The sequence below is a fragment of the Tachyglossus aculeatus genome, chromosome 3 (genome assembly GCF_015852505.1).
Source record: "Tachyglossus aculeatus isolate mTacAcu1 chromosome 3, mTacAcu1.pri, whole genome shotgun sequence".
NCBI classification, from domain to species: domain Eukaryota; kingdom Metazoa; phylum Chordata; class Mammalia; order Monotremata; family Tachyglossidae; genus Tachyglossus; species Tachyglossus aculeatus.
Genome location: NC_052068.1, coordinates 23,805,040 through 24,291,691, shown reverse-complemented (window position 1 = coordinate 24,291,691; position 486,652 = coordinate 23,805,040). Strand labels below are relative to the sequence as shown.

The 486,652-nt window shown below is 46.6% G+C and overlaps 3 protein-coding genes and 3 non-coding genes across 8 annotated transcripts; 4 read left to right on the top strand and 2 right to left on the bottom strand.

Moving 5' to 3' along the window:
- The first annotated feature begins 37,433 nt into the window (after positions 1 to 37,433).
- Positions 37,434 to 128,542, top strand: CPN1 (carboxypeptidase N subunit 1). The gene is made up of 9 exons (XM_038744035.1): positions 37,434 to 37,843; positions 73,438 to 73,634; positions 85,755 to 85,910; positions 90,841 to 91,023; positions 112,963 to 113,074; positions 116,761 to 116,900; positions 118,430 to 118,529; positions 121,285 to 121,403; positions 128,214 to 128,542. Exons 1-9 carry the CDS (start codon positions 37,621 to 37,623, stop codon positions 128,364 to 128,366), a joined length of 1,383 nt encoding a protein of 460 aa, XP_038599963.1. The 5' UTR covers positions 37,434 to 37,620; the 3' UTR covers positions 128,367 to 128,542.
- On the top strand, positions 107,222 to 107,359 carry LOC119926210. The gene has a single exon (XR_005450105.1). It is a non-coding gene; the product is annotated as a small nucleolar RNA SNORA7 (small nucleolar RNA).
- Positions 128,543 to 171,084: 42,542 nt separating the features above from the next.
- Positions 171,085 to 354,964, top strand: LOC119925582 (dynamin binding protein). Of its 3 annotated transcripts, XM_038743898.1 has the most exons (17): positions 171,085 to 171,147; positions 255,402 to 255,557; positions 259,025 to 259,147; positions 266,542 to 268,539; positions 317,863 to 318,062; positions 325,084 to 325,183; positions 331,885 to 332,032; positions 333,551 to 333,568; positions 334,220 to 334,419; positions 336,727 to 336,857; positions 337,068 to 337,172; positions 341,254 to 341,382; positions 342,613 to 342,945; positions 345,072 to 345,251; positions 350,475 to 350,673; positions 351,305 to 351,861; positions 353,272 to 354,964. In XM_038743898.1, the coding sequence occupies exons 2-17, from the start codon at positions 255,413 to 255,415 to the stop codon at positions 353,455 to 353,457; spliced, it is 4,752 nt and encodes a 1,583-aa protein (XP_038599826.1). In that variant the 5' UTR covers positions 171,085 to 171,147; positions 255,402 to 255,412; the 3' UTR covers positions 353,458 to 354,964. The 3 variants fall into 3 exon arrangements, with proteins under 3 accessions (XP_038599826.1, XP_038599827.1, XP_038599828.1); XM_038743899.1 differs by lacking the exons at positions 171,085 to 171,147; positions 255,402 to 255,557; positions 259,025 to 259,147; positions 266,542 to 268,539 and adding an exon at positions 280,991 to 282,222; XM_038743900.1 differs by lacking the exons at positions 171,085 to 171,147; positions 255,402 to 255,557; positions 259,025 to 259,147; positions 266,542 to 268,539 and adding an exon at positions 306,502 to 306,558.
- On the bottom strand, positions 264,655 to 264,792 carry LOC119926108. Its single transcript, XR_005450017.1, has one exon. It is a non-coding gene; the product is annotated as a small nucleolar RNA SNORA7 (small nucleolar RNA).
- Positions 283,060 to 283,197, top strand: LOC119926063. The gene has a single exon (XR_005449976.1). It is a non-coding gene; the product is annotated as a small nucleolar RNA SNORA7 (small nucleolar RNA).
- A 341-nt stretch (positions 354,965 to 355,305) lies between the features above and the next one.
- Positions 355,306 to 472,656, bottom strand: ABCC2 (ATP binding cassette subfamily C member 2). The gene is made up of 32 exons (XM_038743866.1): positions 472,516 to 472,656; positions 434,257 to 434,430; positions 431,940 to 432,083; positions 429,807 to 429,941; positions 426,309 to 426,428; positions 424,193 to 424,248; positions 422,410 to 422,641; positions 420,087 to 420,262; positions 417,504 to 417,681; positions 413,433 to 413,687; positions 410,907 to 410,972; positions 405,098 to 405,235; positions 404,709 to 404,855; positions 403,838 to 403,922; positions 402,401 to 402,467; positions 398,717 to 398,843; positions 395,784 to 395,960; positions 394,270 to 394,437; positions 392,270 to 392,450; positions 389,119 to 389,248; positions 387,669 to 387,810; positions 382,187 to 382,406; positions 381,652 to 381,806; positions 376,585 to 376,740; positions 375,339 to 375,538; positions 372,156 to 372,282; positions 370,213 to 370,314; positions 368,657 to 368,800; positions 367,719 to 367,877; positions 363,232 to 363,398; positions 358,658 to 358,852; positions 355,306 to 356,907 (listed from the first exon to the last, which is right to left on the bottom strand). Exons 1-32 carry the CDS (start codon positions 472,555 to 472,557, stop codon positions 356,778 to 356,780), a joined length of 4,695 nt encoding a protein of 1,564 aa, XP_038599794.1. The 5' UTR covers positions 472,558 to 472,656; the 3' UTR covers positions 355,306 to 356,777.
- Positions 472,657 to 486,652: the final 13,996 nt, after the last annotated feature.

Here is a 486,652-nt window from a genome sequence, read left to right as displayed (position 1 = left end):
GCAGCGCTTGGGAGAGTACAATATAACAATATAATGGACACATTCCCTGCCCACAGTGGGCTTACACTCTAGAGGGAGATCTTGCCTGCCCATCTTGTCCAGTGTTTTGCCAGAGGATAACTCCAGGGAAGCCATGGGGCAGATGGAGCTGAAGCTACTGATCTGCTACTGCTGCCCTTGACCTTAAAAATAATAGTAATAATATTAATAATAATAGTGGTATTTTTTTAAGTATTTACCACGTGTCAAGCACTCGATTAAGCAATGGGATGGGTACAAGCAAATTGAATTGGACACAATCCTTTTCCCACCTGGGGCTCACAGTCATAATCTCTAGACAAAATCTCTAATCCCCTTCTAGACTGTGAGCCCACTGTTGGGTAGGGACCATTTCTATCTGTTGCCAACTTGTACTTCCCAAGCACTTAGTACGGTAAGTGCTCAATAAATACGATTGAATGAATGAATGAATGAATCTCCATTTTACAGGTTAGGTAACTGAGGCCCAGAGAGGTGAAATGACTTGCCCGAGGTCACACAACAGACAAGTAGCAGAGCCGGATTACAGCCCAGATCCTATCTGACTCCACTAGGCCATGCTGCTTCCCCATTATTTATTTATTTATGTTTTTTTATTTATATTTTATGTCTTTATATTAATGTCTGTCTTCCCCTCTAGACTGTGAGCTCCTTATGAGCAAAGAACGTGTCTATCAACACTGTTTTATGCTACTCTTCTAAGTGCTTAGTATAGTGCCCTGCACATTGAAAGCGCTCAGTAAATATGATTGATTGATTGATTGGAGAACTTCCATGCTTTCAGCATTAGCTTCACTGGCTACTCAGTGGCCTGCCTGCCTTACGTTTCCTGTTGAATCAGTGTGTGCCAACAGTGTCTTCTGCTGTCCACCAACAAGAGGCCACTATTATTCAGCCAGTGGCATGACAAAGCAGACTACTCTGCCCAGGGCAATCAATTATATACCTGTATATATGTATATATGGTTGCACATATTTATTACTCTATTTATTTATTTATTTATTTATTTTACTTGTACATTTCTATCCTATTTATTTTATTTTGTTGGTATGTTTGGTTTTGTTCTCTGTCTCCCCCTTTTAGACTGTGAGCCCACTGTTGAGTAGGGACTGTCTCTATGTGTTGCCAATTTGTACTTCCCAAGCGCTTAGCACAGTGCTCTGCACATAGTAAGCGCTCAATAAATACGATTGATTGATAGATTGATTAGTCAATCAATCAAGTTTATTGAGCACTTACTATGTTCAGAGCACTGTACTAAGTGCTTGAGAGAATACCACAGAGTTGGCACAAATGTTCCCTGAATGCTTTGTGGGCAGGGAATGTGTCTGTTTATTGTGGTATTATACTCTCCCAAGCACTTAGCAATAATAATAAATAATAATGGTATTTGTTAAGTGCTTATTATAAGCCAAGCTCTGTTCTAAGCACTGGGGTAGACACAAGGTAATCAGGTTGTCCCACGTGGGGCTTACAGTCTTAATCCCCATTTTGCAGATGAGGTAACTGAGGCACAGAGACGTTAGGTGACTTGTCCAAAGCCACACAGGTGACGAGCGGCGGAGCTGGGATTAGAACCCACGACCTCCGACTCCCAAGCCCGTGGTCATTCCATTAAGTCACGCTGCTTCTCAGTACAGTGCTCTGCACACAGTAATAATAATAATAATAATAATGGCATTTATTAAGCACTTACGATGTGCAAGGCACTGTTCTAAGCGCTGGGGAGGTTACAAGGTGATCAAGTGGTCCCAAGGGGGCTCACAGTCTTCATCCCCATTTTACAGATGAGGTAACCGAGGCCCAGAGAAGTGAAGTGACTTGCCCAAAGTCACACAGCTGACAAGTGGCGGAGCCGGGATTTGAACTCATGACCTCTGACTCCAAAGTCCGTGCTCTTTCCATTGAGCCACGCTGTTTCCCCGCACTCAATAAAGCGCTCAGTAAGCACTCAATAAATGTGATTGACTGAAACAAGGAGCTTACAGACTAGGAGGAGAGAAGGTAAGGTAGGAGGAAAGTGGGGTGGGGGAGAGGAAGATGGTTTGGGGTGCAATTCAAACCACTCACTTCTTTCCTTCCTTCTCTCCACCATTCCCTCCTGACCCTTCTCTCCTCGGTGATTGTCTTCCTCTTGAGGTAATTGCACTCCTCGAAGGGCATCACTGCCACTGCTTGCTTCTCCTCTCCCCTTCCTCATGCCTCTCAGAAGACTTTAGGAATGGCATCATCATCCGTGGTATTAACTGAACGCTTACTGTCTGCAGAACACTGGGCCGAGCACTTGGGAGAGTACAATGGATTTATTCAACACGATACGTGCCCACAGTGAGCTTACAGTCTAGAAGAGGCAGTGATTATTCACGTTTACAGGCCATTACTCTTCATGTTTGAGGAGTGATTCATCTATTACCCCGCCACTGGAGGAGGGTGGGTGGGTAGATAAAGACAGAAAAGACAAGAGTGGGCTTTGAGAGGAGGACAAGGGTCTAACCTCAGAAAAGCTAGCAGCTGCAAAGCCATTGCTGTGAACTCTGAAGCCTGAGGAGAAATTCTGTTCTAACCACAGCTCCCTATTGACTTTTGTTTTTATTTTGAATGCTGTACATTTGTCTTTTTCCTTTAGCATTTTATTGCTCCTGATGTGTCTGTCTCCAATCTTCCCCCACCTTCCATATTTGAAGACTGTGAGCCTTTCAAGAGACAGGGTCTGTGTCTAATTCCCACTTGAATACTCTGTCCTTGTGCTTAGAACAGTTCTCTGTCCAAAGTAAGCACTTAATAAACGCTGCTACTATTACAACTACCAATATAATAATAATAATAATACTATTTGTTATGTGCTTACTATTTGCCAAGCACTGTTCTAAGCACTGGATATTACTACAACACCCAGCACACCCTCAGCACAACATTTGTTTCCTCTTGCGTTTGCTATAATTCTGGACACTCCAACTTGCACCACTAAAAAATCCTTACAGAACCTATTTCTGATTGTTGTGTCTCCTAGTTCAGGAAACCTGTCCCCCGGGCTGATCTGGGGTGGACTGGGTCTGTGTTCAGTGAAAACAAGAAAGCATCCTCTCGTGGAATTCCATCATAAAGCCATTTAGGGTCGAAAATAGAGACACGAATTCTTGTTCTCAGGACATGGGCACAATGTTTCAAGGATTTTGAGATGGAGGGAAGACCTCAGTACTTCTCTCCTTCCTCAAGGGTCTCTGGTCTCCCCACCCCCCACCCCCAGTATCCTACGGGCTCAGCATTCATTTGCTGCCTTGGCAAGCCTTTGTTCCCATGCAGAGCCCTGGTTGACTTCCTGGATCAGGGGAATCAAGTGAGGAGAGGCTACTGCAGTTCTGAATAGATCAGGGGACTTATGACAGCTAATTCGAAAGGGTGGGGAGATCTTCAATCTACCCCCTCTTCCTGGACAGCCCTCTGAGTTATAATCAAAACTATTAAAAGGATCTTGAAGTTGTGCTTACACACTTGGCTGTGTTCCCCTTAAACACTTTGATATTCACCCCCAGTCCCACAGCACTTACATACATATCCTTCTGTCTACTATTTTGATGATGATGATGATGGCGCTTGTTAAGCGCTTACTATGTGCAAAGCACTGTTCTAAGCGCTGGGGGGGGATACAAGGTGATCAGGTTGTCCCACGTGGGGCTTACAGTCATCATCCCCATTTTACAGATGAGGTAACTGAGGCTCCGAGAAGTTAAGTGACTTGCCCAAGGTCACACAGCAGACATACGGCAGAGCCGGAACTTGAACCCATGACCTCTGACTACAAAGCCCGGGCTCTTTCCACTGAACCACGCTGCTTCTCTCTAATCTGTAATTCATTTTAATGTCTGTCTCCCAAGTAGGCTGTTAATTTCTTCTGGACAGTGATCATGTCTACCAACTCTATTTTATTGCACTTTCCTAAGCACTTACGATAAAGCTCTGCACCAGTAAATGTTCAATAAATACCACTGATTGATTGAATGGGTGACTATCATTCATTCATCATTCATTCATTCATTCAATCATATTTATCGAGCGCTTACTGTGTGCACAGCACTGTACTAAGTGCTTGGGAAGTATAAATCAGCAACATATAGAGACAGTCCCTGCCCAACAACGGGCTCACAGTCTAGAAGGGGGAGACAGACTACAAAATAAAACATATAGACAGGTGTCAATTCCATCAGAATAAATAAAATTATAGCTTTCTGCACATCATGAATAAAATAAATATAGTAAATATGTACAAATAAAATAAATAGAGTGATAAATATGTACAAATGTATACAAGTGCTATGGGGAGGGGAATGGGGGTGATGGGGAGGGGAGGAGGAGGAGGAGAGGAGAAAGGGGGTTCAGTCTGGGAAGGCCTCCTGGATGAGGTGAGCTCTCAGTAGGGCTTTGAAGGGAGGAAGAGAGCTAGTTTGGTGGATGTGCAGAGGGAGCACATTCCAGGCCAGGGGAAGGACGTGGGCCGGGGGTCGACGGTGGGACAGGAGAGAACGAGGCACAGTGAGGAGGTTAGCGGTGGCAGAGGAACGGAGGGTGTGGACTGGACTGGAGAAGGAGAGAAGGGAGGTGAGGTAGGAGGGGGCGAGGTGATGGACAGCCTTGAAGCCAAGAGTGAGGAGTTGTTGTTTGATTCGAAGGTTGGCAGGCAACCACTGGAGATTTTTAAGGAGGGGAGTGACATGCCCAGAGAGTTTCTGTACAAAGAAAGACTATCATCAAGGGCTACTTAGAACTCTCCTACAGATACATCGAGAGACGATTTCTGCTTCAGAACACGATTCTGGTCATTGGGGCAGTTGGCTTAGGGTTGAAGAGGGAGGTCAACTCGGTTTGTTTGCTCTTCAACTCAGGAAGTCAAGTCATTTCTGCCCATCAGATCGCATCCATAAGAACATAAGAAATTCCATTACCAGGTCAAACCCAAGATCTATCCAGCCAAACCCAACATATCTCCCAAACCTAACACCATCCAGCCACAGATTCCAATTTCTCAGTGTTTCATTTTGCATTTATAGCCAGATTCTGTTTTCCATCAGCCACACTTCACTCTCCATCAGTCTTGCTGGTTTCTATTCCAGTCCACTCTTAGCGAGTGCCAACTTTGTGCTAATGAAGGATCCAGGCCAAACCAACAGCAGGGCATCATCAAAGAGGGATCTGTTGCCCATAGGCATAGCAAAACTGGGATTAGATTCAGCTCCTGGCAGAGAGGATGTGTAGGCTGGAGGTTGGGAGTTGACGGGGGTGGGGGACCCAAGGCAAAATGTCCCCCTTGCCATCCCAAAAAACTACATTTGGCAGGAAAAAGCATCCCAGAAAACTGTAGTTCTCTTGCTTCTTTCTGCCAGGGTAGGCTGGAAAGTATTAAAGTATTGAGAAGCAGCATGGGGTAGTGTATAGAGCATTGGCCTAAGTCAGGAGGTCACGGTTTCTAATCCTGATTCTGCCACTCGTCTGCTATGTGACCCTGGGTAAGTCACTTCACTTCTCTGTGCTTCAGTTACCTCATCTGTAAAATGAGGATTGAGATTGTGAGCCCCACATGGGACAGGGACTGTGTCCAACCCGATTTGCTTGTATCCACCCCAGCACTTAGTAGAGTGCCTGGCAATCAATCAATCAATCAATCGTATTTATTGAGTGTTTACTGTGTGCAGAGCACTGTACTAAGCACTTGGGAAGTACAAGTTGGCAACACATAGAGACAGTCCCTACCCAACAGTGGCTCACAGTCTAGAAGCTAAGTACTTAACAAATACCACAATTATTATTATTATTACTATTATTGTTACGTTTATTAATAATAAAAACCATTGGCAGTCCATACAAATGGGCAAGCAGACCAACAGTCTCCTTTTGAGTTCCTGCCAAAGTAATGAAACAGTGCAGACTTCTGCTATTGATATCAACTTTTATCTTCCTCAGCTCACAAATGCAGTAATTCTCAAGGACTGCTATGGTGCCCAATTGTGTTTTGGTTGTTGTTTTTTATGGTGTTTGTTAAGTGCTTACTATGTGCCAGGCACTGTACTAAGCGCTGCGGTAGATATAAGCTAATTAGGTAGGACACAGCCCGTATCCCACATGGGGCTCACTGTCTTCAGTCCCATTTTGCAGATGAGGCAACTGAGGACCAGAGAAGTGAAGTGATTTGCCCAAAGTCACACAGCAGACAAATGGTGGATCTGGGATTAGAACTCAGGTCCTTCTGTCTTCCAGGCCTGTGCTCTGTCCCCTAGGCCATGCGGCCTCTCTTTACATGTCCACATCAATGGGTCTTGCTTTGAAGGTAAGCCCCTTGAGAGGAGCAAGTGTTTGTTTCTTTAATGAACTATTGTATTTAAGGCCCTTAGACCAATTGATGAACACAGTGAGTTCAGTGAATGTGTGTTGATGATGATGCGATGATGGATAGAGTAATGGTGGCATTGAGAAGACTATCATTCTAGCTGTAGCTGTCTATTTTTCTAGACACGATCCTTATCCCTCTTGTTGCATTTATCATCTTCCTTGTTTCACATTATTTTGGTGTTTTTATTGCCTCATCTTTCCTTCCATACCTGTCATCTCCCCGAACTCCCTCCTTTTTCTCTATTATACTACTACTATAATTCTATTACCACAACTGTATTTATTGAGCACTTATTTAGTAGCAGCGTGGCTCAGTGGAAAGAGCACGGGCTTTGGAGTCAGAGGTCATGGGTGCAAATCCCAGCTCTGCCAAATGTCAGCTGAATGACTTTGGGCAAGTCACTTAACTTCTCTGGGCCTCAGTTACCTCATCTGTAAAATGGGGATTAAAACTGTGAGCCCCCCGTGGGACAACCTGATCACCTTGTAACCTCCCCAGCGCTTAGAACAGTGCTTTGCACACAGTAAGTGCTTAATAAATGCCATCAATCAATCAATCAATCAATCAATCATATTTATTGAGCGCATACTATGTGCAGAGCACTGTACTAAGCGCTTGGGAAGTACAAACTGGCAACACATAGAGACAGTCCCTACCCAACAGTGGGCTCACAGTCTAAAAGGGGGAGGCAGAGAACAAAGCCAAACATACCAAAAAAATAAAATAAATAGGATAGAAATGTACAAGTAAAATAAATAAATAAATAAATAAATAGAGTAATAAATATGTACAACCACATATACATATATACAGGCACTGTGGGGAAGGGAAGGAGGTAAGATGGGGGGGATGGAGAGGGGGACGAGGGGGAGAGGAAGGAAGGGGCTCAGTCTGGGAAGGCCTCCTGGAGGAGGTGAGCTCTCAGCAGGGCCTTGAAGGGAGGAAGAGAGCTAGCTTGGCGGAGGGGCAGAGGGAGGCCATTCCAGGCCCTGGGGGAGGACGTGGGCCAGGGGTCGATGGCGGGACAGGCGAGAACGAGGTACAGTGAGGAGATTAGCGATGGAGGAGCGGAGGGTGCGGGCTGGGCTGGAGAAGGACAGAAGGGAGGTGAGGTAGGAGGGGGCGAGGGGATGGACAGCCTTGAAGCCCAGGGTGAGGAGTTTCTGCCTGATGCGCAGATTGATTGGTAGCCATTGGAGGTTTTTGAGGAGGTCCGGGCAGCCATCATTATTATTATTATTATTACTTACTGAGTACTTGCTTGAGCACTATATTTATTGGCCCCTTGTTGTGCAGAGCACTGTCCTAAGCATTCAGAAGAGTATACTAGAGTAAGTAGGCATGGCCCCTGCTCTCAAGGAGCTTACAATCTAGAGCTGGAAGCAAACATTAAAATAAATAACATGTAGGGGAAAGAACCAAGGTTCTGTATGTATAAGGTTTTATAAGTAAGTGCTGTAAGGATAGGGGTGGGATAGGGGTACCTAAGTGCTTTACGGGTGCAGACTCAAATGCATAGTAGGGAGGGAAAATAGGGTGAGGAAATCAGGGATTAGTCAGGGAAGGCTTCCTGGAGGAGATTCATTCATTAATCTTATTTATTGAGCGCTTACTGTGTGCAGAGCACTGTACTAAGCACTTGGGAAGTACAAGTTGGCAACATATAGAGATGGTCCCTACTCAACAATGGGCTCACAGTCTAGAAGGGGGAGACAGACAACAAAACAAAACAAGTGGACAGGTGTCAAGACATCAGAACAAACAGAATTAAAGCTAAATGCACATCATTAGCAAAATAAATAGAATAGTAAACATGTACAAGTCAAATAAATAGAGTAGTAAATCTGTATAAACATATATATGGGCTTTGAAGATGGGGAAAGTGGCAATCTCTTAGACAGGATTGGGGAAGAAGTTCAATGCTGAAAAGAGAGCATGTGTAAGCTCATTCCGGGCAGGGAACGAATCCACTAATTTTGCTGTGTTGTACTCTCCCAAGAGCTTAGTAGAGTGCTCTGCACATAGTATGTGATCAATGAATATGATTGATTGACTGATTGACTGAGCAAGGGTTGGATGGAGAGAGGTGAGAGTGAGGTACAGGGAGTAACATCGCTAAAATCTGCCCTTTTATCTCCATCCAAACTGCTACTACATTAATGCAAGCGCTTAACCTATCCCACCTTGACTATTGTATCAGCCTTCTTGCTGACCTCCCTGCCTCCTGTGTCTCCCCACTTCAGTCCATACTCCATTCTGCTGCCCAGATCATTTTCCTTCAAAATGTTCAGACTATGTTTCTTCACTCCTCAAGAAACTCCAGTGGTTGCCCATCTGCCTCCGCATTAAAAAAAAAAACCTCTTCACCATTGGCTTTAAAGCCCTCAACCACCTTGGCTCCCACCCCCTACCCATCTCACCTCACTACTCTCCTACTACAAGCCAGCCCCCACATTTTGTTCCTCTAATACTAACCTTCTCACTGTACCTCGATCTCATCTATCTCACCATGGAACTCTCACCCACATCCTACCTCTGGCCTGGAAGTCCTCCCTCCTCATATCAGACAGATAATTGCTGTCCCCCACTTCAAAGCCTTATTAATAATAATAATGATGATGATGGCATTTATTAAGTGCTTACAATGTGCAAAGCACTGTTCTAAGTGCTGGGGAGGTAACAAGGTGATCAGGTTGTCCCACGGGGGGCTCACATGCGTTCTAATCCCTCTCACCCCTATGCCTGAGTGTGACCTTGGGATAGTCACTTAATTACTCCATGTCTCAGTTGCCTGAACTGTAAATTGTGGATACAATACTTATTTTCTCTCTCCCCCTTAAACTGGAACAGAGATTGTGACTGACCTGACTGTATTGACTCCAGCATCTAGAGAAGCAGCATGGCACAGTGGCTAGAGCACAGGCCTGGGAATCAGAAGCCTTCCCTAACTAAACCCTCCTCTCCTCCTCTCCTCTTCTCCCACTCCCTTCTACACCACCCTGACTTGCTCCCTTCGTTCATCCTCCCTCCCATCCCCACAGCATATATGTATCTATCTCTATATATCTGTAATTTATTGACTGATTGATAGATTTATATTAATGTCTGTCTCCCTCTCTAGACTGTGAGCTCATGGTGGGCAGGAATGTGACTGTTTCTTGTTATATGGTACTCTCCCTAGAGCCTGGACAGTGCTTTGCACACAGTAAGCACTCAGTAAATACGATTGAATGAATGAATGAGTAGGTTGATATTAGAGAAGGGAAGTATATGGGCCTGTTGTAGAGGAAGAGAAGATAGAAAGTGGAGAGAGTGATTGAGTGCTATGGTCAGCAGTTTCTGCTTGATGGGGAGATGGATGGACAGCCGTTAGAAGTTTTTGAGGAGTGAGAAGACGTGCACATATGTTTTTTGAGATAAAATATACGGGTAGTGTCCACAAGGAGCCTAGGAACTTACAGTCTAATTGTGAACCCAAAATTAAAAATATTCACAAACACAATTCAACCCTTTTCATTCATTCATTCAATTGTATTTATTGAGCACTTACTGTGTGCAGAGCACTGTATTAAGCGCTTGGGAAGTACAAGTCGGCAACATATAGAGACGGTCCCTACCCATAAAAGGGCTCACAGTCTAGAAAGGGGAGACAGACGACAAGACAAAACATGAAGACAGGTGTCGAAATCGTCAGAATAAATAGAATTATAGCTATATGCGAATCATTAACAAAATAAATAGAGTAGTAAATATGTACAAGTAAAATAGAGTAATGAATCTGTATAAATTTACACAGGGAGGGGAAGGAGGTAGGGCGGGGGGATGGGGAGGAGGAGAGGAAAAAGGGGCTTAGTCTGGGAAGGCCTCCTGGAGGAGGTGAGCTCTCAGTAGGGCTTTGAAGGGAGGAAGAGAGCTAGTTTGGCGGGAGGGCATTCCAGGCCAGGGGAAGGATGTGGGCCAGGGGTCAGTGGTGGGACAGGCGAGAACGAGGCACAGTGAGGAGTTAAGTGGTGCCTATTAAGACTGTTCTTTGGCTTCCAGCTATAGCCACTATTCATACAACATGTATATCTTTGCTCAAAAAGAGCCACCCACATAGCTTCTAATTGTTGCATGCCAAATGAGCCTGACTGATGCTGTTGTTTCCCAGCGTTATGCAGCTTTGATACAGTGCTTGAAGCCATGCTTCAGTATGTCTTTATGGAGTTTCTTCTGCTTGGGGTTATCCACATCAGCATTCAGCTGCTACTTGGGTATCCTGTTTACATTCCTCCTCCTCACACATCCTGTCCAGTAGGGTTGGTTTACCTCAAACACCACTCTTGGCTGGTGGTCTGGCCACATTCTGCTTCCCCCATTCATTGAAAAGACAGCAATAAGCAATCTTGAACAGAATATCTAAAGCCACCTAGTTTGCTTTCTAAGTGTTCATGTTAGTGTGGCCTAGGGAAAAGATACTGAGTGTCAGAGGACATGCGTTCTAATCCCTCTCATCCCTATGCCTGAGTATGACCTTGGAAAAGCCACTTAATTACTCCATGTCTCAGTTACCTCATCAGTAAATTGTGGATGCAATGATTATTTTCTCTCTCCCCCCTAAACTGGGACAGAGACTGTGACTGACCTGACATGCATTTTCTCCAGCATCTAGAGAAGCAGCATGGCATAGTGGTTAGAGCACAGGGCTGGGAATCGGAAGGTCATGGGTTCTAATTCTGACTCCGCCACTTGTCTGCTGTGTGACCTTGGGCAAGTCACTTTACTTCTCTGTGACTCAGTTCCCTCATCTGTAAAATGGGGTTTGAGGCTGTGAGCCCCACAGGGTCCAGTGACTGTGTCCAACCTGATTTGCTTGTATCCACCCCAACACTTAGCGGACTGCCTAGCACATAATAAGCACTTAAAAATACCACAATTATTATTATTGTTAATACTGTACTTGGCACACAGTAAATGCTTAATAATTACCACAGTTATTATTATTGTTATTAAGGGGAGATAGGAAGCTTTTCTTTTTTTGTTTTAAAAGGAGAGCCTGTCTACAGACTGTGAGCCCACTGTTAGACTGTGAGCCCGCTGTTGGGTAGGGACTGTCTCTATATGTTGCCAACTTGCACTTCCCAAGCGCTTAGTACAGTGCTCTGCACACAGTAAGAAATCAATAAATATGATTGAATGAATGAATGAATGAATGAATCATCAACAACATTATTATATTTAAGCCCTTACTGCGTGCAACCACTGTACTAAGCCCTGGGGTAGATACAAGATAATCAGAATGAACAAAGTCCTTGTCCCACATGGAGCTAACAGACTAAATAGGAGGGAGAACAGGTATTTATTCCCTATTTTACAGATGAGAAAACTGAGGAACAGAAAAGTTGTGACTTTACTCATTCAGTCCATTTACTCAAACATATTTATTGAGCGCTTGCTGTGTGTACAGCACTGTACTAAGCACTTGGAAAGTACAGTATAGCATAAAGAGAGCTAACCCCTTCCCACAACAGGCTCACAGTCTAGAGGGGCAGACAGACATCAACACAAGTAAAAAGGCATCAATATAAACAGAATTATAGATATGTACATGTATACATAAGTGCTGTGGGGTGGGGAAGAACAAAGGGAGCAAGTTGTGGTGATGCCAAAGGGAGGAAAAGTGGTGCTTAGTCTGGGAAGGCCTCTTGGAGGAGATGTGCCTTCAAGTAAGGCTTTGAAAGGGGGAAGAGTGATTGTCAGGCAGATTTGAGGAGGGAGGTCATTCCAGGCCAGAGGTAGGACATGGGCCAGGGGTTGGTGGTGAGACAGGTGAGATCGAGGCCCAGTGAGAAGGTTAGCACCAGAGGAGTGGAGTGTGCGGGCTGGGATATAGAAGGAGAGAAGGGAAGTGAGGTAGGAGGGGGCAAGGTGATGGAGAGCTTTAAAGCCAATAGTGAGGAGTTTTTGCTTGATAAACAAACTTGTCCGAGGTCTCACGGCTTGCAAATGGCAGGGCTGGAATTAGAAGCCATGCTGTCTCACTTCCAGGTCCATGCTCTTTCCTGATCAATAGTGACAATGATGGTAAAAATATACCTTGAATTTATATAGGGCTTCTAGTTTTCCCAAACCCTGACAGTGATATCTTACTTTCAGTTGGGCTTTACTTGATTTGTTTTTCCCACGGTGGTGATGGATTGTCCTGAACCAACCACCCTCCCTCACCAATCCCCAGGTGGCCAGCAATGCTAAATTCCCCCACCCCACCCCACACAACATACCCACACTCACACAAACACACAAATAGGTTAACACAGAAATTTAATTTTTCTAGGCTTGCTCAGCTGCAATGCTACATATGTAACCTCAGTGAGCCCAGAGCAGAGGGAAAGACAGAAGGCAAATAGCATAGAAACATCGTAATCCCTGGGATGCTCTTTCTGATTCATTTATTCATTCAGTCATATTTATTAAGCACTTACTGTGTGCAGAGCCCTGTACTAAGCGTGTGGGAAAGTACAATAGAACAATAAACAGTGACATTCCCTGCCCACAATGAGATTCATTCATTCATTCAATCATATTTATTGAGCGCTTACTGTGTGCAGAGCACTAAGCACTAAGCGCTTGGGAAGTACAAGTTGGCAACATATAAAGATGATCTCTACCCAACAACGGGCTCACAGTCTACAAGGGAGATCCTCTGGAGAGCAGCCTCTGCCCAATGGGCAGGGTTTGCACTGAACACATAAGATCCCAGTGGGCAGGGATCACAGTTTACCAGCTCCATTGCATTGCACTTTGCCAAGCGCTTAGTACAGTGCTCTGCACTCAATGAGTGCTCAATAGGCTAAAAACTCTAGACTGTAAGTTCCCCCTAAACCATAAGCTCGTTGTGGGCAGGGAATGTGTCTGTTTATTGTTGTACTGTATGCTCCCAAGCACTTAGTTCAGTGCTTGGCACACAGTAAGCGCTCAATAAATGTGATTGAGTGAATAAATGAAAGAATGAATATCATTTATTGATTGATTGATTCAAGCGTTTGCCCGAGAAAACGTCTGTGTTGATTGCCACCAGGCAGCCAGCAAATGACCCCTCTGTTTGGATGGAATCCTGGGTGGTGGGGTGGAGGAAAAAGTGCCTCTCCCTTCCAGACCTGAGGAATAAAGTTATCCTTCACTCTGACATTGGTTGGCTCAGAGTGCTGTTCCTTGTTTCCTCTGAGCAGGCTGTTCATGAGGGCCAGATGACTTCAGTCTTCATGTTGAGCCTAAAGTGGGATTGGATGATGATGATCATCATCATCATGTATCATGATGATCATCATGATACAGGTTCCATCCACTGACCTCTAATTTTCTTGGATCTGAAAATTGGGTTTCCAGGCTGTTCACTTTCCCCGTCCTGAACTCTGAAAGCGATATATTACTATCAGTACGGCTTTAGCTTGATTTGTTTTTCCCACAGTGGTGATGGATTGTCCTGAACCACCCATCCTACCTCACCCCATCCCCAATGGCCTTTCCCGTCTCCTGTGGCCAGTTCTGCTCTCAGCAAAGGAAACAGATTTGGGGTTTTTTGTGGGTTTTCACAATCAAGCAGTAGAAAAGTTGCTAGCTCCAATCCTTGGGCAGGGATAGGACAGCAATTTCTGCTTTCCCTCCTACTTGTTTGTGGTTTATTATTAGACTTCAAAAGAGATTGTAACTCAGCCAGGCTCTCTCACTTCTCCCCCAAACTCCAGCTATCACAGCATAGTGGATAAAAAGACAGAGCTTGAGAGTCAGAAGGTCATGGGTTCTAATCCTGGCTCTACCACTTGTCTGCTGTGTGGCCTTGGCCAAGTCACTTCACTTCTCTGTGCCTCAGTTACCTTATCTGTTAAATGGGGATTGAGACTATGAGCCCCATGACGGACATGAATTGTGCCCAACCCGATTTGCTTGTATCCACCCCAGCGCTTCATACAGAGCCTGGCACATAATGAGCACTTAACATAATGAGCACTTGGCTGGTAATGACTGAGAAGCAGCATGGCTTAGTGGAAAGAGCACGGGCTTGGGAGTCAGAGAACGTGGGTTCTAATCTCGCCTCCACCACTTGTCTGCTGTGTGTTCTGGGGCAAGTCACTTCACTTCTCTGTGCCTCAGTTACCTCATCTGTAAAATGGGGATTAAAAGTGTGAGCCCCACATGGGACAACCTGATTACCCTGTATCTACCCCAGAGCTTAGAACAGTGTTTGGCACATAGTAAGTGCTTAACAAATGCCATTATTATTATTATAATCAGGAATACTGGAAACACAATGCCTGCTACCATGAGAAGAAAGATGCAGTGGGTGCCGGGTGTCCATCGAGTATACCCTCCCAAATTCAAACCTAGAAGGCATCGTGTGAGTGGCATGGAGGACTAAAATGCTCTTATTTTGTCATAGGCTAAGTAGTCTCTGACCCATAGCGACTTGTAGATTTGTAGTAGTAGTGATAAGAGTATTTGTTAAGTGCTTACTGTATGCAGAACACCGTACCACTGAACACTGTTGAGAAGCAGTGTGGCTTAGTGGAGAGAGCACAGGTTTGGGAGTCAGAGGTCATGGGTTTTAATCCTGGCTCCGCCACTTGTCAGCTGTGTGACTTTGGGCAAGTCACTTACCTTCTCTGTGCCTCAGTTACCTCAACTGTAAAATGGGGATTAAGACTGTGAACCCCATGTGGGACAACCTAATTGCCTTATATCTACCCCAGCACTTAGAACAGTGCTTGGCACATAGTAAGCAATTAAAAAATATCAATGTTATTATTATTATTATTATTATTATTATTATTATTATTATTACCAAGTGCTGGGAGAGAATAGTTGGGTAAGAATTAGGCAGCTCCCTGTCCCTCAAGGGGCTCACAATCTAAGATTTGTCCACCAATCAGACCTGCCAATCAGAGGAAGGGTCAGGAGGGGTTGATCGTAAGCCAATGGTTCAATTTGAAGAATCCTCACAACAAAGGTTTCCCAGAAGCCTTTCATTTGTCATGGGAGTCAAGCTGCAAATCTATTATGTACCTATTTTCTTCCAACTGCCCTTTATCATTCTTTCCATTCCTTTCCTAGGGCTTGGTCCTTCCCCTCAAGCACAGTGTCACTCCACATGTAGGGGCATTTTTTTAAGTTGGCCACCGTGGCACTTACAAGCAACTAGTGGAGAATTCCTGGTGAACAAGCTTGGGTATCTCATCGAGGGTCCTGGGACTTGGGTTCTGATCCCATCTCCTCCATTTATTTGCCTGCTGTGTGACTTTGGCCAAGTCACATAACTTCTCTTTGCATCAGTTTCCTCATCTCTAAAATGGAGATTCAATCTAGACTGTGAGCCTTTTGAAGGACCTGCTTATCTTGTATATCTGCCACAGCACTTAGTACAGCTCTTGGCACATAGTATGCACTTAACAAATGTCATTATTATTATTATTATTATTATTATTATTATTATTATTATTATAACAGACCCTACCCGCAGGAAGCTTACAGTCTAGAAGGGGACACAGACATTAATATAATTAAATTAAATTATAGATACATACACAAATGCTGTGGGGCTGTGAAGGGGGGATGAATGGTGATGCAGAAGGGAGCTGAAGAAAAGGAAAGAAGGCTGAGCCCCCAAATCTCAGCCCAAACAGGGCTTCCCAGCAGGGAACACAAGTACCCAAATCTATTCCCCAAACCCAGTCCCTCTCCCAACACATTCCCGCATTTCATCTCTTCTGCAGAACATCCCCAAATGGATGCTTCACTGGCACTTCAATCTTTCCATCTTCTCAAACAGAACTTCTCATCTTTCTTCCTAAATCCCGTCTTCCTAACTTTTCTCACCTCGGTACCAACCTCACCACTCTCCGTGACCCAGAAGCCAGCAACAAAATCAGTGATGTCAAGTTAGTTAAAATGAAGAGATTTCAGTTTGGAAAATGAACTAATTAATGGTATTTATTGAGGACTAAAGAGCGCAAACCAATCAATTGATCAATGATTAGTTTATTGAGAACTTATTGTGCCCAGAATATTGAGTGTGTCTACCAATACCATTCATTCATTCAGTCAGTCATATTTATTGAGCGCTTACTGTGTGCAGAGCACTGTACTAAGCACTTGGGAAGTACAAATCAGCAACATGTAGAGATGGTCCCTACCCAACAAGGGGCTCACAGTCTAGAAGGGGGAGACAGACAAAAAAACAAAACATGTAGACAGGTGTCAAAATCATCAGAACAAATAGAATTATCTTGTCTACCATAAAGGTGGTAGACAAGATACCTGCCCACAAGGAGTATCCACTAGTGTTAAGTGCCAGGCTATGTACTGAGCACTGGGATGGATACAAGCAAATTGGGTTGAACACAGTCCCTGTCCCAAGTAGAGCTCACACTCTCAATTTCCATTTTACAGATGAGGTAACTGAGGCACAGAGAAATGAAGTGATTTTCCCAAGTTCGCACAGCAGACAAGCGGCTGAGCTGGGATTAGAACTAGTAGACTCTTGACGCCCACACCCGCGCCATATCCACTAGGCCTCACTGCTTCTCAGTTTTGAGAACATCTGCTTAAATGGAGGTAAAATACCTGTTAACCCCTCTCCCCCTGCCGCCTTCTAAAACTGTCAGCTCCACATGAGACAGGGACTGAGTCCAATCTGCTTCTATTACATCTATCCCAGTGCTTGGCACACAGTAAGTGTTTAACAAATATCCCAATCATTGTTAGTATTTGGTCTGAGCCAGTCTCTACCAAGCTATACATCACCTTGTTTACTATTATTCCCCTAAGGGCAATGTAACACAGATCTAAACTCCCATCTTTCCTGCACACCAGAATACCAGGATACCAGATGCAGACACAGATTTATTACTCTATTACAGATTTATTACTCTATTACAGATTTATTACCTTATTTATTTTACTTGTACATATTTACTATTCTATTTATTTTGTTAATGATGTGCATATAGCTTTAATTCTATTTGTTCTGATGATTTTGACACCTGTCTAAATGTTTTGTTTTGTTGTCTGTCTCCCCTTTCTAGACCGTGAGCCCGTTGTTGGGTAGGGACCATCTCTATTGTTGCCGACTTGTACTTCCCAAACGCTTAGTACAGTGCTCTGCACACAGTAAGCACTCAATAAATACGATTGAATGAATGAATGAAGATGTGGGGGTGTGTTAAGGTGTGACACCCTCTTCCTCCTCCCTCTGCCTCCTTCCCAACCCTCTCACTGAACCTGCATCTTGTCTACCTTGCCCTCAATCTTGCCCTTCCTCCTCAAATCTGACAATGACCCACCATCCTTCAAAGCCTTAATGAAGGTGCATCTTCCCCAAGAGACCTTCCCTGACTAAGCCCTCCTTCCCACTTCTCCCACTCACTTCTGCATCGCCCCTACACACTCCCTTTAATCATCCCCCTTCCAGCACCACAGCACTCATGTACATATCTTTAATTTATTTATTTATACTAATGTCTGTCTTCCCTTCTTGACTGTAAGCTTATTGTAGGCAGGGAATGTATCTGTTTATTGTTGTATTGCACACGCCCAAGGAATTAATACAGTGCTCTGCATCCATAAGCGCTCAATACAAACAGTTGACTGATTGACTAATGAAAGCTGAAAGTGGAAGGTTGCAATGGCTGGGTCTGAACCTCCCAACATCTTGTATCTTTGTCCAGCGTGATTGTCTTGTATCTACCCCAGCACTTAGTAAAGGGCTTAGCATATAGTAAATGCTGAATAAACACTATTATTATTACTATCTACTACTATCTATCTACTCATATACTACTATTATCCTCAAAAATCTCCAGTGGCTGCCTGTCAACCTACCATCAAGCAAAAACTCCTCACTCTCGGCTTCAAGGCTGTCCATCACCTCACCCCCTTCTACTTCACCTCCCTTCTCTCCTTTTCCAGCCCAGCCCACACCCTCCGTTCCCCTGCCACGACTAAGCTCCTCACTGTACCTCGTTCTTGCCTGTCCCGCCATCGACCCCAGGCCCACATCCTTCCCCTGGCCTGGAATGCCCTCCCTCCATACATCCACCAAGCTAGCTCTCTTCCTCCCTTCAAAGCCCTACTGAGCGCTCACCTCCTCCAGGAAGCCTTCCCAGGCTGAGACCCCTTTTCCCTCTCCTCCTCCCCATCCTCCCACTCTGCCCTACCTCCTTCCCCTCCCCTCAGCACTTGTATATATATTTGTACAGATTCATTACTCTATTTTACTTCTACATATTTACTATTCTATTGATTTTGTTAATGATGTGCATTTAGCTTTAATTCTGTTTGTTCTGATGACTTTGACACCTGTCTCCATGTTTTGTTTTGTTGTCTGTCTCCCCCTTCTAGACTGTGAGCCCATTGTTGGGTAGGGACCGTCTCCATATGTTGCAGACTTGTACTTCCCAAGTGCTTAGTACAGTGCTCTGCTCACAGTAAGCGCTCAACAAATACGATTGAATGAATGAATACTATCATTATTATCATCTGGTACCTGCCTCAGCAATCAGTGCAATGCTTGGCACATGGTAAGAGCTTAATACACATGGTCATTATTAACCAATAGTCTGGGCTCAGTGATTTGCTGACTTTAATGCTAACCAAGGAAAAGCAGCCCCAGAAAAAAGCAAATAAGAATACGCATTTAACTTCTCGCAGAGGAATTCAACATCCGGACGCACATGGTTTGTATTTTCTCATTGGCATCAAGCCTACCTTTCTTGGCAGTAACAGGCTGAACTGGCTAAGGCAGAGGACCACTAGAGAAATCTTTTCAGGGACTCTCCAGGAAATTTGGAACTAAATTTCCCTCCCTCCCTCTCACATGATCCGAACTGGTAGAACGTGTCTCCATTAGTGATGCAATGGGGAGACTGGAATGTTATTGTAGTCAGGGAATGTATCTGTTGTACTGTTCTCTCCCAAGTACCTAGTACAGTGCTCTGCACACAGTAAGTGCTCGATAAATACAATTGACTGTGGCTCAGTGGAAAGAGCCCAGGCTTGGGAATCAAAGGTCACGGTTTCTAATCCCAGCTCCACCACTTGTCTGCTGTGTGACCTTGGGCAAGCCACTTTACTTCTCTTTGCCTCAGTTATCTCATCTGTAAAATGGTGATAAAGACTGTGAGCCTCACGTGGGACAACCTGATTACCTTGTGTCTACCCCAGTGCTTAGAACAGTGCTGGGCACATAATAAGCTCTTAACAAACACCATAATTATTATTATTATTGACTGGTGGCCTGACTGACTGATGTTATTATTAGTATTTGGTCAGAGCCAAATTCTAACGAGCAGTTTGCTTTGGCAGGGCAATAGCCTACAGCATTTTCCACATTAGCTAATGAATGGCTCCCTTAGTTCTAGAAAAGGTGGGGCCATAGTATCTTTAGGGACCTTAGTGAGTGGCCCGTTTAGTGAGGTCTCCACCTAAAATGATTTCCCGATTGATTAAGGTCTTTATTGAGCTCTAGCTCCATGGGGTGAGCTGGTACATTGCAGTAGAAATGAGTTCAGATCCCGATCTTTCCTGGGGGTTGCCTGTCACTAAGTTTCAGTTGGTCTGTCCCCTGTCTTGAATGGCTACAGCATTTGTCACCTGGAATATCCAGTGTTTTTTATTTATTATTATTAATAATAAGAACAATAATAATTATTATTATTATGGTATTTTTTAAGCACTTAATATGTACCAGGCACCCTACTAAGCACTGGAGTGGACACAAGTAAGTAGGATTGGACACAGTCCCTGCCCCATGGGGAGCTCACAGTCTCAATCCCTGTTTTACAGATGAGAAAACTGAGGCACAGAGAAATGAAGTGACTTGCCCAGGGTCACTCAGCAGACAGGTGGCAGAGCCAGAACTAGAAGTCATGACCTTCTAGACTGTGAGCCCACTGTTGGGTAGGGACTGTCTCTATATGTTGCCAGCTTGTACTTCCCAAGCACTTAGTACAGTGCTCTGCACACAGTAAGTGCTCAATAAATACGATTGATTGATTGACCTTCTGACTTCCAAAGGCGTGCTCTTTTCACTAGGCCATGCTGCTTGCAGCCTCAGTCTCTCCCTCCTCCAACTCCTCAGCCAGCCCCCAGGGCCACCATTAGAAAGCCTCACCTATGGTCTGTCAGACCTGAGAGGGGAACCCTATGACTGTGGAGGGAAGGAAGAGTCAAGTGTCTGCTGAAGAAGGACAGTATAGCCTAATGAGTAGAGCAGAGGCCCGGGAGTCAGAGGACCTGGGTTCTAATCCCAGCTCCTCGATTTTGCTGCATGACTTTGGGCAAGTCGTTTGACTTTCCTGGGCCTCAGTTGCCTCATCTGGAAAATGGGGATTACGACTGTGGGACGTGGACTGGGTCCAACCTGATTAGCTTGGATCTACCCCAGAGCTAAGTATGTTACCTGGCACGTAGAACATAAATAACAAATACCACTCTCTAGACCGCAAGCTTGTTGCGGACTGGAAACGTGTCTACCAACTCTTGTATTGCACTCTCTCAAGTGCTTAGTATAGCGTTCTGCCCACAGCCACGCAGCATTTATGTATACATGCATATATCTACATTTTTTTATATTGATACCGGTTTACTTGTATTGATGTCTGTATTGATGTCTGTCTCTAGACTGTGAGCCCATTGTGGGCAGTGATTGCCTCTCTTCATTGCTATATTGTACTTTCCAAGCACTTAGTACAGTGCTCTGCACACAGTAAGTGCTCAATAAATACAACTGAACAAAGTAAGTGTTCAATAAATATCACTGATGATGGAGAAACACTCTAGGTTTGGGCAAACCTGATGCACTTCTGCAAAATATCCCTGCGACATCATCAAAAACTTAGTATGGTGCACTGTGCATAGTAAGCACTCAATAAATTCAACTATTACATTACTCTGCGTGCCCAGCGGGACACATATATCACTGCACGCTTTGCGACACCCGCTCTTCTACGAGTTTCCTGTTCCAGGTTTGCAAGAGACTCAGAACAGTCAGTAGGACAGGCACATAGAAAACAGGAAGAAGTTACAAACACTAGGAGAAATTCAATACCTCCAAATTTAAAAATTAAGAGCATTGAAGGAATAAACATTCATTCATTCAACCATATTTATTAAACACTTACTATGTGCAGAGCACTGTACTAAGCGCTTGGAAACTGCAATATAGCAATAGAGACAATCCCTGCCGACAACAGGCTCACAGTCTAGAGTGGGTGAGACAGACATCAATACAAGTAAACAGTCATTGATGTAAATCAAAAGTACAGACATATATATGTAAGTTCTGTGGTGTAGGGAGCACGGGGAAGAAGAAAGGGAGCGAGTGGTGGTGAGGCAGGAGGGAGGAGGAGCTGAGGAGAAGTGGGGCTTAATCTGGGAAGGCCTCTTGGAGGAGGTGCACCTTCACTAAGGCTTTGAAGCCAGGGAGAGTAATTGGCGGATTGAGGAGGGAGGGCATTCCAAGCCTGAGGTAGGATGTGGGCCAGGGGTCGACGGTGGGACAGGTGAGAACGAGGCACAGTGAGGAGGTTAGTGGCAGAGGAGTGGAATATGCAGGCTGGGATGTAGAAGGAGAGAAAGGAGGTGAGGTAGGAGGGGGAGAGGTGATGGAGAGCTTCAAAGTCAATAGTGAGGAGTTTTTGTTTGATACGGAGGTGAACAGGCAACTATTGGAGATTATTGAGGAGCAGGGTGACATGCCCTAAACGTTTCTGTAGAAAGACCGGGCAGCAGAGTGAAATATAGACTGAAGTGGGGAGAGACAGGAGGTTGGGAGGTCAGCACGAAAGCTGATGCAGTAATCCAGTCGGGATAGGATGAGGGACTGTACTAACATGGTAGTGGTTTGGATGGAGAGGAAAGGTTGGATCGTGGCGATGTTCTGAGGGTGAGACTGGCAAGATTTGGAGACAGATTGGATATGTGGGTTGAATGAAAGAGCGGAGAATTTGAAATAGAACTTAAAGGAGGCTGAACTCAAAGCCCGCATAGTTCCAAGACCTGAGCTATTAACAGTTCTAACCCTTCTGACCATTGGTTAGGCTGGTTTTGGGGGCTCAGCTTCTCCCTTGGGGGGCAAGGCTGGTCTTCCGTGTGGTGTTGTTGCGGGGAGGGATGGTCCCAACATCTGGTGACCCCAGAAGGCCCTGGAAGCCAGCAGTGGTGAGGCAGCTCCATGGATGTGAGTATCCAGCATAGTTATATTTATCCCCTAAAATTGACCGGGTTTCTGAGTGACACAGATTCATTGGTACCAGTTCCTGGGGTGGGCACGAGGACAAAGGGCCCCGGAAGACATGTGTTGGGAGAGACATCTCCAGCTGCCTAGAGGATCCCTTGATCCACTCCAAGAGGTCTCCTGACTTTCAGAAGTCAATAAGCTCCACAAACACGTGTTTCTTTTTTATGGTATTTATTAAGCACTTCCTATGCGCCAGGCATTTTACTAAATGCTGGAATCTTGTCTTATGCTGACAAGTCATCTCTGGCCCATAGCGACGCCTTGGACACATCTCTCCTAGAACTCCCCACCTCCATCTGCAAATGTTGTAGTAGTGTATCCATAGAGATTTCTTGGTAAAATATAATGACATGGTTTATCGTTGACATCTTCCGTGCAGTAAACTTGAGTCTCCACCCTTGACTCTCTCCCGTGATGCTGCTGCTCAGCACAGGTGAGTTTTGACTTGTAGCAGATTGCCTTCCTCTAGCTAGCCACTGCCCAAACTAGGAATGGAATGGGTAGGCCTCTGCTTGACTCTCCCTCTCAAAGCCGAGACAGGTAGAGGACTGGAAACTCTCCAGGTGACGTCCTGAGAGGCGAAGCGTTGGGTTAGATAAAAGTTAATCAGATTGGACAGAGACCCTATCCCACATAGGGCTCACAGTCTTAATCCCTGTTTCACAGATGAGGTAACTGAGAAGTTAAATGACTTGCCCAGTGTCTCACAACAGGCAAATGGCAGAGCAGGATTAGAACCCAGATCCTCCTGGCTCCCAGTCCCATGCTCTATCCACAGAAACAGGATGTGGGCAAAAAGTCAGTGACGAAAAAGAAGAGATAGAGGTACACCGAGAAAATGGCATTTGGCGGGTTCAAATCCCGGCTCTGCCAATTGTCAGCTGTGTGACTTTGGGCAAGTCACTTCACTTCTCTGTGCCTCAGTTACCTCACCTGTAAAATGGGGATTAAGACTGTGAGCCCCCTGTGGGAAAACCTGATCACCTTGTAACCTCCTCAGCACTTAGAACAGTGCTTTGCAAATAGTAAGCGCTTAATAAATGCCATTATTATTAGAGAAACAAAATTGTTTGTTTGTTAATGGCATTTATTCATTCATTCATTCAATCGTATTTATTGAGTGCTTACTGTGTGCAGAGCACTGTACTAAGCGCTTGGGAAGTACAAGTTGGCAACATATAGAGATGGTCCCTACCCAACAACGGGCTCACAGTCTAGAGGAGGGTATTTACTGAGTGCTTACTATGTGCAAAGCACTATTCTAAGCGCTGGGGAGGTTACAAGGTGATCAGGTTGTCCCATGGGGGGCTCACAGTCTTAATCCCCATTTTACATGTGGGGGAGCTGAGGCACAGAGAAGTGAAGTGACTTGCCCAAAGGCACACAGCTGACAATTGGTGGCTCTGGGGTTTGAACCCATGACCTCTGACTCCAAAGCCCTTTCACTTTCCACTGAGCCACGCTGCTTCTCTAGAAGGGGGTGAGCTGTTGGAGTGTTTTAAAACCATTGGTAAGGGGTTTCCATTTAATGTGGAAGCATAGGGGTAACCATTGGAGGTTATTGAGGGGTGGGGAAACATGGACTCAGATCCTCAAATTCACAAAAGTCCTCTTGAACAATTATGTCTCCCGTTACCCATGACCCCTCCATCTTCTTTGTCAGGTCAAACATCAACTCCCTGAGAATCCCGGTATAATCTGTTTATTTACTTGTTTCTATTTTTCATCATTTATATTCATGCTAATGCTCATTTCTCTATCCACATTTAGCCATTTCTACGTGTCGGGCACCGCACTAAGCACTTGTGTAATTATGAAATAAACAGGTTGGGTACATTCCATGCCCCACATGGAGCTCACAGTCTTAATCTCCATTTTACATATGAGGTAACTGAGGCACAGAGAAGTTAAGTGACTTTCCCAATGTCACGCAGCAGACCAGTGACAGACCTAGGATTAGAAACCAGGACCTCAAACTCCTAGGTCTGTGCTCTTTCCACTAGACCACACTACAGTCTTGCCTTTCCTCCTACCTTCAGGACATCTCTACTTGGATGTCCCGTTGACATCTCCAACTTAACATTTCCCGAACAGAACTCCTTATCCTTCCAACCAAACCCTGTCCTCCCCCTGTCTTTCCCATCACTATGTGCATAGTGGGGGACTCAGTCGCCTCTCAGGATCTGCAGAACTTGAGTGGGAAGTGAATTGTTAATTTGCCCTTTCCTACCTCTGTTCTACTAGTTGTAGTAGGAGAGGGGAGCCTTCTGAGAGAAGCAGCATGGTTTAGTGGAAGGAGCAAAGGCTTGGGAGTCAGAGGACATGGGTTCTAATCCTGACCCTGCCACTTGTCAGCTGTGTGACTTTGGGCAAGACACTTAGCTTCTTTGTGCTCATCTGTAAAATTTGGATTAAGACGGTGAGCCCCATGTGGGACAACCTGATTACCTTGTTTCTCCCCCAGTGCTTAGAACAGTGCTTGGCATATAGTAAGCACTTGAGAAATGCCATCATTATTATTCTGCACACGGGGTCTCTTCTTCTGGAACAAGTTTTGATTTGTTCCCTCTTTGGAGAACCCTTCATTCCTCCAATTCATTCAGTCATATTTCTTGAGCGCTTGCTATGTGTAGAGCACTGTACTAAGCGCTTGGAAGAGTACAATACAACAATAGACAGACACATTCCCTGCCCACAATGAGCTTACAATCTAGAGACTCCCTCCACCTTCAGCTACACTCAGATGACGGCCTCCAAGAGAGGGAAACTGAACCCAAGCTGGCGGCGACGTGCCTAACGTGACCTCTGACCCCTCAGTGGGACATTTGCTGGTTTCCATCAGCAACCGGTGAAGAAGAGGGTTCCCCTTGGATAAAGCAAACTGCTGGCCCAATCCTTTCCCTCCCCGTGACCTTGACTTGGGCTGTAGCCGCCGGACAATTCAGGTGAGCAGGGACTTCGTGGTTGGGTGGCAGAGGGTTCTGGGTTCAGGAAACCCTCAGGAGCAACTAGGAAGTGCTTAACAAATACCACAATTATTATTATTATTATTAGGAGAATCCTGAACCAATCCAATTCTGGCCTTAGCTCAAGTGAATCTCACAGACCTGGATGTGCCACTGTCTGGGAGAGACGGTTTTTATTTAATGGACTTGTTAAGTGCTTATTTATGTGCCAAGCATTGTACTGAGGGCTGGAGCAGACACAAGATAATCAGGTTGCCCCATGAGTCTCAAAGTAGGCATAGGGAAGATACAGCATCTAAGCATCAAAGAGAAGCAGCAAAGCATAGTCGATAGAGCATGGGCCTGAGCGTCAGAAGGTCATGGGTTCTAATCCCAGCTCTGTCACTTGTCTGCTGTGTGGTCTTGGGCAAGTCACTTCACTTCTCTGTGCCTCAGTTATCTCATCTGTAAAATGGAGATTAAGACTGTGAGCCCCATTGTTAACAGGGACTGTGTCCAACTCGATTTCCTTGTATCCACTCCAGTGCTTAATACAGTGCCTGGCACATGGTAACCACTTAACAAATATCAGAATTATTGTTATTATTAATTATTAACAGAATTGGCAAATGTGTTCCTTGCCCACAACAAGCTTACAGTCCAGGGGGGAGACAGATATTAATATAAATAAATCATTTACAATGAGGGCCTAACTAGGGACTGACATCAACACAAATACTTACTGGAGATAAATTGCCACTGGAGAAATTTAAGGAGTATTTGTCCGTAGAAAAACTGGTTGAGATGGAATGGGGTCAGCTGGGAAAGCTAGAGGATTTCCATCCCTGGAGATCTTTAAGGAGAATAAACACCCACCGGGGTAGCATTCTCCTGCCTGGAGGCCAGGGGCTGTGTCAGAGGGCCAGCCAGCAATACCCGATTCTAAAGACAAAGAAGGAGGCGGCAGAGGTTTTTGTTGACTCATGTGAATCGGTTCAGACTTTGGACGCAACAGCCAGAAATGAAATTCAAATGCACTAGTGCTGTTCGTGCACGCTTCCCACGCCAGCCAGGCCGGGAATCCAGAAGGCTAAAGTTCAAAGACAGCAGACTGGATGTGTCCCCTGACATAGGCCAGGCCTACCTGCACCTTGCTTCTGGAACCACGTCCTCCCTCCTTCCCGATCCTCGCTGCTGGCACCAGCAGGGAGTCTGACCCAGAAGAAGAATGTCGTGAGGGGAATAACCAACCCCTCTTATGCTTCTCCACCTCCCCTATCCTCCTCCTCCTCCTCCCCTTCTTCCTCTTCCCACACCTTTCCCCCTCTTCCTTCTCCTCTCCTTCTTCTCCATACCCCCTTCTTCCTTCCTCTCTTTCTCCTCCCCTTCTTCCTCCTCCCCTCTTCCCCTTCTTCCACCTCCTCCCCTTATTCCTCCTCCCCCTCTTCTTCCTCTCCTTCTCCTTCCTCTCTTCATTCTCCTTCCCCCATTGCACTTCCTTCTCCTCTTCCTCCTTCCTTCCCTCCTCCCCCTTCTCTTCCTCAATCAATCATTCAATCAATCGTATTTATTGAGCACTTACTGTGTGCAGAGCACTGTACTAAGCACTTGAGAAGTACAAGTAGGCAACATATAGAGGTGGTCCCTACCCAACAATGGGCTCACAGTCTTGAAGGGGGAGACAGAGAACAAAACGAAACATATTATCAAAATAAAATAAATAGAATAGATATGTACAAGTAAAATAAATAAATAGAGTAATAAATACGTACAAACATATATACATCTATACAGGTGCTGTGGGGAAGGGAAGGAGGTAAGGCGGGGGGATGGAGAGGGGGAGGAGGGGGAGAGGAAGGAGGGGGCTCAGTCTGGGAAGGCCTCCTCCTCCTCCTCTCCTTCATTTTCCTCCTCTCTAGGGGAAACAGCATGGCCTAGTGGCAAGAATACAGGCCCTGAGTTCTAATCCTGGCTCTGTCACTTGTCTGCTCTGTGACCTTGTACAAGTCCCTTAACTTCTCTGCGTCTCAATTTCCTCATCTAAAAAAGGGGGATGAATTCTTCTTCCTTCCTACTCAGACTATAAGGCCCACGTGGAACAGGGATCATATCAGTCAATCAATCAGTCAACGTCATTTACCAAGTGCTTACTATGTGCAGACCACTGTGCTAAGCACTTGGGAGAGTACAATACAACAGAATTAGCAGACACATTCCGTGCCCATAACGAGCTTACAGTCTAGAAGTATCCAACCTGATTATCTCGCATCTACCCCAGTGCTTAGTACAGTGCTCTGCACATAGTAAGTGCTTAGTAAATGCCTTTTTAAAAATTATTATTAGGACCTGACCCTGTTGCAGTCCATCCACTGAGGCAGGGAGCCGTCTTGCCCATAGGCTTGGTGATGAGCAGAAAATATTAAGGAAAAGGGCTGAGTGGCAACCCAAGGGCCTAGGGTGACACTGACCATTCAGCTCTTCTCCCTTTGGCGTGGCTCAGTGGAAAGAACACGGACTTTGGAGTCAGAGGTCGTGGGTTCAAATCCCAGCTCCGCCACACATCTGCTGTGTGACCTTGGGCAAGTCACTTAACTTCTCTGAGCCTCAGTTACCTCATCTGTAAAATGAGGATTAAGACTGTGAGCCCCATGTGGGACAAACTGATCACCTTGTATACTGGCCCTGCTGAGAGCTCACCTCCTCCAGGAGGCCTTCCCAGACTGAGCCCCTTCCTTCCTCTCCCCCTCGTCCCCCTCTCCATCCCCCCGTCTTACCTCCCTCCCTTCCCCACAGCACCTGTATATATGTATATATGGTTGTACATATTTATTACTCTATTTATTTATTTATTTATTTATTTTACTTGTACATTTCTATCCTACTTATTTTATTTTGTTGGTATGTTTGGTTCTGTTCTCTGTCTCCCCCTTTTAGACTGTGAGCCCACTGTTGGGTAGGGACTGTCTCTATGTGATGCCAATTTGTACTTCCCAAGCGCTTAGTACAGTGCTCTGCACATAGTAAGCGCTCAATAAATACGATTGATTGATTGATTGATTGATTGTATACCCACAGAGCTCAGAACAGTGCTTTGCACATAGTAAGCGCTTAACAAATGCCATTATTATTATTATTTGGCCTTTTTGGCCAGGTGAGTGAGGAAGGGAGATAGAAACAGGTCCTGAGCTGGGGGAATGCCCCTGCTCTCCTACTCCCCTCTAGATTGTAGGCTCATTGTGGGCAGGGAATGTGGTTAGCAGCAAGGCGTATTGAGTGGATAGAGCACAGGTCTGGAAGTCAAAAGTTCATAGCTCCTAATCCTGATTGTGCCATTTTTCTGTTGCGTGACCTTGGGCAAGTCACTTCACTTCTCTGGGCCTTAGCTCCCTCATCTGTAAAATGGGGATTAAGACTGCAGAGAAGCAGCGTGGCTCAGTGGAAAAGAGCTCGGGCTTTGGAGTCAGAGGTCATGGGTTCAAATTCCGGCTCTGCCAGTTGTCAGCTGTGTGACTTTGGACAAGTCACTTCACTTCTCTGGGCCTCAGTTCCCTCATCTGTAAAATGGGGATTAAGACTGTGAGCCCCCCATGGGACAACCTGATCACCTTGTAACCTCCCCAGCACTTAGAACAGTGCTTTGTACATAGTAAGTGCTTAATAAATGCCATCATTATTATTATTATGTGGGGCAGGGACTGTAATCAACCTGATTACCTTGTACCTACCCCAGTTCTTAGGAACGTTTTTGACACCTAGTAAGTGCTTAATAAATACCATTATTATTATTATTATTGTTATATTGTACTGTCCCAAGCACATAGTGCAGTGCTGTGCACACAATAAGTGCTCAATAAATATGATTGAATGAATGAATAAACAAATACTGAAACTGAGTAGTACTTGTCAGTAGCAGCAGAGGTGAGGATCCTGATGTATTCTTCCAAGTGCTCAGAACACTCCTCCACAGTAAGCACTCAATAAATATCACTGATGATATTGGGGGCAGCCTGAGCAGCAGCCTCTCCTTTCCCCCTAGACTGTAATCTCCTTGTAGGCAGGGACCATGTCTACAGATTCTGCTGTATTGTAGGGAGGGGATAGAATCTCAGCATTGGTAGCACTGTCAATCAATCAATGACAATAGTATTTATTAAGTACTTGGGAGAGGAAAAGGCAGAGTCCCTGCCTTGAAAGACTTTACAGTGCAAGGGAGAAGTAGACCCAGATTAGAGACGGTGGGCAGGGAACCTCTCTACCAACTCTGTTGCATTGTACTCTTCCAAGTGCTTAGTACAGTGCTTTGCGTACAGTGAGTGCTCAATAAATATGATGGATTGAAATAGGAAGAAAAAGAGACTGAAACCTGCCTGCTGGGAAAACCTGGACAAATCACTTCACTTCTCAGTACCTCATTTTCTTCTCCTGTAAAACGGTGATTAAATTCTAGTTCTTCCTCCCTTTTAGATTGAGGGACAGGCATTGTGACCAATCTGAAAATCTTTTATATGCCCCAGAACTTCAAATAGTGCTTTTCGCCTAGTAAGTGCTTAACAACCACAATTTTTATTATCATTATTATATTATGCTATTTATTATCATATATTATTATATCATCATTATTATATCGATATAACATATCGATATAATATATCGATTGTTGTCTGTCTCCCCCTTCTAGACTGTGAGCCCGTTGTTGGGTAGGGACCGTCTCTATATGTTGCCAACTTGTACTTCCCAAGCGCTTAGTACAGTGCTCTGCACACAGTAAGCGCTCAATAACTACGGTTGAATATATGCTTTGGGGGTAGGAGGGGGGATGAATGAAGGGAGCAAGTCAGGGTGACGCAGAAGGGAGTGAGAGAAGACAGCAGACTTGTGCTGGAGCTGGAATTAAAACTCAGGTCTTTCCAACACCCAGATCCATGCTCTATCCACTAGGCCATGCTGCTCCTCTCCCTGGCATGCAAAGCTGAGGGTGAGGGTGGAGAAAATGGAGCAGGAGAAGAAGTTACGGAAGAAGTTCTTGGAGGCGAAAGAGAAGCAGCGTGGCTCAGTGGAAAGAGCACGGGATTTGGAGTCAGAGATCATGGGTTCAAATCCTGACCCCACCAATTGTCAGCTGTGTGACTTTGAGCAGGTCTCTTCACTTCTCCGTGCCTCAGTTATCTCATCTGTGAAATGGGGATTAAGACTGTGAGCCCCCCGTGAGACAACCTGGTCACCTTGTAACCTTCCCAGCACTTAGAACAGTGCTTTGCACATAGTAAGTGCTTAATAAATGTCATTATTATTATTAATACCACTGTCCCTAAGGCTGGAGGACATGCCCCAAAGGAGAAGCAGAGGGGAGAAGCAAGGTTGACTGTTGGGGGGAGATTGAAGACAGAGAAGAGACCCTTGATTTGACCAAAGAAGGAGGTTTCATCTTACCTCCTTCCCTTCCCCACAGCACCTGTATATATGTATATATGTTTGTACATATTTATTACTCTATTTATTTATTTATTTATTTTACTTGTACATATCTATTCTATTTATTTTATTTTGTTAGTATGTTTGGTTTTGTTCTCTGTCTCCCCCTTTTAGACTGTGAGCCCACTGTTGGGTAGGGACTGTCTCTATATGTTGCCAATTTGTACTTCCCAAGCGCTTAGTACAGTGCTCTGTACACAGTAAGCGCTCAATAAATACGATTGATGATGATGATGATTTATTTTACTTGTACATATCTATTCTATTTATTTTATTTTGTTAGTATGTTTGGTTTTGTTCTCCGTCTCCCCCTTTTAGACTGTGAGCCCACTGTTGGGTAGGGACTGTCTCTATATGTTGCCAACTTGTACTTCCCAAGCGCTTAGTACAGTGCTCTGCACACAGTAAGCACTCAATAAATACGATTGATTGATTGATTGATTGATTTAGCTCTCCTTTTGAAGACAAGTTATAATAAAACAGTGAGAATGGAAGCCAGATGGAAGAAGCCAAGAAAAAAAATGAAGGAAATGCAGTGTTGATCGGGGGCATAAAGAACCTATTCCACGAGTTTGAATGTGGAGAAGGGAGAGGGAAAGTAGGGCAGTAGCCAGAAGCAGGGGTGATTGAGGTCATTTAGTTACTCAATAGCATTTATTGAGTGTCCACTGATTGTGTAGTTCTGTACTAAGAACTTGGGAGGTGGTAATAATAATCGTTATTGCTCCCACTCCCACAGAATTGCAGTGTAGAAAACCATGAGCCACCAGCTCATTTCAAGTCAGGCACCTTTATTTCCATTCCCTCTTGGGAGGCCTCAGCACGGGGTGTCTTATACTGGTGGAGTTTTAACCCATCTGTTCATGTGCATAATAATAATAACTATGGTACTTGTTAAGCATTTACTATGTACATATGTATAGAAGCAGCTCAGTGGGAAAAAGCATGGGCTTTGGAGTTAGAGGTCATAGGTTCAAATCCCGACTCCATCACTTGACAGCTGTGTGACTTTGGGCTAGTCACTTAACTTCTCTGAGCCTCAGTTACCTCATCTGTAAAATGGGGATTGACTGTGAGCCCTATGTGGGACAACCTGATCACCTTGTAGCCTCCTCAGTGCTTAGAACAGTGCTTTGCACACAGTAAGTGCTTAATAAATGCCATCATTATTATTATTATTACCAAGCACTGTTCTAAGTGCTGGGGGGGGAGGGGGAGGGGGAGGAGGGGAAGAGGAAGGAGGGGGCTCAGTCTGGGAAGGCCTCCTGGAGGAGGTGAGCTCTCAGTAGGGCCTTGAAGGGAGGAAGAGAGCTAGCTTGGCGGATGGGCAGAGGGAGGGCATTCCAGGCCAGGGAGATGACGTGGGCTGGGGTTCGACGGCGAGACAGGCGAGAACGAGGCACGGTGAGGAGATTAGTGGCAGACATGCCTCTATCCCTTCCCCGCCCCCCAGCACTTGTGTATATTTGTACATATTTATTATTCTATGTATTTTATCAATAATAATAATAATGGCATTTGTTAAGCACTTACTATGTGCAAAGCACTGTTCTAAGCGCTGGGGAGGATACAATGTGATCAGGTTGTCCCAAAGGGGGCTCACAGTCTTCATCCCCATTTTACAGTTGAGGTAACTGAGGCCCAGAGAAGTGAAGTGACTTGCCCAAAATCACACAGCTGACAAGTGGCGGAGCTGGGATTTGAACTCATGACCTCTGACTCCAAAGACCGTGTTCTTTCCACTGAGCCACAGTGCTTCTCCACTCTATCTATAACCCTATTTAAATTGATGCTATTGATGCCTGTTTACTTGCTTTCTTTTGTTTTGTTGTCTGTCTCCCCGATTCTAGACCGTGAACCCATTGTTGGGTAGGGATTGTCTCTGTTTGTTACTGAATTGTACTTTCCAAGTGCTCAGCACAGTGCTCTGCCCAGAGTAAGGCTCAATAAATACAACACCTATTCCACTCCTAGTTTGGGCAGCGGCTAGCGAGTGGAAGGCAATCTGCTACAAGTCAAAACTCACCTGTGGTGGGTAGCATTCATTCATTCATTCAATCATATTTATTGAGCGCTTACTGTGTGCAGAGCACTTTACTAAGCACTTGGGAAGTACAAGTTGGCAACATATAGATACGGTCCCTACCCAACAGTGGGCTCACAGTCTAGAAGGGAGAGACAGAGAACAAAACAAAACGTATTAAGAAAATAAAATAAGTAGAATAAATATGTACACGTAAAATAAATAAATAAATAGAGTAATAAATGCGTACAAACAAATATACATATATACAGGTGCTGTGGGGAAGGGAAGGAGGCAAGGCGGGGGGGATGGAGAGGGGGAGGAGGAGGAAAGGAAGGAGGGGGTTCAGTGTGGGAAGGCCTCCTGGAGGAGGTGAGCTCTCAGTAGGGCCTTGAAGGGAGGAAGAGAGCTAGATTGGCGGATGTGGGGAGGGAGGGCATTCCAGGCCCAGGGGATGACATGGGCCGGGGGTCGACGGTGGGACAGGTGAGAACGAGGCACAGTGAGGAGGTTAGCGGCAGAGGAGCGGAGGGTGCGGGCTGGGCTGGAGAAGGAGAGAAGGGAGGTGAGGTAGGAGGGGGCGAGGTGATGGACAGCCTGGAAGCCCAGGGTGAGGAGTTTCAGCAACATGGAAGAGAATCAAGGGTGAAGATGCAGAAGGAGGCATTGGTAAACTACTTCCATATTTTTACCAAGAAAACTCCATGGCTAACCTACCAGAATGATTGCCGATGGAGGTGGGGCGTTCTGGAAGAGATGTGTCCGTGGTGTCGCTAAGGGTCAGAGATGACTCGACGGCATAAGACAAGACTCCACGCTGACCCAGAAGAAACAAACGTATGTTACGTTGCATATGTTATGTGTTTTACATGACATAATTACACCACACAGAGGCTTTTATGGAAGTCTGCAGAAGCCAGAACTTTGAGAAGCAGCGTGGCTCAGTGGAAAGAGCACCGGCTTTGGAGTCAGATGTCATGGGTTTGAATCCCGGCTCCGCCACATGTCTGCTGTGTGACCTTGGACAAGTCACTTAACTTCTCTGAGCCTCAGTTACCTCATCTGTAAAATGGGGATGAAGACTGTGAGCCCCACGTGGGACAACCTGATCACCTTGTATCCCCCACAGCGCTTAGAACAGTGCTTTGCACATAGTAAGTGCTTAACAAATGCCATCATTATTATCATTATGTCACCGACACTGGTCTGAGCTGCCTCCCTTATCCAGTGATTCAGTCAATCGTATTTATTGAGCGCTTACTGTGTGCAAAGCACTGTACTAAGTGCTTGGGAGAGTGCAATATAGCAACAAACAGACATATTCTCACAACGAGCTCACAGTCTAGTGGGGCAATAGAGCTACTGAGTTACCCCTACCATGTCCAGGGGAACTAAGTCAGATTAACACAAGGGGCTTCAGGGCTTATCTATTAGAGAAGCAGCATGGCTCAGTGGAAAAAGCCCGGGTTTAGGAGTTAGAGGTCATGGGTTCTAATCCCGGCTCCGCCACATGTCTGCTGTGTGACCTTGGGCAAGTTACTTCACTTCTCTGAGCCTCAGTTAACCTCATCTATAAAATGGGGATTAAAACTGTGAGCCCCACATGGGACAACCTGGTCACCTTGTATCCCCCAGCTCCTAGAACAGTGCTTCGCACATAGTAAGCGCTTAACAAATGTCATCATTATTATTCAGGGGCTGCAGCCCAGAGCCCTGGGCTAAGACAGACCCCACAACAAGGTATCTGTCATAATAAACATGAAAATACATCAAGTATTATCTGTGCCTTGGAACATAGGTAATAGCTGTTCTAAGGTAAAAAATATGCCCTGGAATTAAAACAATATTTTACAGATTTTAAGATTCCAGCGCAGCCACAGAGCAGCTTTTTGTTAACTAAAAGCCAAGCTTAATATAGCATTAGTAGCCTCAATGCCAGACTTGAAAAGATAATAATAATGATAATAATTATGATAATTGTTTAGCGCTTACTACGAAGCTCTATTCTAAGCTCTGGGGTAGGTACAAGTTAAGTGGGTTGGACACAGTCCCCGTCCCACATGGGGCTCACACTCTACTATCTACTATTATCTACTACTAGATAATCACCATTTTACAGATGAGGTAACTGAGGCCCAGAGAAGTGAAGTGACTTGCCCAAGGTCACACAGCAGACATGCGGCAGAGCCAGAATTAGAACCCAGGCCCAGGCTCTATTCACTAAGCGATGCTGTTTCATTACGTTTTAAATTAGGAAAGACACAAGAGAAGCAGCGTGGCTCAGTGGAAAGAGCCCGGGCTTTGGAGTCAGAGGTCATGGGTTCAAATCCCGGCTCTGGCAATTGTCAGCTGCGTGACTTTGGGCAAGTCATTTCACTTCTCTGTGCCTCAGTTGCCTCATCTGTAAAATGGGGATTCAGACTGTGAGCCCCACGTGGGACAACCTGAGCACTTTGTAACCTCCCCAGCACTTAGAACAGTGCTTTGCACATAGTAAGCACTTAATAAATGCCATCATCATCATCATCATTATTATCTCACCAAAATCTAATGACTCCAAGCCCATATGAGAGTTAACTTAGCCTTGCCTACATGCACAAGCATCACTTGTGAGCCTCAGGCCTCAGGCAGCGCTTAGTACAGTGCTCTGCACACAGTAAGTGCTCAATAAATATGATTAAATGAATGAAAGGAAGCTGGTTGATGAAAATAAAAATACCCAGAATCCAGGCATCTGGTGTTGTGTAAGTATCAGACAGGGCAAACACCATCTGAGAACCGTGTGGTCTAGAGGAGCAATGTGGCCTAGTGGAAAGAGCAAGGGCCTGGGAGATAGGGGACCTGGGTTCTAATCCTGGCTCTGCCTCTTACCTGCTGTATGACCTTAGGCAAATCACTTCTCTGGGCCTCAGTTACCTCATCTGTAAAATGGGGATTAAGACCGCGAGCCCTCTGTGGGGCAGGGACGGTGTCCAGCAATGAAGTAAGCACTTCATTCATTCATTCAATCGTATTTATTGAGCGCTTACTGTGTGCAGAGCACTGTACTAAACGCTTGGGAAGTACAAATCGGCAACATATAGAGACAGTCCCTACCCAAAACGGGCTATATGACTGAGTGAATGAATGAATGATCTTCTATCTACCCCAGTGCTTAGTGCAGTGCCTAGAACATAGTAAGCGCTTAACAACACCATAAAAAACAACAGCAACAAACAAAGGACTGTCAGGTATAAAACGAGATGGATGGTTGTCCTCTTTACAATTAGGAGGAAAATGAAGAATGCACTTGGTTATTAAAAGAGAATGCAAAGTTAGGGGAAGAGAGATGAGTAACAGTAGACTGTGAGCCCTCTGTTGAGTAGGGACTGTCTCTATATGTTGCCAACTTGTACTTCCTAAGTGCTTAGTACAGTGCCCTGCACACAGTAAGTGCTCAATAAATATGATTGATGATGATGATGATGATAGGGCAATGAGGAAAGAGTGTTTTTAGAGAGTTCACCAGGGTCAATAGACTAAAGACCAGAGCAGGAGCCAATGTTTGGTTGAATTACAGTGAAGAAAAAGAGAGAGAGAGGCCAGCAGAGGTAACTCCTGAGTGTGTTTGTCATTAGAAACAGTGTGGCCTACTAGAAAGAGACTAGGATTGGGAGAGAGGAGACCTGGGTTCTAATTCTGACTCCACCACTTAACTACTTGGTGATCTTGGACAAGTCACTTAACTTCTCTGTCCCTCATCTGTAAAATGGGGATTCAATCATACCTGTTTATCCTCCCCTCTTAGACTCTGAGCCCCAACTAGGGCAGGGACTGTCTCTGATGTAAACCCCAGCGCTTAGCCCTGTGCTTAGAATATAGTACGTGCTTAATGAGCACCGCAGTAATTTGTTATTATTCAGAGTGGCAGTGAACCTAGGGAAACCTGGTTCCTCTCCCTGTTGAGTTGATTCCCTTAGCCTTTCACTGTGAGTTTCGAGGCATTCGGCCTTGGGAGTGCAGCGCCTAAATTCAAATTGAATATAGTTTAAAAATGATTTCTTTCAACACGCTTCGCCGTAGCCGCCCACGGCTCCGTAGACCTGGAACGGGGGCAAATCGTCCTCCCGCTGTCCAGGAGACAAAGGGTTAGAAGAGGCTTCCAGGGTCTGTTTGCGGGCCAGTTAATCAATGAACCGGAATCAGTGAAACTGTCCAAGTCTGGGAAATGTCTCTGAAACGTTTCCTTGGCTGGGGAGGCAATAGCAGGGAAGGGGATGAGAGGTGGGTGGGTACTGAGAGCTGTAAATTATTCCCCAAAGTGGAGCAGGGGACGCATTTTCCAGCCCATCCTGGACAGCCCACTCCCCTCCCAGGTGGGCTGGCACTTGGCTGTGAGAAACTGGAGAGAACTAGTTTCCGCACACTCGGCTTTTGAAGGGAAAAGAGGCCAGGATTCCTTGGCGGAGAGGCTGGGCCGGTGGGTTCGGCGTGAGTCCGTGGAGGAAGATGTCCGACCTGCTCCCAGCTCTCTTCAGGCTCCTGCTGCTCTCCAAGCTGGTGACCTCGGTGACCTTTCAGCACCACCGATACGAGGATCTGGTCAGGACGCTTTTCAACGTGCAGAACGAGTGCCCTTACATCACCAAGATTTACAGCATCGGCCGCAGCGTGAAGGGGAGGCATCTCTACGTCCTGGAATTCAGCGACCACCCGGGAATCCACGAGCCCTGTGAGTACTGAGAGGGCACCGAAAAGTGGGAAAAGCTGCAGGGAAGGGGGAAAGCCGGGGGGATGGGGGAGCAGCGGAAGCTGCTCATCACAGGCAAGGAACGTGGCTAACAACTCCGCTATATTATACCCGCTCTGAAAGTTTTGAGACTGTCCTATTGTGTCTCCCCATCTAGACTGTAAGCTGGGTGAGGGCAGGGAATGGGTTCACCAACACTGCAGCGGGCCTGAGAGTCAAAAGGACCTGGGTTCTAAACCCGGCTCCGCGACTTGTCTACTGTGTGGCCTTGGAAGTCATTTCACTTCTGTGGGCCTCAGTTACCTCATCTGTAAAATAGGGATAGGAGTGTGAGTCCCATGTGGGACTGTGTCCAACTTCATTAACGTATATCACTCCTGGTGCTTAAAACAGTGTTTGGCACATAGTAAGTGCTTAACTAGAACCATTATTATTATTATTATTGTACTCTCCCAAGCACTCAGTACAATGCTCTGCACACAGTAAGTGCTCAGTAAATACCACTGAACGATTGATTGACTGAATGAATGAGGACCAGTGAGTAGTAGGCTCTCCATCACCTCGCCCCCTCCTACCTCACCTTCCTTCTCTCCTTCATTCATTCATTCATTCAATCAATCGTATTTATTGAGCGCTTACTGTGTGCAGAGCACTGTACTAAGCACTTGGGAAGTACAAGTTGGACTTCTACAGCCCAGCCCGCACCCTCCGCTCCTCTGCCGCTAATCTCCTCACTGTGCCTCATTCTCGCCTGTCCCACTGTTGACCCCCAGCCCACATCCTCCCCCTGGCCCGAATGCCCTCCCTCCGCACATCCGCCAAGCTAGCTCTCTTCCTCCCTTCAAAGCCCTACTGAGAGCTCACCTCCTCCAGGAGGCCTTCCCAGACTGAGCCCCCTCCTTCCTCTCCCCCTTCCCATCCCCCCCGCCTTACCTCCTTCCCCTCCCCATGGCACCTGTATATATAATAATAATAATAATGGTATTTATTAAGCGCTTACTATGTGCAAAGCACTGTTCTAAGCGCTGGGGAGGTTACAAGATGATCAGGTTGTCCCACAGGGGGCTCACAGTCTTAATCCCCATTTTACAGATGAGGTAACTGAGGCCCAGAGAAGATAATTGACTTGCCCAAGGTCACACAGCTGACAAGTGGTGGAGCCGGGATTTGAACCCATGACCTCTGACTCCGAAGCCCGGGTTCCTTCCACTGAGCCACGCTGCTTCTCCTCCATATATACGTATATATGTTTGTACGTATTTATTACTCTATTTTACTTGTACGTATTTATTCTATTTATTTTATTTTTTTAATATGTTTTATTTTGTTGTCTGTCTCCCCCTTCTAGACTGTGAGCCAGTTGTTTGGTAGGGACTGTCTCTATATGTTGCCAACTTGTACTTCCCAAGCACGTAGTGCAGTGCTCTGCACACAGTAAGCACTCAATAAATATGATTGATTGAATGAATGAATGAAGGAATAGTAAGAGAAGCAGTGTGGCTCAGTGGAAAGAGCCCGGGCTTTGGAGTCAGAGGTCGTGGGTTCAAATCCCGGCTCCACCACTTGTCACCTGTGTGACTTTGGGCAAGTCACTTAACTTTTCTGTAAAATGGGGATTAAGACTGTGAGCACACCGTGGGACAACCTGATCACCTTGTAACCTCCCCAGCGCTTAGAACAGTGCTTTGCACATAGTAAGCACTTAAGAAATGCCATTATTATTATTAGATCACCTAGGGTTTGTGCTAGGCCCTAATCTTCTCTCCTCCCACTCTGAGCCCCTGGAATAATATATTTGATCTCGAATGGGGAGTAGCATTTTCAAAAGGTTTGGCTGCAAAATATAGTATTAGCGTTCTTCTCGTTGGTTTTTTGGGGGCAATTCATTCTGTCTCCTTAGCACGTTAGCATCCTCATGGATTCCATCTCTCTGTCTTTATAGTAAAAAAAAAAAAAATCACTTTCATTCCTGCCAGGCTTTCTGGTGGGCTGACCTTGTGAGAAGCACCCAACTCTTTCTTCTCTGCCAGGTCAACAATCTTGGGCCTAATGTTCAGTTAGTTCCCTTTTCCTCACTGTACCCTCGGTGCAGTTGGAGATGCATTATCCTAACTCTGGGATGCTGGGAATTCTGCCAACCCTAAACTAATGAAATAGGAGGCGTGCTTCAGATTACTACTAATAATAATGATAGCATTTATTAAGTGCTTACTATGTGCAAAGCACTGTTCTAAGCACTGGGGAGGTTAACAAGGTGATCAGGTTGTCCCATGGGGGGCTCACAGTCTTCATCTCCATTTTACAGATGAGGTAACTGAGGCCCAGAGAAGTTAAGTGACTTGCCCAAAGTCACATGGCTGATAAGTGGTGGAGCCGGGATTTGAACCCATGACCTCTGACGCCAAAGCCCGGGCTCTTTCCACTGAGCCACGCTGCTTCTAGTAAGCTAGTTGTGGGTGGAGAATGTATCTGTAATATTGGTATATTGTACTTTCCCAAGCGCTTAGTACTGTGCTCCGCACACAGTAAGTGCTCAATAAATATGATTGGCTGACTAACCGATTGGCTAGCTGACATCTTCAAAGTTCTTTCATGGTTAATAATAATAATAATCATGGTACTTATTAAGCACTTACTATGTACCAAGCACTGTTCTAAGCACTGGGGTAGATTAAAAAGCACTTGGGCCTTACATTCATCCCCATTTCTTACAGATGAGGTAACTGAGGCACAGAGAAGTTAACTCGTTGAAGTTCAAACAGTAGACATGTGGCGGAGCTGAATTAGAACCCAGGTCCAAACTCACAGGCGCGTGCTCTACCCACTAAGCCAGGCACCCCAGTGGTCAGGAAACTTGTTACTTGTTGGTTTTGTGCCTCCTAGGTTCTTGGCAAAGGACACTGCAATTAGTGGATACTGAATAAAAATGTTCTTCAACCCTACCACCACTGATAATCCCCCCAGTTAGAGCGTTTGCTCAGAACCACTAGCTATGTTCATCTGGTTGAAGAGTTCTCTGGTAATAATTAATAATAATTAATAATAATTATAATTGATGGCATTTATTAAGCGCTTACTATGTGCCAAGCACTGTTCTAAGTGCTGGGGAGATACAAAGTGATCAGGTTGTCCCATGGGGGGCTCACAGTCTTCATCCCCATTTTACAGATGAGGGAACTGAGGCGCAGAGAAGTGAAGTGACTTGCCCGAAGTCACGCAGCTGACAATTGGCAGAGCCGGGATTTGAACCTGTGACCTCTGACTCCAAAGGCCAGGCCCTTTCCACTGAGCCACGCTGCTTGCAAATGGCGCCAATGGGAGAGGCAGTGTAACCTAGCGGATAGAGCACTGGCCTGGGAGCTCAGGCCCAGTCTCCCCCTTCTAGACTGTTCTCCCCCTTCTAGACTGTGAGCCCACAGTTGGGCAGGGAACGTCTCTATATGTTGCCAACTTGTACTTCCCAAGCGCTTAGTACAGTGCTCTGCACACAGTAAGCACTCAATAAATACGATTGAATGAATGAATGAGTCAGAAGGACCAGGGTTCTAGTCCCGCCTCCGCGACTCTGCTGTGTGACCTTGGACAAGTCGCTTCATTTCTCTGGGCCTCAGTTACGTCATCTTAAAATGGGGATAAGGAGCCCCATGTGGGACATGGACTGTGTCCAATAATAATAATAATAATGGCATTTATTAAGTGCTTACTATGTGCAAAGCACTGTTCTAAGTGCTGGGGAGATTACAAGGTGATCAGGTTGTCCCACGGGGGGCTCACAGTCCTAATCCTCATTTTACAGATGAAGTAACTGAGGCCCAGAGAAGTGAAGTGACTTGCCCAAAGTCACACAGCTGACAATTGGCGGAGCTGGGATTTGAACCCATGACCTCTGACTCCAAAGCCCGTGCTCTTTCTACTGAGCCACGCTGCTTCCCCAATCTGATTAGCTTGCATCTACCCCAGCGCTTAGAACAGTGCCTGGCACATAATAAGCACCTAACCAATACCATAAAAAAATGAAACTAAAAAGCAGGGCTCCAAATAAGGAGACCACTGGCAGTCCTGGTACAACCTGGATGAGAAGTCGGGTGTTCCATGGGCAAGCAGCCTAACGTTTTGGCATCACAGGCACGATTTTCCAGAAGAATTTGGACTTTCCATGATCCTGAAGGCTTTCTCCAGGGAGAACACCCTGAGCACCCCTTCCACCCCCAGTTTCAGAGTCTCTGTATGTTGCCGACTTGTCCTTCCCAAGCGCTTGGTACAGTGCTCTGCACACAGTAAGCGCTCAATAAATATGATTGATTGATTGATTGATCATCATCTAGACTGCGAGCCCACGGTTGGGTAGGGACTGTTTCTGTATGTTCCCAGCTTGTACTTCCCAAGCGCTTAGTACAGTGCTCTGCACACAGTAAGCGCTCAATAAATACGATTGATTGATTGCATTCCTCCTGCCAGATCAGAGTCAGAGAACCTGGTTCTAATCATCATCATCATCATCAATCGTATTTATTGAGCGCTTACTGTGTGCAGAGCACTGTTCTAAGCGCTTGGGAAGTACAAATTGGCAACATATAGAGACAGTCCCTACTCAACAGTGGGCTCACAGTCTAAAGGGGGTGACAGAGAACAAAACCAAACATACTAACAAAATAAAATAAATAGAATAGATATGTACAAGTAAAATAAATAAATAAATAAATAGAGTAATAAATATGTACAAACATATATACATGTATACAGGTGCTGTGGGGAAGGGAAGGAGGTAAGATGGGGGGATGGAGAGGGGGACGATGGGGAGAGGAAGGAAAGGAAGGTTCTAATCTCAGCTGCGCCACTTACCTGCTGTCTGAGCTTCAGGAAGTCACTTCACTCCTCGGTGCCTCAGTTTCCTCTCCTGCAATATGGGGATTCCATACCCGTTCTTCCTTCTACTTAGACTGCAAAACCTGCATGGGACAGGGCCTGTGCCTGAACTGATTATCTTGTATCTCCCCCAGCACTTAATGCAGTGATAGGCAAATAGTAGGCACTTAAGAAATACCACAACTGGTTTTATTTTATTATCATTATCATCATCATCCTGTGAGTGGACGATCTAGTTCAGTCTTTGATTTTAGGAACTCTGCTGCCAAAGACTCGACGGAGGGATTGAAAAGCATCCAGTGCCATACTGGTGACAGGTCAGACTGCCTGATTCAAATCTGGTCAAATGGCCACCCTAACGCCAGTGTTCTGAGACTAACTAGAAAACGATATTGGGGTGCCAGGCTATTACAGAATAATACATATAATAATATGTATGTATGTATAATATGTACAATATAATTATACAATAATATTTATGTATAATATACATATATCTGATCACTTTGTAACCTCCCCAGCACATAGAACAGTGCTTTGCACATAGTAAGCGCTTAATAAATGCCATTATTATTATTATATACAGAATAATGCATATTTATTCTATTTATTTTATTTTGTTAATATGTTTTGTTTTGTTCTCTGTCTCCCCCTTGTAGACTGTGAGCCCACTGTTGGGTAGGGACCGTCTCTAGATGTTGCCAACTTGTACTTCCCAAGCGCTTAGTACAGTGCTCTCTGCACACAGTAAGCGCTCAATAAATACGATTGAATGAATGAATGAAACAGTGTTAGGAACAAATAGCTAGGAATGCTCGGAAATGTCGGCATTAGTGCCCCTCCCAGGGACCCGCACCAGCCTTGGACTCTTGACTATAGGACAGAGGGTTTTCAGCACTAATTGCTCATTAATCAATCAATCAATCATATTTATTGAGCGCTTAGCCACCTCATAATCAATCAATCAATCAATCAATCAGTCATATTTATTGAGCACTTACTGTGTGCAGAACACTGTACTAAGCGCTTGGGAAGTACAAGTTAGCAACATATAGAGACAGTCCCTACCCACCAGTGGGCTCACAGTCTAAAAGGGGGAGACAGAGAACAAAGCCAAACATACTAACAAAATAAAATAAATAGAATAGATATGTATAAGTAAAATAAATAAATAAATAGAGTAGTAAATATGTACAAACATATATACGTATATAGAGGTGCCCTTTGGTGACATTAAGGTAAAGTGACAGTGGCAACTGGGCTCCTGTCACTGTTTGGGTGCTGGGTAAGCAGCAGGAAACAGCAATTTGCAAAATTATGAAGAGTAAAGGCTTAGAGAACATAGAATCGTTGTTCACAAATCCTTCAACAGGAGGAATGGACACCTACTGAATCTCAGAGATCGTAGCTTCAAAATCAGGAAAAGGAAGCATCTCTTCACAGAGCAGGTAGCAGCAGAAAATACTGGTCGGTAACTGAGGCCCAGAGAAATGAAGTGACTCACCTAAGGTCAGACAGCAGACAAGTGGCAGAGCAGAGATTAGAACCCACGCCCTCTGACTCCCCAGCTCTTGCTCTTTCCACTAATAATAATAATGATGGTATTTGTTAAGCACTTACTATGTGCAAAGCACTGTTCTAAGTGCTGGTGGGCTACGAGGTGATCAGGTTGTCCCACTTGGGGCTCACAGTCTTAATCCCCGTTTTACAGATGAGGGAACTGAGGCACAGAGAAGCGAAGTGACTTGCCCAGCTGACAATTGGCGGAGCCGGGATTTGAACCCTTGACCTCGGACTCCAAAGCCCGGGCTCTTTCCACGAAACCATGCTGCTTCTCTAGGTCATCAAGGTCACAGGCCCGGGAGTCAGAAGGACGTGTTGCCGACTTGTACTTCCCAAGCGCTTAGTACAGTGCTCTGCACACAGTAAGCACTCAATAAATACGATTGATTGATTGATTCAAGGCCCTGCTGAGAGCTCACCTCCTCCAGGAGGCTTTCCCAGACTGAGCCCCTTCCTTCGTCTCCCCCTCGTCCCCCTCTCCTTCCCCCCCATCTTACCTCCTTCCCTTCCCCCTTATTTATTTATTTATTTTATTTGTACATATCTATTTATTTATTTTATTTTGTTAGTATGTTTGGTTTTGTTCTCTGTCTCCCCCTTTTAGACTGTGAGCCCACTGTTGGGTAGGGACTGTCTCTATATGTTGCCAGTTTGTACTTCCCAAGCGCTTAGTACAGTGCTCTACACATAGTAAGCACTCAATAAATACGATTGATGATGATGATGATGATGATGATTGATTGATTAGAACGTTTGGACAAATTAATGGACGCATAATGGGTTATAAGAGGGAAACTTGGACTGTGGGAGGGAAGTTTGGACTGTTGAAGGCCCAATCTCTAACCAGCAGGTTCAACTGTCAGTCAGCAAGGGCCACAGTGACGTAATTCCTCCGATCAGGCTCTTGCCACTGTCAAAGAAAGAATAATGGGCTGAATGGACCACTGGTCCGATCCGATAATGACACTGGATGTTCTTGTGTCTTAAGCTACTTGGGGGAGTGTGATTCATTCTCCTGCTCTGATAGTCTTGGAACTGTCATCATCATCATCATCATCATCAATCGTATTTATTGAGCGCTTACTATGTGCAGAGCACTGTACTAAGCGCTTGGGAAGTACAAATTGGCAACATATAGAGACAGTCCCTACCCAACAGTGGGCTCACAGTCTAAAAGGGGGAGATAACTGTCGTATCATGCATCCCCCTCAAGACTGTGTGCACCAACTCTGTTGTATTGTACTCTCCCAAGCACTTAGTATAGGATTCTCTCCACACAAAATAAGCACAGCGCTTAGTATAGTGCCTGGCACATAGCAATGCTTAATAAATACCGCAATTATTATCATTATTATTCATTCATTCATTCACTCGTATTTATTGAGCGCTTATTGGGAAGTACATGTTGGCAACATATAATAATAATAATAATAAATAAAATTGCTTGGAGCTCTTGGTTCATTCATTCAGTCATACTTATTAAGCACTTACTGTGTGCAAAGCACTGTACTAAGCGCTTGGGAGAGTACACTATCACAACAAACAGACTCATTCCTGGCCACAACAAGCTCACAGTCTAGAGGGGGAGACAGGCATTAATATAAATATAGATAGATAGATAGATAGATAAATACATAAATTATAAATATATACAGATATATACATATGTGCTGTGGGGTGGGAGGGAGGATGAATGAAGGAGCAAGTAAGAGCGGTGTAGAAGGGAGTGGGAGAAGAGGAGGGCTTAGTCAGGGAAGGCTTCTCAGAGGAGATGGGCCTTCAACAAGGTTTTGAAGTAGGGGAGAGTAATGATCTGTTAGATCTGTCCTGCCCCCCCCCCCCACCGCCTTACCTCCTTCCCCTCCCCACAGCACCTGTACATATGTATATATGTTTGTACATATTTATTACTCTATTTATTTATTTTATTTGTACATATTTATTCTATTTATTTTATTTTGTTAATATGTGTTGTTTTGTTGTCTGTCTCCCCCTTCTAGACTGTGAGCCCGCTGTTGGGTAGGGACCGTCTCTAGATGTTGCCAACTTGTACTTCCCAAGCGCTTAGTACAGTGCTCTGCAAGCACACAATAAATACGATTGAATGAATGAATGAATCTGTCCTATCTGAAATATACTTTAGAGTGTGTTTCTCCCCATTAGATTGTACGCTTCTTGATGACAAGGATATGTCTACTAATTAGTAATAGTAATTACATTTGTTAGAAGCAGCTTGGCTTAGTGGAAAGAGCAAGGCTTGGGAGTCAGAGGTCATGGGTTCTAATCCCAACTCTGCCTCTTGTCAGTTGTGTGACTTTGGGCAGGTCACTTCACTTCTCTATGCCTCAGTTACCTCATCTGTAAAATGGGGATTAAGACTGTGAGCCCCACATGGGACAAACCGATTACCTTGTATCTACTCCAGCGCTTAGAACAGTGCATGGCACATAGTAAGCACTTAACAAATACCATTATTAAGTGCTTAGTGCTGTTCTCGCACACAGTAAGTGTTCAATAAATACGATTGAAGGAATGAATGCTAGGTGCCAAAAGAAGCGGTGTGGCCATTGGATGGACCACAGGCCTGGAAAACAGAAGGACCTGGGTTCTAAACCCAGCTCCTCCACTTGTCTGCTGAGTGTGTGACCTTGGCCAAGTCACTTGACTTCTCTTTGCCTTAGTTACCTCATCTGTAAAATGGGGATTAAGACCGTAGGCCCCCTGTGGTACAGAGACTCTGTCCAATCTGACTGGTTTGTATCTACCCCAGCGCTTCGTACAGTGTCTGGAACTGTAAGTGCTTAACAACTACCATTAAAAAAAAAAAGAACAGGGTAGTAACCCTCCTCCTCTAGTCTGTAAACTCCTTGTGGGCAGGGATCATCAGTACCTACCTACTTTCAAATAATAATAATAATAACAGTACTTTAAAATAATAATAATAACAATAATAATAATAATAATAACAGTACTTGCTAAGTATTTACTATGTGCCTGACACTATTCAAAGAGCTGGGGTAGATACAAGTTAACTGGGTTGAACACAGTCCCTGTCCTACATAATAATGATAATAATGGTAGTATTTGTTAAGCACTTTCATAGTAACAATGATGGCATTTATTAAGCTCTTACTATGTGCAAAGCACTGTTCTAAGCGCTGGATGTGCCAAGCACTGTTCTAAGCACTGGTTGTGCCAAGCACTATTCTAAGCCCTGGGGGATATGCAAGGTAATCAGGTTGTCCCACGTGGGGCTCACAGTCTTAATCCCCATTTTACAGATGAGGTAACTGAAGCACAGAGAAGTTAAGTTTCTTGCCCAGGGTCAAACAGCAGACAAGTGGGAGAGCCGGGATTAGAACCCACTAAGCCATGCTGCTGTATTTCACTCTCCCAAGCGATTAGTACAGTGTTCAGCACACAGTAATAGGCACTCACTAAATACCATTCACTGTTTGATTGATTGGTCAGTGCAAGATAATAGGGCCAGACACAGTCCCTGTCCAAGATAGAACTCATAGTTTTAATTAGGAGGGAGAACATGTTTTGGATCCTCATTTTAAAGATGAGGAAACCGAGGCCCAGAGGAGTGAAGTGACTTGCCCAAGGTCACAGAGCAGACACGTGGCAGAGCTAGGATTAGAACCCTGGCCCTCTGACTCCCAGGGCCCACTAGGCTCTGCTACTTCTTGTCCTGTGGTACTTTCTCAAGTGACCAGTACAATACTCTGTACGCGGTAGGTGTTCACTGAAGATTATTAATGAATCAATCAATCAATCAATCAGTCATATTTATTGAGCGCTTACTGTGTGCAGAGCGCTTGGGAAGTACAAGTTGGCAACACATAGAGACGGTCCCTACCCAACAGTGGGCTCATAGTCTAGAAGGGGGAGACAGAGAACAAAACAAAACACATTAACAAAATAAAATAAATAGAATAGATATGTACAATATTGACAGATGGCATTGGCAAGCAGCGTGGCTATTGAGAAGCAGCGTGGCTCAGTGGAAAGAGCATGGGCTTGGGAGTCGGAGGTCATGGGTGCTAATTCTGGCTTCTCCACATGTCTGCTGTGTGACCTGGAGCAAGTCACTTAACTTCTCTGAGCCTCAGTTACCTCATCTGTAAATAATAATAATAGTAATAATGGCATTTATTAAGCGCTTACTATGTGCAAAGCACTGTTCTAAGTTCTGGAGAGGTTATAAGATGATCAGGTTGTCCCTCAGGGGGCTCACAGTCTTCATGCCCATTTTACAGTTGAGGTAACTGAGGCCCAGAGAAGTTAAGTGACTTGCCCAAAGTCACACAGGTGACGATTGGCAGAGCCGAGATTTGAACCCATGACCTCTGACTCCAAAGCCCGTGCTCTTTCCATTGAGCCACGCTGCTTCTCAATAGCCACGCTGTAAAATGGGGATTAAGACTGTGAGCCCTGCGTGGGACAACCTAGTCACCTTGTATCCCCCCCCCCGTTTAGAACAGTGCTTTGCACATAGTAAGCACTTAACAAATGCCATCATTATTATTTTAGACAATGTCAAGGATCTCAGCCTGTCTATTGTTCTCTCTAGTAAAACCTTGGGCTGTGGTGGATGCTCTTTGGCCTTGGCCTCCTTGCTTGCTTTGCTTTCTGGTAATGTGTGAGCCACAGGACACTGGGCTAACATACTCATGATGATGATGATGACGATGATGATGGCATTTATTAAGCGCTTACTATGTGCCAAGCACTGTTCTAAGCGCTGGGGAGGTTCCAATGTGATCAGGTTGTCCCACAGGGGGCTCACAGTCTTCATCCCCATTTTTACAGTTGAGGGAACTGAGGCCCAGAGAAGTCAAGTGACTTGCCCAAAGTCACACAGCTGACAACTGGCGGAGCCAGGATTTGAACCCATGACGTCTGACTCCAAAGCCCGGGCTCTTTCCACTGAGCCATGCTGCATCTGTGGGTTGCAAAACACACTGATTCTTATTGGTACAAGTATTTTCTTGGAGCCCGCTGTTGGGTAGGGACCGTCTCTAGATGTTGCCAACTTGTGCTTCCCAAGCGCTTAGTACAGTGCTCTGCACACAGTAAGCGCTCAAGAAATACGATTGAATGAATGAATGAATGAAGCCTTAGAGTGATTGGCGAAGCTGCTCCTCCAAACTAGCTAGAATTGTAGCATTTACTCATGATTTGAACCTCTTGGAGGTGTTAATTGGTTTGCCTTCCTGCAAGGCCTTTTGATCTCACAGGATTCCAATTCTCTTCAGGAATCCTGAAAGGGTGGGAAATAAATCCCCTCAGCAGGAGAAGAGGAGAAACAATGTCTCTGTTTATTTGAATTAGTTTATTTGAATTAATTAAGCACTAGAACTGGCCCTGCCCTTTTCAGCAAAACCCCAGGGCTACCCCAGAGTCTGAAGGAGACTCCAGATCCTGAGCCCTGAGGGGATTTATTCCTTACTGTTTTCTCAAAATCTTAAATTGATAGAATAGAATAGGTCCATTATCCTGTCATGAGCCAATTCATAGACTACAACCATTAACATTTCATGGTTCCCAAATCCTTCCAACTACCATTCCGGTGAAGAAATGGGAATTTGACCCTATGCCTAGCTCTTGCCCAGTTTGCATTTTCTCTGGGTTAAATTTGGCTTTAGCAGGGAATTATTTCACTAGCCTTCTCAGAATTATTTGACACCTAGCTTCAAAACAGAATTGTTGTGATGTCTTGCTTCTTAGCCCCCTGAGTCTTTTGAAATGTTCCTTAATTGTGAAGGCTGAATTAATTAATGAATCTATCAATCAGTTCATTCATTCATTCATTCAATCGTATTTATTGAGCGCTTACTGTGTGCAGAGCGCTGTACTAAGCGCTTGGGAAGTACAAGTACTTCATGTTGCCAAGTACAAGCTGGCAACATATAGAGACGGTCTCTACCCAACAGCGGGCTCACAGTCTAGAAGGGGGAGACAGACAACAAAACAAAACATATTAACAAAATAAAATAAATAGAATAAATATGTACAAGTAAAATAAATAAATAGAGTAATAAATATGTACAAACATAAATACATATATATAGGTGCTATGGGGAGGGGAAGGAGGTAAGGCGGGGGGGGGGGGGTATGGGGAGGGGGAGGAGGGAGAGAGGAAAGAGGCGGCTCAGTCTGGGAAGGCCTCCTTTTATTGAGTGCTTACTGTGTGCAGAACTTCATTCATTCATTCAATCATATTTATTGAGCACTTACTGTGTGCAGAGCACTGTACTAAGCTCTTGGGAAGTACAAGTTGGCAACATCTAGAGACGATCCCTACCCAACAACTGGCTCACAGTCGAGAAGGGGGAGACAGACAACAAAACAAAACATGTAGACAGGTTTCAAAATTGTCAGAATAGGTAGAATTATAGCTATATGTACATCATTAACAAAATAAATAGAATAGTAAATTTGTACAAGTAAAATAAATAGAGTAATAAATCTGTACAAATATATACAAGTGCTGTGGGGAGGGGAAGGAAGTAGGGTGGGGGTGATGGGGAGGAGGAGAGGAAAAAGGGGGTTCAGTCTGGGTAGGCTTCCTGGAGGAGGTGAGCTCTCAGTAGGGCTTTGAAGGGAGGAAGAGAGCTAGCTTGGCGGATGTGTGGAGGGAGGGCATTCCAGGCCAGGGGGAGGACGTGGGCCGGGGGTCAATGGCGGGACAGGCGAGAATGAGGCACAGTGAGGAGGTTAGCATGGCAGGGGAGCGGAGGGTGTGGGCTGGGCTGGAGGGGGAGAGAATGGAGGTGAGGAGGAGGGGATGAGGTGATGGACAGCCTTGAAGCCGAGAGTGAGGAGTTTTTGCTTGATGCATAGGTTAACAGGCAACCAGTGGAGATTTTTGAGGAGGGGAGTGACATGCCCAGAGCATTTCTGTAGAAAGATAATCTGGCAGCAGAGCGAAGTATAGACTGAAGCAGGGAGAGACAGGAGGATGGGAGATCAGAGAGGAGGCTGATGAAGTAATTCAGGCGGGATAGGATGAGAGATTGAACTAGCAAGGTAGCGGTATTAAGCACTTAGGACTTAATACAGAACATTGTATTAAGCACTCGGGACGGTACAATAGAACAGAGTTGGTAGACACCATCCCTGCCCACAATGAGTTTACAGTCTGAAGGTGGGGCGGGGGGGAAACAGACATCAGTATAAATAAATTAAATTACGGATATGCATATAAGTGTATCGGCTGAAGGAAGGGTGAATAAAGTGTTCAAATCCTAGTGCAAGGGTGACAGAAAGGTGTTGGAGAAGAAAAAGCGAGGGCTTAATGAGGGAAAACGTCTTGGAGGAGATGTGTTTTTATAAGGCTTTAAAGGTGGGGAGATTCTATGGGATAATAGTAGTAATAATGATGGCATTTATTAAGCGCTTACTATGTGCAAAGCACTGTTCTAAACGCTGGGGAGGTTACAAGGTGATCAAGTTGTCCCACGGGGGGCTCACAGTCTTAATCCCCATTTTACACATGAGGGAACTGAGGCCCAGAGAAGTGAAGTGACTTGCCCAAAGTCACACAGCTGACAATTGGCCAACTTGTACTTCCCAAGTGCTTAGTACAGTGCTCTGCACACAGTAAGCGCTCAATAAATGCGATTGAATGAATGAATGAATGAATTGGCGGAGCCGGGATTTGAACCCACGACCCCTGGCTCCAAAGCCTGGGCTCTTTCCACTGAGCCACACTGCTTTATGGAAAGGGAGGGAGTTCCAGGCCAGAGGCAGGATGAGGGTGAGTGGTCTGTGGCCAGATAGATGAGATCAACGTACAGTACAGTGAGTAAATAGGCATTAGAGGATTGAAGTATGTGGGCTGGGTTGGAGTAATAATAATGAATGACATTTATTAAGCGCTTACTATGTGCAAAGCACTGTAGCAAATCAGGGAGGTAAAGTAGGGAGTATGGTGATTGAATGCTTTAAAGCCTCAATCAAACTGTGTCTTCCAGGCAGAGGATTTGGCCTAGGCCCTATTCTGAGTTGATGACGTTAGCTAATTAGGCACAAAACCTCTTTAGATATGCAGAAATGGTAGAAATTTTCCTTTCTAACACCATTGCTGGAAAGGCCGCTTTAAAAAACAATCTCAACACCTCTCCTGATTTTATTGACTGGAAAGATACTTGTGGGCAGAGATCATGTCGACTTTCTCGGTTGTTTATACCCTGTCAAGCGCTTGGTGTGGTGGTTACACACTTTAGTAAAGCACTTAATAATAATAATAATAATGGCATTTATTAAGCATTTACTATGTGCAAAGCACTGTTCTAAGCCCTGGAGAGGTTACAAGGTGATCAGGTTGTCCCACGGGGGGCTCACGCTCTTCATCCCCATTTTACAGATGAGGTAACTGAGGCACAGAGAAGTGAAGTGACTTGCCCAAGGTCACACAGCTGACAGTTGGCAGAGCTGGGATTTGAACCCAGGACCTCTGACTCCAAAGCCCGTGCTCTTTCCACTGAACCACGCTGCTTCTCACTTTATAAATATCATTGATTAGTTGATTGATCCATCCATGGTACTTACTGAGTGATTACCTAAGTGTGCAGAACACTGTACTAAGTGCTTGGGAGAGTGTTTCAGAGTAATAAAAATAATTATGGTATTTGTTAAGCACTTACTATGTTCCAGGCACAAGCAAATTGGGTTGGACACGGTCCCTGTTCCATGTGGGGCTCAATCCTCATTTTACCGATGAGGTAACTGAGGCACAGAGAAGTGAAGTAAGTTGTCTAAGGTCACACAGCAGACAAGTGAAGGAGCCAGGATTAGAACCCATGACCTTCTGACCCTCAGGCCCATGATCTATCCACTACAGCATACTGCTTCTCTATCCACTAGTCCATGCTTCTAGCGGTGTAGCCTGGTTGATAAACCGTAGGCCTGAGAGCCAGGGGTCCTGGAGGTCTAATTCCAGCTCTGCCATTTGTCTGCTGTGTCACCTTGGGAAAATCACTTGACTTCTCTGTGCCTCAGTTACCTCATCGGGAAAATGGGGATTAAAATGGCAAGTCTCACGTGGGACATAGACTGTGTCCAAGCTTATTCATTCATTCAATTGTATTTATTGAGCACTTACTGTGTGCAGAGCACTGTACTAAGCGCTTGGGAAATACAGCAGTTGGCAACATATAGAGACGGTCCCTACCCAACAGTGGGCTCACAGTCTAGAAGAAGCTTATACAAGCTTATAGCAGAGAAGCAGTGTGGCTCAGTGGAAAGAGCACGGGCTTGGGAGTCAGAGGTCATGGGTTCGAATCCCGGCTCCTCCACTTAATAATAATAATAATAATGATAATAATGGCATTTATTAAGAGCTTACTATGTGCAGAGCACTATTCTAAGCGCTGGGGGGGATACAAGGTGATCAACTTGTGCCACGTGGGGCTCACAGTCTTAATCCCCATTTTACAGATGAGGTAACTGAGGCTCAGAGAAGTTAAGTGACTTGCCCAAGGTCACACAGCAGACATGTGGTGGAGTCGGAATTTGAACCCATGACTCCTGACTCCAAAGCCCATGCTCTTTCCACTGAGCCATGCTTCTTCTCTAAGAAGCAGAAGAAGACGCACTTCTCTAAGTGCTTCTCTAAGAAGCCACGCTGCTTCTGCTTCACTTGTCAGCTGTGTGACCTTGGGCAAGTCACTTAACTTCTCTGGGCCTCAGTTCCCTCATCCGTAAAATGGGGACTAAGACTGTGGGCCCCACGTGGGACAACCTTGATCACCTTGTATCCCCTCAGCGTTTAGAACAGTGCTTGGCACATAGTAAGCGCTTAACAAATACCACCATTATTATTATTATATCTATCCAAGTGTTTTATTTAACTGCCTGGCACATAATAAGCACTTAACCAAGACCATTAAAAAAAATACAACAGAGTTTGTAATCACGCTCCCTGCCCACAAGAAGCTTACAGTCCAGAGGGAGAGGCCTGCATTAAAATAAATTATTGATATGTACATATGTGCTGTGGGGCTGAGAGAGGGGTGAATACCTCAGTTACTTTATCTGTAAAATGGGGAGTGAGACTGTAAGCCCCACGTGGGACAGGCACTGTGTCCAACACGATTTGTTTGTATCCACCCCAGCGCTTAGCGCAGTGCCAGGCACAAAGTAAGCAATTAACAAGTGCCTTAATTATTATTATTTTCAAGGGCCCAAAGGCATGGGCCCACGTGCATAGGTGATCAACTGATGGATTGTTCGACTGATTGAAGATCCCTTTGAAATCTTGGACTAAGTGTGCTTTCTAGAAAGGCAGAGAGTTATGGAGAAACTTGTCCATATGTAGGCACAAGCCACTTGAGTTTTCCTCTAAACCTGCTGTAAAACATTTGGCTTTTGACGGTTTTCTATCATCTGGAGAGGAAGCGAGCTGCTCAGATTAAAGCAAGCACTGTACTGGAGAACCTAATAAATCAATCCGATCTGAGAAGTTCCTGCAGAGAAGCAGAAGCATCTCGGATCCTCCCAGCAGGAGAGGAATCTTGGCTCCACTCATGTCAAAATCAGAGGCCGAACTTTTCCTCCTTCTGATTACTCTGGTTTTTGGGGGGCAAAATATATTAATAATAATATTTGTTAAGCTTTTACTATATGCCAGGCACTTTTCTAAATTCTGGGGTAGACCCAATTTAACCAGGTTAGACACAGTCCCCGTCCCACATGTGGCTCACACTCTTAATCCCCATCTTACAGATGAGGGAACTGAGGCCCAGAGAAGATAAGTGACTTGCCCAAGGTCTCACAGCAGACCTGTGGTAGAGCGGAGGACTCCAGATGGCCTGGCTGTGGCTATGGGCCAATTTACTCTTCTCACTCTGAGCTCTCTTCAAATCTGCAGTTGGTCATTCAAATCAATCCTGTTTCCCCCCTAATTTAATTTAATTTTTAATGATGGCATTTATTAAGCACTTACTATGTGCAAAGCACTGTCCTAAGCGCTGGGGAGGTTACAAGGTGATCAGGTTGTCCCACAGGGGGCTCACAATCTTAATCCCCATTTTATGGAGGAGGTAACTGAGGCACAGAGAAGTGAAGTGACTTGCCCAAAGTCACACAGCTGACAATTGGCGGAGCCGGGGTTTGAACCCATGACCTCTGACTCCAAAGCCCATGCTCTTTCCACTGAGCCACGCTGCTTCTCTGACTATAGACTATAGTCCCCCTGCAGACTATAATCTCCTTGAGGGCTGGGATCATGTCTACCAACTCTATCGTATTCTCCCAAGCACTTAGTACAGTGCTCTGCACATAGTAAGTGCTCAATAGGTATCATTAATTGATTGATTATTTTTCTAGTGTCTCTCCCGCTAACATCTGCCTCACCTGGAGGGGATTTCGCCAAGGGAATAATTTTTCAGAAATAGAGGGGGGATCAAGGCTGAAGTGGGCAAGAATCAGGGTTGAATCAATAGGGCAGGCAACTTGTCGTGTATTTGTCTCCTTCTCCCTGTACCTTCTGTCTTGTCTTATTCTGTCAAGTTGTTTACGACCCATAGCGACACCATCATCATCATCATCATCATCAATCGTATTTATTGAGCGCTTACTGTGTGCAGAGCACTGTACTAAGCGCTTGGGAAGTACAAGTTGACAACATATAGAGACAGTCCCTACCCAATAGTGGGCTCACAGTCTAAAAGGGGGAAACAGAGAACAAAACCAAACATATTAACAAAATAAAATAAATAGAATAGATATGTACAAGCAAAATAAATAAATAGAGTAATAAATATGTACAAACATATATACGTATATACAGGTGCTGTGGGGAAGGGAAGGAGGTAAGATGGGGGGATGGAGAGGGGGACGAGGGGGAGAGGAAGGAAAGGGCTCAGTCTGGGAAGGCCTCCTGGAGGAGGTGAGCTCTCAGTAGGGCCTTGTACTCTCAGTAGGGCCTTGGAGATATATCTTCCGGAATGCCCGATCTCCATCTGCAAACCTTCTGGTAGTGTATCCACAGAGTTTTCTTGGTAAAAATATGGTAGTGGTTTACCATTACCTCCTTCCATGCAGTAAACCTGAGCCTCCACCTTTGATTTTCCCATGCCGCTGCTGCCCAGCACAGGTGAGTTTTGATTTCTAGCAGATTGCCTCTACTCGCTAGCCACTGCCGAAGATGGGAATGGAATGGGTATGTGTCTGCTTGACTCTCCCTCCCCTAGTCGAGACTGGTAGAGTGCTGGAAACTCTCCAGGTGCGGCCCTGAGAGGGACCTGTATCTATTACCTTAATCCTTTTCTCCCTGTGCATCCATTCCCAATCTCCACCTTCCCACCTTCCCCCTACTCTCCCTTCCTTCCAACCTCATGACTCCACATCTCTCCACTCTCTCTAGTGTTGAGTCTTCTGGGAGTTTCAATCCTCTCCATAAATCTCCGGAGGACAAAAAGAGCCAGGCTGCTTGTCCCCAACTAGGGATGTGACTGAGTTCATTTCCAGGCCCAGAAAGCTCACAGCACCAGCTTGGAGTTAAAGGCCTGCTTAAAGGAAGGTCTGGAAAGTGGACAAAGGTGGACAGGCCGCACAATGGCAGGGCTGACCTAGAGCCAAGTCATTCATTCAATCGTAGTAATAATAATAATAATTGTGGTATTTGTTAAACACTTACTGTGTGTCAAGCACTGTTCTAAGTGCTGGAGTAGATACAAGATAATCAGGTCGGACAGAGTCCCTGTCCCACAAGGGGCTCAGTCTTAATCCTTGTTTTACAGATGAGGGAACTGAGGCACAGAGAAGTGTAATAACTTGCCCCAGGTCACACAGTAGACAAGAAGAGGAGTCAGGACTAGAACCTAGGTCCTCAAAACTCTCCAGTGGCTACCAATCAACCTACGCATCAAGCAGAAACTCCTCACCCTGGGCTTCAAGGTTCTCCATCACCTCGCCCCCTCCTGCCTCACCTCCCTTCGGTCCTTCTCCAGCCCACCCTGCACCCTCCGCTCCTATGCCGCTAATCTCCTCACCGGGCCTCGTTCTCGCCTGTCCCGCTGTTGACTCCCGGCCCACATCCTCCCCCTGGCCTGGAATGCCCTCCCTCCCAACATCCACCAAGCTAGTTCTCTTCCGCCCTCCAAGGCCCTACTGAGAGCTCACCTCCTCCAGGAGGCCTTCCCACACTGAGCTCCCTCCTTTCTCTGCCCCTCGTCCCCCTCTCCATCCCCCCATCTTACCTCCTTCCCTTCCCCACAGCATCTGTATATATGTATATATGTTTGTACATATTTCTTACTCTATTTATTTTACTTGTACATATCTATTCTATTTTATTTTGTTAATATGTTATGTTTTGTTGTCTGTCTCCCGCTTCTAGACTGTGAGCCCACTGTTGTGTAGGGACCACCTCTACATGTTGCCAACTTGTACTTCTCAAGCGCTTAGTACAGTGTCCTGCACACAGTAAGCACTCAATAAATACGATTGATTAATTGGTTGATTGATTCTGATTCCCAGGCCTGCACTCTACTCGTTAGGCCATGCTGCTTCTGTAGCAGTGTGTTTCCGCTATACTTTCCCAAGTGCTTAATCCTTTCCCAAGAGCTTAAACCAGTGCATTGCACCCAGTAGATGCTCAATAAATTTGACAACTACGACTCCTCCTACCTCAGCACAGCTATCATAGGGTTCTTTAAATAGTTTGAACCAATAAATTTCCCAATCACGGAGGCATAATAACTACCTTTCAATGGCTGCAAAGTCTCCCTTTACTACCTTCCTGATGGAGGGGCAATAGAATGCTTTAATTCACTGGCTCCAAGCGGCCGACTGAAAACAATGCTGAAGTGGAAGCTTCAGAAGCAGCGTGGCTCAGTGGAAAGAGCCCGGGCTTTGGAGTCAGATGTCAAGGGTTCAAATCCCGGCTCCGCCACTTGTCAGCTGTGTGACTTTGGGCAAGTCACTTAACTTCTCTGTTCCTCAGTTATCTCATCTGTAAAATGAGGATTAAGACTTTGATCCCCCTGTGGGATAACCTGATTACCTTCTATCCTCCCCAGTGCTTAGAACAGTGCTTTGTATGTAGTAAGTGCTTAACAAATACCATCATTAGTTAATTAATTCAGAGTAACTAAAGCTCCCAAACCAGTTGGATAAATTACTTTTTAAGGGTGGGTTGCCAGGATTGATTTGAGCCCATTGTTGGGTAGGGACCGTCTCTATATGTTGCCGACTTGTACTTCCCAAGCGCTTAGTACAGTGCTCTGCACACAGTAAGTGCTCAATAAATGAATGAATGAAAAGGATGTGGGGATGGGGTGGGGTGAATATTAAGCATTTAAGGGATATAGCCCCTCAGGATGGCACCTGGAGAGTTTCCAGGACTCTACCAATCTCGGCTACGGGAAAGAGAGTCAAACACAGGTATACCCATCCCATTCCTGTTGGGCAGGGTCTAGCTAGTGGAAGGCAAGCTGCTAAAAAGTCAAAACACACCCGTGCTGGGCAGCAGTGGCGTGGGAGAGAGTTGAGGGTGGAAACTCAAGTTTTACTGCACGGAAGAAGGCAGTGATAAACTACTTCTGTATTTTTACCAAGAAAACTCTATGGATACACTACCAGAGCATCTGCAGATGAAGGTGAGGCGTTCTGGGAGAGATGTGTCCGTGGAGTCACTATGGGTCGGGAATGACTCTACAGCATAATAGAGTCAAGTGCAAAGCTAAGGCAGAAGGGACAGAAGAGTGGGGCCTATAAAGGGCTTAGTCTGGGAAGGCTTCTTGGAGGAGATATGATTTTAGTGGGTTTTGAAGAAAGGGAGAGTGGAGTTCCAAGCCAGTGTCCCCCTCTAGACTGTAGGCTCCTTACAGTCAGGGAGCGTGTCTGCTGATTCTGTTGTATTGCACTCTCCTAAGCACTTAATTCAAGTGCTTTGCACGTAGTAAGCACTCAATAAATGTTATTGATTGACTGATTGTGAGGATGTGGGCTATGGTTCTGTAGCTGATAGGATTAATATGTGAGAGGAGAGAGGATCCAGATAAAGAGCCCAGGACCCCAAAGCACATATATACATATCTGCCGCTTGTTTATAAAAATTAATGCCTGTCTTCATGTCTAGACTGTAAGTTCCTTGTGGGCAGGGAATGTGTTGGTTTATTGTTACATTGTACTCTACTAAGCACTTAGCACAGTGATCCGCCTTGTATCTTGTATTTTAGTACTTAGATACCTTGTATCTTAGTACTGTGCTTAGTACAGTGAATCATTGACATGGGCAAAGACCATAATCATTAGTTTCCTAATAATAATTGTGGTATTTGTTAAGTGCTTGCTTAACTGCCAGGTACGTGCGAAGCACTGGGGCAGATACAAGACAATCAATCCCACATGGGGCTCATAGTCGAAGTAGAAGGGATAACGGGCATTGAATCCCGATTTTGCAGGTGAGGGAACTGAGAAGCAGCGTGGCTCAGTGGAAAGAGCCCGGGCTTTGGAGTCAGAGGTCGTGGATTCAAATCCCGGCTCCGCCAAATGTCAGCTGTGTGACTTTGGGCAAGTCATTTCACTTCTCTGTGCTTCAGTTACCTCATCTGTAAAATAGGGGTTAAGATTATGAGGCCCCCCATGGGACAACCTGATCACCTTGTAACCTCCCCAGCGCTTAGAACAGTGCTTTGCACATAGTAAGCACTTAATAAATGCCATTATTATTATTATTAACTGAGGCACAGAGAAGTCAAGCGATTTAGTGGTGGACCTGGAGTTAGAACCCAGGTCCTCTGATTCCCAGTCCTGTGCCCTTTAAAGCCATTAGGCCATGCTGCTTCTAATTGGATATGAGAGATTTCCTACCATCTTTATAAGCTTATAGAGCTTCTAAACTGTGAGCCTACTGTTGGGTAGGGACTGTCTCTATATGTTGCCAACTTGTACTTCCCAAGCGCTTAGTACAGTGCTCTGCACACAATAAGCACTCAATAAATATGATTGAATGAATGAATGAATCAATCAATCGGTCAATCGGTCAATAGTGTTTATTGGGTGCCTCCTGGGGGCAGATAATTTTTCTAATAAATAGTATTCATTGAGCTCTTAATCTGAGCAGAGCAGAAACCTTTGATAGAGTACATTAAAATTAGTAGAGATGATTCCTGCCCTCAAGGAGTTTTCAGTCAGGCAGGAGTGACAGATAGGAAGAAACAGTAGAGTATATATATACTCTACATTGTATTATATACTCTATGTACTGTGTGTGTATATATATATATATATATATATATATACTATATATATATATATATATACTATATATAAATTAAACTGTGACTCTCTTTTATGTGTGTATGTATATAGACTGTGTGTACATACATGCACACACACATTACAGAGAGCCATAGCTTAATTTATTTGTCTCTTCATGATTTCTCCTGCTTCTCTAGTAACAAGGGAACCAGTGTGGTCTAGTAGATAGAGGACAGCTCTGGGTGTCAGAAGGACCTGGTTTCTAATCTTGATTCTGCCACTTGTTTGCTGAGCGACCCTGGGCAAGTCATTTAACTTCTCTGGGCCTCAGTTACCCCATCTGTAAAATGGGGATTAAGACTATGAGCCGCAGGTGGGACATGGACTAGGTCCAACCTGCTCACCTTGTAATAATAATAATGGCATTTATTAAGTGCTTACTATGTGTAAGGCACTGTTCTAAGCGCTGGGGAAGTTACAAGGTGATCAGGTTGTCCCACAGGGGGCTCACAGTTTTGATCCTTATTTTGCAGATGAGGTAACTGAGGCACAGAGCAGTTGTGACTTGCCCAAAGTCACACAGCTGACAATTGGCAGTCAGGATTCAAACTCATGACCTCTGACTCCAAAGCCTGTGTTCTTTCCACTGAGCCACACTGTTTCTCTATAATAATAATAAAGGCATTTATTAAGTGCTTATTATGTGCAGAGCACTGTTCTAAGTGCTGGGGAGGTTACAAGGCGATCAGATTGTCCCACAGGGGGCTCACAGTCTTAATCCCCCTTTTACAGATGAGGTAACTGAGGCACAGAAGCTTATAGTTTGTAGCTTGTATAGCTTGTAGCTATCCCAGTGCTTAGTACAGGGCCCAGCACATAGGAAGCCCTTAACAAATACCATTAAAAATAATTGTCTGACGCCTTTGTTTGGAAATGACTCCAGTTCTGGGAAAAGCCATTCCATGTTCTTGTAGCCAACTATCACAGGACTCCGCAGATCTTTTCTGACTTTGACCATCTGATGTGTGTCTGTCCTCAGAAAGTCCAACATATGGAAGTGAACCAAGGGTTTTATTGGATAAAGATGATTTAAGATCTTTGATGGTGGGAAGAATGCTGTTCTTTGTTTAGTTTCTTGAGAAGTCTCCTAATCTATAGATCTCTCAATGAAGGGCAAGAATGCCCTCCTTCTTTTCTCAAGAATTCAGTTTGTGTAGGCTGTCTATTCCAAGCGCGTAAGTGCAATTTACATTCTTCCTCCCACATTTCTCAGAGAGCTGCCTGTGTCATGAATATGAGGTAGCAAACACAGTTTAGAGCTCAGAGTTGGGAATAAGAAGCCTGGTTAGTGTCCTCTTAACCTTAGTTCTAGAGTGTAAAGGCACTGTATATATGTATATATGTTTGTATGTATTTATTACTCTATTAATTTTATTTGTACATATTTTCCCCTCCCCACAGCAGCTGTATATATGTACATGTGTTTGTACGGATTTGTTACTCTGTTTATTTATTGATTTTATTTGTACCTGTATATATGTTTGTATGTATTTATTACTCTATTTATTTATTTATTTTATTTGTACATATTTTCCCCTCCCCACAGCACCTGTATATATGTATATATGTTTGTACGGATTTGTTACTCTGTTTATTTATTGACTTTATTTGTACCTGTATATATGTTTGTATGTATTTATTAGTCTATTTATTTATTTATTTATTTTATTTGTACATATTTTCCCCTCCCCACAGCACCTGTATATATGTATATATGTTTGTACGGATTTATTACTCTATTTATTTATTGATTTTATTTGTACCTGTATACATGTATATATGTTTGTACGTATTTATTACTCTATTTATTTATTTATTTTATTTGTACATATTTTCCCCTCCCCTCAGCACCTGTATATATGAATATGTTTGTACGGATTTATTACTCTATCATTTTATTTGTACATATTTATTATTTTTATTTTATTTTGTTAATATGTTTTGTTGTCTGTCTCCCCCTTCTAGACTGTGAGCCCACTGTTGGGTAGGGACCGTCTCTATATGTTGCCAATTTGTACTTCCCAAGTGCTTAGTACAGTGCTCTGCACACAGTAAGTGCTCAATAAATATGATTGAATGAATGAATGAATGAATTGTGGCCAGGGAGGTGTCCATCAATTGTTAAATTATATGCTCCCAAGTGCTTAGTACAGTGCTCTGCATACAATAAGCATTCAATAAATACAATTGATTGATTAGTCCAAGAAATCACAAGGTGGAGGGACATAAGTTGAGAGAAAATGGAGAAGCAGTGTGGCTCAGTGGAAAGAGCATGGGCTTTGGAATCAGAGGTCAGGGGTTCAAATCCCAGCTCCGCCAACTGTCAGCTGTGTGACTTTGGGCAAGTCACTTAACTTCTCTGCGCCTCGGTTACCTCATCTGTAAAAATGAGGATTAAAGTTGTGAGCCTGCCATGGGACAACCCGATCACCTTGTAACCTCCCCAGTGCTTAGAACAGTGCTTTGCACATAGTAAGTGCTTAACAAATACCATTATTATTATTAAAATGGAAGCAGGAGGCAGCAGAAACCTCTCTCTTCCATATAATAATAATAATAATAATGGTATTTTTAAGCACTTACTATGTGGCAAGTACTCTACTAAGCACTAGGGTAGCTACAAGATCATTTCATTCAGTCATATTTATTGAGTGCTTACTGTGTGCAGAGCACTGTACTAAGCGCTTAAGATCATCAGAAGGAACACAGCCTCTGTCCCACCTGGGACTCACAGTCTTAATTAGGAGGGAGACCAGGCATTGGATCCCCATTTTACAGATGAGGTAACTGAGGCCCAGAGAAATTAAGTGACTTGCCAAAAGTCACACAGCAGACAAGTGGAGGAGCTGAGATTAGAACCCAGGTCCTCATACTGCCCGGTCCAAGTCTTTCCACCAGGCCAAGCTGCTTCTTTTAAACCTGGCCTTCCGCCAAATCCCCCTACGCTGCCTGATTCCTGGAGCCAGACTTGGTTTCCGGGGCCTCTAAATCACTGTAGACCTTTGCTTTCAGAAGGAAGTGAGAGAATTGTGTTCAGCGAAACGGCAAGAGCGAGAGCTGCATTTGAGAGAAATGGCCCCAACACACCACTGTCTGCACCCGCAGGGTTTAGGAGAAGGTGGTAGGAGGAAACGTTAGGGGAGAGCACCACGTCTCTTTTGAGACAAGATATTTATCAGTGGTATTCACTGAGCATTTGTAGGGTGCAGACGCTGTATTAAGCCCCTCGTTGGTAAACTCCAACCCATTCTTAGCAGCTGTGGCTGGAAATAAGAGTGATTTAGGAGGTGGCCATCGGAGCCATCTGGTCATCCCAGTTGCCACCCCATCTACGTGACCCCTGGCCTTTGAACAGCTCCAGGGTAGGGGGTGAGGGTGGACCAGAGTGTGGCTTCTCCTCCTGCTGCCTCCTCCCCCTCCCCAGATCTTCCTCCACCTTTTCTGCAGCCAAACAATCCGCTTACCTCCTGAACTTCTTCCTCTCATTCATTCATTCAATCGTATTTATTGAGCGCTTACTGTGTGCGGAGCACTGTACTAAGCGCTTGGGAAGTACAAGCAGCGTGGCTCAGTGGAAAGAGCACGGGCTCTGTGAGGCTGTGAGCCCCTCCTGGGACAACCTGATTACCTTGTATCTACCCCAGCGCTTAGAACAGTGCTTTGCACATAGTAAGCGCTTAACAAATACCAACATTATTATTATTATTATAAGTTGGAAACATTCATTCATTCAATCGTATTTATTAAGCGCTTACTGTTTGTGGAACACCGTACCAAGCGCTTGGGAAGTCCAAGTTGGCAACATATAGAGACGGTCCCTACCCAACAATGAGGTCACGGTCTAGAGGGGGAGACAGACATTAATACAGATAGATAAAACAATCAATTACAGATATCTACAGATAGATGCATATGTGCTGTGGGGAGTCATTCATTCAGTCGTATTTACTGAGAGCTTACCGTGTGCGGAGCACTGTACTAAGCGCTTGGGAAGTACAAGTTGGAAACATTCATTCATTCATTCATTCAATCGTATTTATTGAGCGCTTACTGAGCTTACTGCGCTTATTGAGCGCATCCAACAGAAACTCCTCACTGCCTGCTTTCAAGCTCTCGATCGGCTCACTTCCTCCTCCCTCACCTCGCTACTCTCCTACTCCAGCCCAGCCGGCATACTTCGCTCCTCTGACGCCAACCTCCCTTATGCTCAAGTACTGTCGCTCTGAGAACAATGATCTCTTAGGCATCCTACTGGGGGGTCAGCTCTCCTATTTGTTGACCAGGGCAGGGCTGTAGAAGGGAAAAAAAAATAAGGCGACCAGATCCTTCTCTCCAAAAGGTCAGCATCAGACTGGCTGTCCTGAGAGAGTCCATCTTGGTGCTGATCAAGGTTTTGTATGAATTATTGAATCAACTCCCTGGGGATTTTGCGCTTGGTCCGGCCCAGCTCTGGGTGACTTCTAGGACCACGGGGCCCTGGCCCAAGTCCAGAGGGAACCAGATGTCACTGTGAAGGAGTGAAGCACCCACTGTCCTTCTGTGGGTGTGACATCCCATGGTACCCCCATCCTAGAGGTTCTTGCCAGAGCTGATTTTGGGAGATGGGATGAGGGTCCATGTGAGTCCACATCCCGTGAGAGACAAAAGACCAGTGCCAAAAGAAAGATTGCAGGGGGGAGATGGTGGGAGGAAGAGTGCTGCAGTCAGCCCGGACCCTCCCTTTCCTTTCGTCCCTCGTTCACTCAATCGTATTATTGAGGCCTTCACAGACTGAGCCCCCTCCTTCCTCTCCCTCTTCTCCTCCTTCCCCTCCCCACAGCACCTGTATATATGTATATATGTTTGTACATATTTATTACTCTATTTATTTTACTTGTACATATTTATTCTATTTATTTTATTTTGTTAATATGTTTTGTTTTGTTCTCTGTCTCCCGCTTCTAGACTGTGAGCCCGCTGTTGGGTAGGGACCGTCTCTAGATGTTGCCAACTTGTACTTCCCAAGCACTTAGTGCAGTGCTCGGCACACAGTAAGCGCTCAATAAATACGATTGAAAAAAAAAAGCAATGGGGGAATGGTATTTGCGTGGTTCCGGGGGGCTGCTTGGGCTTATTTTCCCAGGGACACCGCACCTGTGCAAATTCACAGTAATCAATCAATCAATCATGTTTATTGAGTACCTACTAGGTACAGAGCACTGTACTAAATACCAGAGAAGCAGCGTGGCTCAGTGGAAAGAGCCCAGGCTTTGGAGTCAGAGGTCATGTGTTCAAATCCCGGCTCCGCCAATTGTCAGCTGTGTGACTTTGGGCAAGTCACTTCACTTCTCTGGGCCTCAGTTCCCTCATCTGTAAAATGGGGATGAAGACTGTGAGCCCCCCATGGGACAACCTGATCACCTTGTAACCTCCCCAGCTCTTAGAACAGTGCTTTGCACATAGTAAGTGCTTAACAAATGCCATTATTATTATTATTATTATTATTAAATCCTGGCTCTGCCAATTGTCAGCTGTGTGACTTTGGGCAAGTCACTTCACTTCTCTGTGCCTCAATTACCTCATCTGTAAAATGGGGATTAAGACTGTGAGCCTCCCGTGGGACAACCTGATCACCTTGTAACCTCCCCAGCACTTAGAGCAGTGTTTTGCACATAGTAAGCGCTTAGTAAATGCCATTATTATTATTATTATTATTGAGAAACTACAATAGGACAGAATTGGTAGGCATGCTCCCTGCCCACAAGTTGCATAGAGTCCAGGAGGGGAGACAGATGTAAATATAAATAAATAAATTATGGATAGGTACGTAAGTACTGTGAGGCTGAAGGTGGGGTAAATAAAGGCTACAGATCCAAGTGCAAGGTGACACAGAAGGGTGACAGAGTAGGAGAAATGAGGGCTTAGCCAGGGAAGACCTCTTGGAGGAGATGGGATTTTAATAAGACTTTGAAGGTGGGGAGAGGGATGGTCTGTTGAATATGAAAGGAGAATAATATTAATAATAATGATGGTATCTGTTAAGTGCTTACTATGTGCCAAGCACTGTCATAAGTGCTGGGGTAGATACAAGGTAATCAGGTTGTCCCACGTGGGGCTCACAGTCTTAATCCCCATTTTATAGATGAGGTAACTGAGGCACAGAGAAGTGAAGTTACTTGCCCAAGGTCACACAGCAGACTCGTGGCGGAGTTCCAGACCAGAGGCAGGATGTGGGTGAGAGGTTAGCGGCGAGAGAGACAGCAGCCACAGCATCCATCCATCCTGTTTGAATCTGGCAGGGAGAAGTTGGATGAGGAGAGAGAAGGAAAGGACAGGTCCTAGCAGCTGTAGTCTGAGCTTGGCTTGATGGGCCAAAGCTCACGGGCTGAGCCCAGGATGAGAGTGAGCTTGCTTTCTGCTCTTCAGAAACAGCAAAGCCTCCCTGCCTCACTGGGCTGGGGGTGTTGGGGATGGGAGGGGTCAGGTTCGTAAAGAATTCAAAGAAGGGTCAGGGGTGTCCCATTGAAGTCGATTGGGGAAATTTTGCAGAACTGAGCGAGAAGCATTGAGGTAAGACCCGCCGCTGTGAAGCCAGTGGGATGTGGCTGCAGTGGGAGGGAAGCGGGGTAGACTGGACCCGGCCAACGCCAAGAGCCCCAAGGACAACATAAGACCCCCCTCTCTGAAGCCAGTGGGATGCAGCTGCAGTGGGAGGAAAGCAGGGTAGACTGGACCTGGCCAACGCCGAGAGACCCAAGGGCAAGGTAAGACTTCCCACTCTGGAGCCAGTGGCATGCAGCTGCAGTGGGAAGGATGAGGGGTAGACTGGACCCGACCAGTCTAGACTGTGAGCCCACTGTTGGGTAGGGACCATCTCTACATGTTGCCAACTTGTACTTCCCAAGTGCTTAGTACAGTGCTCTGCACATAGTAAGCACTCAATAAATACAATTGAATGAAATACGATTGAATGCCCTCCTGGACTTACTGCTGAAGGAGAGGCAGTCCCCAAAATCTGGAAAAATGCATTGTCTGGTTGAGATGTTGGGGGATGCCCAGAGTTGGCTCATCCAGATCCTAGAACAGCAGAAAATCAGTCCCCAAAAGGCTTAGAACTCCATCTCTGAGGATGGGTTGAGCAGTAAATATAACTCAGTTCATCTCTCCTCTCCATGATTTTGGGCAGTTTGCTTTCGGAGTAAAACCTGGGTTTTGTAGCCTGCTTTTATTACCAAAGCCCTTTGATTATTTTTCAGATTTCTGCCCTCACGACAACCTTGGAGGTAGGTAGAAAGAGAGGTATTATTTTCCCCATTTTGCAGATGAGGAAATTGGGGTACAGAGATGTTAAGAGCCGGGCCCATGGTCACCCACCAGATCGGTGGCAGAGCCCACACTGACTTCTGGACTGGCTCTCTTCCGCTTCATCATGATGCCTCCCCTAGTCGCCCCCAGAACAGATCAGTCACAACTTTTGATTTATGATAGTGTATGGAAACTTGGGAATTCCAAGATTCATCATTAATCTTAATGATGGCATTTATTAAACGCTCACTATGTGCAAAGCACTGTTCTAAGTGCTGGGGAGGTTACAAGCAGATCAGTTTGTCCCACAGGGGGCTCACAGTCTTAATCCCCATTTTACAGATGAGGTAACTGAGGCCCAGAGAAGTGAAGTGACTTGCTCAAAGTCACACAGCTGACAGGTGGTGGAGTCAGGATTTGAACCCATGACCTCTGACTCCAAAGCCCATGCTCTTTCCACTGAGCCACGCTGCTTCTCAATGGCGTTCAGACCTTTCCCAGGGCCCCTCCGCCTTCCTCCTTGAGAAGGAAGTCACAGGTGCCCAGTGTAACAGTAACGATGATATTTGTAAAGTGCTTACTACGTGTCAAGCACTGATCTAAGCACTGGGGTTTATTATCAAGTGCTGTCGAGTCATTACCGATTCATAGCGACTCTTGAGATATATTTTCTCCAGAACATCCTGTCTTCTGCCATAATACATAACCTTTCTAACGGTTTTTCCATTATCATTGTTCTGGTCTCTATCCATCTAGCTGCTGGTCTGCCTCTTCCACGAATTCTCTGGACTTTTCCTAGCATTAGTGTCTTCTCCAGAGAATTAGTTCTCCCAATTATGTGTCCAAAATAGGAAAATCTAAATCGAGTCATTTGGCCTTCCAAAGACCACTTTGTTAATTTGCTCCGAAAGTCCTGGCATAGATACAAGTTAATCAGGTTGGACACAGTGATTGTCCCACTTGGGGCTCACAGTCTTAATCCCCATTTTCCAGATGAGGAAACTGTGGTACAGAGAAGTTAAGTGACTTGCCCAAGGTCACCCAACAGACAGGTGGTGGAATTGGGATTAGAACCCGGGTCCTTCTGACTCCCAAACCCGTGTTATATCCACTAGGTCATGCTGCTTGTTCGTTAATGCCATTAGCAAATTCAGTGGCGTTCAGATCACCGTCACTTGTATTTACTGAACACTTACTATCATCATCAATCGTATTTATTGAGAGCTTACTGTGTGCAGAGCACTGTACTAAACGCTTGGGAAGTACAAGTTGGCAACATATAGAGACAGTCCCTACCCAACAGTGGGCTCACAGTCTAAAAGGGGGAGACAGAGAACAAAACCAAACATACCAACAAAATAAAATAACTAGAATAGATATGTACAAGCAAAATAAATAAATAAATAAATAAATAGAGTAACAAATATATACAGGTGCTGTGAGGAAGGGAAGGAGGTAAGATGGGAGGGTGGAGAGGGGGACGAGGTACCAACCGCTTGGAAAAGTACAATACAAGAGAGTTGGCAGACACGATGCCTGCCCACAATGAGCTTTCAGTCTAGAAGGTGGCTTATGGATTACAGTGGTATGGAAGAAACTCAGTGAGGATGGGGGCCAATCCAGTCTGCAGCTCGGGAAAGCCCACTCCTATGAAAAGGGGTTTCTGTTCCTCCAGCCTCGTCCTTGGCACTCCCATCCCAGATTGGTCTGTGGTTTCCTCTTCCTCCCAGAGGTAAGGAGTTGCCTTTCAGAGGGGTAGGAGGCCCAGGGGCCCCGGGGGCTGAGACACATTATTTCATGATTTTGATCCAAATGACTAACCGTCTGGATGGAACTGAAGACATTTTGTTTTATAGATTACATCCATGTATAAAAAGCTGAGCCAGACTATCTAAACAGGCGCTTGGCCTCAGCTTGGCCCTCAGGCGACTTGATTGATTCACACAGCCTCTCTCCCAGAACAGTAGTCCAGTAGTCCAGTACAGTAGGACAAATTTGGCCTTCACAGATCCCTCATCAGCTAACGCCCTTCAGGGCCTAGCCTAGCAGCCTTATCATCATCATCATCAATCGTATTTACTGAGCGCTTACTATGTGCAGAGCACTGTACTAAGCTCTTGGGAAGTACAAATTGGCAACATATAGAGACAGTCCCTACCCAACAGTGGGCTCACAGTCTAAAAGGGGGAGACAGAGCACAAAACCAAACATACTAACAAAATAAAATAAATAGAATAGATATGTATAAGTTAAATAAATAAATAGAGTAATAAATATGTACAAACATATATACATATATACATATGTATTTATATATACATATATATGAACATATATACATATATACAGTATATATATATGTATATATATACATATATATGCATATATACAGCCTTAGGAAGTCTTCTCCTGGTTTTTCCGTTCAAAGATTGCAATTTCCCTAACCGGTGATCCAGAGCCAGAAATTGTCCAGTGAGAAGCCTTCTCAAGGCGCAAACTAGGCTCTTTGGGAGGGCGTATTAACTCTTAGTGGAGTGTTTTCCCCCTCTCAGGCAGAGACAGGTATCTTCTAGTTTTTCTGTAGTCTTTGTATCTCATCTTTTTGTTTTGTTTTGCATTTTTTTTATGGTATTAGTTAAACTCTTACTATGTGCCAGCCACTGTATGAAGCCCTGGAGTAGAAACAAGCTAATCAAGTTTATTTATTTTATTTATGATGGCATTTGTTAAGCGCTTACTTTGTGCAAAGCACTGTTCTAAGCACTGGGGGGGATACAAGGTGATCAGGTTGTCCCATGTGGGGCTCACAGTCCTCATCCCCATTTTACAGATGAGGTAACTGAGCCACCGAGAAGTGAAGTGACTTGCCCAAGGTCACACAGCAGACATGTGGTGGAGCCGGGATTCGAACCCATGACCTCTGACTCCAAAGCCCGTGCTCTTGCCACTGAGCCAGGCTGCTTCCCTACAGTCCATGTCCCACGGGGGCTCACGGTCTTAATCCCCATTTTACGATGAGGGAACTGAGGCACAGAGAAGTGACTTGTCCAAGGTCACACAGTAGACGAGTGGTGGAGCTGGGATTAGAACCCGGGTCCTTCTTTCTGCACAAATGTCAGCCCCCACTGGGTTCCTTATTCTCTCTGCATAATTGAGAGGCCTAGTGGAAAGAGCCCAAGACTGAGTGTCAGAGGACCTGGGTTCTAATCCTGGTTTCTCCCCTTGGCTGTTGTGTGACTTTGAGCAAGTTATTTAACTTTTCTGTGCCTCAGTTTCCTCATCTGCACAATAGGGGTTAAATACCTCCCACTTTAGCTGTGAGACCCGTATGGGACAGGGACTGATCTAATAGTTTTGTATCTTACCCCAGTGCTTGACATGTAGTAAGCATTCAAACAAACACCACAAGTATTCTAGACTTCTAGACTGTGAGCCCACTGTTGGGTAGGGACTGTCTCTATATGTTGCCAACTTGTACTTCCCAAGCGCTTAGTACAGTGCTCTGCACACAGTAAACGCTCAATAAATGCGATTGATTGATTGATTGAAGTATTATTCTCTTGCTTCAATCCTATCATTTTTTTCCACTGCTTTCAATAATGGTCAGAGAATTGTGTACAGTGGAGTGTTACTGTAGAGAGCTTACTTTACTTTTTAAAATTTATTTTGATATCCTTGCAGGCGAGCTTCATGTGCAACTACTGTACTGTACTGTACTCTCCCAAGTGCTTAGTACAGTGTTCTGCATACAGTAGTACCCAATAAATACCACTGATTGATTGATATTTTTCAGCTTTTATAATGACAGTTTAAAAAGAACAAAAAAGTATTGTTCGCTCCCAAAGTGCTTAGTACAGTGTTCTGCACACAGTGAGTACTCAGTAAATACCATTGATTGGTTGATATTTTTCTGCTTTTAAATTGAAAGTTAAAACAAAACAAAACTGGAAGTCATCCTTGGGGTGATCACACACATGGAAGCGGAGCTGACCAGAGTTAGAGAAGACAGGGAAAAAGCAATGTAGCCTAGTGGAAAGAGCACAGGCCTAGGAGTTCTAATTCTGGCTCCTCCACTTGCCTGCTGTGTGAGCTTGGGCAAGTCACTTAACTTCTCTGTGCATCAGTTACCTTACATGTAAAATGGGGATTAAGACTATGAGTCACGTGGCTCAGTGGAAAGAGCCCGGGCTTTGGAGTCAAAGGTCATGGGTTCGTATCCCAGCTCCGCCACATGTCTGCTGTGTGACCTTGGGCAAGTCACTTCACTTCTCTGAGCCTCAGTTACCTCATCTGTAAAATGGGGATGACGATTGTGAGCCCCACGTGGGACAACCTGATCACCTTGTATCCCCCCAGCGCTTAGAACAGTGCTTTGCATATAGTAAGCGCTTAACAAATGCCATCATTATTATTATTATGTGGGATGTGGACTATGTCCAACCTGATTAGCTTGCAGATGCTACCCCAGCGCTTAGTACAGTGACTGATTCATAGTAAGCACTTAACAAATACCTTAAAAAACAATAATTGTGGAATTTGTTAAGCGCAGTTATGTACTAAGCACCGGAATAGATACAGTACAATCAGGTAGGAACAGTCCCTGTCCCCCAGTTTGGAGGAAGAACAGGCACTGAACTGCCATTTTACGGAGGAGGAATCTGAGTCCTCCAGAAGTGAAGTGACTTGCCCAAGGTCACACCGATCTCAAGTGGTAGAGCCAAGATTAGAACCCAGATCATCTGACACCCAAGTCCTGCTCTTTCCACTAGGCAACACTGCTTCTCCCAGGGAAACGGGGATCCTAGCCTGCTGCCCTAGAGCCAGGACAGGCAGGGTGGGGGCAAAATGGAGTTCAGGATGGAGGGGAATCAATCAATCAATCAATCAATCAATCAATCATATTTATTGAGCACTTACTGTGTGCAGAGCACTGTACTAAGCGCTTGGGAAGTACAAGTTGGCAACATATAGAGACAGTCCCTACCCAACAGTGGGCTCACAGTTTAGAAGGGGGAGACAGAGAACAAAACCAAACATACTAACAAAATAAAATAAATAGAATAGATATGTACAAGTAAAATAAATAAATAAATAAATAGAGTAATAAATATGTACAAACATGTATACATATATACAGGTGCTGTGGGGAAGGGAAGGAGGTAAGATGGGGGGATGGAGAGGGGGACGAGGGGGAGAGGAAGGAAGGGGCTCAGTCTGGGAAGGCCTCCTGGAGGAGGTGAGCTCTCAGTAGGGCCTTGAAGGGAGGAAGAGACCTAGCTTGGCGGATGGGCAGAGGGAGGGCATTCCAGGCCCGGGGGATGACGTGGGCCGGGGGTCGATGGAGGGAAGAAAACAAAGGCTGCCATCTGAGGATATTTCCTGTGTCCTCCTGATGGGAAGGCGTTCCTTGTAGCCCCGGGAATCAAGTGACTCCAGTTTTAGGGAATAGCGGAGTGAATTCCTTCCGAATTATTGACCAAGAGGTATTTTTGGCTCAGTCGGAGCTGGTCCGGAAAATCCTAGCATCTCCGTCTCCTGTGTTCTGGTCTCTCGAGTCATTCACTGGGTCTCTGTCCTCTCTCCAGTGGAGCCAGAGTTCAAATACATCGGGAACATGCACGGGAACGAAGTCTTGGGGAGAGAGTTACTGCTGCAGCTGTCTGAGTTCCTGTGTGAAGAGTACCGGAGGGGGAGTGAGCGCATCGTGCAAATTATCCATGACACCCGGATCCACATTCTGCCCTCAATGAATCCCGATGGCTACGAAGTGGCTGCAAACCAGGTACCGCACCCAAAGGACTCTCCCTACCGGGGACCCCGACAGTGCCTACTGGGCCAAGCCACGCAAGAGGCAGGGTGGCCTAGTGATAAGTGCCCAGGCCCTCAATCGTATTTATTTACTGCTTACTGTGTGCAGAGCACTGTACTAAGCTCTTAGGAGAGTACAATATAACAATAAACAGATATATTCCATTCCCACAACGAGCTTGCTGTGTCACCTTGGGCAAGTCACTTAAATTCTCCGTGCCTCAGTTTCCTCAACTGCAAAATAATAATAATAATGGCATTTATTAAGCGCTTACTATGGGCAAAGCACTGTTCTAAGCGCTGGGGTAGATACAAGGTAATCAAGTTGTCCCACGTGGGGCTCACAGACTTAATCCCCAATTTCCAGATGGGGGAACTGAGGCCCAGAGAAGTGAAGTGACTTGCCCAAAGTCACACAGCTGGCAAGTGGCGGAGCCGGGATTTGAACCCATGACCTCTGACTCCAAAGCCCAAGCTCTTCCCACTGAGCCACGCTGCTTCAATACCACGCTGCTTCAAATGGGGGTTCAATACCTGTTCTCCCCCCTACTTAGATTGAGAGCCCCAGGTGAGACAGAGACTGTGTCCAACTTGATTAGTGTGTCTCTACCTCGGGCTTGACACATAGTAAGTGTTTAGCAAATATAACAATAATAATAATATTTTATATGGAAGCAGCGTGGCCCAGTGGAAAGAGCCCGGGCTTTGGAGTCAGAGGTCATGGGTTCAAATCCTGGCTCCACCACTTGTCAGCTGTGTGACTTTGGGCAAGTCACTTCACTTCTCTGGGCCTCAGTGACCTCATCTGTAAAATGGGGATGAATCAATCAATCGTATTTATTGAGCGCTTACTGTGTGCACAGCACTGTACTAAGCGCTTGGGAAGTACAAGTTGGCAACATATAGAGACAGTCCCTACCCAACAGTGGGCTTACAGTCTAAAAGGGGGAAACAGAGAACAAAAACAAACATACTAACAAAATAAAATAAATAGAATAGATATGTACAAGTAAAATAAATAAATAAATAAATAGAGTAATAAATATGTACAAACATATATAATCGGGGGTGGCTACTGTGTGTACCAGGCACTGTTCTAAGCACCGAGGTGAAGACAAGCAAATCAGGTTGGGCACAAACCCCTGTCCCATATGGGGCATAAGGCCTCAATCCCCATTTTACAGATGAGGTAACTGAGGCACAGAGAAGTGAAACGATTTGCCCAAGGTCACACGGCAGACAGTGGAGTCCCTGAGGGACTGGGGGTCAGACCTGAACACTTGACGTCCATGAAGTAGGAGTTGGGGTCCTGTACCAGCCGCCGCTTCTTGTGTTTCCACTTCTCCTCCTCGGGAGAGGGATGCAGGTCTTTGGCGAGAGGCATGTTCACGCGTCCAGCCCGTTACTGCCGGAAAGGTGTGAAGACTGTGAGGCCCCCGTGGGACAACCTCATCACCTTGTAACCTCCCCAACGCTTAGAACAGTGCTTTGCACATAGTAAGCGCTTTATGAATGCCATTATTATTATTATTATTATTATTATTATTATTATGTATTTACTATGTCCCAATCACTATTCTAAACCCTAGAGTAGATGCAAATTAATCCTGTCGGACACAATCCCTGTCCCACTTGGGGCTCACGTTCTAAATAGGAGGGAGGACAGGTATTGAATTCGTATTTTACAGATGAGGCAACTGAGACACAGAGAAGTTTAGTGACTTGCCCAGGGTTACACAGCAGGTACATGGGGGAGCTGAGATTAGAACCCAGGTCCTCTAACTCCCGGGTCTTTCCACTTTCCACTTGGCCTCACTGCTTCCCACCCATACACGTAAACATACACAGTAGCACCCACGGACAGCTGTTCACCCAAGCTGAAGGGGCCGGAGGGGATCAGGGGAGCGGCAGATAGAGCAGACGGGAACCGAAGCTAAGACCTCGGCCGCCCTCCACCTCTAGTTCCTTGTTTTTAGTGGCATGACTTATTCCTTTTAGACTCATTTATTCCTTTTAGACTGTGAGCCCAATGTTGGGTAGGGACTGTCTCTATATGTTGCCAATTTCTACTTCCCAAGCGCTTAGTACAGCGCTCTGCACGTAGTAAGTGCTCAATAAATATGACTGATTGATTGATTGATGACAGTGGGCAGAGGAGATGGCTGGCGGTAGGCACACAGACCGAAGCTCCCGTCCCCACCCTTGGAGAGCAGCCCCTCCATCATCTGGGGCTTGACGGACACCTAGAAGTGAGGCCCGGTCACCGCGGCCGCCTCAGTCAGCTGCCGCAGCCTCGTTGGTGGCACTGAGGCCACCTCTACTCTCTTTTCCTACCTGCCCCTGCTGCTCGGCCAAGTTGGATCCAATCCCGGCTCCACCCTGACCCACAGGCTGTGCCCTCACCCATGGGCTCCCCCCGCATCCGCTGGCTCCGCTCCCACCCACAGACTTCCCTGCGAGTTTGTGATTTAGAAAATAGAAATGAGTAGGTGAAAACCCCAAATCGGGTGCTTAGAGGGAAGTACGAAAGGATAGGGAAGGATTCCTTTAAACATTTTGAGGGGCAGGACAGAGAAAGGGGTAGACTTATCGGCCCTGTGGAGCTCTAGACTGTGCACTCCTCTAGACTGTAAACCCGCTGTGGGCAGGGAACATGTCTGCTAATTCTGTTACAGTGCTCTGCACATAGTAAGCGCTCAATAAATACAATTGATGATGCAGGGTATTCTCTCAGGTGCCTAGTACAGTGCTGGCACATAGCAACACGTAATAAATACCACTGATTGATTGATTGGAGCTGAACCCCTAAACCCCTGGTCGGTGGCTGAGGGCAGAAAGTAAGCAGAAGTGGCCATTTTCCTCTGGTGATTGTTTAGCAATTCAGATTCAATAAGACAACCATTCATTTATTCCTTCAATCATATTTATTGAGCACTTATTGTGTGCAGACCACTGTACTAAGCGCTTGGGAAGTACAATTTAGCAACAGATAGAGACAGTCCCTACCCAATAACGGGGCGCACAGTCTAGAAGGGGGAGACAGACAACAAAACAAAACCATGAGTCCTGAATGGAGACAAAGTCCTACTGGCAATAAAAGTCCTCTCTTCATCCTTTGTTCATTCATTCATTCATTCAATTGTATTTATTGAGCGCTTACTGTGTGCAGAACACTGTCCTAAGCGTTTGGGAAGTCCAAGTTGGCAACATATAGAGATGGTCCCTACCCAACAGCAGGCTCACAGTCTAGAAGGGAGAGACAGACAACAAAACAAAGCATATTAACAAAATAAAATAAATAGAATAAATATGTGCAAGTAAAATAAATAAATAAATAGAGTAATAAATATGTACAAACATATGTATATAGTGACTTGAATATAGATAGCACACCCCTCTAAATGTTTATTACAACCAAAAATTTGGTATCCCAGTTTTCTGGACATGCACATGCTAGGTATCTAAGCATGGGGGCTTTCCTTTTTTCAGAGCAGTAGTTGCCCAAAATCAATCAATCAAAGGTATTTATAATAATAATTTGTTCATTTTGACTGGTGGTTTTTATTGTGGTCAATTATCGTAACTTTCTCATTGTGGCCTGTGTGAACTGGATTTTTAATCTGGATATTGCTTCCCCCATTTTGAGGGCAGAGACTATCTATGCATAGGCATAGAGCACATCTATCAAGGCATTCAGGACATTGATTGATAGATGGAAAGGAGCTACTCAGGAGTTCTCTAACTTCTCATCTTCCCACCCTATTTTTTCTTCCTTCTGGGTCACGTATGCACTTGAATCGATACCTCTCTAAACACATTAGGTTGTAAACTCCTTGAGGACAGGGGCTGTATCTACCAGTAAGTTAATCAATCATGGTTATTGAGCTCTTACTGTGGGCAAAGCACTGCACTAAGGGCTAGGAAAAGTACACTATAACAGAGTTGGTAGACATGGCCCCTGCCTATAACGAGCTTATGGTTTGGCACATAATTATTGTGGTTTTTATTAAGTGCTTACTAGGTGCCAAGGGCTTTGCTAAGTGCCGGCATAGATACAAGATCACCAGGTCCCACAAGGGACTCTTTCTAAGTAGGAGAGAGAACAGGTGTTGAACCCCCATTTTCTAGAAGAGGGAACTGAGGCACAGAGAAGTTAAATGACTTGCCCAAGGTCACACAGTAAGCGGTGGAGTCAGGATTAGAACCCAGGTCCTCTGACCGCTACGTCTGTGCTCTTTCCACTAGACCATGATGCACTGAACTCTCCCAAGAGTTTGTACAGTGCTCTGCACACAGTAAGTGCTCTGCACACAGTAAGTTCTTACCTCCTTCCCTTCCCCACAGCACCTGCATATATGTATATATTTTTGTACATATTTATTACTCTATTTATTTATTCATTTATTTATCTTACTTGTACATATCTATTCTATTTATTTTATTTTGTTAGTATGTTTGGTTTTGTTCTCTGTCTCCCCCTTCTAGCCTGTGAGCCTGCTGTTGGGTAGGGATTGTCTCTATGTGTTGCTGACTTGTACTTCCCAAGCGCTTAGTACAGTGCTCTGCACACAGTAAGCGCTCAATAAATATGATTGATTGATTGAATAAACACCACAGATTGATTGATTGATTGAAGACCTAGAGGCCATCTTGGCGGCAATGATGGCAGTGGCTGGGATGTCTCTTTCTCCCAGCTTCTGCCAGTGCTGTTCCACATCCTCCTGTAGACTGTAAGCTCATAATGGGTAGGGAATGTGTCTGTTATAGTTTTGTGTTGTACTCCCCCAATCACTTAGTACAGTGCCCCGCAAACAGTCAGTGTTCAATAAATATGGCCAATCAATTGACTGATTGCTGGGCTCCCGGAGTCTCCCTTCTTCGGGCAGCCCGGTCAGGTGTGGATCAGCACACAACAGAAGCGCATAGTCCTTCATTCATTCATTCAGTTGTATTTACTGAGCACTTACTGTGCGCAGAGCACTGTACTAAGCGTTTAGAAAGTACAATGCAGCAATAAAGAGAGTCAATCCCTGCGCACAACGGGCTTACATATGAAAGGAATAATAATAATAATAATGGCATTTATTAAGCGCTTACTATGTGTAAAGCACTGTTCTAAGCACTGGGGAGGTTATAAGGTGATCAGGTTGTCCCTCAGGGGGCTCACAGTCTTCATGCCCATCTTACAGTTGAGGTAACTGAGGCCCAGAGAAGTTAAGTGACTTGCCTAAAGTCACACAGCTGACAATCGGCGGAGCCGAGATTTGAACCCATGACCTCTGACTCCAGAGCCCGTATTCTTTCCACTGAGCCACGCTGGCCACTGTTGCTGCCAGTAAGCTCATCTTCTAGACTGTGAGCCCACTGTTGGGTAGGGACTGTCTCTATATGTTGCCAACTTGTACTTCCCAAGCGCTTAGTACAGTGCTCTGCACACAGTAAGCGCTCAATAAATACGATTGAATGAATGAATCCTCCAGACTAATCTCGTTGTGGGTAGGGAATGTGTCTGTTTATTGTTCTATTGTACTCTCTCAAGTGCTTAGTACAGTGCTCTGCACACATAAACTCTCAATAAATATGATTGAGTACCTCCAGCTTTCAGCCCCAGGGGCCGTGTTGGCTGGGATGGCCACAGTTTCTGTTCTTTGTTCATTCATTCAGTTGTATTTATTGAGCACTTACTGCATGCAGAGCACTGTACTAAGCACTTGGGAAGTACAAGTTGGCAACATATAGAGATGGTCCCTACCCAGATTCTCTCCCTGAAAGGAGATTATCTCAGGAGATGGCACATATTGTTGTCCTTTATATTTGACAATGAGGCCACTGGCATTGAGGGGGTAATGATGATAATAATAATATTAATAGTAATAATGGTATTTGCTAAGCACTTATTATGTGCCAGGCACTGTACTAAGCACTGGAGTAGATACAAGATAATTTGGTCAGACTCAGTCCCTGTTCCACACAGGGCTCTCGGCCTTAATCCCCATTTTACAAATGAGGTATCTGAAGCACAAAGAAGTTAAGTGACTTAGCCAAGGTCACACAGTGGACAAGTGGCAGAGGTGAGATTAGAACCCAGGTCCATCACTTCCAGTCCCGTCCTCTCTGCATTAGACTACCGCTGCTCCTCATCCTGCTCCCCAGGGGTCCCAGTGCCCCCAAGTCTGTCTCTCTACTCAATCAATCAGTCAATCAATCAATCGTATTTATTGAGTGCTTACTGTGTGCAGAGCACTGTACTAAGCGCTTGGGAAGTACAAGTTGGCAACATAATCCCATATCTGCCCCTGTCTTTGCATATTTTGCATGGGGAAGCCGCAGGGCCTAGTTGAAAGCACATGAGCCTGAGAGTCAAGAGGACCTGGGTTCTAATCGCAGGTCTGTGTGACCTCGAGCAAGTCATTTAGCTTATCCCTGGCACATTTCCTTCATCTGTAAAATGGGGATTAAATTCTACTCCCTCTTAGTTTGATTCTGAGCCCCAGGTAGGAAAGGGAGCATGTCCGACCCTATTATCTTGTAGCAATAGTATTTATTAAGTGCTTACTATGTGTAGAACGTTGTGCTAAGTGCTTAGAAAGATACCCAGTTGGGAATTAAACGTGATTCCTGTCCCTCAGGGGGCTCACTAAACACTTGTTTCTGCCCAAGTGTTTAATAGAGTGCTTGGCACATAGTAAGTGCTTAACAAGTTGGGTAGGGACTGTCTCTTTCCGTTGCCAACTTGTACTTCCCAAGCACTTAGTACAGTGATGATGGCATTTGTTAAATGATGATGGCATTGGTTAAACGCTTACTGTGTGCAAAGCACTGTTCTAAGCGCTGGGGAGGTTACAAGATGATCAGGTTGTCCCACAGGGGGCTCACAGTCTGAATCCCCATTTTGCAGATGAGGTAACTGAGGCCCAGAGAAGTGAAGCGATTTGCCCAAAGTCACCCAGCTGACAAGTGGCAGAGCCGGGATTCGAACCCATGACGTCTGACTCCCAAGCCCGGGCTCTTTCCACTGAGCCATGCTGCTTCTCTTAGCCATGCTGCTTCTCCTCTGCACACAGTAAGTGCTCAATAAAGAAGCAGCGTGGCTCAGTGGAAAGAGCCCAGGCTTTGGAGTCAGAGGTCATGGGTTCAAATGCCAACTCCGCCAATTGTCAGCTGTGTGACTTTGGGCAAGTCACTTCACTTCTCTGGGCCTCAGTTACCTCATCTGTAAAAATGGGGATTAAAGTTGTGAGCCTGCCGTGGGACAACCCGATCACCTTGTAACCTCCCCAGTGCTTAGAACAGTGCTTTGCACATAGTGAGCACTTAATAAATGTCGTTATTATTATTATTAATAATAATAATGAATGTGATTGAATGAATGAAAGAAATTATTATTATTGCTATTATTGCTATTGTTTTGTTATAATTGTACTACCCAATCCTGGGTCAAGATGAGTGATCAATCAATCAATCAATCAATCAGAAGTATTTATTGAGCACTTACGGTGTGCAGAACACTGTACTAAGCACTTGGGAGAGTCCAGTGCAGTATGGTCGGTCGATAGACACAATCCCTGCCCACAAGGAGGGAAGCAGCATGGCCTAGTAGATAGGAGCCCAGGACTGGGAGTCCGAAGGATCTGGGCTCTAATCCCAACACCGCCACATATCTTCTGTGTGACCTTGGGTGAGTCACTTCACTTCTCTGGTCCTCTGTTACCTCAGCCATGAAAGGGGGATTAAGATTGTGAGCCCCATGTGGGAGAGGGACTGTGTCCAACCCCATTTGCTTGTATCCACCCCAGCGCTTAGAATAGTGCCTGGCACATAGTAAGTACTTAACAAACGCCATAATTGTTATTATTATCATCATTATGGGGCTTCCATTGTAGATCCTGCTGAACAACCTGATCACCTTGTATAGAGAAGCAGCGTAGCTCAGTGGAAAAGAGCCCGGGCTTTGGAGTCAGAGGTCAATCAATTAATCAATCGTATTTATTGAGTGCATACTGTGTGCAGAGCACCGTACTAAGCTCTTGGGTAGTACAAGTTGGCAACATATAGAGACAGTCCCTACCCAACAGTGGGCTCACAGTCTAGAAGGGGGAGACAGAGAACAAAACCAAACATATTAACAAAGTAAAATAAATAGAATAGATATGTACAAGTAAAATGAATAAATAAATAGAGTAATAAATATGAACAAACATATATACATATATGAAGGTGCTGTGGGGAAGGGAAGGAGGTAAGATGGTGGGGATGGAGAGGGGAAGTAGGGGGAGAGGAAGGAGGGGGCTCAGTCTGGGAAGGCCTCCTGGAGGAGGTGAGCTCTCAGTAGGGCCTTGAAGGGAGGAAGAGAGCTAGCTTGGTGGATGTGGGGAGGGAGGGCATTCCAGGCCCGGGGGAGGACGTGGGCCGGGGGTCGATGGCGGGACAGGCGAGAGCGAGGTACGGTGAGGAGATCAGCGGTGGAGGAGCGGAGGGTGCGGGCTGGGCTGGAGAAGGAGAGAAGGGAGGTGAGGTAGGAGGGGGTGAGGGGATGGACAGCCTTGAAGCCCAGGGTGAGGATGATGCGCAGATTGATTGGTAGCCACTGGAGATTTTTGAGGAAGGAAGTGACATGCCCAGAGCGTTTCTGGACAAAGACAATCCGGGCAGAGGCGTGAAGTATGGATTGAAGTGGGGAGAGACACAAGGATGGGAGATCAGAGAGGAGGCTGATGCAGTAGTCCAGACGGGATAGGATGAGAGCTTGAACGAGGAGGGTAGCAGTTTGGATGGAAAGGAAAGGGAGGATCTTGGCAATGTTGCGGAGCTGAGACCGGCAGGTTTTGGTGACGGCTTGGATGTGAGGGGTGAACGAGAGAGCGGAGTCGAGGGTGACACCAAGATTGCGGGCTTGTGAGACGGGAAGGATGGTAGTGCCGTCAACAGTGATGGGAAAGTCAGGGTGAGGGCAGGGTTTGGGAGGGAAGACAAGGAGTTTAGTCTTGGACATGTTGAGTTTTAGGTGGCGGGCAGACATCCAGATGGAGATGTCCTGAAGGCAGAAGGAGATGCGAGCCTGGAGGGAGGGGGAGAGGGCAGGGGCAGAGATGTAGATCTGGGTGTCATCAGCGTAGAGATGATAGTTGAAGCCGTGGGAGCGAATGAGGTCACCAAGGGAGTGAGTGTAGATCGAGAACAGAAGGGGACCAAGCACTGAACCTTGGGGAACCCCCACAGTAAGGGGATGGGAGGGGGAGGAGGAGCCTGCAAAGGAGACTCAGAATGAACTGCTGGAGAGATAAGAGGAGAACCAGGAGAGGACAGAGTTTGTGAAGCCAAGCTTGGATAGCGTGTCGAGGAGAAGGGGGTGGTCCACAGTGTCGAAGGCAGCTGAGGGGTCGAGGAGGATTAGGACGGAGTAGAAACCATTGGATTTGGCAAGCAGGAGGTCATTGGTGACCTTTGAGAAGGCAGTTTCCGTGGAATGTAGGGGACGGAAGCCAGACTGGAGGGGGTCGAGGAGAGAGGTGGTGTTGAGGAATTCAAGGCAGCACATGTAGATGACTCGTTCAAGGACTTTGGAAAGGAATGGTAGGAGGGAGATGGGGCGATAACTAGAAGGTGAGGTGGGGTCAAGAGAGGGTTTTTTTAGGATGGGGGAGACATGGGCATGTTTGAAGGCAGAGGGGAAGGAACCAGTGGAGAGTGAGCGGTTGAAGATGGAGGTTAAGGAGGGGAGAAGGGATGGAGCGAGAGATTTCATGAGATGAGAGGGAATGGGGTCAGAAGCACAGGTGGCCGGAGTAGCACTTGAGAGGTGGGAGGAGAGCTCCTCTGAGGATACTGCTGGGAAGGATGGGAGAGTAGCAGACAGTGTTGAAAGCCGGGAGGTTGGAGAAGGGCGGGGGAGTGACTTTTGGGAGGTCGGACCTGATGGATTTAATTTTGTTAATGAAGTAGGAGGCCAGATCGTTGGGGGTGAGGGAAGGAGGAGGGGGAGGAACCGGGGGCCTGAGAAGGGAGTTGAATGTATGGAAGAGCTGACGGGGATGATGGGCATGGGTGTCAATAAGGTCATGGGTTCAAATCCCGACTCCGCCCATGGTCAGCTGTGTGACTTTGGGCAAGTCACTTCACTTCTCTGGGCCTCAGTTACCTCATCTGTAAAATGGGGATGAAGACTGTGAGCCCCACATGGGACAACCTGATCACCTTGTATCCCCCCCCGCCCCCGGCACTTAGAACAGTGCTTTGCACATAGTAAACACTTAACAAATACCAAAATAATAATAATAATAATAATAATTAATTATCATATTATTATTATTATTATTATTATTATTATTATTATCACCCCTAGTGCTTAGAACAGTGCATCGCCTGTATTGTACTGGACTCTCCCAAGTGCTTAGTACAGGGTTCTACATACAGTAAGTGCTCAATAAATACCTTTGATCGACTGATTGATTGATCACTCATCTTGGCCCAGGATTGGGTAGTACAATCATAACAAAACAATAGCAATAATAACAATAATAATAATTTCATTCATTCATTCAATCACATTTATTGAGCGCTTACTGTGTGCAGAGCACTATACTGAACGATTGTAGTAAGGGCTTAACGAATGCCATTATTATTTTTTTCTCCCCCTTCTAGACCGTGAGCCCATTGTTGGGTAGGGATAGGTTGCTGACTTGTACTTTCCAAGCGGTTAGTCCAGTGCTCTGCACACAGTAAGTGCTCAATAAATACGATTGAATGAATGAATGAATGAATGAATTGATGAATGAAGACCAACCAATGGTAGCTCCCACTTGACTAGGTGATTCTGATCCCAGTCATCATCATCATCATCAATCGTATTTATTGAGCACTTACTATGTGCAGAGCACTGGACTAAGCGCTTGGGAAGTACAAATTGGCAACATATAGAGACAGTCCCTACCCAACAGTGGGCTCACAGTCTAAAAGGGGGAGATAGAGAACAAAACCAAACGTACTAACAAAATAAAATAAATAGAATAGATATGTACAAATAAAATAAATAAATAGAGTAATAAATATGTACAAACATATGTACATATATACAGGTGCTGTGGGGAAGGGAAGGAGGTAAGATGGGGGGATGGAGAGGGGGACGAGGGGGAGAGGAAGGAAGGGGCTCAGTCTGGGAAGGCCTCCTGGAAGAGGTGAGCTCTCAGCAGGGCCTTGAAGGGAGGAAGAGAGCTAGCTTGGCGGATGGGCAGAGGGAGGGCATTCCAGGCCCGGGGGATGACGTGGGCCGGGGGTCGATGGCGGGACAGGCGAGAGCGAGGTACAGTGAGGAGATTAGCGGCAGAGGAGTGGAGGGTGCGGGCTGGGCTGGAGAAGGACAGAAGGGAGGTGCGGTAGGAGGGGGCGAGGTGTTGGACAGCTTTGAAGCCCAGGGTGAGGAGTTTCTGCCTGATGTGCAGATTGATTGGTAGCCACTGGAGATTTTTGAGGAGGGGAGTAATATGCCCAGAGCGTTTCTGGACAAAGATAATCCAGGCAGCAGCATGAAGTATGGATTGAAGTGGAGAGAGACACGAGGATGGGAGATCACAGAGAAGGCTGATGCAGTAGTCCAGACGGGATAGAATGAGAGCTTGAACGAGCAGGGTAGCGGTTGGGATGGAGAGGAAAGGGCGGATCTTGGCAATGTTGTGGAGCTGAGACCGGCAGGTTTTGGTGACGGCTTGGATGTGAGGGGTGAATGAGAGAGCGGAGTCGAGGATGACACCAAGGTTGCGGGCTTGTGAGACGGGAAGGATGGTAGTGCCGTCAACAGAGATGGGAAAGTCAGGGAGAGGGCAAGGTTTGGGAGGGAAGACAAGGAGTTCAGTCTTCGATATGTTGAGCTTTAGGTGGCGGGCAGACATCCAAATGGAGATGTCCTGAAGGCAGGAGGAGATGCGAGCCTGGAGAGAGGGGGAGAGAGCAGGGGCAGAGATGTAGATCTGTCATCAGAATGAAAGAGGATCTTTGTCCCTTGCCAACTTGTACTTCCCAAGAGCTTAGTACAGTGCTCTGCACACAGTAAGCGCTCAATAAATACGATTGATTGATTGATTGATTGATTCCTCCAAAGGGCCCAGATGCAAACGGGTACCTGACCGGCAGGAACAACGCCAACGGAGTGGACCTCAACCGCAACTTCCCCGACCTGAACAGCTACGTGTACTACAACCAGAAGCGCGGGGGACCCAACCACCACCTCCCGCTTCCCAGTAACTGGAAGAGCCAGGTACATCCAGCTCATCTCCAGACCCCAAGGATTGGGTGGGGAGATGGGAGGGACACCTCCAGCCCTGGGACAGCTGCTGCCCTCCCCCAGCCCCCTTCCCGCCACCCTCAGGGGGGCCAGCCGGCTGCTCCCTCCAGTCTGGCCTCCCATCCCGGAAACTGAACGAGTCTCAGCCCAGTGGTGAGAATCAATCAATCAAGTATTTAATTATTGAGCGCTTACTGTGTGCAGAGCACTGGACTATGGGCTTGGGAAGTACAAGTTGGCAACGCATAGAGCCGGGCCCTACCCAACAGTGGGCTCACAGTCTAGAAAGATGACGAGAAGATGATGTGAGAAGCAGTGTGGCTCAATGGAAAGGGCATGGGTTTGGGAGTCAGAGGTCATGGGTTCAAATCCCGGCTCCGCCAATTGTCAGCTGTGTGACTTCTAATAATAATGGTATTTATTAAGCGCTTACTATGTGCAAAGCACTGTTCTAAGCGCTGGGGAGGTTACAAGGTGATCAAGTTGTCCCACGGGGGGGCTCACAGTCTTAATCCCCATTTTCCAGATGAGGCAACTGAGGCACAGAGAAGTGAAGTGACTTGCCCAAAGTCACACAGTCAGACTTCTAGACTGTGAGCCCACTTTTGGGTAGGGACCGTCTCCATATAATAATAATAATAATAATAATAATAATAATAATGGCATTTGTTAAACACTTACTATGTGCAAAGCACTGTTCTAAGTGCTGGGGGGATACAATGGGATCAAGTTGTCCCACGTGGGGCTCACAGTCTTAATCCTCATTTTACAGATGAGGGAACTGAGGCTCAGAGAAGTTAAGTGACTTGCCCAAAGTCACACAGCTGACAATTGGCGGAGCCGGGATTTGAACCCATGACCTCTGACTCCAAAGCCCAGGCTCTTTCCACTGAGCCACGCTGCTTCTCTAGATGTTGCCAACTTGTCCTTCCCAAGCACTTAGTCCAGTGCTCTGCACACAGTAAGTGCTCAATAAATACAATTGAATGAATGAATGAATGAATGACTTCAGGCAAGTCACCTAACTTCTCTGGGCCTCAGTTCCCTCATCTGTAAAATGGGGATTAAGACTGTGAGCCCCACGTGGAACAACCTGATCACCTTGTATCCTCCCCAGCACTTAGAACAGTGCTTTGCACATAGTAAGCGCTTAACAAATGCCATCATTATGATGATGATGATGATGATGTGTTCCTGCAGACTTCCGGATCTGCCTCTACCTCTCAGCTTTTCCTTCCTGACTGTCCAGGGTAACCTCCTTAGCCTTCACACCCCTTGGAGGACTTAGGGAGGGGGGAGAGATAGGAGATGTATTAGTAGGAACAAGACCAGGATCCCCCAGCCCTTAGTACCTCCCTCTGGTGATGATGTAGACCACACCCTAGCCCCTCCTAATAATAATAATAATTATATAATTATATATAACATATCAATATATAATATATAGCTATCAATATATTATATACATATATAAATATATTATATATTTGGGTTCAATATAAATATTGAACCCTCCTAATAATAATAATAATTATATAATTATATATAATATATAAATATAAAATATATAGCTATCAATATATTATATGAATATATTATATATTTGGGTTCAATATAAAATATAAATATATTTGTATATTTATATTTTGTTTCTATATCCTATATAAATATTATATAATTATATAATACTAATTATTATTGTTATTATTATTATGGCATTTGTTAAGCACTTACTATGTACCAGGCACTGTACTATGCACAGGGTTAGGTACAAGGAAATCAGGTTGGACACAGTCCCTGTCCCACATGGGGCTCACATTCTTAATCCCCATTTACAGATGAGGTAACTGAAGCCCATTCATTCATTCATTCAGTCAGTCATATTTATTGAGTGCTTACTGTGTTCAGAGCACTGTACTAAGCTCTTGGGAAGTACAAGTTGGCAACATATATAGAGACGGTCCCTACCCAACAGTGGGCTCACAGTCTAGAAGGGAAGTGAAGTGACTTGCCCAAGGTCACACAGCAGACAAGTGGCGGAGCTGGGATTAGAACCCATGACCCTCTGACTCCCGGGCCCATTCCTTCAATGGTATTTATTGAGCGCTTACTGTGTGCAGAGCATTTTTATAATTATATGTATATAGCTATAATTCTCTTTATTCAAATGGACCGTCTCTATATGTTGCCAACTTGTACTTCCCAAGCACTTAGTACAGGGCTCTGCACACAGTAAGCGCTCAATAAATGCAGTTGATTGATTGATTGATTGGTATTGACGCCTGTCTCCTTGTTTTGTTTTGTTGTCTGTCTCCTCCCCTTTCTAGACTTTGAGCCCATTGTTGGGTAGGGACCGTCTCTATATGTTGCTGACTTGTACTTCCCAAGCGCTTAGTCCAGTGCTCTGCACACAGTAAGCGCTCAATAAATACGATTAAATGAAAATGAAATGAAATGCTCTAACCACTACGCCATGCTGCTTCTCCTCTGTGGCTAACATCCCCCACACCCATGCCCTCCCACCCCTCCCTCCATCAGCACCTCCCCTTCTATGTCCATTTACAAAACCCCATCCATCTTCCCCCTTGACTCATCCAGAGGATGTCTCTGTCTGCTGCTCCCTTAAGAAAATACTCTTCTCGCGGAATGGCCACTTCTTTCCAAGAAGAACAGAGCCCCAGCGCTTTACATGTCCTCCCTTTCCTCTCAGAACGCTTCCAGGCATTAAATCACTGTGCAGAGGGTAGAAATAACCCCCCTGCACATTTCATACCCTGTTCTTCCTGCATCAATCCCCTCCTCTCAGTTCTCATTATATCCGTCAGTCTGACAACTCTCCCCATCTTCCAAGCTCTATTAAAACAGCGTGGCTCTGTAGTACAGTGCTCTGCACACAGTAAGCGCTCAATAAATATGATTGAATGAATGAATGAATGCATGGGGCTCAGTTACCTCATCTGTAAATGGGGATTAAGAATGTGAGCCTCATGTGGGACAGGGACTGTGTCCAACCTGATATTCTTGTACTACCCCTGCGCATAGTACAGCGCATAGTACAGTGCCTGGCTTTGGAGTCAGACGTCATGGGTTCAAATCCCGGCTGCACCAACTGTCAGCTGTGTGACTTTGGGCAACTCACTTAACTTCTCTGGGCCTCAATTACCTCATCTGTAAAATGGGGATTGAAACTGTGAGCCCCCCCGTGGGACAACCTGATCACCTTGTAACCTCCCCAGCGCTTAGAACAGTGCTTTGCACATAGTAAGCACTTAACAAATACCATTATTATTATTATCTCCTCCAAAAAGCCTTCCTTGACTAAACAGTCATCATCAATCGTATTTACTGAGCGCTTACTGTGTGCAGAGCACTGTACTAAGCGCTTGGGAAGTACAAATTGGCAACATGTAGAGACAGTCCCTACCCAACAGTGGGCTCACAGTCTAAAAGGGGGAGACACAGAACAAAACCAAACATACTAAAAAAATAAAATAGATAGAATAGATAATAAAATAAATAGAATAGATAATAAAATAAATAGAATAGATCAGTCATCACTCCACCCTATTTCTCCTCCTTACTGCCTCACCTATGCACTTAGTTTCACCTCTTAGACAACTTTGTACTCACCCACTCCCAAAGCCCTAACATCCATATCCTTATGCTCGGTTGCTCTCCCTACCTGTAATAAATTTTAGCCTCTGTCTTCCCTGCCAGACTTTAAGATCCTTGAAGGGGGGGATCATGTCTTCCAAGTGTCTTAATAATAACTATCGTATTTGTGTCAGGCACTGTTTTAAGCATTGGGGTAGACACAAGCTAATCAGATTGGACATAGTCCCTGACCCACATAGGGCTCACGGTCTTCAATCAATCAATCAGTCGTATTTATTGAGCGCTTACTGTGTGCAGAGCACTGTACTAAGCGATTGGGAAGTACAAGTTGGCAACATATAATCCCCCTTTTCCAGATGAGGGAACTGAGGCCCAGAAAAGTGAAGTGACTTGCCCAAGGTCTCACAGTAGACAAGTGGCAGAGCTGAGCTTGGAACCCAGGTCCTTCTGACTCTCAGGACCAGGCTCTATCCACTAGGTAATAATAATAATAATAATAATGGCATTTATTAAGTGCTTACCAGGTACAAAGCACTGTTCTAAGCACTGGACATACTGCTTGTACTTTCCCAAGCATTCCCCCTCATCCCCCTCATCCCCCCTCTCCCCCCTCCCCCCTTCTCCCCCCTCGTCCCCCTCTCCATCCCCCCATCTTACCTCCTTCCCTTCCCCACAGCACCTGTATATATGTATATATGGTTGCACATATTTATTACTCTATTTATTTATTTATTTATTTATTTATTTATTTATTTATTTATTTATTTTACTTGTACATTTCTATCCTATTTATTTTATTTTGTTGGTATGTTTGGTTTTGTTCTCTGTCTCCCCCTTTTAGACTGTGAGCCCACTGTTGGGTAGGGACTGTCTCTATGTGTTGCCAATTTGTACTTCCCAAGCGCTTAGTACAGTGCTCTGCACATAGTAAGTGCTCAATAAATACAATTGATTGATTGATTGATTGTAGTGCACAATGTAAGTGGCTCGACAAATAATAATAATAATAATAATGGCATTTATTAAGCGCTTACTATGTGCAAAGCACTGTTCTAAGCGCTGGGGAAGTTACAAGGTGATCAGGTTGTCCCTCAGGGGGCTCACAGTCTTAATTCCCATTTTACAGACGAGGTAACTGAGGCACAGAGGAATTAAGTGACTTGCCCAAAGTCACACAGCTGACAACTGGCAGAGCCGGGATTTGAACCCATGACCTCTGACTCCCAAGCGCAGGCTCTTTCCACTGAGCCACGCTGCTTCTAGTCATTACTGGATTGCCTCCCCACAGGTGGAACCGGAGACCCAAGCGGTGATTCAGTGGATGAGAAGCTACAACTTTGTCCTGTCGGCAAACCTTCATGGAGGGGCTGTAGTAGCCAATTACCCGTATGATAAGTCCCACGAGCAACGGGTGCGGGGCTTCCGACGCACCGCAAACACGCCCACACCGGACGACGAGCTCTTCAGGAAGGTGAGCAGAGCAGGGCCAGGCCGGGCCCGGGACCCGGCGACTTCGGCCCGTCGGGAAGGTGGAACTCGCAATCTTAATCCACATTTTACAGATGAGGTAACTGAGGCACAGAAAAGTGAAGGCCACACAATAGACATGTGGCGGAGCCAGGATTAGAACCCAGGTTCTTCTGACTCCCAGGACTGTTCTCTAAGCTCTTCAAGGACAGGGATTGCAGCATTTACTTGACTTTTTCCTCTAGTGCTTAGTACAGTGCTGTGTAGGCGCTGCTGGAGTCGGGAGGACCTGGGTTCTAATCCCGGCTCCGCTGGGTGGCCTTAGACGAGTCACTTCTCCGGGCCTCAGTCACCACATCTGTAAAATGGGGATTAAGACTTCTGTGGGACAGGGAGGGTCTAACCTGATTAACTTGTGTCTGCCCCAGTGTCATGTTGCCAATTTGTACTTCAAATTGTACAAATTGTTCAATTGTAAGTGCTCAATAAATACGATTGATGATGATGATGATGTTATAACAGTGCTTGACACATAGTAGGTGCTTAATAAGTAATAATGGAGAAGCAGCGTGGCTCAGTGGAAGGAGCCTGGGCTTTGGAATTAGAGCTCGTGGGTTCAAATCCTGGCTCCTCCAATTGTCAGCTGTGTGACTTTGGGCAAGTCCACCTCTCTGTGCCTCAGTTACCTCATCTGGAAAATGGGGATGAAGATTGTGAGCCCCCCGTGGGACAACCTGATCACCTTGTAACCTCTCCAGCACTTAGAACAGTGCTTTGCACATAGTAAGCACTTCATAAATGCCATTATTGTTATTATTATTATTAAATACAGTTCTAAACGGTATCAAGACATTCATAACATTAGACATTAGAGAAGCAGCATGGTTCAGTGGAAAGAGCACGGGCTTTGGAGTCAGAGGTCATGGGTTCGAATCCCTGCTCCACCAATTGTCAGCTGTGTGACTTTGGGCAAGTCACTTAACTTCTCTGTGCCTCAGTTACCTCATCTGTAAAATGGGGATTAAGACTGTGAGCCCCACGTGGGACAACTTGATCACCTTGTAACCTCCCCAGCACTTAGAACAGTGCTTTGCACATAGTAAGCACTTCATAAATGTCATTATTATTATTACTTTAAATGCAGTTCTAAATGGTATCAAGACATTCATAACATGAGGATTTTCAAGAAGCATCCCCAAGGTGCTGCCAGAAACAAAGCAGTAGACAGGATGGACCACTGACATGATTCCATGTCTGAGCACGGGTCTCTTCTTCTTTACATATACCTGCATTTACCTGTCCCCCTCTTTTCTTAAGGTATTTTTAAGAGCCTACTTTTACTTCTAGACTGTAAACTCATTGTGCATAAGGACCATCTCTACCAACTCTGTCATACTGTACTGTCCCAAGTGCTTAGCACAGTTTTGTTGTCTGTCTCCCCCTTCTAGACTGTGAGCCCGTTGTTGGGTAGGGACCATCTTTATATGTTGCCGGCTTGTACTTCCCAAGCGCTTAGTACAGTCCACCGCACATAGTAAGTGCTCAATAAACATGATTGATTGAATGAATGAATGATCTGCCCGCAGTAAACTCTCAATAAATACGATTGATTGATTGCGCCAGGCACTGTCTAAGCACTGGGATAGATACAAGTTAATCCAGTTGGACACAGTCCCCTACATTCCTCCGAAACTACCCTCTCAAAGATCATCAGTGACCTCCTGCTTGCCAAATCCAACGGCTCCTACTCTATCCTAATCCTCCTCAACCTCTCAGCTGCCTTCGACACTGGAACTGCCTTCAACACTGTGGACCACCCCCTTCTCCTCGACATGCTATCCAACCTTGGCTTCACAGACTCCGTCCTCTACTGGTTCTCCTCTTATCTCTCCGGCAGTTCATTCTCAGTCTCCTTTGCGTGCTCCTCCTCCCCCTCCCATCCCCTTACTGTAGGGGATCCTCAAGGCTCAGTTCTTGGTCCCCTTCTGTTCTCTTTCTACACTCGCTCCCTTGGTGAACTCATTAGCTCCCACGGCTTCAACTATCATCTCTAGGCTGATGACACCCAGATCTACATCTCTGCCCCTGCTCTCTCCCCCTCTCTCCAGGCTCGCATCTCCTCCTGCCTTCAGGACGTCTCCGTCTGGATGTCTGCCCACCACCTAAAACTCAATATGTCCAAGAGTGAACTCATCTTCCCTCCCAAACCCTGCCCTCTCCCTGACTTTCCCATCACTGTTGTTGGCACTACCATCCTTCCCGTCTCACAAGCCCGCAACCTTGGTGTCATCCTCGACTCCACTCTCTCCTTCACCCCTCACATCCAATCCTTCACCAAAACCTGATGGTCTCACCTCCGCAACATCGCCAAGATCCGCCCTTTCCTCTCCATCCAAACTGCTACCCTGCTCGTTCAATCTCTCATCCTATCCCTAATGGATTACTGCATCAGCCTCCTCTCTGATCTCCCATCCTCCTTCAGGCTGCTGCCCGGATCATCTCTGTGCAGAAATGCTCTGGGCATGTTACTCCCCTCCTCAAAAATCTCCAGTGGTTACCAGTCAACCTACGCATCAGGCAAAAACTCCCACCTTCAAGGCTGTCCATCACCTCGCTCCCTCCTACCTCACCTCCCTTCTCTCCCTCTCCAGCCCAGCCCACACCCTCCGCTCCTCTGCCGCTTTCCTCCTCACTGTGCCTTGTTCTTGCCTGTCCCACCATCAACCCCTGGCCCATGTCCTCCCCCTGGCCTGGAACGCCCTCCCTCCCCACATCCACTAAACTAGCTCTCTTCCTTCCTTCAAAGCCCTACTGAGAGCTCACCTCCTCCAGGAGACCTTCCCAGACTGAGCCCCCTTTTTCCTCTCCTCCTCCCCATCCCCCCCGCCCTAACTCCTTCCCGTCCCCACAGCACCTGTATATATATTTGTACAGATTTATTACTCTATTTATTTTACTTGTACATATTTACTATTCTATTTATTTTGTCAATGATGTGCCTCTAGCTTTACCTCTATTTATTCTGATGACTTGACACCTTGACACCCCTTCCTTCCTCTCCCCCTCGCCCCCCTCTCCATCCCCCCATCTTACCTCCTTCCCTTCCCCACAGCACCTGTATATATGTATATATGGTTGTACATATTTATTACTCTATTTATTTATTTATTTATTTTACTTGTACATTTCTATCCTATTTATTTTATTTTGTTGGTATGTTTGGTTCTGTTCTCTGTCTCCCCCTTTTAGACTGTGAGCCCACTGTTGGGTAGGGACTGTCTCTATGTGTTGCCAATTTGTACTTCCCAAGCGCTTAGTACAGTGCTCTGCACATAGTAAGCGCTCAATAAATATGATTGATTGATTGATTGATTGATGACTTGACACCTGACCACATGTTTTGTTTTGTTGTCTGTCTCTCTCTTCTAGACTGTGAGTCCGTTGTTGGGTAGGAACTCTCTCTAAATGTTGCCAACTTATACTCTCCAAGCGCTTAGTACAGTTCTCTGCACACAGTAAGCGCTCAATAAATACAATTGAATGAATCAATGAACACAGTCTATTTCCCACATTCATTCATTTATTCATTCAATCATATTTATTGAGCACTTACCTTGTGCAAAACACTGTACTAAGTGCCTGGGAGAGCATACTGTAACAATAGACACAGTCCTTCCCACAGTGAGTTCATAGTCTGGATGGGGAGACAGACATTAATATAAACAAATAATAAATTAATTAATTAAATAAATTACAGATTAATAATAATAATGGTATTTGTTAAGCACTTAGTATGTGCCAAGCACTGATCTAAGCACTGGGGGAGATACAAGGTTATCAGTTTGTCCCAGGTGGGGCTCACAGTCTTAATCCCCATTTTGCAGACGAGGTAACTGAGGCACAGAGAAGTGAAGTGACTTGCCCAAAGTCACACAGCTGACAAGTGGCAGAGCTGGGATTAGAACACAGAATCTCTGACTCCCAAACCTGGGCTCTTTCCATTAAACCACACTGCTTCTCTCTGTCTACATATATATATATATATATATATATGTATAGAGAAGCAGCATGGCTCAGTGGAAAAGGGCACGGGCTTTGGAGTCAGAGGTCATGGGTTCAAATCCTGACCCCACCACTTGTCAGCTGTGTGACTTTGGGCAAGTCACTTAAATTATCTGGGCCTCAGTTCCCTCATTTGTAAAACGGGGATTAAGACTGTGAGCTCCCTGTGGGACAACCTGATCAACTTGTAACCTCCCCAGCGCTTAGAACAGTGTTTGCACACAGTAAGCACTTAATAAATGCCATCATTATTATTATTTATATATAATATAAATATTATATATATACAGAGATATATGCATATGTGCTGTGGGGATGGGATGGGAGGGAGGATGAATGAAGGAACGAGTAAGAGCGATGCCGAAGGGAATGGGAGAAGAGGAAGGGAGGGTTTAGGAAAGGTTTCTTGGAGGAGATGTGCCTTCAATAGGGTTTTGAAGTATGGGAGAGCTATCATCTGTCTGATATGAGGAGGAAGAGCCCCACATCAATCAATCAATCAATCAAATTTATTGAGCGCTTACTGTGTGCAGAGCACTGTACTAAGTGCTTGGGAAGTACAAGTTGGCAACATATAGAGATGGTCCCTACCCAACAGTGAGCTCACAGTCTAGAAGGGGGAGACAGAGAACAAAACCAAACATATTAACAAAATAAAATAAATTGAATAGATATGTACAAGTAAAATAAATAAATAGAGTAAAAAATATGTACAAACATATATACATATATACAGGTGCTGTGGGGAAGGGAAGGAGGTAAGACGGGGGGCATGGAGAAGGGGACGAGGGGGAGAGGAAGGAGGGGGCTCAGTCTGGGAAGGCCTCCTGGAGGAGGTGAGCTCTCAGTAGGGCCTTGAAGGGAGGAAGAGAGCTAGGTTGGCGGATGGGCAGAGGGAGGGCATTCCAGGCCAGGGGGAGGACATGGGCCGGGGGTCGACGGCGGGACAGGTTAGAACGAGGCACGGTGAGGAGATTAGCGGCTGAGGAGCGGAGGGTGCGGGCTGGGCTGGAGAAGGAGAGAAGGGAGGTGAGGTAGGAGGGGGCGAGGTGAGAAAACTAAGGCATAGAGAAGTTAAGTGACTTGTCCAAGTTCTTACAGGAAGCAAGTGATGGATCTGGGATTAGAACCCAAGTCTGCTGAGTCCCAGGCCCGTGCTCTCTCCACTTGGCCACACTACTTCCCACACTGTCCCTCTGCTCTCTCTGCCTCATTCTCTTTTTGGGCCCCTTCTATTTCCATTTCTCATTGCCCTTTTTTTGACCACATGTTGGTTCCCTCATTTCCCTGCTACAGAAATCCCATTTTTTCCCCTGGATCCTTCTCCCCTTTACTGTGTTGCTTCCTTTCCCTGCATTTTCTATCTTTGGTTCCCCTTTCTCTCTCTCTCTCTCTATCTCTTCCTGACATTTTGAGTTTTTTTTCCTTTTTTCCTTTTTCAGCTATTCTCTGTCACATGCTCTCTCTTTTCATTTATTTGTTCATTCAATCGTATTTATTGAGAACTAACTGTGTAATAATAATAATGGCATTTATTACTAAGCACTTACTATGTGCAGAGCACTGTTCTAAGCGCTGGGGAGGTTACAAGGTGATGAGGTTGTCCCACGTGGGGCTCACAGTCTTAATCCCCCTTTTACAGATGAGGTAACTGAGGCCCAGAGAAGTGAAGTGACTTGCCCAAAGTCACACAGCTGACAGCGGAGATTTGAACCCATGACCTCTGACTCCAAAGCCCGTGCTCTTTCCACTGAGCCACGCTGCTTGTAGAGCACTGTACTAAGCGCTTGGGAAGTACAAGTCAGCAACATACAGAGACGGTCCCTCCCCAACAAATAAGAATAATAATAATTGTGGTATTTATTACGTGCTTACTGTGTGCTAAGCACTGTTTTAAGCACTGGGGTAGATAAAGTATAATCATATGGGACACACCTGGGGCTCACAGTTTGACGAGGAGGGAGAACAGGTATTTCTCCCACCCACCTATTTTAAAGATGAGGAAATTGAGAGCCAGAAAAGGTAGGAGAATTGCCTCAGCAGGCAGGTGACGGATCTGGGATAAGAACCCAGGTCTCCCGACTCTGTGAGGGGAACTCTGCTTCTAGAGGGTGGAGCTTCTTTATCACGTCAACTAATGGGAGACTGGTTGATAGCAGCTGTTGGGAATTGTTAGTTAGGGAATCCCCTAAGCCTTTTCTAAATAGAATTCTGCAACATCAGGTGGTGAGAGACAACTAGGAAGCTTAAGTTCTTAATGAAAATTCCCTTGCGCTGGTCCAAGTTCAAGTTCACTTGCTCTGTTTCTATTGCTACTGAAACTTTTCACCCTCTAGGGTAGGATATTCTAATTGCAACATCTTATTCTATCTTCCTAAAAACATTTGCCCAGTGCCCTGATCCTCCTAACGACCTCGGGCTTAGTGAACAGGGTTTGCTTTGGCCACAACTTGCTCCTCCCACACATTCCTGGAATTCACAGGACTCTTGCCATTATGACCTCCCCGCTCTTCCTGGGGAAGGTAGTGGCCTCTCCTCGCCTTTTGGGGAACCTAATTAATCAATCGTATTTATTGAGCGCTTACTGTGTGCAGAGCACTGTACTAAGCGCTTGGGAAGTACAAGTTGGCAACATATAGAGACAGTCCCTACCCAACAGTGGGCTCACAGTCTAACCTAATCAATCAATCGTATTTATTGGTTCCCCTCCCCTGTGCCTCCTCCCTAAGAGCACTGTACTAAGAGCTAGGGAGAGTGAAATATAACTATGTGTTGAGCACTTTTCTAAACACTGGGGTATTCATTTATTCATTCATTCAATCGCATTTGTTGAGCACTTACTGTGTGCAGAGCACTGTACTAGGTGCTTGGGAAGTACAATTCAGCAACAAATAGAGATGATCCGCCAAGCTAGCGCTCTTCCTCCCTTCAAGGCCCTGCTGAGAGCTCACCTCCTCCAGGAGGCCTTCCCAGACTGAGCCCCTTCCTTCCTCTCCCCCTCGTCCCCCTCTCCATCCCCCCATCTTACCTCCCTCCCTTCCCCACAGCACCTGTATATATGTATATATGTTTGTACATATTTTTTTACTCTATTTATTTAATTTATTTGTACGTATCTATTCTATTTATTTTATTTTGTTAGTATGTTTGGTCTCTGTCTCCCCCTTTTAGACTGTGAGCCCACTGTTGGGTAGGGACTATCTCTATATGTTGCCAATTTGTACTTCCCAAGCGCTTAGTACAGTGCTCTGCACATAGTAAGCGCTCAATAAATACGATTGATGATGATGATGATGATCCCTACCCAACATTCATTCATTCAATCGTATTTATTGAGCACTTACTGTGTGCAGAGCACTGTAGTAAGCACTTGGGAAGTACAAGTTTGCAACATATAGAGACAGTCCCTACCCAACAGCGGGCTTACAGTCTAGAAGGGGGAGAGATACAAGGTTATCAGGTTGTCCCACGTGGTGCTCACCCTCTTAATCCCCATTTTACAAATGAGGCAACTGAGGCACCGAGAAGTGAAGTGACTTGCCAAAAGTCACGTAGCTAACAAGCAGCGGAACCAGGATTAGAATCCACAACCTCTGAATCCCAAGCCCGTGTTCTTTCCACTAAGCCACACTGCAGCATGGCCTAGTAACAAGAAGAGTGGGGATGAAGACTGTGAACCCCATGGGGGGCAACCTGATGACCTTGTATCCACCTCACCGCTCAGAACAGTGCTTGGCACATAGTAAGCACTTAATAAATACTGTCATTATTGTAAAACACTGTAACAAACACGTTCCCTTCCCACAACGAGTTTACAGTCTAGAGGACTGTCAGAGCCTGGTTCAAAACCCAGGTTGTCTGACTCCCAAGCCTGTGATCTTCCATCGTCATCAATCGTATTTATTGAGCGCTTACTATGTGCAGAGCACCGTTCTAAGCGCTTGGGAAGTACAAATTGGCAACATATAGAGACAGTCCCTACCCAACAGTGGGCTCACAGTCTAAAAGGACTTCCTGTAGGGCTAGTTCATTCATCTTATTTCCTATGCATACAGCCCCATTGAGAACAACACTCCCCTTACTGTTTTCTTCCTTACTCTGAGGCCACAAGCCTTTAAAAACCACCGGTTCCCATTCCGACTTCCAGAAATCACTGATCAGTAAATACGATTGAATGAATGTGTTAACGATGTTTATAGTTCTGTAATTCTATTTATTCTGATGGTATTGATGCCTGTCTACTTTTTGTTTTGTTGTCTGCCTCCCCCTTCTAGACTGTGAGCCCGTTGTTGGGAAGGGATTGTCTCTATCTGTTGCCGAATTGTACTTTCCAAACGCTTAGTACAGTGCTCTGCACACAGTAAGTGCTCAATAAATACGATTGAATGAATGAATGAATGATACCCTCCCCTGTGCCTGCTGAGAGAAGAAGCGTGGTATAGTATACGGAACACAGGGCTGGGAGTCAGAAGGACGTGGGTTCTAATCCTGGCTCTGCCACTTGTCTTCTGTGTGACTTTGGGCAAGCGATTTCACTTCTCTGGGCCTCAATTACTTCATCTGTAAAATGGGATTCCCCTCTCAGAATGGCACCTGGAGAGTTTCCAGTACTTTACCAGACTCAGCTACAGGAGGGAGAGTCAAGCAGAAGCCTACCCATTCCACTCCTAGCTTGGGCATCATCATCATCATCAATCGTATTTATTGAGCGCTTACTATGTGCAGAGCACTGTACTAAGCACTTGGGAAGTACAAATTGGCAACATATAGAGACAGTCCCTACCCAACAGTGGGCTCGCGAGTGGAAGGTAATCTGCTCCAAATCAAAACTCACCCGTGCTGAGCAGCAGCAGCACGGGAGAGAGTCGAGGGTGGAGACTCGAGTTTGCTGCCCGGAAGGAGGTAATGGTAAACAATTTTCATATTTTTTACCAAGAAAACTCTATGGATCCACTACCGGAACGATTGCAGATGGAGGTGGGGCGTTCTGGGAGAGATGCGTCCATGGAGTTGCTATGGGTCAGAGATGACTCGAGACAAAATAAAACAAGACAAGAAAATGAGGATTAAGACTGTAAACCCCATGTGGGATAATAACAATAATGGAATTTAAGCACTTACTATGTACCAGACACTGTACTAAGCACAAGCACTGGGGTAAAAATAAGCAAATCCAGTGGAACATGGACGTGGCTCAGTGGAAAGAGCACGGGCTTTGGAGTCAGAGGTCATGGGTGCAAATCCTGCCTCTGCCACTTAGCTGTGTGACTTTGGGCAAGTCACTTCATTTCTCTGGGCCTCAGTTCCCTCATCTGTAAAATGGGGGTGAAGACTGTGAGCCCCCTGTGGGACAACCTGATCACCTTGTAATAATAATAATAATAATAATAATAATAATAATAATAATAATAATAATGGCATTTGTTAAGCACTTACTATGTGCAAAGCACTGTTCTAAGCGCTTGGGAGGGGGGATACAAGGTGATCAGGTTGTCCCGCATGGGGCTCACAGTCATAATCCCCATTTTACAGATGAGGTAACTGAGGCTCAGAGAAGTTAAGTGACTTGCCCGAGGTCACACAGCAGACATGTGGCGGAGCTGGGATTTGAACCCATGACCTCTGACTCCAAAGCCCGGGCTCTTTCCACTGAGCCACGCTGCTTCTCCCCAGGGCTTAGAACAGTGCTTTGCACATAGTAAGCGCTTAATAAAATGCCATTACTATTATTACTATTATCTAACCTGATTAGCTTGTGTCTACCCCAGTGCTCAGTACAGTGTCTAATATTCATTCATTCATTCAGTCGCATTTATTGAGTGCTTACTGTGTGCAGAGCACTGTACTAAGCGCTTGGGAAGTCCAAGTTGGCAACATATAGAGACGGGCCTTACCCAACAGCGGGCTCACAGCCTAGAAGAGTAAGTGCTTAACAAATAGCATGAAAACATTCCAGGCAACGCTCTGCTGATCCTATATTGTTACTTATGATAATGATGCCCTAAGGATCAGGCTCTTTGTGAAGTTCACAGAATGCAAAGATCTCTGACCCCTTTCAGTGCTCCAGAGCTGTGATGGACAGGGGCTGGGCATTTAGGAATTGAAACTGCAACTTGAAATGCGTCCAGGGTCAAATCCATCCCAGACAGGAGGCAGACCAGCTGAAACCTGGACTATCTAATATAAAACCAGATAAACAGCCCCACTGAACCCCACCAGCTGATTGAATAATTCTAATACTAATAATGGTAGTTTTTTCAGCGCTTACTATGTGCCAGGCACTGTACTGAGCCCTGGGGTAGATATAAGATAATCACGTTGGACACAGTCCATGTCCCACCTGGGGCTCCCAGTCCTAACCCCCATTTTACAGATGAGGTAACTGAGGCCCAGAGAAGTCAAGTGACTGGTCTAAGGTCACACAGCAGAGCAGGGATTAGAACCCAAGTCCTCCAACTCGCAGGCCCATGCTCTTTCCACTAGACCATGCGGCTTCTCTGATTTTGTTTGCCCCCTCACTGGGCCTCCATAGGACTTTTCATTCAGTAGAATTTACTGAGCGCTTACTGTGTGCAGAGCACTGTTATAAACAGGGTTTTTGAGAGTACAATATAAGAATAAACAGATACATTCCCTGCCCACAACAAGCTTACAATCTAGAGACTGGAGTGTGTATATAGCTATAATTCTATTTATTCTGACGGTATTGACACCTGTCTACTTGTTTTGTTGTCTGTCTCCCCCTTCTAGACTGTGAGCCCGTTGTTGGGTAGGAACTGTCTCTATATGCTGCCGATGTTTAATAATAATGATAATAATGGCATTTGTTAAGTGCTTACTCTGTGCAAAGCACTGTTCTAAGCGCTGGGGGGATACAAGGTGATCAGGTTGTCCCATGCGGGGCTCACAGTCATCATCCCCATTTTACAGATGAGGGAACTGAGGCTCTGAGAAGTTAAGCGACTTGCCCAAGGTCACACAGCAGACACGTGGCGGAGCCGGGATTCGAACCCACGACCTCTGACTGCAAAGCCCGTGCTTTTTCCGCTGAGCCACGCTGCTTCTCCCAAGCGCTTAGTACAGTGCTCTACACACAATAAGTGCTCAAAAAATACAATTGAATGAATGAATGAATGGACTGTACGGACAGTAGATGGTAGACTTTAGACTATAAGCTTGTTGTAAGCAGGGAGTGTGTTAGTTATAGTGTTCATTCATTCATTCAATCGTATTTATTGTGCGCAGAGCACTGTATTAAGCGCTTGGAAAGTACAATACAAGAATAAACAGTGGCATTCCACGTTCCTTGCCCACAACGAGCTCACATTGTGTTGTATGCTCCCAAATGCTTAGTACTCTACCCACAGTGCTCAATAAATACAATTGACTGACTGACTAAAGGAGCATCTGACTGTCCAGGGACGAGGAGGTGAATTCTAACTCCCGGCAGTTCTCACCTGGGAGTTGACGTGAAGGGCTCTAAATAATAATGATGGAATTTATTAAGCGCTTACTATGTGCAAAGCACCGTTCTAAGCGCTGAGCACCGCTCTAAACTTCCTGCTGCCCTGGGACTCCGTTCCCTAAGGCACACAGGCACCCCAGACTCTGCCAGCCCCAGAGACCCTGCTCCTTTCTTGCTTCATTCCCTACCTCCACTAGATAATTCATTCATTCAATCGTATTTATTGAGCGCTTACTGTGTGCAGAGCACTGTGCTAAGCACTTGGGAAGTACAAGTTGACAAGTAGATAATATAATTAGTATTATTATAGTCTTTGTTAAGCCCTATGTGTCAAGCCCTGTTCTTAAGCGCTGTGGTAGATACAAATGAATTCATTCATTCATTCATTCATTCATTCATTCATTCATTCATTCAATTGTATTTATTGAGCGCTTACTGTGTGCAGAGCATTGTACTAAGCGCTTGGGAAGTCCAAATTGGCAACATATAGAGACGGTCCCTACCCAACAGCGGGCTCACAGTCTAGAAGGGGGAGAAAATGAATGAAGTTTCTGTCCCAAGTGGGGCTCACGGTCTAAATAAGAGGAAGAATAGATATTGAAATTTCACTTTACAGGTGAGGAAACAGGTCCAGAGAGGTTAATAATAATAATAATAATAATAATAATAATAATAATAATAATAATAATGGTATTTGTTGAGCGCTTACTATGTGCAAAGCACTGTTCTAAGCGCTGGGGAGGTTACAAGGTGATTAGGCTGTCCCACAGGGGCTCACAGTTTTAATCCCCATTTTACAGATGAGGTAACTGAGGCCCAGAGAAGTGAAGTGACTTGCCCAAAGTCACACAGCTGACAGTTGACGGAGCCGGGATTTGAACCCCTGACCTCTGACTCCAAAGCCCGGGCTCTTTCCACTGAGCCACACTGCTTCTCCCACAGTGCTTTGCCCACAGGTTAAGTGACTCAACCAAGGTCACACAGCAGGTAGTTCAATCAATCGTGTTTATTGAGCATTTACTGTGTGCAGACCACTGTACTAAGAGCTCGGGCGAGTTCAATAGAACAATATAACAGACACATCCCCTGCCCACAGCAAGTTTACAGTCTAGAGGATTGTCAGAACCAGGTTTAAAACTTAGGTCCTCTGAGTCCCAGGTGCGGGCTCTTCCCATAAAGGCTAGTATGTTCATTTTATTTCCTATGCATACAGCTCCACTAAGAACAACCAACCCCCTCCGCTCCCCACAATCCTCCCCCATCCCGTTTCTGTTTTCTGCCTTACTTTGATGGCCAAAAACCACTAGTTCCCATTCCAACTTCCAGGAATCACTTAATCTCATCCCCCTGCAGAAGAACCGTTCCCTATGACTCTGTTCCCCGTTGCTTCATCGGTTTCTAATCAGCAGGACTTTGCCCCATGCCATTGACTTTATTTTTCTTTACAGCACTCTGGGAGGAAATTCACAACTCTAAAAAATCACAGCCCCTTGGTCAACCTTAACTATAGGTATTTCAAAAATCCAGCAAAGAGGGGGATATTTTTCCCTCTTAAAATGCGTGTGTTTTACAGGGAACATGTCTACCAACTCTGTTGCATTATACTCACCCAAGCACTTAGCACAGTGCTCTGCACACAGAAGCAGTCGATAAATACCATTTATTGATTAATTATTTGATTCTGAGATTCTTCCAGATCATTGTATTTAGACTCTTCAGTGGTTTCATCAAAAAATCAAAAATGACTTTCTCAGTGCTCAGCTGGGCTGCATGTTCTTTGCCCGGAACAATCATTCAATCAATCAATGGTATTTATTGAGCACTTACTATGTGCAGAACACTATACTAAGTGCTTAATCAGCCAGAAACAGCATGTTAGAAGCCTCTCTTTTTTATGGTATTTGTTAAGCGCTTATTATGTGTCAAACAGTATTCTAAACGCAGGGCTAGATACAAGTTCATCGGGTTGGACACAGTTCCTGTCCCACAGAGGGCTCCCAGTCCTAATAGAAAGCACATCTCCTCCAAGAAGGCTTCCCGGCTAAGCCCTCGTCTCCTCTTCTCCCACTCCCTTCTGCACCCCCCTTACTTGCTCCTTTATTTTTCCTCCCTCCCATCCCCACGGCACCTACGTTTATATCTGTATATACTGTTATTTATTTATTTATTCATTTATTTATTTATTTATTTATTTGTTTGTTTGTTTGTTTGATTATTTAATTATTTATTTATTTATATTAATGTCTGTCTCCCCCTCTAGACTATGAGCTCATTCTGGGCAGGAATGTGTCCATTGTTATACTGTTCTCGCCCAAGCACTTAGAACAGTGCTTTGCCCACAGTAAGAGCTCAATAAATACGATTGAATGAATGAATGAATGAATGAATGAATGAATGAATGAATGAATGAATAATAGAAGGGAGGAGGATTTAATCCCCATTTGACAGATGAGGTAACTGAGGCACAGAGAAGTGAAGTGATTGGCCCAAGGTCACCCAGCAGACAAATGTTGCTTTGCACATAGTAAGTGCTTAGTAAATACCATCATTATTATTATTATTAAATGGAGGAGGCAGGATTAGAACCCAGGTCCTTCTGACTCCAGACCCCTTCTCTATCCACTAGGCAATGGTGCTTCTCTCGTTGATAAAGTGGCAGGATCCAGGCAGTCTGGGGTACCAGAGTGCCACCCAGGAACTCCCGGATGCCCCAGGGTAACCCCTCTTCCTACACTTGCGACAGAATCAGAAACCACACCCTATCTCTCCCATTCCTCGCAGGAGGAGTACAGCACCCCTGCATCTCAAAGAATTACGGTTGTATTTGAGAATGCATTTTGCATTTAAAAATGATAGTTTTCATTGTTAGAATCAGTGTGGCCTAGTAGAAAGGAGCACGGGCCTAGGAATCAGAAGATCTGGGTTCTAATTCCGGCTCTTCCATGTACCTACTAGGTGACTTTGGGCTTAACGTCTCTGTGTCTCAATTCTCTCATGTGCAAAATAATAATAATAATAATAATGGCATTTATTAAGTGCTTACTATTGGGGAGGTTACAAAGTGATCCAGTTGTCCCACGGGGGGCTCACAGTCTTAATCCCCATTTTACAGATGAGGGAACTGAGGTCCAGAGAAGTGAAGTGACTTGCCCAAAGTCACACAGCTGACATTTGGCAGAGCCGGGATTTGAACCCATTACCTCTGACTCCAAAGCCCGTGCTCTTTCCACTGAGCTATGCTGCTTCTCCACTGAGCCACGCTGCTTCTCTGGGATTCAATATCTGTTCTCCCTCTTAATTAGACTGTGAGCCCCATGCGGAGCCTGATTATCTCATACCTTACGCCAGTGCTTAGTACATCGTTTGGCACATAGTAAGCCCTTAAATATTTTGTTATCATCATTATTACTATTATTATTGAATACTTACTATGTGCCAAACTCTGAGGTAGATACAAGACAATTAAATTGGACGGCGTCCCTGTCACATCTGGGACTCACAATACGAGGGAACGAGAATGGGTATTTTATCCCCATGTTACAGATGAGGAAACTCACTCTCGGGGAGGTTAAGTGACTTGCCCAAGGTCACACATCATCTATGTGGCAGGTCTGGGATTAGAAATCAGGTGTCCTGACTCCCAATCCTGTGCCGTTTCCACTCGGCCACGCAACTCCGAATCTGCCCTTCTGCTCTCTCTTTCCTCAAACTCCCAGTACAGGTCAGGTTTTCTCCCAAATTCTACTAGAGAGGCCACTCCAGACGCTAGGAAATTAAAATTTATTCTTCAAGCAAAGGATAATAGGGACGAATTAAATGTCCTCTTTGAGCTCTGCTTTGATTTTATTGGAAAACTGTTCTCCTGCTGTACCTCTGCCCTTTTCATGTCCAATTAATACTTGTCAGGACTCCGCTCATGTTCCAGGGCACTGGAGAAGGAAGTTCATGTTTGGAGGTTATGCTTTCACATCTAACAAATCTCCGCACTTCTTTGGTTCCCTGCGCATTTCAAATCACTCTTTTGGGTGGTGTGGTCAATTACCTGTATGCTAGCTCTCCGTTTTTGTTTGAGGGAAAGAGGGATTAAGTAGCCAAATTGGAGTAATCAAAAGTGCTCAATCTAATATATTTGCCTGTGAAGTCATCTGCTGCTTCTCTTCCCCTGAGCAATATGTCTCACAAATGTTAAGTGCAACAATTAAAATAAACAGAAGCAGAGTGGCTCAGTGGAAAGAGCACGGGCTTTAGAGTCAGAGGTCATGGGTTCAAATTCCGGCTCCGCCAATTCTAAGCTGTGTGCATTTGGGCAAGTCACTTAACTTCTCTGGGCCTCAGTTCCCTCATCTGTAAAATGAAGATTAATGTGAGGCCCCCCGTGGGACAACCTGATCACCTTGTAACCTCCCCAGCGCTTAGAACAGTGCTTGGCACATAGTAAGTGCTTAATAAACGCCATTATTATTATTATTATTAAACTACCATATGGATCTTCAGAATAGCCCTAGAAAAGGGTAATTGTATATTATTGAATCATTCAGCCAATATTTACTGGACTAACCTCTTGGGAGAGTACAATAAAACAGATACAGTTGCTCCCCTCAAGGAGTTTACAATCTAGCTGAGGATACTGGAGGATACTAGCTGAGGATAAAATTAATTACAAGTAGGGAGAAAATCCCTCCCGGGATCCTGCCTGGAGAGTTACCAGTACTCTACGAGTCTCGGCTATGGGAGGGAGAGTCAAGCAAAGGCATATCCATTCCATTCCTAGTTTGGGCAGTGGCTAGCGAGTGGAAGGCAATCTGTTACAAGTCAAAACTCACCTGTATCGCACAGCAGCGGCACGGGAGAGAATCGAGGGCGGGGACTCAAGTTTACTGCGTGGAAGGAGGCAACGGTAAACCACTTCCGTATTTTTACCAAGAAAACTCTATGGATACATAACCAGAATGATTGCAGATGGAGGTGGGGCTTTCTGGGGGAGATGTGTCCTTGGAGTCGCTGTGGGTCGAAAATGACTCGAAGGCGTAAGACAAGACAAGACAGGAGGGAGGATGTGGGTGCTAGAGGAGTGAAGTGGGCGGGCTGGGTTGCAGTGGGTTTTAGACTGTGAGCCCACTTTTTAGACTGTGAGCCCACTGTTGGGTAGGGACTGTCTCTATATGTTGCCAATTTGTACTTCCCAAGCGCTTAGTACAGTGCTCTGCACATAGTAAGCGCTCAATAAATACGATTGATGATGATGATGATGGAGAGGAGCAAGGTCAGCTAGCGGGAAGAGAGTCGACTGAAGTTATTTAAGGTACTAAACGGGATGGTGACGACCCAGCAGAAACGCTTGTTGTGGAGATGGATGGGTCAACAACCATTGGAAGTTTTCGAAGAGTGGGGAGATATATGGAATGGTTTTTCTAGAGAAATGATAGGGGCAGTAGAGTGATGTATGAACTGAAATGGGGAAGAGACTGGAGGCAGGGAAGTCAGCGAGGAGGCTGATGTAGCATTTGAGATGAGATGTGACAAATGCTTGTATCAACATGACAGCAGTTTAGATGACGAGGAAGGAGCGGATTCTGGAGATGTCCAAGTGGCTCTGGCAGGATCTGGCGATGGATTGAATATGCAGGTTGAAGGAAAGAAAGGAGCCAAGGATAATACCAAGGTTGAGGCTTCTGAGCCAGGGAAAATGGTGGTGTTGTCAACAGTGATGGGAAAGCCAGGGGAGAAGAGGGTTTGGGAGGGAAGGTGAGGAATTAAGTTTATATTTATTGAGTGCTCAATATGTGCCAGGCACTGTACTAAGCCCTGGGGTAGATACAAGCTAATCAGGTTGGACACAGTCCCTGTCCCACATGGGGCTCACAGTCTTAACCCCCATTTTGCATTTTACAGATGAGCTAAGGCCCAGAGAAGTTGAGTTATTTCCCCAAGGTCACCAGCAGACGTGTGGCAGAGCCGGGATTAGAACCTAGGATCTTCTGACTCCCAGGAACATGTGCTCTAGCCATTAGACCACACTGCTTCCAGGCCAGAGGCCAGAAGCCAGAGGATGTGGGCAAGGGTTACATCATACTTTCTTTCGACTCTTTTCTTTCTCTTTGTCTTTTTCTTTTCTTTCACTTCTCTCACCTTCCTTTTTGCTTTTTGTTGGGTTTTTATTATGGTATTTGTTGAACACTTACTATGTGCCAGGCATTGTACTAAGTGCTGAAGTAGATACAAGCTAAATACTTTCCTTTATTGTCCTTCCACAGTGAAGCATATTGCTGTGAAATGAGCAGACTGATTTGGTTCACTCATTCATTCAATCATTCATTCAGTCATATTTATTGAGCACTGACTATGTGCAGGACACTGTACTAAGCACTTGGGAAAGTGCAGCACAACAATAAACAGTGATAATCGCTGCCCACAACGAGTTTACAGTCTAATAATAATAATAACGATGATGATATTGGTTAAGCACTCACTATGTGTGTATGGACACTGACTATGTCCAACCCAATCACCTTGTATCTACTCCAGTGCTTAGTAGTCAGTCAGCTGTATTTATGGAGCGCTTATTGTGTGGACTTGTAACGTACTTCCCAAGTGCTTAATACAGTGCTCTGCACACAGTAAGCGCTCGATAATTATGATTGATTGATTGATTGGACAGCACTGTATTTATTGAGTGCTTGGGAGAATGCAACGATAGAATGGACCCATTCCCTGCCTACAGCAAGCTTACAGTCTAGAAGGGGGAGTCAGACATTAATAGAAATAAGTAAATTACAGGTGAGGACATAGGGTTGGGAGTGGGGATGAATAAAAGGAGCAAGTCAGGGTGACTCAGAAGGGAGCTGGAGAAGAGGAAAGGTGGGCTTAGTCAGGGAAGGCCGAGGGCTTAATAAATAATAATAATAATAATAATGGTATTTGTTAAGCCCTTACTATGTGCCAAGCCCTGTTCTAAGTGCTGGGGTAGATACAAGGTCAGCAGGTTATCCCACATGGGGTCACAGTCTTAATCCCCATTTTACAGATGAGGTAACTGAGGCACAGAGAAGCTAAGTGACTCACCCAAAGTCACACAGCTGACAAGTGGAGGAGCCATGATTAGAACCTACAACCTCTGACTCCCAAGCCCAGCTCTTTCCATTAAGCCACACGGCTTCTCACCACAAGTGTTGTTATGAATTATTAAAGTGAAGAGGTAGTATCCCTTTAGGTGAAACCAGTGGGCCCCTGGGTTCCAGGGAACTGTGGATGGAATCAAAATGGAGGTCAGAACCCTGTCCTCCCTCTCTCTCTCTTGGACTGCGATCCCTGTGTGATCCAGGGATGGGGCCTGATGGGATTATTCTGTAACGATCCATCAGTGTGGTATTTATTGAAGGAGCACCGCCTAAGAGAAGGAGGATGGGCCTAAGAGTCAATCAATCAATCAATCAATCAATCGTATTTATTGAGCGCTTACTGTGTGCAGAGCACTGTACTAAGCACTTGGGAAGTCCAAGATGGCAACATATAGAGACAGTCCCTACCCAACAGTGGGCTCACAGTCTAGAAGGGGGAGACAGAGAACAAGGACCTACATTCTTATCCTGGTTCCACCAATTGTCTGCTGTGTGTGTGTCTGTATGTGTGTGTGTGTGAGAGAGAGACCTTGGGCAAGCCACTTTACTTGTCTGCCTCAGTTCCTTTATCTCTAAAATGGGGATTAAAACTGCTAGCCCCATGTGGGACTACCCGAGTAGCTTGTATCTACCCCGCTGCTTAGTATAGTGCCTGACGTTCGGTAAGAACTTAACACAAACCATTAATTTCTGTTGTCTGAGAAGTAATATGGCCTAATGGATAGAACACGGGGCCTGGCAGGGAAAAGGACCTAGGTTCTAATCCTGGCTCCGCCACTTGTCATCTGGGTGACCTTGGGCAAGTCATTTCACTTCTCTGCAGTTCCTTGTCTTGAAACTGAAAATAAATAGATCCCTTGGCATGTTTCTGGGGTATCTGCATTTTATCCTTCCGTTGAAATTATTTTAATTTAATTAAAATTTAATTTAATAAAATTTAATTAATTTAATTTAACAAAAATTTAATTTTGTTTCCAGAGCTCGGATGGTGTTTGTAAAATGGAGAGATTATAGGGTCGATTTGGGGGGCGTTGTTGGGGCTTTTAGGAGTACTAAGAAGACCCTTAGTGACTAATTAACATTTGGCATGTATGCAGTTGGGCATGGATTGTGGAAATGACAAAACCTTAATTCAAATACCAGACATCTTATCTTCAATCGATCCTGGGGAAAGTTTAGCGTATGGACTTGATAGGAAACAATTATTCATTCATTCAATCATATTTATTGAGTTCTTACTGTGTGTGGAGCACTGTAGTAAGTGCTTGGGAGAGTACAGTACAACAATAAACAGACACATTTCCTGCCCATGATGAGCTTGCAGTCTAAAGACAAGTTTAGAGTCTAGAGATCATCCTCATCAATGATAATTATTGAGCACTTACTATGTGCACTAAGCACTTGAGAGTATGACAGAAGTAGCAGACACAGTCCCTGCCCACAACGAGCTCACAGTCTTTCAGGGAATCATCAATGGTATTTATTGAGTGCTTACTATGTGCAGAATGCTGTACTAAGCACTTGGGAGAGTACAGAACAACAGAGTTGGCAGACATGTTCCCTGGCCCCAAGGAGCTTACCGTCTAGAGGGGAAGGAAAACATTAATATAAATTATAGATGTCTGTTAATCAATAGTATTTATTGAGCACTTACTATATGCAGAGCACTGTAGTAAGCACTTGGGAGAGTACGGTACAACAGAGCTGGTAGACATATCCCTGAGCCCTGGCCCACATCCTACCTCTGGCCTGGACTGCCCTCCCTCCTCAAATCCGCTAAAAAAATGGCTCTTCCCAGAAGTACAGTTCCGTAGACTGTAAGCTTGTCGAGGTCAGGGATCGTGACTACCAACTCTATTGTACTGTAGTTTCCCAAGCGCTTAGTACAGGGCTCTGCTCACAGTACGTGCTCAATAAATACCACTGATTGATCGATTGAAAATGAGCCTTCTTGGTATCTTGCCTTTTATCTCTTTCCGTCTTTACCACTTGTTCTTTAGGCTTGGAAAGTTGTGTCTGCGAGTACATTATGAGTGTGGGGGACAGCAGGGGTTACACTTGTGATTTCAGCTGAAAGTGGGAACAAAGTAGTCCTGCTCAGAGTTGACCCCCACCCTCATTATCATCATCCTCACCATCATCAATGTACAAAGTCATTCATTCCATCGTACTTATCAAGTGCTTACTAATAATAATAATAATATTTTTTGTATTTGTTAAGCGCTTACTATGTGCAAAGCACTGTTCTAAGCACTGGGGAGCATACAAAGTGATCAGGTTGTCCCATGTGGGGCTCACAATTTTAATCCCCATTTTACAGATGAGGTACCTGAGGAACAGAGAAGTTAAGTGACTTGCCCAAAGTCCCACAGCTGTCAATTGGCGGAGCTGGTATTTGAACCCATGACCACTGACTCCAAAGCCTGGGCTCTTTCCACTGATCCATGCTGCTTCTCTATATAATATAACAATATAATATAATAACATAATAATGTAATAATTTATAATAATATAAATTAATCCCTGCTCACAACAAGCTTACAGGCTAGAGGAGGAGACAGATGTTAACATCAGTAAATAAATTACAGATATATATGTAAGTGTTGTGGGGCTGGGAGAGGGATGAGACTGTGAGCCCACTGTTGGGTAGGGACTGTCTCTATATGTTGCCAACTTGTACTTCCCAAGCGCTTAGTACAGTGCTCTGCACACAGTAAGTGCTCAATAAATGTGATTGATTGATTGATTGATTGATTGAATAAAGGGAACCAGTCAGGTTGACACAGAAGAGAGTGGGAGCTTGGGTGAAATGTGCTTTCAATAATAATAATAATAATAATGGCATTTGTTAAGCGTTTACTATGTGCAAAGCACTGTTCTAAGCGCTGGGGTAGATACAAGGTGATCAGGTTGTCCCATGGGGTGCTCACAGTCTTAATCCCCATTTTTACAGATGAGGTAACTGAGGCCCAGAGAAGTGAAGTGACTTGCCCAAAGTCACACAGCTGACAAGTGGCAGAGCCGGGATTTGAACCCATGATCTCTGACTCCAAAGCCCGGGCTCTTTCCACTGAGCCATGCTACTTTGAAGGTGGGGAGAGTCATTGTATGTCATTTAGGAAGAGGGAGGGCCTTCTAGGTCTGAGGCAAGTCCTTACCAGTCAAGAACAGCAGCAGGAGACCTTCCTTGGATTTCCACACATTTTCAGAGGATCGTTTGGCAGTGGCCAGCCGGAAAGATGGCACACAGCATATACTGTCTCTTTTGGGTCTACCATGTCTGCTGTTCTCCTTTCAGCTAGCCAAAACCTATTCCTATGCACATGGATGGATGCACCAGGGCTGGAACTGTGGTGATTTCTTTCCAGAAGGCATCACCAATGGAGCTTCCTGGTATTCCCTCAGCAAGGGTAAGGGGATTTCAGGGAACGTCAAAGACTGACCGGAGATAGAGAGACGGGCCTCAATTCTCTTGCCGAGCTCTTTCCCATATTCCTCTTCCTGAAGCGCTGTCCAGAGGGGTGGAGGGAGAGGGAAGAGCTGAACTGTGGTGAGGGGTCGGCAAGCCCAGCGGTGAGGGGTCTCTGAGGAAGGGGAAGAGGAGCATCGGGATTTATTGAGCACGGCGCACTGTACTAAGTACTTGGGAGTATGCAAAAAAAGCTGTAGAAGTGGTCCCTGCCCTCAAGGAGCTAACAAATTTTTTTTGAAATGGCATTTGTTAAGCACTTACTGTGTGCCAGGCCTTGTACTAAGCTCTGGGGTAGATCCAAGCCATTCAGGTTGGACACAGTCCATATCCCACCTGGGGCTCACAGCATTAATCCCCATTTTTACAGATAGGTAACAGATGCACAGAGAAGTGAAGTAATTGCCCAAGATCACACAGCAGACTAATGGTGGAGTCAGGATTGGAACCCAGGTCCTTCAGACTCCCAAGCCCCTGCTCTATCCACGAGGCCATGCTGTAATCTTAATGGAGAAGTTGATTTTCTCTTCATGCTCAGCCACGCAACGCCTTCTACGACGGTGCTTTGATTGTTTAAAGTCAGTTGGGGCACTTTGTTGAGGTCACTGTGTTCCCTGAAATTTCTACAAATAACTCATTTTCCTGTGATGCGAGAGAAGACGTCTGGTTGATGTCTCCTTTTGCTGGGGAAGCTGAATGTGCTCCCGGCAGCAGGCTGACTGAACACCCTACGTTGGCTGAGACAATCTCCGAGTTTTGTAGCCTGATCTGAACAATCTTAGAAGCGCTTAGTACAGTGCTCTGCACATAGTAAGCGCTCAATAAATATGATTGATGTTGATCTTAGAAACCTATACAAAGGCCCTACTGTTGGGAGAATCCTGGCCAAACTGGTAGTTTACTTTGTACCGTCCCCAGTTGCTCTTCCTTCATTTAAGAGCTTGGACTTCCATGTCCAGGCTGGAAAATGTAGATCCCAAAGCATTCTGACACCTGTGGCTCAGACATCCTATTTATTTATTTATACATATATACCTGTATATATGAATATATGTTTGTACGCATTTATTACTCTATTTTATTTGTACATATTTATTCTATTTATTTTATTTTGTTAATATGTTTTGTTTTGTTGTCTGTCTCAATCAATCAATCAATCAATCGTATTTATTGAGCGCTTACTGTGTGCAGAGCACTGTTCTAAGCGCTTGGGAAGTACAAGTTGGCAACATAAAGAGACAGTCCCTACCCAACAGTGGGCTCACAGTCTAAAAGGGGGAGACAGAGAACAAAACCAACATACTAACAAAATAAAATAAATAGAATAGATATGTACAAATAAATAAATAAATAGAGTAATAAATATGTACAAACATATATACATATATACAGGTGCTGTGTCTCCCCCTTCTAGACTGTGAGCCCGCTGTTGGGTAGGGACCATTTCTATACGTTGCCAACTTGTACTTCCCAAGCGCTTAGTACAGTGCTCTGCACACAGTAAGCGCTCAATAAATACGATTGAATGAATGAATGAATTTGATTTTTTAACGGTATTCGTTAAGCATTTACTAGGTGCCAGTCATCATCATCATCATCTATCGTATTTATTGAGTGTTTACTATGTGCAGAGCACTGTACTAAGCGCTTGGGAAGTACAAATTGGCAACATATAGAGACAGTCCCTACCCAGTCACCGTACTAAGTGCTGGGGTAGATACAAGCCAATAAGTTTGGATACAGTCCACGCTCCACGTGGGGCTCACGGTATTAATCCCCATTTTGCAGGTGAGATAACGGAGGCCCAGAGAAGTGAAGTGACTTAACCAAGGTCACACAGCAGACAAGTGGTGGATCTGGGATTAGAACCCAAGCCCATGCCCTATTCACTAGGCCACGCTGCTTCTCATATCTCATATGCTGCTTCTTAGAGAAACAGCATGGCGTAGTGGATAGAGCATTGTTCTAGAAGCCAGAAGGTCATGGGTTCTTATCCCTGCTCCGCCACTTGTCTACTATGTGACCCCGGTCAAATCACTTCACTTCTCTTGACCTCAGTTCCCTCATCTGTAAAATGGGGATTTGAAACTGTGAGCCCCACGTGGGACAGGGACTATGTCCAATCCGATTTGATTGTATCAACCCCAGTGCTTAGTACAGTGCATTGCATCTAGTAAGTGCTTAACAAATACCTTATCATTATTGTTATTAATTATAATATCCCTCTTTCATGGCGTGGCCTAGGGGATAGACCACGGGCCTGGGGCTCAGAAAGACTTGGGTTCAAATGCCTGCTCCACAAAATGTCTGCTGTGTGACCTTGAGCTAGTCACTTAACTTCATGTGCCTCAGTTACCTCATCTGTAAAATGGGGATTAAGACAGTGAGCCCCATGTGGAGCAGGGACTGTGTCCAGCCTGATTATCTTGTATATATACAAGATACAAAGCACGGGCTTTGGAGTCAGAGGTCATGGGTTCAAATCCCAGCTCTGCCAATTGTAAGCTGTGTGGCTTTGGGCAAGTCACTTCACTTTTCTGGGCCTCATTCATTCAGTCGTATTTATTGAGCGCTTACTGTGTGCAGAGCACTGTACTAAGCGCTTGGGAAGTACAATTTGGCAATATATGCAGATGGTCCTTACCCAACAGCAGGCTCAAAGTCTAGAAGGGGGAGAAAGACAACAAAACAAAGCATATTAACAAAATAAAATAAATAGAATAGTAAATATGTACAAGTAAAACAGAGTAATAAATCTGTACAAACACATATACAGGTGCTGTGGGGAGGGGAAAGAGGTAGGGTGGCAGGGATGGGAGGGGGAGAGGAATGGGGGGGCTCAGTCTGGGAAGGCCTCAGTTACCTCATCTGTAAAATGGGGATTAAGACTGTGAGCCCCACGTGGGACAACCTGATCACCTTGTAACCTCCCCAGCGCTTAGAACAGTGCTTTGCACATAGTAAGCGCTTAATAAGTGCCATTATTATTATTATTATTATCATCATCAATCGTATTTATTGAGCGCTTACTACGTGCAGAGCACTGTACTAAGCGCTTGGGAAGTACAAATTGGCATCACATAGAGACAGTCCCTACCCAACAGTGGGCTCACAGTCTAAAAGGGGGAGACAGAAAACCAAACCAAACATACTAACAAAATAAAATAAATAGAATAGATATGTGCAAGTAAAATAAATAAATAAATAAATAGGGTAATAAATATGTACAAACATATATACATATATACAGGTGCTACAGCATCAAGCACATAATAAGTCCTTAACACATACCATTAAAAAGAACTATGCTGGTTGCTACGAATCAAAAATGAGCCTGTGGAGTACGGAACCAGAAACTGGTGTTCCTGGCCGCTGGGAATGATAAGCCGAAGCAGAGAGGAGAGTTTCTAAGTGTGTTTGAAGAAAAAAGGTGCAGAAGAAAGGGAAAAGTAAACCGCTGGAAAACGACCCTGAAGAGAGGGAGACAGGAAGGAGGGAAAAGATACGTTTGGTGGAGGAGAAGCTGGCTGGGGAATGGGAGGTAGGGAGGAAGGTGTTGGGAAGTAAAAGGATTCTAGTTGGGCCCCTGAATGCGCCCATCCACACTGCCTTCTCTCTCTCCTTCAGGAATGCAGGACTTTAATTATCTGTACACCAACTGCTTTGATATCACCCTGGAACTCAGTTGCAACAAGTTTCCACGCCGAGAAGAGCTGCAGGGAGAGTGGCTGGCGAATCGTGAAGCACTGATCTCCTTCCTGGAGGAGGTAAATGGGCTAGGTCATCTCTGGCCTAACCCAGCCAGGCAAAGCCCCTGTTACACTGGCCAAGGAGAAGGGGGGCTCCAAATTGCCAACAATCTGGGGCTGTTCTGGCCACCCCCAACCGTAATAATTATTATTATAACGATAACAATAATAATAGTGGTGTTTGTTAAGCGCTTACGATTTGCCAAACACTGTTCTAAGCAGTGGGGTAGCTACAAGATAATCGGGTCCCACATGGGACTTACAATCTAAGTAGGAAAAAGAACAGCGTGGCCCCAGTGGATGGAGCACAGGCCTGGGAATCAGAGGACATGGGTTCTAATCCCACCTCTGCCAATTGCTTGCCTGTGTGACTTTAGGCAAGTCACTTCACTTCTCTGTGCCTCAGTTACCTCATCTGTCAAATGGAGATAAAATTCCTGTTCTTCCTCCCTTCCTCCCTCTTAAACTGTGAGTCCCACATGGGACGGGGACTGTGTCAGGTCCATTCACATTGCATCAACCCCAGGACTTAGTATAGTACTTGAGACACAATAAATGCTTAACAAATATGACAATTATTATTATTATTGAATGCTGGGGTAGATACAACATAATCAGGTGAGGCACAGTACCTGTCCCACCCAGGGCTCACAATTTAAGTAGAAGAGAGAACAGGTATTTCATCTACTTTTCTCTGATGAGAAAATTGAGGCCCAAAATTGAAGCAGCTTTGCATAATGGATAGAGCATGGGCCTGGGAGTAAGAAGGTCATGGGTTCTAGTCCCGGCTCTGCCCACATGTCTGCTGTGTGACCCTGGGCAAGTCACTTCACTTCTCTGTGCCTCGGTTCCCTCATCTGTAAAACGGGGATTGAGCCCGTGAGCCCCACGTGGGACAGGGACTGTGTCCAACCCTACCTGCTTGTATCCACCCCAGCGCTTAGTACAGCGCCTGATGAGAAGCAGCGTGGCTCAGTGGAGAGAGCACGGACTTTGGAGCCAGAGGCCGTGGGTTCGAATCCTGGCTCTGCCACTCGTCAGCTCTGTGACTTTGGGCAAGTCACTTAACTTCTCTGGGCCTCACTTCCCTTACCTGTAAAATGGGGATGAAGATTGTGAGCCCTACATGGGACAACCTGATCACCTTGTATCCCCCCAGCACTTAGAACAGTGCCTTGCACATAGTAAGCGCTTAATAAATGCCATTATTATTATTATTATTATTATTATTTACAAATACCATCATTATTATTATGTATTATTACAATGCAACACGGTTCATTCACTCATTCAGTCACATTTATTGAGTACTTACTATGTGCAGAGCACTGTACTAAGGGCTGGGGAGAGTACCACAGAGTTGGGGGACACATTCCCTGCTCATAAGGAGCTCACGGTCTAGATGGGAAGGCTGTCTGGAGCTCACAGTCCCCTGGGACGGTGATCCCTTGGACCCTAGCCCCAAGCCTCGTCCCCCGCAGGGATGCCCGGAGCAAGCGATGCGCCAAGCGGCTGATTTTTCCTCCCACGGCCAACCTCTCCGTTAGGTTCACCAGGGCATCAAGGGAATGGTGCGGGATGAGAACAACAACGGCCTCCCCGGAGCCATCATCTCTGTCAGCGGGATCAACCATGACGTCACTTCAGGTGGGTGGCCCCGGCCCCAGGTGGGACAGCATCTTCCTTAAAAAAAAAAAAAAATAATAAATAATAATAATAATAGCATTTATTAAGCAATTAATTAAATTAATTAATTAAATTTATTAATTTATTTATTTAATAATGGCATTTGTTAAGTGCTAACTATGTGCAAAGCCCTGTTCTAAGCTCTGGGGGGGATACAAGGCGATTGGGTTGTCCCACGTGGGGCTCACAGTCTTCATCCCCATTTTGCAGATGAGGTAACTGAGGCTCCGAGAAGTTAAGTGACTCGCCCAAGGTCACACAGCAGACATGTGGCGGAGCCGGGATTCGAACCCATGGCCTCTGACTCCAAAGCCCGGGCTCTTTCCACTGAGCCACGCTGCTTGTTTGCTTTATGGCGTGAACTATGTGCCAAGCGCTGCTCTAAGCACAGGGGTAGTCACAAGTTTATTAGGTTGGACAACGTCCCTGTCCCACATCATCATCATCAATCGTATTTATTGAGCGCTTACTGTGTGCAGAGCACTGTACTAAGCGCTTGGGAAGTACAAGTTGGCAACATATAGAGACGGTCCCTACCCAACAGTGGGCTCACAGTCTAAAAGATGGGGCTCACTAAGTAGGAGGGAATAGGATTTAACTCCCATTTTGCAGTTGAGGAAACTGAGGCACCGAGGAGTGAAGTGACTTACCCAAGGTGACACAGCAAGCAATTGGCAGAGCCGGGATTAGAAACCAGGTCCTCTGACTCCCATTCCCTTGGAGAAGTAGGATGGTGGAGTGGAGAGAACTCAGGCCTGCGAGTCAGAAGGTCATGGGTTTGAATCCCGGCTCTGCCACTTGTCTGCTGTGTGACCTTGGGCAAGTCACTTCCCTTGTCTGTGCCTCAGTTCCTTCATCTGTTAAATGGGGAATTAACAGGGCCTGTGTCCAACCCGATTTTCTTGTATCCACCCCAGTGCTTAGAGAAGCGGCATGGCAAAGTGGAAAGAGCACGGGCTTTGGAGTGGGTTCAAATCCCGGTCCGCCTGTTGTCAGCTGTGTGACTTTGGGCAAATCACTTCACTTCTCTGTGCCTCAGTTACCTCATCTGTAAAATGGGGATTAAGACTGTGAGCCCCCGTGGGACAATCTGATCCCCTTGTAACCTCAACAGTGCTTTGCACATAGTGAGCACTTAATAAATGCCACCATCATTATTATTATTACTGTGCCTGGCAGCATAGTGCTTAACAAATATCATTATTATTTTTGTACTATTTTCACTAGGCCACGCTGATGCTCAGTAGCTCCCAGTCTTCTGGACTCTAAGCTTCTTGTGGTCAGGGGCTGTGTCGGGCAATTCTTGTACAGTGCTCTGCCCGCAGTAAGTGCTCAATAAAGAGCACTGATTGATCAATAGATGGCTCTCACATTCTCTGCTCTTCCCCCACGACTTTGCTCCCCGGAGGAGTCCAGTTGTAAGATGGGGTTGTGAGGGGAGGGAGACAGAGATACTAGGCATTTACTGCTGTGACAAGATGGGCCTAGAGCTAGATTTCATGACTAGCCAATGCCTTTTTTATTCCCCACTCTGCGGTTTTCAGATTAAAACTCCTCTGGTGATGCTGAGTCCAGAGGCACCGGGTAGGTGGAGATAATCCCCTCGGGGACTGATGAGGGCCTTGGGGAGAAGCAGTGTGGTCTGATGGAAAGAGCCCAGGCCTGGGAATCGGAAGACTTGGGTTCTAATCCCAGCTCTGCTACCTGTCTGCTGTGTGACCTTGGGCAAGTCACTGAACTTCTCTGTGTCTCAGTTCCCTCATTTGGAAATGGAGATTAAGACCGCGAGCCCCATGTGGGACACGGACTGATGAGCTTGTTTCTACCCCGGGGTTTAGTCCAGCGCCTGCCACGTAGTAAGTGCTTGACAAATACCATTATTTTTTAAAAAAAAAGATGGAGGAGAGAAGAAGGTTTTCTAACTCATTTTGGGCTTTCTGCTGCCTCTGTTTGGAGAGAGCCAGGCCAGGGCCTGCGGTGAAACTGATTAAGATGGACAGGAAGGATATAGGTACCCTTGTTTGCAGTGAGGAATAGCAGTGGATAATAATAATAATAATAATAATAATAATAATAATGGCATTTATTAAGCGCTTAGTATGTGCAAAGCACTGCTCTAAGTACTGGGGAGATTACAAGGTGATCAGGTTGTCCCACCGGGGGCTCACAGTCTTAATCCCCATTTGACAGATGAGGTCACTGAGGCCCAGAGATGTGAAGTGACTTGCCCAAAGTCACACAGCTGACAAGTGGCAGAGCTGGGATTTGAACCCATGACCTCTGACTCCAAAGCCCAGGCTCTTTCCACTGAGCCACGCCGCTTCTCCAATTCTTCCCTGATGTCTTCCCAGATTGGTGCGAGGTTTCAGAAGATGGGAGATCTCTCCAGCTTGGCCTAAATTGTGTTTTCATTCATTCTCCCATTTCCAGAACCTCAGTCTTGAAATCTCTAATCAAGATTGGAGGACTCCTCCACTAGCTTGCAAGCTCCTTGCGGGCAGGGATCGTGCCTACCTACTTTATTGCATTGTCCTCTCCTAAGCACTTAGTACAGTGCTCTGCACACATTACATGCTCAATAAATACCTTTAAACTCGCCAAGAGCATGCTCCTTTATTCGGAGTTGGGGTGTCGGGGACTTTCAGGGAGACGGAAGGAAAGCTGGTCTCGGTCGGGCACTTTGGAGCTGACTGGGTTCTGTCATTTTGACCCTCAGGTGACCAAGGGGATTTCTTTCGGCTGCTGCTGCCGGGCAAGTACAGCGTCACAGCCAGAGTAGCCGGATATCGGCCGGAGACGGTCAACGTGACCGTGGGGCCTGCACGACCCAAGCTGGTGAGTGCGCCGAAGGGTCATGATGATGATGATGATGGTATTTGTTAAGCGCTTACAATGTGCAAAGCACTGTTCTAAGCGATGGGGGGATACAGGGTGACACTGGGGGGATACAGGGTGATGCTGGGGGGATACAGGGTCATGACTTGTTGGGGATGGGGACAGGGGCAGAAAGCCTTCAAGCGGGCTGAAGAGTGTGATGCCAACAGAGGGCCAATCTCCCCACAGAAACGTAATCAGACTACACCACCGACAAGCCAGTTCTCGAGACAGTGGCAACAGGATGCTCTAAAGAACTGGATGATGGGTGTTAGCTCACTGTGGGCAGGGAACGTGTCTGCCAACTTGGTCGTAATGTCCTCTCCCAAGCTCTCAGTAAAGTGCTCTGCACATAGTAAGAACTCAATAAATAACATCGATGACGGTGGTGATGATGGTTGGCTCCTTGACGTTCACACTCTCGATAAAGGATGGATAATGTAAGACCCTGCCAGCCTCTCTAGTAGCCCATCCTGGACCTCATAACTCCTCTTGTACCTGACAATTTCCACTTCCTCACCACCCCATTTCCCAGTTTTTTCTCCATCTCTCTGACCTTCCCCTTTCCGTTATTTTCCTCCTTCTCCCTATTCCTTCCACCTTGTGGCCTCTCCTCCCCGTCCCTGCATTTTTCTGGTTTCTCCCCACCTTCCGCTAGTTCTCCTGTCCGCTGCTCTCGGACTTGGCTGTCCAACAACAAGCTACAGGAGATTGCAAGTGGTCCAGGGCCAGTTTCCCAAACTAGAACCAACGACATCCTCTTGGGCAAGAGAGGGTAGTGGCGGTGTGTGGTTTAAATGAAATCTCCCCTCCTTCCCTACTTGATCTGGGATTCTCTGGGGTACTGAAGCAGTGTGGCTCAATGGAAAGAGCATGGCTTGGGAGTCAGAGGTCATGGGTTTAAATCCAGGCTCCGCCACTTGTTAGCTGTGTGACCCTGGGCAAGTCACTTAACTTCTCTGTGCCTCAGTTACCTCATCTGTAAAATGGGGATTAAAATTGTGAGCCCCACACGGGACAACCTGATCACCTTGTAACCTCCCCAGTGCTTAGAACGGTGCTTTGCACAAAGTAAGTGCTTAATAAATGCTATTAAAAAAAAATCCAGGCTCCGCCAATTGTTAGCTGTGTGATCCTGGGCAAGTCACTTAACTTCTCTGTGCCTCAGTTACCTCATCTGTAAAATGGGGATTAAGACTGTGAGCCCCACTTGGGACAACCTGATCACCTTGTATCCTCCCCAGCGCTTAGAACAGTGCTTTGCACATAGTAAGCGCTTAACAAATGCCATTATTATTATCATTATTATTTTAATATGGCATGATAACATCATATTGACTGCATCTTGTGACCGAACCACATGAAGGTAAATTTTGTCGGTATGACAGCCTCACGCAAGAGCACAACAGCTTCCAAAAGTCTGTCACTGAGATATAGCTGGAACACTCCTGGCTGGCATGAGAGGCAATGGGAGGTGAAGCGCAGATCCCCCCACCCTATAAGTGAATCCCACGTGTGAGTTCTCAGTCCTCCCTGCAATCTCCTCTGGCGTCTGTAAGCTTCTCATGGGCAGGGATCACAAATACCGACTCTATTCTTCAGTACTTTCCCAAGTGCCTTAGTACAGTGCTCTGCACACAGTAAGTGCTCAATAAATCCCACTGATTGACTGACTGACTGATTGAAATTTCAGGAATGAGAATCTCATTCTCATTCTCAATTGGAGATGCATCTTTTGGACCCAACTGTAAAATTTTGAGAGCTCTCTCCTCTATCACTTCTAGCTTCAGCCACCCTTTTCTCTCATGCCAAAGCCAGTAACGGAAGCACTGCTAGACAAATGATCCCCCGATTACCTTGTCGGTAGCTCTTAGCTGTAATCAGAGTCTCACCCAAATCCCCCCATTTTCTTTTAATGTTTTCAGCACCTTGTTATCCCCAAATTTTCTCCTCAGTTTTCTTCCTTTCTCTTCCGTTGTGGCCTTTTCCTAACTTCTTCTCCTTTTCTACTTTGTTCTTTCCCTCCTTCCTATCATCTCCCCAGATTTCTCTCATACTCAGGGGACCGAGAGGACCCAGTTCTCTTCCTCTTCCCCGTGCCGGTAGTACAGGGTGGTCAGTGAAGGTACTCCAGAAAGCTCGTCCCCAAGGACCACACGGCCTCCCTCACAGAGCCCTGGCCCACAGTGTGACCTGATGACATCACACAGAACCACACTGCAGAAACTCGTTTGAGTCGGCCCAAACCGGCCCAAGCCTGGATCCTCTCCTGGGGGGTCCCTGGCCCCTGCCACTGCAGTGGAACCCATGTGTTCCCCTCCCAGAAACACGTGAAGTCTGGAGCAGCATCTGGGCCACAGAACCCGGCTGCAGGAGCCATGGTGAAAGGAAATGAAAATTGGGTGGAAAGAAAAAAATGGGTGTGGGAAGTTGACAGGGTGCTGGTCAACTGAAAATTGGACTGTCTAGTACATTACCGGACCACTGGTCACCTTAAGGTGGAAGAAAAAGGAGAAGGAGAAGGAAGAGGAGGAGATGAAGGGGGGGGGCGGGGGAGGAGAAGGAGGAGGAGGAGAAGGAGGTGGAAGAGGAGGAGGAGGAGAAGGGGGAGCAGAAAGAGGAGGAGAAGGGGGAGCAGAAAGAGGAGGAGGAGGAGGAGCAGTAGGAGGAGGAGGAGGAGAAGGAGGAGGAGGAGCAGAAGGAGGAGGAGGAAGGAAAGGAGAAGGAGGAAGAAAAGGAGGAGGAGGAGGAAGAGAAAGAGAAGGAGGAGGAAAAGAAGGAGGAGGAGGAGAAGGAGAAGGAGGAGGAGGAAAAGGAGAAGAAGGTGAAGGAGGAGGAAAAGGAGGATAAGGAGAAGGAGGAGGAGAAAGAGGAGAAGGAGGGGAGGGGGAGAAGGAGGAGGAGGAGGAAGAAGGGGAGGAGGAGAAGGAAGAGGAGGAGGAGGAGCAGAAGGAGGAGGAGGAAGAGGAGGAGGAGAAGGAGGAAGAGGAGGAGGAGCAGAAGGAGGAGGAAGAGAAGGAGGAGGAGAAGGAGAGGGAGGAAAAGGAGAAGAAGGAGAAGGAGGAGGAGGAGGAGGAGGAGGAAAAGGAGGAGAAGTAGGAGGAGGAGCAGAAGGAAGAGGAGGAGGGAGAGGAGGAGCAGAATAAGGAAGAGAAGGAGGAGAAGGAGGAGAGGGAGGAGGAGGAGAAGAAGGAGGAGAAGGAGGAGAAGGAAGAAAAGGAGGAGAAGGAGAAGGAGAAGAATCAGGCCAAATTGTTCTTGTTTTCAGAGGGAAGAGGACAGGGGAAAGTAGCATGTTCGGTCATATTCCTCTACAGCCTCCAGGGGGCAGTAAACGCAAGCTGGTTTTCTGGCCTGAGGTGGGACCTCCGGGGGGGGGGGTCCCGGGGCGGGGCGGGGCGGGGCGGGGGTCCCTGGGGTGGGGGGTCCCTGGGGAGGGTCCCAGAGGAGGGTCCCGGGGGGAGCGCCGGCTGGGGCGCACCTCCACTCCTGCTTCTCAGTGAACAGAGCCTCTTCCACTCCCTGGGCGGTGAAATTCTCCATTCAGGCCACCCTCACCAATGTTGCAGAACAAGATCCAGGGGCCATAATTGGAAGTAATAATAATAATAATAATGGCATTTGTTAAGCGCTTACTATGTGCAAAGCACTGTTCTAGGCACTGAGGGGATACAAGGTGATCAGGTTGTCCCACGTGGGGCTCACAGTCTTAATCCTCATTTTACAGATGAGGTGACTGAGGCCCAGAGAAGTTAAGTGACTTGCCCAAAGTCACACAGCTGACCAGGGGCGAGGCCGGGATTAGAACCCATGACCTCTGGCTCCCAAGCCCATGCTCTTTCCGCTGACCACGCTGCTTCCCTAGTAGCAGGAGTGGCACTCATTAAATGCTCACTATGTGCCAAGCACTGTACTGAGTGCTAGGAAAAATACAAAGGGGAAAGCGAGGCATGATCCCTGGCCCCTCCAGGGCCTCAAAATCTAAGAAGAGGTTTTAGCAGGGTTTGGCAACAGGCATAGAGGAAAGAAAAAATAACATGAATACAAAGCAACACGATAATAAAGAGTCCAACAAGCCTGGTGATAGAGGGGATCAGGAGAGAACTTCTAAAATGGGTTGAGCCTGCATGTTGCCCCTGCTTAATAATAAAATAATAATAATGATAACTATGCTATTTGTTAAGTGCTTACTATATGTCAGGCACTGTGCTTCCTGTGTACAAGTAAATCAGGTTGGACACAGTCCCTGTCCCACGTGGGGCTCACAGTCTCAATCCCCACAGCTTGGCTCAATGGAAAGAGCCCGGGCTTGGGAGTCAGAGGTCATGGGTTCAAATCCCAGCTCTGCCAATTTGTCACCTGTGTGACTTTGGGCAAGTCACTTCACTCCTCTGTGCCTCAGTTACCTCATCTGTAAAATGGGGATGAAGACTGTGAGCCCCATGTGGGACAATCTGATGACCTTGTAATAATAACAATCATAATAATAATGGAATTTATTAAGTGCTTACTATGTGCTAAGCACTGTTCTAAGCACTGGGGAGGTTATAAGGTGATCAGGTTGTCCCACGGGGGGCTCACAGTCTTAATCCCCGCTTTACAGATGAGGTAACTGAGGCCCAGAGAAGTGAAGTGACTTGCCCAAAGTCACACAGCTGACAATTGGCGGGGCTGGGGCTTGAACCCATGACCTCTGACTCCAAAGCCTGTGCTTTTTCAACTGAGCCATGCTGCTTCTCTATATAAGACCTTGTATCCTCCCCAGCGCTTAGAACAGTGCTTTGCACATAGTAAGCGCTTAACAAATGCCATCATTATTATTATTATTATAAATGAGGGAACTGAGTCACAGAGGATGAAATGATTTGCCCAAGGTCACACAGCAGACAAGTGGCAGAACGGGGATTAGAACCCATAATCATCTGATTCCCGGACCCCTGCTCTCTCTACGGTGCCACGCAGCTTCTCGCCACGTGCCTTACATTTTGCTTGGCGGTCCGGAGGGAAGGGAGGCCGAGGGGCCGCCGTTGCAGCTTCAGTTCACTTCAGCTGGAAGCAGCGTGGCTCAATGGAAAGAGCCCGGGCTTTGGAGTCAGAGGTCATGGGTTCGAATCCCGGCTCTGCCCATTGTCAGCTGTGTGACTTTGGGTAAGTCACTTAACTTCTCTGGGCCTCAGTTACCTCAACTGTAAAATGGGGATGAAGACTGTGCGCCCCCAGTGGGACAACCTGATTACCTTGTATCCTCCCCAGCGCTTAGAACAGTGCTTTGCACATAGTAAGCACTTAATAAAATGCCATTATTATTATTATTATATAGAGGCTGGGTTGCGAGCGGGAGCACTGGGGGTCATGGCAAAAGACAGCAGGGGCTACTGGAGGATTCTCCTGGTGGTCTGGGGGAGAGAGAGGCCAAGGGACCACACTGGTGCAGCCCAAATCCACCCAGCTGACCCATCTCTGTATATATCTATACATGTTTATACATATTTTCTACACTGTGGGTAGGGACCGTCTCTATATGTTGCCAACTTGTCCTTCCCAAGCGCTTAGTACAGTGCTCTGCACACAGTAAGCGCTCAATAAATACGATTGAATGAATGAATTTGGTACTCTATTTTATCTGTACATATTTATTCTATTTATTTTATTTTGTTAATATGTTCTGTTTTGTTCTGTCTCCTCCTTCTAGACTGTGAGCCCGCTGTTGGGTAGGGACCGTCTCTATATGTTGCCAACTTGTCCTTCCCAAGCACTTAGTACAGTGCTCTGCACACAGTAAGCACTCAGTAAATACGATTGAATGAATGAATTTGTTATTCTATTTTATTTGTACATATGTATTCTATTTATTTTATTTTGTTACTATATTCTGTTTTGTTCTCTGTCTCCCCCTTCTAGACTGTGAGCCCACTGTTGGGTAGGGACTGTCTCTATACGTTGCCAACTTGTACTTCCCAAGCGCTTAGTACAGTGCTCTGCACACAGTAAGCGCTCAGTAAATACAATTGAATGAATGAATTTGTTACTCTATTTTATTTGTGCATATCTATTCTATTTATTTTATTTTGTTAATATGTTCTGTTTTGTTCTCTGTCTCCCCCTTCCAGACTGTGAGCCCGCTGTTGGGTAGGGACCGTCTCTAGATGTTGCCAACTTGGACTTCCCAAGCGCTTAGTCCAGTGCTCTGCACACAGTAAGCGCTCAATAAATACGATTGAATGAATGAATTTGGTACTCTGTTTTATTTGTACATATTTATTCTATTTATTTTATTTTGTCAATATGTTCTGTTTTGTTCTCTGTCTCCCCCTTCCAGACTGTGAGCCCACTGTTGGGTAGGGACCGTCTCTGTATATGTTGCCAACTTGTCCTTCCCAAGCGCTTAGTCCAGTGCTCTGCACACAGTAAGCGCTCAATAAATCCGATTGAATGAATGAATTTGGTACTCTATTTGTACATATTTATTCTATTTATTTTATTCTGTTAATATGTTTCGTTGTCTGTCTCCCCCTTCTAGACTGTGAGCCCGCTGTTGGGTAGGGACCGTCTCCATATGTTGCCAACTTGGACTTCCCAAGCACTTAGTCCAGTGCTCTGCACACAGTAAGCGCTCAATAAATACGATTGAATGAATGAATGAATGAATGAATGAATGAATCTCCCTGCCCCCGTACCAGGGCCACAAATAGACAAAAGCCAGCCCTCACAGGCTTTGGATTCTGGGCAATTCCAGACCTGCTGGTGCTTCTTCTCTCTTCCCCTCTCCAGGTCAACTTCCAGCTCAAGCAAGACACTTCCAAAAAGGCTCCGGAGCAGAAATCAACTGATCGGGGTCCCAGTGGCAAAGCTCAGCAGAAAAAGGTGGTGCCCCGGGCAACTGGCGAAGCGACCCCAGTAGCTGGTGAGATGCCCCAGAGATGAAGGCAGCGATAGCCACTGCCCCGACGGGCCGAGGATTCTTACACCCTCGGAGCCTCGGGAGAAGGATGAAAAGACTGGGCCGGCTGCGCAAAATCCGCGGTCCCTGCTGTGAAATGAGATGACGTCTCCTATTTTATTACCCGTGCGGATATTTTAATATAAGCCAAATTCAGAAAGGATTCCTGGTGGTCTGAGTCTGTTCTGGGACCGCTGCCTTCAGGCTGCCTGTGGAGGGCTCAAGTCAGTCAATCAATCGTATTTATTGAGCGCTTACTCTGTGCAGAGCACTGGACTAAGCGCTTGGGAATACAAGATGGCAACATATAGAGACGGTCCCTACCCAACAGTGGGCTCAAAGTCCCAAGAGGGAGAAGGGGGAATGAGGGAGCGCTTCGACCCTCGCTGAGATTGGCAGAGTCTGGGAAGTAAGGACCCACCCGGCGGCCCGGCGGCCCCTTCCTGAGGGAGAGGGAAGGAAAGACAGGGAAAGAGGAAGAGGAAAAGAGAAAGAAGGAGAGATGGCCCTCTGGCCTTTCATCATTGTCAGTACAAACCGTTATTATTATCACGATCATTTTTCTTTTGGATGGCATTTATTAAGCGCTTACTATGTGCAAAACACTGTTCTAAGCGTTGGGGGAGGTTACAAGGTGATCAGGTTGTCCCACGGGGGGCTCACAGTCTTCATCCCCATTTTACAGATGAGGGAACTGAGGCCCAGAGAAGCTAAGTGACTTGCCCACAGTCACACAGCTGACAAGTGGCGGAGCCGGAATTGCATTCATTCAATCGTATTTATTGAGCGCTTACTGTGTGCCGAGCACTGTGCTAAGCGCTTGGGAAGTACAAGTTGACAACATATAAAGACGGTCTCTACCCAACATTCACTCATTCAATCGTATTTATTGAGCGCTTACTGTGCGCAGAGCACTGTACTAAGCGCTGGGGAAGTACAATCATCATCATCATCAATTGTATTTATTGAGCGCTTACTGTGTGCAGAGCTCTGTACTAAGCGCTTGGGAAGTACAAGTTGGCAACAATCAATCAATCAATCAATCAATCGTATTTATTGAGCGCTTACTGTGTGCAGAGCACTGTACTAAGCGCTTGGGAAGTACAAGTTGGCAACATATAGAGACGGTCTCTAGCCAACAGCGGGCTCACAGTCTAAAAAAGTCTAAAAGTCACTTCACTTCTCTAGGCCTCAGCTCCCTCATCTATGTTTTATTTTGTTGTCTGTCTCCCCCTTCTAGACTGTGAGCCCGCTGTTGGGTAGGGACCGTCTCTGTCTGTTGCCAACTTGTACTTCCCAAGCGCTTAGTACAGTGCTTTGCACACAGTAAGCGCTCAATAAATACGATTGAATGAATGAATGAATGACTAAATGGAGATTTAGACAGCTCCATGTGGGACAACCTGATCACTTTGTATTCATTCATTCATTCAATCGGATTTGTTGAGCACTTACTGCGCACAGAGCACTGTACTAAGCGCTTGGGAAGGACAAGTTGGCAACACTGTATCCCCCCAGCGCTTAGAACAGTGCTTTGCACATAGTAAGCGCGTAACAAATGCCATCATTATTATTATTATGTGGGACGCAGACCATGTCCAACCTGATTAACTTGTATCTGCTACAGTGCCTGACACATAGTGAGCGCTTGAAAAATACCATAAAAAAAATAGGAGCTCCTGGCAGGACTGGGGGGTCAGGACAATCAAGCAGACAATCAATCAGTGGTATTTATTCATTCAGTCCTATTTATTGAGCGCTTACTGTGTGCAGAGCACTCTACTAAGCACTTGGAAAGAACAAGTTGGCAACATATAGAGACGGTCCCTACCCAACAGCCGACTCATTTATTGAGCACTTTTTTTTTTAGAAGCATTTATTAAGTGATTACTGTGTGCCCAGCACTGTTCTAAGCGCTGGGGGAGATACAAAGTAATCAGGTTGTCCCACGTGGGGCTGACAGTCTTAATCCCCATTTTACAGATGAGGGAACTGAGGCCCAGAGAAGTGAAGTGACTTGCCCAAAGTCATACAGCTGACATTCATTCATTCATTCATTCATTCAATCGTATTTATTGAGAGCTTGATGTGTGCAGAGCACCGTACTAAGCGCTTGGGAAGTACAAGGTGGCAACATATAGAGACGGTCCCTACCCAACAATGGGCTCACAGTCTAGAAGTGGGAGCTACTAAGCGCTGTACCAAGCGCTTAGTACAGTGCTCTGCACACAGTAAGCGCTCAATAAATACGATTGAATGAATGAATGAATGAAACAGAGAACAAAACATATTAACAGAATAAAATAAATAGAATAAATTGGCGGAGCTGGAATTTGAACCCATGACCTCTGACTCCAAAGCCCGAGCTCTTTCCACTGAGCCACGCTGCTTCTCCTGATTTCATTGCACTGTGTGCAGAGCACTGTACTAAGGGCTGGGAGAGTACAATATAGCCGAGTTGGTAGACTGTTTCCTGGACGGCAGTGAGGGTGATGGGGGAGACAGCAGCCGTGACTCCTGCACGTAACATGGAGCTGAGTGGACGCCTGCTCTCCCATCCGGGAAGTTCCGGGATAGTCAGTGCTGGAATGAAATTCTTGGCAGGGTCCTGCATAGAGGCTGGGTTGGGTTTTGGACATCATCATCATCATCAATCGTATTTATTGAGCGCTTACTATGTGCAGAGCACTGTACTAAGCGCTTGGGAAGTACAAATTGGCAACATATAGAGACAGTCCCTACCCAACAGTGGGCTCACAGTCTAAAAGGGAGAGACAGAGAACAAAACCAAACATACTAACAAAATAAAATAAATAGAATAGATATGTACAGGTAAAATAAATTAATAAATAGAGTAATAAATATGTACAAACATATATACGTATATACAGGTGCTGTGGGGAAGGGAAGGAGGTAAGATGGGGGGATGGAGAGGGGGACAAGGAGAAGGGGACAGAGAAGGGGACTGGCTGTGGACCTCAGGCAGGTCACTTAACCACTCTGGTCCCCAGTTTCCTCACCTTTAAAATGGGGATAAAACACCTGATCTTCCTCCCTCTTAGACTGTAATTCCCATGAGGAGCTAGGATTGTGTAGCATGGCTCGGTGGAAAGAGTGCGGGCTTGGGATTCGGAGGTCATGGGTTCTAATCCCGGCTCCGCCACTTATCAGCTGTGTGACCTTGTGTAAGTCATTTAACTTCTCTGTACCTCAGTTACCTCTTCTGGGAAATGGGGATTAAAGACTTTGAGCTCCGCGTGGGACAACCTGATGACCTTGTATCATCATCATCATCATCAATCGTATTTATTGAGCGCTTACTATGTGCAGAGCACTGTACTAAGCGCTTGGGAAGTACAAATTGGCAACATATAGAGACAGTCCCTACCCAACAGTGGGCTCACAGTCTAAAAGGGGGAGACAGAGAACAAAACCAAACATACTAACAAAATAAAATAAATAGAATAGATATGTACAAGTAAAATAAATAAATAAATAAATAAATAGAGTAATAAATATGTACAAACATATATACATATATACAGGTGCTGTGGGGAAGGGAAGGAGGTAACATGGGGGGGATGGAGAGGGGGACGAGGAGAAGGGGACAGAGAAGGGGACTGGCTGTGGACCTCAGGCAGGTCACTTAACCTCTCTGGTCCCCGGTTTCCTCACCTTTAAAATGGGGATAAAACACCTGATCTTCCTCCGTCTTAGATTGTGTAGCATGGCTCGGTGGAAAGAGTGCGGGCTTGGGATTCAGAGGTCATGGGTTCTAATCCCGGCTCCGCCACTTATCAGCTGTGTGACCTTGTGTAAGTCATTTAACTTCTCTGTGCCTCAGTTACCTCATCTTGAAAATGTGAGCTCCACGTGGGACAACCTGATGACCTTGTATCTCCCCCAGCGCTTAGAACAGTGCTTGGCACATAGTCAGCGCTTAACAAATACCAAAATTGTCAAGCGCTTAGTACAGTGCTCTGCACACAGTAAGTGCTCAATAAATATGATTGAATGGATTGTGTCTGATCTGATTATCTTGTATTTACCCCAGCGCTCAGCGCACTCCTTGACACATAGTCCATACTTGATAAGTGCCATCATCCAGCGTGGCACCATAGTGGGGACCACTGAGACCCCCAGGAATACCATGCTTGGGAAAAACCGGGACTTTAGGTGTTCCCCAGCCTCAGCCTCATGAACTCTTCCGCATCCAAATGACTCTGTGTCCTCAAGAGGCTGGTAACACTCCGTGCCACCAGAAAACGTTGTTTTCTCATTCAGGAATTTTTATGGTACTTTTTAAGTGCTTACTATACGCCAGGCACCGTAGAAAGCACCGGACTTGATACAAAATAATCGGGTTGGACAAAGTCCTTGTCCCATGTGGGGCTCACAACCTTAATCCCCATTCTACAGATGAGGTAACTGAGACACAGAGCAGTTCAGCCACTTGCCCAAGGTCACGCAGCAGACAAGAGACGGAGCCGGGATTAGAACCCAGGTCTTCTGGCTCTCAGGTCCGTGCTCTTTCCATTAGGCCACACTACGGAGCGCGGCTCAGTGGAAAGAGCCTGGGCTTTGGAGCTGGAGGTCATGGGTTCAAATCCCGTCTCCGCCACTTGTCAGCTGTGTGACTTTGGGCAAGTCACTTCACTTCTCTGGGCCTCAGTTCCCTCATCTGTAAAATGGGGATGAAGACTGTGAGCTCCCCCGTGGGACAACCTGATCACCTTGTAAACTCCCCGGCGCTTAGAACAGTGCTTTGCACATAGTAAGCGCTTAATAAATGTCATTATATATATAAAAAAAAAGGAAATGAACAAAGAGTAGCAACCATCCTCACAGAACGCCTCGGAGTTCTCTGCTGTCCAGGTGATGTACTCAAGAGTTAAGGAGCAATGTGGCCTAGTGGATAGAGCACGGGCCTGGGATTCAGAAGGACCTGGCTTCTAATCCTGACCCTGCCACTTGTCTGCTGAGCAACCTCGGACAATCACTTAGCTTCTCTGTGCCTTAGTTACCACATGTAACTAATGAATTAGGCCTTCCCAGACTGAGCCCCTTCCTTCCTCTCCCCCTCGTCCCCCTCTCCATCCCCCTCATCTTACCTCCTTCCCTTCCCCACAGCACCTGTGTATATGTATATATGTTTGTACATATTTATTACTCTATTTATTAATTTATTTTACCTGTACATATCTATTCTATTTATTTTATTTTATTAGTATGTTTGGTTTTGTTCTCTGTCTCCCCCTTTTAGACTGTGAGCCCACTGTTGGGTAGGGACTGTCTCTATATGTTGCCAATTTGTACTTCCCAAGCACTTAGTACAGTGCTCTGCACATAGTAAGCGCTCAATAAATACGATTGATTGATTGATTGATTGATTCATTGAATTATGGTATTCGGTCTTACTATTCGCCAGGCACTATACTAAGCGCTGAGGTGGGTCCAAGAAAATTGGGTCAGACGCAGTCCCTGTCCCACATGGGGCTCACAGTCTCAATCCCTATTTTACAGATGAGGGAACTGAGGCACAGAGAAGTGAAGTGATTTGCCCAAGGTCACACAGCAGACAAGTGGCAGAGCCGGGATTAGAACCTATGACCGTCTGATTCCCAGGCCCACTCTCTATCCACTATGCCAGACTGTGAGTCCTCTGTGGGTCAGGGACTGTCCAACCTGGTTTTCTTGTAGAAAATCAGAGAAGCAGCGTGGCTCAGTGGAAAGAGCCTGGGCTTTGGAGTCAGAGGTCATGGGTTCAAATCCCAGCCACTTGTCAGCTGTGTGACTTTGGGCAAGTCACTTAAATTCTCTGGGCCTCAGTTCCCTCGTCTGTAAAATGAGGATTAAGACTGTGAGCCCCCCGTGGGATGGCCTGATCACCTTGTAACCTCTCCAGCGCTTAGAACAGTGCTTTGCACATAGTAAGCGCTTAATAAATGCCATTATTATTATTATTATTATTGTATCCATCCAGTGCTTAGTACAGTGCCTGGCACATAGTAAGCACTTAACAAATACCAAGATTATTATTATTTATACAGTGGGCTTTGCACCTTCTACTAAAGACAAAGTTGATCAAAACCCAATACCTCTCTGCAGCAGAGTTGTCCATGTACTCATTTCTAGGCGCCCCAGCCCTATAGACTGGAAGCTTCTTGTGGGCAAGGAACATGTCTACCAATTCGGGTATATTAGACTCTTTGTACAGTACTTTGCAGACAGTAAGTGCTCAATAAATACCACTGATTGATTGATAATCCTTGGGTTTTATAGCAATGTTCTCTGGCAGGAGATCTAGTTACAGGAAACTCTGGGTAATGATCACCAAAGAAAAATCAAAATTTATTTATTATTATTATTAGTAGTAGTAGTAGTAGTGTGAATAATATGCATAATGGTAATGGGTGTTTAAGTGCTTACTATCAGCACTGTTCTAGGTGGTGGGAGAAATTAATAATAATAATAATGATGGCATTTATTAAGCGCTTACTGTATGCAAAGCACTGTTCTAAGTGCTGGGGAGGTTACAAGGTGATCAGGTTGTTCCACGGGGGGCTCACAGTCTTCACCCCCATTTTCCAGATGAGGGAACTGAGGCACAGAGAAGTTAAGTGACTTGCCCAAAGTCACACAACTGACAATTGGTGGAGCCGGAATTTGAACCCATGACCAAGCCCTTGATCTTTCCACTGAGCCTTGCTGCTATTCAGGTCAGACAGAGTCCTTGTCCCTCATGGGGCTCATATTCTAAGTAGGAGGGTGAATATGTATTGAGTCCCCATTTTACAGATGAGGAACCTGAGGCTCAGAGAAGGTAAGTAACTTGCCCAAGGTCACACAGCAGGCAAGGAAAGCAGCGTGGCTCAGTGGAAAGAGCACGGGCTTAGGAGCCAGAGATCATGGGTTCTAATCTCGGCTCCGCCAGTTAATAATAATAATAATAATAATGGCATTTGTTGAGTGCTTACTATGTGCGAAGCACTGTTCTAAGCGCTAGGGGATACAAGGTGATCAGGTTGTCCCACGTGGGGCTCACAGTCTTCACCCCCATTTTACAGAGGAGGTAACTGAGGCACAGATAAGTTAAGTGGCTTGCCCAAGATCACACAGCAGACAAGTGGCAGGGTCGGGATTCGAACCCTTGACCTTTGACTCCCAAGCCCGTGCTCTTTCCACTGAGCCACTTGTCAGCCGTGTGACTTTGGGCAAGTCACTTTACTTCTCTGGGCCTCAGTTACCTCATCTGTACAACGGGGATTAAGAATGTAAACCCCCCGTGGGACAACCTGATCACCTTGTATCTCCCCCAGCACTTAGAAAAGTGCTTTGCCCATAGCAAGCGCTTAACAAATGTCATCAATATTATTAGTAGTAGTAAGTGGCAGAGCTGGGATTAGAACCCAAGTCCTCTGACTCCCAAGCCCGCTCTCTTTCCACTAGGCCATGCTGCTTCTCATTATTTTGAAAACGTGAACAGAAAATGGCTCTCCTCTGCAGATGGACCCACACATCCCACTGCCACCACCACACATACCTGTGTCCAAATCACACAAAGAGGACAATCTTAATAATAATAATAATAATAATAATAATAATAATAATGGCATTTATTAAGCGCTTACTATGTGCAAAGCACTGTTCTAAGCACCGGCCTGCTTCCTGGCTACTTCCATCAGCTTTGGCTCATTTGGAGGGGAGGGGGAAGGGTAGTCTCTTGGAGCTCCAGTGTATGGGCGGTTTCCGGTGGCCAACTTGGCCTCTACTGGCCCCAGGGGCAGAAAGGAAGCAGTGTGGCTCAGTGGGAAGAGCACAGGCTTGGGAGTCAGAGGTCATGGGTTCTAAACCCAGCTCTGCCACGTGTCAGCTGTGTGACTTTGGGCAAGTCACTTCACTTTTCGGTGCCTCAGTTACCTCATCTGTAAAATGGGGATAAATAATAATGATGGTATTTTCTAAGTGCTTACTATGTGCAAAGCACTGTTCAGGTTACAAGGTGATCGGGTTGTCCCACAGGGGGGCTCACAGTCTGAATCCCCATTTTACAGATGAGGTAACTGAGGCCCAGAGAAGTTAAGTGACTTGCCCAAAGTCACGCAGCTGGCAACTGGTGGAGCCGGGATTTGAACCCACGACCTCTGACTCCAAAGTCCGTGCTCTATCTGTGTGACTTTGGGCAAGTCACTTAACTTATCTGTGCCTCAGTTACCTCATTTGTAAATGGGGATTAAGACTGTGAGCCCCATGTGGGACAACCTGATCCCCTTGTATCCCCCCCAGTGCTTTAGAACAGCGCTTTGCACATCATAAGCGCTTATCAAATACCATCATCATTATTATTATTATTACTCTCCCAAATGCTCAGTACAGTGCTCTGCACACAATAAGCACTCAATAAATACGATTGAATGAATGAGTGGCCACCCTACTCTGATCTCTCTCAACCAAAAGGACTCTCTCCTGGTCAAGCTGGGTGAATTTCTCTTTCAGAGCCCCCCCAGCCTGGACTGGGGGTGAACCAAGAACGGACAAGGCAGAGCCAAGGGGGAAGGGGCCTCAATTCCAGGATGTACTTCCCAGGACAAGATTCCCACTGCCACCACAGCTGGATTTCCGGTATGTGATAAAAGAAAAGCGGAAATCCCCAGCAAAGGAAATGAGACAATGAGGGATTTCCTTTTGGCAGTTGTTTTGCCCAGACTGAAGCCAAGCGGATGGTTGCCGGTTGGCTGGCTGGCTGGCTGATTGACAGGCAGGGGATGGGAAAGGAAGAGGGGCAGACCAGGGTGGGGGCAGGCCTGAGGATTGCGGGGGGCAGGAATCAATCAATCAATCATATTTATTGAGCGCTTACTGTGTGCAGAGCACTGTACTAAGTGCTTGGGAAGGACAAGTTGGCAACACTGTATCCCCCCCAGCTCCCAGCTCCCAGCCCCAGCACATAGTAAGCGCGTAACAAATGCCATCATTATTATTATTATGTGGGACACAGACCATGTCCAACCTGATTAACTTGTATCTGCTACAGTGCCTGACACATAGTGAGCGCTTGAAAAATACCATAAAAAAATAGGAGCTCCGGGCAGGACTGGGGGGTCAGGACAATCAATCAGTGGTATTTATTCATTCAGTCTTATTTATTGAGCGCTTACTGTGTGCAGAGCACTGTACTAAGCGCTTGAGAAGAACAAGTTGGCAACATATAGAGACGGTCCCTACCCAACAGCGGGCTCATTTATTGAGCACTTTTTTTTTTAGAAGCATTTATTAAGTGCTTACTGTGTGCCCAGCACTGTTCTAAGCGCTGGGGGGGATACAAAGTAATCAGGTTGTCCCACGTGGGGCTCACAGTCTTAATCCCCATTTTACAGATGAGGGAACTGAGGCCCAGAGAAGTGAAGTGACTTGCCCAAAGTCACACAGCTGACATTCATTCATTCAATCGTATTTATTGAGCGCTTACTGTGTGCAGAGCACTGTACTAAGCGCTTGGGAAGTATAAGTTGGCAACATATAGAGACGGTCCCTACCCAACAGTGGGCTCACAGTCTAGAAGGGGGAGAGAGAGAAGGAAGACATTCTCTAGAGGAAGATTGGACATGCTGGGAGCATTGGCATTTTCCTAATAATAAAAGTGCGGTATTTTTTAAGCACTTACTATGTAGCAGGCACTGTATTAAGCACTAGGGTGGATAGAAGCAAATTGAGTTGGACACAATCCCTGTCCCACATTGGGATCTCACAGTCTTAATCCCCATTTTACAGATGAGGCAAATGAGGCATAGAAAAGTGAAGTGACTTGCCTGCCCACACAACAGACAAGTAGCAGAGCTGTAACTAGAACCCATGACCTTCTGACTCCCAGGCTGTGCTGTATTCACTACACCGTGCTGCTTCCCCAATCTCCTTTTCCTAAAGAAACTGGGTAGGAAAGTAGTATTTCGGGGAGGAAGACAGTGGTAAACGACATCTTTCTGGATCACATCCCGTAATGAGTAACATGCTGCTTCTTGGCTCTTGCCTGTCTTCTTGTTTTTTTTTAATGGTATTTGTTAAGTGCTTGCTATGTGCCAGGCACTTGGGTAGATATAAGGTTGGACACAGCTCATGTCCCATGTGGGGCTCATTGTCTTAACCCCCATTTTACAGATCAGGTAACTGAAGCACAGAGAAGTTAAGTGACTTCCCAAGATCACCCAGCAGGTTCATGGCAGAGCTGGGAATAGAACCCAGGTCCTCTGATTCCCAGGCCCGTGTTCTTTCCACTAGACCACAATGCTTCTCTTTCCTTATTTTGGTTCCTGATTTGGAGGTCTGCCGAGGTTCTTGGAGCTTAAAAGCTGCTGGGCACGTGAGCAGGTGACGTGTGAGTTATAGTCTTTCTCGGTTCTCGAGTGTCCTAACTGAACTCAATATGTCCAAGACTGAACTCCTTATCTTCCCTCCCAAACCCTGCCCTCTTCCTGACTTTCCCATCACTGTAGTCGGCACTACTATCTTTCCCATCTCACAAGCCCACAACCTTGGTGTCATCCTTGACTCCGCTCTCTCCTTCACCCCTCACATCCAATCCTTCACCAAAACCTGATGGTCTCGCCTCCGCAACATCACCAAGATCTGCCCTTTCCTCTCCATCCAAACCGCTACCCTGCTCGTTCAATCTCTCATCCTATCCCAACTGGATTACTGCATCCTCTCTGATCTCCCATCCTCCTGCCTCTCACCACTTCAATCTATGCTTCATGCCGCTGCCCGGGTCATCTTTGTGCAGAATCACTCTGGGCATGTTACTCCCCTCCTCAAAAATCTCCAGTGGCTACCAATCAACCTACGCATCAGGCAAAAACTCCTCACTCTTGGCTTCAAGGCTGTCCATCACTTCGCCCCCTCCTACCTCACCTCCCTTCTCTCCTTTTACAGTCCAGCCCGCACCCTCTGCTCCTCTGCCACTAACCTCCTCACTGGGTCTCGTTATTGCCTGTCCCGCCGTCGACCCCCAGCCCACGTCCTCCCCCTGGCCTGGAATGCCCTCCCTCTGCACATCTGCCAAACTAACTCTCTTCCTCCCTTCAAAGCCCTACTGAGAGCTCACCTCCTCCAGGAGGCCTTCCCACACTGAGCCCTATCCTTCCTCTCCCCCTCCCCATCCCTCCTGCCTTACCTCCTTCCCTTCCCCACAGCACCTGTATATATGTATATATGTTTGTACATATTTATTACTCTATTTTACTTGTACATATTTTTTCTATTTATTTTATTTTGTTAATATGTTTTGTTTTGTTGTCTGTCTCCCCCTTCTAGACTGTGAGCCCGCTGTTGGGTACGGACCGTCTCTATATGTTGCCGACTTGTACTTCCCAAGCGCTTAGTCCAGTGCTCTGCACACAGTAAGCGCTCAATAAATACGATTGAATGAATGGATGAATGAACAGGACACCACCACAAGCAACACCCAAGCTCTTCGAATGGTTCTCTGCAGAGAATAAGCTTTCAATTTATCACTATCAATTGACGGAAATCTTTGTGCTGTTGAATCCACTTCCCAGTGGCTGCCAGAAACGCCACTTGGGAGGTTTGTATGGTATTTTAGGGACGGCTCAGAGATCCCCCAGGCCTCAGCGCCGATAACCACGAGTGCCTGGAGGACGCAACCTCCAGCTTAGAGGGCTCCTGTTCTCCATGCTTGGACTTTGGCTGCTACCAACTCCGGCACGCTCTGGGAAGAGAAGCATCATGGGCTGGAGGATAGAGTCAGAAGGACCTGGGCTCTAATCCTGGCTCTGCCACTTATCTGTTGTATGACCTTGGGCAAATCGCTTAACTTCTCTGTGCCTCAGTTTCTTCATTCATTCATCCATTCAATCGTATTTATTGAGCGCTTACTGTGTGCAGAGCACTGGACTAAGCGCTTGGGTACTTCACCTGTAATAATGGGGGTTAAATGCAGAACATGGACTGTGTCCAACTTGATTTGTTTGCATTTACCTCAGGGCTTAGTACAGTGCCTGGTGCATAGTAAGCACTTAACAAGTATCATAAATAACAGAAAGGAGCCCCTGCCAGCTCTAGGAATGTCCCTGAAGAACCCCAGGAGTGATGGGACTATGAGCAGAATCCCTGAGTGGAAGCCCTCTGGACTGTAAGCGCCTTGTGGGCTCCCAAGCATTAAGTACAGTGTTCTGAACACAGTAAGCACTCAGTAAATACCACTGATTGATTGATTTATGGCAGGAGGGTCCTTACCTGTTCCGATGCTGGGATTTCTGCTTGTGCGGAGGGTGTCTCTGACCCCACTGCTGTGCCAGGAGATCCTCTACCCCGCCAGCCTCCTCCAACTCTACAGTCCCCTCAAGAGACCCATGGACATTAGTCCTGAGGGAGCCCAGGATGGAGAAAGGTGTCTCCCTCCTCTCCACCCCCAGGCCCAAGCACATGGAATCCTCTGTGTCTAATGATTGCAGTTCTGGCAGTAAGCGCTCAATAAAAATGATTGATTTATTGATTAGCCCCAGCTTCATGTTGGAGCTGCTAAATATCATCAGGACCTGCAGGGACCTCTCTTTTCCCAGGCAACAGTGGGCACATTACACCACCCAAACACACCTTCAGCAGTAGAGTCCAGAAACACGACCTCAAGATGGAGAATCCGATGTAGAGTTCACTAGTTTCGACCCAATGGAAGGGATGTGCCCGTATATATCACTGGACTCACCGAGTAGCTTTCATATGGAATTTAATAAATTCATTCATTCATTCAATTGCATTTATTGAGCTCTTACTGTGTGCAGAGCACTGTACTAAGCGCTTGGGAAGTACAAGTTGGCAACACATAGAGAGCCGGTCCCTACCCAACAGCGGGCTCACAGTCTAGAAGGGGGAGACAGACAACAAAACAAAACGTGGACAGGTGTCAAGTCATCAGAATAAATAGAAGTAAAGCTAGATGCACATCAGTAACAAAATAAATAGAATAGTAAATATGTACAAGTAAAATAAATAGAGTAATAAATCTGTACAAACATATATACAGTTGCTGTGGGGAGGGGAAGGAGGTACGTGCGGGGAGGATGGGGAGCAGGAGAGGAAAAAGGCGGCTCAGTCTGGAAAGGCCTCCTGGAGGAGGTGAGCTCTCAGTAGGGCTTTGAAGAGAGGAAGAGAGCTAGCTTGGCGGATATGTGGAGGAGGGCATTCCAGGCCAGGGGGAGGACGTGGGCCGGGGATCGACGGTGGGACAGGCGAGAATGAGACACAGTGAGGAGGTGAGCAGCAGAGGATCGGAGGTTGCGGGCTGGGCTGGAGAAGGAGAGAAGGGAGGTGAGGTAGGAGGGGGCAAGGTGATGGACAGCCTTGAAGCCCAGAGTGAGGAGTTTTTGCTTGATGCGTAGGTTGACTGGTAGCCACTGGAGATTTTTGAGGAAGGGAGTAACATGCCCAGAGCGTTTCTGCACAAAGATGATCTGGGCAGCAGCATGAAGTATAGACTGAAGTGGAGAGAGACAGGAGGATGGGAGATCAGAGAGGAAGCTGATACAGTAATCCAGACAGGATAGGATGAAAGATTGAACCAGTAAATTAGTGGTTTGGATGGAGAGGAAAGGGCGGATCTTGGTGATGTTGCGGAGGTGAGACCGGCAGGTTTTGGTGACGGATTGGATGTGAGGGGTGAACGAGAGAGCCGAGTCGAGGATGACACCAAGGTTGCGGGCTTGTGAGACGGGAAGAATGGTAGTGCCATCCTTGAATCAATTACTGTGCTTTAGAGGCAAAATGTCTCCTCAGAGGACTTGGTGTAATTGAGTCTTTGGGATATTTAAAACGGGGTTGGTCGAGGCCCTTGAAAGCGTATCGGGGAGACGGCCTTATGTTGGCATGGGTCTTGATGTGAACTCACCCAATTCCATCGCTTACCTTTCCACTTGACAATCTATGTCCACTGCTGTATCGGACTCCCCAAGTGCTCAGTACAGTGCCCTGCACAGCGTAAATGTCAATAAATACCACTGATTGATTAATTGAACATATGATGTCATCATGTTTTGCCGAGAGCCTGGCAGATCACTTGTGGCCAGGGGATGGAAGAGAGAGGCATTTTCCCTTGACTTCTCTGAGGACTTGGCATGTTGTCTCAGCGTGTTCTCTCTCTGAAGCCCCCTGGGAGTAAGAGGTGAACCTATGAGAGCGAAATCAGTTGTTGACCTTGAAGGGCTGGCTGGTCTGTGTGCTTAGCACAGGGTCTCTGACTTTGGGCCTCTTGTATGCTCCCAAGTACTTAGTACAGTGTTCTGCACCCACTAAGCACTCGATAAATACTATTGATTGATTGACTGAGTCTCCCTCCTTGAGTCTCCCTTCTACACACTTTTGTTGTTTCTAATCCTCTTCTCTGGAAATCAGCCAAGTGAAGATGTTGCCGACTTGTACTTCCCAAGCTCTTAGTACAGTGCTCTGCACACAAGTAAGCGCTCAATAAATGCGATTGAATTGAATGAATGAAAGGCTGGCTGGTCTTTGTGCTTAGCACAGGGTCTCTGACTTTGGGCCTCTTGTATGCTCCCAAGTGTTTAGTACAGTGTCCTGCACCCAGTAAGCACTCGATAAATACTGTTGATTGATTGACTGAGTCTCCCTCCTTGAGTCTCCCTTCTACACACTTTTATTGTTTCTAATCCTCTTCTCTGGAAAAAAGCCAAGTGAAGATGTTGCCGACTTGTACTTCCCAAGCTCTTAGTACAGTGCTCTGCGCACAGTAAGTGCTCAATAAATACGACTGAATGAATGAAAGAATGAATGAAGAGATGGTGTACAATAGTAGCAGTAACAACAGAGTAGGTAAGTACCCTTCTCCAGGGGAGTTGTCGGGGGGAGGGCAAGGGACGAGAGAGGAGCAGTTTTGCATATTGGAAAGAGGGAAGGACTGGGAGTCAGGAGATCTCATCACCATCAATCATCATCAATGGTATTTACTATGTGCAGAGCACTGTACTAAAAGCTCTTGGGAGAGTACAAAACAAAAGAGTTGGCAGACATCCTCTGCCCACAATGAGTTTACAGTCTAGGATCTGGGTTCTAATCCCAGTTCCTCTACTTGCCTTCATTGTGACCTTGGGCAAGTCGTTTCACGTCTCCATTCCTCGGTTTCCAAATCGGTAAAATGGAGATTAAATACCGGTACTCCCTCTCCTTAAGACCGTAAGCCCCAGAGGGGCAGAGACTGTCTGATCTGATTATGTTATATCAAATGCAGCGCTTAGCACAAATGCTTGACAAGTAGTAAGAATTTAACAAACATCATTATTATTGGTATCACTATTATTATTATTATTATTCAGACTAGTACCACAGAAGAGTATTTATTGAGAAGCAGCGTGGCTCAGTGGAAAAGAGCACGGGCTTTGGACTCAGAGTTCATGGGTTCAAATTCCAGCTCCGCCAATTATCAGCTGTGTGACTTTGGGGGCTTGACTTCTCTGTGCCTCAGTTCCCTCATCTGTAAAATGGGGATTAAGACTGTGAGCCCCCCGTGGGAACACCTGATCACCTTGTCAACTCCCCAGCGGTTAGAACAGTGCTTTGCACATAGTAAGCACTTAATAAATGCCATTTTTTTAAAAAGTGTCACCTTCATAGTCCACAATTGGGAAATGACTAAGGCCACACTGCCCTCTTGTGGCAGTGGCAGGGAGCCATTTGAGCAGAGCCTGCCCATATCAAGACTTCAGAAAATAATTAATAATAATAATAATAATAATAATAATACTGGCGTTTATTAATCAATCAATCGTATTTATTGAGTGCTTACTGTGTGCAGAGCACTGTACTAAGCGCTTGGGAAGTACAAGTTGGCAACATATAGAGACAGTCCCTACCCAACAGTGGGCTCACAGTCTAAAAGGAGGAGACAGAGAACAAAACCAAACATACTAACAAAATAAAATAAATAGAATAGATATGTACAAGTAAAATAAATGAATAAATAAATAGAGTAATAAATATGTACAAACATATATACAGGTGCTGTGGGGAAGGGAAGGAGGTAAGGTGGGGGGATGGAGAGGGGGACGAGGGGGTTTATTAAGCGCTTACTATGTGCAAAGCACTGTTCTAAGCGCTGGGGAGGTTACAAGGAGAGCAGGTTGCCCCACGGGGGGCTCAAAGTCTTCATCCCCATTTTATAGATGAGGGAACTGATGCACAGAGAAGTTACATGACTTGCCCAAAGTCACACAGCTGACAATTGGCCGAGCCGGGATTCGAACCCACGACCCCCGACTCCAAAGCCCGGGCTCTTTCCACTGCTTACTATAAAGCATCTTAAAATACAGAAAGAACAACGACAACAACAATAATAATAATAACAATAATAAAAATAATGCTTTTTCTTAAGCACTTACTATGTGCCATGCACTGTACGAAGCACTGGTTAGAGAATCAGGTCAGACTCAGTCCCTGTCCCACTCCAGGTTTGGCTACTTAATTCCTCCTTCTCCTGGGCCCTTTACAGTTGCATATTTGTTATTCTTTCCTTTTGGCTCCTTCTTTTCAACAGGGGTGAGCCTTTTTCTTCTCTCTTCCTCCGCCCTTCTCTGATTTTTATTTGTCCCTCTGGGCCAAAATATTTGTTCTCTGTCTCCCCCTTCTAGACTGTGAGCCCGCTGTTGGGTAGGGACCGTCTCTATATGTTGCCAACTTGTACTTCCCAAGCGCTTAGTACAGTGTTCTGCACATTTAAGTGCTCAATAAATACGACTGAATGAATGAATGAACAGACTAAACTGGATCAACTCCAACGCTTAGCACTATACCCCCATCATTTTTTTTCCAACATCCCTTGGTGGCTGGTTGGCCTGCAGACATCACCCCTTCCAGCCTAGTTCCCTGCCCTCTGTGCAGACTGGGGAGCAAAGGTGATGATGATGGTATTTGTTAAGCGCTTACCATGTGCCGAGTACTCTTCTAAGCCCTGGGGTAGATACAAGGTAATCAGGTTGTCCCACGTGGGGCTCACAGTCAATCCCCATTTTACAGATGAGGTAACTGAGGCACAGAGAAGTCAAGTGACTTGCTCAAAGTCACACAGCTGATCAGTGGTGGGGCCGGGATTAGAACCCACTACCTCTGATTCCCAAGCCCGTGCTCTCTCCACTAAACCAAACTGCTTCTCAATGCTGGGGTTCCCAGAGAAGGGATGAGAAGCAACATGGGATAATGGACAGAGCATGGGTTAAGGAGTCAGAGGACCTGGGTTCTAATCCTGTCTCTGCCACTTGTCTGCTGTATAACTTTGGGCAAGTCACTTCACTTTTCTGATCCTCCGTTCCCTCAGCTGTAAAACTGGGATTAAGACTATGAGCCCCATGTGGGACTAATGTGTATCTTGTAGTGTATCTTGTAGTGTATCTTGTATTTCAGCGCTTAGAACAGTGCTTTGCACGTAGTAAGTGCTTAATAAATGCCATTATTATTATTGTATATATACCAACACTTAGTATCTTGTCTTATGCCATTGAATTGTCTCAGATCCATGGCTATACCATGGACCCATCTCTCCCAGAACGCCCTACCTCCATCTGCAATCATTCTGGTAGTGTATAGCTGGCACATAGTAAGCACTTGACAAATCCCATTTTTTTTTTTTAAAAAAGGAGGAAAAGCCAGACTCTAAACACTGCCTTCCAGCCAAGTGTCATGGTTGATCCAGCTGTGACTTTTCCTCCCAGCCTAATGTCATGGCTGGACTTCCAGTGATTGCCCAGCCACCTCCACATCAAACAGAAATTATTTAGCCTTGACTTTCAAGCACTCTATCACCTTGCCCCCTCCTACCTTACCTACATTTTTGATTTTTTAATACACCCCGATCCATTCACTTCACTCGCACAACACCGACCTTGAAACTCGATCTCATCTCTCTCACCACCGACCCCTTGTCCATGTCCTGAATCTGGCCTGGAACTGCCTCCCCATCCATAACGGGCAGACCACCACTCTCCCCACCTTCGAAGCCTTATTAAAATCACATCTTCTTCAAGCAGCCTTCCCTGACTAATCCCTCATCTCCCCTACTCCCTCTCTCTTCTGTCTTGCACTTGTACTTGGATTTGCCCCTTTATTCACCCCACCCTCAGCCCCTCAGCATTTATGAGCATATCCATAATTTATTTTAATCTGTCTCCTCCTCTAGACTGTAAGCTCGTCATGGGTAATAATAATGATGGCATTTATTAAGCACTTGCTATGTGCAAAGCACTAGGTTTTGGGGAGGTTACAAAGTGATCAGGTTGTCCCATGGGGGGCTTACAGTCTTAATCCCCATTTTACAGATGAGGTAACTGAGGCTCAGAGAAGTGAAGTGACTTGCCCAAAGTCACACAGCTGACAATTGGCAGAGCTGGGATTTGAACCCATGACCTCTGACTCCAAAGCCTGTGCTCTTTCCACTGAGCCACGCAACACATCTACCAGCTCTGTCATATTGTACTCTCCCAAGTTCTTAGTACAGTGCTCTGCACACCGTAAGCACTCAATAAATAGGATTGATTGATTGATTAATTGATGGATTGGTGGTTCTTCCTCCAGGCCAAGTGTCATAACTGGTTGGGGTTTCTTGGGGGTTTTGTTTCATGGTATTTGTTAAGCACTTACCATGTGCCAGGCACTTTATTCATTCATTCATTCATTCATTCAATTCAATTGTATTTATTGAGTGCTTACTGTGTGCAGAGCACTGTACTAAGCACTTGGAAAGTTCAGTTCAGCGCTGGGAAAGTACAATTCAGCACTTGGAAAGTACAATTCAATTCAATACAATTCAACTCTTAGTACTTTACTAAGTTCTGGGGTTGATACAAGCTAATCAGGGACACAGTCACTGTTCCACATGGGCCTCAAAGTCTTAATCCCTGCTTTACATGTGAGGTAACTGAGGCCCAGAAAAGTGAAGTGATTTGCTCAAGACAAGTGGCAGGGCTAGGATTAGAACCCAGGTCATTCATTCATTCAGTTGTATTTATTGAGTGCTTACTGTGTGCAGAGCACTGTACTAATCACTTGGGAATAATAATGATGCTATTTGTTAAGTGCTTACTATGTGCAAAGTATTGTTCTAAGTACTGGGGAGGTTACAAGGTGATCAGGTTGTCTCAGGCCCCGGTGAGGTAACTGAGGCCCAGAGAAGTTAAATGACTTGCCTGAAGTCTCACATCTGACAGTTGGCGGAGCCAGGATTTGAACCCATGACATCTGACTCCAAAGCCCGTGCTCTTTCCACTGAGCCACGCTCCTCTCAGGGTGATGCTTTAGAAATGTTCTAGGTGTCAAAATGTGCTGGAGGTAGGGGGATCGGTGGAGGCATTTGGGATAGGAGTGAGCAGACCAGGTGGTGGTCGTCATTTGCATGGAGTGAAAACTTCACCCACAGTGTTCCCCACATCGCTTACAGTAGTGCAGAAGTCCAAGTTGGCAACATATAGAGACAGTCCCTACCCAACAACAGGCTCACAGTCTAGAAGGGGGAGACAGACGACAAAACAAAACATGTGGACAGGTGTCAAGTCATCAGAATAAATAGAAATAAAGCTAGATGCACATCAGTAACAAAATAAATAGAATAGTAAATATGTACAAGTAAAATAACTAGAGTAATCAATCTGTACAAACATATATACAGGTGCTGTGGGGAGGGGAAGGAGGTAAGGTGGGGGGGATGGGGAGGGGAAGAGGAAAGAGGCGGCTCAGTCTGGAAAGGCCTCCTGGAGGAGGTGAGCTCTCAGTAGGGCTTTGAAGGGAGGAAGAGAGCGAGCTTGGAGGATGGGCAGAGGGAGGGCATTCCAGGCCAGGGGGAGGACGTGGGCTGGGGGTCAATGGCGGGACAGGTGAGAACGAGGCACAGTGAGGAGGTTAGTGGCAGAGGAGAGGAAGGTGTGGGCTGGGCTAGAGAAGGAAAAAAGGGAGGTGAGGTAGGAGGTAGGATGGGATGACTTTCCCATCTCTGTTGACGGCACTACCATCCTTCCCGTCTCACAAGCCCGCAACCTTGGTGTCATCCTCAACTCCGCTCTCTCATTCACCCCTCACATCCAAGCCGTCACCAAAACCTGCCGGTCTCAGCTCCGCAACATTGCCAAAATCCGCCCTTTCCTCTCCATCCAAACTGCTACCCTGCTCATTCAAGCTCTCATCCTATCCCGTCTGGACTACTGCACTAGCCTTCTCTCTGATCTCCCATCCTCGTGTCTCTCTCCACTTCAATCCATACTTCATGCTGCTGCCCGGATAATCTTTGTCCAGAAACGCTCTGGACATATTACTCCCCTCCTCAAAAACCTCCAATGGCTACCGATCAATCTGCGCATCAGGCAGAAACTCCTCACCCTGGGCTTCAAGGCTGTCCATCACCTCGCCCCCTCCTACCTCACCTCCCTTCTCTCCTTCTACTGCCCAGCCCGCACCCTCCGCTCCTCCACCACTAATCTCCTCACTGTACCTCGCTCTCGCCTGTCCCGCCATCGACCCCCGGCCCACGTCATCCCCCGGGCCTGGAATGCCCTCCCTCTGCCCATCCGCCAAGCTAGCTCTCTTCCTCCCTTCAAGGCCCTGCTGAGAGCTCACCTCCTCCAGGAGGCCTTCCCAGACTGAGCCCCTTCTTTCCTCTCCCCCTCGTCCCCCCTCTCCATCCCCCCGTCTTACCTCCTTCCCTTCCCCACAGCACCTGTATATATGTATATATGGTTGTACATATTTATTACTCTATTTATTTATTTATTTATTTATTTTACTTGTACATTTCTATCCTACTTATTTTATTTTGTTGGTATGTTTGGTTCTGTTCTCTGTCTCCCCTTTTTAGACTGTGAGCCCACTGTTGGGTAGGGACTGTCTCTATGTGATGCCAATTTGTACTTCCCAAGCACTTAGTACAGTGCTATGCACATAGTAAGCGCTCAATAAATACGATTGTTTGATTGATTGATTGATTGAGGGGGGGAGGTGATGGACAGCCTTGAAGCCGAGAGTGGGGAGTTTTTGCCTGATGTGTAGGTTGATTGGAAGCCACTGGAGATTTTTGAGGAGGGGAGTAACATGCCCAGAGCGTTTCTGCACAAAGATGACCCGGGCGGTGGCATGAAGTATAGATTGAAGTGGGGAGAGACAGGAGAATGGGAGATCAGAGAGGAGGCTGATGCAGTAATCCAGTCGGGATAGGATGAGAGATTGAGCCAGCAGGGTAGCGGTTTGGATGGAGAGGAAAGGGCGGATCTTGGCGATGTTGCGGAGGTGAGACCGGCAGGTTTTGGTGACAGCTTGGATGTGAGGGGTGAACGAGAGAGCGGAGTCAAGGATGACACCAAGGTTGCGGGCTTGTGAGACGGGAAGGATGGTAGTGCCGTCAACAGTGATGGGAAAGTCAGGGAGAGGGCAGGGTTTGGGAGGGAAGGTAAGGAGTTCAGTCTTGGACATATTGAGTTTCAGATGGCAGGCAGGCATCCAGATGGAGATGTCTTGAAGGCAGGAGGAGACCTGAGCCTGAAGGGAGGGAGAGAGAGCAGGGGCAGAGATGTAGATTGGGTTTCATCAGTGTAGAGATGATAGTTGAAGCCGTGGGAGCAAATGAGTTCACCAAGGGAGTGAGTGTAGATAGAGAAAAGAAGGGGACCGAGAACTGAGCCTTGAGGAACCCCTACAGTAAGGGGATGGGAGGGGGAGGAGGAGCCCGCAAAGGAGACTGAGAATGAACGGCCGGAGAGATAAGAGGACCTTCCGACTCCCAAGTCTTTGCTCTTTTATGAAGCCATGCTTACTGGTGTGCTGCCTCATCTTTTCCTACCACCATGGCTTAGTGACAAGAGCCCGGGCTTGGGAGTCAGAGGACATGAGTTCTAATTCCAGCTCTGCCATTTGTCTGCTGTGTGACCTTGGGGAAGCCCCTTCACTTCTCTGTGTCTCAGTTACCTCATCTGTAAAATGGGGATTAAGACTGTGAGCCCCACGTGGACCGACCCGATTACCTTGTATCTCCCCCAGCGCTTAGAACAGTGCTTGGCACATAGTAAGCGCTTAACAAATACTATCATTATTACTGTTATTATTACCTCCTTTATTTAACACCTCCATTCCCTCATGAGGCCCCACGTACTCTTCTGCTCCCAAAGCTGGGACTGAGCTGTGGCAAGATTACCAAGATACCCAGCTCTCCCAGCAATTTGGGTGGTGGTCATGTAGTACCTCGCAATAAGGAGCCCCCTCCTCCCAGACTGAGCCCCATGCTTCCTCTCCCCCTCCTCCCCCTCCCCATCCCCCCTGCCTTACCTCCTTCCCCTCCCCACAGCATCTGTATATATGTATATATGTTTGTACGTATTTATTACTCTATTTATTTTACTTGTGCATATTTATTCTATTTATTTTCTTTTGTTAATATGTTTTGTTTTGTTGTCTGTCTCCCCCTTCTAGACTGTGAGCCCGCTGTTGGGTAGGGACTGTCTCTATATGTTGCTAACTTGTACTTCCCAAGCGCTTAGTACAGTGCTCTGCACACAGTAAGCACTCAATAAATACGATTGAATGAATGAATGAAGGAAACCCATTTGGTGTCCACTTCTGTGAGCACAGCAGTTTCTTGGCTAACACAGAGCATGGAGTCTAACTGGCTCGCACTACTGGGAGAATATTCCAAAATTCCCTCATCATGTCCTAGCCGGCACTACTGAAAGCATGCTCTTTAGTAGAACTGAGGATATTTGTCTGAGACATCTGCACCGGGACCAGGAGTCCTGAAATTTGGGCTTTTCTTCCACTACTGGAAAACCTCTAGACTGAAAGCTCGTTGTAGCAGGGAATGTGTCTGTTATTATATTGTATTTGCCCAAGCATTTAGTACAGTGCTCCGCACACAGTAAATGCTCAATAAATATGATTGATTGAAATAGGATCCCGAATGTCTTGTTTTCCAAGGTAGAGGTTATGTTGCCAATTTGTACTTCCCACGCGCTTAGTACAGTGCTCTGCACATAGTAAGCGCTCAATAAATACGATTGATGATGATGATGATGATAGAGGCGGTCAGAGCGACCCCCATGACAGCAGGAAGGAATCAGGGCAGAACAATGCTGCGTAGAGAAGCAGCGTGGCTCAGTGGAAAGAGCCCGGGCTTTGGAGTCAGAGGTCTAGGGTTCAAATCCCAGCTCCACCAATTGTCAGCTGTGTGACTTTGGGCAGGTCACTTCACTTCTCTGGGCCTCAGTTACCTCATCTGTAAAATGGGGATGAAGACTGTGAGCCCCCCGTGGGATGACCTGATCACCTTGCAACTTCCCCAACACTTAGAACAGTGCTTTGCACATAGTAAGCGCTTAATAAATGCCACTATTATTATTATTATTAACAGCAATATTAGCTCCTTCCATCTTTCCCCACACTCCCAGATCCTCCTATCTACCCCTGCCTCCTCCCTCTGCCCCTGTCTCTCCTTCAACCCCAACCCTCCTCTGCCTCTCCCCCCTTCCTCCAAATTAATCAATCAATCAATTCATCAATGGTATTTATTGAGTGCTTACTGGGTACAGAGAACTGCTGTAAGCAGTTGGGAGAGTACAATAATAAAAGAGTTGGTAGACATGTTCCCTGCCCACAACAAGCTTACAGTCTAGTGGGGGAGAGAAACATTAATATAAACAAATAAATTATGGATAGATAAATAAATTAGAAATAAATAATTACCCTCCACCTCCCCCTACCTCCCCCCACCTGCCTTGCCTTCTCTCCTCCTTCCGCCACTTTCCCCATCTCCCCTACTTCCCACCGGCCTCAATCACTCTCTATTATTATATATAATATAATTATATTATATATAATAATAATAATGATGGTATTTGTAAAGCGCTTACTATGTGCAAAGCACTGTTCTAAGCGCTGGGGGATACAAGGTGATCAGGTTGTCCCACGTGGGGCTCACAATCTTTATCCTCATTTTACAGATGAGGGAACTGAGGCACAGAGAAGTGAAGTGACCTACCCGAAGTCACACAGCTGACAATTATCTGCTTCTGGCCTCCCCTGGGGATCTAAAATGACCATATATTTTGGGGTGCAAAGTGGGATGGGATTGAGCTCAATGGTTCAAACATAGAGATTGATTCATTCATTCATTTAATCAATCATTCAATCATATTTATTGAGCACTTACTGTGTGCAGAGCACTGGACTAAGCGCTTGGGAAGTACAAATCGGCAACATATAGAGACGGTCCCTACCCAACAACGGGCTCACAGTCTAGAAAGGGGAGACAGACAACAAAAGAAAACATGTAGACAGGTGTCAAAATCATCGAAACAAATAGGATTAAAGCTATATTCATTCATTCATTCAATCGTATTTATTGAGCACTTACTGTGTACAGAGCACTGTACTAAACGCTTGGGAAGTACAAGTTGTCAACATATAGAGACGGTCCCTACCCAACAGCAGGCTCACAGTCTAGAAAGGGGAAACAGACAACAAAACAAAACACGTAGACAGGTGTCAAAACCGTTAGAATAAATAGAATTATAGCTATACGCACAGCATTAATAAAATAAATACAGTAGTAAATATGTACAAGTAAAATTAATAGAGTAATAAATCTGTACAAATATATACCAGTGCTGAGGGGAGGGGAAGGAGGTAGGGCAGGAGGGTGATGGGGAGGAGGAGAGGAAAAAGGGGGCTCAGTCTGGGAAGGCCTCCTGGAGGAGGTGAGCTCTCAGTAGGGCTTTGAAGGGAGGAAGAACTAGAGCAGCAAGGGAGAAAAAGGCAGGCTGGAAATGGAGCCAGTAAAGAGCAGGATGGAAGATCCAGAGAGATTCCCATGGCCGCTGAGACCCACTCAGAGGCACTCAGGCAAAGGCTGTATCCCACCCGCCAATACAAACGCATCATTTAGACTTTTAGACTGTGAGCCCACTGTTGGGTAGGGACTGTCTCTATATGTTGCCAATTTGTACTTCCCAAGTGCTTAGTACAGTGCTCTGCACATAGCGCTCAATAAATACAATTGATGATGATGATCATCATTGTGCACCAAAATGATGTTTTCGGTGCAAGACTAAATGAGTGCCATGCTCCCAATCAATCAATCAATCAATCCCATCGTGGTGGAGGTGACTTCCTTCCATTCTGCTTACCGAAAGTTCCTGCCATGGACGCCCTCTGCCCCGGCTGCGTCAATCGATCCATCAGTCAATCTTTATTGAGCGCTTACTATATGCAGAGAACTGTACTAAGCACCTGGGAAAGTACAATAGAAGCAGCATGGCTTAGTGTCAAGAGCCCAGGCCTGGAAGACTGAAGAGCCTGGGTTCTAATCCTGGCTCCACCACTTGTCTGCTGTGTGACCTTGGGCAAGTCACTTAAACTCTCCGTACCTCAGTCACCTCATCTGCAAAATGGGGATTAGGACCGGGAGCCCCATTTGGAATACGGACTGTGTCCAAACTGAGTAACTGGTATCGACCCCAGCACTAAGCACGAGAAAGTGCTTAACAGATTCCCAAAAAAAGAAGAGAAAACCCACAGGGAAGTGGGAGTGGACCTTCTCTCTGCCCTTCTCCCTGGCCTTTCCCTCCTTCTCCTTCCTTCTCTCTCTGTTCTTTCCTCCTCCTGCCCCCTCCCCCTCATTCATGCAGCTGCCAACTTTAAGAGGAAAACCCTGCTTTTGAAAAAGAAAAAAAATTAAAACAGCTCCCAGTTGGAACAGTTCCTGCTGTTAGAGAAGCAGTGTGGCTCAGTGGAAAAGAGCCCGGGCTTTGGAGTCTGAGGTCATGGGTTCAAATCCCAGCTCTGCCAATTGTCAGCTGGGTGACTTTGGGCAAGTCACTTAACTTCTCTGTGCCTCAGTTACCTCATCTGTAAAATGGGGATTAAGACTGTGAACCCCCCATGGGACAACCTGATCACTTTGTAACCTCCCCAGCACTTAGAACAATGCTTTGCACATAGTAAGCGCTTAATAAATGTCATCATCATCATCATCATCATCATCACATTCCAGGCCAATTGGCAGCAATTCTCACTCCAGGTCTCTCTTCATTCATTCATTCATTCATTCAATCGTGATTATTGAGCACTTACTGCGTGCAGAGCACTGTACTAAGCGCTTGGGAAGTACAAGTTGGCAATATATAAAGACGGTCCCTACCCAACAATGGGCTTATAGTCCGGACAACAAAACAAAACATGTGGACGGGTGTCAAGTCATCGGAATAAATAGAAGTAAAGCTAGATGCACATCATTAACAAAATAAATAGAATAGTAAATATGTACAAGTAAAATAAATAGAGTAATAAATCTGGACAAACATACATACAGGTGCTGTGGGGAGGGGAAGGAGGATCCCAGCTTAGAACTTCAGCGCGCCCCATATTCAGCGCTCCAGCTTTCTCATATTCTCTTTCCCAACTCCCATTTCCCCTTCCCTCTCTGACCCCACTAGTCCCACGGACCCTCCTCACCCGTGTGGTTGCCGCCAGCCCACAAGTTCATTCAATCATATTCATTGAGAGCTTACTGTGTAACAATCCCTGCCCACAGTGAGCTCACATTCTAGAGCAGGAGACAGACATTAATAAATATAAATAAATACGTTATAGATATGAACATGTGCTGTGGGGATGGGAGGGAGGATGAATGAAGGGAGGAAGTCAGGGTGATGCAGGAGGGCCTTCCCAGACTGAGCCCCTTCCTTCCTCTCCCCCTCATCCCCCTCTCCATCCTCCCCATCTTACCTCCTTCCCTTCCCCACAGCACCTGTATATATGTATATATGTTTGTACATATTTATTACTCTATTTATTTATTTATTTTACTTGTACATATCTATTCTATTTATTTTATTTTGTTAGTATGTTTGGTTTTGTTCTCTGTCTCCCCCTTTTAAACTGTGAGTCCACTGTTGGGTAGGGACTGTCTCTATATGTTGCCAATTTGTACTTCCCAAGCGCTTAGTACAGTGCTCTGCACATAGTAAGCACTCAATAAATACGATTGATGATGATGATGATGAGGGCGAAGGAGAAGAGGAGAGGAGAGCTTAGTCAGGGAAGGCTTCTGGGAGGAGATGTGACTTCAATAAGGCTTTGAAGTGGGGGAGAGCAATTATCTGTCTGAAATGAGAAGGGAGGATGTTCCAAGCTGGAGGTAGGAAGTGTGTGGCTTAGTGGAAGGGGCATGGGCTTGGCGGGGTCAGAGGACATGGGTTCTAATCCCTGCTCCCACCTCTTGTCTGCTGTGTGACCTTGGACACTTAACTTCTCTGTGCCTCAGTTACCTCATCTGTAAAGTGGGGATTAAGACTGTGAGCCTCACGTGGGACAACCTAATTACCTTGTATCTATCCAGGGCTTAGAACAGTGCTTGGCAACATACTAAGCACTTAACAAATATCATATTATTATTAGGGGGGTGAAATTTCAGCAGATAGATGAGACTGAAGTACAGTGGGAAGGTTAGCATTAGAGGAATTCATTCATTCATTCAATCGTATTTATTGAGCGCTTACTGTGTGCGGAGCACTGTACTAAGCGCTTGGGAAATACAAGTCAGCAACATATAGAGACGGTCCCTACCCAACAACGGGCTCACAGTCTAGAAGGGGGAGACAGACAATGAAACAAAGCATGTAGACAGGTGTCAAAATCGTCAGAACAAATACAATTAAAGCTCTATGCACATCATTAACAAAATAAATAGAATAGCAAATATGTACAAGTAAAATAGAGTAATAAATCTGTACAAATATATGCAAGTGCTGTGGGGAGGGGAAGGAGGTAGGGCAGAGTGGGGTTGGGGAGGAGGAGAGGGAAAGGGGCGCTCAGTGCGGGAAGGCCTCCTGGAGGAGGTGAGCTCTCAGTAGGGCTTTGAAGGGAGGAAGAGAGCTAGTTTGGCAGACGTGTGGAGGGAGGACATTCCAGGCCAGGGGGAGGACGGGGGCCGAGGGTCAACGGTGGGTCAGGCGAGAATGAGGTACAGTGAGGAGGTTAATGGCAGCAGAGGAGTGGAGGCTGAGGACTGGGCTATAGAAGGAATGAAGTGTGTGGGCTGAGTTGTAGTAGGAGAGTATTGAGGTGAGGTAATGATAATAATAATAATTATGGTATTTGTTAAGCTCTGACTATGTGCCAGGCACTGTACTAAGCACTGGGCACTGTACAAAGTGCTGGAGGTAAGAGGGGGCAAGTGGATTGACTGCTTTAAAGCCAGTGGTGAGGAGTTTTTGTTTGATGTGGAGGTGGAGGGCAACCACTGGAGTCACTTGAGGAGTGGGGATCATGCTGAGTCTCTGTGCTCTAAGCAGCAACAGTCGCAGTAATTGGTTGGTGGAAAAGAGGGGGACACAGAGCTTTGTTCAATCAATCAATCGTATTTATTGAGCGCTTACTGTGTGCAGAGCACTGTACTAAGCGCTTGGGAAGTACAAGTCGGCAACACACAGAGACGGTCCCTACCCAACAGTGGGCTCACAGTCTAGAAGGGAGAGACAGAGAACCAAACAAAACATACTAACAAAATAAAATAGAATAGATATGTAAAATAAATAAATAAATAAAGTAATAAATATGTACAAACATATATACATATATACAGGTGCTGTGGGGAAGAGAAGGAGGTAAGACGGAGGGGATGGAGAGGGGGACGAGGGGGAGAGGAAGGAGGGGGCTCCTTGATGACACGGTACCCCATCCAGGGGATGGAAGTTTGCAAGTATAGAGAGGATGTTTGGAAGAAAGTTCAAAGGAGTAGAAATAATAATCAGTGCTCTTTATTGAGCACTTACTATAATAATAATAATAATGGGATTTGCTAAGCACTTACTATGTGCAAAGCACTGTCCTAAGCCCTGGGGAGGATACAAGGTGATCAGGTTGTCCCATGTGGGGCTCACAGTCTTAATCCCCATTTTACAGATGAGGGAATTGAGGCACAAAGAAGTGAAGTGACTTGCCCAAAGTCACACAGCAGACATTGGCGGAGCTGGGATTTGAACCCATGACCCCTAACTCCCAAGCCCGTGCTCTTTCCATTGAGCCACGCTGCTTCTCTATGTGCATAACACTGTACTAAGCACTTATGAGAGTACAACAGAATTAGTGCACATAGTCTCTGCCCATAAAGAGCTTACAATCCAGAGGTGGAGAAAGACATTAATAGGAATAAAGAAGTCATTTATAATGTATAGTTTAAAGATATCTACATAAGTAAATGGTAATTACATGAGAAGACGGAGAGAAAGGCAACTCTAAAGTGGAACTGGGAAGGCATAATGGAAACAGAAGAAAGAAGAGAGGCAGCAAGGCCTGGTGGAAGGAGCCCAGGCCTGGGAATCAGCAGGACCTGGGTTCTAATCCTGCCTCTGCCACTTGTCTGCTGTGTGACCTTGGGCAATTCACTTCACTTCTCTGGGCCACAGTTCCCTCATCTGTAAAATGGGGATTAAGGATGTGAGCCCCATGTGGGATATGGACTGTGCCTTACCTGACTACTTTGTATCTATCCCAGAAGCAGCATACAGAAGCAGCGTGGCTTAGTGGAAAGAGCCCAGGATGGGAGTCAGAGGATGCGGGTTCTAATCCTGCCTCTGCCACTTGTCTGCTGTGTGACCGTGGGCAAGCCACTTAACTTCTCTGTGCCTCAGTTCCCTCATCTGTAAAATGGGGAGTAAGACTGTGAGCCTCACATGGGACAACCTGATTACCTTGTATCTACCCCAGCGCTTAGAACAGTGCTTTTTTTTTAACGGCATTTATTAAGTGCTTACTATATGTAAAGCACTTTTCTAAGCTCTGGGGAGGTTACAAGGTGATCAGGTTGTCCCACGGGGGGTTAACAGTCTTAATCCCCATTTTACAGAAGAGGAAACTGAGACCCAGAGAAGTGAAGTGACTTGCCCAAAGTCACACAGCTGACAATTGGCAGAGCCGGGATTTGAACCCATGACCTCTGACTCCAAAGCCTGTGCTCTTTCCACTGAGCCACACTGCTTTTCACATAGTAAGCTTATGCGCTTGGCACATAGTAAGTGCTTAACAAATACCATCATTATTATTGTTATCATGTCTGCTGTGTGACCTTGGGCAAGTCACTTCACTTCTCGGAGCCTCAGTTACCTCATCTGTAAAATGGGGATGATGACTGTAAGCCTCATGTGGGACAACCTGATCACCTTGTATCCCCCCCAGTGCTTAGAACAGTGCTTTACACATAGTAAGCGCTTAACAAATGCCATCATCATCATCATCATCATCATCATCAAGTGCTTAACATATACCGTAAAACTAATGGAAGGATGTGTTGTACGTATTTATTACTCTTTGTACGTATTTATTACTCTATTTATTTATTTATTTTACTTGTACATATCTATTCTCTTTATTTTATTTTGTTAATATGTTTTGTTTGGTTCTCTGTCTCCCCCTTCTAGACTGTGAGCCCACTGTTGGGTAGGAACCGTCTCTATATGTTGCCGATTTGTACTTCCCAAGCACTTAATACAGTGCTCTGCACACAGTAAGCGCTCAATAAATACGACTGATTGATTGATTAATGCTAAGAGGCTGAGTTTGTGGGGTGGTGGAGGGAGCAGAATTAGGAACAAGGTTAGGACTGAGACTAAGGGGTTTCAGGAGCAGAACTGGTCGTGGACCTCAGCAGTCACAGCCCTAGTTCCTGCTTGGTTTTGTTGTCTGTCTCCCCCTTTTAGACTGTGAGCCCACTGGTGGGTAGGGACTGTCTCTATATGTTGTCAACTTGGACTTCCCAAGCGCTTAGTACAGTGCTCTGCACACAGTAAGCGCTCAATAAATGCGATTGATTGATTGATTGATTTCCTCCCCTCAGGGAAAATCAGCTGTAACCACTGGACAATTGTTGAAAGACCCTCAAAGGGCCACGCCTGAGAGCAGCATGGCCTAGTCGTTGGAGCACTAGCCCGGGAGCCAGAAGGACCTGGGTTCTAATCCTAGCTCTGCCACCTGCCTGCTGTGTGACCTTGGGCAAGTCACTCTCCCCCTTCTAGACTGAGAGCCCGCTGTTGGGTAGGGACCGTCTCTATTTGTTGCTGACCTGTACTTCCCAAGCACTTAGTTCAGCTGTGTGACCTTGAGCAAGTCACTTAACGTCTCTGGGCCTCAGTTCCCTCATCTGTAAAATGGGGGTTAAGACTGTGAGCCCTCTGTGATCACCTTGTATCTTCCCCAGCGCTTAGAACAGTTCCTTGCACACAGTAAGCGCTTAACAAATACCATCATCATTATTATTATTATTACAGTGCTCTGCACACAGTAAGCACTCAATAAATATGATTGAATGAATGAACTTAGCTTCTCTGTGCCTCAGCTACCTCGACTGTAGAATGGGGATCCATTCATTCATTCAATCCCAAGTGCTTAGTACAGTGCTCTGCACACAGTAAGCGCTCAATAAATATGATTGATTGATTGATTGATTGATTGAGCCCTTACTGTGTGCAGAGTACTGTACTAAGTGCTAGGGAAAGTACAATACAACAATAAACAATGACATTCCCTGCCCACAGCGAACTTACAGTCCAAAGGTTAAGATTGTAAACTCTATGTGGGATAGGGACTGTGCCCAACTTGACTAACTTGTACCTACCTCAGTGCTTACTACAGTGCCTGGCACGTAGAAAGCGCTTACCATATGTGTATATGTGTACATATTTATTATTCTATTTATTTTATCAATGATGTGTATATATCTATAATTCTATTTATATTAACGCTATTGGTGCCTGTCTACTTGTTTTGTTTTGTCTTGCTGTTTTAGACTGTGAGCCCACTTTTTAGACTGTGAGCCCACTGGTGGGTAGGGACTGTCTCTATATGTTGTCAACTTGTACTTCCCAAGCGCTTAGTACAGTGCTCTGCACACAGTAAGCGCTCAATAAATGCGATTGATTGATTGTTGTCTGTCTCCCCCCTTCTAGACTGTGAGCCTGTTGTTGGGCAGGGATTGTCTCTGTTGCCAAATTGTACTCTCCAAGTGCTTAGTATAGTGCTGTGCACACAGGAAGTGCTCAATAAATATGATTGAATAAATGAACTCAATAAATATGATTGAATGAAGCGCTTACAAATATCATAAAAACAAAAAAGCCCCAATAATGGCATGGGCGACAACCTTCTTTTTCTCACGGACACCGTGAAAAGAACGCTCACTTTCCTCCCTCTCCCCCAAAAGAGGAAGAAAGGCAGAAGTTTCCTGCCCAAAGGTTAGAACAACGGGAAGAATGTTGCAATTTCTGACCATGAACTGTTTGGTCTGGGGTAGGAAGTCCTTGGTTCTTCCAAATAATGTTTCTGTTATATATTTTTGGTTTTTTTTATGTTTTTACAGCATTTGTTAAGCACTTACTGTGTGCCAGGCACTGTACTAAGCACTGAGAGACAAGCTAGTTATGTTGGACACGGTCCATGTCCAGCGCTTAGAACATAGTAAGCGCTTAACAAATACCGTCATTATTATTATCATTATGTCCCACATGGGGCTCAAAGTCTCAATCCCCATTTTACAGATGAGATAACTAAGGCATCGAGAGTTGTGACTTGCCCAAGGTCACAATGATGTGTATATTAATGATGTGTATATAGCTATAATTCTATTTATTCTGATGGTATTGACACCTGTCTACTTGTTTTGTTTTGTTGTCTGTCTCCCCCTTCTAGACTGTGAGCCCGTTGTTGGGTAGGGACCGTCTCTATATGTTGCTGACTTGTACTTCCCAAGCGCTTAGTACAGTGCTCTGCACACAGTAAGCGCTCCATAAATACGGTTGAATGAACAAGCTAGTTATGTTGGACATGGTCCATGTCCAGCGCTTAGAACAGTGCTTCGCACATAGTAAGCACTTAACAAATGCCATCATTATTATTATTATTATTATGTCCCACGTGGGGCTCAAAGTCTCAATCCCCATTTTACAGATGAGATAACTAAGGCACCAAGAGTTGTGACTTGCCCAAGGTCACAGTGATGTGTATATTAATGATGTGCATATAACTATAATTCTATTTATTCTGATGGTATAGACACCTGTCTACTTGTTTAGTTTTGTTGTCTGCCTCCCCCTTCTAGACTGTGAGCCCGTTGTTGGGTAGGGACCGTCTCTATATGTTGCCAACTTGTACTTCCCAAGCGCTTAGTACAGTGCTCTGCACACAGTAAGCGCTCAATAAATACGATTGAATGAATGAATGAAAGTGGTGGAGCCAAGATTAGAACCCAGGTCCTTTTGACTCCCAAGCCCATGCTCTCACCCCTCCCCGCCCCACAGCATTTGTGTATATGTGTACATATTTATTATTCTATTTATTTTATCAATGATGTGTATGTATCTATAATTCTATTTATATTGATGCTATTGATGCCTGTCTACTTGTTTTGTTTTGTCTTGTTGTCTGTCTCCCCCCTTCTAGACTGTGAGCCTGTTGTTGGGCAGGGATTGACTCTATTTGTTGCCAATTTGTACTCTCCAAGCGCTTAGTATAGTGCTCTGCACACAGTAAGCACTCAAAAATACGGTTGAATGAATGAATGAATAATAATAATGATGGCATTTATTAAGCTCTTACTACGTGCCAAGACTGTTTTAAGCGCTGGGGAGGTTACAAGGTGATCAGGTTGTCCCACGGGGGGCTCACAGTCATCATCCCCATTTTACAGATAAGGTAACTGAGGCCCAGAGAATGAGCCCACTGTTGGGTAGGGACCGTCTCTATATGTTGCCAACTTGTACTTCCCAAGCGCTTAGTAAGGGCTCTGCACACAGTAAGCACTCAATAAATACGATTGATTGATTGATTGATCGATTGAAGTGACTTGCCCAAAGTCACACAAGACCATGCTGCTTCTTGATTGTTGAATTTTTTACTTGTTTTCACTGCTAATCATATTAATAATAATAATGATGACGGCATTTATAAAGTGCTTATTATGTGCAAAGCACTGTTCTAAGCACTGGGGAGGTTACAAGGTGATCAGGTCGTCCCACAGGGGGCTCACACTCTTAATCCCCATTTTACAGATGAGGTAACTGAGGCCCAGAGAAGCGAAGTGACTTGCCCAAAGTCCCCCAGCTGACAATTGGCAGAGCTGGGATTTGAGCCCGTGACCTCTGACTCCAAAGCCGGGGCTTTTTCCACTGAGCCACGACTGTGAGCCCCCCGTGGGACAACCTGATCACCTTGCAACCCCCCCAGCGCTTAGAACAGTGCTTTGCACACAGTAAGTGCTTAAAAAATGCTATTATTATTATTATTATTATTATTATTATTATTATTATTATTCTTCATTCAAAACACCTGGGGCAGGGGGCTGGACAAGGCAGGTACTCAAATGTCTGCCCTCCTTTTAGCTTGAGAGGCCCTTGCAAACCAGAGATCATCTTTATTCATCTTATAATTTGTTAGTATGTTTGGTTTAGTTCTCTGTCTCCCCCTTTTAGACTGTGAGTCCACTGCTGGGTAGGGACCGTCTCTATATGTTACCAACTTGTACTTCCCAAGCGCTTAGTACAGTGCTCTGCACACAGTAAGCACTCAATAAGTACGATTGATGATGATGATTGATGATGATAATTGCTTTGCACCTTGTAAGTGCTACATAAATGTTAGTAACCACGGAGAAGCCCGTCGACGATGGCATCCGTCGCAGGCCGTTCTGAGATAATGACTGCTGAGAAGGAGGGATTGGAAACTTGAGAGGGTTGTTTTCATGGGATGACTGGGAGAGAAGCCAGAATGTAGAGGGTCAAGGAAGGAGCGGATGAGAGAAACTGCAGGCGAGAGACAGCAGCACGCTCCTGGAACTTCAAAGTGAAAGGGAAGAAGAGCAATGGGAAGATCTTTGGAAGGGATTCTTGGGTCAACTGAAGGATTGTTGAATGTATTAAAGCTGAGGAGAAAATGCCAGAAGACATAGATTGAGTAGCAGGTACTAGTAATATTTATTAAGCATTTGCTGTGTGCAGAGCACTGGGAAAGAGTATGCAATAATAATAATGATGATGGCATTTATTAAGTGCTTACTATGTGCAAAGCACCGTTCTAAGCGCTGGGGTGGTTACAAGGTGATCAGGTTGTCCCACGGGGGGCTCACAGTGTTCATCCCCATTTTACAGATGAGGTAACTGAGGCCCAGAGAAGTGAAGTGACTTGCCCAAAGTCACACAGCTGACAATTGGTGGAGCCAGGGTTTGAACCCCTGACCTCCGACTCCATAAGCCCGTGCTCTTTCCACTGAGCCACGCTGCTTCTCTGTATGAGAAGAATGAATGAATGAATGAATGAATGAATGTTATACTGTACTCTTCCAAGTGCTTAGTACAGTGCTCTGCACACAGTGAAGGCTCAATAAATATGACTGAATGAATGATTGAAGGATTGAATTAGACATGGAACCTGTCCCTGTGGGCTCACCAGCTATGAATAATGGTGGGGAACAGACCCTGAGACAGACACATTGGGCACAATGAAACAGTAAGACACTAAAACTTAATAAATGCCATTATTATTATTATTATTATTAAAATAGCATGAGACAACATCTTAAACACAATATACACAAAAACTAAAGTCAGTAGAGTGCTGTGGCTGGAGGAGCAGAATTTCAGGCTCCTTGTGATTCAGAGTCCACGGCACACCAGAAGCCACAACAATGGCTTCCGCAGCTACTGGCCTTCCCTAATAATAATAATAATAATAGCATTTATTAAGCACTTACTATGTGCAAAGCACTGTTCTAAGCGCTGGGGAGGTTACAAGATTATCAGGTTGTCCCTCATGGGGCTCACAGTCTCAATCCCCATTTTACAGATGAGGTAACTGAGGCCCAGAGAAGTGAAGTGAGTTGCCCAAAGTCACACAGCTGACAATTGGCGGAGCCGGGATTTGAACCCATGACCTCTGACTCCCAAGCCCGGGCTCTTTCCTACTGAGCCACGCTGCTTCCCTAGGTTTTAAGGGGGCCTCGTGCTGCAGGGTGTTGGCAGGATGGGATGGGAATCTCTCCGATGATGATAGTGATGGCATTTGTTAAGCGCTTACTATGTGCAAAGCACTGTTCTAAGCGCTGGGGGGGGGGGCGGGATACGAGGTGATCACGTTGTCCCTCGTGGGGAAGCAGCCTGGCTCAGTGGAAAGAACCCGGGCTTTGGAGTCAGAGGTCATGGGTTCAAACCCCGGCTCCTCCAACTGTACGCTGTGTGACTTCGGGCAAGTCACTTAACTTCTCTGGGCCTTAGTTACCCCATCTGTAAAATGGGGATTAAGACTGTGAGCCCCCCTTGGGACAACCTGATCACCTTGTAACCTCCCCAGCGCTTAGAACAGTGCTTTGCACATAGTAAGCACTTAATAAATGCCACTAAAAAAATAAAATAAATAAATACGATTGAGTGAATGAATGAATGAGGTAACTGAGGCTCAGAGAAGTTAAGTGACTTGCCCAAGGTCACACAGCAGACACGTGGGATTTGAACCCATGACCTCTGACTCCCAAACCCGGGCTCTTTCCATTGAGCCACCCTGCTTCTGATGGTGCTAGGGGAGTCGGTGAGAGTTTCCGAGGAGACGGTATGGATGATTCATAGTCACTGGGGACAGGCAGAGGGTTCCTCCGTTGAAGGGTCGGGGTTGCTCAGGGTCTGCATTTCGCTCAGCTGTGACGGAAGACTGTAAGCTCAATGTGGGCAGGGACTCTGTCTATATCGTTATATTGCACGCTCCCAAGCGCTTAGTACAGTGCTCTGTAGACAGCAAGTTCTCAATAAATACAACTGACTAAGAGAAGTGGAAAGGATGATGAAGAATAGTGATTGAGAAGCAGCGTGGCTCAGTGGCAAGAGCCCGGGCTTTGGAGTCGGAGGTCATGGGTTCAAATCCCGGCTCTGCCAACTGTCAGCTGTGTGACTTTGGGCAAGTCATTTAACTTTCTAGACTGTGAGCCCACTGTTGGGTAGGGACCGTCTCTATATATTGCCAACTTGTACTTCCCAAGCGCTTAGTACAGTGCTCTGCACACAGTAAGCGCTCAATAAATACGATTGATGATGATGATGATGACCGTCTCTATATGTTGCCAACTTGTACAGTGCTCTGCACACAGTAAGCGCTCAATAAATAAGATTGATTGATTGATTCTCTGGGCTTCAGTTACCTCATCTGGAAAATGGGGATTAAGACTGTGAGCCCCCCATGGGACAACTTGATCACTTTGTAACCTCCCCAGTGCTTAGAACAGTGCTTTGCACGTAGTAAGCGCTTAATAAATGTCGTCATTAATGGTGGAAAAGGGAAGAAGACTGAGCGCAAGTGAGAGGATTTGACTTTTGGTGCAGGCAGAAGGGCACCTGGACACAGATAATAGGGAAGGAAAGAGTGGAAGTGAGAGTGAGGGCCGGAAGGGAGGGAGTTTTCCCTTGAGATTATTTTTGCCATCAGAGTAGAAGTGGTGGCAGAATGGTTTGGGAAGAAACATTATATTTCAGTCCAAGGTCATCTCCGCTAGGTCTCATCCGCCACCGACTTTCTCTGACGCCCACAAAAACCCTTCCATCTTTAAGGAGGATGTGTTTGCAGACAAACGGTGGTAGGGGGAGGGTTGTGAAAGTGAGAAGTAGAAGAGAAAAATGAAAGAGGAAAAGGTTTTGCCTTCTGTGGGCCTGCTTCTCCTAAAATCATAGGTATGCAAATGGATAATTTAATCGATTGTTGGTATTTATTGAGTGTTCACTGTATGCAGAGAAAGTATAATACAACACAGTTGGTAGACACATTCCGTGCCCACAAGGATTTTATAAGAAGGAAACAGACATTAATATATCTAAAAAAAAAATACAGATCTGTACATACAAGCCGTGGAGTTGAAGGTAGGGTGAATATCGAGTGCTTAAAAAGAACAGATCCAAGGGCTTAGCAATGCAAATTATCAATCAGTAGGCATTTATTGAAACTTACTGTGTGCAGAGCACTGTACTAAGCACCTGCGAGAGTACAGTACTATTTCCAGAAAAAGCTCACAGTCTAGAGGGGGAGATAGATATTAAAATGAATAAATAAATAAATTATGGCTCTGTATGTAAAGTCTGTGGGGCTGAGGGTGGGGTGAACGCAGAAAGGAGAAGGATCAGGAATAGTGTTTGATGACTATTGATGATCAATGATCATTGAATGGAGGATACTGTACTTAACATTTAGGAGAATACAATAATTAATAGGCATGATCCTTATCTTCAAAGAGTTTACAGTCTAGTAGGGGAGACAGACACTAAAATAAATTGCAAGTATAGGGAAGCAATACAGTACAGTGCTCTGCACACAGTAAGCACTCAATAAATACGATTGATGGATTACATATATCAATCAATCAATCGTATTTATTCAGCACTTACTGTGTGCAGAGCACTGTACTAAGCACTTGGGAAGTACAAGCTGGCAACGTATAGAGACAGTCCTTACACAACAGTGGGCTCACAGTCTAAAAGGGGGAGACAGAGAACAAAACCAAACATACTAACAAAATAAAATAGAATAGAATAGATAGGTACAAGTAAAATCAATCGAGGAATAAATATGTAAAATAAATAAATAGAGTAATAAATATGTACAAACATATATACATCAATCAATGTAGGGAGCAGCATGGCTCAGTGGAAAGAGCATGGGTTTTGGAGTCAGAAGTCATGGGTTCAAATCCCAGCTCTGCCAATTGCCAGCTGTGTGACTTTGGGCAAGTCACTTAACTTCTCTGGGCCTCAGTTACCTCATTTGGAAAATGGGGACTGTGAGCCCCCCGTGGGACAACCTGATCACCTTGTAACCTGAACAGTGCTTTGCACATAGTAAGCGCTTAATAAATGCCATTATTATTATTATTATTATTATTATTATTACTCTAGTGAAGCAGCATAGCTTAGTGTCAAGAGCACGGGCTTGGGAGTCAGAGGTTGTGGGTTCTAATTCTGGCTCCACCACCTGTCAGCTGCGTGACTTTGGGCAAGTCACTTAACTTTTCTGTGCCTCAGTTCCCTCATCTGGAAAATGGGGATTAAGACTGTGAGCCCCACGTGGGACAACCTGATTACCTTGCATCTACCCCAGCGCTTAGAACAGTGCTTGGCACATAGTAAGCGCTTAACAAATACCATCATTACTATAGGTGTAAATGATTTCTAGATCAAGGGTGGGAGTGGATGGGAGAATAAAGGGAAGTGAGCATTAAAAAAGGAAGAGGTTAGTTAGGAGAGGTGGAAATAGGGTGAGGACATGAGATCTTAATCTGAGAGGGCCTCCTGGAGGAGATGGGACTTCAGAAGGGCCTTGAGTCGCTACAGCATGGGCCTTGGAGTCAAAAGGTCACGGGTTCTAATCCCGACTCCGCTACTTGTCTGCAGTGTGACCTTGGGCAAGTCACTTCACTTCTCTGTGCCTCAGTTACCTCATCTGTAAAATGGGGATCGAGATCGTGAGCCCCACGTGGGACAGGGACTGTGTCCAATCCAATTAGCTCATATTCGCCCCAGCTCTTAGGATGGTGCCTGGAACAAAGTAAGTGCTTAACAAACACCACAATTATTATTAGTATATTATTATTAACTCACTCATTCTATCGTATTTATTGAGTGCTTACTGTGTGCAGAGCACTGTACTAAGTGCTTGGGAAGTACAAGTCGGCAACATATCATCCCTACCCAACAATGGGCTCACAGTCTAGACGGAGGAGACAGACAACGAAATAAAACATGTAGACAGGGGTCAAAACCATCAGAATAAATGGAATTATAGCTATATGCACATCATTAACAAAATAAATATAGTAAATATGTACAAGTAAAGTAAGCAGAGTAATAAATCTGTACAAATATATACAAGTGTTGTGGGCAGGGGAAGGAGGTAGGGTGGGGGGGAGGAGAGAAAAAAGGGGGTTCAGTCTGGGAAGGCCTCCTGGAGGCCTTATTATTATTTGTCAAATGAAGGGAAGGAATTCTAGGCAAAAGCTATCATCAATCGTATTTATTGAGCGCTTACTGTGTGCAGAGCACTGTACTAAGCGCTTGGGAAGTACAAGTTGGCAACATATAGAGACAGTCCCTACCCAATAGTGAGCTCACAGTCTAAAAGGGGGAGACAGAGTTCAAAAGTGTTGAACAAAGCATCGCTAGGGAGAGAAACTAGGATTATTGGGTTGGGAAACAATCTCAGGATGGGGTCACTGGAATTTTAAAACCACCTGGCCACAAGACCCCTTTTCTAAGACAGTTACTTAAGCCAGGCTCTGTGTAGACCGGTCATTTGGTTTTACAAACCAGAGTTTGAAGATCGGGCCTCCTGGACCCGGTGCTCAAAAGCCAGCCCTGTGGAGGGGTCCGGTCTGATTTGTTGAGCTCACATATAAATCCAGTGACTCGTGACCCACCCCTCGACCTCCACTGCTCCTAGCAAGGCCTGCCCGTTTCAGCTATGGCAACCAACTTTATGGCGGTGCCCCTACTCCCTCCCTCTGCTCTACCCGCTCCGCCCCCCCACAGCACTTGTAAATATTTGTACAGATTTATTACTCTATTCATTTTACTAATGACATGTATATATCTATAATTCTATTTATCTATTTTAATGGTACTGATGCCTGTCTACTGGTTTTGTTGTCTGTCTCCCCCTTCTAATCAATCAATCAATCAATCGTATTTATTGAGCGCTTATTGTGTGCAGAGCACTGTACTAAGCGTTTGGGAAATACAAGTGGGCAACATATAGAGACAATCCCTACCCAACAGTGGGCTCACAGTCTAGAAGGGGGAGACAGAGAACAAAACCAAACATATTAACAAAATAAAAGAAATAGAATAGATATGTACAAGTAAAATAGAGTAATAAACTCTATATATAAATAACTCTGCACACAGTAAGTGCTCAATAAATACGATTGAATGAATGAAAGAATGAAGGAACGAATGAATGAATGAATGAACGAACGAACGAATGAATGAATGAATGAATGAATGAATGAATGAATGAATGAATGAGAGGAGGGACGAGGGAAACGTGCTCGCGAGGTGAGTGGCCAAAGAGCGAGGGGGCGGGGACTCGGTTGCTAGGGGCGTGGCCAGGGATGGAGGGTCCAGGTCTCGGTTGCTAGGGGCGTGGCCTGAGAGAAAGGGGCGGGAGTCTTGGCCAATCGGGCCGTTGCCAGGGAGAGAGGGACGGGGTATCCGTTGCTAGGGGCGTGGCCAGGGAGCGAGGGGCGGGCTATCGGTTGCTGGGGGCGTGGTCCAGGGTCCAGGGGCTGGTGTCTCGGTTTCTAGGGGCGTGGCCAGGGTACGAGGGATGGGGTCCCGGTTGCTAGGCGCGTGACCGGGGAGCGAGGGCGGTGTCTCGGTTGCTAGGGGGCGTGGTCAAGGAGCGAGGGGCGGGGTCTCAGTTGCTAGAGGGTGTGGCATGCGAGAAAGGGGTGGGCGTCTTGGCCGCTCGGGGCGTTGCCGGGGGGCGAGGGGCGGGGCATCGGTTGCCAGGGGGCGTGGCCAAGGGTGAGGGGCGGGGCTTCGTTTGCTAGGGGCGTGGTTATTGAGCGAGGGGTGGGTCTCGGTTGCTAGGGGCGTGGCTAGGGAGTGAAAGATAGGGATCTCGGTTGCTAGGGGGCGTGGTCAGGGCCCGGGGCGGAGTCTCGGTTGCTAGGGGCGTGTCCTGAGAGACAGGGGCGGGAGTCTTGGCCGCTCGGGGCGTTTCCAGGGGTCCAGGGGCGGAGTCTCGGTTGCTAGGGGCGTGGCCTGAGAGAAAGGGGAGGGAGTCTTGGCCGCTCGGGGCATTGCCAGGGGCGAGGGGCGGAGTCTCGTTTGCTAGGGGGCGTTGATTGACTGATTGGAGTCTCGGTTGCTGGGGGCGTTTCCAGGGGCCCAGGGGCGGAGTCTCGGTTGCTAGGGGCGTGTCCCGCTAGAAAGGGGCGGGAGTCTTGGCGGCTCCGGGCGTGACTTGTCGTTCCCAAGCGCTTAGGGCAGTGCCTGGGCCCGCGGTAAGCGACCAATAAAGGCGATGGAATGAGCGAATGACGAGGCGTGGCTGGCGGGGAGCGGAGGGAGCGGAGGGAGCGGGGGGAGCGCGGCCCGCCTGGCCGCCCTCCGGGCCGCCCGCAGGAGCGCGGCCGGGCCGAGCGAGCCGAACCGCCAGCCGAGCCGAGCCCAGCCCGAGCGGGGCCGAGAGGAGCCGAGCGGAGCCCGAGGGGAGCCGAACGGGGGCCGAGAGGAGCCGAACGGGGCCGAGCGGAGCCGAACGGGGCCGAGAGGAGCCGAGCGGAGCCCCAGAGGAGCCGAACGGGGCCCGAGAGGAGCCGAACGGGGCCGAGCGGAGCCGAACGGGGCCGAGAGGAGCCGAGCGGAGCCCCAGAGGAGCCGAACGGGGCCCGAGAGGAGCCGAACGGAGCCGAGCGGAGCCCGAGAGGAGCCGAACGGGGCCCGAGAGGAGCCGAACGGGGCCCGAGAGGAGCCGAACGGGGCCGAGAGGAGCCGAGCGGAGCCCGAGAGGAGCCGAGCGGAGCCCGAGAGGAGCCGAACGGAGCCGAGCGGAGCCCGAGAGGAGCCGAGCGGGGCCGAGAGGAGCCGAACGGGGCCGAGCGGAGCCCGAGAGGAGCCGAACGGGGCCGAGAGGAGCCGAGCGGAGCCCGAGAGGAGCCGAACGGCGCCGAGAGGAGCCGAGCCCGCCGAGGGACCCGCGGCCCCAGCGCAGGTCAGGGCCTGGGGCGGCCAGGGGGCTGCACACACGCCATTCATTCATTCATTCATTCATTCATTCATTCATTCATGCAGTCGTATTTATTGAGCGCTTACTGTGTGCAGAGCACTGGACTAAGCGCTTGGGAACTACAAGTTGGCAACAGAGAGAGACTGTCCCTACCCTGCGTGCACAGCACTGGACTGAGCCCTTGGGAAGTACTAATAATAATGATGTTGGTGATTGTTAAGTGCTTACTATGTGCCAAGCACTGTTCTAAGCGCTGCGGGGGGGGGGGGGACCGTCTCTATATGTTGCCATCTTGTACTTCCCAAGCGCTTAGTCCAGTGCTCTGCACACAGTAAGCGCTCCATAAATACGATTGATGATGATAATAATAATGATGGCATTTTTTTTAATGGCGTTTATTAAGCGCTTACTATGTGCAAAGCACTGTTCTAAGCGCTGGGAAGGATACAGGGTGATCAGGTTGTCCCACGGGGGGCTCACAGTCTTCATCCCCATTTTACGGATGAGGGAACTGAGGCCCAGAGAAGTGACTTGCCCACAGTCACACAGCTGACAGTTGAATTTGAACCCATGACCTCTGACTCCAAAGCCCGTGCTCTTTCCACTTATTTATTAAGCGCTTACTATGTGGAAAGCACTGTTCTAAGCGCTGGGAAGGATACAAGGTGATCAGGTTGTCCCACGGGGGGCTCACAGTCTTCATCCCCATTTTACGGATGAGGTCACTGAGGCCCAAAGAAGTTAAGTGATTTGCCCAAAGTCACACAGCTGACAGTTGGATCTGAACCCATGACCTCTGACTCCAAAGCCCGTGCTCTTTCCACTTATTTATTAAGCGCTTACTATGTGGAAAGCACTGTTCTAAGCGCTGGGGGGGATACAAGGTAACGATAATAATAATAATGATGGCATTTATTAAGCGCTTATTATGTGCCAAGCACTGTTCTAAGCGCTGGGGTGGATGCAAGGTAAGGATAGTAATAATGATGGCATTTATTAAGCGCTTACTATGTGGAAAGCACTGTTCTAAGAGCTGGGGGGATACAAGGTAATAATAATAATAATGATGGCATTTATTAAGCGCTTACTATGTGGAAAGCACTGTTCTAAGAGCTGGGGGGATACAAGGTAATAATAATAATAATAATAATGGCATTTATTAAGCACATCCTATGTGCCAAGCACTGTTCTAAGCGCTGGGGTGGATGCAAGGTAAGGATAGTAATAATGATGGCATTTATTAAGCGCTTACTACTTGGAAAGCACTGTTCTAAGAGCTGGGGGGATACAAGGTAATAATAATAATAATGATGGCATTTATTAAGCGCTTCCTATGTGGAAAGCACTGTTCTAAGAGCTGGGGGGAAACAAGGTAATAATAATAATAATAATAATGGCATTTATTAAGCGCATCCTATGTGCCAAGCACTGTTCTAAGCGCTGGGGGGATACAAGATAACAGTAATAATAATGATGGCATTTATTAAGCGCTTATTATGTGCCAAGCACTGTTCTAAGCGCTGGGGGGATGCAAGGTAATAATATAAGGATGACATTTATTAAGCGCTTATTATGTGACAAGCACTGTTCTAAGCGCGGGGAGGATACAAGGTAATAATAATAATAATGGCATTTATTAAACGCTTACTATGTGGAAAGCACTGTTCTAAGAGCTGGGGGGATACAAGGTAAGAATAATAATAACGATGGCAATTACTTAGTACAGTGCTCTGCACACAGTAAGCGCTCAATAAATACGATTGATTGATTGATTGATTAAGCGCTTATTATGCGCCAAGCACTGTTCTAAGCACTGGGTGGTACAAGGTAATAATAATAATGATGATGGCATTTATTAAGCACTTACTATGTGGAAAGCACTGTTCTAAGGGCTGGGGGATACAAGGTAATAATAATAATGATGGCATTTATTAAGCGCTTACTATGTGGAAAGCACTGTTCTAAGCGCTGGGGGGATGCAAGGTGATAACAATAATAATAATAATAATAATGGCATTTATTAATTGCATCCTATGTGCCAAGCACTGTTCTAAGCGCTGGGGGGATACAAGGTAAGAATAATAATAATGATGGCATTTATTAAGTGCATCCTATGTGCCAAGCACTGTTCTAAGTGCTGGGGGGGATACAAGGTAATCAAGGTTGTTCCACAAGGGGCTTTGCACATAGTAAGCGCTTAATAAATGCCATTATTATTATTACTAAGCGCTTACTGTGTGCAAAGCACTGTTCTAAGCGCTGGGGGATACAAGGTAATAATAATAATGGCATTTATTAAGTGCTTACTGTGTGCAAAGCACTGTTCTAAGCGCTGGGGGATACAAGGTAATAATAATAATAGCATTTATTAAGTGCTTACTATGTGCAAAGCACTGTTCTAAGCGCTGGGGGGGATACAAGGTAATCAAGGTTGTCCCATGGCAGGGGCTCACAATCTTAATCCCCATTTTACAGATGAGGAAGCTGAGGCCCAGAGAAGTTAAGCAACTTGCCCAAAGTCACACAGCTGAGAAGTGGCAGAGGTGGGATTAGAACCCATGACCTCCGACTCCCAAGCCCGGGCTTTTTCCACTGAGCCATGCTACAAGTCGGCAACATATAGAGCCGGTCCCGACCCAACAGCGGGCTCACCGTCTAGAAGGGGCAGACGGACCACAAAACAAAACACGGAGACAGGGGTCAAAATCGTCAGAACAAATAGAATTATAGCTAGATGCACATCATTAACAAAATAAATAGAATAGCAAAGATGGACAAGTAAAATAAATAGAGTGATAAATCTGTACAAATATATACAAGTGCTGTGGGGAGGGGAAGGAGGTAGGGCAGAGTGGGAGGATGGGGAGGAGGAGAGGAGAGGTCGACCCCCGGCCCACCTCATCCCCCGGGCCTGGAATGCCCCCAATCCCTCTGCCCCTCCGCCAAGCTAGCTCTCTTCCTCCCTTCAAGGCCCTGCTGAGAGCTCACCTCCTCCAGGAGGCCTTCCCAGACTGAGCCCCTTCCTTCCTCTCCCCCTCGTCCCCCTCTCCATTCCCCCATCTTACCTCCTTCCCTTCCCCACAGCACCTGTATATATGTTTGTACATATTTTTTACTCTGTTTATTTATTTATTTATTTTTTGGTACATATCTATTCTATTCTATTTATTTTTTTTTGTTATTATGTTTGGTTTTGTTCTCTGTCTCCCCCTTTTAGGCTGTGAGCCCACTGTTGGGTAGGGACTGTCTCTATATGTTGCCAATTTGTACTTCCCAAGCGCTTAGTCCAGTGCTCTGCACATAGTAAGCGCTCAATAAATATGATTGATGATGATGATGATGAAAAAGGGAGCTCAATATGGGAAGGCCTCCTGGAGGAGGTGAGTGCTCAGTAGGGCTTTGAAGGGAGGAAGAGAGCTAGCTTGGTGGATATGTGGAGGGAAGGCATTCCAGGCCAGGGGAAGGACATGGGCTGGGGGTCGACGGCGGGACAGGCGAGAACGAGGCCTAACGGTGAGGAGATTAGCGGCGGAGGAGCGGAGGGTGCGGGCTGGGCTGGAGAAGGAGAGAAGGGAGGTGAGGGAGGAGGGGACGAGGGGATGGAGAGCCTTGAAGCCCAGGGTGAGGAGTTTCTGCTTGTTGAGTTCTAATCTCGACCCCACCACATGTCTGCCCTGTGGCCTAGAAGCAGCGTGGCTCAGTGGAAAGAAAGGCTGAGTGACTTGCCCAAGGTCACACAGCTGACAAGTGGCGGAGCCGGGATTTGAACCCATGACCCCTGACTCCAAAGCCCGGGCTCTTTCCATTGAGCTATGCCGCTTCCCCTTTTTCCTCTCCTCCTCCCCATCCCCCTCGCCCTGCCTCCCTCCCCACAGCACTTGTATATATGTTTGTACAGATTTATTACTTTATTTTACTTATACATATTTACTATTCTATTTATTTTGTTGTAATGGTATGCATCTAGCTTTAATTTGTTCTGACGACTTTGACACCCATTTACGTGTTTTGTTGTCTGTCTCCCCCTTCTAGACTGTGAGCCCGCTGTTGGGTAGGGACCGGCTCTATATGTTGCCGACTTGTACTTCCCAAGCGCTTAGTACAGTGCTCTGCACACAGTAAGCGCTCAATAAATACGATTGAAGGAATGAATGAATGAAAGAGCCCCGGCTGGGGAATCACACGTCGTGGGTTCTAATCCCGGCTCCGCCACTTGTCGGCTGGGTGACTTTGGGCAAGTCACTTCTCTGAGCCTCAGTTCCCTCGTCTGGAAAACTGGGATGAAGACTGTGAGCCCCACAGAGGACAACCTGATCACCTTGTATCTCCCCCAGTGCTTAGAACAGTGTTTGGCACATAGTAAGCGCTTAACAAATGCCGTCATCATCATTTCCCTTCTCTGGGCCTCAGTTCCCTCATCTGTACAATGGGGATGGAGACCGTGAGCCCCACGTGGCACAACCTGATCACCTTGTATCTCCCCCAGCACTTAGAATAGTAAGCGCTTAGTACAGTGCTCTGCACACAGTAAGCGCTCAATAAATACGATTGATGATGATTGGCACAGAGTAAGCACTTAACAAAGGCCATCATCATCACTTCCCTTCTCTGGGCCTCAGTTCCCTCATCTGTACCATGGGGATGGAGATTGTGAGCCCTACATGGGACAGGTGTCCAACCTGATTTGCTTGTATCCACCCCAGCGCTTAGTACAGTGCTTGGCACATAGTTAAGCACCTAACAAATACCATCATTATTATTATTATTGTTAGTACACCGCCAACTCCCCCTCTGCTAAATGCTCCGACCACTCCTCCTCCTCCTCCTACTGCTGATGCAGACTACTACTACTGCTGCTGTAGACTAAAAGTTTGTCCTCTAGACTGAAATAATAATGATGGTGTTTGTTAAGCGCTTACTATGTGCGAAGCACTGTTTTAAGCGCTCGGGGGGGATACAAGATGATCAGGTTGTCCCACCCGGGACTCTCAGTCTTCATCCCCATTTTACAGATGAGGGAACTGAGGCCCAGAGAAGTGAAGTGACTTGCCCAAAGTCACACAGCTGACAAGTGGAGGAGTCAGGATTAGAATCCATGACCTCTGATTCCCAAGCCCGGGCTCTTTCCACTGAGCCATGCTGCTTCTCTGGTCCCGAGGTCGTCTTTGGTCTTCTCTGGTACTACTACTACTATCAATCAATCAGTCAGTCAATCAATTGTATTTATTGAGCGCTTACTGTGTGCAGAGCACTGTACTAAGCGCTTAGGAAGTACAGGTTGGCAACATATAGAGACAGTCCCTACCCAACAGTGGGCTCACAGTCTAGAAGGTGGGCTCACTGTCTAGATTTACAGTCTACTACTAATTTAGACTGTAAATTCATCCTGTAGACTGTACTATTACTATTACTGCTGATGTAGACTATAAGCTCATCCTGTAGACTGTACTACTATCAATCAATCAATCGTATTTACTGAGCGCTTACTGTGTGCAGAGCACTGTACTAAGCTCTTGGGAAGTACAAGTTGGCAACATATAGAGACAGTCCCTACCCAACAGTGGGCTCACAGTCTAAAGTGGCTCAGAGGAAAGAGTGGCTTTGGAGTCAGAGGTCATGGGTTCAAATCCCGGCTCTGCCAATTGTCAGCTGTGTGACTTTGGGCAAGTCACTTAACTTCTCTGGGCCTCAGTTACCTCATCTGTAAAATGGGAATTAAGACTATGAGCCCCCTGTGGGACAACCTGATTGCCTTGTAACCTCCCCAGCTCTTAGAACAGTGCTCTGCACATAGTAAGCGCTTAATAAATGCCATTATTCTTATTACTACTAACTACTGATGTAGACTGCAAACTCATCCTCTAGACTGTAATTTCTTTGTGGGCAGGGAACATGTCTTCTGTCATATTGTACTCCTCGGAGCTCTTAGAACAGCACTGTGCACATAACACTCAATAAATGCCATTGATACTGCTTTACAGTTGGGGAAACTGAGGTACCAAGTGCGTATCAGAGCCCAGACCAGGAGTCAGTGACAGTGAACTGAAAGTCGCTCCCCCACTCACTCCTTCAAATCACCTGAATACGGAGTCTGAAACTTAATGATACTCTTTCGTATTCGCCGCCTTTAAAGATATGGCTTCTTTAACCTTAATAGCGGAAAATTCTCCTATCAGAGCTCCGCATCTCATATTATGCTAACCAAATGACCGTTTTAGAGAAAGCTGGCTGGGCAGTGTTCAACTTTAAAGCAATTTTCGGTCGTTAAGTGCCAATTACCTAACCGCGAAGTGATCATCACATTTTCTTCATCCTTGAACATGAACAATCTTGTCTCAGTTCTGCCCTAGTAGTATCAAAACGTATTACTTAGCGCATATATTAGATTTTATGCTATATTTGCACATTATTATGTGGCTAATTTTATTCGCTTTAAACCCGGATATTAGAAAAGGGTGTAGATATAGGATCGCAATTTTTCTTCCAAAGTGATTGATTAGAGCCCGGCTGGAATCACTTGGGATGGGGATTTAAGAGCTCCCGTCATTGGCTCCTGAGTTTATGGAATATTCATCATTCATTCAATCGTATTTATTGAGCGCTTACCGTGTGCAGAGCACTGTACTGAGCGCTTGGGAGGTACAAGTCGGCAACATAATTTATTGAGCGCTTACTAAAGGAGACACCAATGGGCAGAAGGGAGCAATAAATAAAACCAGCACATCTGTGGCAGACGCAGTGAATATGGCGATGAGAAGCAGCATGGCGTTGTGGCTAGAGCACGGGCCTGAGAGTCGGAAGGTCATGGGTTCTAATCCCGGCTTCACCACTCATCTGCTGTGTGACCTTGGCCAAGTCACTTCACTTCTCTGGGCCCCAATTACCTGATCTGTAAAATGGGGATTGAGACTGTGAACTCCACATGGGACAGGGACTCTGTCCAACTTGATTTGTTTGTATCTACCCCAGCGCTTAGTACAGTGCCTGGTACATAGTGAGCACTTAACAATTACCATAATTATTATTATCAGTCAGGCAGAGGCTATAGGCCACCGTGGAGGAGCAGGTGGCTCAAACATTACCCTTCTGGGCTCCACTGCGTCCGCTCCTCATTGTCCCAGGGTAATAGGCAAGCACCGTCGATGTTTGAATAGTAGCATTGTTCCGAACAGGGATAATTCTGGGATCTTCCCGGATTAATAATGCTACATTCTTATCTACAACAGGGCAAGAAGATGATAGACCAGGACAGTGTATGCCAGGCTAGAAAGATTTCATTCTTTCCAAAAGATGTAATTGAGTCAGCCCCACTAAGAGACTTTAACTAAAATTATCTTCCTCAGGGATGGAGAAGAGGGTGTTTTTGTGTGCTTTGCTTTGCGAGTGATGCAACAAGTGTCAGGCAGAGGAATGGTATCCATTGCGGTGCAGCAGATAACATTTTTTGCCATTGAGAAAAACATCTGGTTTCAGAGGACTGCGCTAAAACGTCTAAATGAGCTTTCGCTCTGACTCCCTGTAGTCAGTGTTAGCCGAGCCCTTAAGCGCCACTAGCCCATCTGTGCTCCCTGCCAGCTGTCTGGCGCAACTTGCAAAAACAAGACTGTTCTCCAGTTCCTGCACGTTGGAGGCCTTCCTGGGCCTGGCTGGCCTCACTGAAAGCCCAGAGCCATGGCATCTGAGTTCGCCATCAGGAACGGGGCTTGAGTGGGGACAAGAAGTGGACATTTTAATTATTTCAATTGTATCTGTTAAGTATCTACTGTGTGCCAGGCACTGTACTAAGTGCTGGGGTAGATGCAAGATAATCAGGTTTGACACAGACCCTGTCCTACATAGGGGTCACAGTCCTCATCCCCATTTTAAGGATGAGGTAACTGAGGCACGGGGAAGTTAAGTGACTTACCCAAGGTCACGTACTAGAGAAATGGCAGAGCCGGGATTGGGACCCAGGTCCTTCTGATTCCCAGGCCTGTGCTCGCGGATAGTATAATGAGCGTGCGGGGGTGGGGTGGGGGGTGAGGGGAGGCATCTCATGTGGTTTTCCATGTGTGAGCGCCTGAGCTCACCATTCCCAAGATTTGTTGAAGTTACTGCCTATCCAAAGCAGGCACGGTGCTGTGCATCCTTTTCTCTAGAAGGCTTTGGGAGAAGGCAGAGGGGAAGAAAGGGGAAAGCCACCTCTGCCTAGTCCTTAGTCCAGAGAATCGCTTTTTGCCGGCCCTCTCTCAGTGCCGAGACATGGGCACGACAGGCCTCTGCTGTCCAGGGCATCCGGGAGAACCGAGTAATAAGCGACTTCCCCGATGCTACCCCTCAAGCAGAGTAACGTAGCCTGACTCTGAAACCAGACCCTTCCCTGGAGCTGGTAGAAAAGTCAACCCGCTCCTTACTGGAAGTGCTGTTGCGCGGCACTATTGTATTTCCAAAAAAATATTTGATTTTATTGAGAAAGCTGCACTCGCCATCCCTGGTGGATTTAAAGGTTAAAAAATGGACTGAAGATTTCATAAGTGTGTCCAATTTTGCTCACGAGCTCATGTGATACCTCAGAAACTTATGGCGTGGGGAAAGAGGAGCTAGATCTGTTTCATTCAAGTATTTTTGGCTCTAAAGGAAACATTCTTGGAAGTAGAAGAAAGTTGCCGTGTATTTTAGGGTTTGCATTGTTGCCTTCTACCCTTCCAGTTTTATTCCTTACCTGGGGAGAACCTGGCTGCTTGCTTGGAAGTCCCAGTCGGTCAATTAATGGTATTTATTGAGTACTTACTGTACCCAAAGCACTTTAATAATCAATAATGGTAATAATCATTGTGGTATTTAAGTGCTCACTATGTGCCAAGCACAGTGCTAAGCACGGGGTAGGTACGGTAATCATGAACCATATAGGGCTCCCAGTCTAAGTCAAAGGGAGAGCAAGTATTGAATCACCATTTTGAAGATGAGGGAACTGAGGCACAGAGAATCGAAGTGCCTGGTTGTCACAGATCTGCATTTCTGCTTTGTGTGATGGCTGTTACCCACAAGCTTTTGGTTCCATTCCAGTAGGTAGGTTGTGTTGCCTACAGAGAAAAACTCTCCAGCTCACAGGATAAATGATAAAAGGCCTGAATGAGCTTTAGCCGGTGACCATAATAGTAGTAGTAGTAGTAGAATGGTATTTATTGAACACTCTTTGGTGCAGGGCACTGTGTTAAGCACCCGAGAAAGCACAAAAGAAGGAATTTAGGCAACAGGGGAGAAAGGCGTTGAAATATTTACAGTGAGAGTAAGCCAAATAAATAATTGAATGACCAATTACGTATACATAAATTCACAAGTGCTGAAGCAAAGTATCAGTAGTTGTGGATAACGATGACGGTGTCCCCTGTCGAAAATACCAAACTGTCTCTTTTTGTGAGTCCAGTTGCGTCGTGGGACCCAGGCCCTGGGAACACCACCGGCCCACTTGGGGCAGCTGCCAGCTCTTTGGCGCTCTTCACCTCCTTGCCAGAAACACTTCTGATTTTTAAGTCTTCCCCGGTCGAGCCCAGCCTGCCCCCTTGACCAAAGGGTGAGACCAATAGAAGAGCTGAGGAAAGTCTCAGTGGAAAAGAGCACGGGCTTTGGAGTCAAAGGTCATGGGTTCAAATCCCTGCTCCACCAATTTGGACAAGTCACTTAACTTCTCTGTGCCTCAGTTCCCTCATCTGGAAAATAGGGATTAAGACTGTGAGCCCCCTGTGGGACAACCTGATCACCAGGTACCCTCCCCAGCGCTTAGAACAGTGCTTTGCACATAATAAACGCTTAATAAATGCCATGGAGAAGCAGCGTGGCCCAGTGGAAAGAGCCCGGGCTTGGGAGTCAGAGGTCATGGATTCTAATCCCAGCTCTGCAAATTGTCAGCTGTGTGACCTTGGGCAAGTCACTTAGCTTCTCTGTGCCTCAGTTCCCTCATCTGTAAAATGGGGATGAAGACTGTGAGCCCCCCGTGGGACAACCTGATCACCTTGTATCCTCCCCAGCGCTTAGAACAGTGCTTTGCACATAGTAAGCGCTTAACAAATGCCATCGTTATTTATTTTATTATTAGTCCCATTCATGTGGAAAAATGGAGTCAATGACGGATGACCCTTCATGTCACCAAAGCTATGCCACCAGCTCTACAATCATGTTTGACACCTCAGTATTTCTGCAGTCACTATTTCTCATTGCACTTTTTTACACGTATCATTTTACGCACTCTGTCCATGTCTCCCTTCTATTTGTAAATTATTATAGCGCCCATCTCTCCCGCTAGATTATAAGCTTCCATGGGCAAGGACGTGACCTCTTCTTCGATCGTACTCTGCCAGGCGCTTAGTACAGGGCCCTGCTCGCAGTAGACACTCTATACATACTACAGATCGATGACTCAGTATTTAGCCGCGTCTTGAAAATCATTCAAAAACTGGTGGGCAAATCCTGATGCCCACAATAGAGCCTGGTAAGACGGTGCTCAAATGCTTAGTACAGTGCTCTGTACATAATAAGCACTCAATAAACACCACTGATTAATTGGTACTTCAGTCTGGACCAGAAAAGACTCCATGAAATTCTGTAACTTCTGTATGCCATCGTTATTTATTTTATTATTAGTCCCATTCATGTGGAAAAATGGAGTCAATGATGGATGACTCTTCATGTCACTCAATAAACACCATTGAGAGCGACTTCATTTATGTCATAGTACATCAGTGAGAGGATGCATTCATTCATTCAATCGTATTTATTGAGTGTGTACTATGTGCAAAGCACTGTATTAAGCTCTTGGGGTAGTACAATATAACAATAAAAAGACACATTCCCTGCCCACATCGAGCTTACAATCTAGGCAAGGAGGCAGACATTAATATGAGTAAAAAAATTACAAATATGTGCTGAAGTGGGAAAGATTAAATGAGAAATGGAAGTGTGGGGTAAATATTCCCCCACCTAAAGACAAGTTGAGAGCCCTCCAGAGATTGCCTAGGTGAGCTGGCTTTGGAAACCAGAGATGAAGTCTTCTCTAATCTCCTGATAGTGGCTTACAAAAAAATCAGTCAATCAATTGTATTTACTGAGCACTTACTCTGTGCAGAGCACCTCCTGATAGTGGCTTACAAAAAAACCAATCAATCAATCGTATTTATTAAGCACTTACTCTGTGCAGAGCACTGTACCAAGCCGGTAGACCCGTTCCCTGCAAAGCCGGGGACAAATGGACAAGATCAGATGTGTCAAATGACCTGGCGAAACACTCCTAAGGCGAATGAGAGAATGTGGTAAGAGGCACATTTTTGAATGGCAATTCCTTGTCTTATTTCTACGTGTTCTGAAATGGCTAGTTCAGTGCTCAGCATCCAGGAGACAGACTCTGAAATGTTGGTGAAGAGGAGGAGATGGAGGCTGTATACCTGGAGGGCTAATCCCTGCCCCTCCATTATGGTTCATCATCATCATCAATCGTATTTATTGAGCGCTTACTGTGTGCAGAGCACTGTACTAAGCGCTTGGGAAGTACAAATTGGCAACATATAGAGACAGTCCCTACCCAACAGTGGGCTCACAGTCTAGAAGGGGGAGACAGAGAACAAAACAGTCTAGAAGGGGGAGACACAACACCTGTATATATGTATATATGTTTGTACATATTTATTACTCTATTTATTTATTTTACTTGTACATATCTATTCTATTTATTTTGTTAGTATGTTTGGTTTTGTTCTCTGTCTCCCCCTTTTAGACTGTGAGCCCACTGTTGGGTAGGGACTGGTAACACCTCAGATTGCCAGCCTGAGCAGTCTTCAATTCCGTTAAACTGGAAGTTCCTCTATAGCAGGGATGGTATCAACCAACTGTATTATCTGTATCTGTATTAACTGTATTATACGTTTAATCGTATACGGGTATTGTATTCTAATTCTAGCCCCGCCACTTGTACACTCCCAAATGCTCAGTATAGTGCCCCACACATAGTATGTGCTCAATAAATACCACTGATTCTGCACAAGCCCAGGTCTCAGTTCCTGGACTGAGTCCCGTTGACATGTCTGAGACACAGGTATATGCAGCCCAGGATTGATTGAATCAATCAATCAATCAATCAGTGGTATTTATAGAGCACTTACTTTGTGCTGAGCACTGGAGAAGCAGCGTGGCTCAGTGGAAAGAGCATGGGCTTTGGAGTGAGAGGTCATGGGTTCAAATCCTGACTCCTCATCATCAATCGTATTTATTGAGCGCTTACTATGTGCAGAGCACTGTACTAAGTGCTTATAATAATAATGGAATTTATTGAGCACTTACTATGTGCGAAGCACTGTTTTAAGCGCTGGGGAGGTTACAAAGCGATCAGGTTGTCCCACGGGAGGCTCACAGTCTTCATCCCCATTTTACGGATTAGGTAACCGAGGCCCAGAGAAGTTAAGTGACTTACCCAATGTCACACAGCTGACAAGTGGGGAGTTGGGATTTGAACCCATGACCTCTGACTCCAAAGCCCAGGCTCTTTCACTGAGCCACGCTGCCAAGCCTCCACCAACTATCAGCTGTTTGACTTTGGGCAAGTCACTTAACTTCTCTGTGCCTCAGTTCCCTCATCTGTAAAATGGGGATTAAGACTGTGAGCCCCCTGTGGGATAACCTGATCACCTTGTCCCCTCCCCAGCTCTTAGAACAGTGCTTTGCACATAGTAAGCACCTAATAAATGCCATTATTATTATTATTACTAAGAGCTTGAGAGAGTACAATACAACAGTTAGCAGACACATTCCCTCCCCCCCGATCAGATATGTTACTAACTGGCCCAGCTTTGACCTTACCGCTGCCGTCCTTTTGGCCTCATCATCATCATCATCAATCGTATTTATTGAGCGCTTACTATGTGCAGAGCACTGTACTAAGCGCTTGGGAAGTACAAATTGGCAACATATAGAGACAGTCCCTACCCAACAGTGGGCTCACAGTCTAAAAGGGGGAGACAGAGAACAAAACCAAACATGCTAACAAAATAAAATAAATAGAATAGATATGTACAAGTAAAATAAATAAATAAATAGGGTAATAAATATGTACAAACATATATACATATATACAGAAAGGTGTTGTAGAGGTTCTGCTTATACTCTTCTCTCCTGGGCCGGCAGTTATTTCCTGTTTTTATGTGGTTTTTGAGAGACTCAAAGTGCTTTAAGAGTTGTATTGTCTCAGTCATCATCCCATCGTGTGGTTGGAAGGATGTATTTGTTTTACAGGGAAGCAAAAGGGAACATAGTCAAAGTCATTTAGGGGCCAAATCAGAAATACATTTCATATCTCTTGATTCCCAAGACCTGGGCTGCATCCCCTGAGTTGTGTTGCCTCTTTCCTGTGTCACTGACACATCTTTTGACAGAAGCAGCTAGTGCTACTCCAGTTAAACTCAGGTGAGTGACATCACCATTACAATAATAAAACTAAATAATAGTATTTATTAAGCGCTAACCGTGCTAAGCAGTGTACTAAGCACTGCGGTAGATTCGAGATCATCAGTTTGGGCGCAGTTCTCGTCTCACATGGGGCTGTCAGTCTCACACCACAAACAGATCCAAAGTTTGAGTGGCACAGCAGTCAGGGAAACCTAACAAGAAGCGGGTACTTCGTGGGGTATTTAAGTGCTTACTCCGTGCCTCGCACTGTACTAAGCGTTGAGGACGCTTTTAGACTGTGAGCCCACTCTTTTAGACTGTGAGCCCGCTGTTGGGTAGGGACTGTCTCTATATGTTGCCAACTTGTACTTCCCAAGCACTTAGTACAGTGCTCTGCACACAGTAAGCGCTCAATAAATAACGATTGATGATGATGACGATACAAGCTCATCAGGTTGGACATAGTCCATGTCCCACGTGGGGTCTTAATCCCCATTTTACAGACGAGGTAACAGAGGCGCAGGGAAGTGACTTGCCCAAGATCACACAGCAGACGTGGCGGAGCCCGGGTCCTTCCGTCTCCCAGGCCCGTGCTGTGTCCTCTAGACAGACTGTGAGCCCGCTGTTGGGTAGGGACCGTCTCTGTAGGTTGCCAACTTGTACTTCCCAAGCGCTTAGTACAGTGCTCTGCACACAGTAAGCGCTCAATAAATACGATTGAATGAATGAATGAACAGCGTGGAGCTACCATGCCAAAAAATTGTGGCATCTGGTCTGTCCAAAGCCACACCCCTCTGCCTGAGCTCATGATGTGAGGAGGCTGGGATTTAATGCCCCGGAGCTTGGGAGAGGCTGCGGATTTTGGAAGTTAGTGCTTTGGGCGCGCAGATTCCGGTGTCGCTCGACTCTCCGTTCGGAAGCAAATCATCCAACCTTGTTCTTTCTGGGGAACCTGAAAAGCCACACTTCGCAGACCCTGCCGATGTTGAAGCCACCATTGCTACCAGTTTACTTGTGGATGCTTTTTCCAGCACTGATAATAATGTGTTGCATTTGTTAAGCACTTACGATGTGCCAAGCGCTGTGCTGAGAGGACTAGAAAGAGTTTGGTGCAGTACCTGGGGAGAAAAAGGAGAGGCCTGGAATGGGGCCATTTCCCCCATCAACCAACCAATCTATCAGTGGTATTTATACCACGAAGCAGCGTGGCTCAGTGGAAAGAGCCCGGGCTTTGGAATCAGAGGTCATGGGTTCAAATCCCACCTCTGCCAATTGTCAGCTGTGTGACTTTGGGCAAGTCACTTAACTTCTCTGGGCCTCAGTTACCTCATCTGTAAAATGAGGATGAAGACTGTGAGCCCCCTTTGGGACAACCTGATCACCTTGTAACCTCCCCGGCGCTTAGAACAGTGCTTTGCACATAGTAAGCGCTTAATAAATGCCATCATCATCATCATCATCATTTATTGAGAGCTTACTTTGTGCAGGACAACCAAGTACTTGGGATAGTACAACAGAATTGGTAGACATGTTCTCTGCCCACAAGGAGCTGACAGTCTAGAAGGATTGTACCCTATCTGTGATTTATTTTCATGTCTGTATCCCTCTGTTAACTGTCAGCTCCTTGTGGGCAGGGAACATGTCTGCCCAATTCTTCATATTCATTCATTCATTCATTCAATCGCATTATTGAGCTCCTACTGTGTGCAGAGCACTGTAGTAAATGCTTGGGAAGTACAAGTTGGCAACGTATAGTGACGGTCCCTACCCAACAGCGGGCTCACAGTCTAGAAGGGGGAGACAGAGAACAAAACAAAATATGTAGACAGGTGTCAAAATCATCAGAACAAATGAAATTATAGCTATGTGCATGGGAAGCAGCGTGGCTCAGTGGAAAGAGGAGTCAGAGGTCATGGGTTTGAATCCCAGCTTCGCCAATTGTCAGCTGTGTGACTTTGGGCAAGTCACTTCACTTCTCTAGGCCTCAGTTACCTCATCTGTAAAATGGGGATGAAGATTGTGAGCCCCCCCGTGGGACAGCCTGATCACCTTGTAACCTCCCCAGTGCTTAGAACAGTGCTCTGCACATAGTAAGCGCTTAATCAATGCCATCATTATTATTATTAGACTACACAGAGTGCATCCTTCACTCTGTGGTCTGAACATGATAGCTTCACTTGAAGTTGGCAGTTGAAGCCTGAGTTTTCTTGCCACAGGGGTAACAAACCCTGGTTCCTGAGGGTCCCGGGGATGACAGGCCCTCCTGAGAGCTCACCTCCTCCAGGAGGCCTCCCCAGACTGAGCCCCTTCCTTCCTCTCCTCTCGTCCCCCTCTCCATCCCCCCCATCTTACCTCCTTCCCTTCCCCACAGCACCTGTTTATATGTATATATGTTTGTACATATTTGTTACTCTTTTATTTATTTTACTTGTACATATCTATTCTATTTATTTTATTTTGTTAGTATGTTTGGTTTTGTTCTCTGTCTCCCCCTTCTAGACTGTGAGCCCACTGTTGGGTAGGGACTGTCTCTATATGTTGCCAACTTGTACTTCCCAAGCGCTTAGTACAGTGCTCTGCACACAGTAAGCGCTCAATAAATACGATTGATGATGATGATGATGACAGGCTAGCTTGTCCTGCTCACTCCACCCACCACCCCCAGCCCTATGGGGTCCTTCCTAGCCACTCCGGGCTTCTCCGTTTTCTTTGCAGCCCCACCACCGTGTCTCTACCGCTGAGACTTCTACCGTCTCTCTACTTTCCTCTCACACGGGTCAGGGGCTTTATATCAATCAATCGTATTTATTGAGCGCTTACTGTGTGCAGAGCACTGTACTAAGCGCTTGGGAAGTCCAAGCTGGCAACATATAGAGACAGTCCCTACCCAACAGTGGGCTCACAGTCTAAAAGGGGAGTCTAAAAGGGGCTAATATGAAGCACTGGCCACGCTGAGGAGGAGCGGGAGTGACGGAGGAATGTCAGCTGGAGAGCGGCAGTGGAGGGGGCCGGCTGAGGAACAGAGCCAAGATGGAGAGACTTACTTGATAAACGCCCACAGAAAGCCGAGGGAGCTGTGCACGGCCAAACTGGGCTGGGCTTCGCTTCTGTGCTCGGCCTGGCTCTTCTGTGCTCTGCTCTTTTGAGAAGAGTACGGCGTAGTGGAGAGAGCACAGGACTGGGAGTCGTGAGGTCGTGGGTTCTAATCCTGGCACCAAACTTGTCTGCTAGGTGACCTTGGGCGTATCACTTTGCTTCTCTACGCCTCGGTTCCCTCATCTGTAAAATGGGGATTGAGACTGTGGGACAGGAACTGTGTCCAACCCAATTTTCTATGCACACCAGCACTTAGTACAGTGCCTGGCATATCAGAACAAATAGAATTAAAGCTAGATTCTATCATTCAATCATATTTACTGAGCGCTGACTGTGTGCAGAGCACTGGACTAAGCGCTTAGGAGGTGCAAATCATAAAGACTGTGAGCCCCATGTGGGACAACCTGATCACCTTGTATCCTCCCCAGTGCTTAGAACAGTGCTTGGCACATAGTAAGCGCTTGACAAATGCTATTATTATTATTATTATTATTATTATTATTATAGTTAGCGCTTAAACAAATACTATAATTTGTATTTGTATCACAATATAGTTTTCGTGTTCTTAAAATGTGTACTTGCTATAAATGAGATGCCGGGAATGTGGATTTTGTTTCTGTTGCAACCTTCCCAGCACTTAGTGCAGTGTTTTGCACACAGTGAATGCCACTGACTGACTTCTTACCTTTACTGAGTTTATACTTGGTGCTCCAGGGAATTACACTGAGCAGGATCTATACTCAGAATAATTTTTTTAATGATATTTGTTAAGTTCTTACTATGTGCCAGGCACTCTATAAGCGCTGGAATAGATCAGTCAATCAATTGTATTTATTGAGCACTTACTATGTGCAGAGCACTGTTCTAAACACTTGGGACAGTAATAATAATAATAATGGCATTTATTAAGCGCTTACTATGTGCAAGGCACTGTTCTAAGCGCTGGGGAGGTTACAAGGTGATCAGGTTGTCCCAAGGGGGCTCACAGTCTTAATCCCCATTTTACAGATGAGGTAACTGAGGCCCAGAGAAGTTAAGTGACTTGCCCAAAGTCACACAGCTGACAAGTGGCAGAGCCGGGATTTGAACCCATGACCTCTGACTCCAAAGTCCGTGCTCTTTCCATTGAGCCACACTCCTTCTCTGCAGTACAACCAGACCCATTCCTTGCCCCTAAAGAGATACAAGCTAATCAGGTTGGACACAGTCCATGTCCCACGTGGGGTTCACAGTCTTAATGCTCATTTTACAGATGAGGTAACTGAGGCCCAGAGAAGTTAAATGACTTGCCCAAGGTCTTACAGCAGAATTCTCAGGGTGTCTTAACAAATCCACATTGAGAACTGTAAAAACATCTTCCTTCCTTGAAACAACCCACGGTGGGCTAACCACGTCTCTGTGGTCAGACATTAAGGACAAGAAGCCAGCCTAGAGAGCAATCATCATCAATAGTATTTATTGAGCGCTTACTATGTGCAGAGCACTGTACTAAGTGCTTGGGAAGTACAAATTGGCAACACATAGAGACAGCCCCTACCCAACAGTGGGCTCAGGGTCAGACTACCTCAGAGATCATTTGGCTAGTTGCTCAGCAGCCAGAAAGATGCCCCAATGAGGTCACAGAGGATAACGGTCCTCAGCGGCTTCCCCTTTGGAAGTTCCGGTCAGCGGCCTGGAATCTTGGGAATGCATCCGGTTGGGTGGAGGTAAACGGAACCTGTCACGTTCAAGGGAGGAGCCGAAAGGAATGTCAAAAAAAGTCCCATCCAAAGCCTAGGACGAAAAGTCCTCAAGAACTCATCAACTTGAAGATGGCGACACTAGTATTATCAATCAGTCAATCATATTTATTGAGTGCTTACTGTGTGCAGAGTACTGTACTAAGCACTTGGGAGAGTACACTATAACAGACATTCCCTGCCCACAACAAGCTCACAGTTTAGACTAGTAAAAAATACTATCCCAAGAGAGTCATGGATCTGTCTAGACTAGGGAAATAGAAAAGCTGAATTGTATTTTTTTAATCTTTTGAGTTGTATAGAAGGCCTCATCTAGAGAAGAGCTGAGTGATTTGTGTATGATTTGGAGTTTTCGGTCCCACTGAAGTGATGCTCCTGCTCAGGGGATCTTTGACTGGAAACTCCAAGCCCCCAGAATAAATAATATATAATTATGGCGTTTGTTAAGTGCTTTCTTCATGTGAAACACTGTTCCAAGCACTGGGGTAGGTGCAAATTTATCAGGTCAGGCACAGGCCCTGTCCCACTTGGGGCTCACAGTGTACGTAAGAAGGTGACCATCATCATCATCATCAATCGTATTTATTGAGCGCTTACTATGTGCAGAGCACTGTACTAAGCGCTTGGGAAGTACAAATTGGCAACATATAGAGACAGTCCCTACCCAACAGTGGGCTCACAGTCTAAAAGGGGGAGACAGAGAGCAAAACCAAACATACTAACAAAATAAAATAAATAGAATAGATATGTACAAGTAAAATAAATAAATAAATAGAGTAATAAATATGTACAAACATATATACGTATATACAGGTGCTGTGGGGAAGGGAAGGAACAGGTACTTAATCCTTTTTGTCCTGCTCAAACTAAATTCATTCATTGTCGTATTTACTCATTCATTCATTCAATCATATTTATTGAGCGCTTACTGTGTGCAGAGCACCGTACTAAGCGACTGGGAGAATGCAATATAACAATAAACAGATACATTCCCTGCACACAGCTAGCACCCCAGAGTAGGTTCATGGAAGCAGAGGCTTCAGGATTGACTTCATGGCGTATTCCATGACTTTTTCTTCAAGGCAATTGCCAACGCTCAGAGCCAGAGCGAGTAGTATTTTCTTAACAACAACAGTGGTCCAGGAATTTTCACTGTCCCATTGGCTTGCACAGGGCAGCATCCAGGTCTGACCATCTAGATGCGTTTCTTGTTCCTCAACAAGAATTGCCCTTGGACACGTAAGCGCTTCAATGACTCACCAAGGAATCATCCCATAAATCAATGTTTCATGGGTCCTTGGCAGCTTCAGACTGCCCTTTCCGATTCCTCAATAGCCAGATCGACCAGATAAGCTGGTTTCTTATCACTTGCTGGGGGTGGATTCTTCTCTGTAAGTTCTAATAGTATTCTTCCCTGTTGTTCATTAATAAGCATCTGAGCTTTTGGTTTGACTGTATTAATAATAATAATAATAATAATAACTATGGTATTTAAGTGCTTAATATGTGCCAGGCACTATACTAAGCATTGGGGTGGATACAAGCAAATTGGGTTGGACACAGCCCCTGTCCCACATGGTGCTCACAGTTTCAATCCCCATTTTCCAGGTGATGTAACAGGAACAGACAAGTGAAGGGCTGTCCCAAGATCACACAGCAGCCAAGTGGCAGAGTTAGGATTAGAACGCATGACCTTCTGAATCCCAGGCCTGTGCTCTCTCCACTATGCCATGCTGCTTTTCAAAACCTTTGAGTATTGTGAGAGGTTGGTCTTCTGGTCTCTTCAGCCTTATTAGCAACAAGGGTTTTATCCCTGACCAAGAATTCCACAAACCAGGAAGGTTAATTTCACCTTAGTTACTTTCCTTTATTACTGTTTCTCCACCCGGACCCCTTTTGCCTCTCCTACACCGAGGCTAGTCCAAAGTGGGATCCCTAGTCACTATTTTGAGCAGGTCAAGTGACTCAAAGCAAATGCCGTGAAATTACCTGGCATGAGTCAACTGGTCACCGATCACTCGTGGAGTGAGTCCCTCTGAGGAGCAAAGGGTTAACAGGCCCATCAGATGCCTTTTTCACTGCCTAGATGTTTTCTGGATCCCATTTAGCACTTTGCTGTTCCCTGAGTCTTCCTTCCTGCCAGGATTGTTCAAAAAAAAAAAAAAAAGGAGCTGTTACTCATCAACAGAGCTCACTGCCAATGTGGCTTTAGTTAGGAAAAAAGAGGGGACTCTTGGGGAGGAAACATGATTTCCATTTTCTCCTTTTATCACAGAGCCCTTGAGTTCTAGTAACAATTCAATCCCAGCAGCTTGAAGAGATTTCCACCCGGGGATGAGGTTGGACTGTAGTGGCAACGAATCAGTTCATTTGGGGAAGGCCGGAGGAAAATTTCCGTGTGAAGGAGCGATTGTTAATAAGCTCTAGAGAACAGACGGGTCAGCCGTGTTGGGTGGGTGATAGGGCGGCATCGCCGCGTCTGACCTATGGACCCACCTGCCTGGACAGACCTCTGAGGAGGAGGGTGAATTCTAGAGCAAACACCCCGGGACCCCAAGCTAGGCCCAGCCCAGGAAATGGTCAGCTTTTTCCTGCCATCAGGGGCCCGGTTTTTAAATAGCTCGTGGGAGGGAAAGGATGAAAAACAAAACTGGGCTCCGAGGCACAGTTGCAGATGTTAGTCCAGCTGTAAATACAGGACTTGTAAATTTCAAGAGGAAAATTTCTTCACTCACTGCGGGGGCTTCTGCAACCCATCTTTGTGCTTTTAATTGCGTGGTGCAGAGGGCGTTACGCAATTTGCTCCTTTGGGAAAATGACCGTTCATTCAATCGTATTTATTGAGCGCTTACTGTGTGCAGAGCACTGTACTAAGCACTTGGGAAGTACAAGTTGGCAACATACAGAGACGGTCCGTACCCAACAACGGGCTCACGGTCTAGAAGGGGGAGACAGACAACAAAACAAAACACGTGGTCAGGTGTCAAGTCATCAGAATAAATAGAAGTAAAGCTTGATGCACATCATTGACAAAATAAATAGAATAGTAAATATGTACAAGTAAAGTAGAGTAATAAATCTGTACAAACATATATACGGTTGCTGTGGGGAAGGGAAGGAGGCAGGGAGGGGGAGAGGAGAAAGGGGGCTCAGTCTGGGATGGAAGTCTCTTGAAGGGAAAATAAAATAAGAATATTGGTGTTTTCAGATCAGCATTTGCAGTGACCAACATAAAGGAAAATCATGGTCAGAAAGAACAAAATGAGGTTCAATAGAGATTATAACATTCATTCATTCAATTGCATTTACTGAGTGCTTACTGTGTGCAAAGGACTGTACTAAGTGCTTGGCAGTGTACAGTATAAAAACAGACACATTCCTTCCCACAACAAACTCACAGTCTAGGTGGGGGTGGGAGTTAGACATTAATACAACTAAATGAATAAATTACAGATATATGTATATATACATATGTATGTATAAATATATATTTATATATATATATAGTTAGGAAAAAGGCACTCTTGGGAAGGAAACATGATTTTCATTTTCTCCTTTTATCACAGAGCTCTTGAGTATATGCATTATATATATATATATATATATATATATATATATATATATATATATATATATATATATACATATATATAGAGAGAGAGAGAGTTAGGAAAAAAGGGGACTCGGGGAGAAAACATGATTTTCATTTTCTCCTTTTATCACAGAGCTCTTGAGTATATGCATATATATAAATATATGCATATGTGCTGTGGGGATGGAAGGGAGGATGAATGAAGGAAGAAGTAAGAGCGGAGCAGAAGGGAATGGGAGAAGAAGAGAGGAGGGCTTAGTCAGGGAAGGCTTCTTGGAGGAGATGTACCTTCAATAAGGTTTTGAAGTGGGGGAGAGCAATTATCTGTCTTTGTCTGATATGAGGAGCGAAGGAGTTCCTGGCCAGAGGTAGGATGAGGGCAAAAGGTCAGCGGCGAGATAGACAGGATCGAAGTATATAGTGAGGTTAACATTAGAGGAACCAAGTGTGCGAGCTGGTTGTAGTGGGAAAGTAGTGAGGTAATGTAATTAAACAGGTACTATGTGCCAAGCAGTATTCTAGGTGCTGAGGTAGTTATAAGATGATTGTAGAAGTAGTAGTAATGAGTATTTACTTGGAATAGTGCAATAGAAGATTAAATAATAATAATAGTGATGGTATTTGTTAAGCACTTACTGTGTGCCAAGCAATCAATCAATCAATCGTATTTATTGAGCGCTTACTATGTGCAGAGCACTGTACTAAGCGCTTGGAATGTACAAATTGGCAACATATAGAGACAGTTCCTACCCAACAGTGGGCTCACAGTCTAAAAGCACTGTTCTAAGCGCTAGGGGGATACAAGGCAATCAGGTTGTCCCACGTGGGGCTCACAATCTTAATCCCCATTTTACAGATGAGGGAACTGAGGCACAGAGAAGTTAAGTGACTCGCCCAAAGTCACACAGCTGACAGTCGGCAGAGCCGGGATTTGAACCCATGACCTCTGACTCCAGAGCCCGGGCTCTTTCCACTGAGCCACGCTGCTTCTCTAAAGCTTACTATGTGCAAAGCACTGCCCTAAGCGCTGGGGAGGTGACAAAGCGATCAGGTTGTCCCACAGGGGGGCTCACAGTCCTCATCCCCCTGTAACAGATGAGGGAACTGAGGCCCAGAGAATTGAAGTGACTTGCCCAGAGTCACACAGCTGACAGTTGGCGGAGCCGGGATTCGAACCCATTACATGTAGGGCCTTACACTCTAACAGGGAGATGGGTATAAAAATATGCAAGTATTCAAAAGCCGTGCGTTCAGAATATACTGTTCAGTTGAGAGTCCACAGCGACCCTGGGCTATGGGGCTCCCGTTGACCATTTTGGCTAGGCCCCCTTGCACACATGCGCACACTCACTCATTGGTAAATTTCACCATGAGAGGTGCTTTCATCATCATCATCAATCGTATTTATTGAGCGCTTACTGTGTGTAGAGCACTGTACTAAGCGCTTGGGAAGTACAAGTTGGCAACATATAGAGACAGTCCCTACCCAACAGTGGGCTCACAGTCTAAAAGTGAGGCTTTGTAAAATCTTAAGGAAGGCTAGTGGCCACAGTAGCCATTGCCATGGCTATGGATAAAAAATTGGAATCTGAATCAAGAGGAGCCTGAAATTCCACTTCTCAGCCCCCTACTGACTTTTGTTTTTATTTTGCGTAGTGTGTGTTTGTCCTTATCTTGTATACTGTTTTAGTCTTTTATTGTTTCATTGCTACCGACACGTCCGTCTCTCCCTGACTTTTATTCATAGATTGTTGAGCCCCTCGAAGGAGAGGGTCACTGTCTAATTCTCATCTGTGCGCTATTTCCCAGCGCTCTGCACACAGGAAATATTTCAATACTATTAATAATTACTAATAATATTGGCATTTGTTTAGCGCTTACTGTGTGCAAAGCACTGTTCTCTGAATGGCAACTATGTACTTGAAGGAGAAGCAGCATGGCTCAGTGGAAAGAGCACAGGCTTTGGAGTCAGAGGTCATGGGTTCAAATCCTGACTCCGCCAACCGTCAGCTGTGTGACTTTGGGCAAGTCACGTAACTTCTCTGTGCCTCAGTTACCTCATCTGTAAAATGGGGATTAAAACTGTGAGCCCCCCGTGGGACAACCTGATCACCTTGTAACCTCCCCAGCGCTTAGAGCAGTGCTTTGCACATAGTAAGTGCTTAACAAATACCATCATTATTATTATTATAATATATCATTATATATTATTTAGCAGTACTGATATTTGTTAGCCACGAATGAATGCCAAGCACTGTACTAAATGTTGGGAAAGAATACGTGGGTGTGAATTAGAAATGGCTCCTTGTCCTTGATGGGGACTCACAATATAAATGGGGAGAAGGGAATGGTGACAGACACGTGAAGGGAGACAAAACAAAACCTAAGATGAGGTTAAAACATGAACAGATGTGCAAAACTTTGGCCAGAGGGCAGAATATTCATTCATTCATTCAATCGTATTTATTGAGCGCTTACTGTGTGCAGAGCACTGTACTAAGCACTTGGGAAGTAGAAGTTGGCAACATATAGAGACGGTCCCTACCCAGCAGCGGGCTCACAGTCTAGAAGGGGGAGACAGAGAACGAAACAAAACATATTCACAAAATAAAATAAATATGTACAAATAAAATGGAGTAATAAATACGTACGAACATATGTACATATATACAGGTGCTGTGGGGAGGGGAAGGAGGTAAGGCCGGGTGGGGGTGGGCTCCTCAAGGCTCAGAGGCCACAGTGAGTCAATCCGTCAGTGGCATTTATTGAGCACTTACTATACGCAGAGCACTGTACTAAGTGCTTGGGAGGGAATACAGGTTTTGTATTCCCACTTTGCAGATGGGGGAGAGGGGCACAAAGAAGATGGGTGGCTTGCCCAGGGTCACACGGCTGATAGGTGGTGGATCTGGGATTGGAGTCCGGGTTCTCTGACTCCCCGGGCTCATTCCATGAGGTTACGTTTTAGTCAGTCTTCCGTCTTTGACAGAACATTCCCTGGAATCCCTGATGATTTCAGTTGAAACAACTGTTTGAGCTGGAACCTTGCAAAAATCCGAGAAATATAAATATATTATGGTTCCTCACACGCTTCTCGACTCCCCCTTAAATGCCAGAAGATTAGTGAAATAAAAGTTTTTCCCATACCCATATAGATTTTCCCTTACCAGTAAAGCCTTACTGAAGGCACATCTTGTCCACGAGTCCGTCCCTGACTGAGCCCTCATTTCCTCTTTTCCCACTGCTTCTGCATCACTTGGATTTGCTCCCCTTATTCACCTCTCCTTCAGCCCCACAGCACGTATGTACATATTCAAGCTTTATTTCTAGTAATAATACTAATAATGATGGCATTTATTAAGCACTCACTGCGTGCAAGGCACTATTCTAAGCGCTGGGGAGGTTACAAGGTGATCGGGTTGTCCCACAGGGGGCTCACAGTCTTAATCCCCATTTTACAGATGAGGAAACTGAGGCCCAGTGAAGTGATTTGCCCAAAGTCACACAGCTGACAATTGGCGAAGCCGGGATTTGAACCCATGACCTCTGACTCCAAAGCCCGTGCTCTTTCCACTGACCCACACTGCTGTCTTTCACCCCTGTTAGAGTGTAAGCTTGTTGTGGGCAGGGGATGTTTCTACCAACTCCGTTATATTGTATTCTCCCAAGTGCTTAGGACAGTGTTCGGCACTGTAGTAACCACTCACTACTCCTTGTGGGCAGGGATCATTTCTACCAACTCTATTGCGTTCTGTAATAATGGTGGTATTTGTTAAGTGCTTACTATGTGCCAAGCTCTGTACTAAGCAGAGGGCACTGTACTAGTATTGGAAAAGTTTGTTCTCTCCCAAGCGCTCAGTACAGTACACTGCACATAATAAGCACCCAATAAGTAGGATTGATTGGGAGAGTACACTGTGAGAGATAATAATAATATTTGTTAAGCGCTTACTATGTGCCAAGCACTGTACTAAGCAGTGGGCACTGTACTAACACTGGAAAAGTACACTACACATAATAAACAATAAATAGGATTGATTGGGAGAGTACATTATGAGAGATACTAATAATATTTGTTAAGCGCTTACTATGTGCCAAGCACTGTACTAAGCAACGGGCGCTGTACTAACACTGGAAAAGTTTGTTCTCTCCTAAGCGCTTAGTACAGTACACTGCACATAATAAGCACTCAATGAATAGGATTGATTGGGAGAGTACACTATGAAAGATACTAATAATATTTGTTAAGTGCTTACTATGTGCCAAGCACTGTACTAAGCAACAGGCACTGTACTAACACTGGAAAAGTTTGTTCTCTCCCAAATGCTTAGTACAGTACACTGCACATAATAAGCACTCAATAAATAGGATTGATTGGGAGAGTACACTGTGAGAGATAATAATAATAATAATAATATTAAGTGCTTACTATGTGCCAAGTACTGTTCTAAGCTCTAGGGTAGATACAAATTAATCAGGTTGCACACAGTCCTTGTCCCACACAGGTCTCACACTCTTAATTCTCCATTTTCCAGATGAGGTAACTGAGGCCCAGAGAAGTTATGTGACTTGCCGAAGGTCACGCAGACAAATGGCAGAGCCGGGATTAGAACCCGTATCCTCTGACTCCCAAGCCTGTTCTTTTTCTATTAGACTATATTAAGAGAGTTGGTATGAGAGACAGCCTGATCACCTTGTATCTCCCCAGCACTTAGAACAGTGCTACGCACATAGTAAGCGCTTAACAAATGCTATCATTATTACTATTATTATTATTATTATTATTACAGAATGACTGAGTTGGTGACACAGTCCGGGCCCTCAAAGAGAGGATTCACTCGGCCATCTGGTGGAAATAAGATACAGTAGTAGACTACATATATTATTATTTCAGTACAGATTATATCACTGTAGAGTGTACCCATGTTTGGGGTTAGGAATAGTTAAATATACCAGTGTTAGAGGCCGCTGTTGAACTGCTGCGACTAACTCCCTGGTGATGGACAATGACCTTAGGGAGGAATAGCAAATTCTACACAAACAAACTGGGCATTGAGTGCATCAGAAAAAGATGCCACGTCAAAGAGAGTGTTAAGAACTTGCTGATTAAAAAAAGCAACCAAAGTACCACAAACAAGAGTAGTAGTAATAATAATAATAATAGTAGCTGTGGTATTTGCTAAATGCTTACTGTGTGCCAGGCACTGTTCTAAACGCTGAGGTGGATACAAGCAAATCGGGTCGGACACAGTCCCTGTCCCACGTGGGACTCACAATCTTAATTCCTATTTTCCAGATGAGGTAACAGGCCCAGAGAACTGAAGTAACTTGCCCAAGGTCGCACAGCAGACTTTTTTCATTCAATCGTATTTATTGAGCGCTTACTGTGTGCAGAGCACTGTACTAAGCACTTGGGAAGTCCAAGTTGCCAACATCTAGAGACAGTCCCTACCCAACAACGGGCTCACAGTCTAGAAGGGGGAGACAGAGAACAAAACCAAACATGTGGACAGGTGTCCAGATTGGATATAGTCCCTGTGGCAGAGCTGAGATTAGAACCCAGATCCTGCTAGCTCCTAGTCCCGTGCTCTACCCACTAGGCCTATCGGAACCACAAATGCATCCCCTCGTCCTACGGAGCCCTGGGGATGACACTGAGTCCAGTTCAAAGTGACAGCGGAAAGCGTCTGAAATGATTTTGCTTTGTCAAGATTGAAGGGCGACTTAATAATGGCCTTCAACACTTTTAAGGTCAGTTGGAGGGGAGAGTGACTCAGTCAATCAGTGGTATTTATTGAGTGCTTACTAATGTCCAGGCTCCCTTTTCTGAGTAAGGAACAAGGCATTTGTGGGCGTAAATGGCAGAATGAGGGTTTGGGGTGAGACATACTTTGCTAGCCACCCTCACTGGAGAAGATTACCTGGGGAGGCTGAACTATTGTAGAGGTGAACTACTGTTGCACGCAAACCAGGCCCTTTGAGAGACTCCAGACCTCTGTGGATGTCCTAACAGGCCCTGGAAACTCAAGTCTGTTCTCCAGATGGTTGGCCAACGATCACATGCTCCAGAAACACTTGGAGCATTGAAGTGCCTTCTTCCTCATCTCCCCCCGGCCCTCCCTCCCCGTCACTTCTCAGAGTGGAGTCCTGGTCTGAATCTGAAATTGAGGGACGGGCTGGGCGCTGCAGTTTCATCATTCTGTGACCCTGCAGTTGGCTAGGAAAGATTGTTTTCTGAGAAAAATGTTGGGCTTTTGGGGTTTTTTTGAGAAAGTTTGCACCCTTCATGAAGCAGGCAACAGACATTTCAGCGATTAGCCATCGCTTCTCCCGCTATTCCTCGGGAGGCAGGTGTCCATTGCTACTATCCCCATTTTTCAGGTGACAAGTGTAAAAGCCAGAGAAGAAAGGCGATTTGTCCCTAGGCTATGCTGAAATTCCAGTGGAATTGAAGGAGGAACGACTGAGTTTTCAGACTCTGCAGCTCCTGGCTTCCAAGTGCCTGCACAACACTAAAGAGCAATTTGTTTGTTTGCAATTAAAAATGTGACTAATGTTTTCCCCTTTTCAGATACATTTCCTCCCACAGACCGGCTTAATTTTGTTGTTTGCCCAATTTTTCAAATCCCCTTTTGAAAGCGAGATCAAAAAAGAACCTGGTGTTGTTCATCTTCTCCTGGCGAAATAATACTTATCCAGAGGCTTTCAAAGACCCCATGAAGGGAGCAGGGATTGTTCCTTTTAGACCAAGTTGCCAGCTCCATTCTCTGTATCAGGGATTGCCTTCCGAGCCATAAATTGTTGCTTTTCAGAATATGCCTCGTAGTGCTTAGCGGGTTAGATCTGCATCCAGGACTTGTATTAGAAATGTGTGTGGCTTTTGTTGCTTTTCCCTTTTGATCGTTGGCTTAACCACTGTGCGCTGGACCCTGTATAAGATTAATGTTTGTGTGGTCCAAGCCAGGCCAGTTGTCCTAGGCATTGAATACTTTGGGGTCAGGCCCGGGCTCAGTCCAAGAAGTGTCTGTGACCAGAAGCCTGTTCATGCCCAATATCCGTCACCTCGCACTACTTAATGGTGAAAATTGAATGAATGAATTGAATGAGTGAAGAGAGTAAATGGCAAGGCAGTTAGTCAATCAGTCGTATTTTATGGACCGCTTACTGTGTGCAAAGCACTGTCCTAAGTACTTGGGAGAGTATAATCTAGCACTCTAACAAACATTTCTTGCCCACAACAAACTTACAGCCTAGAGGGGGAGACAGACATTAATATAAATAAGTAAATTACAGATATCAATCAGTTAATCATATTTATTGAGCACTCACTGTGTGCAGAGCACTGTACTAAGTGCTTGGGAAGTACAAGTTAAGTACTGTGGGGCCGGAAGGGTATTGGCTGTTTGTTGGGTGAATGCCATTATTATTATTATTATTTGTACTTCCCAAGCGTTTAGTACAAGTGCTCTGCACACAGTAAACAGTCAATAAATACGATTGAATGAATGAATGTTGGGGCAGGCAGGTCAAAGATTTTGGGATGATGATGATGATTATGGCACTTGTTAAACGCTTAACTTGTGCCGAGCACTGTTTTTAAGTGCTGGAGTAAATACCAGACCATCAGCAGGAGAAGCAGCGTGGTCTAGTGGTTAGAGCTTGGGCCTGGGTGTCAGAAAGACCTGGGTTCCAATCCGCCCTCTTCCACTTGTGTGCCGTGTGACCTTGCCAAGTCACTTCACTTCTCTGGGCCTCAGTTACCTCATTTGTAAAATGGCGATTAAGACTATGAGCTCCTTGTGGGATAGCAACCTGGTCCAACCTGATTGCTTGTATCTAGTGATTAGTACAGTGCCTGGCACCTAGTCAGTGCTTATCAAATACCACAGTTATTATTATTATTTTGATTATTAGCAGTCCCTGTCCCTCATGGAACTCACAGTCCAAGTAGGAGAGAGTAGAAATTAATTCCCATTTTAAGTTGCTGTAACAGAGGCACAGAGACGATAGGTGACTTGCCTAAGGTCACACAGCAGACACGTGGCAGAGACGGGATTAGAGTTCAGGTCCTCTGACTCCCAGCCCTGTGCTCTTTCCACCAGGCCACGCTGAGAGGGAGTGTCCTGGCCAGATCTAGACAGAGCAAAGACTGAGGCAGTCTCCTGCCACACTGGAAAAATCGATCAATTAATCAATCAGTGGTATTTATTGAGCACTTAGTAGGTGCAGAGCACTGTAATCAATCATTTACTGAGCGCTTACTGCATGCAGAGCACTGAACTAAGCGCTTGGGAAAGTGCAGTACGACAGAGTTGGTAGAAATATTCCCTGCCCACCACGAGCTTACAGTCTAGAAGGAGAGGCAGACAGTAATATAATAAACAAGGAATTTATGATAACTAATTTAAAAAGGCTGTGGGGCCTTGCTGCTTCCGCCCTGGGACTCAAGGGCCAAAGGCGGCCCCTGAATGACTTGGGGGAAGTAGCGCTGGCTTTCAAACTTTGTGACAGGAAAGGTAAACCACAAAATAACAGAAACATTTGTCACTTGTTTCGGCAGTCACATCCCAGATATTAAGCAGCCCTTGCTATGAGTGACGGACATTGGTGCCCAGAAAAAGCAGTTAGTGCATGTAGGGAAAAAAGCCGGTTCTCCCACAACATGTCTTCACTACCAGAACTCTACCAGAGAATTAGGGACCGCTCTTCCAACAAGGCTCGCCTGCCTGGATAGAAGATGTGGTGGTGTCAGAAGACATGGTCGTGTATCTCCCCAGGGCATAGGTCATGATGTGTGTAATACGTAGTAGTAGTAGTAGTAGTAGTAGTAGTAGTAGTAGTAGTAGTAGTAGTAGTAGTAGTAGTAGTAGTAGTAGTAGTAGTAGTAGTAGTAGTAGTAGTAGTAGTAGTAGTAGTAGTAGTAGTAGTAGTAGTAGTAGTTGTAGTAGTAGTAGTACTGGAGAAGCAGCGTGGCACAGTGGAAAGAGCCTGGGCTTTGGAGTCAGAGGTCATGGGTTCAAATCCCGGCTCCGCCAACTGTCAGCTGTGTGACTTTGGGCAAGCAGTTAGTATAGTGCTCTGCACATAGTAAGCGCTCAATAAATACGATTGATGATGATGATGGAGTCACGTCTCTGTGCCTGTTACCTCATCTGTAAAATGGGGATTAAGTCTGTGAGCCCCCCGTGGGACAACCTGATCACCGTGTAACCTCCCCAGCGCTTAGAACAGTGCCTTGCACAAAGTAAGCACTTAACCAATGCCATCATTATTATTATTATTACTACGAAACCGGTTTTCCTTGACATGGGGCTCTTCAAGAGTGGACTCTCTAGTATAGGGGAGCAGACCATGTAAGGAGAGATGAATGAGACGCTGAGAATATTGCCCTGCCCGGGCATTGCCACGCTGGTACCTCTTACCTGCACGTTGCTGTTATTATTATTATCATTATCATCATCATTATTGTTATTATTATTATTATTATTATTTACGGTACTTGTTAAATGCTTCACTATGTGCCAGGCACCGTACTAAGTGCTGGGGTGGATACAGGCAAATCAGGTTGGACACAGTCCCTGTCCCATGTGGGGCTCACGGTCTCAATCCCCATTTTACAGATGAGGTAACTGAGGCCCAGAGAAGTGAAGTTACTGACCCGGGACATACCCAGGTACAACTTTTTGACATTTAGCAAGTGTCAGTGGGCAGCAGGGACCATGCGGGGGGTGGGTCAGGGCAGGGAAGTGCAGATGTGGTGAGAGAAGCAGCATGGCCTATTGGAAAGAGCTCGGGCCTGGAAATAGAGACAACCTGGGATCTAATCCCACCTCTGCCCCCTGCCTGCTTCGTGACCTTGGGCAAGTCACTTTATTTCTCTTTGCTTCAGTTTCCTCATCTGTAAAATGGGTTCTTCCAATACCTTTTCTCCCTCCTCCTTAGACCGTGAGCCCCGTGAGGGACGGGGGCTGTGTCTGACCTGATAATATTGAATCTACTTCCAACACATAGTAGTGCTTGGCACAGGATAAGCACTTAATAAATGCCACATGTATTTCTTATTTATTAGGTTAGGAGCCTCTGCTACTCAAACTGCCCCTCTCCAACCCCCAGAAAGAATTTCAGAAACTGTCCTGACCAGCAGGACAGCCTGGGGGAAGAGCGTGGTGTTGAACTTGTACTTCCCAAGCGCTTAGTACAGTGCTCTGCACACAGTAAGCACTCAATAAATACGATTGATTGATTGATTGAACTAAGAGATTTGGGGTCTTAATCCTGACCATTATTAGCCCGCTTTGTGACTGTGAGCAAGTGCCTTATCTTCTCTGTGCTTTAATTGTTTCCTCATCTCTAAAATGGGATCCTGCCCCTCATTCATTCATTCATTCAATCGTATTTATTGAGCGCTTACTGTGTGCAGAGCACTGTACTCAGCGCTTGGGAAGTACAAGTTGGACCTACTTACCTCTCAGGGTAATTTGGACTACTAAATCACGTTACTGAGTGAGAAAATTTCAGGCAGTTAAAACACTACAAATTCAAGGCATTATTATTGTTGAAGGGCTTTATTTCCTGCTGAACTACCTCACTGTTCCTCTTAATTACATCTCTGTAAATTTAAATTTAAGAGATTTAATTTCATCATTTCATTAAATTCTACCTGTAATTATGGTATTACCTTTTCTCCTTAGGGTGCACTCCATTTATCTCAGGAATTAATTCAGAGTAAACGTTTGAGGGAGGAGAGCTACTCCCCTTTGGTTGTAACTTTAGTTCTTTGATTCTGATTCATAAATAAGTTTTTGGCAGGGGGTGACTTGGAGGTATGTTGGAAAATGGGAAGCAGCATGGCCTGGTGGATAGAGCATGGGCTTGGGAGTTAGAACGACCTGGGTTCTAATCCTGATTCATCCACTTGTCTGCTGTGTGACTTTGGGCAAATCACTTAACTTGTCTGTGCCTCAGTTCCCTCATCTGTAAAATGAGGATTATGACTGTGAGCCCATGTGGGACATGGACTGTATCCAACGGGATTAGTTTATATCTACCCCAGCGCTTAATACAGTGCCTGACACGTAGTAAGGGCTTAGCCATCGCCATAAAAAAATACCAGAAGAGAGAAAAAAAAAGAGGCAAGCTCCCATTTGTCACATTTCTCTTTTAGACTGTGAGCCCACTGTTGGGTAGGGACTGTCTCTATATGTTGCCAATTTGTACTTCCCAAGCGCTTAGTACAGTGCTCTGCACATAGTAAGTGCTCAATAAATACAGTTGATGATTTCTCTAGACTGTGAGCTCGTTGTGGGCAGGAAATGTCACTGTTTATTGTTGTATTGTACTTTCCCAAGCGCTTAGTATAGTGCTGTGCACACAGTAAGCGCTTACTCTATTTATTTATTTATTTATTTATTTTGCTTGTACATTTCTATCCTATTTATTTTATTTTGTTGGTATGTTTGGTTCTGTTCTCTGTCTCCCCCTTTTAGACTGTGAGCCCACTGTTGGGTAGGGACTGTCTCTATGTGTTGCCAATTTGTACTTCCCAAGCGCTTAGTACAGTGCTCTGCACATAGTAAGTGCTCAATAAATACGATTGATTGATTGATTGATTAATAAATACGAATGAATTTCTCAGCAGATAGACACGGAGAGCTGGCCCTAGGGATGAGGAGTAAGGGAAGAAGACGTTTCCTTTATCCCGTTAAAACAGGTGGTTGAATAAACCCGGCATTCCATCCGGAACTGCTGAATGTTCAGTCCCAAATCAGCCCTGGGCACATATTCCAGTGACTTCCCATTCTCCCCCATCTCCCTCCCCCATCCTTCCCTTTCCTTCCGGGCCCTGCTCCCGAGCCAGTATTTTCCCAAAAGTCGGGTGGATGTGGGGTGAGAGTGTCGTCGGCAGGCACGTGGGAGGGAGCGGGGGATCGGGAGAGAATGGCCAGTGCTGACGTTTGGACCAAAGGCCCTGGGCCCAGCACAAACTCCAGCATTGTTCTCCCGAGGTGATTCTCCGGTGATAAATGAGCCCGTCCCATCAGCAGAAATTGTTGCAGTGTGGATGTGCATCTGTGCTGCATCATCTCCCTCTCCAAAGGGCTCACAGTTCTCCTCTCCCCACCCCTCCCCATTCCCAGCAACCCAGAAACCTAGCTTTTCTGGAAACTCTCAGAAAGTCCGTGTCCCAGGCCTTCCCTGGGAGACGTTGGGAAAAACAGCATGGCTTCCTGGTTAGAGGACGGGCCCGGGAGTCAAAAGGACCTGGTTCTAATCTTGGCTCCTCCACTTGTCTGCTGTGTGACCTTGGGCAAGTCACTCCCCTCTCCATGCCTCAGTTCCCTCATTGGTAAAATGGGGAATGAGACTGTGAGCCCCTTGTGGGACAGGGACTGGGTCCAACCTGCTTAGCTTGTATCTACCCCAATGCTTAGTACAGTGTCTCACACATAGTAAGTGCATAGTAAGTCCTGTACATATGTATATATGGTTGTACATATTTATTACTCTATTTATTTTACTTGTACATATCTATCCTATTTATTTTATTTTGTTAGTATGTTTGGTTTTGTTCTCTGTCTCCCCCTTTTAGACTGTGAGCCCACTGTTGGGTAGGGACTGTCTCTATATGTTGCCAATTTGTACTTCCCAAGCGCTTAGTACAGTGCTCTGCACATAGTAAGCACTCAATAAATACGATTGATGATGATGATGAAGTGCTTAACAAATGTACATATTTATTACTCTATTTATTTTACTTGTACATATCTATTCTATTTATTTTATTTTGTTAGTATGTTTGCTTTGTTCTCTGTCTCCCCCTTTTTAGACAGTGAGCCCACTGTTGGGTAGGGACTGTCTCTATATGTTGCCAACTTGTACTTTCCAAGCGCTTAGTACAGTGCTCTGCACATAGTAAGCGCTCAATAAATACGATTGATGATGATGATGAAGTGCTTAACAAATGTACATATTTATTACTCTATTTATTTTACTTGTACATATCTATTCTATTTATTTTATTTTGTTAGTATGTTTGGTTTTGTTCTCTGTCTCCCCCCTTTTTAGACTGTGAGCCCACTGTTGGGTAGGGACTGTCTCTATATGTTGCCAACTTGTACTTCCCAAGCGCTTAGTACAGTGCTCTGCACACAGTAAGCACTCAATAAATACGATTGATTGATTGATTGATTAACAAATACCACTAAAAAAAAGACCTGGATGTACCCCACCCCCACCTTGTGAAGCAGCATGGCTTAGAGAAGCAGCGTGGCTCAGTGGAAAGAGCATGGGCTTGGGAGTCCGAGGTCATGGGTTCGAATCCTGGCTCCGCCACTTGTCAGCTGTGTGACCTTGGGCAAGCCGCTTAACTTCCGTACGCCTCAGTTATCTCATCTGTAAAATGGGGATTAAGACTGTGAGCCCCACGTGGGACAAACTGATCACCTTGTATCCCCCCCCCAGCACTTAGGACAGTGCTTCGCACATAGTAAGCACTTAACAAATACCATCATTATTATTAGTACAGCCAGGAGGCATTGAGCTGACTGTGGTGGTTACTGAAGTTTTATAGTAGACTCCTTCAGTTCTCCTCTAGTCTTTAAACTCTTTGAGGGAAAAGTTCAGTAGGAGTCTGTAAACTCCCCTTCAGTCTTTAAGCTTGTTGTGGAAAGGGCTCATGTCGCTCTACTCTGTACTCACCCAAACTTTTACTCTGTTATATTGTACTCACCCAAACTTTTAGGACAGTGCTCTGCATGCAGTAAGTGTTTGATAAATACCGTTGATTGATTGAGGTCCAAGGACCACGTCTAATTCCCACACGTGTATTCTCTCCTAACGCTTAGTTCGGTGTTCAACACACAATAAGCACTTAGTAAATATTACTACTACTTCATGGAGGTTGGCGGGGTAGGAGAGAGAAGGAATTGAAAATGCTCAGGAAAATTCTACTCTGAATTATGTAGGAGTCAGGGGAAAGACACAGCTTCCTCCAACTCTGTTCTGCGTCAGTGGGGGATGGTTAGATGATGATGATGATGGCATTTGTTAAGCGCTTACTATGTGCAAAGCACTGTTCTAAGCTCTGGGAGGACTGTGAGCCCCCGGGAGAACAACCTGATCACCTTGTAACCTCCCCAGTGCTTAGAACAGTGCCTGGCTCATAGTAAGTGCTTAATAAATTCCATTATTATTATTATTATCATTATTAATAAACCTTCCCTTACCTGCTCCTCATTTTGTCCATTCACCCTCCCTTTTTTTTTTTTTTTTATAACAAAGGGGTATTTCTTAAGCACTTACTACATACCAGGCACTGTACTAAGCACTGGAGTAGAGACAAACTGACCAGGTTGGACACAATCCCTGTCCCACGTGGGCTCACAGTCTTACTCCCCATTTTGCAGATGAGGTCACTGAGGTACAGAGAAGTGAAGTGACTTGCACAAGGTCTCACAGCAGACAGTTGGCAGAGCCAGGGTTAGAACCCAGGTCCTTCTGATTCCCAGGCCCATTCTGCATCCACAAGGCCACACTGCTTCTCGGCTTCTTCCTTCTACATTGCCTATGCTCTTAGACCTGTACCGCGTAAAAAAAACTTGATATTCACCCCTCAGCACTTAAGTACATATTCTTACTTTCTCCCATTGTCCCATCAGTTATTTGTTTTGATACCTGTTTCCCCCTCTAATAATAATAATAATAATGATAGCATTTATTAAGCGCTTACTATGTGCAAAGCACTGTTCTAAGCGCTGGGGAGGTTACAAGGTGATGAGGCTGTCCCACAGTCTTAATCCCCATTTTACAGATGAGGTCACTGAGGCCCAGAGAAGTGAAGTGACTTGCCCAGGGTCACACAGCTGACAAGTGGCGGAGCCAGGATTTGAACCCATGACCTCTGACTCTAAAGCCCGGGCTCTTTCCACTGAGCCACGCTGCTTCTCTAGACTACAAGCTCACTGTGGGCAGGGAACATGTCTACAAACTCTACTTTATCGTTCTCTCCCAATAGCCTAGTACAGTGTTCGGTATACAGTAGGTGCTCAATCAGTTAATCAGTTGTTTTTATTGAGCACTTACTGCGGGCAGAGCACTGTACTAAGCCCTTGGGAGAGTATGGCACAACAGAACTGGTAGACATGTTCCCTGCCCACAATGAGTTTATAGCCTAGAATAAATATCATTGATTGATAGAGGGAAATGGAAGTACACATTCAATCAATCAATCAATCAATCGTATTTATTGAGCCCCTACTGTGTGCAGAGCACTGTACTAAGCGCTTGGGAAGTACAAGTTGGCAACATATAGAGACGGTCCCTACCCAACAGTGGGCTCACAGTCTAGAAGGGGGAGACAGAGAACAAAACCAAACATATTAACAAAATAAAATAAATAGAATAGATATGTACAAGTAAAATAAATAAATAGAGTAATAAATATGTACAAACATATATACATATATACAGGTACTGTGGGGAAGGGAGGTAAGGCAGTGTGAGAAGCAGTGTGGCTCAATGGAAAAGAGCCCAGGCTTTGGAGTCAGATGTCATGGGTTCAAATTCCGGCTCTGCCAATTGTCAGCTGTGTGACTTTGGGCAAGTCACTTAACTTCTCTGTGCCTCAGTTTCCTCATCTGTAAAATGGGGATGAAGACTGTGAGCCCCCCGTGGGACAACCTGATCACCTTGTAACCTCCCCAGTGCTTAGAACAGTGCTTTGCACATAGTAAGCGGTTAATAAATGCCATCATTATTATTATTATTATCATTTAGGCAGGGGGGATGGAGGGGGGAGGAGGGGGAGAGGAAGGAGGGGGCTCAGTCTGGGAAGGCCTCCTGGAGGAGGTGAGCTCTCAGTAGGGCCTTAAGGAGCTCAAGCAGAATCCCAATCCAGTTTTCCAGAGCGATCAATCACCACTATTTATTGAGAACCTAGTCAGCACTTAATAATGATGATAATAATAATTGTGCTTACTATGTGCCAAGCACTGTTCTAAGCACCGGGGTAGATACAAGGTAATCAAGTTGTCCCTCGTGGGGTTTAGTCTTAATCCCCATTTTATGGATGAGGTAACTGAGGCACAGAGAAGTTAAATGACTTGCCCAAAGTCACACAGCTGATAAGTGACTAGAACCCAGGTGCGCAACAGGATGGAAACAAGGGGCCGCGGTGTTTGTGGACATGCTTCTTTCCAGGAAAGGGGCTGAGAAGGGCCTAGTCTTCGAAAATCTCCGGTGGCTACCAATTAATCTGCGCATCAGGCAGAAACTCCTCACCCTGGGCTTCAAGGCTGCCCATCCCCTGGCCCCCTCCTACCTCACCTCCCTTCTCTCCTTCTCCAGCCCAGCCCGCACCCTCCGCTCCTCGGCCCCTAATCTCCTCACCGTACCTCGTTCTCGCCTGTCCCACCATCGACCCCCCGGCCCAAGTCATCCCCCGGGCCTGGAATGCCCTCCCTCTGCCCCTCCGCCAAGCTAGCTCTCTTCCTCCCTTCAAGGCCCTGCTGAGAGCTCACCTCCTCCAGGAGGCCTTCCCAGACTGAGCCCCTTCTTTCCTCTCCCCCTCGTCCCCCTCTCCATCCCCCCGTCTTACCTCCTTCCCTTCCCCACAGCACCTGTATATATGTATATATGTTTGTACTTATTTATTACTCTATTTTTTTATTTTACCTGTACATATCTATTCTATTTATTTTATTTTGTTAGTATGTTTGGTTTTGTTCTCCGTCTCCCCCTTTTAGTCTGTGAGCCCACTGTTGGGTAGGGACTGTCTCTATGTGTTGCCAACTTGTACTTCCCAAGTGCTTAGTACAGTGCTGTGCACACAGTAAGCGCTCAATAAATACGATTGATTGATTGATTGATTAGTCCGAGCTCCAGCAGGGAAGGGAAAGCGGACGTGAGGCAGCAGCTCTCAACTTCCTCAGGAGTTTCTGGTTCCCAATCCTTGAAGTTCCTCCTGCTTTTGAGGAGGGGACAGAGCGGTGATTTCTTGCAGTTTTCGGGGAGCTGTGAGAGAAGAGCATGTGCCTTCTTTGGCTATTACACTTTTGAATTGGCTTCTAGCCACCCTTTCTGCTTAATGTGAATCCAGGCCGGGGATAGCCGGGGAAACATAATTGTCTTTTTAATACTGCTAGGATGACCTTGGGTTTGTCCTTATCTTTTGGGTGATGAAGTATCTTAAATAATAATAATGATAATAATAATGATAATAATGACATTTATTAAGCACTTACTATGTGCAAAGCACTGTTCTAAGCGCTGGGGAGGTTACAAGGTGATCAGGTTGCCCCACGGGGGGGCTCTTAAATTTATAGCTGTGTTCAAAATTCATTCATTCATTCAATTGCATTTATTGAGCCCTTACTGTATGCAGAGCACTGTACTAAGCACTTGGGAAGCACAGCACTTGTATATATTTGTACGTATTTATTACTCTATTTTACTTGTACATATTTACTAAATTTTAAGTGCTCAGTAAATATGAATGAATGAATGAATACAAATCGGCAACATATAATAATAATGTTCTAGACTGTGAGCCCGCTGTTGGGTAGGGACCGTCTCTACATGGTGCCAACTTGTACTTCCCAAGCGCTTAGTACAGTGCTGTGCACACAGTAAGCGCTCAATAAATACGATTGAATGGATGAATGAATGTTGGTATTTGCTAAGTGCTTACTATGTGCCAAGCACGGTTCTAAACACTGGGAGGTGGGGATACAAGGTAATCATCATCATCATCATCAGTCGTATTTATTGAGCGCTTACTGTGTGCAGAGCACTGTACTAAGCTCTTGGGAAGTACAAATTGGCAACATATAGAGACAGTCCCTACCCAACAGTGGGCTCACAGTCTAAAAGGGGGAGACAAAACCAAACATACTAACAAAATAAAGTAAATAGAATGGATATGTACAAGTAAAATAAATAAATAAATAAATAGAGTAATAAATATGTACAAACATATATACATATATACAGGTGCTGTGGGGGAGGGAAGGAGGTAAGATGGGGGGATGGAGAGGGGGACGAGGGGGAGAGGAAGGAAGGGGCTCAGTCTGGGAAGGCCTCCTGGAGGAGGTGAGCTCTCAGTAGGGCCTTGAAGGGAGGAAGAGAGCTAATCAAGGTTGTCCCACAGTCTTAATCCCCATTTTACAGACGAGGTAACTGAGGCACAGAGAAGTTAAGTGACTTGCCCAAAGTCACACAGTTGACAGTTGGCAGAGCCGGGATTTGAACCCATGACCCAGACGGTCCCTACCCAACAACGGGCTCACAATCTAGAAGGGGGAGGCAGACAACACAACAAAACAAGTAGACAGGTAATCAGCCTCATCATCATCAATCGTATTTATTGAGCGCTTACTGTGTGCAGAGCACTGTACTAAGCGCTTGGGAAGTACAAGTTGGCAACACATAGAGACAGTCCCTACCCAACAGCGGGCTCACAGTCTAAAAGCCTCAGTGAGAGTAGTGGGAAATCCCTCTGTTCTCCCCATTGTGTGACTTAGCTCCTTTGTCTAGACAGCCTGCACGATTGCCTTGGTCATCTGGGCTACCTCTCATTTGCAGACTTGCCATACACGGTCATTTTCGCAGCTGTTCCCCTCTTCTCTGACTCCTTGACATTTCTTCTCTTGTTGGGCTCTGAGTTTGCCCTCTTTCCCCCTTCCCCCTCCACATTTGTTGGCTAAACCTGAATTGTTTCCTGCCCCATTTTCAATCCTGCCAAGCCGGTGACTGTGTGTGGGTATGGAATGAGGGATACACTGCTCCCCGACCACCTAGTTATAACTTGGGGAATGTTCTCCCTGGAAGGGTAATAGTCTGAAAGGACAGTAGTCTGTCTCGTCCGTTGTGTGACCGTGGGCAAGTCAATAATAATAATAATAATAATGGCATTTATTAAGCGCTTACTATGTACAAAGCACTGTTCTAAGCACTGGGGAGGTCACAAGGTGGTCAGGTTGTCCCACGGGGGGCTCACAGTCTTCATCCCCATTTTACAGATGAGGTACCTGCGGCACAGAGAAGTTGTGACTTGCCCAAAGTCACACAGCTGACAATTAGCGGAGCCAGGATTTGAACCCGTGACCTCTGACTCCAAAGCCCGTGCTCTTTCCACTGAGCCACGCCACTTCTCTATAATGAAGGTATGTGTTAAGCGCTTACTATGTGCCAAGCACTGCTCTAAGCGCTTGAAGCTAATCAGGTTGGACACAGTCCCTGTCCGACAAGGAGCTCACACTCTTAATCCCCGTTTTCTAGATGAGGTAACTGAGGCCCAGAGAAGTGAAGTGACTTTCCCAAGGTCACACAGCAGACGTGGCAGAGGAGGGATTAGAACCCAAGTCATTCTGGCTCACAGGCCTGGGCTCTATCCACTAAGCCACACTGCTTCTGAAGTGGGGCAAGTTCACATGTGGCAAGATCCTACTGGGACTCCTTCCCTTCCCCACAGCACCTGTATATATGTATATATGGTTGTACATATTTATTACTCTATTTATTTATTTTACTTGTACATTTCTATCCTACTTATTTTATTTTGTTGGTATGTTTGGTTCTGTTCTCTGTCTCCCCCTTTTAGACTGTGAGCCCACTGTTGGGTAGGGACTGTCTCTATGTGATGCCGATTTGTACTTCCCAAGCGCTTAGCACAGTGCTCTGCACATAGTAAGCGCTCAATAAATACGATTGATTGATTGATTGATTGATTGATGGCCCAACCTGACAGTGATCACGGAACTTCCTGGCCCCCCCCAGACGCGTGGGTCGCCTACTGCTTGGAGCCTTCTCTGGCCCCGGGGCAGCGTGGCTCAGTGGAAAGAGCCCGGGCTTGGGAGCCAGAGGTCATGGGCTCTAATCCCGACTCCTCCACTTGTCGGCTTTGTGACTTGGGGCAAGTCACTGCACTTCTCTGGGCCTCAGTTCCCTCATCTGTAAAATTGAGATGAAGACAAGGCTGTCCATCACCTCGCCCCCTCCTACCTCATCATCATCCTCATCATCAATCGTATTTATTGAGCGCTTACTAGGTGCAGAGCACTGTACTAAGCGCTTGGGAAGTACAAATTGGCAACACATAGAGACGGTCCCTACCCAACAGTGGGCTCACAGTCTAAAAGGGGGAGACAGAGCACAAAACCAAACATACCAACAAAATAAAATAAATAGGATAGATATGTACAAGTAAAATAAATAAATAGAGTAATAAATATGTACAACCATATATACAGGTATATATACCTCACCTCCCTTCTCTCCTTCTCCAGCGCAGCCCGCACCCTCCGCTCCTCTGCCGCTGCTAACCTCCTCACTGTGCCTCGTTCTCGCCTGTCCCACTGTCAACCCCTTGCCCGTGTCCTCCCCCGGGCCTGGAATGCCCTCCCTCTGCCCATCCGCCAAGCTAGCTCTCTTCCTCCCTTCAAAGCCCTACTGAGAGCTCACCTCCTCCAGGAGGCCTTCCCACACTGAGCCCCCTCCTTCCTCTCCCCCTCCTCCTCCTCCCCATCCCCCCCGCCTTACTTCCTTCTCCTCCCCACAGCACCTGTATATATGTTTGTACGTATTTATTACTCTATTTTATTTGTATATATTTATTTTATTTTGTTAATATGTTTTGTTTTGTAGTCTGTCTCCCCCTTCTAGACTGTGAGCCCGCTGTTGGGTAGGGACCGTCTCTATATGTTGCCAACTTGCACTTCCCAAGCGCTTAGTACAGTGCTCTGCACACAGTAAGCGCTCAATAAATACGATTGAATGAATGAATGAATAATCTCAGCTCCTCCGCTTGTCAGCTGTGTGACTTTGGGCCAGTCACAACTTCTTTGTGCCTCAGTTACTCATCTGTAAAATGGGGATTGACTGTGAGCCCCACGTGGGACAACCTGATCACCTTGTATCCCTCCCTGCGCTTAGAACAGGGCTTCACACATAGTAAGTGCTTAACAAACACCATCATTATTATTATTAATGCTCAGCAGAGGAAACCACTTTGGGTCCCCAATAAACTTATCTCTGACCCATTTTTGGTCCCTGTTTTTAGCAGGACTCTTTTTTATGGCATTTGTTAAGCACTTATTGTGTGCCAGGCACTGTGTAAACCCTGGGGTAGATACAAGCTTATCAGGTTGGACAGAAGTCCCTGTTCCCCAAGGAGTTCACAGTCTTATTTCCTTATTTTACAGATGAAGAAAATGAGGCACAAAGAAGTTAAGTTAGGAGAAGCAGCATGGCCTAGTGGAAAGAGCATAGGCCTGGAGTCAAAAGGATCTGGGTTCTCATCTGCCCTCAACCACTTCTCCCCTGGGGGACCTTGGGCAAGTCACTTCACTTCTCTGTGCCTCAGTTTTCTAATCTGTAAAATGGGGATTAAGACTGTGAGCCCCATGGGGGACAGGGACGACGTTTAACCCCAATATATCGTATCTACTCCAGGGCTTAGTACAGTGTCCGGCACGTCGTAAGCACTTAACAAATATCAGAAGGCAGTGGGGCTCAGTGTCAAGAGCCCAAGCTTGGGAGTCAGAGGTCGTGAGTTCTAATCCCGGCTCCTCCACTTGTCAGCTTTGGGACTTGGGGCAAGTCACTTCACTTCTCCGTGCCTCAGTTCCCTCACCTGTAAAATCGAGATGAAGATAAGGAAGTTCCGCGATCGCTTTCAGGTTGGGCCATCGAGTCCCAACAGGATCTTGCCACACGTGAACTTGCCCTACTTCAGAAGCAGTGTGGCTTAGTGGATAGAGCCCAGGCTTGGGTTCTAATCCCTCCTCTGCCACATGTCTGCTGTGTGACCTTGGGTAAGTCACTTCACTTCTCTGGGCCTCAGTTACCTCATCTAGAAAATGGGGATTAAGAGTGTGAGCTCCTTGTGGGACAGGGACTGTGTCCAACCTGATTAGCCTTAGCACTTAGAACAGTGCCTGGCACATAGTAAGCACTTAGTAAGTACCATAATAATAATAATTATTGTTAGAAATCCTGAAGTCCCAGTGTTTAGGGAAACTCTACTCTTCCAGGGCCCTTGAAACAAAGGGTTCAGCTCCAACCTTGCCTGAAGGATTAAGCTCGCTGTGGGCAGGGAATGTGTCTGTTATAGCACTAGTCCCTAGTGCTTAGTACAGTGCTCTGCACACAGTAAGCACTCCATAATGATAATAATTATGGTGCTCCAACCTTGCCTGAAGGATTAAGCTCGCTGTGGGCAGGGAATGTGTCTGTTATATAGCACTAGTCCCTTGTGCTTAGTACAGTGCTGTGCACACAATAAGCACTCAATAATGATAATAATTACTGTGCTCCAACCTTGCCTGAAGGATTAAGCTCGCTGTGGGCAGGGAATGTGTCTGTTATAGCACTAGTCCCTAGTGCTTAGTACAGCGCTCTACACACAGTAAGCACTCAATAATGATAATTATGGTGCTCCAACCTTGCTTGAAGGATTAAGCTCGCTGTGGGCAGGGAATGTGTCTGTTACAGTGCTAAGCGCTTAGTACAGTGCTCTGCACATAGTAAGCGCTCAATAAATATGATTGATTGATTGTTATAGCACTAGTCCCTAGTGTTTAGTACAGCACTGTGCACACAGTAAGCACTCAATAATGATAATTATGGTGCTCCAACCTTGCTTGAAGGATTAAGCTCGCTGTGGGCAGGGAAATGTGTCTGTTATAGCACTAGTCCCTAGTGCTTAGTACAGCACTCTGCACACAGTAAGCACTCAATAATGAGAATAATTATGGTGCTCCAACCTTGACTGAAGGATTAAACTCGCTGTGGGCAGGGAAATGTGTCTGTTATAGCACTAGTCCCTAGTGCTTTGTACAGCGCTCTGCACACAGTAAGCACTCAATAATGATAATAATTATGGTGCTTCAACCTTGCCTGAAGGATTAAGCTCGCTGTGGGCAGGGAATGTGTCTGTTACAGTGCTAAGCGCTTAGTACAGTGCTCTGCACATAGTAAGCGCTCAATAAATATGATTGATTGATTGTTATAGCACTAGTCCCTAGTGTTTAGTACAGCGCTGTGCACACAGTAAGCACTCAATAATGATAATTATGGTGCTCCAACCTTGCTTGAAGGATTAAGCTCGCTGTGGGCAGGGAAATGTGTCTGTTATAGCACTAGTCCCTAGTGCTTAGTACAGCACTCTGCACACAGTAAGCACTCAATAATGAGAATAATTATGGTGCTCCAACCTTGCCTGAAGGATTAAACTCGCTGTGGGCAGGGAAATGTGTCTGTTATAGCACTAGTCCCTAGTGCTTAGTACAGCGCTCTGCACACAGTAAGCACTCAATAATGATAATAATTATGGTGCTCCAACCTTGCCTGAAGGATTAAGCTCGCTGTGGGCAGGGAATGTGTCTGTTACAGTGCTAAGCGCTTAGTACAGTGCTCTGCACATAGTAAGCGCTCAATAAATATGATTGATTGATTGTTATAGCACTAGTCCCTAGTGTTTAGTACAGCGCTGTGCACACAGTAAGCACTCAATAATGATAATTATGGTGCTCCAACCTTGCTTGAAGGATTAAGCTCGCTGTGGGCAGGGAATGTGTCTGTTATAGCACTAGTCCCTAGTGCTTAATACAGCACTCTACACACAGTAAGCACTCAATAATGATAATAATTATGGTATTTGTTAAGTCCTTAACTATGTGCCAGGCACTGTACTAAGCGCTGGGGTGAATACAAGCAGATTGGGTTGGACCTAGTCCCACATGGGGCTCACAGTCTCAATCCCCGTTTTATAGATGAGGTCACTGAGGCCCAGAGAAGTGAAGTGACTTGCCCAAGGTCACACAGCAGACAAGTGGCGGAGTCAGGATTAGAACCCATGGCCTTCTGACTTCTAGGTTCCTGCTCTATCCACTAGTCCAGGCTGCTTCTCCGACTGACTGACAGTCCACGGAGCCTAGGGAAAGCATCAGGGAGCCAGATCCAGCAGATGTCCAGAGGAGGGGAGAGATGGGGGTGGAAGAGGCAGGAGAGAAAGGGAGGGTGGAAATGAGAAATTCAACTGATACATTCCAGGAAGAGTGTTTATTAAGTGCTGGCACAGGAGATGTCTGTTCAGACTTGTACCTGTCTCTGCTTCTTTCCAAATATTCCCCCTGGATTGGCAAGATAGTTCAGCTTTCGGAATTTGGGTATTTCGGATCAGCATTTGGATCGGCTCCATGAGAAACAGTGATTCTTGTGCTTCGTTCCAAGAAACATGTCCCTGGCCTTCTCATGATGAGACTTTATTTATATGAATGTCTGTGTTCCCCCCGCCACCGCCCCACCACTATCCCAGACTGTCAGCTCGTGGTGAGCGGGGAATGCGTCAGTTTATTGTTGTATTGTCGTCTCCCAAGCACTTGGTGCAGTGGGCTGCAAACAATAAGCGCTCAATAAATATGAATGAGTGAAAGGTCTAGGTTACCAGTTGGGGAGAGCAGTTGAGAAGTTGGAATGAAAATAGCTTCGTTCACTTTGTGGCTCCCCAGTGAAGCCACGTATTTGCCGGAATGTCACTCTCCCCCCTTCAAAGCCTTATAGTCTCTAGACTGTAAGCTCACTGTGGGCAGGGTTGTATCTATTTATTATTATATTGTACTCTCCCAAGTGCTTCGTATTGTGCTCTTTACACAGTAAGTGCTCAATAAATACGATTTAATGAATGAATGAATTATTAAAATCACTTCTGCTCCAAGAAGCCTCCCCTGACTAGGCCTTCATTTCCTCTTTTCCCACTCCCTTCTGCATCTCCCTTGCAAGTGGAATTGCTCCCTTTATTCACCCCTCCCTCAGCCCCACAGCAGAGCACAGGCCTGGGAATCCGAAGGACCTGGATTCTGATCCCAGCTCCACCCCTTAATAATAATAATAATAATAATAATGGCATTTGTTAAGCGCTTACTATGTGCAGAGCACTGTTCTAAGCGCTGGGGGTGGATACAAGGCGATCAAGTTGTTCCACATGGGGCTCACAGTCTTAATCCCCATTTTACAGATGAGGTAACTGAGGCTCAGAGAAGTGAAGTGACTTGCCCAAGGTCACACAGCAGACGTGGCGGAGCCGGGATTCGAACCCGTGTCCTCTGACTCCAAAGCCCGTGCTCTTCTCCACTGAGCCACGCTGCTCCTAATTATTGTCTGCTGTGTGGCCTTGGGGAAGGCACTTCACTTCTCTGTGCTTCAGCGACCTCATCTGTAAAATGGGGATTAAGATTGTGAGCACTTTGTGGGATAGAGACCGTGTCCAACTTGATTAGCTTGTATCTACCCCTGCGTTTAGTACAGTGCCTGGCGCAGAGCAAGCACTTAACAGATGCCATAAAAAATCCATAATTTATTTATATTGATGACTTTCTCCCCCTCTGGACTGTAAGTTGTTTGTTGTGGACAGGGAATCCATCTGCCAACTCTCCCAAGCGCTTAGCACAATGTTCTGCACACAGTAAATACGAATGATTGATTGAAGCAAGCACCACTCAGTCACAAGCTTAAAGCACATCCCTTTTGGATAGGTTTGTGTCACTGCCACTCTCCCCCTCCATGGTCCAATAGCAACATGGTAAGGATCGCGGGGCATCCGCTCCGTTCCCATTTGGGTGCCAGAAATGAGTGAGTGAAGGTGTGTGTAGAGAAGCAGCGTGGCTCAGTGGAAAGAGCACAGGTCATGGGTTCAAATCCCGGCTGTGCCAGGTGTCAGCTGTGTGACTTTGGGCAAGTCACTTAACTTCTCCATGCCTCAGTTCCCTCATCTGTAAAATGGGAATTAAGACTGTGAGCCCCACAAGGGACAACCTGATCACCTTGTATCCCCCCCAGCACTTAGAACAGTGCTTTGCACATAGTAAGCGCTTAACAAATACCATCATCATCATTATTATTATTATTATAAGGATCTCCTCAGAGATAAAGGGACACATCTCCCTGAAGCCAGCAGCAATGCTCTCGAATTGTACTTTCCAAGCGGTTACTACAGTGCTCTGCACACAGTAAGTGCTCAATAAATACAATTGAATGAATGAATGCTCTCCCCTCGGAGATTCAAAAATCACCCCTTACAGGAGTTGGCAGTTCAGCAAGTATCAATGGGGACCATGTTGCATGGCAATGATAATAATAATTGTGATTTTTGTTATAATAATAATAATAGTGGTCTTTAAGTGCTTACTATATGCTAAGTGCTGTATTAAGCACTGTATTGTACTGAGCACTGGGATAGATTCAAGCTAATCAGGTCGGACACATCCCTGTCCCATACAGGGCTCACAGCCTTAATCTTCATTTAACAGATGAGGTAACCGAGGCACAGAGAAGTTAAGTCACCTGCCCAAGATCTCAGAGCAGACAAAAGGAAAAGGGCGGATTAGAACCCAGGTCCTTCCGATTCCCAGGCCCCAGCTTTATCCACTAAATGCTTACTATCTGTCACTTGAATGTGTCAATTCTATTTATTTTATTAATTATGTATATCTCCTCACCGTACCTCGTTCTCGCCTGTCCCGCCATCGACCCCCGACCCACGTCATCCCCCGGGCCTGGAATGCCCTCCCTCTGCCCATCCGCCAAGCTAGCTCTCTTCCTCCCTTCAAGGCCCTACTGAGAGCTCACCTCCTCCAGGAGGCCTTCCCAGTCTGAGCCCCTTCCTTCCTCTCCCCCTCGTCCCCCTCTCCATCCCCCCCATCTTACCTCTTTCCCTTCCCCACAGCACCTGTATATATGTATATATGTTTGTACATATTTGTTACTCTATTTATTTATTTATTTATTTATTTATTTTACTTGTACATATCTATTCTATTTATTTTATTTTGTTAATATGTTTGGTTTTGTTCTCTGTCTCCCCCTTTTAGACTGTGAGCCCACTGTTGGGTAGGGACTGTCTCTATATGTTGCCAACTTGTACTTCCCAAGCACTTAGTACAGTAAGCGCTCAATAAATACGATTGATGATGATGATGATGATATATATATGTAATTCTGTTTATTTTGATACTATTGATTCCTTGATTCCTTGATTCCTTGGGCAGACCCAAGGTATTCCCATCTGACCCAGTCTCTGTCCCAGTTTAAGGAGGAAGACCGCTGTAGATTTTCAGACCCTTGTGGGATAGGCATCATGGCACATCTGATTATCTCGTGTCTGCCCCACCACTTAGCATAGCACTTTGCTAAATATGCTGTCATTATTTAACAGATACTATGATTACTGTTCCTGCGGATGCCGAGGGAGAGCCCTCCCCGGGCTGGATTTATCCTACCTACTTGAATAATAATATTAATGGTATTTGTTAAGCGCTTACTATGCACCAGGCAACGTGTTAAGCGCCGGGGTGGATACAAGCAAATCGGGTTGGACACAGTCCCTGTCCCATGTGGGGCTCACAGTCTCACTCCCCATTTTGCAGATCAGGTAACTGAGGCCCGGAGAAGTTAAGTGACTTGCCCAAGGTCACACAGCAGACAGGTAGTGGAGCCAGGACTAGAATCAATCAATCAATCAATCAATTGTATTTATTGAGCGCTTACTATGTGCAGAGCACTGTACTAAGCGCTTGGGAAGTACAAATTGGCATCACATAGAGACAGTCCCTACCCAACAGTGGGCTCACAGTCTAAAAGAACCCATTCATTCATTCAATTGTATTTATTGAGCGCTTACTGTGTGCAGAGCACTGTACTAAGCACTTGGGAAGTACAAGTTGGCAACATACAGAGATGGTCCCTACCCAACAACGGGCTCACAGCCTAGAAGGGGGAGACAGACAACAAAACCAAACATGTGGACGGGTGTCAAGTCTTCAGAACAAATAGAATTAAAGCTAAATTCATTCATTCATTCAATCGTATTTATTGAGCGCTTACTGTGTGCAGAGCACTGTACTAAGTGCTTGGGAAGCACAAGTTGGCAACGTATAGAGATGGTCCCTACCCAGCAACGGGCTCACAGTCTAGAAGGGGGAGACAGACAACAAAACAAAACATGTGGACTAGTGTCAAGTCGTCAGAACAAATAGAATTAAAGCTAAATTCATTCGTTAAATAGTATTTATTAAGCGCTTACTGTGTGCAGAGCACTGTACTAAGCACTTGGGAAGCCCAAGTTGGCAACATATAGAGACGGTCCCTACCCAACAACGGGCTCACAGTCTAGAAGGGGGAGACAGACAACAAAACAAAACACGTGGTCAGGTGTCAAGTCTTCAGAATAAATAGAAGTAGAGCTAGATGCACATTATTAGCAAAATAAATGGAATAGTAAATATGTACAAGTAAAATAAAATAAAACAGTGGTTAGAATAGTGCTTTGAATATATATGTTTGTGCATATTTATTACTCTATTTATTTTACTTGTACATATCTATTTATTTTATTTTGTTAATATGTTTGGTTTTGTTCTCTGTCTCCCCCTTCTAGACTGTGAGCCCACTGTTGGCTAGTCACACTCTAGACTGTGAGCCCACATCTTCCCCTACAACTCAGGAACCTCCGGTGGTTTTCCATTCCTCACTGCATCAAACAGAAATTCCTGGTCAGCCCACTCGCTTCCCCAACGAAACCCCAACTTTCACTCTTAGTTTCTGTCTTGTTCTCATCTCGCTTTCTTCCACCCTATTGCTCACTTTCTTCCTACTGCCTGGAGTTCCCTCACACTTCTGATCCTACAGATCCCAGCCCTCCCCATCCCCAAAGCCCTTCTGAAATCACATCTCCTCCAAGAGGCCTTCCCTGATTAGAATCTATGCTCCCTGCAAAATGCCACTTTGTCTCTTTCTAACCACTGGTACATTTCCATCTACCCAAAATAATAATAATAATAATAATAATAATAATGGTATTAAGCGCTTACTATATGCAAAGCACTGTTCTAAGTGCTGGGCACTGTTCTAAGCACTGGGCACCTATATATACCTCAGTCCACAAGTGTTTACATATTCCCTTTTCCTTCTTCCTCCCATCTCTAAATTATTTTAGTACCTGACTCCCCTGCTGGATTTTACAAGTTATTTTAGGGCAGAAATCATGCCTACTTTGCTGACCTCTCTCCCAAACTCTTAGAACTGTGCTCTGCAGTATTTATTGAAGAGTTACAGTGTGCAGAGCATGGTATTAAGCACTTGGGAGAGTACAATATAACAGACACACATTCCATGCCCTCAACAAGTTTACTGGCATCAAATCCTATTGATTAATTGGCTTATCACACGGTGTATCCCCAAGTCCTGCCCAAATTTGACACTTCCATGCAGGCTGTTAAAGATTTCTGAGGCTCTTTCCTTCTGAGGATATCAGAAGGTGTCTCTCCTGGTTGTAACCAGTTTAGTACAGTGCTCTGCACGTGTTAAGTGCTCAACAAATGCCAGTGAGTGGTTCAGTAAAGGGCAGGAGTGCAGAACTTTGACATGACCGGCCATGGCAGTGCCGGGATCTGCCATTTCTTTTTGGAGAGATGGAAGGCAGAAGGAGCGTGGCCTAGTGGATAGAACATGGGCTGGGGAATCAGAAAGACCTGAGTTCTAATTCTAGCTCTGCCACTTGTCTCCCGTGTGACCTCGGGCAAGCTACTTACTTCTCTGTGCCTCAGTTACCTCCTCTGTAAAATGGGGCACAACTGTGAGCCCCATGTGGGACAGGGACTGTGTCCAACCTGATTACCCGGTGTCTACCAGAACGATTGCAGATGGAAGTGGGGCAATCTCATCATCATCATCAATCGTATTTATTGAGCACTTACTATGTGCAGAGCGCTGTACTAAGCGCTTGGGAAGTACAAATTGGCAACATATAGAGACAGTCCCTACCCAACAGTGGGCTCACAGTCTAAAAGGGGGAGACAGAGAACAAAACCAAACATACTAACAAAATAAAATAAAAAGATAGATATGTACAAGTAAAATAAATAAATAAATAATCTGGGAGAGATGTGTCCATAGCGTCGCTATGGGTCGGATACGACTCGACAGCGTAAGACAATAACAACCCCAGCGCTTAGAACAGTGCCTGGCACATAGTAAGCACTTAACAAATGCCATAAAAAAAAAGATATTGAAGCCATCAGTGTGACGGAAAGAGCGTTTAAACCCAGGGTCCCTGGGCTCAGTGCCACAATGTTTCAGAGATGAGTCAGGGTGGCTTACAGCTCCGATCGGGATCTGGGTGGATCTTTTGAGGTTAGGCAAGGGATGAACGAGTTTACTTAGAGGCAAGGCTATCATTAGTATCTGCTGGGGAAGGAGGAAGGGAGGCTCTGAAATGGGAATGGGGATATTACTGGTCGTGGGAGTAGTATTTATTTAGTACCTTCTTAGTTCAGTGCACTGTTCTAAAAGTGGAGGGATGTTTATAGCCATGGTTGCTAAGAAAAGGTGAGGTAATCTGTGTACTTCTTTTCGTTAGATGGCTGTGGAGTCCCTTAATGTCCAGAGTTGCTACTGTTGTATCCTTGTAAGCGATGCTTTCAGTCTCCATTCTCAGTCGACTCTTGCCCCTCCGGAGCAGAGGACTGACTGCCACTCTTCCAAACAGGTTGATGAGCCCTGCTCTAATTCAACCTTAACTCAAAGTTGGAAAACTTGAAATCTGTATTCAGTGAATTAGAACTTTTGAGAGAACAGCATTTTGATTTGCTTAGTGAACAAAAAGGTGAACTTGAACCCATAAGCAATTTATGTCTTTTGTGTTAGGAGCAGCCTCTTTCTCCACAGTGGGTGATGCCAGAGTCAAGAGAGCAGTCTTTATTTCTGCCACACCATGAATTGGAAAGTTTAATGCTCCATTAATTTCATTTTGTCATTCAAAATCCTTACTGTGGTTGATGTTTTAGCTGAACACTCCTAAAAAGAAGAAATTATCTCTGTATTACTGTGATGCTGTAAGATTCTTCTCATGATGTTTTTCTCAGTTCTTTTTTCCTCCATTCATATCGACTCGATAGCCACCTCTAGGCCTTATATATTTATTTCTACTCATCCCCGGCACCTGTGTGCATGTGGTAATGTTATTTATGCCAGAGGAAGCAATAAATAAATATGAACGTTGTAGAGGGGGCTGATGACGGGACTGGGGGTTCAGGAGTTCATTGGGGAAGGCATGTTGGAGGAGGTGGGATTTTAGGAGGGCTTGGAATGAGGAGAGAATGGTGCCCAGTCAGATTAACCCGTTGTTGGGTAGGGACCGTCTCTATATGTTGCCGAATTGTACTTCCCAAGCACTTAGTACAGTGCTCTGCACACAGTAAGCGCTCAATAAATACGGTTGAATGAATGAATAATGAATTTAATGCGGGGAGGGAGCTACCGGCTGGAGGAGCAGAGTGAGGAAGGGGAAAGAGGCCGGAGAGCCAAAAGCGAGGGTCAGCTGCAAGGTTACTTCTGGAGGAATGAAGAGAGTGAGCTGGGCAGTAAGGGCTGAAGATCCATAAGATGAGGAGAGTTGATGGAGAGCGTGGAAGCCAATTGGAAGCAATTTCTATTTGGTGCTGAGGGAAGCAGGAAGCCGTTGGAGGGTTTTGAGGAGAGGGGAGATGTGTGACTTTGACAAGTTGATCCGTGTGGAAGCTTGTAATATAGATCAGAGATCATTCAATTAATTATTTTTTTTTCCGATTCTGTGTTTGGCTACTGATGGATTTGATAGTAATGGCTGAATCTCTCCCTCTCCCTCTCCCTCTCCCTCTCCCTCTCCCTCTCTCTCTCTCTCTCTCTCTCTCTCTCTCTCTCTCTCTCTCTCTCTCTCTCTCTCTCTCTCCTGCAACCAGTGCAGTCAGACCAAACTGGACTCCACCTCTCTCAGCTTCAAATTAGGTAGTTTGGCGGGGGAGGGGGCACTGGGAGGAGGGGAGACACTCAATGACCTCACTGTGAGCCCACTGTTGGGTAGGGACCGTCTCTATATGTTGCAAACTTGTACTTCCCAAGTGCTTAGTACAGTGCTCTGCACACAGTAAGCGCTCAATAAATACGATTGAATGAATCAGTGTTTTCCGAGTGTCTGCTGTGCACAGAGCAACTAAGTCAAATTAGATATGATCCCTGCCCTTGAGTTTACAGTCTATTGGACTGCGAGGAGCTTTCGGTCAGTTCACTCCCGGCCTCAAGAAGAACCCGCAGTACCAGGGAGCTAAATCTTGGCCTTGGCCACCCCCGCATTTGACTTATTTCCTCTCTGGGGGACACGCAATCTCAACAGAACCACTGGCATTATACCGTGTAGACTGAATTTGAAGCAGTCCCTGCTTCTTTCTGAGAATTCTGCCCCAATTCACTTATAGCTTTGTTTTAAAAACACCAGTTCAGGGGAACTCGAGGCATTAAACCACACCCCGGCACTGTCAAAGCCAGGCCCTCGGTGGGTGAGCGTCAATATTGTTATGAAGAAGATGATTCTAATCTTGAACCAGTCAATACCTGCTACATGAGTTTAGACAAGCTATTTCATTCCTCTAGAGTTCTGAATATTTAGGCTGCAGTTAAACTCTCCACGATGGAGCACTCAGATATGCTCAATTAAATTGAGCATATGACACGCAATCAGCAGCTCTACACTCCACTCCACCCAAGTTCAGGATTAGGGCCATGGCTTTGCTAATGCTCATGCAGTTGTTATTAGCCCACTGAAGTCTTGATTGTAATGAGTTTCCTTTACTGAAAATGGACAGCACATGTCAGTTTTCTGCCATCCTGTATACATTTCCCTGGGTTATTGTGTATCAGGAAACTTTACCCTTGGAGCCAAATTTTCCATAAGGGGCTTCTTTTTCTTTTCCTTTTTTCCCACGCTCTCTAGAAATACAGGCCGAAACTCCTGCAGGGAGATATTATGAACAGTGGGGCCGTGCTGTTGGTCCGGAAAGATGTGTGCCATTTTATTTTGCCTATGGCAAGAGCAGTGTCTTCCTGTGGGCATGCGCGGCCAAAAAAGTTCCCTTAATTTCCATAGTAACACAAATACCATCCAATCTGCAAGGTACTTAGAGTCCCTGGAAGTAATGACTGAGATGGGCAGGGAACGTGCCTGCCGACTCTGTTGTATTGTACTCTCAATCAATCAATCAATCAATCGTATTTATTGAGCGCTTACTGTGTGCAGAGCACTGTACTAAGTGCTTGGGAAGTACAAGTTGGCAACATATAGAGATGGTCCCTACCCAACAGTGGGCTCACAGTCTAGAAGGGGGAGACAGAGAACAAAACAAAACATATTAACAAAATAAAATAAATAGAATAGATATGTACAAGTAAAATAAATAAATAAATAGAGTAATAAATATGTACAAACATATATACATATATACAGGTGCTGTGGGGAAGGGAAGGAGGTAAGACGGGGGGGGATGGAGAGGGGGACGAGAGGGAGAGGAAGGAGGGGGCTCAGTCCGGGAGAGGCTTCCTGGAGGAGGTGAGCTCTCAGTAGGGCCTTGAAGGGAGGAAGAGAGCTAGCTTGGCGGATGTTGGGAGGGAGGGCATTCCAGGCCAGGGTGATGACGTGGGCCGGGAGTACTCTCCCAAGCGCTTACTACAGTGCTGTGCATAGAGTAAGCGCTTAATAAATGCCACTGACTGCGTTGAGCTGGAGTGACAAGAGTTAGAGATGGGATGATGGTGTGAGATGATCCACTCGTCCATTGTGGGATGGAACCCTTCCAGGGCCCCCGCTGCATTAAGATCCTAAGCACTCGTTATCTGCACTAGGTATAATAATTATGGTATTTGTTAAGCACTTACTATGTGCCGAGCACTGTACTAAGCGCTGGGATGGATACAAGCAAATTGGGTTGGACACAGTCCCTGTCCCATGTTCATTCATTCATTTAGTCATATTTATTGAGTGCTTACTGTGTGCAAAGCACTTCCCTAAGCTCCTGGGAGAGTACAGAACACCAACAATAGACACATTCCCTGCCCACAACGTGCTCACAGTCTAGAGGGAGAGAAGCATTAATATGCATTAATAAATTACAGTTCTATACATATGCATTGTGGGGATGGGAGGGAGAGCTCACCTCCTCCAGGAGGCCTTCCCAGATTGAGCTCCCTCCTTCCTCTCCCCCTCCTCCCCCTCCCCATTCCCCCCCGCCTTACCTCCTTCCCCTCCCCACAGCACTTGTATATATGTATATATGTTTGTACGTATTTATTACTCTATTTTATTTGTACATATTCTATTTATTTTATTTTGTTAATATGTTTTGTTTTGTTGTCTGTCTCCCCCTTCTAGACTGTGAGCCCGCTGTTGGGTAGGAACCGTCTCTATATGTTGCCAACTTGTACTTCCCAAGCGCTTAGTACAGTGCTCTGCACACAGTAAGCGCTCAATAAATACGATTGAATGAATGAATGAATGAGGGAGAATGAATGAAGGGAGCAAGTCAGGGTGTTACAGAAGGGAGTGGGAGAAGAGGAGAGAAGTGTTTAGTCAGGGAAGGCTTCTTGGAGAAGGTGTTACTTCAATAAGGCTTTGAAGTCAGGGAGAGCATGTGGGGCTCACAGTCTCCATCCCCATTTTACAGATAATAATAATAATAATAATAATAATAATAATAATAATGGCATTTATTAAGCGCTTACTATGTGCACTGTTCTAAGCGCTGAGGAGGTTACAAGGTGATCAGATTGGCCCAAGGGGGGCTCACAGTCTTCATCCCCATTTTACAGATGAGGTAACTGAGGGCCAGAGAAGTGAAGTGACTTGCCCAAGGTCACCCAGCTGACAAGCGCTTAGTACAGTGCTCTGTACACAGTAAGCACTCAAAAAATACGATTGATGATGACAATTGGCGGAGCCGGGATTGGAACCCATGACCTCTGACTCCAAAGTCCGGGCTGTTTCCACTGAGCCACGCTGAAGGACCTAATAATAATAATAATGGCATTTATTAAGCACTTACTATGTACAAAGCACTGTTCTAAGCACTGGCGAGGTTACAAAGTGATCCGGTTGTCGCACAGGGGGCTCACAGTCTTAATCCCCATTTTACAAATGAGGGAACTGAGGCCCAGAGAAGTTAAGTGACTTGCTCAAAGTCACACAGATGACGAGTGGTGGAGCCAGGATTCGAACCCATGACCTCTGACTCCAAAGCCCGGGCTCTTTCCACTGAGCCACGAGGCACAGAGACGTGAAGCGACTTGGCGAAGGTCACACGGCAGAGAAATGGCAGAGCCGGGATTAGAACCCATAGCCCTTTGACTCCCAGTTCCATGCTTTATCCACTGCGCCATGAAGGCCCCATGTTCTTTTGGATCAACTGTTCTGTCCTGAGAACTTGACTGCAGATTGAATTAGTACAGTCTTTGTTCCCCAATAACCACCTAAGAAGCCTTGAGGGATATCTGGATTCCTTCCAGAGACTAGCCACCCAGGGACATAATGCTAATTCCAAGAAAGCTTTGGGATGTTAATCCCATGAAAGATGTTTTTCCAGGTTGTTGTGTCCAAAGGATCTGGAGGGTGCCTAGGGGCCAGGTTTGCATTTTCTCCTGCCAGCCTCAGAGATTTCATTGGGAATACGAGTGCTTCTATCGGTATAGACCGTAGTTGATCCAGTAGATTCAATACGTAAATTCGGAGCAATTATTTCGGAATAACGTGTGGAGTTGATTTGGTGTGCAGATGAACTTCTTAGCTCAAGCACTCCCAGTTTATGTGGTAATGACTCAGTGAACCTTAAATTCCGATCCGTTGTTGAAATGTATTCAAGCTGTACTGGGTGGAAATTTGCACTCGTACTTTATATCCTTTGACTTCAAGTCCCCAGAGGATGGGGACCATGTCTAAATCCCCACCTAGGTATTCTTTCCCAGCACTTAGTACAGGGCTCTGCTTAAACTTGATAAGTGATGATATTAATAATCATAGTAATAATTGTGGTATTTGCTAAGCGCTTACAGTGTGCCAGGCACTTTACTGAGAATTATATTGATGGTATTTATTAAGCGCTTACTATGTGCAGTGCACTGTTCTAAGAGCTGAGGAGGTTACAAGGTGATCAGGTTGTCCCACGGAGGGCTTACAGTCTTAATCCCCATTTTACAGATGAGGTAACTGAAACACAGAGACGTTAAGTGACTTGCCCAAAGTCACACAGCTGACAATTGACGGAGCAGGGATTTGAACCCATGACCTCTGACTCCAAAGCCCGCGCTCTTTCCACTGAGCCATGCTGCTTCTCTGATACAAGCAAATGGGGTGGAACACAGCCCTGTCCCACATAAGCCGTGCAGTCTTAAACTCCACCCTCCAGATGAAGTAACTGAAGCGCAGAGAAGTTAACTGACTAGCCCATGATCACACAGCAGACTTGTGGCAGAGCCAGGATTAGAACCCAGATCCTTTGGACTCCCAGGCCGTGCTGCTTCTTATTACGTATTACTAGCAACTGAAACAAAGAGCATTTCAGCTCATTTGAAAGATGAATATTTTCATTATCAAGATCTAGGGCTCCTAGCAACATTGAACATGCTTGTCACCCCTTTGCAGTTATAAACACAGGACTCCAGTACTAGTTTTTGTAGTAATAGTAGTAGTGTTGTATTCTCCCTCCTACTTACACTGTGAACCCCATGTGGGACAGGGACTGTATCCAACTTGTTACATTTGTATCTACCCCAGAGCTTAGAACCATGCTTGACCCAGAGTAAACACTTAGTAAATACCATGACAATTATTATTATTATTACTAATAGTAGTACTAGAGGTAGTAGTATTTTCCGCACTTAGAACAGCACATAGTAAGCATATAACAAATGCCATCATTATTATTATTATTGAGCATCCACACTTGGATCAGTGCTCTATTCTAAGTGCTTGAGAAGTAGGGAAGAGCAAAGGGGCACAGTCCCTGGCCACAAGGAGTTTACACTCTAATGGGAGAGGCAACCGTAAAAAAATTATGACCAGAGAGATTATTCCTATTAGGTTCCCCTTCTAGAACATAAGCTCTTTGAGGGCAGGGATTGTGTCTGCTAACTCTTGTACTCTCTCAAGTACGTAGTAGAGTGCTCTGCGCATGGTAAGCGCTCAGTATGATTGAGGTCAAAAATAAATAAAGCAGACGTGTAAACATGGGTGGAAAGGAGGGTGTAAATAAGTTCAGAAGTGTGCAAGGGTTGGTTGAAGGAATGCACCTTTGTGGTTGCAAAGCGAGAGCGTGTGTTTAAGGTGCTTTAAGTAGGATAGCCTAGTGGAAAGAGCATGGGTCTGCTGGGTGATCTTGTACTTCCCAAGCGCTTAGTACAGTGCTCTGCACACAGTAAGCGCTCAATAAATTTGATTGATCTTGGGAAAGTCATTTAACTTCTCTGTGGCTCTGTTCTGTCATCTGTGTCACCTGTTCTACTTACTCTCCTATTTACCATCCTACTTACTCTCTGAGCTCCACATGGAACCTGATTATCCTGTATCTTCCCCAGCCCTTGGCGTATAGTAAGCATTTAAAAAATGCCACAATTATTATTGAAGTGGGGCCCAATGCTCCGGTCAGCCCACGTGCTTTGAGAAGAGGGGGAACACTTAGAGAAGCAGCATGGCCTAGTCGATAGAGCACGGGAATCAGAAGGAACTGGGTTCTAATCCTGGCTCCGCCACTTACCTGCCGTGTGACCTTGGGTACGTCACTTCACTTCTCTGGGCCTCAGTTCCACATCTGAAAAATGGGGATTAAGGCTGCGAGCTCTATGTGGGATATGGACTGTGCCCAACCTGATTAGCTTGTATCTACCTAAGAACTTAGTACAGTACCTGGCACAGAGTAAGTGCTTAAGAAGTACCATTAAAAAAAAGAAAGAGGGGTACGCATGCAGATGAGGGGACTAGGAATTCCTCCTTCCATGAGAATTTTTCCCCCCAGCCCCCAGTTACATTTCTGCTGCCACTCAGCGGGGCAGAGGTAGGAAAACGCTAGTGGGGGAGGGAAAGAATAATAATAGTCAGTGTGGTATCTATTAAGCTCTTACTAGGTGTCAAACCCTGAACTAAGCTCTGGGACAGACACAAGACAATTAGAGTGGACGCAGACCCCATCCCACATGGGGTTCACAATCTAAGGGAGAGAGAATGAACAGGTATTTCCAACTAGGTGTTGCCAACTAGTACTTCCCAAGCTCTTAATACAGTGCTCTGCACACAGTAAGCACTTAATAAATACGATTGAATGAATGAATGAATGACTTCTAGACTGTGAGCCCACTGTTGGGTAGGGACCGTCTCTATATGTTGCCAACTTGTACATCCCAAGCGCTTAGTACAGTGCTCTGCACACAGTAAGCTCTCAATAAATACGATTGATGATGATGATGACCGTCTCTATATGTTGCCAACTAGTACTTCCCAAGCGCTTAATACAGTGCTCTGCACACAGTAAGCACTGAATAAATACGGTTGAATGAATGAATGAATGACTTCTAGACCCAGAGAGGCCCAGAGAAGGTAAGTGACTTCCCCAAGATCACAAAGCAGCCACTGGACAGAGTGAGATTTAGAACCCAGGTGCCCTGGTGCCCAACAAGTAGGAGTGGGGATAAGAGGAGGATAGGAAAGAGAGAAAGAGACAGGGGTGGGTAGTTAGAAAAAGAATCCAGGCCTTTAAGTTAGGAGGCATCAGCATGTCAAGCCCCAAGTTTGGTGGTTAGAACACAGGCCTAGGAATCAGAAAGTAAATAGTTCTAATTCTTTGCTCTGCCACTTTTTTTGGTATTTGTTTAGCGCTTACTACGTGCAAAGCACTGTTCTAAGCGCTGGGGAGAATGCAAGGTGATCAGGTTGTACCACGTGGGGCTCACAGTCTTCATCCCCATTTTACAGGTGAGGGAACTGAGGCCCAGAGAAGTGAAGTGACTTGCCCCAAGTCACACAGCCGACAAGCGGCCGAGCCAGGATCTGAACCCATGACCTCCGACTCCCAAGCCTGGGCTCTTTCCACTGAGCCACGCTGCTTCTCTACCACTTGCCTTCTCTGTGTCCTTGGGCAAGTCCCTTCACTACTCTGGGCCTCAGTTCCCTCATCTGTAAAATGGGGATCGAGACTGTGAGCCCCAGGTGACACAAGGGCTTTGTCCAACTTGATTTGCTTGTTTCCACCCCGGCGTTTAGTAGTCCAGCGCTTAGGACATTGCACATAGTAAGCACTTAACAAATGCCATCATCGTTATTATTATTATTATTATTACAGTGTCTGGAACATAGTAAGTGCTTAGCAGATACCATAATTATTCTTCTTATTATCAAAGTTACGATTCCACTTTCAGAGAATCAGCCCTTTCCACAGGAATTCTTTGGGCCGATGGCCGAGATCATGGAGCCCTTTGGAATACGGGCCTGTCACTAACTTGGCCGGCAGGAATGACCAGACCCCGGGGGCTCCTGACCACTGGCCAACGATAAGGATCTTCCCATCCTCCCGCTGGAGCTTGTTTCCGCAGGAACAAGCAAGTGTGGAACGTGGTCGTCTCCGATTGCCAAATGTTCACCTCATTTACCCAGCCCAGTTTCTCTGGTGCCCCCATTCCAGCCCTCCCCAACCCCCAGTCAATCAGTGGTATTTATTGAGCACTTACTGCGTGTCAAGCACTTGGGAGAGAACAAAAAAGTAGAATTGGTAGAAAAGCTCCCTGCCACAAGCACACAGGCCACAATTCAAGCACTGTACTAAGCCCTTGGGAGAGAACAAAAAAGTAGAATTGGTAGAAAAGCTCCCTGCCACAAGGAGCACACAGGCCACAGTTCACCCAGTTAATTGAGCCTGAATCAGCAGGGGCCTTTCTGAAGGGAGGCTGGGCTTTGGGGTAAGACTGTGAGCCCACTGTTGGGTAGGGACTGTCTCTATATGTTGCCAACTTGTACTTCCCAAGCGCTTAGTACAGTGCTCTGCACACAGTAAGCGCTCAATAAATACGATTGAATGAATGAATGAATGACTTCTAGACTGTGAGCCCGCTGTTGGGTAGGGACCGTCTCTATATGTTGCCAACTTGTACTTCCCAAGCGCTTAGTACAGTGCTCTGCACCCAGTAAGTGCTCAATAAATACGATTGAATGAATGAATGACTTCTAGACTGTGAACCCGCTTTTGGGTAGGGACCGTCTCTATATGTTGCCAACTTGTACTTCCCAAGCCCTTAGTACAGTGCTCTGTACACAGTAAGCGCTCAATAAATACGATTGATGATGATGATGATGACCGTCTCTATATGTTGCCAACTAGTACTTCCCAAGCGCTTAATACAGTGCTCCGCACACAGTAAGCACTCAATAAATACGATTGAATGAATGAATGAATGACTTCTAGACTGTGAACCCGCTGTTGGGTAGGGACCGTCTCTATATGTGGCCAACTTGTACTTCCCAAGCGCTTAGCACAGTGCTGTGCACAAAGTAAGCGCTCCATAAATACGATTGATGATAACGATGACCGTCTCTATATGTTGCCAACTAGTACTTCCCAAGCGCTTAATACAGTGCACAGTAAGCACTCAATAAATACGGTTGAATGAATGAATGAATGACTTCTAGACTGTGAACCCGCTGTTGGGTAGGGACCGTCTCTATATGTGGCCAACTTGTACTTCCCAAGCTCTTAGTCCAGTGCTCTGCATACAGTAAGCGCTCAATAAATACGATTGAATGAATGAAAGGAACAGTAGCATAGGCAGCAGGACAAGGTGAGGCCGGGGCCTCTCCCCTCCTCCTCCTCCTCTTCCCCTCTCCCTTCCTCTTTCACTTCTCTGTGGGAGGCCATAATATTCAGTTTACTGAACCCGCCAATTCTTTGAGTAATCCCCCTGGCACAGGCGAATGACCTTCTGTCCAAAACGAACTCTGCAGGCACAACACACCAGGGAGGAAAATGCTCTTTTCCCGGCTTCCCCCATTTCCTTCCTGCCATGGATGGATTTAACCTTCATCTTCTGACATTTCTTATCGTCCACTCGCAGAAGAAGCATGTACTCCCTCCAGGCTGAAGGTCCCAGTGCCCAGATTTGGCTGCCGTCACACCACACGAACTGGGCTCGGATGGGCAGAAATGGGAGGAATTTCTGCCTCCAATCTGCTGAGGGACTTTTTTTGCTTTAAATGGTATTTGTTAAGCGCTCACTAGGTGCCAACCACTCTACTAAGCACTGGGGTAGATACAAGCCGGGGTAGATTTGGGTAAAGTATTTGACTCCTCAGGGACGTGGTTCCTCCGTATCATCAGCTCTTACCTTGTGTCGTAGTGGAGAAGCAGTGTCACCTCGGGGAAAGAAAGATTGGGTTTGGGAGTCAGAGAACCTGGGTTCTAATCCTGGCTCCGCCAATTGTCAGCTGTGTGATTTTGGGCAAGTCATCATCATCATCATCTTCAATCGTATTTATTGAGCGCTTACTGTGTGCAGAGCACTGTACTAAGCGCTTGGGAAGTCCAAGTTGGCAACATATAGAGACAGTCCCTACCCAACAGTGGGCTCACAGTCTAAAAGGGGGAGACAGAGAACAAAACCAAACATATTAACAAAATAAAATAAATAGAATAGATATGTACAAGTAAAATAAATAAATAAATAGAGTAACAAATATGTACAAACATATATACATATATACAGGTGCAGTGGGGAAGGGAAGGAGGTAAGATGGGGGGGATGGAGAGGGGGTCACTTAACTTCTCTGGGCCTCAGTTACCTCATCTGTAAAATGGGGATGAAGACTGAGCCCCACGTGGGACAACCTGGTGACCTTGTATCCCCCCAGCACTTAGAACAGTGCTTTGTACATAGTAAGCACTTAATAAATGCCATTATTACTATTATTATTAAATTCAACTCCACTGCCTGCCCGCTCTGTGACCTTGGGAAAGGCATTTCTCTGTTCCTCATTTTTTCATCTATAAAATGAGGATTAAATACTTGTTATCCCTCCTATGCAGACTTTGATCCCGTTATGGGACAGGGACTGTGTCTGATCTTATTGTATCTATCTTAGCATTTAGAACTGTGCTTGGTGCATACTAAGCACTAAACAAATACCACAATTATTATTTATTATAATTACCATTTTTTGTTTTAAATGGTATTTGTTAAGCGCTCACTAGGTGCCAACCACTCTACTAAGCACTGGGGTAGATACAAGCCGGGGTAGATTTGGGTAAAGTATTTGACTCCTCAGGGACGTGGTTTCTCCATATCATCAGCTCTTACCTTGTGTCGTAGTGGAGAAGCAGTGTCACCTTGGGGAAAGAAAGATTGGGTTTGGGAGTCAGAGAACCTGGGTTCTAATCCTGGCTCCGCCAATTCATTCATTCAGTCGTATTTATTGAGCGCTTATGGTGTGCAGAGCACTGCACTAAGCGCTTGGGAAGTACAAGTTGGCAACACGTAGAGACGGTCCCTACCCAACAGAGGGCTCACAGTCTAGAAGGGGGAGACAGACAACAAAACAAAACTTATAAACCAAATAAAATAGAATAAATATGTACAAGTAAAGTAAATTCATTCATTCATTCATTCAATCGTATTTATTGAGCGCTTACTGTGCACAGAGTACTGATCTAAGCGCTTGGGAAGTACAAGCTGGCAATTGTCAGCTGTGTGGTTTTGGGCAAGTCACTTAACTTCTCTGGTCCTCAGTTACCTCATCTGTAAAATGGGGATGAAGACTGTGAGCCCCACGTGGGACAACCTGATCACCTTGTATCCCCCCAGCGCTTAGAACAGTGCTTTTGGAGTCAGAGTTCATGGGTTCAAATCCCGGCTCTGCCAATTGTCAGCTGTGTGACTTTGGGCAAGTCACTTCACTTCTCTGGGCCTCAATTCCCTCATCTGTAAAATGGGGATTAAGACAGTGAGCCCCCCATGGGACAACCTGATCACCATGTAAACTCCCCAGCGCTTAGAACAGTGCTTTGCACATAGTAAGCGCTTAATAAATGCTATTATTATTATTATTATTATTATTATTATTATTATTAAATCCAACTCCACTGCCTGCCCACTCTGTGACCTTGGGAAAGACATTTCTCTGTTCCTCATTTTTTCATCTATAAAACAAGGATTAAATACTTGTTATCCCTCCTACGCAGACTTTGATCCCGTTATGGGACAGGGACTGTGTCTGATCTTATTGTATCTATCTTAGCATTTAGAACTGTGCTTGGCGCATACTAAGCACTAACAAATACCACAATTATTATTTATTATAATTACAGTGGGTTGTGAAGCCACTGGAATTTTTGCAAAGCATTTAAAGAAAACTGCTGAGCAAGGATGAGATGGTGTTGGGGCTGGTGATGTTATTAATGAAGACCAGATCTCCTTGGAACGATGCTGAGGGTGGGATGGGTGAAATTTGGGGTGGGGACTTTAAAAGTGTATGAAGTGATCTGGATCAGCTTTAATGGAAAATAATTTTTACATGACGATGACATTCCCTGGTAATAAGTGCCCCGTCGTGGCTGGGGCGGGATTTGGCCGTTTTTGTGTTTTTTGTTTAGCTCATTGGAGGACTAATAATAATAATAATGGTACTTGTTAAGCACTTAATAATAATAATGATGGCATTTGTTAAGCGCTTACTATGTGCAAAGCACTGTTCTAAGCACTGGTGGGGGATACAGTGTGATCAAGTTGTCCCACGTGGGGCTCACAGTCTTAATCCCCATTTTTACAGATGAGGTAACTGAGGCTCAGAGAAGTTAATAATAATAATAATATGGCATTTATTAAGCACTTACTATGTGCAAAGCACTGTTCTAAGCTCTGGGGAGGTTACAAGGTAATCAAATGCTTGTAAGGTACGGGATCCAAAGGAAGTTAAGTGACTTGCCCAAGGTCACACAGCAGATATGTAGCATGACCTCTGACTCCAAAGCCCGTGTTCTTTCCACTGAGCCACACTGTGCCAGGCACTGTACTAAGCTCTGGGGTGGGTACAAGCAAATCAGGTTGGACACAGTCCCTGTCCCACGTGGGGCTCACAGTCTCAATCCCCATTTTACAGATGAGGCAACTGAGGCCCAGAGAAATGAAGTGACTTGCCTAAAGTCTTGCGGGCAAGTGGTGGAGCCAGGATTAGAATCCATGACCTTCTGATTCCCAGGCCCGAGCCCTATCCTCTATGCCATGCTGCTTCTCTAAATGCCTAAAAGCTGTTAGCCTGTCTTTCAATCAGTCAATCAATCAGTAGTATTTATTGACTATGTACTAGGGGAGGGCACTGTACTAAGTGCTTGGGAGAGAACAGTGCAGCAGAATTAGCAGACACATTCCCTGCCCTTAGCAAGTTTAGAGTTTCCCTTTCTATCCTTGGGCCACTGCAGGGGAGAGCAGTTTGGGGCTAAGTTCATTCATTCATTTTTTGATCGCATTTATTGAGCACTTACTGTGTGCAGAGCACTGTACTAAGCGCTTGGGAAGTACAAGTTGGCAACATACAGAGATGGTCCCTACCCAACAACGGGCTCGCAGTCTAGAAGTTATGGTTTGGTGGGCTAAAAAGTGGGGTAGGGGCTGCGAGAGGGTGGGTGGTGACAACTGACTGAGTGATTGCTGCTAGGCTGAGAAAGGGGAGTGGGGTTCTGAGAGGCCACATGTTGTAGTGAATAATAATAATAATAATCGTATTTGTTAAGTGCATACTATGTGCAAAGCACTGTTCTAAGCGCTGGGGAGGTTACGAGGTGATCAGGTTGTCCCGCGGGGGGCTCACAGTTTTCATCCCCATTTTACAGATGAGGGAACTGAGGCACAGAGAAGTGCCTTGCCCAAATTCACCCAGCTGACAGTTGGCGGAGCCTGGATTTGAACCCATGACCTCTGACTCCAAAGCCCGCGCTCTTTCCACTGAGCCACGCTGCTTCTCAGCAACGAGGGGAAGGCTCGACGGGCCCTCCTCCCACTTCTCCGGGCCCGTCTGGTGCCACCCGAGGGGGAGAGAGGGCCTCAACCTGCGGGCTCCCCCGCGGCCTCCCCGGGCAGCCGGGCCCCTTTGGCCCGAGGCCCTCAGGGACCTGAGTTCTAATCCCAGCTCCATCACTACTATATGGTCCTGAGCAGGTCACTGAACTTCTCTGTGCCTGTTTCCTCATCCATAAGTGGGGATTAAGACTGTGATGTGTGTCCAACCTGATTAGCTTGTGTCTGCTCCTTCAAGGCCCTACTGAGAGCTCACCTCCTCCAGGAGGCCTTCCCAGACTGGGCCCCTTCCTTCCTCTCCCCCTTATCCCCCTCTCCATCCCCCCATCTTACCTCCTTCCCTTCCCCACAGCACCTGTATATATGTATATATGTTTGTACATATTTGTTACTCTATTTATTTATTTATTTTACTTGTACATATCTATTCTATTTATTTTATTTTGTTAGTATGTTTGGTTTTGTTCTCTGTCTCCCCCTTTTAGACTGTGAGCCCACTGTTGGTCTCTATATGTTGCCAACTTGTACTTCCCAAGAGCTTAGTACAGTGCTCTGCACATAGTAAGCTCTCAATAAATACGATTGATGATGATGATGATGATGCTCCATCGCATAGTACAGTGCCTAGCACGTAATAAGCATTTAACAAATGCCATTAAAAAATGCAGGGGGATCTGGGTTCAGGGAGCCTTGATGAAGGGCAGGAGGGCATCACTGGTGAAAGGAGCTAAGCTGGGTTGGGAGACTCAAGGCATCAGGGGGTGATGCTGAACTGGGCGAGGAACAAAAAGAGCCTAGTGTGTTAGCGTCTCCTCAGCCAGGGCTTTTGTAGGAGTTTGAAGTGAGTAGTCATTTATATTTGTATAGGATGAGTGTCTCATTGGATGCGTCGGCGGTCCATGAATTTACATGATGCGTTGGAAGGTCTCTCTTTTCCTGGAGCCGAGAGAGATGGGGGTTGGACGGAGGGAATGTCATCATCATCATCATCATCATCAATCGTATTTATTGAGCGCTTACTATGTGCAGAGCACTGTACTAAGCGCTTGGGAAGTACAAATTGGCAACATATAAAGACAGTCCCTACCCAACAGTGGGCTCACAGTCTAAAAGGGGGAGACAGAGAACAAAACCAAACATACTAACAAAATAAAATAAATAGAATAGATATGTACAAATAAAATAAATAAATAAATAAATAGAGTAAAAATATGTACAAACATATGTACATATATACAGGTGCTGTGGGGAAGGGAAGGAGGTAAGATGCGGGGGATGGAGAGGGGGACGAGGGGGAGAGGAAGGAAGGGGCTCAGTCTGGGAAGGCCTCCTGGAGGAGGTGAGCTCTCAGCAGGGCCTTGAAGGGAGGAAGAGAGCTAGCTTGGCGGATGGGCAGAGGGAGGGCATTCCAGGCCCGGGGGGATGACGTGGGCCGGGGGTCGATGGCGGGACAGGCCAATCGTATTTATTGAGCGCTTACTATGTGCACTGTACTAAGTGCTCGGGAAGTACAAATTGGCAACATATAGAGATAGTCCCTACCCAGCAGTGGGCTCACAGTCTAAAATATGGGGGTGGGCAGGGCTTCCGGCTAAGTGCAGCCTCAAACTCCAGGCCTGCTCCCACAACCAATCCCATCCACCTAGGGACTGCCTTCCCTAGTCCTTCCCTCAATGCCCAGAAAGGCCCCGCAAAGTCACTGTGGGACGGAATTGTCCCTCTTCATTGCCGAATTGTATTCATTCATTTAATCGTATTTATTGAGTGCTCACTGTGTGCAGAGCACTGTACTGAGCTCTTGGGAAGTACAAATCAGCAACATATAGAGGCGGTCCCTACCCGACAACGGGCTCACAGTCTAGAAGGGGGAGAACAGTCTAGAAGGGGGAGAGCGCTTAATACAGTGCTCTGTACACAGTAAGCGCTCAATAAATGTTTGAATAAATGAATAAAGATGTCCCCGCTGGCATACTGTACTGCCCAAACCAAGCTCTTTTAGGTTTGTTTAATTGATGGTATTTTCTGGAGCTCAAAGTAAGACATGGGGGAAGAAGCCCAACAGATGTGTAGGTTCCTTGTGGGTAAGGATTGTGTCTGCCATCTCTATTGTATTGAACTTTTCCAAGTGTTTAGTACAGTGCCGTACCCACAGTAAATGCTCAATAAATACTGTTGATTCGGGCTCAGTGGTCCAAGAGGTTGGGGGAAAAGAGAAGAGGAAAGGGCAGGAAAAGAAGACAGGGAGAAATGTTCACTCAGATGCTCACGTGTGTACTCAGCTAAACTTCCATCATCATCAATCGTATTTATTGAGCGCTTACTATGTGCAGAGCACTGTACTAAGCGCTTGGGAAGTACAAATTGGCAACATATAGAGACAGTCCCTACCCAACAGTGGGCTATGTGCCCACTGAGCCAGACACATGCATACTTGCCCCGGCCCAAGTGTGTTCGCTCCTGTACATTAGTGGTGATGTTGATGATGGTATTTCTTAAGCACTTACTATGTGTCAAGCACTGTTCTAAGCGCTGGGGTAGACACAAGGTAATTAGATTGGACACACTCCCTGTCCCACACGGGGCTCACAGTCTTAATCCCCATTTTACAGATGAGGGTTCTGAGGCCCAGAGAAGTGAAGTGACTTGCCCAAGGTCACACAGCAGACAGGTGGCAGAGTCCAGGATTAGAACCCAGGTCCTTCTGACTTCCAGGCCTGAGGTCTATCCAGTAGCAGAACGCTCCCCCTGGCAGGGATGCTTGAAGCGGGATCGAGCCCTAACCGCAGAGGGAGGTGGAGGTTCATTCATTCATTCATTCAATCGTATTTATTGAGCACCTACTGTGTGCAGAGCACTGTGCTAAGCGCTTGGGAAGTACAGATCGGCAGCATATTGTCAGAAGTGACAGCAGGAGGTCCTTCCTGCTCTGGTGGTCCAGGGAGGAGCCCCAAGTTTCTAGGAGCAGGAGAACCAGGGGTTCGAGGCAGCCGACAACCGCACGTGGTTTCTGCATGGCTTAGTTGATAGAGCATGGGCCTGGGAAGGACCTGGGTTCTAATCCTGACTCCGCCACATGTCTGCTGTGTGACATAGGGCAGGCCACTTCACCTCTCTGGGCCTCAGTTACCTCATCAGTAAAATGGGGATTAAGGGTGTGAGCCCCTTGTGGGATAGGCATTGGGTCCAACCTGATAAGCTTGTATCTACCCTCGTGTTTAGAACAATGCTTGGCACGTAGTAAGTCCTGAAGAATTACCATAATTATTATTATTTTCCTTCTGCGGCTGCTGCTGAGGGAGGGGTCAGTAAAGGGCAAAAATTCAAGAACAAGGGAGATGTAAAAGGGAGTGGGAGTAGAGGAAATAAGGACTTGGGGAGGGACCCTTGGAGATGTGATTAGAGAAGCAGTGTGGCTCAGTGGAAAGTGCCCAGGCTTGGGAGTCAGAGGTCGTGGGTTCAAATCTCGGCTCTGCCAATTCATTCATTCAATCGTATTTATTGAGCGCTTACTGTGTGCAGAGCATTGTAGTAAGCGCTTGGGAAGTATAAGTGGGCAACATATAGAGACGGTCCCTACCCAACGGCGGGCTCACAGTCTAGAAATTGTCAGCTGTGTGACTTTGGGCAAGTCACTTAACTTCTCTGTGCCTCAGCTACCTCATCTGTAAAATGGGGATTCAGACCGTGAGCCCCACGTGGGACAACCTGATCACCTTGTATCCTCCGCAGTGCTTAGAACAGTGCTGTGCACCTAGTAATGCTTAACAAATGCCATCATTATTATTATTGTTATTAATAGTTTTGAAGGTGAGGGGGGGCCTCCTGCAGCTGAAAACATCAAGCACTTTGTTCAGTCAGTAAATCAATGGTATTTATTGAGCACTTACTGTGTGCAGAGCACTGTACTAAGTGCTTGGGAGAGAACAATATACAGAGTCGGTAGACACATTCTCTGCCCACAAGGAGCTTATAATCTAAAGGGGGAGACAAACATTAATAGAAATAAATAGTTACGGATAGGGACATGTGTGCCGTGGGGCTGAGGGTGGAGTCAATAAAGAATGCAAATCCAAGTGCAAGGGGAAAGTAAAAGGAAGTGGGAGAAGAGGAAATGAGGGCTTAGTGGGGGAAGACCTCTTGGAGATGTGATTTTGATAAGATTTTGACAGTGGGGAGGCCATTGCTGCCAAACACAGAGCTTCGTGGTTCCCACCAGTCCCACATTGGGGGTCAGGATTGGGGGAAAGATCGATGATGCATTTCCCGAGACAGGAGAGATGGCAACTTAAGGATCTGCCATTTTCTGTCTCACATCTTGTGAGACGTCAGTCTGTCACCAGGTTTTCCCCACAAGGTTGAGAGGTCATCATCATCATAATAATGATGACATTTGTTAAGCGCTTACTATGTGCAAAGCACTGTTCTAAGCATGGGGGAATACAAGGTGATCAGGTTGTCCCACATGGGGCTCACAGTCTTAATCCCCATTTTACAGATGAGGTAACTGAGGCTCAGAGAATCAATCAATCGTATTTATTGAGCACTTACTGTGTGCAGAGCACTGTACTATGCGCTTGGGAAGTACAAGTTGGCAACATATAGAGACGGTCCCTACCCAGGTCACTCAGCAGACCTGTGGCGGGGCCAGGATTCGAACCCATGACCCCTTACTCCAAAGTCCATGCCCTTCCCAGGGAGCCGGGGCCTCTAGCCTGCTGCCCAGCAGGTGCGTTGCGATAAACCGGTTCTGCTCCTTCCCTTCCAGACCTGTTCGAGAGTCGTCTTGGATTCTCTCCCGGGATTTTATCTGGATCCTCATTTTGCACCCGCTAAAACCTTTGTTCAGAGAGCAGCTGCTGGGATTATTGATTTGGCAGTCCTGTTTGAAACCCCCGGTTTAGGCAAAAGTTTATAGTACACGACCCCCTTCCTGGATTTCAGCGGAGGTTCACAGTTTGCGGTCTCTTCGTGGATTTTAGCAGAAGTTCTTAGTATGACGTCTCTTTCTGGATTTTAGTGGAAGTTCGGAGTGCGCGGTCTATTTCTGGATTCTAGCAGTTCATAGTCTGTGGTCTCTCTGGACTTTAGCAGGAATTCATAGTTCATGATCTTCTGAGTAGGGGTGTGAGTGTGTGTGTGTATGTGTGTTTGTGCAGGGTGTGGACAGAGTCCCAGGCCATGGCTCAGTGGAAAGAGCCCGGGCTTTGGAGTCAGAGGTCATGGGTTCAAATCCCGGCTCTGCCAAACTGTCAGCTGTGTGACTTTGGGCAAGTCACTTAACTTCTCTGGCCCTCAGTGACCTCATCTTTAAAATGGGCATTAAGACTGTGAGCCCCCCGAGGGACCACCTGATCACCTTGTAACCTCCCCAGCGCTTAGAACAGTGCCTTGCACATAGTAAGCGCTTAATAAATGCTACCATTATTATTATTATTATTATTATTGTTATTATTATTTCAGCCCTCCACCCTTAGGGCTCCCTATGGGCAGGTCACTTAACTTCTCTGTGCCTCAGTTCCCTTATCTGTAATATGAAGATTAAAACCGTGAGCCCCGTGTGAGACGGGGACTGTGTCCAACCTCATTACCTCATATCTACCCCAGTGCTTAGGACAGTGCTTGGCACATAGTAAGCACTTAACAAATACTATCATTATTATTATTATTATTATTTGGGGCTTTTAGCAGGGGTTCCTAGCGCATGATATCATCCTGGACTTTAGCAGAAGGGGATGATATCCAGGCACTTAAAATGGGTCACTTCTTAGTATCCTGAACAGCAATTAAGGGGGTGAGGGAGGGTCATCATCATCATCAATCGTATTTATTGAGCGCTTACTATGTGCAGAGCTCTGTACTAAGCGCTTGGGAAGTACAAATTGGCAACATATAGAGACAGTCCCTACCCAACAGTGGGCTCACAGTCTAAAAGGGGGTCTTGAAACCACTAACCTGATCCCTCCACTCTTCCCATTGTATTCCAAAGTAACAACTCAGTTCTGGGTGCTGTCTAAAGGGAACTCAGAAAACCTTGGGAATTGGAGGACAAAATGTTCCCTGGCCAAGAGGAAGGAATTGGTTGAGGGTCCCTGCAGCCCCCCACCAAACTCAATGTGGCACATACCTTCCATACTCCAGTGCAGTAACACAAACGCTTGTTTGCACTAAACCAGTGGAAGGAATTCTGGCACTTTGGGAAAATACAGTAAGTCTTTCAGGCCACGAAGGTAACAGTATACTTTGCCAGCTTCATTTTCACTGTCCTAAGCACTGGGATAAATGCAAGCTAATCAGGTTGGACCCAGTCCCTGTCCTACATGGGGCTCACAGTCTTAATCCCCATTTTACAGATGAGGTAACAGGCACAGAGAAGTTAAATGACTTGCCCAAGGTCACACAGCAGACAAGGGGTGGAGCCAGGATTAGAACCAGGTCCTCCTGACTCTCAAGCCCGTTTTCTATCGACTAGGACACACTGCTTCTACACGCAGCTTTGGTAGCTTAGACTCTGGGTGTTTCTGTATGTTGCCGACTTGTACTTCCCAAGTGCTTAGTACGGTGCTCTGCGCACAGTAAGTGCTCAATAAATGCGAATGAATGAATGAATAAAAGGTTAGACTCTCAAAAAATCCCATCGATTGATTAATGCTTCCTTGAGAAGCAGTATGGCGTGGTTGATAGAGCACAGGCTTGGGAGTCAGAAAGACATGGATTCTAATCCCGGCTCCGCCACTTGTTTGCTGTGGGACCGTGGGAAAGTCACTTCACTTTTCTGAGCCTCAGCGACCTCATCTTTAAAATGGGGATTGAGACTGTGAGCCCCAGGTGGGACAGGGTCTGTGTCCAACCGGATTAGTTTGTATCTACCCCAGCACTAAGATCAGTGCTTGACACATAGTAAGCGCTTAACAGGTACCATCAAAATAATGGAGTGTTGTTTGCATACAGTTTGCCTAAAACTAGTCTGTGCCCAATTCTCCGTCCCAGCCCTGGTCTGCTGAGATTGAAGTCTCTATCCTCAGTTCCCTCATTTGTAAAATGGGGATTGAGACTATGAGCCCCATGTGGGACAGGGTCTGCGTCCAACCTGATTTGCTTGTTTCCACCCCAGCGCTTAGTACAGTGCCTGGCACATAGTAAGAGCGTAATAAATACCATTATAATTATTACTATTAATATTATTATTATCCTGCAGTCCGGGAACAGAGACCGGGGCCACGGAGTGGGAGGTGCGGAAGGCTGGCGTGTCGAGGTGGAGTTCCAGGAATGGAAACTCTTCTTGGGTAGGATGAAGGATGGGAAGGTGGGTAGGAATAGACCCTCAAAAGGGGGACATGACTCTCAGAAGCGGGGGGACTCCCACCTGACCCTCAAAAGGTTTGTCCCCGTGAGAATGTGAATGTCCCAGAGGGTGGGGCCTGCCCAGAGGCCTTTGTCCTTGGGGGGGTCCCACAGACAGCACACTGTGCCTGAGACCAGTATGACTGCGCAGTAGAAATTGGGGCGGCTTCATTCAGTGGCTTTTAAGTTCCTTCTTCATTCATTCAATCACATTTATATATGTATATATGTTTGTACATATTTATTACTCTATTTATTTATTTTACTTGTACATATCTATTCTATTTATTTTATTTTGTTAGTATGTTTGGTTTTGTTCTCTGTCTCCCCCTTTTAGACTGTGAGCCCACTGTTGGGTAGGGACTGTCTCTATATGTTGCCAACTTGGACTTCCCAAGCGCTTAGTACAGTGCTCTGCACACAGTAAGTGCTCAATAAATATGATTGATTGATTGATTAAGTGCTTAATTTGTGTGGAGCACTGTAATAATAATAATAATTATTATTATTATTATTATTGTGGTATTTTTTAAGCACTTTGTGCCAGACACCATTCTAAACAGCAGAAGCATTGTGGCTCAGTGGAAAGAGCACGGGCTTTGGAGTCAATCAACCAATCAATCAATTGTATTTATTGAGCGCTTACTGTGTGCAGAGCACTGTACTAAGCACTTGGGAAGTACAAGTTGGCAACATATAGAGACAGTCCCTACCCAACAGTGGGCTCACAGTCTAGAAGCGGGAGACAGAGAACAAAACCAAACATATTAACAAAATAAAATAAATAGAATAGATATGTACGAGTAAAATAAATAGAGTAATAAATATGTACAAACATATATACAGGTATATACATATATACAGGTCATGGGGTCAGAGGTCGTGGGTTCAAATCCCGGCTCTGCCAATTATCAGCTGTGTGACTCTGGGCAAGTCACTTAACTTCTCTCTGCCTCAGTTACCTCATCTGTAAAATGGGGACTGTGAGCCCCCCGTGGGACAACCTGATGACCTCGTATCCTCCCCAGCGCTTAGAACAGTGCTTTGCACATAGTAAGCACTGCCATCATTATTATTCTAAACGCTGGGGTGGATGCAGTCAATCCCTATTTTACAGATGAGGTCACTGAGGCACAGAGAAGTGAACTAAATTGCCCAAGATCACACAACAGACCAGTGGCGGAGCCAGAATTAGAGCCCATGACCTTCCGACTCTCAGACCTGGGCTCTACTAGGCCATGCTGCTTCTGTGTACTAAGCGCTTGGGAGAGTACAGCGCAAACAGTAAACAGACACATTCCCTACCCACAACCAGCGTCCAGTCTAGAGTGGGGGAGACAGACATCAGTACAAATAAGGAGAGTAGCGAGGTGAGGTAGAAGGGGGAGAGATGGTGAAGTACTTTAAAGCCAATGGCTAGGAGTTTTTCAGGGATTGCATCTACCAACTCTGTTGTGTTGTATTCATCCAAGTGCTTAGTAGCCCTCAATCACCTTGCCCCCTCCTATCTTAATAATAATAATAATGATGGCATTTATTAAGTGCTTACTATGTGCAAAGCAGTGTTCTAAGCGCTGGGGAGGTTACAAGGAGATCAGGTTGTCCCACGGGGAGCACACAGTCTTAATCCCCATTTTACAGATGAGGGAACTGTGGCACAGAGAAGTGAAGTGACTCGCCCAAAGTCACACAGCTGACAATTGGCAGAGCAGGGATTCGAACCCATGACCCCTGATTCCAAAGCCTGAGCTCTTTCCACTGAGCCACGCTGCTTCTCACCTCGCTACTCTCCTACTACATCCCAGCCAGCACACTTGGCTCCTGTACTGCTAACTTTCCCACTTTCTTTCAATCATATTTGTTGAGCGCTTACTTTGTGCAGAGCACTGTACTAAGCGCTTGGAAAGTACAGTTCAGCAATAGAGACAATCCCTGCCCACAGTGGGCTCACAGTCTAGAAGGGGGAAGACAGACATCTAAACAAGCAAGCAGGCATCACTAGCTTCGATATGAATAAATAGAATTATAGATATATGCATATCAAAACAAGTATAGAAGCAGCGTGGCTCAGTGGAAGGAGCCTGGGCTTTGGAGTCAGAGGTCATGGGTTCAAATCCCGGCTCCGCCACTTGTCAGCTGTGGGACTTTGGGCAAGTCACTTCACTTCTCTGGGCCTCAGTTCCCTCATCTGGAAAGTGGGGATTAAGACTGTGAGTCCCCTGTGGGACAACCTGATCACCTTGTAACCTCCCCAGCGCTTAGAACAGTGCTTTGCACATAGTAAGTGCTTAATAAATGCCATTATTATTAAGTAAACATATTTATTACTCTATTTATCTTACTTGTACATATCTATTCTATTTATTTTATTTTGTTAGTATGTTTGGTTTTGTTGTCTGTCTCCCCCTTCTAGACTGTGAGCCCGCTGTTGGGTAGGGACTGTCTCTATGTGTTGCCGACTTGTACTTCCCAAGCGCTTAGTACAGTGCTCTGCGCACAATAAGTGCTCAATAAATACAATTGATTGATTGATTGTACCTTGATCTCTTCTATCTCAACTCTGACCTCTCGCCCACATCCTGCCTCTGGCCTGGAACGCCCTCCGTCCCCACATGTGACAGACAATTCTCCCTCACTTCCAAGCCTTATTGAAGGCCCATCTCCTCCAAGAGGCCTTCCCTGACTAAGCCTTCCTTTCCTCTTTTCCCACTCCCTTCTATCACCCTTACCTGTTCCCTTTATTCATCCCCCCTCCCAGCCCCACGGCATTTATGTACATATCTGTAATTCATTTATTTATATTAATGTCCATCTCCCCACCTAGACTGTAAGCTTGTTGTGGGCATCGAATATCTGTTTATTGTTATATTTTATACACCCAAGCACTTAGTGCAGTGCTCTGCATAAAGTAACCACATAATAAATCATCATCATCAATCGTATTTATTGAGCGCTTACTATGTGCAGAGCACTGTTGATGAATAAATACGAATGAGTGAATGAATGACTATAGTGAACAGAGTAAATGCTCAATAAATGCCATTATTGTATGATTCGTTGAATCTCCTTTCTGCCTCACCTTTCTCTTTCTAAATCGTAAAGCCAGTCCCCTTCCCCCCGGGATGGAGAAGTTCAATCCTGGTCCTTTGCTCGTGTTTAGGATCAAGCAACCATTCAGTGCTATTTATTATTTTAGACTGTGAGCCCACTGTTGGGTAGGGACTGTCTCTATATGTTGCCAACTTGTCCTTTCCAAGCGCTTAGTACAGTGCTCTGCACACAGTAAGCGCTCAATAAATACGATTGATGATGATGATGATGATTTATTGAATGCTTACTGTGTGCAGCGCACTGTACTATGCGCTTGGGAGAGTACAGTCTAACACAGTTGGTATTTTGTGAAGGGTTCCCTTTACGTCCTTCGCACGTGCTCAGCTGAACCATGACAGTCAGCTTTTTGTATCAGGGAAAGCAGACAGGAGTCATCATCATCATCAATCGTATTTATTGAGCGCTTACTATGTGCAGAGCACTGTACTAAGCGCTTGGGAAGTACAAATTGGCAACATATAGAGACAGTCCCTACCCAACAGTGGGCTCACAGTCTGAAAGGGGGAGACAGAGAACAAAACCAAACATACTAACAAAATAAAATAAATAGAATAGATATGTACAAATAAATTAAATAAATAAATAATTAGAGTAAAAAAATATGTACAAACATATATACGTATATACAGGTGCTGTGGGGAAGGGAGGGAGGTAAGATGGGGGGATGGAGACGGGGACGAGGGGGAGAGGAAGGAAGGGGCTCAGTCTGGGAAGGCCTCCTGGAGGAGGTGAGCTCTCAGCAGGGCCTTGAAGGGAGGAAGAGAGCTAGCTTGGCGGATGGGCAGAGGGAGGGCATTCCAGGCCCGGGGAATGACTTTCCATGATTCTGCTTATAAAAGTAAAACAAACAACATCAAGACCCAGGTTTCTGACCCTTCTCAGACACTCGGAGCCAAGAATTTCTGTCTACAAGTGAAGCCCTTCATGTGTATTTTACAAACGAAAAGAGCTATTTTGTAACTTGACCCACCCTCCGGGGTGTGTTCATGAGGGATAGTTCACTCATTCCAACAGGGTGGAAGGTCAGTATTGAGTCAGATTCCCTCTGGAGTCTAGTCGAGAAGTAGTGAGGCCTGGTGAGAAAGAACCCGGGCCCTGGGAGGCGGGACCAGGATTCAAATCCCGACACTGCACCCTTCCTGCTGTGGAACTTTGGTCAAGTCACGTAACTTCCCCATGCCTTAGTTTCCTCATCTGTAAAATGGGGAGTAAATACCTGTTCTCCCACCTACTTAGATTGTGAGCCCTGTGTGGGACAGAGACTGTGTGTGACTTGCATCTACCCCATCAGGTTATTTAATGGTATTTGTTAAGTGCTTACTATGTGTCAAACACTGTTCTAAGCGCTGGGGTAGTATGAGAAGCAGCGTGGCTCAGTGGAAAGAGCACGGGCTTAGGAGTCAGAGGTCATGGGTTCAAATCCCGGCTCCGCCACTTGTCAGCTGGGTGACTTTGGGCAAGTCACTTCACTTCTCTGTGCCTCAGTTACCTCATCTGTAAAGTAATGATGACATTTGTTAAGCGCTTACTCTGTGCAGAGCACTGTTCTATGCACTGGGGAGAATACAAGGTGATCAGGTTGTCCCACGTGGGGCTCACAGTCTTAATCCCCATTTTCCAGATGAGGTAACTGAGGCACAGAGAAGTAAAGTGACTTGCCCAAGGTCACACAGCAGACATTTGGCAGAGCGGGATTCGAACCCATGATGTCTGACTTCAAAGCCCGGGCTCTTTCCACCGAGCCACGCTGCTTCTCATGCTTCTCACGCTGCTTAAAATGGGGATTAAGACTGTGAGCCTCCGTGGGACAACCTGATCACCTTGTAACCTCCCCAGCGCTTAGAACAGCGCTTTGCACATAGTAAGTGCTTAATAAATGCCATCATTATTATTATTATTATTACAAGGTAATTAGGTCAGACACAGTCCCTGGTGTGCATGGGGCACACCGTCTTTGTAGGAGGGAAAACAGGCATTCCCAATTGACAGTTGAGGAGACTGAAGCACAAAGAAGGCAAGTGACTTGTTCAGGGTCACACAGTAAGCAATTGGGAGATCTGAGATTAGAACCCAGGTCCTTCTTACTCCCAGGCTCATGCTCTCTCCACTTGGCTACACTGCTTTCTAGTACACTATATAGTGCTTGGCACATAAACATTTAACAAATACCACAGTTTTATTATTTTTCTCTGTCTCCAAGGTGGCTAGTGAGGTACTTAGACATATGCCCTCTCCACTCCACTTTGCACATTATTGAGCAGTTTTCCAACCTGCTGCCCTCCCACCTCTGCTGTAGAGTTCTGTACATAGTTAGATCATATCAGGCACGGTCTGTGACTGCTTCTTCTGTACCTCGCTCTCGATTCCTCCACCTTTGTCCACCTGCTCCCATCATTCCCTCAGCATGGAACTCCTTCTCCCAGCCCCAAATCTGTGAGATCACTGCTGTCCCCATTTTTAAAGACCTCCGAAAATGCCACCTCCATCAGGAAACCTTCCCCGACTCATTCCCAGCTCCCCAAACGTGTCAACTCAACAGCCACCAATTTAATCCTTTCCTCAGCCCTCATATACACACATCTCTTTATTTAGCCCATAACCTCGGCATTGTCCTCAACTCACCTCTCTCATTCAGCCCAAATGTTCCATCTCTCACTAATCCGTCGGTTCTACCATCACAGCATCACCGACCCTGTTAAATATTGGGTCAGACCCTGTAGTCTTCGGCGCTCAGTTGGGATGGAATGAGGTTCAGTGAGATCATAAATATCCAACCTAAACAGAGAGTAGCCATTCAGTGCCCCCCTTGAGTTTTCAGGCCTGTGGAGCTACAGAAAGAGCATCTCTGGGCCTGTGGAAGTGATGAGTGAAGTGTCTCCCCCTTTTAGACTGTGAGCCCACTGTTGGGTAGGGACTGTCTCTATATGTTGCCAATTTGTACTTCCCAAGCGCTTAGTACAGTGCTCTGCACATAGTAAGCGCTCAATAAATATGATTGATGATGATGATGAGATCAGGCCCACTGAATGTCCAGTTGGAGACCTAGAGCCAACCTTTGCTGCGAAGCCTGGCTTCTCCGGGAAGGACTGGGATCGTATCGCCACCCTCTCTTGGGCCAGATTTTACTCCTCCAGTCTCCAGGCCCACAACTACATAGTTTTTGTCGTGAAAAAATCCATATTCATCTCCCAGGACTGGCCTTGAAGGGCCAATTTTACAGTGTGCTGAGGTGGAATTCCCACATATTATTATTCATTCATTCAATCATATTTATTGAGCACTTACTGTGTGCAGAGCACTGTACTAAGCACTTGGGAAGTACAAGTTGGCAACATATAGAGACGGTCCTTACCCAACAGTGGGCTCACAGTCTAGAAGGGGGAGACAGAGAACAAAACAAAACATCTTAACAAAATAAAATCAATAGAATAAATATGTGCAAATAAAATAAATAAATAAATAGAGTATTCATCTTAGTCCTCATCTGAAAAGCGGAGTGAGAGAGAAGCTTACCTGACTTGCACGTATCTATTCTATTTATTTTATTTTGTTAGTATGTTTGGTTTTGTTCTCCGTCTCCCCCTTTTAGACTGTGAGCCCACTGTTGGGTAGGGACCGTCTCTATATGTTGCCAATTTGTACTTCCCAAGCGCTGAGTACAGCGCTCTGCACACAGTAAGCGCTCAATAAATACGATCGATGATGACGACGGACATCTGGGGTCTGGTCCTGCCTAATGCAGTAACCAGCTCCTGCCAAAGCCAGTCTGGGGCCATCAAATCAGATGTGCTGGAGGCCTAACAGGAAGGGACTGGAAAGCCAGAGAGGGCAAAGGGTATTCCAGGGTGAGGGAGGTTGACCAGAGACGAGTATTCAGACATTTCCCGTTTGGCACTGAGCATTTCCAGTTTGGTCGGGGCAGAGCTTGGCCCCTGTCTCTCTCCCACCACCCCTTCTCCCGCCCTTCCCCACCACCCAACCCGGAGGGCCGGGAGGCTGGCCAAACCTGTCTAGATCAAAACCGTGGGTCTTCCTGTCCCAGCCCCAGAGGACTATTTATTTTCGTAAACTCCTGCAGGATTCCACAGACCGTCTGTTTGGTCCCCTCTGGTGACCAGGCAATATCCCTGCAGCCTTTTCCAAACAACAAGAACAACTTTCTGGGTCAAGGATGCCCATTTAGTAATAATAATAATAATAATGATGGCATTTATTAAGCGCTTACTACGTGCAAAGCACCGTTCTAAGCGCTGGGGAGTTTACAAGGCGATCAGGCTGTCCCACGGGGGGCTCACAGCCTTAATCCCCATTTTACAGATGAGGGAACTGAGGCCCAGAGAAGTGAAGTGACTCGCCCAAAGTCACCCAGCTGACAAGTGGATTTGAACCCATGACCTCCGACTCCAAAGCCCGGGCTCTCTCCACTGAGCCACGCTGCTTCCCCAATTGACAATAGCAGCCGGGTTCCTTGACTGTTATGTTTTGTTTCTTTTTCCTCTTCGGATGGAAGGTGCGAATGAGTAGAGAAGTGGTCAAAAAAGAGGAAGGCTGCCTCTGTGTGTGTGTGTGTGTGTGTGTGTGTGTGTGTTTATGTGTATGCATGCATACTTGAAAATAATTAACAATTATCCAACCAATGCAGTTTTATTACCAGTCTGTCCTCCCGTGGAGGTGCACTGGTAGTATGGCCCTCTGTCTCTGTCTCTGTCTCTGGTAGAGCAGGTGACTCCTGTGAGCCCACTGTTGGGTAGGGACCTTCTCTATATGTTGCCAACTTGTACTTCCCAAGTGCTTAGTACAGTGCTCAGCACACAGTAAGCGCTCAATAAATACCATTGAATGAATGAATGAATCTTCTCTCTTCTGTTTCATCTCTCACCCTTGTCTCTCTCCATCTTTCTGCTCACTATCTTTCATCTCTCTGTCTCTCTCCATCTCTCTTCTCTGTTTCATCTCTCTCTCCCCTTTGTCTCTCTTCATCTCTCTGCCTGCCATCTCTCATCTCTTCTCCCATCTTTCACCTCTCTGTTACCTCTTCATCAATCAATCAATCAATCAATTGTATTTATTGAGCGCTTACTGTGTGCACAGCACTGTACTAAGTGCTTGGGAAGTACAAGTTGGCAACATATAGAGACAGTCCCTACCCAACAGTGGGCTCACAGTCTCTTCCCCCTCCATCTTTCCTCTCTCTGTGTCTCTCTTCTCTCTTCTGTTTCATCTCTCTCTTCCCTTTGTCTCTCTCCATCTCTCTGCTCTCTATCTCTCATCTCTCTTCTCTCATCTTTCACCTCTCTCTCACCTCTTTATCCCACATTGAGCCCCCTCCTCCCCCTCACCTTACCTCCTTCCCCTCCCCACTGCACCTGTATATATGTATATATGTTTCTACATATTTATTACTCTTTATTTTACTTGTACATATTTATTCTATTTATTTTATTGTGTTAATATGTTTTGTTTTGTTTTCTGTCTCCCCCTACTAGACTGTGAGCCCACTGTTGGGTAGGGACCATCTCTATATGTTGCCAACTTGTACTTCCCAAGTGCTTAGCACAGTGCTCTGCACACAGTAAGCGCTCAATAAATATGATTGAATGAATGAATGAATATGTTGCCAACTTGTACTTCCCAAGCGCTTAGTACAGTGCTCCGCACACAGTAAGCGCTCAATAAATGCGATTGAATGAATGAATGAATGAATGAATGTCATCATCATCACCAATATTTATGAGTGCTTACTTTGTGCAGAGCACTGTACTGAGCACTTGGGAGAGTACAATATAACAGAGTTGGTAGCCACATTTCCTGCCCACAATGGGCTCACAGCCTAGAGGGGGAGAGAGTTATTAATATAAATAAATTACAGATTATGTACAGATATGTACATAAATGCCGAGGGCGGGGTGAATACCAAGTGCCCTAAGGGTAAGCCAGTGACTTATTTCCAAGGCTGTTCAATATTTTATTTCAAATATTTGTACCGGATTCTCATCAGCGTCTCCTACTCTGACACACAAAATCATTGCATCGATTCCAGAATTTTACTACTTGACTTTAGCACCGCAGATTCGTTCATAAAAAACATTGACCTGGCCTCAAAATTTTCACTTCGTAATACCCCTACCAACAAAGATAATGAACCTGATCTTAGTAGCCTTAGGTAGGTGTAGAAAAAATAGTGCAGTACTATTGTTGCAGGTATTATTTTACATTTTTATCAGCATTGTTACTTGCTGATTTGGGGGGAGATTTCGCTCCTCCCCCTTACATGCGATAGTGAGGTGTTTAGCATAATACTCCCTGCAGAATGTTTGTATGTTCATTCAATCGTATTTATTGAGCGCTTTCGGTGTGCAGAGCACTGTACTAAGTACTTGGGAAGTACAAGTTGGCAACATATAGAGACGGTCCCTACCCAACAATGGGCTCACAGTCTAGAAGGGGGAGACAGACAACAAAACAAAACAAACTATATTATGTATATGGAAAGCTGTAATCAGAGGAAGAGAGAATGTTAATTATTATCTCGAATCTGCTACGCTGGAATAACTCCCTTGGGTAATAATTATAAAATGACTTGCAGTGATTTTCATACTTTCCCAATCGCTTAGTACAGTGCTCTGCTCATAGTAAGTGCTCAATAAATACCACTGACTGACTGACTGCCAGATAGTACTTATTGGGAATAAAAATACTGAGTTGTCTTTATCGGGCATTTTCATTTCTAACTGGGTTTCATGGTATTCAGTGCTGAGTCTGTTTTTTAATGATATTTGCTAAGCGCTTACTATGTGCCAGGAACTGTACTAAGTGCTGGGGTGATACAGATTAATCAGGTACCCGTCCCGCATAGGGCTCACAGTCTTAATCCCATTTTACAGAGGAGGGGACTGAGGATCAGAGAAATTAAGTGACGGTCAAACAGCCCTGACTTTTTCCACAAAGCCTCGCCGTTTCGCCAGTCGAATCACTGCTAATGCCAGAACTTTGGGGCCAACAGAATAGGTAAGATCTTGTCCCAGATCTTCCAAAACGACTGTCTGTTTTCCTTGCAGGTACCTGAGCCATGGAGGCTGGCTCGGTGGTACGAGCCGTCTTTGACTTCTGCCCTAGTGTCTCCGAGGAGCTGCCCCTCTTTGTCGGGGACGTCATCGAGGTGCTGGCCGTTGTGGATGAGTTTTGGCTCCTGGGAAAGAAAGAGGATGTTACAGGTGAGATGGCCACCACTCCTGCTCCAGACATAATAATAATGATGATGATGGCATTTGTTCATTCATTCAGTCGTATTTATTGGGTGCTTACTGTGTGCAGAGCACTGTACTAAGTGCTTGGGAAGTACAAGTTGGCAACATATAGAGACGGTCCCTACCCAACAGTGGGCTCACAGTCTAGAAGACTGTGTATTTGTTAAGTGCTTACTATGTGCGAAGCACCGTTCTAAGCGCTGGGTGGGATATAAGGTGATCAGGTTGTCCCACGTGGGGCTCACAGTCTTAATCCCCATTTTCCCGATGAGGGAACTGAGGCTCAGAGAAGTTAAGTGACTTGCCCAAGGTCACACAGCAGACATGTGGCGGAGCTGGGATTAGAACCCATGACCTCTGACTCCCAAGCCCGGGCTCTTTCCACTGAGCCACGCTGCTTCTCTAAAACATAAAACCCCCTGCCTGGTCTGGCTTCTGTCCAGGGAGCAACTGAGGTTGAAGTAGAGGGGATGGAGCCCTCTGGTTCGTTCATTCATTCATTCATTCATTCAGTTGTATTTATTGAGCACTTACTGTGTGTGGAGCACTGTACGAAGCCCTTGGGGGAATATAGTACAACAATAAACAGACAATAAATAATAAACACATTCCCTGCCCACAACATACTGACAGTCTAGAGGGACTACAGTCTGTGGTCCAGAGCAGACTGGTTCTGCTTTGTGGTTTTGCATCATTCCACCTCCCTCATCCTTCTCCTTCCCTTCCTTTGAAACCCATAGCATCCACTTCTGCCACCTACTTCAGATACTAGTCATGGTCATCTACTGCCCCTTCCCCCTCAGGCCCCACCTTCATTCATTCATTCACTCGTATTTATTGAGCACTTACTGTGTGCAGAGCACTGTACTAAGCGCTTGGGAAGTACAAGTTGGCAACATATAGAGACGGTCCCTACCCAAAAGTGGGCTCACAGTCTAGAAGGGGGAGACAGAGAACAAAACAAAACATATTAACAAAATAAAATAAATAGAATAAATATGTACAAATAAAATAAATAAATAGAGTAATAAATACGTACAAACATGTATACATATATACAGGTGCTGTGGGGAGGGGAAGGAGGTAAGGCAGGGGGGGATGGGGAGGGGGAGGAGGGGGGAGAGGAAGGAGGGGGCTCAGTGTGGGAAGGCCTCCTGGAGGAGGTGAGCTCTCAGTAGGGCTTTGAAGGGAGGAAGAGAGCTAGCTTGGCGGATGTGTGGAGGGAGGCCATTCCAGGCCAGGGGGAGGACGTGGGCTGGGGGTCGACGGCGGGACAGGCGAGAACGAGGCCTAACGGTGAGGAGATTAGCGGCAGAGGAGCGGAGGGTGCGGGCTGGGCTGGAGAAGGAGAGAAGGGAGGTGAGGTTGGAGGGGGCGAGGGGATGGACAGCCTTGAACCGGGTGAGGAGTTTCTGCCTGATGCGTAGGTTGAGTGGTAGCCACTGGAGATTTTTGAGGAGGGGAGTAACATGCCCAGAGCGTGCAACTTTTTAACCACCTCCAACTTTTTTACCATTTCAATCCCTTTCTCACATTCCTTCTCCCTTTTTTCCATTCCTACATTAATCCTTGGGGACGTCAGTATCCACGTCCTGCCTCTGGCCTGGAATGCTCTTTCTCTTCGTATCCAACAGACGATCGCTCTCCCTACCTTCAAAGCCTTATTAAAAGCACATCCCTTCCATTCATTCATTCATTCAATCATATTTATTGAGCACTTACTGTGTGCAGAGCACTGTACTAAGCGCTTATAATAATGGCATTTGTTAAGTGCTTACTATGTGTAAAGCACTGTTCTAAGCGCTGGGGAGGATACAAGTGATTGGGTTGTCCCACGTGGGGCTCACAGTGTCCCCATTTTACAGATGAGGTCGCTGAGGCCCAGAGAAGTTAATCAATCAATCAATCAATCAATCGTATTTATTGAGCACTTACTGTGTGCAGAGCACTGTACTAAGTGCTTGGGAAGTACAAGTTGGCAACATATAGAGACAGTCCCTACCCAACAGTGGGCTCACAGTGTAGAAGAAGTTAAGTGACTTGCCCAGAGCCACACTGCTGAAAATTGGTGGAGCCGGGATTTGAACCCATGACCTCTGACTCCCAAGCCCGTGCTCTATCTACTGAGCCACGCTGCTTCCAAGAGGCCTTTCCTAAGCCCTCATTTCCTCGTCTCCCTTCCCTTCCGTGTCGCCCTTGTGCTTGGATTTTCACCCTCATTCACCCCACAGCACTTATGTCCATATCCGTAATTTATTTATAATAATGTCTGTCTCCCTCTCTAGACCGTGAGCTCGTTGTGGGCAGGAAACACGTCTACCAACTGTGTTATATCGTACTCTCCCAAGCACTTAGAACAGTAGTCTGCACACAGTAAGTGCTGAATAAATATAATTGATTGATTCTACCTGCTCCATACTCCTTTCAGTCAGTCAGTCAATCATATTTTTAAATGCTTACTGTGTGCAGAGCACAGTACTAAGTGATTGGGAGAGTACAATATAACAATAAACAAGACACATTCCCTGCCCACAACAAGCCTACAGTCTGTAAGGGAAGACGGACGTTAATATAAATAAATAAATTACAGATATGTATGTACATGCTGTGAGGCTGGGATGGGGGATGACAAAAGGGAGCAAATCAGGTTGACATAGAAGGGAGTGGGAGAAGAGGAAAGGAGGGCTTTCATTTCATCCTTTGGGTTTCATCGGAGAGGCAGGAGGCTACTTTTCTGTACCTTCTCCATCCCATCACAGCCCTTACGCTGCTTCTCAGGTGGAGGAAATATTATTTTCTTGCCTCAACTTATTCATGTTTTTGCAGTTTTTATCGTTGTTTCAGTCAGCCTGTCAGGCCAAACTCAATTGCGATCTCTGGAGAGGTGGGCACTGTGCCTTCTCTGTGGGCATGCAGTTATCATCATCATCATCAATCGTATTTATTGAGCGCTTACTATGTGCAGAGCACTGTACTAAGCGCTTGGGAAGTACAAATTGGCAACACATAGAGACAGTCCCTACCCAACAGTGGGCTCACAGTCTAAAAGGGGGAGACAGAGAACAAAACCAAACATACTAACAAAATAAAATAGAATAGATATGTAGAAATAAATTAAATAAATAAATAGAGTGAAAAATATGTACAAACATATATACATATATACAGGTGCTGTGGGGAAGGAAGGGAGGTAAGATGGGGGGATGGAGAGGGGGACGAGGGGGAGAGGAAGGAAGGGGCTCAGTCTGGGAAGGCCTCCTGGAGGAGGTGAGCTCTCAGCAGGGCCTTGAAGGGAGGAAGAGAGCTAGGTTGGCGGAGGGGCAGAGGGAGGGCAAGAGTTATTGCCCCTGCAAGGCCAGGTAAACACGCAGTCTCGGGTAAGGCAGTGCCACTGTGTGCCACAGAGTCTGAGCAATGTTGGCTTCTCTTTCCAGGCCAGTTCCCCAGCAGCTTCGTGGAACTTGTGACCATACCCGGCCTGAAACAGGGAGAGAGGCTGTTCGTCTGCACCTGTGATTTTACTTCCCAGGACCCAGGAAGCCTCTCCCTCCAAAGAGGTAATCTGATGATCCGTTCTGAAGCCACATGGCTATCCGAGTCGTGATCACGGGCATCTTTCCCAACTTGGTGGTCCCCAGCGTGACACCTGGCAAGGTTGCAAGCGCCCACCTCAGCCTTAGGATGAGAAAAATGGTATTTAGAAATGGTATTTGTTAAACACATACTGTGTCCTAAGCACTCGTCCAAGTGCTGGGGTAGATACAAGGTAATCAGATCCAACACAGACCCTCCCAATCTTAGTAGGAAGGAGGAGAGACATTGAGTCCCCATGTTACAGATGAGAAAAATAAAGTCTAGAGAGGTTAAGTGACTTGTCCAAGGTAACGCAACAGGCACATGGCACAGCCAGGATTAGAATAATAATAATAATAATGGTATTAAGCGCTTACTATGTGCCAAGCTCTGTTCTGAGCATTGGGGTAATAATAATAATAATAATAATAATAATGGCATTTGTTAAGCGCTTACTATGTGCAAAGCACTGTTCTAAGCACTGGGGAAATACAAGGTGATCAGGTTGTCCCACGTGGGGCTCACAGTCTTAATCCCCATTTTACAGATGAGGTAACTGAGGCTCAGAGAAGTTAAGTGACGTGCCCAAGGTCACACAGCAGACATGTGGCGGAGATGGGATTCGAACCCATGACCTCTGACTCCGAAGCCCATGCTCTTTCCACTGAGCCACGCTGCTTCTCAGATACAAGGGATAGATACAAGGTAATCAAGTTGTCCCACTTGGGGCTCACAGTCTTGATCCCCATTTTACAGATGAAGTAACTGAGGCTCAGAGAAGTGAAGTGACTTGCCCAAAGTCACACAGCTGACAAGTGGCAGAGCCGGGATTAGAACCCACGACCTCTGGCTCCCAAGCCCGTGCTCTTTCCACTAAGCCACGCTGCAGCCCATGCATCCATTCAATGTCTTTATTGAGCGCTGAGAAGCAGCGTGGCTCAGTGGAAAGAGCCCGGGCTTGGGAGTCAAAGGTCATGGGTTCAAATCCCCGCTGTGCCAGTTGTCAGCTGTGTGACTTTGGGCAAGTCACTTCTCTGTGCCTCAGTGACCTCATCTCTAAAGTGGGGATTAAGACTGTGTGACTGTGGGACAACCTGATCACCTTGTAACCTCCCCACCGCTTGCTTAGAACAGTGCTTGGCACAGAATAAGCGCTTAACAAATACCAACATTATTATTATTATTACTGTGTGCAGAGCACTGTACTAAGCGATTGGGAAAGTACAGTGCAGCAATAAGCAAGCACATTCCCTGCCCAAAACAAGCTGACCACACTGCTTCTCCTGATTATAATCTTGCTTCTCTTAAAGTTGAATATTCCAGGGCCTCCAGTGGTATAGGATCTGAATGATTGGGGGATAAAAAGGAAGACTGTGGGTGAATCAATCAATCAATCAATCGTATTTATTGAGCGCTTACTGTGTGCAGAGCACTGTACTAAGCGCTTGGGAAGTACAAGTTGGGTGAAGGAAGAAGGGGGCAAATCATCATCCCCAACATCCTCTGCTGCCTCTCCCTGCCTAGAAATAGTAGTGGCACAGCCCAAAGGGGCCAGGGTTTTTTTTCTCCTTTTTCATCCATTCAATTGTATTTATTGAGTGCTTACCGTGTACAGAGCACTGTACTAATGCTTGGGAAAGTACAGTGCAGCAGTAAAGAGAGACAGTCCCTGCCCACAACGAGCTCACAGTCTGGAAGGGGGAAACAAGCGTCAATACAAGTAAACAGACATCAATGTAAAGAAATAAAATTACAGACATATACATTAGTGTTGTGGGGCTGGCGGCGGGGAAGAGCCAAGGGAGAAAGTCAGGGTGAAGGAGAAGGGAGTGGGAGATGAGGAAAAATGAGGCTTAGTCTGGGAAGGCCTCTTGGAGGAGATGTCCCTTTGGTAAGGCTTTGAAAGGGGGGGAGTAATTGTCTGTTTTATTTTGTTGATATGTTTTGTTTTGTTCTCTGTCTCCCCCTTCTAGACTGTGAGCCCACTGTTGGGTAGGGACCGTCTCTATATGTTGCCAACTTGGACTTCCCAAGCGCTTAGTACAGTGCTCTGCACACAGTAAGTGCTCAATAAATACGAGTGATTGATTGATTGGAGGATTTGAGGAGGGAGGACATTCCAGGCCAGAGGCGGGATGTGGGCCAGAGGACAGTGGCAAGACAGGCGAGATGGAGGCGCAGTGAAAAGGTTAGCACCAGAGCAGCGAAGTGTGTGGGCTGGGTTGAAGAAATATGTCACCGACTTGTACTTCCCAAGCGCTTAGTACAGTGCTCTGCACACAGTCCGCGCTCAATAAATACGATCGAATGAATGAATGAAGAAGAGAAGCACGGTGAGTGCTTACTTCGTGCCAAGTGCTGGACTAAGCTCTGGGGTAGATACAGGACAATCGAATCGGACCCAATCACCGTCCCACACTGGGCAAGTCACTTAACTTCTCTGGGCCTCAGTTCCCTCATCTGTAAAATGGGGATGAGGACTGTGAGCCCCCCGTGGGACAATCTGATCACCTTGTAACCTCCCCAGCGCTTAGAACAGTGCTTGGCACATAGTAAGCGCTTAATAAATGCCATTATTATTATTATTAATCTCCACCAGGGGTCACCATCCTTCCTCTTTCTATCTCCAAGCTGGCCAGTTGAGCTGGAAATTTGTACATTTTGAACTCCACCCGTATTTCATTCATTCATTCAATTGTATTTATTGAGCACTTAGTGTATGCAAAACAGTGTACTAAGCACTTGGGAGAGAACAATATAACAACAAACAGACCCATTCCCTGCCCATTCTATCCCTTAGGACAGGGTGATATGGTAGCACAGTGAAGGTTTTCCTGGAAAACACCCAGAATGGCAGACCTGCTGTAAGGTAGCATTCATTAGTAGGAACAATGCCAAGCAGTGCTGTGTACTTTTATATATATATATATATATATATATATATATATATATACATATATACATATACATGTATATATATATATATATATACATGTATATGTATATATGGCTCAGTGGAAAGAGCACAGGCTTTGGAGTCAGAGGTCATGGGTTCCAATCCCGACTGCGCCAACTGTCAGCTGTGTGACTTTGGGCAAGCCACTTCAGTTCTCTGGGCCTCAGTTACCTCATCTGTAAAATGGGGATTAAGACTGTGAGCCTCCCATGGGACAACCTGATCACCTTGTAACCTCCCCAGTGCTTAGAACAGTGCCTTGCACATAGTAAGTGCTTAATAAATGCCATTATTATATATATATATATATATACATATATATATATATATGTGTGTGTGTGTGTATAGCTCCTCCACTTGTCTGCTGTGTGAACCTGGACAAGTCTCTTCTTTGTGCCTCAGTTCCCTCATCTGTAAAATGGGAATTAAGACTATGAGCACCATGTGGAACATAGACTGTATCCAGCCTTAGCTTGTATCATCCCCAGAACTTAGTACAGTGCCTGGAACATAGCATTAACAAATACAATTTTTTAAAAAGCAGCTTTTATCTTTAAAAGGGATTGGCAGACTAGAGGAGCAAAAGATTCCCCACTGACAAGAAGACATTTACCCAAACATTTGATTTACCCCATCTTTGATATGAGAAGCAGCATGGCGTAGTGGATAGAGCATGGTCACGGGTTCTAATCCTGACTCTGCCACTTGTTTGCTGTGTGTCCTTGGGCAAGTCACTTCTCTTCTTTGGGCCTCAGTTACCGCATCTGTAAAATGGGGATGAAGACCGTGAGCTCCATGTGGGACTGGAACTGTGTCCAACCTGATTTGCTTGTGTCCACCCCAGCGCTCAGAACAGTGCCTGGCACATAATAGTAATAATAATAATAATAATAATGACATTTATTAAGCACTTACTATGTGCAAAGCACTGTTCTAAGCACCAGGGAGGTTACAAGGTGATCAGGTTGTCCCATGGGGTCTCACAGTCTTAATCCCCATTTTACAGATGAGGTGACTGAGGCACAGAGAAGTTAAGTGACTTGCCCAAAGCCACACAGCTGACAATTGGCGGAGCCAGGGTTTGAACCCATGACCTCTGACTTCGAAGCCCGGGCTTTTTCCACTGAGCCAAGCTGCTTCTCTAACATAGTAAGTAAACATAGCAACCATGTTTACTAGCAAACACAGTAGCAATGTTTGCTAGTTAACATAGTAAGCATTTAACAAATACCTCAATTATTATTATTATTATACTTTTTGCAGCTGTGAAATGAGAAGGAAGAGGGGGTATGGATTAGTGGAAAGAGCATGTGCCTGGGAATCGGAGCACCTGGGTTCTAATCCTAGCTCTGCCACTTGCCTGCTATGTGACGTAGAACAAGTCACTTCACTTCTCTGAGCCTCAGTTTTCTGTAAAATGAGGATTCAGTACCTGTTCTTCCTCCAATTTCGATTGTGAGTTGCCTGTGGAACAAGGCGTACTTCCAATCTGATAGCTTTGTATCCACCCCAGCGCTTGATACAGTGCTTGGCACATGCGTGCTTAAGTCGGGGTGCTCCAGTTTCCTCTCAAAGCCTGACTTCTTCATCATCATCATCATCATCAATCGTATTTATTGAGCGCTTACTATGTGCAGAGCACTGTACTAAGCGCTTGGGAAGTACAAATTGGCAACATATAGAGACAGTCCCTACCCAACAGTGGGCTCACAGTCTAGAAGGGGGAGACAGAGAACAAAACCAAACATACTAACAAAATAAAATAAATAGAATAGATATGTACAAATAAAATAAATAAATAAATAGAGTAAAAAATATGTACAAACATATATACATATATACAGGTGCTGTGGGGAAGGGAAGGAGGTAAGATGGGGGGGATGGAGAGGGGGGCGAGGGGGAGAGGAAGGAAGGGGCTCAGTCTGGGAAGGCCTCCTGGAGGAGGTGAGCTCTCAGCAGGGCCTTGAAGGGAAGAAGAGAGCTAGCTTGGCGGAGGGGCAGAGGGAGGGCATTCCAGGCCCGGAGGATGACGTGGGCCGGGGGTCGACGGTGGGACAGGCGAGAACGAGGCACGGTGAGGAGATTAGCGTCAGAGGAGCGGAGGGTGCAGGGTGGGCTGTAGAAGGAGAGAAGGGAGGTGAGGTAGGAGGGGGCGAGGTGATGGAGAGATCACCTTAAGTCGGGGTGTTCCAGTTTCCTCTCAAAGCCTGACTTCTTCCCACTGAGGTTGAGGTCCTAGGAATCACATCCTGAAACTGAGAGGCCCTTGGGTCTGAGACCGAGCTGGCTGCCATTGTGATCTCCAACTGTATCCCCTTGTCTCGTCTTATGGTGTCCGATCCATAGCGACACCACGGACACATCTCTCCCAGACTGTCCCGCTCCCCATCTGCAATCATTCTGGTTGTGTATCCATAGAGTTTTCTTGGTAAAAATACGGAATTGGTTTACCACCTCCGCCTTCCGCGCAGTAAACTCGAGTCTCCACCCTCGACTGTCTCCCATGCTGCTGCTGCCCAGCATGGGTGAGCTTTGACTTGCAGCAGATTGCCTTCCTCTCGTTAGCCACTCCCCAAGCTAGGAATGGAATGGATAGGCCTCTGCTTGACTCTCCCTCCCATAGCCGAGACTGGTAGAGTCCTGGAAACTCTCCAGGTGCGACCCTGAGAGGGATGTATCCCCTAGGACAAGGTGATACGGTAAGGCAGTGAAGGTTTTCCTGAAAAACAGCCAGAATGGCACCCCAACCCACTGGCAACAGCAGATTTCTTATCCCCATCTTAGAACGATGAAGCTAAGGAACAGAGATTCACCCAAGGTTATGGGGCAGGTGAGAGTCAGAGCTGGGACAAGAATAGTCTAGGGAAGGAGGGGCGATTTTTTTTACCCATTTCAGGGAAGCCAGTTGTCTGAAGCAGGCCCTGCCTCGGTGGCCCCTGCCAGTAGCTTGGTCACCGAGGTGGCATTCAGAACTCTGAGGTTGTTCTTTCTACTGCAGGACACCTGGGCCCTTTAGCCAAAAGGAGTCGATTGTACCAGGCAGTTTACTAAGTGCTGGGGTAGATACAGGTTAGGTTTCTGAGGAGTGGGGAGTTGTATCCCATGTGGCGCTCTGACCTGATGATGCAGAAGTGGTGTGGAAACCGACCGAAGCGGTGAGAGGCTGGAGGCAGAGAACCCAGTGACGATGAGGCTCATCCAACAAACCTCTCAGGCAACTCATCCTGAAGAAGAAGAAGCATTGTGGTATTTGTTAAGTGCTTACTATGTGCCAGGCACCAGACTAAGCGCTGGGGTGGATACAAGCAAATCACATTGGACACAGAACATAAGCTCACTGTGGGCAGGGAATGTGTCTGCTGATTTTTATATTGTATTCTCCCAAGTAGTACAGTGCTGTGAACACAGTAAGTATTCAGTAAATACGATTGACTGACTGAGTATCCCACATGTGGCTCACAGTTTTAAACCCCATTTTACAGATGAGGGAGCTGAGGCACAGAGAATTTAAGTAACTTGCCCAAGGTAACACAGCAGACAAGCGGTGCAGCTGGGATTAGAACCCTTCTAATCTTCTGACTCCAAGGCTTCTCCCTAAAATAGAGAGGAGCCCTCAGCATGAGCTGTTCATTCATTCAATCAATCAATCCTATTTATTGAACACTTACTGTGTGCAGAGCACTGTACTAAGCACTTGGGAAGTACAAGTCGGCAGCCTATAGAGACTGTCCCTACCCAACAACGGGCTCACAGTCTAGAAGGGGGAGACAGACAACAAAATAAAATGTGTAGATGGGTGTCACTGTACTAAGAGCTAGGGAGAGTACAATACAGGGTTGATAGACACAGTTTCCTCTTCCTAACCTTTGATGACCAAGAGCATGAACTGCTGGGCAGAGACAGGATTGAGGGGAAGAGGGGTAAGACCTGCCACGTCTAACAAACCCCATACAGCATTTCAAGGATGGATTGTCATCCCATTGACCAAGGGACCTCCGTGGAGGCTGGATGCGGGCATCTCACTGGAGTGACGGTCCCTGCCCACAACGATCTCACAGTCCAGAGAGGGGGAGACAGACATCAATACAAATAAATAAAATTACAGATATATTGGGTAGGGACCGTCTCTATATGTTGCCAGCTTGTACTTCCCAAGTGCTCAGTACAGTGCTCTGCACACAGTAAGCGCTCAGTAAATACGATTGAATGAATGAATGAATACATAAGTGCTGTAGGGCTGGGAAAGCGGGGAAGAGCAAAGGGAATGCAGAAGGAGTGGGAGATGAAGAAAAGTGGGGCTTAGTCTGGGAAGGCCTCTTGGATGAGATGTGCCTTGTGCCTTCAGGAAGGGTTTGAAGGGGGGCTGGTTGGGAATCGGTGGCTCACCCCGCTGTCCTTACTCTGGTTTCTCCTCCGCTTCAGGGGACCTGGTGATCCTGGATGGCCCTCAGGCCTCCCCCTGGCCGCAGGGCCGAAGCTGCTGGGGCATCCGGGGCTTCTTCCCCTCCACGTGCGTGCGAGAGCTCTGCCTCTCATCCCGTAGCCGCCAGTGGCAGTCTGAGAGCACCCTGCTTCAGACCCCGGGGTATTCAATGGGGCGGGCCCGGGCTCTGATGGGGCTCTCTGCCCAGCTGGACGAGGAGCTGGACTTCCGAGAAGGGGACGTCATCACCATCATCGCCGTGCCCGAGCCGGGCTGGTATGAAGGAGAGCTGGAGGGTCGGAGAGGCATTTTCCCGGAAGGTTTTGTGGAACTTTTGGGCCCCCTGAGGACCGTGGACGAGCCCACCGGCCTGGGGGACCGTGAAGCTCACACGCTTAATGGCGGGATAGACATGCCTCCGCTGGAGGAGAAAGAGGATGGGGAGGACGGGGAGCCACGGGAGGATGGAGAGGAGCCGGGGACCTTCGGGATCGCCCTCTACAAGTTCCAGGCCCTGGAACCCAAAGAGCTGGACTTCGAGGTGGGTGACAGAATCCGCATCCTGGGGACCCTGGAGGATGGCTGGCTAGAAGGAACGCTGAGGGGCCGCAAAGGCATCTTTCCTCACAGGTTCGTGAAGCTGCAGGGAACCTCCCCCAGCCCAAGGAAGGAGGAAGCCGTAGAGCTGCCACTGGACGGCGATTGGTATAGAAGCCCCCAAGCCCCGCCAGACAGCCTGCGAACTTTCCTAGCCCCGGAGGAGCCCAAGGATGAATCTCATGAGAAGAAAACTGAGCTAATGTCCGGCTGCGGTGCCCTTGGCCCATTCAGCTCACCTCTGGGCCCCTTGGCTCCTAGTGAGCAGTCCGAGAGTAGGGGGGATCCTAAGGGGAGGGCCCCGAGAAGCCCGGGAGTGGCGCCTGAAGCCAAAGACATCTCCCTCAGTGACCCTGCGAAGACGACCAATGGTGTGACCCCTCATCCTCAGCTGAGTGTGCCCCCTCAGCTTCAAGGGCAGAAGAATGAGTGTGCTGGCCCTATGGGGAAGGGCCGCTCCAGCTCAGAAAGGCTCTTCAGCACTCTTCCTCTGGACACCAGGAACAGGGGTAGCCTCCGCACAGCCCCTCAGGAGCCAGGATCCTGGCCAAAGAGTGCCCGAGGCCAGGCGCCCTCTCTTCACAGCAGTTGGGCGGCGGCAGACTCCAGGCTTTTCAAGTCCCATCGGAAGAGCCCTCAGCCCGGGGATGCGGCTGTGGGGGCCCACAAGCGAGATCGGCCCCCCAAAGGGCATTCTTCCAGCTCTGGCAGTGGGCCGGAGGAGCCGGAAGGGAGGCCCGCCCCGGCACCCGCGGCGGCGGTTCTTCTGCCAGGAGAGAGTGGCACGGATCTGGATTCCAAGCTGACGGAGCAGCTGATGCAGTTTGAGAAGAGTCTGGCGGGGCCGTGGGCTGAACCGGACCAGAAAATCTCCCGACATTTCTCCATCACGGACTTCAGCTCCGAGAAGGACATCGTCCGCGGGTCCCCCAAGCCCGACGTCCACCGGGAGCTGCCTGAGAGGAGAAAGGTCTTGAGGCCGCCCCCTCCCAGGCCGCACGCTCCAGCCCCCACCCTGACCGGCCAGAACCTGAAGCCCGAATCGCCCTTCTCGGTGAGACCCTCCCGCCCCGCTCCGCTGCCGCCCCCAGCCCAGCAGAGGACCAGCTCGGCGTCCCCAAAGCTCCAGCGTCTCAGCGGTCCCAGCCGGAACGTGCCGGAGGGAGAGGGCCAAGAATACCCGGACAGGATCCTCGACCCCACCTGCCGTGACCCTTTCCTTCTGGTCAGGATTCGGGAAATTGAGCAGGACTTGGAGGTTTACAGCAAGACCCGCGAGGAACTGAGCCTGCTTCTGGAGGAGAGGGATGGTGAGCAGATAAGAGCAGAGACCCTGGAGAACCTGGAGTTCTGTGACTGTAACATCGAGAGCCTGACTCTGGAGCTGCAGCAACTTCGAGGTAAGAGGCGCAGGACTGCACCATCTCTCCTGTCTCCTAGCACACTGGCCCGGGGGAACGCTGGCAATTAGTGGTATTTAATGAGTGAAACTCTTTGCAGAGCACTGCGCAAAGTGCCTGGGAGAATACAATAGCAGACACGCTCCTTGCCAGTAATAATAATAATAATAATAATAATAGCATTTATTAAGCACTTACTATGTGCAAAGCACTGTTCTAAGCGCTAGGGAGGTTACAAGGTGATCAGGTGGTCCCACGGGGGGCTCACAGTCATCATCCCCATTTTACAGATGAGGTAACTGAGGCTCAGAGAAGTGACTTGCCCAAAGTCACGCAGCTGACAAGTGGTGGAGCCGGGATTTGAACCCAGACCTCTGACTCCAAAGCCCAGGCTCTTTCCACTGGGCCACACTGCTTCTCTAGAGAAGCAGCATGGCATAGTGGCTTGAGCACGAGCTTGAGAGTTAGAAGGCCACGGGTTCTAATTCTGGCTCCCCCACAGGGTGTGACCTTGAGCAAATCACTTCACTTTTCTGGACCTCAGTTACCTCATCTAATAATAATAATAACGATGGCATTTGTTAAGCGCTTACTATGTGCAAAGCACTGTTCTAGGTGCTGGGGAGGATACAAGATGATCAGGTTGTCCCACGGGGGGCTCACAGTCTTAATCCCTGTTTTCAATCAATCAATCAATTGTATTTATTGAGCGCTTACTGTGTGCACAGCACTGTACTAAGCGCTTGGGAACTACAAGTTGGCAACACATAGAGACAGTCCCTACCCAACAGTGGGCTCACAGTCTAGATGAGGTAACTGAGGCACAGAGAAGTTAAGTGACTTGCCCAAGGTCACACAGCTGACAATTGGCGGAGCCGGGATTTGAACCCATGACCTCTGACTCCCAAGCCCGGGCTCTTTCCATTGAGCCACGCTGCTTCTCGTAAAATGGGGTTTGAGACTATGAGCCCCTGTGAGAAACTATGTCCAACCTGGTTAGCTTGTATCCACCCCAGCACTTAGTACAGCTCCTGGCACATAATAAGCGCTTAACAAATACCATCACTATTATTGTTATTATTATTATTATTATTATTATTATTATTATTATTATTGTTATTGCCCTCAAGGAGCTAACAATCTAGCAGGGGAGATGCACACTAAAATAAATTCCAGCTAGGGAAACGCAGCAGAGTTTAAAGATACGGACGGAAGTGCTATTGGGAGGAGGGAGGGATTAACAAAGTACTCCGAGAGCATGTCACTGTCTCTGGCGTGTACGAGAACAGCTGGATCCATGACAGGGAAGCAGCATGGCTCAGTGGAAAGAGCACGGGCTTGGGAGCCCGAGGTCATGGATTCTAGTCCCGGCTCCGCCGCTTGTCAGCTGTGTGCCTTTGGGCAAGTCACTTAACTTCTCTGTGCCTCAGTTCCCTCATCTGTAAAATGGGGATTAAGACTGTGAGCTCCACGTGGGACAACCTGATCACCTTGTTTCCTCCCCAGTGCTTAGAACAGTGCTTTGCACATAGTAAGCGCTTAACAAATGCTATTATTATTATTATTATTATTATTATTATCCCTCCTTATCCCCTCTCACTCCTAGTTAGGGGGCTCTCCGCCCCTAAAATGAAACCCAAGGAGCTTCTTGATTTCTCTTGGTCTGCGAATGGTGCTCTTGACCTCCTGGCCGTTGGTTCAGTAAATCTAAGCCCTGCCAAAATGTCATTTTCCTATCAATGGGATTATCAGCATCCACAGGGCCCAGGAAACAAGGAGCCCTAGATAATTCCCCTCCCTCCCAACCAGTCCAGTAACAGGCTTAACCAGTTTGGGGGGGTTTAGACCACTCCCTCTGCTAGGGAGTGATTGGTTGATCAATCAATCAGTGGTATTTACTCAACGCAGAGCCCTGTACTAAGGGGCTGCCAATAGGTTTACCAATCAATCAATCAATCAATCCTATTTATTGAGCGCTTACTATGTGCAGAGCACTGTACTAAGCGCTTGGGAAGTACAAATTGGCAACACATAGAGACAGTCCCTACCCAACAGTGGGCTCACAGTCTAAAAGGGGGAGACAGAGAACAGAACCAAACATACCAACAAAATAAAATAAATAGGATAGAAATGTACAAGTAAAATAAATAAATAAATAAATAAATAGAGTAATAAATATGTACAACCATATATACAAAGCACCATATATATTACCACCATCAATCAGTGGTGCTTATCATCATCAATCGTATTTATTGAGCGCTTACTATCCTATTTATTTTATTTTGTTGGTATGTTTGGTTCTGTTCTCTGTCTCCCCCTTTTAGACTGTGAGCCCACTGTTGGGTAGGGACTGTCTCTATGTGTTGCCAATTTGTACTTCCCAAGCGCTTAGTACAGTGCTCTGCACATAGTAAGCGCTCAATAAATACGATTGATTGATTGATTGATTGATTGATTGAGCGCTTACTATGTGCAGAGCACTGTACTAAGCGCTTGGGAAGTACAAATTGGCAACACATAGAGACAGTCCCTACCCAACAATGGGCTCACAGTCTTGGGCACTCTCCGGGTGTTGAGCACTGTACTCAGCGCTTGGGAGAGAACAATACAGTAGGGTCGGTGGAGTCCCCGTAAAGAGGGAATCTGAAGGACGTGGCCATCCCCTGGGTAGATGGGGGTCATCGAAGGTCGCTGACCCAGCCCAAAGGTGCTCCTGAGGTCCGTGATGGAATCTGCAACCCCAGGGACTCTCCCGCATCGCGGGAAACTTGCTGGGCACCCACTGGCCACCAGGTCAGTGCCCGGCTGTAGAGACGGGTTGGGCTTAGGCCTCCGGGGTGGGGGGTCTCCAGCAGCTGGGGCGGTCCAGGTCACCCGACTAACGTTCAGTACCACGGCAGCATGGCCGGACTGTGGGGAAGTCAGTCCGGTGGCCATCCCAACCATGCTGTGCTGGCATCCCTTGGGCTACTTAATCCCTCAGGCCTCAAGCTTGGCTGTAAGGAAACCCTGTAGTCACCTCAGCATTTCAGAGCCCAAGTGGGCAGGTGGAGAGGGCTCAAAGAGCAGGGAGGGCTCGAGCCACCGCTCTACGCTGTCAGAGAACTTCATCCTTCGTCACCCTCCCCCTCAGGGTGAGACCGACTGGAAAAGGAATGAACTCTGACTTCTTTTTTCCGCCCGGCATAAATGATTTCTTCCCCGGGGTAAGATGCGAATGAGTTATTCACATAACTCATTCCGAGGCTGATTTTTCTGAGGTATTATTATGGCTTAGAAGCTAAATGTTCAATATAGTTAGACACCTGGGAGCAGGGTAGGGGAGAAGAGAAGTTAATTGTGCCTAGGGAAGGATTTGCTCTTCATCTCTTAATGTTGTAACAGCACCTGACTCCCATGCATAGGCTTTCTATTGGAATCTAGATCCATCTGACCTCTTTTTTTTAATTTACCCATTTCTCACAGTCATAGCAATAATTTGTCTAGCCAACTGTAGCCATGCTGACCGAGGCCGTTGTAAATGAAAAATGTGGAAACATTAACTGGATTTTGGGGAGCAAGAACAAGAGGGGTTGATGCAATTGTGGGACTACCATGAGGGGCTCATTCAGTCAATCAATTGTGTTTATTCATTCATTCAGCCATATTTATTGAGCACTATATTAAGCCCTTGGACGAGTACAGCATAAACAGACACATTTCCTGCACACAATGAGCTTACAGTCTAGAACGGGAGACAGATATTAATATAAATAAATTACAGATATGTACATAAGTGCTGTGGGGCTGGGAGGGAGGATTGAGTGCTTACTGTGCGCAGAGCACTGTACTAAGTGCTTGGGAGACTACAAAATAACAAAGCAACAGACCCATTCCCTGCCCACAGCGAGCTTACAGTCTAGAGCGGGAGACAGACATTAATATAAATAAATAAATTACAGCTATGTACATAAGTGCTGTGGGGCTGGGAGGGAGGATTGAGTGCTTACTGTGTGCAGAGCACTGTACTAAGTGCTTGGGAGACTACGAAATAACAATGTAACAGACACATTCCCTGCCAACAGTGGGCTTACAGTCCAGAAGCTCAAGAAAGAGAATTTAGAGTTTGGGACTTAATAAATGCAGTTGTCCTTCGTACTCAAAGAAGATGCCACTGGGGGGTGAAAAATCATGTGTGTGTGTGTGTGTGTGTGTGTGTGTGTGTGTGTGTGTGTGTGTGTGTCTGAAAACTGTGGCCTAGTGTTTGGCATTGAAGAATAGAACTCTTCAGCTGTAGCTTCCAGAGGTTTGTGGTCCCATTTGTTTATTGCCTGGTGCTGACTTGGGGGTCTCTTGTTCCTGTAGGCGTCCTTCTCCAAGAACTTGGGCATCTCAGGGACTCCGGGGTAATTCAAATGATAAGCCACTCTGATATTTTCCTAATACGACCCCCAAGTGACCTTAGTGTAGACCCACACCGCGTTTTTCACAGAATAACACTTTCAGTGAGATAAAAGACTTTGGTAGAGACAATTATCGGTATATGGGGCAACTGATCAGTTGGTAGTTAGCCAGCCGTGCAGGTGGGTTTTAAAGAATTGGCATCTCATGAAATGTGGATAAAATGTTTACGGTCCTACCCTGCCCAGGCTTACTAATGCCAGCTTCTTCCCCTCCCCTTCCACTGCTGACCCCTTCACCCCACTTACCTAGATCATGAGGCGGAAAGTGCCAAAACATAGTGTCCAAGGGAACACTGATTGCCCTAAGACAAATGCCGCAGCAAATAGCATCCACTTCCTTCAGTCACTCTAGCTTTTTCCTGCCCCTCTGGTCCCTCCCCATCTCCCTCCCCTTCCCAAGGTTGGGCTACTTCCTTGAGCAGACAAGCTGTAAAAGTTTCATGGTGCCAACCCATGAGGTACTATGATGGCATATTACTAAATTCCACTGATTGACTGATTTGATATTCCTGGTCCATCCCAGGAGTGGCCAAGCTTAAGAACTGAAGAGTTGTGACCCATTCATTAATTCATTCAATCGTAATACTGAGCGTTTACTCTGCAGAGCACTGTACTAAGGGTTTGGGAAAGTACAATACAACAATAAACAGTGACATTCCCTGCCCACGCAAGCTCACAGTCTACAGTAGGGGAGACAGACATCAATACAAATAAATAAAATTACAGATATGTACATAAGTGCTTGGGGCTGGAAGGGGGAAATAATAATAATAATGATGGCATTTATTAAGCGCTTACTATGTGCCAAGCACTGTTCTAAGCACTGGGGAGGTTACAAGGTGATCATTTTGTCCCTCGTCAGGCTCACAGTCTTTATCCCCATTTAACAGATGAGGGAACTGAAGCACAGAGGAGTTAAGTGACTTGCCGAAAGTCACACAGCTGACAAGTGCCAGAGCTGGGATTTGAACCCATGACCTCTGACTCCAAAGCCCGGGCTCTTTTCCACTAAGCCACGCTGCTTCTGAAAGGGATAGATAAAATTACAAGTATGTAGGAAGTGGCTCGCGGCACAAGACAAGACATAAGTGCTTTGGGGCTGGGACAGGGGAAGAGCAAAGGGAGCGAGTCAGGGCAACGCAGAAGGGAGTGGGAGTGGGAAGCAGCGTGGCTCAGAGGAAAGAGCATGGGCTTTGGAGTCCGAGGTCATGGGTTCTAATTCTGATTCTGCCAATTGTCAGCTGGGTGACTTTGGGCAAGTCACTTAAATAACGTCTCTGGGCCTCAGTTACCTCATCTGTAAAACGTGGATTAAGACCGTGAGTCCCCCATGGGACAACCTGATCACCTTGTAACCTCCCCAGCGCTTAGAGCAGTGCTTTGCACATAGTAAGCGCTTAATAAATGCCATCATTATTGTTATTATTATTAGATGGGGAAAAGTGGGGCTTAGTCTGGGAAGGTCTCTTGGTGGAGGTGAGCCTTCAGTAAGGCTTTGACTCAGGGGACCAAAAACCTAATAAAAATAATAATAATAATAATAATAAAATAATAATAATGGCATTTATTAAGCGCTTACTATGTGCAAAGCACTGTTCTAAGCACTGAAGAGTTTACAAGGTGATCAGGTTGTCCCATGGGGGGCTCACAGTCTTAATCCTCATTTTACAGATGAGGGAACTGAGGCCCAGAGAAGTGAAGTGACTTGCCCAAAATCACACAGCTGACAAGTGGCAGAGCCGGGATTTGAACCCATGACCTCTGACTCCAAAGCCCGGGCTCTTTCCACTGAGCCACACTGCCAAGGACCCAAGATAATGAAAAATGCCTTTAGCAGGAAAGAGCAGCAGTGGATCACCGAACCCAACGCCACCATGGTGAACTGAGAAATTAGGAAGCCTTTCCCTAGGAGTTACACAGCAAGGGAAGAAGAAACGGCAGGTGGCTCACAAGCTGCAGTTTGGCCATCCTGGTTCGTTCATTCATTCATTCATTCAATCATATTTATTAAGCACCTACTGCACTAAGTGCCTGAGAGAGTACACTATAACAATAAACAGACATATTCCCTACCCACAGTGAGTTTATCTACGCTGTCAGCTGACGGCAATTTTTGAAAATATTTCACAAGGCTGAGGGCAGGGTGGGGAGGAGGGTGGGTGGAAAGAGGCATGCGTGCATGTGTGTGTATGTATGTGTGTGTATGTATGTGTGTGTCTAGGATTGGGAAAAAAATTATGTCTGGAACCCTCCAACTACATAATTTACCTATCAGTGCTGTTAATGCTTTTTCTGTAGGCAGGAAAACATCTGTGTTGCTGCTATCTGCAGCTATGCTGCTGACTCGTTACTCGTTATTCCCTTTTTATTCCATTTGATTTAATAGTTCTTTATGAGCAGTTTCCAATACTAGCTACTCAAAAGACTTTTCATGAGTTGGAGAGAACTGTGTCTCTGTAATGGTTCTGGAAAAAATCCACCTGTCCTTCCAATTAATCAGGGAAAAGAGCTATGCATGTATCTACATATATGCGTATGCCTATCTCAGTTCCTCTTTCATTTATATGCACATATATTTGCACAGATATGGTTATTCCTATAGATCTGCATACATGCGTAGATTTTAAAATTTGCCCTGGTGTTCAAAGATGATGATGAAACTTATCTGTGGGTAGGTGTGAGAAGGCCAATGTGTGTCTGTGCCATCTCCACATGTGCACATAAGAGAATTGTCTGTTGTTACACTCGCTGTTTTACACCATGTGGCTTTTCCCCATTCTTTCTCCTCTTGGAATCATAACCTCTTCTGAAAAAACAAGCAAAAAAAACCCCCCATCTCATTCCTAATTGTCGCACTCTGGCTGAATACAGCTAATGTATCCCAGGAATCCCCCTCTCTGCTGCCATGTTGGAGGTTGGGCAAACTGTGGCCAGGTTTTGCCCAGTCTGCCCACTCAGTTGGCCTCATTAGTGACTGGCAAGGGGCTAGGCAACAGCTTGAAGGGGTGAGAAGATGGAACTGGGCACCATTTCACTCTGCCTCAGTTCTCTCATCTGTAAAATAGGGATCCAGTACCTGTTTTCCCTCCCCATACCGTGTCTATCCCAGCGCTTAACATACAATAAGGGCTGGCACTACAGTGTGGCTCAGTGGAAAGAGCATGGGCTTGGAGTCAGAGGTCATGGGTTTCTGTTCTAGTTCCCCAGGGGCTTAGTATAGTGCTCTCAATCAACCAGCAATATTATTGAGCTTGTATGGTATGCAGAACACTGTATTAAAAACTAGTAAAAGTATAATAGAGCAAGTAAATGTGATCCTGTACTTCCCAAGCGCTTAGTCCAGTGCTCTGCACACAGTAAGTGCTCGATAAATACGAATGAATGAATGAATGAATGGGTTCGAATCCCAGCTCCACCACTTGTCAGCTGTGTGACCTTGGGCAGGCCACTTAACTTCTCTGTGCCTCATTTACCTCATCTGTAAAATGGGGGTGAAGACTGTGAGCCCCACATGGGACAACCTGATCACCTTGTATCTCCCAGTGCTTGGCACATAGTAAGTGCTTAACAAATACCATTATTATTATTATTAACAAATACCATGAGCATAAAGGAGCATGAAGGTAATTTTAGAAGAAGATGGGGTGGGTGGTGTGGGGAGTCATCCCAGGAATGAGAGAGATGACTAAGAAGGTTTGAGAAAATCCAGGGAAGAAACGAAATCATCCTAAAACCTCTGAGGGAGGGCCAACCTCAAATCAATCAATCATTAGTATTTTTGAGCACTTACTGTGTGCAGAACACTGTACAAAGCACTAGGGAAAGTACAATACAACAGAATTGGTATTTGTGATTCCTGCCCACAAGGACCTTACAGTTTAGAGGGAGCCAGACATTAAAATAGATTACAGATAGGGGAAATGGACACCTGGAGAACTCTGGCATTTCAGGCTAATAATAATTAAAATAATAATAACTGTGGTGTTTAAGTAATCTGTGTAATTGATTGAACGCTTACTTTGTGCAGAGCACTGTATCAAGTGCTTGGGAGAGTACAACACAACAGAGTTGGTAGACGGTTGTCAGCTGTGTGACTTTGGGCAAGTCACTTAACTTCTCTCTGCCTCAGTTACCTCATCTATAAAATGGGGATTTAGACTGTGAGCCCCACATGGGACAACATGATAACCTTGTCTCTATCCCAGTGCTTAGAACAGTGCTTGGCTCATGGCTTAACAAATACCATCATTGTTATTACTATTATTACACATGGCTTGCCCATAAGGAGCTTACGGTCTAAAGGGGGAGACAGACATTAAAATAAATTAAAAATCTATTCATTCAGTCATAGTTATTGAATGCTTACTGTGTGCAAAGAATTGTAATAAGCACTTGGGAGAGTAAACTATAGCAATGAATAGACATATTCTCTGCCCTCAACGAGGTTTTAGTCTAGAGATATGTACAGAGCAGCACCGTGGCTCAGTGGAAAGAGCACAGGCTTTGGAGTCAGAGGTCGTGGGTTTGAATCCCGGCTCAGCCACATGCCTGCTGTGTGACCTTCAGCAAGTCACTTCACTTCTGAGCCTCAGTTACCTCATCTGTAAAATGGGGATTAAGACTGTGAGCCCTGCATGGGACAACCTGATCACCTTGTATCCCCCCAGCGCTTAGAACAGTGCTTTGCACATAGTAAGCGCTTAACAAATGCCATCATTATTATTATTGCAGAAGTGTATTGGGACTGAGTGAGCCATGAATATCAAGGGCTTATAGGGTACAGATTGAAGCGCATAGTAGCTGAACTGAGAGCTTAATCAGGGAAGGCTTTTTAGAGGAGATGTGGTTTTAATAAGGCTTTGAATAGGGAGAGTGGTACTCTGTCACATAGGAAGGGGAAGGGAATTCCAGGCCAGAGGGAGGATATGGGCAAGGGGGCCGTAGCGAGATAGACGACATTGAGGTAGAATTAGTAGGTTGGCGTTAGAAGAGCTGTATTGTAGTTGGAAATCAGTAATTTGAGGTAGGAGAGGGCAAGGTAATTGAGAGCTTTTAAGCCAGTGGTATGGAGTTTCCATTTGATATAGAGGTGGATGGGCAATCACTAGAGGTTCTTGAGGAGCAGAGAGACTGAACTTTTTTTAGAAAAATGATCTGGGCAGTAAAGGACTGGAGTGGGAAGAGACAGGAAGCATGGAGGTTAGGGAGGAGGCTGATGCAGTCGTCAAGGTCGGATATAATGCTTGGATCAGCCTATTAGATGTGTGGATGAAGAGGAAACGGTGTATTCTAGAGAAATTGTGAACATACCACCGATAGGATTTGTGGATTGAATGAGAGAGATGAGTTGAGGAAAATGCCAAGGTTACAGGGTTATGAGGCAGGAAGGATAGTGGTATTGTCTATAGAGATGGAAAAGACATGGAGGACAAGGCTTGGGTAGGAAGATGAGTTCTGTTTAGGGCAACTGAAGTTTGAGGTGTCAGTGGAACATCAAAGTAGAGATGTCCTGAAGGCAGGAAAAAATGCCAGACTATAGAGAAAGGGAGAGGTAGGTTTGGGAATCATCTGCATAGAGAAGGTAATTGAAGTCACTTGGGATCTATTGAGTTCTCCAAGGGAGTGGATGTAGGTGGAGAATAGAAGCGGACCCAGAACTGAGCCTTGAGTTAGGGGATGGGAGGCAGAGGAGGAGCCTGCGAAAGAGACTGAGAAGTGGCCAGAAAGAAAGGAGAATCAGGAGTGTCAGTGAAGTCAAGGTTGGATAATGTTTCCAGAAGAAGGGGGTGGGCTCCAGTGTTGAAGGCAACTGAGAGGTCGAGGAGGATTAAGATGGAGTAGAAGCTGTTGGACTTGGGAAGAAAGAGGTCATTGATGACCCTAGGGAGGGCAGTTTCCGTGGAGTGAAATAAATCAATCAGTCATATTTATTGAGTGCTTACTGTGGGCAGAGCACTGAATTAAGCACAATATAACAAGGGACAGAAACCAGACTGCAGGAGGTTGAGGAGAGGAAGTAGATAGTATAGGTATAGATATAGAGAAGCAGCATAGCCTAGTGGATAGAGCCCAGGCCCAAGCTCCTTTGCATTCTTCTTATGTGTACTTCCTCCTCCCTCTACTCTGTTATTCTCTACCTCACCTTGGGTGATCAGGTTATCAAGAGGGGAATAATCAATTTGCAAACCATTACCATTCAAACACCTGAAGATGTTGGGAGTTGAAGGGAGAGAGGTAGCTAATTTTTCCTTTCAGAAGGAGTGAGACCTAGTGGAAAGAGAATGGCCGTGGGAGTCAGAGAACCAGAGAAGCAGCGTGGCTCAGTGGGAAGAGCCTGGGCTTTGGAGTCAGAGGTCATGGGTTCAAATCCTGGCTCCACCATTTGTCAGCTGTGTGACTTTGGGCAAGTCACTTCACTTCTCTGTTCCTCAGTTCCCTCATCTGTAAAATGGAGACTGAGCCCCCCGTGGGACAACCTGATCGCCTTGTAACCTCCCCAGCACTTAGAACAGTGCTTTGCACATAGTAAGTGCTTAATAAATGCTTAACCACATAATAATAAATAATAATAAATGTTATTATATTATAACCTAGATTCTAATCCCTGCTCCTCCATTTGCCTGTTGTGTGACCTTGGACAAATCACTTCACTTTTCTGTGCCTCAATTACCTCAACTGTATAATGGGAATTAAAGCTGTGAGTCCTGTGGGGTCTGTCTGTGTCACGGAGCCATGAGGTCAAGGGAGGGATTTTTTAAGATAAGGGATACACAAGCATGTTTGAAAGCAGTAGGGAAGAAGCATTTGGAGAGTGAGTGGTTGAAGATTGTGGTCAGAGAGGGAGGAAGGGAGGGGGCAAGTGTTTTAATAAGGTGAGGAGGGGTGGGATCGGAGGTGCAGGTGGAGGGGTTGGATTTTGAGAGGGGAAGGGAGATCTCTCTTGAAATACTATGAGCCAAGCACTTCTGAATAGTTGGGGTAAATACCAGATAATCAATCAATCAATCAATCATATTTATTGAGTGCTTACTGTGTGCAGATCACTGTACTAAGCTCTTGGGAAGTACAAGTTGGCAACATATAGAATATATAATATATTCTATATATTATATATAATCAGGTCAGACACAGCCCCGAACGACCAGGGTTCACAATCTAAATAGGAGGGAGAACAAGTACTGAACTCCCATTTTTTACAGAGGAGGAAACTGAGGCTCAGGGAAGTGAAGTGATTTTCCTCAGGTCACACAACAGACAAGTGGAGGAGCAGGGATTAGAGCCTAGGTTCCCTGACTCCCAGGATCATGCTCTTTCCACTAGGCCTCACTCCTTCTGAAAAGAAAAATTAGCTACCTTTCCCCCTTCAACTCCCAACATCTTCAGGCATTTGAATGGTAATGGTTTGCAATTTGATTATTCCCCTCTTGTTAACTTGAGCATCCTAGGTGAGAGAGAAAATAATAGAGTGGAGGGAGGAGGAAGTACACAGAAGAAGAACGAAAAGGACCTTGGGGGAAACCACGGAGGAAAATGGGACAAGCCCTTAGGGCTCCCACCGAGTGAGGAACAGAGGATGTTTCGAATAGTGTTGGAAGACGAGCTCTAGATGAGAGACTCTTAATCCCAACTTTCAGGAAATTGACACTTTCCTATGCCCCCACCCTTGCCTCCTTCCTTCGAAACCCCCCACTGCAGTTTTAGAGGGCCCTTGGTCACCGCCTGGCGCTACGAAGCAGCCAAGCCAGTCTGACCAGCTTGAGGGAAACACCACGCAGAATTGCCAACTCAGATCGTGTGACACTGGTTACTCATTATCTTCAGGGCAGCTCCCTGATTGGGTGCTAAGGTTGGAACACACACATATACACACCCACACCCCCCTACCCCCACAAACACACACATCCCACTGAATTCCAACGGAAGCAGTGAGAGGAGGGAGTGCCTGCCGTGCGGTGTTGGTGAGACCCAGCCCGTGACCCTCGCTGCACCTGCCTGTACAACAGCCCAAACTGGATTTATGGAGAAGGCAGTGCTGAGATGTGGGGAGCCCACCCACGCCTATTAAGCATGGATGACCCCCCCAGAGAGCTGAGCGACGAAGTGGCAAAGGGTTTGCGAATCCCTAGCTGGGATTATGAGGACTGCGACAGACGGAGCAACGGGAGCCTCGACGAAGGGGGAAAACTTTACCGAGAACATGATGACTTTCCCTTCTACCGAACTGCAGGGCAGAACCAGGGCTATAGGAAACGGGACTGTGGCTACTGGGATTCTGGAAACACCGGAAGGAGCTGCTTGGAGTCCTGGAGCGTGGCCTATTACTCTGAAAATCCCCAAGAGATTGAAGACCTGGATATAAACCATAATGGCCAGTCTCCAGACTGGGGTAGCAGCAGGATGGCCCAAAATCCGAATACAGATTCCAGGAAACGGGATTTTCAGTACCAGGACGAGTCGTCCTTAGGCAACAGAGATCCAGGAGAGGAACCTGGCAATCATTTGACGGCTAATGGCTGTTGCATGGTCCGAGATTTGGATCGGGACCCCGAGGATCATAGAAAAACTGAAGGGCGGTGTAGGGACCGCCAAAATGGGGGCAATTATCATGGCAACCCTGTGATGGCCGATGACCGGTATATGGATCGTGGGAATTGGAATGATCAAAGTGAGGATTACAAGAAGGTTACCAGCTTTCCTGGGAACCTCAGAGGTTTCTGTTATGGACCTGAGGATTGTAGAAAGTACCTGGGGAGGGGAGAGGGGATCTGGGACAGCGAGAGCACCAGGCAACCAGAAAACAAGTTTTCGGTCCACGGAAACAGCTATCCGGATTATTATACTTACCAGAAAACAAGTGACCCCGTGGATCCGAGAAACTTGGAGATGCATGGGGAAGACTGTAACTCTCGGCCGGCAGACTGTGAGCATCCTAGCGATACTTCCCGGGGCCCAAAGAGCCTAGGTGCTCAGGGCGGAATCCGCAGACCGAAGGATCTGGAATCTGAAGGTTTCGGCCAGCTGGAAGGAGTTGGGAGGCAAGATGCGAAGGGAGACAAGTGGGAATACCAGTTAAGGGCTACTTTCCAAAGCCCGAGAGGACAGCGGCACGGCTGGGAGATGGAGGATGAGGCCCGGGTGAATGGCCCAGTCTCCTGGGAAAGGAACAGCTGCTACCGGCGCACAGCCCCAAGTACCTTAAGGCACTCTGCTTTTGTGAACAACAGGAAAAGAAGTCAAGGTACTTGCTTAACCCTTTAGGGGAAAATAGCCTGGAAAATTAGCTGGAAAAAAGTGATCTGACCCTGAACCAGAATCTCACCCAGCCTGAGGTCTGAGAGGAACTTTTCCTGGCTAGTGCTAATAATGAAATTTTCCTTGGACAGACTCCTCCCTATTAGACCAATTACGTTGTCTCGGGGAGAGGGCGAGGCAAAAAAAACAGTTCACATGAGGGTTGGAAATGTCGTAAAGATGGCTGGTTTCCCGGGACATTTCCTCATACTTTCTTATGTCCCGGGGCCTCTCTTAGGAGTCTGGAACCTGAAATAAGGAGTCAGAGCTGTCTGTCCACCCTGGAGCTGCCCCAGTGGCTTTCACAAATAATCCAAGCAGTTGACAGGGCACCTAGGCCAAGGGTTTTCACTAATAATGACCTGTTTTTCCTTTGCCTGTTTCTTCTGCTTCGTACTCCAAGCCCCTATTAGAATCAGTGGGCAGGACACTTAGACCTGTGTTAAGATACTTTAAAATATTTTTTTTTATTTCATGATGAGGGCAAGAAATGAAACCTGGGAAAGGGAAAAAGGATCCACATGCCTATGTGGGTTAGTACCTTGAATTTGCAGAGTACATATTTCCAAGCTCAAAGCTTAAGTAAATAGTCACCATGTTCTTATGTGCATTGGGTAGGACAACTGTTGCCATTTATCATCGCTCCCATCCTAACTCCCCAAACCACACCTCCAGTCCTGATCTCTCCTCCTCTACAGACCCATGTTTTCTTCTGCCCCTAGACTGTAAGCCTGATGTGGGCAGGGAATGTGTCTGTTTATTCTTGTATTGTACTCCCTCACACCCACTCTCAGGGTCACTCCTGGAGAGTTTCCAGTACTCTACCAGTCTCGGCTAAGGGAGGGAAAGTCAAGCAGAGGCCTACCCATTCCATTCCTAGCTTGCACAGTGGCTAGCGAGTGGAAGGCAATATGCTACAAGTCAAAACTCACCCATGCTGGGCAGCAGCGACATGGGAGAAAATCAAGGGTGGAGTCTCGAATTTACTGTGTGGAAGGCGGCAATGGTAAACCACTTACATATTTTAACCAAGAAAACTCTAGGGATACATAACCAGAACGATTGCAGATGGAGAGCGGGGCATTCTGAGAGAGATGTGTCCGTGGTGTCGCTATGGGTTGGAAACGACTCGATAGCATAAGACAAGGCAAGAATCCCCCAAGCACTTAGTTACAGTGCTTTGCACACAGTAAGCGCTCAATAAACGCGATTGAATTTAGGATGTCTCTAAGTGGATGATCCACTGGTACTCAAACTTATTAGTTCATTCATTTAATTATTCAATCGTATTTATTGAGCACTTACTGTGTGCCGAGCGTGGCTCAGTGGAAAGAGCACGGGCTTTGGAGTCAGAGATCATTGGTTCAAATCCCGGCACCGCCAACTGTCAGCTGTGTGACTTTGGGCAAGTCATTTAACTTCTCTGTGCCTCAGTTACCTCATCTGTAAAATGGGGATTAAAACTGTGAGCCCCCTGGGGGACAGGCTGATCACCTTGTAACCTCCCCCAGTGCTTAGAACGGTGCTTTGCACATAGTAAGCGCTTAACAAATGCCATCATTATTATTATTATTATTACAACACACATGAGAAGTACAAGTCGGCAGTGTATAGAGATGGTCCCTATCCAACATCGGGCGCTCAGTCTAGAAGGGGGAGACAGACAACACAACAAAACATGTAGACATGTGTCAAAATCGTCAGAACAAGTAGAATTAAAGCTATATGCCCATCATTAGCAAAATAAATAGAATAGTAAATATGTACAAGTAAAATAAATTTATAAAATGGAAGTCCTATTCTTCTTTCCTGAATCCTCTCCTCTTCCAAGTTTGGATCTGGAGGCATTTAATGCCCTTCCTATTTACCTCCCATATTGTATCAGTCCCTAAGCCCTACCAAACTATATTTGGATAGTATGTTTCAGAGCCACCCTAGCAACCATCACTCTGGCACAAGTCCCCCTCAGCTACCAGGAGGGCTCCCGGAACAATTACTTCTCTGGGCCTCAGTTACCTCATCTGTAAAATGGGGACTAAGACTGTGAGCCCCCCGTGGGACAACCTGGTCACCTTGTAACCTCCCCAGCGCTTAGAACAATGTTTTGCACATAGTAAGCGTTTAATAAATGCCATTATTATTATTACCTTGAGTCTCTCTCCTCATCGGTCTCTCTTACCTACAGCTTTCTGTATCATCTCTCTAAAATGTCATTTGGCAAGCACCTCTCTGCCCCCCCAAAATCCCCAACTGTAACTGAGGCACAGAGAAGTTGTCTTGCCCAAGGCCACACAGCAGACAAGTGGCAGAACCAGGATTAGAACCCGCGACCTTCTTACTACCATTCATTCATTCAATCGTATTTATTGAGCGGTTACTGTGTGCAGAGCAATTTACCAGGTCCACACTCTATCAACTACGCCATGTTGCTTCCCGAAGCATCCAGTGCAGTACTCTGCCCATTTCTTTGTGTTCAGTAATGGTGATTTTTGCCATGGATGAGGAAACCAAGGCACCAAGAAGAAGAGGGACTTGTCTCAGGAGGCACAATGAAAGATAACCTAGATGGGCTGACTCACTTTAGTGCCCAACCTACCAAACCACTCTGCCTCTTGCCCATCCATTTTCTTGACATCCTCTTTCCCTGACCTTCCTCCTCAGCAGGTCTTTCTTTTCCCCAGCTAAATGAGGATGAAAATGTTCAAGGCGTTTTTCAGAGCAATGGGAGTCTCTGGCCCCTAGGGTGAGAAGAGGAATCATTCTGACACCCTTACAGGCCATTTCTCAACATTCAGGAATCCCAAATGACTAATGCTGAAACTTTGTGACTCAGAAAAATTCCTAAAGTGACCGTTTGCTTGCTTGCTTTTCATTTGTTTGCCTTTACCCTCCTCCGTTTCTCTTTCTCCTTCTTTGCCCCCATCTCTCTCCAGTGAACTTTACTTGAGGTGGTTTAATAACTTCGGTTGCTTATCAGTTTGGTCTTCCTTTCACTTTCTCCGCCACTCTCTTCTCTCACCCTCCCAAGTACTAATTGTTGAGCAGAGGGTTGCCTTAGCCCTCATTCCCCAGGCCAGTCTGGTTCCAGACAGGTTTTGGCTCTGACCCGAGGTTGTAGGTCTGGTCTGGGATGGGTGGAGGGTCAGTGCAGATTGGAAAGCTGGGCTGGCTCTGCGTTCCCAGACTGAGCCCCCTTTTTTCTCTCCCCCTCCCCACCCCCTCGCCCTACCTCCTTCCCCTCCCCACAGCACCTGTATATATGTTTGTACAGATTTATTACTCTATTTTACTTCTACATATTTACTATTCATTTTGTTAATGATGTGCACTTAGCTTTAATTCTGTTTATTCTGACGACTTGACACCTGTCCACATGTTTTGTTGTCTGTCTCCCTCTTCTAGACTGTGAGCCCGTTGGTGGGTAGGGACCGTGTCCGGAACACTCTACTAAGCATTTGGGAGGGTACGATGCCATAGAGTTGGCATTGTAGACTGTGAGCCCCATGTGGGACATTGACGGTATCCAATCTGATTAGTTTGAACCCACCCCAGCGCTTAGTACAGGATCCGGCAGATAAGCACTCAATAAATATGACTGATTAAGTGCTTAACAAATACCATTAAAAAAGAGGTTGGGAGACACAATTCCTGGCTACAAGGAGTTTACATTATTCCTATTATTAGTACTGGTCTTGTACCATACAGCAAAAATGGGAGATGGCTTGGCCAGGAGGGGAACCTGGGAAGAGGGACCTTGAACACCAATTTTAGGGTTAACCCATTCATTCATTCATTCAATTGTATTTATTGAGCGCTTACTGTGTGCAGAGCACTGTACTAAGCACTTGGGAAGTACAAGTTGGCAACATATAGAGACGGTCCTTACCCAACAGCGGGCTCACAGTCTAGAAGGGGGAGACAGACAACAAAACGTATTAACAAAATAAAATAAATAGAATAGTAAATATGTACGAGTAAAATAAGTAGAGTAATAAATATGTACAAGCATATATACAGGTGCTGTGGGGAGGGGAAGGAGGTAAGGCGGGGGGGAGGAAGGAGGGGGCTCAGTCTGGGAAGTCCTCCTCGAGGAGGTGAGCTCTCAGTAGGGCTTTGAAGGGAAGAGGAGACCTAGATTGGCAGATGTGCGGAGGGAGGGCATTCCAGGCCAGGGGGAGGACGTGGGCCGGAGGTCGACGGCGGGACAGGCGAGAATGAGGCACAGTGAGGAGGTTAGCGGCAGAGGAGCGGAGGGTGCGGGCTGGGCTGGAGAAGGAAAGAAGGGAGGTGAGGTAGGAGGGGGCGAGGTGATAGACCGCCTTGAAGCCGAGAGTGAGGAGTTTTTGCCTTATGCATAGGTTGATTGGTAGCCACTGGAGATTTTTGAGGAGGGGAGTAACATGCCCAGAGCATTTCTGCACAGAGATGATCCAGGCAGTGGCATGAAGTATAGATTGAAGTGGGGAGAGACAGGAGGTTGGGAGATCAGAGAGGAGGCTGATGCAGTAATCCAGTCCGGACAGGATGAGAGATTGAACCAGCAGGGTAGCGGTTTGGATGGAGAGGAAAGGGCGGTTCTTGGTGATGTTGTGGAGGTGAGACCGGCAGGTTTTGGTGACGGATTGGATGTGAGGGGTGAAGGAGAGAGCAGAGTCGAGGACGACACCAAGGTTGCGGGCTTGTGAGACGGGAAGGATGGTAGTGCCGTCAACAGTGACGGGAAAGTCAGGGAGAGGGCAGGATTTGGGAGGGACGATAAGGAGTTCAGTCTTGGACATATTGAGTTTTAGATGGCAGGCAGACATCCAGATGGAGATGTCTTGAAGGCAGGAGGAGACACGAGCCTGAAGGGAGGGAGAGAGAGCAGGGGCAGAGATGTAGATTTGGGTGTCATCAGCTTAGAGATGATAGTTGAAGCCGTGGGAGCAAATGAGTTCACTAAGAGAGTGAGTGTAGATAGAGAACATGAGGAGACCAAGAACTGACCCTTGAGGAACCCCTACAGTAAGGCGATGGGGGGGGTGGGGGGAGCCTGCAAAAGAGACTGAGAATGAATGGCTGGAGAGATAAGATTAGAAGCAGGAGAGGACGGAGTCTGTGAAGCCAAGGTTGGATAGCATGTCGAGGAGAAGGGGGTGGTCCACAGTGTCGAAGGCAGCTGAGAGGTCGAGGAGGATTAGGATAGAGTAGGAGCTGTTGGATTTGGCAAGCAGGAGGTCATTGGTGACCTTTGAGAGGGCAGTTTCCATGGAATGTAGGGGACAGAAGCCAGATTGGAGGGGGTCGAGGAGAGAGTTGGCGTTGAGGAATTCGAGGCAGTGCATGTAGACGACTTGTTCAAGGAGTTTGGAAAGGAATGGTAGGAGGGAGATAGGGCGATAACTAGAAGGTGAGGTGGGGTCATGAGAGGGTTTTTTTGGGATGGGTGAGACATGGGCATGTTTGAAGGCAGAGGGGAAGGAACCAGTGGAGAGTAAGCAGTTGGAGATGGAAGTTAAGGAGGGGAGGAGGGATGGAGAGAGAGATTTCATAAAATGAGAGGGAATGGGATCAGAAGCACAGGTGGCTGGAGTAGCGCTTGAGAGGAGGGAGGAGATCTCATCTGAGGATACTGCTGGGAAGGATGGGAGAGTAGTGGAGAGGGTTGAGAGCTGGGAGAGTTGGAGGAGGGGGAGGAGTGACTGGGGAGCGCAGACATGATGGATTTAATTTTATTAATGAAGTAGGAGGCCGGATTGTTGGGAGTGAGGGAAGGAAGAGGGGGAGGAACAGGGGGCCTGAGAAGGGAGTTAAATGTACGGAAGAGCTGACGGGGATGATGGGCATGGGTGTCAATAAGGGACGAGAAATAGTTTTGTCTGGCAGAGGAGAGGGCAGAGTTAAGGCAGGAAAGGATAAAATTGAACGAGGTTGGCATGGTGTTTAGACTTTCACCAGCAGCGTTCAGCAGCTCGAGCATAAGAGCGAAGGAGGTGGACAGTGGCAGTGATCCAGGGCTGTGGGTTAGTGGTACGAGAGCGGCAAAGGGAAAGGGGAGCGAGGGAGTCGAGCTGAGTAGAGAGGGTAGAGTTGAGAGCAGTAATCTGATCATCAAGATTGGGTAGAGAGGAAAGGGAGGAGAGGTGGGGTGTGAGGCACTCAGAAAGATGGATGGGGTCGAGAGCGCAGAGTTCTCTGTGAGGTAGTAATATAGATTTACAGGGGAGAGGAGTGTGAGTGAGGAGGCAGGTGAGAAAGTTATGATCAGAGAGAGGGATTTCAGAGTTGGTGAGGGTGGAGATAGTGCAGCGGTAGGAGATGATGAGGTCACCAGAGCCAGGGCAGAACCCATCTTGCCCCGAGCTGGGGGAATTGAGGAAGTGGCTCTGATGCCCTCTGCACTTCCTTCATTCTTTGCTCTGTCAATTGAATGAACTTTGCCTCTTTTACCTTGTTCCTTATTGGTTGCACCTTCCTATTTCTAGCTGGAGTTGCAGTGTGCCCCGTTTCTTTTTTTTTTTTCTGTTTTGCCTCTAGAAGACAAAGTCTTCTCTCGACTGTATAAAAGAACAGGCTTTGGATTCTCTCCAGGGATTTTTAACAGTGTCTGCACTTGAGCCTTCTTGACTCTGCATTCAGCGACAGGGCTGAGGTTTACTTTGTCCTTTCATACCCTTAGATTTTCCACTAGCAGACTGTTCCCCTCCTTTAAATGTAACGAAAGTCAATCAATGGTATTTATTGAGCGCTTACTGTGTGCAAAGCACTGTACTAAGCACTTGGCAGAATACGTGGTTTAGGGGAAAGAGCACGGGCTTGGGAGTCAGAGACTGTGGGTTCTAATCCCGGTTCCGCCACTTGTCAGCTGCGTGACTTAACTTCTCTGTGCCTCAGTTACCTCATCTGTAAAATGGGGATTTAGACTGTGAGCCCCACGTGGAACAACCTGATTACCTTGTGTCTACCCCAGCGCTTAGAACAGTGCATGACACATAGTAAGTGCTTAAGAAATACCATCATCATCATTATTATTAAACATGTTCCCTGCTGACAATGAGTTTACAGTCTAGAGGACCCCTTCAGCTGAGCACCAACAGAGGCAATGTCCTCACATCCCTGCCGCCTCCCTATTTGTCAGGCACTGTAACTAAGCTCTGGGGTAGATCCAAGCTATTGAGGTTGGACATAGTCCACTTCCCACATGGGGTTCACAGTCTTAATCCCCATTTTACATATGAAGTGACCGAGGCCCAGAGAAGTTCTCTGCATAAGCACTTACTATGTGCCAAGCACTGTACTAAGTCATTCATTCATTCATCCAATCATATTAATTGAGCGCTTACTGTGTGCAGAGCATTGTACTAAGCGCTTGGGAAGTACAAGTTGGCAACATATAGAGACGGTCCCTACCCAACAACGGGCTCACAGTCTAGAAGCAGTGTGGCTCAGTGGAAAGAGCACGGGCTTTGGAGTCAGAGGTCTTGGGTTCAAATCCCGGCTCCGCCAATCGTCAGCTGTGTGACTTTGGGCAAGTCACTTAACTTCTCTGTGCCTCAGTTACCTCATTTGTAAAATGGGGATTAAAACTGTGAGCCCCCTGTGGGACAACCTGATCACCTTGTAACCTCCCCAGCACTTAGAACAGGGCTTTGCACATAGTAAGCGCTTAACAAATACCATCATTATTATTATTAGAAGGGGGAGACAGACAATAAAAGAAAGCATGTGGGCAGGTGTCAAGTAATCAGAATAAATAGAGGTAGTTACAAAATAATCCGGTCAGGCAGAGTCCCTGACCCACATGGGGTTCACAGTCTGAGTAGGAGAGAGAATGGGTATTTTATCCCCATTTTACAGATGAGGTAACTGAGGCCACAGAGAAGTAAAGAGAGTTGCCTGAGATCACACAGGAGACAAGTGACAGAGCTGGGATTTGAACCCAGGTCTTCTGAGAACCAGGCCCATTCCCTTTGGGACCCTCAATCAATTAACTGTATTTATCGAGGACTTTACTACGTGCAGTAGGAAAAACAATATGGTATAGTGGATAGAACTCGGGCCTGAGAGTCAGAAGGTCATGGGTTCTAATCCCAGGTCTTCCACTTGTCTGCTGTGTGACATTGGGCAAGTCACTTCACTTCTCTGGGCCTCACTTACCTTATCTATAAAACGGGGATTAAGACTGTGAGCCCTATGTGGGACAGGGACTGTATCCAACCCCATTTGCTTGTATCCACCCCAGCGCTTAGAACACTGCCTGTCACATAGTAAGCGCTTAGCAAATCCCTCCCAACATCTGCCAAGCTAGGTCTCTTCCTCCCTTCAAAGCTCTACTAGAGCTCACCTCCTCCAGGAGGCCTTCCCAGACTGAGCCCCCTCCTTCCTCGCCCCCTCCCCATCCCCCCAGCCTTACCTCCTTCCCCTCCCCACCTCACCTGTATATATGTTTGTACAGATTTATTACTCTATTTATTTATTTCACTTGTACATATTTATTCTATTTATTTTATTTGGTTTATGTGTTTTGTTTTGTTGTCTGTCTCCCCCTTCTAGACTGTGAGCCCGCTGTTGGGTAGGGACCGTCTCTTTATGTTGTCAACTTGTACTTCCCAAGCACTTAGTACAGTGCCCTGCACACAGTAAGCGCTCAATAAATATAATTGAGTGATGAAGGAATGAAATACCATAATTATTATTATCGTTTAGGTGGGTTGGAGAGACTGAAGAGGCAGTTGTGGGAGGGAAGGTGGGAAGAGTAGAGGTGGCTTGGGGAAGACCTCCCGGCGGAGCTGTATGATCTCTGACTGGCTTTGTGGGGCTGAGGAGATGGGTTGGGGCACATTTGTGATCTGTCAGATATGAAGGGGAAGGGAAGTCCAGGCAATGAGAGGATGTGACCAGGAGGACAGTGGAAGAAACAGACTTTTTTCAAGCAACCTGAATAAAACTGGTTTATGTATTTTCTCACTTACACTTATTTCCCATCCTACTTATGTGCTCTTTAGACATCTGTATATTTAACTGCCATCTCCAACTACTGATTGATAGCTCCTTTCAAACACACCCACTATTGCCCCATTAAAGGGAGCTACCTTTGACCCCCATGGAACACTTACTTCTCCTGGAAACATTGTCTAACCTTGGTTTTCCCTGACACTGTCCTCTCCTGGTTCTCCTCTTCCCTCTCTGACCAGTTCTTCTCAGTGTCTTTCACTCACTCTTCCCCTGCTTCCCACACCATAATTTTTGGGCTTGGGGAGCAACCCGGCCTCTTAGAAAGAGCCCAGGACTAGGAGTCAGAGGACCTGGGTTTTAATTCCTGTCCCACCACATGACTGCTATGTGACTTAATGCAACTCAACTGCTCTGCGCTGCAGTTTCCTCAACTGTAAAATGAAGATTTAATACCTGTTCTTCCTCCTAGTTAGACTGGCAGCCCCATGTGGGAGAGGCACTGTATCCTACCTGCTTCTCTTGTATCTGCCCAAGTGCTTAGTACAGTACTTGGCACATAATAATTATGCCACAAATGCCCTAATTACTATTGTTATTGTGGGTGTCCTTCAAGGCTCTATTCTGAGGCTTCTTCTCTTCTCAGTCTGCGCTGTCTCTGGTGGGATGCTCATCCATTCCTTTTGCTTCAACTATCATCTCTAAGTGTGTAATTCCAAATCTTCCTCTCCAACCTCAACTTCTCCCCTCTGCAAACTTGCATTTCCTCCTGCCTCCAAGTCATCTCTAAGTGGATGTCCCACGGGTACCTCAAACTCGGCATATCCAAAACTGAACTCCTCATCTTCCCTCCCAAGTCTTCTCCTCCAGCTAACTTTCCCGTCACTGTCACTATCTCCTCCTTCCCATCTCTCAAGCCACTAACCCAGACATTATCCATTACTCCTCTCTTTGAACCCCTATATTGCCTGTCAGCAAATCTTATCAATTCATTCTCTACAACATTTCCAAAATCCACCCCTTCTTTTCCTTCAATTCAAATGGCCACACATTGGTCCAGACCCTTGTCATTTCCCAGGTCGACTACCTCATCGGCCTTCTTGCAAACATAATAATAAATAATGATAATAGTGGTATTCGTTATGCTAAGCACTATGCTAAGTGCTGGAGGAGATGTAGGATAATCAGGTCAGACCCAGCATCCTGTCCCACATGGGGCTCACAATCCAAGTGGGAGAACATGAATTTAATCCCCATTTTACGGGTGAGGAAACAGGCCCAGGGAAGTGACTTCTCCAAGGTCACACAGCAAAGTGGCAGAGCTGGGATTAGAGCCCAGGCCCTCCGACTAACAAGCTCATGCTCTTTCCACTGGTTTATGTTTTTTCCACTAGGTCATGCTGCTTCCTAAACATCCCTGCTTCCAGTTCTCCCCTCTCCAGGTTGTAGGTCACTCTGCTGTCTGAATTATTTTTCTGAAGAACCTTTCTTCGTCCATCTCTTTCCACAAAAACCTCCAGTGGTTCCCATTCCTCTCAGAATCAAGCAGAAAAACCCCTGGTCATTGACTTCGCACCTCCAACCCCTACTTTATCCTTCTTTCCCACTGCACCCCATATCGCGTGCCTCATTTCTCTCGACAGACACACATTCCCGTCCTGCAGAGCACTTCTCTTCCCCTCTTCAAAGCCCTTTTGAAATCATAGCTCCTCGAGGAGGTCTTCCCTGAAGAATTTCTAGTCCTCTCCATCCTACCCCAACTGTTACGTCAGCACTTCTGTATCACCTAAGTGCTTGGGTACTCAGCCCCAATCCCCTTTTAATATATTTTTTTTGTTAGTATGTCTCTTTCCTGGCTACAATGTAAACAACGTGAGGAACAGTCTTGTCTACTAATTCCATTGTGCTCTGCACCAAGGTGTTAATAAATACTATTAATTGATGTTTATTGCTCCCATTGCTATCAATCAATGGTATTTATTGAGCACAAACTGTGTGCAGAATACTGTACTCAGAGCTTGGGAGAGTACAGTACAATAGAGTTGGTAGACATGGTAGATTATAAATTCCCTGCAAGGCGGGGACTGTGCCTTATGCTTCTTAAATCCCCCCTAGGGCCTAATACAGTACTTTGAGCCTGGTGTAGGTCCTCAAAAATTGTTGAAGGAAATCATGGGACGTTGGTGGGTGGAGGTTGACTAGAATTGGGGATGAGGACTTTTAAAATGCGTGTAAGGATTTATACTGGGCTCTCAGCTATGTGAATTAAAACACTTAAAATGTCCCAAACCCTGAGGGTTGGACCTTAATTCAATCGCTGGGGCTAAGCATCAGAAATGAGAGAAGTACAAGCGAGGTTGATAGGTCAGAGGAATAATTTACCACCATGAGCTCAGGAATTCCTGAACAAGGCCCAGGATGCTGCTACTCAGTTTGCTCTCATGGCAAACTGAAGGGCAAAGACCCATTTCATTCAATCGTATTTATTGAGAAGCTCATATTATGAGCTTCTCATATTATGAGAAGCTGCGTGGCTCAGTGGAAAGAACCTGGGCTTTGGAGTCAGAGGCCATGGGTTCAAATCCTGGCTCTGCTAACTGTCAGCTGTGTGACTTTGGGCACGTCACTTCACTTCTCTGTGCCTCAGTTACCTCATCTGTAAAATGGGGATTAAAACGGTGAGCCCCCCGTGGGACAACCTGATTACTTTGTAACCTCCCCAGCGCTTTGAACAGTGCTTTGCACATAGTAAGCGCTTAACAAATACCATCATTATATTATTATATTATATTATTGAGCGCTTACTGTGCTAAGCGCTTGGGAGAGTACAGTATAACAATAAACAGAGGCATTCCCTGCCCACAACGAGCAATCAGTCATTTGTGTTTATTGAACACTTATTGTGTGGTGAGTACAATATAACAGTAGTATGCATGTTCCCTGCCCACAATGAGCTTACAGTCTAGAAGGGGAGATAGATGGTAATAGAAATAAATAAGCCATGGAAATGTCCATAAGCGCTGTGGGGCTGAGGGAGGGGTGAATAAAGGGTACAAATCCAAGTGCAAGGGCATCACAGAAGGAAGTGGGAGAAAAGAAAATGAGGTCTTGGAGAAAGCCTCTTGAAAGAGATGTGCGTTTAATAAGGCTTTGAAAGTGGAGAGAGTGATTGTCTGTCGGATATGAAGAAGGTGGGCGTTCCAAGCCAGAGGCAAGATGTGGGTGAGAAGTCAGCAGTGAAATGGATGAGATGGGGGTAAAAGTGAGTAGGTTGGCAGTAGAGTAGTGAAATGTATAGGCTGGCTTGTAGTAGGAAATCAGGGAGTTAAGATAACAGGGGGTAGGTAAGGTGATTGAGGCCTTTAAAGCCTGTGGTAAGGAGTTTCTGTTTGATGCTGAGGGGGATGGGCAACAACTGGAAATTTTTGAGGAGTGGGGAAACATAGTCTGAATGGTGTTGTAGAAAAATAATCTGGGCAGCAGAGTGAAGTATGGACTGAAGTGGGGGGAGAGAGGAGGCAAGGAGATCAGCAAGGAGGCTGATGCAGTAATCAAGTCTGGATAAGGTAAATGCTTGGATTAAGGTGGTAGCAGTTTGGATGGAGAGAAAGGGCCAGATTTTAGCAATGCCGTGAAGGTTGAACCGACAGGATTTGGTGACAGATTGGATCTGTGGTTTGAATGAGAGAGGTGAGTTGAGGATAACACCAACACTATAGGCTTACGCTGCCTACATTGATGGGAAAGTCACGGGGAGGACAGGTTTTGGTGGGAATATGAGATCTGTTCTGGACATGTTAAATTTGAGGTGTCGGTGGGACATCCAAGTAGAGATTCTCTGAAGCAGGAGGAATACAAGAATGCAGAGAGATCAGGGCTGGAGATGTAGATTTGGGAATCAGCTGCATAGAGATGGTAGTTGAAGCCTTGGAAGTGAATGAGCTCTCCAAGGGAGTGGGTGTAGATGGAGAATAGAAGGGGACCCAGAACTGAGCCTTGAGGGACATCTACAATTAGGAGGTGGGAGGCAGAGGAAGAGCCTGTGAAAGAGACTGAGAAGGAACAGTCAGAGGTAAGAGGAGAACCAGGAGAGGACAAGTGTCAGTGAAGCCAAGGTTGGAGAATATTCCAGGAGAAAAGCCTGATAGTGTCGAAGGCAGCCGAGAAGTCGAGGAGGATTAGGATGGAGTAGAGGCCACTGGATTTGGCAAGAAGAAGGTCATTAGTGACCTTTGAAAGGGCAGTGTCAGTGGAGGGAAGGGGGGGTTCTAGTGAGTGAATATATGCACCCTAACTCCGTGGCTCCAGTGAATGTATCCAAAGCCCAAGAGTTTAAGCCAGAATTCTCTCTCTGGTAGTTCCAAGGTAAGCTACGGTGTCTGCAGAGGGGCCCAGGAAAGGGAAATGGGGAACTTTAATCCGGGTTTTAGGAGATGGAATTTCTTCTCCTCCCAGGAGAGATTTAGAAGGGTCAGTGTGCCAAAGAGGGAGGGGCACTAATTGGGAAAGGCATTTTTATGGACAAAGGACATTTTTCCCTCTAATTCTCTGGACCCCAGGGTGGCACCATCTTATGAATTTGACTTTAGGGGGTGAGAGTCTGGGAAGTATGTGCTGTCCCTTTAAGGAAAAGGTTGAAAGCACTCTGGTACAGGATAAAATTTCTTGAAATGGGGAAAAAAAAAGCCTGGACTTCTCTGGAGAGAAAGAGGTGGGGGCTGGATTGGGTTGGTGGAAGAGGTGAGGGTAAAACAGAAAACCAGGATTTAGATTTCAGCCAAGTCGCCTGGTGGGAGACATTTACACTCTAATTTGTAGACCAGGAAGATGTGATACTTGTTATTGCTCTGTCTCCAGAGGGACAGTGTGAGGTAGCAATTGTTAAGTATTTTTAGTAGCACAGAATAAACTATATGCTTTCAAATTATCTCCTGAGAAGATCAAAGCGCAGTATTATTATTGTTACCCTTGATTATTTAGAGCTGGATTTCTTTATTGATCATTAACAGCTTTATAAAAAAAGTAGGGTCGAAGGAAACTTTGAATCACTCAGATTAGGTCTTTGGTGGCTTTTAAACGAAGAGTGGTAGGGAAGAAGTTTGAGGCCTACAGTTAAAATCAGGTTTGAGTGATAAAGTCCTAGCCGGTTGCTGGAGACTTGGTTGTTACTACACACTAAGGTTGTTATTGTTTCGTTGGTTGTTATTTTTCCCTTGTTATTGTTCCCTACGCTTAGCCAGAATATGCTTTAGTGTCTCCTTAATCTTTGTCATTTATGCCCTACCTGTATGTCAGCCCTCTGGCTATCCCAGGGAGGAGCACAACCTGGGACAGCTCTGGGGAATCCCCAACCCCTAAAAATGAGCCAAAATCAACAGTGTCTGGATGAAGAGCGAAGGTCCCTTTCCTCCCTACTGTTTGCTGTGTCAGAGGACAAGGGGTCTTTTCTCCTCTCCCTCCCATGAGGCCTGCCCATCGTCAATCACCTATTATCAAATGGGGCTCCACTATGTTGGTGGTGCTCAATTAATACCATTGACTGACTGATTGGTGACACTGGTCTAAGATCCTAGGGAAAGCAAAATAAGATGAACCAGTTCCTGTCCTGGAAGTGCCTCCAATTAAATGATGACATCAAAGTGAATTTAGAGGAAATCACCTAACTATATGTGCATAAGGAAGTTGTGCAGGCCCAAAATGGCTGTGAGTTCCCAAAAGCTTGGATGCATTCATTTGTAATCAATCAATCAGTGGTATTTATTGAGTATTTACGATGTGCAGAGCACTGTACCAAGTGCTCGGGAAAATGCAGCAGAACAGAATTAGCAGACACATTAGGAGCCTACAGTCTGGAGGTCAGAAACAGCATGGCCCAATGATGTTCAGCACTTAGAACTGTGCCCAGCGCTTAGAACAGTGCTTGGCACATAGTAAACCCTTAACAAATACCATAATTATTAATTATTATTATAGAGCATGGTCCTGGGAGTCAGGGTTCTAATCCTGGCTCTGCCACTTGTCTGCAAGTGTCTGCCACTTGGGCAAGTCACCAAACTTCTCTGGGCCTCAATTCCCTCATCTGCAAAATGAGGATTAAGATTGAGAGCCCTATGTGGGACAGGGACTGTGTCCAACCTGATTATCTTGTATCTACCCCAGGGCTTAGAACAGTGCCTAGCACACAGTAAACGTTTAATAAATTCCACAATTATTATTATTATCGGTTATTTGAGGGAAAGTTGGGGATGTGGAGGGGAAAAGTTATAAATGTTGTATACAGTACCAGAAAAAAAATGTATTCCTTGCCAGAACATAGCACAGATTACATCAGAGACAAGGTCTAACATGATGTCACTGGCAGGACCAGAATCCAGCTTCTGGTTCCACCTGGAGTTCATCATCATCATCATCATCACATTTGTTAAGCACTTACTATGTGCCAGGCACTGTACTAAGCGCTGGTGGAAACAAGCAAATCGGGTTGGACACAGTCCCTATCCCACATGGGGATCACAGTCTCAATTCCCATTTGACAGATGAGGTAACTGAGGTGAGAAGAGAAATGAAGTGACTTGCCCAGGTCACACAGCAGACAAATGGCCAAGTCAGGACTAGAACCCACGTCCTTCTTACTCCCAGGCCCGTGCTCTAGCCATTAGGCCATGCTGCTTCTCCACTAGGCAGAGGGAACAACCGATAAACAATTTCCATAACTGGAATTGTGGCGCCGGGACTTGTCTCTATTCCAGAGCTGAGTTCCAGCCCAAGCTAGCTTACTTCTAGCTGTGGTTAAGAAATACATCCCTGAACACTTGGAGGCCTGGCAAGGAAACGACCTCACCGTCAAAAATCCCATTGCCACTATGGGTGGTAGAGTCCGGGACTGGAGTGATCACTGGTCTGGCTCAGAAAGAGCATCCCTTAATGTCATTCCTCTGCCAGAATGGACAAAGAAACGTCATGATCAGTCAGGGGCTTGGAGGCAAATATGTTCCCCAAAAGGGTCAGCAGTGCAATGGTTCCATTACAAGGTAAACAATTTCCCCCCCGACACCACCCTTCCTTTACAAGGAGCTGCTGGACTGAGGAAAGGAAGGGACTGAAGGACTTCTAATAATAATAATGATGGTATTTGTTAAGCGCTTACTATATGCCAAGCACTGTTCTAAGTGTTGGGATAGATACAGGGTAATCAGGTTGTCCCACGTGGGGCTCACAGTCTTAGTCCCGATTTTACGAATGAGGTAACTGAGGCACAGAGAAGGTAAGTGACTTGCCCAAAGTCACACAGCTGACAATTGGCGGAGCTGGGATTTGAACCCATGACCTCTGACTCCAAAGCCGGTGCTCTTTCCACTAAGCCACACTGCTTCAATGCTTCTCACTGAACTTCTAATTCAATAGTGTAAACTCCTTTCAGCTAGGGAACATGTCATTAATAGTAATTGTGCTATTTGTTACAAAGCAATTATTATGTGCCATGGCTATACTAAGTGCTGGAGTAGATTCAAGATGATCAAGTCAGACACAGCCCCTGTCCCATCAGGGGCTAAGGGAGAGGGAGAACAGGCATGTCATTCTCCTTCCTCTCCCCCTCCTCCCCCTATCCATCCCCTATGCCTTACCTCCTTCCTCTCCCCACAGCACCTGTATATATGTGTATACATTTGTATGTATTTATAACTCTATTTATTTGTACACATTTATTCTATTTATTTTATTTTGTTAATATGTTTTGTTTTGTTCTCTGTCTCCCCCTTCTAGACTGTGAGCCCACTGTTGGGTAGGGACCGTCTTTATATGTTGCCAACTTGTACTTCCCAAGCGCTTAGTACAGTGCACACAGTAAGCACTCAATAAATACGATTGAATGAATGAATGAATTCTCCGATTTGCAAATGAGGAAAGGGAGGCCAGGGAAGTGAACTGACTTGTCCAGGGTCACACATCGGGCAAGTGGCAAAGGAAGGATGAGAACCCAGTTCCCTTGACTCTCAGGCCGGAGCACATTCCACTAGGTGCGTCTGCTGTGCTTCCCAAGTGCTTAGTACATTTCTGTGCATTTAGTAAGAGTGCAATTAATCCATTACTACTACACTTCTGTGACATTTATCCAGCCTGTTCTCAACCACCGCCAGGGTCAACTTCCAGACCTGCGTTAGGGGCACTGCATCCGTGCGACTTCGGGCAAGTCACTTAACTTCTCTGTGTCTCAGTTCCCTCATCTGTAAAATGGGGATTGAGACTGTGAGCCCCCCGTGGGACAAGCTGATCACCTTGTAATCTCCCCAGCACTTACAACAGTGCTTTGCACATAGTAAGCGCTTAATAAATGCCAACATTATTATTATTATTATTATTATCTGACAGCACTCTATAAATCCACTACTACTACAGCTGGAGATGAGGAGAGCCAGGAAAGGGGGATTCCGTGCCACTTTCGCTCCATTCATTCATTCAGTTGTATTTATTGAGCACTTACGGGGTGCAGAGCACTGTACTAAGCACTTGGGAAAGTACAATACAGCATTAAAGAGAGCCAGTCCCTGCCCACGAGCTCACAGTCTTGGGGGGGGGGGGGGGAGACAGACATCAATACAAATAAACAGACATAAATATAAATAAAAAGTTACAGATGTATACATAAGTACATACAGATATATACATAAGTAATATACATACTCCCCCTTACCTCCTTCCCCTCCCCACAGCACCTGTATATATATATATATATATATACACATATATATACCTCCCCGAAATATGTACAAAATATGTTTGTACATATTTATTACTCTATTTATTTATTTATTTAACTTGTACATATTCTATTTATTTTATTTTGTTAATAGGTTTTGTTCTGTTGTTTGTCTTCCCCTTCTAGACTGCGAGCCCACTGTTGGGTAGGGACCGTCTCTATATGTTGCCAACCTGTACTTCCCAAGCGCTTAGTACAGTGCTCTGCACACAGTAAGCGCTCAATAAATACGATTGAATGAATGAATGAATGAATGAATGAATGCTGTGGGGCTGGGAGAGGGGAGAAGAGCAAAGGGAGCAAGTCAGGTCAACACAGAAAGGAGTGGGAGATGAGGGAAAATGGAGCTTAGTCTGGGAAGGCCTCTTGGAGGAGATGTGCCTTCAGTATGGCTTTGAAGTGGGGGGAGAGTAAATGGCCGGCAAATTTGCGGAGGGAGGGCGTTCCAGGACATGGGCGAGGGGTTGGTGGCGAGATAGGCGACATCAAGGCACATTGGAACAGTGCTTCAGCGCTTAGAACAGTGCTTTGCACATAGTAAGCGCTTAATAAATGCCCTTATTATTATTGAGAAGGTTAGCACCAGAGGAGCGAACCGTGCAGGCTGGGTTGTAGAAGGAGAACAGACTAGTCTTCTAGACTGTGAGCCCACTGTTGGGTAGGGACCGCCTCTATTTGTTGCCAACTTGTACTTCCCAAGCGCTTAGTACAGTGCTCTGCACGCAGTAAGCACTCAATAAATATGATTGAATGAATGAATGAAAAGGAGAAAAGTGAGGGTGAGGTAGGAGGGAGCGAGGTGACGGAGGGCTTTACAGCCGGTGGTGAGGAGTTTTTGTTTGATAAGGAGTTGGATAGGCAGCCACTGGAGATTTTTGAAGAGGGGGGTGACATGTCCTGAACGTTTCTGTAGAAAGGTGATCGAGGCAGCGGATCCAAGCGTGGAACTGGATGGGGAGAGGCGGGAGGTTGGGAGGTCAGAAAGAAGGCTGATGCAGTAATCTAGGCGGCATTGGATGAGTGATAAATTAATGTGGTAGCAGCTTGGATCGAGAGAAATGGGCAGATTTTAGTGATGTTGTGAAGGTGTATATATATATATATATATATATATATATATATATATATATATATATATAACTGTATATATGTATGTACATATTTATTACTCTATTTTACTTGTACACATTTATTCTATTCTGTTAATGTTTTATTTTGTTGTCTGTCTCCGCACATCATCATCATCATCAATAGTATTTATTGAGCACTTACTGTGTACAGAGCACTGTACTAAGCGCTTGGGAAGTACAAGTTGGCAACATATAGAGACAGTCCCTACCCAGCAGTGGGCTCACTGTCTAAGAGGGGGAGACAGACAACAAAACCAAACATACTAACAAAATAAAATAAATAGAATAGACATGTACAAGTAAAATAAATAAATAAATAAATAGAGTAACAAATATGTACAAACATATATACATATATACAGGTGCTGTGGGGAAGGGAAGGAGGTAAGATGGGGGGATGGAGAGGGGCACGAGGGGGTGAATGAATGAATGAATGAATGAATGAGTTCTATTTTAGCTCCGCCACCTGTCTACTGTGATCTCGGGCAAGTCACTTCACTTCTCTGGGCCTCAGTTCATTTATTTATTCATTCATTCATTCAATCGTATTCATTGAGCGCTTACTGCGTGCAGAGCACTGGACTAAGTGCTTGGAAAGTACAAGTCGGTCCCTCATTGAGACTGAGTCCCATTTGGGACAGTGGCTGTGACTTGATTTGCTTGTAACCACCCCAGCGCTCAGTACAGTGCCTGGCACATAGTAAGCACTTAACAAATGCCATTATTATGATTATTATTATTATTATCATTATTATTATTATTATTATTATTAGGTGGAAACCACCCCTGGAAGCCTCCTGCGGAGAATGCCCCCCAGGGCGGGAAAGGAAGGGACCTTGGGTTGGAAATGTTTCTCCAGGAGGTGGGCGGTGAGGGGCAGAAAGCAGAAATGTGCGTGGGAAAGGCGACCCCTTCTCCCATCCCCACTCTCCGCCGGGGTCACCTCCGTGCGCCCTGCTCCCGCTCCGGGCTCCAGTCCCGCTCGGCCCCCCTTGCTCCGCTCCGCGCTCCCTGCTCCGCTCCCGATCCGTGCTCCGCTCTCCCTGCTCCGCTCTTTGTTCTGCACTCCCTGCTCTGCTCCGCGCTCCCTGCTCTGCTCCGCGCTCCCTGCTCCGCTCCCGATCCGTGCTCTGCTCTTTGCTCCGCTCCGCGCTCCCTGCTCCGCTCCGCGCTCCCTGCTCCGCTCCGCGCTCCCTGCTCTGCTCCGCGCTCCCTGCTCTGCTCCGCGCTCCCTGCTCCGCTCCCGATCCGTGCTCTGCTCTTTGCTCCGCGCTCCCTGCTCCACTCTGCGCTCCCTGCTCTACTCCGCGCTCCCTGCTCCGCTCCGCGCTCCCTGCTCTACTCCGCGCTCCCTGCTCTGCTCTGCTCCGCGCTCCCTGCTCCGCTCCCGATCCGTGCTCTGCTCTTTGCTCCGCGCTCCCTGCTCCGCTCCCGCTCCGTGCTCCGCTCCGTTCTCCCTGCTCTGCTCCGCGCTCCCTGCTCCGCGCTCCTGCTCCGCTCCGCGCTCCCTGCTCCGCTCCGTGCTCCGCCCCAAGTTCCCTGCTCCGCCCCGCGCTCCCTGCTCCGCCCTACGTTCCCTGCTCTGCTCCGCGCTCCCTGCTCCGCTCCCGATCCGTGCTCTGCTCTTTGCTCCGCGCTCCCTGCTCCGCTCCGCGCATCTCTGTTCTACTCTGCGCTCCCTGCTCTGCTCTGCGCTCCCTGCTCCGCTCCCGCTCCGTACTCCGCTCCGCGCTCCCTGCTCTGCTCTGCGCTCCTGCTCCGCTCCGCGCTCCCTGCTCCGCTCCGTGCTCCGCCCCACGTTCCCTGCTCCGCCCCGCGCTCCCTGCTCCGCCCTACGTTCCCTGCTCCGCTCCGCGCTCCCTGCTCCGCTCCCGATCCGTGCTCTGCTCTTTGCTCCCCGCTCCGCTCCGCGCTCCCTGCTCCGCTCCCGATCCGTGCTCTGCTCTTTGCTCCGCGCTCCCTGCTCCGCGCTCCCGCTCCGCTCCGCGCTCCCTGCTCCGCTCCCGATGCATGCTCCCCTCCGCGCTCCCTGCTCCGCTCCCGATCCGTGCTCCGCTCTCCCTGCTCTGCTCCGCGCTCCCTGCTCCGCTCCCGATCCGTGCTCTGCTCTTTGCTCCGCGCTCCCTGCTCCGCTCCGCGCTCCCTGTTCCACTCCGCGCTCCCTGCTCCGCTCCGCGCTCCCTGCTCCGATCTGCGCTCCCTGCTCCGCGCTCCCTGTTCCGCTCCCGATCCGTGCTCTGCTCTTTGCTCCGCTCTCCCTGCTCCGCTCCGCACTCTCTGCTCCGCTCCGCGCTCCCTGCTCTGCTCCGCGCTCCCTGCTCCGCTCCCGATCCCTGCTCCGCTCCGCGCTCCCTGCTCCGCCCCGCGCTCCCTGCTCCGCCCCGTGCTCCCTGCTCTGCTCTGCTCCGCGCTCCCTGCTCAGCTCCCCCTGCTCCGCGCTCCCTGCTCTGCTCCGCGCTCCCTGCCCCGCTCCGCGCTCCCTGCCCCAATCCGCGCTCCGCCCCACGTTCCCTGCCCCGCTCCGCGGGGTGTTTGGCTCCAACTCCACCGTTTGGGCCGAGCCGTGTCCGGGCGGCGGCGGGGGGGGTGGCCCGGGGTTATTCACATGGAAACGTACTGGAGACCCCGACAGAAAGACAGATTGAGAAGGCAGCAGACGACCCCAGCCCCGGGGGCTGCCGCCTCCTCCTCCTCATTCCAATCAATCAATCAATCGTATTTATTGAGCGCTTACTGTGTGCAGAGCACTGGACTAAGCGCTTGGGAAATCCAAGTCGGCAACACATAGAGACAGTCCCCACCCAACAGGGGGTTCACAATCTAGAAGGGGGAGACAGAGAACAGAACCAAACACACTAACAAAATAGAATAAATAGAATTCCATTCATCCATTCATCCGATCGTATTTATTGAGCGCTTGCTAATAATGATGGTGTTTGTTAAGCATTCATTCAGTCATTCAATCGTATTTATTGAGCGCTTACTGTGTGCAGAGCACTGGACTAAGCGCTTGGGAAATCCAAGTCGGCAACACATAGAGACAGTCCCCACCCAACAGGGGGTTCACAATCTAGAAGGGGGAGACAGAGAACAGAACCAAACACACTAACAAAATAAAATAAATAGAATTCCATTCATCCATTCATCCGATCGTATTTATTGAGCGCTTACTAATAATGATGGTGTTTGTTAAGCATTCATTCATTCATTCAATCGTATTTATTGAGCGCTTACTGTGAGCAGAGCACTGGACTAAGCGCTTGGGAAGTACAGGTTGGCAACATATAGAGACGGGCCCTACCCAACAGCGGGCTCACAGTCTAGAAGGGGGAGACAGACAACAAAACAAAACACACCAACAAAATAAAATAAATAGAAATCCATTCATCCATTCATTCGATCATATTTATTGAGCGCTTACTAATAATGATGGCATTTGTTAAGCATTCATTCATTCATTCAATCGTATTTATTGAGCGCTTACTGTGTGCAGAGCACTGGACTAAGCGCTTGGGAAGTACAGGTTGGCAACATATAGAGACGGTCCCTACCCAACAGCGGGCTCACAGTCTAGAAGCAACAACTTGATCACCTTGTAACCGCCCCCCGCCCCCAGCGCTTAGAACAGTACTCTGCACATAGTATCATCATCAATCGTATTTATTGAGCGCTTACTATGTGCAGAGCACTGTACTAAGCGCTTGGGAAGTACAAATTGGCAACATATAGAGACAGTCCTTACCCAACAGCGGGCTCACAGTCTAAAAGGGGGAGACAGAGAACAAAACCAAACATACTAACAAAATAAAATAAATAGAATAGATGTGTACAAGTAAAATAGAGTAATAAATATGTACAGACATATATACATATATACAGGTGCTGTGGGGAAGGGAAGGAGGTAAGATGGGGGGGATGGAGAGGGAGGAAGGGGCTCAGTCTGGGAAGGCCTCCTGGAGGAGGTGAGCTCTCAGTAGGGCCTTGAAGGGAGGAAGAGAGCGAGCTTGGCGGATGGGCAGAGGGAGGCCATTCCAGGCCCGGGGGATGACGTTGGCTGGAGGTCAATGGCAGAACAGGCACTTAACAAATGCCATTATTATTATTATTATTATTATTACTATGTGCAAAGCCCTGTTCTAAGCACTGGGGGATACAAGGTGATCAGGTTGTCCCACGTGGGGCTCACAGTCTTCATCCCCATTTTACAGATGAGGGAACGGAGGCACAGAGAAGTTAAGTGACATGCCCAAAGTCACACAGCTGAAAGTAGACTGTGAGCCCACTGTTGGGTAGGGAACGTCTCTATATGTTGCCAACTTGTACTTCCCAAGCGCTTAGTACAGTGCTCTGCACACAGTAAGCGCTCAATAAATACGACTGAATGAATGAATGAATGAATTGGCGGAGCCGGGATTTGAACCTATGACCTCTAACTCCAAAGCCCGGGCTCTTGCCACCGAGCCACTTTCACTGTGTGCAGAGCACTGTACTAAGCACGTGGGAAGTACAAGTTGGCAACATCTAGAGACGGTCCCTACCCAACAGCGGGCTCACAGTCTAGAAGGGGGAGACAGAAAACAAAACAAAACATATTAACAAAATAAAATAAATAGTATAAATATGTACAAATAAAATAGAGTAATAAATGCGTACGAACATATATACCTATATACAGGTGCTGTGGGGAGGGGAAGGAGGTAAGGAGGGGGGATGGGGAGGGGGGGAGAGGAAGGAGGGGGCTCAGTCTGGGAAGGCCTCCTCCTGCCCCTCCTCCTCTTCCTCCTCCTGCTCCTGCTCCTCATTCATTCATTCATTCATTCATTCATTCAATCGTATTCACTGAGCGCTTACTGTGTGCAGAGCACCGGACTAAGCGCTTGGGAAGTGCAAGTTGGCAACATCTAGAGACGGTCCCTACCCAACGGCGGGCTCACAGTCTAGAAGGGGGAGACAGAGAACGAAACAAAACATATTAACACAATAAAATAAATAGAATCTGTACAAATAAAATAGAGTAATAAATGCGTACAAACATATATACATATATACAGGTGCTGTGGGGAGGGGAAGGAGGTAAGGCGCGGGGGATGGGGATGGGGAGGAGGGGGAGAGGAAGGAGGGGGCTCAGTCTGGGAAGGCCTCCTCCTCCCCTTCTTCCTCCTCCTCCCCCTCCTCCCCCTCCTCCTCCTAATCCTCCTCCTCCCCCTCCCCATTCTCCTCCTTCTCCTTCTCCTCCTCCTCCTCCCCCTCCCCATTCTCCTCCTCCCCATTCTCCTCCTCCCCCTCCCCATTCTCCTCCTCCTGCTCCTCCTCCACCTCCTCCTGCTCCTCCTCCTCCTGCTCCTCCTCCTCCTCCTGCTCCTCCTCCTCCTCCTGCTCCTCGTCGTCCTGGTCCTGGCCGTGCCCGTTCCGGAGCCGCGGGCCCGGAGATGTGTTCGGGCCGCCACCCCGGGCCCTGGGACCGGTAGGTATGGGGGCAACCCCTCGCCTCGTCCAGAGCATCCTCCTCTGGGAAGCCCTCCTCCCTCCCCCTCTCTGCTCCACCCCATCCTCCTCCTCCTCCTCCCCAGGGCGGGGGAGACCTAGGCCCAAGTGACCCAGCCTCCCGCTCCCAGCCCCCTCACCTCCCTTCCCTCCTTAATGATAGCATTTATTAAGCGCTTTCTATGTGCAAAGCACTGTTCTAAGCACAGGGGTAGATACAAGGTAATCAGGTTGTCCCACGCGGGGCTCCCAGTCTTCATCCCCGTTTTACAGATGAGGTAGCTGAGGCACAGACAATAATAATAATGTTGGTATTTCCAGACTGAGCCCCTTCCTTCCTCTCCATCCCCCCATCTTACCTCCTTCCCTTCCCCACGGCACCTGTATATATGTATATATGTTTGTACAGATTTATTACTCTATTTATTTATCTTACTTGTACATATTTATTCTATTTATTTTATTTTATTAGTATGTTTGGTTTTGTTCTCTGTCTCCCCCTTCTAGACTGTGAGCCCGCTGTTGGGTAGGAACTGTCTCTATGTGTTGCCGACTTGTACTTCCCAAGCGCTTAGTACAGTGCTCTGCACACAGTAAGCGCTCAATAAATACGATTGATTGATTGATTGATTAAGCGCCTACTATGTGCAAAGCACTGTTCTAAGCGCTGGGGAGGTTACAAGGTAATCAGGTTGTCCCGCGAGGGGCACACAGTCTTCATCCCCATTTTACAGATGAGGTAGCTGAGGCACAGACAATAATAATAATGTTGGTATTTGTTAAGCGCTTACTATGTGCAAAGCACTGTTCTAAGCGCTGGGGTAGATACAAGGTGATCAGGTTGTTCCACGCGGGGCTCCCAGTCTTCATCTCCATTTTACAGATGAGGTAGCTGAGGCACAGACAATAATAATAATGTTGGTATTTGTTAAGCGCTTACTATGTGCGAAGCACTGTTCTAAGCGCTGGGGTAGATACAAGGTAATCAGGTTGTCCCACGAGGGGCTCCCAGTCTTCATCCCCATTTTACAGATGAGGTAGCTGAGGCACAGAGAATAATAACAATGTTGGTATTTGTTAATCAATCAATCAATCAATCGTATTTATTGAGCACTTACTGTGTGCAGAGCACTGTACTAGGCGCTTGGGAAGTACAAGTTGGCAACACATAGAGACGGTCCCTACCCAACAGTGGGCTCACAGTCTAGAAATAATAATAATGTTGGTATTTGTTAAGCGCTTACTATGTGCAAAGCACTGTTCCAAGCGCTGGGGTAGATACAAGGTGATAAGGTTGTCCCACGCGGGGCTCCCAGTCTTCATCATCATTTTATAGGTGAGGTAGCTGAGGCACAGAGAATAATAATAATGTTGGTATTTGTTAAGCGCTTACTATGTGCAAAGCACTGTTCTAAGCGCTGGGGTAGATACAAGGTAATCAGGTTGTCCCACGAGGGGCCCCCTGTCCTCATCCCCATTTTACAGAGGAGGGAACTGAGGCCCAGAGAAGTGAAGTGACTTGTCCAAAGTCACACAGCTGACAAGTGGCGGAGTCGGGATTTGAACCCACGGCCTCTGACTCCAAAGCCCGGGCTCTTTCCACTGAGCCACACTGCTTCGCCTTCTCCAGCCCAGCCCTCACCCTCCACTCCTCTGCCCCCGCTAACCTCCTCACTGGGCCTTGTTCTCGCCTGTCCCGCCGTCGACCCCCGGCCCACGTCCTCCCCCTGGCCTGGTATGCCCTCCCTCCCCACATCCGCCAAGCTAGCTCTCTTCCTCCCTTCAAATCCCTACCGAGAGCTCACCTCCTCCAGGAGGCCCTCCCAGACTGAGCCCCCTCCTTCCTCTCCCCATCCACCCCCGACCTACCTCCTTCCCTTCCCCACAGCACCTGTATATATGTTTGTACAGATTTATTGCTCTATTCATTTTACTTGTATATATTTACTATTCTATTTATTTTGGTAATGATGTGTATCTAGCTTTATTTCTATTTATTCTGATGACTTGACACCTATCTGCATTGTTTTGTTGTCTGTTTCCCCCTTCCAGACTGTGAGCCCGCCGTTGGGTAGGGACCGTCTCTCTATGTTGCCGATTTGTACTTCCCAAGCGTTTAGTCCAGTGCTCTGCACACGGTAAGCGCTCAATGAATATGATTGAATGAATGTAGCCACACCGTGCCGGGCGGCTCCCCCAGCCCTCCTCGGGAGGAAGGAAGGAAGGCCCTGAAGCCGGGGGCGCTCAGTCATCATCATCATCATCAATCGTATTTATTGAGCGCTTACTGTGTGCAGAGCACTGTACTAAGCGCTTGGGAAGTACAAGTTGGCAACATATAGAGACAGTCCCTACCCAACAGTGGGCTCACAGTCTAAAAGGGGGAGACAGAGAACAAAACCAAACATACTAACAAAATAAAATAAATAGAATAGATATGTACAAGTAGAATAAATAAATAGAGTAATAAATATGTACAAACATATATACATATATACAGGTGCTGTGGGGAAGGGAAGGAGGTAAGAAGTCAGTCCCTGGGGGTGACCACTTGGTAGCTCGTCTTTCTTTCCCGTCCCCTGGCTGTAGGGGTGGAGCTGCCTCAGGCCAGGCTCAATAATAATAATACTAATAATAATGGCATTTGTTAAGCGCTTATTATGTGCCAATTACTGTTCTAAGCGCTGGAGTAGGTGATCCAAGATAATCAGGTTGTCCCACGGGGGCTCACAGTCTTCATCCTCTCCTCTCTCCTCCTCCCCCTTTTAGACTGTGAGCCCACTGTTGGGTAGGGACTGTCTCTATGTGATGCCAATTTGTACTTCCCAAGCGCTTAGTACAGTGCTCTGCACATAGTAAGCGCTCAATAAATACGATTGATTGATTGATTGATTCATCCCCATTTTCCAGATGAGGGAACTGAGGCCCAGAGAAGTGAAGTGACTTGCTCAAAGTCACACAGCAGACAAGTGGCAGAGTCAGGATTTGAACCCACAACCTCTGACTCCCAAGCCCAGGCTCTTTCAACTGAGCCACGCTGCTTCTCACTAATAATAATAACTATGATGGTATTTGTTAAGCACTCACTATGTGCCCAGCACTGTGCTAAGCACTGGAGCATTGTTCATAATGACAGCCCTGCTCAAGCGCCGACTCCGGGCTGAGCACTGTTGTAAGCGCCAGGATGGAGACAAGTTATTTGGTTGGCCGCAGCCCCACGTGGGGCTCATACCCTTAATCCCCCTTTTAATAATAATAATGATGTCATCTGTTAAGCCCTTACCACGTGCAAAGCACTGTTCTAAGCGCTGGGGGATACAAGGTGATCAGGTTGTCCCACGTGGGGCTCACAGTCTTAATTCCCATTTTACAGATGAAATAACTGAGGCCCAGAGAAGTGAAGTGACTTGCCCAAAGTCACACAGCTGACAATTGGTGGGGCCGGGATTAGAACCCATGACCTCCGACTCCCAAGCCCGGGCTCTTTCCACTGAACCATGCTGCCACAGAGGCCCGGGGAAGCGAAGTGACTCGCCCAAGGTCACACAGCAGGCAGCTGGCCGAGTCAGGATTAGAACCCAGGTCCTTCCGACTCTGAGATCCGGGTGTCTGGTGTCCACTCAGCTTGCCCCTCCACCTCACTTTCACTCCGCTACCAAATTTATTTTTTATTTAATCTAGAAGAGTGGATTACATCTCCTCGGTGCTCCTCCTGCTTCCTTCTCCCCCTCTTTTATAAGACTGTGAGCCCACTGTTGGGTAGGGACTGTCGCTATATGTTGCCAACTTGTATTTCCCAAGCGCTCAGTACAGTGCTCTGCACACAGTAAGCGCGAAATAAATACGATTGATTGATTGGTACTAGGCCTATTTTTACTTCTGATCCTTTAATTTTCCTCTGTGTCAAATAGAAAGAAACCATTTTCCATAGTTATGTTCGTGGCACCGAGTAGGAAATGGCCTTTGTAGAGGATGGATCCGGGGCCAGGAAATAATAATAATAATGGCATTTATTAAGCGCTTACTATGTGCAAAGCACTGTTCTAAGCGCTGGGGAGGTTACAAAGGTGATCAGATTGTCCCACGGGGGCTCACAGTCTTCAATTCTCAGCTCTGCTGCTACTTTTGCACAACCTTCCACAATTTTTAGGGAGTGTTGTGTGATGTAGTGCGATGTAGTCTTTTAGACTGTGAGCCCACTGTTGGGTAGGGACTGTATATGTTGCCAACTTGTACTTCCCAAGCGCTTAGTACAGTGCTCTGCACACAGTAAACGCTCAATAAATGTGATTGATGATGATGATGTAGTGGGCTGTGTGTGTAGGTGTGTTGTAAACTTTTTTCTGCAGGGGCGGGCGAGATGGGATGTTAAGCGAGTCCCTTCTAGACTGTGAGCCCACTGTTGTGTAGGGACCGTCTCTATATGTTGCCAGCTTGTACTTCCCAAGCGCTTAGTCCAGTGCTCTGCACACAGTAAGCGCTCAATAAATATGATTGATGCCAGACACTGTACTAAGCGCTGGGATAAATACAAGGTAACCAGTTTGGACTCTTGATGTCTATTTCAATTGATGTCTGTCCCCCCAGCCAGACTAAGCTCACTGTGGGCAGGGATTGTCGCTCTTTATTGTTGTATTGTACTTTCCCAAGTGCTTAGTACAGTGCTCTGCACACAGTAAGCGCTTAATAAATACGACTGACTACCATGTAACTTACTGATGTTGCTGGTACTGCTGTCATTCTTCCCACACCCCCGGAATCGGGGTGACCTTGTGACCTGACCCGCCTGGAGTCAACTCTTCACCTGCACGTCCGCAATGAACTCCTCAATTAAGCATTTGCCTCGGGCAAATGAGTTTAGCCGAGGCCCTGTCCCAGGAAACAGTTTTATGGGTAGGTGTAAAGTAGAAGTAGAAGTCACTATGTTATTCTTGGAGCCCGCAGGTGATTGAAAAGGATTGTGGCTGCTTCAGTTTTTCTCATTCCGTATGAGAAACCCAACTGGGGCTTCTGTTGATCTGATGCTTAGTTTCTGGCCCCCAGAAAGGCAACTGTTGTGGTTTTGATTAAGGTTTGTGCTCTGTCCCATTTCTGGGTTGTGCTGTTCGCTTCTCTGGTCTGGGAGTAAATGCTCCTGGGACTTGGTAATGATGTTGTGTAAGGATGGAGGATCTGTTTTATTGGATTTCTGTGTTCCAGTGTGAGTGTTGTAGAACACCCAAGCAGGGGTGATAAACGTGCAGCCAAGGCTGCAACATTCCCAGTTGTTTTCGCAGTTATTTTTTATTGCATCAAAGTGAACAATTGCTCTTTGCTGTTTCTCAATCAATCAATCATATTTATTGAGCGCTTACTGTGTGCAGAGCACTGTACTAAGCGCTTGGGAAGCTGGAAATAAATAGAGACAGTCCCTACCCAACAGCGGGCTCACAGTCTAGAAGGGGGAGACAGAACAAAACCAAACATACTAACAAAATGAAATAAATAGAATGGATAGGTACAAGTAAAATAAATAAATAGAGTAATAAATATGTACAAACCTATATACATATATACAGGTGCTGTGGGGTGTTATCGACAAGTAGGGTGCAAAATAGGTTAACACGGTGTAAATCGGCCGCAGGGTTCTTGTACCCAGGGTGGTGATGCAGATAGGAAAAATGACTCGGGAGACGTGAGTTCAGATAGAGCAGTAAAGAAGGAAAGTGGCTACCTGTCCGTTCACCTCCCGGGAGAGGTACTAGTGACAAGCAGCCCTGATCCCAAGATCACTGTGTCTTTTATTGAGTTACAGCAACATGGGAGGGGGCATTTAGGAATTTCAGGAATTGGGACCGGCAGGATATTCTCTTCCATCGTAAACATCTGAAGCCACATTGGGAAACCCAGTGCTGTCAGCCTGGGGGTGGAAACCTTCCTCTTAGCATCCAGACTTGTCCTCATAAACCGCTTGGTCATTCAGGGAGCATCAGCCTGGGGGTGGAAACCTTCCTCTTAGCATCCAGACTCGTCCTCATAAACCGCTTTAATAATAATAATAATAATTGGCATTTGTTAAGCGCTTACTAGGTGCAAAGCACTGTTCTAAGCCCTGGGGAGGATACAGGCTGATCAAGTTGTCCCACATGGAGCTCACAGTCTTAATCCCCATTTTACAGATGAGGTAACTGAGGCCCAGAGAAGTTAAGTGACTTGCCCAAGATCACACAGCAGACATGTGGCGGAGTCGGAATTCGAACCCATGACCTCTGACTCCAAAGCCCATGCTCTTTCCACTGAGCCACGCTGCTTCTCGCGGCTTTGGTTGTTCAGGGAGCAGGAGATGAAATCATGGGAAAACAGCTACTTTTCACATCTCAGGTCATGTAGTCTGACTCCGCACGAGTGTCCTTTCAATAAAAAAACAACTTCATATTTGCTGTAATTGGTTTATAGTTGTACATTTTTATTGCACCTGCTCCCCTGAGACCAATCACTTAAAGAGGGTGATAGACGTAGATATTATTTTTCCCCTTTTCCCAAGGGAGAAGTGAATTCCTCCAGAGGGCACCCGGCAAGCCAGGGCTCAGAGTTCAGAATCCAGAAGCAGCGTGGCTCAGTGGAAAGAGTACAGGCTTTGGAGTCAGAGGTCATGGGTTCAAATCCTGGCTCTGCCAATTGTCAGCCGTGTGACTTTGGGCAAGTCACTTAACTTCTCTGTGCCAGTTACCTCATCTGTAAAATGGGGATGAAGACTTCGAGCCCCACGTGGGACAGCCTGATTACCTTGTATCCCCCCCAGCGCTTAGAATAGTGCTTTGCACATCGTAAGCGCTTAATAAATGCCATCATTATTATTATTTACTTGCCTCCAAGCACAATGATGTGCAGTTTATAGGGATATGAACGTTGCAGGTGGGCGAGACTCTTAGCTTCCTGTGGACAGGGAATGTGTCTACCAACTCTGTTACTACAGTGCTCTGCACACAGTAAGTGCTCAATAAATACCACTGATTCATTGACTACCCCACACCCAACCCCCAATCATTCATTCATTCATTCATTCAGTCGTGTTTATTGAGTGCTTACTGTGTGCAGAGCACTGTACTAAGCGCTTGGGAAGTACAAGTTGGCAACATATAGAGGCGGTCCCTACCCAACAGTGGGCTCACAGTCTAAAAGGGGGAGACAGACAACAAAACAAAACATATTAACAAAATAAAATAAATAGAATAGTAAATATGTACAAGTAAAATAGAGTAATAAATCTGTACAAACATATATACAGGTGCTGTGGGGAGGGGAAGGAGGTAAGGCGGTGGGCGGGGGGAAGAGGAAGGAGGGGGCTTTGCCCTGGAAAATTGTAGCATAACAATAATAATAATTGTAATTATGGTACTTGTTAAGCGCTTACTATGTGCCAAGCACTTTTCTAAGCGCTTGGGATAGATTCAGGTTATTCAGATTGGACACAGTCCCTGTCCCACATAGGGCTCACACTCTTAATACCAATTTTACAGATGAGGTAACAGGCCCAGAGAAATGAAGTGACTTGCTCAAGGTCACACATCAGGCATGTGGCAGAGCCGGGATTAGAACCCATGACCTTCTGACTTCCAGAAGCAGTGTGGCGCAGTGGGAAGAGCCCGGGCTTTGGAGTCAGAGGTCAGGGGTTCAAATCCCAGCTTCGCCAATTGTCAGCTGTGTGACTTTGGGCAAGTCACTTAACTTCTCTGTGTCTCGGTTACTTCATCTGTAAAATGGGGATTAAGACTGTGAGCCTCCCGTGGGACAACCTGATCACCTTGTAACCTCCCCAGCGCTTAGAACAGTGCTTTGCACATAGTAAGCGCTTAATAAATGCCATCATCATCATCATCATTCCAGGCCTGTGCTCTATCCAATAAGCCATGCTGCATGGAGTGCAGGCTCGAATTCCTGGAGGAAGGAGGCATTTTCTTCTGCTTTGTCCAGTCTGTCCTTAACTCGCCTCATGGTGTCCCTCTTATTGATATCAGGGGTGAAGTCATTCTGTGCCAGTTTGGAGAAAGCTCGTTATCAAAAAGTCAGTCATAATAGTAATAATGATGGCATTTATTAAGTGTTTACTATGTGCAAAGCACTGTTCTAAGCGCTGGGGAGGTTACAAGGTGATCAGGTTGTCCCATGGGGGGCTCACAGTCTTCATTCCCATTTTACAGATGAGGTCACTGAGGCCCAGAGAAGTGAAGTGACTTGCCCAGAGTCACACAGCTGACAGTTGGCGGAGCTGGGATTTGAACCCATGACCACTGACTCCAGAGTCTGTATTCTTTCCACTGAGCCATGCTGCTTCTCTCATCTGAACCATGGTTTGTTTGGATGAGTAAAATAAAGTTTAGATAATAGAATCAATTTGGGCAGTTGCCTTCCCAAAATATTCAAATGTAGGTATGGTCAGATTCATTCGTTCATTCATTCAGTTGTATTTAGTGAGCGCTTACTGTGTGCAGAGCACTGTACTAAGCACTTGGGAAGTACAAGTTGGCAACATATAGAGACGGTCCCTATCCAACAGCGGGTTCACAGTCTAGAAAGGACTAGAAGATTCCTAAATTTTGGATTATCTGAAATAACTCCCATCACATTTGGCTCCAATATGGCCCTATCCTTAAGTGGCTGTTGAAATCATTGCAAACTGATTGAAATCTTTAGTTCTTCATCCTAAAATGAAGAAGTGCATATCCTGAAAATGGACAAGTGGGTGCCCAGGAGTCAGGATAAATCACACCAAGTTTGGGCATCCCCCTCAGTTCCCTAGCAGCCCATAAGCGCTCAATAAATATGATTGATTGATTGATTGATCTCTTTGGCACTGAGGGCTGTCCAGTTCTTATCCTGGCTCTGCCACTTGCCTGCTGTATGACGTTCTCTGTGCCTCAGTGTCCTCATCTGTAAAATGGGAGTCCAGTACTTCTCCTTTCCCCTTAGACTGGGACTGTATCAGATCTGATTTCCTTGAATCTAACCCAGTGCTTAGCAAAGTACCTGGTACATAGTAAGTACTTAACAAATGCCACTATTATCATTACTAGTATTATTATTTTATGTTTGGACCCTAGTTCTCGTATAGAGAAAAGGAAAAATAAGGGAGGCTTGGACTTCTGGAAAGTGGGTCCTGAGATAACCTGTGCTTTGATTCAGCCTCTGTGTGTAGACACTGGCTACCCAAGTTGTGTGTGTTTGGGAGGCAGGGGTGGGAGGAGGGGGAGAGACAGACAGACACTGAGACTGTCTGTCTGGTTGTGCTGAGAGAAAACAGTCTGCCCTTTGAATTTCTTAATGGTATTTGATACCTGCTTACTGTGTGCCAGGCATTATACTAAGCGCTGGGGTAGACACAAGCTAATCAGGTTGGACACAGTCCACGTCCCACGTCTTAATCCCCGTTTTACAGACGAGGTAGCTGAAGCACAAAGAAAAATAATAATGGCATTTATTAAGCGCTTACTATGTGCCAAGCACAAGTGAAGTGACCTGTCCAAGGTCACACAGCAGGGAAGTGGTGGAGCTGGGATTAGAATCCAGGTCCTTCTGACACCTGGGGTCCATACTGTATCCACTAGACCATTCTGCTTCTCTTTGTACCTAAGAAGAGGAGAAAACGGACTGCTGATGAGTTACACCCTGGCTTGCAAAGACCCAAACTAGGCACAAAAATGCCATTAATATCTGAGAAAGCCAGCTATGGACCTGCCTAGAGCCCTAGGAGCCTCTCATTCATTCATTCAATCAATCATATTGGCTGAGTGCTTACTGTGTGCAGAGCACTGTACTAAGCGCTTGGGAAGTACAAGTTGGCAACATATAGAGACGGTCCCTACCCAACAACGGGCTCACAGTCTAGAAGGGGAAGGCTTCCCAGACTGAGCCCCCTTTTTCCTCTCCTCCCCATCCCCCCCGCCCTACCTCCTTCCCCTCCCCACAGCACCTGTATATATGTTTGTACAGATTTATTGCTCTATTTGTTTTACTTGTACATATTTACTATTCTATTTATTTTATTAGTGATGTGTATATAGCTATAATTCTCCTTATTCTGATGGTATTGTCACCCATCTACTTGTTTTGTTTTGTTGTTTGTCTCCCCCTTCTAGACTGTGAGCCCGTTGCTGGATAGGGGCCATCTCTATATGTTGCCAACTTGTACTTCCCAAGTGCTCAGTACAATGCTCTGCACACAGTAAGCACTTAATAAATATGATTGACTGAATGAATGAATAGGAGGGGTCTTGGAAGACATAATAATAATAGTAATAACAATAATGATATTTGTTAAGCGCTTACTGCTGCCAGGCATTGTACTAAGTGCTGATGAGGAGCTGAGAGACCAAATCGCTGGTGACTCAGTCATCTCTGGAAGTCTTTCAATCAATCAATCAATCAATCATATTTATTGAGCGCTTACTGTGTGCAGAGCACTGTACTAAGCGCTTGGGAAGTACAAATTGGCAACATATAGAGACAGTCCCTACCCAACAGTGGGCTCACAGTCTAGAAGGGGGAGACAGAGAACAAAACCAAACATATTAACAAAATAAAATAAATAGAATAGATATGTACAAGTAAAATAAATAGAGTAATAAATATGTACAAACATATACATATATACAGGTGCTGTGGGGAAGGGAAGGAGGTAAGACGGGGTGGGGGCGGGGGGGATGGAGGTAGGGGGGAAGAGAAACCGGGGGATGCCGGGGGGGAAGAAAAACCTCAAGACTTTCAAGACTGTGACCCTGGAAGAAGACCCAACAGTGTCCATGTCCAGAAGTGGAGATAATAGGGTGGGGAAGACCCTGTTTGTGGTCTTTAAGGATTTAGCATGAACCAAGTAGGTGAGAATTAGGTGAGGTGAGGGGACCCAGTTCCCAGGAGAAAGCCCCAGGATCATCTACAGTGGCTGAAGATACAAAGTGCTAATGCTTGGAATTTGTATGACAAAAGGAAGGCTGGACATAAATGGAAGAGTTGATGTGTGCCAGGGCGGGGGGGCTGGAGGGCATGCTGAACTGACTACCGTGCTGGGAGGAGGCTGCCAAAATGGAGTTCTGGTGGCTCCCTTTCTCTTGCTCAGGGGCCTCCAGTTCTGGAAGCCGCTAGGGTCCCCGTGTTGGCAAGCCTGCATCCCGACTAGGAGGCAAATCAACCGTACCGGATCCCGTCTGTGGCAACCGCCTGCCGAACTTGAGTGTTGGGGATCACCGCTGGTCAAGGAGCCCCTCAACAGCGTGCCCGGAACTGACCCCAAGTGTCTCTTCTCTTCTAGAGATGACCCTCCTCTCCTCCTCTCAGTCTTCATCCCCGGAGTCTACTTCCGTCTCGGCATCCACTGAGAACCCAGAGCAGAGGATGCTGGAGAAGAGGGCCAAGGTGGTTGAAGAGCTCCTCCAGACGGAGAGGGACTATGTGAGGGACCTAGAGATGTGTGTGGAAAGGATCATGGTCCCCCTGCAGCGGCAGACCCAGGTGAGACCGAGGCCTGCGTCGGGGAGAGGGGTGGCGTGGTTCTGGAGCCGGATCCAGACAGTGCTGAAACCACTGGGATTCACCAAGCCCAAAGGCTCAGGTGTCGGCTCAATAATAAGAATAATAATAAGAATAATAATAAGAATAATAATAATAGCATTTATTAAGCGCTTACTATGTGCAAAGCACTGTTCTAAGCGCTGGGGGGTTACAAGGTGATCAGGTTGTCCCACGGGGGGCTCACAGTCTTCATCCCCATTTTCCAGTTGAGGGAACTGAGGCCCAGAGAAGTGAAGTGACTTGCCCAAAGTCACACAGCCGACAATTGGCGAAGCCGGGATTTGAACCCACGACCTCTGACTCCAAAGCCCGGCTCTTTCCACTGAGCCACACTGCTTCTCTAATGAAGCCAAGGGTCAGTCAATTGTATCTATTGAGCCCTTACTCTATGCAGAGCACTTTACTAAGCACTTGGAAGAATACAACATAACAATAAACAGACACATTCCCTGCCCAGTTTACAGTCTAGAGGGGGAGACAGGCATCAAAATAAATAGACTATGGATATGTACATAAATACACAAGTACGAGAAGCAGCATGGCTTAGCGGAAACAGTGGATTCTCGGGGGCTTGGGAGTCAGAGGTCGTGGGTTCTAATCCTGGCTCCGTCACTTGTCAGCTGTGTGACTTTGGGCAAGACACTTAATTTCCCTGTGCCTCAGATCCTTCATCTGTAAAATGGGGATTAAGACTGTAAGCCCCACATGGGACAACCTGATTACCTTGTATTTATCCCAGTGCTTAGAACAGTACTTGGCACATGGTAAGCGCTTGACAAATACCATCAGTATTAAGTGTTGTGGGGCTGGGAAGGGGGTTGAATAAAGACAACAAGTCAGGGTGATGCATTCATTCATTCAATAATATTTCTTGAGCGCTACATGTGTGCAGAGCACTGTACTAAGCACTTGGGAGTGGGAGAAGAGGAAAACCCTCCCCACAGCACTTGTATATATTTGTACAGATTTATTACTCTATTTATTGTACTTGTACATATTTACTATTCTAATTATTTTGTTAATGATAATAATAATAATAATAATAATGGCATTTGTTAAACGCTTACTATGTGCAAAGCACTGTTCTAAGCACTGGGGGGATGCAAGGTAATCAGGTTGTCCCACATGCGGCTCACAGTCTTAATCCCCATTTTTACAGATGAGGTAACTGAGGCCCAGAGAAGTTAAGTGACTTGCCCAAAGTCACACAGCTGACAAGTCTTCTTCTAGACTGTGAGCCCACTGTTGGGTAGGGACCGTTTCTATATGTTGCCAACTTGTAATTCCCAAGCGCTTAGTACAGTGCTCTGCACACAGTAGGCGCGCGATAAATACAATTGATTGAGTGATTGAAGTGGCAAAGCCTGGATTAGAACCCATGACCTCTGACTCCCAAGCCCGGGATCTTTCCACTGAGCCACGCTGCTTGATGTGCATATAGCCTTAATTCTATTTGTTCTCATGATTTTGACAACTGTTTTGTTTTGTTGTCTGTCTCCCCCTTCTAGACTGTGAGCCCGTTGTTGGGTAGGGACCGTCTGTATAGGTTGCCGACTTGTACTTCCCAAGCGCTTAGTACAGTGCTCTGCACACAGTAAGTGCTCAATAAATACGATTGAATGAATGAATGAATATAGCCTTAATTCTAGTTGTTCTGATGATTTTGACACCTGTTCTGTTTTGTTGTCTGTCTCCCCCTTCTAGACTGTGAGCCCGTTGTTGGGTAGGGACCGTCTGTATAGGTTGCCGACTTGTACTTCCCAAGCACTTAGTACAGTGCCCTGCACACAGTATGTGCTCAATAAATACGATAGAATGAATGAATATAGCCTTAATTCTAGTTGTTTTGATGATTTTGACACCTGTTTTGTTTTGTTGTCTGTCTCCCCCTTCTAGACTGTGAGTCCGTTGTTGGGTAGGGACCGTCTGTATAGGTTGCCGACTTGTACTTCCCAAGCACTTAGTATAGTGCTCTGCACACAGTAAGCGCTCAATAAATACGATTGAATGAATGAATGAAAAGGAGGGCTTAGGGAAGGAAGGCCTCTTGGAGGAGATGTGCCTTTAGTAAGGTTTCAAAGGGAGAGAGAGTAATTGTCTTTCAGATATGAGGAGGGAGGGCATTCCAAGCCAGAGGCAGGATGTGGGTGAGAGATCGCTTCTCCAAGGAGGCCTGGTGCCCTAGAGGCTCCCCCCTAATTTAGACCTCTTGTACCCTGATAATTTGCCACCCGCCATTCCTGCCAGGGGTTCCTGTTTCACCTCTGCTGTGGACCCTAACAGGAGTGCAAGTTGGAGTGGAGGCTCTGGGGAACCCCTGCTTCCTCTAGACTGGAAGCTTGTTGTGGGCAGGGATCACATCTACCAACTGTTATATCGTACTCTCCCGAGTCCTTAATACAGTGTTGTGCACACAGTAAGTGCTTAATAAATACGATTGATTGGTTGGTTTCTGCACACTGAGGAGGTTGGAGGGATTGGCCACAGCAGGGAATCTGCTCAAGGAGAAGCAGCGTAGCTCAGTGGAAAGAGCCCGGGCTTTGGAGTCAGAGGTCATGGGTTCAAATCACGGCTCCGCCAATTGTCAGCTGTGTGACTTTGGGCAAGTCACTTAACTTCTCTGTGCCTCAGTTCCCTCATCTGTAAAATGGGGGTTAAGACTGTGAGCCCCCCGTGGGACAACCTGATCACCTTGTATCCTCCCCAGCGCTTAGAACAGTGCTTTGCACAGAGTAAGCACTTAATAAACACCATCGTTAGGCAGAGGCAGCTGGCCAGTTAATGGTTACTGGACCCACCTCCAGGGCTCCACTCATTTATTCACTTTTTCAGTTGTATTTATTGAGCACTAACTGTGGGCAAAGCACTGTACTAAGGGCTTGGGAGAGTACACTCTATAAACAGATGAATTCCCTGCCCACAACAATTTTACAATCAATCAATCAATCGTATTTATTGAGCGCTTACTGTGTGCAGAGCACTGTACTAAGCGCTTGGGAAGTACAAGTTGGCAACATATACAGTCCCTACCCAACAGTGGGCTCACCCCATATTCAGGTTGACCCTGAAAGGGATGGCCAGGCTTTCCTAGGCACTGCTGGTGTAGATGCTCTAAAACCTCATTCCAGGGAACAGCAGGGCCCAAGGTTTGGGGAGCCGGCACTCCGCCGCTTGGGCCCTGCTGTGCTTTGAGACCCAAGCCCAAGGGCAGTGGGGTGGGAACACGCTGGAACTGCTGCTGTTGAGCTGGATTTCTATGGGAGAGAGAGAACAGAACATCATCTGAAATGAAATGTCTAAATTGCAGTGGTCACCATTCTCCAAAGTAGGTAAAACATCAATCGTACTTATTGAGCACTTACTATGTGCAGAGCACTGTACTAAGCACTTGGGAAGTACAAATTGGCAACATATAGAGACAGTCCCCACCCAACAGTGGGCTCACAGTCTAAAAGGGGGAGACAGACAACAAAACAAAACATATTAACAAAATAAAATAAATAGAATAGATATGTACAAGTAAGATAAATAGAGTAAATCCCACCTTCGGCCAGCCCCAGCCAGACTGAGCCCCCTTTTTCCTCTCCTCCTCCCCATCCCCACCGCCCTACCTCCTTCCCCTCCCCACAGCACCTGTATATATGTGTGTACAGATTGATTACTCTATTTATTTTACTTGTACATATTTACCATTCTATTTATTTTGCTAATGATGTGCACCTAGCTTTATTTCTATTTGTTCTGACGACTTGACACCTGTCCACCAGTTTTGTTTTGTTGTCTGTCTCCCCCTTCTAGACTGTGAGCCCGCTGTTGGGTAGGGACCGTCTCTATATGTTGCCGACTTGTACTTCCCAAGCGCTTAGTCCAGTGGTCTGCGCACAGTAAGCGTTCAATAAATACCATTGAATGAATGAATGAGTGAATGAGTTGAAATCACCAGACCAGGAATGACGCCCCACAGAGAACGGGGCGGCAGACTCAGCAGACTCCTCCGCCCCAGGCAGTGGGGCGGCCAGGCCGAGCCCTGCCTGTCTCAGAAGAGGCAGTAGAGTGGCCCAATCAATCAATCAATCAATCAATCGTATTTATTGAGCGCTTACTATGTGCAGAGCACTGTACTAAGCGCTTGGGAAGTACAAATTGGCAACACATAGAGACAGTCCCTACCCAACAGTGGGCTCACAGTCTGAAAGGGGGAGACAGAGAACAGAACCAAACATACCAACAAAATCAAATAAATAGGATAGAAATGTACAAGTAAAATAAATAAATAAATAAATAAATAGAGTAATAAATATGTACAACCATATATACATATATACAGGTGCTGTGGGGAAGGGAAGGAGGTAAGATGGGGGGATGGAGAGGGGGACGAGGGGGAGAGGAGGGAAGGGGCTCAGTCTGGGAAGGCCTCCTGGAGGAGGTGAGCTCTCAGCAGGGCCTTGAAGGGAGGAAGAGAGCTAGCTTGGCGGAGGGGCAGAGGGAAGGCATTCCAGGCCCGGGGGATGACGTGGGCCGGGGGTCGACGGCAGGACAGGCGAGAACGAGGTACAGTGAGGAGATTAGCGGTGGAGGAACGGAGGGTGCGGGCTGGGCAGTAGAAGGAGAGAAGGGAGGTGAGGTCGGAGGGGGCGAGGTGATGGACAGCCTTGAAGCCCAGGGTGAGGAGTTTCTGCCTGATGCGCAGATTGATTGGGGCCCACTCCAGGCCCCAGTAGTGCCAGCTCTATTAAACTGGCACAACTTTGGTGCCAGCTCTATTAAACTGGCACAACTTTGGTGCCAGCTCTATTAAACTGGCACAACTTTGGTGCCAGCTCTATTATACTGGCACAACTTTGGTGCCAGCTCTGTTAAACTGGCACAACTTTGGTGCCAGCTCTATTAAACTGGCACAACTTTGGTGCCAGCTTTATTAAACGGGCACAACTTTGGTGCCAGCTCTATTAAACTGGCACAACTTTGGTGCCAGCTCTGTTAAACTGGCACAGCTTTGACACCAATTGAAAACTGGATCGATTTAACATTGCCTGAGCCAGTGGGGAGACACTTGACCATTCTGTGTTTAATTGACCCCCAGTTTGCTCTGCTTACAGGCAAGCACCAATCTGGGACTTTGGGAGACACTGAAAAAAGTGTCTCTGTTGTTGTTGCAATAGTAGAAGTGGTAGTAGTGGTCATTCATTCAATTGTATTTATTGAGCGCTTACTGTGTGCAGAGCACTATACTAAGCGCTTGGTCCTGGTAGTCATAGTGGTAGGAGGGGAAAGAGGATGTATTGAGCACCCATTTGATGCAGTACGCTGTGCTGAATAATGATGATATTTGTTAAGTGTGTCAAGCACCGTTCTAAGAGCTGGGGTAGATACAAGCTAATCAGGTTGGACACAGTCCCTTTCTCATGGGGCTGAAAGTCTTAATTCCCACTTTACAGGTGAGGGAACTGAGGCACAGAGAAGTGATGTGACTTGCCCAAGGTCACACAGCAGACAGGTGGCAGAGTAGGATTAGAACCCAAGTCCTTCTGAGTCCCAGGCCCGTGCTTAACACTTGGGTAAGTACAGAAAAACAAAGCATCACATTCTCTGCCCACAAGGAGTTTATATTTTAACAGGAGAAACAAACATAAGAATATTTCCAGCACTGTCAAAATAAATACTTCGAGTGGACATTCAGGGAGGCAAAGGAGGATGTAAAGAAGTTAGTTTTAGAGATGACCGAAGGGAGGCTATGGTTCGGGTTCTGGGAAGTTAATCGGGAAAACTTGTTGGAGGAGGTGGAGTTTTAGGGGGGATTCAAATGTGGGGAGAACTGTGGTCTGTCTGAGGTGGCGGTGAGTGGGGGGGAGTTGCAAATCGTAGGATCACTGTGAGTGAGGGGAGGCCGGTAGGATAATGCCGATAGACAGCCAGAAGGTTGGCTCGGAAGGAACGAAGGCCGTGGGTCGGGGGATTAGCAGGTGAAGAGAGCAGATAGGTAAGGTGGGGCAGATGGTGGAGACCATTTAAGCCGACTGTGAGGAGCTTTTGTTTGATATGAAAAGACTCAGGAACCAGAGGAGAGTTTTGAAGAGAGGAGAGAAATGGGCCAAGTGATGCTTTGGAAATATGATCTGGGCAGCAGCACCTAGAATGTTTGATTGGAAGAGGGACAGACTGGAGAGGCTGGGAGACCAGTGAGGAAGTTAATGCAATACTCTAGTTGGGACAAGACCAGAACTAGTACCTGTGTGGTGGCAGTTTGTGTGAAGAGGAAGGGGTGGATCCAGGAGGTGGCATGCTGAAAAACTGGCAGGATTTGGCAGTTGAGAGAATGTGACAGTTGAACCCTAACAAAGAGTCAGTGATAAGAATGAGTATAAGATGGTCAAGAAGTTGCAAGTGTGAGTGATGATCATACATGCAGGAGAAGTCTTTGTGCAAAGACCAAGACCATCAAGGTCCTACTGAGAGCTCACCTCCAGGAGGCCTTCCCAGACTGAGCCCCCTCCTTCCTCTCCCCCTCCTCCCTCTCTCCATCCCCCCTCTCTCCATCCCCCCCCACAGCACCTGTATATATGTATATATGTTTATACGTATTTATTACTCTATTTATTTTACTTGTACATAGCTATTCTATTTATTTTATTTTGTTAGTATGTTTGGTTTTGTTCTCTGTCTCCCCCTTTTAGACTGTGAGCCCACTGTTGGGTAGGGACCGTCTCTATATGTTGCCAACTTGTACTTCCCAAGCGCTTAGTACAGTGCTCTGCACACAATAAGCACTCAATAAATACGATTGATTGATGACACCAATTTTGCAGTCTTCGGGGATGGGAAGGACGGTGTGTTTCCACCGACTGAGAATGGAAAGTTAAGGGGGTTAGGGGGAAAGATGAGTTCTGCCTGGTGATGGGGGAATGGTACTAACATCTGAGCACCTCTTCACCACTTTTTTCTATGATTCCTTCTCTTCCAGGTGCAGAACATAGATTTTGAAGGGCTTTTTGGAAATATCCAGATGGTGATTAATGCCTCAAAGCAATTGCTGGTTGCCCTGGAGGCTGCAGATGCCGTAGGTAAGGTGTCTTCCCGTCGCATCTCCCTAAACCAACCAAGTACTTCCCAAGCGCTTAGTACAGTGCTCTGCACACAGTAAGCGCTCAATAAATATGATTGAATGAATGAAGTATGCTATGGAGATCAGTTCTCAAGGGCATTGTAGACCTGGTATTGAATGGGTTCTTTGCAGGCCCAGTGATGCCATGATTCCAAGACTGACATCCAAGACACTGAGAAGCAGTGTGGCTCGGTGGAAAGAGCCCGGGCTTTGGAGTCAGAAGTCATGGGTTCAAACCCCGGCTCCGCCAATTGTCAGCTGTGTGACTTTGGGCAAGTCACTTAACTTCTCTGTGCCTCAGTTACCTCATCTGGAAAATGGGGATTAAGGCTGTGAGCCCTCCGTGGGACAACCTGATCACCTTGTAACCTCCCCAGCATTTAGAACAGTGCTTTGCACATAGTAAGCGCTTAATAAATGCCATCATTATTATTATTATTATCCAGATTGTGGCTTATCTTTTCTTTCTGTGGTATTTGTCAAGCGCTTATTGCGTGCGAGGCACTGTAGTAAGCGTTGGGGTAGAAACAAGTTAATCAGGTTGGACACAGTCTATGTCCCAAGTGGGGCCCACAGTCTTAATTCCTGTTTTACAGATGAGGTAACTGAGCCCGCTGTTGGGTAGGGACTGTCTCTATATGTTGCCAACTTGTACTTCCCAAGCGCTTAGTACAGTGCTTTGCACACAGTAAGCGCTCAATAAATACGATTGAATGAATGAATGAATTTGCACAAGATCAAAATGGCAGGCAAGTGGCAGAGCAGGATTAGAACCCAGGTCCTTCTGACTCTCGAGCCTGTGTTCTGTCTACTAGGCCATGCTGCTTCTCTACACCTGTGCTTGAAAATCAGCCACAAATAACTCAGGGCACTGTCAAAGCCCTTCACCTGCAGAATCATCCCTAGTTGGAGAGCAAGCAAGAACCCTTTCGCCCCTTGAATCAGTATTTTTCTTCAGCCAAAACCAAAGCATGCTCACACATGCTCACACACACACACGTAATCACTGTGGTTCTTATTAAGCGCTTACTATGTACCAAGCACTCTTCTAAGCGCTGGGGTAGATACAAGTTATCAGATTGGACACAGTCCCTGTCCCCCATGAGGCCCCATTTTATGGACAAGATAACTGAGGCCCAGAGAAGTTAAGTGACTTGCCCAAGGTCACCTCAGCAGACATGTGGCAGAGTTAGGATTAGAACCCAAGTCCTTCTGGCTCCCAGGCCCCTCTATCACCAAGCCGACTGGTACTTTCCAAGCGCTTAGTATAGTGCTCTGTACACAGTAAGCGCTCAGTAAATACGATTGAATGAATAAGCTGTGTTGCTTTGTGTGTGCACACACTCACACACATCCGGTTCCTTGGTGTTGCTTTTCCCATTTGTTACCCATCCCTATATCTTTCCACAAGGGGGTAGGCAAGGATTAGAAGAAATTGTTATTATGGTTTTATTATTATGATATTTATTAAGCACTTAATAGAGTGTAATTAAGCACTTAATAGTGTATTAAGCATTTAAGTGTGTCAAGCAGTGTTCTAAGTGCTGGGGTAGATAAGTTAATAAGGTCGCTCACATTCCCTGACCCACACTGGGCTGGCCGTCTAAGTAGGGAGAACAGGTATTTAAACCCCATCTTTAAGGTAACTGAGGAACAGAGACGTGAAGTGTCTTGCCCAAGGTCACAGAGCAGGCAAGTGGCAGAGGCAGGATTAGAATCCAGGTCCCCTGACTCACAGGGCCGTGCTTTTCCCACTAGGCCACGCTGCTTCCCGGGCTTGAAACTCAGTTCATTAGTTTTCTACTTATTAGTCGTTCTGGGCAAAACAATTGAGATAGCCGACTAAAACGATCAGGCGTTTTCAACCATTTTTTAGAAACTGGACTTCTGTGGGCTGAAGTTTTCATCAGTCTTTCTCTCTGGTCTCTTAGCCTCCATCGACTCAGCCCTTCTATGCCCAGGACACACCTATACATCCACTCATATGCTCACAGTTATTCACCCAAAGGAGCTCAGAATTAAAGTGGAGCCCAACAGGTGGAAGGCACAACAGCATCATCATCATCATCATCATCAATCGTATTTATTGAGCGCTTACTGTGTGCAGAGCACTGTACTAAGCGCTTGGGAAGTACAAGTTGGCAACATATAGAGACAGTCCCTACCCAACAGTGGGCTCACAGTCTAAACAGCAGCATCTCCCTCTTCCCTCTTCCCTCTCACTCACACCTATACATCCACTCATACGCTCACACTTATTCACCCAAAGGAGCGCAGCACTCAAGTGGAGCCCAACAGGTGGAAGGCACAACAGCAGCATCTCCCTCTTTCCTCTTACTCACACCCATACATCCACTCATATGCTCACACTTATTCACCCAGAGGAGCGCAGCACTAAAGTGGAGCCCAGCAGGTGGGAGACTCAGCAGCAGCATCTCCCTCTTCCCTCTCACTCACACCTATACATCCACTCATACGCTCACACATTCACCCAAAGGAGCACAGCACTTGAGTGGAGCCCAACAGGTGTAGGGCACAACAGCAGCATCTCCCTCTTCCCTCTCACTCACACCTATACATCCACTCATACGCTCACAGTTACTCACCCAAAGGAGCACAGCACTAAAGTGGAACCCAACAGGTGGAGGGCAAAACAGCAGCATCTCCCTCTTCCCTCTCACTCACACCTATACATCCACTCATATGCTCGCACTTATTCACCCAAAGGAGCACAGCACTCAAGTGGAGCCCAACAGGTGTAGGGCACAACAGCAGCATCTCCCTCTTCCCTCTCACTCACACCTATACATCCACTCATATGCTCACACTTATTCACCCCGAGGAGCGCAGCACTAAAGTGGAGCCCAACAGGTGGAGGACACAACAGCAGCATCTCCCTCTTCCCTCTTACTCACACCTGTACATCCTCTCATATGTTCACACTTATTCACCCAAAGGAGCGCAGCACTAAAGTGGAACCCAACAGGTGGAGGGCACAACAGCAGCATCTCCCTCTTCCCTCTCATTCACACCTATATATCCACTCATACGCTCACACTTACTCACCCAAAGGAGCGCAGCACTAAAGTGGAACCCAACAGGTGGAAGGCACAGCAGCAGCATCTCCCTCTTCCCTCTTACTCACACCTATACATCCACTCATACGCTCACACTTATTCACCCAAAGGAGCGCAGCACTCAAGTGGAGCCCAACAGATGGAGGGCACAACAGCAGCATCTCCCTCTTCCCTCTCACTCACACCTGTACATCCACTCATACGCTCACACTTACCCAAAGGAGCGCAGCACTAAAGTGGAACCCAACAGGTGGAAGGCACAGCAGCAGCATCTCCCTCTTCCCTCTTACTCACACCTATACATCCACTCATACGCTCACACTTATTCACCCCAAGGAGTGCAGCACTAAAGTGGAGCCCAGCAGGTGGAGGGCACAACAGCAGCATCTCCCTCTTCCCTCTCACTCCCAATTAGCCTCCCCATTGTCTGCTCTGGTGGTGACTCCCTCCCACCTCCAGCCCCACACACAGTGCTTTGAAATACAGTGGAGAGCCAACTAGTGTTTGATGGAAGTTGCTAGAAAAAGGATAGTAGATTTTCTAAAGACCCATGGAAAGTTCATCTTGAAACCAGGGTTTGCCAGCTTTATAATACTAATAATGTTGGTATTTGTTAAGCGCTTACTATGTGCCAAACACTGTTCTAAGCGGAAATACAAGGTAATCAAGGTTGCCCCACGTGGGGCTCACAGTCTTAATCCCCATTTTACAGATGAGGAAACTGAGGCACAGAGAAGTTGTGACTTGCCCAAAGTCACAGAGCTGATAAGTGGCGGAGCCGGGGTTAGAGCCCATGACCTCTGACTCCCAAGCCCGGGCTCTTTCAACTGAGCCACACTGCTTTATGCTTTCTGGGGACCCTGACCCTGAAACTGCCTTTGAGTTCATAAGTACTCAATATTTATTTATTTACTTATTTATTTTACTTGTACATATCTATTCTATTTATTTTATTTTGTTAGTATGTTTGGTTTTGTTCTCTGTCTCCCCCTTTTAGACTGTGAGCCCACTGTTGGGTAGGGACTGTCTCTATATGTTGCCAACTTGTACTTCCCAAGCGCTTAGTACAGTGCTCTGCACACAGTAAGCGCTCAATAAATACGACTGATTGATTGATTGATTAAATATGATTGAATGAATGAATGAATGAGGAGGGTCCTTGAAAAAGCCAGGCGAGCTCAGGACAAAAGTTCTGATTTAAACCTAGATCCACTATCAGAAACACCATCCTGGAATGGTTTAAGGCCCACATTGTTAGGTTACCATGTTCTATCCTTGATGGGTAGGCTTTTACTGCCTGGTAATAATAATAATAATAATATTAATAGCATTTATTAAGCACGTACTATGTGCAAAGCACTGTTCTAAGCTCTGGGGAGGTTACAAGGTGATCAGGTTGTCCCACAGGGGTCTCACAGTTTTAATCCCCATTTTACAGATGAGGTAACTGAGGCACAGAGAAGTTGTGACTTGCCCAAAGTCACACAGCTTACAGTTGGTGGAGCCGGGATTTGGTTTTGTTCTCTGTCTCCCCCTTTTAGACTGTGAGCCCACTGTTGGGTAGGGACTGTCTCTATATGTTGCCAATTTGTACTTCCCAAGCGCTTAGTACAGTGCTCTGCACACAGTAAGCGCTCAATAAATACGATTGATAATGACGATGACCTCTGACTCCAAAGCCCGGGCTCTTTCCACTGAACCGGAGTGCAGTTTCTGGCCACCCTGGCTGGTAGGAAAGAATTTGGAGGTGGCAGCGGGGTGGTTTCCAGTTGCCTGGCTCACTTCTGCCATATTGCAGCACCTACAGGGGGGTCAAGCAGAGGAAAAGCAAGGCAGGCTCAGGCCAAGATTGGGGCGTATAGGCCTCCTCTCCTTCCGCCTTATGTTGGATCTCTGAGGGGTGGCATCCCCCCAAACCCACCCTGGTGAGCCCGAGCCCACGGAACCACCGAGCAAGAAAGAAAGAAGTGACAAGGTACCACCTAGCAGGTTCAAGGGCACAATGATTCAAAAAGGCATGGAAGTAGGTGCTGGAATTCCCTCCCCACCCTCTGGAGCTACAACATAATAATAATAATAATGATTGCATTTGTTAAGTGCTTATGCTTACTATGTGCAAAGCACTGTTCTAAGCGCTGGGGGGGATACAAGGCGATCAGGTTGTCCCACGTGGGGCTCACAGTCTGAATCCCCATTTTACAGTTGAAGGAATTGAGGCTCAGAGAAGTTAAGTGACTTACCCAAGGTCACACAGCAGACACGTGCCGGAGCCGGGATTAGAACCCGTGACCTCTGACTCCCACGCCCCGGCTCTTTCCACTGAGCCACGCTGCTTCTCACAGCCGTGAGAAGAGGCTAAGTGGGAAAGAGCGTGGGCCTGAGAGTCAGAAGGACCTGGGTTCTAATCCCGGTTCTGCCACATGATCCTGTGTGACCTTGGACAAGTCACTTCACTGCTCTGTGCTTCAGTTCCCTCATCTCTAAAATGGGGATTAAGACTGTGAGCCCCACGTGGGACAGGGACTGTGTCCAGCCTGATCAACTTGTATCTGCTCCGGCACTTAGAACAGTGCTAGGCACATAGTAAGTGCTTAATAAGTACTGTAATTATTATTATTATTATTATTATTATTATTATTATTATTATTATTACAAACCCCAACAGTGCTTCTTGGCCTCTTCCCCTGCTCCCTGTCCATCCTTCAGCCCTGAGGCCAGGCCCCAAGAAAGCACCTGTTGGGCTTTCTCATTGGATTTGGCCCAGGCCAGGCTGCATCTCACAATCCTGGTTCGTGCTGAGAGGATCGGAAAACCCAGGAATTCCCGACTAAATCTCTCTCTCTCTCTGTCTCTCCCACCCATAGAGAGAAGTTTGGGGCCTTTAGGGTCCCACTCCCTTCTCCCAGTGCTGAAGTTCCTAACTTTCCTCAGATAGCAGAGCTCCACACAGACTAGACTGTGAGCCCACTGTTGGGTAGGGACTGTCTCTATATGTTGCCAATTTGTACTTCCCAAGCGCTTAGTACAGTGCTCTGCACATAGTAAGCGCTCAATAAATACGATTGATGATGATGATGATGATGATGATTTGAATGATTCATAACACACTTTAGAGCTTTAGCTGGGGAGGTTGAACCGCCCATATAATACCAAATTGTAACTGAGGCATCTGCTAAATGGGTACTGCTTGCCGAGCACTGTACTAAGCGCTGGAACAGATACAAGATAGTCACATATGACACAGTTTGTGTTCCACATGGGGCTCAATCTAAGTGGCAGGGAGAACAAGTAGTAAACATTCAATAAATGCCATTGATTGATTGATTTCATCCCCATTTTACAAATGAAGAAATTGAAGCACAGATTAGTTAAGTGATTTGCCCAACGTCACACAGAAGGCAGGTGGCAGAGCCGGGGTTAGAACCCAGGTTCTCCGGCGCCCGGGCTCCTTCCCCTAGACCACTTTGGGACCTCGAGTGGGATGGGGGCATTGCATTGGGCTGGGGGAAAGGTTTGCCAGAGGGTTGGGGAGGAGAAAGTTGCTGCTCACTCACAGCTCTGGACGTCCCTGTTTCTCCCAAAGGGCCCGTGTTCCTGGAGCATCGAGATGAGCTTGAGGGGGTGTACAAAGTGTACTGCCAAAACCACGATGAGGCCATTGCCCTGCTGGAGGTCTATGAGAAGGATGAGAAGATCCAGAAGCCCTTGCTGGATTCCTTGGAAACCCTCAAGTAAGCACCCTGACCCCTTTCTCCTCCACTTCGACCCCCTATTTTTGGCCTTCAGAATATCCTTTCCTGACTCTCCTCCTCCACATTCGCACCTTTCCTCCTCCTCCCCAGAATGCAACCCCTGGAGCTGGTCTAGACTTCAGGACAATCCTCAGATTGGCCCTGCTTCTTGCTCTCCCTCCCCTCATGAGCTAGGAGTCTTCGGCATAGCCAGTACAGGTCACCATAGGTCAGGGCTGACTCAGCTAGAATTAAATTGTCCAGGAGTAATCAATCAGTTGTATTTATTGCACACTTACTACTACTAATAATGATGATGGCATTTATTAAGCACTTACTATGTGCATAGCACTGTTCTAAGCTCTGGCTGGGGGGTTACAAGGTGATCAGGTTGTCCCACGGGGGGTTCACAGTCTTAATCCCCATTTTATAGATGATGGAACTGAGAAGTTAAGTGACTTGCCCAAGGTCACACAGCAGACATGTGATGGTGCTGGGATTAGAGCCCATGACCTCTGCCTCCCAAGCCCTTGCTCTTTCCACTGAGCCATGCTGCTTCTCTGGACAGAGAAGCTGCTTGGGACAGAGCACTGTACTAAGCGCTTGGGAGGGTAGAGTATAACAATATAATAGATATATTCCCTGCCCACAATGAGCTTACGGTGTAGAGGTTGCCAGCAGAGAAGATATTGCATTAACTGGGGCCCAGGAAGGTTAGGGTCAGGGCTACAGTAAGAACTGTGGGGAAGGGGTGCCTATGAGAAACGTTATAGAAGGAGGAAGAGGGGGGATGTTCTTTGTAGAGGAGGAAGAGGGACTGGTGGTGGAGGGATGTGGGAGAGAATCTGTAGCAACAATATCAGTTCTTTAGTTGCCCTCCCATGACTCTGTCCGCCTAACTCTCCTGTAGACTTGCAGGCCTTATTCCCTACATGTCCATACTAGACCTTGAATGAGGACATCCAGAATCCCATAATCCTTCTCAACATTGGTATGGGCCAAGGAGGGAGTTGGCAGCAGGAGTCAGGAGTCCACCTTGGCATTTCTCAGTCAGTCATTCTCAATCAGTCAGTTCATTTTCTCCCTCCTCCTCCAGGCTGCCTTGTTATTTCTCCACGCTTGGCGTCACTCCCCGGGACTTGACACCTCTAGGAAAGATGGAGCCAGGGCCCAAAACTCCCCACCCTCAAGCACCAGGAGAATAACCACATAAGCCACAAAGGAGAACACAGGCCAAATAGAGTTTATCTGAGGAGGTCAATGGGATAGGTTCCCCTAAAATCTAACCAAGGACCTCCAGGTCTGCAATGGATCCCAGCCAACATGATGCATAGGTAGGGAGAGGTACTAAGAGTTTGGGGGCCAAGCCCAGCCTCCTTTTTCCCAAGGTAGGTACGCCAGAAGGAGTATCAATGTGTGCTTTTACCCAAGAAAATTTGTGATGGAGCAGTGTGATGTGAAAGGTCCCATTAACCTACTGCTGATTTTCTTTTTCCTTTCCTGATTGCTGCCTCACAGGAGCCTGTACAGCGAGTGGTAAGTGTCATCTTTTCTGGCTCTGCCCTTCCTGGTTTGGAGGGGGAGAGGGGTACAGAGGAGGGAAGGGAGAGAGGGAAGAGTCCATCTACCCACACTTCCATGCCTTTCTCTAGGCCAGCACAGCACAGCATCCTCTCCCCTTTGCCCCATGGCTTTTTTGTTGTCTGGCCTTCTCAGCACAGAGAAACTGGAAGGGGTTTTGTGGATCTTGTGAGAGACTAGTGCTTCAGGCTGAATCCTGAAGCCTATAGGGTCTGACTAGCATGAGAGTCACGGTTTGGGGTAGACACAGGACTAGGCTCTGTGTTTCCTGGAGAATAAAAGTGAGAGTCTGTGAAAAGAGTGGGGGAGGGGAGCACATTTGAGAATGAATTCTGAGATTAGGGATTCAGAGAACTATAGGGACAAGAAGAAATTCCAGAGCAGGGTCGTCACCGACACTAGATTGTGCGCTTCAGGCTGAAAATCCATGCGTAGGGGTTATCTTTGGGAGGCCCAGAGCATTCATTTTGGGGGCTTGGGGTGAACAGGGGTCCCGAGAAATGCTTGCGGGTAAGGAATTATGCTAGTGGCCACAGGGAGGGGGAAACTGGGATGGGCACAGGCTAGGCTCGTAACTGAAGCAAACTGTCTTCCTTCCCTCCTCAGGGGCTGCACAAATTACATTAACCTGGGCTCCTTCCTCATCAAACCGGTGCAGAGGGTTATGCGGTACCCTCTGCTCTTAATGGAGCTGCTCAACTCCACCCCCGAGTCCCATCCTGACAAAGTGCCTCTGACGGCTGCTGTCCTGGCCGTCAAGGAGATCAACGTTAACATCAACGAGTATAAACGGCGCAAGGACCTCGGTAAGACTGGCACGGTGCCCAGAAAAAAAGCCCTTCTTGGCATCTAAATGGCCTCTCCAAGGCAGGTTGGCAGTGCAGAAGATAGAGGGAGGGAAGTGCAGAAGATGGAGGGAAGATGACAGGCTCTGTGGGAAGACCAGTGTGGGAGGGAACATTCTCACCCCCAATTTCTAGTGGTGGAGGCAAGTCAAAGGAAGGAAAGGAAATCTACTCTGCGGGAGGGCTAACTTGGAAGAGTTCACAGGCATGTTTATCTTCCTCCCAGATTCAGATGATGCTAACGAGCCCAGACCCAGATTTTACCCTGTTGTTGAGATTCCTAACAGACTGGATGTTCTGCCACCACCTAGAACATAGTGTGATAATGAGAGAACTTCCTGATTTCCCCACCCTTTCATTATCTCTGCCATCATAGGCACCTCCGCTACCCTGCTCAGGTCCCACGCCCATCATAGCAGGCAATCTTCAGTGCCTCTGTTTCATCCCTTTCTCTCCCGGCCGCCCACGCAGTCCATTGGAAAACCCAGCCCCTCTCCTCAGTGGAGCTGGGGTCCTTCCATTCCTCCATCTGTCCAGGCCTTGGTTACCTCAAATCTGGGCAAGTCAGCCATTCAGTCGCATTCAGAGAGCACCCACTACATGAAGAGCACTGTACTAGGAGCTCTGGGCAATTCCGTGGCTGTAGATGACCCAGAGAATATGGGTGAGTGCTTTCGAGGGCCCAGCTTGCAAGAGGAGTAGAGTCATCTAGAGAAGTGGGGGTGTTGGCCTAAGGGATGGAACTACCGCGCCTTCTTTGAGCAGGTATTTCTGCCTTAAGACACCTTTTCCCCAATGCTGGCCTGGGGCACATTGGTGACAGGGGACTGAGCAATCAGTCCCAGGTCTTGCCCCAGCCCAGACTTGCCTCTTTCAGAGAGGCTAATGGAACCGCTTTCCCTCTGGTCTCTGTGCCTCCAGCCTTTACCGTCACTACATGATTCCATACTCCCACAGCTAGAGTCATTTCCCACCCAGCTCTTCCAGTTCCATAATTTTGCCTTGTCCTATCACCCTCAAAGTCAAATAAGAACTGTGGACTTGAGCCTCCCAATTTTCCAGGGGCCAACTCCACCCTCCACCTGCTCCCACATCCTCAGCCACATCCTTGGTCAATCATTTAAGCAATCTGGTATTTACTGAGCACTTGCTATGTGCAGAGCTCTCCAGAGGTAAAATGAGTTACCTCATTTTATAGATGAGGTAACTGAGGCCCAGAGAAGTTGGGTGACTCGCCCAGAGTCACAGTGCTGACAAGTAGCAAAGCTGGGATTGGAACCCATGACCTCTGACTCCCAAGCCCGGGCTCTTTCTACTGAGCCGCGCTGCTTGATGTGCATATAGCCTTAATTCTATTTGTTCTGATGATTTTGACACCTGTTTTGTTTTGTTGTCCGTCTCCCCCTTCTAGACTGTGAGCCCGTTGTTAGGGAGGGACCGTCTGTATATTTTGCCACTTGTGCTTCCCAAGCGCTTAGTACAGTGCTCTGCACACAGTAAGTGCTCAATAAATACGATTGAATGAATGAGTGAGTGCTTAGTCCAGTGCTGTGCATACAGTAAGCACTCAGTAAATACAATTGATTGATAAAATGCAACAGAATTAGTGGACAGGATCCCTGCCCATAATGAGCTTGCCTCTGGGGACTCCTCCCATTCTATTCCTGGTCCCTCCTCCTGAATCCTAGAGAGCCAAACGGCCCCTTTGGCCCACCCTCCCCAACTCCTCCCTTCCTTCTAGTTGGGGTGCAGGCCCCACCCTAACTTCCCCTGTTCCCCAACCAGCAAACATAATGGTTGACTCTGCTCATCTCTCTCCTTCTCTGAGTGGATCTATACCCAAATTATAGCAGCGTGACTCAGTGAAAAGAGCACAGACTTTGGACTCAGAGTTCATGGGTTCAAATCCCGACTCCGCCACTTGTCAGCTGGGTGACTTCGGGCAAGTCACTTCACTTCTCAGTGCCTCAGTTCCCTCATCTGTAAAATGGGGATGAAGACTGTGAGCCCCACGTGGGACAACCTGATCACCTTGTAACCTCCCCAGCGCTTAGAACAGTGCTTGCACATAGTAAGCGCTTAGTAAATGCCATTATTATTATTATTGTATGTTGGTCTGCTGCCCTGTATTAGCCTGTGAGATCCTCGAGGCCAGGGATATTGCTGTCTGACCTTCAACTCCTGTCCCAGGTTCCTAGCGTAGCACTGTCCACTCAGCGGGTGCTCGGTAAATTCCAGTGGGCCCACTGACCAAATCTTGCTCCCTAGTCCTCAAATACCGCAAGGGGGATGAGGACAGCCTGATGGAGAAAATTTCCAAGCTCAACATTCACTCCATCATCAAGAAATCCAATCGAGTAAGCAGTCACCTGAAGCACCTCACTGGCTTTGCTCCTCAGGTAAGGCCCCTGCCTTCATTGCAGCTTTGGGTCTGGCTCTGGGGACTGGGGTGGGCCGAGGGTGCAGCCCACCCGTAGGCCTGCACCAGTAGGCTTGCGCACACTCGATTGCCCCCCGGTTATGGATCTAGGGGGTCCCTTTACCTGGGGCTCGGTTGAAGACCCAGATACCCAAGTTCACTGCCCTCCAAAACTCTGTCTTTTGAGCAGATCCGAGATGAAGCATTTGAGGAAACAGAGAAGAATTTCCGGATGCAAGAAAGACTGATTAAATCCTTTATCCGAGACCTGTCTCTGTACCTCCAGCACATCCGGGTGAGTAAAGACAGCGACCATTGCCCCGAAGGGCAGAATTGGTTAACCGTACTGTTAGAAGGATTTTCGTTTGCGCTTTGCTTTTCTGGAACTCCCTTTCCCCCATGTAGAATGTCCATTGCATAGTCCTTCATTTTTTTGTGTGGGGGGGCGGGCAAGGATAGTGTGTGAGGGGGTGGCTTTTAACTAGTTATCTACAATTCCTCTTCGTTGCAGAACTCATTCTCTCCCTCCCTGTCCTGGACCCCAACATTATTCAATATAACCTTCTTTCCATGGACTAGCTGTTTCTCTGGACATTAATCCGCTCAAATCCAGTTCTCATACACATCATGAGGTCAAACACCATGGCGTATGCCCACCACGTTATTGCTTGATCTCTTACTGGCTAGCATCCCTTCTCCCATTGAATTTACTGATTGCTGGTAATGCCTTTTGGGTAGACTATAACCCTGGGAGGGGTGAAAGCTATTGGGTGACGCCAATTCCAGCACCATATCACAGAGTCCTTAGCACCCCAGGGAACTATTTTGAGTCAGACCAGTTCAGTCAGTCAGTCCATTGTATTTATTGAGCACTTGCAGGGTGCAGAGTACTGTATTATGTGCTTAGGAGAGGGCAGTATAACAATAAACAGAAACATTCCCTGCCCACAACGAGTCAAAGGCTAGGATTCTCTGAGGTCAGTTGTTATTGTTCATGCTGACTCCATCTTTACCCTTTGGTAATATGAAAGGGAAATGACATGGCTCATGCCTGGTCTCTGGAACTTAAGCTAAGGATGATGTGTGTGGGAGGTTGGGGGGTAGTTTAAATCATCCCTTCTTAGGAGGCCTTCCCAGACTGAGCCCCTTCCTTCCTCGTCCCCCTCTCCATCCCCCCCATCTTACCTCCTTCCCTCCCCCACAGCACCTGTATGTATGTTTGTACATATTTATTACTCTATGTATTTATTTTACTTGTACATATCTATTCTATTTATTTTATTTTGTTAGTATGTTCAGTTTTGTTCTCTGTCTCTCCCTTTTAGACTGTGAGCCCACTATTGGGTAGGGACTGTCTCTATATGTTGCCAACTTGTACTTCCCAAGCGCTTAGTACAGTGCTCTGCACACAGTAAGTGCTCAATAAATGCAATTGATGATGATGATGATGATCCCCCATGGCCAAAGAACTGAGCTTGTGCAAAAATTGCAGTTTTTAAGGCTAAAGGAAAGGCTAGGAACTCTGGGAAAGGAAAAGGAGAAAGATGGAAGGGAAGAGGGAACCCGGCGAATGGGGGAATCCCATAGAGATACAACCCTATGAGGGAGCGTCCGGCCTCCGAGGCACACCTGGTCCCCTTGAAAGTCCCCTTTCTATTATCCAAACATCCTCACCTAGGGACAGACTTATCAAGAGAGCCCTGCTTGGGTTCTACACAGATACCCGCAATCCCCTCCCGACACCCCGGTCATGTGTTCTTCACCCCCCGAGGCAGATCCCCACAAGTCTCTTCCCTAAGGACACTTCTGTGGAATGACCCCGCACACCTAGGTTGGTGAAGTCTCATCCAAGACCTTGCCCCCAACTGCTAATATCGAGCCACCTCCTAGATAAGAGTGGAGTCCGAAGGTGCTCAGATAATCGAGGAAAGGATTATCCAGATAACTTATATAGCCCCGTGATTGGCAGCAACATTCGTTTGGATCTGAGTTCTGGAAGTATTCATTTCCATGAGGGACAAAAGAGGAAATTAAGAAGTTCAGCCCGAAGCGAAGCTTTCAAGAAAAAGCCCCTCATCTAAAGGAAAAACTTGAGATTATATTCCTATAGTTTCTTCTTTTCTTTTTTCCAACCAGTGGCATTGATTGAGGGGTTACTATGGGCAGAGCCCTGTACTAGATAAAAGTAGAGTAGAGCTGGTAGACACAATCCCCGCCTTCAAGGAGCTTCCAGTTTAGTCAGTCAGTCATATTTATTGACCTTTATCTCCCCCAGTGCTTAGAACAGTGTGGTACATAGTAAGCGCTTAAATACCATTATTATTATTTATTGTTGAGCACTCACTGTGTGCAGAGCACTGTACTGAGTTCTTGAGAGTACAGTATAACTGTATCAGACACATCCCCTGCCCACAACAAGTTTATAATCTAGAGGGAAACTAGTCTAGTTTTGTGATTGAGTGAAGCATTGAGTTAGACCTGGATTATTCAAGACCCCCATCTAGGAAAAGTGGGATGAGAGAGACCTCCCCTTTTCCCAGGTATGAAAAGGCTCCAACCTTTACCTTTTCCCAGTTGCCACAGCTTGTTCAGCTAGTCCGGTCTGAAACAAAAGTTAAGGGCTGAGGATGCAAAGAAACAGTGTGGCCTAGTGGATAGAGCACGGGCCTGGGAGTGAGAAGGCCCTGGGTTCTAATGCCGACTCCGCCACGTGTCTGCTGTGTGACCTTGGGCAAGTCACTTCACTTCTGGGCCTCAGTTACCTCATCTGTTAAAAAAAAAAAATGGGGATGAAGAGTGTGAGCCCCACATGGGAGAGGGACTGTGTCCAAACTGATTAACTTGTGCTTTAAACAGTTCTTGGCACATAGTAAGCGCTTAACAAATGCCATTATTATTATTATTATTATTGTTATTCATTCATTGAATCACATTTATTGAGCATTTAGTGTGTGTAGCGCACTTTACTTCCCAGACTGAGCCCCCTCCTTCCTCTCCCCTCCCCATCCCCGCCGCCTTACCTCCTTCCTCTCCCCACAGCACCTGTATATATGTTTGTACGTATTTATTACTCTATTTATTTTATTTGTACATATTTATTCAATTTATTTTATTTTGTTAATATTCATTCATTCATTCAATCGTATTTATTGAGCACTTACTGTGTGCAGAGCACTGTACTAAGCGCTTGGGAAGTACAAGTTGGCAACATATAGTGACGGTCCCTACCCAACAGTGGGCTCACAGTCTAGAAGGGGGAGACAGAGAACAAAACAAAACATATTAACAGAATAAAATAAATAGAATAAATATGTACAAGTAAAATAAATTGAGTAATAAATAAGTACAAACATATATACATATATACAGGTGCTGTGGGGAAGGGAAGGAGGTAAGGCAGGGGGGAGGGAGAGGGAGAGGAAGGAGGGGGCTCAGTGTGGGAAGGCCTCCTGGAGGAGGTGAGCTCTCAGTAGGGCCTTGAAGGGAGGAAGAGAGCCAGCTTGGTGGATGTGGGAAGGGAGGGCATTCCAGGCCAGGGGGAGGACGTGGGCCAGGGGTCAATGGCAGGACAGGCGAGAACGAGGCCTAACGGTGAGGAGATTAGCGGCAGAGGAGCGGAGGGTGTGGGCTGGGCTGGAGAAGGACAGAAGGGAGGTGAGGTAGGAGGGAGCGGGGTGATGGACAGCCTTGAAGCCAAGGATGAGGAGTTTCTTGTTTTGTTTTCTGTCTCCCCCTTCTAGACTGTGAGCCCGCTGTTGGGTCGGGACCGTCTCTATATGTTGCCAATTTGTACTTCCCAAGCTCTTAGTACAGTGCTCTGCACACAGTAAACGCTCAATAAATACGATTGAATGAATGAATGAATGAACAAGTACCATAATTAATTAAGATCTTCCCTGGAAACCCACTTGCAGTCAGGCAGATGAGTGATAAAGGGGGGTTCCAGGAAATTCCCTTCATGGAGAAGCAGCGTGGCATAGTGGAAAGAGCACGGGCTTTGGAGTCAGAAGTCATGGGTTTGAATCCCGGCTCCACCACATGTCTGCTGTGTGACCTCGAGCAAGTCACTTATCTTCTCTGAGCCTCAGTTACCTCATCTGTAAAACGGGGATTAAGACTGTGAGCCCCCCCCATGGGACAAGCTGATCACCTTGTAACCTCCCCAGCACTTAGAACAGTGCTTTGCATATAGTAAGTGCTTAACAAATGCCATTATTACTATTATTATTCTTTCATTGAATCGTATTTATTGAGCACTTTGTGTGTGCAGCGCACTTTACAAAGCACTTGGGGGAGTACAATATAGCAATAAACAGACACATTTCCTGCCCACAAGGAACTTACAGTCTAGAGGGCTGCCTCTCTCCCGACTCCAGGAATCGGCCTGTGTGAAAGTGTTGGCTGCCATAAGCATGTGGGACCTGTGTGTGGAGAAGGGAAATGGGGACCTGGAGCAGTTTGAGAAAGTGCATCGCCTCATCAGTGACCAGCTCTTCACTGATTTTGTAAGTGACATTTCCTGAATACACCCCCTTCCTTCCTCCCCTCCAGCCAGGGGCTGACCCCTTCCCACTGGCTACACTCTATTTCCAGCCCCCAGACCCCAGGGAATCCCCTCAGGGGCCCGCATTGGGCTTCTGGCTGGGAAACAGCAATCTAATTGATTACCAGGTCCAGTTGGTCCCTTCTTGTTGGCCTCCTTTGTCTTGCCATTACAGACAAATGCAGTCTTGAAATAGAGTTTTGCGGGGGAGAGTCAAATCCCATTTCCGTGCCACCCCTAAGGCTCCCCCAGAAGCAACTGGGAATGTCCTGGGGGGAGCAGACCTGTCTGGGTCCCGGGGAGAGCAGGGTGGGACTTCTTGATAGGAATATAGGACTGTGGGGATGCTGAGGCTAGCGGAGGGGCGTAGGCCCCTGGGCAAGTGTGGAAAAGCTGCCCCCAGCTCAGGGACTAACGATGCCAGCCTTAAAGCCCACCTGTCCAGAAACGCCCTCTGTACTGATAGAAACTTCGCCCACGTAACAGTGAATAGACGTCACGCCGTCAGGACGTGACTTGCAGTGCAGCAGATTTATGGCACAACTTAAATCTCAGCCAAAGTCAGGTCCACAGGCAGGTTAGCTAAACCTCATTTGTAAGAGGGGCAGATGGGGGCTGCAGTCCTCTGTAGTGTAGTTTGGTTAGCAATCCATTTGACCAGCAAAACTCATGATGAGGTGGACTGGACAAGAGCAGGGCCACGGGGGTGAATAATACAATAATAACAACCGTGGTGTCTAAGCTCGTACTAGATGCCAAGCACTGTACCAAGGACTGGGGTAGATACGAGGTAATTAGGTTGGATATAGTCCCTATCCCCCACGAGGCCTGTAGTCGAAGTGGGAAGGAGGAAATTGAGGCCCAGAGAAGTGAAGTGACTTGCCCACAGTCACACAGCGGGCAAGTAGCAGAGCAGGGATTAGAACCCAGGTCCTCTGATGCCCAGCCCCGGGCCCTGGCCACCAGGCCATGCTGCCGCTCAGCTACAAACTGAGGATGGGGCGGTTTGCAGACCGTTACGTGAACCTGGAGTAGAGCTGTTGCGAAGAGACCTGGGAGGAAATCTCCCACTGGGGGAACGGGGGCAGGTGACGGAGTCGGGTGGGCTCCGCAGGGTTCCAGCTCCCTCGGAGGGGCGGAAAACTGGCTGCCCAGATGGTCCCCAAGGAACGGTTCTCCATCCCACCCCCAGAAAGAGAGGACGGAGCGCCTGGTCATCTCTCCCCTGAGCCAGCTGCTGAGCATGTTCACGGGGCCCCACAAGCTGGTGCAGAAGCGTTTCGACAAGCTGCTGGACTTTCACAACTGCACCGAGCGGGCCGAGAAGCTGAAGGACAAGCGGACCCTGGAGGAGCTGCAGTCGGCGCGGAACAACTACGAGGCCCTGAATGCCCAGCTGCTGGATGAGCTCCCCAAGTTCCGGCACTACGCCCGGGGCCTCTTCACCAGCTGCATCCGGGGCTACGCCGCGGCCCACTGCGACTTCGTGCGCCGCGCCCTGGAGGACCTGCGGCCCCTGCTCTCGGTGAGCGCCCGTCCTTCCCTCCTGGGGGGAGGCTGACCGAGCGCTGGGCGGGCAAGCGGAGAAGGAGAAGGAGGAGGGAGCCGGGTAAGACTCGAAAAGCAGCATGGCCTAGTGGTCGGAGAACCTGGGTTCAAATCCCGGCTCCGCTCATTGCCTTCTGTGTGCGATCTTGGGAAAGTCACTTCACTTCTCTGTGCCTCAGTTACCTCATCTGTAACTGAACCCATGTTACAGCTCATCTGTAACATTAGGAGGCCTTCCCAGACTGAGCCCCCTCCTCCCTCTCCCCCTCCTCCTCCTCCGCCTTACCTCCTTCCCCTCCCCACAGCACCTGTATATATGTATATATGTTTGTACGTATTTATTGCTCTATTTTATTTGTACATGTTTATTCTATTTATTTGATTTTGTTAATATGTTTTGTTTTGTTCTCTGTCTCCCCCTTCTAGACTGTGAGCCCACTGTTGGGTAGGGACCGTCTCTATATGTTGCCAACTTGTACTTCCCAAGCGCTTAGTACAGTGCTCTGCACACAGTCAGCGCTCAATAAATACGATTGATTGATTCCTAAGCGCTTAGTACAGTGCTCTGCACACAGTAAGCGCGCAGTAAATACGATTGAATGAATGAATGAATCTGTAAAATTCATTACCTGTTTTCTGTCCTATTAGGTACTAATTATGATATTTGTTAAGCGCTTACCGTGTGTCAGGCGCTGTACTAAGCACTGGGATAGATACAAGGTTATCGGGTTGTACACAGTCCCCATCCCACATTGAGCTCAGTCTTAATCCCCATTTTACAGATGAGGGAACTGAGGCACTGAGAAGTGTAGTGACCTGTTTAAGGTCACACAGCAGTCAAGTGGTGGAGCCGGTATTAGAATAACAATAATGATGATGATGGCATTTATTAAGTGCTTACTATGTGCAAAGCACTGTTCTAAGCGCTCGGGAGATTACAAGATGATCAGATTATCCCATGGGGGGCTCACAGTCTTAATCCCCATTTTACAGATGAGGTAACTGAGGCACAGAGAAGTTAAGTGACTTGCCCAAAGTCACACAGCTGACAGTTGGCAGAGCTGGAATTTTAACCCATGACCTCTGACTTCAAAGCCTGTGATCTTTCCACTGAGCCACGCTGCTTCCCATGACCTTCTGATTCCCAGGCCTGTGCTCTATCAGAGCTGCTCAGAGAAGCAGCGTGGCCTAGTGGAAAGAGCCCGGGCTTGAGAGCCGGAGGTCATGGGTTCGAATGCCGGCTCCACCACTTGTCAGCTGTGTGACTTTGGGTAAGTCACTTAACTTCTCGGTGCCTCAGTGACCTCATCTGTAAAATGGGGATGAAGACTGCGAGCCCCATGTGGGACAACCTGATTACCTTGTATCCACGCCAGCGCTTAGAACAGTGCTTGGCACATAGTAAGCGCTTAGAGAAGCAGCATGGCTCAGTGGAAAGAGCCCGGGCTTTGGAGTCAGAGGTCGTGGGCTCGAATCCCGGCTCCGCCACAAGTCTGCTGTGTGACCTTGGGCAAGTCACTTAATTTCTCTGAGCCTCAGTTACCTCATCTGTAAAAATGGGGATTAAGACTGTGAGCCCCACGTGGGACAACTTGATCCCATTGTATCCCCCCCGGCGCTTAGAACAGTGCTTTGCACGTAGTAAGCGCTTAACAAATGCCACCATTATTATTATTAAGAAATACCATAATCATTATTATTATCCGCTAGACCATGCTGCTTCTCTTTGAGCCCCGTGTGGGACCGGGACTGTGTCCAACCTAATTATCTTGTATCTACCCCAGTGCTTAGAATAGTGCTTGACACAGAGTAAGCGCTGAAGAAATGCTATAATAATAATAGTCTTGGGTCAAACCAGTTCCACCTGAGTCCAAGGAAACAAATGGCTTCTGCCAGCTTCCCGGTCTCTCCTCATCTCCTGGAACGGCTGCCCAAGCTGGCCCCGATGTGCTCGGGACGGGGGCCCGGCCCCAAGGCTGCAGCGGGCTCAGGGGGGCTCTCCAGCTCTGCCCGCAGTGGATTTGGACGGGGCTGCCGGTTCCCACGTCTGGCCCGCCCCGACCCTCACGTTTTTTCTTCTCTTGGGCCTGGGCCCGGCTCCAGCTGCTGAAGGCCGCTGGCCGAGAGGGGAACCTTATCGCCGTCTTCCAGGAGGAGCACAGCCGAGTCCTCCAGCAGCTCCAGATGTTCACCTTCTTCCCCGAGAGTTTGCCGGCCGCCAAAAGGCCCTTCGAGAGGAAGACGGTGGAGCGCCAATCTGCCCGGAAACCCCTCCTGGGCCTGGTGAGTAGACGGCTCTTGCTGAGCCACAGGTTCTGAGCATCACCCCCCTCTTCTGAGGATTGAGCTAGTTCTGCCAGGTGCGTCTGCGGACGTTCCTTGCTTGGGACATTCGTGCTCTCTTTCTTTGTCCCTGCGCTGATCCTTGGAGACTTCAAAACGTGAATGTTCCCGACAACCTTTCTGCTGTCCGCTTCCTCTCACTCCTAAATTCCACCAACTGCTTGCTCCACGCCACTTCATCCATTCACCAATGTGGACACACACTCTACCTCATCATTCATTCAGTCCTACTTATTGAGCGCTTACTGTTTGCAGCGCACTGTACTAAACACTTGGGAAGTACAAATCGGCAGCATATAGACAGTCCCTACCCAACATTGGGTTCACAGTCTAGAAGGGGGCTCCTAGTCATCTCTAGTTCAACACCTCCAACTCGGAAATTCCACTCTGTCCACAAATTCCTCACCTGCCTTCTGTCCCACACACCTCTTCCCTGCAAATCTGTCCTGCTGTCCTACATAGACCTCCAATCTTTTGATGCTCCAGTTTTCTATAGTCATCATACTCCATTTGGTCTCCGTATAATAATAATGATGGCATTTATTAAGTGCTTACTTATGTGCAAAGCACTGTTCTAAGCACTGGGAAGGTTACAAGGTGGTCTGGTTGTTCCACGTGGGGCGGGGGGCAGGGCTTCACAGTTTTAATCCCCATTTTACAGATGAGGGAACTGAGGCTCAGAGAAGTTAAGTGACTTGCCCAAAGTCATGCAGCTGACAGTTGGCGGAGCCGGGATTTAAACCCATGACCTCTGACTCCAAAGCCCAGACTCTTTCCACTGGGCCACGATGCTTCTCTGTGGTGCTTATCCAACCTGCCTTCTCTTGACACTTAAATCCACGCCCTCAACACCTCCCACTCCATTGAACTCAACTCCCTCGCTCCTCTAACCCTCCTCCAATCTCGTATCACCAACCTGCAGCCCTGTGTCAGCTCCATAGTACATTTCCTCCATTCTTATACATGATCTGGGGAGTGCTGCAGGTGAAAATCCAGACACCAGGCTAACCTCTTCCATCTGAAACTCATCCTCACCTGCTTTAATTATCCTCTGCCTCGGCACCTTATTGACTCCCATACCCATTGTCTGCAGCAGCTGTTTCAGACTTTAACTCCCTCCACAAACCCCTGTTCATCCCCTCCCAGTTTCAATCTCATAATGACCTGGCCACATGCATCATTGATCAAATCTCCCCTGCTCCTCTCCAGTCTGTCTCTCCTGCCCCCCTTCAACTTTCCCTAGCAGAACCTCCGTCTACTGGAGGTTTCAGTGGAGAAGGAAGGAGCTGAGAGGAGGTGGGAGATCTCCTGATGAGATGCTGCTGGGAAGTTTCCCATCCTTCCCAGCAGCATCTCATCAGGAGATCTCCCACCTCTTCTCAACTCCTTCCTTCTCCACTGAAACCTCCAATCCTTTTCCTTTACATCTTATCAAAACACTTGCACTCTCCCTTCTTTCCTCCTTGACCACAATCTTCAGCCACTCACTTTCCAATAGTTCCTTCCCCGCTGCTTTCCAACCTTATCAAAACACTTGCCCTCTCCCTTCTTTCTTCCTTGACCACAATCTTCAGCCACTCACTTTCCAATAGTTCCTTCCCCGCTGCTTTCCAACCTTTCCTATACTCCATGGCACCCTCTGGTTATTGGCCCATCTTCCTTCTACCGGGAGAAGCAGCGTGGCCTAGTGGATGGAGCACGGGCATGGGAATCAGACGGTTATGGGTTCTAATTGCTTCTCCGCCGCTTATCTGCTGTGTGACCTTGGGCAAGTCACTTCACTTCTCTGGGCCTCAGTTACCTCATCTGGAAAATGGGGACTGAGACTGTAAGCCCCACAAGGGACAGAGACCGTGTCCAACTAGATTTGCTTGTTTCCACCCCAGCACTTAGTATAGTGCTTGGCACATTTAAGCACTTAACAAATACCATTATTATTATCGTTATTATTTTCAAACTCCTTGAGTGAGCTGTGTTCACCTGCTGCTCCACTTCCTCTCCTTGACCCCTTCCACCCGCTTCACTTCACAGAAACATCCCTCTCTAAGGTCCCCAATAACCTTCTTGCTAAATCCAACAGCCACCACTCCATGCTAATCCTCCTCAACCACTCAGGTGCCATCGACACTGTGGACCACCCCCTTCTCCTGGAAATATTATGTAACCTTGGCTTCACAGACCCCGTCCTTTCCTGGTTTTCGTCTTATCTCTCTGGCTGCTTCTACTCAGCCTCTTTCGCAGACTCCTCCTCAGCCTCTCATCCTCTGTGTGGGTCTCTCAAGGCTCAGTTCTGGATTCCCTTCTATACTCCTTTTATACCATCTCCTTTAGAGAATTAATTCTCTACGACGGCTTCAAGTACCGTCTGCCCACGGATGATTCCAAAACTACCTCTCCAGCCCTGACCTCTCTCCTTCTCTGCCATCTCGCGTTTCCCCCTTCCCTCAGGACATCTCTGCTTGGTGTCCTGCCGACACCTCAAACTTAACATGTCCTCATCGTCATCATCATCATCAGTGGTATTTACTGAGCGCTTACTATATGCAAAGCACTGTACTAAGTGCTTGGGAGAGCACAGTATAACAGAGTTGGTAGACACATTCCTGCCCACAATGAGCTTACAGTCTTCTAACCCAAACCCTGTTCTCCCCCTGACTTTCCTATCGCTTCAGACAAGAACCATCATCCTCCCTGTCTCACTGGACCTTGGTATTATCTTCAACTCATCCCTCTCCTTCAATCTGCATATTCAGGGTCATCCAAGACTATCAGCTTTACCTTTGCAGCATCTCTAGAATCCACACTTTCCTCTCCATCCAAACTGCCATCTCGCTGATCCAAGCACGCTGATCCTTCACTGCTGCATCAGCCTCCTCCCACTCCAGTCCATATTTCACTCTGCTGCCCAGGTTGTTTTTCTAAAAAACCTTTCAGTCATCATCTGAAGAAGCAGCATGGCTCTGTGGAAAGAGCCCGGGCTTTGGAGTCAGAGGTCATGGGTTCGAATTCCGGCTCCGCCAGTTGTCAGCTGTGTCACTTTGGGCAAGTCACTTCACTTCTCTGTGCCTCGGTTCCCTCATCTGTCAAATGGGACAGAAGACTGTGAGCCCACTGTTGGGTAGGGACCGTCTCTATATGCTGCTAACTTGTACTTCCCAAGCGCTTAGTACAGTGCTCTGCACACTGTAAACACTCAATAAATACGATTGAATGAATGAAATGGGGATGAAGACTGTGAGCCCCCCTCCTTGGGACAACCTGATCACCTTGTAACCTCCCCAGCGCTTAGAACAGTGCTTTGCACATAGTAAGTGCTTAATAAATGCCATAATTATTATTATCTCCCCACTGCTCAGAAACTTCTAATAGTTGTTTATCCACCTCCACATCAAACAAAAACCCCTTACCATCAGTTTTAAGGCATTCGTTCGGATTCATTCAATCGTATTTATTGAGCACTTACTGTGTGCAGAGCACTGTACTAAGCACTTGGGAAATACAGTTCAGTATCGGAGACAATCCCTGCCCACAACAGGCATGCAGTTTAGAAGGGGGGAGACAGACATCAAAACAAGTAAATAGGCATCAGTAGCATCATTGTAAATAAATAGAACTATATAATTCATTATGGAATAGAATTAATAAAAATAAATAGAATTATAATTTTAAATATGTACATATGTACATAAGTGTTTTGGGGTGGGGAGGGAGGTAGAGCAAAGGAAGGGAGTCAGGACAATGGGGAGGGGAGGGGAGAGGGAGCAGAGGAAAAAAAGGGGACAGTCTGGGAGGCCTTCTGGTGGAGGTGAGCTTTGTTAGATAATGGTTCTCTCTTACCTTATGTCATTGATCTACTACAAACCAGCCCAAATATTTGGCTCCTATAACTCCAGCCTACTCAATGTAGCTTGTTCTCATGTGTCTTACCACTGACTCCTTGCCCACATCCTCCCTCTGATCTGGAACTCCCTCCCATTTCTCCCTCTTCATATCTAATAGACTATCATCACTCTCTCCAACTTCAAAACCCTCCTAAAAACCACATCTCTTCCAAGAGTCCAGACTAAGCCCTCATTTCGCCCTTTTCCTCACCTGCCTTTCCACATCAACTCTGATATTCACCCCACCCTCAGCTCCACAGCACTTAGGTACTTATCCTTTCCAGTTTCTTTGTCTAAAATGTACATGAATGTCTATCTCTCCCTCTAGACTGTAAGCTCCTTGTGGGCAGGGAATGTGTTTATCAATTCTTGTATTGCACTCTCTCAAGGGTTTAGTACAGTGCTCTGCATGCGGTAAGGGCTCAATAAATATCATTGAGTGATTGAGTGTCCCAGTATTAGTAGCATTATTTAGTTCCCCTTAAGAATAAAAAGAATTAATGAGGATGGTATCTATTAAGTATTTCGTAAGTGCCAAAGCACCACCTCGAGCACAGGGATAGATACAAGATAATTGGATTAATCTTATAGTCCCTGAGCCTCATGGGGTTCCCAGACCATTAGGGAGGTTTTCCTAGTGCCGAGTACACTGCTGTGTTGACTCTCAGGGTTACCAGGAGCTTTAAGCTGGGAGAAAGGAATCCCTGTCCATACTCCACCTCCTTTCATGTGTAATTCTGAGTCCCCTCTGCCTATTTTACCAGCTTGTCTTTTGTCCTTCTCTGAAAAGCAAATAACCCTCTACCCAGCGGACCCAATCCCATTGGTGAGAAGGAAGTCAGCCGATCTGTTGTACTAAAGTTCCCTGGGTGGCGATTAGTCAGCTTTAAGATACTTTACTGCCTGATTCTTGTGCAGGAAAGAATCACTCTACTTCAGGGAACAAATGACTCCCTTAAATCTACAGCATTTCTCTCATTTTTCCTTCCACGGAGGGTCTGTTTTATTCTTCCCATTTTACAGGTGGAAGAACTTGAGCCAGATGAGCATATCCCTTCTCTAGAGCCATTATTGCCATACTCAGGGGGGTCCAAATGTGCCCTGGTTTGATCAGAATTCCCAGGGCGGTGGGCCACCTGTCTCCAGTAGGATTTCCAGGAGCAATGAGTGGCCACCGCTGGCCTTATCTTTCCTCCCTGGTATGGGGAAATGGGAAGCCATGGGGCTGGCGTGGAAATGTGTTGAGAGTGCTGGTGACCAGGCCTGCGGTGTTGCCTTTCAGCCCAGCCACATGTTACAGTCGGATGAGCTCCGGGCCAACCTTTTGGCAAGATACCCGCCTGAGAAACTCTTCCAGGTCGACCGTAACTTCAATGCTGCTCAAGACCTGGACGTCTCTCTCCTGGAAGGAGACCTGGTGGGCGTGATCAAAAAGAAGGATCCCATGGGCAGCCAGAATCGCTGGATGATTGACAACGGAGGTAGGGGTCTGGGGGGGTGCCATGCTGGAACAAGGGCCTGACCAAAGCTAAAAGGTGGGTGGTGTGGACCCTTCTGGGATCCGCTTGGGGTCTCAGGCAAATTGGCAACAGTATAGTTAGCTGTAGAGAATCTTAGGACTAGCAGAGATGTGAATATATCATCTAGTCCAACCCCCGCCTCCTGGCAGGACTACACTCTAGCCAGTCCTCTCTTAGATAACTCTACAGGCCCTTTGGACAGGGAATTCACCCCGATGTTTAACCTAAATCCCTTTCATAATATTTCCCATCACGCTTGCAAAGGCCAGTACTGAGTTTGTTTCTTTAGTCTTTCCTCATGGAAGTCGAGTCCCAAACCTTTTAGTTGTATTAGTTACTCTCATCTGGACTGTTTTTCCCTAGTTGATGCTACCTTCCCTAGTCCACGACACTGAATATGCCATGTGACGCCAGTCTGCCCACTCCATGGCGTTGCAGGGGACTAGGTTTTCACTGGTCTTGACCAAGTGATCGGTCTCCCCTCCCCAGTGACTTCACTTTCCTTTCTTGGCTAGTAATCCTTGGCCCTCCTTTCCCACACTTTTCTCCCTAGGTCCCTAGACCTCGTAACGCTTGTGCTTTTCCTCCCTAGTTACCAAAGGGTTTGTGTACAGCTCCTTCCTGAAGCCCTACAACCCTCGCCGGAGTCACTCGGATGTCTCGGTCGGCAGCCACTCCTCCACCGAGTCAGAGCCCAGCAACTCCTCCTCCTCGCCGAAATTCTCCCGGCAAAATAGCAGCAGCACCTTGACCTTCCTCCCCAGCAACCTGGCTGTCACCTTCACCTCAGGCTCCCTCCAGAAGTCGCCTCAAGATTCCTCCTCCGCCCAGGGATCCGTCCAAGGAGAGCTCTGTGCTTCCTCGAACTCAGCTCTTCCCGAGGGGAGCCCCTCCAAATGTCCCACAGACGCGGATTCCCCCTCCCGGCCCGGGTCGTGCCGCTCCGTGGATCCGGCCGGGGGAGACGCCGACCCACAGACTCCTGCCCTGCGGGGCCACCGCCGGTACTGCCCCTCCGAACCAGCTGGTCACCCGGGCCCCCGGAGGAGTGGGCCGGCCGGAGACCCCTCCAGGGGCTGTTCTAAGAGGCCTCCCTCTTTGGAAGACCCAGACGAGAAGCTGGAGCTTGGAGAGGCACTGGGCAACCAGGTGAGTACTGCCTCTCTTCCTTGGTCAGGGGCTGGCTGATGCTGTGGGGGATGAGGAGACCCGGAAGGGGCAGGAGGTGAGAATAAGCCTTCCGTGATCAGGTTGTCCCACGGTGGGCTCACAGTCTTCATCCCCGTTTTTACAGATGAGGGAACTGAGGCTCAGAGAATAATAATAATAATGATGGCATTTGTTAAGCGCTTACTATGTGCCAAGCACCGTTCTAAGCGCTGGGGCGGTTACAAGGTGATCAGGTTGTAACACGGGGGGCTTGCAGTCTTCATCCCCATTTTTACAGATGAGGGAACTGAGGCCCAGAGGGCTCTTGAGTGGTTGTGGTAATTTCCAGTCCAGTAGGCACTTGTTCCAAATCCCTACTGATTCATTCATCCATTCAGTCGTATTTATTGAGCGCTTACTGTGTGCAGAGCACTGTATTAAGTGCTTGGGAAGTACAAGTTGGCAAAATATAGAGACGTTCCCTACCCAACAGTGGGCTCACAGTCTAGAAGGGGGAGACAGAGAACAAAATGAAACATATTAACAAAGTAAAATAAATAGAATAAATATGTACAAATAAAGTAAATAAGTAAATAGAGTAATAAATACGTACAAACATATATACATATATACAGGTGCTGTGGGGAGGGGAAGGAGGCAAGGCGGGGGGGATGAGGAGGGGGAGGAGGAAGAGAGAAAAAGGAGGAGGAGGCTCAGTCTGGGAAGGCCTCCTGGAGGAGGTGAGCTCTCAGTAGGGCTTTGAAGGGAGGAAGAGAGCACGCTTGGTGGATGTGCGGAGGGAGGGCATTCCAGGCCCGGGGGATGACGTGGGCTGGGGGTCGACGGTGGGACTGGCGAGAACGAGGCCCAGTGAGGAGATTAGCGGCAGAGGAATGGAGGGTGCGGGCTAGGCTGGAGAAGGAGAGAAGGGAGGTGAGGTAGGAGAGGGCGAGGGGATGGACAGCCTGGAAGCCCAGGGTGAGGAGTTTCTGCCTGATGCGCAGATTGATTGGTAGCCACTGGAGATTCTTGAGGAGGGGAGTAACATGCCCAGAGTGTTTCTGGACAAAGACGACCTGGGCAGCGGCATGAAGTATGGATTGAAGTGGGGAGAGACAGGAGGATGGGAGATTGGAGAGGAGGCTGATGCAGTAATCCATACGGGATAGGATGAGAGCTTGAACGAACAGGATAGCAGTTTGGATGGAGAGGAAAGGGCGGATCTTGGCGATGTTGCGGAGTTGAGACCGGCAGGATTTGGTGACGGATTGGATGTGAGGGGTGAACGAGAGAGCGGAGTCGAGGATGACACCAAGGTTTGCAGGCTACTGATGAAAGGCGACCTCTAAGTTACCTTCTTCGTGGGCTGGAGAGCGCTCATCTCCGAACTCATTCTTGTAACATCTGCAGGTCTATTTTGCCGTGTACACCTTCAAGGCTCGGGGCCCAAATGAGCTGAGCGTGTCAGCCAATCAGAGACTCAAAATCCTAGCATTCAGAGACGTCACAGGAAACCGAGAGTGGTGGCTGGCTGAAGTGGATGGGCGGAGAGGCTACGTCCCGTCCAATTACATCCGCAAGACTGAATACACGTGAGCTGGCCGGACCCTCCACCCCACCCTGGTGCCTTAACTTGTGGACTGTGACAGGAGGGGCTCTGGGAGCCTGCCTGGCCTGGTGTTGGAGGGGAGAGTGGGGAGGGCCTGCCCCACTGTCCCCAGAGGAACAGATGGCCGGTCCACGGGTGGGGCGGCAGGGGTGAGGGGACTCTGTCATGTATGCCGCAGTCTGGGGTAGACCCTGGTTCCAGTCACCAAACTTAGTGGATGTGGCCCGATCAAGGGAAGGGCCAGTAACAAAATCTATGCAGTCGGGAGATACCCAGTGTGGAGAAGATAGTATTACCCTTACAGAGCCGAGCTTTGCTCTTCCCATCCCCTGACCCCTCCAGGCACCCCTGATGAGAAGCAGAGATTGCCAGAGTGATCTGGGTGCCTCAGGCTTTGGTCCCTTTCAGGATAGTAGTTGTTTACTCCATACAGCTGGTAGTGACCCCAGAAGGCTTACATCCAGATCCTTGTCACCCCTCCTCTCTGACCTGTCGTTTCCTAATTCTCCTACTTTGAAATGCTTCCGAGCATCTAGCAAGTGCACCAGCAAGCATTGATGTTCACTCCCCTTCTCCACTGAACCTATCCTTGGTCCTTCCACAGGACTCACCAAACACAGCTGCTCCCCTCCCTCTCACCACCACCACCCCCACCGACACTTCTTTCCCCTGCACTCCTTCCCCCTGGCACCAGGCTGGACAGAAATGGGAGCGTTCCTGCTTCGTGCCACAGCACGCATGCCCTTGGAGACCCTCCACGTGAGAAAGACCCTCCCACACCCTTCTCCCCACGTATTATCTGTCGGCCCTGGCACGTTCTCCTCTAAGAATGCGGATGTAGGTTGGAGTTGGGGTAGTCCGTGTTAGCCATGCCCGTGACACTCCCATCTGTTGTTGAATCGGGGTTTCGCCAGGGTCATCGAGCCCCTTTGTGTGCCCATTTCCCTCCTCTTTGTACCCGAGGAGACTAGAACTCCTTCCCGGGTCTTGAGAAGGACTTTCCCATCCCTCGGCCTAAAAAAAACGAAGACGGTCCCTCCGGAAGGATGCGGAGAGCCGCTGCTCATTTCCCTGGATTTGTATATCCCGCTGGAACTGTGGGCCAGACTCGGGATTCTAAAGGAGGGATGTGGAACGGCGGCTTCGGGAATCCTTTGCAGAAATCCGACTCTGTCCCACTCCCCCACACGGGCCACCCTCTAGATTTTGTCCCTCCTCCAGGAAACCTCTCCGTGGCCAGGCAGGGGTTTCCGTTAATCCTCCCCAACCCAGGGAGGTGAACTGAGCAAGGGCACGCCTTAACCCTTTCCTTGAGGATTGTGTATTAAGGGCAGAGTTATTCATGCTGCATTCCTACTTTTGTAAATAAAGTGTTTCTACAGATGGCCGTGAGTAAATTTCATGGGCCCCAGGTCTCTCTCTCATCAGAGCCACTGAGGGAACACCCCACCAGGTGCTGGCTAACCAAGGGACGTCTTCGGCAGTAGAGTTGAAGATAGAAGGTGATGCCCAGAAGATGTCATCGTCGTCATCATGATATTGGGTGCTGGACCAGATGGGGAAAATGTGGTTTAAATGGAGCCCTACATTAGGGGGACTGTGGGTGGGAGGGTGGGGGGCAGAGAGATCCATAAACACACCAGAGTGGAGCAGAAGATTTTCAGCATCATAGTCTCATCCCGTTGCAGCTTCGTCTCGTAGACTGGAGCTCCGACCTTCACGGCACCTCAGGCCAACCCCAGAGGCAAGGACATCCGACTACCATCTCCCACCCCATAGCCCCCTCCACCCCCAGGTGCTGAGAGGCCAATGTGAAGGTGTCTGAGAGCACAGAATACAGCAATCTTCATAACCTTTAATTGTCCATTTGTTCTGCTATTCAGCTAGCATAGGGATAGAGCTTTGGCCCCTTGTTTCTGTAGCCTTGGGGCAATGCGGACCTGAGAATGACCTTGGTAATTCAGCCTTATGTGCGGTAAGGGCTGCCCCGGGCTTGGGCTCTAACTTGGTTTCAACTCCACAGATACATGAGGGCGGAACTGTTGCTTCTCTTCAGCCCTGTGAGTCCTGAAGCCTTTGAAATCCCAGAGGAGGGCAAGGGCCTGCACTGCCTTAACCTCTAGATCCAGTCTTGGAGGAACCTGTCCTTTTTCTCTCCACCCCAGCCTTCCAGCTGTAACTCCTTTCCAACTCCAGTGAATGCTTATTACCGTTCTGTCTCTTCCTAAACCCCTGCCAATTGCCCGATGTTTCGACCTTCTCCTAGGAGCTACAATAAGGTCACACAAAAGACTGTTGACTCCGGACTTTGGGACGGGGATGGGGTGAGAAAGAAGTGAATGGACTAAAGAATTAGGGCGGGGAAGGAAACGCACCTCCTGCTCTGCTGCACCTCCCGCCCCCGTACCGACTCCAACAGTTCAGCTGGAGTCGGGGGGCTACCGGCTCTCGGCAGTAGCAGTAAGAGTCACCCAGCCCTACCAGAACTCACAATTCCAGGCGGGTGATGGGATTTCCCATGCGGCTGGGTGACGAATTTCCAGCCATCCCCTCCAATCCACTTGGCCAGGAGAGCCGAGGTCCGCGCTACTGGTAAGTAGGTGCAGCATGAGACCGGTGAGCTGGGCGGTCTTAGCCGTAGATGAGGGGTTTACTCATGTCACCCTGGATGAAGGTGCTCCATCGGGGCCTAATCGTGATCGTTGCTGCCCTTTTGGGGAGATGCTGTGGGAGGAGCAACGGGATGGGGGAGGGTTTGGGAATAGGGTGGTAATTTTCTTCGATGCCGTTCCATCTGTCCTCAACTCAATCCCACCGGGTGGAAGGTTAGATGAAGGTCTTGGGAAAGGGAACTTGCTTAGGCTGCTACCTTGAAAAGGGAGGGAGGTTGGAAATGTTATTTTCTGGTGGGCTGCTGCTTTGAGATCACTTGTTAATTAAGGCCCCAAGTTTCCCGGAGAGGGAGACTAGCTTGGAATCATCCCCTCCATCATGAAGAAAGAAGCCGAAACATACAGCTCTGTTCTCGCGGTGCTCTGCTTAGCCTCGCGGCTAATCCTCTTCCAACTCTCCTTACCTCTTCTGGACCCTTTATGTTCTCTTAACTGGGGCACACGTCAAGTGCAAAGATTGTACGTTTCAGCTGTAGGATCCCTTACCGATTGTAAATGCAGTGTGGGGCCATTGGAAATATCCTCAGGGAAGGAAGCGTTTGGCCCACCGGGCGCAAACAGGGGCCTTACCAGGCCCAACTGCCTCCTCCTCTGGGCCGGGAGCTGTGCTCTGTCTCCCCGCTGGCACCGTAGGGTTACAGTGCCGAGTCCGACGGAATCTCAATGCCGGCGTCCTTGGCCATAGAGTAAAAGGGGCCGGGCTGCTGGAGCAGCTCCATGGGGCTGTTGAATTCCACAATCTTCCCACTATCCAGCACCATCACCCTGCAGGCAACGGAGAAAGGAAGTGTTGGAGAGTCTCAGGTCCCAATGTCCCACCCCTCAAGTCCCCGGGTCCCCAACCGTAATAATTACAGTTAATGATGGCACTTGTTAAGCGCTTAATATGCGCCAAGCACTGTTCTAAGTGGGGTAGAGCCAATTTAATCAGGTTGGATACAGCTCCCGTCCCGTCCCATTTTATAGATAAGGTAACTCAGGCCTAGAGGAGTGAAGTGACTTGCCCAAGGTCATACAGCAGACATATGGTGCTGTGCTCAGGCACAGGCACAGCACCTCCTCCAGGAGGCCTTCCCAGACTGAGCCCCTTCTTTCCTCTCCCCTCGTCCCCCTCTCCATCCCCCCGTCTTACCTCCTTCCCTTCCCCACAGCACCTGTATATATGTATATATGGTTGTACATATTTATTACTCTATTTATTTATTTATTTATTTATTTTACTTGTACATTTCTATCCTACTTATTTTATTTTGTTGGTATGTTTGGTTCTGTTCTCTGTCTCCCCCTTTTAGACTGTGAGCCCACTGTTGGGTAGGGACTGTCTCTATGTGATGCCAATTTGTACTTCCCAAGCGCTTAGTACAGTGCTCTGCACATAGTAAGCGCTCAATAAATACGATTGATTGATTGATTGATTGATATGGTGGAGGTAAATGGAGATTAGAACCCAGGTCTTTCTGAATCCCAGGCCCGTGCTCTGTTCACTAAGCCACACTGACCGAGTGGGAACAGATACTCTTCTCCATCTAAGGATGGTAAAAAACTCCCACCTGGAGCCTGATTCCCTCATTCATTCATTCATTCATATTTATTGAGCACTTACTGTGTACAGAGAACTGTACTAAGCGCTTGGGAAGTACAAATCGTCAACATATAGAGGATGGATAGGGACGAATGAATATAGAGAAGGTCCCTACCCAACAACGGATTCATTCATTCATTCATTCAACCGTATTTATTGAGTGCTTACTGTGTGCAGAGCACTGTACTAAGCGCTTGGGAAGTACAAGTTGGCAACATCTAGAGATGGTCCCTACCCAACAACGGGCCCACAGTCTAGAAAGGGGAGACAGACAACAAAACAAAACATGTGAACAGGTGTCATTGGAATAAATAGAAGTAAAGCTAGATGCACATCATTAACAAAATAAAATAGAATAGTAAATATGTACAAGTAAAATAAATAGAGTAATAAATCTGTACAAACATATACAGGTGCTGTGGGACTCATGTATCCGTCTCTTACTCCCCGACACCTTCATTCATTCATTCATTCAATCGTATTTATTGAGCGCTTACTGTGTGCAGAGCACTGGACTAAGCACTTGGGAAGTACAAACTCGCAACATCTAGAGACGGTCCCTACCCAACAACGGGCCCACAGTCTAGAAGGGGGAGACAGACAACAAAACATGTGAACAGGTGTCATCAGAATAAATAGAAGTAAAGCTAGATGCACATCATGAACAAAATAGAATAGTAAACATGTACAACTAAAATAAATGGAGTAATAAAGCTGTACAAACATATATACACGTGCTGTGGGACTCACGCATCCTTCTCTTACCCCCCCGACACCTTCATTCATTCATTCAGTCAGTCAGTCAATCGTATTTATTAAGCGCTTACTGTGTGCAGAGCACTGTACTAAGCGCTTGGGAAGTACAAGTTGGCAACATCTAGAGACGGTCCCTACCCAACCTTCCCTCATCCCGGCCTCGTGCCCACACCCCACCTGTCGCTGTCCATGATGGTGTGGAGCCGGTGGGCGATGGTGAGGACCGTGCAGTCGGAGAACTCGCTCTGGATGGTCATCTGAATGAGGCGGTCCGTCTCCAGGTCCACCGCGGCCGTGGCCTCGTCCATGATGAGGATCTTGGATTTGCGGAGCAGAGCCCGGCTCAGGCACAGCAGCTGCCTCTGCCCCACGCTAAAGCCGGCACGACAACGCAACCGAGGTGAGGATTAGCGGCTCAGGCCGGGACGGAGAACCCCCGGACGCTTTGGCAGGGCCCCTCAGGGGACCCCAGGGTCCCCTGTCGCCTCAGCTGCTCAGCTAGCCTCTAGTGTGAACCGGGGAGCCTCGGAGCGAAGGGGCTGTCCTTAGTTCTCTCCAAGCCACCCTGGCCCCCAAAGGCTGACAGCTGTTCCCCAGGTCCCCTAGGGCTGTAGGGAAAGGCCTTTGCAACCTCATTTTGACAGAAAGACCCAGAATGGAGAACTCAAACAAGACCTAAAGGTAAGCCATCTCTTTGTGGTAAAGGGACTCGGTATTTAATCAATCAATCGTATTTATTGAGCGCTTACTGTGTGCAGAGCACTGGACTAAGCGCTTGGGAAGTACAAGTTGGCAACTTAAATATATATTTAAAGCCAACAAGCGGGAATTCTACTCTCCTCCTCCTCCCCACCTTGGGAAAGGAAGTTAGAAGCAGCTTGGTGGGCCCGGGGAGTCATAATCCCCTCCTTCCTCTCCCCCCTCCCCGTCCCCCCCGCCTTACCTCCTTCCCCTCCCCACAGCACCTGTATATATGGATATATGTTTGTATGGATTTATTACTCTTTTTATTTATTTTACTTGTACATATTTATTCTATTTTATTTTGTTAATATGTTTGGTTTTGTTGTCTGTCTCAATCAATCAATCAATCAATCGTATTTATTGAGCGCTTACTATGTGCAGAGCACTGTACTAAGCGCTTGGGAAGTACAAATTGGCATCACATAGAGACAGTCCCTACCCAACAGTGGGCTCACAGTCTAAAAGGGGGAGACAGAGAACAGAACCAAACATACCAACAAAATAAAATAAGTAGGATAGAAATGTACAAGTAAAATAAATAAATAAATAGATAAATAGAGTAATAAATATGTACAACCATATATACATATATACAGGTGCTGTGGGGAAGGGAAGGAGGTAAGACGGGAGGATGGAGAGGGGGACGAGGGGGAGAGGAAAGAAGGGGCTCAGTCTGGGAAGGCCTCCTGGAGGAGGTGAGCTCTCAGCAGGGCCTTGAAGGGAGGAAGAGAGCTAGTTTGGCGGATGCGCGGAGGGAAGGCATTCCAGGCCCGGGGGATGACGTGGGCCGGGGGTCGATGGCGGGACAGGCGAGAGCGAGGTACAGTGAGGAGATTAGTGGTGGAGGAGCGGAGGGTGCGGGCTGGGCAGTAGAAGGAGAGAAGGGAGGTGAGGTAGGAGGGGGCGAGGTGATGGACAGCCTTGAAGCCCAGGGTGAGGAGTTTCTGCCTGATGCGCAGATTGATCGGTAGCCATTGGAGGTTTTTGAGGAGGGGAGTAATATGTCCAGAGCGTTTCTGGACAAAGATAATCCGGGCAGCAGCATGAAGTATGGATTGAAGTGGAGAGAGACACGAGGATGGGAGATCAGAGAGAAGGCTGGTGCAGTAGTCCAGACGGGATAGGATGAGAGCTTGAATGAGCAGGGTAGCGGTTTGGATGGAGAGGAAAGGGCGGATCTTGGCAATGTTGCGGAGCTGAGACTGGCAGGTTTTGGTGACAGCTTGGATGTGAGGGGTGAATGAGAGAGCGGAGTCGAGGATGACACCAAGTTTGCGGGCTTGTGAGACGGGAAGGATGGTAGTGCCGTCAACAGAGATGGGAAAGTCAGGGAGAGGACAAGGTTTGGGAGGGAAGACAAGGAGCTCAGTCTTCGACATGTTGAGCTTTAGGTGGCGGGCGGACATCCAGATGGAGATGTCCTGAAGGCAGGAGGAGATGCGAGCCTGGAGGGAGGGGGAGAGAGCAGGGGCAGAGATGTAGATCTGGGTGTCATCAGCGTAGAGATGAGAGTTGAAGCCGTGGGAGCGAATGAGGTCACCAAGGGAGTGAGTGTATATTGAGAACAGAAGGGGACCAAGCACTGAACCTTGGGGAACCCCCACAGTAAGAGGATGGGAGGGGGAGGAGGAGCCTGCAAAAGAGACTGAGAAAGAACGACCGGAGAGATAAGAGGAGAACCAGGAGAGGACGGAGTCTGTGAAGCCAAGGTCAGATAACGTGTTGAGGAGAAGGGGGTGGTCCACAGTGTCAAAGGCAGCTGAGAGGTCGAGGAGGATTAGGACAGAGTATGAGCCGTTGGATTTGGCAAGCAGGAGGTCATTGGTGACCTTTGAGAGCGCAGTTTCCGTGGAATGAAGGGGACGGAAGCCAGACTGGAGGGGGTCGAGGAGAGAGTTGTTGTTGAGGAATTCTAGGCAGCGCATGTAGACAACTCGTTCAAGGAGTGTCTCCCCCTTCTAGACTGTGAGCCCACTGTTGGGTAGGGACTGTCTCTATATGTTGCCAACTTGTACTTCCCAAGCGCTTAGTACGGTGCTCTGCACACAGTAAGCGCTCAATAAATACGATTGATTGATTTTACTTGTACATATTTACTCTATTTTATTTTGTTAATATGTTTTGTTTTGTTGTCTGTCTCCCCCTTCTAGACTGTGAGCCCGCTGTTGGGTAGGGACTGTCTTTATATGTTGCCAACTTGTCCTTCCCAAGCGCTGAGTACAGTGCTCTGCACACAGTAAACGCTCAATAAATACAATGAATGAATGAATAAGGACCTGGGTTCTAATCCTGGCTCTGCCATTTGTCTGCTGTGTGACCTTAGGCAAGTCACTTTACTTCTCTGTGCCTCAGTTACCTCACCTGTAAAATGGGGTTTAAGACTGTGAGCCCCATATAGGACAAGGACTGTGTCCAACCTGATTTACTTTGTATCTACCCCAGCGCTTAAAACAGTGCCTGGCATAGAGTGGGAGCTTAACAAATACCCTTAAAGAAAAAGAGGAAAAAAACTGTACATTGGCTGACTAGAGGGAGGTGGACCACAGTCCATTGGGTGGCCTCTGATGTATCCCCAGTGTAATCAATCCAGTTTGGCATGGCTGGTTGAAGAAGAAGGCGTGGACTAATAATAATAATAATAATGGTATTTGTTGAGCGCTTACTATGTGCAAAGCACTGTTCTCAGCACTGAGGAGGCTACAAGGTGATCAGGTTGTCCCATGGGGGGCTCACAGTTTTAATCCCCATTTTACAGATGAGGTAACTGAGGCACAGAGAAGTTAAGTGACTTGCCCAAAGTCACACGGCTGACAGTTGGCAGAGCTGGGATTTGAACCCATGACCTCCGACTCCAAAGCTCGGGCTCTTTCCAGTGCTCACACCTGAGGTCCCACAAGGAAAGGAGCAATGGCATCTGCAGGCAGGAGACCATGCCCTCTTCACTGGGCATCACCCGCGACTGTGCCCCTTCTAGACTGTGAGCCCACTGTTGGGTAGGGCCCGTCTCTATATGTTGCCAACTTGTACTTCCCAAGCTCTTAGTACAGTGCTCTGCACACAGTAAGCGCTCAATAAATACGATTGATTGATTGATTGCCATCCAAGGCTGCAGGGCACTCCCTTATCCCTATGAGTGATGCTATTAGCGTTAATATGAGATTTGTTAAGCACCTATTATGCGTTCCAAGTGTTGGAGTAGATACAAGTTAATGGGTAGGGCACAGTCCCTGTTCCACATGGGGCTCACAATCTAAGGGGGAGAGAACAGGCATTGAATCCCCCTTAGATTATTATTATGAGATCACCAAGGTATTAGTGTTAATATGAGATTTGTTAAGCACCTACTATGCGTTCCAAGTGTTGGAGTAGATACAAGTTAATGGGTAGGGCACAGTCCCTGTTCCACATGGGGCTCACAATCTAAGGGGAGAGAGAACAGGCATTTAATCCCCCTTAGATTATTATTATGAGATCACCAAGGTATTAGTGTTAATATGAGATTTGTTAAGCACCTACTATGCGTTCCAAGTGTTGGAGTAGATACAAGTTAATGGGTAGGGCACAGTCCCTGTTCCACATGGGGCTCACAATCTAAGGGGGAGAGAACAGGCATTGAATCCCCGTTTAACAGGTGAGGAAACTGAGGCGCAGAGAAATGAAGTGACTTGCCCAACGTCATGCAGCAGACAAATAGCAGAACTGGCATTAGAACCCAGGTCCTTTGACTCCCAGACGAGTGCTTTAACCACTAGGCCAATGCTGCTTCTCCCATCCCACTGAGCCCACTGTTGGGTAGGGACTGTCTCTATATGTTGCCAACTTGTACTTCCCAAGTGCTCTGCACACAGTAAGCGCTCAATAAATATGATTGATTGATTGATTCAGGGCCACAGCATTCTACCCCGACCTGCTCCCATCGTCCAAGTGTTCCTCTTTGCCTCCTGGCATCACCTCCGTCCGGCCTGAGCCCCTTTGGGGCTGGGGGATCTCTGTGCTCTGGAAATTACCTGAGATTCTCGCCAGCCTCGCTCACTTCGTAATTCAGTCCCCCGGGCAGGCCGGACACGTAGGGCTTCAGGTGAGCCAGCTCCAGGGCCTTCCAGACGTCCTCATCCGAATAGCGGTGGAAAGGATCCAGGTTTATCCGTAGAGTCCCGGAGAACAGGATGGGGTCCTACGGGGGATGGAGAGAGAGCTGCAGGCTGGACCGGCGAGGGTCGCCCTCCTGGCCAGGGCCCTGAGGCAAAAGCAGCTTCCGTCAGAGTAATAGTTGTGGTACTTGTTAAGTGCTTACTAAGTTCCAGGCGCTGAACTAAGATGCTGATGCTGAACTAAGATGCTGAACTAAGATAATACCTATCTATTCTATTTATTTTATTTTGTTAGTATGTTTGGTTTTGTTCCCTGTCCCCCCTTTTAGACTGTGAGCCCACTGTTGGGTAGGGACTGTCTCTATATGTTGCCAATTTGTACTTCCCAAGCGCTTAGTACAGTGCTCTGCACATAGTAAGCGTTCAATAAATACGATTGATGATGATGGTGCTGGGGTGGATACAAGCAAATCTGGTTGGCCACGGTCCCTGTTCCACAAGGTGCTCACGGTCTTCATCCCCATTTTACAGATGAGCAGATTAGACTGTGAGCCCACTGTTCGGTAGGGACTGTCTCTAGATGTTGCCAACTTGTACTTCCCAAGCGCTTAGTACAGTGCTCTGCACACAGTAAGCGCTCAATAAATACGATTGATGATGATGGTGCTCACGATCTTCATCCCCATTTTACCGATGAGCAGATTAGACTGTGAGCCCACTGTTGGGTAGGGACTGTCTCTAGATGTTGCCAACTTGTACTTCCCAAGCGCTTAGTACAGTGCTCTGCACACAGTAAGCGCTCAATAAATACGATTGATTGATTGATTGATTGATGAGCAGAGAGAAGCAGCATGGCTCAGTGGAGAGAGCCTGGGCTTGGGAGTCAGAGGTCATGGGTTCTAATCCCAGCTCCGCCACATGTCTGCTGTGTGACCTCGGGCAAGTCACTTCACTTCTCTGAGCCTCAGTTCCCTCATCTTTAAAATGGGGATGAAGACTGTGAGCGCCACATGGGACAACCTGAGGCTCACTTCTCTGAGCCTCAGTTCCCTCATCTTTAAAATGGGGATGAAGACTGTGAGCTCCACATGGGACAACCCGATCACCTTGCATCCCCCCCAGTGCTTAGAACAGTGCTTTGCACATAGTAAGCACTTAACAAATGCCATTATTATTATTATGAGATCACCAAGGTACAGAGCAGTTAAGTGATTTGCCCAAGATCTCATAGCAGACAAGTGGCGCTGTTCCACGTGGTGCTCACGGTCTTCATCCCCATTTTACAGATGAGATCACCAAGGTACGGAGCAGTTAAGTGATTTGCCCAAGATCTCATAGCAGACAAGTGGCGGAACTAGAACCGAAGTCCTTCTGATTCCCAGGCCTGTGGTCTATCCACTAGGCCACGCTGCTTAATTCCCAAAGTACTTTCACATTTTTGAGCTCATTTTTGTCCTCCCGCTATTCCTGTGAGATTCTTGTGAGATGCTGTGAGAAGCAGCGTGGCTTAGTGGAAAGAGCCCGAGCTTGGGAGTCGTCAGAGGTCATGGGATCTAATCCCGGCTCTACCACTTATCGGCTGTGTGACTTTGGGCTAGTCACTTCACTGCTCTATGCTTCAGTTTACCTCATCTGTAAAATGGGGATTAATAATAATGATGGCATTTGTTAAGCACTTACTATGTGCCAAGCACTGTTATTAAGCACTGGGGTAGATACAGGGTGATTAGGTTGTCCCACGTGGGCTCACGCTTTTAATCCCCATTTTACAGATGAGGGAATTGAGGCACAGAGAAGTTAAGTGACTTGCCCCAGGTCACATGGCAGACAAGTGGCGGAGGCAGGATTAGAACCCATGTCCTCTCCCAAGCCCACACTCTTTCCATTAAGCCACACTGACATGGGACAACCCGATTACCTTGTATCTACCCCAGCGCTTAGAACAGTGCTTGGCACATAGTAAGCGCTTAACAAATACCACCATTATTATTAAATATAATCATCATCATCATTATTGTTATTATTAGATAAGGGAAAGCAGCCAGTATTATGCCCTTTTTACCGACGAGTAAACAGGCACAGAGAGGTTAAGTGTCATGCCCCAGGTCTAGGCCAGGAGCAGAGCTGGGGCTAGAAACCAGTTATGGGCAGGGACCATGTCTGCTAATTCTGTTATAGTGTGCTCTCTCAAACATTTAGTACAGTGCTCGGCACATAGTAAGCGCTCAATAAATACCATTGATTGAAAGTAGACCGCTTCGCCTCCAGACACCAGCACTCCCTCCCCAGGAGGGTGAGAGGCAGGCGAGACTTGGAAAAGAGGGGCTCCTGCAGCAGCATGACCTAGTGGATAGAGCATGGGCCTGGGACTCAGAAGGACCTGAGTTCCAATCCTGATTCCGCCCCTTGGCTGCTGGGTGAACTTGGGCAAGTCACTTAACTTCTCTGGGCTTCAATTCCCTCACCTGTAAAATGGGAAGCAAGACTATGAGCTTCATGTGGGACAGGGACTGCGTCCAAACTGATTCCCTTGCATCTACCCCAGAGCTTAGTAATAATAATTATTGTGGTATTTGTTAAGCGCTTACTACGAGTCAGGCTCTATACTAAACACTGAGGTAGGTACAAGCTAATCAGGTTGGACACAGTCCCTGTCCCACACGGAGCTCACAGTCTCAATCCTCATTTTACAGATGAGGTAACTGAGGCCCAGATAAGTGAAGGGACTCGCTTAAGGACACGCAGCAGACGAGTGGCAGAACAGGGATTAGAACCCGGGTCTTTCTGACTCCCAAGCCTACGCTCTAACCACACTGCTTCACCAATGCCTGGTGCATAGAAAGTACTTAATAGATACCATAAAAACAAACACAAAGAAACAAATGGTTCGAAGAGTCCTGCCGTCCTATCTAGCCACCAGTAATAATAATAATAATAATAATGATGGCATTTATTAAGCGCTTACTACGTGCTTACTATGAGTTCGGGAAAGTTCAACAGAACAATATAACAGACATATTCCCTGCCCACAGCAAGCTTATGGTGTAGAGGATTGTCAGAGCCAGGTTTAAAACCCAGGTCCTCTGAGTCCCAGGTGTGGGCTCTTCCCATAAAGGCTAGTATGTTCATTTTATTTCCTATGCATACAGCTCCACTGAGAAAAACCAACCCCCTCTGCTCCCCCCAATCCTCCCCCATCCCATTTCTGTTTTCTTCCTTACTTTGATGGCCAAAAACCACTAGTTCCCATTCCCATTTGCACTATGTGCAAAGCACTGTTCTAAGCACTGGGGAGGTTACAAGGGGACCAGGTGGTCCCATGGGGGGCTCACAGTCTTAATCCCCATTTTACAGATGAGGTAGGTGAGGCCCAGAGAAGTGAAGTGACTTGCCCAAAGTCACCCAGCTGACGAGTGGTGGAGCTGGGATTTGAACCCATGACCTCTGACTCCAAAGCCCAAGCTCTTTCCACTGGGCCAAGCTGCTTGTCCTCCAGCCCTCCCCGCCCCATTTATTGATCTTCCCCTGGCCATTCTGTTCTCCTTCCAAGGCCTCCACCACTCCCTCAGTCTCTTCCTCCCTTCAAGGCCCTACTGAGAGCTCACCTCCTCCAGGAGGCCTTCCCAGACTGAACCCCTTCCTTCCTCTCCCCCTCGTCCCCCTCTCCATCCCTCCCATCTTACCTCCTTCCCTTCCCCACAGCACCTGTACATATTTATTACTCTATTTATGTATTTATTTATTTTACTTGTACATATCTATTCTATTTATTTTATTTTGTTAGTATGTTTGGTTTTGTTCTCTGTCTCCCCCTTTTAGACTGTGAGCCCACTGTTGGGTAGGGACTGTCTCTATATGTTGCCAACTTGTACTTCCCAAGCACTTAGTACAGTGCTCTGCACACAGTAAGCGCTCAATAAATACAATTGATTGATTGATTGATTGATCTAGCTCTGCCAATGTCCGCCCCGGGCCTGTTCTCTGAGGAGCCATGGCTCGAGGGCCTCTGCTGGGCAGCTACTACCACCTTGTGTGTTTTCTCCCAAACCACTCGCACAGGCCGGAAAGTAGCCAGTGATGGAGTAAACTTCCAGCGAAGAGTCTTGCCCCCAGGGAGGCGACCACTTGGTTTTTCGGACCCGGCCAAGTCCGCAATGGCTCTCCCTCTGGTTAGGGGGCTGGGGGAAGTTCGAAGGTGTGTCTCCAAGCTCCTGAGGTGCAAGGACCCCAAGAGGCCTGAAGTCCTGGCCCAGGCTGCAGCAGGGCAACCCTCGGAGTCTTTTCTTTCTCTCCTACAGTGGGAAGGGCCCTGGAAGTTGGGTTGGGGAAGGCCCCAGTGGCTCCTGACTGGGAAAGGGGGCACGGGAAAGGGAAGGTGAGGGAAGAAAAGGGAGGGCGCTGACCTGGGGGATGATGGTTAGTCTCTCCCGAAGGTCGTGGAGCCCAATGGAGGCAATGTCCAGCCCATCCACCAGAATCTTGCCCCCAGCAGCCTCCAGGATCCGGAAGAGGCAGTTGGTGAGCGAGGACTTTCCAGCCCCAGTCCTGCCCACGACGCCGATCTGCAGAGATAATAATAATAATAATAATAATAATGGCATTTATTAAGCGTTTACTATGTGCAAAGCACTGTTCTAAGCGCTGATACCATTGGGCCATGAGAGGCGAGGTTCCCCGGGTCCCCCGGACCCCCAAGTTCCCAAGGCCTCATCCCACAGACAGGGGAGACCCTTCCTTCCCGGCTGTATGTGCTCCAGCATATCATTCTGCTCTGAACCCCCGAGGAGCTGAGACCCATCTAGCTCGTTGTGAGTAGGGAAGGTGCCTGTTTATTGTTGTATTGTACTCTCTCAGGCACTTAGTACAGTGCTCTCCACACAGTAAGCGCTCAATAAGTACAATTGCATGAATAATAATGACAGCATTTATTAAGCGCTTACTATGTGCAAAGCACCATTCTAAGCGCTGGGGAGGTTACAGTGTGATCAGGTTGTCCCACGTGGGGCTCACAGTCTTAATCCCCATTTTATAGATGAGGTAACAGAGGCTTAGAGAAGTGAAGTGACTTGCCCAAAGTCACACAGCTAAGTGGCGGAGGCTGGGATTTGAACCCATGACCTCTGGCTCCAAAGCCTGCGCTCTTTCCACTGAGCCACGCTGCTTCTCATATGAATGAATGAATTAATCTGTTCTCCCTGCCCAGGTGAAAAAGGAAGCTGGTTTGAGCTTCGCCCCAACCTCCACTGAGGTTCAAGGGGCAGATGGAGCTCTCCTGCCGTCCCCTCCTCTCCCCGCATCTTCCCCGTCCCCTCCTGTGCCCTCCGTGGCCCAATACACTCACCTTCTCCGTGCTCCCGATGGCACAGCTGATCCCCTGCAGCACCAGATCCAGCTCCGGGCGGTACCGCACTTGGTAGTCCACGAACTGGATCTCACCTCCGCTGGGCCAGCCGGGCGGGGGCCTCTTTTTGGTCACCCAGGGGGCCTGGATATGGAGACCAGAGCATTAGGAGATGGCAGCCCTTGAGCAGCTGTTGTTAGAGAAGCAGCGTGGCTCAGTGGAAGGAGCCCGGGCTTTGGAGTCAGAGGTCATGGGTTCTAATCCCGGCTCTGCCAATTGTCAGCTGGGGGACTTTGGGCAAGTCACTTCCCTTCTCTGGGCCTCGGTTCCCTCATCTGTAAAATGGGGATGAAAACTGTGAGCCCCCTGTGGGATGACCTGATCACCTTGCAACCTTCCCAGCGCTTAGAACAGTGCATTGCACATAGTAAGCACTTAATAAATGCCATCATTATTATTATCATTTCAGAGGATAAGTGGACAGGAAAGACTGGTCTCCGCATGTTCATTCATCCATTCAATCATATTTATTGAGCACTTACTGTGTGTCAAGTACTGTACTAAGTACTTGGGAGAGTACAATATAACAATAAACAGATATATTCTCTGCCCACTATGAGCTTATGTGAGCTTGAGCCTCCTGATCGTCCGTCCGCCCGCTTCCACCACAAGCCCAACTCTGGCCCAAGGGGCCCAGGTGACCCAGTTTCCTGGTCCACCATTTTACATGCTCTGGATTCCTCTGCACTCAGGCTGGTGCCAGTCTGATGCCAGCCCGAATTTCCATGGCAACCCGAAACAGGTTTGGAGGCCTCCCAGCAGATGAGGCAACCCTCCTCAGGGACCCAGATCAACCCGGTGCCTGTGACGTCCCAGGCCCTGCCGATTTGTCATGGATGGACTGGCGGGATGGGCAAGACCTCTGCCTCCGGCGAGGCCCATCTGGCTCAGTGAGTACTCCGAGAGAGCCCACAGCACGGCTGGGCAAGGGCTTATTTGAGTGGATGTGCCCCAGTGGGTGTCGACTCCTCCGCCCACCTTCCCCCCAGGCCAGACCGAGGAGCCGACGAGACCCGCCTCTAGGACCACGAACCTGGGAAACTAACTCTGCCCTTTCCCTCTTGGAATCTACCCAAACCAAATGTCTCTGGTGCTTTAGGGCAGGAGAGAGAAGGAGAAGGGAAAAGGGGTGGGGTGGGAAAGGAAGCGAGATGGAGAAAGGAAGGACAGAAGAAAAACTAACAATGAAGAGAATAGTGGGATTTGGAGGAAGACGTAAAGCAGGAGATGGATCAGGAAAAGACTCTTATTTTGTTAGTATGTTTGGTTGTGTTCTCTGTCTCCCCCTTTTAGACTGTGAGCCCACTGTTGGGTAGGGACTGTCTCTATATGTTGCCAACTTGTACTTCCCGAGCGCTTAGTACAGTGCTCTGCACACAGTAAGCGCTCAATAAATACTATTGATTGATTGATTGATTGACTCTTCCAAACAGAGCACTGTGTATCTTCCCTTCCTCCCTCAGACCTGCTCTCTCACCACTGCCACTCCTCCTTACCTCATTCTCTACTTTCATGTATTCGTGTATCCGCTCCACAGCCACAATATTGGTCTCCAACTCTGAAGTCATTCTCACCAGCCAGTTCAGAGTCTGTGTGATCTGTCCCAAGACCAGAAGATTCTGGGGTTACCATTTGCCTCAGTCCCCCCCAACCAGATTGGGTCAAAAATGTTTTAGCTTCCTCCCCTGTGGTGGTGGCTTCACTCCACTCTCAAGTGTCAGGGCTCAGACCCCTCACCTCACCACTCCCAAGAGCCATCGCTGGGAGGGGCCCCATTTCTCCTTCATCGTCCCTTTCAACGTTGTAGATCCCTCTGGCTCAGACTGTGGACTTCAGTGAGGTGGGTGCACAAGGTGGAACTGCCCAGGCTCCGGGGAGAAAGTGTGACCTAGTGTTTAAAGCACTGACCTGGGGGTCAGAAGGACCTAGGTTCTAATCCCAACTTGCCTGCTGTGTGACCTTGGAAGAGTCACTTAACTTCTCTTTGCCTCAGTTATCTGCAAAATGAGGATTAAGACCGTGAGCCCCGTATGGGACAGGGGCTGTGTCCAACTGGGTTACCTCGTATCTACCTTAGTGCTGAGAACAGTGCCTGGCACATAGTAAGAGCTTAGTAAATATCACAGTGAATTATCATTATTATTATTAGAGTGGAGTTGGCTGTTGGAATGGGAGGGCAGGGCTTGGCCTGTGGCAGGAGGCGCTGAATAGAGTAGCTACTGTGTGTCGTCCTGCCCCTGGTTCTTGACCCTCCCCATCCCCCACCATGGACTGTGGCCAGTAAAAGTGGCAGGGAGTCTCACTTGCCTCAGGAGCAAGCACCTGGCCACACCACGGGCCCTCTCCGGCCCTGTGGTAGAGGCAATAATAATAATAATAATAATAATGGCATTTATTAAGCACTTACTATGTGCAAAGCACTGTTCTAAGCACTGGGGTGGATACAAGGTGATCAGGTTGACCCACCTGAGGCTCACAGTCTTAATCCCCATTTTACAGATGAGGTCACTGAGGCTCAGAGAAGTTAAGTGACTTGCTCAAGGTCACACAGCCGACATGTGGAGGAGCGGGGATTTGAACCCATGACCTCTGACTCCAAAGCCCGTGCTCTTTCCACTGAGCCACGCTGCTTCCCCAGGCAAGGAACCTCAACCCAGATTTCAGCCAGTTGGGGTCCTTTGAGGCCCACTGATTCTTCAGGAAGAGGGGTTTGAGAGAGGATGCAGAAGCCCTCTTCACCCTCCCTCCCTCTGCCAGTACCAGAGGGCTGGTAGAGCAGCGGGCTGGCATCAGGCCTCCTGGATCCTTAACTGACTCGCTGCGTGATTTAAGGAAACGGGAGGCCCAGAGAGGAAATTCTTCGATTGTTCCACGTCATGGCACAAATCAGCGCTCTTGCCCGCACTGGTCACCAGAGCATCAGCGCAGGGCATTATTCCTCTAGCCCACACCACGTCCCTACAGACTAGCTCTCTGCAGAGCCCAGAGAACGATTCTAAAGAAATACGAGCTTCAGGACCAGCGATAGCTGAGAGCTCACCTCCTCCAGGAGGCCTCCCAGACTGAGCCCCCTCCTTCCTTTCCCCCTCCTCCCCCTCCCCATCCCCCCCACCTTACCTCCTTCCCCACCCCACAGCACCTGTATATGTGTATATATGTTTGTACGTATTCATTACTCTATTTATTCATTTTATTTGTACATATTTATTCTATTTATTTTATTTTGTTAATATGTTTTGTTTTGTTGTCTGTCTCCCCCTTCTAGACTGTGAGCCCATTGTTGGGTAGGGACCGTCTCTATATGTTGTCAACTTGGACTTCCCAAGTGCTTAGTACAGTGCTCTGCACACAGTAAGCGCTCAATAAATACGACTGAATGAATGAATGATAGTTGGGGAGCTGCTTATCCCCACCCTGACGCCCCTTGTTCTAGACTCACATTGAGTGCATTGGTGAGGACCAAGCCCACGGTGCCGCCGTTCAGGGTGTCTTTGTAAATCACGGCCAGGAGAGCGGCGAAGAACACCACCAGGTTTCCGACCAGCTCCAGACGGATGGCGAGCCACCTGATAATAATAATAATAATTAAAAAAAATAATTGCGCTATTCGTTAAGTGCTTACACTGTGCCAAGCACTGTACTAAGAGCTGGGGTGGATACAGTTCCTGCCCCGTGTGGGGCTCACGGTCTCAATGCCCATTTTACAGATGAGGGAACTGAGGCCCAAGGAAGCTAAGCGACTTGCCCCAGGTCACACAGCAGACAAGTGGTGAAGCTGAGATTAGCCCTTCTGCCTCTAGCCACTGCCATGCTGCCTGTGGGGAAAAGGGCCAGAGAGATGACTTGTCACACCATCTGGGATTAGAACCCATGTCCTCTGACTCCCAAGCCTGTGCTCTTTCCACTAAGCCACACTGCTTCTCTAGCACTGCATTCCCAAACACATGGCCCCTCCCATCCTGTCCCTGCTTCCAGCAGATAGTCAATTTTTTCTTCTGCCACGTGTGAGCACCCCACTCCATGCTGTGGGCTCTTGTTTAGCTCACATTCTACCAGTCCCCTTCAGGGGTTCCCAGTGGCAAATTGCAGTCCCTACCAGCTCCAGGGGGCTCAGTCCCTCTCACCACCTCCATCATCAACCTCTCTCTCACACCCTCAACGCCAACTCTCTCCTCGACCCCCTCCAGTCTGGCTTCCGTCCCCCACATTCCACCGAAACTGCCCTCTCAAAGGTCACCAATGACCTCCTGCTTGCCAAATCCAACGGCTCCTACTCTATCCTAATCCTCCTCGACCTCTAAGCTGCCTTTGACACTGTGGACCACCCCCTTCTCCTCAACACGCTATCCGACCTTGGCTTCACAGACTCCGTCCTCTCCTGGTTCTCCTCTTATCTCTCCGGCCGTTCATTCTGTCTCTTTTGCAGGCTCCTCCTCCCCCTCCCATCCCCTTACTGTGGAGGTTCCTCAAGGTGCAGTTCTTGGTCCCCTTCTGTTCTCGATTTACACTCACTCCCTTGGTGACCTCATTCGCTCCCACGGCTTCAACTATCATCTCTACGCTGACGACATCCAAATCTACATCTCTGCCGCTGCTCGCTCTCCCTCCCTCCAGGCTCGCATCTGCTCCTGCCTTCAGGACATCTCCATCTGGATGTCTGCCCATCACCTAAAACTCAACATGTCCAAGACTGAACTCCTTGTCTTCCCTCCCAAACCCTGCCCCCTCCCTGACTTTGCCATTACTGTTGATGGCACTACCATCCTTCCTGTTTCACAAGCCCGCAACCTTGGTGTCATCCTCAACTCCGCCCTCTCGTTCACCCCTCACATCCAATCTGTCACCAAACCCTGCCGGTCTCACCTCTGCAACATTGCCAAGATCCGCCCTTTCCTCTCCATCCCAACCGCTACCCTGCTCATTCAAGCTCTCATCCTAACCCATCTGGATTACTGCATCGGCCTCCTCTCCGATCTCCCATCCTCCTGTCTCTCCCCACTTCAATCCATACTTCACGCTGCTGCCCGGATCATCTTTGTACAGAAACGCTCTGGGCATGTTACTCCCCTCCTCAAAAATCTCCAGTGGCTACCAATCAACCTAGGCATCAGGCAAAAACTCCTCATCCTGGGCTTCAAGGCTGTCCATCGCCTCGCCCCCTCCTACCTCACCTCCCTTCTCTCCTTCTCCAGCCCAGCCCGCACCCTCTGCTCCTCGGCCACTAATCTCCTCACTGTGCCTCGTTCTTGCCTGTCCCACTGTCGACCCCCAGCCCACGTCCTCCCCCTGGCCTGGAATGCCCTCCCTCTGCCCATCCGCCAAGCTAGCTCTCTTCCTCCCTTCAAGGCCCTACTGAGAGCTCATCTCCTCTAGGAGGCCTTCCCAGACTGAGCCCCCTCCTTCCTCTCCCCCTCCTCCTCCTCTCCATCCCCCCCTGCCTTACCTCCTTCCCCTCCCCACAGCACCTGTATATATGTATATGTTTGTGTGAATTTATTACTCTATTTATTTATTTTATTTGTGCATATTTATTCTATTTATTTTATTTTGTTAATATTTTTTGTTTTGTTCTCTGTCTCCCCTTTCTAGACTGAGCGCCTACTGTTGGGTAGGGACCGTCTCTATATGTTGCCAACTTGGACTTCCCAAGCTGTTGATACAGTGCTCTGCACACAGTAAGCGCTCAATAAATCTGATTGAATGAATGAACCCTCACGCTCATCCCACCACTCAGTGGCCACTGTGGCCTCAGAAGTAGGAGGCTACCACCCCCCGGACACGGAAGTCACTGTTAACACAGACACCCCCCCATCTATCAACATCTCCTGTGGCCACATATAGGGCAATTTTCCGTCGGCGCACTGGGAAAAATCCAGCTTTTGTCTCAATGTGAGTGGGAGGGGAGAGAGAGACTGAGAAAGCTAGTGTAGATAACCGGTCACGAATAGGGGAAAACATTAGAAATGTTAGAAGAGGTTATAGATTTTAGAATCCAGCTTTTGTCTCAATGTGAGTGAGTGGGGAGAGAGAGACTGAGAAAGCTAGTGTAGATAACTGGTCTAGAATAGGAGAAAATGTTAGCAATGTTAGAAGAGGTTACAGATGTTAGAAGTTTTCTCGCTAACCACGAGATTAATTATAGGAGGACAACCATCTCACTGTTTTCCGAAGCTTCCTATGATACTTCATCATCATCATCAATCGTATTTATTGAGTGCTTACTGTGTGCAGAGTACTGTACTAAGCGCTTGGGAAGTACAAATTGGCAACATATAGAGACAGTCCCTACCCAACAGTGGGCTCACTGTCACTGGGCTCAGTTGGGCACAGTACAGGATCAGTCGCACAAAATTCTCAGAGCTTTCAAGTTTTACTAGTGCCACGATAACGGCACTCTGACACCCAGACTGCTCCACTAGTTGGAAAGCTACCAGAGAGTGGACCCGAAATCCGTCTCCCCGAATAGAAAGGAGGATACCCAAACTCCCCGTTGGGGGAGGTTTTTACAGCCACCATCCCCACAGAGCCGACGGCCACTAACATTTATTATGTCCCCAGTGGGCCCCGATCACCTCAGCCAGACCCAAGGTCCCGGAACTCAAAGGATAAACTGGGAGTTCACCTGTTGGAGATGATCCAAGAGAAAACGCATTTCTGGTTGATGTTGACGGCTGCCTCGTTGTGCTGCAAGAACCGCTGCTGATGCCCAAAAGCTCGAATCACAGACAAGCCCGACACCGATTCGCTGAAGTGAGAATAGATGGGCGACTTGGTGACAGAGTCCAGGCGTCTCAGCTGGCGGGATGTTCCGATGTAAAATCTCTGAAACCAGGGAGCAGGAGTCAAAAATGGTCAATCCATCAATCGGTGGTATTTACCGAGCGCTTACAGTGAATGCGCAGATCACTGTACTAAGTGCTCAGGCGAGTCCAATAAAATGGAGTTGGTAGGCATGACCCCTGTTCACAAGGGGCTTACAGTATGGAGGGGGAGATAGATAATAAAATAAATTACAAACAGGGGAAATGGGAGAGAATTAGAGAAGTAGCACTGCCTAGAGGATAGAGCATGGGCCTGTAGTCAGAACGATCTGGGTTCTAATCCCGACTCCACCACTGGTCTGTTCTGTGACCTTGGGAAAGTCGCTTAACTTCTCTGGGCCTCAGTTACTTCATCCATGAAATGGGGATTAAGACCATGAGTCCTAGGTGGGATGGGGATTGTGTCGAATCTGATCAACTTGTATCTATCCCAGAACAGTGCTCTGCACATAGTAAGTGCTCAATAAATAATCATAGTAATAATCATGGTATTTGTTAAGCACCTACTACGTGCCAGGCTCTGTACAAGCAAATTGGGTTGGACACAGTTCCTGTCCTACATGAGGCTCAGAGTCTCAATCCCTATTTTACAGATGAGGTAACTGAGGCCCAGAGAAGTGACTTGCCCAAGTTCACACAGCAGACAAGTGGCAGAACCGGGATTAGAACTCATGACCTTCTGACTTCCAGTCCCGTACTCTAATAATAATAATAATGATGATGGTATTTGGTAAGCGCCTACTATGTGCCAAGCACTGGGGGAGATACAAGGTAATCAGGTTGTCCCGCGCGGGGCTCACAGTATCCACTGTACCAAGCTGCTTCTCAAATACCATTGATTGATTGTTTGATTGATTGATTAATACTACAACAGCTACAGGGAGAGAGAGAGAGAGATTTGGCCCCAGAGGATGGCAAGAAGGAGCTACAGAAGAGTGAGTGGTTGAAGATAAGCAGTTGAATGATTCTGTCCCTAGAAGGGCCCACATCTTTTAGGAGGCTGGAGGGGAGCACATCTGGAGCACATCTGGCTGGAGAGTCCCTCACCTGAATGAAGATATAAAAGATGGCCAGAGGGATGATGACAACAATGAAGATTGGAGTCGCTGTGCAGATCATGACGAGGGTGCTGATTATCCCCAAGAAACAGAGTAACCAGCTGCGGAAGGACACGGGCAGTATGTCATCCACTGTAGAAATGTCCTGGGAAGACATGGTAGGGGGAGAGGTTTTCAGGAGAAGAACATGGCGGGGGTGACTGCTCGTCCCTTCCCGCTTCTCAGATTCAATCAATCGGCACTGCCCGAACACCTTACCTCAGTGTTTGGGAGAGTGTAGTTTAAGAAAGTTGGTAGACACGTTCTCTTCCCACAAAGAGTTTACAGTTCAGATTCCTATTCTATAGGGCTTTTCCCTATTACCATCCATGACATCATCAATCCCACACTATAGAAGCAGCGTGGCTCAGTGGGAAGAGCCCGGGCTTGGGAGTCAGAGGTCGTGGGTTCTAATCCAGGCTCCGCCACTTGTCAGCTGTGTGACTTTGGGCAAGTCACTTCACGTCTCTGGGCCTCAGTTACCTCATCTGGAAAATGGGGATTAAGACTGTGAGCCCCACCTGGGACAACTTGTTAAGCTTGTATCTCCTCAGTGCTTAGAACAGTGCTGGGCATATAGTAAGCATTTAACAAATGCCATCATTATTAGTAGTAGTAGTAGTAGAGATCATTTGGAGGAAATGAGAGACTGCATAATAATCTAATGATGATATTTGTGAAAAATGCTTACTATGTGCCAAGCACTGTTCTAAGCACTGGGGGAGATGCAAGATTATCAGGTTGTCCCAGGTCGGGCTCACCGTCTTGATCCTCATTTTACAGATGAGGTCACTGAGGCACACATGTCTGCTGTGTGACCTTGGGCAAGTCACTTAACTTCTCTGAGCCTCAGTGACCTCATCTGTAAAATGGGGATTAAGACTGTGAGCCCCACGTGGGACAACTTGATCACCTTGTATCCCCTCCAGCTCTTAGAACAGTGCTTTGCACATAGTAAGCACTTAACAAATGCCATTATTATTATTAAGTGACCTGCCCAAAGTCACACAGTGAGAGAGCTGGGATTAGAACACATGACCTCTGACTCCCAAGCATTCCACTGCAGAGGAGAGAGGTCAGGGTTGAAGAGGTAGATTTGGGAATCATCCACCTAGAGATGGTAATTGAAGCCAGAGGAGTGAATGAGTTTTCCAAGGAAGTGGGTGTAGATGGAGAATAGAAGGGGATCCAGTACTAAACCTTGAGGGACATCCGCAGTTAGGGAATGGGAGGCAGAGGAGAAGCCTAAGAAAGATGCTGAGAAGGAGCAACCAGAAAGGTAGGAGGAAAACCAGGAGAGAACATGTCAGTGGGAAGTCACTCTGGGACTTCAGTAAGCCAAAGTTAAGTAATGTTTCCAGGAGGAGGGATGGTCCACAGTGTCGAAGGCAGCTAAGAGGTTGAGTAAGATTACGATGGAGTAGAGGTTATTGGATTTGGCAAGATGGAGGTCATACGGGTGATTTTAGAGAGATCAGTTTCTGTGGATTGAAGGGGACAGCAGTCAGATTGCAGGGCGACAAGAAGAGAAATGGAGGAGAGGAAGTGGAGGCAGAAGGTGTGGACAACTTGCTCAAGGAGTTTGGAGAGGAATGATGGAGGGAGACGGAACCACAGCTGGAGGGAGTTTGGGAATCAGAGGACGTGGGTTCTAATCCCAGACCCCGCCATTTGTCTGTTGGGTGACTTTGGGCAAGCCCCTTAACTTCTCTGAGCTCAGTTCCTTCATCTGTAAAATGGGGATTGACTGTGAGCCCCACCTGGGATGACCTGACTACCTTGTATCTACCCCAGCGCTTAGAATGGTGCTTGGCACATAGTAAGCGCTTATCAAATATTATTATTACTATTATTATTGAGCGGGTTTTTGTAGGAGAGGGGGACATGAGCATGCTCAAAGTAGTGGGGCAGGAGGCACTGAAAAGTGAGCAGTTGAATATCACGATCAGATGGGGAGGAAGGAAGGGGCAGGTGTTTTAATAAAGTGCAAAGGGATTGGGGTCAGAGGTGCAGGTGGAGGGGGGAGAATTTGAGAGGAGGGGGGAGATTTTCTCGTAAGATATGGCTGGGAAAGTTGGGAGAGTTAGAAGAGGAACAGGAGGAGTGATTGGAGAGGAGCAGCAGAGGAGATATTAGGGAGATCACACCTGATGATCTCCTCGGACTGACCAAGAGCCCTGCTGGATTGATTGAGACGTCTTCTCCAAACCCAAGCAGATTAAGTTCCCTGGGCCTAGACCAAACCCAGCCTGACTCTGGGGTCAGAAGAACTGGCACCACTACCTCCTTCCCCTCCCCACAGCACCTTTATATATATTTGTACAGATTTATTACTCTATTTATTTTACTTGTACATATTTACTATTCTATTTATTTTGTTAATAATGTGCATCTAGCTTTATTTTTATTTATTCTGATGACCTGACGCCTGTCCACATGTTTTGTTTTGTTGTCTGTCTCCCCCTTCTAGACCATGAGCCCGTTGTTGGGTAGGGACCATCTCTAGATGTTGCCAACTTGTACTTCCCAAGCGCTTAGTACAGTGCTCTGCATACAGTAAGCGCTCAATAAATACGATTGAATGAATGAATGAATGAATCTGCTGTGCACACCTTTCCAGCTGTATTGGTACCACTGTCAGATAGATGGCTCAGGACCTCCAATTCCCACCTTACTTCCCCTCTCCCAGACCACCCTCCTTTCAGCTTTAGCCCTCCTTGGCTACTCTAATTCATTCAATCGTATTTATTGAGCGTTTACTGTGTGCAGAGCACTGTACTAAGCACTTGGGAAGCACAATTCGGCAACAAATAGAGACAATCCCTGCCCAGAATGGGCCCACAGGCTAGAAGGGGGGAGACAGACATCAAAACAAGTAAACAGGCATCAGTAGTGTCATTATAAATAAATGGAATTATAGATATATACACATCATTAATAAAAATAAATAGAATTATAAATATGTACATATATACACAAGTGCTGTGGGGCGGGGAGCAAAGGGAGGGAGTCGGGGCAATGGAGAGGGGAAGGGGACCAGAGTCAAAGGGGGGCTCAGTCTGAGAAGGCCTCCTGGAGGAGGTGAGCTCTCAGTAGGGCTTTGAAGGGGGGAAGTGTGCTAGTTTGGCTGATTTGAGGAGGGAGGGCATTCCAGGCCAGAGGTGGGACGTGGACCAGGGGTCGACGGCGGGACAGGCGAGAACGGAGGCACGCTGAGGAGATTAGTGCCAGAAGAGCTGAGTGTGCAGGCTAGGATGTAGAAGGAGAGAGGGAGGTGAGGTAAGAAGGGGCAAGGTGATGGCGAGCTTTGAAGCCAATAGTGAGGAGTTTTTGCTTGATATGGAGGTTGATAGGCAACCACTGGAGATTTTTGAGGAGTGCGGTGATATGCCCTAAATGGTTCTGTAGAAAGATAATCTGGGCAGCAGACTGAAGCGGGGAGAGACCTGACGTTGGGAGATCAGAAAGGATGCTGATGCAGTAATCCAGTCGGGATAGGATGAGTGATTGTAGACACCCCCAGAACCTTAAATCTCATACTAGGCCCTTCCCTTGTTCTCTAGCCAACAGCTTCCACTATTTCCTACTATGGCTAAGGAAAATTGAACGGATGCCAGGGTCCCCTTTCCCCCTGCCTCCCAACCACCTGAGAAGAATGAATAGCGAACATCCTCTGCCCAAGGTCCCTAACCTCCCTGCCACTGGTGGGTTGAAGCAAACACCCAGACTGCTGCCCTACAGTCCAGCCTGCCTCCGCTGAGAGAATTGAGATCATTAATAGCTCTCTTCCTCCCTTCAGAGCCCTACTGAGAGCTCACCGCCTCCAGGAGGCCTTCCCAGATTGAGCCCCCTTTTTTCTCTCCTCCTCCGCATCCCCACCACCCTACCTCCTTCCCCTCCCCACAGCACTTGTATATACTTGTACAGATTGATTACTTTACTTATTTTACTTGTACATCTTTACTATTCTATTTATTTTGTTAATGATGTGCATATAGCTTTAATTCTATTTGTTCTGATGATTTTGACACCTGTCTACATGTTTTGTTTTGTTATCTGTCTCCCCCCTTCTAGACTGTGAGCCCATTGTTGGGTAGGGACCGTCTCTACATGTTGCCAACCTGTACTTCCCAAGCGCTTAGTACAGTGCTCTGCACACAGTAAGCGCTCAATAAATATGCTTGAATGAATGAATGAATGAATGTACTTCCCAAGAGCTTAGTACAGTGCTCTGCACACAGTAAGTGCTCAATAAATACGATTGATTGATTGATTGATTGCACACAGCAAGTGCTCAATAAATACGCTTGAATGAATGAATGAATAAATGTACTTCCCAAGCGCTTAGTACAGTGCTCTCACAGTAAGCGCTCAATAAATATGATTGAATGAATGAATGAATGTACTTCCCAAGCGCTTAGTACAGTGCTCTGCACACAGTAAGCGCTCAATAAATATGATTGAATGAATTAATTAATAAGAATCATAATCATAATAACAACTGTGGTATTTGTTAAGCGCTTACTATGTTCCAGGCACTGTACTAAGCACTGGGGTGGATACAAGCAAATCGGGTTGGACTCAGTCCCTGACCCACACGGGGCTCACAGTCTTAGTCCCCATTTTACAGATGAGGTAACTGAGGCATAGAGAAGTTAAGTGACCTTCCCAAGGTCACACAGCAGGAAGGTGATGGAGCGGGATTAGAACCCAGGTCCTAATGACTCCCAAGCCCATGCTCTATCCACTAGGCCACATCGCTTCTCAACAGTGCTTTGCATGTAGTAAGCGCTTAATAAATGCCATTATTATTATTATTATGAAGGCCAGGGGAATGTCTGCCCCTCCTTCATCATCATCATCAATCGTATTTATTGAGCGCTTACTGTGTGCAGAACACTGTACTAAGCGCTTGGGAAGTACAAATTGGCAACATATAGAGACAGTCCCTACCCAACAGTGGGCTCACAGTCACCGGCCCCCAGCCCTCCCCGGGCCCTGGCTGGCAGATACGCACGTTGGCAAACCTGTTGACGATCCGGCCTGTGGGAGTGGTGTCGAAGAAGCTCATCGGGGCTTTGAGGATATTGCTCAGCAGCTCGTTGTGCAGAAGGTACGCTGCCCGGGTGGCCCCGTAGGCAGCCAGGAGCGTTGCCCCTAATATACAGAGACCTAAAACACATCCGCTCCAGTCAGCACCATGACCACTACCAGCCCAGACCTTTCAGCCCGGCACCCCCGTGACGCGAGTCGGCGGCCCGGTGGCAAGACTTTACCGCAGAGCGGCCTGCAGTAGCCTTAATAATAATAATAATCATAATGATGGCATTTATTAAGCGCTTTCTAAGCGCTGGGGAGGTTACAAGGTGATCAGGTTGTCCCACCACAGTCAATCTCCATTTTACAGATGAGGTAACTGAGGCCCAGAGAAGTGACTAGCCCGAAGTCACAAAGCCGACAATTGGCGGAGCCGGCCTTGCCCTCTTTTGCCCACCCCCGGCCCCCAGGGCTACCCTCCGGACTCCCCCCAGTTTCCCTTTCCCCAGGCCTACCTTGTACGAATCCCAGAGCCCCAAAGACCCCAATCCTCATGTCCTGAATGGAAGATGGATAGGTTTCGTTTTGGTAGGTGACGGAGTCCTGTGTCCAGGCACTGAGCCAGAGGTTGGAGCCGATGAAAGCCACGGAATTTGCCACGTAGATAACGATGATCCAGAAGTTTAAAATCCACCCTACTGATCGCAGGTACTTCAAGAACAGGCTGAACTTCACCTACAATGCCCCCAAATCGATGCGGTCATCATCAAAACCATTTATTAGGAGCAAATGATGCTGAGCTGAGCATCCTATCCAGCTAGTTAAATAATGTCAGGCCCTGCTTTGGAGGTGCTTGCTATTTAAGGCTAACACTGACCCAGACAGACATCTAAGGATAAAAAGACATAAACAAGCATTGAACCTAGGCAGATATTAAATCCAGTGTTTACGGAATGTGACAGCCAAGAGGTAAGGGCATGCAGTGAGGGGACAGGTGAAAAGGGAACCCCAGGATTTTCAGGAATCAATCAATCAATCAATTGTATTTACTGAGCACTTACTCTGTGCAGAGCGCTGTACTTGGAAGAGTTGGTGGACACGTTCACTAGCTTTCAGTCAAGACGGGATACAGACAGTAACATAGCTAAATTAAGGATTTTTTTGTCGTATTTGTTAAGCACTTGCTACGCTCCAGGCACTGTACTAAGTGCTGGGATAGATTCAGGCTAGTCAGGTTGGACACAGTCCCTGTCCCACATGGGGCTCACAGATTTAATCCCCATTTTACAGATGAGATAACTGAGGCAGAGAAGTTAAGTGACTTGCCCACTTTTAGACTGTGAGCCCACTGTTGGGTAGGGACTGTATATGTTGCCAACCTGTACTTCCCAAGCGCTTAGTACAGTGCTCTGCACACAGTAAGTGCTCAATAAATACGATTGATTGATTGATTGATTGATTGCCCAACAGTAGACAAGTGGCAGAGCCAAGGCTAGAACCCGGGTCCTTCTGACTCCCAAGCCCATGCTCCATCCACGAGGCCACGCTACTTCCGACATATTCATTCAATCGTATTTATTGAGCACTTACTGTGTGCAGAGCACTGTACTAAGCGCTTCATGTACATAAGTGGCTAAGACGGAGGTGAATAATGGGTACAAATCCAAATGCAAAGGTGACACAGAAGGGAGCGGGAGAAGAGGAAATGAGGACTTATTTGGGGAAGGCCTTTTGGAGATGTGTTTCTAGTACAGTGCTCTGCACATAGTAAGCGCTCAATAAATACGATTGATTGATAATAAGGCTTTGCAGGTGGGGAGAGTGATTGTCTGTCACATATCATCATCATCAATCGTATTTATTGAGCGCTTACTGTGTGCAGAGCACTGTACTAAGCACTTGGGAAGTACAAATTGGCAACATATAGAGACAGTCCCTGCCCAACAGTGGGCTCACAGTCTAAAAGGGGGAGAGGAGCTTCCCTCTAGACCGTAAGCTTGTCGTGGGCAGGGAACGGGTCCGTTAATTCTGCTGTACTGTACTCTCCAAAGTGCCCTGTTAAGTGCTCTGCACATAGTAAGCACTCAATTATTACCATTGATTGATTGGTTGATTAAGGGTATTCCAAGGCAGAGGCAGGGCAGGGGTGAGAGGTTGTTGGTGAGATAGACGATATCAAGGTACAGTGAGTAGGTTGGCAATAATAATAATAATAATAATGGCATTTGTTAAGCGCTTACTATGTGCAAAGCACTGTTCTAAGCGCTGGGGGGATACAATGTGATCAAATTGTCCCACCTGGGGCTCACAGTCCTAATCCCCATTTTTTACAGATGAGGGAACTGAGGCTCAGAGAAGTTAAGTGACTCTCCCAAGGTCACACAGCAGACTTGTGGTGGAGCCGGGATTCGAACCCATGACCTCTGACTCCAAAGCCCGGGCTCTTTCCACTGAGCCACGCTGCTTCTCTATAGAAGGCAATAGAGGATCAAAGTACGCGGGCTGGGTTGTAGTACTAGAGTAGCGAGGTGCGGTCGGAGGGGGCGAGGCCATTGAGTGCTTTAAAGCCAAGGGTGAGGAGTTTCTGCTTGATGAAGAGGAGGATCAATCAATCAATCAATCGTATTTATTGAGCGCTTACTATGTGCAGAGCACTGGAAGACCTTGAGTAGTGGGGAAACACGGACTGAATGTTTTTGTAGAAAAATGATCTGGGCAGGAGAGTGAAGTGTGGTCTAGAGTGGGGAGGGACAGGAGACAGGGAGGTCAGCAAGAAGGCTGATGCAGTAATCAAGGTGGGATAGGATAAATACTTGGATTAACTTAGTACCAGAATTATGTCGGGGTGTCTGGTAAGTGGATGGGAGGGGAGATTCTTCCCTTCCCCACAGCACCTGTATATATGTATATATGTTTGTACGGATTTATTACTCTATTTGTTTATTTATTTTACTTGTACATATCTATTCTATTTATTTTATTTTGTTAGTATGTTTGGTTTTGTTCTGTCTCCTCCTTCTAGACTGTGAGCCCACTGTTGGGTAGGGACCGTCTCTATATGTTGCCAACTTGGACTTCCCGAGCGCTTAGTACAGTGCTCTGCACACAGTAAGCGCTCAATAAATACGATTGATTGATTGATTGATTCCCCGGCGCTTAGTATAGTGCTCTGCACACGGTAAATGCTCAATCAATACGATTGAATGAGTGAATGAATGGATGTTGCCAATTTGTACTTCCCAAGCGCTTAGTCCAGTGCTCTGCACACGGTAAGTGCTCAATAAATACGGTTGAATGAATGAATGGATGTTGCCAACTTGTCCTTCCCAAGCGCTTAGTCCAGTGCTCTGCATACGGTAAGCGCCCAATAAATATGGTTGAATGAATGAATGGATGGTGCCAACTTGTCCTTCCCAAGTGCTTAGTCCAGTGCTCTGCACACGGTAAGCACCCAATAAATACGGTTGAATGAATGAATGAATGGATGTTGCCAACTTGTACTTCCCAAGCGCTTAGTACAGTGCTCTGCACACAGTAAGCGCTCAATAAATACGGTTGAATGGAATTGACTGGGACGACTTCCCAGAGGAGTAAGTTCTTGAAGGGCCCAGCCCATTTTTGGGTAGGGACCGTCTTCATATGTTGCCAACTTGTACCTCCCAAGTGCTTAGTACAGTGCTCTGCACATAGTAAGCGCTCAAGAAATACAATTGAATGAATGAATATCCCCCAACTGCCATTCAGCCCTTGGGGGCCAATGCCCCCACCACTAGCATGGGACAACCTGATCACCTTGTAACCTCCCCAGCGCTTAGAACAGTGCTTTGCCCATAGTAAGTGCTTAATAAATGCTATCATTATTATTATTATTAGCACCTATGCACATATCTTACATAGACCATTACTTCCTCCCATCTGTAAATTACTTCAGCTTCTCTCTTCCCGACTTGACTGAAAATTCCTTACAAGCAGGAACCATATATGCTAATTTTTATCGAACTCTCCCATGCCCTTAGTTTTGTGATCTGCACACACTAGGTATGCAGAGAACCAGAGGACCGGGGTCTGATCCTGGCTCCGCCAAATACCTGCTTGGTGACCTTGGTCAAGTCACTTAGCTTCTCTGTTCCCTGTTCCCTCATCTGCAAAATGGGGATTCAATATCCGCTCTCCCTCCTACTTAGACTGTGAGCCCCATGGGGGACCTCATTATCTTGTACCTACCTCAGCATTTAGGATGGTGTTTGGGACCTAAGTAAGCACTTAAAGACTACAATTATTATTATTAGGTGCTTGATAAATGCCACTGATCAAACTGGGGAACCGAGACCAAGGTGGACAGAGCGGAGCAACAGATGCAAGGGCAGAAGCTAGAGAAGCAGCGTGGCTCAGTGGAAAGAGCCCGGGCTTGGGAGTCGGGGGCCATGGGTTCAAATCCCGGCACCGCCACTTGTCAGCTGTGTGACTTTGGGCAAGTCACTTGACTTCTCTGTGCCTCAATTACCTCATCTGTAAAATGGGGGTTAAGACTGTGACCCCACGTGGGACCACCATGATCACCTTGTACCCTCCCCAGCGCTTAGAACAGTGCTTTCCACATAGTAAGCGCTTAACAAATACCAACATAATTATTATTATTATTAGTGAGGTGTTTGACCAAAGGAAGGAGGAGAATTTGGTGGAAAGCCAGGAAGGAAGGAAATGAAGGATTTCTCTTTGTCCCGCCCCATTAAGGTCACCAGTATCTATTGAATGCTCATTGTGGTATTTGTTAAGACTTACTATGTGCCAGGCACTGTACTAAATGCTTGGGTAGATAGAAGCAAATCGAGTTGGATACAGTCCCTGTCCATTGTGGGGCTCGTAGTCTCAATCTCCATTTTACGACTGAGGTAACTGAGGCGCAGAGTAGTGAAGTGACTTGCCCAAGGTCACACAGCAGATATGTGGCAGAGCTGGGATTAAAACCCATGACCTTCTGACTCCCAGCTCTAGCCACTGTGGCAGAATACTGTAGTAGGTGCTTGGAAGCGTACTACTACTGTCCCTTGGAAAATAAAAGTAGTAATAATAATAATAATAATAATGATGGCATTTGTTAAGCGCTTACTATGTACAAAGCACTGTTCTAAGCGCTGGGGAAGTTACAAGGTGATCAGGTTGTCCCACGGGGGGCTCACAGTCTTAATCCCCATTTTACAGATGAGGGAACTGAGGCGCAGAGAACTGAAGTGACTTGCCCAAAATCACACAGCTGACAAGTAGCGGAGCCGGGATTTGAACCCATGACCTCTGACTCCAAAGCCCGGGCTCTTTCCACTGAGCCACGCTGCTTCTCCAGCTGCTTCTTCTAGTAGTTATAGTAGGCGCTTGGAAGTGTACAATAAAAGTTGAAGGCGTGCCCCCCGACCTTGAGGAATTTACAATCTGATGGACAGCTAAAATCCTTTCCTTCCTTTCAACATTTCCCAACACTCCCTGCACATGACTGTCAGTGCCGTCCCTTCACTAGTCCCAAGGGAGTGGGAAAGAGAAACCAATTTCCAAATAGGGAGTCATGCGGAGGGAGGGTTCATGGTTCCAGTCGGGGGAAAGGGAGAGAGGCAACAAGATCATCATCATCATCAATCGCATTTATTGAGCGCTTACTATGTGCAGAGCACTGTACTAAGCGCTTGGAAAGTACAAATTGGCAACATATAGAGACAGTCCCTACCCAACAGTGGGCTCACAGTCTAAAAGGGGGAGACAGAGAACAAAACCAAACATACTAACAAAATAAAATAAATAGAATAGACATGTACAAGCAAAATAAATAAATAAATAAATAAATAAATAAATAAATAAATAAATAAATAAATAAATAGAGTAATGAACAAAGAGAGAGAGAAAGGGAAGGAGGGGAAGCTACTAAAGGAGGGATCCATTTTGACAAACAGCTTTGTGACCCTCTGTCTAAGACTGGGTTGGCCCCTTGGGGTGGATTTCTCCCGGTACCTTTCCAATTTCCATTGCTTCCTTCTTAATTAGCTTCTGTCCTTTCACCAGTTCCTTGGGGCCCGTCTGCCCGGCTCCCAACTCCCTAGCTTTTAGGGTGCTTCTTAATGACTTCCGAAGCCGGGAGCTTCCAATCCTGGAACTGAGGAAAAAAGGACAAATCCCCTCAGTGTACCACCCTGGGCCGGGATGCTTCCATCCGGGTCCCCATTAACCCAAGGAGAACTAGTGTTGCAACGCCCCTCCACCCCACCCTCCCATTGGTGTCCATTGAAGGATGGACACCACTGGCTTCAAAGCTCTCCATCCCCTTGCTTCCTCCTACCTCACCTCCCTTCTCTCCTTCTCCAGCCCAGCCCGCACCCTCCGCTCCTCTGCCGTGGCTAACCTCTTCATCATCATCATCATCAATCGTATTTCTTGAGCACTTACTATGTGCAGAGCACTGTACTAAGCGCTTGGGAAGTACAAATTGGCAACATATAGAGACAGTCCCTACCCAACAGTGGGCTCACAGTCTAAAAGGGGGAGACAGAGAACAAAACCAAACATACTAACAAAATAAAATAAATAGAATAGATATGTATACTGGGCCTCGTTCTCACCCGTCCCGCCGTCGACCCCCGGCCCAAATCCTACCTCTGGCCTGGAATGCCCTCCCTCCTCACATCCGCCAAACTAGCTCTCTTCCTCCCTTCCAAGCTCCCCTCCTCCAGGAGGCCTTCCCAGACTGAGCCCCCCTTTTCCTCTGCTGCTCCCCCCCTCCCCATCGCCTCTACTCCCTCCCTCTGCCCTACCCCCTTTCCCACCCTACATCACTTGGGTATATTTGTACATATTTATTGTTCTATTTATTTTATTAACGGTGTGTCTATATCTGTAATTCTATTTATTCATTCAATCGTATTTATTGAGCGCTTACTGTGTGCAGAACACTGTACTAAGTGCTTGGGAAGTACGAGTTGGCAACATATAGAGACGGTCTCTACCCAACACTGGGCTCGCAGTCTAGAATTTATCTATTTTGATGCTATCGATGCCTGTCTACTTGTTTTGTTTTGTTGTCTGTCTCCCCCTTCTAGACTGTAAGCCCGTTGTTGGGTAGGGGCTGTCTTTCTTTGTTGCCGAATTGTACTTTCCAAGTGCTTAGTACAGTGCTCTGCACACAGTAAGCGCTCAGTAAATATGACTGACAGACTGAATGAATGAACAGGCCCCAGGAGGGCAAACAGCAGGGTCCAGAGACAAGGTGCTCTCTCCCATCGGTACTTTCCAAGCACTTAGTACAGTTCTCTGCTCACAGTAAGCGCTCAGTAAATACGACTGACTGAATGAATGAATGAACAGGCCCCAGGAGAGCAAACAGCAGGGTCCAGAGACAAGGTGCTCTCTCCCATCGGACAAATCCAAGGCGTGAAGCTGGGACACACGGTGTGGTCGGGTCCCCAACCTGCGGCTGAGGCGCCGACGATAGCTGCTCTCTCTTTTCAGGGCCAGGGTGACCACCTCATCGGGAACTTCCTCTGCAGCGGGTATCGCTCCATCCTCCTCCTCCTCTTCACTGTTGGCCCCGACATCCACTAGAAAAAGAGAAATAATAATAATTATTATGTGCTTCGCACACAGTAAGCGCTTAACAAATGCCATCATTATTATTATTAAACACCATCAAGGAATTTGTCCCAAATAAGAAATAATGGCATTTGTTTAAGTGCTTACTATGTGACAGACAGTGTAGTAAGCGCTGATGAGGAATAGGTGTCTCCCTGTCTAGATTTTAAGTTGGTTGTGGGCAGAGAACATACCTGCCAACTCTCAAAGCCCTACTGAGAGCTCACCTCCTCCAGAAGGCCTTCCCAGACTGAATCCCCTTTTTTCCTCTCCCCCTCCCCATCCCCCCTGCCCTCCCTCCTTCCCCTCCCCACAGCACCTGTATAGATGTTTGTACAGATTTATTACTCTATTTATTTTACTTGTACATATTTACTATTCCATTTATTTTGTTAATGATGTGCATCTACCTTTATTTTTATTTATTCTGGTGACTTGACACCTGTCCACGTGTTTTGTTTTGTTGTCTGTCTCCCCCTTCTAGACTGTGAGCCCATTGTTGGGTAGGGACCGTCTCTACATGTTGCCAACTTGTACTTCCCAAGTGCTTAGTAGAGTACTCTGCACACAGTAAGCACTCAATAAATACGATTGAATGAATGAACTCTATTGTATCATACTCTCCCAAGCATTTAGTACAGTGTTCTGTACCCAGCAAGTGTTCAGTACATATTAATAATAATAATGATGGCATTTATTAAGTGCTTACTATGTGCAAAGCACTGTTCTAAGCACTGGGGAGTTTACAAAGTGATCAGGTTGTCCCACGTGGGGCTCACAGTCTTAAATCCCCATTTCACAGATGAGGGAACTGAGGCCCAGAGAAGTGAAGTGACTTGCCCAAAGTCACACAGCTGACAAGTGGAGGAGCCAGGATTTGAACCGATGACCTCTGACTCCAAAGCCCGGGCTCTTTCCACTGAGCCACGCTGCTTCCCTGTATCATGCCATCGATAGATTGGGGATGGGGATTGGGCGTCACACCAGCAGAAACCATGCAGCTTCTCTGGGTCGGTGCCTATAAAAATCTTCCCGAACTTAACTTTCAGTCCGATACCCTCCTCAATCCCCTCTAAACCTCCCTTGGAAGCCCATGCGGATCCTGCTGAATGGTCCAAAGAAACATTGGGTTAGACTTTGGGAAAACCCCAAGGAGGTAATAATAATAATAATAATATGGTACCTGTCAAGCGCTTACTATGTTCTGAGCACTGTTCTAAGCACTGTGGTAGATACAAGTTAATCAGGTTGGACACAGTCCCACATGGGGCTCACACTCTTTTTCCCATTTTTTACAGAAGAGGTAACTGAGTCACAGAGAAGCGGAGTGACTTGCCCAAAATCACACAGCATTCATTCATTCATTCAATCGTATTTATTGAGCGCTTACTGTGTGCAGGGCACTGCACTAAGCGCTTGGGAAGTACAAGTTGGCAACATACAGAGACGGTCCCTACCCAACAGCGGGCTCATAGTCTAGAAGGGGGAGACAGACAACAGAACAAAACATATAAACCAAACAAAATAAATAGAATAAATATGTACAAGTAAAATAAATGGAGTAATAAATATGCACAAACATCAGACACGTGGCAAAGCTGGGATTTGAACCCAGGTCCTTCTGATTCCCAGGCCTGTGCTCTATACACTAAGCCAAGCTGTTTCTCATAATGGGTGCTCAACTCCTGCAGAAATGAGGTCTTTGAGAAGCAGTGTGGCTCAGTGGAAAGAGCACGGGCTTGGGAGTCAGAGGTCATGGGTTCAAATCCAGGCTCTGCCAATTGTCACCTGTGTGACCTTGGGCAAGTCACTTAGCTTCTCTGTGCCTTAGTTACCTCATCTGTAAAATGGGGATTAAGACTGTGAGCCCCACATGGGACAACCTGATCACCTTGTAACCTCCCCAGCACTTAGAACAGTGCTTCGCACATAGTAAGCGCTTAACAAATGCCATCATCATTATTATCATTATTATTAAACACAATCAAGGAATTTGTCCCAAATCTATCCTTCTCTGAGAGGGCTGCCTGAGGTCATTGAAGCCCAGAGAGTCTCAAGAGATAGTTATAACAATAATAATAAATTATTACTATTGTGGTATTTGCTAAGCGCTTACTATATATCACACACTGTACTGAGTGCTAGAGTAAATACAGGATAATCAGGCCCCGTATGGGGCTCACAAGCTGAATAGGAGGGAAGGAGAACAGGTATTAAATCCCCATTTTGCAGATGAGGGAACTGAGGAACAGAGAAGTTAAGTGACTTGCCTAAGATCACACAGCAGATCAGTGGTGGAGCCAGGATTCATTCATTCATTCAATCGTATTTATTGAGTGCTTACGGTGTGCAGAGCACTGAACTAAGCGCTTGGGAAGTACAAGTTGGCAACATATAGAGACGGTCCTCCCCAACAACGGGCTCACAGTCTAGAAGGGAATAATAATGGCATTTATTAAGTACTTACTATGTGCAAAGCACTGTTGAAAGTGCTGGGGAGGTTACAAGGTGATCAGGTTGTGCCATGGGGGGGGCTCACAGCCTTAATCCCCATTTTACAGATGAGGGAACTGAGGCCCAGAGAAGTGAAGCTTAGTACAGTGCTCTGCACATAGTAAGCGCTCAATAAATACGATTGATGATGATGAAGTGACTCGCCCAAAGTCACCCAGCTGACAATTGGCGGAGCTGGGATTTGAACCCATGACCTCTGACTCCAAAGCCTGCGATCTTTCCACAGAGCCACGCTGCTTCTCTATATTTATTACGCGCTTACTTTGTGAAGACCACTGTACAAAGCATTTGGAATCCCGGGCCTCTGACTCCAGGCCCGGGCTTTTTCCTCGAGGCCGCGCGGCTGAGATGGCCCCAGCCTCACAGCAAAGGGGATCTGGAAGTTACCTGAGGGCAAGCGGCCTCTCCTTCAGCTTCCCTTCTGAGTCTGATGCCCCCAGTCTCCTGGAGAGAACAAATCCCTGCTTTCCCCCTACCTGTGGCCTCTCCTTCAGAGCTGTTGTGCTTGCTGTACGTGCTTAAAATCTGAGCAAAGGCCCCTCCGTTGGCCAACAGAGTCTCGTAGGATCCCTTCTCAGACACGCTCCCATTCGTCAGGACTACAATCTCATCCACGAAGGGCAAGAAGTTGATACTGTGTGTCACCAAGAGCCGCGTCTGAAAAGGACAATTGCGGGGCAAGTTTACATTCATTCATTCATTCAATCGTATTTATTGAGCGCTTACTGTGTGCAGGGCACTGTACTAAGCGCTTGGGAAGTACAAGTTGGCAACATAGAGAGACGGTCCCTACCCAACAGCGGGCTCACAGTCTAGAAGGGGGAGGCAGACAACAAAACAAAAGATATAAACTAAATAAAATAAATAGAATAAATATGTACAAGTAAAATAAATATTCATTCATTCATTGAATCGTATTTATTGAGCGCTTACTGTGTGCAGAGCACTGTACTAAGCGCTTGGGAAGTACAAGTTGGCAACATATAGAGACGGTCCTTACCCAACAGCGGGTTCACAGCCTAGAAGGGGGAGGCAGACAACAAAACAAAACATATAAACCAAATAAAATAAATAGAATAAATATGTACAAGTAAATAAATATTCATTCATTTAATCGTATTTATTGAGCGCTTACTGTGTGCAGAGCACTGTACTAAGTGCTTGGGAAGTACAGTTGGCAACATATAGAGACGGTCCCTACCCAACAGCGGGTTCACAGTCTAGAAGGGGGAGGTAGTCAACAAAACAAAACATACAAACCAAATAAAATAAATAGAATAAATACGTACAAGTAAAATAAATATTCATTCATTCAATCGTATTTATTGAGCGCTTACTGTGTGCAGGGCACTATACTAAGCGCTTGGGAAGTACAAGTTGGCAACATATAGAAACGGTCCCTACCCAACAGTGGGCTCACAGTATAGAAGGGGGAGGCAGACAACAAAACAAAACTTATGAACCAAATAAAATAAATAGAATAAATATGTACCAGTAAATAAATATTCATTCATTCATTTAATCACATTGATTGAGCTCTTACTGTGCGCTGAGCACTGTACTAAGCACTTGGGAAGTACAGGTTGGCAACACTTAGAGACGGTCCCTACCCAACAGCAGGCTCACAGTCTAGAAGAAAAGTTACAAAGGTCCCACTGACATTTGAACTCAAATCGCTGGATTCAAAGTCCAAAGTGCTAACCATTACACCAGGGGACCAGTCACCAGAGGGTCTTCAATCTACTGTCTCCCAGCAGGCAACCAATGGAGAATTTAGCCACAAAGAGACCATGGTCGTATTTTTCTCTTCCCTCTCTTGGATGCTGGGGAGCCGTCCCTAACTCTATAGCCAGGAGTAGACAGGTTACCATCATGGAGCGGGTCGGGCCAATCTCCAACATGTGACATCACAGTCTTCTAGATTGTGAGCCCACTGTTGGATAGGGACTGTCTCTATATGTTGCCAACTTGTACTTCCCAAGCGCTTAGTACAGTGCTCTGCACACGGTAAGCGCTCAATAAATATGATTGATTGATTGATTGATTGGGCCGAGCTCCTAGGGGCCGAGGATTTGGAGAAGGAGAGAATTGGCTGGGAATTCTTGACTCCATCAGAGGGCAAGGTTAGGGGGAGACCAGATTATCCTGAAGATATTCAACCCTCCTCTGGGAGGCTGGGTCTTTCCCCTCAGAGAGAGAGGGTGGGAGTAGAAAGGGAGTGGCCCCCCAAGAGAGAGGAGGAGGATTTGTTATGTCCAATGGAGAGGACACTAAGACCACTGCAGCTCATTGTGGGCAGGGAATGTGTCAATTATAGTTGCATTATACTCTCCCAAGTGCTTAGTACAGTGCTCTGCACACAGTAAGTGCTCAGTAAGGACAGCTGACTGACTAAATATCAATACTACTACTAAAACTTCTACTGCTACCCCTACTACTTGCAGCTACTAGGAGAGGAAAAAGTCCCAGTTCTTACCTTGCCTTTCAGCAGACCATTTGGGCCCAAGACTTTATTGAAAATGTGCTTCCCCACATGGGCATCCACCGCTGAGAGTGGATCATCCAGGACAAAAATGTCCATGTTGCTGTAGACAGCCCTGGCCAGGCTGACCCGCTGCTTCTGACCCCCACTGAGGTTGATGCCCTCAAAAGAAAAAAAACATTTCCAGTAAGCCGCTGCCCTGTTTCCAGCTCCTCCGAAGGGGACAGAGCTGAGAGAGAGGGTGATCTTGCCAAAATAAGGAAGGCAGGAACATCGCAGACCTGCCCTTCTAAGGGTTCAACCATTGTTTAGTCCGGACTCATTAACCCCTCACCCTTCTGACCCCCCTCCCACCTCACAGTCATTTTCTTCCTTTTGCTTCTGCAGAAACTGTTGAGCCTGGAGGGGAATCGAAGCCTCTGAGGCCAGACAGTGGAGACCCAGCAGCATGGCCCAGTGGATAGAGCAGGGGCCTGGGAATCAGAAGGGCCTGGGTTCTAATCCTGACTCTGCCACTCGTCTGCTGGGTGATCTGGAGCAAGTCCCTTTACTTTTCTGGGCCTCAGTTCCTTCATCTGGCGAGTAAGACTATGAGCCCCATGTGGGACATGAACTGTGTCCAACCTGATTATCCTGTATAATAATAATAATGATGGCATTTATTAAGTGCTTACTATGTGCAAAGCACTGTTCTAAGCACTGGGGAGGTTACAAGGTGATCAGGTTGTCCCACAGGGGGCTCACAGTCTTCACCCCCATTTAACAGATGACATAACTGAGGCCCAGAGAAGTTAAGTGACTTGCCCAAAGTCACACAGCTGACAGTTGGCGGAGCCGGGGTTTGAACCCACGGCCTCTGACTCCAAAGCCCGGGCTCTTTCCACTGAGCCACGCTGCTGCTGCTTTATCTATCCCAGGGTTTGGTAAAGTGCCTGACACACAGTAAGCGCTTAATAGAGAAGCAGCGTGGCTAAGTGGAAAGAGCACGGGCTTTGGAGCCGGAGTTCAGGGGTTCAAATCCCAGCTCTGCCAATTGTCAGCTTTGGGCAAGTCACTTAACTTCTCTGGGCCTCAGTTACCTCATCTGTAAAATGGGGGTTAAGACTGTGATATGGGACAACCTGATCCCCTTCTAACCTCCCCAGTGCTTAGAACAGTGCTTTGCGCATAGTAAGCGCTTAATAAATGCCATCATTATTATTATTAATAAATACCATTTATAAAAGCCCAACCACTTAGAGGCTAGCCCAGGGATGTCAACTCAAGCCCTGCCCATTAGACCACACTGTCTTCTGGCTGCTCTGTTGAACTTCTTTTAATTGCAAGCAACCTTCCCTTACATCTGGAATCAGCCGGGCCCCTTCCCCTTTCTCGTCTCCTGATCTCGCCAAGCCTCTGTTCTAAGGAACCCCCTTTAGCTGGTCCAAAATCAGGCTTTCTGCCCTCCCTCCTGCCTTCACCCCTATCCCAGCGACCCCCGGGAACCCCTGGCTTCAGGTTTCAGGTACCTTCTCGCCGATCTCGGCCATGTCGCCCCCGGGGAGCAGCTCCAAGTCTGGGAGAAGAGCACAAGCCTCCAGAATCTGCTGGTACCGGCCTTCGTCCAATGGGGCCCCAAAGAGAACATTGTCCTTCAGGGTGCCGTTCTGAATCCAGGCCTGCTGAGGGATGTAGGCTAAGGACCCCTGAGGCGGGATTGGTGGGACGGCAGGATGGCGAGACAGAAGAATTGGAAGAGAGAACAAACAGCAGGAATGGGTGGGGGCAGAAAAGAATCACTGTTGTTGTTGCTATTATTATTATCAATAGTAATAATATTACTATTATTATTATAATAGTAATTATACTATTACTATAGTAATGTAGTAATACATGCATTAATAATGAATAATTATTCATTCCTTCAATCGTATTTGAATGAGTGAATCGTATTCGATCGTTATCATCATCGTCATTACTCCACCACTTGTCAGCTGCGTGAACTTGGGCAAGCCACTTAACTTCTCTGGGCCTCCGTTACCCCGTCTGTCAAATGGGGATGAAGACTGTGAGCCCCCCGTGGGACAACCTGATCATCTTGTAAACTCCCCAGCGCTTAGAACAGTGCTTTGCACATAGTAAGCGCTTAACAAATCCCGTTATTATTATTATTATTATTATTATTACTACGTGTCAAGCACTTTTCTAAGTTTTGGGGTTGATTCAAGTTAATCGGGTCAGACGCGGTCCCTGTCCCACATGGGGCTCGCAGTCTAAAAGGGAGGGAGAATAGGCATTGAATCCCCAATTCACAATCAATCAATCAAGCAATCGTATTTATTGAGCGCTTACTGTGTGCACAGCACTGGACTAAGCGCTTGGGAAGTACAAGTTGGCAACATATAGAGACGGTCCCTATCCAACAGTGGGCTCACAGTCTAAAAGGGGGTGACAGAGAACGAAACCAAACATACTAACAAAATAAAATAAATAGAATAGATATGTACAAGTAAAATAAATAAATAGAGTAATAAATATGTACAAACATATATACATATATCCAGGTGCTGTGGGGAAGGGAAGGAGGCAAGATGGGGGGGATGGAGAGGGGGACGAGGGAGGTAACTGAGGTCCAGAGAAATTAAGTGACTTATCCAAGGTCACACAGCAGGCAGGGGACAGCGCTGGGATTAGAACCCAGGTCCTCTGTCTCCCAGACCCATGATCTTTCCATTAGGAAACACTGCCAGTGTGTAACAGCTTACAATGAGCAGGCCTTGTGTCAAATGCCAGGGAGAAATACAAGTAAATCAGTTAAGGCCTAGCCTCCGGCCACAAGGGACTGATTAGATGTTAGTGTGGGGGGAAGCAAGATGCAGAAGCAGCATAGCCTAGTGGATAGAGCATGGGCCTGAAGTCAGAGGTCCTGGGTTCTAATCCCAGCTCTGCCATTTTTCTGCTGTGTGACCTCAGGCAAGTCACTTTACTTCTCTGTGCTTCAGTTACCTCAGCTGCAAAATGGGGATTAAAACTGTGAGCCCCACATGGGACAGGGACTGGGCCCAACCTGATTTACTTGTATCCGCCTGAGTGCTTAGTATAGTGCCTGGCATGTAGTAAGCACTTAACAAATACCACAATTATTATTATTATTATTGTTATTATTAAAATGGGGATTCATTCATTCATTCAATCGTATTTATTGAGTGCTTACTGTGTGCAGAGCACTGTACTAAGTGCTTACGAAGTACAAGTTGGCAACACATAGAGATGGTCCCTACCTAATAGCAGGCTCACAGTCTAGAAGGGGGAGACAGAGAACAAAACAAAACAAATTAACAAAATAAAATAAATAGAATAAATATGTACAAATAAAATAAATAAGTAGAGTAATAGATTAAGACTGTATCCAACCTACCCCAGTGCTTAGTACAGTGCTTGGCACATAGTAAGTGCTAATAATGTGCATCTAGCTTTACTTCTATTTATTCTGATGACTTGACACCTGACCACGTGTTTTGTTTTGTTGTCTGTCTCCCCCTTCTAGACTGTGAGCTTGTTGTTGGGTAGGGACCGTCTCTATGTGTTGCCAACTTGTACTTCCTAAGCACTTAGTACAGCGCTCTGCACACAGTAAGCGCTCAATAAATATGATTGAATGAATGAATGAACTTAGCTTTAATTCTATTTGTTCTGACGACTTGACACTCGTCCACATGTTTTGTTTTGTGTTGTCTGTCTCCCCCTTCTAGACTGTGAGCCCGTTATTGGGCAGGGACCGTCTCTGCATGTTGCCAACTTGTACTTCCCAAGCGCTTAGTACAGTGCTCTGCACACAGTAAGCGCTCAATAAATACGATTGAATGAATGAATGCTTAACAAATACCATTAAAAAAGCAGAACAAATCATGTCATGCTGACACCCTGAAAGCCAGTTCAAGTTCAACAATTAAAATCTGCCTCAGAAAATATGCCAGGCCAAAGCACTTGGACAGCAAGGCCCCCTCGTTGCTTCCCAGAGCCACGGGCCTGAGCCCCGCTGACCCAGGCGCCCTTCACAAGTCCTTAGCAGGCCAGGCTGGTGAGGGAGCACAGGCTGAGGCCCAGCGCCAGCCTACGGGGACAGCGTGGGTGTCAGTCAGAGCCATCACACTGCAATTATTCTCCAAACTCACCCAGCGCCGTGGGTATCCCAAGGCAGCCTTCCGACTCCGAGCCAACCACAGGGTCTAACGTGGCTGGCCAGCACTGGCAGAGCTAGCGTTGGTGGGAGACCACGCAAAGAAACGGCTTCTACTTCCCCAGCCAACTCCCTCTGACTTTGAGCAGGTATACAGGCTTCCCAGACAGACAGACATTTCCCTGGCTTCCAGCTCGGATCCTGAAGTAGGCCCTGCCAGCCCCTTCTTGCAGCCCCCGGTTGAGCCTTCTCCTGGGCCCGAAACCCCCCACATCCTCTCACCTTAATGGTGATGCTCCCGTGAACATGCTCCATCTCTCCCAGCAGGGCTGAAATGAGGGAGGACTTGCCAGAGCCCACAGCCCCTACCACGGCCATCAGCTGACCAGGCTGGACGTCCAGAGTGACACTGAAAGACATGGGAGACCGTTCCAGGTTCAGAAGGTGATGCTGAGGGAACCCAACTCCCAGAAGTAAACTGGGCATCTGGAGTCGGGCTACTTTTCACCAGAACACCTCACCCCGTGGCGGCACGGCAGCCCCCACCAATGCTTGCATCCTGGGTCCACCTGTCTGCCTCTTGGCAATGGCAGGCGGCAGCACTGGTTAATTCGCCTGAGGTGAAAACTTCTCTCTTGGTCAGGAATACCCACCATCCTGTTTCTGGGCCCAGCCAGAAAGCTGAGGTTTATTTATCTATTGACTTAGTTTTTGGTTTGCCCTAATGGTGCTGGAGTCCGCCCATCAATCAGTCAATCAATCAATCAATCGTATTTATTGAGCGCTTACTGTGTGCAGAGCACTGTACTAAGCGCTTGGGAAGTACAAGTCGGCAACACATAGAGACAGTCCCTACCCAACAGCGGGCTCACAGTCTAGAAGAGGTATTTGTTGTGCTTACGCCGTGCAGAGCACTATACTAAGTACTTGAGACAGCACAGTAGAGTTAGTAGACGTGGCTCCTGCCCTCAAGATTCTTATAATACACTTGGGGAGACGGAGAGTAAGATAAATGACAGGTGAAAGAAGCAACAGAAAATAAGGATATGGACATAAGTTCATCCATTCATTCATTCATTCAATCGTATTTATTGAGAGCTTACTGTGTGCAGAGCACTGTACTAAGCGCTTGGGAAGTACAAGTTGGCAACATATAGAGACGGTCCCTACCCAACAGTGGGCTCACAGTCTAGAAGGCGGAGACAGAGAACGAAACAAAACATATTAACAAAGTAAAACAAATAGAATAAATATGTACAAATAAAATAAATAAATAGAGTAATAAATACATACAAACATATATACAGGCCTCCAGGAGGCCTTCCCAGACTGAGCCTCTTCCTTCCTCTCCCCCTCGTCCCCCTCTCCATCCCCCTCATCTTACCTCCTTCCCTTCCCCGCAGCACCTGTATATATGTATATATGTTTGTACATATTTATTACTCTATTTATTTATTTATTTATTTTACTTGTACATATCTATTCTATTTATTTTATTTTGTTAGTATGTTTGGTTTTGTTCTCTGTCTCCCCCTTTTAGACTGTGAGCCCACTTTAGGGTAGGGACTGTCTCTATATGTTGCCAATTTGTACTTCCCAAGCGCTTAGTACAGTGCTCTGCACATAGTAAGCGCTCAATAAATACGATTGATAATGATGATGATACAGGTGCTGTGGGGAGGGGAAGGAGGTAAGGGGGGGATGGGGAGGGGAAGAGGGGGAGAGGAAGGAGGGGGCTCAGTCTGGGGCTGTGGGAGGAGAATCTACATCCTTAGGGTTTATGGACTCTAGCGGTACTGTAAAGAGGGAAAATCAAGTGGGGAGAGGAAACATTAGTCAGGGAAAGCTTCCTGGAGGAGGTCTGATTTTAGTAAGTCTTCGAAGTTGGGGAGAATCGTGGTCTGTCAGATATGAAGGGGGAGGGAGGCAGGAGGATGTGAGTGAGGGGTCATGGTGAGAGAGACAAGAACAAGGCACAGTGAGTAAGTTGCCCCTCTGCCATGGAACTCAGGACCAGACTACCCTGACACAACGCAGAGCAACTCCAGAACCAGGAGCGCAAGAACATAAGCAAGGTGATATCAGGTCAGACCAATGGTCCATCCAAACCAGTACTATGCTCCAACGTGGTTCGGATGGACTACAGGTATTGGGAGGAATAGAGTGATGGTTGCCTCTCTTGACATCCATCCTCATGGGTGACGTCTCTTATAGTTCCCTCGATCCCAGACCAATAACACATCGCGGACCGATAGCCCATCGTGGACCGATAATGCATCACAGATCGAGAACCTGTCATGGATCGATAACTCATCTCGGAACGATAACCCGTCATGGACCGATAACCCATTACAGACCAATAATGCATCGCAGATCAACAACCAATCACGGACCCACAACCCATCCTGAATTGAACTAAATCCTTCTTAACCCTTCTAACCCAGGGACATACAGACTGGGGCCAGAGTATTTGCTTCCATTTATCGTAAGATTGTGTTTCTTTTATGTTGCCAACTTGTACTTCCCAAGCGCTTAGTACAGTGCTCTGCACACAGTAAGCGCTCAATAAATACGATTGATTGATTGATTGATTGATTATAATTTGGCAGCACACGACCAGGGCGCAGAAACTCTCTCTGCTTCATGGGTCTCTCTGCGCTAACCCATGTCCACAAGGAATTTTCAGGCTAACAGGGGAGACCTATGTAATTATTTACAATTAGGAGGAAAACGAATATGGAAAGTTGAATAAGTGGACGGATAAGTGCTTAAGCAGCAAAATGTGTAAATTGACAGGTACCAAGACCTACATTTGGCTTTGAGTGATTAAGTGCTGAGGCGGTAGCGGGGAGGATGTGTCACCTGGGGGAGAAAAAAATTCCCAGAAGCTTTCTGCTCTGAATCCTTCTGTCCCTGGTCACACCCTATTATAGAGCGGAGGTCTAGGCCGAAGAAAGCATCCTTCCGCTAAGATGTACAACAGAAGGGGCCGGGGGTGGGAATGCGAGCCCAAGCTTCTCTCAGCCGAGTGCTGGAAGCAGGGGACTGCTCTCAGCCTCCTTGGACTGGGATGGGCTGTGGCCCAAGGGATCCAAATTGGGGTCTTAAATCACGTCCTGTGGGATGTAGACTCTAGATGACCAAGAAGCCCCCCTTGTCCCTCCCACTCGCCCTCCCATCCTGATGGCTCTTTCTTATACCGCACTCAGGAAAGACCAAAATTTGAGACAGCCCCAAGCTGGATCTCTAGGCTTTAAGCTCATCGTGGGCAGGGAATGTACCTGTTTATTGTCACATTGTACTATCCCAAGTGCTTAGTGCAGAGGACACAATAAGCGTTCAATAAATACGATTAAATGAATGATCTCTAGCACTTCAAGTTTATAGAATTAGAAGAGGATCTAGCATATTGGCACCATCCAGATCACCTGAGCTTTTCCCTCCCGTGCCCCATTGTTCTCCTTTCTGCCTTAATCTTTGGAAAGAGTCACCTCCAGATTCTTCAGCTCCCTCACATGGGAACCTCAAGCAATCAAGCCATAGTATTTATTGAGCACTTACCCTGTACAGGGCATTGTACTAAACACTTGGGAGAGGACATTAGAGTTAGCAGCCATGATCCCGGCCCTCAAAAGTTTTACAGTCTAGCAGGGGAGACAGATACTGAAATGCACTGTGGCAAGGGGGAAGCAAGATAGTATAAAGACACGTATACAAGCGCTGGGAGGGGGGTGAGTGTCCACGTTTTTAGGTGATATGGAAGTACTTAAATGGCTGTTGTGGGGAAATAGGGTGGAGAGATGAGAGCCCAATCAGAGAAGGCCTCCTGGAGGAGATGCGATTTCAGAAGGGATTTGAAAGACGGGCAGAGTTGCGGTCTGCCAGCTGTGAATGGAGAGAGAGTTTCAGATGGAGGGAAGGTGAGAATGAGGCTACTGTCAGAGACACGGCGGGTTGGTGACTCACTCTCTGATGGTGGGGTCAGCATCTTGATCCCAGGTAAAGGAAGCCTTGTGAAACTGTACTGCGTTATCTGTTGAGAGAATTTGCCTCTTTCAGCCACGGCCCAGGCCCAAGAGTCCACAGTTTCGTTGGGCTCAAGGGCCACTACTTCCTTACAGCCCTCAGAGTCCCCACCCCAGAGAGAAAGAAGATCACAGGTTCAAATCCCGACTCTGCCAATTGCAGCTGTGTGACTTTGGGCAAGTCACTTCACTTCTCTGGGCCTCAGTTCCCTCACCTGTAAAATGGGGATTTTACCAAGCACTTAGTACAGTGCTCTGCACATAGTAAGTGCTCAATAAATACGATTGATGATGATGATGGGGATTAAGACTGTGAGCCCCCCTTGGGACAACCTGATCACCTTGTAACCTTCCCAGCGCTTAGAACAGTGCTTTGCACATAGTAAGTGCTTAATAAATGCCATCATTATTATTATTATTACCCAAGAACCACCCCCTGCCCCTGAACATTTTCATTGCTTTCAAAGAGCTCACTTCCTCATCTACTACCTAATGTAGCCTCACTCAGTTCTTGTGAATGGTGGTATTTGATAAGCTCTTACTATGCACCTAGCACTGTACTAAGCTCTGGGGGCATCCCCCCCGCCCTACCTCCTTCCCCTCCCCACAGCACTTGTATATATCTGTACAGGTTTATTACTCTATTTATGTTACTTGTACATATTTACTATTCTATTGCCCACTGTTGGGTAGGGACTGTCTCTATATGTTGCCAACGTGTACGTCCCAAGCGCTTGGTACAGTGCTCTGCACACAGTAAGTGCTCAATAAATATGATTGATTTTGTTAATGATGTGCATTATAGCTATAATTCTATTTGTTCTGACGATTTTGACACGTGTCTACATGTTTTGTAATGTTGTCTGGCTCCCCCTTCTAGACTGTGAGCCCGTTGTTGTGTAGGGACTGTCTCTACATATTGCCGACTTGTACTTCCCAAGCACTTAGTATAGTGCTCTGCACACAGTAGGTGCTCAATAAATACGATTGAATGAATGAATGAAATACAATATAAGCAGCTCGGACACAGTCATCACCATCATCAATCGTATTTATTGAGACAAGTCCCTGTCTCCTTGGGGCTCACAGTCTAAGAGGGAGGGAGAACAGATATCTTGTCCCCATTTTCAGTTGAAGTAACTGAGGCACAGAGAAGCTAAGTGACTTGCTCATGATCCCACAGCAGACAAGTGGCAGAGTTGGAATTAGAACTCAGGCCCCATTTTACAGATGGCGAAACGAAGGCAGAGTGGCGACTTGCCTAAGGCCACCTGGAAGTTTGGGGAAGTGCAAAGACCAGAGCTCAGCCTTTGACTCCCTATCTACTGTTCTATCCACCAGGCTTCCCTCCAAGTAAAAGGGCTGCACCCCCACTTACTAAGAGTGGGATCACACCGAATGGCTGAGGTATCCAGGTCATCCCCACTCAAGTACTTCTCCAGGCGCTCTGTGGAAACGCTAGCCTGGAGGAGAGAGCACAGTGTCATGTGAGTTGAGAAGCCTCCTGGAGAGAAGGCCAGTGACTCAAGACGTTCAGAGCTACAGGGGTAATTGAGAACGCTTCCTTTCAATTTCAGCTCTGCCATCGGGCTCGCCTTTTCATAAGACACTTTCCCTCTCCCTCAGAGTCAGAATTTCCTCTTCAATGGAGAGGACACCCTGAAAGAGTCTATAGAGGTGAGAGGAGTCGCTGAAAGAGTGGTTGAGGTTGGGTGTAGGGAGAGATTTGACAGGGGTGGACCTATCTGTGGGTCCTGAATCACCAGGACCAATCATTTAATCAACAATGGTATTTTTTGAGCGATTACTGTGTGCAGAGCACTGTACTAAGCAGTAAGGAGAGTATGATGCCACAGAGCTCCCTGCCCACGAGTTTACAGTCTAGAAGGGGAGACGGGCATTAATCTATGTTGCCAATTTGTACTTCCCAAGCGCTTAGTACAGTGCTGTGCACACAGTAAGCGCTCAATAAATGCGATTGAATGAATGAATGAATAATTTATAGATATGTCATGCAGAGCTAGCCAAAATTCCACAGTGTGGGCTGGGGAGGTCCTCTAGAAAGTGTGCGCTCCTCACCATGTCGCACCTTCCCACCCCAACCACAGGCTTTGAAACAGCTGTGTCCATTGCATCTGGATCTCTCACGGAGCAGAAGAACGTTACAGAATATTGTTGCCCCATCAGGGAACGGATGTTTCTGGGAGTTCCCACCTCATGATTCGGGAGCGGTGGAAGTCTCTGCTTACCTGCAGCAGGGTGGAAATGAGCATGGGAAGCATGGCCAGGGGAAAGCGAAGCAGGTTAAAGAGGGTGATGGAGGTGAAGGCCGTCTGCGCGTCTAAGATGTTGTTCTCGTTCACCAGGACGTAGACCCCAAAGGTGATGACAGACACCTGAAAGAATAAAGCCATTCAGGCACCTGCGGCTTCAGAAGGGGCATGCCTAGTCCCCTGCACATCGCCCATCCTAACTCTTGCGCTTCAACATCCTCAGGGCAAGGACTGCTCTCTGGGAGGCCACCGTCCCGGGCAACCCCCTGCCCCGTTCAGCCCACAGACTGCCCTCACTCACCTGCCATCTCCCATTCATTGCCCAAGATGTCGCCTCTTTGCCCCCGCCCCTATCCCACACTCACCAAAACAGGAGTCATGCTGAAGATGAACACAATGACAGCCTGCAGGTAGGCAAAGTTTTTCAAATTCTTCACCTCTTTTCTGCGGACCTCCTGGACCTGCGTCTCAAAGGAGGGTTCCCAGGCAAATAGCTTTAAGACCTAAAGAGTCACGGAGATGGTATCATTACCATGGACAGCTAGAGAAAACACCCGGCCTAACCCTCTCCCCATCCCCTGACACCAGGTACTATCAGAATGCCTCCCTCAGAAGCTCATGCACACTTGCGCTTTTCAGACAATAGCTCTTCACTCAGAACCCCTTTAGAAAGCACACTTCAAGTAGTTAACATACTAAGGGAGAGGGGAAGTGTTTCCTTTAGAACATGGCTGGGTATCTTCCTTTTAATGGAGATACTTGCTGCAAAGCGTTGTCCCAGAAAATGGGGGCCTCTCAAGGCTCAGTTCTGGGTTCTCTTCTCACCTCAAAAGCAGGGAAGGTGTCTGTTATATTGTTATATTGTACTCTCTCAAGCACTTAGTACAGTGTTCTGCACACAGTAGCGCTCAATAAATATGGTTGACTGACTGACGCTCCCTTGGAAAGGTCACCCACTCCCATTGTTTCAACTACCACTCCTACGGAGATGAATCCCCAAATCGACCCTGATGGGACCACCCTCTTTCCATCCCTGCAAACTCCATTCATTCAATCGTATTTATTGAGGGCTCACTGTGTGCAGAGCACTGTACTAAGTGCTTGGGAAAGTACAGGATAGCAATAAAGACTGACAATTCCTGCCCACCTTCTCCTGTCTCCAGGACATCTCTACATAGATATCCCGTTGGCTCTTCAACGTATCCAAAGCGGAGCTCTCCATTTTACCTCCCAAATCCTCTCCTCCATTTAACTTTTCCCATCGCTGTTGAAATCACCATCATCATCAATCGTATTTATTGAGCGCTTACTATGTGCAGAGCACTGTACTAAGCGCTTGGGAAGTACAAATTGGCACAAATTGGCACCATCATTGTCCCCATCTCTCAAGGCCACAGTCTTGATATTATCCTCAACTCCTTTCATTCGTATTCAGTTTGTTACCTAATCCTGTCAGTTCTTTTATTTAATAGTAGTAGTACTCTCCACTCTCGGGCTTCAAGGCTGTCCATCACCTTGCCCCCTCCTACCTCACCTCCCTTCTCTCCTTCTCCAGCCCAGCCTGCACCCTCCGCTCCTCTGCCGCCACTAACCTCCTCACTGTGCCTCCTTCTCTCCTGTCCCGCCGTCAACCCCCGGCCCACGTCCTCCCCCTGACCTGGAATGCCGTCCCTCCGCACATCCGCCAAGCTAACGCTCTTCCTCCCTTCAAAACCCTACTGAGAGCTCACCTCCTCCAGGAAGCCTTCCCAGACTGAACCCCCTTTTTCCTCTCCCCCTCCTCATCCCCCCGCCCTACCTCCTTCCCCTCCCCACAGCACCGGTATATATGTTTGTACAGATTTATTACTCTATTTATTTTACTTGTACATATTTACTATTCTATTTATTTTGTCAATGATGTGCATCTAGCTTTATTTCTATTTATTGTGATGACTTGACACCTGTCCACATGTTTTGTTTTGTTCTCTGTCTCCCCCTTCTAGACTGTGAGCCCGTTGTTAGGTAGGGACCGTCTCTATATGTTGCCAACTTGTACTTCCCAAGCGCTTAGTACAGTGCTCTGCACACAGTAAGCGCTCAATAAATACGATTGAATGAGTGAATGAATGAATTTCGATCAATCATATTTATTGAATGCTTGCTGTGTGCTGAGCACCGTACTAACTGCTTGAGAAAGTACAATATAACAGAGTTGATAGACATGTTCCCTGCCCACAATGAGCTTATTATTATTATCGTATTTGTTAAGCACTTATTATGTTGTAATAATAATGATAATAATAAGTGTTCGGCACTGTTCTAAGCACTGGGGTAGAAACCAGCTAATTAGATTGGACACAGTCCCTGAATCCCATGGGTCTAAATAGGAGGGAGAAAAGGTATTGAATCTCCTTTTTATAGCTGAAGAAACTGAGGCCCAGGGGAATTAGGGGACTTGCCCAAGCAGTTGGCAGAGCCAGCACTAGAACTCAGGTCCTCTGATTCCCAGGCCTGTGCTCTTCCCACTAGGCTGCTTCTCGAAAATGCTCTTCCTCTACAACATTTCCACCCTTAATCTAAACTTCCTACCCACTGGTCCAAGCATTTGGAATATAGTGACAGCCTGCTGTGAGGGTAGGGACCGTCTCTATGTGTTGCCACTTGCCCAAGCTCTTAGTACAGTGCTCTGCACACAGTAAGCACTCAATAAATACGATTGAATAAATGAATGAATGACTTGACTGCTGATCAGCCTCCTCACTGACCTCCCAGCCTCCAGCTTCTCCCCTCTCCTGTCCATACTTCACTCTCCTGCCTAGATCATTTTTTTTAAAATATCATAATGGGCACATCTCTTTATGCCTCAAAAGCCTCCAGTGATTGCCCATTTCCTCTAGATCTTTCTTAAAAATATCATAATGGGCACATCTCTTTGTGCCTCAAAAGCCTCCAGTGATTGCCCATTTCCTCTCCACATCCAACAGAAACTCCTCACCGTTGGTTTCAAGGCACTGGATTGGCTTTCCCCCCACTATTTACGCTTGCTCTTCTCCCACTATACTCAAGCTCATATGCTTTGCTCCTTTCAAGCCAACCTACTCAGTTTACCTCAATCTCATCTCTCCGTCCACCTACCTCTTGTTCGCTTCTCCTTTCTGACTGAAATTGTCCCCACCCCTTCACACCCGGCAGACCGCTGCTCTCCCCATCTTCAAAGCCCTTCTAAAATAAAATCTCCTCCAGGAGACCTTTCCTGATAAACGTCTCCTATCCCCTCACCCAGTTTCCCCCTCAAAAGCCAATTCACTTCTGCACCACTTAAGCTCTTGCGAACTCACAAGCTCTGTAGCCCTTATATACATACCTTTATCCTACTTAGAATTTGTTTCAGTGCCTATCATCCCCGCTAATAATTATAGTAATAATAATAAGGGCATTTGTTAAGGGCTTACTATGTGCAAAGCACTGTTCTAAGCGCTGGGGAGGATACAAGGTGATCAGGTTGTCCCACGTGGGGCTCACAGTCTTAACCCCCATTTAACAGATGAGGTAACTGAGGCACAGAGAAGTTAAGTGATTTGCCCAAAGTCACACAGCGAACAAGTGGTGGAGCCGGGATTAGCACCCATGACCTCTAACTCCCAAGCCCGTGCTCTTTTTGTTAAGCCATTTGAGATTTTGTCTACTAGTACTATTGTACTTCCTTAAGCACTAAGTAGAATGCCCTGCACAGAGTTGGATTGGGTCTGCTTGGCTGGATCTTCGTGAGTTTACTCCTCTCCAATCCATCAATCATCTTTATTGAGCACTTACTGTGCGCAGAGCACTGTACTAAGTGCCTGGGAGAGTACAACAATATAACAGACACATTCTTTGCCCACAACAAGCTTATGGTCTAGAGAGGGAGACAGGTACTAACATTCCCTGCCGTTTCCATTTCAACCTATTTTTGCTCCTCTTGTGTAAAGGTGGGCAACAGCTGGTCACCGTATTCTCTGTGCAAAACCCTTCATGTACTCAGATCATCAGAGTTCAATTTGATGTCACATTTTATTTTATTTGTACATATTTATTCTATTTATTTTATTTGGTTAATATGTTTCGTTTTGTTCTCTGTCTCCCTGTCCTAGACTGTGAGCCCGCTGTTGGGTAGGGACCGTATCTATATGTGGCCAACTTGTACTTCCCAAGCGCTTAGTACAGTGCTCTGCACACGGTAAGCACTCAATAAATATGATTGAATGAATGAAGGAATGAATGAATAAATAAATACGTGCTCTGGGACTGGGGCTGGTGGTAAATAAAGGGAGCAACTCAGAGTGAAGAAGGGAGTGGGAGAAAAGGAAAAGAGGGCTTACTCTTGAAGAGTAATTGTCTGTCAGATATGAAGAAGGAGGGCATTCCAGGACAGAAGCAGGACATGGGCGAGAAGTCGCTGACAAGATAGATGAAATAGAGGTACAGTGAGTACGTTGGCATTAGCTTTAATTTTATTTGTTCTGACGACTTGACACCTGTCCACGTGCTTTGTTTTGTTGTCTTTCTCCCCCTTCTAGACTGTGAGCCCGTTGTTGGGTAGGGACTGTCTCTATATGTTGCCAACTTGTACTTCCCAAGCGCTTAATACAGTGCTCTGCACACAGTGAGCGCTCAATAAATACGATTGAATGAATGAATGAATGGGAGGATGATAAGCAAGATGCTCAGAACAAAGTCTGTTGAGCTTAGGAGTCAAGAGGGACTGAGTGGAGTTGGTGGTTTAGGGTCAGGGAGTGTGGGTTTTCACTTTTGCTTAAACACTTTATTTTCCTCTGTCTCTGTAAGACATGGGGGTTTTCAGGCCCTATTACTGTCCTCTGGTAGAGGATAAAAACATCCATTTATATTACAGAAGGGGGTCTAAAGCATTCTTTCAGCCCGCCTAAAAATAAGCAGGGTGGCAGTCATAAAATCATGGGTTCTAATCCCGGCTCTGCCACTTATCTGTTGTGTGACTTCGGGAAAGTCACTTCACTTTTCTGTGCCTCTGTTACCTCATCTGTAAAATGGGGATTGAGACTGTGAACCCCATAGGGGACAGGGACTTTGTCCAACCTGTTTTAACTTGTATCTACCTCAGCATTTAGAACAGTACTTAGGGCATAGTAAGCACTTTAAAAAGTACCTTAATGATTATTATTATCATTAAGAAACTTGATGGGCATGATCTGCTGTAAAGACATCCATTCACCTTTGTTGGTAAAAAGCAAATTACAATAAAAATGAATGAAGAAGCCGAGGGAATAGCTGATGAACAGAGGAAGTAGGGCAGAAGGTCAGCCACTTCATGAGCATCAAGTGGCCCTAGTCCCAACAACTGAGCTCTGCTGGCCTCTCCTGTGGGCAGCAGGGCAGAATAGGGTGGTCCTGGGATAGGGGACTCACTTGGATTGCAAGCCCCACGAGGGACTGGTTCCAACCTAATTCACGTGTATCGACCCCAGTGCTTAGAGCAGTGTTTGACACACAGTAAACATTTAACAAACACCATTAAAAAAAACAAGAAAAAAGGTCAGTCACCTCCCCCTCAATCAGGAAATGAGATCGGAGACTCTCCCTTCTGTGTTGCCCTTACATGTAGGAGAAGCAGCATGGCTCAGTGGCTTTGGAGTCAGAGGTCATGGGTTCAAATCCCGGCTCCGCCAACTGTCAGCTGTGTGACTTTGGGCAAGTCACTTGTCTTCTCTGTGCCTCAGTTCCCTCATCTGTAAAATGGGGATTAAGACTGTGAGCCCCCCCATGGGACAACCTGATCACCTTGTGACGTCCCCAGCACTTAGAGCAGTGCTTTGCACATAATAAGTGCTTAATACCATTATTATTATTATTATTATGTGGATCTGACCCTTCAAGCACTTATTATTCACTCTGCCCTCAGCCCCATAGCACTTATGCACATATCTGAAATTTATTTTAACGTTTGTCTCTCCCTCTAGACCGCAAGCTCCTTGAGGATGCAATTGATGATGGATTGATGATGGACAGGGAATGAGTCTACTCACTCTGTTGCATTCCATTCTCCCAAACACTTAGTACAATGCTCTGCGTACATTAAATGCTCAATAAATACCAGTGATTGACTGATAGCAGTTCCCAGTGGTCAGAAGTCAGAATTTGGCCTCCTTCCCTAGGTTACCTGACCCTTCTTCTCACCTTTATCCCATTGAGGATCTCAGTCATGCTTTTCAAGCGTTTGTCTTTGTGCTTCATGTTTTTTACCTATGAAGAGAAAAGAGGAAATAGGGCCAGGCACTGTAAACTTTATGGACAAAAAAACAACCAAAGGGACAAACTTTTTGTGTGTATAATGTGGCTGTAGGTGAGCCCTGCATTGGCGACATACACACTCAGAAGTGAATTTCATGGTCAGAGGTATCATCTTCTAACAAGAAGTTAGTAGTCTTTGTGTTCTTCATGTTATGTGTATATAATACAGAATAGTATCTAATTATAGTATAGTATCTATATATATATATATCTCTCTATATTAGATATATATATATATATATATATATACATAATATTGTATAGTATAGTTAGTCCCACTCTAGACTGTAAGCTGGTTGAGGGCAGGGAACATGTCTACCAATTCTTAGAGAAGCAGTGTGACTCAGTGGAAAGAGCACGGGCTTTGGAGTCAGAGGTCATGGGTTCAAACCCCAGTTCCACCAATGGTCAGCTGTGTGACTTTAGGCAAGTCACTTAACTTCTCTGTGCCTCAGTTACCTCATCTGTAAAATGGGGATTAAGACTGTGAGCCCCCCCCCCGAGGGACAACCTGATCACCTTGTAACCTCTCCAGCGCTTAGAACAGTGCTTTGCACATAGTAAGTGCTTAATAAATGCCATTATTATTAATTCTGATATACTGCACTCTCTCAAGCACTGAGTACTGTGCTCCGTACAGAAGTAAGCACTCCGTGGCTTAGTGGAAAGAACCCAGGCTCAGGAGTCAGAGGTCATGGGTTCTAATCTCAGCTCTGCCACTTGTCAGCTGTGTGACGTTGAGCAAGTCACTTACCTTCTCTGTGCCTCAGTTGCCTCATCTGTAAAATGAGGATGAAGACTGTGAGCCCCACGTGGGACAACCTGATGAGCTTGTATCTATCCCAGTGCTTAGGACAGTGATCGGCACATAGTAAGCGCTTAACAAATACCATCATTATTAATAAATACCACTGATCGAAAGACTGATTGCAACTCCTTCCTCTGGCCAGTCCGGGCCGGTCTCACGCGAGCAAGGGGAACCAGAGGTGAGGAGAAGATGGAGACCGAGAGGACGGACCTCTCCAGTTCCTTTCTTCCCCGCCCCAACTTTTTCCTTGGGTACAGCTGGAAGTTTCAAGTTGGGGGTCAGGAACTGGGACACAGGACAGAAGCAACCACAGCCATAGCTCCGGCTTCCAAACCGAAGTTTGTCTGGACAGCGGGAGGAAATTTTCAGTTTCCAAACTGAGTGAACACTGTCTGGTATGATGCCCACTGTATCCCCCGTGGGCACTAGAGGTCCAACTGAGTGCATGGCAATAAAAGGAAAGTGCTTGGGTGCTGAACTGAGGAGGGGAAGTTGAGAAGAAGTGAGACAGCATCTAGGAGAGGCTGACGATAATAATAATAATAATGGCATTTATTAAGCGCTTACTATGTGGAATGCACTGTTCTAAGTGCTGGGGTGGCTATAAGGTGATCAAGTTGTCCCACGTGGGGCTCACAGTCTTAATCCCTATTTTACAGATGAGGGAACTGAGGCCCAGAGAAGTTAAGTGACTTGCCCAAAGTCACACAGCTGACAAGTGGCAGAGCCGGGATTCTGACTCCAAAGCCTGTGCTCTTTAATAATAATCATCATCATCATCAATCGTATTTATTGAGCGCTTACTATGTGCAGAGCACTGTACTAAGCGCTTGGGAAGTACAAATTGGCAACATATAGAGACAGTCCCTACCCAACAGTGGGCTCACAGTCTAAAAGTCTAATAATAATAATAATAATAATAATGACATTTGTTAAGCACTTACTATGTGCAGAGCTTAGCGCTTAGTACAGTGCTCTGCACATAGTAAGTGCTCAATAAATACGATTGATGATGATGATGATGCAGAGCACTGTTCTAAGCGCTGTGGGGGATACAAGGTGATCAAGTTGCCCCACATGAGGTTCACAATCTTAATCCCCATTTTGCCGATGAGGTAACTGAGGCTGAGAGAAGTGAAGTGACTTGTCCAAGGTCACACAGCAGACATGTGGATGAGTCAGGATTCGAACCCATGACCTCTGACTCCAAAGCCTGTGCTCTTTCCACTGAGCTACGTCTTTCCGCTGAGCCATGCTGCTTCTCATGATGATGAAGGCTCAATGAAGGTCTTCCAAGAGGTCTGGGGTTAGCTTCCCACTGTGCCTTTGGCAACGCTCTCTCTCCCGCCACGTGTCAGGAAACAGGGTCGGAGGGCAAAGGTTAAGGTGGCAGAGACTGAATGTGCACAAGGGGTGAGTTGGGGGTGGAGGGGTTCATTTTCCTTGGGGCTGCCCAAAATCTTGGAGTTCCTTCCTCTCTTATGTCAGCCCCAAGCTCCTGGCCCAATAGTTGCAACAAAGAGAGCAGAGGTCAAAAAGGCTTCAGGATTGTGTCCCCCGGGGTTGAGAGAGGAGAGCAGCCCCTCCGCTCCGCACTCCCCTACCTGAATCCGCTTGCATTTGGTGGCCAGCAGCCCGTTAATGGGGATCATCAGGACCAGGGTTCCAAGCCCGGCAAGGATGGAGGGCCCCATCTCCATCCACAGGAAGACAGTAGCCAGCACGATCTGAAGAGGGCACGACCACAACAGGTGAATGAAGTTGGCCACTTCCAGAAACCGCTGGGCGTCCACAGACATCAGGTTCACCATTTCGCCCACAGTGTACTGCTTCCTGGAGGCGTTGGAGATGGCCAGGGCCTAAGAACAAAGGGAAGAGGTTGACAAGTTGGCTGTGGAAAAGGAAGCCCTTTGCTCAGGAAAATGGAGACCGCCTGATCCCTCCCTAAGGCCAAAATGAAAGGCTGGGCTCGCCACCAGGCAGGGGAAGTCAGGAATCACTCAATCATATTTACTGAGCACTTACTGTGTGCAGAGCACTGTACTAAGCGCTTGGGAAGTACAAGTTGGCAACATATAGAGACAGTCCTTACCCAACAGTGGGCTCACAGTCTAGAAGGAAGGCCTCAGACCTCCCTGGAGCACACCTGCTATTTCTTTATTGGCCCATCCAGGGAATATTGTGGGGAGGATCAGACAGTGCGGCCTGTAGGAAAGGGAAGAGGAGGAATGGCAGTTGAAACAACCCAGCCCGCACACTTAGCTCCTCTAATGTTAACCTTCCCACTGTGCCTTCATCTCGCCTATTTCACCGCTGACTCCTAGCCCAAATCCTCCTCTGGCCTGGAAGGCCTTCCCTCCTCAAATCCAACACAATGATTCTCCCCCGCTTCAAAGCCTTATTGAAGGCCCATCTCCTCCAAAAGGCCCCCCCAGACTAAGCCCCTCCTTTCCTCTTCTCCCGCATCACCCTGACTTGCTCCCTTGGTTCTTCCCCCCACCATCATCATCATCAATCGTATTTATTGAGCGCTTCCTGTGTGCAGAGCACTGTACTAAGCTCTTGGGAAGTACAAGTTGGCAACATATAGAGACAGTCCCTACCCAACAGTGGGCTCACCCCCCGCCAGCCCCAAAGCACTTTTGTGCATATCTGTAATTTATTTATTTGTACTGATGTTTGCTTCCCCGGCTCTAGACTGTAAGCTTGCTGTGGGCAGGGAATGTGTCTGTTTATTGTTGCATTGTACTCTCCCAAGTGCTTAGTACAGTGCTCTGCACACAGTAAGCACTCAGATACAACTGAATGAATGAATGGAGGGAGGGAGGCCTAAAGATAGTAGCCAATGGGCAAATGTCCAGTTTTCCCAGTAGAAAAAGTGGCCCCTAAAAACCCCAACTAGCCCAACTCCTAGGCCCTGTACAGAGAAGGAGATCTCACTGTGAGCAGGGAACATGTCTACTGATGCCGCTGTAGTGTACTCTCTGAAGTGCTTAGGACAGTGCTCTGTACATAATTAATGCTCAATAATACCATTGACTGACTGGATTAAAATCTTTCATGATGATGATGGCATTTATTAAGAGCTTACTATGTGCAAAGCACTGTTCTAAGCGCTGGGGGAGGTTACAAGGTGATCAAGTTGTCCCACGGGGGGCTCACAGTTTTAATCCCCATTTCACAGATGAGGGAACTGAGGCACAGAGAAGTGAAGTGACTTGCCCAAAGTCACACAGCTGACAGTTGGCAGAGCAGGGATTTGAACCTATGATCTCTGACTCCAAAGCCCGGGCTCTAAGCCATGCTGCTTCTCCAATCAAAAGTCCCAGAGCACAACACTGTCGAAAAGCAGCGTGACTCAGTGGAAAGAGCCCGGGCTTTGGAGTCACAGGTCATGGGTTCAAAACCCAGCTCCTCCAATTGTCAGCTGTGGGACTTTGGGCAAGCCACTTAACTTCTCTGTGCCTCAGTTATCTCATCTGTAAAATGGGGATTAAGACTGTGAGCCCCCTGTGGGACAACCTGATCACCTTGTAACCTCCCCAGCGCTTAGAACAGTGCTTTGCACCTAGTAAGCGCTTAATAAATGCCATTATTATTATTATTATTTATTCAATCATATTTCATTCAAATTTACTGAGTGCTTACTGTGTGCACAGCACTTTATTAAGTGCTTGTAAAGTACAATTCAGCAATAGAGACAATCCCTACCCACAAACTCTCCTCCCAATCGATCAATCAATCGTATTTATTGAGTGGTTAGTGTGTGTTGGGCACTGTATTAAATGCCTGAGAGAGTAGAATACAACAAAATTGGTAGACAAGTTCTCTGCCCACAATGAACTTACAGTCTAGAGGATAACCGGCTATCTTCAGTTTGGGTCTTGGGTGCCATTTCCAGCAAATGAAAAACTTTGGGTTACTCAACTCTTGTTGGGTTTTGTTGTTTTTTTTTAACTTCTATGGACTCATCTGCTGGGTGCGTCCCTTGTTCCAATTAAGGGTGAAATGCTAAGGTAAAAGTGGGGTGACCAGAGGTAGCAGCCCAAAAAACTGGCCCCTGAGGCTCATCGTACCACACGAGCTTTGCTGGCATGCAGTGCATTCCATTACTCACTCAATGGTGTTCCTTGAGTGCTCCCTACGTGCAGAGCACTGTACTAAGTGCTTGGGAGACTACAATGCAACAGAATTAGCAGACACATTTCCTGCTCATAATGATTGAATGAATGAATGAATGAATGAATTGAATGAGCCCCCGCCAATTGTCCTCTCCCCCTCCTCATCCCCCCGCCTTACCTCCTTCCCCTCCCCACAGCACATGTATATATGTTTGTACGTATTTATTACTCAATTTTATTTGTACATAAATATTCTACTTATTTTATTAATATGTTTTGTTGTCTGTCTCCCCCTTCTAGACTGTGAGCCCACTGTTGGGTAGGGACCGTCTCTGTATGTTGCCAACTTGTACTTCCCAAGCGTTTAGTACAGTGCTCTGCACACAGTAAGCGCTCAATAAATACGATTGAATGAATGAATGAATTGAATGAGCCTCCTCCAATTGTCCTCTCCCCCTCCTCATCCCCCCGCCTTACCTCCTTTCCCTCCTGACAGTTGTACGTATTTATTACTCTATTTATCAATTTATTTTATTTGTACATATTTATTCTACTTATTTCATTTTGTTAATATGTTTTGTCTTGTTGTCTGTCTCCCCCTTCAAGACTGTGAGCCCCCTGTTGGGTAGGGACCGTCTCTGTATGTTGCCAACATGTACTTCCCAAGCGCTTAGTACAGTGCTCTGCACACAATAAGCACTCAATAAATATGATTGAATGAATGAATGAATGAGACTGCAGTTCAGAGAGGGGGGCAAGCATTAACATAAATTAATAATTTATAATATATAATTTAAAGACATGTACGATAGTTCTATAAGGTTGGAAGTGGAACAAATAACAAATGTCCTAAGGTCACAGATCCAAGTGCATAGATGATGCAGAAAGGAGAGTGGGCCGGGGAAAAGAAGGCTTAATCATCATCATCATCAATCGTATTTATTGAGCGCTTACTGTGTGCAGAGCACTGTACTAAGCGCTTGGGAAGTACAAGTTGGCAACACACAGAGACAGTCCCTACCCAACAGTGGGCTCACAGGGAATCGTGATATGAAGACAACACAAAACTGCCATTTTGCAGGCATTTGCTCCACTGACTGAACCAGCCGGAGCCTAGAGCATTTCTCTGGCGTTCTCCGAACCTTGCAATTGCTTCAGCGCCCTTGAGTTCCCTCTCAGGTGAACGCGGAGTCTGGTTCAGGGCAGAGAACTCAGAGGCAGGAGCCTCAGCACAGGGAGGCTCATCACCGAACACGGAAAACCAGACAGAAAGGAATCCAGTACAGGAACGGAACCAGAGAGGGGGCAGGCCGGCTGGAAACCGGGCTGTCTGATATAATACGACCTCCAAGCCACATTGAGTAAGATCCACTCCCGTATCTCTTCCCCTAACCATTCCCGAATCTCTTCTCTCTCTCATTCTTTCTCTGACTTCCCCAGTGTCTAAGACGCGGTTTGGGAGGTGAGGCCCAGGCCTCCGTCCCCATCGCCCTCTCTCTCGCTTCCCCTCTCTTTGCTCTAGGATAAAGTCATCCTGGGCAGGATCCCGCTCACCTTCTTATACACAGAAGCTATGAGGGTGGTTCTGACGTTCATGCCCAGGATGAAGCAGTGTTTAAAGTACATCTGAAGGCAGAGGGACTGGATGAGTGCCACCAAAAAAAGGAGGACGGCGTAGATATAGCCCATCCAGGAGTACTGGGTGGAGTCCGTCATAAAGGAAATCATCCACCTGAAAAAGCAAACACAGGTTATGAGACCATTCATTAATTCAGTCAATCGTACAGCCAGGCCTCCCAGAATTCCTGTCCCTTGGTTTGCGCAAGAGTGATCGATGATGACCTTGTCTCTTCCAGGTGATCAGAGTCGTGGAAGCAAGGAGGCCCCCCCTCTCCCATGCTACCCAACTGCCAGGAACCAGGTGGCAGGAAGGTCAGTAGATGCGTCTCAGCGCTTAGTACAGTGTCCAGTGCTTAGTACAGTGCCTGGCACATAGTAAGCACTTAATACCATTATTATTATCACTATTACCATTATTTGGTAATTACCGTTATTATTATATTATTACATTATAATTATATCATATAATTTTATATAACACAATACAATATTTATCATATCATATATATATCATATTGCATTGTATTATATTATTATGTTATGTTATGTTGTGTTATGTTATATATTATATTATATTATTAATTATATTATATTATATTTTACATTACATTATATTATATTGTATTATTATATATTATATTATATTTTGTGTTATATGTTATATATTATGTTATGTATTTTATATTATATTATATTGTATTATATTATATTAATTATATTATATTGGTTTTTTTTTTACTACTGTTATTACTATTTGGATCTCTGGAGGGCCCAAAGAGAGAAGGCCCAGGGTACTGACACTTTCCTATTTCTTACCCTCAGCCTTTCCCTCATCTGTTAATTCCAATGATGAAAGTTTCCCTGGAACTGGGCTATCTCCCGTCTTCCTGCTAGGCCACTTCACCTTCCAGCTTTCTCAACCACCTCCTTCCAACCTTTCAACATACCACTAGCACGCCCATCCTCCCAACCCTGCAGCGAGTGAGATCGGTATTTCTGTTCAAGATTGGTTTCCGGTCTTCAATGTAGTGTTTGCCCTGGGCGTACTCAAGCTTCACTTACTTTTTTATGAAACACATTTTTGTGAAACCAGTTCTTGGATCTTTCTCTGCCAAGTGCATCAAGTTCACTCTCTGAACATCACTTCTTCCATCTCGCGAAGTCAGAGGTTACCAAGGCAGTGACATGTAGGGGTAGCCGAGTGACCCAATCTGACCACCACCGGGAACCCTGACCCATCCAGGTTCTATCTCCCCTATGTGTCATCGAAGGGTGCTGATTAGGATAAATTTGGGCTTGGAGGCCTTGTATTGCTCTCCAGTATACTAAGGGATTTTGAATTCAGTTCCATTTAACAATAAATGGCATTTAGACTAGCTAGAGGAGCAGCGTGGGCTAGTGAAAAAATAAATAAATTTGTGGTATTTGTTAAGCACGTAGTATGTGTCAGGCACTGTACTAAGTGCTGGGGTAGATATTAATAATAATAATGGCATTTATTAAGTGCTTACTATGTGCAAAGCCCTGTTCTAAGTGCTGGGGAGGTTATAAGGTGATCAGGTTGTCCCACGTGGGGCTCACAGTCTTAATCCCCATTTTACAGCTGAGGTAGCTGAGGCACAGAGAAGCGAAGTGACTTGCCCAAAGTCACACAGCTGACAATTGGCAGAGCCGGGATACAAGTCAGTAGGGTTGGACACAGTCCCTGTCCCACTTGGGGCTCACAGTCGTAATCCCCATTTTACAGCTGAGGTAGCTGAGGCACAGAGAAGTAAAGTGACTTGCCCAAAGTCACACAGCAGACAATTGGCAGAGCCGGGATACAAGTCAATAGGGTTGGACACAGTCCCTGTCCCACTTGGGGCTCACAGTTTTAACCCCACTTTACAGTTGAGGTAACTGAGGCACAGAGAAGTGACTTGCCCAAGGTCATGTAGCAGACAAGTGGCGGTGTCAGGATTAGAATCCAGGTCCTTCTAACTCCCAGGCCAATGCTCTACCAACTCGGCCAAGTAGCCAGAGTAAGAGGACGTGGGTTCTAATCTCAGCTCCACCAGGTGTGACCTTGGGCAAGTTACTTAACTTCTCTGGGCCTCATCAGCAAAATGGGGATTCAAAACCTGATCTCCCTCCTACTTAAACTGTGAGCCTTGTGTGGGACAGGGACTGTGTCTGACTTGATTACCGTATGTCATCCCCAGCGTACAGAACGGTACTTGACACATACCAAGCTCTTCACAAATACCACAATTATTATTATCATTATCATCCAGAAAAAATACAAGAGTCTAGAACATCCCCTCCCTCCATCTTAGCCCCCTCCTCAGATCCACAGTTTAGAGGCAATCTACGGAGATGATCATCCAGCTGCTCTTTCGTTGTGAGAACTTCAGAGGATGGAGGCAGGGAGGCCACGGGGTTGGGACGGACAGGAATCTGGCTACATAAACTCTTGGTGAAGGCGCCTCCAGGACTCTGGAGAGGGATGGGGACGGGGCTGAGGGGGGACGGACTCACTTCAACAGCTGAGGACTCACAAACGCCAGCAGATCGTGCAGCAGCTTGAGTAGGAATGATTTCAGAAGGATCCCTCGGAACATTTTAAAAAGAACTTTGACCAACCAGGATTTCGCATAGTCCTTCTCAGTTTCAGACGCGGACTCTTTCTTCTTTCTCTTTGACTTCCTTTCCTCCTGAACACAAAACCAATAATAATAATTACGGCATCTGTTGGGTGTTTACTATGTGACTGGAAGTGCCGGGGTGGATACAAGCAAATCGGTTGGACACAGTCCCTGTCCCACATGGGGCTCACAGTCTCCATCCTCATTTTACAGATGAAGTAACTGAGGTGAGGAGATGTGAAGTGACTGGCCCAGGGTCACATAGTGGTGGGGTCAGGTGGGCATGGACGGCGAGGGCCAAGGGGTGGTATGTCCCAAGGTGACCCTGGGGTACCGGCCATCTCAAGGTCAAATGCTATCTCGTGACCACCTGAGCCAGCAGGCGGAACTCGGAAGTGAGGGTGGGATACCGTCCCCACAACCAAAACTGCTAGATTGACAACCCAAGCCGGGAATACAGAAGGTGTCCCTCACCCCTGTGCCAATCAAATTAGCTATGGAGGAGGGTGGAGGGGGGACAGAGGAGGAGAGACTGATCCCCCTTTTTCCTCTCCTCCTCCCCATCCCCCCCCGCCCTACCTCCTTCCCCTCTCCACGGCACCTGTATATATGTTTATTTATTCTATTTATTTTATTTTGTTAATATGCTCGGTTTTGTTCTCTGTCTCCCCCTTCTAGACTGTGAGCCCACTGTTGGGTAGGGACTGTCTCTATATGTTGCCAACTTGTGCTTCCCAAGCACTTGGTGGAGTGCTCTGCACATGGTAAGCGTTCAATAAATACGATTGAATGAATGAATGACTTTGGGCAAGTCACTTAACTTCCCTGTGCCTCAGTTCCCCCATCTGTAAAATGGGGATTGACTGTGAGCCCCCCGTGGGACAACCTGATCACCTTGTAACCTCCCCAGCGCTTAGAACAGTGCTTTGCACATAGTAAGTGCTTAATAAATGTCGTTATTATTATTATTATTACGTTTGTCCAGATTATTACTCTATTTTACTTGTACCTATCTACTATTCTATTTTGTCAATGATGTACATTTAGCTTTGATTCTGTTTGTTCTGATGACCTGACACCTGTCCACATGTTTTGTTTTGTTTGTCTGTCTCCCCCTTCTAGACTGTGAGCCCGTTGTTGGGTAGGGACCGTCTCTATATGTTGTCGACTTGTACTTCCCAAGCGCTTAGTCCAGTGCTCTGCACACAGTAAGCGCTCAATAAATATGATTGAATGAATGAATAGCAGACAAGTGGTAGAGCTGGGATTTAGAACCCCTGACCCTCCAACTCCTAGACCCGTGCTCTATCCGCTTTGCCATGTTGCTCCTTCCGAGTCATGACAATGTCAAGGAGGGCAGGAGAGAGACCTCAGTAAAAGTCAGACCCCAAAACACTCTCGGTTGGGGGATAGAGAACATTAAGTACGCAAATTCTTTGGGTGAGGTGAAAGTGCTAAAGTGCAATTATTCTTTCACTTCCTGCCCATTACTGAAGCCCAGCTGCCTGGATGTAGACGAGGAATCAAGCAGTTCCCAAGGCTCCGTAGAAAGTCTTGTTAGACTTTCTTATTAATTATTCATCTTGTTGGTCTTGTTAGCGATTCATCAGTGATGGATAACCCCACACAGGTTAGCTTCTGGGGCAGTCTCCCAGTATTCCCCACACGGCCTCTGTTCATTAGCTTGCCAAAAGCTCTGTTTGAACCTTGCTCAATTCAAGCCTATCTCCCTAATGGCTCAGTTCTCTTTTAGAGCTGGTTGAGCTTCAGACAATTCGTCCCGTGACTCAGCTCATCTTTCCTGAGAAACGCGAGGCAGAACCACACACCCCAGAAAAAGACCGGGCTCTCCCCAAACAAGGAAGGAAAATGCTAACAAAGGTAGCTAGAAAGCTCAAAGCCAGACAGCGGGACAAGTCCTCAGAGGATGAAACCCCAGCTCTTAATACAGTGCCTGGCACATAGAAAACACTTCACAAATAACATTAAAAACAAACAAACCTGGGGATCAGGAGCATCTGCCAGGGGAGCAGCAACCTCTAGCAACCCCAAACAAGGAAGGAAAATGCTAACAAAGATACCTAGAAAGCTCAAAGCCAGACAGCGGGACAAGTCCTCAGAGGATGAAACTCCTCCTTCCTGTTACCCATCCGGACCCACGCACACCCGCGAGCCTCCCAGGGCCACCGGGCGCCCTGGCGTTCCTAGGAAATTACCAAGACGAGGACGTCTTGGCTCTGGCTCTTGTTTAGTCCGTTCACTGTGCTTTGGGATTTAACACGGGCGTTCTTCTTCTGGCACCGCTTCTCCAACTCCTGCTTGGCCTTTTTCAAGTCCGCTTCCATGTACCGGTTAAAGTTGGTGGTGAGAACGGAAGTTTGGTCTGCCTCATTCAAATTCCACATATCATCTAGAGTCAGAGTGTCTTTGTAGCCTTTGTAAACCATTCTGGAAAAGAGCAAAGCCCAGTCAGAGAGCCACCCACCCCCAAACTGAACAAGTCGATGGACCCCCCCCACCACTCCCGCTTCCTTGGAACGTGTACTCCAGCTCACCCTGGTTATTCTGGATAGCAACAGCTTCTCACACCATCAAGAATGAGACATACAGCGTGGACTTTCCCTTTCTATCCTAAAACATACAGAATCCCAATCGGGAATCCCCTATCCTAACGTCAGCTCAACGTTATAACCTTTCCAAATGCAAGATGTTTTAGAGAGCTCACCCTGTTGCTGGCAGCGGCCACTGGGAGATACTAAGGAGCCCCTCGGGAGCTATAGTGGGTTGAGTACCACCTGCAGTGAAAGTTAGGGGCTTCTGGTCCCTGAACACCTGGTTTTCACAGACACCAAGGTTTTAATCCAGGCTCTGCCTCTTGTCTGTTGTGTGACTTGGGCAAATCACTTAGCTTCTCTGTGCCTCAGTTACCTCATTTGTAAAATAAGGATTAAGACTGTGAGTCCAACGTGGGACATGGGCTGTATCCAAACTGATTAGCTTGTATCTACCCTAGCTCTTAATACAGTGCCTGGCACATAGAAAACACTTCACAAATAACATTTTTTTTTAAAAAAAAGAACCTGGGGTCAGGAGCAGCTGCCAGGGGAGCAGCAATCTTTAGCAGTTGTCTAAATGATTGCAGACTTTTCCATCCTGCTCCTCCCACCATTTACCTGCTGTGTGCCCTTGGGTGAGTCATTTAACTTCCCTGAGCCTCAGTTCCCTCATCTGCAAAATGGGGATTCAATAATAATAATGGTATTTGTTAAGTGCTTACTATGTGCAAAGCACTGTTTTAAGTGCTGGACCTGTTCTCCTTTTTCTTAGACTGTGAGCCCCATGTGGAACCTGATTATCTTGTATCCACCCCAGCACTTAGTACAGTGATTGGCACGTATACACTTAACACATGCCACAATTACAAACACCACCCAGCTTGTCACTGCCTTTTCTCCTATTTGAATTGGGTCAAGCTTCGTGAAATTAGGGTTGTTGAGGCCAACGTATACATTTCTTTCTAGAGCTGAGACTCATGGTCCATATCTGGAGCTGAGGGGACATGGAGGCTGGGTTTAACATGAGGCAGCGTGGCTCAGTGGAAAGAGCCCGGGCTTAGGAGTCAGAGGTCATGGGTTCAAATCCCAGCTCTGCCAATTGGCTCTGCCAATTTTCAGCTGTGTAACTTTGGGCAAGTCACTTAACTTCTCTGGGCCTCAGTTACCTCATCTGTAAAATGGGGATTAAGACTGTGAGCCCCCTGTGGGACAACCTGATCATCTTGTAACTTCCCCAGCGCTTAGAACAGTGCTTTGCTCATAGTAAGCACTTAATAAATGCCAATATTATTATTATTATAGGTCTGGGATTAAAGCTTACTGACTAAATAATAACTGACTGAATAAATGATCGAATGAATGAACTGATTCCCTTGGAAAGAGTGAGAAGGAAGGGGAAAAGAAAAGAATGAATGGCTTGGTCCAGGTCCTAGGAATTTCTTACCTGTCAAACCAACTATAGGTGATGGAGCTGAGGAAGGAGGCGGTGGCTGATGGATTCTGCAAGACATAAAGAAAAACCAAATTGACTGTGAGTGGGGCACCAAGGGATTCCGAAGCCAGAAATACCTTAAGATTCGTTAGCCAAAACCCAGCCCCAGGAGTCCTTCTCCTGTGTTCTTGAGGGACAGGAAAAGGAAAGATTATTATCATTCTTTTACCTCCAAATTCATGGGGAGAGGAATTTATGACATTCTACCCAATCACAAGCCTAGCTGGTGCTTTATTCAACTTACTGCTCCCAAAAGAACTCTAGTCCCCAAACTAAGGCCCCCCGCAACTCTTCCCATTTATAGGTAAGCCAGTTTAACCCTTTGACCATTACTTAACCAATCAATCAATCAATCGTATTTATTGAGCGCTTACTGTGTGCAGAGCACTGTACTAAGCGCTTGGGAAGTACAAGTCATTCTGTATGATGATTTACACTCCGACACTCCAACGGCAACTTATCCTAGGAGATTCATAGTCTTAAGAAAATGATTCACAACTCTCTCATCTTTATACAAAAATCCTTATGTGTTTCACGGAATCCCTTGATATTTGTGAACTGTTATAGTTTCTTTTCCCCGCACCATACAAATACAGCTCCCCAGACAGTGAAATGATGCAGGGCAACAGAAATAGAATGCCAGTTTGGGAAGAGAGTGAAAAATGCACTAACTTAATAGTAGAAGGCAAAATATGACTGTGGAACCTAACAGACAATGAGGGGAACATTTTTCTTTTTTGTCTGTGCCCCAGATAACCATGATGAGCTGGGGAAGATGGGAGGGCTGGAGGATGGTGGTAAAGGGATGATCTCAGTTTTTATCAATATTAAATGGTATTTGTTAAGCACTTAGTATGCGCCGAGCACTGTTCTCAGCGCTGGGATAGATACAAGCTAATCAGTGTAGACACAGTCCGTGTCCCACATGGGGCTTGCAGTCTTAATCCCCATTTTACGGATGAGGTAACTGAGGCACAGAGAAATGAATTTCTGGAGCAACCAGTGGGAGCATAGAGACCAATCTAATATACCCCGTTCTTCTATAACACGGGGATCACGTTTTGCACAATCCCCTCACTAGGGAGAATTCTTGTTGCAATACTCACCCACGTCCGATGCTACACGTTTGCACGCTCATGCTTAGAATGTTCTCTAATTCCCTACCAGAGGTCTAGCCAAAATGTATGGTGAAATCACACATTAAAGCAGAATTGAGGGCATTAGGCTCTTGAGTTTCTGGTGGTCTCTCACTCTAGGTCTTGGTGATTAATGTCTGACCTGATTATCTTGTATCATCTCAGTGCTTAGCACAGTACTTGGCACATAGTATGTGCTTAACAAATACCACTAATATTATGATAATAATTATTATGCATTCGACTTTATTGAAAGCCTACTGCGTGCACAGTACTGTACTAACCGCTGGAAAAAAATACACTGATGATAATAATAATAATGATGGCATTTGTTAAGCGCTTACTATGTGCAAAGCACCGTTCTAAGCACTGGGGGGGATACAAGGTGATCAGGTTGTCCCACGTAGGGCTCACAGTCTTAATCCTCCTTTTACAGATGAGGTAACTGAGGCTCAGAGAAGTGAAGTGACTTGCCCAAGCTCATACAGCAGACATGTGGCAGAGCCGGGATTCGAACCCATGACCTCTGACTCCAAAGCCCGGGCTCTTTCCGCTGAGCCACACTGCTTCTGTTCGACATGGGCTCTGGTTACCAAGGGGTTCACAATCTGGGAATGAGTCAGGGGATAGGTTTGTGATGGATACTTATGGAGAAAATGAGACAACGAAAGAGATAAAGACAATGCTAAGTACAAAAAGACCAACAGAGCATATTAAAAGTGCTCATTTCTCGTAATTCTTATGAGCGTAGTAGTCCGTGGGCCTGTTGGATCTTCTTCCGGTCCATATAAAGCCAGGCTGATGGTCACAGAGCACGGTTGGGAGCCCAGAGGTCTTAGTCTTAATCAATTATTGAGTTACTCTGTGCAGAATCCTGGGCTAGGCATTTGGGAGAGTAACACTACAACAGAGGTGTTAGACTTGAGTCTCACCTTCAGTTCTTTGTCAGCTTCTTGAGAGGCTTCAGAAAAAGATGAGATGATCAGGATAAGGAGCTGGATCCCATAGGAGATGAAGTACAGGCAGTGCCAGGCTAAATTCGATGTCTGACCCTAACGAGAAAAGGCAGAGTAGTAAACTGCATTTTTTATGCTGCAAGTCCACAACCTAACTCCAAACCAAGACTAGAAAAATATCCCTCCAGGCTTGTGATGAATTCTAAGAGGGCCAAACTGTCCCCTGAGACATATATAATGGAAAGCATATCAATCAATCAATCAATTGTATTTATTGAGCGCTTACTGTGTGCAGAGCACTGCACTAAGCGCTTGGGAAGTACAAGTTGGCAACATATAGAGGCAGTCCCTACCCAACAGTGGGCTCACAGTCTAAAAGATATACATAAGCATATATTTGTACATATTTATTACTCTATTTGTTTATTTTACTTGAACATATCTATTCTATTTATTTTATTTTGTTAATATGTTTGGTTTTGTTCTCTGTCTCCCCCTTCTAGACTGTGAGCCCACTGTTGGGTAGGGACCGTCTCTATATGTTGTCAACTTGTACTTCCCAAGCGTTTAGTACAGTGGTCTGCACACAGTAAGCACTCAATAAAGGCGACATATATGGAAGCAGCGTGGCTCAGTGGAAAGAGGACGGGCTTTGGAGTCAGAGGTCAGGGGTTCAAATCCCGGCTCCGCCAACTGTCAGCTGTGTGACTTTGGGCAAGTCCCCCTCCCCATCCCCCCCTCACCTCCTTCCCCTCCCCACAGCACTTGTATATATGTATATATGTTTGTACATATTTATTACTCTATTTTATTTGCACATATTTATTCTATTTATTTTATTTTGTTAATATGTTTTGTTTTGTTCTCTGTCTTCCCCTTCTAGACTGTGAGCCCACTGTTGGGTAGGGACCGTCTCTATATGTTGCCAACTTGGACTTCCCAAGCGCTTAGTACAGTGCTTTGCACACAGTAAGCGCTCAATAAATACAATTGAATGAATGAATGAATGAATGAACTTAACTTCTCTGTGCCTCAGTTCCCTCATATGAAAAATGGAGATTAAGACTGTGAGCCCCTCGTGGGACAACCTGATCACCTTGTAACCTCCCCAGCGCTTAGTGTTCTAAGTTCTTGCACATAGTAAGCAAGACTGTGAGCCCACTGTTGGGTAGGGACTGTCTCTATATGTTGCCAACTTGTTCTTCCCAAGTGCTCAGTACAGTGCTCTGCACACAGTAAGCACTCAATAAATACGATTGATGATGATGATGATAGTAAGCGCTTAATAAATGCCATCATCATCATCATTATTATTATTATATAGCCCATATGGAAATCAAAGTACAATTCCCGGAGAACACCTGGTTAGACTGTGAGGCCCTGGCCGAAGAGGTATGCTTTAAACCTTGCCCAACAAGCCTGGTCAGGAGGCTGGAAAGAAAATTGCCAGAAAGAAATGACTAGAGCTCAGGGGGCCTATAGGCTAGTTTTATCTACACTTCCCAAAAGCTCCTCAGGAATCCCGGGAGAAGCTTGGCTTCTCTGCCAATAGTGGAAGAAGTTCTTCCACTTCACCCCTCTTAGAGGGAACTTGGAAAAAACAACCTCATTTTGTCTGTAGTTCTATCCTGTCTTGGACTCCGGTCCCTGGCTGCTGCTTCTCTGGAACCCGGCTAGCAAAGAGATATTTCCAAATGGAGAGAGATTTCTCCCTGCTTTAACAGTGAGCTAATTTGGAGTTATTTTAGTCTAAAATCTTATCCATCCACATGCCCCAACCGAAGCATTAGGGTGTCCATGCAACTAAGCAAGCGGAGAGTCCTTATTAGGCCTTGTGGTAAACGTGTAGCTAAACGCAAAAGCTTCTGAGTCTAACACGCTTTGCTGGTCTCCATCTGCTAGCTGATGGCAGCTGTCTTGACCTTCACCTTCCTAGTTTGGCTCACTCCCACTCCCACCACCATTAGAAAAAGATGAGAAATGAGAGGGCTGTGGGCTTTGTGGTGGCCTCTGGGGTGGTGGGGAGAGTGAGGGTGAAGGGAAGCGGAGAAGGAAAGGGGAGGAAGGAGCCACGGTGCATGCTTTGGTGAGGGAGGTAAAGTGAGCCACTGATCAAACTCCTCCTTCTTCCCCTTCAAAACCCTCCTGGCTCTCGAATATCTAAAGATAATCCGATCCTGCTAAAGCGTCAGTTTGGAAGCCGAAGGACTCACATTCGAGATCAGCCTCAGTTACTTTCCTTTCCCTACCTCAGCTTCTTCCTCTGCAAAATGGGAAAATAATATCTGTCTTTCTAACTACCTTATACGGTGATTGTGAGGTTAAAAGTGAGATTCGTAATGTGAGGGTGCTTTGGGAATAAAAGCACTATGCAAAAACCAAGGTATTATTATTTAGGGAAGCCTAGAGGGAAGAGCACCATCCTGGGAGTCAGAGGACCTGGGTTCTACTCCCTGCTCTGCCACTTGTCTGCTGTGTGTCCTTGGGCAAGTCACCTCAGTTCTCTAGGCTTCAGTTTCCTCATCTGTAAAATGGGGATTCACAGCCTGTTCTCCCTCTAATTTAGACTGCAAGCCTCATGTGGGCACGGACTGTGTTTGATATGATTATCTTGTATCTACTCCAAACCTTAGTGCAGTGCTTTGCACCCAGGATAAATACTACAACTATCATCATTGTTATTATTAGTAGTAGTAATAATAATAATAATGATGGCATTTATTAAGTGCTTGCTATGTACAAAGCACTGTTCTAAGCACTGGGGAGGTTACAAGGTGATCAGGTTGTCCCACGGGGGGCTCACATTCTTAATCCCCATTTTACAGATGAGGTAACTGAGGCGCAGAGAAGTTAAGTGACTTGCCCAAACTCTATATGTTGCCAACTTGTACTTCCCAAGCGCTTAGTCCAGTGCTCTGCACACAGTAAGCGCTCAATAAATGCGATTGAATGAATGAATGAATTGGCGGAGCCGGGATTTGAACCCATGACCTCTGACTCTTTTCTCTGAGCCACTCTGTAATATCAATCAATCAATCAGTCGTACTTATTGAGCACTTACTGTGTGCAGAGCACTGTACTAAGCGCTTGGGAAGTACAAGTTGGCAACATCTAGAGACAGTCCCTACCCAACAGTGGGCTCACAGTCTAAAAGGGGGAGACAGAGAACAAAACCAAACATACTAACGAAATAAAATAAATAGGATAGGTACAAGTAAAATAAATAAATAGAGTAATAAATATGTACAAACATATATACATATATACAGGTGCTGTGGGGAAGGGAAGGAGGTAAGATGGGGGGGATGGAGAGGGGGACAAGGGGGAGAGGAAGGAAGGGGCTCAGTCTGGGAAGGCTGGTAGTGGTGGTAGTAGTAGTAATAGTAGCAGTACAGCCTAATTTGTCATGGGCAACTTTCCCCACCGAATAAGTCAGAGGCAGGATCGCTCTTCCACCCAGCCAGTGCTCCTGACCTGTAAAAGCATCCGGATCAGAGTCTGGAGCTGGAAGACACCACAGAGCAGAGAGAGCATCCAGAAGAGGACCAGCACACCGGAGTCCTTTCGGACACACCGTCTCCGGCTGTGGTGGATCAGGATAACCAGGAGCTGCAGAGAAATTCACAAACGGATATGGGATTCTGGGGTGTCAAGGGAGAGGAGGTGGGGGAGAAGTGAGGAGATAGGGGAAAGGGGAAGCCGTGTTCTGATTGTTGGAGGCGAAGGTGGCAGCACACAACCTTCTGAGGATATTTGAGATGCGGTGGTCTCTGGGCCAGCATCCAACACAAGTCTCGAGGTCACTAGATACGGGATTGCCGGGATCTAGGCCCTGGCCATACACACTGGAATCCAGAAACCTGGCGGGATTTTATCATCCCTTCTTCAGTCAGCTTCATCGGGGGTATTTATTGAGTGCTTACTGTGTGCAGAGCACTGTACTAAGCACTTGGGAGAGTACAGCAGCGTGGCTCAGTGGAAAAAGCCCGGGCTTTGGAGTCAGAGGTCATAGGTTCAAATCTCGTCTCCGCCAATTGTCAGCTGTGTGACTTTGGGCAAGTCACTTCACTTCTCTGGGCCTCAGTGACCTCATCTGTAAAATGGGGATTAAGACTGTGAGCCCCCCACGGGAATGAGTACAGCAGCGTGGTTCAGAGAAAAGAGCCCGGGCTTTGGAGTCAGAGGTCATGGGTTCAAATCTCATCTCCGCCAATTGTCAGCTGTGTGACTTTGGGCAAGTCACTAAACCTCTCTGGGCCTCAGTGACCTCGTCTGTAAAATGGGGATTAAGACTGTGAGCCCCCCATGGGAATGAGTACAGCAGCGTGGCTCAGAGAAAAGAGCCTGGGCTTTGGAGTCAGAAGTCATGGGTTCAAATCCCAGCTCTGCCAATTGTCAGCTGGGTGACTTTGGGCAAGTCACTTAACTTCTCTGAGCCTCAGTTACCTCGTCTGTAAAATGGGGATTAAGACTGTGAGCCCCCCATGGGACAACCTGATCACCTTGTAACCTCCCCAGCGCTTAGAACAGTGCTTTGCACATAGTAAGCGTTTAATAAATGCCATCATCATTATTATTATTATTATTACAGTACAACAGAGTTGGAAGGCATGGTCCCTGCCCCCAACAGGCTAAGCGCTTAGTACAGTGCTTTGCACACAGTAAACACTCAATAAATACTATTGAATGAACAGGCATCCTCAAGCATGGGGAAGCAGCGTGGCTCAGTGGAAAGAGCCTGGGCTTTGGAGTCAGAGGCCATGGGTTCAAATCCCAGCTCCGCCACTTGTCAGCTGTGTGACTTTGGGCAAGTCTCTTCACTTCTCTGGGCCTCAGTTCCCTCATCTGTAAAATGGGGATGAAGACTGGGAGCCCCTCGTGGGACAACCTGATTACCATGTATCTACCCCAGCGCTTAGAACAGTGCTTTGCATATAGGAAGCGCTTAACAAATACCAACATTATTATTATTAAGTAGTGCAGTGACTGAAACCAGGGGAACCTCATCATCATCATCATCAATCGTATTTATTGAGCGCTTACTATGTGCAGAGCACTGTACTAAGCGCTTGGGAAGTACAAATTGGCAACATATAGAGACAGTCCCTACCCAACAGTGGGCTCACAGTCTAAAAGGGGGAGACAGAGAACAAAACCAAACAAACTAACAAAATAAAATAAATAGGATAGATATGTACAAGTAAAATAAATAAATAAATAGAGTAATAAATATGTACAACCATATATACATATATACAGGTGCTGTGGGGAAGGGAAGGAGGTAAGATGGGGGGGATGGAGAGGGGGACGAGGGGGAGAGGAAGGAAGGGGCTCAGTCTGGGAAGGCCTCCTGGAGGAGGTGAGCTCTCAGCAGGGCCTTGAAGGGAGGAAGAGAGCTAGCTTGGCGGATGGGCAGAGGGAGGGCATTACAGGCCCGGGGGACGACGTGGGCCGGGGGTCGATGGCGGGACAGGCGAGCTCAGAAACCTGGAGCTCAACAGGCTGTTGCTGCATACCGCTGCCTCTCAGAGAGAAAGGGAACAGGCGAGAAGAAGGGAGGGAAATGAAGGGAAGGGGAGGGGGATCCAGAAAGGCTACGGTCCTTACCCAGGTAGCTAAGTAGAGGCACGGGTTGGCATACCGAACGGCAGGGTTTGGGTCTTGTCTGGGGCCGCCGTATTGTCCAAAATCCTGGATGAGAGTGAGGGCCAGCTCGATGGCGCTGGTGATGACGAGCAATATGGCAAGCACCTGGCCAGAGGAAGCACAGCTTTGAGAAAGCCAACACCCCAAGCTCCGGGACAGACCGAAAAACAGAAGCGGCGTGGCGTAGTGGATTATTTTTTATTTATTTATTTTACTTGTACATATCCATTCTACTTATTTTATTTTGTTAATATGCTTTGTTTGGTTCTCTGTCTCCCCCTTCTAGACTGTGAGCCCGCTGTTGGGTAGGGACCGTCTCTAGATGTTGCCAACTTGGACTTCCCAAGTGTTTAGTACAGTGCTCTGCACACAGTAAGCGCTGAATAAATCATCAATCGTATTTATTGAGCGCTTACTGTGTGCAGAGCACTGTACTAAGCGTACAGTAGTAAATAATAAATTAATTACATTTAATTAATTAATTAATTAATTAAATGATGGTTATTACTACTAATAATCAATAAATACGATTGATTGATTGATTGATAGTGGATAGAGCCCAGGCCTGGGACTCCGAAGGTCATGGGTTCTAATTCTGGCTCCACCATTCATTCAATCATATTTACTGAGCACTTACTGTGTGCAAAGCTCTGTACTAAGCTCTTGGGAAGTACAATCAATCAATCCATCAATTGTATTTATTGAGCACTTACTGTGTGCAGAGCACTGTACTAAGCACTTGGGAAGTACAAGTTGGCAACATCTAGAGACGGTCCCTACCCAACAGTGGGCTCACAGTCTGCTGAGTGACCTTGGGCGAGTCACTTGGGTAGGGACCGTCTCTAGATGTTGCCAACTTGGACTTCCCAAGCGTTTAGTACAGTGCTCTGCACACAGTAAGCGCTCAATAAATATGATTGATGGATTGATTGATAGTGGATAGAGCCCAGGCCTGGGACTCCGAAGGTCATGGGTTCTAATCCCGGCTCCACCATTCATTCATTCAATCGTATTTATTGAGCACTTACTGTGTGCAGAGCATTGTACTAAGCTCTTGGGAAGTACAATCAATCAATCAATCAATCGTATTTATTGAGCGCTTACTGTGTGCAGAGCACTGTACTAAGCGCTTGGGAAGTACAAGTTGGCAACATATAGAGACAGTCTCTACCCAACAGCGGGCTCACAGTCTAAAAGGGGGAGACAGAGAACAAAACCAAACATACTCACAAAATAAAATAAATAGAATAGATATGTACAAGTAAAATAAATGAATAAATAAATAAATAAACATGTATAAACATATATACAGGTGCAGTGGGGAAGGGAAGGAGGTGAACTCCCAGGGTACGATAAAATTTAGTGGTTCAGAGACGTTATGAGTATTTAGGCCCATTTAGATGCTCATTAGGTCCTACACATTTCATTGGTAAAATCATCCCAAAATGAATGAAATGATTTTGGTCTTCTACATTCTTGAAGCTGTCAGTCGTTCATCTCATCTCTGGGCTACCTCCAGCCACATTTGGCAACCAACAGTGCTATGTGGCCTCATGAATGCTCACTCTCATAGACATCATCATCATCATCAATCGTATTTATTGAGCGCTTACTGTGTGCAGAGCACTGTACTAAGCGCTTGAGAAGTACAAATTGGCAACACATAGAGACAGTCCCTACCCAACAGTGGGCTCACAGTCTAAAAGGGGGAGACAAAACCAAACATACTAACAAAATAAAATAAATAGAATAGATATGTACAAGTAAAATAAATAAATAATAGAGTGCTCACAGCCTTCTCATGACTAGAGGAGGGTCAAAATGGCAGAGAGATAAAGCTGGGAAAGAGCAGAAAGCGGGGGTGAAATGGTATTTTTTGAAGGTTCACTGGCTGCGATGCACTGTATTAAGTGTTTGGGATGATACAAAAGAATGAAGAGGCGTGTTTCTTGCCCACGAGGGGCTTACGTTCTCACAGGGGAAAGAGACATGAAAGTATTTACAAATCCAAAAGTCAGAATAATGGAGGACATAATTGAATATTCACAAATGTTGGGGATGGGGAATAAATAAGATAGGTGTGTGTGTGTGAGGGAGAGGAGGAGAGAGAGAGGGAGAAGGGAAGAGAGAGATTTTCTGCAGCTCAGAGGAGGAGGAAGAGGGGCTTGGAAGTAGAAGCAATGGGAGTAAGGAGTAAGATGTTCTGAGCGAAGGGGTGGGGAAACTTCTCATTGACATCTACGGGACTCGGGGCTGAAAAGGACAGAGGGCACTATACCTGCTTGGCAAGGTAGAGTTTGGTTAAAGGCGATTGCTCGGTTCTGTTTCGATATATGCGGAAAAGATGCCATGGAGCCAAAAGCCACAGGAAACCCAGAGGAATCCAGACCAGAACAGTCTGCTCGAAGCACAGTGGCAGATCAGGATCCGGGCCATCGACGAATGACAAATTCTAAGGAAGAGAAAGAAATTCAAACTCAGGTAATTCTGAAAACATCAATGCCTCGGCTACAATAATAATGACATTTGTTAGGCGCTTATTATGTGCAAAGCACTAGTCTAGGCGCTGGGGTATACAAGGTGATCATGTTGTTCCACATGGGGCTCACAGTCTTAATCCCCATTTTACAGATGAGGTAACTGAGGCTCAGAGAAGTTAAGTGACTTGCCCAAGGTCACACAGCAGACATGTGGGGGAGCTGGGATAAGAACCCATGACCTCTGACTCCCAAGCCCGTGCTCTTTCCACTGAGCCACGCTGCTTCTAAAAGACTACCCTATGTGGCTTGATGGACCTACAATATTAATGATAATAACTGTGGCATTGGTTAAGTGCTTACTTTGTGCCAAGCACTGCTCTAAGCGCTGGGGTAGATAATAATAATAATGATGGCATTTATTAAGCACTTATTATGTGCAAAGCACTGTTCTAAGCGCTGGGGAAGTTACAAGGTGATCAGGTTGTCCCACTGGGGGCTCACATTCTTAATCCCCATTTTGCAGACGAGGTAACTGAGGCACAGAGAAGTGAAGTGACTTGATGATGATGATGACGGTATTTGTTAAGCGCTTACTATTGCAAAGCACTGTTCTAAGCGCTGGGGGGATACAAGGTGATCAGGTTGTCCCAAGTGGGGCTCACAGTTTTACAGATGAGGTAACTGAGGCACAGAGAAATGAAGTGACTTGCCCAAAGTCACAGAGCTGACAGTTGGTGGAGCCGAGATTTGAACCCGTGACCTGTGACTCCAAAGCCCGGGCTCTTTCCATTGAGCCACGCTGCTTCTCTAATGCAAAGTAATCAGTTTGGACCCAGTCCCTGTCCCAAATGGGGCTCACAGTCTTGAGCCCCATTTTACAGATGAAGTCACTGAGGCACAGAGAAGTTAAATGACCGGTCCAAGGTCACACGGCAGTCATGTGCTAGGAGATGACTAGGCTGAAACCCCCTTGGACTCAGCTGGGTCTGGGTTCTCATCTTTGATGCCTCCTGCCCAGGCCTTTTAGACTGTGAGCCCACTGTTGGGTAGGGACTGTCCCTATATGTTGCCAACTTGTACTTCCCAAGCACTTAGTACAGTGCTCTGCACACAGTAAGTGCTCAATAAATACAATTGATTGATTGATTGATTGATTGATTTACCCACGACCTCACTCTGATCCAACCCACTAAGGGGGTTTATACCCAAGAGTGCTGATCCTGACCTCTCAGCTGGCCCACTGAGAGATCGATCTCTGCCCTCAACCTTAATCCAACCAAAACACTCCACCTCTATCCAATCCAAAGCCCTTTGGACAAGGCAACAATAATAAAAAAAAAAATAATAATGGCATATATATATATGTCAGGCACTGTACTAAACTCTGGGGTAGATAATAGATAATCGGGTGGCACACCGTCCATGTTATACACGGGGCTCACAGTCTAAATCCCCATTAAATTCCCTGAGGGAATAGAGGCACAGAGAAGTGAAGTGACTCACCCAAGGCCACGCAGCAAAGTGGCAGATGCAAGACTAGAACACAGGTCCTTTGGCTCCCAGGCTGGTGCTCTTTTCACTAGGCCACGCTGCTTTCTATGTATTTATTCACCTGTACATGTACATGTATTCAATTGAACATTCAACTGTTTTGAATACTGTTTTTAAAGATGGTTGTAGCCCTCCTGAGTAAGCAATAATAATTTATTTGTTTTGTAGTTCCCAAGTAATAATGATAATAATAATGATAGCATTTATCAAGCGCTTACTATGTGCAAAGCACTGTTCTAAGCGCTGGGGAGGATACAGGGTGCTCTGGCTGTCCCACGGGGTGCTCACAGTCTTAATCCCCATTTTACACATGAGGTAACTGAGGCGCAGAGAAGTGACTTGCCCAAAGTCACACAGCTGACAATTGATGGAGGCAGGATTTGAATCCATGACTTCCAACTCCCAAACCCACGCTCTTTCCACTGAGCCCCACTGCAACACATTTATTAAGCATCCTGTGGGTGCAGTGCAGTGTAATAAGCACTTGGGCGTGGCTCAGTGGAAAGAGCCCGGGCTTTGGAGTCAGAGGTCATGGGTTCAAATCCCGGCTCTGCCACTTAGCTGTATGACTTTGGGCAAGTCACTTCACTTCTCTGCGCCTCAGTTCCCTTATCTGTAAAATGGGGATGAAGACTGTGAGCCCCCCGTGGGACAACCTGATCACCTTGTAACCTCTCCAGCGCTTAGAACAGTGCTTTGCACATAGTAAGTGCTTAATAAATGCCGTCATTATTATTATCATTATTACTTGGGAACTACAAAACAAATACATTATTATTGCCTACACAGAAGGGATACAACAATCTTTAAAAACGGTATTCAAAACAGTTGAATGTTCAATTGAATACATGTACAGGTGAATAAATACATGGAAATTAGTGTGGCCTAGTGAAAAGAGCACCCACCTGGGAGCCAAAGGACCTGTGTTCTAGTCTTGCATCTGCCACTTTGCTGCTTGGCCTTGGGTGAGTCACTTCACTTCTCTGTGCCTTTATTCCCTCAGGGAATTTAATGGGAATTTAGACTGTGAGCCCCGTGTGTAACATGGATGGTGTGCCACCCGATTATCTAGTATATACCCCAGAGTTTAGTACAGTGCCTGACATATAGTAAGTGCTTAACAAATACCACTATTATTATATATACCTTGTATCTACCTCAGGACTTAAGACAGTGCTTGGCACACAGTAAGTGCTTAACAAATACCATTATTATTATATATATTAATGGCTTATTATATATATTAATGGTATTTGTTAAGCACTTACTGTGTGCCAAGTACGGTCTTAAGTCCTGAGGTAGATACAAGGTTATCAGGTTATCCCATATGGGGCTCACAGTCATAATCCCCATTTTACAGATGAGGTAACTGAGGCAGAGAGAAGTGAAGTGGCTTGCCCAAAGTCACACAGCTGACAAGTGGCGGAGCTGGATTAGAACCCACGACCTCTGACTCCCAAGCCTGTGCTCTTTCCACTAAGCCACACTGCTTCTATAGCTATCAAGTCCTGAGGTAGATACAAGGTTATCAGGTTGTCCCACATGGGGCTTACAGTCATTATCCCCATTTTACAGATGAGGTTACTGAGGCAGAGAGAAGTGAAGTGGCACGTACATAAATTCTGAGGATGATTATTCATTCGTTTGCACTCAATCATATTTATTGAGCCCTTACTGTGTGCAGAGCACTGTACTAAGTGCTTGGGAAGTACAAGTTGGTAACATGTACAGACGGTCCCTACTCAGTAGTGGGCTCACAGTCTAGAAGGGGGAGACAGACAACAAAACAACACATATATTAACAAAATAAAATAAATAGACTAATAAATATGTACAAGTAAAATAGAGTAATAAATCTGTACAGACAGATATACAGGTGCTGTGAGGAGGGGAAAGAGGTAGGGCAAGGGGAGATGGGGAGGGGGTGGAGGGGGAGAGGAAGGAGGGGGCTCAGTCTGGGAAGGCCTCCTGGAGGAGGTGAGCTCTCAGTAGGACTTTGAAGGGAGGAAGAGAGCTAGCTTGGCGGATGTGCGGAGGGAGGGCATTCCAGGCCCGGGGGATGACGTGGGCCGGGGGGCGATGGCGGGACAGGCGAGAACGAGGCCCGGTGAGGAGGTTAGCGGCAGAGGAGTGGAGGGTGCGGGTTGGGCTGGAGAAGGAGAGAAGGGAGGTGAGTTAGGAGGGGGCGAGGTGATGGAGAGAGTTTTTGCCTGATGTGTAGGTTGATTGGTAGCCACTGGAGATTTTTGAGAAAGGGTGTAACATGCCCAGAGCGTTTCTGCACAAAGACTATCCGGGCAGCAGCGTGAAGTATGTATTGAAGTGGGGAGAGACAGGAGGATGGGAGGTCAGAGGGGAGGCTGATGCAGTAATCCAGTCGGGATAGGATGAGAGATTGAACGAGCAGGGTAGCGGTTTGGATGGAGAGGAAAGGGTAGGTCTTGGCGATGTTGCGGAGGTGAGAGCGGCAGGTTTGGGTGACGGATTGGATGTGAGGGGTGAACGAGAGAGCGGAGTCGAGGATGACACCAAGGTTACGGGCTTGTGAGACGGGAAGGATTAGTGTTTCCTTGACCAACCTGTAAATGGAAAACGAGCTGTACGGTTAAGTGTAAACTGACCAACTTTGGGGGAGTTCCAGGTAAAAGGTCAAGTGGAAAGAACCTGGGATAGAGTCAGGAGACCTGAGCTCTAATCCCAGATTGCAGCTGGCCTCCTCTGAGACCTTGACCAATTTGCTTAAACTTCCTGAGTCAGCATCATCTGAAAAGTGGGGGTCAGATTTAGTCTCACTTCCTCTTAGATTGTGAGTCCCCGTGAGGCAGGGCCTGTGTCTGTTGTTTTGTACTCTTCCAAAGACTAAGTGCAGTGCTCTGCACACAGTAAATGCTAAGTAAATACCATTGATGAGGATGATGATGATAAGCAGTGTGGCTTTGGAGTCAGAGGTCATGGGTTCAAATCTCGTCTCCACCAATTGTCAGCTGCGTGACTTTGGGCAAGACACAACTTCTCTGTGCCTCCGTTCCCTCAACTGTAAAATGGGGATTAAGACTGTGAGCCCCCTGTGGGACAACCTGATGACCTTTTAACCTCCCCAGTGCTTAGAACAGTGCTTTGCACATAGTAAATGCTTAATAAATGTCATTATTATTATTATTATTTTATTTTCCCCAGCACTTACACTAATGTTCTGCATGTAGAGGTTGCTAGAAAAGACTATTCACTGACTTTGAGAGACCTCTACGTTCAGATACCATTTTAGAACTAGTCGATAAATTGTTTTGAATACATTTGTATTAATAGATAATGCTGACAGTACTATTTATGTTATTATTATGATCCTTGTTAAGCACTTACTATGTACCAAGCACTATTCTACACTGGGGTAGACACAAGTTAAACAGATTGGACACAATCCCTGTCCCACATAAGCCTCACAGTGTTAATCTCCATTTTACAGAAGAGGTAACTGAGGCCCAGAGAAATTAAGTCATTCATGTATTCAATCGTATTTATTGAGAACCTGTGCAGAGCCCTGTACTAAGCGCTTGGAAAGTACAATTTGGCAACAGAGACAATCCCTATCGGGCTCACAGTCTAGAAGGGGGAGACAGACAACAAAACAAAACAAGTAGATAGGCATCAATAGCATCAAAACAGATAAATAGAATTATAGATCTATACACATCATTAATAAAATAAATAGAATAATAAATATGTACAAATAGACACAAGTGCTGTGGGGTGGGGAAGGGGGTAGAGCAGAGGGATGGAGAAGGGGTAATAGGGAGGGGAGGAGGAGCAGAGGAAAAGGGGAGCTCAGTCTGGGAAGGCCTCCTGGAGGAGGTGAGCTCTCAGTAGGGCTTTGAAGGGGAGAATAATAATAAATTATGATGGCATTTTTTAAGCGCTTACTATGTGCAAAGCACTGTTCTAAGTGTTGGGGTAGATAGAAGGTAATCAGGTTGTCCCACATGGGGCTCACAATCTTAATCCCCATTTTACAGATGAGGTAACTGTGACACAGAGAAGTGAATTGACTTGCCCAAAGTCACACAGCTGACAAGTGGCGGAGCCGGGATTAGAACCCATGACCTCTGACTCCAAAGCCTGGGCTCTTTCCACTAAGTCATGCTGCTTCTCTGGTAAGAGAGCTAGTTTGGCGGATGTGAGGAGGGAGGGCATTCCAGGCCCAGGGGATGACGTGGGCCGGGGGTCAATGGCGGGACAGGCGAGAACGAGGCCTGGTGAGGAGGTTAGCGGTGGCAGAGGAGCGGAGGGTGCGGGCTGGGCTGGAGAAGGAGAGAAGAGAGGTGAGGTAGGAGGGGGCGAGGTGATGGAGAGCTTTGAAGTCAATAGTGAGGAGTTTTTGCTTCATGCGTAGGTTGATAGGCAACCACTGGAGATTTTTGAGGAGGGAGGTGACGTGCTCAGAGTGTTCCTGTACAAAGATAATCCAGGCAGCAGAGCGAAGTATAGACTGAAGTGGGGAGAGACAGGAGGATGGGAGGTCAGAGGGGAGGCTGATGCAGTAATCCAGTCGGGATAGGATGACAGATTATGATAACAAGGTAGCGGTTTGAATGGAGAGGAAAGAGTGGATCTTGCAATGTTGTGAAGGTGAAACTGGCAGGTTTTGGTGACAGACTGGATGTGTGGGGTGAACGAGAGAGCAGAGTCGAGGATGACACCAAGGTTGCAGGCTTGTGAGACGGGGAGGATGGTAGTGCCGTCTACAGTGACGGGAAAGTCAGGGAGAGGGCGGGGTTTGGGAGGGAAAATATGGAGCTCAGTCTTGGCCATGTTGAGTTTTAGGTGGTGGGCAGACATCCAGAGGGAGATGTCCTGAAGGCAGGAAGAGATACAAGACTGGTGGGAGGGAGAGAGAGCAGGGGAGGAGATGCAGATTTGGGTGTCATCTGCTTAGAGATGATAGTTGAAGCCGTGGGAGCGAATGAGTTCACCAAGGGAGTATAGATGGAGAACAGAAGGGGACCAAGAACTGACCCTTGAGGAAACCTTACAGTTAAAGGATGGGGGGGGAGGAGGAGTCCAGAAAGGAGACTGAGAATGAATGGCTGGAGGGACAAGAGCAGAACCAGGAGAGGACAGAGTCCGTGAAGCCAAGGTTGACTAACATGTTGACGAGAAGGGGGTGGTCCACAGTGTCAAAGAGTAGGAGCCACTGGATTTGGCAAGAAGGAAGTCATTGGTGACCTTTGAGAGGGCAATTTCGGTGGAGTGGACGGGACGGAAGCCAGATTGGAGGGGGTCCAGGAGAGAGTTGGAGTTCGTTCTCGCCTGTCCCGCCGTTGATCCCCGGCCCATGTCCTCCCCCTGGCCTGGAATGCCCTCCCTCCACACATCCGCCAAGCTAGCCCTCTTCCTCCCTTCAAAGCCCTACTGAGAGCTCACCTCCTCCAGGATGCCTTCCCACACTGAGCCCCCTCCTTCCTCTCTCCCTCCTTCCCCTCCCCATCCCCCGCCTTACCTCCTTCCCCTCCCCACAGCACCTGTATATATGTATATGTGTTTGTACATATTTATTACTCTATTTATTTTACTAGTACATATTTATTCTATTTATTTTATTAGTATGTTTTGTTTTGTTGTCTGTCTCCCCCTTCTAGACTGTGAGCCCGCTGTTGGGTAAGGGGCCGTATCTAGATGTTGCCAACTTGGACTTCCCAAGCACTTAGTCCGGTGCTGTGCACACAGTAAGCGCTCAATAAATACGATTGAATGAATGAATGAGGTATTTGAGGCAGTGAGTGTAGACGACTTACTCTAGGAGTATTGAAAGGAAGCGTAGGAGGGAGAAAAGGATATAACTGGAGGGGGCAGTGGGGTCAAAAGAGGGTGATTTGCCCAAAGTTAAATAGCAGACACGTAGTGGAGCCGGGATTAGAACCTAGGTCCTTCTGACCCCCATGCCCGGGCTCAAGCTACTTGAGCTTGGAAGTCAGAATGACCCGAGTTCTAATCCCTACTTATTCATTCATTCATTCAATCATTCAACTCTATTGATTGAGCATTTACTGTGTGCACCAGTGCCGAGCGCTGTACTAAGTGACTGGGAGAGCACAGCATTCATTCATTCATTCAATCCTATTTATTCATTCATTTCATTCAATCGTATTTATTGAGCGCTTACTGTATGCAGAGCACTGTACTAAGCGCTTGGGAAGTTCAAGTCGGCAACATCTAGAGACGGTCCCTACCCAACAGCGGGCTCACAGTCTAGAAGGGGGAGACAGACAACAAAACCAAACATGAAGACAGGTGTCAAAATCGTCAGAACAAATAGAATTAAAGCTCTATGCACATCATTTCTAGACTGTGAGCCCACTGTTGGGTAGGGACCATCTCTATATGATGCCAACCTGTACTTCCCAAGCGCTTAGTACAGTGCTCTGTACACAGTAAGCCCTCAATAAATACGATTGAGTGAATGAATGAATTAATTAACAAAATAAATAGAATTCATTTCTAGACTGTGAGCCCACTGTTGGGTAGGGACTGTCTCTATAAGTTGCCAACCTGTACTTCCCAAGCGCTTAGTACAGTGCTCTGCACACAGTAAGCCTTCAAAAATACGATTGAATGAATGAATTAATGAATTAACAAAATAAATAGAATTCATTTCTAGACTGTGAGCCCACTGTTGGGCAGGGACTGTCCCTATACGTTGCCAACCTGTACTTCCCGAGCGCTTAGTACAGTGCTCTGTACACAGTAAGCGCTCAGTAAATACAAGTGAATGAATTAATTAACAAAATAAATAGAATTCATTTCTAGACTGTGAGCCCACCGTTGGGTAGGGACCATCTCTATATGTTGCCAACCTGTACTTCCCAAGCGCTTAGTACAGTGCCCTGTACACAGTAAGCGCTCAATAAATACGATTGAATGAATGAATGAATGAATGAATGAACAAAATAAATAGAATTCATTTCTAGACTGTGAGCCCACTTTTGGGTAGGGACCGTCTCTATACGTTGCCAACCTGTACTTCCCAAGCGCTCAGTACAGTGTTCTGCACACAGTAAGCCCTCAATAAATACAATTGAATGAATGAATTAATTAATTAACAAAATAAACAGAATAGTATTCATTCATTCATTCATTCAATCGTATTTATTGAGCGCTTACTGTGTAGAGAGCACTGTACTAAGCGCTTGGGAATTACAAGTCGGCAACATCTAGTATAACAATAAACAGGTACATTCCCTGCCCAGAGCAAGCTTACGGTCTTGTGGGGGAGACCGACATATATATAAATAAATTACAGATACTTATATTAGTGCTGTGGGGCTGGAATGGGGATGAATAAAGCGAGCAAATCAGGGCAATGCAGAAGGGTGTTGAAGAAAAGGAAGGGAATTTTTAGTCAGGGAAGGCCTCTTGGAGGAGATGTGCCTTCAGTAAGGCTTTGAAAGTGGGGAGAGTAATTGTCTGGTAGATACGAGGCCCCCTTTTTCCTCTCCTCCTCCCCATCCCCCCTGCCCTACCTCCTTCCCCTCCCCACAGCACCTGTATATATGTCTGTACAGATTTATTCCTCTATTTTACTTGTACATATTTATTATTCTATTTATTTTGTTAATGTTGTGCATTTAGCTCTAATTCTAATAGTTCTGATGACTTGACACCTGTCCACATGTTTTGTTTTGTTGCCTGTCTCCCCCTTCTAGGCTGTGAGCCCGCTGTTGGGTAGGGACTGTCTCTAGATGATGCTGACTTGTACTTCCCAAGCGCTTAGTACAGTGCTCTGCACACAGTAAGCACTCAATAAATACGGCTGAACGAATGAATGAATTAGGAGGGATGGCATTACAGGCCAGAGGCAGGATAGAGAAGCAGCGTGGCTCAGTGGAAAGAGACCGGGCTTTGGAGTCAGAGGTCATGGGTTCGAATGCCGGCTCCGCCACTCGTTAGCTGTGGGACTTTGGGCAAGTCGCTTCACTTCTCTGGGCCTCAGTTCCCTCATCTGGAAAATGGGGATTAAGTCTGTGAGCCCCACGTGGGACAACTTGATTACCTTGTATCTACCCCAGCGCTTAGAACGGTGCTTTGCACATAGTAAGTGCTTAATTAATGCCATCATTATTATTATTATTATGTGGGCAAGAGGTGGGCAGCGAGATAAATGAGATCAAGGTACTTCATTATTCATTCAATCGTATTTATTCAGCACTTACTGTGTGCAAAGCACTGTACTAACTGTTTGGGAGAGTACAGTAAAACAACCAACAGACACATTCCCTGCCCACAACGAGCTCACAGTTTAAAATCACACTCACAGTCAACTTATTTGCCGTGTGACCTTGGACAATCACTTAACTTCTCCGTGCCTCGTTCCCTCATCTGAAAAATGGGGATTCATTCATTCATTCAATTGTATTTATTGAGCACTTACTGTGTGCAGAGCAGTGTACTAAGCACTTGGGAAGTACAACTTGGCAACATATAGAGATGGTCCCTACCCAACAGTGGGCTCACAGTCTAGAAGGGAAACAGGTTGTCCCACAGGGGGCTCACAGTCTTAGTCCCCATTTTACAGTTGAGGTAACTGAGGCACAGAGAAGTTAAGTGACTTGCCCAAAGTCACACAGCTGACAACTGGACTGACTTCTAGACTGTGAGCTCACTGTTGGGTAGGGACCGTCTCTATATGTTGCCAACTTGTACTTCCCAAGCGCTTAGTTCAGTGCTCAATAAATATGATTGAATGAATGAATGAACTGGCGGAGCCGGGATTTGAACCCATGACCTCTGACTCCAAAGCCCGTGTTCTTTTTCCACCGAGCCACCTTTAGCACTTACAATGTGCAGAGCACTGCACTAAGCGCTTGGGAGAGTACAATATAACAGAGTTTGTAGAGACTTTGAGCCCGCTGTTGGGTAGGGACCATCTCTATAATGTTGCCAACTTGTACTTCCCAAGTGCTTAGTACAGTGCTCTGCACACAGTAAGCACTCAATAAATACGATTGAATGAATGAATACGTTCCCTGCCCACAATGAGCTTACAGTCAAGAGGAGGCTAAGTGCTTGTTTCTGGGTAGTAGTAGTTTGCTTGGAAAGGATGGATTTTACTGATGTTGTGAAGACATATCATCATCATCATCATCATCAATCGTATTTATTGAGCGCTTACTATGTGCAGAGCACTGTACTAAGCGCTTGGGAAGTACAAGTTGGCAACATATAGAGACAGTCCCTACCCAACAGTGGGCTCACAGTCTAGAAGATGTTAATATGTTCTGTCTTGTTGTCTGCCTCCCCCTTCTAGACTGCGAGCCCGCTGTTGGGTCGGGACCGTCTCTAGATGTTGCCAACTTGGACTTCCCAAGCACTTCCCAAACATATTAACAAAATGAAATGAATAGATATGTACAAGTAAAATAAATAAATAGAGTAATAAATATGTACAAACATATATACATATATACAGGTGCTGTGGGGAAGCGAAGGAGGTAAGATGGGCGGCCACCAAGGATATTCATTCATTCAATTCAATCGTATTTATTGAGCGCTTACTGTGTGCAGAGCACTGTACTAAGCGCTTGGGAAGTACAAGTTGGCACCATATAGAGACGGTCCCTACCCAACAAAGGGCTCACAGTCTAGAAAGGTTATGGGATTAAGACTCTGAGCCCCGGGTGGGACAGGGACTGTGTCCAACCTAATAAACCCGTGTTTATCCTAGGGTTTAGTACAGTGCCTGGTGTGGTGAGCCCACAGTAAGCTGCCTTATCAATGACTGTCTCTGATCCCGTGAACAAAAACAAGGAGGAGACTGGCCAAGGCACTGATGGGCTCTAACTGAGACAGGTGATTGCTGGCCTGTGGAGGCGAAGCATGGAGGGAGGCGGGCCTTGCTCTCCCTGTTCTACCTGGTAACGGGCCTAAGCGCTCAATAAATACGATTGAATGAATGAATGAATGGACCAAACAATGACTGCCACGTAGAGCCACGGATGCTACGCCTAAGGCAGATAAAAGGCGGTCGTTTTGAATCATGGGGGGGCCTGGAAGTACATATTTATTATTCTATTTATTTATTTATTTATTTTACTTGTACATATCTATTCTATTTATTTTATTTTGTTAGTATGTTTGGTTTTGTTCTCTGTCTCCCCCTTTTAGACTGTGAGCCCACTGTTGGGTAGGGACTGTCTCTATATGTTGCCAACTTGTACTTCCCAAGCGCTTAGTACAGTGCTCTGCACACAGTAAGAGCTCAATAAATACATTGATTGATTGATTGATTGATTGAATGAATGAATGAATGAATGAATGGACCAAACAGTGACTGCCACGTAGAGCCACGGATGCTACGCCTAAGGCAGATAAAAGGCGGTCATTTTGAATCATGGCGGGGCCTGGAAGTACACACAGAGAAGGCAGTAATTCTATTAGTTCTGTCGACTTGACACCCGTCCACATGTTTTGTTTTGTTGTCTGTCTCCCCCTTCTAGACTGTGAGCCCGTTGTTGGCTTCACAGACTCTGTCCTCTCCTGGTTCTCCTCTTATCTCTCCGGTCGTTCTTTCTCAGTCTCTTTTGCAGGCTCCTCCTCCCCCTCCCATCCTCTTACTGTGGGGGTTCCCCAAGGTTCAGTGCTTGGTCCCCTTCTGTTCTCAATCTACACTCACTCCCTTGGTGACCTCATTCGCTCCCACAGCTTCAACTATCATCTCTACGCTGATGACACCCAGATCTACATCTCTGCCCCTGCTCTCTCCCCCTCCCTCCAGGCTCGCATCTCCTCCTGCCTTCAGGACAGCTCCGTCTGGATGTCCGCCCGCCACCTAAAGCTCAACCTGTCGAAGACTGAGCTCCTTGTCTTCCCTCCCAAACCTTGTCCTCTCCCTGACTTTCCCATCTCTGTTGACGGCACTACCATCCTTCCCGTCTCACAAGCCCGCAACCTTGGTGTCATCCTCGACTCGGCTCTCTCATTTACCCCTCACATCCAATCCGTCACCAAAATCTGCCGGTCTCAGCTCCGCAACATTGCCAAGATCCGCCCTTTCCTCTCTATCCAAACTGCTACCCTGCTCATTCAAGCTCTCATCCTATCCCGTCTGGACTACTGCACCAGCCTTCTCTCTGATCTCCCACCCTCGTGTCTCTCTCCACTTCAATCCATACTTCATGCTGCTGCCCGGATTATCTTTGTCCAGAAACGCTCTGGGCATATTACTCCCCTCCTCAAAAACCTCCAATGGCTACCGATCAATCTGCGCATCAGGCAGAAACTCCTCACCCTGGGCTTCAAGGCTGTCCATCCCCTCGCCCCCTCCTACCTCACCTCCCTTCTCTCCTTCTACTGCCCAGCCCGCACCCTCCGCTCCTCCACCGCTGATCTCCTCACCGTACCTCGCTCTCGCCTGTCCCGCCATCGACCCCCGGCCCACGTCATCCCCCGGGCCTGGAATGCCCTCCCTCTGCCCATCCGCCAAGCTAGCTCTCTTCCTCCCTTCAAGGCCCTGCTGAGAGCTCACCTCCTCCAGGAGGCCTTCCCAGACTGAGCCCCTTCTTTCCTCTCCCCCTCGTCCCCCTCTCCATCCCCCCGTCTTACCTCCTTCCCTTCCCCACAGCACCTGTATATATGTATATATGGTTGTACATATTTATTACTCTATTCATTCATTCATTTATTTATTTATTTATTTATTTTACTTGTACATTTCTATCCTATTTATTTTATTTTGTTGGTATGTTTGGTTCTGTTCTCTGTCTCCCCCTTTTAGACTGTGAGCCCACTGTTGGGTAGGGACTGTCTCTATGTGTTGCCAATTTGTACTTCCCAAGCGCTTAGTACAGTGCTCTGCACATAGTAAGCGCTCAATAAATACGATTGATTGATTGATTGATTGATTAGGGACCGTCTCTAGATGTTCATTCATTCATTCATTCAATCGTATTTATTGAGCACTTACTGTGTGCAGAGCACTGTACTAAGTGCTTGGGAAGTATAAGCTGGCAACAAATAGAGACAGTCCCTCCACAACAAGGGCTCACAGTCTAGAAGGGGGAGACAGACAACAAAACAAAACAAAGTAACAAAATAAAATAAATAGAATAGTAAATGATGATGATGATGACATTTATTAAGCGCTTACTATGTGCGAAGCACTGTTCTAATAATAATAATAATGGCATTTATTAAGTGCTTACTATGTGCAAAGCACTGTTCTGAGTGCTGGGGAGGTTACAACGTGATCAGGTTGTCCCATGGGGGGCTCACAGTCTTAATCCCCATTTTACAGATGAGGTAACTGAGGCACAGAGAAGTTAAGTGACTTGCCCAAAGTCACACAGCTGACAAGTGGCGGAGCCAGAATTTGAACCCATGACCTCTGACTCCAAAGCCCATGCTCTTTCCACTGAACCACGCTGCTTCTCAGTGCTGGGGAGGCTACAAGGTGATCAGGTTATCCCACGGGGGGCTCACAGTCTTAATCCCCGTTTTCCAGATGAGGTAACTGAGGCACAGAGAAGTGAAGTGACTTGCCCAAAGTCACCCAGCTGACAATTGGCGGAGCCGGGATTTGAACCCGTGGCCTCTGACTCCAAAGCCCGGGCTCTTTCCACGGACCCATGCTGCTTCATATGTAGAGTAATAAATATGTACAAACATAGATACAGGTGCTGTGGGGAGGGGAAGGAAGCCTACTTGCACTCCCCAAGCGCTTAGTACAGTGCTATGCCCACAGTAAGTGCTCAATAAATACGACTGAATGAATGAATAAATGAATGAATGGAGCAGAAGCACGCAGAGAAGCAAGAAGGAAGCAAGCTGAGAGCAGTAGTCGGTAACAGAAAGGAGAAGCATCAGCCCAACGGGCTCCTTTGACCACAGACTGCTATTGGACCTTTGAAGGAGAGGAGTGAGTGCGAGTGGGTATGTGTCACTCCCTTGCACTTTGGTAAAACTGAGTCATAAACTCTGCACATTAACCTTGGTGGTCAGAGGTGTGGTCTGAACCCTACTACGGGTCACCGAGGCTTCCCCGGTCCTTCCCAAGCACTTAGTACAGTGCTCTGCACACAGTAAGCACTCAATGAATACAATTGAATGAATGAATGAATGAATCCATCCCCCCATCTTACCTCCTTCCCTTCCCCCCAGCACCTGTATATATGCATATATGTCTGTACATATTTATTACTCTATTTATTTATTATTTATTTATTTTACTTGTACATATCTATTCTATTTATTTTATTTTGTTAGTATGTTTGGTTTTGTTCTCTGTCTCCCCCTTTTAGGCTGTGAGCCCACTGTTGGGTAGGGACTGTCTCTATATGTTGCCAACTTGGACTTCCCAAGCACTTAGTACAGTGCTCCGCACACAGTAAGCACTCAATAAATACGATTGAATGAATGAATGAATGAATGAAGGTCCTGGTGGGTACCAACTGGGGGTTCGCAACACCTGGCATATAGCAAGTGCACCTTGTATCCCCCCTGCAGCGTTTAGAACAGTGCTTTGCACATAGTAAGTGCTTAACAAATACCACCATTATTATCGGAGAAGCAGCGTGGCTCAGTGGAAAGAGCCCGGGCTTTGGAGTCAGAGGTCACGGGTTCAAATCCCAGCTCCGCCAGTTGTCAGCTGTGTGACTTTGGGCAAGTCACTTCACTTCTCTGGGCCTCAGTTACCTCATCTGGAAAATGGGGATGAAGACTGTGAGCCCCCCGTGGGACAACCTGATCACCTTGGCGCTTAGAACAGTGCTTTGCACACAGTAAGCACTTAATAAATGTCATTATTATTATTATTATTGTTATTATAAAAAAGAGACATACAAATGACTGTAAACCACTTTGCTGAACCAGCCAGGCTGACGGTAAACCTAAGGAAAATCAGGGCGATGTATGAGCCTGCACCAGGAAAGCTGTACAATAAAAAATCTCCATCGCAACATGGAGTGAAAACACCCTCACTGAATTCTGCTACTTAGGCGGCACACTGACCATCATCAATCATCAATCGTATTTATTGAGCGCTTACTATGTGCAGGGCACTGTACTAAGCGCTTGGGAAGTACAAATTGGCAACATATAGAGACAGTCCCTACCCAACAGTGGGCTCACAGTCTAAAAGGGGGAGACAGAGAACAAAACCAAACATACTAACAAAATAAAATAAATAGGATAGATATGTACAAGCAAAATAAATAAATAGAGTAATAAATATGTACAAACATATATACATATATACAGGTGCTGTGGGGAAGGGAAGGAGGTAAGATGGGGGGATGGAGAGGGGGACGAGGGGGAAAGGAAGGAAGGGGCTCAGTCTGGGAAGGCCTCCTGGAGGCCTTCCTGACTTGCAAATGGAAAAAAATGGAAAAAAGAAATAAAGAAGGCCAGTACATCCTTTGGCAGACTGAGTGTGGAGGCAGTGACATCAGTGTCTAGAATGCCCAAGCGCTTAGTACAGTGCTCTGCACACAGTAAGTGCTCAATAAATACGATTGATTGATTGATTAATTGAATGAACTAAAGGTCTATCAAGCTATTGTTCTGATCAACCTTCTCTGCAGCCGTGAAACTAAATTTTTAATGGTATTTGTTACGTGCTTAACGTGCCAGGCACTGTACTAAGCACTGGGGTGGGTACAGGCAAATTGACCTGGACACAGTCCCTGACCCACTCGGGGGTCACAGTCTTAAACCCCATTTTGCAGATAAGGTAACTGAGGCACAGATAAACACATACAGAGGCTTTGTTCAAGGACTTCAGTATGTGCGATCTCCCCCTCCTCATCCCCCTCCTTCCCCTCCCCACAGCACCTGTATATATAATAACAATAATTCTGGCATTTTGTTAAGCGCTTACTATGTGCAAAGCACTGTTCTAAGCGCCGGGGAGGATACAAGGTGATCAGGTTGCCCCACGTGGGGCTTACAGTCTTCATCCCCATTTGACAGATGAGGTAACTGAGGCTCAGGGAAGTGAAGTGACTTGCCCAAGGTCACACAGCAGACATGTGGCGGAGCCGGGATTCGAACCCATGACCTCTGACTCCAAAGCCCGGGCTCTTTCCGCTGAGCCATTCTGCTTTATGTTTGTACGTATTTATTACTCTATTTATTTATTTCTTTCATTTGTACATATTTCTTCTATTTATTTTATTCTGTTAATATGTTTTGTTTTGTTCTCTGTCTCCCCCTTCTAGACTGTGAGCCCGCTGTTGGGTAGGGGCCATCTCTATAAGTTGCCAACTTGTACTTTCCAAGCGCTTAGTACAGTGCTCTGCACACAGTAAGCACTCAATAAATACAATTGAATGAATGAATAAATGTTGCCAACTTGTACTTCCCAAGCGCTTAGTCCTGTGCTCTGCACACAGTAAGCGCTCAATGAATACGATTGAATGAATGAATGAATATGTTGCCAACTTGTACTTCCCAAGCGCTTAGTCCAGTGCTCTGCACACAGTAAGCGCTCAATAAATACAATTGAATGAATGAATGAAAGGCAATCCTGGCTTCCCATTTGATGTTGAATACTGGATATAGGTGTCACTGATGGAACTCCTCAAGGATTTGACCAAGTAGTTTTAATAATGATGGCATTTGTTAAGCGCTTACTACATGACAAACACTGTTCTAAGCACTAGGGGGGATACAAGGTGATCAGGTTTGCCCCACGTGGGGTTCACAGTCTTCATCCCCATTTTCCAGATGAGGGAACTGAGTTTTCTTTGGAGGCCAAGAAAAACAGCATGGCTTAAGGGATACAGCACGAGCCTAGGAATCAGAAGGACTGGGTTCTAATCCCAGCACCACCACTTGTCTTCTGTGTGACCTTGGACAAGTCACTTAACTTCTCTGTGCCTCAGTTTCCTCAACTGTAAAATGGGGATTAAATAACTCTTCTCCTTCCTACTTGGACTATGAATTCATTCATTCATTCAATTGTATTTATTGAGTGCTTACCGTGTGCAGAGCACTGTACTAAGCGCTTGGGAAGTACAAGTTGGCAACATCTAGAGACGGTCCCTACCCAACAGCGGGCTCACAGTCTAGAAGGGGGAGACAGATAACAAAACAAAGCATTCATTCATTCATTCAATCGTATTTATTGAGCACTTACTGTGTGCAGAGCACTGTACTAAGCGCTTATATTAACAAAATAAACTAAATAGAATAAATATGTACAAGTAAAATAGAGTAATAAATATGTACAAACATATATACATATATACGTATATATATATACGTATCTATATCTATATATCAATCAATCAATTGTATTTATTGAGTGCTTACTGTGTGCAGAGCACTGTACTAAGCACTTGGGAAGTACAAGTTGGCAACATATAGAGACGGTCTCTACCCAACAGTGGGCTCACAGTCTGATATATATCTATATCTATCTATATCTATCTATATCTATCTATCTATCTGTCTATCTATCTATCTATCTATATCTATTAATCTATCTATCTATCTATATCTATATCATATATATCAAGCACTTAGTACAGTGCCAAGCACTTACTACAGTGCCAAGCGCTTAGTACAGTGCTCTGCACACCGTAAGCGCTCAATAAATATGATTGAATGAATATATACCGGTGATAATTAAGGAAGGTATTATCATATGGTATTATGAATGCCATGTGAGACAGGGCCTGTGTCCAACTTACCCCAGGGCTTAGAAAGCTGCTTGATACATAGTTAGCACTTACCAAATACTATTAAAAAAAGTTTAGTGACTTGTCCAAGGTCACACAGCAGTTGAGTGGTGGTGATGGGATTAGAACCACATTCTTCCACCCCCCTCAGGCTCTATCCCTTAGGCTATGCTGTTTTTCTTGGCCTCCAAATCCTAGAGGAGTTCTATCAGTGACACCTATGAGATAGCAATTTGATTCAATATGAGATGACAAGCTAGGACCGCAAACAGCGAAGCCCTACAACAAAGTCAATCTCCCGGCATCGACGCCTCAACACAGCTACGCTGGGTGAAATGTGGAAGAAGAATGGACCACAGTTAAGATACCAATTTGATTCAATATGAGATGACAAGCTAGGACGGCAAACAATCAATCAATCAATCAATCAATCAATTGTATTTATTGAGCGCTGACTGTGTGCAGAGCACTGTACAAAGCGCTTGGGAAGTACAAGTTGGCAACATATAGAGACAAACAGCGAAGTCCTACAACAAAAGTCAATCTCCCGGCATCGACGCCTCAACACAGCTACGCTGGGTGAAACATGGAAGAAGAATGGACCACAGTTAAGATACCAATTTGATTCAATGTGAGATGACAAGCTAGGACGGCAAACAGCGAAGCCCTACAACAAAAAGTCAATCTCCCGGCATCGACTCCTCAACACAGCTACGCTGGGTGAAACATGGAAGAAGAATGGACCACAGTTAAGATACCAATTTGATTCAATGTGAGATGGCAAGCTAGGACGGCAAACAATCAATCAATCAATTGTATTTATTGAGCACTTACTGTGTGCAGAGCACTGTACTAAGCGCTCGGGAAGTACAAGTTGGCAACATATAGAGACTAACAGCGAAGTCCTACAACAAAAGTCAATCTCCCGGCATCAACACCTCAACACAGCTATGCTGGGTGAAACATGGAAGAAGAATGGACCACAGTTAAGATACAAATTTGATTCAATATGAGATGGCACGCTAGGACAGCAAACAATCAATCAATCAATCAATCGTATTTATTGAGCGCTTACTGTGTGCAGAGCACTGTACTAAGCGCTTGGGAAGTACAAGTTGGCAACATATAGAGACTAACAGCGAAGTCCTACAACAAAAGTCAATCTTCTGGCATCGATGCCTCAACACAGCTACGCTGGGTGAAACATGGAAGAAGAATGGACCACAGTTAAGATACCAATTCGATTCAATATGAGATGACAAGCTAGGACGGCAAACAATCAATCAATCAATCAATCAATCGTATTTATTGAGCGCTTACTGTGTGCAGAGCACTGTACTAAGCGCTTGGGAAGTACAGGTTGGCAACATATAGAGACAAGCAGCGAAGTCCTACAACAAAAGTCAATCTCCCGGCATCGACGCCTCAACACAGCTACGCTGGGTGAAACATGGAAGAAGAATGGACCACAGTTAAGATACCAATTTGATTCAATATGAGATGACAAGCTAGGACGGCAAACAGAGAAGTCCTGCAACAAAAGTCAATCTCCCAGCTTCGATGCCTCAACACAGCTACGATGGGTGAAACATGAAAGAAGAATGGACCACAGTTAAGATACCAATTTGATTCAATATGAGATGGCAAGCTAGGATGGCAAACAATCAATCAATCAATCAATCACATTTATTGGGCGCTTACTGTGTGCAGAGCACTGTACTAAGCGCTTGGGAAGTACAAGTTGGCAACATATAGAGACTAACAGCGAAGTCCTACAACAAAAGTCAATCTTCTGGCATCGACGCCTCAACACAGCTACGCTGGGTGAAACATGGAAGAAGAATGGACCACAGTTAAGATACCAATTCGATGCAATATGAGATGACAAGCTAGGACGGCAAACAATCAATCAATCAATCAATCAATCATATTTATTGAGCGCTTACTGTGTGCAGAGCACTGTACTAAGCGCTTGGGAAGTACAGGTTGGCAACATATAGAGACAAGCAGCGAAGTCCTACAACAAAAGTCAATCTCCCGGCATCGACGCCTCAACACAGCTACGCTGGGTGAAACATGGAAGAAGAATGGACCACAGTTAAGATACCAATTTGATTCAATATGAGATGACAAGCTAGGACGGCAAACAGAGAAGTCCTGCAACAAAAGTCAATCTCCCAGCTTCGATGCCTCAACACAGCTACGATGGGTGAAACATGAAAGAAGAATGGACCACAGTTAAGATACCAATTTGATTCAATATGAGATGGCAAGCTAGGATGGCAAACAATCAATCAATCAATCAATCACATTTATTGGGCGCTTACTGTGTGCAGAGCACTGTACTAAGCGCTTGGGAAGTACAAGTTGGCAACATATAGAGACTAACAGCGAAGTCCTACAACAGAAGTCAATCTCCCAGCATCGACGCCTCAACACAGCTATGCTGGGTGAAACGTGGAAGAAGAATGGACCACAGTTAAGATACCAATTTGCTTCAATATGAGATGGCAAGCTAGGATGGCAATCAATCAATCAATCAATCAATCAATCGTATTTATTGAGTGCTTACTGTGTGCAGAGCACTGTACTAGGCGCTTGGGAAGTACAAGTTGGCAACATATAGAGACTAACAGCGAAGTCCTACAACAAAAGTCAATCTCCCGGCATCGACGCCTCAGCACAGCTACGCTGGGTGAAACATGTGAGAAGACTGGACCACAGTTAAGAGCCCCCCAACAGTTGACATTGAGAACCCAAAAGAAAGGAGGGAAGAAGAAATGTTTAAAGAATAAAATCAATCAATCATATTTATTGAGCGCTTACTGTGTGCAGAGCACTGTACTAAGCGCTTGGGAAGTACAAGTTGGCAACATATAGATATATAGATATAAAATCAATCAAATCCTCAGACAATGCTGCATCCCAGCTGAAACCTGGGAGTCATCATCATCATCATCATCAATCGTATTTGTTGAGCACTTACTATGTGCAGAGCACTGTACTAAGTGCTTGGGAAGTACAAATTGGCAACATATAGAGACAGTCCCTACCCAACAGTGGGCTCACAGTCTAAAAGGGGGAGACAGAGAACAAAACCAAACATACTAACAAAATAAAATAAATAGAATAGATATGTACAAGTAAAATAAATAAATAAATAAATAAATAGAGTAATAAATATGTACAAACATATATACATATATACAGGTATATACATATATGCAGGTCTGTTTCCACAAAGAGAGCAGCGGGGTTTACCGCAATCAAAAAGCTTTGGAAGATTGAGGAAAGGGATAACAAACCTGAAAGTGGCCCCAGGGCCGGCAAATAAGAAACGTGTTAGCACAGGAGACGGTGTTTGTGGGTGCTCGGTGCAACTGATTCTCGGGGTGCTGCACTGGCCTTTCAATCACACATGCGCCCACGGGTGAGTTTCACCAACAGTGACATCTTCTTCAAGCACTCTGTGTGTGCGCGTATGTGTGAGTGTGTATGTGGACAATAAATAAGAATATGATGCAAACTGGTCCTATAATAATAATGTTGGCATTTGTTAAGCGCTTACTATGTGCAAAGCACTGTTCTAAGCGCTTGGGGGGGATACAAAGTGATCAGGTTGTCCCACATGGGGCTCACAGTCTTAAACCCCATTTTCCAGATGAGGTAACTGAGGCTCAGAGAAGTTAAGTGACTTGCCCAAGGTCACACAGCAGACATGTGGTGGAGCTGGGATTCGAACCCGTGACCTCTGACTCCAAAGCCCGGGCTCTTTCCACTGAGCCAGGCTGCTTTTCTGTAGTGAAATGTTCCCTGTTTGGAAGGAGGTGGCTAGAAGTGGCCCCTCATGGCCTCTTCTGACACTGTAATTCTATAAAGTAGCGTGGCTTAGTGGAAAGAGCATGGGCTTCATTCATTCAATCGTATTTATTGAGCGCTTACTGTGCACAGAGCCCTGTACTAAGCGCTTGGGAAGTACAAGTTGGCAACACATAGAGACGGTCCCTACCCAACAGTGGGCTCACAGTCTGGAAGAGTCAGAGGCTGTGAGTTCTAATCCCGGCTTCGCCACTTATCAGCTGTGTAACTTTTGGACAAGTCACTTCTCTGTGCCTCAGTTACCTCATCTGTAAAATGGGGACTAAGACCGGGAGCCCCAGGTGGGACAACCTGATTACCTCGTATCTACCCCAGTGCTTAGAACAGTGCTTGGCACATAGTCGAACCCATGACATCTGAGAAGCAGCGTGGCTCAGCGGAAAGAGCCCAGGCTTGGGAGTTGGAGGCCATGGGTTTTAATCCCACCTCTGCCACATGTCTGCTACGTGACCTTGGGCAAGTCACTTCACTTCTCTGAGCCTCAGTTACCTCATCTGGAAAATGAGGATTAAGACTGTGAGCCCCACGTGGGACAACCTGATCACCTTGAATCCCCCCCAGTGCTTAGAACAGTGCTTTGCACATAGTAAGCACTTAACAAATGCTATTATTATTATTATTATTATTATTATTATTATTATTATCTGACTCCCAAGCCCACGCTCTTTCCACTGAGCCACGCTGCTTCTCAGTACAAGGGAACTGATCCAAACTGCTACCACTCGAGCAGAAGATGTTGCGACAAATTGCCAGTTAAAATATTGAAAAGAAAAGTGAAATTGAAAAATGAACCTTCTGCAGGTGACAGAAACCAAGGACTGGTATTAATCAGTTGGATAAATAATCTGGTTAGCAATAATAATAATTGTAGTATTTATTATGTGCCAAACAGTGCATTAAGCAGGGAGGTAGATACTCCGCCAATTGTCAGCTGTGTGACTTTGGGCAAGTCACTTAACTTCTCTGTGCCTCAGTTACCTCATCTGTGAAACGGGGATTAAGACTGTGAGCCCCCCGTGGGACAACCTGATCACCTTGTAACCTCCCCGGCGCTTAGAACAGTGCTTTGCACATAGTAAGCGCTTAATAAATGCCATCATTATTATACAAAATAATCCAGTTGAACACAATCCCTGTTCCACATGGGATTCAGAGTCTAGGCATGGCCTAGTGGAAAGAGCAAGGGCCTGGAAGTTGGGTTTTGATCCCAGAGCCACCATTTTTTCTGCTGTGTGACCTTGGGCAAGTCACTTAACCTGTCTGTGTCTCAGTTACCTCATCTGTAAAATGGGGATTAAGACCGTGAGCACCATGTGGGACTTTGTCCAACCCTATCTGCCTGTATCCACCCCAGAGGATACAGAGTAAGCCTTTAACAAATACCACAATTACCATTATTATTCTTATTATCTTGTATCTACACCAGTGTTTAGTATAGTGATTGACACATAGTAAGCGCTTAACAAATACCACTAAAAGAGGGAGAACAGATATTTAATCCCTACTTTTTTTATGGCATTTATTAAGCTCTTACTATGTGCAAAGCACTGTTCTAAGCACTGGGGGGGATACAGGGTGATCAGGTTGTCCCACGTGGGGCTCACAGTCAATCCCCATTTTACAGATGAGGTAACTGAGGTTCAGAGAAGTGAAGTGACTTGCCCAAGGTCACACAGCAGACATGTGGTGGAGCTGGGATTCGAACCCACGACCTCTGACTCCAAAGCCCGGGCTCGTTCCCACTGAGTCAAGCTGCTTCTCCACATCTGCTACTTTACAGATGATCGCCTTCCCCACCCCACAGCACTTGTGTATATTTGTACATATGTATTACTTTACTTATTTTATTAATGATGTGTATATAGCTTTAATTCTATTTATTTTGATGGTATTGACACCTGTCTCATGGTTTGGTTTTGTTGTCTGTCTCCCCCTTCTAGACTGTGAGCCCGTTGTTGTTTTTATATGTTGCTGATTTGTCCTTCCCAAGCGCTTAGGACAGGGCTCTGCACACAGTAAGCGCTCAATAAGTACAATCGATTGATCGATTGAGACACTAAGAAGTTAGACTTGCTCAAGGTCATATAGCAAGCAAGTGGTCTTGGACACAGGCCAGTGATTTTTACCTCCCAAGCGCTTAGTACAGTGCTCTGCACACAGTAAGCGCTCAATAAATACGATTGAATGAATGAATGAATGATTTTTCCAAAAAGCCATGCTGCTTCCTATGTTTTTTTCTATTTTGATGAAGATAGAAAATTCGTGATGAAGTAAAATGTTACCTGAAAATATAAGAACCACACATGTATTCATGTTTTCTGCTTATAAATACAAAATTCTAATTCATTCATTCATTCATTCAATCGTATTTATTGAGCGCTTACTGTGTGCAGAGCACTGCACTAAGCGCTTGGGAAGTACAAGTTGGCAACATATAGAGGCGGTCCCTACCCAACAGTGGGCTCACAGTCTAGAAGGGGGAGACAGAGATCAAAACAAAACATATTAACAAAATAAAATCAATAGAATATGTACAAGTAAAATAAATAGAGTATTAAATACATAAAAACATATATATGTATATACAGGTGCTGTGGGGAAGGGAATGAACACCAGAATCTAAGAAATCTGCTGGTGACCACTTGATTGCTCTAAAAGAGGGCATTTCTTATATACTGTCATTCACACATCCTAGTAATATGTTAAATCTGGAGTAAAAGAGTTATTATCTCAAACCATTCAAGACAAATGAAGGAGGTTGTAAATAATAAGGCATTTCTCCAAGGTTTTTACTGTTGACCTGGGAATTCTCGCTCTCAGGAGCTAGACAAATATTGTGTGTGATTAATGGGCACAAGCTGATCATTCACTTGTCCATAAATATAGAGAATAGAGAAGCAGCGTGGCTCAGTGGAAAGAGCATGGGCTTTGGAGTCAGAGGTCATGGGTTCAAATCCCGGCTCTGCACATTGTCAGCTGTGTGACATTGGGCAAGCCACTTAACTTCTCTGTGCCTCGGTTACCTCATCTGTTAAATGGGGATGAAAACTGTGAGCCCCCCATGGGACAACCTGATCACCTTGTAACCTCCCCAGTGCTTAGAACAGTGCTTTGCACATAGTAAGCGCTTAATAAATGCCATCATTATTATTATTATTATTATTAAATATTGTTTCAGGCAACTCAGAGGACTCTTTCTCTTTGGTGATTGAAAATACAAAATACATCATCTCTAGAAGAATCTTCCACTTCTAACCACTCGCTCTCGCTGTTTCCCCAGACTGGATTGCCTTTCTTTTTCCAATCTGCCATCTTCAAAGCCCTTCTAAATTCCCCCTAACCTCCTCCAAGAAGCCAGCCCTGATTGACTGAGACCCCAATCACCTTAACTCAACATTCCCCTTAGCACTTAAATATGAAATAGCAGAATGTGTGATCAAATATACAAATAAAGATCTATTCTGATTGATTCCCAGCACTTGTGTTTATTTGTACATATGTATTACTCATTTTATTAATGATGTGTATATAGCTTTAATTCTATTTATTTTGCTGACAGGTGTCAATGCCATCAAAATAAATAGAATTAAAGCTATATACTGGTTTTTGTCTGCCTCCCCCTTCTAGACTGTGAGCCCGTTGTTGGGTAGGGACCATTTCCATATGTTGCTGATTTGTACTTCCCAAGTGCTTAGTACAGTGCTCTGCACACAGTAAGTGCTCAATAAATACAATCGATTGCTCGATAGAGACACTAAGAAGTAAAATGACTTGCTAAGGTCACATAGAAGCAGCGTGGCTCAGTGGAAAGAGCCCGGGCTTTGGAGTCAGAGGTCATGGGTTCAAATCCCAGCTCCGCCACTTGTCAGCTGTGTGACTTTGGGCAAGTCACTTCAGTTCTCTGGGCCTCAGTTCCCTCATCTGTAAAATGGGGATTAAGATTGTGAGCCCCCCGTGGGACAACCTGATCACCTTGTATCCCCCCAGTGCTTTGAACAGTGCTTTGCACATAGTAAGCACTTAACAAATACCATCATCATCATAGCAAGCAAGTGGTCTTGGACACAGGCCAGTGATTTTTCCAAAAAGCCATGCTGCTTCCTATTTTTTTTCTATTTTGATAGAGATAGAAAATTTGTGTTGAAGTGAAATCTTACCTGAAAATCTAAGAACATATTGCTAGGATGTGCGAATGACAATATGTAAGAAATGCCCTCTTTTTGAGCAATCAAGTGGTCACCAGAAGATTTCTTAGATTCTGGTGTTCATTAGAATTTTGTATTTATAAGCAGCAAACATGAATACTTGCGTGGTTCTTATATCCTACTACTGAATTACTTCCTGTTGTATCCCTATTTTTCTGCCTGCTCCCTCTATTCCAAAAACAATGTTTTTCTGTCTTTCTGTCTTCGACTGCGAGCTCCTGGAAGGCAGTAACTGTTTGGTTTCTGTTGTGCTCTCCCAAGGCCTTAGTACAATACTTCGTACTCAGTAAGTGCTCAATAAATATCATCGAAGAAGACGACAAGCCCAGAAGAGGTACTGAAAGTCAAAGTTTCTAAGGCAGTTACAACTTTGCAAAAGATGAACCCAGGCTAGAGTGGATATCAGCAGGGTTTGGGTTGGAGCAGTTCTCTCTCTTCAATTCATTTGGGAAGCAGGGTGACCCAGTGAAAATGGCAGACACCTGGACTATTAGGAACCCTCAGTTCTAATCCCAGCCCTGCCAATGGCATAATTTGGGATATTGAAAAAAATCATCCCATTTTATTTTAAATGGTATTTGTGAAGCACTTAGTATATGAGAAATAGCATGGCCTTGAGAGTCACAGATCGTGGATTCTAATCCCGGCTCCGCCACATCTGCTGTGTGACCTTGGGCAAGTCACTTGACTTCTCTGTGCATCAATTACCTCATCTGGAAAACAGAGGTTGGGACGGTGAGCTCCATGTGGGACAGGGACTGTGTCCAATCTAATAATAATCATAATAATGGCATTTATTAAGCGCTTACTATGTGTGAAGCGCTGTTCTAAGCGCTGGGGAGGTCACAAGGTGATCAGGTTGTCCCACCGGGGGCTCACAGTCTTCATCCCCATTTTATAGATGAGGTAACTGAAGCCCAGAAAAGGCAAGTGACTGGCCCAAAGTCACACAGCTGACAAGTGGCGGAGCCGGGATTTGAACCCATGACCTCTGACTCCAAAGCCCGGGCTCTTTTCCACTGAGCCACGCTGCTTCTCTTAGCCACGCTGTTTCTCTTGTAATCTGTAATCTCTTGTAATCTTCTCTTCTCTTGCTTCTCTTGTCTTTCTTCTCTTCTCTTCTCTTGTAATCTCTTGTAAGCAATCTGATTAGCTTGTATCTACCCTCGCACTTAGAACAGTGTTTGGTACACAGTAAGTGCTTAACAAATACCATAATTATTATTATTATTTTATGCCAGGCATGTGCTAAACACTGGGGTCAATTCAAGATAATCAGGTTATTATTATTATTACTAAGTGCCAGTGTAGGTACAAGAAAATCAGGTTGGACACAGTGCCTGTCCCATATGGGCCTCACAGTCTAAGCAGGAGGGAGAACGGGCAGTGAATCCCCATTTTCCAGATGAGGAAATTGAGGCCTAGGCAAGTTAAGTGTCTCGCCAAAGGCCACACAGCAGGCAAATCAATCAATCATATTTATTGAGCACTTACTGTGTGCAGAGCACTGTACTAAGTGCTTGGGAAGTACAAGTTGAATGGCAGAGCTGGAACTAGAACCGAGATCCAATATCCTAGAACCGAGATCCTAATCTGTGGTTTATAGTCTTAATCCCCATTTTACTGATTAAGGAACTGAAGCAAAGAGGGGTGAAGTGACTTGCCCAAAGTCCCACAGTCGACAAGTGGCAAAGCCGGGATTAAAATCAATCAGTGGCATTTGTTGAACACTTTTTATGTGCAGAGCACTGTACTAAGTGCTTAGGAGAACCTAGGTCCTCCGAATCCCAGGCCTACGCTCTTTCCAATGGGCCACACTGCTTCAATAGCTCTGTACCTCAGTTTCTCTAATGATTAAACTATTCAAAATCTATTTTGTACTTGGAAGGACCATGAGCCTAGGAGTCAGAGGACCTGGGTTCTCATCCTGGCTCCGCAACCTGTCTGCTGAGGGACTTTGGGCTAGTCAATTACTTTCACCTGCAGTTACCTCATCTGAAAAATGCATGTGGGACATGGACTTTGTCCATCCTGACTATCTTGTTATCTACCCCAATGCTCAGTACAGGGCCTGCCAATTTGTAAGTACTTAATACCTTTTTTTTAAAAAAAAAAAAATGGGTTTTTTATGTGTGGATTTGTTTATGCAAAACAAAGTCATACTTTCATTTATTCAGTCGTATTTCTTGAGCGCTTACTGTGTGCAGAGCACTGTACTAAGTGCTTAACTTACAGATTACCTACAGATACCAAATATTGGATTCACGGTTCTTCCACTTAACCTAGCTGAAGTACTACTTTTTACACCAAAATGTGCTGGGTGAAAGTTTGAAATAATTGCAGGAGCTTGGCGGTAGGAGACTATGGGGATGGTGAGGTCGGAGAGGGGGGAAAGGGAAGCAGCATGGTCTCAGCGTGGCTCAGTGGAAAGAACCAGGGCTTTGGAGTCAGAGGTCATGGGTTCGAATCCCGGATCTGCCAATTGTCAGCTGTGTGACTTTGGGCAAGTCACTTAACTTCTCTGTGCCTCAGTTATCTCATCTGTCAAATGGGGATTAAGACTGTGAGCCCCACGGGGGACAACCTGATCACCTTGTAACCTCCCCAGTGCCTAGAACAGTGCTCTGCACATAGTAAGCGCTTAATAAATGCCATTATATAGTGGAAAGAACACAGGCCTGGGGGGCAGAGGATCTCGGTTTTAATCCCAGAGCTGCCATTTGCCTGCTGGGTGGCCTTTGGCAAGACACTTAACTTGTCTAGGCCTCAATTTCCTCATCTGGAAAATGGGGATTCACTGCCTGTTCTCCCTCCTGCTTAGACTGTGAGGTCAATATGGGACAGGCACTGTGTACAACCTGATTTTCTTCTATCTACACCCACACTTAGTAATAATAATAATAATAATAATAACTGGTATTTGTTAAGCTATTACTATGTACCAGGCACTGTACTAAGCGCTGGGATGGATACTGGCAAATAGGGTTGAGCACAGTCCCTGTCCCACATGGGGTTAACAGTCTCTATCCCTATTTTACAGATGAGGTAACGGAGGCACAGAGAAGTGAAGTGACTTCTCAATCCTCAGTGGCATTTATTGATCACTTACTCTGTGAAGAGCACTGTACTAAGCGCCTGGGGGGGGTCCTAGGTCCTTTGACTCCCAGGACTGTGCTCTATTCACTATGCCATGTAGTATTAAGACTGTGAGCCCCCCATGGGACAACCTGATCACCTTGTAACAACCCCAGTACTTAGAACAGTGCTTTGCACATAGTAAGCACTTAATAAATGCCATTATTATTATTATTGTTATTATTATTATTATTATTATTACAGACTATGGTACATGGTAAGCACTTAGCAAATACCACAGCTATTATTATAATGGTTGTACATGCAGCTCTGGATATCCACTTAGGCTAGCCCTCATTCATTCATTAATTCAATCGTACTTATTGAGTGCTTACCGTGTGCAGAGCACTGTACTAAGCGCTGGGGAAGTACAAGTCGGCAACATATAGAGATGCTCCCTACCCAACAATGGGCTCACAGTCTAGAAGGGGGAGACAGACAACAATACAAAAACCCAACAACGGGCTCACAGTCTAGAAGGGGGAGACAGACAACAATACGAAACATGTAGAGAGGTGAAATCAAAACCGTCAGAACAAATAGAATTATAGCTATAATGCACACCATTAACAAAATGAATAGTCCATTAGTGGGCCAGTAGAGTGAAGGACCTTTCCAAAGAGGCTTGACGTGATGAAAGATTAATTTTAGGCACTGAGAGAACTGGATTTAAAATGTAAAGTCTCAGTAATTCGAGGAAAATATTGCTTTTGGCTGAAAATGTCAAGCCACAGACATTCAGGACTCTTCCTGAAGAGTTGAACAAAATAAATTATAACAAATTTGCTTCTATTACAGTAGGACCCCTGCATTGCGTAGCATGTAGATTTCAAAAAACAAACAAAAGACCTCTAGCAGCATCCTCAAAGTTAATCTCCAACTGAGACTTCAAACTTCAAGTTCAGAGTGCATTCATGGTAGTGTGTGTGTGTGTGTGTGTGTGTGTTTGTATACACATTCATTCATTCATTCATTCAATCATATTTATTGAGTGCTTACTGTGTGCAGAGCACTGTACTAAGCGCTTGGGAAGTACAAGTTGGCAACATATAGAGGCAGTCCCCACCCAACAGCAGGCTCACAGTCTAGAAGGGGGAGACAGACAACAAAACAAAACATATTAACAAAATCAATCAATCAATCAATCGTATTTATTGAGCACTTACTGTGTGCACAGCACTGTACTAAGCACTTGGGAAGTACAAGTCGGCAACACATAGAGACAGTCCCTACCCAACAGCGGGCTCACAGTCTAGAACAAAATAAAATAAATAGAATAAATATGTACAAATAAAATAGAGTAATACACATATATATCACATACACATATATACACATATATATCAATCACCAAATCACTTTCTGGATTACTATTCTAAGCAAATAAAGTACGGCAAGAGGTTACCTGAAATCGTTTCAATTCTGTCCAATTCACTCTCATCTGTAAAATGGGGATGAAGACTGTGAGTCCCAGGTGGGACAACCTCATCACCTTGTATCCCCCCAGCACTTAGAACAGTGCTTTGCACATAGTAAGCACTTAATAAATGCCATCACTATTATTATTATTATAAAGCTATCATAATGCCAGCCACAGAGGTGATTAATAGGTGTTGACAATATCTCTGGTCTGTGAAATCCCAGAGAGTTGAACTGCATGCTTTCAAAACTGGGGAGGATAAGTCTCTTACGAATACAGCTGTGATCCAGTGAGATTACATGGATGACAAACTGCGTATTGTACGGACAGCTGTGTGAACCATTAGGGTCATAATGATGATTAGTTTGGCAGGAGCTAATCCTGTCTCCTCCACCTGTCTGGTGCGGGACCTTGGGCAAGTCGCTTAACTTCTCTGCGCCTGTTACCTCAACTGCAAAATGGGGATTAAATCCTACTCCCTCCTACTTAATAAATAATAATAAAATAACGATGGCATTTATTAAGCGCTTACTATGCGCAAAGCACTGTTCTAAGTGCTGGGGAGGTTACAAGGTGATCAGGTTGTCCCACGGGGGGCTCACAGTCTTAATCCCCATTTTACACATGAGGGAACTGAGGCCCAGAGAAATGAAGTGACTTGCCCAAAGTCACACAGCTGACAATTGGCAGAGCCGGGATTTGAACCCATGACCTCTGACTCCAAAGCCCGTGCTCTTTCCACTGAGCCACGCTGCTTCTCATACTTAGACTGTGAGGCCCATGAGGGACATGGACTGTGGTCCAACCTGATTAACTTGTATCTACCCCAGCCCTTAGAACAGTGCTTAGCACATACTAAGCTCTTAGCAAGTACCATAATAATAATAATTCATCCATTCATTCATTCACTCACATTTACTGAGTGCTTACTGGGACCAAAGCACTGCGGTAAGCAATTGGGAGAGTACGATACTAATAAGGAACAGACTCATTCACTGCCCACAATGAGCTCACTCTCCCAAGCACTTAGTAATAATAATATAATGATAATGATGGCATTTATTAAGCGCTTACTATGCACAAAGCACTGTTCTAAGCGCTGGGGAGGTTACAAGGTGATCAGGTTGTCCCACGGGGGGCTCACAGTCTTCACCCCCACTTTACACTGAGGCCCAGAGAAGTGAAGTGACTTGCCCAAAGTCACACAGCTGACAATTGGTGGAGCTGGGATTTGAACCCATGACCTCTGATTCCAAAGCCCGTGCTCTTTCCACTGAGCCACGCTGCTTCTCATACTTAGACTGTGAGCCCCACGAGGGACATGGACTGTGGTCCAACCTGATTAACTTGTATCTACCCCAGCCCTTAGAACAGTGCTTAGCACATACTAAGCTCTTAGCAAGTGCCATAATAATAATAATAATTCATTCATTCATTCACTCACATTTACTGAGTGCTTACTGGGACCAAAGCACTGTGGTAAGCAATTGGGAGAGTACGATACTAAAAAGGAACAGACTCATTCACTGCCCACAATGAGCTTACTCTCCCAAGCACTTAGTAATAATAATATAATGATAATGATGGCATTTATTAAGCGCTTACTATGTACAAAGCACTCTTCTAAGTGCTGGGGAGGTTACAAGGTGATCAGGTTGTCCCACGGGGGGCTCACAGTCTTAATCCCCATTTTACACATGAGGTAACTGAGGCCCAGAGAAGTGACTTGCCCAAAGTCACACAGCTGACAATTGGCGGAGCTGGGATTTGAACCCATGACCTCTGACTCCAAAGCCCGTGCTCTTTCCACTGAGCCACGCTGCTTCTCATACTTAGACTGTGAGCCCCATGAGGGACATGGACTGTGGTCCAACCTGATTAACTTGTATCTACCCCGGCCCTTAGAACAGTGCTTAGCACATACTAAGCTCTTAGCAAGTACCATAATAATAATAATAATTCATTCATTCATTCACTCACATTTACTGAGTGCTTACTGGGACCAAAGCACTGCGGTAAGCAATTGGGAGAGTACGATACTAACAAGGAACAGACTCATTCACTGCCCACAGTGAGCTCACTCTCCCAAGCACCTAGTAATAATAATATAATGATAATGATGGCATTTATTAAGCACTTACTATGTACAGAGAGGGCAAGGGTCCAGTGACATCGAGGGCAGGGCCCCAGTTGCTCCTCAGTTAGGGAGTTTCCTAGTTTTCCCTAGGCAGTTAAAAATTAGTCTGGTGCTGGAGACTTCCCAGCTTCCTTGGGAAGATCTTTCCACATTCCTGCTCTCACTTTATTTCCCCAGTTCTACCTTTGCCTAATTTAGTGTTGCCTTTGTGTATTTGGTTTCCACGTTTCATCTTAGTCATTGGGTAATCAGCCCAAATCAATTTCGCCGAATCTCGTCAGTCTCACCAGCCCTTAGTTCATTTCCTATGGTCCTGTCCGGATAGCCTGGGCTTGCCCGGGATTTTTTGTTGTTGTTCTTTGTATTTTTAAACACAGTGGGACCCGACTCTAGTAGCCGTGCCCGGTAACAGTTATGATAATGTCGATGATTCTGTGAGACTCGTCCAAGACTAACAACACAGTGCTTGAATGTATCAAAGATGTCCCTCTGGATCTGTAAACGCCTCCATTGGATGCCCATTTTGCTGCTCGCCATTCCCCCTGGTTTCTTTCAACCTTCTTTCCACTTGGACCACAATCAAAGGTATGACGCTTGGATGACAGAAAAATAATATCTTGCTATCTAATAGTGTCTTTCTAAAGAATTTAAAGCACGGCCCTACTACCTCGTTATTTTTCCTGTGAGGTAGGGATCAGCAGGACGAGGCAAGTATTATGAGTCCCCTTTTATATGGGGAAACAGAGGCACAGAGACTGACATTTGCCCAGTGCCAAACAGCCAGTTGATAGTGCGGCTGGCCGGGGTTTCTAGTCCAGGACACAATCCGCTTAACGTTTTGAAATGTTTTTCAGATTGTTTTCAAACCTTTTAGTTCCCAACCCTCCGATTTGTTTGCCCTTGCTAGTATTTGCCATCCCTGTGGTTCTTGTCCCAGTGTGGCATGTAAAAACACTTGGGAAGGAAGAGCGGCCTCTCTGGGATTTTCCGGAACAATCCAAAAAATGAGGAAGCCGTTCCTGCCACTTGGTCACCTAACCACTCCGTCCTCCGAATCTGGCTTTCCAAACCGTAGAATAAAGTTGGAAATTTTTGCAGTGTGAAAACAAATGTTTTTTTTCCATCTTTCAATCACTGTGTGATGTTCAAATGCGTGGCTCAGTGGAAAAAGCCCGGGCTTGGGAGTCAGAGGTCATGGGTTCAAATCCCTGCTCCTCCGCTTCTCAGCTGTGTGACTTTGGGCGAGTCACTTAACTTCTCTGTGCCTCAGTTAACTCATCTGTAAAATGGGGATTAAGACTGTGAGCCCCATGTGGGACAACCTGATCATCTTGTAAACTCCCCAACGCTTAGAACAGTGCTTTGCACATAGTAAGCGTTTAATAAATGCCATCATTATTATTGCAAAGCACTGAGCTAAGTGCTGGAGAGGTTACAAGGTGATCAGGTTGTCCCACGGGGGGCTCACAGTCTTCATCCCCATTTTACACAAGAGGGAACTGAGGTCCAGAGAAGTGAAGTGACTTGCTCAAAGTCACACAGCTGACAATTGGCGGAGCTGGGATTTGAACCCATGACCTCTGACTCCAAAGCCTGCGCTCTTTCCACTGAGCCACACTGTTTTTCATACTTAGACTGTGAGCCCCATGAGGGACATGGACTGCGTCCAACCTGATTAACTTGTATCTACCCCAGCCCTTAGAACAGTGCTTAGCACATACTAAGCTCTTAGCAAGTGCCATAATAATAATAATAATTCATTCATTCATTCACTTACATTTACTGAGTGCTTACTGGGACCAAAGCACTGTGGTAAGCAATTGGGAGAGTACGATACTAACAAGGAACAGACTCATTCACTGCCCACAATGAGCTCACTCTCCCAAGCACTTAGTAATAATAATATAATGATAATGATGGCATTTATTAAGCGCTTACTATGTACAAAGCACTGAGCTAAGTGCTGGGGAGGTTACAAGGTGATCAGGTTGTCCCATGGGGGGCTCACAGTCTTCATCCCCATTTTACAGATGAGGGAACTGAGGCCCAGAGAAATGAAGTGATTTGCCCAAAGTCACACAGCAGATGTGTGGTGGAGTCGCGATTTGAACCCACGACCTCTGACTCCAAAGCCCACACTCTTCCCACTGAGCCACGCTGCTTCTCTGCACACGGCAAGTGCTCCGTAAATACAAGTGATTGGTTGATTTTTATCTTTCCCACTAGTAATTGAAGCGTTTACAGTCTGCATAAACTGTAGTGATGATAATGACGATGATGATGATGACAGCATCTGGATGACGCTAGGACCTGAGACTTTGGAAGGGAAGCAGCGTGGCTCAGTGGAAAAGAGCACGGGCTTTGGAGTCAGAGGTCATGGGTTCAAATCCCGGCTCTGCCAATTGTCAGCTGGGGGACTTTGGGCAAGTCACTTCACTTCTCTGGGCCTCAGTTACCTCATCTGTAAAATGGGGATTAAGACCGTGAGCCCTCCGAGGGACAACCTGATCACCTTGTAACCTCCCCAGCGCTTAGAACAGTGCTTTGCACATAGTAAGCGCTTAATAAATGCCATTATATAAAAAAGGGAGAAAGTGCATAATAGAATTGATTATAATGATAATGGCTTATGCGGCTCCACTCCTAATCTCTCTTCTCTGCTACACAAGTGGTGGCACCCTAGTATACACACAAATCTTCTACATGCGGGCCCCGTCTGTAGCCAAAATGACCACAGCCTAGGGTCAATCCTAGGCCACAGCACCTTGACCCAAATTAGCTTCAAATTAAAGGTCACAGCAAAATCAATACTTCATCTAGGAAGTCTCCTCTTGGGCTTCATCCTTGTTCTTGCTTTCCACTCTGGTCATACTTGCCCAGCCTCAAATAGGTCGCTCTCCTTTCCAGGCCATTTCAATCCCCCCAAAACAGTGCCTGGTTCCAAGTTCAATTCAATTCAGTTTTATTTACTGAACACTTACTGTGTGCAAAGCACTGTACTAAGCACTTGGGAGAGTACAATATAACAATAAACAGACATTTCCTGACAAAACGAGCTGGACTGTCACCATTTATTTCTATCACTGAAAGCAAGTTGGCCCTGGATTTTAGATGACTCCTCTGAAATCTAATATTTGAAACGGAGAGATAATTCATCCTTCAACTGACCTCACCTCTCATCATCATCAATCGTATTTATTGAGCGCTTACTGTGTGCAGAGCACTGTACTAAGCACTTGGGAAGTACAACTTGGCAACATATAGAGACAGTCCCTACCCAACAGTGGGCTCACAGTCTAAAAGACTGTCATCACTTGCCTCCTTGTGACCATAATCCCCCCGACATTTTTCTTCTTTTTCCCCATTAGCTGACATCCTCCCTTCCTTTTGTCCCTTGACTCCCTTGTTTATAGGAGTCAGAGCAGGAGAGAGCTGGAAACTCAGCTTCAGGAGGCATCCAGAGATGAAACAGTCGAAGGTACAGAAAGAGGATTGCATAAAGTAGGCACGGAAGAAACACTGTCGCTGTTGATAAAAGACAGTGATGACAGAAGCTAAAAACAACACAAAGGAACAAGGGGAACAAGAGTCCAAGAGATAAGAGGAAAGACTCAGAGGAAGGGGGCTCAAAAGGGCAGGGACGAGGAGACACAGAGAAGCAGCAAGGTCTAGTTTTAAGAGCATGGGTGTTGGGAATCAGAGCTCTAATTTCGGCTCCACAACTTACCTGCTCTGTTATTTGGGGCAAATCACTTAAATTCTCTGCACCTCAGTTACCACTTCTGGAAAATGGAGATTAAGACTGTGAGCCCCGTATATTGTACTTTCCCAAGAGCTTAGTACAGTGTTCTGCACACAGAAAGCACTCAAAAAATATAATTGAATGAATGAATGAATGTGGGAACATGGACTGTGCCCAACCTGATTAGCTTGTATCTGCCCCAGCACTTTGTACAGTGCCTGCCACTTAAGTTTTTAAAAAATACTTTTTTTAAAAAAAAAAAAAAGGTGTTTTCAGGTTTTGGAGCTTTATGTGGATTTCTCTGTGCCTGACACGTAGTAATTGCATAAATAAAGAGGAGAGAAACAATCACACAGACATATACAGGAAAGGCAATAGGAGAGCAGAGATTTCATTTTTGTTCTTTCTCTAGCACATTTGGTTCTGGTCACTGAGAGGAGAAGAAGAGAAAGAAAGGTGAGGAAAAGGAATAGGAGGGAGGGAAAATTTTCCCTGATGCCAGTGTTGCATCTTTTCAGGGTAAGTTTTGGTTTTTAGTGCTAAAAGTGGCAACAAAAAACAACCACTCACCACGTCTTGGTTTTGAAGCAATATTCATTCATTTGTATTTATTGAGCGCTTATTGTGTGCAGAGCACTGTACTAAGCGCTTGGGAAGTACAAGTTGGCAACATATAGCGACGGTCCCTACCCAACAGTGGGCTCACAGTCTAGAAGATACAGTATAAATATATAGTCTATGTAAATATATATAAATATAGTCTAGACTATATACATATAGTCTAGAAAATATAGTATAAATTTCTTTTGTGGGTTCTTGTATATACTGATTCTTCCCTTTTAAGCTTTTTGTCCTTCTTTTTTTTTCCCTTTTTTGCTTCTGTACAGAATCAAATAAACTGTTAACTCCTTGAAGGTAGGAAACGTGTCCGTCTTCATCCTTGAAGTACAGTCCTATCTTTACACAGAATCACTGTTCAACAAATGCTGTTGACCTTTTGACCAGATTAAAGCTCTGGAGGGCAGAAAAAGTCTCCCGACTTCAGTTTGCTGTCTTCCGTCATCCTTGGGGAACGCATACTCCTCTCCCCAACGCAGCTAGGCTAATTTTTAGTCCATCAGTGACCCCTGGCACTTGTTACAGTTTGATGGTAGCGGTGGGAGAGATGAGAGGGAAAGAAAGAACAGATCATTACTCCACTCCACTGTTACCTCCTTGAGGGCAAGGATCATGTCTCTCAAGTTCAACCAAGCACTTCATGTAGTGCTGTGCACACAGAAAGTGTTCAGAAATAGCGTTAATGGAATGAATGATCACTCACCCAAAAGGTGGACTGGCAGTATTCCTCCAGCAAGGCTACCATGATGGTGGCACTTGGCAGCCCAGATTCCAACAGTGAATCCTGGAGTCTCCTGTTCACTCCTTTCCTCTGGGAAGATAAGAGATGAGTAGCTGCATGTTATCCTCCAGTGACTAACCAGGGAAATAGACCCCTAGGGCAGCAGAGAACAGGTTATAGGATTGTCACAACAGGGTTAATCGTTAACCTTTATCTGCCCTTTGCTTGCACAACTCAGTAGATGAGTCATGTGTTTTGAGATTTTTGCAGCAGGGGAGAGCAGGGCAGGTTCCCATTCACAGGCTACCAAGGGGCCCTGGGGAGCATCTCCGCTTGAAACTCAGTTCTGGCTGACCCAGAAGGGAACCATCAATCAATCAATCAATCAATCGCATTTATTGAGAGCTTACTTTGTGCAGAGCACTGTACTAAGCGCTTGGGAAGTACAAGTTGGCAACATATAGAGACAGTCCCTACCCAACAGTGGGCTCACAGTCGAAAAGGGGGAGACACCATGGAGAGATGTTCCCAGCTCTGGTGGGGAAACCTCAGTTTGAAAGGAAACACCAACTGGCCTGGTTTCTAGACCCCTCTTATTGGGTGCAGTCCCCTACCTTGCCCTGAAAGACGATAAGATGTGTCCTGCCCAGATGAGGAATGATGTCTCCCGATGTTGCCGGGTGGAATCGGACACCGGGTAATTTGTGAGCTCACGGATCGGAGGGTTGGAAGTGGATTCACAGACTTACGGGTAATGGAAGCAGGCTTATTAACATAACAGTACCAAGAACCCATGATTGGAAACCCTCAGGAGCAAAGCTATTCCTAGGCTAATAATCAATCAATCGTATTTATTGAGCACTTACTGTGTGCAGAGCACTGTACTAAGCGCTTGGGAAGTACAAGTTGGCAACATATAGAGACAGTCCCTACCCAACAGTGGGCTCACAGTCTAAAAGGGGGAGACAGAGAACAAAACCAAACATACTAACAAAATAAAATAAATAGAATAGATATGTACAGGTAAAATAAATAAATAAATAAATAGAGTAATAAATAAGTACAACCATATATACATATATACAGGTGCTGTGGGGAGGGGAAGGAGGTAAGATGGGGGATGGAGAGGGGGACGAGGGGGAGAGGAAGGAAGGAGCTCAGTCTGGGAAGTCCTCCTGGAGGAGGTGAGCTCTCAGTAGGGCCTTGAAGGGAGGAAGAGAGCTAGCTTGGCAGATGGGCAGAGGGAGGGCATTCCAGGCCCGGGGGATGACGTGGGCCGGGGGTCGATGGCGGGACAGGCGAGAACGAGGTACGGTGAGGAGATTAGCGGCAGAGGAGCGGAGGGTGCGGGCTGGGCTGGAGAAGGAGAGAAGGGAGGTGAGGTAGGAGGGGGCGAGGTGATGGGCAGCCTTGAAGCCCAGGGTGAGGAGTTTCTGCCTGATGCGCAGATTGATTGGTAGCCACCGGAGATTTTTGAGGAGGGGAGTAACATGCCCAGAGCGTTTCTGGACAAAGACAATCCGGGCAGCAGCACGAAGTATGGATTGAAGTGGGGAGAGACACGAGGATGGGAGATCAGAGAGAAGGCTGGTGCAGTAGTCCAGACGGGATAGGATGAGAGCTTGAATGAGCAGGGTAGCGGTATGGATGGAGAGGAAAGGGCGGATCTTGGCAATGCTGCGGAGCTGAGACCGGCAGGTTTTGGTGACGGCTTGGATGTGAGGGGTGAATGAGAGAGCCGAGTCGAGGATGACACCAAGGTTGCGGGCTTGTGCGACGGGAAGGATGGTAGTGCCATCAACAGAGATGGGAAAGTCAGGGAGAGGGCGGGGTTTGGGAGGGAAGACAAGGAGTTCAGTCTTGGACATGTTGAGCTTTAGGTGGCGGGCAGACATCCAGATGGAGATGTCCTGAAGACAGGAGGAGATGCGAGCTTGGAGAGAGGGGGAGAGAGCAGGGGCAGAGATGTAGATCTGGGTGTCATCAGCGTAGAGATGATAGTTGAAGCCGTGGGAGCGAATGTGATCACCAAGGGAGTGCGTGTAGATCGAGAACAGAAGGGGACCAAGCACTGAACCTTGGGGAACCCCCACAGTAAGGGGATGGGAGGGGGAGGAGGAGCCTGCAAAAGAGACTGAGAATGAACGACCGGAGAGATAAGAGGAGAACCAGGAGAGGACGGAGTCTGTGAAGCCAAGGTCGGATAGCATGTTGAGGAGAAGGGGGTGGTCCACAGTGTCTAAGGCAGCTGAGAGGTCGAGGAGGATTAGGAAGGAATAGGAGCCATTGGATTTGGCAAGCAGGAGGTCATTGGTGACCTTTGAGAGGGCAGTTTCCGTGGAATGTAGGGTACAGAAGCCAGACTGGAGGGGGTCGAGGAGAGAGTTGGTGTTGAGGAATTCGAGGCAGCGTGTGTAGACAACTCGTTCAAGCAACTCGTACTTATAAGCAATAAGTAGCCTGGTCAGCATGGTACCCCACATTTAGCAGTTGGTAAACCTGGGAAGGGGACACCTTATGAACTACAGGCTTAACCACGCCAAATGGGCTTCCTTTCAAGTGACCCCAAACGGGCTGCCTCTCAAACAAGTAACCCCAAATCAGCTACCTCTCAAAACCACTTCAAACAGACTTCCTTCCAAGTTCCCTGGTCAGGTGCCTAGAATACTCACTCCTCCTACTTGTAAGGAGGTGGTCCGATCAGACTCTCAGAGCCACAGGAAGCCTGACATCATCATCATCAATCGTATTTATTGAGCGCTTACTGTGTGCAGAGCACTGTACTAAGCGCTTGGGAAGTACAAGTTGGCAACATATAGAGACAGTCCCTACCCAACAGTGGGCTCACAGTCTAAAAGGGGGAGACAGAGAACAAAACCAAACATACTAACAAAATAAAATAGAATAGATATGTACAAGTAAAATAAATAGAGTAATAAATATGTACAAACATATATACATATATACATACATAGACAGAGTTCCAACCTACAACAAAGACTTAGTGGAGACCCCTCCCCAGATATACCTTGCTACTTCCTCTTCCCTTCCGTTGGCCACATCTGGGGGGAAAAAGGACGGTCTGGCTAAACCCACTGCAATTTTCTCAGTCCGGGTATAATTGTTGGGTCTTATTGCTCACTGAGCCCCTCTGGGGTCGGGAGCTGCGGGAGCTTTGGGAAGAGTTAAAGTTTCTTATCTCTCCCTCGCCAGCATCTCGGGTGCTAGTGAGTTAGACTGGTTAGCCTGGCCAGTGTAATAAGGGGAACCTGCTCCACGGTCAGGGTGAAACCAACCCAGACCCTTCCACATGAAGCGTGACCTGGGTTCTAATCCCTACTGCCGCTTGTCCGCTGTGTGACCTTAGGCGAGTTACTTCACTTCTCTGTGACTCACCTCATCTGTAAAATGGGAATTGATTGAGAGCCCCATGTGGGATATGGACTGTGTCCAACCTAATTAGCTTGTTACTACACCAGCACTTAGTACGGTGCCTGGCACAGAGTAAGGGCTTGACGAATACCAGTTTAAAAACAAACTTCCGAGGGCTTTGGTCAGCAGCCACAACTAAGAGAACGCAGTCATCTGCCCCTCTAATACTGACCTTCTGATGGTATTTGTTAACCATTTACTACATACCAGGCACTCTACTAAATGCTGGGACAGAGACGAGTTACTCAGGTTGGACACAATCCACTTGGGGAGCACAGTCTAAATCTCCATTTTCCAGATGAGGTGCCTGAGGTCCAGAGAAGTGAAATGACTTGCCCAACGTCACACAACGGACAAGCGGTGGAGCCGCGATTAGAACCCAGGTCCTACTGACTTCTGAGCCCATCCTCGAGCCACTAAGCCATGCCGCTTCTCATTCCTTCTCCTTCCCACTGTTGGGTAGGGACTGTCCCTATATGTTGCCAACTTGTACTTCCCAAGCGCTTAGTACAGTGCTCTGCATACAGTAAGCGCTCAATAAATACGATTGATTGATTTATTGATTGATTGGTTGTTGGGTAGGGACTGTCTCTATATGATGCCAATTTGTACTTCCCAAGCGCTTAGTACAGTGCTCTGCATACAGTAAGCGCTCAATAAATACGATTGATTGATTGATTGATTTAGCAACCAGCATGAAATCCAGCATGTGTCTGAAAGGATTCCACGCCCCAGATATTGATTCCTCCTTTAACTGCTTGGAAGAGTCTGGATGACCCCCTTCTAGACTGTGAGCCTGTTGTTGGGTAGGGACTGTCTCTATATGTTGCCAACTTGTACTTCCCAAGCGCTTAATACAGTGCTCTGCACACACAGTAAGCGCTCAATAACTACGATTGAATGAATGAATGAATAATGCTTCCGTCTTCTCCTCCAGGACCAGCCCTGAATCCCCAGGAATGAGAGGGTGGCTAGAAACGGAGCTCCAGGTAGCCTAGAATCCCCATAAGATGGGACGCTCTGGGGTCAATCAATCAATCAATCAATTGTATTTACTGAGCGCTTACTGTGTGCAGAGCACTGTACTAAGCGCTTGGGAAGTACAAGTTGGCAACATATAGAGACAGTCCCTACCAACAGTGGGCTCACAGTCTAGAAGGGGGAGACAGAGAACAAAACAAAACATATTAACAAAATAAAATAAATAGAATAGATATGTACAAGTAAAATAAATAAATAGAGTAATAAATATGTACAAAAATATATACATATATACAGGTGCTGTGGGGAAGGGAAGGAGTTAAGACGGGGGGGATGGAGAGGGGGACGTGCATTGAACCTCACATTCTCAGCACAAAGGAAGCATTTCGTACATTCAACACTAATCATAATCAATTGATCGTATTTATTGAGCGCTTACTGTGTGCAGAGCACTGTACTAAGCGCTTGGGAAGTCCAAGTTGGCAACATATAGAGACAGTCCCCATCCAACAGCGGTCTCACAGTTGGGTAGGGATACATAACAGCATAACCTAACAGCACTACCATCCAAAACCCTCCTTCGTGGAGCTCTCAGGCAGCCTGCCCATCCTGAAGGATGCTCCCCCGCAGTTTTAGGACCTTTGAGCTATCCATTTCGGAGCCTCATGACCTCTGGTCCTCACAGGTCCCAGCCCCAGAAATGGAATTATGCTCCCTGGATTTTCAAACAATGAATAAGTGGAATTATTGAATGTTTGCCATTCATTCATTCACTCATTCAGTCGTATTTATTGAGCGCTTACTGGGTGCAGAGCACTGGACTAGGCGCTTGGGAAGTCCAAGTTGGCAACATCTAGAGCCGGTCCCTACCCAACAGCGGGCTCACAGTCTAGGAGGGGGAGACAGACAACAAAACAAAACATATTAACAAGATAAAATAAATAGAATAAATATGTACAAATAAAATAAAGAAATAAATAGAGTAATAAATTGGTACAAACATATATCCATCTATACAGGTCCTGTGGGGAGGGGAAGGAGGTAAGGCGGGGGGGATGGGGAGGGGGAGAGGAAGGATGATTGAATGAATGAATATTGGTCCCCTCCTTCCCCTCCCCATCCCCCCGGCCTTACCTCCTTCCCCTCCCCACAGCATCTGTATATGTTTGTACGTATTTATTACTCTATTTTTACTTATTTTACTTGTACATATTTATTCTATCTATTTTATTCTGTTAATATGTTTTGTTTTGTTGTCTGTCTCCCCCTTCTAGACTGTGAGCCCACTGTTGGGTAGGGACCGTCTCTATATGTTGCCAAATTGTACTTCCCAAGCGCTTAGTACAGTGCTCTGCACACAGTAAGCGCTCAATAAATATGATTGAATGAATGAATGAAGGAGGGGGCTCAGTCTGGGAAGGCCTCACGGAGGAGGTGAGCGCTCAGTAGGGCTTTGAAGGGAGCCATGTGAGAGCACTGTACTAAGCACTGGGGAGAGAACGGTCCAACAGAGCTCATTCATTCATTCATTCAATTGTATTTATTGAGTGCTTTACTGTGTGCAGAGCACTGTACTGAGCGCTTGGGAAGTAAAAGTTGGCAACATATAGAGACGGAAAGTTGAAAGACATGTTCCCTGCCCACAAGGAGCTTATGGTCCAGAGGGGGAGACAGTAATATAAATTATGGATAGGGCAAATAGAGTGTAAGGATATGGAGACTGGAAGCTCCTTGAAGGCAGGGAATGAGTTTACCGACTCTGTTCTATTGTACTCCCCAACTGCGAGGCGGGGCCCGCACTTCATCTGGGGTGAGGGAGGGGTAATGATAATAATAATAATGATAATAATAACAATAACAATAATAATAATAATAATAATGGCATTTGTTAAGCGCTCACTATGTGGGAAGCAGCGTGGCTTAGTGGAAGGAGCCAGGGCTCGGGAGTCAGAGGTCGTGGGTTCTAGTCCCGGCCCTGCCACTGGTGTGCTGTGTGACTTTGGGCAAGTTCACTTCTGTGGGCCTCAGTTACCTCATCGGGAAAATGGGGATTAAGATTGTGAGCCGCACGCGCCCGCGTGGCTCAGTGGAAAGAGCCCAGGCTTGGGAGTCAGAGGTAGTGGGTTCTAATCCCGGCTCTGCCACTGGCGTGCTGTGTGATCACTTCACTTCTCTGGGCCTCAGTTACCTCATTGGGAAAATGGGGATTAAGATTGTGAGCCGCACGTGCGCGGCTCAGTGGAAAGAGCACGGGCTTTGGAGTCGGAGGTCGGGGTTCAAATCCCGGCTCCGCCACTTCTAGACTGTGAGCCCACTGTTGGGTAGGGACCGTCTCTATATGTTGCCAACTTGTACTTCCCAAGCGCTTAGTACAGTGCTCTGCACACAGTAAGCGCTCAATAAATACGATTGAATGAGTGAATGAACTGCTTAGTACAGTGCTCTTTGCTGTTCTATTGTACTCCCCAACTGCTTAGTACAGTAAGCGCTCAATAAATACGATTGATTGATTGAGGAGAAGCAGCGTGGCTCGGTGGAAAGAGCACGGGCTTGGGAGTCAGAGGTCATGGGTTCGAATCCAGGCTCCCCCACTTATCGGCTGTGTGACTTTGGGCAAGTCACTTAACTTCTCTATGCCTCAGTTACCTCATCTGTAAAATGGGGATTAAGATTGTGAGCCCCCCGTGGGACAACCTGATCACCTTGTATCCCCCCCCAGCGCTTAGAACAGTGCTTTGCACATAATAAGCGCTTAATAAATGCCATTATTATTACTATTATTATTATTGATCTGTACCCAGAGCCGTGGGGCTTTGGGTGGGGCGATTTTGACAGTGGGATGTTACAGGGCCTGCAGAATGCTCCTAAAGTCTATTATCAATCAATCAGTGCTATTTATTGATCACTTAAGGGTAGAACACTGTATTGAGCAATAGGGAGAGTCCACCACAACAGAACGATGGCAAACTCCTGGGCGAAGGGGGGACCACTCTGGGTTTTGGGGTTGGGACCTTGAGGCCGAGTTCGCCTTGCTCGATTCTTCACCCTGAGACTCCTTGGGGATTTTCATTTCATAGTAGAAAGAGCATGGGCCTGTAAATCAGAGGACCTGGGTTCTAATCCTGGCTCTGTCAATTGCTTGCTGTGTGACCTTGGACAAGTCACTTAACTTGGTTTCGTCAACTGCAAAATGGGGATTGAACAGCTCTTCTCCCTCCTACTTAGATTGTGAGCCCCAAAAGGGACAGGGACAGTGTCTGACCTAATAATAATAATAATAATGATGGCATTTATTAAGCGCTTACTATGTGCAAAGCACTGTTCTAAGCGCTGGGGGGATACAAGGTAATCAGGTTGTCCCATGGGGGGCTCACAGGCTTCATCCCCATTTTACAGATGAGGGAACTGAGGCCCGGAGAAGTGAAGTGACTTGCCCAAAAACACACAGCTGACAAGTGGCGGAGCTGGGATTTGAACCCATGACCTCTGACTCCAAAGCCCGGGCTCTTTCCACTGAGCCACGCTGCTTCTCCTAATCAACCTGTACTTACCCCAGTGCTAATGAAGTTGAGGGGCGGCCCTTCCCCTCCACCTGAAACGCCCTGAGGGTGCACCACTAGCCACTTGCCGGCTGGGTGACCTTGGGCAAGTCACTTTACTTCTATGTGCCTCGGTTACCTCATCTGTAAAATGGGGATTGAGACTGTGAGTCCCCCGTGGGACAGGGACTCTGTCCAACCTGATTTCCTTTTATCTAACCGAGAGCTTAGTACAGTGCTTGGTAATAATAATAATAATGATGGCATTTATTAAGCGCTTACTATGTGCAAAGCACTATTCTAAGCACTGGGGAGGTTACAAGATAATAATAATAATAATAATGGCATTTATTAAGCGCTTACTATGTGCAAAGCACCGTTCTAAGCACTGGGGAGGTTACAAGGTGATCAGGTTGTCCCACGAGGGGTTCACGGTCTTAATCCCCATTTTACAGATGAGGTAACTGAGGTCCAGAGAAGTGAAATGACTTGCCCAAAGTCACACAGCTGACAATTGGTAGAGCTGGGATTTGAACCCCTGACCTCTGACTCCAAAGCCCGGGCTCTTTCCACTGAGCCACGCTGCTTCTCCAACATAGTAAGCGCTTAACAGGTATCCTAATTATTAAGTGCTTGACAGACAGTAAGTGCTTAACAAGTGGCATAAAATAAGTCACTGGAATACACAGAACATGGATACAGCCATGATGGAAAAGGCCTGATGCAAAACCCCGAAAAATAGATAGTATCAGAGCCAGCTGACGGCCAAGGCAAGGTGAGATCAGGGTCTCCCAAGTCCCACCACTGTCAGAAAAATACATTGCAAAATCCACCTGCAGTTTCCTGACATCAAGACTTTTAGACTGTGAGCCCACTGTTGGGTAGGGACTGTCTCTATATGTTGCCAACTTGTACTTCCCAAGCGCTTAGTACAGTGCTCTGCACACAGTAAGCGCTCAATAAATACGATTGATTGATTGATTGATTGATCAAGAAATCACGGAGCCTGGTCCGATTACCTCATACTTGGACGAGGGCAACATCCTCCTTGCTAGACTCCCCACCTCTAGCCTTAAGCCTGCTCCCATTCAAAATGTAAATGCTGCTAGAATCGTCTTCCTCAAGCATCTTTCTGATTATATAATGTCTCAGCAGTTCCAAGTGACTCCCAGTTGCTGCCTAAATCAAGCGCATATTCCAGCCCAAGACCATCCACGGTCATCGCTACTTGAGTCAAACTGGACTATTCACCATTCCCTTCCCTTGATCCATTCCCCCTCTGAGCCATGTTACCATTTTCTTTATTATTAATAATAATAATAATAATAATAATAGCATTTGTTAAGCGCTTACTATGTGCAAAGCACTGTTCTAAGCGCTGGGGGGATGCAAGGTGATCAGGTTGCCCCACGTGGGGCTCACAAGTCTTAATCCCCATTTTACAGATGAGGTAACTGAGGCGCAGAGAAGTGAAGTGACTTGCCCAAGGTCACACAGCAGATACCTGGACTGCTCCTTTTCTTCATCTTCACCAAATCACTCCTCTTCCCGTTTCCAGAGAAACTCCCCCGCTTGATAAAGTCCTCCATGTCTTTGGTCACACTCATTTTTCAGGAGCCCTTGGGTAAAGAAAACAAATCAGAGAAGGAATAGAATAGAAGAATAGAATAGAATAGAATAGAATAGAATAGAATAGAAGCAAAAACAATAGAGAAGCAGCGTGGCTCAGTGGAAAGAGCCCGGGCTTTGGAGTCAGAGGTCATGGGTTCAAATCCCGGCTCCGCCACTTGTCAGCTGGGTGACTTTGGGCAAGTCACTTCACTTCTCTGGGCCTCAGTTCCCTCATCTGTAAAATGGGGATGAAGACTGTGAGCCCCCCGTGGGACAACCTGATCACCTTGTAACCTCCCTAGCGCTCAGAACAGTGCTTTGCTCATAGTAAGCGCTTAATAAATGCTATTAAAAAAAAAATCACAGTTTCAACTTGGGAAGACCATGAGGCCAAACCTTGTCCAAACCACGAACTGATGACGGGATTGGAAAAGGAGTCATAAATTGCTATTCAACCAGAAGGATCCTTTCTTTCCCTTCGGAGAGCCTCCGGAATCAAAACAAGCCCCATCCTTTTAGACGGAAGGGGGAGGTCTGGATGGAACTGACTGTTTTGTCCAGCACTTGGTTTTTTCAAACGTCGGTGAAATGTACTCGTCGATATTTGATTTGTGGCAGTCTGATGTGGCAACCCGCCTTTTCTTTTTAAAAATGGTATGTAATTATGGTGTTTATCAAGCACTTACTACTAATAATAATTGTGGTATTTGTTGAGCGCTTGCTGTGTGCCAGGCACCGTTCTGAGCACTGGGATAATCAGGCTGTCCCATGTGGGGCTCACACTTTAATCCCCATTTTACAGATGGGGTAACCGAGGCACCGAGAAGTGACTTGCCTAAGGTCACCCAGCAGAGAAGTGGCGGAGCTGGGATTAGAACCCACGTCCTTAGACTCCCAAGCCTGTGCTCTTTCTACTAAGCCACGCTGCTTCTCTTTGTGCCGGATGGTCCCTGTCCCATGTGGGGCTCATAGTCTCGGTCCCCAATTTACAGATGAGGTAAGAGGCCCAGAGAAGTGAAGTGACTTGCCCAGGGTCACACAGTCGACAAGTGGCAGAGCTTGGATCTTAAATGCTTAGTAAGACTGAGCCCCCTCCTCCTCCTCCCCCTCCCCACAGCACCTGTATATATGTATATATGTTTATACGTATTTATTACTCTATTTTATTTGTACATATTTATTCTATTTATTTTATTTTGTTAATCTGTTTTGTTTTGTTCTCTGTCTCCCCCTTCTAGACCGTGAGCCCGCTGTTGGGTAGGGACCGTCTCTAGATGTTGCCAACTTGGACTTCCCAAGCGCTTAGTCCAGTGCTCTGCACACAGTAAGCGCTCAATAAATACGATTGAATGAATGAATGAATGAATTTAGACATGTTTCTTTCTAACGGGCTTCTAATCCTAGCTCCGCTCACTCATCTGCTGTGTGACCTGGAGCAAGTCGCTGAACTTCTCTGTGCCTCAGTTCCCTCGCCTGCAACATGGGGAGTCGATACCCGTTCTCCCTCCTAAAACTGTGAGCGCCATGTGGGACCTGATTTTCTTTCAGCGTGGCTCAGTGGAAAGAGCCCGGGCTTGGGAGTCAGAGGTGATGGGTTCAAATCCCGACCCCGCCAATTATCAGCTGTGCGATTTGGGGCAAATCACTTAACTTCTCTATGCCTCAGTTACCTCATCTGTAAAATGGGGGTTAAGCCTGTAAGCCCCACTTGGGACAACCTGATCACCTTGTATCCTCCCCAGTGCTTAGAACAGTTCTTTGCACATAGTAAGCACTTAACAAATGCCATTATTATTATTATTATTATTATTTTATCTTAGAACAGTGCTTTGCACATAGTAAGCGCTTAACAAATGCCATCATTTTTATTGTCTACCCCAGTGCTTTATACAGTGCTTGCCACATAGGAAGTGCTTAACAAACACTGCAATTATTAAGAACTTTTGTGTTCTTACATGGGGAAAAAGTGTTCTAGGGATGTAAAAAATCCAAAAAGAACAGAGATCTCCCCACGTGGTCCCAGCCTCAACCCTCTTCTTAGAAAGGCAGCGTGGCTCAGTGGAAAGAGCCCGGGCTTGGGAGTCAGATGGTTGTGGGTTCTAATCCCGGCTCTGCCACTTGTCTGCTGTGTGACTTCGGGCAAGTCACTTAACTTCTCCATGCCTCAGCTACCTCATCTGTAAAATGGGGATTAAGACTGTGAGCCCCACGTGGGACAACCTGATTACCTTGTTTCCCCCCCAGTGCTTAGAACAGTGCTTGGCACCTAGTAAGTGCTTAACAAATGCCATCATTATTTCCAGCACTTAGAACAGTGCTTGGCACATAGTAAGCACTTAACACAGAGAAGCAGCGTGGCTCAGTGGAAAGAGCCCGGGCTTGGGAGTCAGAGGTTGTGGGTTCTAATCCCGGCTCCACCACTTGTCTGCTGGGTGACTTTGGGCAAGTCACTTAACTTCTCTGGGCCTCACCTACCTCATCTGTAAAATGGGGATTAAGACTGTGAGCCCCCCATGGGACAACCTGATCGCCTTGTAACCTCCCCAGCGCTTAGAACAGTGCTTTGCACATAGTAAGTGCTCAATAAATGCTATCATTATTAACAAATACCATCATCTTCATATTCTTACCTGTATCCTGCTCTGATTCCAAGTGGCAGCAAGAGGGTGTCTTCACTTCCCTCTTTCCCCCCGGCTCCGAGGAAACAAGAGGTCCTAGGAACAAGTGCACACTCCCTCTTCCTTTAGCATCTCCCCCGCCGCCCTCGCCTCAGACTGTGAGCCCACTGTTGGGTAGGGACCGTCTCTATATGTTGCCAACTTGTACTTCCCAAGTGCTTAGTACAGTGCTCTGCACACAGTAAGCGCTCCATAAATACGATTGAATGAATGAATGAATGAATGAATCCCTGACCTCTCAAGCTCAGTGTCCTGACTGCACAGTACCGTTAAAGGAGGGGCCTCCAGACAAGACTTTACCTCCAGGGTCCCCAGAGGACTTGTTCTGCCGCAGTTCTGTCTGTGTATTTGCTATTCTTCACCAATGAGACTGTAATACCCTCAAGTCAGGACCATGTGTTTGCCCAGGCTGTCCATCACCTGGCCCCCTCCTACCTCACCTCCCTTCTGTCCTTCTCCAGCCCAGCCCACACCCTCCACTCCTCTGCTGCTCACCTCCTCACTGGACCTCATTCTCCTCTGTCCCACCGTCGACCCCCGGCCCACGTCATCCCCCGGGCCTGGAATGCCCCCAATCCCTCTGCCCATCCGCCAAGCTAGCTCTCTTCCTCCCTTCAAGGCCCTACTGAGAGCTTACCTCCTCCAGGAGGCCTTCCCTAACTGAGCCCCCTTTTTCCTCTCCTCCTCCCCCCTGCCCTACCTCCTTCCCCTCCCCACAGCGCCTGTATATGTTTGTACAGATTTATTACTCTATTTTACTTGTACATATTTACTATTCTATTTATTTTGCCAATGATTCATTCATTCATTCATTCAATCGTATTTATTGACTACTTACTGTGTGCAGAGCACTGTACTAAGCGCTTGGGAAGTACAAGTTGGCAACATAGAGAGACGGTCCCTACGCAACAGTGGGCTCACAGTCTAGAAATGATCAATCAATCAATCGTATTTATTGAGCGCTTACTGTGTGCAGAGCACTGTACTAAGCGCTTGGGAAGTACAAGTTGGCAACACATAGAGACAGTCATCATCATCATCATCAATCGTATTTATTGAGTGCTTACTGTGTGCAGAGCACTGTACTAAGCGCTTGGGAAGTACAAGTTGGCAACATACAGAGACAGTCACTACCCAACAGCGGGCTCACAGTTTAGAAGGGGGAGACAGAGAACAAAACCAAACATACTAACAAAATAAAATAAATAGAATAGATATGTACAAGTAAGATAAATAAATAAATAAAGAGTAATAAATATGTACAAACATATATACAGGTGCTGTGGGGAAGGGAAGGAGGTAAGATGGGGGGATGGAGAGGGGGACGAGGGGGAGAGGAAGGAAGGGGCTCAGTCTGGGAAGGCCTCCTGGAGGAGGTGAGCTCTCAGTAGGGCCTTGAAGGGAGGAAGAGAGCCAGCTTGGCGGATGGGCAGAGGGAGGCCATTCCAGGCCCGGGGGAGGACATGGGCCGGGGGTCGACGGCGGGACAGGCGAGAACGAGGCCTAACGGTGAGGAGATTAGCGGCAGAGGAGCGGAGGGTGCGGGCTGGGCTGGAGAAGGACAGAAGGGAGGTGAGGTAGGAGGGGGCGAGGGGATGGACAGCCTGGAAGCCCAGGGTGAGGAGTTTCTGCCTGATGCGCAGATTGATTGGTAGCCACTGGAGATTTTTGAGGAGGGGAGTAACATGCCCACAGCGTTTCTGGACAAAGACAATCCGGGCAGCAGCATGAAGTATGGATTGAAGTGGGGACTTGAACCCATGACCTCTGACTCCAAACCCCGGGCTCTTTTCCACTGAGCCATGCTGCTTCACTATACTAAGCGCTTGGGAGAGTGCAATATAACAGACACATTCCTGCAAACAACAAGCGAGACAC

Coding starts and splice junctions, on each gene's coding strand:
- LOC119925582 (XM_038743898.1), top strand. CDS start 255,413: ATGGAGGCTGGCTCGGTGGTACGAGCCGTCTTTGACTTCTGCCCTAGT. Junction 255,558..259,024: donor AAAGAAAGAGGATGTTACAG/GTGAGATGGCCA, acceptor TTCTCTTTCCAG/GCCAGTTCCCCAGCAGCTTC. Junction 351,862..353,271: donor GAGAGGCACTGGGCAACCAG/GTGAGTACTGCC, acceptor TAACATCTGCAG/GTCTATTTTGCCGTGTACAC.
- CPN1 (XM_038744035.1), top strand. CDS start 37,621: ATGTCCGACCTGCTCCCAGCTCTCTTCAGGCTCCTGCTGCTCTCCAAG. Junction 37,844..73,437: donor CCCGGGAATCCACGAGCCCT/GTGAGTACTGAG, acceptor TCCTCTCTCCAG/TGGAGCCAGAGTTCAAATAC. Junction 85,911..90,840: donor CCAGTAACTGGAAGAGCCAG/GTACATCCAGCT, acceptor GCCTCCCCACAG/GTGGAACCGGAGACCCAAGC.
- ABCC2 (XM_038743866.1), bottom strand. CDS start 472,557: ATGGTAGCCTTGCTGGAGGAATACTGCCAGTCCACCTTTTGG. Junction 410,973..413,432: donor CCAAATGCAAGCGGATTCAG/GTAGGGGAGTGC, acceptor TTCTCTTCATAG/GTAAAAAACATGAAGCACAA. Junction 370,315..372,155: donor TCCTCACCAATGCACTCAAT/GTGAGTCTAGAA, acceptor GTCTTGGGACAG/ATCACACAGACTCTGAACTG.